General features: G+C 35.4%; 4 protein-coding genes across 8 annotated transcripts; all 4 read left to right on the top strand.

Moving 5' to 3' along the window:
* The first annotated feature begins 83679 nt into the window (after positions 1-83679).
* On the top strand, positions 83680-91696 carry CHB3 (DNA-binding family protein). The gene is made up of 10 exons (XM_089786906.1): positions 83680-84297; positions 86032-86597; positions 87693-88277; positions 88460-88626; positions 88755-88966; positions 89094-89225; positions 89336-89685; positions 89763-90259; positions 90396-91155; positions 91282-91696. The coding sequence occupies exons 1-8, from the start codon at positions 83811-83813 to the stop codon at positions 90192-90194; spliced, it is 2931 nt and encodes a 976-aa protein (XP_089643032.1). The 5' UTR covers positions 83680-83810; the 3' UTR covers positions 90195-90259; positions 90396-91155; positions 91282-91696.
* A 40833-nt stretch (positions 91697-132529) lies between these two features.
* Positions 132530-378879, top strand: RSY3 (Adenine nucleotide alpha hydrolases-like superfamily protein). Of its 4 annotated transcripts, none has more exons than XM_089786909.1 (12): positions 132530-132974; positions 146578-146772; positions 161861-161945; positions 223421-223496; positions 238982-239158; positions 256114-256216; positions 288974-289083; positions 294022-294114; positions 294222-294302; positions 332865-333749; positions 351323-351513; positions 378512-378879. In XM_089786909.1, exons 1-11 carry the CDS (start codon positions 132764-132766, stop codon positions 351413-351415), a joined length of 2109 nt encoding a protein of 702 aa, XP_089643035.1. In that variant the 5' UTR covers positions 132530-132763; the 3' UTR covers positions 351416-351513; positions 378512-378879. The 4 variants fall into 4 exon arrangements, with proteins under 4 accessions (XP_089643035.1, XP_089643034.1, XP_089643036.1 ...); XM_089786908.1 differs by lacking the exon at positions 378512-378879 and adding an exon at positions 351636-352152; XM_089786910.1 differs by lacking the exons at positions 146578-146772; positions 378512-378879 and adding an exon at positions 351636-352152.
* Positions 168918-170998, top strand: LOC149551398 (uncharacterized). The gene is made up of 5 exons (XM_089786907.1): positions 168918-169039; positions 169182-169579; positions 169677-169900; positions 170011-170198; positions 170295-170998. Exons 2-5 carry the CDS (start codon positions 169352-169354, stop codon positions 170507-170509), a joined length of 855 nt encoding a protein of 284 aa, XP_089643033.1. The 5' UTR covers positions 168918-169039; positions 169182-169351; the 3' UTR covers positions 170510-170998.
* A 176534-nt stretch (positions 378880-555413) lies between the features above and the next one.
* On the top strand, positions 555414-559550 carry LOC149551399 (Leucine-rich repeat (LRR) family protein). Of its 2 annotated transcripts, none has more exons than XM_089786912.1 (2): positions 555414-556819; positions 559021-559550. In XM_089786912.1, the coding sequence occupies exons 1-2, from the start codon at positions 555647-555649 to the stop codon at positions 559264-559266; spliced, it is 1419 nt and encodes a 472-aa protein (XP_089643038.1). In that variant the 5' UTR covers positions 555414-555646; the 3' UTR covers positions 559267-559550. The 2 variants fall into 2 exon arrangements, with proteins under 2 accessions (XP_089643038.1, XP_089643040.1); XM_089786914.1 differs by having other exon boundaries at positions 559027-559550.
* The last annotated feature ends 17166 nt before the right edge of the window (positions 559551-576716 follow it).

Consider the following 576716-nt stretch of genomic DNA (forward strand, 5'->3'; position numbering starts at 1 on the left):
TCATAGTCACTTCTTCGGTAGATCTACACGATTTCACACTCCTCCTTCATTGTTTGTCACTATTTGTAGCACACACACACACACACACACATGTATTATATCTTGTTAATTGGTGATGCAGGTGTGTGCAGGTACTAGGCATTGACTCCACCTAGCCACATAGGTTTGAGCGTGCCTCAAAATCCTTGAAACAATTGTCGTTAAAAGGAGATGGGACCATGATCCATATAGGCATCCTTATATCCTTGGAAATCTAATAGGAAGTTAGTCACCTAGTCCAAGGATTATGCTTTTATCATTTCTTTTTATGCTTTGATTGATGGATTCCAGTGTTTAGAATTATGTGTTCATGATCTAGATATTTGTATTTTTATATAAATTGTCCATAGTATTTATTCGGTATATTTATATAAGCATATTTGGGTGCACACATATATACCTATATAAATATACATTGTTACATAGTTAGTGTATTTTAAGTACTTGTGTATATTATAAATTGTTTGTGAGTGATTTTACACACTTAGATATAAAGAAAAATATATTAGAATCTATAAATATATAGATTAAAAGGGATAAAATAAAAATCATAAGTATTTAGAAGAGGGGTTATAACATGCATTCAAAAGAAAAAGGTATATGTGTTATCCATGTGGAAGAATGTGGGATCAAAAGATAAATACATTAATGGGCATAAAAATGGGTTTTAAAGCACTGGAGAGGCTATTTACATCATTTTTGGATCGTTTGTTCATTATATACCCCTAAAATAGCCTTAATTTACCCCTAATATGCCTAAACAACTTGTAAAATGGTAGTTAATTACATAAACTAAGGCAATTCTAGATTTTGGAATTATTTTTATTTAAAAGGTTGGTGTCTTTTCCCCTAAAGTACTCAAAAGTATCCTTAGCCAATGGTTTTGTAAAGATATCTGCTATCAATTCCTTTTTTCTAATATAATCCAATCTAATTTCCTTTTTTGCTACCTTCTCTCTCTAAAAGTAATACTTTATAGCAATTTGCTTAGTATTTGAATGTAGTATTGGATTCTTTGACATATCAACCGTGCTTGTGTTATCACAAGTAATGATAGTAGGTATGAGAAATTCAACACCTATGTCCTTCAACATCTACTTCATCCAAATGATTTGATTACAGTAATTTGTTGATGCTACACATTCTACTTTTGTTGTAGATTGTTATATACAATCCTATTTATTGCTTAGTCGTGAAACCAATCTTCCTCCCAAGAAGAATGCTCCACCACTAGTGTTATTTAGGTCACCCATATTTCTTGCCCAATTTGCATTAGTGTATGCACAGAAGGTGAAATCATGTGAAAATCCTCTTTACCATTGTTGTACCATCTTAAATTTGAAGTACTCCAATTTAGTGATGATTTAGCACCCATTCAATGTGAGATCATCAATCTCCTCACCCTTTCCTTATTAATTCCCTTTTATATCATTTCTCCTAGGTGGAATTGGGATAAAACCTACTAGCTCCTCTTTAAAGATCCTCTTTTTGTGGTGTTAAGCTCTAGGTAGGATCTATCCTCCTAGGTCATCCCTTCCTTTCATTTATCTACTTGGAATATGCTCTATGCATTGTAATGGTTATATCTTGGATCATGTGCTTGAATATGGGATATGGGACCTTTTTTGGGATCCTAGAAGGATCTCAAAGGTTCTAGGTCTTGATTGTTAGGGATGTAGTGCAAACATGATGGGCCAATTAAGTACGTAGTGCACCCTTGATTAGGCCTTATTATGGGTCCTTTATTTGGGTCTCATGTCCAAATAGCTTTGGTGTGTTCATTTCTAGGTAGGCTGGCTTACGAGAGTTAGTCAATTATGAACCCTATATAAACCCTTCCATTTGCTCCATTTCTAATATCTAAGCATTCTATGATCACGCACTCACAAGTTCAAGTTCAATCACTCAAACTCTTAAGTTATCAAGAGTTCTTCAAGCTATCTCTGAATTGAAAATCAAGGATTTATGAATCCAAGTTATTCATGAAAGAGTTTATGCTAGATATTCTATTGCATTTTCAAGACATTCAAGATCTCCCTTTATGCATTCAATATCCTTTGTTGCATCATCTACATTCATCCTTTTAAGGAGGATTTCAAGAACATTCAATCATGAAGGTTTTAGTTTCACTTTGATTTCCTTTCTAGGGGTTTTGAAGTTGAGTCAAAGTTATTGCATCTAAATACCTGATTAAATTCCAAATTGAAGAGCATATTCATTGATTTACATCATTTCATGCTAGATCTATAACTAATACTTGCTAGCATTCTATCTTTATTTCAATTCAAGGTTGACTCCTAAACTGGGGTTTGACTAAGGCAAACCTACCCAACAACAAATAAAGAACTCCCTTATTTTGCAGGTTTCAGATCTAAGATTGACAAATAGGTTACGGATCTAGATGCCCTTTTCAACTCTCCATAGAACTACAAAATTTAGGAGATATTGTAAATAAAATTCAAGATTTCTACAAGACCCTATGTGATGTGCCAAGGTTTACTCAGGAAATCCAAGCCTCTATACAAAAGCTAGAACAAGATATGAGGCAATCAAGGCATTCAATTACAGTGGTAGCTAGTTCTAGTTCTATGCACTATAATGACCACTATTTTCTCAAGGGAGATTAGTAGAATTACAAAAAACAAATAGTAGCATATGGAGGTAATGCAAAGTGAGTTGACATTAGCACATGACTTAGTGTAGAAAGACCATAATATTTCTATTGTTAATAGTCTGGTTGAGTTAGCAACACAATTGGAGATCAAAATTCATGTTTTGGAATTTGTTAGAACCACATGGGATCATGCATTGGCTATGATCATCTAGATTCATAAACCATTTCTAGATAAATATAGTTTGATCCCACCCCCCTAGTAATCATGAGTTTCAAAAACAAGGGGGAAATGACATAATAGAGACAAATGTTTATCAAAAGGTGTGCATAATAGAATCAGAATGAAGTTTGATCATGTACATGTAAATTTTGAATACAAAATGTTTGTATTCTCTACTCATTTTGGAGTCAAAGTCTATCTAAGTCGTGTGTGTGTGTGTGTGTGTGTGTGTGTGTGTGTGAGAACATGTTGTACAATTTTAAAGTCTTTTATAAATCGAATCATAAACTAAGGGGGAGTACTATAAATTCAATATTCTCCTGTAAACATTTTACTCATGACAAAATAATTTTGTCACTAATGTCAAAGGCGGAGATTGTTTATCTCCAAGTAATGTTGCCAATTACTGTCAAACACTTAGTCATTTCTAAGGCAGAGTTGTTTGATCGTCATTGCGACCAAGCCATCTTACTAAGGTTGAGTATTGTATAAGGACTTGTTCATATTTTAGTAAGAACTAACTCATATTAATATTATTGAGCAAGTCAATGGTAGATGAGTACTCAAAAGAGTGCCCATCTAAGTATGATAGCCGAGTATTATGTATATGCCAAGGACAGTGTATGTCGAGAAGTCAACTTATGCTGAGCAAAGTTAGTACTGAGTGACAACATATGGATATCAATTATAACCAAGCATCAAAGTGTTTGAGTGTCGAGCAAGCCAATTTTGGTATATGTGTTTGGAATGGCACAAAACACATAAATAAATCATTTGAGTTGACTTTTATGCATGATTTAATAATCATTGAGACATTTAAGGTGATGATTACACATTTCAATTTTGATCATCAATCCCTATGCAAGCAATGCAACCAATCAAAGGGAATGCATAAATGACAAAAGAGATGAATCTATATCATTCATCTTGATCTAGAAGTTTCACAAGTTATCTATTTAAGGAGGATAAAAACCCTTTGAAGTTGAGTCAAAGTCATTGCAACTACATACTTGATTACATTCCAAATTTAAGAGCATATTCATAGATTTACATCACTTGATGTTAGATCTATCATCACTACTTGCTAGAATTCTATATTTATTTAAATTCAAGGTTTATTCCTAAAATGGGGTTTGACTATGGCAAATCTACCCAACAACAAATAAAAAACTCCCTTATTTTGTAGGCTTTGTATCTGAGATTGACAAATAGGTTACAGATCTAGATGCCCTTTTCAACTCTCCACAAAACTACAAAATTTAGGAGATTTTGTAAAGAAAATTCAAGATTTCTACAAGACCCTATGTGATGTGCCAAGGTTCACTCAGGAAATCCAAGCCTCTATACAAAAGTTAGAACAAGATCTAAGGAAATCAGGGCATTCAATTACAATGGTAGCCAGTTCCAATTCTATGCACTAAAATAGGCTACTATTTTCTCAAGGGAGATTAGCATAATTACAGACAAGAGATAGTAGAATGAGATCTAAATTGATCTTTATTCAGTCAATGTTGATACCTCATCTAGAGGTAATGCAAAGTGAGTTGACATCAACACATGTCTTAGTGCAGAAAGACCATAATCTTTCTATTATTGATAGTTTGGTTGTGTTAACAACATAATCAGAGATCAAAATTCATGTTTTGGAATTTGTTAGAACCACATGGGATCATGCATTAGCTATGATCATCTAGATTCATAAACCATTTCTAGATAAATACAGTTTGATCCCATCTCCCCAACAATCACGAGTGTCAAAAACAAGGGGAAAATGACATGATGATGAAAATGACCTAATAGAGATAGATGTTGATCAAGAGGTATGCATAACACGATCATAATGAAGTTTGATCATGTACAAATAAATTTTGAATACAAATGTTTGTATTATATACTCATTTTGGAGTCAGATTTTGTCTAAGTCATATATATTTGTGTATGTGTGTGTGTGTGTGTGTGAACATGTTGTACAGGTTTGAAGTATTTTATAAACTGATTCATAAACTAAGGGGGAGTGTTATAAATTCAATATTCTACTGTAAACATTTTGATCATGATAAAGTGTTTTTTCCACTAATGTCAAAGGGGGAGATTGTTGATCTCCAAGTCATGTTGCCAATTAGTGTCAAACACTTAGTCATTTTTGAGGTAGAGTTGGTCAGTCATCATTATGACTGAGCCATTTTATTAAGGTTGAGTATTGTATAAGGACTTATTCATATTTGAGTAACAACTAAGTCATATTAATACTGTCGAGCAAGTCAGTGGTCGTTGAGTACTCCAAAGTTTACCAAGCTAAGTATGATAGTTGAGTATTATGTATATGTTGAGGACAATGTATGTCGAGAAGTCACCTTAAGTTGAGCAAAGTTAGTACCAAGTAACAACATATGGATATCAGTTATGATCGAGCATCAAACTGCTTGAGTGTCAAGCAAGCTAGTTTGGGTATATGAGTTTGGAATGGCACAAACACTAAGGTAAATCATTTGAACCGAATTCTATGTATGATTTAATGATTGTAGAGACATTTAAGGTGATGATTACTAATGAAGGGTGCTCCCTCAAAACCATAAAATCATAACAAAAACAAATAAACAACAACAAATGTGAGAACAACATATGGACTTCTTATTCGTGTCATAAATGTGAAATTAAAGAATTCACTAGTACAAAATGCTAACACACATGGGCACCTTCATTATAGTAATCGGCAAGACTAAGTTGTGAACTACCACCCAAAGCTGTCCTTATTAAAATAGAAAAAATTGAAAAATAAAATATTTTTGGGTAATGCAAGATTGCTCTTACACCCAGGATGCTCCTGCATCAGACATCCAGGGTAATTTGAGAAGTGACTCCATCATGTCTCAGGTGTTCAGAGGAAAACCAAGGTGATTGACCTCCTCTCTTGCTAGCCATGATGAATCCTCTACTGGCCTCCCTTTCGATTTGACCAAGTATTCCTCATGAATTTTGTTCCTTGTACTTTTGCCAACACAACTATCCAATATCTCCTCAATCTCCTTTGTAGCCGAACTAGCTGCTAGAATACTCCATTGTGCTTCTACAACTTCATCTCCATCACCTCCTTCATAATACCCTATCAAATATGAAATATTGAATGCTGGTGAAATATTCAATTCAGCGGGTGACTCCACTTCATAAGCATTTCCATAATCATGTATTTTTACTATCTTGCACGGTCCAAACTTTTTCATCTTCATCTTATTATATGTACCCACTGGAAAATGCTCCTTTCTCAAATGAACCATGACTTCATCTCCAATATGAAATTCCTTATACCTCCTTTTCACATATTCCTTAGCCTTATATTGTGTATTCATCTTTATGATGTATTTCCTCACCTCCTCATGGATGTTCTTCAAATGATCGACAAATTATTCTGCTTCAGCACTACTTATCTCTCCTTTATCCAATAGCCTCAATTCAAAAGCATTTCTAGGACTACTCCCATATACAATCTGGAATGATGATTTACCAATACTCATGTTCACAAAATTATTATATGCAAATTTTGCCTATGGTAAAATCAAATCCAGTCCTTTTGTCTTGTCTCTAGCCAAAAATCTCAGCAAGTTTCCCAAACTGTGATTCACAACTTCTATCTATCCATCTATTTGTCTATGATGTGATGAACTGAACTACAACTCTGTCTTTAATTTCTTCCACAATGTATGCCAAAAATACCCAACAAATCTGGTATCTTGATCTGAAACTATACTCTTTGGCAAGCCATGTAGTCTCACCGCTTCTCTAAAAAATAACTCTATTACATGAACATCATCACTAGTCTTCTTGCAAGGAATGAAATGTGCCATCTTTGAAAACCTGTCAACGACCACAAAATAGAATCATGCCCATGCCAAGTCCTCAGTAATCCAATAACAAAATCCATGCTAACATCCTCCCATGACTTCTCTAGTACAAGTAATGGCTGATACAATCCTATATTTTGCTTCACGCCTTTTGCCATCTAACATACTCTGCAACTTTGTACAAACTTCTTCACATCTTGCTGCAACTATACTACCAGTAATAATTCTCAGCAACCAAAGCAATAGTCTTATCTCTGCCAAAATTTCTAGCCAATCCTCCACTATGCTTCTCCTTGATGAGATTCTCTCTCATTGAACTTTTAGGAATACACAACTGGTTTCCTTTGAACAACATACTATCCCAGATCATAAAATCCAACCACTCTATCCTGTCAAGTGCAATGGGTTTTGTACAAGCCTTCCACGCTTCACCAAAATAAGGATCATTTGGATACAAAGTATTGAGTTCCTTGAACCCAACCACCTCTATTGGCATTTCTATAAGTAAAATTTGTCTTCTATTATAAGCATCTACAACTTTTTTAGACTTCCCACTCCTACGTTTCAAAACAAATGTATAACTCTACAAAAAATCAACCCATTTCAAATGCCTTTGGTTCAATTTTCCTTGACTATTTAAACATTACATAGGTTTATGATTAGTATACAAAACAAACTCCTTAGGAAGAAAATAGTGTCTCTACTTCTTCAATGCTTGAACTATAGCATAAAATTCCTAATCACAAACAAAATATTTTCTTTTGGCATCATTCAATTTCTCACTAGAGTGAGCAACAGGTCTACCTTCTTGGCTCATAACAACTCCCATTGTAGTACCACTAGCATCATAGTCTACTTGAAACACCTTGTTAAAATTAGGAAGTGCTAAAATAGGTTGCTTAGTAACTTTATGTTTCAAAGATTAAAACTCTTATTTGCCCCTACAGTCCACTTAAATTATTCCCTATCGCCTCTCATTGTTTCAATTAGGGGTCTACAAATACTACTAAAACCTCTTATGAACTTTCCATAAAAACTAGCCAGTCCATGAAAAGATCTTACCTTTGTCGCACTTCTTGGAGTAGGCCAGTCAAGGATAGCCTTCACTTTCCTTGGGTCCATTTTGAAACCTTCTGCTAAGACTACAAATTCCAGGTACACCAACTCCTTCTTTACAAAACTACACTTCTTCAAGTTTATCAACAACTTTTCTTCCCTCAACTTATCAAACACCTTGCAAATATGAATCAAATGCTCCTCCAATTTTTTATTAAAGATCAATATATCATCTAGGTGAACAATGACAAACTTACCTAGAAACTCCTTTAGTGCCTCTTTCATGAGCCTTGTGAAAGTGCTTGGTGCATTGGTTAGCCCAAAAGGCATGACTAACCACTCGTACGATCCTTCTTTTGTCTTGAAAGCAGTCTTCCACTCATCACCTTCTCTAATACAAATTTGATGGTATCCACTCTTTAGATCTATCTTTGTGAAATATTCAACTCTACTCAATCAATGCATAATATCATCCATCCTTGGAAATGGAAATTTGTACTTCATTGTGATCTTATTGATAGCATGAGAATCTGTGCACATCCTCCATTCTCCATTCTTCTCTGTTGCTACTACAGTTGGTACAACACATGGACTTAGACTCTCTTGAATCAACCCCTTCTACAACAACTCATGCACTTGTTTGTTCGAATCTTCACTTTTTGTTGGTGTCATTCTGTGCATTACCTTATTTGGAAAACTAGCTTCTAGAACCAAATCCATCTAGTGACTAATCTTCCTCATTGGGGGTAATCCATTAGGTACATTATTTGATACAATATCAGAAAACTATCCCAACATACCTACAACTTTTGCAGGTACCTCCTCTACTTCTTCTTTACTATCTTTTGGAATTATAGCAAAGCATGTATGATCATGCTTCATATCTTTGACAAAATCTTTTCCATCAACAAAACATATTTTGGTAGCAACAAATACCTTTTCTTCTTTCTCCTTCAATGACTTCGACTTATGTTTTACTCCATCCTTGGTCAGAGTGTAGGTACTTGCTCACCCTCGTGTATAGCATGCATGTCAAACTTCCATGACCTACCCAACAACATATGACATATGTCCATAGGTATGATATCACAAAGTACCTCATCCTAGTAGCTTCCAATCTTGAACTTCACTGAGCATTGCTCATTGACCATGACCTTGTGGTCATCTTGCACCCAAGCAATACGGTATGAAGCTAGTACTCCTATCTCTTTAGCTTCAACTTCATGACCATCATTTCTAACACCAGATTGTCAGTACTTCCACCATTATTGGTCACATCACAACACTTATCTTAACATATGTACCTTGTGCAAAACAAGCTCCTTTGATTAAGTTCATTATCACCACTCAGTAGGACTCTTCTGTTAACTAGGACTTCTCCTCTTTCAACATCTTAAGAATGTGAGGATCTGGCATCTTCATCAACATATGCAACTCTAGCTTGGCCTTTTATTCTTTGATCTATCCTTCCTTGGCACTAAGAACATTTAAAGCTCTATGCCCTTCTTCTTTGTGGTGAAACAATTACACACAGAAGCCTCCTCGTCCAAATCCTTGTCCTCTACCTCTTCCTCTCTAATCTCTATTGTCTTGATCATGGAAATGATTGGAATTATTTCCTCTATGTTTCTGACTCCTACTTCTAGCCTCGTCCTTGTTCGCCAAATCTTCCATTGCGACCTCTTCCACTATTCTTGTTTTCAAACTTCTTCCTTAGTTTCTCCTCAACTCTTAGGGAAAACTGGTATGCCTCCTCAATATTTTTCATTCAAACCAAACTCAACTCATCCTAAATGCTTGGCCTTAACCTATAAAGAAAATGGGCTACATTCTCCTTATCAGCTTCTACATGGCCGATTCTATTGAGAACTCAGTAGAACTCTTTGGTATGCTCTTGAACAAATTTTCCCGCTTGCTTCAACCTTTGCATTTTCTTTAACAAATCAAGCTCATAATCCATGGGAATGAATTGTTGCTTCAGTTTAGCTATCATCCATTCCTATTTGGTGATTTTATCCTTTCCCTTTCTATTTCACTCCAATTGAACCTCTTGCCACCAGATCTTTGCATGTCTCTTTAGTTTTGCCTTCACAAACTTGACCCTATCAGGATCCTCAATATCTTCATATTCAAAGTACTCCTCTAGTTCATTGATCCAATTAATCAATTCCTCTTGGTTAATATTTCCTAAAAATCTGGGAACTTCAAATTTAGGTCTTTTTCAATCTTAGAGATGGCCCTAAAAAGCCTCTCTTCCTCTAGGTTTAGAATTGCCTCTGTGTCAACATTTTCTTCTACTTCATCCTCATCCTCACTTCCATCTCTTATGGGAAGATTTATTCCTTTACTCATTTGTTCTTCCAATGCTTGCATTTGTCTTTGGAGGGCTAGGACACCCTCAGGTGTAACACCTACAACTCTTCCACCACACTCTCTTCATGGAGGCATTTTCATGCTTTCGCTAAAACCCTAGTGTAAACTACCTCACAATCAGCAATCTATCTACACACTTAGGCCAAACCAAGGTCCTGGTGCAAACTACCGTACAGTCGGTGATCTTTCCACACACTCAAGAACCTGGCTCTGATACCACTTGATGAAGGGTGCTCCCCTTAAAACTATAAACTCATAATAGAATCAAAGAAACAACAACAAATGCGAGAATAAAATATGGACTTCTTATTTGTGCTACAAATGTGGAATTATAGAATTCACAAGTACAAAATGCTAACCCACATGGGTGCCTTCATTATAGTAATCTGCAAGGCTTAGTTGCGAACTACCACCCACAGTTGTCCTTATTGAAATAGAAAAGACTAAAAAGAAAATATTTTTGGGTGATGCAAGATTGCTCTTACACCCATGATGCTCCTGCATCAATTACACATTTCAATTTTGATCATTGATTCCTATGCAAGCAATGTAATCAATCAAAGGGAATGCATAAATGAAAAAAGAGATGAATCTAGATCATTGAGCTTGATCTAGAAGCTTCACAAGTTATCTATTTAAGGAGGATACAAACCATAAATTAGTATGGTAAGAGTGTTTGTGCATAAAGTGAAGCTTTCGATGCTTTCAGTAAAGTTTGAAAGAAGACCAAGAAAAGTGATCGAGTAGAGAAGTGAAGTGAAGAACAAAGTTATATAAGATTTTAGGTTAGATCAAATTTGTAAAGAGGAGATCTGTAATCAAGCATTAGAGTGCTAACTAAAGGATCATGTACTGACTCATTCTAGCAAGTTTTTCAAGGTAAATCTCTTAACAGAGTGGTACTAATAGACCTTTATAGATCTCCCAAAAAATTTTGCTTGCTTTATTGTAAGTTTAAATCCTTTAATCAAGGTAGACTGAATAACTCTCTAAGCTCTTAGCAGGGTCTACCCCTCGCAGGGTAGATCATCAGAAGTGATCAAACTTGTAGCCCTAACAAATAAACTCTATTGTTACGGTAGTGAAGATTTGTAGGTGTCATCCCCACCCCATTTTTACCATCACCTTGAAGGGTTTAGGGCAAACCAAATCTTTTGTGTTATGTGTTGATGATTTTACTTTCAAGTTTATGATTATGATCAGTAGATTAGATCTGATACATTATTATAGTTTATGTTTATGTGATTCGTGTTATTAATGTGAGAGTAATTATTGTTGAATCTATTTGATATTATATCTATTTATAAGGATAAATTTTTTATAGATCCTGATTCACCCCCCTCTCAGTATCTTGCTTTCCCAATAGACTTCCAACACATGGCATTCAAAATCATATTCACATATCTCCTAAGGTAGACAAACATGGTAATGGTAAATCTCCTTCTGACATAGTGCAAGAATATATTGGATGACCTCCTCTTCATCTTCTCTTACCTACTCTTGATCTTGATTATCCAAATACTTGTAGGGATTTGGATTTGAAGGTGTATATTCAAGTAATTATTGTTGAACTGAATTTTTTTAGAATTCCTCTTGAAAATTGACTTTTCACATTTTTGTCCCTTTCATTGTGATAATTCTCAGATGATTTCTGATTATGTCAATTTTTGCTCGTATGATAAGGAAAAATATACATTAGGAAGTAATCCTTTTACTAATGAAGTGTTACAATTTTTGCATAAATTCACTTAGTCTTTTATGTTACCTATTATAGTGGATTCCCCATTATTTTATAATGAGAACTATTTTCTTTTTCTTTCTAAATGATCTCTTCTTCCTTCTATACAAGGGGTAGAGTTGAGTAATCGTTCTCTCTTATCTTTTTCTCTTGTACCTTTCCTTTTTATGCAATTTGGTGCTTCCCGATTGCATGGATATGTTATCTCTATGTGTTACATTACAATGCTTATTTGATTTAGATGCTGCAATTGCATTCTTTTCTCTCTTATTTCTCTATAGATTTGTATTACTTTATGGAACATTCTTATATGCTGGTATATATTGCTTTGTTACATGCATAATTGTGTGTTTTGCTTAACAAAGTGTCTATCGTATCTCAGATCTTAATGAATCTCATATCATGATCATCTATAGCTTATTTCATGTGTGATATATTTTCTATTGATTATCCCATGATGATTTTTTCTTCCCTTCTATAGTGTAGTGTTATATCTTTCTTGTCAGATATTGGATGTTTGTGCTTTGTGCATGACTATCAGTTTTTGCTTATGACCCATCCTTATATTCTTCAAGATCTTGTCATATAATCCACAATAGATTTCATTTTTTTGTCTCAAGATCTAGGGGAAAGAACCTTTGTATATTCTTTATCCTCTCATTTGTGAATCTACTTTCTTTGAGCTTACATGGAACTTGCTTATTATGTGTCATTGTTCTTTCTTTATGAAGAATTGTTTCTTGAATAATCTCTTGCAAGAGTTGCCCTAAGTCATCACCTCTTCTTTATCAAGTAAAACTTTGTCCATTCACATTTTCCCTTCTTGGAGATTGTAACCCCTCGTCCAAAAGTCCTTATTTCAACTATATATATATATATATATATATATATATATATATATATATATATATATATATAGAGAGAGAGAGAGAGAGAGAGAGAGAGAGAGAGAGAGAGAGAGAGAGAGAGAGAGAGAGAGAGAGAGAGAGAGAGAGAGAGAGAGAGAGAGAGAGAGAGAGTGCAGTAGGGGGGTTGAATAGGTGTATCCTTGTTCATTTTTCCTTCTTCTTGGAGATGTTATCTTAATCAAGCACTCCCCTTAGGTGGATGTCTTGTCATTAATATTTATCCCTTTTGAGGATCCTCTTTACATGAGCAATATATCCCTTTCATGATTAGTCTATCTTCTTAGATTGTAAGAGTTTAGGCTCTTGGCTTTGAACATAGTCTACATTGTTGCTCTAAGGATTTCTCCTTGTTGCATGAAGTAGGTATCCTCTTTCTCTTCCTTCTCATGTATAGTATTAAGACATGATTAGGAGGGGGCATATATACACCCTCCTTGTACATAGTTTTTCTCTTGTGTGGTAGAAAATATAGCTTTTTAGGATGGTTTAGAGTAATTTACCCCTAGATGCTTGGTATTCTTTCTAAGTTATTCTCAAATCTGTGTATTGTTAATCCATATCTTTCTTTCTTGCACACACAAACACATATGCTAAATCTTGTCTATGGGTAATGGATAATAAATTTTTAAATGCCATATGTGGGTAACACATCCAAACATATATGTTAAATCTTATATTTGGGTAACACATTACAACTTGCTAAGTCCCTATGTATGTAATGCATTCAAGCACAACATGTTAAGTCTTGTACACAAGTAATACAATTTTTTATAGGACCATGCCATAGTGATACGAAGGATATTGATCTATGGATGGAACTTTGGTAGGTTGACTAGTGAGTTACCACCCCATTATAACATTCAATGCCATCTTTTGGAGCACATCTCTTAGTTATTCACATCAGGGTGGGAACTCTACTGGGCAAGATAATTACTTTTTCTTTCCCTTCTCTCTCTTTTTTCTTTCATGCTAGTAGATATAGATCCAAAAGTTATGTTAATTATTGATGTTTCTCATACATTTATTATGTCATCATCTATTCTTTTGTGATATCTTTGCAAATATGATGTTAGTGGGTGAGACGTTTCTTCAGCCAAGGTCTCTTTCACTAGTTGATTTGGGTTTGTTTAGTACTAACCCCTTATTGTGTCTTATTTATTTTGTTCCTTTTCTTTTTTTTTCCACCCTAATGCATGGATGTGGAGTTAGGTGCCTTGGTCTTTGGGGCTTATTCACTTTGACTAAGTGATGCACTATCTCACTGTGATCCAACAAATTCTTCAAATCTTCTTCTCTCTACATTACCGCAAGTGTGGTTTGACCCACACTCTCGCTAAAGTGGGGGCTAAATGTACAATCTCAAATTGGAAATACTCCAATTTAGTGATGATTTAGCACCCATTTAATATGAGATTATCAATCTCCTTGTCCTCCCCTTCTTTCTCCCCTTTTCTATCCTTTCTCTTAGGAGGAATTAGGGTAAAACCTAATTGATCCTCTTTAAAGCTCCTATTTTTATGGTGTCAAGCTCGAGGTGGGATCTATCATCCTAGGTCCTCTCTTTCTTTTATTTATCTACTCAAAATCTACTATCTACACCATAATGGCTATATCTTGGATCATGTGCCTAATTTTTTGGATTCAAATGGGCCAATCAGGGATGCAATTTGCCCCTAATTGGGCCTTCTATTTGGGTCCTTTGTCTATATAGCTTCAGGGTGTTAATTTCCAAGCAGATCAATTGGTGGGAGTTAGTCAATTTTGAATCCTATATAAACCCTTCTATTTTCTCCATTTCTCATATGCAAGCATTCCATGATCATGCACTTACAAGTTCAAATTTAAGAACTCAAGCTATAAAGTTCTCAATAGTTCTTCAAGTATATCTCCATTGAAAATCAAAGATTTATGCATTCAAGCTATGGAAGGAGTTAATGCTATATCTTCTATTGCATTTTCAAGAGATTTAAGATCTCCCTTCATACATTGAAGATCATTTTATGCATTCATCCTTTTATGGAAAATTTCAAGTAGGTTTTGTTTTCACTTTGGTTTCCTTTCTAGAGTTTTTGAGGTTGAGTCAAACATAGTGCATATACATACTTGATTACATTCCAAATTCTAGAGAAAATTCATAGATTTATGTTAGTGAACAGATTGTCCCTCAAGATAATGTGTGCAAATCTAACCTTGAATGCCCAAGTGAAAGGACTAATCAGCACCAACAGTTGGATAGGTTATCATTAGATTGATAACCTTCCTCTGAATTTTATCGAGTACAACCCCCTGCATGAGATATTCAATGAATTAATTGTGGATGCTTTTAACCAAAAAGCACAAAAAGATGTCAAGCAACTATCTATAAATACAGCATAGATGTGTAAACTTTAATAACTGAAAGGAAAAGAAAACTAAAGAACAATAGATGACACAAGGTTCATTTGTTGAACATTGCATTACATAATGAAAATGAATACATATCTTCCGCCCTCTTGAGAGAATTAAAATTAGAGCTCTGAAAGATGTTTTGAAATGATAGTGTAACAAGGAAACAATGATATCAGAATGTAATTTTAGAGAAAACTGAAAATGACATAAAAATCATGATCAGTGGAAGGAAAAATACATTATAATCAAAGTTTAATGTGCTTAACCTCTAGCCTCCCTTCCCTAACTATAAATTACCATAAAGACTCTTTTACACATTACAACAAAACTATTATTTAAAGAAAAATAGAAACTCTTCTCACAATATTACATTAATCACCAAAATCTTATCTCTATCTCAGATTCACAGTTCAGAAAAGAAAATCCCCAATACTCTGCCTCTCATGATCTCTTAAGAAAAATGGAATGATTTTGAAAAAAGAAAAACAAAACTCCTCCCTTCTTGGAGCACATAATCTATAGTCTGGAAGCTGCTAAGAATGGAACCCTTTTTCACATTTGCTAAGACATATTTATCTTTCCCTATTGTCGATGACTATTCAGTTTAGGTAACTGATTCTTGAGTTTACCTTTCTTTAAACTTATTTGTTCTTGTGTCCCAATAACCTTTTCCCTTCCCAGACAACTTCCTTTATTACAATATTAATATTTATAAAGTTTTCCACATTATAAAAGCAAACATTTTATAATAGGAGGGTGTGACATTTAAATTTTTTAATAGAGGATCATAGTGGTAAAACTAATCTCCCTTTTTAAAAAGAAAATCTCATCTTCATCACTTAATAAAACAGCTTCAAAGCTTCCACCTGCATTGCATGAATATTCTTGATTGCTTTAAAACATGGATTGCTAGTTCTATCAGATACAACCTTTGCCAATGAATTTGTTGGTACTTGCACTATACCCTGATAAGGACTCTCAATTCAACTTGAAATCTCCCCTGAACAGTTGATTCTTTCAGATAGCCATTGGCAAAATCATGTGAAGATACCATTCTATCACCTTGCTTTGCATTAACTTGTTCTCCTAACTTTTTGAGTTAATCATTAGATATAAAATGTTTAAGATCCGTTCTGCAAAACCTCCCTGCTTCTTCCAATAATTCTAAAGCAAGAGCACTGCATAACTTAAATAAGTGTTGGGAGCAGTGAAATAAGGAATGACAATTATCCTTGATTCACTATTACTATGAATATCCTATGCAAGGGTAATGTAGATAAAACAATCCTTATGAACTATTTTTTTTTTTAATTTGTGCTAACCCATGAATATACCTCATTGTGAGAACAAGAAAGTTCATTTGAACTCGAGCCTTCTCTGTGCATCACCATTTCTCTTTTTTTTTTGTAGTATAATATATAGATGACATATCATTATTCACACCACCTGTATAAGACATTCTTCCAGTGCAGGCACATGTTTCAAATGTCTTCTTTGTGATGCCATTGAATTCCCGTGCATGGACAATTATGGTCTTGACTATAAACTTGCACTATGGTTTATAGTCATAATGGTAGGAGTTCCATATCCTGGGACTGTTGATGTTGATAAAGGTTGTGTGCTTGTGTTTGTTGATACTGGATTGCACAAGGGTTGTGCAACTTTATCACAAATTGATGGAGAGGCATATCTCTTATGAATACCACCTGGAACAATGATGTAGCTATAACCATAATTCAGATATTTAATGAAGTTCCTTCGGTTAATGAATACCAATCCCAGACAAGATCATATATGTCTTAGTAGCCGCATTTGAATAAAATCCATTCATTTCTCATGAATTCATGACTCTGAGTCGTGTGAGGATGCATTTAGCAACAAAATTTTGCACCTTTCTTACTTATCATCAGGGTTGTCCAACCAAACACTTAATGTATTGTTGATACCAATTAACATATTTTTGCATGTTGGGAAAATTCGTGAGCTATATTAACCCTGCATAATCCCTTTTGAAACCCATGGGTCTTCATACCTTTACTGCAGGTTCAGATTCCTTAATGAGCAAAGAAGGAGAATCTTGAAAGCTACTATTGGCCATAGTAGCCAATCATTCAATCTCCTGAAGAAGATTTTCCCGCTTTTTGTGTTTTTTTTTAGCTCATCTTTCTTTGTTTCATTTATAAACAGTGATCTCTTTTAATCTTTCTTGCATAATGGAGCTTTAATTTCAATTCACTGCTTCTATATGAGCTGCATTTCTAGCACGTTGGGCAAGATATCGATGATCTTGAAAACCCAATTTTATGTATTTTTGGGGTTGGTTAATACACTTCTTCAATGCTATTGATGAAAAGGGAGGCACTATTTTTGGAGGAACTCGAGACTTTGTTTTAATAACCAAATCGTTAAAATGGGTCCTCATATCTGAAAACCATGGCTTTCATTCCAGACTATGCTATATGGAAAGAATTATATTGCTGTCACTTTCAATTTTGGATGTTGCGGGTTCTAAATTCCTTCTCAAATTATTCTTGTAGACTAGAAATGGATCACTAATTATATCTGAGATCTCTGGCTACCTCATATTTGTGGTTCTCCAAACTAGAGGTAGCCGAGCCTACATTGATTCTGGTATTAAAGAGTGTCTCTTGGGTTTTCAAATTGGAGACCTTCAAGCTCGAGCTTGTATATCGATAAGGAGAGGGATTCGAAGCACCATTGTGCATGTATTGCCACCTTGCCTCATACTTATTCTGAACCATTTTCCATGAGGTTTTGAATATTGAGTTATTACCAATTGAGACTTAATCACTTCCCCCAATGTTGACTTTTCTAGATTTGCTTCAAATTGATTTATTATTCTTTTCAATAGATATGCCAAAATTTGTGAAATGAATGCTTGTATAACACTTCTCAAGTCGCTAATAATTCATTGTGAGATTGATCATTCCGAACAGAACATTGGGACTTGATTTTGAACCTGAAGTCATGATTTATGCAAACAGACATGATCTTTCCTTTAACTGTGCCAAGAAAATGATTTGGGCACCTTCTGAGGACATATTATGATATATGGAATCTGCTTCTAGAAACTAAATCTACACCCTAACTAAGTTCCAAATCTTTTGAACCTACATTCTCAAGCTTGAAATTTACACTTTAAAACTAAAGAACCTGTCCTTAGTATTTTAGTCATGAACACTTGAGTTTGAACTCTTGAAATCAAAATCTTGAGCCCTTTGAAAGTGTGTCTCTGATAAACCCAATTAATGCTTTTGAAATGAGCTTTGAACTTTGAAACTAAACCAAGCCATTGAAACCTACATGTGAACCTCTCTAAATCGATTATTAAACCTGCATGAGCGAAATGAACTATTTTGAATCGCTTTGAACTACTTTGAACTTAGTTTGAAGTGGTTCAAAAACTTTGCGGTTGAAGTTTTAAAGTTGTGCCCATATCAGGTACTAACAGGGGCTCTAACTGTAAGACTATTTTTTATGCAAAAACAGAGAACTCCAACAAACTCTGGGCAAGGATGAGTGCCTGATACATTGGGAAAATAGAGTCAGCAATAAAAGAAGACTAGGAGCTGCTTGTAGAGAGGGTGGTGGGGAGCAGGGCAAAGCAACAAACCAAAACCAACAACAAACACCTAAACTTCCAGCAAGCATGAAGCTTGCACATTATTCTGACTACCACTACACACAACAAAAACTTATTTACAATATGTTCAAAGGTAGGAAGAGAACATACCATGAGAACTAGAAGAAAGAAAAGGAATCGTGTAAACCCATTTATCGGTTGGGAAAAGTAGGAGCCTTTCTGCAACAGCAAACCATGCCTTAATAGAGTAGTGCCAAACTATTGCCTTCTAGAAAGCTCCTCAATACAGACCTCAAGCTAAATGCATGAAGAATTTTCAACCAAATCATGTCATACACTCATACTCTTTCTTGGTCTTTTTGCACATCTTCTTTTAAATGGTTCTCAATTTCAAACTGAAAGCAATGATGTCTAGAAATATCATCAAGTAAGGTTATGTTCTATTTGAAATAAATGTTCCCAAGATTATCATTTCTTACATAACCCTCAATATAATGACATATTTCAGCAAAGCAAGATGTTTCATTAAGCACAAAATTTGCCCTTGCAGGAGTACTTACTTCACTTTGTGAAAGAAACACATCACCATTGTGCTCACCAAGCATCCCATCAACCTCTTCATTTATCAAGCCATCTTGGTGTTCAAACCCATTTCCACATTTTGGAATTTTCACAACAAGGTCATCTTTTCTGATAGCTACTCTTTCCTGTGACTATGACATCTCATATTTAGGTTATTTTTATGTTTCATCTCAACATTCACATTGTAAAAAGAACTTTCAGAATGAGATAAATCTTTATCATCAACATATATCATCTTACTATCAACACAAGTTTTGAAAGAAGAATATGATATGGCTTCATTATCACATATGATAGATTCTTTAATTTGTTGATTACAAGTTTCAGAATGCAAAGAATCGTCATTATTCATTCTTTCAATGAGACTAAAAGTCTTATGCTTTTGACTAACATTCTAGAAATCTTTATCATTGTTGAGATAATGGGTGTTGCACACATTGCATAATATTGTTATTTTAGTATTTTATTTTTTATTATGCAATGTTGTACCTAGATGGACGTGCAACATGTAAAGATTCTCATAGAATATTCTTGATGAGTTGTATTGTAACATTGTGATAATATTTCATGTAATTATTTAATATTGGGGAAAAGAATTAAATGCCCAATATTAAACGTGGGGTCAATGGGTTAGGTAGCACATGGTTTATGTAATACCACTTGGTGGTTTTGTGGGACTTGCTACTATATAAGCAGCCACAAGGGTAGTTGTTGTAGAGAGAGAAAGAGTGACAAGGAGAAGACAAAAGGTAAGAGTCAAGCGGGACAAGGCTTGACAGGTTAGCCAAGGGAGCATTTGTGAAGGTTGAAAGCATGGCATGAGATGTGTGGATTCATGCTTGTTCACATAGTTTTCTCGGTTGTGGCTATGGCCATGAAGGCTTCCATGGTTGTATGGCAATGGTATTTTTGCTAAATAATACATGATGATGGATGCTTTTGGAGGCTGGGCTTTTTCCCTCGATGAGGGTTTCCCAAGGCATATCTTGTGTCACATTTTATGGGTATGTTGTCTATTCTCTTGCATGTGGATTTTAATTCTATATTTATTTCAGATCTATTAAGGGTTATGTGGAAACAGTTATATTCTTTATTGCCAAGTTTGCTTACAATCATCTGGACCATTTGAAACTAGATGACATTCTGTACCTATGAATTTGAGAGATCTAGCCTCTGAGCTAAAGAAAGAGTGTGATGAAACCTTGTCATCTAAATTTACAAACTCTTTAGCATTGCTTTGCTCTTCCTCATTATTTTCAATATGGGTACAACAGAATCATATCATATTTAAAGCATCATCTTTAGCCAACAAGGGTTCTTTAAAGTCTCCATCGTTAAAAACCATCAGATTCTGAAAAAGGGAAACATTGGGAGTAGATTTGGCTTCTTCTAGAATGTGCTTCTTCTTTGTAGCTTCTTCATCAATGTAGTGTTGTTGTCCACAAAGGTATTATTTCATTGGTGGAGCCTCCGTAGATTTTAGACCACTAAGAATCAAGTGATCATCCAACCTGATTGCTTCTTTTTGTACGTCTACCAAATTTTGCACTCCAAGGTGTTGTAACCAAAACTTGACTTCAACATTCATAGCAACAATAAAGAAGCATACTTGATTGCTTTCATTTAGTTGGTGGGCTAGAGGAATTTTACCAACTGTTGGGTAAAACTGAGGTTCAATTGGATGGTTTTTATATGGATATAGTTGAATCAAAAATTACCCTAAGAATGTCAATCTAGGAATCGTAGACTTGTGAGAGATATCACGACTATTTGCTCAAGGGTTGAGGATAATAAATCAAGAGGTTTATGAATGCAATTACTACTTGCCAATAAATTGAACTGTTCAAATTTCCACACATTTAAGATTACTTTTTGTAGAAAGAACTCTAATCTAATGTTCACACTTTAATAGTTAAACACAATGTCTTCATAAATACTATGAATATTATTAACACACCTCTAAATAATTCACAAATACGATTGACACTCCTTTAATTAATTAATTATAATGTCTTCACAAATGCTATTACAAAGTTTTTCTCGAATAAAAGGTTGGTCTGATTTTATTTGGATTGCGACAGGAGGTTTAGTGGCGGCAGGAAGTTATGTGCAATAAACAAGTTTTGATACTGAGTGCAGTAGAAAGTATGATAAGAGTAACAGGGAGTATGATTAGTGCGACAAGAAATATGGTGAATAGGATAGGAAATGGTTTAGTGAATGGATGGAGATTTAAGAAATGATAAAGCAATGATAAGTGAAACAGATACAATTGTTTCAGCCAACTATTTCATCAAGCAATAAAATCTTTGATTAACAATAACAGGCATCAATGAACTCTGATAATTAAAAAATACATAAATACACACATTCAATTTAATCTATAGAAAGATGCGTAAAGAATCAATCACTACAAAATACTCACAAAATGAACTAAAGTGATCTCACCAAGCTTCCCAAGAGGGGTCCCTCCTTTGGTTCACAGGGTGAGAGATGTCTAGAAATCAACTACTGTAGAGACTACACGTTCTCAATAATGTAAGGAGAGTATTTTTCATATATCATACGTTATCTGTCTTTGCGATTTACATTCACTTATATAGACTTAATAAGTTTTAACTAAATCAATTAAACTGGAATGACAAATGACCTATTCCCTAAATATGGAAGATAATTTGTTTTGGTCGCTAGCCATATAACTATTTTACAAAACAATCTTGGCCCAAAATAACATACAGCCAGAATCTGTTCTGTTTTAAACATTCAAACTATTTATTGAAATATCATAGCAAAACTATAATTTTCAAATTATTCCTCCAGTCAAACGGCTGGCTCCACTCTTACGCATCCTTGTTTTACTTAGCTCCTGTAGCAGCATTAATCACAATATATCATTTTTCGTAAAATTAATAACTTTTTAGGAACTATTCTTCCTTCTTTAAAGAAGTACTTAAATATTCTAATTTCCTATCAATAGTTTAGCAAAAAGTAAATTTTATGCCAAAGAAGTGGGAAATGTATGAGGCAAAAGATTAACAAAACAGGGCACTATCAGGACTCATCACCAACAGTCCGGTTAAATCTACCAATAAGCTCCCTTATAGATTCATCTTCTGTCATTTGAATTTGGAAAAGATTTACCAATAATTGATGCAAATTAATTGTGGGCTGAAATCTCTCAAGCAATCTTTCCTCAAGATCATCCAAAGTTGTAATGCATCCATCTTGCAAATGTTGAAACCATTCCACGACTTTCCCCACGAGGCTTTGAACAAACAACCTAACGAACACATCTTCTTCCTACACACTAAGAATCCTGCATGCAACAATAACTGCTTTGATGTGATTAGTCAGATCTTGAGTTTTGTCTCAATGAAAGTTGGGAAGGTATTCCCATGACCTTTTAGGTAAGGCTAAATAACAGGCCAAGGAAAATGGTATGATCCGAGCCCCCCATGGCTACGTTGCAACTGCCGCCATAACACACGCTGGAACTTCAACAACAAAGATTCAACAAGTTCAAAACATAGAGTTGCCAATCTCATACACACAGAGATAATCACAAAACTGAGGAAAAAAATACTAATAATGATCTTTATGTTTGGTCTCTAGCAGAGTCGCCAAAAATCTATTAGTGAATAGATTATCCTTCAAGAAAATGTGTGCAAATCTAACCCTGAATGCCCAAGTGAAAGCACTAATCAGCACCAATAGTTGGACAGGTTATCATTAGATTGATAACCTTCCTCTAAATTTTATCGGGTACAACTCCCCGTATGAGATATGCTCCCTGTATGAGATATTCAATGAATTAATTGTGGATGTTTTTAACCAGAAAGCACGAAAGGACATCAAGCATCTATCTGTAAATACAACGTAGATGTGTAAACCTTAATAACTAAAAGGAAAAGAAAACTAAAGAGCAACTAATGACACAAGGTTCATTTGTTGAACGCTGCATTACATAATGAAAATGAATACATATCTTCTGCTCTCTTGAGAGAATTAAAATCAAAGGTCTGAAAGATGTTTTGAAATGATAGTGTAACAAGGAAATAATGATATCAGACATAAAAATCATGATTAGTGGAAGGAAAAATACATTATAATCAAAGTTTAATGTGCTTTGAAACCTCCAACCTCCCTTCCCTGATTGTAAAAGACCATAAAGACTCTTTTATGCATTACAGCCAAACTATTATTTAAAGAAAAATATAATCTCTTTTGACAATATTACATTAATTACCAAAATCTTATCTCTATCTCAGATGCATAGTTTAGAAAAGAAAATCCCACATACTCTACCTCTCACGATCTCTCAAGAAAAATGGAATGATTTTGAAAAAAAAAAAAAAAAAAAAAACAAAACTCCTCCCTTCCTAGATTACACGGTCTATAGCATGGAAGCTACTAAGAATAAAACCCTTTTTCACATTTGCTAAGACATATTTATCTTTCCCTGTTGTCGGTGATTGTTCAATTTAGGTAACTAATTCTTGAGTTTACCTTTCTTTAAACTTATTTGTTCTTGTGTCCCAATAACCTTTTCCCTTCCTGGACAACTTTCTTTATTACAATATTAATACTTGTAAAGTTGTCCACATTATAAAAATAAACTTTTATAATAGGAGGACGTGACATTTAAATTTTTTAATAGAGGGTCACAACGGTAAAACTAATCTCCCTTTTTAAAAAGAAAATATCATCTTCATCACTTAATAAAACAACTTCAGAGCTTCCACCTGCATCGCATGAATATTCTTGATTGCTTTAGAACATGGATTGTCAGTTCCATCAGATACAACCTTTGCCAATGAATTTGTTGGTACTTGCACTATACCCTGGTAAGGACTCTCAATTCAACTTGAAATCTCCCCTAAACAGCCGATTCTTTTAGATAGCCATTGGTAAAATCACGTGAAGATGTCATTCTATCACCTTGCTTTGCATTAACTTGTTCTCCTAACTTTTTGAGTTCATCATTAGATATAAAATTTTCAAGATCTGTTCTGCAAAACCTCCCTACTTCTTCCTATAATTCTAAAGCAAGAGTAGTGCATAACTTAAATAAGTGCTGGGAGCAGTGAAATAAGGAACAAAAACCATCCTTAATTCTCTATTATTGCAAATGTCCTATGCAAGTGTAACGTAGATAAAACAATCCTTATGAACTATTTTCACTTTAATGTGTGCTAAGAAATGAATATACCTCATGGGTCCCACGACCTGTTATTTTCATATTATGGGTTTGAGATTTCATTGTGAGAACAAGAAAGTTCATTTGAACTTGAACCTTCTCTGTGTATCACCATTTCTCTTTTTTTTTTTACAGTATAAGATATAGATGACATATCATTATTCACACCACCAGTATAAGACATTCTTCCAGTGCAAGCTCGTGTTCTGAATGTCTTCTTTGTGATCCCATTGAATTCTCATGCGTGGGCAATGATGGTCTTGACTATAAACTTGCACTACAGTTTATAGCCATAATGGTGGGAGTTCCATATCTTGGGACTATTGGTGTTGCTAAAGGTTATGTGCATGTGTTTGTTGATACTGGATTGTGCAAGGGTTGTGTAGCTTTATCACAAATTGATGGAGAGGCATATCTCTTATGAATACCACCTGGAACAATGATGTAGCTATAACCATAATTCAGATATTTAACAAAGTTCCTCCGGGTAATGAATACCTGTCCCAAACAAGATCATATATCTTAGCAACCACATTTGAATAAAATCCATTCATTTCTCATGAATTCGTGACTCTGAGTCATGTGAGGATGCATTTAGTAACAAACTTTTGCACCTTTCTTACTTATCATCAAGGGTGTTCAACCAAACACTTAATGTATTGTTGATGCCAATTAACATATTTCTGCACATTGGGAAAATCCGTGAGCTATATTGATCCTGCACAATCCCTTTTGAAACCTACAGGTCTTCATACCTTTATTGTAGGTTCATATTCCTCAGTGAGCAAAGAAGGAGAATCTTGAAAGCTACTATAGGCCATAGCAGCCAATCATTCAATCTCCTGAAGAAGATTTTCCCGCTTTATGTGTTTTTTTTAGCTCATATTTCTTTGTTCCGTTTATAAATAGTGATCTCTTTTAATCATTCTTGCATAATGGAGCTTTAATTTCAATTCACCGCTTCCATATGAGCTGCATTTCTAGCACGTTGGGCAAGATATTGATGACCTTGAAAACCCAAATTTATGTATTGTTGGTGTTGGTTAATACATTTCTTCAATGCTACTAATTGTATGCACCCAAAAATAGACGCCTAGACTATGGGCCCCCATTATTCAATTTATCAATTTATCAAATTTTCTGAATCAATGGTTTGTAACATTTTATTAAATAAATTCAAATCAATTTCCTTGATCAAATTCGATTTATTTCATTTCTAAGATTGATCATTTTATTCCAAGTCTTATTTAATTAAAAGAAAATCTTCTCTTTTAATTAAATAAAATAAAATTCCCATTTAATTAAAAGAAAACCTCTCTTTTAATTAAACAGTTCATCCACATTTAATTAATTAAGAGAAAAACCTTTCTTTTAATTTAATTAAATATCTTCTATTTAATTAAAAAGAACTTGCTCCCTTTTAATTAAATAAAAATCCCACTTAAATATCTCTTTTGATGAAAAAAGAAAATAAAATAATTTTTTTTAATTTAATTTCTCTACACTTAAAAATGTGATCTAAGTGGGATTTATCTTTCCACTTTCTCCTCAACCACTCCTCTTTTCTAATTGGTGGAATCTTGTCTCACATGGATCACCACTTTCTTCTCAACCACTCCTCTTTTCTCATTGGTGGAATTTTGTCTCACATGGATCAAGCTCTATTATCCCATATTGGTTGTGAGAAGCCTCTCACCTCCATAATTTCCTTTATAAGGGAGAGCCCTCTCCTCATGTTAGACACCCATGATTATGCTATCGTTATGCTGCAGGTTTGAAGACCAATTTTTGAAGAAGTTTGAATACAAAAGCTTTTTGTGAAGAACTTCTATTTTCTTGTCTTTTTCTCTCTTGCACCCATCATGGGCTTTTAGCTTAGATCTTGCATTTATAGATTAGATTTTGCTTTCATAGATTAGATCTTGGATTTATAGATTAGATTTTGATTTCATAGATTAGATCTTATTTTCATTCATATTTGAAGAGCATGGAGACTAGCATTCTTGCTTTTTCCTCTTTGAATCTCTCATCTCATGGTGTACTTGCATGGGCACAAAAATAGGTCAAACTGAGGGCCTCTATTGCAAACCCTTGCACTCTATGAGTAGAGAGCTATGGATCGATTTGTGAGGGCTCATTCTTGAGTTTTCTTACATTTAATGATTCATAGAAGTGTGACAACATTTTAGCACACATTTTTGGCGCTCACCGTGGGGCTTGAATCAAGTTTCTAGCTCCATTTGCTTTTATTTTTCATCTCTAATTTTTTACAGCAGCATATTGGATCTAATCAAGTGCTTTTGTAAATTTTTCACTTTGTTTTTAAGGCCAATCCATATATAGATTGGTTTGCAGGCAAAAAATTTAGTTGGTTTAAAGATTCAATCATATCTTTTAAACCACTTAGATTTTGGTTTTGAAATTTTTTTTGTGGGTTATGTGCCCAAAATGTCTCAATTCGATTATCAAATCATTTTGACATGATTTGTGCGAGTTATGAATTTCTCTTTATTTTTCATAAAAAGCCATTTTTGATCGCAAATCAGCGTATTTTTCAAAAAAAATTACATTTTCAGAAATCTTTTTGAATTCTAAAGGGGGTTCTTTCTTTGTGTTTTGAATTTTGAGGCCATATTAAGGATCAAAAACTCGATTTGATGAATCTGACCTATTTTGAAAAATTGGGTCCCTAGGGCACAAATGAAGAAATTTTTTTGAATTTCTTACATTTTTAGAAAGCTCTTTAGTTTTAGTAGGGGTCTCTTCTTTTCATTTCTATTTTTGGGTTCAAAGTCATAGCAAAAAAAAGGTCTAATCATGTTGACTAGGTTATTCGTATTTTTTTTGCAGGGATTTTCGTGTTTTTCTGGTTTTTTCTGCTAATTGCTCACTGTTTTGGGTTTTTCTGTGTTTTCTGATTTTTTTGGAACAACATAGCAGCAAGTTATGATTTCATTGGAAAAAAGTGCTAAATTTGTTAAAAATAGGTAAGATCTACTAAGCACGTTGCAAGGACTTCAGGTATTCTTCTTTGGTTGATAACACTTTGATTTGGAACCTTCAAATGAACCTCTCATGTGTCTAGCTTGTGTGTTTTGCTTATGCTTTTATTTTTCAAACACATGCATAATTTATACTAGGTTGTAATCTCCATTGATTTTTATTTAGCAAGCTTGATTATTAGTGATAGATTTAGATAGCTATATTGGGTTATTGGACTTGCTGAATCTGTCGGCCCCTCATTCCACCCCGTGGTTGCAAGATTAGTGCCACATTAAATGGGAGGGGTCTACAGGATAGAAGCGTTAAGTGCTCCACTTGGCAACCCTCTTGTGCTTTCTAAAACTCACTAATCTTTGAGTTGTGGACTCGTTTTGGCTTGTGTGAGGGGTTAGGTGTTCCACATCTTTGGACTCACCTTGCATTAGTTAAAGCGTTAAGTTTACCACCTTGTGCTTTTTTATTATTTTTGGATAGATTTGTTTTTGGGGAATTAACATCTGTACACACATAGTAATTAGGCCCCATGAATACTATTCGTGGATCTTGAGGGAGTGAGTTCCTAGTGAAACTCCTCTCAAAGACGGATTCCTTGTGGGTGGGGAGGATACTTTGAGAATCTCTTAGATAGATGGATCTTCAACTTGGTGATTGAGGCATCCTTTCTGCAGAGAGGTTGATAGATCACTAGGAGTTGATATCATAGATCTTGAGATAATCTTAGTTAGTGTGTCAGATTAATTTGCTTGCTTTGATTGGGCTAAAAGTGAAAAGGTGTCAAAACTTTGGATCTGAAAGCTAAGTCCCCTTGTGGTCCACTATTGTGAGTCGGTCACCTTTAGAGAGGGTTAACCATAGGAGACAATTCCTATATAGGGAAAATTGTGGACGGAACCTCGAGCAATAATAGCCACTTCTGCCGTGGTTGCAACAATCGCTATATAAATGTTCTCGTGGAAGAAATCTCCATGGGGTATGGTTCATTGTGGGTTGTCAGGTCTCCCTAGTAGCTCTTGAAGATTAAGTTCTCAGACTGTGTCAAAACCTCGGTGCGCCGGGATTGGAGGTCACCCTTGTGAATCATAAAAGTTGCAGAGTCAAACCATTACTAAAAACCTTAGAGAGGCCAACTTTTATTTTCTAGGGATGTATGCAATGATTGTGAAACTCTTTGAGAACATACATGATTAGCTCTCCTATGGATTAGCATAAACTAAGTCACTTGATTGCTCATGCGCAAGGTTGCTTTTGCCCTTGCTCATTATTTGAAGACTGCTTGCTTGAACTCCTTGATTGTTGTCTTATGTGCCTATTCAATGATGAAAACCTATTGATGTGCTTACTTGATATTTTAAAACAAATATGGGTTCCTGAGTTGAGACTTCACGATCAAATAACTTTGTTGTCCCATTATTTTGAGTCTTCCTAGGTTGATCCTATTTGGATTAGGCTACTTTTCTCATTGTTAAAATCTTTTTTGCACCATGGGTTATTGTGCTTTGACCTCTTGAATTAGTAATCATTGATTTCACAAGAGACCTTGTTTGGAGTTGGTAAGTTAGAAACCATCCTTATTGAGAAAGATATACACTTGGATCTTTTGATATTACACTTGGAGAGTCTTAGTAATCTCTTGTCCATTCACTTTCATCAAAATTCAATTTTAATTAATTAAAATTTGGGTCAATCATCCTCTTGGTCCATATGTGCTAGGGTATTCACCCAAAGTTGTGAGCACCTCTGTGGCAGTGTTGGTTTACACCTATTACAAAATTCTATCTTATCACATCTATTTTGGACAAGTGAGAGCTTTTACTATCCTAGTTTGGTACCAACATTTCTTAGGGTTATCCTATCAACTAGTACCTTTTCTTTCATGTTGATTACAAGTGCTATTACATGTTTCTCAACATTCAAATGATCTCAAATGGTATCAAATTTCTCAAAATGACTCTTGGTCTTCTTTCTTCTTCATCTTCCATGTCTTTCTAGTCTCTCATTTCCATTATTCCTCTTCTTCATGTCTTCTTGATTCTTTTCCTCCTATTATCATATAGTCTACCTTCTTCTATTCATTCTTTCTCTTCTTCCATACTTGATTCTTCTTCTTCTAGAACCATGGATCTTGGATATCTTTTTAGGGATCCTCATTTGAGCTCAGATGAAATCCACCTCCTTCTTGAATTTGAAAAGTTTTGTCACTCCAATAGATGCATGGATGCTAGCATTGCAACAAAAATGATTAAAAAAATGGATAAATCAGACACTTTTGCTAGGATCATGTGCAAGATTAAATCACAATATCCTTCTTCCAAATATTTTCCATCTTCCAAGTCTTATCATGATTCTTCTAAATATCCTTCATATTCTTCATCTTCTAAGTCTTACGATGATTCTTCTAAATATCATTCACATACTTCATCTTCTAAATCTTACCATGACTCTTCTAGATATCATCCATCTAGCTCTTCACCTACCTCTTTTTCACGATATCATTCTTCTACTTCTACCAAGAGTCTTATTCCTCTTATTGAGACATATGATAATGAACAACATGAAAAGTCTTGTGATATGCCTATCTATAATTCTTCTAGTGACAATGATTATGATGGTGATGATTATTACATTCCAACAGTTCCTAAAAGTCCTCCTAGTCCTATGCTTGTGCTTAAAGGGGATGAGTCACGAAAAGATATTGATGGTAATTCACATGAATCAAATCTTGAAAACAACATTGATAAATTTTGTGAACAATACCTAAATGATAAATCTGCATTTTTTGATGAAGAGAAAGCATTTTTTTGTGCTGAAATACAACATCAATGGGATAAGAGTTCCTCTTCTAAGAACCCTCATGCTAAAAATAAAGATTACACTCTTGAGCAAGATCATGTTAATGTTGAACCTTTGTCTTCTGATGCTCCCCTTCCATCTTCTACTTCCTCCACTGTCCATACATTCCCTAAAGATTCTAAGACTCTCAAATCTTCTACCAATCATTCATCCAACAAAGATCCTAATGCTTTTCATGCAGTTCCCTATAGTTATCCTCAAGGGCTACCTCTTAAAGAAACTCAAGCTAACCTTCACTTGGCTACAAATACCTTTGACAATGCTAAACCTAAAGAGCCTAAGCCTTCATGCACTATAATGCCTACTTCAGCTAGTCCTTCATCATCTATTCCAAAGTCTTCCATACAATTCCAACATGCTTCCTTCTCCTTAGGAGTGGCTTCATGTCAAGAGGACTCTAAAAATGATAAAGAAAAGAATATAAAGAAAGATCAAGATCAAGAACCTTCCATGTCATCCAATTATTTTCACAATGTCTGTGGTCCATTTCATGGTTCTTTTGATCCCTTACACCCTTCCTCATTCATTCCACCATGTCTTAAGTCTTCTCCTAAGCAAGATCAAGATACTACTTACACTACTGAGCTTATTGACAATCAAAATGACCTTAATATAGTTGCGCCTTCCAAAGATGATACTTTCATTAAGGTTATTAAAAATAGTGTTGTTACTTCCATTGTTGAGCCTATTGAAAATCAAGAGAGAAAATCTACACTTATGCTATCCAAAGATCCTTGTCAAGATCAAAGTATTCCATCTTCTTGTTCTACCACTCCATGTTCCCTTCCACTTTCTACTCTTCCTAAGTCTTGTCAAGCTTTAAGTAATCCTATCAAAGAAGTTGCTCCTATCCAAGATGTTCATGATCCTGTTGAAAATCCTAATGCTCACTCTAAAGATGTTGATGTCCTTGATTGTCATATAGATGTTAATGAACTTATTGATTATCCTTTTGCATCTTCCGCATCCATCCTTGGACCTCCCCCACCAATACTAAATCCTTCACATTTTCCTTCCATCTTGGGTCCTTATGTCCCTTCACTTTCCCCTCCCAACTGTCCTAATTCATCATCCATCTTGGGTCCTTATGTCCCTCCCTCTCCTATCTTTCCTCAAGATCAACATAGATGCATATCCTTGAATCCTTTTCATCCACCCACTCACCTAAACCAGTCATATCATCCTTCTTCTTCCACAAGTCCCAAGTCTTTTGGAATTAACTTGAATGTTCAATACAAGAAAAAGAAGCAATTCAAGAATCCATATAAAAAAGAAGACCACCATGTCAAAAGAGATATCTAAGAAAAAAATTACAAGACAAGTATGGGTTCCAAAATCCATCATTGAAGATATTATCTCTAAATCATCAAAAAGAAATGAAAAGAAGCCTAAGGCTATATGGATTCCAAAATCTCTCCTGAGAGAGTCTAATGTTGAACAACAATTAAATTTGACATTCAAGCTTCCAAATAATTTCGCTTCATCTTCTTCCAAAAGCATTCTTCCATTCCATGTGCCTAAACTGCAACCTTTTCTATCCACTCACCATATTCCTTCATTCACATTTTCTCCATCCTTTTGCCACCCTTCAAGGTGTGTGTTGACGTTGATCTTGCCTTCATTTCTATCTTCCAATCTCACTTGCTTTGCATAAAGCCATATCCTCCATTTTATTGTCTTCCATCTTCCTTTCCCTATTGACATCTTTGAGCATATCATTTCAACTCCTTTGCATGTCATGGTTTAAAATTTCAAGGAGCATTATCTATAAAGCTTGACTTCTTCCAAACAAAAAATTGAAAAAGATTGAAAGAAAAAAGAAAGAAAAAAAAAAAATGAAAAATTTGAAAATGTGCCTTGGTGAAAACCTGGTAATCAGGCACCTTGGTAGCAAAAGTAAAAAGAAATAAATTCATCCTATGGTGAAAACCACTCCCTTGTGGTGCCTTGGATAAGTACCATGATGAAAACCTAACAAATAGGCATCATGCGTAGTTCTTCTACATCTTTCATTCATTTCGTCTTCTCTCTTTGATCTTGACAATGTTGACCTATAGACAAACATTTGGCTATCTTGTGAGATATCTTATGATGATCTTGTTTTCATTCCTTTCATTTTTAGCCTTCATATCTATTTTCCTCCATTCATTCTAGTCTTTCGCTACCCTTTTCCCATTTACCCCTTTGGTCTTGATCTAATAAAATAGAGTAAAATATGATGCTATGAAGTCTCTTGACATGCCTACTCCTTTGGATTGCATCTTTCCCACTTTTACATTATGCCTTCTTGAATTATCCTATACTGGCCTTTCATTTCTTGTCCAAATGTTCTTTACATGACAATTTTTCCCTAGCTTGGGTACTCTTGAGGAGTCAGTCCTTGAAGATCACTTTCACTTGCTTCATTCACTCCTTCCTTATCCATCATATTTATTAGCTTATTGCTTCATCATGTCCTCCACCTTGTTAGACATTGGGACTACACGATGTGATCTTGCTTAAGAGTTTAATGCCCATTCTGTCTAGGGGTATCTTTGTACATATTTATTGATCCTGAAAAAATCCAAAAAAATTGATATATTTTAAAAAATCCAAAAAAATTATATATTGTAAAAATTCTAAAAATTGAAAAATGTCCTGAAAAAATGATCATCTTAGTGACAACCTAGCAAAAGGCACTTTGATGTATCTTCAAAAAAATTATATATTCCAAAAATACAAAAAAAAAGATATATTTTTAAAAAATTCAAAAAAATTAATATATTTCAAAAATCCAAAAAAAATGATATATTGTGAAAATTCTAAAAATTGAAAAATGTGCTGAAAAAATGATCATCTTAGTGACAACCTAGCAAAAGGCACTTTGATGTATCTTCAAAAAAATTATATATTCCAAAAATACAAAAAAATTATAAAAAGTCCTGAAAAAAAAAATTAAAAAAAAATCCAAGTGGTGAAAACTTGGAAACGGGCGCTACTTGAGGCCTTTGCACCCCTGTTTCTTAGCACATGTCCTCGACACTTAGCCTTTCTCCACCATGCCTTGTCCTTGTTACCTTGGTTTGGAATTGGTCTTTGTCTAGGGGGCATAACTATGTTAGCTTTGGTTTCTTAGATGTCCCAGTATCATCATGTGATCTTACCTTCCTACAAGCATTTGATCCTTATCCTCAGAACTCAGTATCAGTTAACACACTTAAATTTTTTAATGCAACACTTAATGCTTGACTTATGTCATGATTTTTTTTCTCTGTGTACTAACTGTTATTGCTTTTTGTTGAGTGTCTTTGTCTGATAAGTCTCTCCATGATGCATCACTAGAAGACTTGGGGCATGAGACATGTTTTTATTTATTTATTTTTTCTTGTGGGTGTGGTCTTGAACTCTAGAGTGTCTTTTGTTGTCCCCTTGAAACACTTAGGAGATTTGAGACATCATCCTTGATTGTTTTTGCACAACCATTCTTATAGTCATCTTGGCATCTATGCCTTGATGTGAGCATAGTTTTTCTATATTAAATTGGGTAAGCTAACATCGAAGTCATCTTGACCTTTATGTCTTTGATGCTTATGTTAGAATCTTTCCACATTTCAATCCAATATAAATCGCATTCATATCTTCATAGTTGCATTTGTAACTAGTGATGATTGTGTGATTTTTCGATGTCTGTTAATAATGGCCCAATGATGAAAATAAGTTCTTTTACATTCTCTAATGAATGATGAACACAAAATCCTATGTTACAGTTGCTCTTTTGCAAGTACACCATTGCATTTCATGTAGCTTGCATTATTAGACTTCATGTTAGTTTGCATTTTTAGGCTGCATTATGAGTTTGAGAGGGTTCTCCTTTCATCTTTATTGTGCACATTTAATCAATTGTGGTCACATTTTTTATCTTCATTTTCTTATTTTCTTTCGTGATCTCAATCAAAATTTCTATCTTAAACAGTTGATTGATTTTTGGAGCATTTTCTTTTCTTATTTCTATTTCTTTCCATATCTTTCAAACTTCTATCTTCCATTTTTTTTCTTCCCCACTTCTTTTCTTCTAAATCACCTTTAGGGCATAATATTTCATGCTTGATGATCTACCTTGGTTCTATGATTCTTATATCTTTCATCTTACATCAAGAACCTTATCTTTTGTTCGATTTGATCAAATTTATCAATTTGTTGCTTCTCCTCTATCTCATTTCGATTTCGATCACGAGGGGGCAGTAATTATCAATTTCAATCCTTGATTCAGTTTTATCAATTTTATACTCGACTTTTTCAAGTTAAAATTTATTTGTATTCTTTGTCCTGATGTGTTCCCGAGTCGACCACACATCTGGGTTGTTTTGTGATCCCAAATTGACCTCACACTTCAATTTCTTTCTTTGACTACATGTGTTCCCGAATCGATCACACATTAGTCAAAGAGGGGCAAATGTATGCACCCAAAATTAGTCACCTAGACTATCGGCCCCCATTATTCAATTTATTAATTTATCAAATTTTCTGAATCAATGGTTTGTAATATTTTATTAAATCAATTCAAATCAATTTCCTTGATCAAATTCGATTTATTTCATTTCTAAGATTGATCATTTTATTCCAAGTCTTATTTAATTAAAAGAAAATCTTCTCTTTTAATTAAATAAAATAAAATCCCCATTTAATTAAAAGAAAACCTCTCTTTTAATTAAACAGTTCATCCACATTTAATTAATTAAGAGAAAAACCTCTCTTTTAATTTAATTAAATATCTTCTATTTAATTAAAAAGAACTTGCTCCCTTTTAATTAAATAAAATCCCACTTAAATATCTCTTTTGATGAAAAAAGGTAATAAAATAAATTCTTTTTATTTAATTCCTCTACACTTAAAAATGTGATCTAAGTGGGATTTATCTTTCCACTTTCTCCTCAACCACTCCTCTTTTCTAATTGGTGGAATCTTGTCTCACATGGATCACCACTTTCTTCTCAACCACTCCTCTTTTCTCATTGGTGGAATTTTGTCTCACATGGATCAAGCTCTATTATCCCATATTGGTTGTGAGAAGCCTCTCACCTCCATAATTTCCTTTATAAGGGAGAGCCCTCTCCTCATGTTAGACACCCATGATTATGCTATCGTTATGCTGCAGGTTTGAAGACCAATTTTTGAAGGAGTTTGAATACAAAAGCTTTTTATGGAGAACTTCTATTTTCTTGTCTTTTTCTCTCTTGCACCCGTCATGGGCTTTTAGCTTAGATCTTGCATTTATAGATTAGATTTTGCTTTCATAGATTAGATCTTATTTTCATGCATATTTGAAGATCATGGAGACTAGCATTCTTGCTTTTCCTCTTTGAATCTCTCATCTCATGGTGTACTTGCATGGGCACAAAAATAGGTCAAACTGAGGGCCTCCATTGCAAACCCTTGCACTCTATGAATAGAGAGCTATGGATCGATTTGTGAGGGCTCATTCTTGAGTTTTCTTACATGTAATGATTCATAGAAGTGTGACAACATTTTAGCGCACACTAATGAAAAGAGAGGTGTCGTGTTTGGAGGAACTCAAGACTTTGTTTTAATAACCAAATCATTAAAATGGGTCCTCATATCTAAAAACTGCGGCTTTCATTCCAGACTATGCTATATGGAAAGAATTATATTGCCATCACTTTCAATTTTGGATGTTGCGAGTTCTAAATTCCTTCTCAAATTATTGTTGTAGATTGGAAATGGATCGCTAATTATATCTGAGATCTCTGGCTACCTCATATTTTTAGTTCTCCAAACTAGAGGTAGCCAAGCCTACATTGATTCTGGTATTAAAGAGTGTCTCTTGGGTTTTCAAATTGGAGACCTTCAAGCTCGAGCTTGTATATCGGTAAGGAGAGGGATTTGAAGCACCATTGTGCATGTATCGCCACCTTGCCTCATACTTATTCTGAACCATTTTCCATGAGGTGTTGAATATTGAGTTATTACCAATTGAGACTTAATCACTTCCCACAATGTTGACTTTTCTAGATTTGCTTCAGATTGATGTATTATTCTTTTCAATAGATATGCCAAAATTTGTGAAATGAATGCTTGTATAACACTTCTCAAGCCGTTGATAATTCACTATGAGATTCATCATTCTGAATAGAACATTGGGACTTGATTTTGAACCTAAAGTTGCGATTTATGCAAACAGACATGATCTTTACTTTAACTATGCCAAGCAAATGATTTGGGCACCTTCTGAGGACATATTATGATATATGGAATCTACTTCTAGAAACTAAATCTACACCCGAACTAAGTTCCAAATCTTTTGAACTTGCATTCTCAAGCTTGAGATTTACACTTTAAAACTAAAGAACATGTCCTTGGTATTTTAGTCATGAACACCTGAGTTTGAATTCTTGAAATCAAAATCTTGAGCCCTTTGAAAGTGTGTCTCTAATAAACCCAATCAATGCTTTTGAAATGAGCTTTGAACTCTAAAACTAAACCAAGCCACTGAAACCTACATGTGAACCTCTCTAAATGGATTATTAAACCTACATGAGTGAAATAAACTGTTTTGAATTGCTTTGAACTACTTCGAACGTAGTTCGAAGTGGTTCAAAAACTTTGCGGTTGAAGTTTTAAAGTTGTGCCCATATCCGGTACTAACAATTTATATTGCTTCGTGTTAGATCTATCACTACTACTTTCTAGGATTCTATCTTTATTTCAATCAAGGTTAATTCCTAAACTAGTGTTTGACTAAGACAACCCCCCCCCCAAACAACAAACAAACAACTCCTTTATTTTGTACATTTTGAGATCTCAGATTGGTGAATAGGTTATAGATCTAGATACCCTTTTTAGCTCTCTGTAAAAATACAAAATTAGAATCAATGTTGCATTCATTCTATCTTGATCGACCAAGTCACTGCTGATTGATCAATGATGATTGAGTCACCCTTGATGCTCCAAATTGGCCCTAAAAGATTGTCAAATGATTTATAGGTTTTATTTGTTACACAGTTTCCAAACTAGACTCTGGGTTCCAATAGTTTCTGGCATCATTTGACATCCTGTTTCTAGTTTTTTATTTTGTGAGGTACTTTATCTTCCCTCTTTCTATTTACATACTTTATTTTATCTTCTCGCTTAAACCTTCTTAAGGTGGAGGTGAAAGTGAAATAAACCTGAGTCATTCTTCCTTTTTCATATTACATTTGCATTGATACTTCATCTTGTATTTATCTAATCTAATTAAAGAGGGATGGATCTTGGTCTTCCCCTTCATTTATGTGTGGTTGGTTTGCTTCCATTTTCCATTCACACAGCCACTAAGTGTGTTTCTTTATGATACCCTTGGAATCTATCCACAATATCAACTACATTAGCTATATATGGCCTTGTATGACTTAAATATTATAGTCCTCCTATCATTGATCTGTACTTTGTTTGCATTGTACTAGGAGATTCATCTTTTCTTGACAATTTGCAACTTGTAACCATGGGTGTACTATTCGCTTACATTTTTCCAATCCAAACCTTGTCAATATATATTTGATATATTTTGTTTATAATATAATGATTCCATCCTTATTTTGAGTGATTTTTAATCTCAAGAAATATTTAATTTTACCAATCATACTCATCTCAAATTCATTCTTCATTTGCTCCAAAAAAAATCCTAGCTTCATAATTTCCTCCAAAGATAATAACATCAAAAAATACTTCAATGAGTAGTAATCCATTTGAATTTTCTCTTAAGTATATGTTACTATCTGCATTATCTTTCTTGAATCCCAAACTTTGCATGTGTTTGTCCAATCTCACATACCAAGCTCTAGGTGTTTTCTTCAATCAATACAATGTGTTTCTTAGTTTGCAAACCATGTCTTTGTCTTTTGTCAATGGAAAACCATAATTTTGTTAAATGTAAACCTCTTATTCAAGTTCTCCATTCAAATTTGTTGACTTGACATCCATTTGAGATACCTTGAAATCCTTATTAGATGCATATGTAAAAAACATTATTACTGCTTCAAGTCTAGAATGAGGGGTAAATGTTCCTTAAAGTCAATCCCTTCTAGTGATGAATAATCTTTATGTACTAATCTTGATTTGATTATTACCACTTCTCCTTGTTTATTTATCTTGTTTATAAATACCCACTGTGTGCCAATAATATTCTTATCTTAGGACTAGGAACAAGTTCCCATATCTTGTTCTTCTCTATCTAATCAAGTTCTACTCTTATAGTCTTTATCCAAAAATCATCTTTACATGCTTCATTTTCAATCATATGTAGAACTTGTGATATCAAACAAATTTCATCTTTCACTTGATTTCTTGTCTGAACTCATTTTTTTTCACTTCCAACAATATGTTTCCTAGGGTGATTCCTTGTCACATATCTTGGTGTTCTCTGTTCTAGAGTTTCTTATTCTTCACTGACTTCAAATCTTGGTTCCTCTCTTTGCTATTCAATCTAAAAATTATTGTTATTTTTATTGAAATTAATGAAAGATCAACCCCACAGCTCCCAAGAATCACCTGCATGCAAACACATGTCACAAAAAGAGAGAAGCAAAAGCTATGGAGGCTGGAATTCCTAGATCCACAAATGTGACATTCTTGATGAGAAAAAAGAGAAATTGCTATTATCAAAAGTAAATGGATAATTAAATTACAAGATATCAATCCTAATAAAATAAGATCAAAACCCTAAAAGGTAAAACCTAGGTTGCATGATAATAATTAATAAAAAGAATTATTTGTTATATACCCAAAGTTTAGCTTAAGTAAACTAGAGATAATAAGTAACTTAATAATTAAATAAATTTGATTTAATTAATAAGAAAATATGTTATTACTCTAACACCCCCCCTTAAGATAAACTTAGAGAGTAACTAAAAACTTATAAACTACTACTAAAAGTAAATTTCGGTCCCGACAAGAAATCTTGATGAGGTACCCAAGCACAACCAAATCTTTGAAAAGAGGAAAATTAGAGAGAACCACATGGGAAAACCATACTACAAAAAGAGATAGAAATAATGTTAAAAATAACTTGTAAAGGATTGAAGAAGCTTCCAAACTAGGGAATGTCCCAAAAGATAGGAACAAAAGATGATCACGAAGAACACCACTAAAGGATGTAGAAGCTGCGAAGCTCTATAAAAAGTAACTACCAATTTAAATAACCTCCATTGAAATAGAACCTGACCAGGTAAAGAAGACTATAATATGCATGAGTGCTCTCAGAAGACAATACTTGAATCAGGAGGCAATCATGGCAAACAACTAAACTCAAAAATACAAATGACATAAAACACCAAAGCCTAAAGAGTTGATCAATCAAACATGGAAGGTTGCATGCATAGTAGGAACAAAAAGAAGAGTGTCTATATGGTAAGTGATTCATCTCACCAAAATGCATAGGTGACCAGCCACTACATTTGCATAGTACACATGAACAAATATTGAATACATAGCTCACTCCATCGAACCAAGGAAGCATGAGAAACAACAAAAGAACCCCCCTAATGCAAACAAGGGTGAGGTGGTAGGCAACTGGAAAATTGGGCCAAATTAACTACATATCAAGGAACCATGATCAAGATGAACAAAAGAGTACATATGTGTGTACTACGGTGACCAATCTCAAACACGTAATATGGCTAATATCATAGAAGGGAAACTCATTGGAAAAAGGAAGATGACAAACAAAGGCAAAACATCAACCCTCATGACACTTTAATAAGAGTAGTGCATGTACAATAAGGCACAAGATATAATAAATCTCAAGAATAAAATAATCTACACGAGTGTCCTCAGATGACTCTACTTGAATTAGAAGGCAAAACAAGGCAAAATAATTGAGATGAATATACAAATGCAATATGACACTTTAGGTCAGTGTGTTTGCAAGAATGCATACAAATAATGTCTACATAGACTAGAAGAGACGTAGGGATAATACAATAGATAGTACAAACCATGAGGAATCGATCCCTGAACCTAAAACAACCAAGATAGCCACTAGAATGCAAAAAAGAAAAATAAAATGAATAGAATGTGTCTAGAGTAGAATCTGGAAAACAACTAGCATCAATGGAAAGAGTACACGAAGACCTTTCCAATGATATATAGAATTTCCAAATTGAAGATCAAATGCTCAAGATATGTCTCCCAGAGTACAAAATAGAACCTTTTGCCTTAACAACAAAAATAGGTACCATTCTAGAAAATTTTACCAGTAAAAACCTGCACCAGTGCATCTGGCTGAGAATTAGCTTTTTAGTGATATTTGGGTTGCAAAAAATGGAGTTCGTATGTTCAATATATGAGCAAAAATGTGAAGGTAGCTCCAAATAGAGTTAAAATGGTAAGCAGAGGCGAAACACCTTGGCTTTTGTGCCAACATGCCTCAGTTTTTGTGCCAAAGTGCATTGCTTTCTATACCAAAGTGCATAGGTGCCAACATACCTTGGTTTTTGAAACATGCCTTAGTTTCTATGCAAATGCACATTGATTTATGTGCCAACTCATCTCAATTTTCATGCAAACACACATCAATTTTCGTGCCAAAAATTAAGGTTTTTTTTCCTTAATTACAACTATGTCCAAATTGGACATGTTCATTTGGGCTCAAAGTTACCTAGAAAATAGTGACCCCCCAAATCCAAAAAAAAAAAACTTTTTGAAGAACCAAAACAATTTGAAAAAAGGCACAGATCTGAAAGCCAAGCCAAACCTCTCATAAACATAATAGGGGCATGAAGATCTAGAGCTCTGATACCATGTTGAAGTTGATGAAAGATCAACCCCACAACTCCCAAGAATCACCTGCATGCAAACACCTGTCACAAAAAGAGAGAAGCAAAAGCTATGGAGGCTAGAATTCCCAAATCCACATATGAGAGATTTTTGATGAGCAAAAAGAGAAATTGCTATTACCAAAACTGAATGAATAATTAAATCACAAGATATCAATCCTTGTAAAAAGAGATCAAAACCCTAAAAGATAAAACCTAGGTTGCATGATAATAATTAATAAAAGGATTAATTATTATATGCCCAAAGTTTAGCTTAAGTAAACTAGAGATAATAAGTGACTTAATAATTAAATCAATTTGATTTAATTAATAAGAAAATACATTATTACCTTAACAAGTTGTTAGGATTAAACCACAGACAGAAATAACAATTACATGCAAATATAACCAATAACAAAAAATAATAGATCACATAGAAAAGAACACAAGGCACCAAGATTTAACGTGGTTCACTCGATCCCTAGGCTACATCCACCAAATAGCAAGTCTAATATTATTACGATCTAGTGATTACAAGCTGATTACAATTCGTAATCCCTTACAGCTCAATACCACCACAAGAAGTAATTTTGCATCACCACAATGAAACAATCCCTAACCCTAAGCCCTTTTATACAAGTATTTTTTATGTCGCTTTAGGGTTTCAACATGTTGGCCATATGTCAACCATACGTCAGCCACAACGTCGGGCACGACCCAAAAACAAATTCAGTACTTTCCTGATTAGTCACCACAAACTAACACAAGTTTCATATAATAGTTCTTGTTCATTCTGATTGATATGCCTTTGACTAGTACTTGCATCATCATAAAGTCATAATCAAGTGTCCTTTCCTATATTTTGAACTTTGCATCAACTTTCACATTTGTATTTTCAACTATTATTCTCAATCTTTGTTTAGACACCTCTATACCTTGATTTTCAATGAATATCCAAGAAATTTACCTTCATCACTTCTATGACCAAACTTCCCTATATCATATTCTCTCTTGATACAACATTTTCTTCCAAAGATTCTAAAGTATTTCACTTTAGGTGTATGCCCAAACCAAAGTTCATAGGGTATCTTTCTAGTACCTTGTATGATATGTGCTTTGTTCATGGTTTATACTATGATATTCATTGTTTCTCTCCAATAGATATGTGATACATTTCCTTCAAACATCATTGCTCTAGCTGCTTCACTCACTAATTTGTTCCTTCTTTCTTCTATCCCATTCTATTGTGGTGTTTTAGGAGTTAAAAGTTACCTTTTAATCTCATTGTCTTCACAAAAATTGTTGAATTGATTTGATGTAAATTCTCCTCCCCAATATGATCTTAACTTATTTTAGCTTCAATCCTAATTATGTTTTTATTGTAGTCTTCAATAACTTGAATTTCTCAAAAGTTTCAAATTTCTCTCTAAGAAATGTCACTCACATCATTCTTTTAAAATCCTCAACGAAAAGAATAAAGCACCTTTCACCATAAAATGTTCTTTTACTTGTAGGACCAAATAAACATGTGTGCACAATCTCCAATTTTCTTGATGTAGTAAATATCATGCTTGGAATATAGTTATTTTTCTATTTGACCATCACACATTCATTGTAAATCATGTTAGAAGGTTTCATAATCCTAGGTAGATCTCTTACTCCATTTGTAATACTGATATATAAAACACAGTGATATCTCCAAATATAATACAATAATAACAAGTGCTATGTAGTGGCGTGTACTTGCCATAATAATTTAAAAATTAATTATAAAATAATTTTAGGACTAAAATTAATTTTAATAATTTATTTAGTTAAAAATTTAAATCAAAGAAAAATAAAATAGAATTGTTGTTATTCTATCTAAATCATTGTGTAAATGACATTCAAGTTTAATTTTAGAGCAATGAGATACTTGGTAATTTTAAATATGATATTGTTTTTAAATAAAAGTTTTTAAATAAATATAAATTTTGTATATATATTTTATGTTGTAATGTTGAAATATACACTTTCAATTTTCTATTAGATTTAGATCTACCTTTATATAAATGTAAAAAATGTTATCCTCCAGCATTTCTCCAAAAATTACAACAATTAAGGATAATATAATTTTTTTTAAAGAAACTTTTAGTTTTACACTTCCTTTTACATAATATGTTAAATAATAAGAGGAGTATAACTATAGACAACACTTTTATAATTAATTACAATGATAATTTGTATTAGAAATAGAAAGATGACAAATAACAATCCTATAGTTAGTTTATTAAGTTGATCATATTCAATAATTTTTTTTAATATACTAATAATAATTTTTTCTTATTTAAAAATAATATAAACATAAAAAATAAAAATAAAAACTATTTAAGTATATTGATGAAAATGAAAACTCATTTTACCAACGTATTTTCCATTAATATCAATATTTGTTATCTTTAAAATTATTAAATTATTAATTGAGTATTTTAAAATACATAATTTAACTTAATTATATTAATATAGGAAGGTGAATGTAAATCAACCTATTAATTAAAGACTTCATTAAAAAAAAAATAGCAATCCTAAAATCTTGCCGAAAAAAATGAACATGGAGTACTCATCTAAAAAAAGGGGTCCTATAAGACCAAATTGATAGAGCCAATCATAATCAAAATAAATCAATTATATGAGATTTAAAATTAATAAACATTTATGGTAATTTTAGTAGTAATCAAATAAGAAAAAAATACTATTTAATGATTGGTTTGTGAGTCCAAAACTATTGAGTAATTGAATAGAGGTGAATACAATAGTATTGCCTACAACACATACAATAACAATATGATAAAATCTTATCGATTAAACCTATTTTAATCAACTTATTAACTTATATGACTCTTAACTTGTTTGGAGCTACGTACTCGATGGACGTGACTCTATGATGGAGTCACTTCCATTGGGAACGTGGCTCCCCAATGGAGTATATATCATTGACAATCCATGTAGTTTTAAACACATTCGAACACATACTTAAACAAAGTCTTTCATATTTGAAGTTGCAGGTTCAATTTTAATCAAATCAAAAGTCAAACTAATTCATTCATTTCCATCTCCATATTTATGTTGTGACAACATTTCTTTAAATTTGTATACCATCACTTTATTTCTCTTATAAAGATTAATACATAGTTTGATATTTTAACATGGAATCAGAACAACAATGACGAGCCCTTGAGATAATCATGTTTAGGCATAAATTTTAATATTTGCAAGATACATTTGAGTTTTCCTAGTTATTACTAATATGTTTGTCGTGCAGAGCATCATTGTGCAGAAGAGCTCAGAAGATAAATTAGTGTTGTTGGATTTTCACAAACTCATGGGTGCTACTAGTGAGAGTGGAGATAGAGTGTGATTCGCAAAATAGGAGCATGCAATGTTGCTCTCAATGAATTGAAGTAGAGATATTTTTGAGTAAAAGAAATAATATAGATTAAGATCCACACATTGTGCACAACAATTCTTGGTTTAGGTATATCGCCATACTAAACCAATTTGTGATGTCTCCTACGACTTTGCTTCCTTCTCCCACAATGGCTAGAGCTTCAACATCTTCGAGGAGCCATAAAATCTCTTCCCCTAGTCCTCAACTTGTCGGTAGTGACTATTCGTCCAAGGACAATGGTGAAGGTGGTATCAACATTAGTGATTATGGTGAGGGGATCACACTTTATGTGTCTTCCTGGTTGACTTTTCCTATGCAGGGCTATCAACATTCTTTGGAATCTCCTATGAAGGGAACCACATGCTTATGTGGATATCATCAATCCATCTCCCTATTATGTTGTAAGGTGGGAAGATTTTCCAATGTGTGGTATCTTCCCTTAAATTTGGGCTTGTGAATGGGGGTGTTGCAACCAAGGTTTCTCTTAGTGTGACAGTTGGAGTGAAATGCCAAGTTTTGTCTTTGTTGGTCATGGAGTATCCAAGTCTGATGTGGGTTCTTTGGACAATGTCTCTTCTATGCCTATCTAATATTCTCTTGTGATTAGACATTCTTTTGATCCAATGGCGGTTCTTGCATCCTATAATCACCCTCCTTTTGTCTCAGGTGAATCGAGTGCAATGCAATGAGACAATAACAATAACTAAAATAAGTTTTAATAAGTAGAGAGTTTGTTGCTTGGGATTCATCACTTGTTTCAAAGGGATAACATTGTGAATATGGTATGGCCAAAGAATGTGTCACTTGGAGCCTAGTGTTATTGCTAACCATACACACATTGTATTAAAATGCCAACCATGTATAAGCAACATCAATATAGAGGAATTTGACAATGGGGACAATGTTAGAAGCCAAGACACCAAATCAAGTACAAAAATTGATGGACAAAAAAAATTTAAATAAATTGAAGAGTAAATTCCGTTATATTGTGAAGCTCTAGAAAGTCATTCAGTATAAATGAATTTGCATGAGCGGATTGAGTTTTTTTGGTTATAAGTTAAATTGGGTAACTTTCTCAACATCTCTCCTAACCATACCAAGGACATGGGCCTCTATCTTTGATGTTGAGTCTTAAAAATTGAATATTGGTATAAAAGTGATAGCCTATATTTTACTATAACAGAAGGTTGATTGAGAACTTCATAAGTCTATAAGAAATGAAATCAAGAGAATCTTAATAGTAATTGTCAAATGATTGACATTTACCACTAAAAAGGATATTTTTCTAATTATGATGGAGAGACAATAATGTTTAAACACTCAAATGATAGCTCTGTTAATGAAGTACAATGTGATGATGAAGACATTGCTTTAGCAAAACAAGGAAATACTATATTAATCCTTTGTTGGATGAAAGGACTAAATTAGAGCATTAGAGGGAGCTACAACTTGGCAAGAAGAAATAAATAGATTAGATTACGAAGGATGTTGAGTCTCTAAAATAATGAGGAGTGAGCTCTATTAAGAAGCAATTAAAGAAGAAGATCAGAAAGAAGTTTTCTATATTTGATGTAATTCAAAATTGTTTGATGATATCACAATGTGAATTTTGCACCGAGGGGGGATAATAAACAATGTTTCTTTCCTGTTTGAATTATCCTTAGAAGAGACATATCAAAGAAGAGACACCATCAAGGATGTACACGGATGTTCTTCGAGGAAAAGAATGTTGACACTTCATGTATGCTACCAAACATTGTGCAAAATTAAATCTCATGACAGTAGATCCAAAGAAGTTTTGATCTAGAATTCATTAGTAATATGATGATTATGCTAGATAAAACAAGGCTCTTGAAAAAGATATCTTTGATGATTGAGACTATGAGCATCCTTCTATATCAAGCAGGAGTATGATAGTTCAAATGAGGCAACCTTGGACAATGAGAGGGAGCAGATAAAAGATATGCTTCAATCAAACTTTTGATGATTTTGGTTGTATTGATTCAAAGAGAGTAAACCATGTCGAGATGGATTCTCTAGTGATAAGAAACTATAGTAGTTAGATAACTATGATTCAAGGGATAAAGTTTCATTTATGTAGGTTGGAAGGCCTTACATTATCTAAATACATGTTGAATTAGGGAAGCATGACAAAACTTGTTGCCAAAAGGCTAGAAGGATGTTATCAGATTTAGAGGGAGTATGGCACTTCATCAGAGACAACCTTTTACTAAGAGGTCAAAAAATATATTATATCATACTTAGAGGGAGTTTTGACACTTTATTAGTAACCTTGACAAGGAGGTCAAAAGGTTAGTGTTTCTTTGTGAAAAAGTTCCAAGTGCAATCCCTTGTAATGCATTTTTGTCTATGAGAGATAAGTTTGAGGTAAAAACATTATTATCTTATATGTTTCATGGTGGATGTAATGACAACACCACAAGATGTAATCTATGGTGACTTCATGTAAACTTTTGATGTCATGTGTGTATAAGACTTTCCATTGTGTACATCATGAGGAAGTGACAACTGTCAAATGATCATCACTTGTATTTGTATAAGTTATTGGAAGGTGATGATCTTACAATAACATAAATCATGATATAAATTTTATGTAAATGTTGAAATAGATCATGAAAGGCCATATCTTGCAAACCAACAACTAAGTGTTATATGTCATTCAATTGACAATCTATGAGTTATTTGTATATAGATATATGATAGGTATTTGGTGAATATCATGCCTTGGTATTCTAATAGGCCATTACCTTATTGAGTACTTGGTGAATATCATTTATTGATGTTATGATAGGCAATTACTCAAAGTAATTGATGAATGTCACGTGTTGATATTTTGATAGGCCAATACTCATGTTGCCTAATATGATATCATAATAGTATTTGGTGAATATCATGTGTTGATATTTTGATAGGCCAATACTCATATCATATTGAATATACTAGAAACCTTCTGATCAAAGATTTCTTTGATGTGTTATTTCTAAATATTACCAATGGTGTTCTATTTACATATGTGTTTATACTTCTGAACTAAGAGAGAGTGTTAATGCATCAATTCATTCAGGATAAAAAAATGTTATTGAAAAATTAGATATATTTGGGTGATATATCATCATAACATTTCAATGTATTATTATATTGTTATATGTTTGTGTGTGTAGAGAGAGAGAGAGAGAGAGAGAGAGAGAGAGAGAGAGAGAGAGAGAGAGAGAGAGAGAGAGAGAGAGAGAGATAAATATATAATTATACAAAGTGATATCTCCAAATATAATACAATAATAATAACAATATGATAAATTCTAATTGATTAAACATGTTTTGACCAACCAATTAACTTATGTCACTCTTAACTTGCTCACTAACTAAATGCATTTAGTCTATTTGTATAATCTACATCAAGAGCCACGTAATCAATGGGCGTGACTCCATGAGTGAGTCACTTCTATCGGGAACATGGCTCCCTAATGGAGTATATATCATCGACAGTCCTTGTAGTTTTAAACACATTCAAATACATACTTAAACTAAGTCTTTCATATTTGAAGTAGCAGGTTCAGTCTTAATCAAATAAAAAATCAAACTAATTCATTCATCTCCATCTTCTGCTTTATTTTGTGACTATATTCATTTCAAACTATATATCGTCACATCATTTATCTGATAAAGATTAATACATTGACATTTTAACAACCACAACCAACTATCATCCACTTTAGCAACTAGAGAAGTCATCTCAGTAGAATTCAATTGGAAAAAAAATACCTTTAGTTCTTGTAGCTATTCCTATCATTTTACCATCCTTGTATTTGATTATATATACCTTCTTAGTGATTTGCAAAAAATATTCCTTATCAGCAAGTTGTCCAACACTCAACAAGTTATGAATGTTCAATTCCTCAACAAAATAGACATCTTCAATGTTAGTTCTCCCATCTTAGTTTTCCCATCAAGTGTAATAGATCATTTCCCCTTAATATGACTTAATGCATTGTTACCAACTCTTCCTACTCTACCATCATAATTGTTAAATTCAATAATTTTAGTCATGTCATTAATCATATGATGTGAGCATCCACTACCTATGATCCAATGTGAATTTTATTTTCTACATCTCATACTTATGCTTTCTCTCTTATTCATGACTTTCTACCTTAATAGAAAAACATCCAATTTCATCATCTTCATAATCAATTTCTAGGAAATTTATTGCTTTGAAATCAAATTCATCATCTTTGTCAAAAAAGAAGCAATCTTTTGTAAACTTTAACCTGTAGGGATTCTTAGGTTTTACCTTCTTTTCTCTCTTAGGAATTGATAGAAAAAATAACCAAATTCTTTGCAAGTCCAAAAAGCAAAATATTTCTTATCTCTAAGTTCTCTTCTCATGAGTAGTGCAATACTAATGCAAGAGCATCTTGGGTTTTTGGGTAATCTTGCATCAACCAAATTTTTTTTGTTTTTTTTTTGTACTAGTATATTGTTCGCAAAGTAGTAGTTGTTACTTTTGGTTTCATGATATACATTGTTGATGTCATTTTGAGGACCTATTCTTGATCCTTGTCTTAAGTGCATGTATCCTGATGTTTCATATTCTTTGACATCTATTCATTCTTTGTAGTCTTTGTTTCCTACAGTTTTTATCTAGTGAGGTTTGTTATTTCCATGTGCACAGTTTCCTATGTTGACGTGGTGTTTTGCATAGTAGGGAGTTGACTCTTAACTTGTGTTTGGACCCATTCCTAAGAATGCATTATCTAAAGTTGTCCTTTCCTTGGGTTTTGGTTTACTCATTGAAGACTAGACCTATAATGTAATTAAATGCCTGACTAGCCAACTTGTGGCTTATCTGGCTATATAGGAAGCTTGGATAGATGTAGGAAAGTAGACTTAGTGAATCAAAGAGATCGTCTTAGAGAAAAGAAGATAGAAGATGCAAGTTTGGACTCTAATTTAGTAATTTTCCTTGTATATTGCCACAATCTAGAAGGCCTCATAGTCAGACATGTTGTTTCTTTATGTGTGAAGTGAAATAATTACACTATTGATGTCTTGCATATGGCTTTTAGTTTTCATGTTGATCTATATGAGTAAAGCTTCCATGTGTAATTCTTAGCAAGGGTGTTAGTAGGGTTAAGTTGAACTTACCCCATCTCATTTCCTTCCATCATTCCCTATGTCAGGTGGTATCAGAGAACGATTATCCTTCCTTGTAAGTTTGGGATCATGGAGAACCTTATTGGATTGGTTGTAGGGTGGTAGATCTAGAATTTGACCTATAACTTGCAAATGTTTATGATTTGTAAGAGGTATTGTTGAGATGGTTTGTGGTAGAGGAAATGCAGATAATGCTATAATGGATATGTTGAGGCATATTGCAATGAGACTTGAAGTTGTTGAGATAAGATAGAGAAGAGGTGTACATCTTGAAGATGCTAGTGATGATAAAGAAGAAACACCTAATCCTAACCCTGAACCATGGATTGAACAAGATGAGGAAATACTTTTGAGAATTTTTTTTAGGGCCAAATATAGACCTATTGTTAAGGTTTCTTACTATGATGGAAGACTTGAGACAAATGCAATATTGGATTGGATCTATTAGATGGTTAAATACTTTGAGTATGAAAGCACTCTTGATAATAAGAAGGTTAAGATAATAGTCACCAAGTTGAAGGGTCATGTTTCACTTTAACGGGATCATTTGAAAACTGAGAGACAAAAGAGAATAAAATAAAAGATCAAGACATGGGCAAAGATGATTGGCAATTTGAAGAAGAAGTTCCTTCCCACTGATTAGCAAGTTAACATTTTAAGAAGAATGCAAAATCTAAGACAAAAGGACACGAGTCTAAGAGAATATAATGAGGAATTCTACAAATTGGATATCAGATCTGGAAGTGTGGATAATGAAGTGGAAAAGGTAGCTAGATATCTGGATAGTTTGAGGACATCTATTCAAGAAATAATTAGCTATGTTAAGATGGAAAGTGTGGAAGAAGCCTATCGGTACACCCTAAAATCTGAATAAAGGTTGGCGAAGAAATATGATCAAAGACAAAGATGTAGAGGTTGCAGATTTCAAAGAGGCAGAGGCAAAACTTATGGACAAGGTAGTAGATTTGACAATGCAATGCAAGATTAAGGAAAGATAGAATGTAAAGAAGAACTTGCTAGAAAAAAAGGTAGTTACACTAGAGGTAGTTATACTAGTTACTCTAGGAATAATAATAGTGGTAAAAGATAAGAGAGATCTTGGTTTGAGGGTACTTGTTTCAAACGTGGAGAAGAATGACATATAGCTTTTGAATGTAGTAATTATGGCAATAAGATTGGAGGTAATAACAAAAATAATTTGGCTTGCAAATAAGTTACTGAAACACCTTATGAACCTAAGCATGGTAAGAACATGATGATAAGAAGAATTTTTTGGAATTAAGAAGTTGATGAAGAACCTATTATAACAAGAAGTTTGTTCAAAACTAGATGTAAGATCACTGGAAAATGTTGCAAATTAATCATTGATAGTGGAAGTTCTGATAATTTGGCATTTGAGAAGCTGGTTAACAAATTGTAATTGCAAAGATTGAGACATCCTAAATGCTACCATGTTGCTTGGATCTAGAAGGATCATAATCTACTTGTAATTGAGAAATGTCTTGTTAAGTTCAAAATTAGAAATTATCATGACGAAGTCTTCTGTGGTATTATGTTTGTGGACTATTATTGTGTTCTTTTGGGTAGACCTTGGTAGTATGATAAACAAGCTTTGTACAATGGTAGATTGAATGAGTATACTATTTGGGTTGATGGGAAGAAGCAAATTATGTTACCTTTAATAGAAAAGCCTGATGAGAACTATTGTAACCATAGTTAGAGTATGTTTGGTTTAAGGAAAAAAGTTTGCTAAAGATATGAAGGAATTGAATGTTTGTTTTTCTTTGATTCCTAGAAAGACTGAGAAACAAAAACATGCATCTAAGTTTGAATATTTTTTGGTGAAGTTTCTAGACATTATTTCTAATAATGTACATGATGGTTTTCCTCACATAAAAAGCATAAGTCACTATATGAATTTGAATCTCGGATCTAGTTTGCTAATAGAGCACCACATAGGCTTACATCTGCTGAAAGTGTTGAGTTGAATATGCAAGTGCAATAATTGCTTGAGAAAGGTCTAATTAGAGAAAGTTTGAGTCCTTCTGCAGTACCTATTGTGTTAGCATTTAATAAGAATGCAAAATGGAGAATGTACATTGATTCTAGAGCTATTAATAAGATCACAATGAAGTAAAGGTTTCCCTTGCCTAGGATGGATGACACAATGGATTTTTCGAGTTTAGTGAAGCATTTTACAAAGATTGATTTGAAAAGTGGCTATCATCGTATCAAAATTATAGAAGGAGATGAATGGAAAACTACTTTTAAGACTAATGAAGATTTGCATGAATTTTTGGTTATGCCTTTTGGTTTAACTAACACACTTATTACTTTCATAAGACTGATGAATGAGGTTTTGAAGAAATGCTTGGCTAGGTTTATGATTGTATATCTTGATGACATTCTAATTTTCAACAAGACTAAAGAAGAACACCTTGAGCATATTAGACAAGTATTGTAGAGATTGAAAGAGGAGAAGTTGTTGATTAATTTGAAGAAATGTTCATTTATGAAGGAAGTGATTGTGTATCTAAGTTGTTTTAATTTTAGTTGATGGTTTGAAGATGGATCCTGAAAAGGTAAAATCTATTCTTGATTAGCCTACACCTGAGAATGTTGGGGAAGTTAGATCATTTCATGGATTGATAAGTTTATATATAAAGTTTATAAGGAATTTCAGTTCAACATGTAATGCTATGGAAAAAAATGAGAGGTGATAAAAACAATTTCAAGTGGACATATGGAGCACATAAGAGTTTTGAGACATTGAAACAAAAAGTAGGAGAATTACCTACACTTGCTTTGCTTGATTTCAATAAAGTTTTTCAAGTTGAATGTGATGCTAGTGGAAGTGTTATTGGAGATGTTCTGAGTCAAGAAGGAAGACCTATAGCTTTTTTTAGTTAGAAGTTGAATGATGCTAAGAAAAAATGTTCAGTCTATGATCAATAATTCTATGCTATTGTTCAAGCTTTGAAGAAATGGAAACATAATTTGATGCCTAAATATTTTGTGTTGTACACTAACCATAAAGCTTTGCAGTATTTGGGATGTCATAATAAGTTGAATTTGAGACAAATGAAGTGGGTTGAGTATTTGCAAAACTTTTCATTTTCATTGAAGCATAAGAGTGGACAGTCAAATAAAGTTGTTGATGTATTTAGCCAAAGAAGGATTTTATTGATAGAAATGAGAATTGAGGTACTTGGTTTTGATTATTTGAAGTACTTGTATGAAATTGATCCCAATTATGTAGAACCTTGGAGAGCTTGTAAAGATCAGATGGTAAGAGATAAGTGGACTAATTATTTCGTTCATAAGATATGTTATTTAAAGGAATTCGGTTGTGCATACCTAGAGGAACTATGAGAGATAACATCGTGAAGGAGAAGCATAGTGGCAATCTTTTTGGACACTTTGGGATTCACAAGACAATAAAGTTGATTTTAAATAGGTATTATTGGCCACATATTTATAAATATGTCCATAGGTTGTTTAGAGGTTGCAAAATTTGTCGAACAACAAAAGGAACTAGTTAGAAATAGGGATTGTATTCACCATTTCTTGTACCTAATAAGCCTTGGGAAGATATTATCATGGACCTTGTTCTTGTTTTGCCTAGAACTCATAGAGGTAATGATTCTATTTTGGTAGAAGTTGACATATTTTCAAAGATGGCTCATTTCATAACTTGTAAGAATACATCTAATACAGTACATGTAACTAAATTATTCTTTAAGGAAGTGGTAAGATTGCATGGTTTGCCTAAGACTATTATTTTAGATGAAGATACAAATTTTATTGGTTATTTTTGGAGGACACTTTGGAAGAAGTTGAATACATAGTTAAGGTTTAGTTATACATTTCATCCACAAATAGATGGACAAACTGAAGTTGTGAACAAAATTTTGGGTAACTTGTTGAGATGTTTGGTTGGAGATAAGCTCGCTACTTGGGATTTGATTCTAGCACAAGCAGAGTTCGCATACAATAACTCTATGAATAAAAGCACCAAGAAGGCACCTTTTGAGATTATTAATGATTTGAATCCTAAAGGGACTACTTAATTAAGGGATTTGACTACTAAAAGAAAGAGAAGTGTTGAAGCTAAAGAATTTGTAGATTTCATGAAGACTTTGCATGATGAAGTTAGAAATAATCTTAGATATAAACATAGAGAAAATAAAGGGAGAAGACATAAATCATTTGAGCTAGGAGATAAAGTGATGATTCATTCAAAGAATATTATATTTGTTGTTGGTACATACAATAAGCTAAGGAAAAAGAAATTTGGTCAATGTAATATTCTGAGAAGGTTTAACAGTAGAAATACTTTTGAAGTTTTACCTGAAGACATGGATATTTCACCTATATTTACTATTACAGACATCTTTCAATACTTTGAGGTAGATGATGAATTAAAAGATAACTTGGATAATCCTAAGAAGAAGGATGACATCATTCAAAAGATTTTAAATAGCTGAATATGCAAAAATATCAAAGGCAAAGACTACATGGAATACCTAGTTTAGTAGAAAGACAAACTAGTTGAAGAGAGTTCATGGATTACACAAGTTGACTTAGATTTTTATGATCCAAGTTACAATATTAGGAATGCTTATTGTGGTCATCAGTTCTCTACTAACCCCAAGTGTTTGATGTAGGAGCATCTTGGGTCTTTGAGCAATTTTGCATCAACAAAAAATATTTCTTATTTTATGTACCAACCTATTATAATTTGCAAAGTAGTTGTCACTTTTGGTTTCATAATTTGTGTTGTTGATATCATGACGAGGACCTATTCTTGATCCTTTTCCTAAGTTTGCATATCCTAATGTTCCATATTCATTGAGTTACGTATCATTCTTTGTGATCTTTATTTCATGTAGTTTTCATTGAGTGAGACATGTTGTTTCTATTGGCATAGTTTCTTATGTTGACATGACATCTTGTATAGTTGGGAGCTGACTCCTAACTTGTAGTTGGACCTATTTGTAAGAGCACACAATCTTATGTTGTCCTTTTCTTGAGTTATGGTTTACTCTTCCAAGACTAGACCTACAATGTAATTAAATGTCTAACTAGCTGACTTATGGCTTAGCTGGTTATCTAGGAGGCTTGGTTAGATGTAGGAAAGTAGACCTGGGAAATCAAAGAGATCATATTAGAGAGAAGAAGATAGTATTTTTCCTTGTATATGGTTGTTAGAATGTGTAGTCCATTGATATAACTTGGGGGGGGGGGGGAGGAGGAGTGGGGTGGGGTGGGGTGGTGAATCAGTTATCCAACTAATATCATAATTAACAATCTTAAACAATCTTAACCATATGAGTAATGTAAACTGAAACCACAACAAGATACTCATACATAATAACACATTTTAAAATCAAGGAAAACATCTTTCCTTTATAGGATATCTTCATAATAATTCCTTGAGTCGGCATTGAGGCTTTCCCAATTAATTAAAATAAGATAATTAATTTAATTACAATTACATTAGCCTTGTCGGCTCACAGTCTATACAAATCTTCACACATGTGATACTAAGGCCTGCGCACTCACTGATGTCATGATCTAAGTGTCCTCTATCACTGTCTGATTGCACATCTCTTCATTACATTTGATATGTAAGATAGATAACAATCATCAATAATTACTTTCCTAATACTCTATCTCTGAACTGCTCTCTTAAAATCAAGTTCAACTTCCATATGCCATTGACTTGGACTCTGTGCACTTAACTGCATCATCAAGACACTTTGTTGTACATGTCCATAACTGCACATGACCAGACAATCAAACCATTGTTAGTACCATCAAGATCTTTGTCTGCTACTCTGCCAATCTTTATAGAAATAATGTTATGTTGACATTAATGAAAAACATAGTCATGAATGCAACATATCAATTCTCTCCAATGCTCAGGATACTCCACTAATGTAGTATCATCAATATTCATGCTAACAATCTCCCCCTTTGGTATTGATGGCAACATGGATGAAGACATCTAAGTTCCAAGAATACTAAGTAGAATTTTGTTGTTGCTTCTGTCCTCATCTCATGCATTTTCTCCCTCATGCTTTAGGAAATGTTTTTCATGCACATTCTCTCCCCCATTGACATCAATGTCAGAGACCTCAAACTCAATGTACCAATTGACAATCAATTGTTCCAAGTCATCAACCAGCTCAAGTGTCCAAAGACACTATTCAATACCAAATACCAAATACCAAGAGTCCTCAATGACTCGGTACATACCTGAAACTCTCCCATATAGGAAGCATCATCATTTAGTCCAGTCAAATAATAGTGCTTCGTACCACTAGACTAATGCACTCTCTGCATAAAATATTTAGAAGTAGGTAGAGGCATAACCCCAAGCATACCTCTCAAGTACTCAAATGCATCTTTAGGCAAAGGCTTTGTAAAGATATCTACAATTTGATCCTTAGTACTTACATACTCCAATATGATCTCCTTTTCTAGTTGTTTTTTCTCTTAACACATGATACTTAATAGATATATGCTTTGTCTTAGAGTGCAATACAGGATTCTTAGACATACTCATTGTACTTGTTTTATCATAGTAAATGATAATAGGTTTTTTGATCTCAATTCTTATATCCTTCAACATCTGCTTCATCCACATAACTTGATTATAGTTATTTGCTACTATAACATACTCTACCTTAGTAGTGCTTTGTGAAATTTAATCTTCTTCTTACTTAACCAGGAAACCAATTTTCCTCTGAGAAAGAATGCTCCAACATTGGTGCTCTTTCTATCATCCATATTACCTACCCAATCAACATCATTGTATGTGCAAAGCGTGAAATCACTTGATCTATCATACCAAACTCCACAATCAGATGACCCTTTTAGATATTTGAATATTCTCTTTACTACAACAAAATGATATTCCTTAGGATCAGCTTAAAATCTAGCTAAAATCCCAACTGCATTTACTATATCTGGTCTGGTGCGGTTTAGATACTGCAAACCTCCAATCATTGATCTATACTTCTTCTGCTCTACTATAGGTGTCTCATCTTAGCTGGACAACTTATGACCAATTATCATAGGTGTGCCAATAGGTTTACAACTTTCCAAACCAAACCTTTTCAATAAATCTTTTAGATACTTAGCTTGTGAAATGAATATACCATCACTATTCTACACAATCTGCAGACCTAGGAAAAACTTAATTTCTCCTATCATGCTCATTTCAAATTCATTCTTCATATCCTCAATAAATTTATCACTAGCTTTATCATTACCTCCAAAAATGATGTCATCAACAAATATTACAATGATAAAAAAACCATTTTCATTTTCTTTCAGATACAAGTTACTGTTTGTCATACCTTTAGCAAATCCAAGCTTTGCCAAGTAACTTTCTAACCTTGCATACCAAGTTCATGGTGCTTGCTTTAAACCATAAAGAGATTTCTTCAATATGCATACCATGTCTTTGTCTTCAGATAAAGGAAAGCCTTCAGGTTGCTCAATATAACCTCTTCTTCTAATTCTCCATTTAGAAAGGAAGATTTAACATCCATCTGATAAACCTTGAATTTTTTTTCACTACATAAGCTAGGAACATCCTTACAGCTTCCATTCTTTCTATAGGTGCATATGCTTCCTCTTAATCAATGCCTTCTTGTTGTGAGTAACCTTTATAAACAAGTATGGCCTTGTTTCTCACAACTTCTCCTTGCTCATTCATCTTATTCTTGAAAACCCATTTTTCTCCTATCACATTCTTGTCTTTTGGTCTAGGAACTAACTCCCATGTATCATTTTTTACAATCCAATCCAATTCTTCCTTCATTGCTTAGATCTAATGATTATCTTTGACTACTTCGTCTATGCATTTTGGTTCAACTTGAGATATCAAACATATCTCCCCATTTACTCTGTTCCTTGTTATAACACCTTTGTCTTTACTTCCAATTATCTTCTCGGAAGGGTGATTCCTTGTTAGGTTTCTATTAGGTGTAGAAGTTGACATCTCAACTCTTATCTCTTCTCTAGGTTTAGAACTCAGTTCTCCTTTATGCTCAAACGTTAGCACAACTTTTTACAAGTCATTGTTAGTCTTAAACAAAACTTCTGCATTGTGTCTAATAATTCTAGAGTTATTCTCTTCTACATCTAAATTATAATCTATCTTTTCTTTAGTTACAAACTTCTCATCGATCCTTACATTTGTGCATTCAACTACTGTCTTAGTTCTATAGTTGAAACATCTATAAGCCTTACTTTTCAATGAATAGCCAAGAAATACCTTTATCACTTCTTGGATCAAACTTACGAATGTCACCGTCTCTCTTAATATAACATTTTCTCCCAAAAATCCTAAAATATTTGACTGATGGTGATTGTCCAAACCATAGTTCATAAGGTGTCTTGTTCATACATTTTATGATCCGTACTCTATTCAGAGTATATATTGTTGTATTAACTACTTCTCTCTATAATGTCTTAGAAACATCATTCTCAAATAATATTTCTCTAGTTGCTTCTACTATAGACTTATTTCTTCTCTTAGTAATCCCATTTTACTCTAGTGTTCTAGGTGCAAATAGTTGTCTTTTAATTTCATTTTATTCACAAAATATGTTAATTTCTCTAGAGGTGAATTCTCCTCCTCTATTAGATCTCAAACAATTAATCTTAACCCTAGATTTATTCTCAACTCTATTCTTAAAAATATTAAACTTATCAAAAGCTTTGGATTTCTCTTTAAGAAATGCTACCCATGTCAGTCTAGTGAAATCATCAACAAAAATCATAAATTACCTTTCACCATAGAATCCTCTTGTTTTAGAAGGACCACTCAGATCTGTGTGAACGATCTCCAGCTTCTCTATGGTAGTAAACTTCTTGCTAGGGAATGATACTTTCTTCTACTTAGCCAAAATACATTCCTTACACAACATTAATAGGCTTAACAACATTAGTCTCTAATTGCAAAAGTGCTACTAACCCTCACAATATTATCAAAGTTTATGTGACAGAATCTTCTATGCTACAACCAACTATTATCAACTTTAGTTACCAAACATGTCATCTCAGAAGGATTCAACTAAAATACATTACCTCTAGATCTAGTACCAGTTCCAATCATCTTACCATCTCTGTCTTTGATAGTGCAGGTCTTGTTAGTGAACTGCAATAGATAACCCTTGTCCATCGATTGTCCAACACTTAATAAGTTGAGCTTCAATCCATCAACAAAATATACATCATCAGTGTTAGTTTTACAATCAAGGGTAATGGATCCAATTCCTATTATATGACAGGTTGGATTGTTACCAACTCTAACAACACCTCCATCATGATTTTTAAACTTAATAAACTTATTCATATCATCAGTCATGTGATGTGAACAACCAATATTAATTATCCAATTGGACTTCTTTTCTACTTGGATAACAAGAGCTCTTTCTTGTCTAATTTATCTATCAAGATCATAGATTCCTTGATAGCCACAAATCCTAATTCATCATAACTCTCACTTTGACCTTTCTCATCAGATTCTTCATCTTAATTTGCATACAAACAATTTCTATCTCTGTCTCTTCTAGGGTTAAACTTCCCTTTATACGTTTTCTCTCTTTTAGGACATTTAGATACATAATGACCAAATTCATTACAAGTCCAACATTTAAAGATTTTCTTACCATCTTTTTCTCTTCTCACCAGAAAGGCTATTCCTTCCTCAATCTTCTTGTCTTCATCAGCTCTGTTGCTGCCAGTAAAATCTCCATGGGTGCTTGCACTCCTTGTCAATTTAGGTCAAATGTTTAGGGCACTAAAGGTGATTTTGACACTTACAAGATCTCCAAACTGTCTCAGATCTACTTCAATTGGTTCTAATCTTCCACGTAATGTTTCCTTAATGGAATCCTTGGTGCAAGGCATCACTAGCTAAATCATCTGTGTTATTGGCTTGAATGGTAGTGTTAAACTTTCCAAGATCTTTCATATGACTTCATCATCTTCTTTGGTTCCACCATAAGACCAAATACCTACAACCATTTCTGATATTCTGCCAATATAACTTCTTACATATTCATCTTCCATCATTCTAGCATCTTGAAATGCACATATCTAATTCTGTAATCTCATTCTCTTTACATGATCATCACCTTAAAAAGTAGATTCTAAAGCTTTCTTAATTACAAGTGACTTTACCTAACTGTACTCATTCTATGGAAGTGCTATCAGTAGGACTTCTATTGCTCTAATGTTGTACATGAATAAATCTCTTTTTTCTTCATTGCATCCTTTAAGCTTTTCTTCTTCAATAATTATCTTCTGACTTTTTGTCAAGATCCAATATCCTAGACACATACACAATAACTAAGTCTTCATCTTCTCCTTCCAACTATCATAGTTGGCCCCGTCGAATCTTAGACTATCCTTCTTGAACATATTCGCCATTGATCTCCCAAAGCTGTTAAGCTTTTCCTTCAAGGACCTGAGACTCTGATACCAATTGTTAGAATATGTAGTCCACTGATATAACTAAGAGGGGGGTGGGGGGGTGGTGGGCTAGGGGTGAATCAATTATCCAACTAATATCACAATTAACAATCTTAATCATTTGAGTAATTTAAACTGAAACCACAACAAGATACTCATACACAATAACACATTTTACAATCAAGGAAAACATCTTTCCTTTACACTATATATTCATAATAATTCTTTGCGTTGGCCTTGAGGCTTTCCTAATTAATTAAAATAAGATAATTAATTTAATTACAATTACAATAGCACTATCAGCTCATAATCGATACAAAAATTCACACATTCAATACTAAGGCTTGCACACTTGCTAACATCATCATTTAACTGTCCTCTATCACTACCTGACTGTGCATCTCTTCATTACATCTAGGATGTAAGATAGATAAAAATCATCAGGAACTACTTTCTCAATACTCTGTCTCTGAACTACTCTCTATAAATTAGGTACAACTTTCGTACGCCATCGACTTAGACTATGTGCACTTAACCATGTTATCAAGACATTCTGTTGTACATTTCGATAACTATGCATGACTAGACAATCAAATCATTATCCATACCATCAAGATTTTGTCTACTACTCTACCAATCCTTACAGAAATAATGCTATTTTGACATCAATGACAAACACAGTCATGAATGCAACATATCAATCCTGTCCAATGCTTAGGATACTCCCCCAATGTAGTATCATCAACATTCATGCTAATAATGGCCACAACCTGAAAGGCCTCATAGTGGAGCATGTTGTTTATGTACATGTGAAGTGAAATAATTACACTATTGATCTACTACATATGGCTTTTATACTCCTTGTTGATCTGTATGAGTAAAGGCTTCGTGTGTAACTCTTAGTAAAGGTGTTAGTTTGTTTAAGTTGAGTTTACCCCATTTATTTCCTTTCATCATTCCTTGTGTCAAAGACCTTCATTAATCTTCCTTTCTTCCTCTTTATTAGCTGCTCAATCTCTAGCATAATCTCCACTTATGCTTGCACTTATAGTTAATTCTCTTTTGTCCATCTATACACTAGTTCTAAAAGTAGTTTAGGTTATGGTCTAATTTTCATTTTGTTTTAGTCTTTTGTCAAATTCTTGTAGCTTCCCAGCTAACACTTTTATGTTAAATCCAAGAATGATAGTAATAATGATGCAAATACCCTAGGTGGTCTTACAATTAGTAGATTCAAGAGGGACTTTCATAGTGTTCTTATGACCCAAACTAGCATCTTCCTAGGATCATTCTCCTTGATCCAACCAACTTAATACCGTAACAGAGTGCACACTATCACTTATGCCACCATAGGCTCTACATATTTGATAAAAATCACCAATATCCCTCAAATACATTAGTGTCTTCAACCAAGAATCTCTCTTACTAAGTGTTCACTAGCCCAATCACCAAAAATATATCTCCTTGCTATTTCTGGATAGACCTGCACACAAATAGGTATAACTTTTGAACCAGGCCTTGTTTGCTCAATCCAAATGTTGATATTTGGTGAAATTTGGTCCCCAACAACATATAAAAATCTGAGGGAAATCCAATGGTGGGTTTGGGAGTTATGGCCCCTGTACTGGACTGCATTTTTTTGGAATAGTCATCTTCAACTCTCTTCAACATTGTCTGATCCTCTCTTCAATTCCTTGTCCATTCTTGCACACAAACACTTATGGACACATATGACACATGGATTGGCTCCTCCCACAAGTAACAATAGGAACAATAAGTGAGAGGGCCTATTTCTTCATAGAAACTTCAAAATAAATTACTAACTGCACACCAAAAATCTGCTAGGAATAGTCAGAACAAACTTAGTGTTTCAAAAATTATCAAAACACTAAAATTTTTTTGCATGGAAACAAAAGAAAACTAATTCATCTTCAATATAATATGTTTCCACTCAACATTACATTCAAAAGAGGAGTATTAATACCACAAAAAGGTGACTGTCCCCTTATGACAGCAGCCTGACAGTTTGCAACAGATTTAGATTTTATTGATCAAAAACTTGTTTTTACATCGTCACTAAAAAAAAAAACTCCTATCCAATCTCCTTACTTTTTTCTTCTCTTTCCTCTCCAAAACATGCACTCAAACCCATATAATAACCTACACACTAACTAGTTAACTACTTATAACTGTTCTTTAACCGGTAACAGTCAAGTAATAACTAATTAAAAACTTTAGTTTATAACTTCAATTTGACAACAAAGTTGTCAATTTGAAAACTTCTTATCCCTTGACTTTATAATACTTATCCAATTTATTTTTAGGATCCCTCATTTATTCTAAAGTCTAAAACCCTTCTAAACTGTTACATAGCCTCAAAAGGCATTATTTTGCCAATATGGGCAAATTACAACTTTACATTGATCTTCCATTTTTATTATTTAACATGTTATTCAAAGGTCTAATCATAACATTGACACCCTACTAAACTCTGTACATGAAATGGCTTTTTAAGCCATATTATAATGAATAATAACCATTCTTTTGTCTAGATCTTTGAAAATCATTAAATCTGGCAACGTCCCTGCATCATACTCCCTGACTTCAAATGTTTCCCAGTCCCTGGGGAACTCTGTACCTGCAAAATAAGCATTAGAAAATGTATCTCCATGTTTTGGAAATGTGTGCTTCTTTCCTATGCATTTGTACTTGTCTTGTAGACACCTTGTGTCCTCTTTTCCATTGAAACTCTTCACGACTGTCCTTTCCTTCTTCATATGTTGATCCATGTTTGAATCCACCTTTTTAGACTTGTTTTTCATGTTCTCATACATCTTATTGAGGTCTACATCCTTATATTTCTTCCTACATCTTCTTCTCTTGCTTCTAGGTATAGTACCCATAAGCCAAATCAATAGAAATAACAAGTAGTAGCATATGCTTTCCAGCATGTAAATTTTACCAAACTCCAACAATTTCACCATGTTAGGCATTTCCACCATAGCCCCATGTACCTGCAAAAAAATCAGAATAAGAATACAAAAATTATCCACTAGATTGAAACATTTCATATCCATATTTGGATTCCACATTCCTTGATGCATCTTCTCTTCATTCCTCATCAATATGCTACCTTCTTCATGCTTGAAAACCTCTGTTATTTTCTGAAATTTCTCATCATCCTCTTTCCTTTTTCCTTTGCATTCCACCTTATCCTTGGTGGTTATTTCATCAGCTTCATCCCTCTTGGTCTTTGTGCAAAAAATTGCCCAACCTTCAATGGACACAAAATAGTCCCAATTAGTATCATTTCTTCATCTTCAAACCTTAGTTCTCTATTGTCTTTATCAACATCCTTATCTTTTATCTCTACCCCAACTTCATGAACCTCTCTACCATGCGAATCACCATATTCCTTGCAATTGATCTGTTGCTCTCTTTTGTCTTCTTGTCCTTCAAATGGACTCTTTACCTCAGTTTCCTCATCTTCATGTTCCTTATGCTTCAAGAACTCTCTTCTTTCCATCACGAATGTCCTTGACATTCCCAATGTAGCCTTATCATCCTACAGTGAACTCATCACAAACTTCTTTCCATCCTTAGTAATAACATATTCATTTTTTTAACCACAATGTATGGCTTTGACATCGACTTGCCATGTTCTACCCAAAATCATATGAAAATCATCCAAAGGTACAATATCACATAATATTTTATCAACATATGGACCAATATTAAATGAAACATAGGCCTGATCTCTAATATCAATCTATTGATCATTATTGAAACCATATACTCTGTAAGGAATACCATGTGCTATATTTTTCAAATTCAATTTGGAAACCATTTGATCTGAAACAAGATTAGCAATAGACCCATTGGAAATAATAACCTTGCATACCTTACCCTGGCACTTACATTTTGCCCTGAATACGGATGAATCTTGGATGTACCTTGTACCATCATTATCTACCATGATGACGTGCTATCAACCTTCCTCAAACAACAACCTCATAAACCACCTGTAATCCAAGATATATCTAACTTGGAATCACCACTTTGGAACACTCCTAGACGATAATTCAACTCCAAGAATCAACAAAGGACTCTTGGTCTTCAAAATCTTGGATCCTCACCTCAAACTAGATATTTTATTGTGCTCTAATACCACTTGATGTAGAGACCCTAGGTGGTCTTAAAATTAGTAGATTCAAGAGGGACTTTCATAGTGTTCTTATGACCCAAACTAGCATCTTCCTTGGATCATTCTCCTTGGTCCAACCAACTCAATACCCTAACATAGTGCACACTATTACTTATACAACCATAGGATCTACATCTTTGATAAACATAACTAATATCCCTCAAATACATTAGTGTCTTCAACCAAGAATCTATCTCTTACTAACTGTTCACTAGCCCAATCACCAAAAATATATCTCCTTGCTATTTCTGGATAGACCCGCACACAAATAAGTATAACTTTTGAACCAGACCTTATTTTCTCAATCTAACTATTGATATTTGGTGCAATTCGGTCCCCAAAAACATATAAAAATCTAAGGGAAATCCAACGGTGGGTTTGGGAGTTATGGCCCCCACACTGAATTGCATTTTTTTGGAACAGTTATCTTCAACTCTCTTCAACATTGTCTAATCCTCTCTTCAATCCCTTGTCCATTCCTGCACACAAACACTTATGGACACATATGATACATGGATTGGCTCCTCCCACAAGTAACAATAGGAATAGTAAGTGAGAGGGCCTATGTCTTCATAGAAACTTCAAAATAAATTACTGATTGCACACCAAAAATCTACTAGGAACAGTCAGAACAAACTTGGTGTTTCTTGCTACAAAAATTATCAAAACACAAAAAAAAATTGCATGGAAACAAAAGAAAACTAATTCATCTTCAATATAATATGTTTCCACTCAACATTGCATTCAAATGAGGAGTTTCAACACCATAAAAAGGTGATTGTCCCCTTACAACAACAACCTGACAGTTTGCAGCAGATTTAGATTTTATTGATCAAAAACTTGTTTTTACATTGTCACTTCAAAAAAAAACTCCCATCCAATCTCCTTACTCTTTTTTTTTTCTCTCCAAAACATACGCTCAAACCCATCTAATAACCTACACACTAACCGATTAACTACTTATAATTGTTCTTTAACCACTAATAGTCAAGTAATGACTGATTAAAAACTTTAGTTTATAATTTCAATTTGACAACAAAGTTGTTAATTCAAAAAATTCTTATCCCTTGACTTTATAATACTTATCCAATTTTTTTTTAGGATCCCTCATTTATTCTAAAGTCTAAAACCCTTCTAAACCCTTAGCCTCAAAAGGCCTTATTTTGCCAATATGGGCAACTTACAACTTTACATTGATCTTCCATTTTTATTATTTAAAATGTTATTCAAAGGTCTGAACATAACATTGACACCCTACTAAACTCTATACAAAAGTGGCTTTTTGAGCCATATTATAATGAACAATAACCATTCTTTTGTCTAGATCTTTGAAATTCATTAAATCCGACAATCCCCCTGCATCAAATGATATCCTCCATAACTATTAACTTAGTCTCATAAACAGGTAGTAATGATTTCATAATTTTCCATACCACTTCATCCCCTGCAATATTTTCATCACAAGTCTTGATTCCTATAACAATCTCTTCTATCCGTTGAAAATATGATCTTATAGATTCATCTTATTACATTATAGAACTATCAAGCACATCCTTCCAATTTTGTAGTTTAGACTTATTTGCATACTAATCACCTTCAAAAAGAGCTTATAATCTAATCCAAATATCATGAGCAAGTTGCACTTTCTTTACCTCAACAAACTCTAATTCAAGGAGCGCAATAATCAATGCTTTTGTTGTTTTAAATGTAATATAGACTAGGTGACTAAGAGGGGGGGGGGGGGGGAAGTGAATCAAGAACCAATAAAAATTTAAAATTAATTCACTAATTAAACATTCACCATGTAATATGACCTAGTTGCATGCGTGAAAGACTGAAAGCAATAAAAAATTCATAACACTTTGATATAAGATATGGTAACCCATAAGCCTTCCAAAATAGAAAGTAAAATTGGGTTGGGGATGATACCCACAAGCTTTATGACTGCAGTATATAGTTGGCCTATTAAGGCTTGCAATTGGTCAGTTTTGACGACCTTCCTTGTTAGGAGAAATAAGGACTATTAGGTCCACCTTGTGAAAGGGTTTACAAACATACAATAAAGTATGCACTCTATTAGGAGATTTGGAATAAGACTGTTAAGTCCACCTTGTTAGAAAATTTGACTGATGCACCTATTAGGGTGAACCATTGATTGATATCTAATTTGCAACTTTGATTTTCTAAATGAGATTTCTTGAATTACAACGATCACCTGACTATGATAGATAAGTCTCCACTTTTCCTTATACTGCTCGTAGCCTTCTTCAGTTTGCACTCATCTACTTCTTACTTGTTCACATAGTTGTTACCTTTGGATATGATACAATGTATTACATAATTGCCTTCTAGAGTCAGCTACAATACCAAATTCATCAAAATTCACAAAGTCGGCCCACTGTTGTAACTTGTGTTCTGAAGACAACTTGATGATGTTCTGACACTTGGCAATCACTTTTAACACTCAACAGACTCTGGTACTTGGTTGACGTTAAAGCTCAGTCCATATTGATCATTTCAAGTAGTAGGAACTTGGTCAACACTGTATGACTCAGTGAACATTGAGAAACTCGGTAGATACTTAATCACTCAGTTTACACTGCATGGCTTGGTCAACACTGAATTCACTTTTATAACATTGTGAGATTGGTAGACACTGATATACTTGGTTAACACTGTAGAGCTTAGTTAACACTAAGATCTTCATCACTTACATTGGAAAGCTCAGTAGACTCTACTATGCTCGGGCAATATTGTAAACTATCTCAAATGCTCGGTAGCAACTAAAACACTTGGTTAACACTGCTAGAAGAATGATAAGCTCGATAGCAATGAAACCAATTGACTAAGTGTTAAGTCACTAATAGACAAATTGACCTTAATTTCAACAATCTCCCCCTTTGGCATTGGTGGAAAAAATACTTGCCATACCAAAAATTTGAATTCTCAAAATTACAAGTCAAAACTCCCCTTGTTAACAATTTGAGTCTTCAACTTGGTTTTGACTGATGTTTATTGCTGCTGCTCGGTAACCTCTTGCTTTTTTTTTTTTGCTTATATATACATGTGTTTCCTTTCATATTACTGCTCCCACATACATATATCTAGAGTATGATAATATTCCAATAATCTTCTCCTCCTTTTTGACATAAATGCCAAAGGTGCAAAATATTTACAAGTTAATACCAAAATGTGACAATAAATCACTGTGTACCTTCAAAATGATTTCCATGGTCTTGTATTAATTCTTTTGCAATACCTTAGATGCATGCAAGGCTATATGTACTTCTGCTAAAAGTTCCATCACGTGATTAGCTATGGAGAAATTATTGTCATGGATCAATGTCTTTGAATATACAATGTGCTTTCGTAGTACATCCATGTTGGGAAGGATCATGCCTTGAATATCTGCAAGTGTGGCCCTAATCCTAACTTCTTCCCTTAATAATTTTGCTTGAAGATCTGTCAGGTACCTGATCTTCACAAAATGTGCAAAGTTGCAATTGGGATCAAGTGATAATTGTTTTGCACTTTCCTTCATGTCCTCATCTATCTTGGATAGTTTATCCTTGATTTCTATAGCAAAGATAGATGTATCACTTAACTTAAAAAATAAAGAAACAACATTATTTATAGAAGTTTCAAGTGTAGCAAGAATAGTAGATAATTCTACTTGGTCAATAGCTATTTTCTGTGCTACCTTCTCCAAAACTTTTTTTTCAAAATTTCTCTCTACCCTCTACAGAAGTTTTTCTTGTCCATTTAGCTCTTCATTATATTTGTGAACAACTTCAACAAGTTGATCCAAAATTGGTTGTTTCTCATCAACCTCAATACTTAGTGCATCAATGAATATGCTTTTTATGTCCTCAAGTACTTGATTTTTCTTTTTCTTCTCTTCTCTAAGCTTCTGTTGTTCAGCTCTTTTTTTCCAAAGCTCACCAAGGGTATCCATTTGATCAGGGGTTAGATTGGAAAGATCCCAATCTGGTATCACAATGTCTTCCTCTAGATCAATCTCTTCCTTAGAGGCTTCGACCTCTTCACCCTTTTCTTTCTGAATAATAGAAGGAACAATTTATTTTCCTTTGCTCAAAACTCATATGCTCGGTTGAGCCTTAATCTCAGCTATCATTGCACTTATTGTAGACTTACTTGGTAAAGAAACAATAATATAATTAGTAGAAACAACAACAAATGTAGAAGAAATAATACTAATAGCAAGAACACCTTGTTGTTGCTTCCTAATGCCTAATGCTGGAAAGAATGAAGCCTATTGCTCAGTAGGTGAAGTGAAGAAAACTTCACTCATCATGATACTTGGTAATGTTGCTCCAGATATTGGTTGAGTGCTTGGTACTGTAGTTTTTACCTCAACCAACTTGATAGAAGCCTTCTCTGAGCTAGGTTGCACTAAGGCTTTGCTTAGAGAATGAGGGAGGGAGGTGCTAATCTTTGCTGCTATCTTTATTGCATTAGATTCTTGAATGCTCTAAATCTTAGAAGATCTCCTCTTGTAGCTTCTTGATCTTCTTCTTCTTCAACATAATCTCCTTCTATATTTTATATTTCCTCATCTTCTATTTCCACATCTTCTTCTTCATCATCCTTGTCGTCAATTTGCACAACTTGATCACTGTGTTTGTGCAACCTATAGATGTTCTTCAATGCTATGTTGTTGGACTTCACAACTAATTCAGTATCCTTTGATAGGATCATCAATGCATTGAATTTTGGTGTCAACTTTGTTTCATTCTCTTTTAATGATTTCTTTACCTCTTTATCACTGAGACTCAGCATGAGTTGTCTCAAGGTTTGTTCTCTAATGTCTCTTGCAACATTTACCACATTTTCCCATATTGGTGCAATTGCCTTAAGAATTACATCAAGAACTTGAGCTTTCATCGCATCAAGAGAGTATTTCCATTTTTCCATTTTTGCCACTAGTGCATCCTCTATTTGTTTCTTCTCCTCTACACTTCTAGTGTCATACTTAAGAGACTTGAAGTATGCCATGCCAACTCCTTCTTCTTATCTTTTAATCTCTCTTCAAATCTAGGGGCAGTCTTCTAAAATATTATTTGTTCAGCTTCATCTTCATCCTCTCTAAGATTAAGTTTCCTCCTTGGTTGGGTTCGCCTGGTGAATATTGTAGGGCATGATTTTACAAGTTTTGTTATAATTACCTTCCCTTTCTTCTTGGGAGGCTCTTCCTCTTTAGGTTCCTCTTCCTCTGCATCTTCTTCCTCAAATTCTTCTTCTTCAAGGTCATCACCTTTTCCTTTAGTTAGTATGAGAGGGGAACTTGATGATTTGGTGTTCTTTAATATTTTCTCTACCTTCTTTCTTCCTCTCTTCATAGCTTGAGGTAACTTGATTTCAAGTTCAATTCTGGCCTTGGCCTCCTCATAGGTGCCAAAATAAGGTGCCTTGGGGTCTACTGGCTTATTCAAGAGAGCCTCAATGATGTCCTTAATGTCATCTATGTTAACCTCATATCCCAGAGGTTTAACCCATGCCACTCTAGGCCTTACTACCTAGATGTAGACCTTGTCACAATCAACTAGAAAATAGACGTCCTGCTCATAGTCCCCTACCAACTTACTTGGTATTCAAAATATGTTTTGCATTTTCTCTTTGAAGGTCTCAAATTAGTTATCCATTGTGCTTTCAAAAATTTCACCCATCTCTGCTATAAACTCATTGATTTGATATGACACTGGTGTATCCTTTTCCCACACCATATGTAATGCCCCGCTCGGAAACCCAAGAGAAATAAACCTAAAATGTTACAATATTTACTAAACTTAAAAAAAAAAAAGTTCTAACAACATCAAGATAATATTAATGCGGAAGCAATAAGAACATACACATCAAATACACATAATCAATTACAGATATAGTTTCAATTCCTTAAGGATTCCTTTACGTTGAGTCACATTTAATAATTTTAAATTAATTAGTTTAAGTTTCAAGTACAATGCCACATGATCATAAAGAAATAGCAGATACATAATCGCATAAGCAAAGCATAAGTATAGCTGATATAATGAAAGTACATCCAATTAATAACATCCACTGCACATGTCGCAAGGTATGTGAGAATAGATACAATACATCCAAATACATGATAACATATATACATTAACTAAAAAGAAGTCTCTGAGATAAGAAATAAGAAGTAAGAATGATAAAGGTACATCTTCTGCAATGATCATCCAACAGCTGGCAAAGTGAGGGGAACCCAAATGGTAAGAAGACACTACCTCCCGACCATGTGGTTACCTAGTCAGGCTTCCACTCCCATCGTGCAGGGAGGATAATGAATGATCCTCATACGGCTAATCAAACATAAAACATTCCTAAGCAAGGTACCCCTAATAGCCAAAACTACCTCAAAGGTAACACATGCTACTCAAGAAGATAAAATAATCCAAAGGTAAGAACACTCAATCCAATATTGACACCACATAACCAAACAACATACATGAACCAAGTATAAATTGAATACCAAGATCATAAGATAAAGTCAACGAAAGATAATCACATCAAGTCAAGAACCACATGTCAAAAGTACATCATCCATGAATCACCTATCATCATCAATGAAAGCAAATAACCACAATAAACACATCCAACAATAAGTACACCACCAGAGGTACACACAAAATCTACAGAGGAGACTCAGGCTACATACTAGGGAGTGTCATCACATGGCTACTTGAGTTACCCTAGACAAATCTCTTAATAGACCCTGGACCCTCAAGCGTTAAGTTACCCTGGACTGGTTACTCTGAACCCCAAACCCTCAACATCACACATGTGGGAACCAAAAAGCCCTCTCAAGAAGACGAGGCACTCATCCCATTCCCATCCTTAGTCTATACAAGCACTCAAGGCATGGTTGGGTCAAATATCTCTAACTTATCTTTTTAGTGTGTTTCCCCCCCAAAAGTTTTAATTACTAGATTATCACTTATTACATAACTAGCATTAGGTTACCTTGGCACTGACCACTTTGGGTCTCGGACCCCTATTGTAAGCCACTCCCAAGTCACGTACCTAGACAACCTCTCCTAAGCACATAAAAACATAGTTGTGTCCCATACCACAACACCCATAATGATCAAACTTGGTTCCTTAACAGACGACCTGATAATAAGATGGTTCTCCCACCCAAGTACACATAAATGCTCCACAAAGTAACCTCATAAATATAATCTCAATTTGAATCAAAAACACATCATGACATCCAGCCACATAAATGGTGTAAAAGAAATCTCACAAAACCTTTGGTGTACAACCTAAACTGGTCAACACCTAATCGACTCCAAAATCCAAAAGCATAGATAGTACAAGCAACATCACAATTTCATAGTTTGGGTTTGATTTAAAACATGTTAAACGATAGAGTTTTCAGTTTTCTTTCAACGTATATTTCAAGTAAATAAGTCTCAAAGATCTCCCTTACATATTAACCTATTCTGAGTTCGAACTCCACCCTTAATGATTTTAAGTCAGTTTCCTAAAATAATCCAAGAATAATCATTTATTTATTTAAGTTATAAAAATAACAATTATTAATTTTAATAGAATCATTACAATTTTATTAAAATCAATATCATTCATTACAACCACAACAATTAAATTTACAACTTTGTTAAATAACCTTCGTTATTAATAATTCTTAATTAAATCAAATTTAATTTAATTAACTAATAGTTTATTTAACTATGTTTCATTTATTAATAATTTATTTAATTATTAAACATTAATGTAATTTAATATTATTATTATTTTAAAAATAATAATATAAACTTAATAATAAAATTATTAATAAATAATATTATAAATTTAATATAATTTAAAACTTAATAAACTTCAACGCAATATTTAAATTATTAAAAACTTAACATATAAAAATGAGCCGCTGGCTTTATTAAATAAGTCGCCGGCTTTACCCATCATAGTCGTTGCAACTTACGTACGACAGGCGTGCATAGTGGCCGCCGTTTAAGAAAGGTAAGTGGGGTGCGGTGGAATATAACCCCCCCCCACAAAAAAAAAAGTATATTATTTATTATATATATATTTTAAATTTTCGTTTCATTTAAAATTTAAAACGAGTTATATATATAATTTTATATAAAAAAATATTGTTCATAACTTTTTAAAATGTTTTCCCTTTTTTTAATATTAATCTATTTTATATTAATTCCATAATTAATAACCAACACAATGTTTTATAATATTTTTAACAAATAAATAATTTTTATTTTATTTTTATTTATTTTTTTAAATAAATAAACAATTGCCATCTTAACCTAATAGGACGAATATGGGCAATGATTGAATTTTTTCCTATATTAGAATTTTCTTTTCTTTCAAACCCTACGTGATTTAAATTAATTTTCTCTACGATTTTCTTCTATAAATATAAATAATGAGAGACTAATTTCAATCAATCAGATCTGGACAACAATCAGAAGGACAAACAGAATTTCAACCACCCAAACAAACACGGAGCAAACAGATATTTTCCAATTTGAAATACATTCACGGGATTTCAAATTCTACCTCATATTGATGCTAAATTTTGATAGCTAGATGGAAATTCTTAAGCAAAATCCTTCAAACTACGAAAATTTCCTTTCTTTTCCAAACCCTCCGAGTTGCTCTCCAAAACCTGTGTGTTCAATAATGACCCGAGAACCCCTAATATAGAACTAATTACCTTTTAGGGTTTCTATCCCCACAACTCTAAAATTATAATTAATTAATTTAATTAATTCTTTCATGCACAACTAATTTCCTTTTTATTTAAGGCAAATGAATTATTAAATTACTTTATTTAACTTTCCACTTGACTTCGCTTTAAATTAATTTATTAACTTTTTAAATCTAATGTACACATTATTAAAATATCCTTATTCAAGTTCACGTGTTTTCTTATCTTTTTAATTAATTTTCTATATTTTAAACTCATTCATGCTAACTTAAATCTTTTTCATAATTTAATTTCTTTTCACCTTTTATATATATTTTTTTGAACCTTAATTGATTAAATATTTATCAACTTACATAATAATAATATTTAGCATTTATTTACAAATGAACTCTAAATATATTATTATTAAATTAATTAAATATTAACACATTCTAAATTTATTCTTATAACTTTTATCTTCAAACTCAGTTCTTTTTTTATAATTTAATTAATTTCTCAATTAATTAAATATAATTAAATATTCAAAATGTCATAATAATTTTTTATTAAATTAAGTCATTAATTTAATCTTTTAATTAGACTTAATTAACAGAAAATTCACCAGACTCACAAAACAACATACACACAAAATACTCACGGGTTTTAAAAAGGGTAGACAGTCTGTTACGAATCCTCCTTGTAGGACAAGTATTATAGGCTATGGCTAGGATTGGACCTGATCATTATCTTCCCATTCTCACCATTTGAGTATTTGTAATAGGGCACGCTCATCCTAGCAATTCAGGGAAGTTGATGCCTGGTACCTGCATCCTACATAAAAGACGAGCATGTACATGTATATAATATATATCTAATCTAAACAGGCAATGGTGGGGAGTGGTTCATCATGTAGATCTCGACTAGTAGGTGACTATGACTCCCTCCCTTAACCACATCAAACACATCAGATAGAAAGATAAAATAAACACGCGTACCATAAACATGCGAGTATGGGGTAAGTATCATAAAAATCACAAGTCTAATATCAAATGCATACATATAATAATGCATCTCTATCAATACATCATAATAATCATTAAAGACATCACGTTAACATTGTTATGAAAGAAACCACATTTACTAATTAGGAATCATCAAGACATCATTAACAACAGGTGAAATGAAAACAACTAAGCAATTATAACCGATAAATTTGTAATTCAAGACATGAAATAATATCATAATATTATAAATCCAATATCTCTAGAACTAATCAATGCATAAAATCAGCCTAAAAGAATTTGACAATGATAACAAAAATGCGATCTAGGGGCAAGCACTACACCATAGTTCCTTTTGAAGGGAAAAACTTTTGTACATAAAAGAATAAACAAGTCAACAAAGAACCAAACTTACATGGTTTTTTTCTTCAAGACTCAGATGTTGTCCATGTTCTAGCTGAATTGGTTCAACATTAGCTTGGCGAGGTCGAAAGACAGGTTATTCTTCACCACCTTTAGCATTAGGTCAAAAGCTTTGCATTATACACTATTCAAATGGCTTGAGTTGTATATCTTATGTGCAACAACATGAATATCAAACTTTAGCTCCATGTCTGTGACATTGTTCAACTTCATTCTTCTGCCATCCCATTTGACAAGAGTTCTTTTAGCCAGTTCAATCCAACCTAGGGTTTTCATGGTCTTTGCCTTGTTCAACATCGACAACCCGATTATCCTATGGATCATCTTCTATGTAATATGAATAGGGTGATCCAACCACAAATTCATTTTGTGGACTCAATTCAGGATGAACCTAATCCATTTCCTTGGAAATACCTTGGAATATGTAGAATATGTGTTAAACCCTTTGTCTCCAAATATTTATGTGCAGGTTTCAAAACACCATCCACACAACTCATTATATGTCGGGTTCATCTCTAGGATTCCTAGTTCTTGAATTGAGCAGTAATAAAATGATCCAATGTAATGTATAAGAAGTACTTTTGGTGGAATATGAGATTGTGGTCCAGTAGGGTCAAGTGCCTCTGCAATTGCTGGACTCAACTTGAATGTGGGAGCCTTGCAATCAACTCCACAAACCAACATCTTTGAACCCTTTTTCACCTTGTTGATGGAAGACGTCATTCTGCTTGGTTAAACTTTTGACCATGAGAGAAATCTTCAACAACAACTACTTGAATCGCTCGAGGCTCTAAAATTGCTTTTTGCTCTAAGCTCTAAAAATTTGTGGTGGAACAATACATTCAATTTCCTCCTTTTAACAAAATTTAGTCTTTACCATCACCATTAATGCTTCGTACAAATGTTTTCTTGGAGACAGACTATCATCCACTTGGTTTGATCTTTATTGCTTGGAAGACAACTTCAACTCAGTAAAGTCCCTTGACTGGGCAAGGTTACCACCACTCGATTTGAACTTGGTACTTGGTAGAGTCACTGACTTGGCATCTGTATCCAAATTTATAAGGTTATGCATCTCGACCTTGCTCAGTAAGTTCTTCAGCTTCCATCTTCACTCGGTGATCCTTGTGCATCTTGAATGCTAATATGGATCTTTTGCTTGTTGACTAGAACTAATGCAGGATGTCTTCTTCTAAATCTCATTTCCAGTAATCTATGTGGATGTCTAAGTTGAAATGGTTGAGTCACCCAACTCATTGACTTGGGTGCCAACAATTTCATGACTTTGGCTTGCATTCTCTTGAGCTTTATGCACCTGTTGTTGCCTTAATTGTTTTCTGATATTGTCAGCCTTTGCTTTCTTTTCATCTTTAATTCTTCCTTGGTTCATACAGTTCTTGGCAAGATGTCCAAGTTATGTACATACAAAACATCTCTTTTTAGTATCTCTCTTCCTTGTGTGATGTTTTATACAATTTGCTCCAATGTGCCCAAACTCACCACAGTAGTGACATCTGCACCATGAATTGTAATCCCAACCAAATATAGCTTTGATAATTTGTTCTGTTGGGTTCCATTTCTTGGTCTTGCATTATGATGATTTTTGTCCTTGTTTTTTGCAATTGTGACACTTTCCTTCAAACTTGGGTTTCTCTGTGCATTCACTTGCTCTATGTCCTGGTTTATTGCAACTGTAACACTCTCCACTAAACTTTGATTTACCATTGCTCCAACACTTTTTTGATGTATGAACTATTTTTCCACAATGACTACATGTAAGTCTTTTGTTCTTCTGAGCTCCTTGTTGAGATGATTTACCTTCTTCTATGTATCCTAATCCATCTTTTCCTTTGTGTCTAAATTGAGTTTGCTTGTCTAGTTGATTCATGCTTTCTTCTGTATTCATTATCCTCTTATTGGTTTGCTTCTCTATGTTGAGATCATTCGTCAATCTTTCATTTTTTTTCCTCAAGTTGATAAGCTCTTGATTTGCATCATTGAGTTGATCAATCAGATCTATTTGCTAGACAGATAGTTGATTAATTTCATTGTCCTTTTCTTCAATTTCTTCTTTGGATTTGTCCTTTTGTTCAGTGACTTCACATAATATGACTGATTCAATTTCTTAATCTCTTTTCAACTTTTTGGCTTCTTCACGAAGAGTAAGATTATTTTCAAGTAGATTTGTGATTGTTGTGTCAACTTCATATGAACTTCTTTCTTAACAAATGTCTTCAATTCTTTCTTCAGTGTAGAGATTATCATTCATATGTGCTATAAGATCTTTTCTTCTTTTTAGGGATTGAGAGAGTTTCTCCTTTGCTTTCTTGAGTTGATCCATGGCTAATTTCATATCCAAATTTTCATTTTCAATAGCTTTCTCCAGTCTATAGACTTCCATTGTCTCTGATATTTTCTCAAGCTACTAGGCTTCAGATGTGAGAATCAATTCTTTGATACCAATTTTTGGAAATGTAATATAGACTAGGTGCGGGTGTGGAATGAAGAACCAATAAAACTTTAATTCACCAATTAAACATTCAACATGTAATCTGATCTAGTTGCATGCATGAAAGACATAAAGTAATTAAAAAATCATAAAAGCTTAATGCAAGGTATGGTAACCCATAAGCCTTCCAAAATAGAAAGTAAAACTAGGTTGGGGATGATACCCACAAGCTTTGTGACTACAGTATAAAGTTGGTCTATTAAGGCTTACAATCGGTCACTTCTGACAACCTTCCTTGTTAGGAGAAATAAGGACTGTTAGATCCAAAGGGTTTACAAACATACAATGAAGTATGCACTTTGTAGGAGATTTGGAATAAGACTGTTAAGTCCACCTTGTTAGAGGATTTGACTAATGCACCTATTAGGATGAACCAGTGATTGATCTATGATCTACAACTTTTATTTACTGAATGAGATTCATTGAATTACCATGATCACCTGACTATGATAGATAAGTCTTTGCTTTTCCTTATATTGCTTGTAGTCTTCCTTAGTTCTCACTCATCTACTTCTTACTTGTTCACATACTTGGTACCTTTAGATATGATACAATTTATTACATATATACTAATCCATTTAATTACCTTTTGGAGTTGTCTACAACACCAAATTCATCATAATTCACAAAGTTGTCCCACTTCTGTAACTTGGGTTCTAAAGACAACTTGGTGATGTTTTGACACTCGACAAACACTATCAACACTTAGTGGATTTTGACACTCGGTTGATGTTGAAGCTCGGTCCATACTAATCACTTCGAGTAATTGGAACTCGGTCAACACTGTATGACTCAGTAAACACTGAGAAACTTGGTAGATATTGAATCACTTGGTTGACACTACATGGCTCGGTCAGCACTGAATTCACCTTGATAACACTATGAGCTCAATAGACACTAATATACTTGGTTAACACCATAGAGCTCAATTAACACTAAGATCTTAATCACTTACACTGGAAAGCTTGGTAGACTTTGCTATGCTCGAGAAATACTATAAACTGTCTTAGATGCTCAGTAGCAACTGAAACACTTTGTTAACAATGCTAGAAGAATGATAAAGTCGGTAGCAACTGTAGAGCTTAGTAACAATGAAACCAACTGACTAAGTGTTGAGTCATTAATAAACAAATTGACCTTACTGTCAACATCTGTATCATACATGTTAAACATGAATAGTTCCTTTTGTTCAACATAAAATGTTCCCAAATCTTTCTCTTCTACCACAATCTTCCTATCCCTCATGATCATCTAGTAGTCAATTCCCATGCATAGCAAATGAGTCTTCATTTTCTCTTTCTAGCTATCCAGTTCTCTCCATCAAACTTCAAACTTTCTTTCCTAGGCATCATGGATCTCCTTAAGCTATTAAACTTCCTGATCAAGGACTTGATGCTCTGATTCCAATTGTTAGAAAGTAAAGTCCACCAACACAACTATTGGGGGGAGGTGAATTAGTTGTGTGCTTGATAAACTAAATTAACCTCATAAAATTTGATTCCAATAACCAATATATGCAACAACCATAAGATAAGAAACATGCATAGTAAAAATATTTTTTAACTAGGGAAACCATTGATCAAAGGGAAAACCCTAGTGGGAATGATGTCCACAAGATGATGTACCAATAAAAAAAAATCCTTGTGAAAGGATATGACCTGTTAGGAGTTGCAGTTAGTACATGTGAGTCCATGTTAGGAGACTTTGAATCCCTACTAGAAGATTCTAACCCTATTAGGAGTTGATAGAAAGTCAACTAATTCCACTATCCAAATTGCTTTAGAACCGTTGCACAAACAAATCTCTAGGATAACATATTCAAGGGTCAAATGACCAATACAAAACATTCTTTTCCAATATAGTTCCTTTGAAGTTTTGAACACAATCTCATCATCATCTCCTACTCTACTTTCATCAAATTCACATCTACCAACCACATCAATAATACAATATAATGTGATACTCTTACAACCAAGGAAATAAAATTTCCTTTATACCTTGTCATAATAACTAATTGAGTTCACCTTAGGGCTTTTTCAATATACAATGAATAATATAAGACCTCATTAAGATATTAAAATACACAATAGAGTATATTTACACATTCCAAAATAGTATAACCAAAAAGTTGGCTGACAGTGAATAAATCACATGTTATCCTTCAACAAACTTCACCTAGTGATCTCTAGAACCTACTACCTTGAATACATCATCACGAACATGTATTCAAGTATAATCTAAGCTAGCTCAATTGAATTCCATCCCGCTTAACAAATATAACTGATTTACTACTAAATAGTTTCCTTGTGTACTACTCTGTGACTAGACTTCGCATATCCAACTATAACTCACACAATCCTTTAAATAACTTTCAACACACATAGATATAGAATCTAGACATATCCATGAACATGAATATAAGCCCGCATAACATAATTCTTCACACTTTGACCTTGCTAAACAAATCCGCCTTTACAACTCTAAGTGTGATGATAAAAATATATACATGTTGACATCAATGACAAACTAAGTCATGAATGCAATGCATAAACAATCAATCCAAGTGCCAACCATTCAATCATCTCTCCCAAACATACTAACAATCTCCCCTTTTGAAATACCTTCAATATTCATGCTAATAATTATTTCAATATTATTTTTTGAGGGTTTCTCTACACTTTCAATGGCTATTTACTTTGAGTATAACTAAATGAGACACATCTTCCCATTCAAACCCCCCATTTTCTAGTTTTACATGTGGAAGTCATTGCATTTGTCATTTTTCTCACTATGTGTATGAGAACTGACAAAAGAGCACAACGATGTTGTAGGTTGCATTGTACATGGATTATATAGGAGCACCCCATGTATTAATTTTGGTCACTCTTGTTATTGGTAATGACCTTTGTGGGGTTTCTTATGATTGCATTCAGTGTGCTCCAAGCTTTACCTCCAGTTATGGTCTAGTATATTAAAGAGCTTTAATAAGGTCACTTCAAAATATTCTTTATGTTTGCAATTATATTGTCTCAAATAAGTATAATAATTTTTGCTTGTGCAATTTTTTTTTGGATTATACAACCATTAATTATATCTTAACAATAATTTAGCTATTGCTATTGCTATAGTTTTCTATTTCTAATTATATATAAGACATTTTTTACCTATCACTAGTCCATTTCAAGCCATATTAATTGAAATTAAATTCTCATGTGCTCCTTCCATCAACTTGCTACTTGCAAGTAGACACATTTTTATATACCTAAGGTCCTAGACCTCTTCACCCATATCTTCTAATGAGTATTTTATTATCCATTCATATTCACAAAGCATTTACCACAACATAAATATCCTCGTTCAAGCCTTACTAATATCTAATATGGATTGGGAGTATAATTGATGGTCACAATGCATTTGGCTCTGTTATTTTTAATTTTGATATTGTATCTGTACGAAGGTTGCACCTATCTAGCTTTTAACTCTTGAAAGCTATTGCTTTATGGACTTTTAATTTTTATTTTGTAAGTTTGTGTGTTCAATTTTCGGTATACACTGTTTGATTATGGTGTTGAGCTTGTGTCCTTATATTGATTCTATGTTTTATATTTCAAATATTTTTGTCGCTCCAACACAAGCTAGATTACACATTACTTGTGCACTCATTTTGATAATTCTACATTTTTTTTTATTGGCTTACTTATCTTTATTAGAATGAAAAAAGAAGGTCACCTTCAAGTGCTCTTGCAATAAGCCTGATTATGTGAAGTTACTTTTTTTACACCCATTTTTTCTTGAAGTTGATGAAAGATCAACCCCATAGCTCCTAAGAATCACCTACATGCAAACATTTGTCACAGAAAGAGAGAAGCAAAAAGCTATGGAGGCTGGAATTCTCAGATCCATAGATGAGACATTCTTGATGAGCAAAAAGATAAATTGTTATAATAAAAAGTGAATGAATAAATTACAAAGAGATCAATCCTTATAAATGAGATCAAAACCCCAACATGAATCTAACATAGGTTGCATGATAATAATTAATAAAAGGATTAATTATTATATGCCCAAAGTTTAGTTTAAGTGAACTAGAGATAATAAGTGGCTTAATAATTAAATCAATATGATTTAATTAATAAGAAAATGCTTTATTCCTCTAACATTTTTTTATGTACAACACTTTAAATGTTCCATTTCTTCAATGCGTGACAAGTACTGTCACTTATATGAATTATAACATATTACCTTCTAGAAGTTTAGACTAAATAGAGAAGATTTATAGTTTCAAATACTACATTTTTATGTATATTTCCATACATTATAATGGTACACTTTTTCAAGACCCAAAAAATATGAACACTATTAGATACTACTATATAACAACTTCTTTGTGGAATGATACATATTTGTAGACCTACTTGTTCAATTAAACTTTCAAATCAAACCCTATTAAGAGACCCTTCTAGTTCCATTTTTATTATTAGCTCTTCTCATAGGCAGGAATACTATTGCATCCATTAGATGCAACTAATAACTATAAAATATATTAGTTTAACCAATAAGATTCAAGTATTTTTTTTAAGGTTCTAAGTTTTTTATAAAGTTTTCACATTTTTATTATTTTTTGAAATGGATAAAAGCTATTTAACTAAAATCACATTGACTCTCACTAATAATAGTAGGGGAGAAAATTAATTTTTGAAACCAAAAAATAAAGAAAAATTTAAAGCTCTAACTTTTAGCATTAATTGTGCAATTAATATAATTAAACATATCATAAAAGATGATGTGACACTACATTTATTTTATCATTTCAAGAATTTCAATATTTAAATTCTTTATAAAGTTTGAACATTTTTATTTCTTTTTTTGAAAAATAAGAATAGTATTTAATTGAAATTTTATTGGGTCTTACTAAATAGTAATGGAGAAATTTAATTTTTAAAACTAAAAATCAATTAAAATTTAAAATTCTAACTTTTTGTATTAATTGTGCAATTAATATAATTATTATAAAAGATATGTCATGCCATACTTTACCTTACCATTAGTCAAATTAATAATAATACAATGCACTAACTCATAAAATTTTGATTCATTTTGTCCTTAAAGCATTATCTTTTAAAAGAATTAAAAGTAATAAAAACTAAATAATGCAACAAAGAATTTTACAATCTAAAAACTAAATAATATTACAAAGAATTATAAAATGGTAGTTATTGCACACACAATTATGTTTATTATTTATGTATTTAAAATTTAAAATATCTTATATCATTTTTGAGTGTCAAGTTGTTGATTAAATGTTTAATAGTGTAAAAGATGTCAATTGATTGTAGTTTTTTTTAGACAAAGAATTTTTTGATGTTAAATATTTGTAAAAAATGTATTTTTGCTCGGTAATTTTCAATTTCTCTAGTTTTTTAATCATATAATTCTTTCTTTTAGGATAAACAATTGGTTTTTGATTTCTTACAATGCAAACATGCTAAAAATAAAATAAAATTTATTGTATTACAAACTCGAAGACACAAAGAATAAGCAATTTAAATTGTGGATATCTTTTCTATATGTAGAATTTAGTTATAACATGTTTATGCTTTTGTTGGAGTTTTGGTTGGTATTGTTTAACAATGCACAAGATCTCAATGATCCATTTGTTCACAACACATTACAAGACATTTATGACAACTTTATAATTGCATTCAAACTAATATTGTAGAAATTTTATTTATTAGCTCAAGACTTCTCATGAAAAAATCAATAATGCAAAAAATGTGTCGCCTTGTAATGTATGCGTGATTTTTTTTAGTGAAATTGAACAACATTTCTTGAGGGCTTATGAAGACGCTTTCAAGTCTCAAAACTCTTGAAGTTAAAGAATTTCATTTTGTTCTAAAATTGTTATACACTTTTTGAGTTTTCCAATTTTACAGCTTCTTGTAACTTTTTTTGTAAAGGTATTGATGTTAAAATTCCAATGACACAAAGAAGTAATTTTGCACTTGGTAAGAGCTATAACTTATCTACTCGCATTCAACTACAAACAGTAATGCAAAATGTAATTCTTTATGTTTCTTCACTGTCTTTAGTTCTTAAATTTTATGTCCAATTACTATTAACTTTAATACGGTTTAAAGATGGTTCAACCTCTAAAAGATCAAAGGATATTAAGAATGTTGTTCTAATACATTTTGCATTCCTTCAAATTAAAAAGTTTATTCCCCTATCTCAACTTTTCCTTGCCACACTCTACAATACTATATCATAACACATATGACAGGAACTATGATGCTTTGCGTCTCTTGTTTATTATTTATTTGGTATTGTTTCACAAATCTATAAAAACCCACTTTAAATATGCAACTTAGAAGTGTCCTAAAACTTTTAGCTTTCTTATTATGTTTATTATTTATTTACTCTAGACTACCTTTAACTTTTCTAGCCTAGGTGGCAATAATATATTAGCCAAAACATATATATGATATCATGATTGATTGAATCATATTAATTAATTAACAAAAATTCGTCACTGTTTTAAAGCAACGAAGAAGACAGATCGAGAGAGAATAGGAAGGAGCTCAAATGGGCAATTATATTTTCCAAATAGTTAAGCATGGTGTTAATTGCCGGTAAATATCGAAAGAGAGAGAAACAAATATAAATTCTTATAGAATGATGGATGTCCATTATACGCCTTCATTCAGTAGGTGTTGTTTGTGGGAGAAGGGCATGGATGAACCCATGGAGGATGGATCAACAGCTCCTGCAGCAGGAGGGAACATTGAAACATCAGAGGTCCCGGAAGGCTTAAGGAGGAGGGTTTCCCTTAAGAGGAAAAACAGCGCGTCTTCGTCAACACCATCTAAGCGCCTCGCCAAAGACAGGTCTCCACTGCCACCCCTACACAATGGGGGTGTCAAAACTAGGCAATCACCCATTAAAATGGCTATTGCCCAACATAAGGCACCCATTATATCATACCCTGTTAAAAGTGATGAAACCCAGATGGTTACTCTAGCTGCTAAACCACTGATTGTTGGTGGAGATTCGAAGCAGGAGGATGAGAGAATGGATCAAGCAATTGCTGCTGTAGCTAGTATGGAGTTAAGTGAGGAGGTTCTTAAAGATGAGAACGCCCACATAGTGCCTACCCCTGCTGGTAAGCTTTGTTTCTTTGTTTTAGCCATTTTAGGGTAGACTTTGTAAAGATACGGCTCCTCAAGGGGCATAGCTGGTTTGTTGAATTGTAGGATGGGATTGTAGAAAATAGGGTTTGTGTGCAAATTAGTGGTATAGACTTGCCAATTGTAGGTCACAAGTTCTAGTCCCATAGAACTCAAGGATATCCTCTTATGGGTTTCAGGAAGAGGAAACGTCTACGTAGTCGCTACCTCTTTTACAGAGACCCATAAGCCACATTTGCACCAACACAAACATGTAGAATCTGCACAATGATTATATCCATGTCCACATAGTAATAGCCATTCAAGATAAAGACATACGCAAGTGGACGGCCCTACTTCATAACCAGACCACCACATACAAATAGCTGTGCAGAATGGTCGTATGCATTCTGCCGATGTCTTTGTACTAAGAGCAGCTATTTCACATGCATTTACGCACATCTCAGTATACTTATTGAACCCTATGTTCAAACAGCTTGCACAAAGGGCAGCTATTTCACTGGCATATATACACACAGCTCTGCATCTTGATCACAACCTACTCTTACTTTGGAAAGCAAACAGCATTTTGTGCAGTGAGTGTATTCACACACTCACATAGTAATATACTTTTCACAATTTATCCACAGACATAACTTTTCGCTACATTGATCACACTATATATGTACAGCCGCACATTCGGAGGTTCTGCATAGTGGCAATCCCCACACCCAAATAGTCAAGGGAAATTGAAGGACCTGTACTTGATGCATGTCAAATAGTGCAAAGGACAACTTAGCATAGAGTGCGCCTACCATTGGATTATCCTGTAATTGCCAGTTAATCACAGAGTCGTAGAATATGTATATGATTGCCCATCTAACAGTGCAGAGCTTTGCATATCGACCACATCCAATCTAAGTGCAAACATTTCTGTAGAGTTCTCCATGCACATGGAAAGCTCTGTTTTCAAACACAGACACACACAAAGAACTTTGTATTTTGACTACAAAATTTTGCATCGACAATCACTGCACAATACATTTGTCTTGCACTCACCAACATTGAGGACTTCTCAAACCCAAATTCCTTCATACTGACCCCATGGTCGCTTGTATTAGTATAGGGAAAGCCTTCTTCCAACCTACACATAAATCCACATACACATAGAGCTTGACACGATGATATGATCTTGGAGATATTCTTAGTTCTTGGGCTGTTATACTGTTAAATTTTGAGTGTTTTTGATGAGCAATTCGCAAATCCATCTTATTGAAACAAATTTTTCATAAAATAGACCCAGCTTTCAAATGCGACTGTGATTGGTCTCACCTCTAAATTGCTTATGCCCGCCTATCTGGTCTCATATATTTTTAAGTGCATGCACCTGACAATTGTGACCCTGGACATTGAAGACCTTGTCACTTGCAGTAATTTCTCTAGTCCAATGGTAAATGGATTCTAGTGTTAGCCTATTATGATAATTTTATATATTTGACATATTTAAGAGCTAAAAATGGATTCTGGTGTTAGCCTATTAGGATAATTTAATATATTTGACATATTTAAGAGCTAAAAATGGATTCTAGTGCTAGCCTGTTAGGACAATTTAATATATTTGACATATTTAAGAGCTCATGATTTTTAATGCTGTGTTGAATGTACCTGGATGTACAAAATTCATTTTAGTTGTTTGAAGGAGCTTAAATTATTGTACTTTTTTATTGCAGGTTGGTTTTCCTGGACAAGGATACATACCTTGGAGAAGCGAGTATTAGCTTCGTTTTTTAATGGGAAGTCTAAAACCCGGAACCCTGATATGTATTTAGAAATACGGAATTCTATCATGAAACGATACCACAAGAATCCACATAAGCAAATTGTTCTGACAGATTTGTCCGATATAGTTTCAGAAGACACCGATGCAGTTCGTGAGATCATGGTCTTTTTGGACCACTGGGGCTTGATAAATTTTCGGCCTTTTCCAAGCTGCAAACAAGATGGTCCTATTGCTAAGGAAGATTTAGATTCTTCTACAGAGAAGACTAAAGATGAAATTGACAAAACTGCATTGGCAGCTTCAGTACTAGAAAAAATGTATTGTTTTGAAAAGGTCAGTTCCAGGTCTCGGAAGAAGACTTCTGCAGCTACCCCATCTGTTTCAATGCCAACCCCTGTTCTTACTGAAGCTGCAATTCCAGATGTTTTGGTTGGACCTCAAGGACCTGCAGTTGAATATCATTGCAATTCTTGTCAAGCTGATTGCTCCACAAAACGTTACCACTGCCAGAAGCAGGTGTGTTGGTGAACATTCTTTAACTGTATTTTTTTTTTGAGAACTTTTTACGTACACCATGTCCTACGCTTTATGCATGCTCTCACAAAATGTACAAGATGCTGCTTTATCTTGTTTCTTCTCTTTAAAGGGGCAAAATGCCTTCCAACTTTAGGGGCTGTCTATCTTCTTGAGTTGTAAACTGCTGATCATGATACATGAAGAAAGCTTTAGAGTTTAAACTTAACTCACAACAGTAATAGAATCTTTGAGAAATGGAATTATAAATTGAACATTGCACACGAGTCAATCTATCTAAACTGGATTCTCCAGATAACACCAAGATACTCCTAACCTCTTGTGGATACAGTAGCACAAGCTTGAAGTATTAAGACATAAGAGAGAATGGGCAATCTTTGCCAATATATAAACTATATATAACTGCATGAACTTTGAGTATGACTTGGAGCTTCCCACAGACCAAATATAATCTCTTCATAATCATGTAGTGATCTGTGAAATCTTACAACCACATTCATCAAGGATATTAAATGCTATCCTTTTTAAAGGCACACTACCCATTTGAGGATATATAGCTATTTCCTAAAGGTTAGGAACCAAAGAGGCTTTAAAGTTCAAATCCCAACTCTATCTAGCCCAGAAATGAAACTTTTCACTCTAACAGATACTTTCAATCAAATATCCTCCTTTCAAATTAAATATGTAAACATAATAATAGGATGTGTACATTCTTGGTGGCCCTAATAGGCTAAGACAAAAGGCTGGGGATTATATTGTGGGTTTAACACTATATACACAAGATTTGTTGTGCATATGAAACACTGTATATGCTTTTCCACATGGTTAGTGTGAATCTGGATTGTTCTGTAGAGCACAAATGACGTGGTGGATAAACATGGGTCCTTTTTTATATTTTGGAGTAAGAGATGGTAGAGTTGTTATCTTTCTGTCATTTTGGGATTTTTTAGCATTTCAGGTCATCTACTTCATAACACTTCTCAAGTTTACTGAATGATAAAAATGATTATGGCTACTATCATAACTTAAGTGCTTGATAATATGCAAATTTGTATTAACCATTTGTTGTTATGCCAGGCAGATTTTGATTTATGTTCAGAGTGCTTCAGTGCTGAGAAGTTTGGAGCAGGTATGGCATCAACAGATTTTATACTTATGGAACCTATGAATGAGAGAACAGGTGTTAGTGGTGGCAGTTGGACAGACCAAGAGACTTTGCTTCTTCTTGAAGCTCTAGAACTTTATGGTGACAACTGGAATGAAATTGCTGAACATGTGGCTACAAAATCCAAAGCTCAGTGTATTTTACATTTTATAAAGCTTCCAATAGAAGATCCTTTTTTGGAGGATAAAGACATGCCTGACACAATCATCCAGGGCAGCCTAGAAACAGTGTCAGGAAACAAAGAGTTAATAATTGCCTCTTCTCAGAGCAATTCAGAAAGCCCCATTGCTAAAAGCTCTAGTAGTGATGAGCTACCTGGGGTTTCTAAAAGTGACGATGCTAAGTCAAAACAGGTAGATGAAGGTCAACCTTCTGAAAAGATAGTTGAAAATGATGCGGTTAAAGCAGTCATAGCTGCTTTCCAGGCTGTTGGTGCGTTATCGGGTTCTGAGGAGTCACTGTCATTTGCAGAAGCTGGAAACCCTGTTATGGCATTGGTAAGATGAATAATTTTTTTCCACAGAGATTTCTTTTGCTCACCCTGGATATACAATTGCCGATTATGTATTGCCAAATCCATCCTTCTGACCATTTTCTGGTTGTTCCTGGATGTTAGGGCATTTTTTTGCATTCATATTTTACTAAATGAAGAGAAGCTCATCTACTGTCTTGTTTGTAGGTGGCATTTCTTGCTGCCATGGTGGGACGAGAATTAGCTGCAGCTTCAGCTCAGAGTGCATTGAAGGCAATGCAAGATAATACACCTGCCATGCAGCTTGCTGCAAAGCATTGTTTTAGGCTGGGAGATCCTTTAGTTGATAGCAGGGATGAGAACACAGATTCAAGGTAGGTAATGTGTTGACAGACACTAACAAGTTTGATAATAAGTGCTGTATGCTTTGTGATAACTCGATATCCATGGATGTAAGGTGAAGGAGTTGAAATGATAGCAGAGTTCTTGACGACGTTGACAGGCCGGACGCACAGGAACTGGAAAATGAACTTGTCTCTATGGAGCATGACAAAAGCCCAGATGAGGACCCCCCTAAGAAAGTAGATGAATCTAGTATGTCTGATGCTTTAAAAGAAACAGAAACTTTGGAGGCATCAGCTTCCGTTCAAGAGTCCCAAGTTGGAACTGGAAGTCCAAATTCAACAATGACAAATGGGGAAAATCAAAATACAGGTTATAATCTCTCATCTGTACTAATACATGTACTATATATGTGCAGACTTAACTTCACCTATATATAATGGCTATCCTAATAATTGACATCGATTTTGTTTTTCTCATGGCATCACTTGTATTACAGGAAAAGCTAATCCTGAACAACCATGCAGTGCAAGTGGAGAAAAGACTGATATTAGTCAGTTAACTTTAATCACTTGTATTACAGGAAAAGCTGATCCCGAACAAGCATGCAGTGCAAGTGGAGAAAAGACTGGTATTAGTCAATTAACTTTAATAGCTTACCAATACAACATATGTGATGCAGGGCATGAATTTCTGTTATTTGCTGACAGTGAATGGTATATTTATATGACATTTTTACAGGTAAAGCTGATCATGAACAAATTTGTAGCCCAAATGAGAAGAAATGTCCCGAGGATTCAATGGAGGTTGAAGATTCTCATACTATGGGCACAGAGAAAAGTGCTAATGAGAAGGAATGTCCTGAAAATTTAGTTGTTCTGGAAGATTCTCACTGTTTAGACAATCCAAAGTCTAAAACTGAGGAAAAATGTGTTGAAGATTCAGCAGATGTGGAAGATGCCAATCGTGTAGAAAAGATGAAGCATGCTGCTATTACTGTGCTTTCTGGAGCTGCAGTGAAGGCCAAACTTCTTGCAGACCAGGAGGAGGAGCATATACAACAGCTTGTGACTGAAGTCATCAATAATGAGGTATTGACTCTGATTATTGATTTATATATCTTGTTTTTGGAAGTATTTGTTATATTCATAGTTCCAATTTTCTGCAGTTGAAAAAATTGGATATCAAACTGAGACACTTCCGGGAGCTTGAGAGTGCACTTGTTAAGGCACGACAGCAAATTGAAAGTGAAAAACAAAGGTTACTCATGGAACAAGCAAATCTTGTGGCTGCCCGTTATGGCTTTGCTGGAGCACAACCAAGATCCAGTTCACTGCCTTCAGCAATCAGCAATCCATCTACAGTTGCATTGGGCCGATTTCCCTTGGGAGGTGGTTTGAGGTCTATAACTAATACCAATGCTGGGACAGCAAGACCACCTGTATTTACTTTGCCCCAAATTAGAAATCTCACTCCTCCAGCATTTCCGTCAATTAGTGCACCTGCAACAAGTTCTACTGCTGGAGCTACCTGTCAAACTTCAGATCCTCAAGAGGCCATGCCACCACAGGGTACAAGTTTACATTCTGGCTTCCAATAATGACAGTCTTAATCATGTGTATTGCCTGCCTGAGAGAATATTTTCTGAAGGAAATTTCACGATGAGTAAGTCCCTGCTGTGACTAAACTAGTTTTTGTAGAGCTCAGTTCACTCTGTGTAAAAAATGTTATATAATTTATCTTTTTATTCTGATACCTTCTATGTCATGCCTGAATGTAAGTTGATTTGTTTTATTGGCAGGCAATGATGTGGCATGATCGAATTATATTTGAAGTACAATCTGTACTGAATATAATTCTGCTCTACACACGAATGAATTTCAAGTAATTATTGAGCCTCACTGCTTTTCCAATACTATATTGCCTGGATCTTGTAATTCAACTCAATTTCTCATGAATAACGGCTATCCATTGCTGGGGATTTACCAGCTGATTAACGCATTAGATATAGTAATTCTCTTGATTGAAATGTATGCATTCCAAGGATACATGTACTGAGACGCATGAAAGGAATAGGTGAGGTTTTTCAATTTTCCAGCATTATGGAATTAAAAGTGTTGACCATTTATTCTTAGGACCAAGTTCCAGGGAGCAATGTGTAAAAACTGAATCCTTTGATTATGGTATAGATATTCAAGAGGGAGATCGACTGCAATGACGTGTACCATTATTTAAAATTTTGTAGACAACAACAGCTGCTGTAGGCATTGAGCTTGTAGCAAGAATTATTGATGATTACCTTTTGTAGGTTCATCGGCTTAATTTCTTTGGCCTTCTTTTGGATATGCACATCTGCAATGACTCTTTGCACCCGGAAGTAGTACGACTTGAATTATACTAACCTGCATTCTCAGAGGGCTGCAGGGGGGCTTGTTTTCCTTTTTGTCAGGTGCTTCTGGTGATAGATTTTGGACCTAAAGGGCATGCCTAGCTGAAATGCTAATGAAATCGGAAGTAATTTTATGGATTAGATATTGGCATGCATTGCCACTAAGCATAAGGTTTGTGTTTTTCTTGTTATAAGTGCATTCCTGTTGTCATCAGAAAGAATACACATTTAATAATGCTTTCCTAAAAATATCATGTTCAAGACTGTTGCAAATACTCAACTCCCCTGTTCATTGCAGATGGGACAGAAGCTGAAATTGCATGTTCATGAGTAACTCCTCCAGCTGTCACAGTTTCAGCTTTGTTGGCAATATTTAACTTCATGCATTAAACTTATTGGTCGAGTTTACCATGTTCAATGTACAAAGCAAGTCTTGTAATGATGTTGACTATTTTAGATGATCTCGTGTTATTTTTGTTAGCTGCTGATTCCCTTCTCTTGCATTTGCTTCCTCACTGTTACTGGTGGTGATGTACATTGCAAACATCAACCTCCATGCTCTTTTTGGAATAAAAGCTCAGTGGCATTATAAGCAATGTTTCTGAGTTTTCAGCATGTGGAGACATGGGGAGAAGGTTTCAGATATGGCAAAACATTTCCCAAGTTTCGGGGACAATAGGGAACGGTTATTGAAAAAATCTCATCATTGGCAATGATACTTCTCCCTCATTTGTTTTTTAGCAATTTTTTTCTTTGAAAAGTTAATGTCACATTTTTACAAACCAAATGGTGAACATCCCTTCCAAGCCCCTAGTCCCCGGGACATCAAATCAAATGGAGAACATCCCTTCACATTTTTACAAACCAAATGGTGAAAATCCCTTCCAAGCCCCTAGTCCCCGGGACATCAAACCAAATGGAGAACATCCCTTCCAAGTTCCTAGTCCCCAAGACATCAAACCAAATGGAGAACATCCCTTCCAAGTCCCCAAGACCTTGGGACATCAAGGGCATTGGTGACATGACATGGACAAATTGGGATGTCTTCCTTTGGAACTTTCATTAATCTTAGTACGAATCTTGGTTATTTTGATGCTGATTTTTTTAAAACATTATTGAATTGTATCACAGACCATTAGGGGAAGTTTGCCAATAGCCATTATATCCAATTTGCTTAGAGCATAAACTATACATTGGATTTTGATGGTGTTTTTTCGTTGTCTTTGAATGTGAGTCAAGTAGTAAAAATCTATTTTACGACTTCTAGATATTAATGATGCTCCTTGTAGAATTTGTTAAATTTCCAAAGGGTCAAAATGTGGTCGTTCCATAGTGTCAACCGATGCCTGTTTGAAGATGCCCCAATAATCGTACACTCAAAAATTTCTTATGGACAAATGTCTGTTTAGTGCTGCACAAATGTTTGAGTAGTGGTGCACAAATAGGTCAATCATGAATGGATAATGTTAAAAACTGAGTGGCTATTGGTACATGAAACCTATTACTGGGATTTTAGTTATCATTTTTTGGCACCTTTAAAATTAGTAATTGGAAGGTTGGGTGCGCAAAAAGTACACAACTGTAGAACACACTTGACTACTAGTATTCTTCCCATATTATCTAGGGGTAATGACTCTTACAAAACATTGAACAAGGCTTAAGTAATATGTCCTATTTCTAAGCTCCAATAGTTAGTTGATAGAGATCTGAAAGTTGTTTTATCCTTGTGGGATGAGCCTATATTATGACATTCACACAGTTTTTAACATCGTTTATGATAACACTCCCAAAGTCCACAAAGCATATTTGAAAGTTTGTTCTTTCCATCTAGTTGAAGATCTAAAAAACCTAGGTGCATCTTTTTATTATTTTTGAATGAAAAAAGATTTTTAATGACATCTATGAGATAATCAGTTCAAGGGTCCACTAATTACATAATACTTTTCACACTATGAATCTTAACAATCAAACTAGCACTCTACTTGATTTTTTCCTCCTTCAATAAATTGTGCATGTTGCATGCCTTTAGAATGACCTTGTGCTATGCTTGAATGTCTTCATGTGTTGTGCACTCAATGAGAGTACCATTTAGTCTCAATTGCACCTTTTTCACAAATCCTACAAATCCTCTCCCACTCCTCTTTGTGCCTTTTTCCATCTACATGTCTCACATTGAAGATGATGTGAGAACTATCCTTAGCTGATCCACTAACACCTTTAATAGTTGACCCTAGGTAAGTTTTTTCCCTATGTACTCAGGATGGGTTAAGCACATAAGATACCATACTATGCTTGAATGTCTTCATATGTTATGCACTCAATGAGAGTACCATTTAGTCTCAATCGCACCTTTTTGCAAATCTTGTAAATCCTCTCCTACTCCTCTTTGGGTCTTTTCCATCTACATGTCTCACATTGGAGATGATGTGAGCCTGTTCTTGGTTGACCCTAGGTAAGCTTTTTTCCCATGTACTCAAGATGGGTTGAACACTTAAGATATAATGTCTTTTTCCAATCAATGTTATTAGACCACATGATAGCCTGAAATTTCCCATGACAAACTTCTTTAATTCCACATTTGTATTATGAGAATCTTGTAGCTTGATGCTCCACACACTTAAAACACTTTATGTTTTATTTCATCCAAGACAAACTCTCTTTCATCACAATTTTGGGCCATCTTTGTTTATCCATGTTTTTAGGTTTCTTTAAATAGCTTATTAATCAAGTTATTGTTGTCGCTTCCAACATGAAACTATTGACTTTTCAAATATAATTTAACGAGGCCTTGACTTTGACATTAGTGTTGATTAAGTGCTTTTGTATCATCTCTAAATATCTCCACCCACACTTTGTCATGCTGCCTCCCAAACCTCACAATTGTAAAGTACAATTGGCATGACCAACAAACCAAAATGATTCCTTGTTATCTAGTCTGAAAGCTTGACATTTCTACATCTATTTTGAAGCAGATAAGATGATTAACATCCTCCTTGCATCCTCTTTGCTCTACCAGTCTCCCAGTTGAGCCTCGAACGGAAGTTAATTATCAAATATTTGTATTCTTTCACAATATCAAACGAGCTGGTTTTTAAAGGAAAGTATGTTTCTCCTTTCTTTTCAAAGAAAAGTCACGATTTCGTCATAATAATGCTCACCTCCATCTCCACTTTTGGACAAAAGCATTCCAAAGACTCTAAACGATCTCTTGATCCTTGAGTTGTTTTTGATATCAAGATCGGACTGTTGACGTATAAAAGAAGCTTAACCATTACCCAACCAATTGGATCCCCTCACCATCAATTTTGTCTAACCAAGAGTCAAGTTTATAAACATATAAACTAAACAAAGTGGAGGATAACAAACACCCTTGCTTGACATTAGTGTCACTACTAAAAAACTCAAGACATTCCTTCCCTAGTTTTGATTTTTTCTCTAATTTACTCATGAAGTCTATGAATTGCTGCTCTATACACATGTAGAATGCCTAATTCTCCTATTTTGTTTCATAGGTTGTCTCTAGGTACTGTATCAAATGCATGAGAGTGACACAATGATCAATGGTAAAATGTCTAGTTTGAAACTCACTAGCACTTTTGCTCTATTTCCTTCCTGTTTTGCTCAACTGCTGGTACCACATTCCAATATGCTCCCAAAAAGTTTGTCAAAATGAGGGTTAACCATAATAGTGTGCTAGATGAATTATTAATTTTCCCACTCAACAAATAGAGGGATAACCATGGTAGTAGTTCAACCAATCGAAAAACCATTATGAATGACCTTGTTAAAGACACTTTTTAAGTAGGAGCAAGGAGATCAACTCCCTACATTAGAAATTTAGCTTGAAACCCATCAATTTCACTTGCCTTACAATTTGCTAATTCTTTATTCCTCCACTGAGAAAAGATCCAATGAAGTGCTTATAATGGAGAGGAGCTCTTCTCATGAATCTACTCATAAAGTAACTTTAGACATTCTAACCATTGAATGTCTGTAATATATTTTTTTTCGCTTTTCCTTTGTAGCAATTCTTTCCAAAAATCTTTGGGATCGGGATTGCTCATAGATATTAACTTCCTCCATATTACATACATCTTGTTTTCTATGCTCAATTCTTTCCTTTTTATGGATCTCTTGGCCATCTTGCACTCTTCATCACACTATAGATCAGCTAGAAAAGTATTTGTAGCCCTCTTTTTGCTGGGAGATTTTTTACATGCAATGAATGTCTTGTGTATAATAGGAATCCACAGGGTGATTTGCACATGCTCAAAATCATTATTGACCCTTTCAGCAGTTTTGTTATTGCATATCTCAAGAAATTGTTGTTTATGAGTATTCTTGCATTGTTAACATCCGCCTTTTCCCTATGGAGGTTATGTTCATTATGTAGATTACTTGGAACTGTGTCCAATCTAATATACAAAGACGTGATTTGATTTAATCTCTATAGGAGCTTCTCCAATATCAAGCTCTATTACACCATTATTGCATTAAAGGATTTATGAAACATCATCAACAATTTCCCATATGTTTACTAAGAATGATAGTGGTTGAGATAGCTTACGAGCTTCGTAATGGTGTCACTGTTTACTAAAAAAGATGATGTTTTGCCCCTTTACTGAAGTGCTATGGAGTTTGACTATTACCTTACTTGTCAAATGAAAATTTTATGACAGTTTGATCATTTCAATGCCTTTCATCTAATGGTTTGAGAAAGATATGAGTTGTTCATTTATAGTTATTCATAATGATTGCCAACTTTTTAAAAATATATAAGGAATATCAACAAGTTTTTTAGATAAACTATTGTTCAATTTAGAACAACATGCAACAGATCATGATCTTGATTGTGAAACTTAAGGAGTTTAGAGAGGAGCAATTTATTAATATTGCCACTCCATAGTATAAGCACAATGGTCAAAATTTCAAGGAGAAAGGTCAACATGTTGAGAAAGGTTTGATTTTGTGCAATAAAGGGAATAGAAAGGAAAAAATAATTTGAAGATGAGAAGAAAGGAGCTACTCGACGTGGCAAACCTCCATAAGGATTGGATGTTGTTGAGAGTCTTTAGGAATTGTGGTGGGGTTCTTGCTGTCTTTCTTTTTGTTCTTACATATTGTTTCATTTGTTGTTGGTTGGTTGCTAGTTTGCAATGTTTAATCTATTGATTGTGTTTAGTAAGTAGGGTTGCAAACCCTTTAAAATTTTGTTTCATCCTTGACTGAAAAACAAATACCATTTTAGCTTTTACTTTTTGTTTGACAAGGATGTTGTGTGTGATATAATACTTCATACTATATAACTAGAAGTTATTGAAGAGTTTGAAATAAGAAATGAAAGGCAAGTGGATGAAAGAGACATTGCAAAAGATTTGGAATCCTTTCCTCTTGGAAAAGTTCAATGGAGGTGTTTTGAAGCTAAATAGCCCTAGTGGGGACATTAGAAAGCATCTAATAAACAATCTTAATCAAAGAGAATAATTGAATGCTACTTATTACTCTATCAACAATATAATCATATGAAGGAAAATTGTAGTTAGATAAAACTTGTTACCAAAATTATCATGCCCATTAGAGTTTGTGTACCCAATCATAAGAACCTATTCTAGTTGCATAGAAAATCTTGTGTTTGAGTGCCTTATATGTAATGTAGAACACAATGTGATGTAGAACGAAAAATCAAGAACTCTTAAGATAGATTTTTGAGCTTTGTAATCACAAAACAACTAATAATTACTCACAAAATTTATGTTGGAAAGTTTGTACATAAGACGCTATTTTGAAAAATGAGTTTGAATTTAAAATAAGACTCATTTCTTCTAAAAATGCATAAGCAAAGATTCACTATTTACAAGAAAACGCTCCCAAAAAATTATAAAACATGTTAATATCTCTATGCAATGGAAACATCTAAACAACAAACTAAACTATGCGTCTTACGAACGGGATACTTAGTTTTCATTTTTCTTAATTGTCTTTACATAACATGCATTTTAGCTGCTTGTTTGTCGTAAGTCTATGTAATCCCCTTTTAGGCATTGGGAATGCCAAGAAAAGACTACCACTCTAACAACTCAATTGCTTTCTCCATGTCTCTTACTTTATGCTTCCCTTTTGATTCACATGTTGAAAATGAATAACCCAAAGCACAAAATAAGGGTGTAGAATCATCTAAGAACACTTGCAACAATTTGGAAATGTAACTCCTTAAATTCAATTTTGTACTTCATGAGATTCTAATAACCCCTTTTTAATCTCCTAAATTTGGTGCCTAGAAAGATGTATAACTATTTGTGGGGGAAGACTTTCAGGGTTTTATTAATGAGAAATTCCACTCACAAAAAAAATTGAGTGTTGGATTTTAAGATTTCAACTATTTGATATGCATATTAATGATGCACAATACAAGTAAGCAATAATATTGTTTGAGAACCACATAAATTTAATAACATTAGTTAGCGCAACTCCTTATCTTACCTCATGATTTGATATTAGAAACATTACATTCCTTAAACAAATTAAATTGTCTGATGAGTGAAGAAGTTAAACAACCATAGATTTCCCACAACAAACAAAATCAAAGTAAAGAAAATAAAATAAAAAATAAATAAATTTTGTTTTGGGCGATTTTAGATTACCTCACACCCTTGGACGCTCTTGCATTAAACATTCAAAGTAAGAAAGTTTAGTGAGTTTGGGTTTACAAAATGGAGTCAAGTGATAATAACACTTATCTAAATTATGAAAAATATCAATCACAAATGTTGGATTTCGAGCTTTCAACAACTATTTAATGCACATATTTATGATGGACTTTACAAAAAAGGAATAACATACTTTGAGTCACAAAACAATATCATTGTATACTCCCAATTGCTTGTTTTGCCTCTTGAATAAGCATTAAAAATATTACTTTCCCTAACTAGATTGAACTTTGGAAATAAATTGCCCTAGAGTATTAGAGAGTTTAAGAATTATAGATTTGCTCACAATAAACAAAATGAAACAAAACTCTTAGCTCCCACTCATGGCTCCCGTTCGAAATTCTGGATCTCCTGCTCATGGCGCTCCTGCTGCTTCAGCGCTCGGTAACACGGAGGTCTCTGCTCCCGCCGGTCGTTCGGGTGGAGGAGTTGATTTTTGTGGGCGGTCTACAGATGGGGTTAGGGCTTCGTTTGCACTTCGCTTAGCTTCTTCTGCAGGTGGGGATAGGGCTTCTGCCCTTCGTTCAGTTCCGAGGTCTCTTGCTCCTCGTTTAGGGTTTCTTGGTTTGGGGGGAAGGACTTTCGCAGATGTGGCTGCCTTTGAAGTCGGTTTACATGGAGCTCTCCCTCATGCTGTTTCATTTGAGCCCTCTCATGTGACACTTGTAAGTGCTTTAAAGCCTATTAAGGTTTCTCTTGACCCAGAATCAGTTGAAGATATTTTCCATACTGCAGAAGAGCTTTCTTCTTTTGCTGCCATTTTTCGCTTCTGGGGTTATTGGCCCTCTCTTGCTGATCTACATGAATGGATCTCCAAGAATTGGGTGCCACTTATAGACAAAAATGTCCACATCTTTCCGTGTGCGAAAGGCTTCTTTATAGCTAAGTTTGAAAGTACTAATGACAGGAAGATTATTGTGTCATAATAATTTTTCTTGGCAGGGCAGATTTCCACTTATGGCCAAATCGTGGCATATGGATTTCGATCCACTTTCGGAGTCCTTTAATAAGTTCCCTATCTGGGTCCGGCTTCCAAATCTCCCGATACATCTTTGGCATGATTCTGTTTTTGAAACTATTGAGAATGCTATTGGTGACTTCTTATATGTGGATTCTGACACATCCGATATTTTCCACTTGACCTATGCGTGTTTTCTTGTTGAGTTGGATGTTTCTAAGGGCCTCCCTGAGGCGATTTGCTTGGATTCCCCGAGGGGTTCTTGGACACAAATGCTGGATTTTGAAGGTATCCCCTTTTGTTGCAGGAATTGCCACTTGACTGGTCATATTGCTGCTAGGTGTGTTGTTGGGAAGTCTAAATCAAGGCGACCACCTTCTTGGTGGTCAGGGGTCTCTTCTGAGCACTGTACGGTGAAACAATCCTTGGATACTTCTGTGGATTCTGTGGCTGAGGTCTCTCCTGGCGTTCATTTGGAGTCGGTGGTAGAGGAGGTGGTCTCTACCCTTGTTTCGGATGCTCTTCCTAAGAGCTAGTTGTCGTCTAATTCTCATAGGGAGATTGGTGCGGCTTCAGCACCCCTCGGGTTCCATTGTTCTATTTTCTCTGAGGCTTGGGTTGCTAAGGTTGTGAAGATTGAGGATGGGTGGATAGCGGTTAAGAGTAAGAGATCTAAGCCTTTTGCTCCCCCTTTAGATATGAACCTTCGGTCCCGTAAGGGAAACTTCAAATCAAAAGGAAAATCTTAAGTTCCCCTATTTTGACTGGTTTTTTTGTGGTGGTAAGCGGGTTGTGGCACTGGCTCGCTGGTTACTGGTCTGGGAGGTTTTTCTGGTTGCTTTGCTTTCCAATCTGTTTACTTTCCAGGTTCTGGTGTATTTTCTGGTTGCTTTTTCTGGACACATCTGTTGGTTTCAGGTCCTAGTAAAACCTGGTTTAGATGTTCAGCTAGTTTCAGGTCCTTTTAAAACCTAGTAGGGCTTCATGGTATCTCTTTCTTTTTGATGTAAAGGGTTTCAGGGCCCCTTCAAAACCTATTTTTACCTTAATCTAAAACAAAATGAAACAAAACCTACAAACGGAAATTAATTGAAATTATCATATGGGTGATGCAAGATTACCGTACAACCCTAGATGCTCTTGTATCCAACACTCAAATTGTTTTTTGAGCCTGAGCTTAAAAATTGGAGTTTAGTGATAACACCATCTTCTAGATTGTATACAACATCCAACAAACTTCATTTTGGTATCTAAATAATTTTTTCATCTTCTCTTACAACAAGTGATTTGTCTAATATCTCGCCTCCACTAAAATACATTTAATTTCTTATAACATCTGCACACACACTATCATTACAAGTATAAATAGTCTTCATTTTTTTCTCCTTAGTCATTTCTCCCCCACATATTTCTTTCTATTAATAATCAAAGTTACCATTGTCTTCATGTGGTCTCTAATTGTTGCACCTTTCTATATCTTCTTCATACACCACCATTTTATTTGAAGAAAACTTACCCTTAATATCATCTTTAGAAACATCTCTCACACTCAGTTACAATGGTGAAAATTTTCAAAATGTAGACTACTCATGTTTCACTCTCTCCAATGACTACTAAGATGAGGCCAATTGGGGAGGCTCTACTAATGTAAGTTTATGTGAGGACTTATTTGGTTTGCAACAAGATGCTTCAATTACAACTGCTACTATTTCTAGCCTTTTCTCTGGGGGTGTGTTGGGTGCTAATCCACTTATGCGTGATTAAAGGGTTTTTGTTCTTGGTCTTGATGGTGGAAGGGTTTATGTTGGAGCGATGCTCACTAGGCACTCTTCTTGGAAACCTAGTACCTGATCTTCTAAGATCATGAATGAACATGTTCACCAAAGTCTCCACCTATTGCTGCAATTGGATGGAGCCTTGCTCATGTAACCAAATCAATTCTCCCCTCCTTCAAAGGAGAAATATTGATCCCTTGCCTAAGCCAAGACATCTTGGTTTAGATGTGGTGGAAAACATGGATTTCGACCAATGTTGTGGGTCATTTTGTAGATTCGCTAGTTTTAGACCACCTCTTCCATACCTTTGTCATTGGGTAATGGATTCATAAAATTCCCTAGTTCTTGGCAATACTAAGTGGCTCCCTTACACAAAGGGATTTTTAATTACTCATTTTACTTTTTTTGAAGAACGAGATTGGGTGCTTAGCAAGCTGTGGGTTTTAGGGATCCACTCTCTCACAGCCAAACCCTAGACAATTTCCTTTACTCCTGTTAGTAAACCACTTAGTGTGCATCCAATGCGAGTTTGACTTCCCTATCTTCCCCTTTAGTTTTGGGAGAACTCTTATTTTGAGGTCATTGATAACTCAATTGTTCATTTCATAAAGGTGGATGAGATTATGATGACTATGAGTCTCTCTATCTTTGCACAAATTTTGGTGGACATCAATATCTCCACATCTCGTTGTTGAGATGTGGCTTTCATGGTGGGGGTTATATTATGGACTCAAGTGCTGGATTATGAGGGTATCCCTTTACATTGTTATAAATGCTTCTCTATCAATTGCTTAACATTTGATTGTTCTCTTTTGTAATGTAAAGATGCTACCACTTGGTGGAAAGGATCTTGCAAGGAACATTTGACTATCTCAAATTCTAATTCTTCCTTTGGTGAAGATTCAGAGGTTAACAATGTGGATGAAGCTCTTGCTACAAATTTGGGTGATGTTGCAAATATAGGTGACACTCCTACTGTAAATTAGACCATTCATGAGAATACCACTCTTGTTCCTACTGGTGTCGCCTCCTTTGGACATGACTACTCTTCTTTGCACGTTGGTCCTACTTTTGCTCAAATCTCTAGTTGAGAATGTATAACTTTCTCAACACTCCAACCCTTTTGCTTCTAGTTGTTGAAAAAGAGTTTCATTAGCTTCTGCCCCTTGAGGTGGGTACTTAAGGATAGAGTTGTTTGGATAGTTGTCTAACGATGCATGAAAAATTGTTCTTTAAACTGACCTTTTTTTTTCTACAATTGGTTAGTGAGTTTCTCTCCCACTCCCAAGGAGGGCTACTAGCCTTTATGCTAGTGTGTTGTTTATACTTTGTATAATGTATTTTCCAACATACTTGCTTTTAGTGTGTTGTTAGTGTGTCATCGATGACCTCAACTTGTTAAAATCAACACCACTACTGATGCGTTTCTCTTTAATGCCTTGCGGTTGTGATTGTGTAAGGGTCACCGCCCTCCTTAGGCTTCTAATTCAATCAAAAAATCATCTTTAGAGTACATCGAAAAAATATTCTTACTTTTGTCTTATTCTCTTCTTCTATTCTCCACCTTCATGCCTTCATCAAAACATATATCACCTCTAATTTCACATTTAACCTCCTCCATGCCTTGAAAAATAAAAGGTTAAACTATAACCTCTTTTCTTTTTCTCCCTCTGGTATGATGATTTTTTTTTTCAAACTAATATACCTTCAAACTTTCTTTCTTTCTTTATATCATTACTAAGACAAAAGGTTTCCATAATCTTTTTTAGATCACAAGACAATTTGAAACATGTTTTTCATTCTTTATTTCTTGTCCACATTGTATAGTTGAAATCCTACACAAATTTATTTTCTACCTCCTCTTGCTTGTTCAATGTATTCACAAATAAACTTCATCCAATCTTTTGTTATTTACTAGGTATTTGCTTCATAGTTATCCATAGATTTTGGGTCAAATTGTCATGGTCACCCCAATAGGAAAAGCCAAGTTTCTATGGGCATTACATTAGATAAAAATTTATCATTGTAATACCTAATTGAAAATCCAACAATCGTTACTCACTTACCAAAATCTGATGACCTTGTTGTAGCCATGGAACCTTTTATGGATTGTGATGTTTTACTTTCCTCAAATTCAACTTTTTTGCCACTTATGCAACCAAATTATTTGACCTAATGTTTTCCACAATTACTTTGTATCACTTTCCACTTAGTTTGCAAATATTTTTGAACAATATTCTTCTTTGTATGGGTTCTCATTGTTATATTTTGGCTTCAAAAGTCTTCTTTTGATAAAAGATTCCTTCATTTGGTTTCACATTCTCTTCTTCGTCCTATTCTTCAATCTTTATAATATATCTTCTTCTAGCATCAATCTTTGCACCTCCTGCTTATATTTGTGGGTATTCAAAGGCTCTATGGATAGCTTCTCAACAATTGTAGTATGTGCCCAAAAATCCACTTTCTATTCCACAAGTTTGTCTTCCTCATAAATATTCTCATTCTTCTTTTGCTCCTTGTCCAAGTTCTTAACTCCACTTGGATTTAACTTTGTATTCATTAGCTTGTTTTCCTTTGGTATTACTTCTTTGTTCCTTATCTACTATAAATCCTCCCTTTCTTTTGGAATTATACTATTTCCTTCTTAGTATATTCCCAGCTTCTTTCAATGGACATTGATATGCCTCCTCTTGTGCGTTAATTTTGCACATACTCATCTCATCTTGAATGTTGGATTTCAACCTATATATATATATATATATAGCCACCTTTTTCTATCCATCTAATGTTGTCCCAATCTAATCACCAATTCATAAAAACCCTCTATTTAATTGTTTTAAAAGTTTTGTACTTTTATTTTAAAATTTCAATCTTCATAAATAAATTCAATTCATAATTCTTGGGTTGAATATTTCCATCAAACCAACCTTTATTTCACTCCAATCCTCTCTATCTACAATTCCCTTCACCATAGTGCAACATATTCTTTGAGTTTTATCTATGCTAACTCCACTCTCTATAGATGTTTAATCTACTACAAATCAAAGTAGTCTTTCCATTCACTTATCCAATCAATCAATTCATCAACATTTAATGTACTTGAAAAATTAGGGACCTCCATTTGGTTACCTTTACTAATTTTTGTAAGGGCACTCAAGAATTATAATTCCTGGCATCTATTAGCTTCTCATATTTCTATTTGTTCATGCCCTTCACTTTTTTATTCACTTGTGTGTGTACCATCTTAAAAATTAGCACACATTAATTTGCAAGCTCTAAAGACTTCTTTGGCCTCATTTTAGCAATCTCCTAGAACATAATGTATTTATGTTCGAGTTTTCCTTTCTTTAGTGTATGCCCATTTTCACCCTTGAGATCCTAGAGGGTATCCCAATGTAAAACATCACCTAGGTAAGGGTCAAGATTATTCATTACCTCAAGTAAAGGTCAAAGTCATTCCTTACTTGAGGAGTTTTCCCTCAGACTCTAAGCTTATTTTGGGATATTCAATCTTTTCCCGTCCAAATTTGGTCATACTCTTTTGAATATGATCCCAAAATTGGTATAAAAGTGGGATTGTTCACTTACATTTGATCGTGCATTTTATGTGTAAGCTATTGATCCACAAGTTCTATAAATCAATCCATACTTTCATGAGCAAGCTTCCAAGATGCATACAACGAGTTCAAGCCAAGCAATAAAGGATTTATTGAAGACCGTCATTTTATGTCATCAAGCATGCGTTCCTTCTTAAGGTCTAGCTTCTTTGAACTTGACCATCAAGGAAGGAGATCCACATTGCACAAGTATTATAGAATCCATCCCTTAAGCATTCAAGAGCATAATAACATCCATAGATCTATTATTTAGAACTTGTAGATCTATTGCATTCTTGGAGACATCCTACAATCTACATCATTCATGGATCTAGACACAAACATCTATACATCTTTGTAGATAGAATATTTGAATCTATCCATAGAGGTCTGACAATTAAAGTGAATATTTGCATTTGTCTTGCTTTAACACACTTTCTCATTTCAAGGTTGATTCCTAAACTGGGGCTTGAGCAAGGAAAACTACTTCTCCCCAATAATTTTCACTTTTCTTGTGTACAGGAGTAAATTCAAGTATTTTTGGAGTGATGAATATGGATTACGAATATAGAGTATTTGATAACTATTAGAATTTCATATTTGCAGGTTTTTAATGCAAACAATGTCAAGGGAGACCTCGACCCTTTACTAGGACACCCCTTACCTTTGGTCGTCACTTACCTCTAGGTCGTCTCTTACTTGGAGTTACTAAATTCTTAGGGTTCATAGCATATCTTTTTTTGTTCCTATTTTTGTTATAATTTAACAACCAATTTTCACATCTAAAGTGACATCCTCTACTAGCCCTCAAGGCGAGTTTGATTCTTTATTTGTCATTTCATATCACTTGATTTGATGTATCAAATATAATATTTTCACATGCTTAGTTATCATATGTGCTTCTATATTACTTGTATTTTGATTAGTCAATCTATTTGCATTAAGTCAATTCATTAAACACATAATGAAATCATATCAATACATAATAATAAAAGGGAAATAATAACCAATAGAAAAAGATCCTTTGAGTACAAACAATTGAAATGAATTTGATTTAGTATTGGAACCCCTTACATCCATATTTGGGTTGTGCTAATCTAATTTGGGCCCCTTGGAAGGTTAAGCTCAAAGGTCCCTTTCTCTCTTTCCCTAATGTACACCTAAAATTGGGGCTTTAGTATACACCTTATTATACACATCATTGTGCCCATAATTTTTATGTTGCAATATCATCTTTAATGTTGCCAACAACTAAGTTCCTCATTTTATTTCTCATTTCCACATTAAATAATTCAAATATCTATGGGATTTCTTTTCCAGCAAGAAAATTATTCTATGTTTTTTTATTAAAAAATAAACACTGCCTCAACTTTTATTTCCTTCACATCAAGACCAACTTATCTATGACAACAATTGCTACCCAAAAAATTAAAAAATAAGAACCAAAAAATGAAGAGTAGATTATAAAATAAACTAGAACTAGTATAATAAGACTCTTCCTCTAGGATTTGTTGAATCAAAGACCCAATACTCATATATAAGAAAACACTCTTGAGTTTTTTTTCCCTAAATGAGTGGTAAACAGTTTGACATTGAACTACAAATTGGTAAGGCCAAAAATGGCAAGCCTTATCCCCAATGAGATGTGAACCTTGATGGTGAGAACAACAACAGAACAACTTAACCATCACAATATTCCACTATTGACACTCTCAAGAAATTTTTAGCACTAGTTACCTCCTAAATTATTTCATGCCAAAATATCCAAGAAATCGTGTTTTGGAAATTGGGAATGGCCAAAAAAAACCTATAACACTTCAACTCTCACTAGATGCTATAGCCAAACATTTTGATATATTTTTTTCTTGTTGCCTTGAAGAATACATCATCTAAGACCAGAAATAGAAACTTAGGGTTCCTCTAAGACACTTGTCAAAAAAATAGAATATATAAATCTTACTAAAATTAACTCTTGTATCTCTTCTTAAGATTCCAACAGTCCCTTAATTCAATGCCTGATAAAGAGGTATGACTATTCTTGTGTGTTGGATTTTTCTAGAACATATGAAATATGAGAAATGAGAATCAAAAAAAATTTCATGTTGGAGTTCTAATTATTTAATGTGTATGTTAATAACACACTTTACAAATCAATAATAGTGTGTTTTGAGAGCCATATGAATAAAATAGTTCAACGCATAAGTTCAACTCTTCTTTTACATGATCATTTGAAATTTGGAACATTCAGTTGCCCAACCAAACCAAATTTTGTAAATAAATTGTCTCAAGTATGTCTAAGCTAAAAAATAAATACCTTTTGGTGCTCTTACATCATAATGTAGCTCATGTGGCTTTGTTATGGAGCGTAAAATCACGTTCATAGAAAATGAAATGTTAGATCAACTAAGAGTCAAGTAAATGCAGCTAGTAAAAAATTGATAATACATCACGACCTCAAGGAGTGGTGTTGATAATTTTTCCTCGAGCTTAAGTGTAGATAGAAAGGGAGTTGATGTAGACATAAAATTAATTGTATCAAAAAAAGATAGGAGATGAAGAGGGTACATGGATTATACAAGAGTGATCATGAAAGTAATATTGAAAGTAATGCCAAAGAGACCCAGATTGGTCAAAATAATCTTGATTGTAGTAATGACAAATGAAATACTTCTTACAAAAATTAGATCATCAACATAAAGAACCAAAAATATTAACGAATCTATTATTTTTTGAATAAAATAATATGATTTTTAACCCTCTCAAAAAGGAAAGGGCAACAAAATGAAACATGGAGTATATTATTTACAAGGTCTTTGTATTGGAATAAGATATCTCCCAAAATCAATTAGAAATTCACAATTTTTTTCATAGATAGATGACCTAAGCCTTGATACATCATAAAGTACATAGATACATCCTGATAAACAATTTTTAGTCCTAACTTACATTTTTCTCCCTTCCTTCTAGGTCATTCCTTGTCCTTCCCTTTTTTTTTGCCTTCGATTAGGATTTGTATATAATCTAAGCACTACATCTTCCACTTATGTTAGCGATAAAGCTTTGAAAAGTCACAAAACATGAATATAGAAAAGGCATATAAATTAAATGTAAAGTGATAAAAACATTTCCTTAAACATAAATATAATATACATCTAAATCATCAAAAAAATACATCTAATATAGTGAAGTGGTCATTCCTCAACTCAGAAAACATTTCTTAAGTATCGTGATTATCAGATTGTTACATCGAAGTGTGTTTTATTGGCTTAGTTACATAAAAATACAACAATAATAAACTTATGTTAATCTATTGGCATAAAATGGGGGTAAAGAGGATCCTCGTCCTTCTCAATGTCCACTGAGTCCAAACTAGGAGATTCCATAACCTCTAAACTCACCCAAAACTCATTTTCTAGGCTCTAACACCATCTTCCACGATGAATTTGTCTATCCAATCATATGTGAGATGAGGGCAGTGGGTAAAAGCTAAAGAAGACCCTTGATTCTTCCTTGAGACAATGAGATGTAAACTACGTCTGAGATTTAAAAAATAATCTAAACCCTCCCTAATCCTGATGGATTCCCAATACTAAAATTTTGACTTCTTATGTTTGACCTTTTTCTATACCTATATTAGCTAATTCATCTGCTCTTTAACTACCCTCCTAATATATATGATTGACTACGATCTTGTCAAAGGTCTGACATAGTGAGTGTTAGACTAAGTTACATCAACCAGGCATGCGGTGAGGAATGAACTCAAATATTGAGTTAGAAAAGTGTGTTGTCATTGATTAGAAACTAGTTAACAACTAGCCACAAAAGTTTTGTAAGTGCAACTATCGGTAGATTAGCATACCAATCAAGACATTAGATTGTAGAAGAAGCAAGAAATGTGGAATGGATGCAATCCAGTCACCATTGATGTGATAATATGAGAGAAAGTTTGCACATGACATAACATGCAATAGAGAAGAGTGATAGAATATGGTGTGAGAATGCATGGTTCTAGGTGTAGAAGTAGACTTGTAGATGGACAAGCTGGCTTATAAGAATAGGCACTTATGGATAGGTAGTCATGGGTGTCTTGTGACTATGCCCACTATGTAGTTCAAATTGCAATTTGAGTAGTATAACTTTAGGGTTTCCATCCAAAATCTAAGAGAATGATTTAAGGATCACTTGACACCTGTTGTAATTTGTTGTTGCCTAAGAAAAAATATAGAAAACTACTATTCAGGAGTGAGAGCCAAGAATGCTATTGTCACCACAACTGTAAAAATTAGAACACCCATTGGAGGAAAAAAATTATGAACAGTGAGTTACAACAAGTGCAAAGAGCATGAGAGGAATAAAGGTATAGTACATAAGGAAGCTCAACCAAGCCAAAACAATAGAGGAAGATCAAGGCATCCTTGAGAAGATGCAAAAGAGGATCTATTAGAAAGGTGTGCCAAAAAGTAGGATCACATAAATTAGTTTTCTTTCTAACCATAGCATCAATTGTAAGCCCTTAATAGGGTAGACTTGTAAGACGTCTTTGAAATCCTCTAACAAGGTATCTCTTAGAAAGAGATCTAAATCCTCTAGCAAGGTAGCCTTAATAGGTCATTGTAATCCTAACATGTTACTGACATTCCTAAACAGGATGTCTTCTCACAAGGAATAGATGTAAGCTTTAATAGGGCACCCTTTTTCTTGCAAGCAAAGGCTAGTGAATACATTACTCCCACCATGGTTTTCACCCTCACACTAGGGATTTGCACGTAGAAATATCAATGTCATTATTGTATACTTCTATGTGAAATATTGTGTGGTTTTATTTCATATTCATCATTTTCTTGATAGTAAAAGTAGTAACAAAGTATGTGATTAGGGTCAGTAGATATTGCAAAAGCCCCCCCCTCTCTTAGTATTGGTTGGGACCAACAATTGGTATCATAGCATAGACCCTAATAGTGATGAGTCTAATGAGTTAGGGGAAGACCAATAACATCACTCAAAAGACAACTGGAAGAAGCAGTAGACAAATCTCTAGCTAAGCGAAAGAAGCTATGAGAAAGTCAAGAGATAATAGAGAAGCTTGAAGAATGATATTGTTATGAAGAATCATAAGAATATATAACATAACCCATGGACAAGAATGAAAAGTTAAAGAAAATGATCAAGGTCCTAACGAAGGAACATGAACATTCAACAATAAGATTAAGTGAAGTTATGGATGAGAAAGGTACAACCATCCTAGGAAGAGATCAAGCCTGTAATGAACTGAGATTGGCTTAGGACGCATGAAAATGGGTTGAGGATCTAGTGAGAGAAAAGGATAATGAAACATCTCTTATGGAGGAGGAGCACATATACATAGCAAAATAAAATAACATACTATAGGAGTATGATCATGAGAAGACAGAATGACTGAACATTCTGACTGAGGAAGCTAGATAAATGGAAGAGAAAGTTCATCAATGAATGGATGAGATCAAGATGCTCAAGGAAGGATGTGACAGACTTACGAAGCCAAGTGAGAACACTCAAGAGATGGAGAGACATTTGAACATCCAAGGACAAATAACAAACTCAATTGGTTCAAGATTCTAAGGAATTCTGTATATATGAAAGAGGAGAGTCTTCAAAGGCAAAAGGCTCAAAACCCACAATGGTCAAAGGGAGAACCAAAGAAGGTATGTCATCAAACAAACCTACTTGTCTATACTGTGCTAAGGTAGGACACAAGTTGAATGAATGTTGGCATAAGAAAAATGCAACCAATAGACATGACAGAAATAGACAACTATGTTATAGTTGTTACCAATATGGATATAGTACATAAGAATGTAGAAATCTTTTGAGTAAAGAAAGAGTAGAGAAATACTTATGTTACATTGACATGTATGGTCACAATGAAAGAAACTATGGGTCGAGTATTGGATCACACCAGTCATCTCCTAGGAACAAGGGGCAAGTCTTCTTTGCTTGTGGTAATGATGGGAAAATTGCATCATAGTTCAAGTGGTGGATGAATCAACAGAGACAACGAAGTCCATGGAACAATATGGGGAAGACATGCTACTAATGTAATAAGATAGGCCATGTAGTAAAAAGTTGTTGGGAAAGATAGAGGTCCAAGTAGCGCAACAATGGCAATGAAGGAAAAAGAAAAACCATTATTACCGAGAAAGTAACCAAGGAAGTTTCCAAAGTATGGATCAAGAAGATGTAAAGAACATAGGGACAAATATTGGAGAAGGAATAGGTTTGCCAAGAAGTGGTGAGTCCTCCCAATCAAGTTAAGCAAAGATAAGCTTAACAAGGGGTGAAGTAAGTGAGGTAAGTCTTGGATCAATCCCCTTAGTTAAACGAGTAAGTCATGTTAAGTGACTCAAGAAAAAGAGGAGGCAACAAACCCAAAGTGGAAGATAGGGTGTCATAAAAATCTGTCTACTAGACCAATAGTCAAAATACATTTATTGCACAAAGGTTAAGGTAGGTAAGAGACAAGGTTATAGTTTGAAACGTAACATTATCTTTTATGTAGAATCTATAAATAATGTGTTTGCTAAACAAAGGTTACTTTTGCAATCTTAAGATCAATAGAGTTTTTGCTTGCGAAACCCTAACTACCAAGAGCCATTCTGCAAAAATATTTGTGCATGGATCTACCAGTTGTTTCAAAAACCTAGGACTTACTTAGGGCAATAGATGAAGAGATGAAATCACAATTTGAACTCACAATGACCAAATACAGTAACTTGTTCAATGTTGAGTTAGACGATGGACAAGATCTTATTGAGTGTTGATAAGAAAATATGAATGAAGCCCTATCCTCCCTCCAAATAAATGTGTTGCTGCTAGAAGATATTCATGAATATCTTATGACTAAATAATCAAGATGGTAGATGCATTAATCAAAAAGTTGTACGAGGAGATATGTGTGGAAGATATATGGAAAGATGATCTTAAAGAGATGGAAACCAAAACCCTAGCTCGTGAAACTAACATTCCAAACTTATTCAAAAAGGAATTGATGAATCTCATGCTTAGTCGAGCCCACAATGAGTACATGTGGTTGGATAAGCCATTAAGATCACAAAAGAAAAGATCAAGAGGGTAACATGGCTTGATAGTATCAAAGAAAAGCTAAGCACTAGAAGGCATTGGACAACAGAAGTAGCTAAACTAACTAGATGTCATTCAGATGAAAGGATGTGCACCCTTAAAGACATTCCACACATGAAGGTGTAGTTTTCTGCAAGGGTGATTGCTCACAAAGTTTACCCATCTAGTCAGTGATAATGTAATGGTAGGAATAATTTATGGAGCACATCAACTAATGATAAAGAAGACCAATCTAGATCTAAGAGGCAAATTACATGTAGGGAAGATAATGGAAAGTCTAAAGAATATTATGATGGATAGTGTGATGCTCTCATTTAAATTTGGTGCAATATTGGTATACACATTTTTCTATTTCAGATGTGAGTACCCTGGGTATAAGGAATTCTAGAGGAATCAAGGAGCAACCTCACCACTCAAATAATGAGCATGTACAATGGGTTAGGCAACAAAGACCTAGAGAAACTTGAAACTTACTTCAAGAAATTTCAAATAGACATGTAGAGCAGGACAAGGATACTTATAAATCTGGCAAATGACTATAGAAGAAGCATTTGCTTCTTAGCAAGTATATACCACTGCATAGTACAAATAGTTGAATTGAGAACTCATTGGTTGGCTGAATTCCCTTATGAGATTAAGGAAGTACCAACCAAGTGCCTCATTATGAAGCTACTAGAAAAATGTGTTGACAAGGAGCAACAAAAGTTTAGCACAGTTGAAGAGATATAGAAGAAGCTGTAATGTCCCCATTTTAGCAGTTGACCAAGTGTGTGTGCGTTAGCCTTGTTCTACATGGTCCCGAGGGCTAACAAAGGGTTTAATGGGATCTTGGAGTGTTTTGGCCTAGTCATTTCCAGTTGGGGCCAAAACGAAGTTGATTTACTCAGTTTTAGGCATACTTACTATTTTTAGTAAGTCGGCAGGATACAGTGTAGATCAATTTTGGTGATTGGATTCGATACTCCTCGGTAAGAGCTTTCTGATGAGCTATCACTCGCATTATTCGGAGTTCGATTGCTAATACATTTTAATGCCTGAAGTTTTATTAAAGTAACGTCTAATTTAATTGTAAAATATTAAAGTGTTACTTTAATATTTATTTTATGGTGATGTGTACCCAAGGGAGACATAAGGGGTATTTAAATATATGTTTTATATTACACATCTTTATCCCACATTGCCCATATGAGTTGAGCGGACCCGTGGGAATAGAATAAAAGGAAGCATTTGTAGCTTCATTAGATAGGTTGAATATGATAAGAAATTGGTGTGTGAGTTGCAGCTTTGTTCTTGGCATTTGAGGATGTCTATCCTCTCTTGTAGCATTCTAGACGTCATTCCCTTGGGGTTTGGCCTTTGGAATTCTTTGTTATTAGCTTCATTATCAGGCAGTTTAGTTGTATTTCCGGCTACAGGTTGATTTGGTATTTTGCTCATATCTTCTTCACTACTTGTCCGATGCTTATGCCGCTTAGAGGGAATGGTATTATGAAGGTAGTGGACTGATTGAAGGACAAAGTATTGTAGCAGCAAGTCCGTAAGCATGGGTTGGAGTATTATGTCAATACTGCTGAAGTAATTAGTGAGTTGATAAATCTGCTATGTATTTCGTTTTATGAATTCTGAAAATAACATTTTATTAGCAACAATTCATTTCCACTTTGCATATCATTGTAGTTTCTTTCTTGTTTATGTTGTATGATACCAATTCCATGCACGAAACACAACAAACAATAAATGTTTGATTTCCAGAGTTATAAGGGGTTTAAACATTAAACGGAGAAATAAGAGGTTGCATGCAAACTGTTTGAAAAAATCTCTTTCAGCAAATTGGTTTAGGTTTTTGGGACATCCAAGGGTGTCCATTACAGTGGTATCAGAGCTATAAGTCCTACCATCCTGTGGAGGTCTTATAGGGAATTTGGAACAGCCGGATAGAGGGAAAAAGTAAGTAAAAAACATAGGCTAAGCATTTATGTTTGAGCATGCGACAGGGGTCTTATAATTTCCGCGATACCAGAGCAAGACAAAATAGGATTTCAGACTTGCAAAGCAAACAGTCTAGTACATCTGTGCAGGGGGACATTGAATTCAACCATACAGACACAGAGGAGATATTCTGTGATCAGGACAATAATATGGGTGATCGAGATGAAAGGAATACAAGATTAGGCGGAGGCAGAAATGGTGGTCCAGATCAGGGGGAGGTACTGTTCTGACAGTTACTGGATACATTAGAGCAGGGGCAGCGTATGCAGCAGGAGCAGAATAGGCGAATGGACATGATGTTGCAGCTCATGGCTAGACAGATGGGTGTCAATATTAATGCAGGTGATGCCAACAACAGAAACAATAACAACGAGGGAAACAATAACAACGGGGGAAACAATAACCATGAAGGCCAAGGCAACAACAATGGTCCTGAGAATAAAATTAATGGTAATAATGGACACGGCAACAATGAGAATGAGGCTGATAACTTTAGACACGTTGCACGCCCAGCATAGACTGCGAGCTCGAGACCTCTTCTACCCACTTTTCCACCCAGAGATCCGGTTCAACCAGTAAACGAACCGCAGATTACCGAGTTACAGGATCAGTTCAAGAGGGACTGGGAGGCTAGTGGACCAGAGTTTCAGGCGGATATTTCTCTTAGAGATTATATGGACTTGAGGATGAGACAAATGCCTAAAGCAGGAGGGAGGAATCAAAACTTTGAGCTGAGGAAGAAAGTTGGAAAACTTTCTTTACCTTATTATGATGCTTTAGGGAAGATGACTGCACGAGCTTGGGTGCAGAAGGTAGATACATACTTGCAACTAAATCCTATGCTTGAGGAGGAGGCTATAAAGTATGCGGCTATGCACTTGGATGGCGTTGCACATGAATGGTGGCATCATGGCATGGTGACTTTGGGGCATAATCAGATTACATCCTATGAGGAATTCACCGAAACATTGATTGGGAGATTTGACACTAAGGATCCCGAGTTACATTTCAAGGAGCTAGCACAGTTAAAACAGTCAGGTTCTGTGGATGCTTACATTGCCGAGTTTCAGCGCTTGTCTGTACTTGTTACTGATATCTCTCCTAGGAGATTGGTGGTGTTATTTTGTGATGGTCTTGCTTATCCATTACGAGGTTGGGTGAAGGGACATGATCCACTCACGTTAGTTGAAGCAACTAAAAAGGCACGAGATTTAGCCCCTTCGGTATACAAAGGAAAAAACCATTCAACAGATTCTTCCTACCATAAGGACAAAGACAAAAAATCATTTCAGAAAGAGTATAGCGAACCCAAAGAAGGATCAAAAGGACTAGACAATGAAACCTTGAATGAACTTCGAAAGAAGAAGTTGTGGTTCCATTGTAGAGAGCCTTGGGACTTATCTCATAAACGTTCTCTCAAGGCTAAGGCAAATCAAATGGAGTATTTTTCAGCAGAAGAGTCAGATTCAGAAGGGGAGGATCAGCACTTCGATTCAGATGAGGGTAACACTATAGAGGAGAGCAACATTCCTAAGGATGATAGATCATTGGCACGCTTGACAGGGGCCCAAAAGGCAATCACATTTAAGGTCAGGGGTACTATCCAGGGGCAGAAAGTGATATCTCTTATTGACACTGGGGCTACACATAACTTCATAGATGCACAGTTGGTAGCCAGGAGAGGGTTACAGACAGAGGAGCATGATGGGTTTAGAGTCATGGTGGCTAACGGTGATAAGTTATTATGCACTCAAAAGATATCTAATCTTTGCATCAGGTTTGGAGATGGCTACGAGTTGGAGGATGAGTTCTATGTTGTGGACATGGGAGATTATGATGTCATCCTCGGCATGACATGGATGGCTTCACTAGTTGAGTTCACACTCAATCTAGCAAAATTGGAGATGAGATTCCAGCATGAGGGCAGAACTGTGGTACTTAGAGGGCTTTCAGATGGAGGTTGCAGAGTAGTGTCCTTGAGGAGAATGCAGAGACTTTTTCATCATTATTACATAGAGTGGGCGGCAGAGTGCCACATTATGCCAACTTCACCAGAGCCACAAGAAAAGAGTCATCCACTAGATGTCCAAAAGATACTTGATAGACACGCTAAAGTATTTAGCGATATTCCTCATGGGGTTCCTCCTGACAGAGGGATAGAACATGTTATTGAGCTCGAGGAGGGAGCCAAACCAGTTATGATTACTCCCTATCGTCATCCTAAGAAACACAAGGATGAGATAGAGAAGGCGATTAAGGATTTGTTGGAGATGGGGCATATCAGGCCCAGTAAGAGCCCTTTTGCTTCAACAGTAGTATTGGTAAAGAAGAAGGATGGGACGATGCGCATGTGCATCGATTACAGGGCACTGAATAAGAAAACAATTAAAAATAGGTAACCCATTCCTAGGATTGATGAGCTGATTGATGAGTTGCATGGGGCATGCTTCTTCACCAAAATTGATTTGCGATCCGGATACCATCAGATCAAGATGAGAGCAAAGGACATGAAAAAACAGCCTTCCGATGTCACTATGGCCACTTTGAGTTCATGGTTATGCCATTTGGTCTAACCAATGCACCTGCTACATTTCAAATTTGTATGAACCAGGTATTTAGGAAGCAACTGAGGAGATTTGTCTTGATCTTCTTTGATGACATCTTGGTCTTCAGTAAGACCTGGGAGGAGCACTTACATCATCTAGAGGAGGTGTTATCTATTCTGGAGAGAGAGTCATTGTATGCCAAGGAATCTAAATGTGATTTTGGCATGACTGAGCTCCTTTACCTGGGGCATATCATTAGTGCAGATGGCGTTCGGGTTGATCCCGAAAAGATTAGAGCTATTGTGGAATGGCCTACTCCCACAATCCTTACACAGCTTAAGGGATTCTTTGGTTTATGTGGTTTTTATAGGAGTTTTGTTAAGGGATTCTCACAGATTGCTACACCCTTGACAGATCTTACCAGGAAAGGAGCCTTCGTGTGGACAGGGGCAGCACAGAGGTGTTTTGAGCATTTCAAGCAGGTAATGTCTTCATGTATAGTTCTAGCTCTACCGAATTTCATGAAGCCTTTTGAGCTTCATTGTGATGCATCAGGTGATGGGATTGGAGCAGTATTGATGCAGGAGAAGCATCCCATTGCATTCGAGAGTAGGAAGCTCCGAGGAGTTGAGAAAAGTTATTCTGTCTATGACCGAGAGATGTTGGCCATAATGCATGCATTGGCCAAATTTTGATCATATTTGGTAGGTGGAAGTTTTGTGATCAGGACTGATCACAACAGTATTAAATACTTCATGAGCCAGCGTGATCTTAATGACCGGCAACAAAAATGGGTGACTAAATTGCAGGCTTATGACTTTGACATAGAGTTTGTCAAAGGTAAGAAAAATGTGGTGGCTGATGCCTTATCTTGGAGACCTCACTTATGTGCTCTGGCAGAGATTTCAGGAGATTGGAGGGATCAGATTATAGCAGAGTATGTCGGAGATGCTTGGGCTTCTGGATTGATTTCAGGTACCATACAGGATGATCGCTATGAGGTGATAGATTGATTGATCAGAGTTCAGGACAAGGTTTATTTGATTCCGTCATCACATTTGAGAGAGGCGATAATTTTTGATAGTAAATATTGACATCATAATCAACTTGTGAGTGCAAAAGCTATAAATTTTTTTTTTTCATATTAGAGTTAATGTTTGTTGAGGTCACTAAATAGTAATTGAATATCCTTTTCCTCAATACCACATGGTTTACATTGTGCTCTAAGGTCATTAAAATTTATGATACAATACTAAATTTTGTCAAGGATTTTGGATTAAGGAACATCAAAGAAGTGTTGCAGTGATAATGACATTAGTTTTACTATAAAAAACTTTAATTTTTTCTTGAGTATTTTACATGCTTTAATATGAAATATAAGATCAAGAAAAACGTAGCTATGAAGAAATCAAGGCAATTTATTACGTTCAAGAATCCATTCTATCATGAAATTATTATTATAGTGAGCATACTCTCCTTGTATTAAAGTCTTCCATGCATTTTTATATCATGACATGCAGTTATAAGGAGAGAAGGATTAACTTAAAATGATCAATCTGTGAAGAAAAAGGCACAAGCAAAACAATACACACTAAGAGAGCCCAAAAACTTCATTCACTCAAATAATTCTTCAAGTTAAAAAAATGTGGTCTAATAAATTATATTATCTTACACATATTAACCATTTATACATGGATATGGCGAGTAGAAGTTGAAGTGGTATGAAGGGATTGGGCAGGAAAGTGAATTTGAATTCTATGGGATCAGTGCCAAGATTGATATCACTATCAGTTGGTGATTCTTTTATTTTAGGTGTTGTTGAGGATGGAGGTACGCTAGAGGACCCAGGAGGAAGCATGTTTTTGGAGGACTCGGGAGGAGGGCCCAAACCATTTAAAAATGGTCGAGCTTGTTAGGAGTATGACCTATAGGCAAATCAAGCTTTCCATCGGTTAAAGATATGTCAACTAAGGATAAAGGTAAGTTTTCCATTAAAATACTTGACTAGATCATTGATAAAAACATTGCGAGCATGGATTCGACCTTGGTTGGGAGGTTTATTGGGGCTAGACCCAACATTGATGACGTAAGGAGTTTTGTGCTCGAGAAATGGAGCTTGAAAGGTCAAGCTAATGTCTTTGCAATGGCTAAAGGGTGTCTCTCTTTTTGTTTTTCCTATGATGAGGATAAACGAGACATCCTTTACAATAGTCCCTGGGTGATGGAGAAGCATACTCCGATTCTTTAGAAATGGTTCCCTAATCTTTATGCTTTGGATGACTCAACTAGTCAAGCCCTAGTTTGGGTTTGATTACCAAGACTATCCCTTGAGTTTTGGGTGAAAGATGTTTTTTAGGGCATAGCCAATACTTTTGGTGAGCTCCTTTCCTTAGATCCAGTGACAGTATCTTGAAAAAGGTGAGCTATGCTAGATTCTGTGTTGGAGTTACATAAGGAGTGGATATGCTTGAATCTATCTCATTAAAATCTAAACTGGGTATATGGGATCAACGCATTGAATTTGAATTGTTCCCCTTTGTCTGCTTTCAATGTAAGAAAGCTGGGCATTGGGCCAGAAAATGTCCCTCCCTAAGAGAGAAGCCCAAAAAGAAAAACAAAGTGTGGCAGTGGAAGGCTATGAATAGGGATGTTGGTACTTTGAAGGGTGATGAGGTTATTCCAGATGGAGTCATTTCCTCAAAAGAACAACATAAGGATGTTGTGGTTGCTAGGACAAATGGAGAGGCAACAGGTGATGGGGCTGTGCAGCTAGAACCTCCCCTTCAGAAGCAACAAGCTAGTATTTCATTAGAAGTTTTGGAGAGAGGCTTGGGGATTAATGCTTAGAATAGGACAAAGATCTCCAATATAAATGGATTGAAAAGGACCCCTATTGATAAGGATGGTATTCTTAAGGATGGGGAGGTAGGTCTTTCTAAGCAAGTTCCATCAGAGTCAAAGGAGAGTGACTTGGATATTAATGCTTAGGACATGTTGGATAATTCTAAAAGAGATAGCTTGAAGAAGACCCTAGGTGATAAGGATATTATTCCTAAGGATGGTTTGGCTCTTGTGGGAGAGGGGACCTAGTTGGTGTCTGTTCCGTAGTTAGGTCTCGTTGTCAAGGAATCCTCAAAGAAAGGAAACTTTGTTGAAGACTTGTTTTCTATTTCTCAAGATGTGGAAACTTGGTGGGAAGATGAGGCCTCTGCTACTTAATGGATTTCGGTTGATAAAAAACCAAAGGCAGAAATAAGGGCAGGAAAAATGAAGGGGAGAAGGAACCTCCTAAGAATTCGAAGAAAGGTCCCAAACCAAAGGGAGAGTTCTTATAGAGTAGGTTAGACAGTCCCTCTTCTAAGTCTCTTGGGACTACTCTTAAGAATGGGGATTTTGGGTCTTCCCTTTATCCGGTTGGTAGACCCTCTAACTAGCAGAAGAGAACAGCTGAGACCATCAGGAGCGTTACTGATGGTAGTCAGAGAACCATCCTAGAAGCAAAAAATTTCCATAAATTATGAAGATAATTTCATGGAATATTCAAGGGTTAAACAACCCTCATAAACATGATATATTGAAGAATACGATCAAAGATGATAGGTTGGATATTTTGGTTATTCAAGAAATTAAGATGCTTAAAGATAAGGTGGAATGTCTCTCAATTTTTAAGAGTGGTAAGATTATTGTAAATGATTTGGAGGGAGCTTCAGGTGGCATGGCTATTTTTTGGTCTAATAAATGGATTCAAGGGGAGATTATCTCCCAAAACTCTAATTTTATGAATATTAGATTCAAAAATTCTAAAGATGATTTTAGCTGGGTCCTCACCAATGTCTATGCTCCTAACTCTAAATGGGGTAGGAAGGCATTATGGACTGAAATATCTAATCAAAGGACATTTTTTGCTAATGAGAATTGGATTGTTATTGGGGACTTCAATACTCGATTTAAAGAAAAAGAAAAATGGGGGGGGGGGAGCCAGACTAATCTAGACAATAGAATTGATTTAATGGAGTTTATTAATCAACATCTTCTTCATGATATTGATTTACGTGGGATTGACTATACCTAGACTAACCAAAGGTCGGGTAAGGATCTAATACATGTCAGGTTGGATTGTGTTTTCATTAGCAATGACTAGCTCCTAAAGTATAAATGTAACCTAAGTGCTCAAGTGAGGGTGGGATCAGAGCATTACCTTATTTTTTTGGTTGCTAAAAAGATTAATTTTCATAAGAACTTCCCATTTAGGTTTGAAAAAACATGGACTCTCCATCCGGACTTGGAGTCTCTTATTAAGGAGTGGTGGGATATTCAAGTTGAAGGCACAACAATGTTTAAAGTGGCTGCTAAACTGAAGAATGTTAAGAAAATGATTAAGATTTGGAACAAAAATACTTTTGGTAATATCTTTGAGAATTAAAAAAAGGTCTTAGAGGAACTTAAGGATATTTAAGATAGGATTCAGATTGAGGGTTATGAGACTTTTTCTAGGGAAGCGGAAAGTGGTAAATTGGTTGAACTGCATGATATCATCTCTAAAGAGGAAACATTTTGGAGGTAGTGCTCTAGAAAGGTCTTTTTAAAGGAAGGTGATCGTAATGCAAAGTACTTTCATGTGACTACTCTCAAGCACAAGATGGCCAATAGGATTTTTACACTCAATACGGATGAGGGACCTATTGATAATGAAGAGATCATCAGAAGGGAGGCAGTGGATTTCTTTAAAACTTTGTTACAAGAATCTGACCTGGATTTGGAGAAGCATGATTTGTTTCTGGAGTGCATCCCTTCTTGTGTCTCTGAGAATCAAAATATGTTTCTCACATCCATTCCATCATCTGATGAGATTTATAAGGCTATTTTTTCCTTTGAAGGAGACAAAGCCCCTGGTCCTGATGGATTCATGCTCTTGTTCTTTCACAAGTATTGGCATATTATTGGGGTGGATATATGTAATGGTGTGAAATAATTTTTTGGATCTAGGAACATCCTTAAAGAGCTGAATGGTACCTTCCTTACTCTTATTCCTAAAAAGTCGGGAGCTGATAGCATGGACTTGTTCAGGCCCATTAGTCTGTGTAACTCATTTTATAAGACCATTTCTAAGGTGCTTACTTTGAGGATTCTGTCAATTCTTCCTAACACTATTTCTAGACAGCAAAATAGGTTTGTTCTCGGTAGACAGATTGTGGATTCCATTATTGCAATGCATGAAAATACCCATTCTCTCTTGGTGTCTAAGAGGGAGGGTTTTTTGCTTAAACTTGACCTTTCTAAAGCTTTTGATAGAGTGGATTGGCACTTTCTTCTCTGTGTTTTGCAAGCTTTTGGTTTAAATAAGAGATTTCAGGATCTAATCTTTATGCTAGTGTCATCGGCATCTTTTTCGATGCTTGTGAATGGTTCCCCCTCCTCTTTTTTCAAGGATTCCAGGGGCCTTAGACAAGGTGACCCTATTTCTCCTATTCTCTTTATCATTTTGGCAGGATGTTTGGGAAGATTTATAGATCATATGGTTCTTAAAGGGGATTTTGTGGGCCTCAATCCTTCCTCTTCAGCTCTAGTGCGTTCTCATCAACAATTTGTTGACGATTCTATCATTATGGGATAAGTTTCGGTGAAGAATGCTAGGAGTATTAAGAAGGCTTTGGTGGATTATGGTAATTCTATTGGTCAAATTATTAATTGGAATATAAGTCTAATTTACTTTATGAATGTCAACATGGAGAGGCAAATGAAGATAAAAAGGATTATCGGCTATGAGATAGGCTCTTTGCCCGGTTCTTATCTAGGATTACTTATGGGTTTATCTCCTCCTAATAGTTTCTAGAACTCTTTGTTTGAAAAAATCCATTTGAAACTTGTGAGATGGAAAGGCTCCTTGCTTAGTTAGGTAGGTAAGGTTGTTGTTCTTAAATCTATTTTGCAAAGTGTCCTACTTTATGCTTTGAGTCTTTTTAAAATTCCTAGAAAATATGCTCTTGCTATTGAAAAGATCCAAAAAAATTTCTTGTGGATGGGTATGGAGAATAAAAAAGACTCCCTCTCATTGCTTGGGAAAAAGTTTGTATGCCTTATAAGAAGGGAGGACTTTGATTACAAAGGGTTTCTTCTATGAATGATTTTTTAATGGCGAAACTGTTATGGAGATGGCACAAAGAGGATGGGGTATGGAAGTATATTTGGAATGATAAATACAACTGTGATAACTTTGACTTTTACCATTTTCTTAACAGTAATGTAGATAAAAGGGGATCTATGATATGGAAATATTGTCAGAAACTTAAAGATATTATTAGAAAAGGGTTTAAATGAAAGGTTGATAATGGTAGGAGAGTTCATTTTTGGGAAGATGTTTGGATTTTGGATCACTCCCTGTGTGATGACTTAAGATGGAACAGGTATATGGAGCTTTGTAAGACACATATTGGAACTATTGTGGCAGATTATTAGAAAGAGAATGAATGGATGGACCTCTATAGAGTGGACCCAAATTGGTTGATCTAAGAAAGTGCCTGAATGTGTTCTTCTTAAACCAAAATGAGGATGTGCTGATTTGGAGAAATGATCCTAGTGGTGTTTTCTTAGTTGCCTCAGCCTATGTTGATTCCTTTGATGATTTTGAAGAACCGTGTTGGGCTAAAGCCTAGATGAAGGGGTTGACCCCCAAAGTCAATTTTTTCTTTTGGATCCTTTTGCAAAATAAAGTTCTCACTCTAGATAATCTTAAAAAAAGAGGGATTATTATTATTAATAGATGTGTTCTATGGAAAAATGATGGGGAATTAGTTGATCACATCACCTTGTATTGTCTTTTTTCTAGGAAGATTTGGGATAAAATATTCTACTTATTGAATGTTGAATGGGTGTTCCCTTCCACCATTTAGCTGTTCTTTACTAGTTGGAAGGCTCCTTCAAAGACCACTCTGATCAGTAAATTCTGGGACTTGGGTATTTGGAAGGAGCGTAACGATAGAATCTTTAGAGATGTGGAATCTAGCTCGACTCAAATCTTTCATAAGATAAAGACTATTTTGATAGAGAATATTAACACTATGGGATTTAAACATCAATTGTGTAATGAATGGGAAACCAATGTTCTTCGAAATTGGAATTTGAAAAGCAAGACTATGGATGATTAGAGACCTAATCCTAGAGAACATGCTAGATGGGACTCTCCTCTTGAAAATTGGTTTAAAATAAACTTTGATGGGGCCTCGAAAGGAAACCCGAGTAATGTTGGGTGTGGTATTGTGATTAGAAATTCCAACGGAGATAATATGGGAAGTTTGGCTATACCAATTGGAACTCAATCTAATCATGTTGTTGAAGCTCTGTCACTCTTCATGGTCTTATTTTTGCCAAAAAAATGAATTTGAATAATATTTGGTTGGAAGGGGATTCACTCAATATTATTAATTGTCTTAACATAAAAACTATACCCTCTTGGACAATTAGTAATATAATTAATGAGGCAATTAAAATTATAAATTCTTTTGATAATTGTGTTGCTTCCCATAATTTCAGAGAGGCCAATGGGACTGCTAACTGGGCAACAAATGTGGCATGTGGGAATTCATCACACTATCATTTGGGAAATTCATGACCTCTTACCTCTGGAAGCTTGACAACTTTATCATTATGATAAATGGAAGTATCAGAAAAAGGTTTTTTAATTATGAGAGTCTTAGTACAAGGGCACGATGCGGAGTTAAGAGGCCGCAGGTTTTGTGCTTTAATTTCCAATGATTCATGCCTAGCTCCACATGAATTCTAGGTCTTTAGGGCCATTGTTATCATTTTTTTATGTGAGATTTTTTTCATTTGGAGGTTGCAGACAAAGAAGCTCTGGATTTTTGATGTGAGGAAAATGGGAGGAAAGAGAAAACAAATTGAACCAGTAAGTTGTTTGGAGTGGATGAAGAAGGAGGAAGTTTGGGATATTTTGAGGAGGGGTAATTTTATCGAGTTCATGGAGAGGCTTAATGGTAATAACCCGACCATCACACAACAATTCATTAAAACTTGGAAGGAGGGTTCGGTGATGGTGGGAAATCAACGCATGGAGATTTCAGAGGAGGTGATAATTGAGGCCATGGGTTTGGAGCTTGAGGGTATCAATTTCTATAGGGAGCAAAAATTGTCAGACAGAGTTGTTGAAGAATTTGTTGAATCTAAGCTTGAGAAGAGTCGTCTGGTCAAAATTGGTAAGTCTTATATCAACCCGACTTTTTTTTTGTGGCCTTGGCGCTTCGTTCTATTTGTGATTATGGAGTATTTAACTTTGGACAAGAGATTCACAAAATGCTATGGATATCATTTCATGCTTGTCAACCACTTTAGGCACAGTGTTAAAATCAATTTTCCCTACTATATGAAGCAATCGCTTAGTGTTTCTATTCAAGCTATCCAGAAAGACCCGAATAGCAAACATATCTGCCATGAGGGTCTCATGGTTCTTATTATGAATGTTCTAAAATCTAAGAGGATAGTGAGGAACAGAGGTTGCATTAAGGATGTAGATTATGAAACAAAGGGGAGTGTTCAGGAGAAGGGTTATGACTCTGAAACCCAAGATGAAGCCAAAGGGGGTAAGGTGAATTTGAACAAGGGCACTGGGAGTAGGTCTAAGAAGAAGAAAAGAGCAGCTGATCACTCTAATTCTGAGAAGGAGAGTGATTTTGTAGAGGATTTGGTGAGGGATTATAAGAAGAAAAGTGAGGTTAAGGGAAAGAGGATTAAGGATAGTCCGGTGGTGAGGGCTTCTTCTCCCTCGGATGATGAGACCCTTGCCCATAGATTGGAAAGGAAAAGATATCCTTCAAGACTCCTGGAGAAGCAATTTGGGTATAAAGGTGAGTCGAGTGATCAGGGTTCTCAAGAATAGGGGATCCAACTAAATTATGATGAGAAGTATGATGGTACTCCAAGGTTTTTTAAAGGTCTGCATGGAAACCTTGGAACTATTATAAAAGAAATTGGGGTTATGAAAAGTCAAATGCAAACATTAGGTAGGGAAATGCAAGCCTTAAGGAAGGAAGTTGGGCATGCTAGTCAAATTGCTCGTGGTGAGCACACTCTTGGACAACATATTGATAGATTAATGGAGGTGGTTGGGAGTGCTGACAAGGTCAAAAACTTAATGCTAAAAATCCCTCAATTAGAGGCTAAGAACAGGGCAATGGATAGAGATTTCAATGCTAACCAGGGCAAGGTCACAATGATGGAAGCAAAGATGAGCAACCTAGAGAAACTAATCAAACAAATGGCTGAGAATGTGAGTACTCTGCTGAAAAAAATAGATATGGAAAAGGCCAGGATTCCCCTTAGGCTGTTGACAGCCAAGGCCCCAGCAAACACACTAGGGCTCACTCAAAGAAGATTGAAGACATGGGCAAGAAGGATGAGGTGAAGGCAGTGGCTGAAAACATGCAAATTCTGGCAAATCAAGCACTGGACTTGATCAAGGCTACCTAGTTGGTTCGTTGCTGTCTCTTTTGCTATATTTTTGCTATCTTTGTGCTGTCTTTTTGCTATCTCTATTAGCAGTTCTCTCTTCGACCTCATCTTTGTTCTTTTTGGAGGTCTATTTCATGTTGACTATTATTTGCTCTATCTGTTTCTTGAAATACTGGTTGTAAAAAGGTTTTGGGTCCTTTAAAACCTACTTTTACTTAATCAAAACCATTTATACATGGATGTTAACTTAAAAAATGAGTAAAAAATAAAATGAGGTTTTTAATATTTACTATTTGAGTGTGTTTATGTAGTGGGCATTGCAATAGGAAATATATGAGTGTGTTTATCCAGCCAGGCAATATGGTCTTTGGTTTACAAAGCAAAATATATAGTGATTGAAATTCACTCTAGGATACCTTGATTAAGAACTATTGAATACAATACCTTATTGTACACACATGTAAAGCTTTCTATGCGGGAATAGGAATCTAAATAAAACTGTAGAACATTCACATGAATACAATTTAATTATTCATGAATTGAGTTATATGCTTCTTCTATTATGTTGATAAGATCTTACAATTTTTTCATAAAATATTTTATGATCATCCAAATGACCAATCAAAACTAACACTCAAATCATTTAAAAAATGATTAAGAAACCAAATTAGACATTTATAGAACTATACAATCCCCAAGGATGCATTCAAAGGATGTTAATCTACCTTTGAAATTGTTGGTCTAGGTTTATAATGTTGTATTACACCTTTGTGATAAAACCAATAAAATAATTATATAAAACACCCTAAATCCTTTGCTAGATAGAAAAAAATGATGGGTTTGGAACCCTTTTTTTCCCTTTTTAACGTTTATAACCCTTTTCCCATCCCATATGCATTGTAATGGGCCGCCCATAAAAAATGGGCACAAATGTTAGGGTACAGGTTGCCTAGGTGTCATATACCTTGGAAAATAAGACTAGATTTTAAGGGAAACTCAAGAATAAAGAGAAGATCTCGGGAGAAAAGGAGCCTAGTTACTAGATGAAGCATAATAGACATAATATTTTGAAATAGCCAAAATGGGGCCTAATAGAACATCTAATAATTGGTGCTAATTTTTTAGGATTGTATAATAGTATACGGGAAATATAGATGCACAAAGGAGTTTCACAAAGATGCCAAAGGATGGTGAAGTGAAATGTTATAGAAATAAATATGAAGAGTGGATGAAATAGAAGGGATAGAATATGATTCAATCCACTCAAAAAGTGTGGAAAAATATAGATTCACAGGGAAGTAGGGACCAAGAGAATTATATCAAAATCTAATAAATAAGGGAGAACAAGGGAAAGTGAGGGATAAAAAAGACTTGATGAATCTTGTAGGGATTTAATATAGGTAATAATTATAGGATAGGATAATGGAGAAGTAGAACATTTCTAGTATTTTGTAGATAATTTGTAACCAGATAGAAAGTGAAAATAACCCTCCTAGAATTTAAATTATATTGGATTTTTGGAAGTTTTGACATGTGATGGAGATCTAGAAGGGGATGGAGAGAAACACTTAGAGATATTTTAGACTAAGGGATGCCATTTTAAAGTTTTCTTACATCGATATTACACAAGGGACAAATGAGGCCTTTAAAGCACCAAAGGGGCCTAAATTCAAACTGTTTAGCATAGTCACATCAATACCCAACTATTCTGAGAGGTTGTAATTAGGTAAAGGCACATGTCATGACACTATAACATCATTTATAGTATGGATAAATGAAATATCTTGACCATAAGTAGTAATATCCTTATCTCTAACTATATTTTTATCTTTATCTGCATATTATTCTTAATGAGGTACATTTTGAGATGATTAGACTCTAGTACTTGTGTTATCCACCTTTTAAGCTACAACATTTATTGATAATGAGAATGTTGTTAGTTTTTAGGCATATTATTCTTATTAGCCACTAGCTTTTAAAAAAGAGCCCTCTCTATGTTGACTTTCTCTTTGAGATATCATTTCCTTTTTTATATTCACCTAACTTCTACTTGGACTTTTTCATTCCAATGAAAGGATAATTGGAATTCTTTATACTAAAAATCTTGTATACCTTTTATAATATTTAGGTTCTCAACTTGTAACTATAAAAAGGGAAAAACCTAATTAAGATAAGATGTATTAGCCAATTGATTATTTTACTACACTTACATATTCAAGTTGAAATTAGATTTCTATTTTTTAACAAATTAAATTTAAAATCTTCTAAACAATTTAAATGAAATAAATTTAATTAATCAAATCATAGAAGACTTTGACAAGTTTTTATTCTTGCTTGTTTAGTTACTCCATTGATGATAGTGTCATTTAGTTTTAGGAGGTTGTTCTTATCTTCAAGATGCTTGTTTAGTTCCTTGGCTATGATACTTGATTGTGGACTTGTTAGGTGAATCAAATTTATGGTTGATTTGGTGTTTTTGTCTTGAGGTCTATATGATTATCTTCTTTGATATCTAAACTTGTAGGTTATTGATATGACACTATTTTGCACGTTTCATTGTTTGGGCTCTATGTTTTATGCAATGTTTGTGTATACACAACTCATTTACGATGAATTAGATGTAGATTTTCAATATCTTCAAGATTGATCTAGTGTTGATGTAAAATGTTATTTTACCTTTTTTGTGATCATATGTGAATTGAAATGTTGGATCTAGATGGAAGGATAGATTATGATTCATGGCTATAATTTTTAATAACAACATTCAATAGTGATGGTTTTGTGATGATTGTATCGTCTTTCCTTAGAGATATTGGTTCTACTTCTCCATATTTTATAGGATTATACTTGAATGTATGTGTATCATGAGTGATTTTTGTTGAGGAGATTATTATCACAATTCCATGGAGATATCAATATCATAGTTGATTAAGAGCTATGGTAGTTATATGAATTCTTCATTACATGATTGTTGATCTTCTTTAGCAATTTTGGGGTAATGGAGTGGTTCTTAGATCCTATTTATTACTTTAGTGAAATTGTATTTATATCATAGGCTCCATTTGTAGGTCATGACCATCTTTATGTTATTTGGAAATACTAAAATATTGGTTAGATATGTGTGACTCTTAGATTCTTTAGTTGAGGTGCAAGTTAATGTCTATTTGATTTTGCTAGACATGTAACTAAAAATACATTGATAAAGTTATTGGATCTTTTGGTACTGTGAATTAAAATCTTAGCATGAATTGATTAGTTTTGGGTGGTTATGATACTTAGAGACTTGAATGAGGTCACAGTTCTCTTTTTATTAGCTAGATGGTTACTCTTTGAAGGTTTTAGCAAACATTTTAAGGATCCTTAACCTATATATGGACGTGAGTTCATGTGGAATATTTTCCTTGGAGTGATTTATTATGAATTGGTATATCTTAGAGGATACTTCACATTCTCCATGCTTGTTTTATACAATATATTATTGTCTAAGAGCTATTGAAAATTATTGCTTCCAAAAGTAGTAGTTTTTAATGCTTTGTCTTCTCATGAATATGGATCCTGAGCTTGCTTGTTAGTTCCAGAGGGTTCATCATAGGAATATTTAACATGTTTATTTCCTTGCGAGTATGAGTTAAACAATGATTTTTTTAGTTGATGAGGGACTATAAGATGTCAATGGGTTGATTTTGGGAATGGAATTGAGTTTGATTTTTCTTGGTTAGATAGGTTTACATCCATGTTGGTTGTACGAAATAAACATTTTTTATTTGATCTTGGATTTTAAAAAGTTGAGTGTTGATGATTTTCATTTTGAGTGTAGAAGGGGATCTTACTTGTCATCTCTTAAAACTTAGAGGCATGTGTAGGACATGCTACATGTTTTAGTTTACATGTTACCTCTCCAATCTCATTTTTAATCATTGACATTTGTATTCATATAAAATCGAACTTGAGGTTTATGTAGAACTATGGTGATCACTACGTTTATGGTCATGTGTTAGTGTTCATTATTCTTTGGTGAAAAAATAGAGTTCCCTGACCTATTGTTTACTATCATGTGTGGAGAACTCATAATAGCTATGTATATTAGTGGTGGAAGATGAATCACAACAAACTTGTTCATTGACTATGCATATCTTTGTGGATTTTCTTTTGTACATTATTGTATTGATAGACTTGGTAAATTCCATGCTCATTTCCAAATTTGATATTACCCATGCAATGAGAGTTCCTATATATATAAATTATTCATTGACAAGTTTGACACATGGAGATTATCACTGCGATTTATGGGTTGGAATGATATTGACATGAGTTGTGTTGAGGTTTACATTCCTTTACTATATAGGTAATTAAATGATTTTGGTTACTATTTCCAATCATGAATGCTTTATTCATTCAACAACAACTTGGCACCTTTTTTATTACTTGGATTTGAAGCTTGTAATCTTTAGATTAGTGCATATTCACCTTGGCTTGTTCCTTTTCTTCCATAGATGAAATGTTGAAGGATGAGAGAATTTTTTTCATGAAATGAGACACATCTTAGATTTTATTACACACATGGTAATAGAGCATGAGAGCTTGTTGATAATTCATATGGTTTATTTATGACTATGATGATGTATTTCATTGCTTTACCCTTATCCAACAAGTGGAAGAATGTTAGGAATAAGCGTTGTAGAACTTGCATGACATACAATTAATTTAATTATGTAAAGTAAATGTTTACTTATACTTCACCAATAGGACACATGTTTAGACATATTGAGTATTTGTTTAGACGTGGTCCACTTTCAAAGTTGCATGTAATATTATGTTAGGTATTTTATGTATAGTTTGGACATGGGAACAATCTTTAATGTTGAAAAACATGGCACCAAAAAGTAAAAGTGAATGTGGCGTCAATGGTATTGTGAACTAATGATTTCGTCTTACTACTTTATTGTATATGTGTGAGATGAGTCTATTAAAAAAATACATGTTCAATAGTTAGGTTGGTTAGTTGAGGTTTAAGATTGATTGTCATTATACTAAGTCTTTTTCTAAAGAGTTCATATGTGAAGGATGAGATGCAAAGTGTGGATTTATGCTTCGACACAAGTAGGATGCATTGAAGAGTTTAATATTTTAAGAGATTCATGGAGACTCTAAAATTTTCTTGTAATGTTTTCATTGTAAGTGTGTATGCTTTTGGAGGTTTGGTTTTTTCTTCTGAAGAGTTTCCTTGGGGTACATTTGTGTTATCTTATGGTATGTCTATAATCTTTACATATGTCTATACTCTTTGCATATGTTTATAATCTTGCAAACATGCCTTTTTCTTATGAGGTTATGTACAAAATAGTTGGATAAAATTGTATGTTTTTTTCAATGGATATGTTGTGAAAATGTTGATATGATGATTTGTGAACCATGAATTGTGCCTATGTAAAAAAAGAAATATCTACAATAACTTAAAACAATTTTCAAAGTTTAAACACTTATGAACTAAAATTTAATTCAGTTTTATATCAAAATGCGAGCTAAAAATTATTATTCTACTTGTTGTAGGCTAGTATAATGCATTCATTTGCACACAATTAGTTAATTGTTTTGCACCAATCATAAGTATTTTTTTTTCTAATCGACATATTTCTAAAGTTTTGATGTTTATACGTTATACAAAATACTTATCTCAAATATGATTGGTTGAATTGGTTTGGTCTTATAGGACCCTTTTTTCAATGGTTTCTTCTATATTGTATACTTTTCCCCAATATTTTTGGGATGCATATTACAAAAATTACTTAAATATTGATAATGTGGATAATAACTTCACTTTATTAACCAAAATTAGATATCATAATCTTCTTAAAATTTCACTAAATGACAATATAGGAGTTACCAACTTATTAATCTTGAACATTAATCTTTACAAAATCTAAATGTACAGAGGTAACACAATAATTATTTTTACATTAGCTTTTAACCTATACCCAATTTACAAGTATGTATGTTAGTTGAGACATGTTGTTAACATAGCTATATTGTGTCAAAAAGAATATACATTGATCAATTCATTAATTGCCAATAACCCTTTGGCATTTAGAAATTTTTGCTAAGCCATAACAATGAATACACCGTATCATATTTTAAATCAATTTAAAACTACACTATGTCTTAATTATCATTTACCTTATATATTAAAAGATTCAATCTATTGTTATATTCCAACATCACTTGATAATTCCACCATGTTAAAATGTAATTCTAACAAATGTATTCAAAATACTTTCTACCTACTTAATTCAATTCACTAAAAATTATTGTGAAATCAAGTTAATATATAAATATAAAAACCCAAAAGAACCTTTCTATTTAGATAAATCAAGTAATTATTATTAACTATCTCATAAAAGTATAATTGACATGAATATAATTTATCAATCAGAAGAATGATTCTCTACATATCTATTTTACACATTTTTGAATTTCTAAACTAGAAATACGCCACTACGTGACATTTGTTTATTATCTAAAATACCAAACATTCTTTGAAATATCTTTATTAAGGGAAGAACACAATGTTTAATTTTGCATGCCTTAAGTTCTTAAATGATATGTTATATTTTGATAGTTTCTTTTGGTCGTATTCATGGGCAACTTAATTAGTTATAGCTGTTATTTTAGCCTTTGGGCAGTAAAAACAAACACTATGGGATATCTTGTGCACACAAGAGTAAAAAAAGTGGTCATTTCAAAAGTGTTGTTGAAACATATTTCCTAGTACAATTTTTTTGTTTTAACAATAAAAAATTTGCACAATTGATCTAATACTATGCATGAATGCCCAAACTCCCAATAATAATGCACTATTATGCCTTAGTACCCCCAAGTGGTACAATTGAGTTAATTACTAACTTTGTTTCTAAAAATGAACATTATTAGTCTATTAGATAATTTTTAAAGAGATTTTTACTGAATAAAATTCTATAAATGTAATGAAAACATAAAAAATTAATAATTAATAATTAATTAATGCTTTCTCCTTTCCTTGTTTAAAGTTTTAGAGAAAATAATAAGATTGGAATTGGTGTTCTTCATATTTAAATTAAGGATAGATACAATGTTAAGATTAAATTAGTATTAATGTTACATTTAAAAATACAATTACAATAAATGTAGATTGTAGAGAATTTAAATGTAATTAAATTTATAACTTTATCTTTAATTTCTGCAAATATTTAATATGTATATCTTACTATACACTAACCATTGCACCTCATTTTTCATACAGATGCTAGTTTAAACTTTTAAATTAAAATAATCTCTTTACCAATATCTAAATTGCTTTACTTTAGATCTATGTTAAAAATAAAACAAAAAATAAATTAAGCTAATCATTAGATATAGCTTATTTTACTTAGCACGAACATGAATGCAAACCAGGCGCACAGAGATTTAGAAAAACCCCAAAAACAAGACAATGAACTTTTTGAGTTGCCAAGCTCCGTAATGTTATCCTCTTTAAAACAGTAAAACTGTTTCCTTCCGCCCTTCCATGGCGTAGGTAAAATATTTTACTTTGCTCGGATATTCTCCACCGCAATTTAACCTCGGCTTGTTTGAACTTTAACCGCTTCCGATTTACGATGTATTCATTAAATCTATGCCAAGCTAGAACCGGAAATATCATTCTAAAAAATCTATCTCTGCAAAATAATATGAAATATTGCTGCTATAAGGTCAAGCGAGGTGTTTCTTGTATCACAGACGTGGACGCTTCTGCATCGCTTCAAAAATATTACGAAGCTTTTGCGAAAAGAATGAAAATGGCTGGCATTAGGCCTCATCACAGAATCGGTAGTTTCACTTTCTCGTAAACTTTACACCTTAAGTATTCGAGCTAATTGCAAAGTTTGTTATTTTATTTTAAATGAATTTGTCAATCAGTTATTCTTATCCAATTCAATTTTGTTTAAAGCTATTGCGTTTCCTACCGTTGTAAATTTATCGGCTAAGTGAATACTGTGTCTGTGGTTCGAACATTTGAAGGAGAAGGCTATGAATTCATTGGATTATTTTCTTGGCGCGGGGATTACGTGCTTATGATTATTTCTGATATCACTAAGTTTTAGATTCCTTGCATTGGTGGGGACTAGAGGAGGTATACTTTACACAAAGAAATCCTGTAATAGTGGTGGTTATGTTTTCTATGAGCAGTGCAAACTGAAGCTAGGATTTTTTTGGAAGAACAATCGTTATTCCTGACTATAAAGGGGCCAGTTGCTGGAGCACTTCAACAGGAAATGGAAGTTTCTGGATTCCAGTCTTAGCTGGTTGAAACTAAAACGTTATCAAAGCTTGATTAGAAATACGGATTGATGTTGTTAGGGCATTCCATACTATGCACTGTATGGGAATGAGTAGTATAGGGCTAGACTTCTCCAACAGAATATGGAATGCCCTAGCTTCCATGCTAGGCCCATTGGAATAATTTTCTATGAAGATTCTTTTGGGTTAGATTTAGGTTTACAGGTTCATCTTGTCGAGTTGTAGCATGAGTCTCAAGTAACAATGAAATATTCGGTAGAAACTGTAACAACCACTTTTCTTGGGTTTTAACTAACATAATAGCATATCAAGGAAATATAGTTAATACTTCATATTCTTAGGAAGATAGTTATAACAGATACGTTCATGTGAATGAGATTAACGGTTACAATCAATTAAACAGAAATTTCATGACTAGCAATTGAAGACACCATCAATGAATTTAACACGGAATTTAAAATCTACATATCGTAGAATTCTAAACCGAAATCCGTCTAGGGATGCTTCTGCAAAACCTAGGTTAGTCCATAAATACCACTTAGGAATAAATAGCTATACCACTTTATCGAAATGACAAATACTATCAAATATCACTATATCATCTGGGCATCAATTACCACTGTATCATTTAGGGCATCAATTACCACTGTATCATTTAGGCCATCAAATACCATTGTATCATTTAGGGCATCAGATACCACTGTATCATTCCTTTTCTTCATATTGCTATCTGTGGCAATAACATAAGATTAAAACATATGCTCATAATCATTATTCTTATAAATGAAAGACTGAAATAACAATCCATCAGATAAACCTATCTCTTGCATATAGATATATTCCATGTTTAGTTGGACGATCAATCAATCTAACTGGTTACCAATTACATTGATGAGGAAGGTTGCTTTCATTAAAGGAAATAATGGAATTCAATGGTATAAATTAATCCATCATATCTTCTACTCGTATAAACATCATAAAAGTAAAATAATTGTTATCAATGAATGTTTGAATGCATAACTTATCTTTGCCTGGTGCATGTCCCGACATCTTGAGGAGAGGGGAAACATTGTCAGGGGCTTACCCTCACAACCACGGACCTTAAACTTATCCCCACACTTTCTCTATCTAGAAGGGCCCCCCCTACCCGGAATAGACATGGAACAACTTGACCACACATTGAGCATCCTGGTACTTAATTCCACTACTCGACTTCCCAATTGAGTATACTTGGACAATCATGAGCTGACTTGGATGTTTTCGTAATTTCTTTTTAAGATGTTAATGAAATTTGAGAACCTGATCATAGTTTGTTCTTCCTTGCAAGATTCCTCTCCTTTTCACCCATTCACACGACTTCACTAGCCTCGGGTGCATCACAGGAGACTACTATAATAATGAGATCTTTAACACATGGTTTCCTTGAATACCTTTTTGATTCTTACTACAGCTGCTATACAACACATGCCAGTGAGTAAGTTAGAGTATCATAATATAGGATTCAGATTCTCACAAAATTACTTTACGCTTAATATGGTAAAGAACATGTTATGGAACTATGATCTGCCCTTGTGTAGTTATCATGCAAGATCGGAAATAAAGAAAGAAGCAGAGCTTATGCCTTATATCAAAAATAGCTCCGCATGTAACATACATGTTACACATTTACAAATGATTGAAAGCAATTACAATGATGTCCATCACACATGAGGGTGCGGGGCTGTATTAGTAATATCACTCGAGAATCTCAAACAAAAGAATAATAGAGAGAAGAAACAACTCATGTGCTTTCAAAATCGATAAGCTCTTGGCCTTTTGGTTACGGCCAGTATGCATCATAAAATCATGTCATCGTGGAAATATATCTTTTCAATGTTCCGCAAGATAAGAACAAATAAAGGGGAGCTGATTGAACAGATTTCATGACCTGAATATGCTGGTTATGATCAATATCATGGCCTGGCTACCACAAGCTTCCATCAAGCAACTAACTTCTGAATCGTGATTTAAAGCTGGTAATAATAGCGAGTCTTCGACTCAGAGCAATCAAGAGCGATCTAGAAATGAATTCCTAGTGCAATAAGTAAGGTAGCTGGAAGTGTATAATATCTCCCTGTACGCTCCATTGGTTATCAAGAAGAAGGTAGGTAACGGAGAGTTACACAGCCAACGCTCAAAGAAATTGAAGCCACCGATTCAAATATTTGACATATTATCTTCCAAGTAATAAGCTTGATGAAAGAATAAAGAATAGTAATAATAATAATGGCTCATCTTCCTAATATTTTAATATATAGACACCATGGTATTTACGTCTACCTGTATTTGCATGTACACCTACACATATACATGCGTAAATTTTAATTGTATATTTCTCATTTGATTTCCGCATATATACATATACATGCATGTACAAGTATAGGCATCTAGGCATCATGGTGTCGATATTTTAAGACTTGCCTAACACACCAGGAGGTTCCTCAAGTATCTCAATTAATAAAAGTAACAATTTGTTCTTACTTTAATAAATGCTTAATGTTCTCTTTTACTATTAAATGATATGAAATTTAATTGGTTAGCTCATGGTCATCCAACGTACACTCTTGCTTGCCTAGTTGTTTACCCTTAGCCATGGTGGTTCAGGGCTTGTACCTATTTGCCCAGTGATGGTGGTGCCTCCCATGCCCAATTCCTTTTTGGCAATGTTTCCCCCCTTCGCCATGTTCCTGCAAGGGAATTCTCCATGATTATATCATATTTACCATAACAAGTTATTATTCATAAACCACCATAATGATTAACTATCATGCCAACTTCATATGAAATTATAACGATTAACCATCTTACATGATCATAACAAATTTTAATTGTCAACTGACTTCACGTGAAACCTCAACATTTTAAATTGGGTAAAAAATTGGGATGTAACAGAAACTTTGAAATTGGTCTGTATTGGATACAGAAGATAATAAAGATTTTGACAGCGGATACAATGGTTTCAAGCAACATACCTCAGGATATGGAATACTTTGCAGTATTTCATTGTCATTGGTTCAAAAAGTTCAGGAATGGCGTGATTGTGTAGAATTTGTCTAAAATTAATAATGTAGCCATAATTCACTTATCAACTAATGGATGGCAGTCTTGGGAGTCAGGACAGAAACCAGGGAATACATCTGAATTCAAAACAGAGAGAAGGAAGATGTGGGTCACTTAGACAGCACATCTACACTTGTTTTGACATTTGTCAACCTTGATACCATTTACAGCATTTTCAAACAAGTGAAGAATTGTTTCAGGACAGACACCAGATAAAGCACCTGATTCCAAATGCTAAGTAGGAATTTTAATCATGTCTTTATCAACTGACACTTATCATTTATGCTATCACATTTAGTTGTGATCTTGTGTTTGTTAACATTGATATTATCAGCAAGTAAAAATTAATCAAATTTCAGTGAAGATCAAAGCACATCATTCTCTATCCTGACTGGGTTAAGTTAATTAGTTTTAAATATTTATTAATAATTGCTGATGGTCTAATCTAGATTATGCCAACCTATATGTGACTAATCGAGCACACATTTGCATGTCAGCTTTAATCCAAGCTGACAACCATTTGCACCGCCAAGCTGATATTCAGTGCACTTCCCAAGATTGAGAACAGATAGCGAGACAGAAAACATTCTGTTGATACCAGCTCTAATTGTCCCTAGATTCTGAGACATTTCCAATTTTCCTCTACTGTTGACTGTGTTAATCTCATTTTTAAAGTGAATTCTGTTGCTGTATTGACTTTCTGTTTCAGCATTGAACTTCTACTGTGGCATTGACTTGTTTTATAGCAGCTTTGACCAAGGATGAGTTGCCTGTTGGCGACTCTCCAAAATTGATTTAATTTACAAATGATAATTGTCGTCGAAATTAAAAAACTATGCGAACCAAGTTGACTTTCATATGATTGGATTTCATTGTGAAGTGTTGATTGTTCTTTTAGTACACAAGATTACGATTTTTGTTTTATGTTTTTGACTGGCAGTTCCTGATTGTTTGTGGTAAATTCAGATTAAGAGCCAACAGTTTCATAAGGGACAGTAGCGATTTATATGAACCAATGTCCCATTAAGCATGGTGGCATGATAATTAGGATCTAAAGTCAATATGGTTAAGAGCATAACGTTGCAGGCTTTTAGCCAACAATCCTCTTGACTGGGGATGACCAATTTTAGCTAATATTCCTGTAAGGGCTGGTAGTAAAACCAGAACCAAAAATACATTAATTGTTCAATGAAAATGGAGCAGTGGGCTAATGTTTGAATTTTAAACAACGAAACATCATATTTGTTTTACATTTAACATGTTTTGGAATAAGACTAAATGATCAAGGCAAATCTGATTTGGATCCCAAATTACAAGTATGGTATGGGGATGAATAATAAAATTGGGACCTGTTTGTTGGACTAGGTTATTGACATGTCTGATACATTTTCTCAGTGGGACATTTCATAACAGATCTGATCTCAAGGCTAAGAATTTTTTGTTGTAAACTATGTGCTGAACTGAAGAAGCAACAATGATATAGATGTGAATAAATTTTGACACTAAGAGGTGTTATTAGATAAGCGTATTGTAATTTGTTACGTACTCAGTCCTTTATTTGGGGAGTTGGCTTGACCTTTACTATTTATATTCTAAGAATAAAATTAAGTGTGTACTTCTACTCATGGATAGAAATGTATAAATATCAAGATTTTTACGAGGATGGAAGTATTGAAAAATATCTCTGTCAAAGTAAGAAAGTGGCTTGTTGTTCTAAGACTATTATAGTACTAATTAACGAGTCAAGGTTATTGAGAGCTCATATATCATACAAAATGAAAAATAGGTACAAGTGCAGATCTATGAAATATCAAGTCTTATTATGGTCGAAATATTGAAAAGTGTACCAGTCAAGGTAAGATTTGTATATCTAAGACTATGATGGAATCAATGAACAGGTCAAGATTATTGAGAGCTTGTATGGCACAAGAAACAAAATTCAGTTACAGGTTTTCTCTATCAAATATTTGTTTAGTAAAGTCCACACACAATTGGGGAGGGGGGTGAATCAGTTGTGAACAAATGTAATTAAATCCAAACTTATAAATTAGATCGCCAACAATTAAAACAATGATGCACAACAATAAGAAACTGTATACTGTAACACAATGATTTGTTTACTAGGGAAACCCTTGATCAGAGGGAAAACCTCAGTGGGGATGACACCCACAAGATAATGTAGTAATATATAATTTCCTTGTGAAAGGATGTGACCCTGTTAGGAGTCAAATACAGTTCATTTAGTACAATAGTGCTTGTTAAAGGATAGAACTCTTTTAGGAAACCTTGAACCCTTGTTAGAAGGTTCTAACCTTGTTAAGGGCTGAGATGAACAAGTAGACCCACTGTCCAAGTGCTCCAACAAAACTGAAAGACAGCACTTTCAGGATAATATAAACAATAAATATGAACTGACTGATCTGGAACTTACTTGCCAAAACAGTTCCTTTGAAGTCCACTTCAATCGACCATCATCATCACTGCTTTGCTCTGATAATCCAACATCAGGGCTTGCTTCATATATATCAAGACATACAACTCATTCACCATACATACATCTTAAACAAGGAAAACAACTTTTCTTTATTCCCTTTACAAATAATTAATTAAGTTGGCTTGTTAGAGCTTCCCCAATATACAATTAATTACATAGGGACCATGCTAAGGCATACACGCCTTCATAAGCATCAATACAACCATTACATTAAGTTTCCCACACGTTACAATAATAATATTACATTTTCCAATGATAAATCACACGCTAGAATATCACAGTTGACTGCCAGTAAGATATACCACATGTTACACACTAGCGACCTTTCCAGAATAATCCAAATGCTTCTCACTTCCGAACATATGTGCACGAACAAGTCTTCTACCACCTTCTATGCTTGCTAGCATTAATTTCTGTTCGCCAATAAGATATAGCAAAAATACCTACAACTATCTCTGTCATTATTTCCTGTATACTGGTTTGCTACTATTAATCACCAAACAATAAGTAACTTAACCAAATCATCACATAATGTATAACGAACATAGACATGATATCTACACTCATTCCGCTACACGTATGCAAGCTCGCACATCTAACTCTGTCAACCATTGTCCTCGCTGATCTGATAAACAATCTGTGATATACAAAATTTGAGTCTGTCATGAACATAAAAACATTTGTTGTCATCAATAAAAAAAATTGCAATCAATAGAACATCACTGCAACTCATCCAAGTGCCAACAATGACCTCAATTCCTATCAATATTGTCACAAGTTCGAAAATTGAAATTTAGAGTTCTAGAGCAAGGTAAATAATGGCATTACAACTTGGCAAATTATCATCATTAATGTTCATTATGGTTCAATGAAATATTGTTATACTGAACAGTTAAGTTTGATCACTAAATTTGTGCTGCTCATGATTGGAGGTTTTAGGAAGATGATCATCCAAAGATATCTTCCTGAATATCACAAATGACATATACTGTTCAATTAATACAACATTGGTGAGGAAATCTTTGTTAATGAAGTTCTTGTCTGTGAAATCTTGTTATGAACAAATGATTCATACTGAAGCCCGAGAGCTTTACATTGCATAAGCCAAGAAGCAGTCAAATATTCAAGTTACTAGTTGATTTGTTGAGGCTTTCAAATCAAGTAGAGTAAATTTTAGAAAATAATCCAAATGCAAATTAGTTTGTGGCAGCTATAAAAATAGTGTTGTGGAGTGTATTACAATAATAGATAAGTCGTCTATTATTAGTTAATGGTTATCTATTGTAAATATCTAGTTAGCTTTAGTTAGCTTTCACTTTTTTAGCTTTATCTGTTAGAATAGAATATTTCTATTCTTTTTGATAGTTTCCTAAGGAAACATCACTTTATTCTTTTGTATAAATTGACCTCTTGGTCTTTGTTAATAACAAGCAAGTATTTTACCAATTACTTCTGTAATATGGTATTAGAGCTAATACTTGAAGTTTTTTTGAAAATTCTATAATTTCTTTTATGAAATTATTTGCTTCAAAATTTTCGGAATTATTTCTGCGATTTCTCAAAAACTCGTCTAGGGTTTTCCGTTTTTTGAAGAATTCATGTGTTCACTATCATTTTTCAGCTGCTGAAAATCGTAGATCTGGAGGTTGTTTTTCTGCAACTTGGATCCTCATCATATCTGAAAATCGCGAGCTAGGGTTTCAGTTTTGGCATATGTTTTTTCCTGCAGTCAAGGAACAACGTTTTTGAGGGTGAAATCACAAATTTTTATGCTAAAATCTCTTTGCCTATGCTGTCTTAGGCAAAAACGCCCCTGTTCTGATCAAAATTGTCTTTTTCAGACCTGCAAACACCATTTTTATGTTGCTTTGACCTTCAAATCCGCCGACTGGTTTCTTGGCTCGAAACCCTAATTTTTGGGGTCAGAAATTTTTTTGTTTGCAACTTCTTGATGGGTTTTTCGAGAGCTCAACTGGGTTGTTGTTCGTTTTTTCTGGGTGCCTCATTTTTTCGTGCCTCAATTTTCGAGCCAACGGATTTAGAAAACGACAGCATATTCCATCTAGGTTTTTCGAGCTCTCTTCTGGGTCACTCTTTGATTCTCCTGGGTCTTCCATATTTTTGCCTCGAAGAACATGCCTTCACAAATTTTCACAAATTTTTATTGAAAGACGTGCCATGGCATCTCTGACAAATATTTTGCTCAAGCATAACTCCAAATTCAATGGTCACAATTATGGAACCTGGAAGCAGCGCATCATCACAATCTTTGAATATCAGAACATCGATCAACTTGTTTTGGGTGTTATGAAGCGTCCGACTTCTTCGGGTCCTAATCAAGATACATGGGATCTGAATAACTGAGAAGCAATAATGCTTCTCAAGTTATCCGTGACTGATGATCAGCTTTCTCAGATTCCATCCGGCAAGACAACTGCTGAAATCTGGACACACCTCAAAGGTCTTCATGAGACTTCTGACAAGAGTAAAGCCTTCTTTCTAAAAAACACTCTGTTTTCTATTGTCATGGATGAGCGGACCACGCTCAAGGCACACTTGAAACGGATTCAGGAAATCCGTGATCAGCGACTTGCCATCGGTCGCAAGATGGAGGAAGAGGATATTGTGGTAATCACTCTTCGGAGTTTACCAAAATCCTATGAGCATTTTATCGAGACTCTCAACATCACATCTACTGGTGTTGATCTTTAAAAGTTCACTAATCTCTGCACCCTGCTGCTTCAGCAAGATCGGTGGAAACAACAGTTGGGTAGCAGCTCCAATTCCACCTCCACTGAGCAAGTCTTTGCTGCGAAATCCTTTCAAAAGGATTAGGGCAAGTTTCAGCAACCATCTCAGCAAAAGTCTTCTGCTCGAGCATCCGATGGTACCAGAAAGAAGAACATTCAATGCAACTACTGTCACAAGTTTGGTCACATGAAGGTTGAATGTCGGAAACGCTTAGCTGCCCAGTCTACGCAATCCGGTTCATAATCCAAAGCGAACAGTGCAAAGCACACTGAGCAGGCAGAATCTTCCTTTTACGCCTTTATGGCTAAGAGACCTGCAGATCATGTGAAGTCGTCTGCTTGGTACATTGATTCAGGTGCCTCTCGACATTTCACTCACCGCAAAGACTGGTTTACTGACTACCAGCCTTATTCAGATTCTATTATTTTTGGTGGTGGAGAAGAGTACACGGTTGTTGGTAAAGGCAGCATTCAGAGTCAGTCTGTTGGGAGGAATCTCATATTCCTTGATGTGTACTACGTTCCAGGGATGGAACTAAATCTACTCTCAGTTAGTCAGTTGCTGTGACATTCTCCACACTTGGCAGTCACCTTCAGTTCACATCAGTGCACCATCATTGATCGGGCGACTAAGTCTACTATTGCAGTTGGTCTTGAGGATCATGGTCTTTCTAGACTTACTAATTCTGGTGATTCTCAGGACTTAGCTATGGCTGCTCGACGATCTTCCATCAAGACACTTTGGCATCAACGATATGGGCACTTAAATGTGTATTATCTCTCACAACTTGCTCGGGATGAGCTTGTTCTTGGTTTGCCAGATATTCAAACTCAACGCCTTGGAGTTTGTGACGCATGTCAGGCTGGGAAGCAACATCGCACACCTTTCCCCAGTGGCGATTCTTGGCGAGCTTCTCAGGTACTTCAGCTTGTTCATGCTGATATCTGTGGCCCTATGGCCACTCCTTCTGTTCTTTGGTACAGGTATTTTCTGTTGTTTGTAGATGATTTCAGTAGAAAAATGTGGGTGTATTTCCTTAAAAAGAAATCCGATGCATTTATTGTATTTCAGAAGTTTAAACCCTTAGTTGAAAAAGAGTCTGGGAAATCTATTATTACTCTTAGATTAGACAATGGGGGGGAATTTTGTTCTAATGTTTTCTCCAGCTTCTTGGATACACATGGCATCCAACGCCAGTTCACCACACCCCACACGCCACAACAGAACAGTGTAGTTGAACGTCGGAACAGGACAATCACTGAGATGGCTCGTTCCATGCTCGAACATAGATATGTTCCGAAGCAGTTTTGGGCAGAAGCAATTAACACTGCAGTTTATCTGTTGAACCGGTCACCCACAGTGGCAGTCAAAGGTAAAACTCCGAAAGAGGCCTGGTTAGGCCGCAAGCCCCAAATCTGTCACCTGAAGGTTTTTGGCTCTCTTGCTTTTGTTTGGATCCCTGATGCTTCACGCACCAAGTTGGATGCCAAGAGTTAGAAACTGATGCTTGCTGGATATAGTAGTCTTCACAAAGCCTACCGCCTGATTGATGTTGAGACATCTCATCTCATATATAGCCGTGATGTAGTCTTTGATGAGTAGTGAGGACCATTCATGCCTATTTCTCCTGTTCCTGATCCAGCAGACCAGCCTATGCAGGCTCATGATTTGGGAGTTCGGCTTCCATTAGGTCCACCTGATGGGAGGGCTCCAGTAGCTCTTGCAGCTCTAGTTATTCCAGTGATACCTGTACAGACTCCTCTGGCTTCTCCTGCAGGATCACCTCGTTTTGAAGATGCTTCACTTGAGTTTGATCCAGCTTCTTCTGATGCAGATCCTGCTGATCAAGCATCTCCTAGTACTACTGTTGGTCCTTCTCCTATCTGGCCTAAGTGGTGGGCTAAGACACTTGCTGATCTTCATGATGATGAGCTCGTCGATGGGAGAACTACTTGGAAAAAGAGCAATACTACAGATTCTGTTAACTTTGCTCTTATGGCCAATATTCACAGTGTGTTTGAACCTCAAACATATTCTGAGGCTAAAGGAATTCCAGAGTGGGAATAGGCCATGACATTTGAACACCAGAGCTTGCTGAAGAACAACACTTGGGTCCTTTTTGATCTTCCACCAGGGAAGAGACCCATTGGCTGCAAATGGGTCTACAAAATCAAATACAAATCGGATGGTACTTTGGATAAGTACAAAACTCGTTTAATGGCAAAGGGCTTTTCTCAGTGTCAGGGCATTGATTATGAGGAGACCTTTGCTCCTATTGCAAAGATGAGCACCATCAGATTAGTCCTAGCCATGGCAGCACAGTTTGGCTGGAAGGTCCATCAGATGGACGTAAAGAGTGCTTTCCTGAATGGTGATCTCCATGAAGAGGTCTACATGACGCAGCCTCTTGGTTTCAAGGTTGCTGGTAAAGACCATCAGGTTCTCAAATTAGTAAAAGCTCTCTATGGTTTGAAGCAGGCCCCTTAGGCATGGTACATCAAGATTGATAAGTACCTCGGTGATCAAGGCTTAAAGAGGAGTTCTTCAGATTCAAATCTGTACATCAAGACTACTGACAGTGACATCATTCTTCTAGTTATCTATGTGGATTCTCTGATCATCACTAGCAGTTCGGCATCTTTGATTCAGGGAATCAAACAGAACTTATGCCAGTCTTTTGATATGACTGACCTTGGGCTCATGCATTATTGCCTAGGTTTTGAAGTTTGGCAACGATCTTCTGGTATATTCATCTCTCAGTCCAAATATGCCAGGGCCCTGTTAGACAAATTCCGGATGCAAGATTGCAAACCTGCATCTACACCTATGGAGAAAGGTCTCAAGTTATCAGCAAAGTCTGATTCTCCTTCCGTTGATGATACTACATACAGGCAACTAGTAGGTAGCCTCATCTACCTCTCTGCTGCTAGGCCTGATATTAGCTTCGCAGTCAGCTATATTTCACGCTTTATGACAACTCCTAAGGCTGATCATTGGATGGCAACAAAGCGTGTGCTTCTTTATGTGAAGGGCACTTCAGATTATGGACTTCTGTACTCTCGAAGTTCTAATCCTAAACTCAGTGGGTTCACAGATTCAGATTGGGCAGGCTCTGTTGACGATAAAAAGTCAACATCTGGATATGTGTTCAGTTTGGGATCCGGTGTAGTCACATGGACCAGCAAGAAGCAACAAGTAGTTTCTCTGTCTTCTATAGAGGCTGAATATAGAGGGACTGTTAAGGCAGGATGTGAAGCTGTTTGGCTTCGTCAGATGCTTGGGGATATGTAGATGTCACCAACAGGATTGACTACTTTGTTTGTTGATAACGAAGATGTTATCAAGTTAGACGGAATCCAGTTTTCCAGGAACGAACCAAGCATGTGGATGTTCATTGTTATTACATATGATAGCTGGTTGAAGATGGAACTATTGATCTACAGTATGTTCCTACCACAGATCAAACTGTAGACATTCTCACCAAGCCTCTTGGTCTTGATAAGTTTGTCAAATTCAGAGGACAGCTTGGTGTTCTAGATAGATTAACCATTAAGGGAGGGTATACAATAATAGATAAGTCGTCTATTATTAGTTAATGGTTATCTATTGTAAATATCTAGTTAGCTTTAGTTAGCTTTCACTTTTTTAGCTTTGTTTGTTAGAATAGAATATTTCTATTCTTTTTGATAGTTTCCTAAGGAAACATCGCTTTATTCTTTTGTATAAATTGACCTTTTGGTCTCTGTTAATAACAAGCTAGTATTTTACCAATTACTTCCGTAATAGAGTGTACAACCCATTTTTTTTTCCATGATTTTGCCATGTTGCTGGTGTGAAAAGGTTTTTGGTAAGTCTCAGTCAGTACTTGCCAAAAACTGAGTTAGTAAACCTTGAGAGTACTCATGGAGCAGAAAACCATTGGGATAACTTATTGTTTTGTAGCTGGTTGAGATTTGTGTGGAATGTCTTTATTGATGTTCTGGTTGCAGCTTATGTATTCTGTATATTCAGGCAAATACATGTAGACTACAAGTCTTTAATAACCTGAGGAAGATGATGAAATGTATATTCAGGCGAACACATGTAGACTACAAGTCATTAATAACCTGAGGAAGACGATGAAATCAGTAGGACAATATATTGATTTCATCTGTGCTCAAATAGCTTGAGCAAAGTGAGATCTACATTGTCTTGGTTCTACAAATGTGTCAAAAATGAATAGCAAACTGATCCTGTCATGTGGTATTGTTTACAAGCTGTACGCTTCAAGAAAGCATACCCGCAGAATTAATGACATGCAGAAGAAGCTAAATGTTTTTTTTACTCTGGCATATCTGTTATATCAATATGTCTTCATGTGGTATTTCATTAATATTCTACATGCCTTTGTCAACAAAACTTCTATTTTCTTGCATGTTCTCCTTTTCCAGGAGGTATCCTTTACAATGGGAGAGCCTTTGTGCTGTTTCAGCACATAATTTTATTTTTTCTGATAATATTACTAACTTATAGAAGGGAAATCTAGAAGAGTTTTTGTTCCCATTTATAGCAACATTATACTTGTTATGTAAAATAATTCCTTATTATATATTATATAATCAGTCTTACATTGATTTTAGGTACATTAGTGTGATTCTTTTGACTACTAATTGTGAATTCATAAATATTTTTAATTTTTCCAAATCGTAGATTTTTTCCTTTGGTGCCATTTCTTTTCGTGCAATGGCACTCGTCAAGCATATGATATGTCTACATACAAATAAGTGCTGATTGAATTCTGTGACACAGCAATTGGAGTATCAGGTGGTGCAGACAGCATGGCATTGTGTATGCTTGCTTCACGATGGAAGTGTATTGAACTTGGTGAAAATGCGATGACTGGTGGTTATGTTGATGGACTTGAGGCCTTTATAGTTGACCATGGTCTTCGTTCTGAAAGTAGTAAAGAAGCTACTTGTGTTCAAAAATGGGTTTTAAAGATCGGTAAAATTTTCAAACTTAATTTGTTAAATCAATGGCATTTGTGAATGAGTGCACCCTTGATATATTCCAATCATCTATATTGATATTGCATCAGATACTAATGACTTAATTTGTGTTGGCAGATATATTTGATTGATTACATAGTTCCCGAATTAAATATTTCTTCTATCCTTAGGCTTTATTGTTGGAATAGATTCATGGATATCTCAAAGCATAGTTGTATTGTTTTATAAAATACTTGAAATTTTGTGTGGTAGAAATTATTTACTAAAATCCATGTTTATACTTTTTTTGTCTTTTCTTCTTTTTCTGATTAAAGGTTGTGTTCATATTTATTAAACAATGAAAAAAGAAGTGAATGCTGCTTTAATATGATTATTTGTCACTACTATTCTCCTGCATATGAATTCCAGATAATTGTATATCTCGATACAATTAGGGAGAGTTGTTGAGAAATGATTTATGGAAATTGGTAACTTTGTGCCCAGTAAATCCTGGGAGACGTTATGGGTTGCCTTTAATGTGGTGCAGTGCATGCTTGGACTGCATTCATAATATTTGTAACACTGGTTATGCTTAAACATTTTTCACAACTATTACACCATAACCTTGCCACTTGTTTACTACAGCTATCTGCCAACCTTATAATAGTGGTGGGGGGGAATTTGAAATTAGGCCACTCTTTTTTGAGTTTCCATTGTTATCATGTCACTACCTCTTGGGCATCTCTATGGGAAATGCACAAATTAATTTGTACATTAAATTTCTTGACAATATAATTGTTTTTTTTGGTTTTCTATGGTAAATGAAAAATTTGGAACACAGTAAATGTTGTTAACTCCTACAACTTAAGTTTGATTTGAAAATGGAATATGAATAAGTCTAGGATAGAATCCTGGAGTTCTGGACTATTCGTTGAGTTTTGCAACGTACATTACACAGGAAAAGCTTGTGAGGAGAACTGCCTTCACTCTTTTGTTGCTTCTCTTGGAGTGAACTTAGAAATGTAGTATTTTATTGCTACAACTTACATTGTCAGTGTGACATTTTGAACTATAGGAATTAAATCTTAAGATATTAGAGAGTTTGAAACATGCCAAGCTACTTGTACGAAAGGAAAATATTTGGAAAGACAAGTTTAAAAAGAGCATAGTCAACTAAGCATCCTAGTCGGCAGGCACAATCAAGTACCTTTTTTTGTAGATCTGATTAAATTTAGCAGCTTATGACTGCCAGTTGCTTGTAGTAAGTTTATTTGAGTGTTCAATGCTTGAAGGACATAAATGTTGCAGATAGACTTTGTTTAAGCTTTTTTTGGAAGCATTTGAAGGATGTTCACAATCTATGTATGCCTATATGCCTATATGTATATACGTATATAATACATATACATACAGGTTCATACATACATACACAGTCACACAAACATATCCAATGTATATGTATATGGACGTGTATGTGCATATGTATACTATGTATATACACATGTTTGTATATATATGCACATACATAGTTATATCTATATGTATATTTATTTGGACGTGTGAATATGCAACACATGCAAAAAATGCACAACAAGAGCAATATTCTTTCCTTGATTATTGTGCTTTGGTTGGTTGCATATTAAGTTCTTTTATTTCCTTGTAAGGTTTCTCATCTTCTTATAGCAGATATCCTCAATGTGGGTAATTGTCCCGAAAGGTGCATTGCTTGCTCTTCTTTCTTTCATCCTTGTGACATCCCTTGGGATCACCATACTGTTTACTTACGTTCTCCTGGTTACAATCTCCTTGGTTTTCCCAAATGCAATCCTCCAAAAAGGTTACTTCCCTTTTTCTTTGTTAAAATTAGCCTTTTGTTTGGAACAAAGCACCTATGGTGGTGAGTTTCCTTTGTTTCATATCAATAGAGAAAACATAACATATATGTAGGGTTTTGCATCCTATCTTGTAATAGCAATAATGGACAAATTAGTAAATATAAATATAACATACGGCAAACTTAAGTTAGCATGGAGCCATGGACAATTTCAATGATATTACTCATCTTCTTAATTTTTTTTGCAGAATAGCTCCAATTGAAATAGAAAATAAGAAGACAAGTAATATTGTTGATGAATGAGCAATTGTATTTATGATTCAGCTTACTGGTCAAATGAGCCAATTCTTTTCTGAGTTGCTGCTGTGGCAGTTGGGTTGAATGGCATTTGGACAATGCTTACAAGTTTAATTGAGATTTGGTAAGCATTAAGTCAACCCTTGGTCTCCAGCTTCATGAGACATTCTGATGTCTTGTGACTATGCCTGTGACAAGCTGACATTTTCCAACTACACTAGCATAAACTGTAGTGTACCCATTTGTTGCCAGCAATCAGAATTTCAGGGATGACCCTAATATTGGATCCTTGTAAGTTAACGAGGATGGTTAGAGGGTCTTTTGAGGATTGATTCATCTCCAACATTCAGGGATTTATGGATTGGGCCTTCGTTCGATATCATTTGGACTCCATTTGCCATTCTTTCTATATATAATAAGTTAGGAGAAATAGAGATGGACCCTTTCTATATTTAAAAAGTGTATTTGGTCACATGGGGAATTATGAAGAGAGATTCCTATTTCAGGCGACATGGCAATCAGACAAGTATTTCAAGAGATATTAAAGTTCAAGTGGCTTAAGTGATTTATTTGAATATTTTGATGTTATTATAAAGTTATAAAGTAACTTATAATATTAAAGTGCAAATATAAAGTTACTTTATGATTTAAAGTCACTTTATGACAAAAGTAACTTAAGTGACTAAAAGACGAAATTGACATATCCCACATTGCCTAGTTGTTTGTGTCTTCCCTCATATCGAGGTTATTAAAATATGGAGCTATATTGGGTTGATGCTATGAAATATATTATTATGCAAACAAAAAGGTTGCTTAAATGTGACTGGTTACTCGTGAGGATGAAACCCTTCAAGACGTTTGAGAAGTTGGACGTAGCCCCAGCATCTCATTGAAAGTTGTGCTCAGAATCAGGCAAGAGAAATCAGGCTTCAGTCGGCTCCATTTTGAAGTAAGTTTGCTAACATTTCTAGCATTTGGAAGTCTTCATTATACTGGAAGGTAATCACGCTATTTGTTCCACACAATACGTTTAGACACCAAGGATCAGTTGGCTTTCAGTGTGAATCCACTAAGACGTCAAGGTAGACCATAATCACTGTTGTATCAGTACAAAATTGATAGCAGAAATCTGAAGATTGGTGTTAGGATTTGAAAGGCAATGGCTGTGATAGTATTTTAACGAGTTGACCAACTTTTGGAAGTGTATGCCTGCATATTAGCTAAGATACATGATACTATGAATATCGTACAAGCTGGAGATGTCACCTAGATGCTGTATAGGTTTCAGAAGTGTTACAACAGTACCATTCTAGCCATAAATTGGACAAAAGGAAGTTGTAGGGCAACCATCAACAACAGTGGGAATGTTTGACTTGCAGTCTGTTTGAGAGTCATTTACAACCATCATATTGCTGCCATTACGCTGTACTAGAGCCATGATGTGTAGTGCAAGTTCCAGTCAGTCCTTGGAGTAGCTAAATTAGGGTTCAGAGGCTCCACACATGTTAGAGAAGTTCTGAAGCTGTTCTAGTGTTGCAACATCAATCATTGTTTTTGGTATTTAAGAAATAAGCACCAACATTCATTTGAAAGGCATTACTATGACTGATTAATTTGAAAAGTTACTACTATTGTTCACCAGTAAATAAAATACAGTAAACTTCTATGAATTTGTATTGAATGTCATATCTATTTTGTGAAAATATATTTACATGACACTTCCCTTGATTCTTGAACTAAATTACTTAGTAAACACCAACATCATTGCTCTCTCTTACTTCAGCTTACGAAATCAGATTGTAACTAAGTTTCCAGATTGCTCACAAATTGTTTGACAAAATTTAGAACTGCTGAAAGATAAACTTTTTAAGAGCAATAAAGGGGGGCAGGTCATTACAGTGGTATTAGATCTCTGTTTTCTGTCTGCCTGTGTGGTTATCGGTAATTGTTTATTAGAAATTCTAATCAGAGATTTCATCTGAAACATTTTACAAAAGGTTTAATTTGAATGTTATAAATTTTCAGATAAATGTTTTGAAAATTGTATTCTACTGGAGGTTTGGAAGAGTATTTCTATGTGAGGAATAAAGTGATGCTATTGCCAGAGCTATAAGTCTTGCTATCCTATAGAGTAGGAAAGATATCTTATTTTCAGTTTTGTTGTTGCATTTGAAGTGACTAGCACTCTAGCTTTTTTTCTATATATTCTAATTGGAGATTTCATCTGAAACATTTTACAAAAGGTTTAATCTGAATGGTTTAAATTTTCAGATAAATGTTTTGAAAATTGTATTCTACTAGAGGTTTGGAAGAGTATTTCTATGTGAGGAATAAAGTGATGCTATTGCCAGAGCTATAAGTCTTGCTATCCTGTGGAGTAGTAAAGATATCTTATTTTCAGTTTTGTTGTTGCATTTGGAGTGACCAGCACTCTAGCTTTTTTTCTCTATGGATAGACATAGGAAGACTGGTAGTTCTAGAAGCCGGTGGATTAATGAGGAATTTAGCACGAAAATGAATGCTTTGCAAGAGAATATGGAAAAACTTAAGCTTTATCAACAGAGGTTGGCAGAGTGCTTGTTGGATCCAGAAATAGTTGAGAGGGTAGCGAGGTTTATGGTTTTTGCCTTTAGAAGGCCGACATCAAGGTTGCAGGGAAGGAAGCTTGAGTTTCCCTTGAGAAGTGCCCATGATGCAGATGTACCTGTATTTAGTATGACACCTGCTAGTCCTATTGATGATGAACCCATTTCATAGAGATCAGTAGATGTGTGAGTACCCTTGGTAGATAGCGACACTAAGCCTCAACACGTTGAGGCCCCCAGAGTTGTTGCAGTTAGTGCAGAGACAGTTGATGTAGTTGCTACTATTGATACTTCAGGTTCTCTTAAGGTGGGAATTATTTTTGGAGGATTGTATGAGTGGTCATAGTGTTGCTCCAGTGTAGGAGGCAGTTGCTTCTTCGGGTGGGACCGATGCATGTATGGAGTCACTCAGTTGTGATGCCGGTGATTTAGGTGTTACAGTGGAGTCAGTAGATGTGGGTTCATGCTCTAGCGTTATTGATTCACAGCCTGGCATAAAGTAATGTGCACAGAGTCAGATGACGATAGTTGAGGCTCTATTAAGTGATGGGGATGCAGATAGTATGGACATGTCTGATGATTTGTTGGATGAGGCTATGAGTTGCACTAGGTATGATACCCCTTGTCAGATGTTGGGTGATGACTTTGAGGAGGATTTGGATGAGTCCCATGATCGATGTTTACAGGATCTTACTATTGAGGTGGAAGTTGAGACATGTGGGGCGATTGATATTGTGAGGGCTTCTATTTCTTCGAAGGAGTTGTTTGAGGTACATAGTAGTTGTATCTCGGAGGCAGAGTTGTGCAAGGATGATAACACATGTATGAGTGATCTTGTGGTGAACAGTTCTGATTTAGTTTCCTATCACAGTGCAGTTAGTGAGACACAGAGCTTGCATAGGAGTCAGGGGTTACAAAGGGATCATGCGACTTATTAGTTGAAGGTGAGTTATAGTGACATTGCTTCATCTCTTGATCATTATGATGCCATTCGTCATATGCTAGCTACATTTGGTTGGGGTGCTCCTGTGTTAAATGAGCACAGTGATAGTAGTCTTTCCCTAGCAGAGGTTCATGCACTTCGAGAGGCTGTTAGAATCTTGAAGCATAGTTATTCTCAATTAGTTGATGATAGAGATTACTTTCTGGAGTGGGGTAGCACCTGCTATGAGACATTGTTAGGGAAAGAGGAGAAGGTGGTTGAGCTCACCTAGGAGCTTGAGGTGACGGTGGACTCTCTTTAGTATACTCAGTTGGCTCTTTAGGAGCCATAGTCATAGTTGGATGAGGTTACCGCAGAGTTAGAACGGGTATAGTCAACACCAACCCCAGACCTTGTTCAGTTACATATTGTGGTTAGTGGTGAGTTTACTTCTATGGTTGAGGATGAGGGACGTGATGATGTGGCGAACGCATTCGTCCAGTATATGAGTGTAGTATGTACAAAGGAGGTAAGAGCATTAATGGAGACATGATCTCATTGTGATTTGCTTCCTTCTGCTGGAAGTGAATCTATTTCTTCTTTTCATATAGCTAGTAGCATTGGATAGTTGGCATTGTCACATTTTTAGAGAGATTAGCTATGGATTACAGGGGAGCAGATTGATGCTTCCACATATAATTTCTACTGTACTGAGTCATTCATGGAGTATTTGCTTGAGAGCTCAGATTTACGGGAGGTTTCATATAGTATATCTGAGGGTGCTCTCATTCGGGGCTTTGGTGCTATTCAATGATTGGTGAGGAAGATTGTAGAGACCTTGGCTACAATGCTTCGCAATAGGGATTTTGTGGTTGGGCTTTCTGAGAGGGTTGCCCATGATCCTGTGCTACCAATAGTTCAGAGTCAGAGATTGGAGCCATCTTTTGATTTCCAGTTTGATAATGAGCCTTTGACAAAGATTGGGAGTTCTTATTGGCATTACATTGTGAGAAGTGCTCATCACTTTTCTTTTGACCCATAGGTAGAGGACTTGGTTTTGAGTGTTATGGATGTGACAGAAGGTTTGGTATTCATTACACCCGCAGAGGGCATACTTCTCCGCTAATGGAGAGAGATTCTGAGATACAGGTATTGTGAAACAGTTGGATGTGCTAGTGAATGAGATGAATCAAAATCACAAACGACTGACCCAACTGATTTCAAAGATGAGATTTGAGTAGAGAATGATATCACTTTTTCTAAGAGCAAAATGTGATGATACAGTTGTGGCTTCAAATTTGCATGACATTTCTTATGAGACACTGCATGGGTTGGACACAAATGAGGTGGAATGTGATTAAGATTTATGTTAGGTTAAGTCAGATGATGTAGTTGTGGGCATTAGTTCCCCGGATCATGTATTTGATGGTGATGTAGTGATAGTGGGAGTAGGGGCATGCAGGAATACTGTCATATCAGCAGCCACTTCTTTGTCGTTTGAGCCTTCCAATGAGGAGTTTAATAGTGTGCAAGTAGTTGTATATGTGTGCTCTGATGATATTACACTTGTTAATGTTGATGAGGTGAGCGATGTAGTGATAGAGTCATGTTATACTATTGATCAACAAAGTGTTGATGTTCACTTCATTGATAGTCCTAGGTTTGACATGGATGCAACATTGTCTTATGACAATCCGTTGTTTGAGGTTGATGTTGATCACTCACCTAAGTGGAGTTGAGCTCAGTTTTCACCATCTGTAAAGATTCAGTTTTGTGTTGCGGCAGTTGGTAATGTTCCTATGTCCACAAATTTTGATATGGCTACACCTATGGTTGATACAGTTTGGCATGAATGCATATGGTTCTCTTGTAGCTACATCTCTTCAAGGGATTGTTGATCAAGATTCCATTCTAGTTTATATTATATGGGTGGGGACCAGGATAAAGGTATTTCTTGTGGGGAATTCTTCTGGTGATATTCTAACTCCTATATCATTAGCACAAGTTTTGAGTGCTATACTGCAGGTTATGTTGTTGGTCCTGATAATCTTAATGGTATGCAGTTGGTTCAATGTTAATAGGGGTGTCACATACTACTTCATTTGGGATCTAGGTGGAGGTTGGAGTTCACTGTGATTGCTGGATTGCTCGAGGGCAAGCAATCTCGGGAAGGGAGGACTATAATGTCCCCATTTGTTGCCAGCATTAGAATTTTAGGGATTAGCCCAATATTGGATCCTCGTAGGCTAATGAGGATGGTTAGAGGGTCTTCTGAGGATTGATTCATCTCCAACATTTAGGGATTTATGGATTTGGCCTTTGTTTGATATCATTTGGACTCCATTTGCCATACTTACTATGTATAGTTAGTCAGGAGTAATAGAGATGGACCCTTTCTATTTTTAGAAAGTGTATTTGGTCACATGGGGAATTATGAGGAGAGATTCCTATTTTAGACAGCATTGCAATTAGACAAGTATTTCAAGAGTGTTACATCCCAATTTTTGACCTAATTTAAAATGTTCATATAGCCGTTGAGATTCACATGAAGTTAGTTGACAGTTAAATCTGTTATAATCTTGCGAAATGGTAAGATGGTTAGTCGTTGTAATTTGATGTGAAGATAACGTGCTAGTTGATTATTTATCATGAATTTGTCGAATTGAAAAGGCAGTTAGCCCTTATGATTATTTATGATTAAATAACTTGTTATGGTAATATGATTTAACTGCGGAGAATTTTCTTGTAAGAAGCACGTCGAAGGGGTGGAAGCATTGTTAGAAAAGAATTGGGCACAGGAGCATCACCATCACTGGGCAAATGGGTATGAATCGTGAATCATCATAGTTGAGGACCTAGCGACTTGAACATTAGGTTACAATTGATGGAATTGCATAAGCTATTAAATAAACAATTTAAAACATAAATTAACTTAATTAATATAATGCATACCTCAAAGGTTTTTGTTGATCTTTCACTATATTATTATAATATATACCTATGTATGTACACATAGATATAAAATAAAGTGACACCATAATATTATTTTCTTATAATAAAATGATGCCACCTCACCAATATATCTACATGTACGTAGATAGATATAAACCATAATATTTTTCAAATTTAACCTTAAAATCTTTTTCCATCCTTATATTCTTTTCTTGCTTATAACTGATTGAACACTTGACACATTTATTTGGTGTCCAAAAGCCAAGACATTCTTTTATGTTACGGCTTCTTGGAAGCCAAAGAGTCCTTTTAATCCTTTTTATATCATGAGGTCGGGAGAGAGGGGATATACAAGAAATCACATTCTTGACTTCTTTTGTTTTTTGGCATTTTCCTTGCTCATTTCGACTTCATTCCACAACTGATACTTTGCAAAAACCAATTGAATTTTTGCAAATTCCATTCGGAAACCTTTGTATTCATAGCAGTGTCATTCTTAATACAGTTTGCTGTATGTCGTTCCTTCTATGCTAAAGATTGAAGTTGTATTTACACACTGTGGTTACGCTTGGAAGCAAACCAAAGAAGAGTTGATACATTATTGTTTAGGAAGACTCCAAACATTTCCGGATTTATACCAGGTCATGTGGTTAATCATTTCCAATTATTGCTATATTCCATTAACAATTGTTATTACAATTTGATTTCCAAAGCAGTAAGCTGCAAATTTATTCTTATTCACACTTGAATAACTTTAGGGAGTTGCTTACCAATAAGCATAGTAAAGTATCCATGACATGGAATTATGAACTATTTTTGCCACTGGAAATCAGAATCGAATGATATTTATTTCTGCAATCTGATTTTTATAGCAGTTAGATAGAAATCCAGATTATGAAGCAAATCATCCTTATTTATAACATCATCGATTAAGATGAATAAAAGCTAAGTATTCATGACATGATTTCATATTTATTTATGCCGTTGGAAGTCAGAATTAAATGATATTATTCTGCAATGCTTATAGCTAATTTTCTTAGATCACAGAAATTTGATAAGCTGAAAACATATAATATTCTTTTATCAGTTGAGGATGAACAGAAAGAGCGGGTTGCTCTAAGATTCAAACACCTGGGACTCACCCGGCTGTATAGCCAAGGAAAAGGGTGAAGAGGTGAGAAAATAATTTGCAATAACATGAAACAAAATTAGATGTGACATAAGAATGTATTTTTTTAATTTTTAAAAGGAATTATTTAATAGCTTATGCATGATCATGTTTATTGTTTACTCCTGATGTCAAGTCGAGTGGTGTGATTAGAGATTAGGATGCTCAGTGGCTGACAAGGTGTTCCATGTCTATTTTGGGTAGGGAGGGCCTTTCTCGTGTGAGATTGTGTGGGGATAAGTTATGGTCTGAGGTTGGGTGGTTAAGCCCCTGACAATGTTTCCCCTCTCCACAAGATGATGGACATGCATCAGATAAAGATAAGCTATGCATTCAAACGTTTGTCGAAAAATAGGTATTTTTACTTTTAAGATGTATATTTAAGTAGAAGGTAAGATTAATTGAGTTGTATCATCGTTACAGTCATTTCTTTAAATGAAAGCAACCCTTATCGTCAATATAATTGGCAACCAGTTAGATCGGTTGATCTTCTAACTGAACGTGGAATACATTTATTTGCAAGAGATAGATTTATCTGATGGATTGTTATTTCAGTCTTTCATTTATAAGAATAATGATTATGAGCATATCTTCTAATCTTATGTTTTTGCCACAGTTAGGCAATCAGAAGGAAAAGAATGATACAGTGGTATTGACGCTCTAAATGATACAGTAGTATTTGATACCCTAAAAGATTCAATGATAATTGATGCCCTAAATGATACAGTGGTATCTGATGCCCTAAATGATCCAATGGTAATTGATGCCCTAATTGATACAGTGGTATCAGATGCCCTAAATGATCCAATGATAATTGATGCCCTAATTGATACTGTGGTATGTGATGCCCTAAATGATATAGTGGTATTTGATGGTAATCGTCAATTGATTCTAAGTGATATTTGTGGACTAATCTGGGTGATTATAGAAGCATCCCTACATTGATTTTCGGATCGAATTCCATAGTATGTAGATTTTAATTTCCATAGTAAATTCATTGATGGTATTTTTAGGTGTTAATTATGAATTTTATGTTTAAGTAATTGTAACCTTTAATCTCATTCACATGAACATAATTGATATAATTGTCTTCTTATGACAATGAAGTAATAACTGTATTTCTTTTATATGAAAGTTGTTAATTAAGATCTGGGAAAACTGGTTGATACAAAGAGATATTAAAGTTTAAGTGACTTAAGTGATTAATTTAAATACTTTGATGTTATTATAAAGTTCACTCCCCTCCCAAACTTTGAAGTACCCATCCCCGAGACGTCCCTGCATTGGGTACTTGAGTACCCAAGCACCCCCACCTCCGCCATTCTGCAACCATGTTGCCGCTGGGATGTGTACTTGAATTTCTACTTGAATTTTGATTTTTGAATGTTACTATTGGGTATGTCATAGGTTACTATGTTGAATGTCAATGGTTCTAATTCATGTTGCAATTTTGCTATGTTCAAATATTTTAATTTGGTATGTGTGAACTATTGAAACATCATTTCATAATTAGCATTTCAAGTTATATATGTATGCTATACAACACCCCTCTCTGGTCCGTCTTCCCCTTGCCGCCATCCCCCCATTGTCCCAAAAATAAGGCCCATTTTCCCCGTGTCTCGGAAACTCGCCTTAGTGTCGTGTCGTCCTGAAGTACCCTATACTAGCGTAAAACTACTATAAAGTAACTAATAATAATAAAGTCACTTTAATATTATAAAATGCAAATATAAAGTTACTTTATGATTTAAAGTCACTTTATGACAAAAATAACTTAAGTGACTAAAAGACGAAATTGGCTTTTTATCCCACATTGCCTAGTTGTTTGTGTCTTCCTTGGTATTGAGGTTATAAAAGCGTGGAGCTACATTGGATTGACACCATGGAATATATTATTATGCAAACAAAAAGGTTGCTTAAATGCTATTTTACCTGGGGATGTGTTTCCGGCAAAAATTGACCCTGTCCCCACGTCCCCTCATCTCGGAAACTCGGAAACTTCCGGAAACCTTTCCCTTGGCTGTCCCATAAAATTAATGTTTTAGTTTTGATAATTTGTTTGATTTCCACTCTCATGTGAACTCTAAAGTTAAATTATTTAACACAAACATTATATGTTCAGGTTCTATAATTTATATATGCATGCGTTATCCATGTTTTTATATGAATATTTAAAATTTCCATATATATTATAAACTTTTCCTACTTTTTATATAGCTGTTCCCACTACCGTCCCTTGCCGTCCCCTGCTCCGAGAAAAAAAAAATCCGTCTCGGAAACCCGTTTCCCTGTCCCCACGTCCCCTCATCCCGGAAACTTAGGGTAACATAGCTTAAATGTGACTGGTTACTCATGAGGACAAAACCCCTCAAGACGTTTGAGAAATTGGATGTAGCCCCAACATTTCATTGAAAGTTGTGCTCAGAATTAGGCAAGAGAAATCAGGCTTCAATCGGCCCCATTTTCGAAGTAAGTCTGCTAACATTTCTAGCATTTGGAAGTCTTCATTATGCTAGAAGGTAATCATGCTATTTGTTCCACACAATACGTTTAGACACCAAGGATCAGTTGTTTTTCAGTCTGAATCCACTAAGACGTCAAGGGAGACCATAATAACTACTGTATCAGTACAGAATTGATAGCAGAAATCTGAAGATTGGTGTTAGGATTGGAAAGGCAATGGCTGTGATAGTATTTTAACGAGTTGACCAACTTTTGGAAGTGTATGCCTGCATATTAGCTATGATGCATGATACTATGAATGTTGTACAAGCTGGAGTTGTCACCTAGATGACGTACAGGTTTCAGAAGTGTTACAGAAGTACCATTCTAGCCATAAATCGGACATAAGGAAGTTGTTGTAGGGCAACCATCAACAATAGTGGCAATGTTGGACCTGCAGTCTGTTTGAGAGTCATTTACAGCCATCATATTGCTGCCATTACGCTGTACTAGAGCCATGATGTGTAGTGCAAGTTCCAATCACTCCTTGAAGTAGCTAAATTAGGGTTCAGAGTGATGAAGGTACGCTCTGATACCACTTGATGGAGGTACATTCTGATACCGCTTGATGTAGGAGGCCACACCACCCTTACCAACTCATAACCAAGAATGCAACAGTATGAAGACAAGAGATGACAAAATGCTTCAAACAATTTTATTATACTTGAAAATCCAATATTAATTACAATAACATTTCTACAAGATCCCTCAAGATCCAATCCAAGCCCAAGTAAGTCCAGATCCACACTCTAGTAGAAACCTCCGAGATCTCAACTTGTGCTTGCAAGCCACCAAGCAACCTCCTTGTTTCTAAACTGCAGTCACTAGCTCTTTCCAACTTTATCCAAGCTCCAAGTGTAAACTGCCTCACATTCGACGCTCTGCCCACACTCTCACAACTCCATCACAATCCTGCTGTAAACTGCCTCACATTCGGCGCTCTGTCCACAGACTCAGGAAAACTCACCCTTTAGCTTCCTCCTTCTCTCCAAGCTTCTACTAAGAAGACATCACACCTTCAAGCTTCACACCTTCCAGCTTTCACCTTGAAGCTTGACCTTCCAAAGCTTTACCTTCCCAAGCTTCTACTTCTCGAGCTTTCACACCTTGAAGCTTTTCTTTCCAAAGCTTGATTAGAAATGCTCATATGCCTTGCTTAAATAGGCACTTACCACCCAATGCATGATTTATCCACAACCTTCTAGAATTCCACAATATCCACAACCTTCCACAATATCCACAACCTTCTAGAATTTCCACCTACACACCTCGATAAATGGAATGACAACCATTTTTATTTTATTTTTCTATTACACCACCTATGCACTTCGAAAATAGAAATACCCTTTTTTTCCCCTTCTTTTCTCCAATTTCCTTTTTTTTTAATATATTTTAATTATTTCTCCTTTAATTTCGTCACTTTTTCTCTCCTCCACATTTTAAAATTTTTTTTTAAATTTTTAAATTTTACTTTCAACATGCCCCCCCTTTATTTTGGATGCAAGATGCTCTTGCATCACAGAGGCTCCATACTTGTTGAAGAAGTTCTGAAGCTCTTCTAGTGTTACAACATCAATCATTGTTTTTATTATGTAAGAAATTAGCACCAACATTCATTTGAGAGGCATTACTATGACTGATTAATGTGAAAAGTTACTACTGTTGTTTACCAGTAAATACAATACAGTAAACTTCTATGAATTTGTATTGAATGTCATATCTATTTTGTCAAAATATTGTTACATGACACTTCCCTTGATCCTTGAACTAAACTACTTAGCAAACACCAACATCATACTCTCTCCTACTTCAGCTTACAAAATCAGTTTGTAACTAAGTTTCCAGATTGCTCCCAAACTGTTTGACAAAATTCAGAACTGCTGAAAGATAAACTTTTTAAGAGCAATAAAGGGGGCAGGTCATCACATAAACATGCCTTAGGGATGATATATGCTGTGGAAGGAAGAGCTTATGCGCTCTCAAATGACCAAAAGTATCTTTAGGTCTAGGTATGTATTTAACAGGAAATTCTTTGAATTCAAAAAGTGAGAAGTTACCAAAAATGGGTGTCCTTTTTCAGGAAGCTGCATGATCTTTATCATGTTTCTTTGTTAACTAATAATTATGAGTTTTCTTGAGTGTGGCATTTATCCATGAAAAGGGAATTTAAATAAAAAATCAATTTTGTTCACTTTTTTCATTGGAATTTCTGGCTAACTATTGAGTTGATCATCTGAGTTAATAGTGGGAACTTGGAAGTGACACATTGATATTGTTTTGCTGCCTCTCTCCAGGTGCATATAGACAATTTATATGCGGGGCACCTACCTTTGTAGTCCTATTCTCCTTGACCTAACCTCAGCTCCATTGCTAACCCATCCCATAAGCGTGATGGTTGTCTCTGTTGTGGTCTTGAAGTAAGGGGAATCCTTAGTGTTGAAGTATCCTTGGGTTTAAAGGGGCTTGTTTGTGCTTGGGGTGCTCAGAGTTGGGATTTAAACATATTGTTGCTAAATTTTCTGAAGAAATGATCGTCATAAATCTTTTAATGTATTTTTGTGATGTGTACAGCATATTAGAAGCTTGATTTGCAAATTTTATGCATGTTTGGAGAGACTTTTTATGATAGTATCCTAGCCCTTTTTCAGAATTTGGTGAGCTTTTACAGCTTATATGTATACAAGAAAATTATGACAGGTCTATGTCTCAAAATTTTGCCTCTCTCTCTCTCTCTCTCTCTCTCTCTCCTGTTTTGTCTGCATTTTATAAGTGTTGGATAAGGGAACCTGGGGCAATTGTTATATTCTACGACTACCAGTTGATGTTGGTTTTTGTTATTTGTAGGCATTCATTGTGAAATTTCAAAATGCGAATGGCCCAATGGTCCTCCAAAGCAAGGACATTTGGAGGAAGCTGCTCGCAATGCTAGGTAAAGCTTACTATTTCTTAGAGAGAACAGTTTTTAAAGTTCTAGAAATCAATTATCGCAAATTGGAAAGATCTTGAGTATGCTACAAGAAGAGTTGAAATAGAATGCTAAATAACAACTCATCGACTCAGTCTTTTCATGGATTTTCATTGCCATCATAAGAATTATAGCTGAAACATACTACTTTACTCTACTAATGCCAACCTTTATCTTTTCCTTGATCATAATTTCATCATGACAACATCAAAAACTTAATCCTACATCAAGAAGTGATTATATACTGCTAGGATTATGTAGTTCACCAATTAACACTAAAGTGTATCAATATAAATCTTAGGTACATTGAAACCCAAAGACTTTCTACGGCTTAAAGGCAGAGCAATATCTTAATGTCTTGGATACTTAACTTTATAATCATCTGATTTTTCTTCTAGCTCAAGTATTTTGTGCAATCAATAAATGCAACTCTATCTGAGAACAGAGTCTTATATGTCTGAATGAACACTAAAGTGTATCAATATAAATCTTAGGTACATTGAAACCCCAAGACTTTCTACAACTTAATGGCAGAGCAGTATCTTAATGTCTTGGATACTTAACTTTATAATCGTCTGATTTTTCTTCTAGCTCAAGTATTTTGTGCAATCAATAAATGTAACTCTATCTGAGAACAGAGTCTTATATGTCTGAATGAACTGTGAATGGTGGGCCTGAATTTATACTAATATGTATTTATTAACCAGAAACTTGAAAGAAAAATCGCAGAGTTCCCAGACTCGGACTTGGCTTGAACTTGGCAAGGCCGACTTGACTCGTGACTCGGCTGACGGCTACAACTCGTTAACAACTCAGCGATGACTTGGCAAAATAAAACAACCCTTCATATTATATATATATATTTAATTTCATGACCCAAGCCAAGTCATAAAAACTCGGCAAGGTCTGCTCGGCTCAGCAACCCAGACTACCTGCACAACTTGTGGAGAATCATGGAACTCTGAAAAAATGGTTAGGACTGTTTCTTTGTGTATGGAAGAGTTAACGGCACAGTCTGATACTTATGTTTAAATATTTGGAGTAGGTATTCAAATGGAGATATTTAATTGGGAATGATTTGTCCAACATAAACTTTCCAATACGGATACCTATAGTGAATCCTGGCATGGATCATCCTTAATCTTGGCAAGAAGTAAAAAATTCTGAGAGCTTGTCAAAATGCTTGCATAATTGAGACAACTGGTGAGGTAAAATGTAGCACAGCACGGTCACTGATGATTCATTATAAATATTGAAAAAAATGGTAAATAAAGCAGCAGCATGTGCTCTTTTCTGTTTTCACTTTACGTTATTGTGTCAGAGCACAATAAATGTAGTGACAAGTTCATTCTCTGTTCTGTTTGCTTTAAAGGTGTTCCATGGTTGTAAGCAGTATTGACAGGCACTGCATTCTTAATTAAAGGCTCACTTTTACTGCGTCTCTTCAAGAGTCGATCTTTGAAAGTCCAATTCACTTAAGATGGAGGCTGAAATATCCCTTTCCAAGATTTCCTAGAAATTAGCAATAGTAATTCTATTGTGCACTTGTGATTCTTTGATTTCTTTTGCATTTTTCAAAAAATATTATATAAATAATTTCTAAAGGATATACGTTTTTCCATTATAAAGTATTCATACAAGATTGCATGGAAAATAAATAATATTCAAGTAACTCTTGATCAATTTTCATAACATTGAAAAACAATGACCTAAATAGTCGGGCCGAGAGCTCAAGTAGTGGAGGAACACAGAAAAGAACACAACAAAAAATCTTCTTTTGAACTGCCAAGTAGGGCCTTAAATGTGAAACAATTTGCACAATGATAATTGCTTGTTTATCAAAGAGAGATGAAAAAAGAAACCGAGGAGGATCAAAGACAAAATAGAAAGATTCTAAGTAAATAGAACTATGAGAATCTAAACTAATCATTTAAATTATTAACCATTAATTGTATATAAATAATATCTGCAGTCTGATCTTTTGTCAGAACATACTACAGCTGAACTGATCTATCTTCTACCAGCTTTTGGATATAATGATGATGAAGCTCAGCATGCTTGGTAAGTTCATGGAAGACTAGGGTTTTGCTAGTTTGCGTACAAGGGAGAAGGTCCCACTTGTGACATCTGCATGTCAAAAAGCATCGTTTGGAGCCAAACTGCCTCACATGCTGCCTTAACTGTTATTTATATTCTGCTTCAATCGAGGAAAGAGCCACTGCCTGCTGCTTCTTGCTGGTCATTGTTACAACACCTGTACCAGAAGTGGATTTTTTGTATCTAGTGAAGGTGTCCAATTTGTGTCTGTATAACCTACTATACAAAATGCTAAAATCTGAAGTACCTTTTACATATATCAACACTTGCTTTGCTGCAGCCCAATGACCAGCTTTTGGTGCTTTCATAAAGCAGGAGATATAGCTCACGACTAATCTGAGATCAGATTTAACTGCAGTGATGTAGGTGAGACTGCCCACTAGTTGCCTATATGTTTGTTTAATTTATTGCAGGCTAATCAGATTTGGCTGATAACTTCAGTGGCAATCCCTTCTCCATAGTTGTTGAGGCAGGTTTACAGTCTTGCATCTGAAACTTGTCAAGTAGACTTCTAGTGTGCTTAGACTAAGAGAGAAATATTATTAGTTGTCTACCGAATCTCAATACCTAAGCAATCATAGAGAAGCCTCAAATCTATCATGTCAAAAGCCTGACACAAATTATGTTTGATTGTTGCAATTAAATTTGCTGAACTTCCAACACAGACAACAAGAAAAATAATATCATCACTAGATTGTTTGATATATATATTAGTGTTAGAAGGAACTTGCTGAAAACCATGATTAACCAATTGCTGACCAATCATGACATACCATGCCCGATCCATAGAGTGCTGTCATGAGCCTACATACTTGATGTTCTTCGTTGACAGCCTTGAAAGCAAGAGGTTGCATCATGTAGACTTCTTCCTACTACTGACCGTGGAGAAAGGCACTCTTGGTATCCATCTAATAGAGTTCCCATCCAAATTGAGCGGCAATGGCAGCAACAAGATGGATTTTGCTCATCTCGGCAATAGAAGTGAAATTCTCCTCATAGAGAATATCCTTCCACTATGTGAATCCGTGAGCTACCAATCTGGCCTTGTATTTATCCATACTTCCACCTGCATGACACTTGACCTTATAAATCCATTTGTGGCTAATAGATTTCTTCCCAGGAGGAAGATGAGAAAGAACCCAAGTGCAATTCTTTAGAAGACTATGGTATTTTGCCTCCATACCCTTTTCCCACTTTGGAATGCCTTAGGGCTCATAAATGCTGTTTATGTAGGCCATAAGAGAAAAATTGACTGTGTTTTGTTGCTTGCTCTTTTTGTGAGCTGATTTGCCCTCGATGAGCTCATGGTCATGAAGATCTTCTATAGTCTTGGCTCACTACTTAGGTTGGGAGGTGGAAGTACCAACATATGGCATAGGAGGAATACCATCTCGTTGGGAAGTTGGAATAAAATCATATGTATGTAGATCTTGAAGAAAATCAGGTGTTGCTATATCATAACTAGTAATCTCTACATCTTTAGAGTTAGAATGATCTTAAGCCCTCCCATCAAGGGAACCAACAGGAAGACAATCACCCACATTTGAAGCCTTCACAGGTTCATCCTCAAGATTGGTAGTAGAAAGAAATGGACCATTAGTCTCATCAACCACAACATCATGACTGAATATGAGATGATTTATTTGTACGTCAATCAATCTATTTGCCTTGTGATTGTTGTTTTGACTTGTAAACATAAGTTTCTAGCTTTTCAAATCTAACTTGGCACACTTGGCTTTTGAAACCTACACATGAGGTGTAGAACCAAAGACTTTTAGATTGCCCACCTTAGGCTTATGTCTTGACCAGGCTTCTTTGGGAACCATCTTCTTAATGATTTGTGTAGGTGATTGATTCAAAAGGTATACTGTAGGGTAAAGTGCTTGAGACCAATATTGATCTGGAATATTTCCATGTTCCATCATAGAATGAGCCATTTCAATAATGTTGTGATTTCTATGTACAGCGACACCTTTCTGCTGAGGGGCTTATGATGTGGTGAATTGCTGTTTAATGCCATGTGTAGCACAAAACTCTACCCCATTATTTGAACTTAGAGTGGCAATTTGAGAGCATGACTCATTCTCAACTAAGGCCTTATACTACTGAAATGTACTAAATACATCTAATTTCTTCTCAAGAAAACATGCTCACATTTTTCTATTTGAAATCATCAAAAAATAATAAAATGTACTTGGACCTACTAACATTAGTGTTTATTGGCCCACATACATCAACATGAACCAATTACGGTACCTTGGAGGCTTGCCAAGAATCGCCATATGAGAATGGTGTCCGATGTTGCTTCCTAGCTTGAGAGGCTCCACAAACTCCATGATTTTGAGTTTAGATCTCGGATAAACCAACAACCAAACCCTTCTAAGATAATTGAGAGAGATAGTCCACATTCAAGTGTCCATAAAGCTGATGCCAAAGTTTGCTGATGGATGTACTCTTGTTTGCCACAACGTGCTCTTGAGAACACCAAAATCAGCAAGTCTAGAAAGATCATGATCCTCAGTCCCATAGCGATTGTAGTGCGAGTCTCCCTATTAATAATGCTACAAGTTTGCAAACTACAAACAATATCTAACTACCGATAATACCTAATGATATGGCTAACTGAGAGAAGATTAAGTCCATGCTTAGAGCATAGTATATATCAAGAAATATCAATTTTTGGCTCCACTGTGAATTTGAACATATTGGCAATTGTGTCCTATACTCCTCCAAACATCATTGAATCAGAGAATGGTTCAAATTTTGTGAACCAATCCTGATGAAGAGTAAAATGTTGAGAGGCCCTTCAATCTATATACCAAGCAGAAGATATTACTGGATATGAAGTCCTTTTGGCCATAAAAGCATAAAATGCAGATTCTTCTTGATCATAGGGCTCCACAACATTTGCTTTGGGTTGAGACACTCCTTGCTTCTTTTGCTTAAAATCAAAGCTGATTGTCATGTGACCATACTTATGACAATAATTACAACATTATTTTTTGTCTTGCTGTCCTGTGAAGAATGAAAGCCTTTCAGTTGAGAAGATGGATCCTTTTTTTTTCCTTAGCAGAAGATTTTGTAGAGGATGCTTGTTTTGTGGAGGATGAATTGACATTGCTACTAAACTATTGTTTCAATCATAGATGGAAAACTCGCCGAGTTTCCTAGCTCGGCGAGTTTTTAACCAGTTAACTCGCCGATTTAAAAACTCGGCAATCTGGTAAAAACTCGCCGAGTAATCGGTGAGTACTCGGCAAAAACTCGACGAGTTTTTCCTTAAAACTCGCGATTTACTGGTGAACGCGGCCTGTGACGGATTTAAGCGGCAGTGAGTGTGTTTTTTCTCATTCTTTCTTGTATTTGCATTGTTTAGAACCTTGAGGAGTGAAGAGAAGAAGGTTTGGAGGCATTCTTGGCTGATTGCAAGTGATTCAAGGCGGATTTGAGTGGATTGTAGAGGATTCTAACCGATTTTAGAAGACAAATTTCTTTCCAGGTATGTTCATCTTATCATAGTTTGAAAACTTTTTATAGTTTTATAACAAATGTTCTTTTGTTTTTGTTGTTTTTTGTAAATGTTTTCAAATCATTTAAAATCATTTTGGATCATTTGAAACCCTAGCTTCTAAGGATATGGTTGAAGTTTGTTGTTTGCTAAGGATATGGTTCAAGTTTGAAGTTTGAATCATTTGAAACCCTAGCTTCTAAGTTCTAACTTTGTTTATTCATTTCTCTATATATTTATGTGTAGGGCAGCGGTCAACCATTAAAAAAATGACAAACCCACAAGAAGAGTGGCCACAAACACCATGCCCATCTGGATATATAGGCACTCGGCCTAAAAATGCAAGAGATAAGGCATGGCGGTATGCCTATGAAGCTCCAAATCCAAATGATATTGGGAAGGTGATATGCATTCCCTGTGAGAGAATTATTTCTGGAGGCATAAACCGCCTCAAATACCACCTTGCAGGCATAAAGAAACATGACTCAAATCCTTGTCTCAAGGTAACTGATGAAGAAAAAAGATTCATCCATGCCCTACTTGCAGCTGCTGAAGAGAAAAAATTGAATAAGGAGAGGGCAAAAATAGCTATGAGGGCAGCCATAGCTGAATCTGAAGGAGCTCCTTTTGATATGCAAGAGGAAGAAGAAGCACTTGAGAACATACCAGGATCTCTTCGTGGCCCACGGATCCGCAAACAAAATTTTTCTTTTACCAGTTCCACTTCTTCTACATCTCCTACTTCTTCATCATCACCATCCAGATCCCCATCAGGGATAGGTGGTTATTTTGTGCCCAGGAACACACCTGGAGCACAACCATCATTAGAGGGCACTGCATGGTTTAAGGAGGTGCATGAGCAAACTGATATTGCAGCAGCTGATTTTTGGTTTTTCAACAATATCTCAATGAATGCCGCTGATAGTCCCTATTGGGTCAATATGGTGAATGCAATGACAATATCAGGCAAAGGGTACAAGCCGCCTAATCGCAAGGATATGAGTGGAAGGTTAGTATTTTACTATTTAGTAATTGTAAATAATTGAGATTCACTTTAGTTCATTGTTATATTTTAAATCTTAATTGTTATAACTTATTTCCTAATTTTTTACTAACACTTACACTTTATTTAATATTACACTTAAATTTTGTAGGTTGCTTGACAAAGCGGTTGGTAGGGCAGGATTGTTGATAGAAGACCAAAAGAAAGAGTGGAAGAAGTATGGTTGCACCATTTTATCTGATGGGTGGACAGATGGAAGAAGTAGAACCATTATTAACTTCTTGATTGCTTGCAAAGGTGATGTGGTGTTTTGGAAATCTGTCGATGCCTCCAACAAAGTGAAAAATGCAGCCACATTGGCTTTAATGTTGGAGAATGTTGTCATGGAGGTGGGAATAGAGAATGTGGTGCAAATAATCACAGATAATGCAGCAGCATATGTGGCAGCAGGTAGATTTAATTTTTTATATTTGAATCAATATGAATCATGAATGTAATGCTATGGTATTATTCAATTTAGATTTGATGTAATTTGTAAATACTAAATATGGAAAGTTTGTTACTGATTATTGATTTTTTGCTAATCTTTTAGGTAGAATCCTCCAAGAGAGGCATCCCACACTTTTTTGGTCACCTTGTGCAGAACATGTCCTTGACCTTCTTTTGGAGGACATAGGAAAACTTGATTGGGTGAGTCCAGTTGTGGAAGATGCTAGGCGAGTCACGAAATATATCTATAATCACCCATAGGTTCTCAGTTTGATGAGAAAAGCCACTAAAGGCAAAGATTTGATGAGACCTGCTATGACAAGGTTTGCAACGATCTTCTTGACGTTGCAAAGTATTCTTGACCACATATTGGCTTTGAAGCAAATGTTTGTGTGTGCTGATTGGGTTGCTTCACCTTACTCAAAGAAGCCCGAAGGAGAAGCTGTGGCACGAATAGTCTTTGATGATAGCTTTTTTGCAAAGGCTAAGGAGATTGTGGAGGTAACTTCATTATATTTTTAGTGTATTTAAGTTTCATTTTCAATTCATAACTTACTATGTTATTAACTAATTTGTATTTTTCAAATTTCAAATGTAGATGTCTTTGCCCCTGGTTCTAGTCTTGCGCACATGTGATGGGCAACAATCCCCAATGGGAGGTCTTTATGAGGCCATGGATAGGGCGAAAGAGGCTGTTAGAAGTTACTATCACGGGGACAGTCTCAGATTTGACCCCATTTGGGAAATAATTGATAGGAGGTGGAACAATATGCTCCACCAACCTATTCATGCAGCAGGCTACTTCCTCAATCCCAAATTCAGGTACTATGATAATTGATTGTCCTTGAAGTTGGGATTTTAATAAGTCTTTATTTTACTTTACTTTTTAAGGTTGTGTAGTAAGACTTGATATCATTTTCTATTTGTTTTAGGGCTGATGATTCCTACTCAGATCCTAATGGAGAGGTCATGGAAGGTCTCTCTAAATGCATTGAGAGAATGATATCAAGTGAAGAGGAGAGAGACCTTATTGTGACCGAACAACAAATCTATGTGGAATCAAGGGGTCCTTTGTTCTCTTCTATGCTAGCAAAGAGAGCAAGATCTACTCAAGCACCAGGTAAAGCGTCAAACTTTAAAACTTTTGCTAATTGATAAGTTGTGCTTCTGATTTTGTTTTTTATTGCTTTATAACTTTTTAAATTTTGTTTTGCAGATGCTTGGTGGGCAAGTTGGGGTGGCAATACCCCCAATTTAAGGAAATTTGCTCTCAGAGTCCTATCCCAACCTTGTAGCTCATCCCATTGTGAGCGCAATTGGAGCTTATTTGAGTCCATCCATACAAAGAAAAGAAACAGAATGACTCAAAAACGGTTTAATGACCTTGTTTATGTGCACTATAATCTTAAGTTGCGCATAAAAAAGTCATAGCTCTTAGAACTACCTGGTCCGTTTGATCTAGATGAGATAGATCCTTATTCTAATTGGACAGCACAGGAGCCAAGTCCATTGTTTACACCAGATGAGATCGCTGATTTGGAGAGGCAGGCCATGGAGGGGGAGGTTGACACTGATTTTCAGTTCACTATGGATGACATTGAGGATGAGGACGAGGATGATGATGATTCAGGCGAGGATCAGGCATTACCATTAGGAGGAGATGCATCCTCTTCTAGGACACCGAGCCAGTCAGTAGGGATGTCGAGCGAGGGGGCACAGCCACTGAGTTCACAGTCACGCAGCTCACGCCCTATCCCAGTGCGGGGCACTTCTTCTAGGACTAGACCCCCTCGCTTTCCTGCTAGTGCAAGTGGAAAGAGGAAGATGTGATTGACATTGTATTGATGTATTTAGACTTTTAGTATTTACTTCTAGTTTGACAGATTGAAACTATTTAGTAATTTACTATTTTGCTTCCTACCATGAGCATTCTGCATGAGAATGCAATTTTGTACACATTATGCATTTATATATATCTAAACTTTGTTTCTTTCTTTTGTATTGTCTTTAATTAACTTATTAGATGCATCTTCTCATTAAATTTTGCAAAATAAATGTATTTTTAATTAAATTTCAGCGGTTTTTTAGGTTCCCGAGTTTTTTTTTTAAATCGCCGAGTTTTTCCCGATTAAACTTTTGGGGGGCTTGGCGAGTTTTTGCATTTGGCGAGTTTTCCAACTATGGTTTCAATGATCCTGCTGCAGAAGTTTGGTGCAAAGATTAGCAAATTTTAGATCAACATTAGTTGAGGTAATGTTGAGTGTCTCGATCAAGTGTTCATAAGACTTAGAGTAATGACTACCATATCTTTCTCCATTTTTCGACCAATTGCCTCCAACTGATCGCAAATGTCCATAATCTTTTTTAGAAGCTCTTGTAAGGACATCTTTTCATCCATCATGATGGAAAATAGATAGCATGTTCTTAAGAAAAAACACTACATCTGTCAGAGGTTTTATGAAGATCCACTAGATGATCCTAGGTTTCCTTAGTAGTTTTACCAGATGGTACTTGAGGGAGCTGATCATCTGTGACTGAGAGTTTGATGATCATGATAGCTTCCTGGTTGCACTCATCCCATTTGTCGTGATCTTTTGCAGTAGTGGTAGGACATCTAGTCGTGCTTAGAACAACTGCATCAAGACACCGATACTCAAAGATAGTCGGCATGCATTGCTTCCAGGTGTTATAGTATTTACTATTTTCCATAAAATTTCTACTGCTTTTGAGGATGATATTTGTTAATGATGCCATTCTGCATGCTTCCCAATGCACAAAAAAGAAGGAACTTTACTGGTTAAAATATAGTTAACAAAAGTGCAGAAATCCCAATGAAGTGAGAAGACAATCACATTGTGTCAAGACAAAAAATATGTAAGTATAGATCCCAAGACAAAGAAATCCTAGCACAGATTTCAAGGCACAAATCACAGTCTGAAAAATTGTAGAAGGAAACCCAAAAGATATTTTGAAACCCTAGCTGCTTGCAGAAGACTGGAAATAGATTCGCTGAAAAATGGTGCCCAAAAAGTCCAAGTGATTTTGACAAAATTGCAGCTTCAAAAAACACCAGGCCACAATGTCTAAACATGATTGTGTGCAAAAACATGGTAGCATCGTGAAAAGCAAATGCACCAAAAAATCCTGTCGCTAGCAATTGCAGGGCTGTTGCGGGTTTATAGAATACTCTAGTCTCTGCCAACATGAAAATAAACCTCTAATCTGTCTAGGAATAATACATACAAAAAAACCCCGTCGAATGCAGGAATGGTTGTCGCATTTGTAGAGATAAGATTGACCCCAAAAATAGATAAATGCAGATGAAATGCCTTCAACTAAAATGCAAATACAAATTTGCAGGAAATAAAATGACACAAAAAATAGACAAATATAGATGAAATGTCTACAACTAAAATGCAAATACAAATTTGCAGGAGATAAAACACGAATACAAATCATGTGAGCAAAAAATTCAGGTTGCAAAAAGCGATCATGTAGAAAGAACACATGATAAATTGTGTCTAAAAAATCCAGAATAGGTTGGTCAGGGGTTCTAAAAAATTACGAACTTCACAAATCTTGGGCTGGCATAAAGATCCCAAATTTCTCAGGAGAACAAGCAGACACAATTCAAATCAGTTGCCATGATATTTCAAACCCTAGAGATTTCAACAAATTTATAGCTATGAAATGTTTTCCCACTCTGATACCATGTGAAAGAATTTGCATAATTATTATTGCTTGTTTATTAAACAGAAATGAAGAATCATTTATAGGCAATTACATTGCAAGAGTTTCTAAAAGGAAACTGAGGAGGATCAAAGACAAAAATAGAAAGATTCTACATAAATAGAACTATGAGAATCTAAGCTAATTATATTATTGAGCATTAATTATTTATAAATATTATTATAAAAAAAACGATCTGAATAGTCTAGCAGATAGCTGAAGTAGTGGAGAATCAGAGATAAGGATACAACAAAAAATGTCCTTTTGATCTGCCAAGTGGGGCCTTTAATGTGGCTGAGTTTGCTGTGACCGAATAAACACAATCAATATATTCTTTACCCAAAAATGCTTACAGCTGATTGAGATCCTCAAATCTTATTTTTTTATTGCAGCCTCTACTTCCCACATCACACTCCAACAGCAGCTATTAAAGCTTTTTATGAATTTTTCCTTTCCAGCCTTAATATCTGCAAGAAAGAAAATGCAAACTAAGTCTTCGACCAGTGACAACTTTGAGAATGAAATTATTTCTCCTTGCCCATGTCACCTCCCAAGGAAATCAAGTTGCTGATGAAAGGTTTTGAAGTTTCCTTTTGTTGGCTGTGCCACTCATCTCAGTTTAGCACTGATAATTTGGAACCTTTTATCACATTGGCCTCAAGGCTCATTGATTTGTTTTTATTTATTATGATTTTTATGGCTCAAATGAAAGATATATTTGGCTTTCTATGCACCTCTTTCTTTAACCACCTATGATCCTTTCTAGAGATTTGTTTTACTAATTAGTAAGTGTACGACTGGTGCTCAATAAAAGAAATAATTTCCTTAAAACAATGTGGACATTGGGTACCATGCAATAGAAGAAAAATAGCTCTCTGCAAATTGAATAAAATATTTATTTGCAATTTTTTAACTTGTGTTATCTTTGACATCCGAATTTGACTCTTGAATGAGGTCAACGCATGAAACTGAAGGATTTTTCCCAAATATCTGAGAGTTTTTGTTTTCTCTTGGAGGATTCGTGGAGCTTTGGTTTTAAGATTTGAAACTTGAGCTCAGAAACCTCGAGGCATTTCTGGGTGGATTGGACGGAAACCCAATTTATCTTTGAGCTGGCTTTGCAACGAAGTTTATAGCTGGGCAAATTTGTGAAGTTTAATCTGAAGAAGACTTGCAGTGTTTAAAGTAGTTCATAAATATTTTGAAAAATAAGATTGCAGTATTTTATCTTCATATTTAATATCAAAATTCTATGATTTTCAGCATATTCTATTCGATATATACAAATCAAGTGCATGCAATTTGTTGGATTAAATTTTTGTGATACATTTTGAGAAATCTGGAGAAAATATCCTATGGGGATATGACAGTGTCCTGTAGAGCGTAGTGGGCTGCAATCTCCCATGCGCAGGTTATGTGCCTTGATAGCCACACGTCCAGCATCTGTGTAATTAGAGGGTGGTCCGTGCCCTTAGACGCGATATGCCCTGCAATGTCACCCTTAACACCCTGGATAGTCCGCCTTCACCATCAGGCCAGTTGATTGGTGGTGGTTGGCTTTAGTGGTATCAGAGCAGAAAATCCTACCAGCCTGTGAGGTTTCATATAAGTGACAAAAGTGCAGCTTGTTTAAGTTTGGAGATAAATTTGTTAAAACATGAATACTTGGTTTTAGATGATTTATCTAAAAATGAAGAGGTTGTATTCTAGAAGTTCATATTTCTGAAATACCTGGGTGATTCATTTGTGGGTTCCACTGTTTCGGGATATTATGGGCTGTTATTAGGAGACATAATTTAATACTTTGGGCTTCACTGGAATAGCTGAATGTTTGAGGTTTTTTTTCCTGTGCGTAATACTTCGTGGGGCTCCATCTTTATATAGGCTGACTATTCTGCAGTGTCTAAAAACAAATAATATACTAATGTGTTGTTCACTGAATAATTACTAATGATGGAAGGCTCAATATTTTCTGTGTGGGACCTAAGGCTTTTAAAGGCCAATTATTATTATTTCGTGAGTTTTTCTATCGGGAAGAACTTGCTGGAGATAATGTTTGTTGTTGAATTATTTATTCGTGCAGAACTTATCATATTAATATTGGTATGCCAAGTTTAATTTTTAAGGGTCATATAAATATTTGGTGATAGATTATTGTTTCCCTAAAACTGTGATGTGACAGACTGAAGGAAGTGTATGGAGAATCTTGAAGGTTATTGTCAGCTGCCAAAATTTCCCATTCGCAATAATGGGGATTATTGTGCAAATGAGCAGCCCCAAATAAGATGAGATAAATTTATTAATGTCCAACTAGAGACCAACAAAGGTCTAAGGGATTGAGAACAATACAAAAGAGCAAAATGCCAGTAGGGGGGAGCGCCAAATGGTGTCCGCGGAAAGATTAAGAAAGCAAGAACAGAAAAGGGAAAGGACTAAATACTCCTCACATATGAGAAATAGTCTAGAATAGAAGTTTGCAATCTAGGACTAGAAGGTGTCCTTGGTTGCTACCTTTGAAGACTGCTGGAAGAAAGGTGTTGCTGCCGAATGTGTCCTCTACGAGGTCTCACATATCTGGTGTGACTCAAAATAGTGCAGAGAGACTGCTTCGTCTCTTGGGTAGGGGCCACGGGTGTAAAGAATGAGGTGATGAGCTTCTCATTAGTTTGTCTCGATGGGGACTGAAGTTGAAAAGTATAATCCCAAAGCCGCAAGTTTTCTTGAAGATAAAGTGCCAGACACTGTTGGTCAGTATCTCAAGAATGAAGAAAGAGATCTACACTCCCTAAACAAGTAGTAGAACCTCCCCCTGACCTCATAGTAGATGGAGCAATGAAAAATCAAATGGGTCTCAGTCTCCACCTCCCCAAGGGGGCAAAGGCGACAAATCCTATCCTCTTTGTCAATCTAGTGATCAGTTTGTATATGTAGTTGGTGAGAGCCCACTCTAAAAGATCCCAATGAGATGCAAAGGGCATGATTCCAACGACGAGTAAGGTACCAAGGCCCCATAATGACCCCATCCTAGATATCAAGGGAGTGCTCAACATAGAAGGCCATCCTCGGGCAGAACCCCCTCGGAGGGTTACTCCAAGTTAGAATATACTGTCTATAGCTGTCAAGCTTGACATGCTTTTTCAGCTCCTGTTGAGACGAAAGTAGGTGAGCGAGGGCGTCCAACAAGAACTTGAAGGGGGGAAGGCAGTCTATTGCAATACCAATCAAGCCAAGAAGGGCAGAGGCTTGGGCGAACCAACAGCGAGACTTGCCATCAGGATTAGACCCCGCAATCCCCTCTGAAGAACAATAGGCCAAGTAGGAATATTTGTGGTGACCCCCAACATAGTCAGCAAAGCTCCAAAGCCGGTGAAGAAACCAAATCAAATAAAAAATAGTCCCCAATTTGAAAGGATGAGCCCTAGACTCTGCCAAAATGATACTGTGGGGTGTGGACTGATGCCATCTGATAATTGCTGAAGAAAAAGAGTTTGGACTCTCTCAACTGAGGCCCAATCAGATTCCAAGAGGGAGGGACCCCACACTGTAGAGCCATATAGGACGGTCTATCTAATTAGAGTCTAGAAGGGACATTTTGGTCGTGGTATCTTGGAAGTGGTGGCAGAAACATTGTCAAACTCTAAATTAATCATTGGTTGTTGGTTGGGGGCTGAGTTTCCTGAATCTTGAATTTATAAATAAATATAGAAATTGGTGCCAAGTCGATATTACTGTAGCTTCTTCCATCATATTGACATCATATTATTTTTTACAACTGCTTTCTATTATGGGTTGTCCTCATCACCATTTTGTAGAAGGTAGAGAAATTTGTAGCAAAGGGCACGAAACTTCAATCATAGTGTCCTGTAGAATGGTTACCAACGAGAACAATAAAGCATGTATTCAAATATACTAGTATCAACAAAGCATTTAATACCAATATCACACATACCAAAGTTGGTGAGGGAAACCAATATACTTTATTGATTACCCAAAAAAATAACAAGTACATCATTCAAGTTCCAATGTTCTTAAATAGAAGTCAGTTGGTTAGGAAGACCAACCGACACATCCCCTCGCTACCTAACTACCCAACCCCAATATCAACTATCTATAATTACATCATTGTAATTGATGGAGCCCAAAATTTTAGCTTCCATTTTTGATCTTGAAGAGTGAGCAATATGAAATCTGGAGCCTAAATTTTCACAGGAGTTAGAACTTCCATTTGTGAAGCATGTTGGAGATCAATATTCTATTTTCAGATCATAATTACTCACTTCAAACAGGAGCTTGTTTACAGATTCTTACATGAACACTCTACAAATGTAAAATTTTGCATATGGCATTGGTATATATAGGGAGTATTAAGTGTTATCTTTGGTAAAGACTATCATAGACAGGGAAGATCAGAAGCCCGAGCAAACCCTTATCTCTAGAATTATTATAACAGCCTCAGGAGAATGTTTGAAGGTTGCCTTTATCTGGAGTAGGCAGATTTTGGTGCCCAAGTTTTCTACCAAGATATAGCAGATAAGGAGAAGGCATGGATTTGAATTCAATCTGTTATTGTTCAGGCTTGTTAATAATATGTAGCAAATAGTTTATGCATGTGTATAGAGTCAAAGATTTTGACAGAACTAGCCAAACTGCATGTCCAGGAATAATGGTCACTATATTACCTACTGACAGCAAATTGTTCAAGTGTATAATCCAAACAATTCATATATATGATCTTCATGAGTCATCAAGCATACAAAAGAAGCATTCTGCACTTGGTCATCCGTTGAATCTCAATTTCAAGTCAGTACCTGCACCAGTTTAGAAGTTTCAAAGAATGTCAAGAAACAATGTTGTTACAGTAAAACCGTAGCATAGGTAAAAATGGATTGTATGTGCAGAGTAATGATTTTGACAAGTAATAAAATTTTGAATCTGATATGAAATGGGCCTGAGCACCCTTTTTGAAATCATCTAAGATGTTATCTGGACAAGGACGCTGCCAGTTGTCTACAGATTTCGAGCTCTTCAAACACAGTATGCCCCAACAACAGAGTTGATTCTCCTCACAAAATCTCACAACATTAAGCATTTGCAGTTCAAGAAGATCTAAAATCAACGCTATGATTGAAGAAGGAAGTCACTAGAGAGCACGAACCTTTTTGAATCATGTTGCAGCAATTCAGATCTTCATTCATTTAGTTTCTGCACTTATATATCTGATGTTACTCTTATTTATGTTTCATGGAAATTTGTTCATTATGGTAAAGTTTATAGCCATCACTGAAGTGTTCGTTCTCTATGATTATAAGCAAAGATGCAAAAGGTTTATCCCAAAGTATTATTGTTCAGATTGTGATCATTTGAAGATGAATTGTAGATTCCTACTCTAGCAACTGGAAATTAGTGGAAAGATGGGCAAGCTGCTTCTATAGTAATAATGAATCCAGAAAATATTTAATATTCCTTCAAGTTTTATAGCCCTCAGACAAACAAGCATGAGAAATAAAATCAAGAGCATTCAAACTTTGTGAATTGTGTAAGATTTTCTCCAGATGGGAGTAAGTTCATTACTGTTGGTTCAGACAAGAAAGGGGTGCTTTTTGGTGGGAAGACATGCAAAAAGATTGGAGGGTTCGCTGAAGATGGTGTCCACACAGGAAGCATTTATTCTGCTAGAAAGCAAGTACTTACTATGTCAACAGATAAGTCTAAAGTGAAGTTTACTCAAGAAGCTATGACGGCATAATTGTTAGATGGATACTTGGTTCTGTCCATGCTGGCCGTATAAAGGGGAATGATGGTCAGTTTCTGAACACTAAAAAGGATGAGCCCCTTCTGATCAAGTTGATGCAGGTCCAAGTGTTTCATATCACAATTATCTGAAGCCAGGCTAGTACATGGACACCAGTAGCGTTTAAGACTATCAACAAGATCCACCATGATGACTAATAAAGGAGCCTAACATATGCCCACGGTCCTTGAGAAATGAAGCCACAAAATATGACTGATTTATTCCAGAATTCCACTTTCAGATGTATGTCTCACTAACATTCGCTTGATCTGAATATCGTGGCTAATCTGTTGCAATCTATCATGCAAGGTCAGTGCTAATGATAATGAGGGCAGTGAATACTACAGGTTCATATTGAGAAACTTATCTTTAAAAGAGAATAGAGATGTCCACCATTCAGAGGCATCCATTTATTCAGACATGAATAAAAGCATTAGTTTTGAACGCCGACTTTCAAAGGATATTTTGGTGCCCGCGCGTGTTTCCCTCTGTGCTTTGCATTCTGCGATCTCGGGGGTCTTGATGTTCACGTTCCAACAAAGCCACTGGAGTATTGCTTATTATTATTATTATTATTATATATTTATCAATATGTAATGTTGTGTTGTTTTGATCGCAGGTCTGTGTGCTGTGCGATTAAGGAGAAAGATTGTGTTTGAAGATTTGATCGCGGGAATGATGCAGCCAGTCTTTATCTAAACCATATTAAATTTTTAACTATTGGTTAGTTTTCTTTATGAAAAGGTGTGATGATTCAGAAAAAACAAACCGACACCTCTTGTGGGTTTATAAATATATGAAATGTAAAAGCCATAAAAAAAAGGATAGAAGACAATTCAATATTCATATTTTCAATGTTTTACCTATGCTATATTTTATGTTATATTATATTTTTCGTTTGAAAAGAAAATGACCTTTTGAACTAAGCCTGTGGATGGTGAATTATGGAATAAATTCTTGTGCGATTCTGGAGTTGAATTATATTGGATGGATCACCTGTAGGGAATGTCTCCAGTATGATTTTATTTCCGGATCAGTAAGAAGTATTTATTTAATTTATTTGCATTAGAGTTTTAAATTTTTATTAAGTTGTGTCCTTTATAAGTGTTTTTTATTATTTTCTATAAATATTTTAATATTCGGATAAGTGGATTGGATCATTATTGCATTTTAAATTTGATAAACATAGATATTGTGAAATGTTTTATTATTTCCGTATTTATGTCTAGTTTGTCTCCGTAAGGATTAAAGTGCATATTAGACTAATTTAAAATTGCATTTGAATAATTGATCTGTCGCGTCTGATGATTAAATTTGTTTATAGTTTGAATATATTAGACTTTATAAAGTTGTACGTTTCAACTAATAATATTGACTCTATTGCCCATTTAATTAAGCACTGGTCTTTTATTCTTGATTCATAATTCATATGCTGGCAAATGTTTCATTTCTTGCCTTTGAAGAATTAATATATTCATCTGTTGCATTAATCTATATTTATTCTTTATTCAAAACATTATTTCAATCATTTACCTTCGTTCTCAATTCATAAATCGCAAGTTTGAAGTTTTCAATAATTCTTGCCATTTTGAAAGCTTTTGTTGTATTCGCATTCTAACTGATCTGCTTTGAGCATCTTGGATATAAAGCTGTTGTCCAAGATCAGGTATATCCGCCTTGGTTTTGCAGAGCCGGAAGTGCAGGGAACTTGGACCGTGTTGTTTAGTTCCGTCAAGTTGGCCTTAACCAGTTGGATATCCTAGCATCGAGCAGGCAAGGCTCGTAGGATTCCAATCTGCGGTTTTGGGAACCAACAGTAATATTATGCCCTACATTTACGCCCCCCCGCCCACGAAACCCCCCCCCCAAAAAAGAAGAAGAAGAAGAAGAAGAAGAAGAAAATACGTAGCAAAAACCAAAAGAAAACTATACTTCAAGAAGTAGGGTGGGAGGACGTCCCTAGCCTTGATGCCCATTCACGAATACGCCGTAGATCTCGCTTTACAGCCATCTGCTTAGCTCAAACTCCTTGAAGTAGGCACAAGGCTTTTCGGCTGCTACCAATATCTCTCCCAGAGCCGCTTTCTCATCCTCCCATTCCACTTCCATTCTTCTTATCAACCCCTTTTCTTCTTCTAATCTCCTTGTCAATTCCTTTTCCTGCTGCAATGCTAGGAATATTCCTTGAAACACTTCCTCAATTTGAGCAATTGACTGCATGAGGGGTGGCTGCTCAAGTGTCGTGGGCACATTATGTTTGGCCTTCCATATCTCTACTCCCTGTCACGTAGGCGACCCGTGTTCGTTCCCTAGTGATGACGCCAAAATGTAGAATGGTTATTAACCAGAACAATAAAACATGTATTAAAATATACTAGTATCAACAAAGCATTTAATACCAATATCACATGTACCAAAGTTGGCGAGGGAAAACAATATACTTTATTGATTACCCCAAAAAATAACAAGTACATCATTCAAGTTCCAATGTTCTTAAATATAAGTCAGTTGGTTAGGAAGACCAACAGACACATCCCTTGACCTAACTACCTAACCCCTATACTAACTATCTAGCAAGCAATAATTTGATGTTCTATTTTCTGCTATTATTAACTAAAGATTAATGCCATTACATTTTATTGTAATGCTTCCTTACAGTGGTCAACTTGCAGAGAGATTCACTTGGGTTAGACTGTACCTTTGTTCCTCTTAATAGTCTGATAATTAACAACAGGCTACAACATTTTTGAATAGGCCACAGATTCTATAGAGAGTGAGTCGGGTTCACAAATCAGAGTAACAAAGTTGTATCTCGAGTTTCACAAGTTGCACATTACCTCTTTACCATACAACTATGATAATACAAGGATAGAAGTGGGCTTGGGTTGTTGCTGGTTGAAGAAACTTCTTTAAAAGAGGCTTGCCAATTATTAGACATAATGTTTTAGTTGTCAATGTGGTGTAAAAGGTTTGATAAAATTTGAGTGGATTTGGGTATATGCATCTTGTAGTAGTTGGTTGAGCATTTAAAATTTTAATCTTGATTGAGAAGGTATCTATTCTGCAAAAGTGGTTAGATTCGAATAATTCAGTGTCCTTATAATTATTTTCTTGTTTGGTAATAGAGTTGATGGACTTCTAAACCACAATTGAAGAACAAATTTATTTGATGAAACGAAAACCAAACAACAAACACTAAACATAAATCTCAGGACAAATCAACAAACTTCTTCAAATACCATTTCAATATATATCAAGGGAAATTGTTTGACGGAATTGTGTAATGTCCCCACTTTAGCAGTCGACCAAGTGTGTGTGTGTGTTAGCCTAGTTCTACATGGTTCCGAGGGCTAACGAAGGGTTTAAAGGGATCTTAGAGTGTTTTGGCCTAGTCATCTCTAGTTTGGGCTATTTACTATACAGGGTAAACGGTTTATTAATGCATGCAGACAATAGACAAGAACATGTAACATAGACGTATTCCTTTTATTATTCGCATGGATACAAAAGATACTACAATATTCAATATGATTGATTACAATGATGATGATTCAAAGTCCATTTTGGACGGTGTACATATACCTTTCCAAATGGGTGACGTAACTGTCATGCGCCTGTTCGGATACTATTCTATCTGTCGGCTACAATATAGATTTTATCGACAACATCACCTCCCCCCCCCAAAAAAAAGTAAAGTCGTCTCCGGACGACAATTACAAAATATCCGAGACAGATTAACAAAATAGAATACACTACTTGTGACTAACTATAACGGGATAGATCTTTTTCCATCACACCACTTTCACATTCATCTTGTGCCTGTACCAAACTGGTCGCCAAAACACATTGCATCTGTAGCCTCTACTAATACAATAAGGTCTCCTTAGCCAAACTGACCTTGATAGCCACTTGTGCCGCCTTTCTGCTTCCAACTACTGGGTACACGGAGCCAAGTGTCGTTCTACTGCCTCCAACTGGATGATCAGCTGCTCTCGAGCTCTTTATGCATCCACCAAGATAGCCTCCTGTCCAACACCTACTCTGAGTGCCTCAAAGCATAGCACCCCTCTCGAAAGGCTTGCTCCAGTGCTCTCTCCACCTCTGGCACACAGAGACTCTATGCCTACAGCAGCTCTAAGTCTCATCAATTGGTCACACTTTCCACAACTGATAACTGCACTGACTAGGGGTCTAGGGGGCATCGCCCCTAGTGGGGTCGAGGGGCAGTGCCCTCGTGGGGTCTTGGGGCAAAGCCCCAGGCATGCTCCTTGTCGCGATACAAGGTGGGGTTGAGGGGCAGTGCCCCCGCTGCCAAGACCAAATTAGCACTTTCAAACCCACATAAAAGTCCATGGAACACACCATTTTTGTGATTTTCTTCCAATCCCACACTCTTTCTGCCAACCGCTTATGTTTTCTTAATTACCTGTTTATGTTTGTCTCCCCGGTACCATACGTTCTCCATTCTCAACTGTTTTGATTTGTTTTTTTTTCTTTTTCTTTTTTTAGAACCTCCACGAGTGTCTGCTACTCGACCGTATGGTGTACGACACTTCATTGCTTTTGATACATACGGTGCTTCCTCTTCTTATACCACAACTTTACTTCGTATGGTGTGCAGCCACATGATGGATTGCTTCTACCATAGCCATACGACCTTCCTGGTACCGTACAGTCTCCTCACTCTGACTATTGCTACCGTATGGTATGGTTCTCCTGTTGCCGATGTCCGTACGAGTTCACCGTACGGTCTCTCTCCTTCACTGTATAATCTCCCAACCTCCAAGCAATTTGGCCATATGATCGTACAATGCTCTCACCTTTTCTACAACTTTCCCAGCCGTACGATGTATCTTGATTTGTTCCTCTATTTTCCAGTTTGTACGGTATCCTCTGCATTGGATGGCCATACGGTATGCCCTCCTGCTTTTCTTAAGCCGTACGATTATGTTCATACGACTGCCGTACGATGCAATGCTTAGACATGGCTTCCCCTACATTTGTTTGTCGTACGATCATACGGTATTCATTACTCTCCGAGCCGTACGTCCATACGGTAATCTCTCAAATGGATGCTGTACGATACATGGTGATGTCCGTACGGTACAGTTTTGATAATAAATTGCTTTTGTAATTGTCCACAGTATGGTTAGTCTTTATCTGCTGTCCATACGGCTGTACAACACTATTCCTTCTATCTGTGGTGACTATACGATTGTAATGATACTTTGTCTCTTTCTCTTTGTTTTGTTGTAAGTTGTATGGTCACTAATATTAGATTGTCAATGACTGTACCATGCTTTTCTCGTTGCTTTATGTGCATTCCTTGTGTATTCTTGCTTCTGCCAACTATGAAAATTTTAATTCTTTATTTACGCCTTTTTACATATATACATTAATATTCATTATTTTTAGACTGTCTCTCAGTTGCTTGTCCACGGGGGTGCGTTATTTCTTTCATGATAGACTTTCAGCTTCGACCCATTCATTGCATCGGTTACTTCCTTCGTGTCGAGCGTCCATAATTTTATTGCTTTGTTATTGTCCACTTTGCGGATTTTATACGGCCTGACCCATTTTATTTTAAATTTGCCTAATTTGATCTTGTTGCGCCCATTATACTTCAACACTAGCTATCCAGATTGAAATCTCTTCAATGTCAAGTGCTTGTCGTGCCATGCCTTATGCTTGTTCTGTGTAACCTTCGTGGCCCATACTATGAATTTCGTCAGCTACCACTCCTTGCCATCAATAACTGTATTCTTGATTCTCGAACCTTCACTCCGTACAATTGTAGTTTTTATTAAGCCCTTCCTCTTTGTTTCTAGTGCAAAGCGTACGATGTGTTTTTTGTGTCGTCGATACCTTTCTACTAAATCTGTGGTGCGTTGTAACCTTTGCTTTCCATGCGGTCCGTTCACCGTGTACTGTATGGTGGAATTTTTTCTTTTGTTGGGATTGTACAGTATGTTCTTCCCTTCAGTTTCAGCCGTAATCGCCTTTCCTTCTTCCACTTCTGTGTATTCCTTCGGACATTCATTTTCCTCTCCCTTCTCACTTTCATTGACCTTTAACATATTACAGCTTGGAAAGAGCTCATAATCCTCCATCTGCCACTAGAAATGGCCATTCACCAAGTCTAGGTCGTCATCATTCGACCCACCTTCCAACCGTAGGACTCTTTCTTCATCTGGTTCCATTTGCTTCTTACCTTTGGCCTCTCCTTCTGAATTCAACGATCTGGCTTCTTCTCCCACCATTTGTGTGTAAATCAATAATAAATCTCCGTCCTCTACTTAACATTGATAGTGTATTCTTCTTCCAATCATGTTTAACCTTTGCTTGGACAAACCATCCTCGTCCAAGAATGGCGTCATATCCCCTTCTTTTTAGCGGGATGACTACAAAGTCGAGTAGGAATGGTTATGTTACAATAGTTACTGGTTGTGCCATCAGGATCCCTAGAGGCTTGATGCCATGTTGGTTTGTAGTTAGCAATTGGAACATGGGTGGCCACAACGTCGGCTGTCCCAACTTCTAGGTATCTTCTGGTAGGATATTTACCCCCAAACCTCTGTCCACAATTGTGTTTGAGAGGATTGCTTCCAATATACCCATTTCTACTACCGCCGGATGCCTTCCTGATGTGAGGGCTAGTAGCATTGGGTTTGCTGCGCTTGTTTCACGTCCTTTCTCCTTCGTAAGTTCTGCTGGTAGTTTAGCAGCCGGGGCCATGTTTGTGAGTGCTGTTCGTAGTTGGGGCATTAGGAGGATTAGATCATTTAATTTTATTGGTACTTTAGTTTGTAATATTCGCCTTATGATGTTCTGTTCTACGCAGTTCCTCATTGAGGTACCCGCAGTGTCCCCCTTATTTGTTTGTGATTTCTCTGTCTGCATCCCTTTCTCAATTTTTGCCCGTGCTTCTTCCAGTCTCTTTTTTTGTTCTGTCGGGTTTGGGTACAACTTTGCCTATTTATATGTAATTGCCAAGGTTTCTTCGTCCGTTCCTAATTCGATGCTGATCAAATTCACTCCTGATTTTGATTTTGGGCACTTGGCATCTTCATGGTCCCCAGGACCACACCATCTGCATATCAACTTCGGTGTGTTTGTCGTTGTATAGTTTTCTGCAAAGTGGCTCCACAAGTTGCATGCTTGACATTGAACTATCGGTTGGTCGTTCGCATCATATTGAATTTGACTGCGGCCCCATTATTATTGTTATTATTGTTGTTGGTGTTGTTGTTTTGTCCCTTTTTGTTGTTTCTGTACTCACCCGAGGTGGCATCGTCATTGTTTGTGTTTCCGTTCCGTCCTGACGTGGATGCTTCCTGTGTTAGGAGCACTTGTTGATGCCCTCTTGTTTTCATATTGAACGGGCATTCCTTTGTAGAATGTCCCGCAATTTGACAAATATCACAGAACTAATTCTTCGAACAAGATCCCTTAGTGTGGCCTTCTGTCTTGAATTCTGTGCACCATAGCTTGTTTTCTTTGGTCTAGCTATTCCCTTTTTGCATATTCTTAAACTCTTTCATCATCCTGATCATATCCTTTTGGAGGGCTCAGACCTTCTTACTATTCGTTTCATTCCCGCTGCTATCTTCAGAAGAGGATTCCTCCGAGTCGGATGATCTGCTTTTCTGCTTCTTTTTTTGTCTTCTGTTCACTCTCTAAGTCTATCGCTTGATTGTATGCTTCAGTGTACGACGATGGCGGTTCAATCTTCATTTTCCTTTTTATCTCCGAGTGTAGTCCTTCTATGAACCATCTCTTTTTTAGGCCGTTTGCTGGCTTACTTTCCATTTTATTTACTAATTCTTTTAGCTTTCTAGCATATACACGGACTGTTTCATTTTTTCCTTGTTTTGTGGTGTAGATTTCTGCTACTATCTCATTGTCGTCTCATAGCAATTGAAACAATGATGATGATTCAAAGTCCATTTCTGACGGTGTACATATACCTTTTCGAAGGGGTGACTCAACCGTCACGCGCCCGTTCGGATACTATTCTACCCGTTGGCTACAATATAGATTTTATCGACAATATGGGCCAAAATGGAGTTGATTTACTTAGTCTTAGACATACTTACTATTTTTAGTGAGCAGGACACAGGGGAGGCTAGTTTTGGTGATTGGATTTGATACTTCTCGGCGACAGCTTTCTAACGAGCTATCACTCATGTTATTCGGAGTCCGATAGCTAATATATTTTTATGCTCGAAGTATTATTAAAGTAACATTTAATTTAGTTGTAAAATATTAAAGTGTTACTTTAATATTAAATTTATGAGAATGTGTGCAAATCAAAGGGGATGCCTAAGGGAGACATACGTGATTCTTTTAATATGTTTATATTGCACATCTTTTATCCCACATTGCTCATGTGAGTTGAATCGACCCTTGGAGAAAGAATAAGAGGGAGCGTTAGTGGTTTCATTCGAAGGTTGAATATGAGAAGAAAATTGATGTGTGAGTTGCAGATCTGTTCTTGGCATTAGAGGACGTCATTCCCTTGGGGTTTGGCCTTTGGAATTCATTGCTATCAGCTTCATTAATAGGCAGATTGGGCGCATTTCCAGCTATAGGTGGATTGGGTGTTTGCTCATATCATTCTCGCTTTTTGTCCGATGCTTATGCCATTTTGAAGGGATTATTTTATGAGGGTCTTGGACTGATTGAAGGCAGAATTTACTGTAGTAGCACTTTAGCGCAGCACCTTTCACATCACTGTAGCACGACACTATTCATGTTACTGTAGTAGCAAGATGGGAAGTCATTACTGGAATATTATGTTATAATGCTGGAGTAATTAGTGAGTTGAAAAGTCTGCTATGTATTTGATTTTATTAGTTTGAAAATCAATTTGAAAATTAATATTATTTCAGCAGTAGTCCAATATTCAGTTTGCATATTATTATAAATTCCTTCTTGTTCATGTTATGTGGTTTCAAATCTATGCAAACATATAAAAACAAACAAACATTTTATTTCTGGAGCCATAAAGGGTTTAAACATTTAATGGAGAAATTAAGAGTTGGATGCAAATTATTTGACTGAATTCCTATTAGCAATTGGTTTAGTTTTTGGACATTTCTAGGGTGCCCATTATAGTGATATCAGAGCTTTAAGTCCTGCTGTCCTGTGGAGGCCTTACAGGGAATTTGGAACTGCCAAATAGAGGGAAAAGTGTTTGATGAAATGTCAAGACACTAAAGTCAGAAATAAAACAGGTTTAGAATGTATGATTGAGCATGCAACAGAGGCCATTAACTTCCGCCATACCCTAGCAAGACAACAAAGATTCAGGCTCACAGAGTGAGCAGTCTAGTTCATTTGTGCAGGTGGACATAGAATCCAGTCATATAGACAGAGGAATATTATTTGAACAAGACGACAGTATGGGTGACTGAGATGACAGGAATACAAGACTAGGCAGAGGCAGGAATGCCGGTCTAGATCAGGAGGAGGTAATGTTCAGATGGTTACTGGGTATGTTAGAGCAGGGGTAGCGTATGCAACAAGAGCAGAATAGGCGAATGGATATGATGTTGCAACTTATGGCTAGACAAATGGGCGTCAATATTAATCCAAGTGATGCAAACAATGGAAATGGGGGCAATGATAATAATGGAGGCTGAGGCAACAACAATGGTCCTGAGAATAACATTAATGGTAATAATAATGGACATGGCAACAATGGGAATGAGGTTGATAACTTTAGACACGTTGCACGCCCAGCTTGGACAGCGAACTCGAGACCTCTTCTACCCACTTTCCCACCCAAAGATCCATTTCAACCAATAAACTAACCACAGATTACCGAGTTGCAGGATCAGTTTAGGAGGGACTGGGAGGCTAGTGGACTGGAGTTTTAGGCGGATATTTCCCTCAGAGAGTATATGGACTTGAGGATGAGACGCATGCCTAGAGCAGGAGGGAGAAATCAAAACTTTGAGCTGAGACAGAAAGTTGGAAAACTTTCTTTACCTTATTATGATGCCTCAGGGAAGATGACTGTACAAGCTTGGGTGCAGAAGGTAGATACATACTTCCAGCTGATTTCGATGCCTGAGGAGGAGGCTATCAAGTATGCGGCTATTCATTTGGATGGTCCAGCGCATGAGTACCTTGGGGCATAATCAGATCACATTTTACGAGTTCTTTGAGAGACTCAGAGAGATTTGATACCAAAGATCTTGAGTTATAGTTTAAAGAGTTGGCACAGCTCAAGCAGTGGGGATCAGTTGAGACATAGATCAGTGAATTTTAGAGGTTAGCTGTGTTGGTTACAGATATTTCAGAGAGGAGATTAGTAGTGCTATTTATGGATGGACTCTCAGATCCCTTGAGGGGTTGGGTCAAGGGGCGTGACCATGCTACATTACAGAAGGCAACTAAGAAGGCTCGTGACTTAGCACCTTCTTCTTTTAAGAGCAGATTTCAGCTTAGGGATTCACATACAAAGAAGGATAAGGATAAGGACAAAAAAACCTTTTTACTAGGATGCACAGCCAAAAGGGGATAATAGGAAGTTGGATAATGACACCTTGAATGAGTTGAGGAGGAAGAAGCTGTGTTTTCATTGTAGAGAGCCTTGGGACTTATCTCATAAGTGCCCTCTCAAGGCTAAGGCAAATCAAATGGAGTATTTTTCAGCAGAGGAGTGACAGTCAGCGGGGGAGGATCACCACTTTGATTTGGAGGAGAGTAGCACTCTAGAGGAGAACATCATTCCTAAGGATAATAGGTCATTGGCACAATTGACAAGGGCTCAAAAGGTGATCACATTTAGGGTTAAGGGTACTATCTAGGGGTAGAAAGTGATCTCTCATCGACACTAGGGCTACACATAACTTCATAGATGCACGGTTAGTGGCCACAAGAGGCTTACAGACCGAGGAGTATGCTGGGTTGAGATTCATGGTAGCTAATGGTGACAAATTATTATGCACTCGAAAGATATCTAATCTTCACATCAAGTTTGGAGATGTCTATGAGTTAGAGGATGAGTTCTATGCTATGTTACCCCAAGTTTCTGGTACGGGGACGGTGGGACGGGTTTTCGAGACGACAGTTTTTTTGGCGATTTTGGGGACACGGGGGGGGGGGACAGCAAACGAGGACGGCTATATATATAGGGAAGTTTTGAAATATACATTGAAATTTGCAAATATACATGGCATTCATATGAAACTAAGCGCAAAGCATGTCATTTAAACATTATAGAACCATAACCTACAACATTGGAATACCATCTAGGAAATAATATCCGATTTCAGTATTCAATTGTCAAAATGCATATCATATGAGTGAGCAATATCATAATGATAAACATGATAAATTTGAAAATCTAAATCTAAATATGCCTAAAGCTCTACGCCCAAAGGCTAGAGGGCTGCCATAAAGTAATATATGTATCATAATCATGTTCACATTCAACATAAAAAACATAACATAGAAAAATGAAGCGGACTGCTGCTCCTATTTTGCCTCTACCACATTTAGAGAGGTGGGGCCCACCTCGGCGACCTAATAAGGAGCCTTAAAATTATTTTTTAATATTAACTTTTTAAATTTTCATTAAAAAAATTTAATTTTTTAATTTAAAAAAAAAAAAACAACATTTGGAGACGGCTGGCCATACTCGGTACAGTTGGGGGACGTCTAGGCATTCCCTTTCTGTAACGGGGACGGCCAGCCGTCCCCCTTTTTCTTCCCAGCTGTCCTTGAGTTTCGGGGACGTCCCTTGGTAATTTGCCTTTTTGGGGACGACTGGGGGACGTCCCATACCTGTCCCCCATCCCTGGGACGTCCTCGTTTTCGAAACTCTTATTTTTAGGCTGGGTACGCATCCTCGGACAACATAGGTTCTATATAGTAGACATGAGAGACTATGATGTCATCCTTGGAATGACATGCATGGCCTCGCTAGTTGAGTTCACAGTCAACCTAGCAAAATTGGAGATGAGATTCCAGCATGAGGGCAGAACTATTCTACTCAGATGACTTTCAGATGGGAGTTTGCAGAGTAGTCTCCTTGAGGAGAATGCAGAGACTTTTTCGGCATAATGACATAGAATGGGCAACAAAATGTTTTATTATGCCATCTCCTCAGGAGGCACAGGTAAAGAGTCATCCACCAGATATCCAGGAAATACTTGACAGGCATGCCAAAGTATTTGGCAATATTCCACATGGGGTTCCTCTTGATAGGGGAGTAGAACATGTTATTGAGCTCGAGGAGGGAGCCAAACTGGTCATGATGATCCCCTATCGTCATCCTAAGAAACACAAAGATGAGATAAAGAAGGTAATTGAAGAGCTATTGGAGATGGGGCACATTAGGTCTAGCAAAAGCCCATTTGCTTCATCAATAGCTCTAGTGAAGAAGAAGGATGGGATGATGCACATGTGCATCGATTACATGTCACGAATAAGAAAACAATTGAAAATAGGTATCCCATTCATAGGATTGATGAGCTGATTGATGAGTTGCATGGTGCACGCTTTTTCACCAAAATCGATTTATGATTCGGATACCACCAGATCAGGATGAGAGTAGAGGACATCGAGAAACAGAGGACATTGAGAAGACAACCTTCCGATGTCACTGTGGCCATTTCGTGTTTATGGTTATGCAATTTGGACTAACCAATGCACTTGCCACATTTCAAAGTTGTCTGAACCAGGTCTTCAGGTGGCAATTGAGGAGATTCGTCTTGATCTTCTTTGATGACATCTTGGTCTTCAGTAGGACCTAGGAGGAGCACTTGCAGCATCTAGAGGAGGTGTTATCTATTTTGGATAGAGACTTATTGTATGCCAATGAAAATGTGAGTTTGACATGACTGAGCTCCTTTACCTTGGGCATATCATTAGTGCTGATGTTGTTCGGGTTGATCCTGAAAAGATTAGAGCTATTGTGGATTGGCCTACTCCCACAAACCTCACACAACTTAATGGGTTCTTTGGTTTATGTGGTTTTTATAGGAGGTTCTTTAGGGGATTTTCACAGATTGCCACACCTTTGACAAATCTCACCAAGAAAGGAACCTTTACATGGACAGAGGCAGCATAGAGATGTTTTGACCACTTCAAACAGGTGATGTTATCTTTTCCAGTTCTAGCTCTACCTGATTTTATGAAGCCATTTGAGCTTCAATGTGATGCTTCAGGAGACGGGATAGGAGCAGTACTGATACAGGAGACACCTCATTGCGTTCGAGAGTAGGAAGCTCTAAGGAGTTGAGAGGAGTTATTCTATCTACGATAGGGAAACGTTGGCCATAATGCATGCATTGGCCAAATTCCGATCATATTTGGTAGGTGTGCGTTTTGTGATCAAAACTGATCACAATAGTATTAAATATTTATGAGCCAACGTGATCTTAATGACCGATAGCAGAAATGCGTTACTAAATTGCAAGCTGATGACTTTGATATAGAGTTTGTCAAAGGTAAGAAAAATGTGGTGGTTGATACTTTATCTCGGAGACCTCACTTATGTGCTCTGGCAGAGGTTTTAGGAGATTAGAGAGAACGAATTGCAACCGAGTATGTAGGAGATGATTGGGCTTCTGGATAGTTGCGGGCACCATTCAGGATGACAGGTATGCGGTGTTGGATAGGTTGATCAAATTTCTGGACAGGGTTTATTTGATCCCTACATCACAGTTTAGAGAGGAGATTTGAAGGCATTTCATAATGCACCTACAGCTGGACATCTAGGGGTCTTCAAGACCTATAAGAAGATCCGAGAGTGGTTCTCATGGAGAGGGCTCAAGGATGATGTTCAGAGGTATGTCAGGGAGTGTGTAGTTTGTTAACAGAATAAGGGAGAGCACACATTTCTCACAGGTTTACTGTAGCCCTTGCCCATTCCGGACAAGAAATGGGAAAGTATTTCTATGGACTTTATCACTGGTTTACCATGAGTGTAGGGAAGAGATTGTATTTATGTGGTGGTAGATAGATTGACAAAGTTTGCTCACTTCTTTGCTATTCCTTCTACTTATATAGCAGCTTAGGTGGCAGATTTATTCTTCAGAGAGGTTTTTAGGTTGCATGGGATACCGAGATTTATTGTTAGTGACAGGGATAGCAAGTTCATGAGCACCTTTTGGGAGGAGTTGTTTAGTCTATGTGGTACAGGTCTTTCACCTAGTACGAGTTACCACCCTTAGACAGATGGTCAAACAGAGATAGTAAATAAATGGGTGGAAGGCTATTTGCGAAACTATGTGACTGCGCAACAGAGAGCGAGGGTCAAGTGGTTATATATGGGGGAGTGTTGTTACAATACCACATATCACATGACCATAAAAATGACTCCATTTATGGTATTGTATGGGTATGAAGCACCTAGCTTCATGGATTTAGTTTTGGCGAACAATTGAGTGCCCAAAGCCAAAGACCTGTTGCAGGATAGTCAAGATATCCTGAGAGCGCTCAAGGAGAACATACAATAGGCACAAAATCAACAGAAGTTGTATGCTGATTAACATAGAGTAGAGCGCAATTTCGAGGTAGGGGATATGGTGTATTTGAGTCTAAAACCATATAGGCAGTCATCACTCAAGAAGAGCGGAGCAGAGAAGCTGAAGCTTAGATTTTATGGTCCCTACAATGTGATTCGCAGAGTGGGCAAATTTGCCTATGAGCTTGAGCTTTCAGATGGCAATCGGGTGCATAATGTATTTCATTTGTTGAGGCTTAAGAAAGCCATTGGTTAGCGTGTAGTTCTTTCTACAGATTTACCCCCTTCGGATGAGGAGGGGAAGCTCGTGTTAGTACCTGAGGCTATTCTAGACACTCGAGAGAGGAAACTCAGATTCAAGATAGTGAAGGAGTATTTGGTCAGATGGAAAGACCTGCCAGAGGAGGATGCTATATGGGAGAGTGAGCAAGTTATTCAGGAGGTTGGACTGAGAAGGGAAGTAGACTGTAATGTCCCCACTTTAGCAGCTGACCAAATGTGTGTGCGTTAGCCTAGTTTTACATGGTCTCGAGGGCTAACGAAGGGTTTAAAGGGATCTTAGAGTGTTTTGGCCTAGTCATCATCAGTTTGGGCGAAAACGGAGTTGATTTACTTAGTCTCAGGCATACTTACTATTTTTAGTAAGTCAACAGGACACAAGGGAGGCTAGATTTGGTGATTGGATTTGATACTCCTTGGCGAGAGCTTTCCAACGAGCTATCACTTGTGTTGTTCATAGCTAATATATTTTTATGCTTGTTAAGTATTATTAAAGTAACATGTAATTTAGTTGTAAATATTAAAGTGTTACTTTAATATTAAATTTAATGGGAATGTGTGCAAATCAAAGGGGGCGCCTAAGGGAGACATAAGTGATTATTTTAATATGTTTTATATTGCACATCTTTTATCCCACATTGCTCATATGAGTTGAATCGACCCTTGGAGAAAGAATAAAAGGGAGCGTTAGTGGCTTCATTCGAAGGTTGAAAATGAGTAAAAAATTGATGTGAGTTGCAGATCCGTTCTTGGCATTAGAGGATGTCTATCCTCTCTTGTGACATTCTAGATGTCATTCCCCTGGGGTTTGGCCTTTGGAATTCATTGCCATCAGCTTTATTAACAGATAGATTGGGTGTATTTACAGCTACAGGTGGATTGGGTGTTTGCTCATATCATTCCTGCTTCTTGTCCGATGCGCATGCCATTCTGAAGGGATGATTTTATGAGGGTCTTGGACTGATTGAAGGCAGATTTTACTATAGCATCACTGTAGCAACACTATTCACGTTATGTAGCGTGACACTATTCACGTCATTGTAGCATGACACTATTCATGTTACTGTAGCAACAAGATGGGAAGTCATTATTGGAGCATTATGTTATAATGCTAGAGTAATTAGTGAGTTGAAAAGTCTGCTATGTATTTGATTTTATTAGTTTGAAAATTAATATTATTTCAGCAGTAGTTCAATCTTCAGTTTGCATATTATTATAAATTTCTTCTTTTTTATGTTGTCTGGTTTCAAATCTATGCAAAGAGATAAAAACAAACAAATATTTTATTTCCGGAGCCATAAAAGGGTTTAAACATTTAACGGAGAAATTAAGAGTTGGATGCAAATTATTTGATTAAATTCCTATCAGCAGTTGGTTCAGTTTTTGGGCATTTCTAGGGTGCCCATTACAAATTGTCTCAAAGGAATGGTGTAATAGATGAATGCAAACAAGGGCAACATCTTATAGTGGTCATTTTGAGTTAAGAAAATAAAAAATTACCAGTCTTCTGTAGCTGTTATAACAAATTTTGGTGGAAGTTAGTTGGATAAGCAAAGTAAAGACAATGTATGATCTGAAAAGTTATCTTCTCTCAAAAGAACTTAATGACACAATTAATGGTGAGCAGTTCAGGGACTTGCAGAAAGAAAAAGAAATAGGAAACTGACTCTATGTAATTGGTTCGCAATTGGAGTCCATTAAATTTCCTGATTGTGTTTTCTCTAAGCCTGAAGAATTAGATACATATTTTGCAAAAGTAGATTAACTAGATTGGAGGCATCTTAGTTGGGCTTTGCAGCCCTCAATGCATGTTTTGGTTCAATAGAAGTTTACAGAACATCTACATAAAGATCTTAGACTTGTAGTTGTTTCATGTCTCAGTAAGATTATATGGATAACATCTCCTTCAGCATCTTATACTGATGACATACTAAAGTAAGTTATACATCTGATTGTGGAGAGTCTACATGGATTACATGACGTCAGAAACTTCAAATCCTAGACATTATGGCAAGAGCTAGGCCATATATCATTATGTTGGATCTCAGATGTGATAAATTGTTTCTTTAACTATTTTGATGCTTCTTAACTGAAATCAGGAAGCATCTTCTGAACAATATGAGAGCTTGTGTGTAAAACCATCTTAATACTAGATGAGGGTGATGATATCTGCAAGCCGTTGCAATCAGACTTGTTGGTGATTTGGAGAAAGGAGCTTAAAATCTCACCAATGGCTTATGATCTCTCCAAGACATTGGTTGAACATAAAATTAAAAGGCTCAAGGAACATGACTGGAAATGTACTAATATCAATGAACTTAATGGTTATAGGATCTTAGAAATAGAGCAAGAACCAAAGGAGGAAAGAACAGATTTGTTTCACATGTCCCAAGGCTTGGACACTTGATCATATTTGTGGAATTCATGTTGGAAGGACTCTATTGCAGCCAAGTGATGATGACCTAAGTATGGTGGATTGGACGGAAAAACAATTCATCCTTTGAAGTGGATTCACGATGGAGTTCATAGCTAGGCAAATTTGTGAAGTTTAATCAGAAGACAGACTCGCAATGTTTGAGGTATTTCATATCTAATCTGAAAAATAAGATTGTAATATTTTATCTTGATATTAAATATCAAAGTTCTATAATTTTCAGCATGTTCTGTTAGATAGATACAAATCATTCGCATGCAATTTGTTGGTTTAAATTTCTGTGATACATTTTGAGGAATCTAGAGAAAATATCCTAGGGGGTTATGACAATAACTATGTAAAAGGATGGTCCCTTCTTTTATAGTAAGTAGGACTCAACTTTTTTCAATAGGCAAAATTCTAGTTTGCTTATTAAATTATACATGTTCTTTCATATTAATGGTAGGAATTATATTGTGAAAAAGCACAATTTTTTTAGAGCGTAGTCATCTATATTGTGTGCTGTTTTCTGCATAGATTAATTGATTGATGCACACAAACAATGAATAAGAACAGAAACCGTAGTACTCCTTTATTTGCATATGCCAACAGGTTACATACAGAGCATAGGATAAGATCAGGGAAGATGATTTACAATGATCCCAGACGGGGTATAAATACTTTCCACCGAACCTTCCCGAAGGGGTTTGTCGGCTACAAAATAATCCTAATCTACCTGTCGGCTACCAAATACACAATCTTCGACGGCATAACCCAGTCGGCTACAAAATCTTTATCGACGACAACACCCTGTCAGCTACAGTTTCTACCAACAACATCATCCCCCCAAAAGAAAAAAAAGTTGTCTCTGGACGACAATTACAAAATACAATTACAACATAACCAGGACAGATTAACAAAATAGAATATACTAACTGGTCTCCAAAATGTGTTGCATTTGCAGCCTTTGTGAACACCATACTGTCTCCTTAATCAAGCTAACCTTGATAGCTTTCTCTGCTTTCAACTGCTAGGTACCTTGAGTCAAGCATCGCTGAACTGCCTTCAACTGGATGATCAACTCCTCCCGAGCTCTCTATGCATCCACCAAGACAGCCTCACATCCAACACCTACTCCAAGTGCCTCTGGTACACAGACACTCCATGCCTACAATAGCTCCAGGTCTCATCAACTGGTCACACTTCCCACGACTGATATCCGCAACGACTAGGGGTCTAGGGGGCAACGCCCTCGGCAGGGTTGAGGGGCAGCGCCTTTGCGGGGTCCTGGGGCAGCGCCGCCCCTCGCCACCAAGACCAAATTAGCACTCCAAAACCCACACAAAACTGCATGGAACACACCATTTTTGTGATTTTCTTCCGATTCCACACTCTTTCTGGCAACTACTGATGCTTCCCCTTCCCTTTGGCATCATCTGTTACTCATTCCGAACTGCCTCAATTTGCCGTCGTCTTTTTTTTTTTAAAGAAAACCTCGTGCCATCCTTTTGCATCTATTGGTGTACTGCAATCTTCTTCTCCCTCCCCAGTTCCTAACTGTATGGAATGGCTCCCTTATAGTTGCTTTAAGATCTATCCGTGGGAGATTGACCAACCGCCGAACTCAATACACCTTCGTGGAAGCATAGTGTAACCTTGCAAAAATAGGGACACGCTACCTGCGGGAACGAGAAAGTCATCCGCGGAGAGAATAGTAGGGGCGTTCGCAATCACTCCCGATCAACAACTTTATCTCAACAATAAACACTGCCAACAAAACCATATGTCTTCCACAAGTCTTCTCCTTCCCAGAATGATGAATGCTGCAACCCGTGGGGATATAAGTTAACCTGCTCGCAAGCCTTCCACGGAAAAGAACCATGCTGCGGCAATATAGAAGTTCCGTGGGAGAATGAGGCCACCCGCGAGAGAGGGAAACCAACGGTAGCCGTGGAACAACAAACCGCCAACAGCCTGCGGAAGATGGAGCATCCACTACAAAATCATCCGCGGGAGCCAATCGATGTCCACAGAAAGTCAACAAGCACCGAAGGGGAAACAATAAGAGGTCGCGGGGAACAACAGGTGCCCGCGGAAAATAAGACACCCGCGGGGGTGTTTGCGGTGGCAGAACATGCTGTCCGCGAGACAACTTGCTTGCAGAGCAGCAGTTCGCGGATGAGTCTGCGGGCACACTTTGCATCACTTTTTTTTTTTTTTTTTGAACAAAAGATACAATTGCTCAATTTTCCCTCTTAACCTCGCCAACCTACGACGAGGGAGACTGTTGGGCTTGGTCATTCTGCAGCGACGACGAGCTTTTCTTTGCATGGTACATCTTCAGTTCCGACCTGTTGACTACCTGAGGCACTTCTTGCCTATCCAAGGTCCACAATTTTATTGCTCCATTGTCGCCTACCTTCCGGATCTAATATGGTCCGACCCATCTTACCTTAAACTTTTCTGGTTTAATTTTATTCCGACCGTCGTACTTGAGTATCAACTGCCCCGGCTGAGACTTATTGAGTTTGAGATGCTTATCATGCCACACCTTACTTCTGTTCTGTGTCACCTCCGTGGCCCACTGTGCCTGCGGTCGTCGCTTATCTAGATTATTTCCTTGCTGTCGGCTCCCTTCAATTAATTTTATGGTGTGGTGTATTCTTTTCTTTTTGTGCGGTCCGTTCACCATGTACCGGATAGTGGGATCTCTTTTTTTTCTGGGTTCAGACTGTATGTTCTTTCACTCAGCTTCAGCCGTAACCACCTTTCCTTCTTCCGCTTCTTTGTATTCCTTCAGACATTCATTTTTCTCTGTTTTCTCACCTTCGTTGACCCTTAACATATTACAACTCGGAAACAGTTCGTAGTCTTCTATCTGCCAGTGGAAAAGGCCATTCACTGAGTTTAGGTCGTCATCATTCGATCCTCCTTCTAGTCTCAATACTCCTTCGTCCGGTTCCATTCTCCTCTTTCCTTTGTCGTCACTTTCGCCTTCACCTTTTGAATCTGATGATGCTGTCTCCTCACCTACCATTTGTGTGTGCAGGTCAATTATGAATCTTTTGCCTCCACGCTCCATTGATAGGGTATTTCGTTTCCAATCATGTTTTACTTTTGCTTGCACCAACCAATTCCGTCCCAAAATAGCATCATATCCTTTTCTTTTCAATGGAATGACCACGAAGTCCAATAAAAATGGTTGCATTCCAATAGTTACCGGTTGCGCCCTCAAGGTTCCCAACGGTTTGATCCCGTGCTGGTCTGCCGTTAGCAACTGGAATGTAGGTGGCCACAATGTCGGCTTTCTCAACTTCTTCCAGGTATCCCCCGGTAACACATTCACGTCGGACCCTCCATCAACAATTGTGTCTGTCAGAACGTTTTTCAAAATCCCCATCTCAACGACCGCTGGATGCCTTCCCGTTGTGAGTGCCAGAAGCATTGGGTTTGTTGCCGTTGTTCCACTACTGTCCCTTCCTGTTTCCTCTGTTGCTTTCGGAAACGGTGTATAATTCAAAATGGCCATTTGTAACTGGGGCATTGTGAGAAGGTCGTCACTTATCTTGACCGGTACCTTCGTTTGTAAGATCTGCCGTATGATGTTTTGTTTCGCAGAATTCCTTGCCGAGGTGACAATGGTGTCCTTCAATTGAGATGTCTCCCCTTGCGATGCCTTTTCCGCCTACGCTTCCCTCAATTTTTTCTTTTCTTCTGCCGAGTCTGGGTACACCCTTGCTTGCCTTCGTGTAATTGCCAGAACCTCCTCTTCGTCTGTTCTGACAGTGATCAAATTTACTCCGGATTTTGGGCACTTGGCATCTTCATGGTCACCGGGTCCACACCATTTGCATAATTATTTCGGTGTGTTTGCCGTTGTACAATCCCGCGCAAAATGACCCCACAAATTACATGCTTGGCATTGAACGATCGGCCGTTTGTTTGCATCATACTGGATTCGACTTCGGGTGCCATTATTATTGTTATTGTTCGCATTGTTATTGTTGTTTTGCCCTTTGCTATTATTCCTGTACCCACCTGAAGTGGCACCATCAATGTTTGCATTCTCGTTCCCTCCTGACGTGGAAGCTACGTGTGCCAGAATCACCTATTGAGGTCCTCTGGTTTTCATGTTGAAGGGACATTCTTTTGTGGAATGTCCCATGATCTGGCAAATCTCGCAAAATTGGTTCTTTGGACAGGACCCTTTAGTATGACCTTCCGTCTTACATTCCGTGCACCACAGCTCGCTTCCCTATGTCTCCTTCGGCATATTTTTAAACTCCATCATGCAGATTATGTCTTTCTGTAGGGCGCGGACCTTCTTGCTACTGCCTTCATCGTCGCTACTATCTTCTTCCGAAGGCTCGTCGTCCTCAGAATCAGATGAGCTAGTCTTCTTCTTCTTTGTCTTCTGCTCACTTTCAAGGTGCAATGCTCTGTTATAAGCTTTCGTGTATGACGATGGTGGCACAATTTTCATTTTCTTCGGCAACTTCGGGCGTAAGCCTTCCACAAACCATCTTTTATGAAGTTCGTCTGCTGGCTTATTTTCCATTTTATTTATCAAATCTTTTAATTTCTTGGCGTAGACGCGGACAGTTTCATTCTTCCCCTGCTTGGTATTGAAAATCTCGCCAACAATTTCATTATCATCGCGCAACAATTGAAATTTTGTGAGAAACTCCTTTTTAATGTTATTCTAACTATTTAGCTTCTGCGGATCTGTACTAGTAAACCAGTCAATTGCCACACCTCGTAGGGTGGCCGAAAATTGCCCCATCCAGTCGTCTTCATCAGTTATGCCATTTGCCTTCCAGATCGTTTCACGTGTTTTGCAGTGTCGAATGGGATCGGTTGTACCATCGCCATCGAACTTCGGCAGCTTTTCTTTTGGTCCTGCCATCACAATTGGTTTTTGTAAATAGGCGTTGCTCGGTCCTGCAACACTGGCACTGTTCACTCCCACACCGTGGCTTTGCACTCCCACATCGACGATCTGCAATCCCACACCGACAGACTGTTCTCCCACACCGGCGGATTGTTCTCCCGCATTGATCGGCGAACTGTTCTCCCACGGTGGCGGTTTGCACTCCCACACTGGCGGACTGTTCTCCCACACTGGTGGACTCAACAACTGCGGACCTTGGTGAAGAAGGATCTTTTGAAGTTGTCCCCTGCGGAAGTGTATCCCGGACAAAGAGTTCACTCCACACTCGTGCTCCCTCAGCACTCCAAGCCGTGCGAGTCGATTTTCTTCCGTATGGATTCTCTTCCCTCGGCGAATACAAATTCAAAAACTCCTCCTGTGCTTCTTCCACCAATTCCACCTGTTGCTGAGTTTCCTCCAACAATTCTTCCATGCTCCAGTTTCCGTCTGCAATCTTCTGGAATCTCTTCGGCGTTCGGCTTTCTGTGCTAGAATTAAATTTTCTTGCGCAATACGGATTCCATCTTTTCCCTTGACCTTATTTTGATCCTTGTTAAGCTGATTTGGCATTAATCTTCATTCCTCCCACCTTCCAGGTTCATAGGGCAACGACGCCAAATGTTTTCCGCATAGATTAATTGATTGATGCACACAGACGATGAATACGAACAGCAACCGTAGTACTCCTTTATTTGCATATGCCAACAGGTTACATACAGAGCATAGGATAAGATCAGGTAAGATGATTTACAATGATCCTAGACAGGGTATAAATAATTTCCGCCGAACCTTCCCGAAGGGGTCCGTCGGCTACAAAATAATCCTAATCTACCCGTCGGCTACCAAACACACAATCTCTGATGGCATAACCCACTTGGCTACAAAATCTTTACCGACGACAACACCGTGTCGTCTACAGTTTCTACTGACGACATGTGCTAGCCTTGTAACATTTCTCTGTGCAAGTATAAATGAAGCATTATTGAGGTGTCACAAAGAATCACAATTTTGACCTAAAAGTATGTCAATGACTTTTTTTGTGCAAGAGAATCTTTATCTCTACATTGAAATCATGGAGGGGAAGGAGAATCGTGATGCAATGACTTAAATACCATTGATCCATATTTTGATTGGACTATTGAATATGGGGAGCCCTTATTTTCCTATCAGCAGATCACTTATTTTGAGATGTAAGTGTTGGATAAGGCGGTGGTTCAAAAATGCATCTGCAGCTAAATGTTTCAAGATGGGTAATACATGGTAACACATTCATGAGGGTGAAATCTTAATTATATTGTCTAGTTTAAGGCTGCAGTCAATGATCATAAGGTTTAGTGGGTAGAGAAGTATCTACAATATTTAATGGATCTATAATTTTACAGGATGCTAATTTATTATTACATGACATTGTGATATGCATTATACTCCTTTTTGGTTTGAAACTATTTTATTGGATTCCTCTAGATGGGCACAAAATCTGATGCCGGTTCTATTCTTCATGGATTCTGGCAGGGTCCCTCACGAGTGGTTGGATTCCCTATGGATCTTGCAGAGCAGGCATACAGGGAATTGAACTACCCATGAGGGACCAAGGCGGAATCCATAGGCACCCAAGGTTGTGCACACCGAAAACCAAGCCCCATGCCATTTTTAATTTTTGTTTAAATCTAAAAACTTTATTATTATTCGATGTTTGAAGTTTTGGACCATTGATGAATGGACATTGAAGACATTACATGTATGCATATGATCTATATATAAATTTATAATTTTAATGTATCAATATGTATATATATATAATACATTAATATACATACACACACATATATAGTAACTAGCCCATCCTGGTTTTGGTTCGGATTTAGATTCAGATTCTAGTTTTGGATTAGGCAAGAAAATTTTTGAGCTGAATTTTGGTCCCATGGGTACACGTATAGACATTTTGGAATATGTGTGTGTGTATTTATTCATAGATTCATACGTTTAATATGTCAATGTTTATTCGGCATTGGTTCAAAACTTCAAAGTTCAAACATATAATAATAATAATAAGAAGTTAGAAGCAAGATTCTCATAAAATGATAAATCTATAATTCCTCAATATATGATTATATCGTATTCATAGTTTGCAACAGTTTGTTGATGTCAGTTTTGTACCACTACATAACATATAGCAATTGAATACTTGATACAAAATACCAAACACTCAACCCTCTCTTGAAAAGTAAATACTCATGAAGAACATTAAAAAAACTCCAAGGTTCCTTACACTTGTGGATACTAACTCAGTTATTTTAATGTGATTTGCTGGTTAATTAGGTAGGCGAGCTTACGTTGTTCTTTCAAGGATGTCAGACTTTTGCTGTGATGGAGATGAAATCTAGCTTTTCAATTTATATTAGCACCAAATAATGTTGATGGTAATGATGGACGGTTTGCGTGTCACCAATGCTCAAATTTTCTAACTTTCTTCTCGAATGAAGTCCAACTACTAAACTACTCGATTCTTTACTTCTACTCCTATGAATGGAAAGATTAGCAAATGGATGGAGATTAAATTCGATAAAAGCTTACCAACGACGCTACCTCCATATATGCAATGATTCAAGGGAAAAAATACTAGATTACTACGCAAGGCTTCCTAACAAGCCACTAGGATGCTAGTGGCCTAGTTTATGGATCCCTATCAAACATCCACTAATATCACCATACAATTATCCATCTATTCTTACTCTTGCTTAACAACTTTCTTGAAATAAAATCTACTTTAACAACTTCAATGGAATTTAATTTTAACCATTGGAAGTAGAAACCATGCAATAACACCAAGTGTTCTTAATCACCATGTAAGACACAACAATGATAAGAAAAGCAATTTTGGTATTATCTTAAACAACAATTTTCTTCAACCCTTTACAAATGAGGGCAAATGACCTTATATAGGGGCCAAAATTACAACCAATGGTAGAGATTAAGAGGCAAAATCAATGATCCAAATCGAATCTCAGAAACCCTAACTAGGGTTGCCACCCCATCAGCCAATCAGAAGACACCACCTTATCAATGGACCAATGAAAAAAAGGAAAAGTGGCAACCAATGAGAAGGCACCAAAATGGTAGCCAATCAGAATCAGACACATATCCTACCCAAAAAGGAGAATTTACCACTTGGGCTTACATCAAATGATCCTCTAATATAATTCTACCCTTTTCTTTCATCTTCTTAGCTGAGGCAATGAACTTGGCTAGCTTGTGGTTGACTTCCTTCATGGGAGGGCAAGGCGTGTGCTTCATCTTGAGCTCAGCTAAATTCATAATTTTGCTTGCTGCTTGCAGTGTCTTCTCATGATCCTTCTCATATTTTTTTGCATATCCAATAAAGGCATTGAGGGAGGCAAGGGTGCCCAAATGCTTCTTCTTGATGGCAACCTTCCCAAACTCATCCAATCTTGATCAAAATCCGTCTCATTGACGTTCTCTTTGATATCTTCAAAATCAAGTGCAACCCCAACATCGCCCCATCATGGTTGAAATGGAAGTGTCAATACTTGTGCTGTGCTGTGCAATCTCATTTCGTATCTCTTCAAGTATCCTCAATCTGATGTTCAAGGCAACATACCAAGACTCCACCGTACTCATTCCTCCTCCATCCAATCCTTGACTGGAAGGAAATCCTTCCACTCCCCTTCAAATGTTCTGAATTTGTCTCTAAAAGCCACCAATGCCCTGAATGTTGAGATAAAGGAAGGCAAGAAATTTTGCCCATCATGAATTATATCATTGATCCATTCTTTGATTTCGTGTAGTTGAGCTGATATCTCTTCTATGTTGCTCCTGTTGTCTTGTGGAAGGGCTGCCTAATGCGATTGTTGGATAGGCTGGTGATCTCTCCAATACTTGTTTTTGGCCTCCAACTTTAGAATCCTCTCGTTTGCCTTCCTCAACCTTTCTCTAATTGAAACCATGCCTTCTTGAATCTCCTCACACTCCATGTCATCCGTGATTCTTCCCAAGTTATGCTTTACTATCTCATACTGCTGGGCTAGAATCTCATCTACTGCCTTGCCAACCTTTGGTATAGCAATTTGAACTTTTCGGTGACCCTCATTATCGCTCTTGATTACCTTTGCCACCGTTTTTGCAACTTGTTTCTGTTTCTCACTATCTTCCTTTTCCACTAGCCCTTGAATATCTTCAATTGTTCGTACAGTCACCATCTCGCCTCTTGGCATAAAGATTTGCCTTAACCATAGTGGTGTAGTGCATCTCCCCAAATCCGGATTTGGTTCGACTAGCAAAGCATCACCAACGGCCTTAGGTGCTTGACTTATTTCCTTAATATCAATTAGCATATCCTCTTCTTCACTAGTGACTGTCATACCATCTCTATTTTGGTTCTCCCAGAGAGGAGAGTATTCGGTATTGTCACTGTAACCACTTGATCCCGTATCAGAGCTCACCTCTATCGAGACCCTTTGTCCATTTGTATTAACCTCTTGGTTTCTAGCCTCAATTATGCTCTCCCTTGATGGTGCTGCATTTTGTCTCTTTGCTGGAGGCTCCTGATGTTCTTTACTTTTTCAACCTCCAAATTTCCCTTCTTTTTCTTAACTGCTCTTTGTTGTTGGCTACTGCCTCCACCTTTTGTCCGATTGACTCTACTGGACTGTCTTTCTCCGGTTTCATCTTCTCATAAATAAGGCGTACCTTTCAACTTTGTAATTGCCTTAACTTCTCATTGTACCATGACTCAGTGTGTAGATCAATTGTCCTTGTAATTGCCTCTAAGGAAGGATCCTGATGATCATCCCAATCCACTAGACCCAACTCTGTTCTGTCCACTGTATCATAATCTTCTCTTAGCACATTTTCATCATCCTCCAGCTGATCAGGAATATCAAGGCTTGTCCATTTGATTGCCCTCATCATGCCCATTGACAATCTTGAGAGAGCTAGCTTCCTCACAGGAAAGTCGTCCTGTGCATTGGCCCAAAAATCTTCTACAGTAGGAATCTGTTTGAATGTGTTTCGTGAGATGCTTTCATAATACCATTACGATCAAATCTTTGTCTCGCTCTATACCATCCTAGATAATACTGTTCTAACTCCTCTGCAGCTGCAAAGGCGACTGGATTGGGGCAAGTATCATTGCCTATTGCAAATGAGAAGGTAATCCTTGTCTCACCTTTAAGTTTCATCATCTTGTCAAAATGCTCAAGTTGCTATGCCAACTCCGTCAAAACTATTTTGTCAGGTGGGTACCTTGGAAGTCTCTTGGGACAAATTGTACTTCTTGCATATATGTGAATTGCGGAAATTGGATGAACCAACTCCCATACTTATTGACTTTTCCTCCCACTTCCAATAAGAGCCTCCTAAGAGGTGTCCCTTGTAATATCCTTACCATCTTCATGGCAAAGGTGTCATAAAACATTTTATAATCTTTGGTGTTGTGCAAATGAAGCTGTGGATAGCGCTCATGCACTAAACATTGCCCTGACCCATTGCCAATCACTCCTAAGGCCTTAAGTCCAGGATGTTCATATAGTCTTGCAATCAGATAGAAAAGATAGGACCCCAAGTAAAATTGCTTTTGAATTTGTATTGTCCTTAGTTGTAACTGTAAATTTTCACTTATAATTCTAGCCCAATCAAATTTTCTCTTTCCATTTTCAATTTCATCAATAAAATAGTACATCTAGTTCTCAATTGCATACCTTAAGCCACACCCATGATTCAGTTGAGAAGCACAATAAGGTCACCATACTTTGATTTGAAATTCGACTTGGTGAGCTTTGATGACTTGGTAACTCCCTTCTTGCCTTCATGTAACCAATTCTGCTTGAGATGAATGAAGTAGGCATCTTGATTATCTTGAAAGAACTTAGTTGTTTGATCTATCATTACCACTGTCATGCCTTTATGCTGGGGAATATTGAATACTTCTTCGACCACTTGTCTGTTGATGTTAGCCAACACTCTTTTACCTTCATCAAAAACGATCGACTTGGTCACAATATCAAACCGGAATGCATACTCCATTACTAATTCCAGACAAGGTAGGGTAGGAGGGAAAGTTGCCGTGTGAACAATTCTGCTCTTGTAGATCTTTTTCGCCATGGGGGATTGTCCTTTCTTCAATGTATCCTTCAACTGTACCATGTTGACCATGTGTTATTGGTATCACTTATTCACCTCACTTTCAAGAAAAAGGTGCTCTTAGGCATCATGTCTATCTTGTCTTTTTTGGTGTTCATTCCCTTTGGGTTCTTGCTTGTACTAATATCCACCATCTTGAACACTTATTTCTGCCCTTTTGTTCTAAATGATATAGACTACACTTATAAATCTCTTAACTTCTTTCTATCGATGGAATCTAGCATTTATCCGCCTTTCCAAATCCTACTCTACACTTATAATCGCCTTTCTAGCCTAGGGGTGGGACTACCGCTTATTTCTGCCTCTTTGTTACCTTAGGATGGACTACACTTATATCTTCCAACTTCAATCCTAAGGTGGTCTAACTAATTTCTGCCTCCCCAAATCCTATTATGAAATCTACACTTATATCTCCCAACTTCAGCCTATCAATGGAGATGATGAAGTGGTGGATGAATAGTGCAAGAAGAGGATAAGGGAAACGAACCAAGCAAGAACAAGGAATAAAATTTGCCTTTAAAACCAATCTTCACCTCTAAAGATGAACGAAAATCTTACCATAACTCTGCCTTCTCCCAACGATTGGGCCTCTTCAAATTCAGATTTGATCTCAGAATTTTCAGTCCTCCCAAAATGTGATGCCCTAGCAAATGGATTACTTGCAAAAATCTATTCATTTCATCAAATTTTGACCTCCTTGCCAAAATTGCCCAACTAGAAGGAAAATCGCTGCTCTAGGGTAGAAAAGTCTGCTCCAATTCAGAATTTGTCCTTTTAAATTCCTTCACACTTGCAAAAATCAGACCTCAAAGCACCTTGTATCTCCACCAAACAAAATCGCCCCATCTGAAGAAAAAAAATCATTACCCTAGGAGGAAAATCGGACCTCAAAAAATTGTCCAATATTGCCTAAAATCAGATCTTCACCCATGAATTTGCCTTAGGGCAGAAATCACTGATACTCTAGGAGGAAATTCGCTGCCCAAAAATGGAAATCCTCAAGCCAAAATTGCTGCCAAAGGAGAAATTCACCTAGCCAGAAGAAATCGCTCAACACCAAGCAAGCGGAGCGGAAATGGAATGAGGAAATAAGAGGGGGGAAGCCCCTTACTTATATCCTCCTGTTGACCTTTTGAGTGGGCCGACCTGCCTGGAGGGAAACAAAAACTTAAGTTAGATCCCCCATAATGGCTCAGTTTTAAATAAAACATGAAAATAACTAGGCCTCATAGCGAAATTGACCCTTTTAATTTCCAATTCGACCCAAAATTACAAAATAGAAATAAGGTAAGCCTAGGAGATTTTAAAATTTTCATTTAACAATATTTTGACAATTAAAATATCATTAAAATCGAATCTAGCAAGCCAAAAATCAATTTTCAATTCCAAATTACTAATTTCCTCTAACATTTCTAAAATCTTCTAGGCAAAATTTCAACCAAGTTAATGAGATTTTGCAATTTAATTCAATTCTGATTTTGCAATACAATTTCAATTTTTTTAACAAAATAAATCCTTTTCCTGGCAATCGAAATTCAAACTCTAAATTCAATTTCATTATAAAAAATTGTTTCAACAGAAAAATTTCAAGATTTTACAAAACAATTAAATCTAAAATTCATTATGAAAATGTTTAAGCTTGTTCAATTAAATCAAATTTTCAAAATCTGTCTAAGTCCAAAAGTTGCAATTTTATCTTGCTAGATATCATTTTAACCATCGAAAAAAATGTTGCTGTTGAAACCTGTTAGGCCTAAGGATGAAATTACATGTTTCGGAAAATCTAGTTTCGCACCAGGTGAAAACAAACCAAATCCCTTCTTGGCCCAAAGGTGTCCAAGGTGTAAAATTGCCAATTCAAAAACCTTTGGACAACTCCAAGTTTTTTTAAGGCAATCGAAAAATTCCCAACACTTGCGAAAATTGCCAAGGCTTGCTCGAAAAAGGGGGTCCCCAAAATTTTTGGTACGATGGTATGAAAACCTCACAACATAGTCTCAAAATTTCATTACATGCTGAAAATGTAAATCACAAGCTATTGTTTATATTTAAAAGTTAAAATAGTAAACTTAATATCCAATTCCATATTCTTCATCATCTTTATTGGAATCAAGGTCAATATTTGGTTCCTCTTCAACTTCATTTGAACCAAAACTAGTGGCACTCATCATGTCATGTGAAACAAATGCCTCTTGATCATCTAGAGAGACTTAGACAAGTTGTCCAACTGTGGCCTCCTAATTAGAACACTCAAGAATTAGATCCCAATTCTTCGTCACGCCCTCATGGTAGTTCTTTTTCTTATATGACAATAGATGAAGGTTGCAGTGTACAAATGCCAAATCTTCTTCTTATTAGAACCTAAGTACTTGCACTTAAGACCAAATCTTCTTATTTGGAACCTAAGCGGTTGTGCTTAATTGAGTGGTTGAAGGTGTAATATCCCTTTCCGAATATTTTACCAAAAACTGTGATATATATTTGCAGATTTAAATCCGAACAGTAAACCAATATTTGATACAAATTCTAAAACCTTAATCCGACTTGTAACCCGCAGATTTGCATACAAAGAAACTCAAAAAACTTTGTTTTATTTCACCAATATTCAGAAAGTACATATATCAACCAGGAATCAACCAGGAATTGACACAAATAACCAGAAATGCGTTACTGTATTATACAACAGCAATACAATAACGTGCAACAATTCAAGTAATCCAATCTTATAAAAAGAAATGATAGTCAGATTGGCAATGTAGATGAAACTTGTAAGAAGGCTAGGTTTGCGTCCAACCTTCAAATGCTTCTTCAAGGGTTTGCGTCCTAGAAGAAATAACGAGCAACTGTTTCTAGGTCTTAGATTAATATTTGTTTTGAATATTATAATCTTTATAACTTCACATGTGGAGCCTGATGTACCTTTATCACTTTCCCAATGTGATGCACGCTCTTTTAAGCAATGTGGGATAAAGCACCTGTTTGTCCTTTAGTCACTTAAGTGAACATAGTACCTTTTTAAAATACAATGACAAGTTAAATGGACTTTAAAAGTCACTTCGCTAGTAAACCATATAATCGTTGGGTATTAAAATAACTGACCAAATGAACTCGGATAAGCACGTGCAATAGCTCGTTGGAAAGCTTTTGGCGAGATGCTTCCAAACCAACACTGGGGTATTAAGAATACTGAGCTCTACTTACTAAAAATAGTAAGCATCTGAACAACCTGCCCAAAATTGCTTTGATGGGTCTGAAATTGGAAATGTTAAGGTCAAATCTCTAACAGAACCCTGTAAAAAACCTTCTCGCCCTTGAAACCTAGGCGAAGTGAGCTGGCAACACTAAATTATAATGTCCTAGAAAAAGGAGACATAACAAAGCCTCCCTTCTCAAAGATTGCTTGCCCTCAAGCAATCCGCTCATACCTGCAGAAATCAAATCCAGGATCCTATACTCGCCTCGAGAATGAGGTTCTACTTAGTTGATGTACCCCGGCATGCATCTTCCCAAACTCAGAATGGTGAAATAGTACAATAGGAATCAATGTGCCAAATAACTGAATGCCACGATCCCAAGTCTCACCATTAAGGGACACCAATTGACATGTGTCGCTGCCCTATGTGCCAATACCCTCAGGATGAAAGCCTCATTCCATTAGTGACCTTGTGAGTCTCTACTATTGAGTGAAGTAGGAGCCCAACAATATACCCATATCCACCCCAAGAAGTGATGTAAGAGCATCTTGCATGGGAAAATTATTTTAAAAAAAAAAAAAAAAAATTGTGGAGGAGAGAGAAAGTGACGAAAATAGAAGGAAAAATAATAATAAAATAAAATAAGGGAAAAAGGAGAAAAGAAGAATAAAAAAAAAAGAATTTCTATTTTCGAGGTGCATAGGTGGTGTAATAGAAAAAAAAAAAAAAATGGTTGTCATTCCATTTATTGAAGTGTGTAGGTGGCATCTTAGAAGCTTTTGGAAAGTTCCTTAAATCATGCATTTAATATTTGTTGTGATCCATAAAGGAATTGTAATTGGGCTACATGGTGGTGCTTAGTTGTATTTAGGAGGAATTCTAGAAAGTTGTGGATATTGTAGAAGGTTGTGGATAAGTCATGCATTGGGTGGTAAGTGCCTATTTAAGCAAGGCATATGAGCATTTCTAGTCAACCTTGGGAAGGTGAAAGCTTTGGAAGGAAAAGCTTCAAGGTATGAAGCTCGAGAAGTAGAAGCTTTGGAAGGTGAAAGCTTCAAGGTGTGAAAGCTGTGGAAGGTGAAGCTTGGGAAGGTAAAGCTTTGGAAGGAAAAACTTCAAGGTGTGAAAGCTGGAAGGTGTGAAGGCTTCAAGGTGTGCAAGAGAAGGAGGAAGTGAAGAGTGAGTTTTCTTGAGTCTATGGACAGAGTGCCGAATGTGAGGTAGTTTACAACAGGATTGTGATGGAGTTGTGAGTGTGTAGACAGAGTGCCGAATGCGAGGCAGTTTATATTTGGATCTTGGATAAAGTTGGAGAAGAGCTAGTGGCTGCGGTTTAGAAACAAGGAGATTTCTTGGTGGCTTGCGAGCACAAGTTGAGATCTTGGAGGTTTCTACCAGAGTGTGGATTTGGATTAGCTTGGGTTTGGATTGGATCTTGAGAGATCTTGCAGAAATGTTATTGTAATTGCTATTGGATAATAAAATTACTTGGGAAGTATTTTGTCATCTCTTTGTCTCCATATTGTTGCATTTTTGGTTGTGAGTTGGTAAGGGTGGTGTGGCCCTTCATCAAGTGGTATAAGAGCGTACCTCCATCAAGAAGATAGCAACCAAACTCTCCATCTAGCTCCCTAATAAAAGGCAATACCTAGGGATGCTTCACCTGGATCCCAAGTGAGGACTCGTGCACTGTTTGAGATACCACTGACTAGTTCCTGTAATATCTGTACCACTGTATCATTGTACCACTCTTGTAATATTTGTTCCAATGTCAATGATAGATCCGGCCTGATGGAGCTTTAAAATTCAAGAATTTTAGCTCTTTATTTGAGTCTTCCCATTTGGTTCGGTGCCACTGAAAACCTATCTTCTCGATAGAGATGTTGACTTAACCACTTTTAGCAGTTTTTTAAATTTTGAAGATAAATGGGCAAGTGATGTGCGCACTATCCTTGAGGGGGAAGAGTGTAGCAAGACCGCTGAGTTCAGGGTGAGAGAAGTTCACTATATCAAGGCCGAGGTTAAACTTGTCAAGTGCCTTGTTGAGAATATTGTTGTAGATATCTACTTTAATCAGCTTGGTAGGTTGTCTACCCTTTGCTTCCTTGAGAAGGTTGATCGGTTTATTAGAAAAGACCATTTATTCAAGCACAATATCATACTAGCGAAAGCATTACAAAAGCTGGCTCTTAGGGACACACCATGCTCTTATATCTACATATGGTTTGGAGACATTGGTCTTGTATATTTTCAATCATTTCCATGCATCACTACATGGTCCATTGGAGGTTTTGTACAGGTTCTTGGATTATTTTAGCAAGTTCGATTAGGAAAATTATTGTGTTAGCTTACAAGGGCCTGTTTCCATCTCGGTTCTTCCTATTATTGTTGCCGAGCCACCTGAAACAGACAGAGCTGAGTTGTTGCTCAATGAAGAATTTCTTAAGTCATGGAGTGATTTGTGCTCTGCTCCTCCCAAGAGCCATGATAATCAAAATATAACATTGGCACCAAAGTCTCCTGATATTATTGATCCATTGCGGGAAGGTAACAATCTAGGCCGAAGAGTGAGCAAAGGGAATTTCTTATGTATCCATAGTGTATTTGGATATGGTGCTCAGATGTTGGGTAAAGTTCTTGCTTCTGAGGAAAAAATTGCAGAAGAACTGAACAAGTTTCTCTAGAATACTTTGAAGAGGCATGGCAAGGGATAGCGTCCAAATGTCCCAGATTCAACTGAAAATATTCCACAAAGCAGACTGGTTGGTGAGAACCCAAGTCTTTTGCAATCCTTGAAGCCAGATGTTGAACTCAGGAAACACAATAATAATGTGTTTACTTGTCAAATAAAGACTTTTGAAAGAGATGGGCATTCTACTAAATTATCTGACATTACAGTTTTTGTTCCTGATGTAGTCTATGCTTCAAGACAATTTGTGGGAAAGAAAACAGGACTTAGGCACCCATACATGGTTTCAACAATGATAATTAATAATGGATATAGCACCTGCAGATTCTAGATTTTTATGATTCCTATATTTTTACTTGCAGAGAGAGGAAACCACAACTGAATCGATATAATGTCTAGATGCTTTATCTGTATATGAATCACTGCCTAGAAATAGTTATCTTCAGTACGGTTAAGGTTGAAATCGACAATATTCAAGAAGCCATCACGGAGAAGAGCGCTAGTATGTGTTTTCAAAATCTCACAATGATAATACACGGTGGTTGGCATATTGATAGCATATAGAAGTCATAATATATGCAATCCTTTGAATGGGAGTTGTTCTTCTCAGCGTTAACAGCTTCTACAAGACATTTTGGTAAGTTTTTCCCTTAAAATCATTACTTGTATACTTATTTATGGTGCTTTGTATGCTTGTGGTAGGTGTACGTTTAGATGTGGGAATCATCACCCATCATTAGTTATGCCTGGGAATCATGCTCCTGGTATTTGCAATTTTTTTTAATGAAGTTGCCAAAAACGTGGGAATTCTCCCATCATTTTGCATTAAAAAATGATAAGAGGCTATGTGCGAATGAGGTTGAAATGATTGAACACGAACTCGGATTTTCGCATCACTAAAGTGCAGAGTTGTGGATGAATTGTTACCCGCGGGCATCAATGCGTGGATGCGTATGAGTGAATAGGCAGGAGATTATTTGCAACCACGGTGGACACAGAGGATACAAGGGTTCAATGAAGAAATATAAAAATTAATAAGTAAACCGGCAGTTGTATTTAGGTGAATAAAATTATATATTTGCTAGTTTTTTGTTAGGAAAGGGTGCGTTGTTTTAGAAGGGTTACACACCCTTTCATTGGATATAAATATAGATGTAAAAAACCAAGAGAGACACGGACAATTCATATTTTATTCTAAAAAAATTATATACTATGATGCACCTTGATATATTATATTCTTTCAATGGTAAATAAATGAAGTTTTGAAGTAAGCTTGTGGATTTTGGATTGCCAAGCAAATTTATATACGATTCCGGAATTGAAGCACAATAAATAGATCATCTGTAAGGAGTGTCTTTATTGCGATTTTATTTTTGGCATAGTTATTTATTTTAAATTTTGGAGTTTTAAATTATTATTAAGTTGTGTCTTTTATAAATGTTGTTTTATTAATTTTTATAATATTTTAATATTCGGATAAGTGGATTGGGTTATTATTGCATTTTAAATTTGATAAACATTAATATTGTGAAATATTTAATTATTTTCATATTTATGTCTAATTTGTCTCCGCAGGAGTTAAAGTGCATTTTAGACTAGTTTAAATTGCGTAATATTTAATTATTTTCGTATTTATGTCTAATTTGTCTCCGCAGGAGTTAAAGTGCATTTTAGACTAGTTTAAATTGCGTAATATTTAATTATTTTCGTATTTATGTCTAATTTGTCTCCGCAGGAGTTAAAGTGCATTTTAGACTAGTTTAAATTGCGTATATATAATTGATCCGCCGCGTTTGAATTATCAAAATTGTTTGTAGATTAAATATATTAAACTTTATAAAGTTGTACGTTTCAACTTATAATATTGACTTTGATTGCCCATTTAATTAAGCACTGGTCTTTCACTCTTGATTCATAATCCATATGCTGGCAACTGTTTCATTTCTTTCCATTGAGGAAATAATATATTCATTTATTGTAATCTATTTATAATAATCATTTTTATTTAAAAAACTCTCATATACTCTTTTATTATTCTTAATTCGTAATTTTCAAATTTGAAGTTTTCTAGATTTCTTGCCGATTAAGAAAACTTTTGTCGCATTCGCATTCTAATCGATCTACTTTAAGCATCTTGGATTTAAGGTTGTTGTCTAGGATCAGGTACACCTGCCTCAGTTTTGCAGAGCCAGAAGCGCAGGGGATTCATATCGCATTGATCAATCTCATCAAGTTGGCCATAACCAGTTGGATATCCCAGCATCGAGCAGGCAAGGCTCGTAGGATTCCAATCTGCGGTTTTGGGAACCAACATGGCCAATTCGACTCCACCACCATCACTCTGGTGAAAAAGGAGTAATCCTAATCTCTGGAACTCTAATATGTCAGAAAGATGAAACACACAGATCATAATCATTTGACTGTGTAGCAATACAACATAATCTGCTAGATGTAAGATACTAATAACACCTGGATCCCCAACTACCCAAGCAACATGATCCTGGGTAAATGAAAGAGTGGTTGGTGAATCATCAACATCATGAGTGCTAACACTGTCTTCAATACCCTACATAAATAATAATGTAGACACCTCATGTGGAACGTAGGGTAATGTGTGATCTCCCCACTTGCCTACAAATAACTTGTTGACCCTGGAAGGCCAAATAGAATCAGCGAATATATTACCAACATACACAAACAAATCACTGATAGTGGAAATATACCAACAAGAAAAATCACCAATCAACAAGTAGGCCGTGGCCATCTCGTAAGAGCTGGATGATAAATCTCTGGTTAAGCTGAAAAATTCCTCAGTGCATGCGAAGGATAAATCTGAACTTCCTACCCCACCATAAGTACTCTCGCTTATGTCTAAGTCTTCATAAGAGGATGGTTCACCATTAATTGAAATCTCTGAATTATCCTCACTTGTTGTATCACTAACCATGTGCTCATGTGAAGATGTACAACTGTTGTCATAAAAATCAGAATTTTCAGACTTATCAACTTGTTGATCCATAGAATTTTTCTCACCATAGAAAGTCTCAAATGGGGAACACATGATTGAATCACATTGTTTTCCTTCACATCTACCCACTTTATGAATTCCTTCAACGATTTGTGTGATTTCTTGTGCCCTTGGACCTCGGTTGTCTTCTTCATAAGTGGCTGCCTCACTCGTTTGATATTCAGCTTTGTGGATGGAATAATGTGTTAAGTTCAGTTGAAGGCATAGCTCATCTACCTCACTCTCCTTGTCCCTTCCAAATTTTATTGCTAGATCTCTATCCATTAATAGTTGCAAGTACTCATATTTTATCATCTTCAAAGTTTCAAAAATAGTATGTAAAAGAGGACTTGTGATACCACATGCATTCCCATGCCTCTCTTCTATCACAATCTTTTGCATGAAATCCTCAATCAAATTGGAAGAATCATCCATCCTCGTCAACACTTGGACAATCTTGTCCTCTTTGACCAAAAGCATATCCAATAAGTCAAGGAGTGATAATGGTTTTTGACCATCTCCTTCAAACACAGGTGGGCTGTTTTTTATAGAATTTTTTGATTTTTCATCACTTAGGGGAATAAGATATATCCTCTAACTCAACGTGTGCTAGATCATCTATCCTGCCAACATTGTAGTCCATTTGCTCCTCCTTGAAACTTGACATAATTTCCAGCCTAGTATCATCATAAAATTTATCCAAGTTAATTTCCATGTCCCCAAATAAGATGCTGGTGTTTTCCATATCTAAATAAGATAGAGAGTTGCCAATGTTGGCGATTTGGTCAACTCTTCTACCTGGGCCATCAATATACTCATCAAAAGGACTAGTGTAGATAGCTCCATAAGATACTTTTGTCTCCTAGTTACCTAGTAGCGTATGTGTGCCATTATTAGTATTTTGCATATTATCATACAAAGGTTGCTCTTCTTTTTCAATACTACTATCAAATTGATTAATGTCTTCCTTATGCAAATTTCTGTAACTGTCCTTTGCAAAGAGATCTCAAGCCAAATCATAGTATTTGTTTTTTATCATTTTTGTCTTGTTTTGCAGCTCTAGCTGAAAGTTCACATATTCCACGAAAGTAATTCTTTCTGAATCTGTGGAGGGAATTTGTTGTACTCATCATATATGCTCATTATTTCAGTCCTCATATCGGACTGGAAATTTTGGGCAAATTGCTCTTGAGGCTTCATAATATCTATCGAGATTTTTCCCTATCTAGACTACTTGCCTGTGTAATAGGAATTTGATTGACAGTTTGTTTGCAATTGTTTGATGCAATTCATCCAACATTGCAATGTTCTCAGCTAATAATCTGATATTTTAGTTTCTGAAAATGCCCAAATACTGCCATGATCTCATGAATTGGTAATGTTTCATAGTTGTACTATTCTGAGCGCAATGTTGATTGAATATTTATTAGCCTCATTCAAATCTTAGTTTAAATTGTCTCTGTTAATCAAAACAAAATATATGTATCTCTTTAAATGTTGGAAAGACAAAGACTATCCCTCCATACCTCACACCCTTACAATGCTGAATGCATATCTGGATTCATATTAACACACACGAAAATTTGCTCTCTCCTGCTTGGTTGAAACCACTGTACTAATCCCTGTTTGGCTGTTATCAAAATTTTAATTCTTTGGCCCTCGACATTTCAACATTCAGTTGGCAAGCTCATAGACAACAAAATATGGATGCTACCATTGTATCCCTTCATGATTGTGATCAAATGTATATGGAATAGAAATCATTTAGCCAGCTTAGACACTTTAGGGAACGTGCTCAACAGATTGATTTGGTGCAAATTTAATACCGAATAATAATGTCGATTGGTAGAGAAATTGTCATTGTCCAGAAAATGCTATGAGAAAATAGACGACGTCACTGTAAAGTTGGCTTAATGAAGCAGCAAACTGAAGTAGATGACTATATGGTTTCCTTTCTCCAATGGCATACACAACGAGAAGGCTTGCAGGACCCACTAACACAGTAGTAAGCCCACTGTATCTAACCACAGAGTTCAACTCATGAGGGTACAATTAATCAAGCAGTTATCAGGATGATACTTAGACAAACAACATATGTTTAGGAACAATGAATACCACAAAATAATGATTTGAAACTAGAAATTGTTGAGCAACATCAATATGCAAGATATACCTCCACTTTATACATATTGGATCTGTGCATTTAGCATTCTTTATAATGGTAGAAGTGTAGCAAAATAACCATCACCAGTTTAGAATGGTCGACACCTCACAGTTTGGAAATGAAACTAGTTAATGGAGGGAAAGAAAATAATATCAGACCCGTACTCGTATGCCTGTTTGAATGCGTCTACTGGTTTCTTCAATATTCGATGCCCAAGCTATGCTTCCCTCTCAAACCAACCCCCATACACTCTACAACGATCCTTTTACTAGTGCTGTATGCAATGGTAACGTGAGAGTAGTACCCGACCCGAATATATCCCTTGCTTTGAAGACGTTAACACCAGAATGTATTACTGATGTCTGATTGGAGTCATACCCGCAATCCTAAGCATGTTATTATCTACAACATGATGGCCACTGGTAGGGTGTGTGAAATCCTCAAGAAGAGAATGAGGCACTGCATAACCCAAATCTGTACTATTGTGAAGCTTCAGTTGGAGTAATTCCACATATACTTGGATGTGTTCTGTGATGACCTTCGTTTCCTTCTTAGTGACATGACTCTTAAAAATCGCAGACCACTGCTCTTGTCTACTCGTAACTAGTTCTCATGCTTGAACTAAGGCCCTTAAACAATCAACAACAATTGCTACGGCAGAGAGATCCTAAGTCTCTTACCTCCTTGGAATATCCTTCAACCTCCACTCAAAATGACCATTGTATGCTGTTCTTCCTGCGTTTTCCTTCGACCCTATTATTTGAATGTAATCCGTAACTGGTTGGGTGCCAAGCTTATGGTCTGCTCGTTCCAATCACATGGCCGACCCTTCTTTGAAATTGCTCTCAGTATGGCGGTCTCAATGCCTAGTATTGAAGTTACTACCTTTCATGACCCATGTTGTCTGGAAACAAGCTCCTTCACGTGTGTCAAGTTGGCCCGAATTTGGGAAGATTGAACCACGGATAGCTCCCGACCTACTTAAGGTGAAACTGGTCTACGCAACCCACCTGTAGCTGTTCCTTGCCCTGACTGGGGAAACTTTTTATGCTGCTGTAGGATTCTTCTGCTGCTACGGACAAATATTGGAACCTGACAGCTGGAGGTCAATTCCTCTTTTAAAAAAAATAAAAAAATAAAATATTGAGTGATTTTCAATCAGTGGAGGCTATCGTGTTTATTGAAGGTGACTTTCTTGTTCGTTTGTTGAACATGGGAGACTTGGTATCATAAACTTTATTTCCAGACGTTGATGGAACCGAGATACAACATCAATGGTAGAGCTACAGAGAATTTTCTTCTGCATTGGATCTATCTCCGAGCACTTTGCTTCCCAGACTATTATTGAACCTCATAGGCTGGCAAGATCTTTGGCTCTGATACCATTGTAATATCCCTTTCCGGATATTTTATCAAAAACTGTGATATATATTTGTAGATTTAAATCCGAACAGTAAACCAATATTTGATACAAATTCTAGAACCTTAATCCGACTTGTAACTTGCAGATTTGCATTACAAGGAAACTTAGAAAACTTTGTTTTATTTCACCAATATTCAGAAAGTACATATATAAACTAGGAATTAACACAAATAACCACAAATGCGTAACTGTATTATACAACAGCAATACAATAACGTGCAACAATTCAAGTAATCCAATCTTATAAATAGAAATGACAGTCAGATTGGCAATGTAGATGAAACTTGTAAGAAGGCTAGGTTTGTGTCCAACCTTCAAATGCTTCTTCAAGGGTTTGCGTCCTAGAAGAAATAACCAACCACTGTTTCTAGCTCCCAAATTAATATTTGTTTTGAATATTATAATCTTCATAACTTCCCATGTGGAGCTTGATGTACCTTTATCACTTTTCCCAATGTGATGCATGCTCTTTTAAGCAATGTGGGATAAAGCACCTTTTTGTCCTTTAGTCACTTAAGTGAACATAATGCCTTTTTAAAATACAGTGACAAGTTAAATGAACTTAAAAAGTCACTTAGCCAGTAAACCATATAATTGTCGGGCATTAAAATAACTGACCAAACGAACTCGGATAAGCATGTGCAATAGCTCTTTGGAAAGCTCTCGGCGAGACGCTTCCAAACTAACACTAGGATATCAAGAATACTGAGCTCTGTTTACTTACTAAAAATAGTAAGCATCTGGACAAGCTACCCAAAATTGCTCTGATGGGTCAGAAATTGGAAATGCTTAGGTCAAATCTCTAATGGAACCCTGTAAAGAACCTTCTCGCCCCCGAAACCTAGGCAAAGTGAGCCGGCAACACTAAATTATAATGTCCCAGAAAAAGGGGACATTATAGGAGTACATTGTCCAAACCTACTTAGCTGAAGAAAAATGTGCGACTTGTTGAGTTAGCAAACAACATTTACATTTAGTTTTTAATTTCAATATGATAGCATCATTGATTAAATGAAAATTTCAAATTTGAAAAATGATTTAGAAAAAAAAGATACATACTTTAGAGAGAAGTTTAATTGTAAGGACTGCAAGAAAATGAAGCCTTGATCATGTGCATGCCACCTTTCATCAACATCCATCCTATATTGAACATGAAGACTAGTAACATCATGATATTTGGTAGGTGCAAATAGGGTAAACTCAGTGAGAACAATGTTCCAAGTTTCATCATTATCATGATACATCTTTGAAAATGCAGCCTTGTAACTGGCAGCAACCTCTGCATCTCTGCATGGTGCCACCTTGTTTGGTTGTGAAACCGTCTCTTGGCTATAAAACCTTTGGTGACAAAGCATACACTAAGAGATATAAGGGGTTGGTCATGTTGTTCCAATGGTCAACAATAAGTTTTCTCCACTTTTTGAAAAAGCATCTGTATGATCCTTGCCTACAATTTTCTTTTATGTGCTCCACCATGGTGTCCATGCTATTATAATTTTCAGCAAATCTAATCATGCTCGTGATGGGCTTGGTGAATTCAAAAACAAATTCCACATGTTCATACCCTTCATCATCAAGAGTCAATGCTTTTACTTTTTAGGGTTTTTTTGTGTTTTATTACCTCTATGCACCCCACAAAGTGTTGACAACCATAGCACTCAAGGCCTCTTAGACCTTCACAAGTTATCTTAAGATGATTGTGTGTGATGTGCATCGTGTTTCAGCAATCTATGATGGCATAAAAGTTAATGCATACACATCATATCAAGTTCATCAATAAATTTTAAAACTACAAAGTAATATATAAAAACAAACTTAAATTACCTTCAACAACTCCAATGAAGAGAAGGTCTTGAATATGGCTTGTGCCATGTGATGACTAGTCAGAAACATTTATATCTCCTCAACCTCCATGCAAATTTTATCGACTCATTCAATTTGAGTGCCAATCTTTTGCATGATTAAATTGAGTGAGAGGATTATACATGGTGTACCCAAAATATGACTATATGTGGCCTCTACTATAGCCTCAACAACCCTACGATTTTTAGGATTGTTTGTAAGGACTTGGACAATATTTGTAGCCCTAACCATCCCAATTGATTCCATGAGGATATTGGCAATGAAACTTGCATATTTCATTTTCCCCTTACAATCCACCACCTTCAAGAACATTGCCCCTTTAGGTGGTAGTGCTTCAGGCCTATTCTTGCAATCTTTCCATCCATCAGAAATGGACACTCTTGTTTCCACCCATGTATCCTTGATCACTTTCATTGTATCTCTACCAAGGTTTTCTCAGTCAACAACAAGGTGGTTTGTACCTTTCATACCCAAGACTAACATAGTCAGTAGGTCCCTTGCAAAGGGTACTCATCATATCCTGCCAAAAAAGTGATCTAACAAGGTTGAGTGGAAGCCCATTCGCTAAGCAACGACCAATATTTTCATCCCAAAGATCTTTCATTCATTTTTGAAGGCCACATTTAATGTGCCTCTATATTGCCGAACAATTTCTAGTTTAGAAGGTGGTGGGGTTAGCATGGAAGGATGTGGGCCAAGAGATTTTATAAGTGTCTGGGCAAGGATGTTGCTTCTCCTTTTAGCTTCATCTTTTTCTCTAGCATATTGCAAGATTAAATAAGTTGGCAGCCTATTCCCATCTTTTCCCTTACCAATTTTCATTCCTTTTCTAGTGTTAAGAATGAAGTGAGGCTTTAGTTGATAGTATGAGTTGGAATACTCTACAATGCCATGGTTACACTGCCAAATATAATCCCCACCACCAGATACTGCCTTAAGCATTGTTGTGTAATGCCAAAATGGTGACATCAATTATAAATAGGTTTACCCTAGCACTGAACTAGAGCTTCCACTTTCACTTCTAGTCATTTTGTCTAACTTTGAATAATAAACTTGAAATGGAAAGGAAAACACAACACATTATTGCAATTTTTTTTGAAAAAACATGAACATTATAATGCATTAATATTTAAAATAACTTTAAAAAACCTTTTTTAAACATGATTTTATTTTAATTATCTTGAAAAATGTTGAAAATTTCATTAAGAACTTGAAGAAAATGAAGATTCACTTAGCTTTGCCCACTTTGCTTGCCTTCCCCAATGATTCGTAAGTCTATGATGTCGATCTCAGTCCTCTAGAACAAGAAACTTTCGAAGGAAAATACTAGATTACAGTTGTAGAACAAAATCAAAATTGTGAAAATGCTAGAGAGATGAATTTATTGGTCGAGTTAGGGTTTAAAAGGGTCATATTAGGGTTTAGTTTCACATTAATCTAAGAAAATAAAAAGAAAAGAAAAGTGGAGCCTCTTTTTGGATGCTCAGACTCATAGATTCCTGTGGATCCTCCTAGATTTTGACATGGAATTTGATGCTGAAATACAATTTTTTTGTGGATTCCTCACTAAGGAGTTCACAAGGAATCCGGAATCCATTTCGGAACCCTATTGAAATTTGGGAGGATTCTAGACCAGATCACGTCGAAACTAGGATTTGGGGTTTTGGAGGAATCCGGTATCTTAGTGTGTATATACTATATATATATATTTATATTTGAAAATATCTATATATGTAACCAAAAACTTCAACTTGAACCTAACCCTGAATCAGAACCAAGATTGGCAACTTAGATTTTAAACAAAAGAAAAATATGCCTAATATGCATTTTCTAGATTCGTAGTTATGCTTTTTCATAATGTTTTGGGAGTCACCAAAATTTATATATATATTTACATACATACATACATATATATGTGTGTGTGTGTGTGTGTGTGTGTGTGTGTGTGTATGTATATATATACATATATGTATTCATGTACACGCACACACACACATATGAAATTTGTGTTGTGTTCTAGGTTCAATTAAAAAGTCTTGTGCTGGTTATTGTTGTTTATGTCTGAATTCTAGACTATTCAATGAAGTGTTATTGAACTTGTAGAGAATGATAAGTAGAATTCTCATAGCCGTGCATGCTTTTCCATGTTTTCTAGCTAAAATTATTGTGTAAATCCTTTTGTTGAGAGGCTAACCATCATTTTTTTCTTCTCATTTTAGGTATAAGATCCTAAAAGATAAATGCATGAATTATCATATAGGTGTGCTCCTTGTTGCTCACCATGCTGATGACCAGGTTAGATATTCTATCTATTGTCCAATGGGCGTACTATGTTGATGAAATGGGTCAGTTTAACTTGTTACTTTACTATATAATGTTTTAATAGAATTATTGTATTATATGTGCAATTATTCCTTGAAGATGAGTGAACAAGTGAAATTATTTCTTAGGGATGGTGTGTTGAATATAGTTGTTGCTGAGAAGATATGTAGTGTTCATTACTCTTTGTGATTCAACTTCTTTCTTTTTCCTCTTATATATAATTGACAAAAAGAACAATCTTTTTTTTTTGTAAAATAGCATTTGGTTGACCATACACTTCTTTAGTGGCTAAGGTCCTTGTTTCATTTTGAAGACATCATTTTTAATTGCAAAATGAAGGTGGCTTTAGGCTTGACTGTGCACTTACTTTCCCATAAGTATTGGTAATTTACTAATTTACTTTATATGCAACTATGTTTGCTTAGGTTTTTCTCAAATAAGAACATAAGCTGTTTTGTGTGTGACATATTAAGAGAATTTTCCAATTGTAATAGAGACCAAATTAAGGATGTCCCGATATGTGAGTTTTCTCGCTGGCCACTTCAATTAGTGCCTTATAGGCAGCTGGCTTGATGAGGTTACCTTGTCATATCACCAGGCAATTGCCCCATGGCTTATTGTTAATGATTACACCTTTTGTGTCTATGACCCTTTTTATCCAATGTTGTATGTAGGTTAACTTGAAATTAGTGGAACAATCACAATGACTAACAATTCATACGAAATGCTAAATGATATTACACTAGATGGACAACTATGGCATGGCTCCAATGGCTTTGGTAGAATTTGGTATATTGGGTATACTTAAGCAAATTTTAATCCAAGGAACATGAGAGCTAACCATATGAGAAATGGAATCATTAGATAATATTGTCTTGTAAAGGTAACAATTATGCCTTTTCCTTGTGAGATAGAGTCTACTCATTTTGAAAGAAAATTATTTGGAGGTTTAGTTTGTTTCATAATTTTCTTTCTTTTCTTATTGGAAGGGGGATTGTGTGAAGGGGACATCCAATATGATTGTTTTCCACTATGGACAATGGTGCTTTCCATAGAAAATGATCAATTGGGAGAACACTTGGGAAAAATATCCATTCCAGAAATGGGTATTAAATTTTTCCCTAGAGGATGCTTTCAGTGTAGTCCTTTTAGATTCCCAAACCATTCATGTTTCAAATTGTACTATTAGATAGACGTTGGATTTGATCTAATGACCTTGGTTTGACTTGAGGTATTGTTCCTACCTCACTGAAAACCTAAGTCATAGGATTCGTTGAATTTCATCCTATATTGTGCCCTTTAAGCCTTCATATGCCCCATAAACTCCATTTGTATCTCACATTTGGCTTTCATATCTTTGTTACAATTGAGAGAAAAGCAATAGAAATAGTGATTGGAAGATTAAGAGGAGCAAGAAGATCAAGAGGAAGAAGATTCATCAAGCACAAGGTAGGGTTTTAGAATTTTTTTTGTTTTATTTTCTGATTTTCTTTTTTATTTCTAAACATATGTTGAATCCATTGTTGATTAATGTTTCTAATTTCTTTTTTCATTATTTCTTGTTGAAAGTATTTTCTTTTTCATTGTTTGAACTTCGAATGCATTGTTGTTTCTAAATGTTTGAATGCATTGTTATTATTTGTTATTAACTTATTTGAATTTCTAAATTAGGGTGAACTTCAACATAGTTTCTTAACAAGCTTTTTATTTTTTTTAAAAATTACTAGTTAGGCGAAATTTTATCATTTTGTGAAAATTGTAATATCCCCCCTAATAGTGGAATTTGATTATAATAGTCAGAATAAAAATATATAAACACTTCAAAATCGTAAGAGACAATAATTATAATATAACAAAGTTATTAGTAAGAGACTATGATAACTATAAGATACTTATCTCTCTCTCTGTCTCTCTCTCTCTCTATATATATATATATATGACATGAAATAAACATAATAGATAAATTGAATAATATTATTACATTTGATAGATACTCAAATTAATATAACTAATTATTAGTATATAATATAACAATCAAGAGTCTTATCCCATTGATGAAGGGACACAAACAAGTGCAGGCCCATGTCTATAACAAGGATGGAAACCTATCTTAAAAAAAACACCACCGAGATATGAAGAGGCATTTTACTTGTATACGGAACTTGCATACTGCAGATAAATCCGTGCATAAATAACAACACAACTACCTCTGAAGCGGACGTAACCAGAACAACGAGTGTGAAAAATACCAAGCCAAACCAACGACTAATGATCTGCACATGGCCAAGGATAAAAACTTATAGATGGAGGGGTTATATATCAATGATAGAAGAGATATGCATCAGAATGAGCAAATGCTGATTTCTCAAGAGAGAACAATATCAAAGTTGGAAAATAAACAAGAGAAATAGTAGGGATGGAGCCATTGGTAAGTAATAGCTATCACCGGAGTCATCGACGTTAAATGCTAGTTACGGCAGCACCAAGGACTATGGAGAAATGTATGAAGACTTTATCCATCATTTAGCCTTTGTGTTTGAAGATACCAATAACCAAGTGATTGTTAATAACCGTTGGAAGCAGACGTGAAGTCATGATTGGTTAGGAGAATAAGACTCACAACTATTGAGAAATAATAGAGGGAAGCAGATTATCGAACAATGAAATATAGAATTGACTACCTGTATTGGAGGAGGACATTGATGTTCATACATAGAAGATCCTAGGGGAGAAATAATTTAATCAGTACTATATGTCAGATGGAAGTAAAGGATTCAGATAAGATACACCAAGACACCAATAGTGAATGAGGAGTCAAGATGATAGGCATCGAAGGGAAGAACAAGTCAATAGAGATCAAACAAAGAACAATATGATAGAAAGATAATAAATAATATAATCTGACAAATCCTGGTAGCATGAACAAAAAGAAAAGAAAGACATATACAGTCGCAGGCAATACCCATCAAACGACATTGACTAACAGACCAACCATCACAATACACAAGAAAAAGAGTTTGCAAATCTGTAGAACAATATTTACGGGCAGAGAATCATAGAACAATATTGCAGAGATTAAATAAGAAAGTAGGAGATATCATAACATATATATTGAGACTAGGAAATTAGTTTTGCTATTAGAGATGGACAATTGAGAGTTAAAATAATGAGAAGTTTTCATACAGTGTGAGATTTAAGAGAACTTGAGGTATAAATAAATAAGAATTTATATTGCTAAGAGAGGATGATTGTTATAAGATCAAGCGCTCTTAAAAAGAACTCAAAGACTAGAGGGCATTCATTTAGAATGTCGAGTTTCTCTAAAGGAGAACTCAAGACCTAGAGAGCATTCTAAGTCGAATGCCGATTTCCAAAATGGAATTCAAAGAGGCATCTGTAGAGGATCCATTAGAGGCAATATATATTGTAGTGGTCAAACATATGCATATGTCAGAGACAAGAGACTTGGTAGAGGTGGGATCTCTACCAAGTAGTGTTACTAGAGATCCCCAAAGAGGCCTAAGGGAGAAGCTCTTTTTATGACAATTACCTAATTGAGATGTAGTTCTCACTAGAGGGTTAGGTGATTGGAGAAAGGATTTCTTCCGAAGGATTAGGAAGGGTAGCTTAGGTAGTATTTAGATTAGTATTTACTTAAATCTAATGTTGCTAATATGTTTTACATATATTTTTTCAATATTATACTGATAAATAGTTGCAGGTTACAGCATCAAAACCTAATTGGAAAGTGGGGACATCACAGAAATGCAGTGCGTAAATGTCTTCTCATAGTCAACAATGTAGTGCAGAACATGGAAATGCATTCTAAGGGTGCAAGTGTATCATAGTATGAACCCAAGCATGAGGCAAGTGACCACGGGGCTGATCCAGATGACCAATCTACTTATGTTGCAAAAATACTGATTTCTATAGATTGCCCCCCTCAGATTCTGATAGTTTGCTAGGTGTCGTTTCAGTCAAAAGTCTCCTCGCACACAATTTTCCATAAGAGTATCAACCCCAATGCCTACAAGTGGTGGCACAAGAAAATAGAAATGTTTTTGTAGTGTAGAATCATTAGGGAGAATTACTAGAGTTAATGCACACATGCTTTGTTCGACAAGATATGGTGTGAGTGCATGTAAATTCTTGTTAGATGCAAAAAATGTCAAGTATAAAATTGAGATAAACAAGTTTTGAGGGATTCCTGACGTGAGAGCAGTTCTCGTGCCTGTCTTTGGTTGGTAGGCAGTAGGTTCAGCCAATTCGACAATTACAAGGGCAACGACATACTTCTACTTGTACCATTTCTCTGAGAGTAGGAACTATGTCAGAATTAACTTTTGGACCTTCATCCATTTAGAGTTCAGCAGGGGAGGGCAGCAAGGTGAAATGCAAGGCAAGAAGTTTTAGTAATCCCTTAGCTGATTTATTTAATGTGTAAATGAAGGATCGATTAGATGATGCCATTTGTAGGTTCTTATTTGCCAGTGACATACCATTGCATGGAGCTTGATCTTATAATAAGGATATAATGTCCTTAGTGGCAGGGGGTGGGAGGTGCATTATTTGTCCACCAGGTGAGCAAACTAAGGCATACTAGAGTGAGTCAAGTTGCAACATAATTATGGATGGGTGGACAAACATTAGACCTCATCCACTTATCAACATCATGATCACATGCACCAAGGGCCCATACTTTTTGATCGTAGTTGATTGTTCAAGAAATCACAAAGATGCTGATTTTTCAGTTTCACATCATTAGGGAGGCTACTAAGGAGGTTGGGCCACAAAATGTGGTCCAAGTAATGATAGATGTAACATATGTGGTAAAGCTATAGGGAAGCTTGTTGAGGTAGCCTATAGATATATATTGTGGACTCCCATGTGTTGTGCATGCTATGAACACTGAACTCAAGGACATGGGAAAGATTGACTAGATTGGAGGAGTGGTCAATGCTGCAAGAGATGTGTAGATGTTTATCTGCAACCACTACACTTCACATATACTCTTCAAGAACTTCATGGAGTTCTTGAAACCAATTGAGACAAGATATGCATTGTATTTCTCTTGGAGAGAATGCTTGAGTTGCAAGAGCCAAAGCAACTCATGGTTATGCCACAATTGGTGGGCTAATTTCAAGGCAGAGCAGGGGAAGAGGGTGAAGGACATGGTAAAGAAGGATCAGTTATAGAGTGTTGCAAAATTCATAGTCTCCATTGTTACTCCAATTTTCCTGGTGATCAAATATGGTGATGTGATGCAGAGGAATCAACATTGGAACTCTCCTTAAGGAATTAAACCCTCAAGGGACTCAACAATGGATTCATCTCTACATACTTTTGAATAAGCTCATTTCCAAATTTGTAAAACTTCACATTTTTTTTACTGCCATAAACTGAGCAAAGGAAAACTGTGTTCTTCAATATCAATCTTTCAGATTCCTCAATTCATATATTTCATCTCAATATTCTCCTTGTAGCCAAAGTCCATTTCTATTCATACCCCAACTGTCATACTATTACGCAATGCACCTTATAAAAATAGAGTCTTCAAACGCTTTTGATTTAACTATTTCAATCTTTAATTTTTCTCAACTTGCCAAGAACTTCGAGACTTATCCAAAATCAGAAATTTTCGAATAAACTCAAATCTTCCTTTTGGAGAAATCAACCAATCGCTATGGTTTCTAATCCAGACCATTTTCAGCCAACATTTTAATATGAAAATATTCAATGTGTATGACTGAATATGAATCATTTTCATGCTCTTAAAATAGAGTTTCATTTCATGTTTGAATCAGCCTTCAATCTCAAACCCAATGTCCGCCAAAATGAGATTTGAACAAAAAAAAAAACATTTCATAGCAAGAAAATCTGCCCATAAAATCAGTCCACTATTATGCTTTGAATCAGTCACCAAAGGCATTATCAATTTCAGAAATTTCTAATCCCAAATCAGCTCTATGTGTTCATATTTGAATCGATGCCAACCCCCAAACCATATTATGTTATGGTAAAAATCCAAATCTGCATTTATATGGAATTTGATTCCATTGAAACATTTCAAGCAAAAACCGGTCACATCAAAATTCAATATTCTTAACCAAATAGTAAATGCAGATTTTGTCCAGAAATCATGAAGAGGCCAATATCATATGGTTTGATGAATCAAGTTCTCATAATAGTCCAACATTTAAAACTTCTAAGCAATCACAAATTGTGGATTTGAATAAGGGAATTGATACCATGAATGGTAAAACCAAAACTATGGAATATGAATCAATGTTTCATCAAGAAGGTAAAACAAATTTCATATTATGCTGAGTCGATAACAATGAAAAGAGGGAGAGTAAAATCTGAAAGATAAACCAAAATCAGAACATAATGAAATTGAAACTGATAAAATTAAATTGGAACTTCAGATCTATTTAATTTCAAAATGCAAAGTGCTCATGGCTTGCACAATCTTGCAAGTTGGAAGCCAAAGGTTCCTTTATCAACTACATTTTTATTTTCCTCCTTCCCCCTTCTCTTCCACCAATTTCAGCCCTTTATAATAATTTGATGGATAGTTACACATAACTATTCATATTCCTGTCGATTACACGACTCTTTGGATTCCTTTCTATTTGGTAAAACAAGATCCCATTTACACCTGGCACAACTTTATAAATTTTCCAAGTTTACGATCTTTAAATGCATATGGATTTAAACAAACTTATATATTAATAAATAATCTTATCACATAATGAATAACATTTTGGGCATATTGGCTTCTTGTAGCTGAGGTGCTCCCGCTCGATGATGGGGATGTACCTACCCTTGGAGAGGTTTATGAGTGCATCAATTCTATGCTTGGCTAGATGAGGGTGGTTGTGCAAGAGAGGGGCCCCACTTTAGCATTCTATAATGAGCACATTCAGCCAATCATTCACCGCATATGGGAGAAGATGAACCCTCCTTTGCACATGGCTGCCTATGCATTGAATCCTAAATGGCACATGCCTAGGTCTAGTAAAGTTACACCACTTTAGGATGTTGAGGTGGAGATAGGGTTCTTTAGGTGCATTGGTGAGAGGTTTGATGTTAATACTGCTGGGGAGATTCACTTTGAGTGGACGAAATTCGCCACTCTTACAAGTAATTGGTAATTCAATATTCCTATATTTCCTATTTAGAGTTTAGTAACTTCAGTTTTACTATTGGGTATGTGTATAACAATATGTTATTATGTTCAAGGTTACTCGGATTTGGCAAAGATGGATATCCAGACTATGGCACAAAAGCATCTGATTTTGTGGTGGAAATGTTATGGATCATAGAGAGCAAAGAATACTACACTGGCCGTTTGATTGCTATCTCACGTTTGTAGTTGCTTAGCTCTAAGGGAATATAAGAGTTTTACTTTCTTGCACTAGCCATTTATTTTCTATCTCAGGTTTCTAGTTCCTCAACTATATAGACGAATTGGTCTACTTATAGCTTCATCCACTCTGTTAAAAGCAACAAACTTACCTCTAGGAGTAGAGAAGCTAGTTGCTGTACACTGTGCCTTGCATATTGTAGATCACAAGACACTTAGGTACAAAGAGAACCCAACAAGACAATGGGATGTAGAGCCAAAGCATCCATCTCAAATTGATGAAGATGAGATTGCATCGAAAACTGGTTGGTTTTCCTTTGGGGAAACTTGACCATGAAGAGTCCAGTAGTTCTAGTAATGGGGACTTTTTCTTGGGGGATGATTAGAGGCTTGCCTTCACTGCATTTTTACATGATTTTGTACTCATTTTTTATATCGATCAGGATTCATATCATGTTACTCATTGTAATAATCTTTATGGTATTTGAATCTTTGATAGAATTAATAAAAATGAAAATCCTATTTGCTGATAATTTGAATTTTGATTTTGGAATGTTATTATAGTATTTGGTTTGTTACTATGTGCTATGTTTAGTGGTTTTGGTTCGTGTTGCAATTTTGCTAATTTCAACTATTTCAAGAATGAATTTGGTATGTTGTACTGAAAACATCATTTCTAGCATTTCAAGCTCTTTATGTATAGTATACAATAGAACCTCCCCTTTGACCATCCCAAAATTAAAGCCCTTTGTTTGCTTGTCTCGGAAACTTGATCCAATGTCACCCTGTGCCAACATTACATTGAATATTTTTGCATCATTAATCGTTTTCTTCAATTCTCCCCTCAATTTCAACCTTGAATGTATAGTATACAATTCGCCTCTAGGAATCCCTTGTCATCTTGAAGTTGAGGCCCTTTGGCCTCCTATCTCAGAACTCGTCCTAACGTTCCCTGCCTTGGTGTTACATTGAATATTTGTGCATCACTAATTGTTTTCTTCAACTCTTCCCTCCAACCCTTGTATTGACCTAAACTCTAGGGTCTAAATGAGAGTGGTTTATATCTCAAATAAAATAATATATAGAGATAAAATGAAAGTAAGCGAAACGAAAATTTTGAAACACATTGAGAATACTTGTAGTCCCTCTATATGCATAAATATTAACAGAATTGAACCAGTTCCTCTTTCTGAACATAATCTAGTTGAATTTTCCCATGTAGGGCTCAATATCTCTAGCCAAACATCTTACAAGAACCGTTTAGCTCCAACATTTTGTTCCTCCTAAGTACAAACTTTCACACAAAATAATTATTTGAAGAAGGTAGAACTCTGTTCAAGATATACTCATCGAGGCACTAGTTTTGAGAATACTTTTATTTGCAAGCCTACCCTTCTTTAGAGTCGGCTTGATAAACTTCCAGTATCAACATCTAGAACCACAATGGTATTTGAAGCCATCAATCTGAGACAATTGTAATGTCTCCATTTTAGCTCACCATGGTTGGTGGTATGGATTAGCCTATGAGCAGCCCTTGTAGGCTAAGTCAGATGGATGAAAAGTCTTAGTTGGCAGAACGAGAGGCAAATTCCCACTCTAGAGGATAGTGGTATTCAGGATTGGTCTTTGTTTGGATTAGTTTGGCACACTTACTATTTGTGGTAAGAAAGGGCACCTGGATAACTTGGTGGTAGCATTGATATTAGGTATTGTTGATTGGAGCAGTTATTTAGACTTACTATGTATGGAAAGTCAAGGTTGAAGAGTTGCTATATTTGGCAGGGGTACTTGGACTCATGTAATGCAAAGTGATTGACTCATTTGTCAGTTGGCTTAGTTTGAGAGACTTACTATTTATAGTAAGTCGATTATGCCCGTGTTGCTATTTCTAGTAGTGCAGCTGGACTTGGTATTAGCAGACTTCATCAATTGATTAAGTGGATTAAGTTTATTAGCTCAAGTTCAAGGCATTCATTATTAATAAAGCATTCTTTATTTATAATTAATTATTACAAAGTTATTAATTATGTGGCGCCAATTGATTTTATAGGTGCATTAAATAAATGTCACAATGAGGGTGCTTATTTTTTATTATTTCCCTAAGTTAACACGAGAGATTGAAAAGGCATCATTAATGATCAGTGATATATTATGATAGCTTGAAGGAGTTAATTAATTAATCTTAAAGTCAACTTTGCATCTAAAGTGAATTCCTTTGAGTAATTAATGAATCTTATTCTTGTAGCCTAATGGATTGATTTGTTATGAAGGAATAATAAAGGCTAAAAAGGGGAAATGGATTCATTATGTTATGTTTCGATGAATTAATTGTTTGAGAATTCTTTGGAGTTTGTCCAAGGGTTTCAATTCCTTCTTGGAGAATTGTGAATTCTTTTGGTCTTTGAGCACTCTAAATTGGTGGAAAACCCAATAATATTGTGCAATTACTATGACTTTGTCCAGGAGCCATGAATGGTGCAAAATGGTTCGAATTTGGTGAATTATCGAACGGGTTTATTAGTTATTGAGCAGTGATGATAATAACAGACAGCAGATTCAAATCACAGCCTTTAGATTAGTATTTGCAGAGTTTTTAAGGCAGCCACACATCTGATAAGGAAGCCACACGAGCCTCATTGATAGACGCCTAGCTTCATACTTTGGCATGTTGGGGTTTAATTTTGCAACAATTTGTTATATATTGGCGCTTCTAACATCCATCATAAGCTGCGATTCATTCTCAGACTCCATTTTCAAGCTGCGATTTTATTACAGTCTCTTTAAATCGCAATAAACTTATTCCCCAAAGTGTAAGTTGTCAATTGTATATCTTTTGCTAAATTGTATAAACAGGTTTTCCTGTGAATAGTTTACAGCAATTAGTTTGTATGCAAACTGTATGATGAAATGCTATGTTGAAATATTAAGCAAATTTGAATGATCTTGCATAGTTGTTTGCAAGTTTAAGTCATTGAAAATCAGATATTGGTGGTACCTTTTTGCATTTTGATTTTGTAGTTTGTACTTGATTTCATATCATGCTACTCAATGTAATGATCTTTATGATGAGATACTATTGATATCTATTATAATAGAACTCTTCTATTTGGTGATTTGATTATATTTAAAATTTTATTGTTCGATGTTCAATGTTCAATGCAATGTTCAAGTATTTAATGATTCTAATTTATTATTTTACTGTTTTACATCTTTATCTCATATTGTTATACATCTTTCATAACTAGCTGTATAGTATACTGTATATACACCCTCCTCCTCCCATCCACCCTTCCTTGTCGCTGTCACGAAATCGATGCCCCTCTCTCCCCCCCTACTTGGAAACTTGTCCCCCTATTCCAACGTTCCCCGGTCCCCCAGGGCATTGTAACTATGGGTGAAACCTACTTATTAGTTGCATGCAAAGTGTTTGACAAAATGTCAAATTTCCAAGTTGGAAGTTAAAATCAGCAGGGGTTCTTACAACAACTATTCAATAAAGAGAGTTGTGATAGGAAGAGTCATGCTTTGTTGTTTTGTAGAGAACCAAAGCCTCGATGCACATTGTAAATTCTGCATAGAATGCTACTTTTGTAATCAAAACAAGAAAAAACCTATTTCGGGCTCATTATTACCCATACATATTCTCCAACATGAAGTGGCACATCAAATGGAAGCTATCGACACCTGAAATTGAATGAAGATGTGGGAGAAAATCAATCTTAAAGAATATTGATTTAACCTCCATGTTGGGGATACACCCTCGAGTCTAGGCACAAACACTTTTTTGGATGGGAGGAGAAATACCTAACAGAATGGGGAGGTTCTCCCATTCTTTGGAGCTAGTTCGTATCCTTTAAGAAGGGGAAAACTGATTGATGCCCAAATTAGGTAGATAGGTTTGCCAACTTATTGGATTCCTTAAAATGAAGGAAGATGACTGTTACATCCCAATTTTTGACCTAGCTTGAAATATAGACATTGAGATTCACATGAAGTCAGTTGGCAGTTTAATTTGATATAATCTGGCGAAATGGTATGGTAGTTAGTCGTTATGATTTCAAGTGAAGATGACATGTTAGTTGATCGTTAATCGTGAATTCATGGAATTGAGATGAAAGGTTAACTATTATAATTATATTTGATTAAATAAATTATAATTTAACTATGGGGAAATTCCTTGCAGGGAGCATGTTGAAGGGGTGAAAGCATTGTTAGAAAAGAATTAGGCAGGGCATGACCATCATTGGGCAAACGGGTAAAAGACCTAGCCAGAATACATCTACAGGACTTGCATGAGTTATTTAATAATTTAATTAAATAATTGGGTTAAAATATATAAACATATCTCTAAGGATTTTAATATATCTTTCATCATAATATTTTAATTAATATTTATAAACGTTCGTATATGTATAAATGTTTTTGGCACCATTATAATTTAATAATCAATAAAGTAATGTTGCTCGAACTTTTTAGATTTTAATAATTAAAATAACTTTTAAAACTTCCTATCTTTTCTTTTCAAATTCGATTTGAGAGGCATTCGAATGGCCATCTCTATAACTGAAAGTAGCCGAAGAGTTAAGGCCGGGCCAAATTTAGTAGAATATCTTGGATCGTTTTTGAAGACAACCTTTATATATATTTTGCATTCTTCCTTTTACCTTATGGCTGGCCGAAGTTAGTGAGTCGAGAGACAACCTATTCCACATTGCTTTTCGTTGGCTTTTCTTTTAACCTGTATCACGTTTGAACAAGTGCAAGGGAGAGTGGAGTCTATCCTTTCCATCCGCAGAAGCAAGGAGCAGTCTGTGAATTCACGTGGTTATGCTAAGCTCCGCTGAAGCCATGAATCAACCAAGACGACCTTGCATATTTTCGGATTGCTTTTTTCTGATGCAAGTATGGTGTTGTTAACATTAGCCTCCATAGTTTATTGTATGTGTTCTTGATACCCTATGTTCTTTTGTATTCCTTCGAAATCTTCGATGTTGGATTTTGTATCTAGTATTCTCTTTTTATGTTAAATCGATGCATATAAAAAGGAATGCATGTATATGCTTTTACCGTTGGATTCTCTGTTTTTATATTTCTTAAGTATAACAACAGTAGTGTGGTATTAGAGACACCAAGTTCTTAGCATGATGTCTGCTGATTAATATGAATTCAAAAGATAATAGATATAATCATTCTGCAATATATTACACTGATGTAATCTTGCCATGGAAGTTCTCAATAAGTGAAAATCTATTCATCTTAGCTTAGATCCAAATATATCCTTTATATCTCACAACGGATACGCTTGGAAGTCGATGTTGTAAATATTTTTTGATATCTCAGAAATTGAATTTGGCATTTGTCTCAGAACTTTGATTGTCAATAGCAAATCCTCTTTAAGATTGTAGTATTTAGATTAATGATTAGATATCATTTTGGTTATCCTTCAGATTGTTATCAATTATACATGCAGATTTCTTATAGATGACAGAAGAATTGAGATTATCAGATTGAATTCAATTTGCAAATAATCTTCTTAATATGTCGGTTTGAATTCTAAAATAAAATAAAATGAAGAAGTCATACTTTATCAAGATTGAAACTATTTTGTAGATGAATTAACAGAATTGATGCTTAAATTCAAAGAGTTTTTTTTGTAAGTTTTAGATTTCAAAATGTGAAATGCTAGAAGCAATCATTTACCTTAAACTGATATCTTGTTTGAATTTGCTGGTTGAATTTCTTAAAAACTAGCCTTGTTCATGGTAGGTGATAACTTAGAAACCAAAGTATGGATCAAAATAAAATAAACCACTGAATATAGAATTTAACAATCAATCCTGAAATCTTTAAAGATCATAAACATGTAATCACAGAGAGTGAAAAAGCTGAATGCATGTAATCTACTTGTATAATTGTTAGAGCCGTCTGTTCTGAGAATTTCGGATACCTGGGACTCACCCGGTTGTGTAGCCAAGAAGATGGGTGATGAGGTGTGAGAAAGGAATTATCATATGAACCAGTATTAGTTATGACATTTCAATATTTATCATTTAATATGAATTAAATAATAGCTCATGCATATTCTTGTTTTGGTGATCTCCTGCTGCCAAGTCGTATGGTGTGTTATATATCTTGATGCCGAGTGAATGGTAAGATGTTCCTTGTCAATTCCGGGTAGGGAGGGCCTTTCTCATTAGAGATCGTGTAGGGATATATTGTGGTTTGGGTGGTTAAGCCCCTGACAATGTTTCACCTCTCTCAAGATGTCAAATATGCGTCAAACAGAGATAAGCCATGCATTCAATTGTTTATCGGAAATAGATATTATCATTTTTGTTTATGAGAAGGTAAGATTAAATTGAAGTATTTCATTGTTATCATCATTTTACTTTCATATAAATGAATATTGAATATAAGTATCTATCTAATCTTGAGAATCTATCACAGATAAGCAATCAGAAGGAAAAGAAATCCGAAGCCCTAACCTTAAATGATACAGTGGTATTGGAAGCCCTAATTGAATCCGTGGTATCGAAAGCCCTAGTTGAATCCGTGGTCGCGGAAGCCCTAGATTAAATCCATGGTCGCGGAAGCCCTAGACTGAATCCGTTGTCGCGAAAGCCCTAAGTGGTAAAGCGGTATCAGAAGCCCTAAATGAACCGATGGTAATTGATGCCCTAATTGGTAAAGTGGTAAAGCGGTATCGGAAGCCCTAAATGAACTGATGGTAATTGATGCCCTAATTGGTAAAATGATATGTGATGCCCTAATTTAAATTATAGTGGTATTTAATTGTAATCATCAAATGATTTTTGAGATAGCAGTTTTTAGATGATAGTCGACTTGTGAAATTGTTATAGTGTATTTGTGGACTAATCTGGGTGGTTGCAGAAGCATCCTTTGTTGATTTTTGGTCTCAGTTTTTCCGAGGTATGTGATTTTCAATTTCAAAAGTAATTTCATTTAATGGTAGTTCAAGTTTTTAGTTAAGAAATTTTGTATAACTATTTTTAACGGTAAATCTTATTCACATGAACATGAATGGTATAACTGTCTTCCTATGAAACGAAGTAGTAACTGTATTCATTGAGTATGTTAGTTGTTAATTTAGGCCCGGGAAACCGGTTTTTACAATGACTTCTTCAAAATGTTTACAGAGAAGGCATGCCTTCGAGAATACCCTCATCCTAAGCTTTATTATTGGATCTAGAACCTCAGAAGAAAGAAGAAAGACTCATCTCTCATGAATTGTCTCAGAAGGAAGCTGATGCTCCAACTCTGGCTAGTCCTGAGTCCTCTTTGGATAATCCAGTCAAATCAAGTTTAAAGAGTCCTACCGGAGATTCTTTGCACAAGTATTTTATTCTTGATAATCTTGTATTGATTGCCTCATTAACAAGGAAGGTTCTTCATGAATCCTAATTATGTGGATTTCACTTTACAATTGCATGTTTGCAGACTCAATGTGAACAATCCTCTTCATTTTTCCATAGAGTTTAAAGACTATAATGATATGTTTCTTTGCAAAGCAAACTTTTGAGCCTTTGACCCATCCCATTTTAATGTTTCAACTTCCATCAATTCGTCTATTTTAAGGATCGTTTGATGCTTGCTCTGGACATGCCTATCTCATAGCTTGCTTTTACTGTAGGTAATCTCTTGTGGGTAGTTTTGTACTTTTTGTTCAATGTCGTCTGTTGTTTTAGTAAATAATGGGTGGAGTGAGGAAGATTTTAAAATTTTCTGTTTTGGGTACTTCTGTACTTTTTGTTCAATGTCATCTTATGTTTCAGTAAATAATGGGTGGAATGAGGAAGATTCAAAAATTTTCTGGCTATTAATTTGCAGTAGATGAGGAAATTAGTTGCCAATGAATTGCTGTATTTAAGGCAAGTTGTTTTTGATGTGCTTGAAGTCTACTTCAGACTTCCTCTTGTTTATGCTTGAGATTGCCATTGAAACATCTCATGCTTTTTGTGTTGAATAGCTAACCATGTTTATTAGAACAGAATTAGAGAAGTTAAAGAAAGATAAGAGATTCAATGTGAACTAGAATTTTCTTCTCACAATTGGAATCTTGAAACTGGTGCAGGCTGAGTTGTTTGTGCTGAGACTTTCACGTCATAGTGGTGTGGCTGGTCTTGCTGGCATGGCTTTTGTATCTCAGTTATTTGCAGATACTTGCTCTGCCTGTGGTGGTACATGTGATAACTATAGTGTTCTTCTTGTGAGACCATTGTTAAGTTTTATCAAAGATGATCTCTACAAAGTAATGTTTACAACTCTATGATTTAAAATGTGACGTTTTCTGTTTTTCTATATCAGCTTTGAATTCTAATGCACATGAATTACTGGACCGAGCTGAATATTGTGCGTGTTTCTCTTCATGTATCAATAATTGAAGTTTAGTTTCTTTCTCAATCTTATTACTTGAAATTCGAACATCTAAAGCCTAGCAACCTTGATTGTTGTTTTTCTTGCTTTAATCAATGTGATTTATGTCTCAAATTTGCAATGCATCATGCAAATTATAATTGATACCCCTTGCGCCTAGAGTTAAATTGAGAAGCAATTAAAAAAGTGCTTGCAGAGCCTAAAGAAGGGGCTGATAGAGAAACAAGGCTGTAATGTTTGTAATCTCTTCAACATTCAACATTTATTAGAAACTACTGAGGAAAGTGCTATACTACTTAACTATAAATTGACAGAGATTAAATTATGAAGTGCTAAAATTCCTGTTCTTTTGTTGCTGGAAATGGAACAAAGCTTTAACCTCATGAAACTTCACCTACAGTGAAGATCTACACAAAGTTTTTTTCCGGGTGGATCTGGTAATAGTTCATCTTCTTCACCTTTGCTTGGCGAGTGCTAGCTACAAAGAGCTGTTGATAGAGCATTCACAGTAATCTTCTGAGTAATACTTAACTAATATGTTATGGTGCCAAACTAGATCTTGTTCCCAGCCCAACTGAACTTTGTGAATGCTTCTCATGTTCATATGTTTAACATTGAGACCTATTACGAATTGATCATGGGGGGTGACCTTTTGTGCACTTAAAGATTCCCACAATTTGGAGTGAGAAGATATTATTTCTAATGAGATTTTTCATGAATATTTAAAACAGGCAGAACTGTTTATCTCCTGGCGCAGAAGTGTCATACACACTAACAAAGCTGCCATTTTCTCAAGCATATCTGCCATGAAACATGTGAAATTGCCAACCCACTGTATCTGGCAATTTTGTCATGGGTAAAACCTCTCACTTTTATCTAATTTGAAACTATTAGTTGTTTCAAGAAGCAAACTACTACTTGGACCGTCATAGATCATTTAGCCACCTCAAAGTTAGGAGCATAAGTGTGAGCATGTTCTATTATGTCTTTAGGAGAAGGGCTTCAACTAAACAATTTTTGGAGGAAGTAGGGTTAGGTTACTCCTTTCTAAAATTGGATTTGATAATAAGTAATAATAATAACATTAAAATATAAATAATTAATAAAATATAATATAAATGTAATGACAAGTTTATTTTGTTTAATGAAAAGTCAAGAGGCATGTAATGAAGGGTGTGACTCTGTCAAGATTAGATATAAAAGGGATAAGATCTCATTTGAAAAGGAACATGGATGAAGGAAGGAAGAATGTAAGATAAGTATCAAGAAAGAATTAAGGGAAGACAGGAGGAATTTAAGAAAATAAGAAACTGACTTCTTCAAGAAACAGAAATGATGGAGGGTTGTGACTCTTCCAAAGGGTGGCAATTATGGAAGATTGTGACTCTTTCAAAGGGCAGAAATGATGAAGGGTTGTGACTCTTCCAAAGGGTGGTAGTTATGAAAGGTTTTGACTCCCTCAAAGGGAAGCAATAATGAAGGGTTATGATTGTCTCAACGAGTGTTTAATTGTGAAAGGTTGTGACTGTTGCAAAGGGACATGCATGATGAAGAGGTGTGTCTTCTCCCTCACTTTGGAAAATATAAAGGTAAAAAGGTTTCATTCGAGGAGTACGTAAGGGAGATCGATTGCAAGGAAATATATATCAATATTAAAGGCAACAATGAAAAATGGTGACTAAATTCTTATGAAAGGTGGCGACCCTTTCACCAATAAAGGAGAAATCATCTTAAGAAGTCAAGGTTCATGTATGTATCATCACTCATCAATACATCAAATCAGCACTTAATCAACTCCAATCACTCTATGAATCCCACATTCATTCAATCATCATTCACTAATTTATCAAATCATCAATTGAGAGGAAATCGTTCAATCATTTAACAAACATCAATGGGAAATTAAACAAACAATGTAATATTCCCTATTGGGACTTTATTCAAATTAAATTCACAAATGTAAATCATCAACTTTAAATCTTAATTTAGAGTCAGCAGCTAGGTTAGTTATCATTATGAAAGATGAATAAACATATAATCCAGCAATGTTGTAAACACAGTACAATTTACTATTGTAATATTCAGAATCTATATATGAGATTCCTTTGAAGTTCTATCCAACAAACTTGTCGTCATTATGGAGCACCAGATGGATACACACAAGATGCCTTGAGCCATTCCACTCAGCCCAGGAGCACACAATGACAACCTTCATCAGCCATACAGCCCTACTTGGGGTGTCTACACCGACGGGGCTTCCTAGCTATCTACATCCTTCATATGCATTATATCTCCCCTCCAAAATGAGATGACCCAATGGATGAGAATCCTTAAAAGAATCTTCATATGTGTAACATTATTCATAGGCAAAGATATAGCAAAGATAACAACATACTATATGCATGTCACCAGCAAGGTGGAATATTCTCTCTTATTAGATGTGAGGCCAGTGACTATCATACAATTCATTACAAACTATACAACACACCATTGAATCGGATAGCTATAGAAGCTGCAGTTTAATGTATGTTTCTGAAACTGTATCCTTATCAGATTTATTGTTCAGTAATCCTGATGCTCCCTCTAATTTGAAGTTTTATCTCACTTTTATCCCTTGCATTTAACTTTGAGAGGCACATCTTTTCACAAACAATATGTCTCTACCTTATTTTCGAGATGATGAACTAGTTGAGGGTAGATCTAGAGCCAAGAGCAAAAATAACTTCTTATGGAAAATCTTCAGAATGATTATGAGCCTTAGACTTATTCAAAGGCCAAAGGAATACCTGAATGGTAAAAGACTAGGACAGGTATGTGGATTGTGGGTTCTATACGCTGCACTTGGCCTTTTCGTGTAATCTATGTAGAGTATCCCAAGGGATGGAACTGGTCATAGTTGAGTTCTCGTACCCCTTGTGGATACACACACACACACACGCACACACACACACTAGAATTAATCAAATTTGAGTTGAGGAAACAAAGATGCTTGTTTACTGTCTCCCTCGACCTAAGTAGACTACCCCAATTGATGGAACCGATCATAGTTGGGTGTTCCTACACTTTGTGGGGAGAGGCAAGTAGATTATCCCAAGGGTGGGAATTGGTCATAGTTGGACTTTCTTGCTCCATGTGGACCAATAGTCAAATAACTTACCCCAGTAGATGGTCATAGTTGGATGTTCTTGCCTCATGTGGGCTGAGTGGTAAGTAGATTATCCCAAGGGATGGAATTGGTCATAGTTGGACATTCCTGCCTCTTGTGCGCTGAGTGGCTAGTAGATTATCCCAAAAGATGGAATTGGTCATAGTTGGACATTCCTACCAATTTTGGGATAAGAGGCAAGTTGCCATGATTGGCTGAGTGCATGCTCTCGGGCTTAGTTGGGTTGGATAGTTTACCAATGCCCTACCAAGTTCCTACCGAATTAAGCTACGATTGTTTATAGGATATATAGTTAGTTATAATGCTTATCATGACATACATGTTCACTCATTTATATAGTTATATATTCTCTTAAATTATTGATGGTTAAATGAGTTTACTTCAATAGGTTATTGTTAAAGAATAAGTTATATTGTTGGAATTGTTAATGTTGGGCACAAACAACCTACTTTCAATTTGGGGACATTTATAGCTCTCCCTCCATTTCAATTGGGGTGTTGTGCCCTAGCCATGAAATGGAGATTACGGCCTTTATAATTCGTAACCTAGTGGATGAAATAAGAGGGCAGCAATTCTTTATGGAGCTGGATTAAGATTTAAACCAAGTTCCTAGTTCAGGTTGTGGTTCAAATTGGGGTTTGAAGAACTGGTTTGTTGGTATGAATTTCTTTTGAAATGGGGTTTGGATTTGCTAGTACAAAAACATGTAAAAACTGTGTACAGACACACACATATATTTGTATGTATGGATGTAGCCTAGTAGCATGAATTAAGATTAAAATGTCATATAGTAGATTAAAATGTCACATAGTATCATATAAACAACAAAAGCACCATAGATTTGTAAACGTAGCATCATATGAACATCAAAATACTAAAATAATAATATTGAGTTCAAGTATCATTGTTTTGACTTCAAACAATTGGAACTTCATACAAAGTTTTAATCATCTAATGTATTATCTAAATCTTCATCATCTTCATACTCTTCATCAAAGGTATAAGTTGATTCACAAGCAGTGCCAGTGCAAATGGGATCAATTACACCAATGACATTCTCACTTACCAAGCCCTCAAATGCTTATTACTTTGTCACTGTACAGAGAACTTGTTTATTTGTAATTTACATCCTACTTGAAAAAAAATGCAAAAAGTAGCTTGCAACTCCACCTATTGAAGATATTGTTTAATGTTTAAAATACAAGTTATCACTATAGAGAACTTGCAATAATTTGGACAGGTCATACATCAGCAGTTGGATAAAAAAATCACTAGAAGAAATCTTGAGAGTTTTAAAAATTTGATGTAATAAATATCTGAACTGTAGCTAATTTTGTTTTGTTATGTTAAAGAACTTATTTAAATTCTGTAATAATTGTTTTCCACACTAAATTATGAAATGTTTCATAGTGTAAGTGTACATAGTTCACACTTGGTCTGCCTGGGTCTGCCTTGTTTGACCCTTGTTTTGAGCTGTGTTTGGCCTAGATGAACCAACTTGGTCGGGTTTGAACCTTGAGCGAACCCATAGGCAAACCAAACCCGAATGAGGAACGAGCTTGAATTAGGGTCCGAGGCAGACAAATTAGACTTCATAGGATTTAATTTTTAAACTAAAGAATATCATTTGGCAGGTATTCGTAATAATATATAATTAAAATTAAATCACGCATTTCAAGCCAGTGACTGAGGATGTTGTAATATCCCTTTCCGGATATTTTACTAAAAACCCTCGATATACACGCGTAGATTTAAAACTGAACAGAAAGCCAATATTTAATATAAATTCCAGAACTTTAATCGATTTGTAACTAGTAGATTTGCATACAAGAAAACTCAAAAAAGTTTGTTTTATTACTCCAATATTCAGTACATATATAAACCAGGAGTTAACATAAATAACTACCAAATATGTTACTGTATTATATAACAGCAATACAATAACATGCAACAATTTAAATAATCCAATCTTAGAAACAGAAATAACAGTCAGATTGGTAAATGTAGATTAAACCTGTAAGAAGGCTAGGTTTGCGTCGAACCTCCAAAAGCTTCTTCAAGGGTTTGCGTCCTCAAAGAGATAACCAGTCACTATTTCCAGCTCCTAGATTAATATTTGTTTTAAATATTATAATCTTCATAACTCCCCATGCTAAGCCTGTTGTACCTTTATCAGTTTTCCCAATGTGATGCACGCCTTTTTAGGCAATGTGGGATAAAGCAACCTTTTTTGTCCTTTAGTCACTTAAGTGAACATAGTACCCTTTTAAATAAAGTGACAAGTTAAATGAACTTTAAAAGTCACAGTCAATAAACCATATAATCATCAGTCATCAAAATAAGTGACCAAATGAACTCGGATAAACACATGCAATAGCTTGTTGGAAAGCTCTTGGTGAGACGCTTCCAAACCAACACTAAGATATCAAGAATTTTGAGCTATGTTTACTTACCAAAAATAGTAAGCATCTAGACAACTTGCCCAAACTGCTCTGATGGGTCTAAAAATGGAAATGTCTAGGCCAAATCTCAAACTGAACCTCGTAAAGAACTTTTTCGCCCTTGAAACCTAGGCAAAGTGAGCCGACAACACAAAATTATAATGTCCCAAAAAAAGGGGACATTATAAAGCCTCCCTTCTCAAAGATTGCTTGCCCTTAAGCAATCCACTCATACCTGCAGGAGCCAAATGCCAGGATCCTAAACTCGCCTTGAGAAAGAGGTTCTACTCCTCAGCCGATGTACCTTGGCATGCATCTTCCTAAACTCAGAATGGTGAAACAGTACAATAGAAATCAATGTGCCAAATAACCGAATGCTAGGATCGCAAGTCTCACCATAAATGGACACCAATTGCCATGTGCTGCTGCTCTGTGTGCCAATACCCTCAGTCAGAATGAATGCCTCACTTAAGTGAAGATGGGAGCTCAACAATATTCTAATATCCACCCCAAGATGGTAACAACCAAACCCTCCCCTAGCTCCCTGATAAAAGGCAATACATAGGGATGCTCCACCTGGATCCCAAGTGAGAACTCATGCTCTGTCTGAGATACCATTGACCAACTCCTGTAATATTTGTACCACTGTACCATTCCTGTAATATCTGTACTGATGACAATGATAGATCCGACCAATCTGACTCCACCACTATATCATCTTGGTGAAAATAGAGTAATCCTTATCTCTGGAACTCTGATGTGTTAGAAAGCTGAAACACATAGATCATAGTCCTGAGACTGTGTAACAACATGACATAATCCACCAGATCTAAGATACTATTATCACCTAGATCCCCAATCAGCCAATCAACATGATCCTGGATTAAGGAAAGAGTGGTTGGTGAATCACCAACATCATGAATGCTAACACAGTCTTCAATATATTGCTAGATAAAAAATGTAGACACCGCATGTGGAATGTAGGGTAGTGTAAGTTCTCCCCACTCATCTGTAAATAACTCATTGACCCCTAAAAGCCAAATAGAATCAACGAATATACTACTAACATGCACAGGTAAATCACTAATAGGTGGAATGTACCAACAAAAAAAATTACCAATCAATGCTAGGTGATAAATCTCTGGGTAAGCTGAAAAATCCCTCAGAGCATGCTAAGGATAAATCTGAACTTCCTACTCCATCATAAGTACCCTCGCTTATGTCAAAGTCTTCGTAAAAGGAAGGTTCACCAGTAATTGAAATTTTTGAATTATCCTCACTTCTTGTATCACTGACCATGTGCTCATGTGAAGATGTACAACTGCTGTCATAAAAATCAGAATTTCCAGACTCATAAATTTTTTGGTCCATAGAATTTTTCTCATCATGGAAAATCTCAGACGGGGAACACGTGATTGAATTACATTATTTGCCTTTACATCTACCCACTTTATGAATTTCTTCAATGATTTGTGTGTTTTCTTGTACCCGTGAACCATGGTTATTTTCTTCATGAATGGCTGCCTCACTCGTTTGATTTTCAGCCTTGTGGATGGAGTAATGTGTTAAGCCCAATTGAAGGTATAGCTCATTTACCTCACTCTCTTTGTCCTTTCCAAATTTTATTGCTAGATCTCTATCCATTAATAGTTGCAAGTAATCATATTTTATCATTTTCAAGGTTTTAAAAATAGTATGTAAAAGAGGACTTGTGAGACCACATACATTCCCATGTCTCTCTTCTATCACAATCTTCCGCATGAGATCCTCAATCACTTTGGAAGAATCATCCATCCTCGTCAACAGTTGGACAATCTTGTGCTCTTTGACCAAAAGCATGTCCCATAAGTCGAGTGATAATGGTTTTTGATCATCTCCTTTGAACACAAGTGGGATGTTCTCCATAGAATTTTCTGATTTTTCATCACTTAGGGGGACAACATTTTTAGATGTCTTCTAACTCAACGTGTGCTAGATCATCTATCCTGCCAACATTGCAGTTCATTTGCTCCTCTTCAAAATTTGACATAATTTCCAACCTAGTATCACCATAAAATTTATTCAGGTCAATTTCCATGTCACCAAATAAGATGCTGGTGTTTTCCATGTCCAAATAAGATGGGGAGTTGCCAACGTTGGCGGTTTGGTCAACTCTTCTACATGGGCCATCAACATGCTCATCAGAAGGACTAGTGTAAACAACTCCACAAGATACTTCTGTCTCCCAATTACCTATTAGTATACTTGTGCCATTATTAGTATTTTGCATATTATCATGTGAAGGTTGCTATTCGTTTTTAGTACTACTATCAAGTTGATTGATATATTCCCTATGCAAATTTCTGTAACTATCCTCTGCAAGGAGATCTTGAGCCAAATCTTAGCATTTGTTTCTTATCATATCCGTCTTGTTTTGGAACTCTAGCTAAAAGTCCACATAATCAATGAAAGGAAATTTTTTTTGAAGCTTTGACGGGAATTTGTTATAATCATCGTACAATCTCCTTACTTCAGTTTTACATTCATAAGGATCTTTGATTTGCCCTTTGCTCTTCACTTCTCCCATCATTACGGATATATCTTTCTAGCATGCCAAGCACTTTGACTCCCTCAACAAGGAAATCTTTAAATGAACTTATCAATGATGGTTGTAATTCTGGGATTTTTACACACCTTGCAGCTTGTAATGAACTCTTTTGGATTTTGGCTCAAAATGATTGGACCATTGTTACAAACATTTTGTCATACACTTGGTGAGTCCTAATCTGTAACTGGGAAATTTTGTCAAACAATTAGCAAACGATCTCTATTTCTCAGTAGATATATGTTTTGAACATTTACACTGCTGTTTATTGATTCATATTGTTAAGTTTGATTAGATTTATAAACTTGATCTCTATAATAAATTATCTTATAAGAACTCACTTTGTGCTTGGTATATGTTTTATGAATTAGTACTTATATCTTCCCAATATCTAATCTCCTTCTTTTAAAGTTTTCGTGTATCTTATATCTCGTTATATCTCTCCCATACACCTAAACTCCCCCTATATATATAAGACCAAAGTCTTATCCCTTAAAAAGTCATATCCCAATTTGAATCGGCAAGTTTAAGTAAACAAATCAAAAAGACAAGGATTTCGGTTAAGAAATGAAGACTAAGTCAGAACACTAACAAATGCCGCCAAGGTTAAGAAGCTTAAGACCGAAATCAAGGAGTAGGGGGAATATACTACGATGCTCAAGAATATAGTAAAGTTAAGGACATAGGGTAAGATAATAATATAAGACATGACAAAAGAAGATATATGAAATTATATATTAATATGAGTATACATGAATATTAATATCTACATAGAATTAGGAATCCTTTTAATTAGGTTAATTCATTTAACATCCGAGATGTCCTCTTAAAGGTATGTTAAAGTTTATCTGATCGATGCTATAAACATTAACACATATACTAGGAGTTATGAGATTAGCAAATCATATTTCAAAAAATACATCAAGAAGAACCACTTTGAACTTAGTATTCGATATTCATAACAACCTGATAACAGTAAATCAATAGACCTCCAAATGTATTTAGAACATAATAATAGTGTTTAACCTTGGAAGTTTTAACTATGCGCAAGGAGATAAGGAATATAATAGACCCATAATATTTGTGTGTCGATTTCGGAGACGTTTGACTACATTAATGTACTGCTGTTGATTGTGAATACCACTATAATAAACTCACTTTTAGTTGACAATGAAATCCACAGATTTGCTAGTGACAATTTAACAAACAGTTGGTGGATAACAAGAAACTTGTGAAACAATATGACTGATTTAGGTTGTCATTATTCATGAGGTTACTTCCGTCTTAGATGGACATTGCTCAGAATCTAGATAATCTGACTGCCCACCTCAGTCAATGCTCAACCCGACGCCCAATAGTGATGAGCTTCCCAATGTTGAAGGAGCCCAACTTTTGTTGTGGCCGTGGATGATGCCGACAGTTTTAAGTACTCGTTCTCGTGGATATCTTCCGGCGCTAATATTCTCTTCCGCCCAGACTGTAACTCCCAATCCCCATTGTGGAAACTACAATGCCGCCACTCCCTTACTACTAGTCCCTCCTTAAGATTTGCGATTTTGGAGTTCACCTGAAGACTATGTATAGAACTCCTGGCAACTATTCGATACTCCTTTGTTGTATTATGTTGCTTCTTAGTGGTATGTCAATGCTAGTATATACTCTCTGACTAATCTCGGCCCATGAGTTTGTGCATATCATGTACGGGTATATTTGCCAGTTTTGCAATGCAATGTAGCTTTGAGACATTATCCTCCAATCTTTAGAATTTGCAGAGTTTCGAGTAATGGAATGTGGAAATGTAATCATACAACATAGTCATGTCTACAATAAGAAAACCGAAATGTAGACGCCTGGTATCTCATCAAACCATCTCAGATGTTAAGTAAACTGAGTAATAGTACATCTAGAATTGGTATTAATAAATGTTACTGTTTATTTTGTAAACCCAACAATAAGCAATCACCGTGAATTTCGAAGGTAGATAAGAAGCTCACAGACCCATGAGTTGTGAATGGAGCCACTTCACCTTTAGTGCCCAATCGAACTTGCACTCTAATCTTCTTGCGGCCTGGAATAGATGCACTGTAATAAACTGTAATGAGGATGTAGCATGGGAAAGCTTATGACTGGAATAACCTTCAACCCATCACATATTCCAGTATTCCAACTATTTGTTGACTATTACTCCTAAATACTGGCCTGGCTGATGAATGGAGTTGTCTCAAACCGTGAAGGGGAGAAATACAATGTCGTGGTCAACTGCACATGCCATGAGGACCCTGTGCATAACCTTCCATGTGCAGCTCTAGTCGTAACCAGTGTTATTCTGCCCAACTATGAAGGTGTTACCCAAAAAACTTTGAAGTCCGTAGTCCTCTGTTGGTCTCGACCTCCAGTATTCTGCAACCCGTGCTTGGTAGATATAAGACAATATTGCATACGGTAGAGGGTAAAACTTAGTACCTCCTCCTTCATCCAACTACTAATAGTAACCAATAACCACACGCTTATTACCTAAGATCTCTTGCTTGTTCTTGTGGTAAGATGTATTTCCAATTAAATACGCATTCTTGCTTTTGACCAAAATCTGTTTGAACTGTACGGAAAAACCAAACACCATGATTTGCTGTGCTTAATAATGTCAGTTTGATACTTATTACGTTTCCTATTCACACACATGATTTTCTGTTCTGGATGTGGCCATTCTATCACATGCCGGCCAATGGTTATGAAATAATATGTAATAAAATCTGATACCATTGAACTTAATTTCACCTGATAAATCTCTCTTCCAGTTTCTTGATAAATTCTCACTTCCTCATGCAATTTAATTGCTGATATAATTTTACAGGCTAGCAGGATGCATGCTTTGATACACTAAAGTATCCCTTTCCGGATATTTTACTAAAAACCCTTGATATACACGTGCAAATTTAAAACTAAACAGAAAGCCAATATTTGATATAAATTCCAAAACTTCAATTGATTTGTAACCAGTAGATTTGCATATAAGAAAACTCAGAAAAGTTTGTTTTATTTCTCCAATATTCAGAAGTACATATATAAACCAGGAGTTAACATAAATAACTGCCAAATACGTTATTATATTATATAACAACAATACAATAGAATGCAACAATCTAAATAATCCAATCTTATAAACATAAATAACAGTCAGATTGGTAAATGCAGATTAAACCTGTAAGAAGGCTAGGTTTGCGTCCAACCTCCAAAAGCTTCTTCAAGGGTTTGTGTCCTCGAAGAGATAACCAGTCACTGTTTCCAGCTCCCAGATTAATATTTGTTTTAAATATTATAATCTTCATAAGTCCCCATGCTGAGCCTATTGTCCCTTTATCACTTTTCCCAATGTGATGCACACCCTTTTAGGCAATGTGGGATAAAGCGCCTTTTTTGTCCTTTAGTCACTTAAGTGAACATAGTACCCTTCTAAATAAAGTGATAAGTTAAATGAACTTTAAAAGTCACTTAGTTAGTAAACCATATAATCATCAGTCATCAAAATAACTGACCAAATGAACTCGGATAAACACGTGCAATAGCTCGTTGGAAAGCTCTCGGCGAGACGCTTCCAAACCAACACTGAGATATCAAGAATTCGGAGCTCTGTTTACTTACCAAAAATAGTAAGCATCTAGACAAGCTGCCCAAACTACTCTGATGGGTCTGAAATTGGAAATGTCTAGGCCAAATCTCGAACTGAATCCTGTAAAGAACTTTTTCGCCCCAAAAACCTAGGCAAAGTGAGCCGAGAACACAAAATTATAATGTCCTAGAAAAAAGGGACATTACAGATGTATAGCTGCGACACTTTCAAAATGCAGCAATCATGAAATTTTGTGACTCCTTCAAGAACAAGATATAGAGGAGAATCATTATTGGGAAAGAGGGAAATTCTATCAATCATAACATTATTCTAGCATAAAATCATTTAAAGCATAATTTCAGAATTTTAATTTTTGTATCCCATCAAAATACAAGATCACAGCTATTCAAGAGTGCAACCCTCAACTTGTAACCTGGGCATTGCAATGAGATGGCAGCAATTCCATAAAATGGGTCGGATTAAGGCTAAACAAAATTATAACATGTCTAGCTTGTAAGAACCCCAATAGGTTCTAACTTCACCACTGTAATATCCCTTGCTAGTTCTGACCTTAAACTGCTGATTAGAGGTTAAAGGAATATCATCAAACACTTTGCATACAATCTTTATGCTTGCTGGATTTGTGTTTCAGTTTGTTTATGGTTGCTGTATTTCTGTTTCAGTTTGTTTATGGTTGCTGTATTTCTGTTTCAGTTTGTTTATGCTTGCTTTGATTGATGTCAAATGGGAGTGAAATGCTTGCAAATGATGTTTTTGAATGCTTCTAATAATGCGTGATGGGTTGACAATATAAGAGAAATGATATACTAACTATTTTTGACCTTTCTTATACATGTAAGCAACTGAAATTAACTTGTACACCAAGTTGACATAATGCCAAAGTTTTCCCATGTATCCTAGGAAAACTAATATTCATCTCCAAAGAAGGGACATTTTTACAAACACATGGCATGCAACTTACCTGTGCAATTAAACATCTCAGCAAGGTGGTATTTTGACTAACACATCGTATGCAGCTTCAACCTCTTATATTGCAACCTTTAGACTAATTACAATGTTTGGAAAATGCCAATGCTGGAAAACCCCACGTGCCTGGATATTTCTGTATGACAACCTTTGGAAGCTCAGTTCATGACCGTGTCTGCTTCTTTCTTCCACGACCTGGGTGGTTGTTTTATAACACCCTTAACTTTTAAGTACTACAATAGTTAAGCTGAGAGAAAACAATTATGTAAACTTACAAAGTGTCAAAGCATAAGTTGCGAATCTCCATTTCACAATAGGTCTACTTGAGACATGATTTCATTCTCCTAGACCATGCTTCTTCTATGGTATTCTCCTTGATGGAGACCAATTCAGAACGTACACTGTAGCATACACTGCCTCTGCCCAAAGCTTCTTAAAAACATTTCTATGCTCCAACATAAACCAAGCCATCCATCTAATTGTGTGGTTTCTCCTCTCAACATCGCCTTTCTATTGAGAAGTATAGAGTGTGGTGAGTTGACGCTTAATATTGTGTTTAGCACAAAAGTCAAAGAATTCACTGGAACAAAATTCCCCCTTATTATCAGACTCAAGATTAATGATCTGACATCCTGACTCTGTCAACTTACACTCTGAACTTTTGGAATTCATTAAACACATCTAATTTTGCTTTTAGGAAAGACCCACATTTTCCTACCAAATTTCTCTAAGAATGATATTAGAAGGCAGGAAATGAATTTTCGGAATGTGAAGGTCATTGTAGATTATCGCATTTGTTATGGAAGAAGTAATGATTTTCAGCTTGTTAGGTTTACAGATGTATATGGTGTAAGATATATAGTTGATGGGCTATCTACAACTGGACATGATTCTGGATATATCTCATAGTTGATGGGCTATCTACAACTGGACATAATTCTGGATATATCTCATATTTCTAGGTTCAAGAATTTCTCTACAATTGATCAAGGAAAGAAAGCAATTTTCAGATATGTCCAGGTCATTGTAGATTATGGCATTTGGTATAGCAGAAGTGATGATTTTCAGCTTTTTGGGTTTACTGGTGTTGATTACGTAAGATTAACTGTTGATGGACAGACTTCAACTGGACATGATTCTTAGCTATTGAATAGGCTTAATCTAATCAGCTAGCAGAAGGAAGCAAACAATCAACCTTCTTCCACTTGCAGTATGATGCAATTAGCCACAATGCATGTCAACTAGTTTGAATGAAAAGTTATATTGCTAATTTACATGCAGGCAACTGGCTCACATTTATAGGAACTTAATATGTTAAGAAAGACTGAAGCAAGGCTAATGAACTCAATGACTGCATATGCCAGGCAATATAAATGAAATTTATTAAAACTGAGTAATTTGAAAAGATTCTAGCAAACTCTGAAAAGAGAAGCGAAGCTACAAGACCATACTTTTTATGGTGGGATGAATCTTATTGAAATTTTAATGGTAATTTAAAAGAACGTTGCAAACTCTGAAAATAAATGTACAACACTATACTTTTTAACATTTGGATGACAATTCCTTTGTATTTATTATTAGAGGGAATGCATACTGTAAAACTAGAAAGTGAAGTGAATTGCCTTGGAATATTAAAAGTTATTCCCCAAGCAATCAAGAGAAATTGTCCTAACTCATACAAACAAGAAAAATAGGTTTCTTAGAAATTATGGGCTTTTCTAATTTTGTGTTTTTCAATATTCTGGCATTTTAGATTTAGTCTTCATTTTGTATACATCCTAAGCTTCCATTTCTTTTCAAGCAACCTCCTTTTGAGCTATGGCTTCAAAGTTATGTCCTTAGCAAGGCAACACAGTTGCTCCTTATTGTAGCCATAAATTGTCCTGAGAAGCAATCTCTTGGATGAAGCTTTTAAGTTCTAACAATTGGTTTGTCTAGTCGTTGTTGCAAGGGTTGCAACTTGGATCCTAATTTTTCCAATGCCTATACCTCTTTTATCTTTTGGGAGAGTGCAATTGCCCCAAAGAAACCTGTCCAGCCAAGTAGTAAATATGTAATTCCTATATGTTTTTATTCAAAACCATGATTTTCCCATGGTTGGAGATAGTTTATATTCTAAGGTTGAATGCTATTTTCAAATTTGTTCACTAGTGTTATCTATCTTGATTGTTCTGCAAACAGAACTTGGAATATTAATGCTGATTTTTACATAGCTTTATATTTATTGGTATAGGTTTCCAATTTTCCTTAGTTCATATTTGTTAACATACTTTACCCTGATATTTTTATTGATTGCATTGATTTTTTGTGCTGTGACTAGATTGAGAATAAGCCTATTTATGATGATTAGAAACATATTCATCATTACTTTGTGTGATAAGTCAGAATTATATTCCACGTAATTGCTAGAGTCTATTGCAGCTTTCATATTGATGCATGAATAAAATAGTAATGTTTGGATTGTTTGAGCCTTGTCTATGTATCAAGAGCTTATTATTCTGATATTGGACCTTCTTTCATGTTTTTCCATTAGTAGTGCCTATTGTGATTGCTCTACAGAGAATGAATGAATGAAATATTTTAATAACGTCCATGAGGCCAAAGAAGCCTATGGGACTCGCAAGCTAGCACACACCCCCAAAAAGGGGGAAGAGAACCGAAGCAAGCTGTAACCTGTTGATTAACTTGTCTCTTCGCCGGTGGATTTTGATAATCAGGTTTGCAGTGTTTCCTAACTATTTCTCCAAAATCTCCGTATACCCAGATCTGATGTCATTGTAAGCTGAGCACTCCATGAGAAAATGGTGCTCCATCTCAATAGCCCTGCTGTCACAAAATAGGCATGTACTATGCTCCCATTCCTCTATTGGCACCCACCATCTATCTGTTTCACATCTCAATTGATGGGAACTAGTTTTGAGTTGGGCAATGAGCAAGTCATTGTATGCCGAGCACTCCATGACAATGGTGCTCCATCTCAACAACCCCCTTGTCACAAAATAGGTATGTCCTATGCTCCCATTCCTCTTTTGGCACCCGCCATCTATCCGTTTCACATCTCAACTGATGGGAACTAGTTTTGAGTTGGGCAATGAGCAATTTTGCTCTCCAGTTAATATTAGCTTGTATATAGGCTTTTTGCTCATGTATTGCTTTGGGATTGAACTTCTTGATATGATAAGATTTTTTCCTCCTATTGTACCTTGACCACATGATACTTTGAAATTTCTCATGAACATGCTTTTTTATTTCTCCATTACTAATTGGGCACCCATGAATGTTAACATTCTATTTTTTCATCCACTTATTGTTTTGCTTCATCCATGTGCCTTTTCTGCTATCTAGTTTTTCCTTTGTAACTAACTTAGGCCAACGGTGGTGTTCCATACCCTGAGTTTTCTTTAGATAACTTACCAATCAAACCATTGCAATGACTTCTAAGGGTAAGGAGCCGGCTTCTACTAATAAGATTTCATAAGGCATAGTTGTTTTGATTTTGAGGTTGCTGATGATAAAGTGTTTCTGCATTCTTTCAACATGTCTCCATTTCTCATCTGACATAATGCTGCCCGAAATTTCACATCCATACAAGACCACCAGGGTGACTCGTAGACCAAACATGTTCTTGGTCTTCCAATCCCATAATTCTGCATTCCTACATTTATTTTTCAGAGAATATAGCGCTTTCCAGACCCCTTGAATTCTTTTTGTTGCTAGGAATAGTATCCACCTAACTTTTAAGTCTTGCTACATGTTCCTTATTTTGGAATTTAAAAATGCAAACACAAGATGTACATATTTTATTGATTACATTGATATTTTTTTCTTCGACATCAAGTCAAGTAAGATTCATGGTGAATATAAATGTACTATGTATGTGAAGTAATGATATACTTTGCAATCCTTAAATGATACTGAATTTTAAAAAGAGGCTGATTCTTGGAATAACTTGACACTTGTTATTTCATACTTGTAAATTTGTAATAATTGTAAGCTCAACGGAATTTCATTTTCAAATTAACTTCCCCTTGATATTTCAATGCAGATATGTAAAGACTCCGGTCAACAATGGGTTGAGGATCCTTCAAATCGTAACTTGGCATTTGCTCGTAATAAAATTCGTAGCTTACTGAATAACTTACAATCATGTTAGTGCTCTTCTGCTTGTACTAGTAGGATCTGATTTGGCACATCATGTCCCATATCTTTTCAATGGTAGGGTAGGATGTTTCTTTTCTTTACATACACTTTATATGAAAGATTTAGATATTGCTGCTGTTCATGGTAGTTTTACTGAGAGTTACACTGGTATGCTCAAACTGTATTCTATTCTACAATTCTACAATTTGACTATTTAGTGGTCTAGGAAGTATACTGGATTAGTCTTAATTAATCTCTTTCCTTAAAAAGATGTATGTTACTTGATGACTTATTATGTTAAATTTTGAGATTATGGTCCTTTGATTGCTTAATCATTGAAGCAATTTCTTAATCATGTATGCCTTCTTATTATAATTTATTTCTACATTAATGGATTGCTTTCAATAACTGTATATTACTTTGGATGTCTTACTTTGAAGTTTTCCAAGGCATTACTTTATAAAATAGTTCAGTGTGTTTTTGCCAGTGGATGGTTCTAGGAAATATATATTAGTGTTTGATCAAATAGGCACACTGTCTTATTGGAAAAGTAAAATATATGAAGCATAGCAATGCCAAACATAAGATATACTAATGCTATAGGGATCACAATTTAAGAATATTAAGATATTGTAATGTTTCTTTAATGATCATCTTAGTTGCTTTAGGAAGTTTCCTTTGATGTCTTCATTTCACAATTGTTTCATTTAGAAACATCGTCTTTGTAAATCTATATAAGAAGCCTTTGTTTCCTTTTTTTTAATACATTAATTTATCATAACATGGTATCAAAGCATGTTGGTTGGGTTTTATAAACTTTGGCCTTTTTTTTTAAAACATAAATTCGTAGCCTCTTTTAGATATGGAATATTTTCCATAAATTTGTTTTTCGTTTTTTTAAGAAAGAAGTTGGAGACTTATTAATAATCATTGAAGCATTTTTCCGTGGAGGATTTTGTTTGGTAAGGTGTTGACTAGGCCGTTTTCGCGCTCTTCTTATGCTATTTTTCCTTTGCAAGCATTGCAACCCTTCCGTTTAGTCATTTGACATCCTTTCTCCCATTTTTTTCTTTCTGTACAAGCATTGTTGACAAGAGGGATATTGTAGCCCATGTTTTCTCCCTGCTGAAATCTGATTCATTTGAAAGGGTGTTCTCATGTTTTCAGCTATTGACCCATGCGTAGTTTACATCACATGTTTTGTTCAAGGTTGCATTTTGCTGGAGTGCAACCTCCTCTATTCTATTTGACCCTTGTTTTTGCAGATTTTCTCATGTCATTTTTAATTTTTCTTCCTTGGACAACTTACTCCAAATTGCATTACTCTACTAAATGTGTTTGGTTGTTAATATTTTGCTCTTGTTCTTGTAATGGGATAGTGTTTCTTTAGGTGCCTATGCCTAGGATTTTGACCATTTAACATCTGCGTCTGTCACATTTTAACAAAATCTGTTTCAAAATTCTTAGGTTTTTCTGCAAGACTTGACGTGTTGTTTTTTGCCCTGCATTTTGTCGACCATTGTTTCTTCAAAATTATAAGTTTTTTGTGGGACACAAGATTGCTCATGTTTTTATCATGCCTTTCAGGATTATCATAATGTCTTCTAGGATTATAATACAAATTTATCAGGGTTCTAAAATATCCAGAGATTTTGGATCCTTTGTTTGCAAAGAAAAAAGAGGCAAATAGTAATAGAAATAAATTTATCAGTGCAAAAGAAACAATGGTTATTAGTCATGATAACAATTTTGATTTCTATGATATCAGTGAGTTGTTTTTGCACCAGCATAAGACATAGAGCTCTCATATGTGGATGTTGTTGGTACTCGAGATTTGGGTATTAATGATGTAATTTATGAAAAAGACTCAGGGAGCAGTTAGTGATTTTGATATTGGACCTTAGAAAATGAATCTGAAAACTCATTTATTGGTAATAGGTCCCAAGATTTGACTTTGAATGGACATGGAGATAGAGTTGGAGAGGAGACGTGTGAAGATATTGACATATTAACAACTTCTACCTTATTTGTTGAGCCATTCGTCAAGGTGCTTAGTAGCAGTACCAAAGTTGTTGATGTGTGCATTAATGATAACACACATGATGCTACTTTTCATAAGGTGAGGGATGTAGATACAACCTCATATCATAGTGCAGATTGTGGATCAGAGAGTTTGTATGATGGTCATGGGTTTCAGTGACATTATTTTGTTGGGCAACTAAATGTGAATGACTGTTAGATTGCCACAACCATTCGACATTTTTATGTTCCTCATTAGATGTTGGCTACCTATGGTTGGGGAAGTTCTGTGACGGATGAGCATTGTGATGGTAGCTTTTTTGTTGCATAGTTTCATACACTTTAAGAAACCGTTAGAATAATGAAACAAATCTATATACCGTCATTGGCTGACAAAGACTACTTTCTCAAGTGGGGTTACGCTTGTATTATGCGCTAGGGGGAAAGGAAGATGAGGCACTTGAGCTCACTCATGAGTTAGGGGTGACTATAGATTCTTTGGAGAGCACACAGTTGGCCCTTAAAGCATCACAATCAGGGTTAGATGAGGTTATCGTGAAGTCGAGTTGAGCACAATCTTCACCAACTATAGGCACAATGCAATTCTTGTAATGTGCTAAAATTTCATAATAAATAAACATCTGGAAATATTTCAAATAGCATACATTTCAATCTAACATGAAAGGCAGTTATAACTAACTATGCAGTTATCTATTTCCTTTTATTGACATAGCAAGTAAATGATTAATTAATCTAATTGCTCTAGTCTACGTACATGGAAAATAACCATTTCATCTATCTAAAATTCTTAACTGAAATTAAATGAAAAACGGTGTCCGTTTTATGGATGATTGCAAGTGATATTGACTTTGAACTGTACAAGCGTTGGCTATTAGAAGAGAGGAGAAGCATTGCCATTGCACTTAACCTCCCAAGCGTGGACCCTTAAGTATCCTCACACAATCTCTATCGAGAAAAGCCCTCCCTACCTTGGGAATTAGGCTTGGGGCACCACTATCCAGCCAATGAGCATCCGGGTGTTAGAGTGGTTGTCTAATCAACTAAGGAGATTGTGGACATCTTCCATCAACCTATCTTCTAACTGCTAGCACTTTGACCTCTAGTGATCACAGCAACAAGCATGCCACTAACCTTCCTTGGCCAAGGATTTGTGAGGGCACTGTGTACCTAATCACCCACCGCTCGACTTGACAACAAGACTGCATTAAGAAATACCATGAGCTGACATAGTTTATTTCGTTAATATCACTTTCTTATTTGAGTTACTAATATTTTCTTCTTTTATCAAGCAAGAGTGTTCTTTGTTCCACACCCTTCATCTTGACCTTACTGGCTTAAGATAATGTGAATTCATATTTACCATGCAGGGTCAATTCTTCTGCCTTTTTAGCTTTGGCACAGTTAAAAGACATCTGAAAATCGTTATACTCACATATACAAAGCTAGTTTATCCACCAACCTGATGTTGATAACACAAATGATAGTGCCTTTAACTTATTCAATGATCAACCATTCAAGCTTGCTAAACACAATGGTATAAAAGTACATTCTTACAATATCATTACCTTTTGAACATAGAGTGATCATTGTAGGAACATATGGCATGATGCTCCTATATGAGTCTGTCCTGTACAAACCTATACTTTAGTTTTGCTTTCACAAAAGAAATTCATGCGCTCAGTCTTGCTCTATACGAAATAAAGAGATCATCGATTGATCTTCAATCAATAATAAAAGCTAGGAAAATCTTCATTGCTTCAATCAAGCATTTCGATCTATGTGTAGTAGGGTGTTTTTTAGTGGTGAATATTTGTAATTTTGCAAATTTTAGATTTTTTTTTGCTAGCAATTTGGCTAATAATTTAAGGTTTAATGCAACCTAAATCACCATATTTTTATTAAATTTAGTTCTTAAATATTTAAAATCGCTCAATAGTTAAAATAAAAATAAAAATTTAAACTCAAAGATTCACCAAAATATTCGATACATAAATAGATTTGATTCACCTAAATATTATATATTATCAAAGAAAATAAAATTAATTCACCAATAATTATCATAATTATTAGTTACTTTAGGAATATAGAGTTTTCACTATTGATTTAAAATATAATGTAATTATCCTCATAATTTTCATGAGATAAAACATGTTCAATTTTGATTTGTAATATTCCATGATGATTTGTGAACTTCCTATTATTATTGAGATTTGTCAATATTTTCTACTCAAAAATAATGATTCCAAAATAATTGCCAATGGAAATAATATTTAAAATTAAAAAATTAAGAGATTCGCCGATAAAAATAATTTGGTTTTTCAAAATATTGAAAGATTCACCAATATTTTATATCTTTTTTTGGAGGGGGGTTTCTTAAAGTTTACCTTGATGTGCAGAATATATATAGATACATGTGCAAAAATTAATAACATGACCTGTTATGGGTCGGTTTTGCAAATTATGTGTGACTCTAATTGCGTTTGTAGATGTCCTTTTCCAAATGGCTTCGGGCCTTAGTGAATGGCTACGCACTAGCTAAGAACTTTTAAAAGAAGCTGCGCTGTGAATGATGAATCAATTGCAGAAGAAAAATGGAGCGTAGAGAAGAGTTCGGAAATAATGCAATCATAATGTCCCCGATTTGCAAGTTGAGAATGATATAAACAATTAAGAGCCATTACGTGAAACATAGCTAAGTTATGAGCAAGATACAAGGTAGCATGAGTTACAAGAATTGTCGATCATTGGCTCATGTAATAATGGTAGAATTGATTATATGGCCGACCCAAAATAATAAAGTAATTAAAGGCTGATGAGTGCAATATAGACTTTGTGGCCGCTCAAGGAGAAGGTAAATTATTGCCAAGAAATATTACTTAGGACATTAGTGTGATCCCCCACCTATCTATACTTGTGTACGTATGCACACATATATGTATGCGTACATGGTAATTTTAACTACGCATTTCTCATATACATCATATATAATGTGGATGCATAATACATCTATTCCATGTATGCATAGATACATGTGTGTGTGTATATACATATAAATACAAGCATAGGTAAGTGATATGGCATTGATGTACTAAGCATGACAATCATCACAAGAAGTTTTGAGATCATCACATAACAAAAGGTATTTCAATTTAATTAGAGATTTAGTGTTTTCTTATTAGTGCACAATTATTGACTAGGTAGCTCATGGTAGTCCCTAGCTTACTCTTGATTGCCTAGTCGTTTTACCCTTAGCCTTGGTGGTTAGGTTTCATACCTGTCGATTCCTAGAGGAAGTGGTACCGCTTGCCTAACTCCTTTCTTGGCAATGCTTCCCCCCTTTGACATACTCTTGCAAGAGTAAAATCCTCCACAGTAATATCATATTCTTCTAAAATATTCAAAATTATTTTAACAAGCTTTAATCATAAATCATAACGGCTAACTACCATTCCACTTTTCACCCAACTTCCCAATATTTCAAAGTAGCAATATAACAATATCTTAACTGATAACTAACATGTCATCTTCACATGAAATCCTAACGGTTAACCATCTTACTATTTCACATGATCCATAACCAATTTAGGTGTCAATTGACTTCACATGAAAGGCGCAACGACTATATGAGCAGTTTAAAAATTAAGCAGAAATCGGGTTGTAACAGTTCTCTACAGTAACAGTTTGTGATGACTTCATGCCCATGGGTTATAATTGTGAGTCGGTTCAGGATGTGGCCACACTTATCATAGTTGTAGGTGTGGTTAGTGCAGCTGGGATGAGTGCATCTGTTGAGAGAAGCATGGAGCCACATATTGCATCATGTTTTCCTATGGTTACATTCACTTTAGTGTTGTTGGTGATGGTCAAGTGACAAAGATCATATTCAGAACTATGACAATCAATGCTTGACCGAGGTCGGAAATTTTTATCATTATTGCATAGGAAGTTCTCATGATTGCTTTTTTGATTAACAAACAAAAAATTTGATGATGTATTGGTGTGGATTGGCTTCGAGGGACGAGTATTAGCCATTTATAGTTGATGGGATAGTGGTTGCATGTTGAACTTCTTGAGATAGTAAGTCAATCTTAACTAATTGCTTTTTTGGTTAGGGTATTTGGGCATCAAACACTGTACTTAGGCATCAAATTTGTTTCTCCATTTCATAATTTGGATTGTTGATTAGTGGTATGGGTCTACACTCTTATTTATTGATAATAGAATAAGCCATATTCTATACGTGCTCTAGATATACATTGATTTCTGATCTGTTTACATTATATGAAAAGGATTTTCTGCATTATTAGTGGTTATTGCAAATGCATTATGAAGGCACAAAAAGAGGACTGAGAAAAGTTGCATGTGATGCTATGGAAGTTTACCAAATCTGTTTTTCTAGATAATAGATTATCAATTCTTTTAAGTATTTAAAGGCTTGGTTGGGGTTGGAATTCTCTTGCAAAAAAATAAATTACCATGTCTCTGTGATACGTAGTAATGCCCCTATAATTGCTCTAGTTTTTACCCTAGGTGAATCCAACATAAAAGGGATGGGAATTTAACAAGAATGCTAGGAGCTTTTTTGTGAACCTAGGAATACGTAGAACCCTTGTAAAACTTTTGTAACCTATAAGGGGTGATACCATCAGGATAGGATTGGTGATGACATTGATTGCACAAGGTATGTGCTTTTATTTTCTTTACATGTCAATCACTAGAACCAATAGTGCAATGTCTAGCTAGGAAGGTCATCTATTAGGCAAGGGTGTCTTAGGTTGACTGCCTACGACGATTTTGGGTGTTTTAGACCGAGTTTCATGTAGTAAGAAAATGGATACCGTGCTTATGTGCCTTGGGAAGGACTAGGCTACTTCCTTTGGAAGTCGTATAGGTGATGGTCACGATCAAAAGATTCATGTTTGGGTGGTAAAAACCCCTGATGAAACTCTTTCACCCTAGATGATTCTACTTTTGGGAAAGAATCAAGTAACTCGATCAACATATCTAGGTTCAATTCAGTTTAAATTTTCTATTTAAGCATTATTTATTTCCTAAAATGTAAATTGACTAAGTTAGTTTATCTCGATTTCATGACAAAGTAGTTATTAACTGCAAATGTGAATAGAATTATTTCTTGTCAAGTTGTCAATTCAGATTTCATGATCGACAATTAAAGTTCATTTTCACTTAATTATGTTATTAGAAATTTTGCAAGTTATACATGATATCAGAGCTACCGAGTTTCCACAATAAACGTAGATTCTCATATCCTTAATGCTTAGAAAACTGAAAATTGTTGTCGGTGGCTTGCAAAATGTGGATTTGACATACCCCTTGTAAGAAAGTACGAGATTCAACTATAGTGCAACTATGGATTGTTCATAGTAGATACGACCTCTCTGAAGTGGCACCTTTGGCAAGATCATCTGACTTTAGCTCATTATATTCATTGTTTGCATAAAAAAAGATGTAGATGGTTGCCTTAATTATATATCATGAGAAACCAATAGAAGGTACTAAGGGATTCAAGCTTGAGGATCCCCCAATTGAGAGTTTGGGCTCTAATAAGCTCTTCAATTATTAAGCGCTTGCCCTAGGATATCATCTTATCTCTTCTAAGTTTGAGGATCTAGAGGAACCTATCATAGATTATAGTGACTTGTGGAATGAGAACCATTGAAAATTTTTGTATCTATGAAGAATAAAATTGTTGTAATCAATATACATTGAAATCTATAAAGAATTTTGTTGCCTGTGCACATGTATCTCTTGTTCTCTTTTATTTTAATTCTTATAGCAAATAAATGGAATAATGAGTTAATAATAAGTAATTAATTGAGCACTCTTCTTGTTATATCAAGTAATATAAGAAACTAAATATGGAAAACTCGATGCATCATGTTGAGGAAAATGAAGATGTCAATAATCTAGTAGCGATAAGTATCAAGTGTATGTGATAAGTAAAGAAGATTTGTAAATGCAAGTAAGTGATCAAAGGGATTATTATGATGCAAGTTTGCAGATCTGGGATTGAGATTTGAGAAGTGGTTTGGTGCGAAAGAGTCACAGTAAGAGGACTGAGCAAGAGTTTGAGTTGCTGTGATTAGTTGCATTTCTATTATTTTGAAAGGAATAATATAGAGGCTTGTTGGGCAATGAGTTCGATGGTCTTGCCCCTTATGATGTTTGGACAGTGGGACTATTTGCCTTATACAACTCCTAAGAGGGTTGGAATCTCCTTACAGGGATTCAAATTTTTCTAACAAGGACTGATATGTACTGAATGTATTTCATTGGCTCCTAACAGAGTCTATCTTCTTACAAAGAATTTATGTATTAGTACATCATTTTGTGGTTACCATCCCCACTGGTGTTTTCCCTCTGATCGAGGGTTTTCTTAGTTAACATATCTGGCATTATTGTATGTGTATCTTCTTATGGTTGTTTATATTGATCACATGTTTGAGGTTTAATAAGGTTAATAAAAGTTGTATTGATTTGATAAATGATTCAGCCCCCCCTCTCAGTTATCTTGGTGGACTTTACTTTGTAATGTAAGATTTGTCCTGCATGATCAGTAAAATGATTATTGAATTATTCTGACAAGGCTTTTTTGGATTGGATACTTTTTGCATTCTTTGTTCGATATTCAGGGATATTGTGAAATAAATAGGTTTTCCTTGTCTGTGTCTAATTGGGGACTTCCATTGAAGAAGATAAGATCCCTTTTGAACTGACAAATAATTGCACACAAGATTTGTCATTTGCAGAGCTTAGGAGTAATTGATGATATTTTAAATAAATATTGTCTCATAAAGTTGTACGTAATAATCTTCATTGTATTTGATTCTGTTGCCCGAATAAGCAAAGGCACTTGTCTTTTGAATCATTCAAGTACAATTCTTAGATTTATAATTGAAGTCAATAATCTATATATTTCCTACTCACAAGCATCAACTTAGTTATTATACAAAACATTCAATCATATCAACGAATTCATTTAACTTTATTTTGATCAAGTTCAAGGACCTTGCAAACCTAAGGATTCACCAAGTATAAATTCGCTATAGAAGAGCTTTGAACCAGGTGATTAGGTTTGAAGTAAAGGTTCACCCGCCTAGGTGTAGCAAACCTTCAAGTGCATGAGAATTTGAATTATTGCTGTTTGTTGGCCAAAACTGATTTGGATCCTATTGGAGAATCGACAAGCTCTTCGATTTCCAATCTATGGTTTTGGGAACCAACACTCTCTATGGAAAATTCCGTTTCCACACTTGTTGATACTAGAGTAACAAAACGTTTTATATCTCTTAGAATACTGCTGGAGTTTCTAGAAAAGTCTTGGTTAGTTGAATATGCTAATCAGTTGGGGGTTGTGGTAGAGTAGTGCATGTTTGAGGACAAGGTTAAACTTCCTGAGTTTCCTATTGAAGTTAATTTATATGTATCTACCTTAGGGTCCTATGGGATGAACTAGCTACAGAGACATCATGCAAAGGTAGATATGCCAAGTGAGTAGAGTGTTTGGATCATAAGAGAAACAAAGCCATCATTTGAGGCATATGCTGAGGAATTTAAGTGCGACAAGTTTTAGGTATGCAACTTAAAAGAAGCAGGGCGGGACGTCAGACCTTTGTAGTTAATATGGAAGAGACAGGAAAATCCAAGGAAATGGTTTATGAAGCAATTGCTTGAGTGTTGAAACACCATTTTATGACAAAATCAGTTACGGACAAATACTCCTTCCTACAAGGTTTTTCAGACATGTTTTTGGAAGAACTACTAGGACTACCGCCTAAGAAAATATTTGACTTATCCATTTATTTGTTACTTGGGACCAAACCTATATCTAAGGCCCCTTACAGAATGTCCACAGTCGAGTTAACAAAACTTAAGGCACAATTGTAGGAAATACTTTCCAAGGGGCCGATTAGACCCAACGTATCTCCCTTGGGCACACCCATGATATTTTTGAGGAAGAAAGATGGAACTCTTCATCTCAACATTAATTATAGGATGATGAATAAGGTCACTATTAAGAATAGATATTCATTACCTAGGATCGATGATTTGATTGATCAAATGAGAGGGGCAGCAGTCTTTTGTAAGATAGATCTTTGGTCTATCTTAAAAACAACTTTTAGGACTCATTCCGGTCATTATGAATTTACTATATTGCCTTTTGGACTCCCTAATGCTCTAACCACCTCATGAATCTGATGAAAACAATACATTTCAAGAGTTCTTGAATACATTTATTCTAATATTTCTTGATGACTTCTTGATTATTCTAGAAATAAAGACTAACACCACTAACATCTGCAAATCCTCTTTCATTGGTTAAGGGAACATAAATTATATGGAAAGTTGTTCAAATGTACATTCTGTGAATGATATAGCTTCAGTCAGATTGAAGGAAATTGTAAATCATAATAAATACCATAATAAATACCTATATGTATAGAAACACACATATACATATACATATACATATACATATACATACATACATACATATACATATACATATACATACATGCATATATATATATATATATATATATATATATATATATATATATATATATATATATATATATATATATATATATATAAAACTTTATATTTAAGTTGAATTGAGTGGAAGATGATTTACAAAGTAATTTATCCATTAAACAGACTGTAATATATCACAAGGAACATCTCTTATCAAGCATGTCATATATCTGCGGCAGGTATTACTAATACCCTGATCGGTGCCTTGTTTATTATGGGCATCGATTAGTATTTAGTTTAGGATTGGTTGGTCATACACCACCTAGGGTCAAGGCCTTATGTGGCATAAGCCACACAGAGTCATGCCCCTACACGGGGTATGATCATTCAACTCAATACTTATCATGGATATCGCAGTCAGAGAAAATATATACATTCCCAACAATATTAGTACCTTCAGCAATACCAGTAATATATAATCTGTCTTAAATATCATATCAGTCTCAGCAATCACAGGTTCTTCACAGCCACAATAATATAATTGTCAGTTACAGTCTCAGTTAAAAGGGATTTCATTAATCACTACTAATAATAGAAACAGGCAGTGATAAGAAATAAATAAAATAGTGGATCTGCAATTGCAATTTCAAATCCACTGTATATCAGAATTATCATTTGATCAGGTCTGAAACTGAAACAATAAAATTATTATTACACTCTACCTGTGATCCATATTCCTTAACACATACTTCCAGAGGGAAAGGGTACACCATCTTAGTACAGGGTATTGCAAAAGACGCAATTGAGATAAAAGCTATAACAGAATAGCTCATTCTATGAAATGTGTATGAAATAAGAAGTTTAATGGGGCTAGTAGGATACTACCGAACATTTGTGATGAATTTTTTTCGTATTGTATGCTCAATTACCCCTCTTCATGGAAAAAGGTAAAAGATTTGAATGGACTAATAAGTGCCAAAGAGCCTTCAAGTATTTAAAAGAACAATTGCAGAGGTAATTTCCTCTCTTCTTTTCTTTGTTTGGGAGAGATTGCATTGTAAATATACCGTATATGGCCTAGTAGTGGAGATCCATAATGACCATCATATTTTGTATCATTACTTGCACTAAAAGGGAAGTCTTGGTGTGAATTAGGTATTTTACTTTACTAGTTTACAAGTGGGTCCTATTTATATGCTTAAATAACTTAGGTCCTAAGGAATCATTTTAGAAAGTTGTTAGTTCTCTTAAGATCTTAACTTTTGACATTTAATTCGTGTTTTCTAGGTCATTTAATAATTGTCAAGTTAGTTTTCTCATAACATAGTATTAAGACACATGTCACTACTTTGTGTAATCCTACCTATCAAATTTGTCTTTATTAGCAAGGCATCCTATGTACATTCATATTCTCAATTCATTCAAGCACCCATAATCAAGCTGATCTTACTATTCTCTTTTGTGAAATGTTATTTTTGTTTTGCAAGTGATCCTAGGGTGTGAGGAGTTCATCATCAACTCCTACTGGGGAAGGTAAGAAACTAGCATTACTAGCACTTAATAGTGATAGACAAATTAATGCCAACAGAAGGCTCTTTCTTCAATGTTAGAGGAACATATGCACAAAGAGACTACTATTGGAGCTGAATGCAACCTTCACGTGTGTAGGAAGTTGTATAAGCAACAATGTGCAGGGCTGTCCCATGAAAGCAAATCAACTTTGTAGGTTGCATAGAGCATGAGGTCAATCTGAAACCATCAAGGGTGATTAAGACTGTACCTTTTAGTTATGTGGATATTTCAAGTGGATTAGTGAAGGGCCAAGTGCCATCATTGGTGTAGGCTTGGTTTTTTATTGCCTAGTCATGTTGCGAGTAAAGTAATCCTCATGTAGGCACGAGGATGAGAGTTACTCATTCTCTATTTTGGAAAGCTTTTAGTGCCCTAGTGGGCAGGTATACTCTTAAAATTTGATCAAAACATATTGAACCTATGGGGCTATAGTTCATTTTCGGTGGGGTGTTGACAAGGAGATAGTAGATGAAGTTTATGTTAGAAACAATAGTCCACCAAGATAACTGACAGGTGCAGGGGGGGGGTGGTGTGAATTAGTTATCCTACAGTTAAAACATTTATCTTCTTTAAACAAATTTAACCATTCAACCAAAGTAAACAACAACTAAAATAAGATGCAAATAGACAATTACACTAGATATGTTAACTAGGGAGATCCTTGATCAGAGGGAAAACCTCGATGGGAATGATGCCCACAAGATGATGTACTAATAGAAATATTCCTTGTTAGACGATGGACCCTATTAGGAGTTCATTACAACATTTAGTACATAGAGTCCCTGTTAGAAGACTTTGAATCCCTGTTAGGAGATTCCAATCCTGTTAGGAGTTGTAGTACAATGTATGCAAGAAGAGCCCATTGCCCAAACATGCAATTTCAACTACAAGAAGAGCTCACTGCTCAAACAAGTAATTTACTGTTGTGTTCTTATTTCCTTTGTTTTGTCAACCAAACCAATCACTGTTAGACCTTGTAGACCAGGTCACGAACCTTGGATCCAAATATCAAACCTCGGATCACTCAGCAATAATGAAGTTTCCTTCACTTCCACTTTGCTTTGCTCAACTTCACATTCCGCTCTTGTGCTGCTTACAAATATCATCTCCATCCATCCACATATCTATCACGATGAAGGAAAATGTCCTTCCTTTATACCAAGTTCATAAAACAATTCCCTGAGTCGACTGTTAGACCTTCTCAATTAATCATTATAGGACCACATTAAGAACACGTTACACTTAGCAATAACATTAATCTTCCGCTTGCAACTTGAATAAATTTCCGTACATGCAATATTATGATGAGTGATCTTAGCCACGTCATCACCAACATGTCTTCTACACATCCTGAACCTCGATTCTCAGAATAACAACTCTGTTGAGAGATATAAAAAGTTTACTAGAACATGCCTCTGCAAAACTCTATCTCAGAATACTCATCACCAAAACTTGCATAACTTCTTCTAGACTTATCATCTCTTCTTCCGATGTTAACTGCATATACTAGATACTCAGATGTATCTTCCATAACCTCAGATAGTTAGAATACTCAACTAGCCATCCGTACCGACTTGATCTTTCCATTGTTCTTCTATCAGATACCACAAAAAACTGCTATGTTGACATTAATGACAAACTTAGTTATGAATGTAACATATCACCATAGTGACATATCTATAATACTCGCCCATAGGAATATCATCAGCATTCATTTCTCAACAATCTCCCCCTTTGGCATTGATGGCAACATAGAAGAAAACATCTAATTCCAAGAATACCAACAAAAGACTGTTAATCTTTCTTTTCAAATCCTCTTTATCAATCAGTCTCCTCCATTGATATACCTCAATGTGCTTTCCATCAAACTATCATTCCATGCCATACATATGATATAGTACTACTCCCCAACATGTTTTCCTCATGATGTTTTTCATTCCAAACTTCTCCCCCATTGACATCGATGTCAGAGGCTTCAACAACCAACTTTACTGCATCAAACTCTGCAACAGTTGATTCTTACTAGCTTGAGTGTCCAAAGACACTGTTCAAAACAACATCCAATAATAGTCCTAGATGACTTTGTTCATCACAAATACTCCCCCATACAGGAAGCATCAGCATTCAGTCCAGACAAACAATAGTGCTCTGTTACACTATACTAATGCACTCTTGCACCTTCTACTATGATGTAGGAAGGGGCATAACCCCTAGCATACCTCGCAAATACTCAAAAGTCTCTTTGGAAAGAAGCTTAGTGAATATATCTGCAATCTGCGCTTTTGTGCTCACATACTCCAATCTAATTTCTTTTTCTGCAACTTTCTCTCTCAACATGTGATACTTGTTAGAATCTGATAAGATTAATAACCCATAAAACTAGTGCAAAGAGTAAATATCTAAACTATGAATGCAAATGATACAAAATCAAAATAGCATCATAGAGTTAGTCTCCAAGAGAGTAATGCAAATGTTGGAAGCAAAATAGCATTAAGAAGATGCAAAAACAAGAGATACAAATACAAGCCAGGTAGCATGCTTATATAGGCTAGGAAGAGGGAGGAGGTGGCAACACCAACCAATGAGAAGCAACCATCTATCGGACTAAAGCTTCCCAAGATAGCTAATGGATGCTCACATGTAGGAAGGTGACACCTCACAACCATTCACCTAATAAGACATGCTTTATTAACCTAAGCGAGATTATTAAAAGTGTAGGAAAAACCTAGCAAAATAGGAAAAATAAAAAACTACACTAACAATACTTAATAGAAATGTGCTTGGTCTTTGAATGCAACACTAGATTCTTGGACATATTTATTGTGTTTGTGTTGTCACAATGTATGACAATAGGTTCACTGATTTCCATCCTTATATCCTTCAACATCTGCTTCATCCAAACAACTTGATTGCAATTGTTTGCTGCTGCAATATATTGTGCTTCCGCTGTACTTTGTGATGTACAATCCTACTTCTTGCTTAGCCAAGAAACCAATTTTCCTCCAAGAAAGAAGGCTTCACCACTGGTGCTCTTTTTGTCATCCATACTGCCTGCCTAATCAACATCAGTATAAGCACTTAGCGTAAAATCATTAGATTTGTCATACCACAATCCAAACTTAGATGTTCCTTTTAGATATCTAAATATCCTTTTGATTGCTGCATAATGTGCTTCTCTGGGATCAACTTGGAATCTTGCAACAATTCCAATTGCACTTGCTATATCCGCCCTTGTGTGAGTGAGATATTGCAAACCTCCAATCATATATTTCTTCTGCTCAACAGTAGGTGTCTTATCCTTTGTAGATAACTTGTGTCCAGTTACCATAGGTGTTCCAACGGGTTTACATGTTTCCAAACCAAACCTTTTCAATAAATCCTTCAAGTACTTAGTCTAAGAAATAAACATTCCTTTCTTTATTTTGTATAATTTGCAATCCTAAAAAATATTTCATTTTTCCTATCATACTCATCTCAAATTCTTTCTTTATCTCTTTTACAAACTTCTCACTTTCCTCATCATTTCCTCCAAATATGATATCATCAACAAATATTATCAAAATCATCAAACCATCATCAATTTCTTTCCAATATAGGTTATTGTCTGCCATACCTTTGCTATATTCAAGCTTTGTCAAGTGCTTGTCCAACCTTGCATACCAGGTTCTTGGTGCTTGCTTCAAGCCATACAATGCTTTCTTTAGTTTGCACACTATGTCTTTGTCATCTATCAAAGGACAACCTTCAGGCTATTCAATGTATACCTCTTCTTCAAGTTCTCCATTTAGAAATGTTGACTTGACATCCATCTGATATACTTTGAATTTCTTTTGTGATGCATAGGCTAAGAATAATCTTACTACTTCTATTCTAGCCACTGGAGCATAGGTCTCATCATAGTCTATTTCTTCTTGCAGTGAGTAACCTTTACATACCAATCTTTCTTTATTCCTTACAACTTCGCTTTGTTCATTCATCTTGTTTCTAAATACCCATTTAGTTCCTATCACATTCTTGTCTACTAGTTTGGAACCAATTCCCATATCTCATTTTTTACTATCTGATCCAATTCCTCTTTCATAGCTTGTTTCCAATAATCATCTTTACATGCTTCATCTGCATTCTTAGGTTCAACTTGAGATATCAAACATAGTTCTTCATTGACTTTGCTTCTTGTCATCACACCTTTATCTTGGCTTCTGATGATCTGCTCAGATGGGTGATTCTTTATCATATTCTTTCTTGACGTAGGAGTTGCTATCTCAACTCTTGGTTCTATTGAAGGTTTCGAGCTTTGTTCCTGCCTTGGCTCTCCTTCATTTTGCAAATCATTGTTAGTCTCAAGAAATACTTCATCATTCCTTGGCTTAGTAACAACATCATCATCTGAATTGTAATTAACTATTCTCTCTTGTATCTTGAATTTTTGATCAATTCTCATATTTGCACTTTCCATAATAGTTACCAAAGTTGTCTCTTCTATTACTTCATCTTCTTTAACCAATCTAGGCATATTATCATAGTTATTCAAGAACCTTTCCATACTTGCTTTAAGTTCTTCAACCTGATCATAAAGTAAACTCTTTCTAGTTTTCCGTACTCTTTTAGGACATCTGGATGAAAAATGACCAAATTCTTTGCATGTGCAACAAACAAAATTTTTCATACCTTCTGGTTCTCTCTTCGTAAGTAGATCAATACCTTCCTTTATCTTTGTGTCTTCTTCGTATCTAGATCTATCTTTGCTTGAGCTTCTGTTCTTTTGTATACAATAGAAGGATTTTGGTTTTGAAAACTCAATACTCTGTTCCTTACACAAATTTGATAACTCACCAAGAATTTCTACTATCCGGGTGTCAAAATTTCCTCTATCAAATGTAAGACTATCTTTCCTTAATATGTTCACCATGGATCTCCCAAAGTTTTTAAACTTTATCTTGAAGGACCTGATGCTTTGATACCAATTGTTAGAAACTATAGTCCACCAAGATAACTAGGGGGAGCGGGGTCGGGGGCGGCGGGGGGTGAATCAGTTATCCAATAGTTAAAACATTTATCTTTTAAAAAAAAACTTAACCATTTAACCAAAGTAAACAATAACCATAATAAGATGCACATAGACAATTACACCAGATATGTTAACTAGGGAAACCCTTGATCAAAGGGAAAACCCCAATGGGAATGATGTCCACAAGATGATGTACTAATATAAATATTCTTTGTTAGATGATGGACCATGTTAGGAGTCTATTACAACATTTAGTACATAGAGTTCCTGTTAGGAGACTTTGAATCCTTGTTAGGAGTTGTAGTACAATGTATGCAAGAAGAGTCCACTGCCCAAACATGCAATTTCAACTACAAGAAGAGCTCACTACTCAAACAAGTAATTTATTGTTATGTTCTTCTTTCCTTTGTTCTGTCAACTGAACCAATCACTGTTAGACCTTGTAGACCAGGTCACGAACCTCAGATCCAAATATCAAACTTCGGATCACTCAGCAAATACAAATATCATCTCTGTCCATCCATGTATGTATCATGATAATGGAAAATGTTCTTCCTTTATACCGAGTCCATAAAAAAATTCCTTGAGTCGACTGTTAGACCTTCTCAAGTAATCATTATAGGACCACACTAAGAACACGTTACACTTAGCGATAACATTAATCTTCCACCTTGCAACTTGAATAACTTTCCATACACGCAATATAATGACGAGCGATCTTAGCCACGCCATCACCAACATGTATTCTACACATCTTCAACCTTGATTCTCAGAATAACAACTCTGCTGAGAGATATAACAAGTTTACCAGAACATGCCTCTGTAAACTCTGTCTCAGAACAGACATCACCAAAACTTACATAACTTCTTCCAGACTTATCATCTCTGCTTCCGACGTTAACTACATATACTGCTTCCGACGTTAACTACATATACTAGATACTTAGATGTATCTCCCATAACCTCGGATAGTTAGAATACTCAACTAGCAGTTCGTACCAACTTGATCTTTCCGTTGTTCTTTTGTTAGATACCACAAAAAACTACTATGTTGACATCAATGAAAAACTAAGTCATGAATGAAACATATCACCATAGTAACATATCTATAATACTCTCCCATAGGAACATCATCAGCATTCATCTCTCAATAGTTTATCATCTACATTTTCTGGGGATGTGTTTCCACCCTTAAGCCACAAGTTTTGAAAATAGGGATGATTTCGGGGATGGCAAAGGATGTTTCCAAGTCGTCCCTAGCTAGCCAAGAAAAACATAAACAAGTCCCCAAAACTTAGGAAATGGTCAAGGATTTTTGAATCTTGTTGATCCTTCGAGAGACTAATTTTCCGTTTTCTAGCCATTTCAGGGATTGCTAAAAGTTTCCAATCAAAAAATAATATTGACTCCAAAAACATTAAAAAGAGATCTTTTTCCTTGTGGGCCTCGTGTGTTGGAATTGGAATAAATTATAAAATAAAAGTTTTTATATTTTATAAACCTTTAAGTTTATAACTTTGTTTATGTAACAAAGTCCTATTTTGCTTTGCATTCTCCTGTCAGACAGAGACAGATGACAGTGTTGTGTTGAAACATTATGCAAAACACAAGCCTTAGAAAGTTCTAAAAATTTAAACGTAGGTTGAAATGTTTAAACTCAAGGTTGCAAACTTCAACACAGATTTTGAAAGGTTGAATGGAGTTGTTCAACATATTATAGGTTGTGATGGCGGGTTGCAACTTGGAGAGTGAGATGGCAAGGGTTTTCAAGGTTGAGGTAAGTTTTTTATTTTTCATTTTATAATTTATTTTAAAGAGTTATTGTGTAATCGCAGTTTAAAATTCATAGGCTAGGCTATGTAATCTCTATTTAAAACTTTAAATGCTAAGATTGACAAAGATTGGTTGTGTAAATTCAAGCTTTAAAGTTTTAAGATTGATTAAAATGTTGTGTAATCTCTGTTTATACCTGTTGTATCCTAAAGGCTAAGATTGTCTGTGTAAATTTATAATGAAGTTGAACATTGTTATTTATTGTTAAAAACTTGGCTTCTTTGTTTTAAAGTTTTGAATATTTATTGGTATTCTTAGACGATGATTGAAAATGATGCTATTTTCTGTGATGATTCACTTAGATGCTAATTGCTATGCTCTATAATCATTGATGAACAATTATCTGATGAATGGAATTGATAATTTAAAACTTTTAGACTAGGTTTCTTTGATGAATGTGAAATTGATAAATATATTTGAAAATCCATACATACATATATATATACTCGTCCTCTGCTCTGGCAAAAAAAGGTCCTCGAAACCCATTTTCTCATCTCCTTGGCCTGGAAACTTGGGGTAACATAGTTTATCACCCATTGATGGCTTGTGTTGCAAAAAAAGGAGATGAGGATGGTCGAGGATGATTATGATGGTATGGCATATCTTTGGTATTCCATGCAAAAGGTTGCAGGCCTTTTAACTACTCAAAGAACTTTTTAAAGTTTGTTGGTTTATACAAGTTGCGAATTTGTCATCTATTGCTATGAACTATTGTACTATAGTCATCTCATTGAATACTTAGTGAACACATCAATTCCATGGCAAAGACATGTTTGCTCCTTGGTGGAGTTGGTAATTTAAGGAAACCTTATAAAATGTGGAATATGAAGAGTTGTGTAATGTCCCCTTTTTAGCATTTATAGCATGATGTTGTCGTTAGCCTATTTCCCCACAGTTCCGTAGGCTAACCAAGACATTAAAGGGACTTAGAGGCCATTCGGCTTAGATAGTTTCAGTTGCAAGTCTTTATGAGGGGTTTTGAGGCAACTTTGGGCATACTTACTATTTATAGTAAGTCATCTTGGACATGGTCGGGCATCCAGGGGCAGCGGTATGTCGATGGTAATTGTTTAAAATCGACAAGAAGACTTGTTTATCATTGATAAGATTTGTTATGCATTGATAAAGCTATTTTATAAAGTTAAATTTAATATTTAACTTTATTAATGCATAGACTATAGTTTGTGGGAAATATTTAAATTAAAAGAGTCCCCTTTATTTTATAACACATTGGAGACATAAGTTACATAAAAGGAGTTATGTTTTATCCCACATGGAGAAAACGAAGGATTGAGCTCTTGTGAGAACACTATAAAAGAAATAGAAGAGCTTCTTTTTAGGAGGCTTGGAAAATATCAAAGAAATTGAAAAATTTTCTAGAGATTATGTCTCAATAGTTTGAAGGACGAAATCCCTTCAAGCTGAAAATCTTGACGCCATTGAAAGATATGGTCTTGAGATTTAACATGGCAGTAGTCCGAAAAAACAGATATGAAAAAGAAGTCCGAAAAAGCGGAACCGAAAAAGTAGGCTGAAAAAGCAGTCCGTAAAAGCAGACGGAAAAAGCGGAACCGAAAAAGCAGGCTGAAAAAGCAGTCCGTAAAAGCAGTTCAAAAAGCAAATCCGAAAAAGCAGTTCGAAAAAGCAAATTGAAAAAGCAAAGCAGAAGGGGCAGCATTGAAGGAAATTATTATAGCCATCTACAACCAGGTTCCCTTATTAGTATTGTTTTTAGGGTATTATAAGTTTTAGCTGTAAGTGTGCATTATACCAGCATTATCATTTTGTAATCCATGTAAATGCCAAAGTCTTGGCCATATTTCATGAGCATTGTATTTGAAATTTCATTGCAATTAAGAAGATAATAGTTGCTAGTGTCATTTAAGCAATTCAATATCATTATTTATCAGCTAGTTAGTTTGCATACCAACTGTTTGTAAAAATGCCAGTTGGTTGTAGGTATTCATTTCTCATGCTTAGATCATATATATGCACCGAATATTGTCAAAATTAGTAGCACACTCATGTTAGGTCATTGTGTAGTCCTTTTGGAGTCTTCTAGCAAAAGATTCTCATTGATGCAAATTGAAGAAAGAGTCATTTAAAGCCAGATAAAATACTATATCAGTCATACGTCCCTTGCATGTGAATTGTTTGATGAAATTCCTTGAGCTTTCATCAGCATTTTTGAGAGTAGATTTGAGGGGGGTCATTACAGTGGTATCAGAGCTTGCTTGCAAAGTGTTTGACGAAATGTCAAACAACTGAAGTATAAAGATTTTTGGTGTTTGAAGAAGTTATAACCTATTGGGGTTATTACAGTGGTATCAGAGCGGTTTCCTGCCATCCTGTAGAGGTCTTATTGGGAATTTGGAATAGCCAGATAGAGAGAAAAAAAATGTTTGACAAAATGAATGCCAGTCCAGATCAGGGAAAGGAAAGATTCTTACAGTTATTAGACACCTTAGCACAGGGATAGCGATCAGCAGAGCAGAGAGCACAGGAACAGAGTCAGAGATTGGAGCTTATGATGCAGATGATGGCTCGTCAAATGGGGTTGAATGCTAATGTGGGTGGAGGAAATAATCAGAATGGTAATAACCAGAGTGGTAATAATCAGGATAGGACACATAATGGAGGCGAACAAGTGGGGAACAATTTCGGTCATGTACTCCAGCAATCTAGGACAGTGAGTTCGAGGCCCATTATTCCCACATTTCCTCCTAGAGCTCCAGAGCAGCCCGTACCAGAGCCCCAGATCACTGATATACAAGACCAGCTGAGGAGAGATTGGGAAGCTGGAGGTCCAGATTTTACTACTGCAATTACCTTTAGGGAGTATATAGATGTGCGGATGAAGCATATGCCACATGGACATGACAGGAACTAGAGCTATGAGCTATGGAAGAAAGTAGGGAAACTTCAGTTACCATATTATGATGGCTCGGGGAAGTCTACAGCAAGAGCTTGGGTTCAAAGGCTTGACACATACTTTCAAATGAATCCTATGCCTGAGGAAGAGGCTATTAAGTATGCAGCAATTCACCTGGATGGGTTAGCACACGAGTGGTGGTACATGGTATGGTCACTATGGGTCAGGCACACATTACCTCATATGTGGAGTTTAAGGAGAGACTGATTGAACGTTTTGATAGGCCTAAGGATCGTACCTTCCCTATGACAGGCAAAAACTTGTATGAGGAGTTTAACAGACATGTTGATTCGATACAGGGAGACATTAGCACATCTTCAAGTAATGGTTTATCTGCATCATCTTCACAAGTAGAAGGGGTTACAGACGTTGTGCAGGATGAGCCAGAAGGTGATATCACAGGGACACCGGATTGTCCGATTGAGACAGATAGTGATTCCAGTACAGTTGGGCTGGATGAAGTTACAGTAGTTGAGGATACTGTCATGTTTGAGGATAGTACAGTTGATCAGAAAGTGAGCATTCAGGACTTTGCAGAAAATGAGTATCAGGCACAGTTGGATGCTTCTTCACATGAGATAGAGGCTAGTAGCTCTTTACTTGGTTTGGCAAGCTAGCTGAAGACAAGGGACAAGAATATTGTCACGGCTTTATCTCATCATGACAGGATACATGGATTGATTGAGAATCACATTTGGATTATTCAACTGCAGGAGAGACAAAAAGTAGTCACAACAGGTTCTTCTTGTGACGACTTACAATAGATCAAGGAAGGCATGGAGGCAATGAAGTTAAGTTACATACACCTACTTTCAGATCGCGATCATATCCTTAATCTTGCAAGGATCTATTTAGATGTAGTGAAGAAGGAGGAGAAGGAGGTTGACCGGTTTTTTCATGAACTGGAGGATACTTGGAATTCCTTGGTGTGTACTCAGTTGGCTCTCCAAGATTCTAAGAGACACGTGGATGAGCTTTGTCTTGAGGTGAGTTCAGTTCGAGAGTTGGCGCGTATACCAGGGACTCAGTTTTCTTTTATAGTCGGGTCACACGTTGATGATGATATGAGTATGTCTAGCATTCACACTCCAGATTCAAAGATTGTAGACAGGTGCGTGAAGTCAGTTGGTATTGTTCACATTACTCAGGTGAGAAGTTTGCTTGAATTGCCAGCTGGTTTCCGTTCATGGATTAGATGTTGCGATCCTTATCTTAGTACCTTGGATCGTTTTGACTGGAGATATCTATCATTCTTTAGTAGTAGTATCTGTTGCACCATCATGGACTTGATTAGTAGTTTGCCAAGTGTAGTTCTCATCCATGCCAACAACTTGTTTGATGCTGGATTTAGTTTTTACACACCTGTGTTGGGCATTGTTCATATATCCAGTCGACCATTCTTGTTGGAATGGGTTAATGATCTCTTAGATATGACAGAGTTTACAGAAGAGTCCCAGGATCTGAGTATTACAGATGATAGCTATTCTAAGGTTACTCCTTTGGATAGTGTACCAGGGATAGAGTATAGGAGTGCGACCAGTCGGCACAATCATGTGTCTAGTCAACTGAGAGTTGGTGAGCGAGACATTTCTATCGCTTGCGAGCATTTCGATGCTGCTCGGTAGTTGTTAACAGTTTATGGATGGGGTTCTCCTATTAGTGATGAGCAAGGAGGCAGTTATCTTTCCTTGACAGAGATCCACTCTTTATGGGAGGCTATCCGGATTTTGAAATAGAATTATATGCAATTGGCAGCCGACAGAGATTATCTTATGGAGTGGGGCAGTACAGCATATGATGCATTATTGGTCAAGGAAGATGAGGTGAGTGAGCTTACTCAGCAGCTCGAGGTGACTTATGAGTTTCTTGAGAGTACACAGTTGGCTTTCGAGGAGTCACAATTTCATTTAGCTAAGGTGACCATGGAGTTAGAACGACTTCAATCTTTACCAGATTTTGTACAATCACAGACCGTGGTGTCTGGTGATCCAAGGATGTCCATGATCGAGGTTGATAGAGGTAGTGGAGATGAGGATATATCTGTCCACGACACTAGTATTGGCATATTTGGTTCGTTTCCACTGAAGATAGGTTCAACTGAGTTGGGCGTTGCAGCTGAGCATTGTGGTATGTTCGACTTGGGGGGCACAGAGACTAGTGATGTTGTTGATTCTGCGCCCTTGGCTATATCATCCTCTGACTCAGTTGATGATCAGTCACAGTTGGTCGTATCACGACTACAGGATGAGTCCTTGACTGGGATTCGTTCTTTTTACCAACATTATACTACAAGGTATGTTCATCAGTTTGCATCGGATCCAAGTGTTGAGGACTTGATGGCCGTCAGATTTGGTTTGGGTTCTAGTTCTTGCTATTTATCATGTGATGACTATTTGCCATCAGTGATGCATGGGAGTTATGGTTATGAGATAGTGGCCGGTGATTTACAGAGTTGTGCTGATTGCAGTAGGTGTGCAATGTGTGGATTCTTGGTATTTGGTGCAGTTTCATGCTAGAGTATTTACCATTGTTGCAGAGTTGTATTGTACATTCCGCATAGGCTAGTGGGATGCGTTGATGGTATTTACTATGTTGGCAGTTTGGGTTATCTACTCTACTTGGGTTCTGATACTTCGAGAGCTTGTTTCTCATGGGTTCCTGACTTTGGAGTTTGGGTGAGTTGTATTCGTCAGTTTGATTATGGATTCCTCTTGGTAAATTTTCAGAGGTTGTTGCCAGAACCTATGTTGACTGACAACAGTATAAATCATGACTACATTTGGGATCTAGGTGGATTGATTGGGTTGTTGTTCGGCCATTGCTTGAGGATAAGCAATTTTGGGAAGGGCGGACTGTAATGTCCCCTTTTTAGCATTCATAGCATGATGTTGTCATTAGCCTATTTCCCCACGGTCCCGTAGGCTAACCAAGACATTAAAGGGACTTAGAGGCCATTCGGCCTAGATAGTTTCAGTTGCAAGTCTTTCTGAGGGGTTTTGAGACAACTTTGGGCATACTTACTATTTATAGTAAGTCATCTTGGACATGGTCGGGCATCCAGGGGCAGCGGTATGTCGATGGTAATTATTTAAAATTGACAAGAAGACTTGTTTATCATTGATAAGATTTGTTATGCATTGATAAAACTATTTTATAAAGTTAAATTTAATATTTAACTTTATTAATGCATAGACTATAGTTTGTGGGAAATATTTAAATTAAAAGAGTCCCCTTTATTTTATAACACATTGGAGATATAAGTTACATAAAGGGAGTTATGTATTATTCCACATGGAGAAAACAAAGGATTGAGCTCTTGTGAGAACACTATAAAAGAAATAGAAGAGCTTCTTTTTAGGAGGCTTGGAAAATATCAAAGAAATTGGAAAATTTTCTAGAGATTGTCTCAATAGTTTGAAGGACGAAATCCCTTCAAGCTGAAAATTTTGACGCCATTGAAAGATATGGTCTTGAGATTTAACATGGTAGTAGTCCGAAAAAGCAGATACGAAAAAGCAGTCTGAAAAAGTGGAACCGAAAAAGCAGGCTGAAAAAGCAGTCCGTAAAAGCAGTCAGAAAAAGCGGAACCGAAAAAGCAGGCCGAAAAAGCAGTCCGTAAAAGCAGTTCAAAAAGCAGATCTGAAAAAGCAGTTCGAAAAAGCAAATCGGAAAAGCAAAGCAGAAGGGGCAGCATTGAAGGAAATTATTACAGCCATCTACAAGCAGGTTCCTTTGTTAGTATTGTTTTTAGGGTATTATAAGTTTCAGTTGTAAGTGTGCATTATACCAGCATTATCATTTTGTAATCCATGTAAATGCCAAAGTCTTGGCCATATTTCATGAGCATTGTATTTGAAATTTCATTGCAATTAAGAAGATAATAGTTGCGAGTGTCATTTAAGCAATTCAATATCATTATTTATCAGCTAGTTAGTTTGCATACCAACTGTTTGTAAAAATGCCAGTTGGTTGTAGGTATTCATTTCTCATGCTTAGATCATATATATGCACCGAATATTGTCAAAATTAGTAGCATACTCATGTTAGGTCATTGTGTAGTCCTTTTGGAGTCTTCTAGCACAAGATTCTCATTGATGCAAATTGAAGAAAGAGTCATTTAAAGCCAGCTAAAATACTATATCAGTCATACGTCCCTTGCATGTGAATTGTTTGATGAAATTCCTTGAGCTTTCATCAACATTTTTTAGAGCAGATTTGAGGGGGGTCATTACAGTGGTATCAGAGCTTGCTTGCGAAGTGTTTGACGAAATGTCAAACAATTGAAGTATAAAGATTTTTGGTGTTTGAAGAAGTTATAACCTATTGGGGTTATTACAAGTTGTCATTGTTTGGTTTTCCAACTTGTTATTTCATCTTCCATTATTCATGTATGGAAGGGTGGAGGAATGTTAATATTTCTTTCCCATGCAGTTTGTTGCGTTAGCACCCATTTCAATGGTTGCATGTGTGTTTGTGAGTCTATTCATGGTGAGGGTGTTGTTTGTGTTATTGAAGCTTTGAGATTGTGATTGTTGCTTATTGAAGCTACTATGGCAATGTAAACATTTCTAATCAACCTTTGCATGGTTGAGCGAAAGTGTTTTGTTTTTAGAGCTGGAGTTATATTACCCGACACTAGGTTTTCTTGAGGGAATCTTGACACATTCATGTTCATGTTTCTTTTATATTATATTAAATTGACGAGATGGTGTATGTTATTCACTTGATAAGCCATGTTTCTTTGCTGACTTGACAACCATTAGAGATGGTTTGCTATGTAAATTAAGGCTTTGCCAAAACTACTGCGTTGGATATTTGTTTCTATTGGCATCGTGAGGAATATCCTTCCTGTCTACATATCATTTTCATTACATATTGGAGAGGGAAAATTACGAAAAGCACTGCAATTTGCATTTGGGGGGGGTGTGCTACATGGAAAGAGTCAAAGATAGTGGAGGAAGGTGAAGAGGTTGGTGAGTATGAAGTCTAAGAACAAATCAAGATTTAATCTCATTTGATTCCCTTCTACAAAAATGATTGGTTGTGTAGACTCAAGCTCTTCTAATCTTGTAGAGGTTAATGAGACCTTTGACATGTTTGGGAATGACGGAGCAACAATTCATGTGAAACCCACCCCCACCCCCCCCCCTCCCTACCACCGCCACTCCCTAACATTCCATAGTGGCCATCTTCTTGTTATTGTTCAGTGTAGTTTGGCGAAGTTGAGCTCCCCTATACAGGTGGTAGCACCTGTGTTAGATTTCTCAGGAACTATTGCAAATGTAATAGCACTACCTTCTTCGGTATGTATTTTCCAAATGCATTGACCTTTTTATATGAGGAATAAATCAAGAAGAGACTTGTCCCTTCATGGGACATGAATTGAGGGGCATTCCTATTCATTAAGATAATTAATATAATAGCAAACGTAAGTGAGTGTGTGTGTGTGTGTGTATCATTTTAATTATATTAACTTGATCTCACAGGTTTATCCTACTAAAGCTACCAAAACATCAACACTCCCTCTTAGCTAGGGAGGATAAACATATGATGATATATTAACTCAAGTAATAAATGAATAACTTTGATCAGAAGATATTTAACATTTTGATATCTCATTTGATATCATGAGTCTTAGTCTTCCAGGGTATCAAAGATATTCACCAAATACTCTGAGTAATGGTCTTCAGAGTATCAACACTTGAAACTCACCATGTACTCAATAAGGTAATGGTCTACAGAATATCAACATATGATATTCACCATTTTGATATCATATTTGAATATTGGTCTACAGAATATCAACATAAGATATTCACCAAATACTCTTTGAGTAGTGATCTCCAAAATAAGATGCAAGATATTCACCAAGTACTGTGAGTAATGGCCTCCTGAATAGCAAGTCGTATGATATTCACCACATACTCTATGAAATGGCCTCTAGAGCATCAAATTCGCATAACATTCACCATATACTCAAAATGTTTATGAGGTATGTGCACACGCATTCTCATAAGTCTTACCATATAAACATCCACAATGAAAAAGTATAATCTATTATGATCTACATAGACATCGTAAGATATCCATCATAATAGAAAAATTATGTTATTGTAAGATCCTCACCTTTCAATAACTTTTACAAATACAAGTGATAATCATTTGGAAGTCGTCACTTCCTCATGATGTACACAGGAGATAGGCCCATTCAAATCACATAGTCACGAGGTATACTCATGAATTGCAGTCCTCTTAATTGCTACAATTTATTGATCACTGGAGAATTCATCTCAACGTGCTTTACTTCCTCTGAATCAATATGTTTGAGATCACCGAAGATTGATTGAGTTACATCCTCTATTTGCTCCCTCTCTTTCAAGGTTGCCTCCGGTAACATGATAGGCTCCCTTTGAATTTCAATCTCCTTCCTGCAATAACATTCTCGGAGAAAAATTAAGACAAACAACTCTTTTGATGCTAATAAGAATATTAACATTATTTAAGATGATAATAATTCAACTCATACTTATTAATAACATAAATAACTCTTTATTGTATGTTTTTAATAATAGAAATAAGATAATAATACTCAATTTTTACCTTTCATACTCTCATAACCAATTTCTTAATATTTAAACATTATATGAATATATTAAATATAATCTTAGAATAAATGCAAATATATATACATACATGTATATAATTATTTGCCATGTATACTCTCAATTATATATCCCATATAATATTAATTTAAAGTTAGAAAAGAATATTTATAAAAACAAATGAGGCAAATGTTAATACTTATCTTATTGAGTTGATGCCCGACGCCTTTACCCCTTATTGTCGTATCCCTTTGTAGATAATTGTAAAGTGACTCTCTTGTAATATATTTAGCGGGCCCAGTTATTAAGTCAAATAATTTCCACCAAATCAATGAGCAAGTCAAGTTGTCCAAATCAGGCATTGTATCACAAATCAACAACATGGTATAGGCGGGGATTGTTCACCATGAACATTTTCCTCTAAGCTCTTAATACACATGCTCAACAACAGATAGATGCAAGCATGTCCAACTCATGATTTGAAACATGACAAGAGTTTCCTCGTTGCCTATAGGTGACAATCACTTATGAATCCACTCTTTACATAAACTCAAACTGTCAGTTGCAAAGTTTCAACAGTGACGATGTTTACTGTCTAACTACTCCCAAATGCAATCTGTGTGATCAACACCCAATCACGATACTATGTGGCTTAATACGTGGTGGCACAGTGATTTTGATTCAGTTTGCCTTTATCGATTTGGGATACGCTATAGGTAGACTTGCACAATCCTATGTTGAGTGTATAGCCTGTGCTTTAAAGCCGACTGTCTTTAGTGTCAGGCTGTTCTGTGTATATCCATAGTTTAAGAGTCGTTGCTTTTAATAAAGTTTAGATATTGGCAAATTCAGTGCATCCAAACCACTAACTCGAGTGTTATGTTTTTTCTAATAGCTTTTCGTGCCAACTGTAAGTAACAATTTATCCTCCATTGACCATTATCTTTCAATCATGTTTGCAAAAGGTAATATATTAATTTGTAACTTCCTTCATTACTTTGAATCACTTCTTTTCTTGATCTTCCTAAATTTGCAGTTTGGCTTTGATACCATGTTAGATTTCTTAGGATTTGCTGTAAATGTAATAGCACTGCCTTCTTCGGTATGTATTTTCCAAATGCATTGATCTTTTTGTATGAGGAATAAATCAAGAAAAGACATGTCCCTTCATGGGACATGAATAGAGGGACATGCCTATTCATTAAGATAATTAATATAATAGCAAACTTGTGTGTGTGTGTGTGTGTGTGTGTGTGATTTCAATTATATTAACTCGATCTCACAAGTTTCTCCTACTAAAGCTACCAAAACATCAACAATCTGCAATGAAATGCAAGTTCTGTATTAGTTTCATTTGAAACCCTTCTATGAGAATGATTTGTTATGCAGATACAAACTTTTCTCATCTTGGTGTAATGTCCTTGTATTGGCTGACATCATTTTGTGTGCCGGATCAGTCTATCATGGACTCTCGTAGACGGGTGGTTGTGATGAGAGTCATTTTGGCATTTATTTGGTGATTGGATGACTCATTATGCTCTTGGAGATATTATTTTATTTGTATAATTCTAAACTGAGTTGCACTTTTTAGTAAAGTTATTTATTATAAAAGTGCATTATAATGAGATTTTATAATGGATGTTTCTAGAAGTTCTTAGTAACTTCTTAGAAAAGGATGCTTCTAGAAGTCCTTAGTAACTTCTTAGAAAAGTAAATAAATAGAGGGCTTGGGCTTCCATTTGGATATACCGGATTTGATAATTCTACTACATTTTCTCTTGAGCATTTGTGGCACCATCTAGGTCTGCAAATATTCAGCATAATCTTTGAGAATGATACCTCTCAAGAGATTGCATAACTGAGGAAGTGAAAGACCTTCTGAAGGGTTGCACTTTGAAAGTGGTATTCAGCTATTTCAAGTTGAGCTTAATTTGAATACTTAGACTACCTGAGGGTTTGAGTTTTTGGAAGCAGTCCACAAAAATAGTCCGAAAAAGCAAATCCGAAAAAGCAGTCCAAAAAAGTAAGTCCGAAAAAGCAGTCCGAAAAAGAAGATCTAAAAAAGCAGATCCGAAAAAGCAGTTCGAAAAAGCAAAGCGAAAAAGAAGATATAAAAAAAGCAAGTGAAAAAGCAGAATAGACAAAAGCAAAGCAGAAAGGCAACATTGGAGAAAAATATTACAGCCATCTACAATCAGGTTCCTTTGGATATTACATGCATTGTTCTTATCATCTAGATGCATATTAGGAGGTAAGGCTGTAGGTGAAAGTTGTAATAGATTTAAGCATTATTCATGTGGATGTAAGCCAAGAGTCTTGGCCATTTCATACTAGCATTGTAGTTGACATTTTATGTGCAATAAAGGAGACATAAGTTGCTGGTCTGATATAGTGTAATTGAATATGTATTTATCATTCAAGATCAGCTTATTAGTTTGCATGCCAATTGTTTGACAAAATGTCAATTGGCTGTAGGTTCTCTTTTTTGGCATAAATAATGTTATAATTTTGCATCCCAAGTGTTTGTCAAAATTACTAGTTGCTGTAGCTGCATGTTGCAAGTAGTTTCAGTCACATATATGCATTGAATATTGTCAAAATAAGTTGCACATTCATGATAGGTCATTGTTTAGTCAATTCAGAGTCTTCTTGCAAGCATTCTTATTGATGCTAAGTGAAGGAAAGAGCCATAAAAGCAAACTGAAATTTTATATCAGTTATGTGACCCTTGTATGCAAAGCTTTTTCTTGAACCTTATTAAGCATTTTGGGATCAGATTTGAGTAGGGTCATTACACTTGGAGAGATATATGAGACTTTTTACATGATTGGGAAGGACAAAGCAGAAATTCATGTGAATCACCCTCCTACTCTCCTCAACATTCTATAGAAATCATCTTCTCATTTGTTCAGTGTCTTTTGGAGAAAATAAACTCTCCTATACATGTGGGAGCATCTGCAATAAATCCCAGGTGTTGTATTTCTTGGGCTTAGCAGAGCTTTTTGTGATGATGAAGAGTTGTTGGAGGGATTCAAGAAGGCCTTAGAAAACTATACTCTGATGAGGAGACATGAAGATTGAAGGTAGGGTGTGTCAATTTCTTTGATCTTGGTGGCTTCTAATGATTAACTAAACAGGATGGGTATGACGCCGGTGATTGCTGGAGCCTACATAGCAGCTTTACTTTATCCTGGTGCGTGCTAGTCATCTTCCCTTTGACAGTTATTTTCTCCATTGCTGGGAGGACCTGGTTCACTTACAACTTTATACACTCCATCAAGAGGAACAAGTTTACTTCTTGTAGAATGGAGAATTGCAAAATGATTGAGTCATAGAGACTCTTGTAGCATGAAAGGATGTTAGAAATTGAGAAGCTTCTGCAGGTTGGCAAGGATTATGGAAAGTGGGACTGGTAGGTATTCCATTGGATAAGCTATGTACTGCTTATTTCTGGTCAAACAGCAGTCAAATGATCAAATGAAATCTGCAGATCACATTGACCAGATTTTATACTGCTGTGGTGAAGTCAGCATACCTTTTTGCCAGCAAAATCTGCTTTTTTGACCTTGGACCTTTGACTGGTGGACATTATTGAGGATCCTATCCTTATATGATAAAGGCTGGTGTGGCTCTAGCCAGCCTAATTAACTCTACTATCATGATAAATATTGTGTAAAGCTGGGTCGGTCAGGAGACAAAAGTAGGCTTGCTAATGACTTTACAGTCAAAAAATTTAAGATCTGCAACAAACAAAATGACAATTGTGATGATGCCCTAAAAATTCTTGATGTTTATAAGGTCAAAAACTGCAAATGATGTAGTTAAGCAAGAGCAATCAGGAGCGAAGGTAGGTTTGTTTATAACTTTTTAGTCAAAAAAAAAGTTGCAGCTAACATAATTACTTTGACATGAGGATGCCATAAAAGAGAATGAAGTGGGGACAAGGTCAAAGCTTTGATTATGCAGTCACACATTTTTCTGTGTCTTTGGTCTTAGGCAAAACTGTAGTAGTTTGAACAAATTTATTTACTTTTTTCTGCATGGGAGGTATACCCGGGACTGTAAAAATGGTGTTCCATTTTTGAAGCTTGATAATTACTGTGGTTGGTGTCATTATAGAGTAATCTTTTATCTTTTATTGACAAAATGTTTTTTTTTCATCCTTTTCAAGAGCTCCACTGTTTAAAACTGAATTCTATACCATAAGCAGTCTAACCTATTTTCTCTTTAAAAACTTGAGCAGGTGCAATGCTTGTCTGACTCTGGTTGTTCACCCTGCCAGGCAAATTCAGAACTGAAGTACAAATGCTTATTTCTGGATGTCGAAGAGTACGAGAAGTTTTAAACAGGACTTGTGATAATTTGATGAAGGAAGTACTGTCTCTTGATGCTGTAAGTTGTTAAAAATTCAATAAATGGTCCTTGTCTTTAACCATATCTCTTATATATGATGCTCGCCTTCTTTTCTCTATGAAGTAAAGAAACTTACTATTTTGTGAAGGTTGATATCAAACTTCACTAATCTGAGAAGTGGGTCTTCTTGGAAGGTTTTTGATGCCTATAAGATTTTTTCTCATTCAGGATTTTTTATGTGAATGCCAGCTAAACATTTGCATTCTCTGTGAGTTTTGTATTAGATATTTTGTTTGCACCTTAACTATTTTTATAAGACGTACTTTTTACATTTGTGGGTTTAATGTAGAAAGATGTCAGGTAACAAGAATTTCGTGTTTACAGGCCGAGAATATATAGAAAATTCCTGCCATCTCTAATTAATATGGCAGGTCAATTTAATATCCTCAAATGAATATGTTATGATATTTACCCAATTTTTTTCGACGCCTATAATTTCCTAGGGTTGGCTTCACTAACAAAATTAAATATTAATAATATTTGATTCCAGTAGCTATGGATGATAAATTATCTAGTTTGAAGTGGCAGATAAGGAACAGCACTAAATTAGATAAACCTATAGCCAGAAATAAGAGTTGAATTGACAATTAAAATGTATGCAGTTGATGCAGCAATAGGATGATGAACAAATAAACCAGAATATATAATTAGTGTGAACTCAGCTTATTCAAATTGAAGGTTTTATTCATATAGTCATTGCGTTTTACTTAGTAGTATTGGGCCAATTCCACAATGATTTGTCAAACTCTGCTGCTGATTTATGTTGTGAAAAATTGATATTATGGGCCTATGAAGACATCAGATTGTTTGTAACTCTAAGTGTTTTCTTTCTCAATGAGTTTCAGAATAAATTAATCACTGTGACCTTGAAAGATATGGATTCCTGAAAACCAATTTTGAATTGTAGATTTGAAAGGATTTATCATTAATTACAAACTGAAAATAAATGAAATCTGTATAATGGCGCTCTTTTTAGTGAAATCAATTCAAGAAATTGGTGGTTTTAATCCTAAGATTCCAGATCTACAAGGTTTTTGTCTCAAACCAGAAAATAGAATGGTTGATCAGTAGACCTCCTCCTTGCTTGGCCTCTCGTAAATAGATTTTTCCTCCAAAAGACATAACTCTTCAAATTTCCTTCATGATTTGAAAGATCCCTAATAGGATTCCAATGGCTGGTGGTTGGAGAGAAGTCCATTTTTTTGGGTCAATCTTATGTTTTTTTTTTTTTTGAATTTTTCTAGTTTTCTTATTTTTCCATGCTTATTTCGAAATATAAAATGCAAGTACAAGAAATGAGAAGTATAGAGATAAAGTAAATGCAATTACTTTCACATTGTTTACCGTACAGGGTAAGAAGCTTAACACATGTAGTATAACACGATTCAGCGCAGAACTGATACTTTATTCATATATGCACTCAATGATTACACTCCGAATACAATGACTACAATGATCACAATGATGATTCCGAAGTCCATTTTGGACCTGTACATATACCTTTCCGAAGGGATGATTCAAGTGTCACGCACCCGTTCGGATACTACTCTACCCATCGGCTACACAATACATTTTACCAACAACATCATCCCCCCCAAAAGAAAAGTTGTCTTTGGACGACGATACAACAAAACTCAAAATAAACAAAATACATCGTGCATAAATACTAGACAGAGGGATGCGTCCTCGGTGTAGTGGCCATCCGCATTCTCAACTCGTTCAGCTCTGCCTGTAGCTTGTAGACCTGTTCCTTCCTAATCTTCAACTCTGCTTCTGCTTCCATCTGAAGTTCTAGGGCTGATTGCATCGTCTCTCCGACTTCTCCCAACTCCTCCTTCTTTGCTGCCAATTGTTCTTTTTCTGCTAATAGAGCTGCCCTCTTGGATTGCCAGGCCGCCCTCTCAGATTCCCAGGATGCCCTCTCTGAAGCTAACCTGGCAGCTGACTCCTTCTGAGCTCTCTTAGTTGCTACCTGATCCGCCTGACTCTTCTGAAGAGTGTAGTACGCCTCCTTGTATAACTTCGCCATCTCATGATCAAAGCCTCTACTCGACTCTCCATCTCAGGTTCTCTCATCGTGGCCTAGTCCTACCACATCTCCGCAGTCTCCACATTTGGCCATCCCCTCTCCTCAAAACAAACTGTAAAGGCAGCTGGACATTGCAACCTCATAAAGGATACGACTCTCTCCAGCTCCTTCACTGCTGACTCCAACGCCTGAGTTTCTGTCGAATCTAACACCTAGCGAGTCCGAGTTGCTAGGGCTGCTACATTCGCCAAAAATGTCTCTCTCATCCCTCTCTCGCACTACTGGGTGTTCCTACTGTGCACCCATAGCCCTCTCCACTACCTCCGCCATATGCTCAACAACGCTATGCGGTACTCCCTCACTCTGTGTCTACCCAACCTCCTGTAATGGGTTCTCCGGAATTGCTTCCCGTGTGGTTGTCGGCAAGTATGTCACTTGAGGTGCTGAGGTTTAGTGAAACTTTGTACTCAGGAAAGCACTCACCTTCTGGGTTCGACTCTCTCTGTCCTGCTCAGGTGATGCCAGCAGTGCCGTATCTACTGTAACCACTGCATTAGAACCCACTACATCCAATCAGACACTTGATGTCCCCAACTCCTCGCCTACCGATACCTCCATCACCCCTATTTCTGTATCCATCTCCATATCAGTTACCAAAGTCTCTCCTATATCTGATAGTCTCACGAGCTGGCTCGCTCGGTACCTCCGAAGCTGCTATCTCCGTCGGTGATGAATGTGACTCTGCTACAACTCGTGTCTCTATAGTAGGCTGCGTCGTAGCTGAAACTGTTATCATCGCCACTGGCTGCCTGAACTGTCCAAACCCTGGAATACCATTTATGCCTACAGGAATCAAGTGTGTCATTGCCTAAAGTAGAGGCCGCGAAAATCTCAGAAGAAGAAGATTGCAGTACATCGATAGACATAGAAGAAGGGTGACAGGAGGTTAAAAAAAAATGACGCCGTGGGGGCACTGCCCTTCAACCCCGCTGGGGGCGATGCCCCCTAGACTCCCAATCGGTGTGGTTATCAGTCGTGGGAAATGTGACTAGTTGATGAGACCTGGAGCTGTTGCAGGCATAGTGTGTTAGAGGTGGAGAGACCACAGAGCAAGTCCTTCGATAGAGGTGATACGCTTGGAGTAGGTGTTAGACGTGAGGCTGTCTTGGTGGATGCATAGAGAGCTCAAGAGGAGCTGATCATCCAGTTGAAGGCAGTTCAGCGACACTTGGCTCAGAGTACCCAGGAGTTGGAAGCAGAGAAAGCAGCAAGGGTGACTATCAAGGTCAGCTAAGGAAACAATATTGTGTTAGCAGAGGCTACAGATGCAACGTATTTTGGAGACCAGTTTGATGCAGGCACGGAACGAATGTGAAAGTGGTGTGATGGAAACATATCTATCTTGTTATAGTTAGTCAGTTAATGTATCCTGTTTTATTAATCTGTTTCGGATATTTTGTAATTATTGTCCGGAGACAACTTTTTCTTTTGGAGGGATGATGTCGTCAGTAAATATTGAGTAGCCGACGGGTCCCTTCAAAAAGGTTATTGTCATGTAGCCGACGGACCCCTTCAAGAAGGTTCATCGGAAAGTATTTATACATCCTTCGGGATCATTGTAATCATCATTATAAGCATAATGTAATGTCTTTGGGTATGCAAATAATAGAAGGAGATCTGCTATTCTTATCTATTGTCTATATGCATTAATTCATTTACCCCAGTACGGTAAACACACACCAATGAACTGCTAACTTAGTTGCAACCAAAATAATGTCTACAAATTTTTACCTGGTCTGTACGGCCAGATAGATCATGTAATCAGCAAATAGAAGAATGAGAAATTTGATACAAACCTGATCTGATATATCTCAACTGGGTCTGATCTGCTGTAATGTCCAAATTTGCTGAGAATGATAAAATACTTTGCTTTTTTAATCCCCATGTCCAACTGAGCATAGTAATGGGATGCCACCACAAACTAAGAAATTCTGCTGAAACTACTCTTTCAAACTCTAATGCCCCTTTGGAAGCCAACCTGGAAGACTGGTGAATGCAAATTGCTGTACTGACACAGTTCTACTATGTAAAGCATAATCTGCCAAATAATTCTGATCTGATCTGAATCCTCCTCCAAATCTGAAGATACCATGAAAAATAACTATGTATTGTGATGCAACTGATTCCTGGAAAGCCGGGGTTTCATCCAGCACTCTCTACTTCCAAGTGCTTCCATTCTCGGAAGCCAAAAAGCTGTTCTAACCCTTGCCAACTTGAAACTCCAAATGCTGGTTTCGATGGGACTTGCTAAAATGGTACATTGGAGCCAGTGACAAGTGTTGGAAACCAGGGAGTAATGCACAAAGTTGTGTAGGGCAAAGTTTTGCTGGGAAGGCCTGACAAGTGTTGCATTGGAGTGTATATGCCCTAACATACTAAAATAATCAAATCAACAAATGCAATAACACACTAGTGTAAGCTTGAAATGATCCAAAACAAAAATTAATGTGAATAGATTGGAAAATACACAATTAGGCAAGTTAATGGATAGCTTGATGGGGTTTTGGTAGAGAGCAACAGGTTGAAAGAAATAATGACAAAAACTGGCATGTCAAAGAAAGGTAGAAAAAATATCAAATTAAACCAATGAATGCTTGAGGGTGAAGAGGAAATTGAGAATGATCTGCGGGTAAATTTGTAAAGATTGAGGGGTTGCAACATCAAAATGAAGCACATTGAAAACTGAAGTCTGAATAGTATGTGCAAAACCAACAAAATATTAATAATTGGAACTTGTGGGACAACCACTTTAGCCTATATTAAACAATTATTTTTAAACATGTTTTATATATGTATTCAATATGACCCTTGGGCTTTGTAAATTGCAGGAATATGGTTATGCTGTAGTGGATGTTCAAAAAATCTCTGCAAGAAATGTCAGTGATGTATACCTTTCACGGTTTTTGGTCTTCTTGTTACAGGTAACATGAAGTGATAAGAGGCCTAAGTTGAAGTTAATGCACATTTTCATTATCTAAAAATCGACTGATGGTGATGGATATTTGCCTTGCATGCTTTCATGTTGCAGTTCATTTCTCAAAAGCATAAGCCTGTCAGAGGAAGAGCTATTGAAATGCTTATCAATTACATTCACAATTATCCATGCAAGGTCTGTTAAACCATTATTATTTTAAGACACGCTTAACTGTTTTCTTACTACTTCCATTATGATGAGAAAGGCTATTTGTGTTTGCAATCCTGCTTGGTTGTTATATCTGTGTTTCTCAATATGTAGAACACTTTTTATAACTTCCTTGCATTACTGCATTCAACTCCATAATAACTGCATTATCAATAATTTATTCCAATGCAATCATCATACATACAGAAGTTCTAAAATTTAGCTTTTTGGATGCACCCTTAACAACTAATTTGGTGTATCTTACTCTGGAAAGTAATTCTATTCTGACAAAATCTTGTAAACAATAATGATTCTCAGCTACTCAAACCCTCTTATTCTTTTGTGGAATATATGAAAAACATTTATTATTTTTTGTGTAGGTTACTTTATGAACTACCCTTTGGACATGACATTAGTACATGTTTTTTCTTTAATTCCTCGTATCCTCAAGTTTCTTTGAGATGGATTTTCTTTTAAATGAAAGGTGTGCTGAAAAAGCCTTTTAAGTGAAAAGTGCCTTCATGAAGCTTTTAGCTTGGGAGTCATTTTTTATTAATTCAAGATTATTAACTGAAAGCTTCTAATTGAAAAGTGTATTGATGAAGATTCTTTCATGAAAAATGTGTGAGAGGAGCCACTTGCTTTTTGTGTCAATGAGTTTGACTCAAAAACTACACAGTTAAATCCTGATAGCAATATCACAATTTGACTTGCTGTGGAAATTATCTCCTACTTATGAAGTCATCTTTATTTATTATAAAAGCAATGCTTTGTGAGAAAGGAAATTATCTCCTACTTATGAAGTCATCTTTATTTATTATAAAAGCAATGCTTTGTGAGAAAGGAATTCATTCTACTGCTTATATTATTTATTGTGTATTTGGTAACTTTGTCTAGAGAAGAGTGTGAAACAAGGGTTTCAACATTGTTGGAGAATTGTGAATTCTTCACCATTTCAGCACTTGAAATCTGTGAAACCCCAGTTGAATTGTGCTTTATCTGCTGAGTATTGGTCTTAGTTTATCTGAGGAATCGAATGGTGGTGTTGTATACCATTCAATCAATTATTTGGCAGTGATTTGATAAGAGAGAGATTAATTATTGTGGCATTGAATCTGTTGTACAATCCTTGCAATCAAATGCCATTTTGTGGAGTTCGATACTGGCTGTGATCTGAATTATAACCTGCAATCTCTATATAAGGGCATCATTGAGATTTTTACAGGCAGTGTTTGAGCTACTTGATGCAGGTCGGTGGCATAAAAACAACATTAACTCTTGGGCAAGCTGCATTCAATTTCAAGAGGCTGTGTTGGGTATTTCTTTGGCCTACATTTTCTTCTAGAGGGTTGTTTTTTTATTGTACAGGTCAGTATTGCATTTGACCATCATTCCCAAGTGGCTGGAGATCATCAGGAGACATCAACACCATATTCTGAGCATTCTCAAGTTCATTAAATGTTCACAAGTAAATTAAGTGTTATTTCATGCCAAGTATAAATCTTGGTTGTAGGTGTAGATTTACATGTGAAAAATCTGATATATGCATTCAATGATCAAAGAGTAGTTGCTAGCGCCTCTTGTTCTTTGCTTAGTTGTTGTTTAGTTATTTTGCAAACATTTGAATATCATTTAAAATCATTTCAAGCAAGGAAATACAATCTGAAAATATAGGACAGCGAGATAGAGGTTTCATGCAAAGTGTTTGACAAAATGTCAAACATCTAAAAGTGAAGCAATTTGATGTTTGTTAGGGTAAGAACCAACATTGTTCTTACAGTGATATCAAAGCTTGCATGATAAGTGTTTGACAAAATGTCAAACCACTAGAATTGAAGTTGGAAGGGGTTGGGTTGCTTTATAGTAGTATCAGAGTGATCTCTTGCCATCCTGTCCAGTAGGGAAAATACTATTATTTTGGTCCTGTTGTTATTTGAGTGACCAACACTCTTGTAGTTATTTTAGTTATGGACAAATACAAGAAATCTAGTAAATATGAAAACCACTTGAGCAGTGTGTCATGTTCCAAGAAACAAACAACTACCTTGGTAAATGAAATGGAGAAATTTTGGCAAACACAGTAAAGGCTAAAAAGATAAATTTGAGATTTGGCGGCAGTTAATAAGGCAGCTAGGTTAATGGTTTCTTTTTTCAATAAGTTCTCTTCGCAGAGAATGCAAGAAGAGAAACTAGAGATTTTCACAAGTGAGACATCTAAAAGTCTTCCCCATGAATTTTTAACAAACGGTGATCTTGGTGAATATTATCATGTGCTTAGTGAGGTGATCACTAGTCTGTCTTGCATACATGATGTTGACTCTTCACAAGCACACCTAGATATGACCGATTTGTTATAGAACAACCACACCAAGACCCATCTTGATGAGGCCAGAGTTAGTGAACAAGAAAATAATGATGATATTTTCAGTACCATTGATGGTAGCCTCACTCCAATTAGTGATTACAAAAATGTCAGTGATAAAGGGTTTGATTCTCAGGACAACAAACTCCTATTTGATCATGTTGATAGTGTTGTTGATAGGGCGAGTGAGAGTCCGTGCAAGAGACAATAGTCTTCTCAGATGGGGGGGATGAGGATGTGGAGCTAACCAATGCTCGCACTCGTGATTTGAGTATCATAGAGGAATCAGGTCATGGAGATTTATGGGTTAGTGTTGTTGATTCCCATGAAGACATTGAGTCATGTATGCAACACTAGACGATAACAGAAGCGTCTCAGTTAGCCAGTGTTGATACTAGTGATATTGGGACTTCTTATGTTACATGTGTTGATAATTCATGCTGCAACGAGTTTGGTATATCACATTGGATGTTTTGTGATGACTTAGAGTGGTTATTGGATGGTGATAGGTTCTAGGATCGTGCCTTACAGGGACTTACAGATGAGGGGGAAGTAGAGACATGCAAGGAGTTTGATACAACAATTGTTTCCACTTCTTCAAAGGAGGTATTTGTTGAGGCACCCTATACCACTACCTTGTTGATGGACATGTGCGAGGTTGCTAGCGCACATGATGTAAGTGATCATGTGGTGAGTAGTGACGATACAATTTCCTATCACAGTGCAATTAGTGAGCTAGAGAGCTTACGTAGGAGCCAAGGTATGCGGAGATATCATGTGACCAGGCAGTTGAAGGTGAACGATAGTAATATCTTTTCAGCTCTTGAGGAATATGATGCTATGTTGAATGTTAGTTGTATTTGGTTGGGGTGCTTCTATGTCAAATGAGCACGATCGTAGTTGCTTTCCCCTAACAGGGATTACCTTCTTTAGTGGGGTAGCACTTATTATGAGGCATTGTTGGGAAAGAGAAGGAGGTGGTTGAGCTCACCCATGAGCTTAAGGCAACTTTCAGGGTTTTGGAGAGCACCCAATTGGCTCTCTAGGAGTTGCAACTGCAGTTAAGAGAGACAATTGTGGAGTTGGAGTGTTTACAGTCTATGCCAACCCCAGATCTAGTTCAACTAAACATAGTGATAGTTGGTTGTGAATTGACTTCCACGGATAGGGATGATGGATGTGATAAGGATGTAGTTACATACATCCTTGATATGAGCGTAGTAGTTATAAATGAGATGAGTACATCAATGGAGGACTACAAAGAGCTTCCTATTGTACTAGTTCCCATCGTAGTTAGCATATTGACAGATGATGTGAAATAGATTATTGAGAGTCTTGATGTAACAATAGTGGATTCTTCAAAGAGTTGTGAGTCAATTCTTGACATTACTCCTGCTTCTTCAAAAGACTTGGGTAGGGTATCATCTGATTTGGAGACGAGCTCTCATGGGATGAGTTTACTCCAACAATTGATGTGGTATGTTACTGCAAGTTTGCGGGGTGACACTTGTAGGGTTAGCATGTCCATGATATTTTGCAGAGGATGGATGTCTAAGTTCCAATACAGTTGTTTTCGGAAGTTCTTGTCCCTGTTGCATAGATGGGCTTTATCCTCAAAGCAGATTGGTAGGGTGTGCGGGGAGATTTTATCTATCTATTGATATTGGATATCCATTCTTTCTAGTTGTGGATGGATGTGAGTTACGTTTCTAGTGGCACCTAGGTGGAAACAGGCTTGGAATGCGGGTTGGTCAAGTCAACATTGCTGGCATGGTGATAGTATGCTCCAAATAGCTTTGTGGATAGAGTTATTATTGCAACATTTTGTAGATGATGCCAAGGACATTACACACTTTTCCTTGGGATCCAAATGGATCAATATTTGCCTTTGTTTCAAGTGATTGCTTGAGGACAAGCAATCTTAGGGAGGGAGGACTATATGTCCCCTATTTTTAGCAGTTAACACGTAGTCAGTGAGGCCAGTCCATCATTGTGATCCTCGTGGTCTGCTAGGATGTTCAGAGGGTCCATGGTGATCAACTTACTATTATTAGTAAGTCAATGATGGTAGTTTCTATTTCTAGTAGGCACCTAGGTGCCATATTTAGTTGATGATGATATTGGCACTTTCAGTCGTATATTTTGAGTTTAAGTTTTATAAATTGCTTTTGGGCGCCTAGTGGGGGTATTAATCATTATTTCACATGGAATCTAATCCTAAGTTTAAGTGAAAGGTATGTAGAAGAAGCCTTTTAAGTGAAAAGTGTTGTCATGAAGCTTTTAGCTTGGGAGTTTTTTATTATTTAATTCAAAATTATAAAATGAAAGCTCCTTAGTGAAAAGTGCATGAAGAAGCTAGTTTCTTTTGGTGTCTTGAAGAAGTCATCTTTATTTATTATAGAAGCAATGCTTTGTGAGAAAGGAATTCATTCTAGTGCTTATATTATTTATTGTGCAATTGTTAACTTTGTTTAGAGGAGTTTGAAACAAGGGTTTCGACATTGTTGGAGAATTGTGTATTCTTCACCATTTTAGTACTGTGAATCTGTGAAACACTAGGTGAATTGTGCTCTATCTGTTGATTATTGATTTGAGATTATCTGAGGACTTGAATGTTGTTGTTGTATACTATTCAATCAATTGTTTAGCTGTGATTCAATAAGAGAGGGAAATTAATTATTGTGGCGTTGAATCTGCTGTACAATCCTTGCAATCAAATGCCATTATATGAAGTTTAATACTAGTTGTGAGCTGAATCATAACATGCAATCTCTTTATAACGACAATGTTGACGTTTTTATAGGCAACATTTGAGCTATTTGATGCAGGTCAGGTGGCATAGAAACAACAACATTAAGTCTTGGGCGAGCTGCATTCAATTTCAAGAGGCTGCATTAGGTGTTTTCATGCCATGTGTTTTCTTGGAAAGAGCCATTTTTTATTGTACAGACCAACATTGCATTTGACCATCATTTTGAGGTGGCTAGAGGTCCTCAGGACACATCAACACCATATATCATATTTTGAGCATTCCTAGGTTCATTAAATGTTTAGAATTAAATTAAGTTTTATCTCATGTCAAGTGTGTTAAAATATTTATTGGCTGTAGGTATAGATTTACATTTGCAAAATCTGAGATATGCATTGGAAATGATCAAGAGTAGTTTCTATTGCCTCTTGTTCTTTGCGTAGTCATTGTTAAGTTATTTTGCAAGCATTTGAACATCATTTAAAACCATTTCAAACAAATAAATACAATCTGAAAAGAATGGACAGCAAGATAGAGGTTTTGTGTACAGTGTTTGACAAAATGTCAAACATCTAAAAGTGAAGCATTTTGATGTTTGTTAAGAGTTAGAACCAGCAGGGTTCTTACAGATGGATCTTGCCTTTAGGAGGATGAGCTATAAATAAGGCAAGCAAGTAAAAGCACCCCACTAAGTAGGCAACCCTGGTCGATATCTATGTTCACTTCCCACTAAGATTGCAATGTCCTTTTCTCTGATTGTATATGATATTTCAAGCCTTAAATCAGATCTTTAAAATCAAACAACCAATATTTCAAAGATCCACCAATTTCTCAATAAACCCCAAATCCGGTATGCCAGAAATAGTGCCAAAAGCTTCACAGCTTCACCTATTATTAATAAATCTGAAAGTGGACATTTTTACAGAAATTTGAGCAGAATAACAGCCTATAAAATGACATTTCCAGATCTGTATAACATGCACACAATAGCTCCCAAACGGAGGACAAAAACAATGCTCATCGGGCTCTCGAAAATAGCACAAAATAGCCCGGAATCACCACAAAAACTTAATAATCTATCACAGAAGTATAATCATATCCAAATACATATATTCAGCTCTATTTTAACATTTAAAAGTCTAATATACAGCAGCAACCCAAACTGATATGAAATACTCAACCGGAAACACCAAACTCTTACAAAAATACACCCGAAAACCCACAAATCTGCACTGTTCAGCACAAAGGCAAACTCTGCATGAGGATGCACATGGAATGGCTTCAAACTCCCGTCCTTAGCCTTCCTGGAAACTTGCAAACTTCCGTTCTTGGGTCTCCTTCTTCACAGGTTTGGCAGCCTCTGAAGAACAACAAAGCAATGCGCAAAAATCAAGTTCTGGAATGAGCCCAAAATGCCTTGAAACCCTTTAAAAGAGGGCATAACCCTAACTCACATCCAAAAGGGGTTAATAAAACATATTTTAATAATAATTTTCATTTATTAGTCCATTAGCTTCCAAAGATTATCCCCTTTTTTCCGAAACTTCACCTTTTTGGGCCTGCCTGCCTTAGAAAAGATTATTATTTTTAATTATTTGAGAAGGGGACATGACAAGTCCTCCCCTTCCAAATATTGCTTGTCCTCAAGCAATGGCTGAACAATAAACCAATCAATCCACCTGGATCCCAAATGTAGTCATGAACTATACTACTGTCAATTAACACAGGCTCCTGCAAGATCCTCTGCAATATAACCAAGAGGAATCCATAACCAAATTGACAATTACAGCTCAACCAAACTCCAAAATCACCACTGCCACAGTCAGAAACCCACAAGACACAAACTCTTAGAACATCAGAACCCAAGTAAAGTGGACAAATCAAACTGCCAACACAGTAAATACCATCAACGCATCCCACTGGCCTATACAGAATGTACAATCCAACAATGGTGAACGCTCTCGAATGAAACTGTACCAAGTATGGAGAATCCACACACTATACAACTCCTACAGTCAACACAACTCTGCAAGTCGCCGGCCACTGTCTCATAACCATAATTCCCATGCACTACTGATGGTGAAAAGACATTACAAGATAAATAGCAAGAAATGGAACCCAAACCAAATTTGCCATGAACAAGTGATACAGCCCACTGTGACTGACCACCGGCTAAGTCAAGAGATGTCATAGCCAAAGGAGTAGAATCAATAACAACAACTGCTGAAGCATCACTCCCAAACTCCCGCTCTAAGTCATGTATTATCAAGCTGTCAACTGTAGAACCTATCGCCATGTCATGCCCATCACAACTCTCATCCCGAGGCGTCAAACCGTCCCATAACTGATGACAAGCACTATGAACCAAAGTACATCTCTGTATCATCATCTGATCACCATGGTCATCAAAGGTGAATTGATGAGCATACCTCACAATGTAATGTCGATAGAATGTGCCAATCTTAGTCAATGGCTCAAACTGCAATCCAGATGTAACTAACTGCAATTGATCACTAACCAAGTTGGAACTGACTACTACCTCTGAAGACATCGCCAAGGGAGTAGTATTACTAGCAGGAACCATGCCAACTGTCGGCTCACCAACATCACACATGGTCTTTGATACAACATCTCTAGTCTTCATGCCATTAGTACTAGAGGTCACCACCATGTCAGGCATACCACAATAATCTACTGTAGCACCCATCTCAACTAAACCTGACTCTAGTGGGGATGAACTCGATATGCCAATGTTAGTATCAAGGATGGATGCATCCCCATCTCCACTATCTTTGACAATCTCGACCATGGACATCCTTAGATCACTAGACACCACAGCTTGTGACTGTACAGAATTTGGTAAAGATTGCAGTCGCTCCAACTCCATGGTCACCTTCGTCAAATGAAACTGTGACTCCTCGAAAGCCAACTGTGTACTCTCAAGAATCTCAGAAGTCACCTCGAGTTGCTGAGTAAGCTCACTCACCTCATCTTCCTTGGCCAATAATGCATCATATGCTGTACTCCCTCACTCTGTAAGATAATCTCTGTCAGCTACCAACTGCATATAATTCTGTCTCAAAATCTGAATAGCCTCCCATAAAGAGTGGATCTCTGTCAAGGAAAGATAACTGCCTTCCTGCTCATCACTAGTAGGAGAACCCCATCCATAAACTGCTAGCAATTGACGAGCAGCATCAAAATGTTGGCAAGCGATAGCAATGTCTCACTCACTAACTCTCAACTGACTAGACACATAATGGCACTGGCTAGACTGTATCCTACAAACCTCCTCTAATGCACTGTCTAAAGGAGTATCCTCAAGGTTATTGGTCTCTAGAGTATTACCATCCATATCATGCGAATCAACTCCAAAGCTCATATCAACATACGGAGTATCAAAAATTGTAGCACTGCTATCCAACTCCTCTGTACCAAAAGAAACCACCAAGGAAACTAAGTCTTCAAAACTATCCACTGCATCCTCTTGGATGTCATCAATGCCAATATGATCCTGAGACTCATTTGTACACACTCTCGAATATGAAAGATCACCAACATATTCTAGCAAAAATGGTCGACTGGATATATGAACAAAGCCCAACATCGGTGTATAAAAAATAATACCAACATCGGACAAGCTGCTGGCACAAGAAAAGACAACACCGTGCAATCTACTAATCAAATCCATGATAGCACCCAAACAAACACTGCTACCAAAAAGTGTTAAAGATCTCCAGTCAACTGAATCCCAAATGCCAATATAACAATCTCGAGTCCATATCCGTAAACTTGAATCAGCTGGTAACTCAAGCAAACTCCTCACTTGAGTAATATGACCAATACCAACTAACTCCACATACTTTTCATGATGAGATAATGAAGTCACAATACTATCTTTGTTCACTTTCAGCTGGCTGGACAAATCATGAGAAGTACTACCAGCCTCAACCTCATGTGATGAAGCATCTAACTGTGTCTGGTACTCTTTCTCAGCAAAGTCATGAATGCTCAATGTCTGCTCATCTCTACTAGGTATCTCACCATCATGCACAACAATATCCTCATAATCATCATCTGAACCCACTACGCTGTAGTCACTGCCTATTGTAACTATACCATCTTGAATACCTATGACATCACCCTTTGATGACCTGTATACAATTGTCTCAATTTGAGTTTCAAGTTGACCATTACTATCAATCTGCATAATATCCTTTCTCACTACCTCCTGTGGTGGAGTAGAATCTGAGACCTCTGCCTGGCTATAAGCTAGTTTCTCAAACTCCTCATGCAAGTTCTTGGTAATTGTGTCATCTGCCTTGTGAGAAAAACTGCCAAATAGAAATCCAGTCAACTTATCCACCTTAGCTGGGTCGGACAGCATGTCATTCATCATACGGTGGTGCTTAACCAACTATTCAGACATGTCATGGCTTATTTTCCTAAGTTTATCTCGAATGTCTAAATAACCATCCTTTCTACTGTTCTGACTCTGGATATCAATTGTCCAAGATCGTGTCCTCTGAGACTCTGTACTATACCTGTCCATTCTAGATAAAGTAGAGTGTAACCCCAATAGGTTATAACTTCTTCAAACACCAAGAATCTTTATACTTCATTTGTTTGACATTTCGTCAAACACTTTGCAAGCAAGGGGTCGTATGACTGATATAATTTTTCAGATTGCTGCAAGGACTCTTCTTTCGATTTGCATCAAAGAGAATGCTTAAAAAGACTCCAGATTGTCTAAACAATGACCTAACATGAATGTGCAATTAATTTGGCAATATTCAATACAAATATGAGACTTAAACTACTTGCAATATGCAGCTACAACAACTAGTAATTATGACAAATACCTTGGATGTCTTGGAAGAATTTCTTTGCCATCTCATCTGGATCAGCCATACTTTTTCCTTCTTTGGATTTTGTACTTTTACTTTCAACTGGAGGTTTGATCAAAATTTCTTTATTCTTTTCTCGCTGCAAATATCCCTTTTCTCTTTCACTCAGTTGCATGCAACCATAAATTTTGACATGCAGCTGATTAGAAGCAACATGCAACCACCAAATTCACCAAGAACTAACATGCAAATGATTAGAAGTAGCATGCAACCATAAATTTTGACATGCAGCTGATTAGAAGCAACATGCAACCATAAATTATGACATGCAAGATTTGGGTAGTTGTCAAAAATGACATGCAAACTTCTACAAACTCTTAGGCTGGCAAGATCATAGCTCTGATACCACTGCAATGTCCCTTTCTCTGATTTTATATGATATTTCAAGCCTCAAATCAGATCTTTAAAATCAAACAACCAATATTTCAAAGATCCACCAATTTCTCAATAAACCCCAAATCGAGTATGCTAGAAATAGTGCCAAAAGCTTCACAGCTTCACCTATTATTAATAAATCTAAAAGTGGACATTTTTACAGAAATTTGAGCAGAATAACAGCCTATAAAATGACATTTCCAGATCTGTATAACATGCACACAATAGCTCCCAAACGGAGGACAAAAACAATGCTCATTGGGCTCCCGAAAATAGCACAAAATAGCCTGGAATCACCACAAAAACTTAATAATCTATCACAGAAGTATAATCATATCCAAATACATATATTCAGCTCTATTTTAACATTTAAAAGTCTAATATACAACAGCAACCCAAACTGATATGAAATACTCAACCGGAAACACCAAACTCTTACAAAAATACACTCGAAAACCCACAAATCTGCATTGTTCAGCACAAAGGCAAACTCTGCATGAGGATGCACATGGAATGGCTTCAAACTCCCGTCCTTAGCCTTCCTGGAAACTTGCAAACTCCTGTTCTTGGGTCTCCTTCTTCACAGGTTTGGCAGCCTCTGAAGAACAACAAAGCAATGCGCAAAAATCAAGTTTTGGAATGAGCCCAAAATGCCTCGAAACCCCTTAAAAGAGGGAATAACCCTAACTCACGTCCAAGAGGGGTTAATAAAACATATTTTAATAATAATTTTCATTTATTAGTCCATTAGCTTCCAAAGATTATCCCCTTTTTTCCGAAACTTCACCTTTTTGGGCCTGCCTGCCTTAGAAAAGATTATTACTTTTAATTATTTGAAAAAGGGACATGACAAAGACCAAGAGGGCTCCGGTTCTACCCTGCTCTTGGGCTTGGTGCGGATATTGCTTTGGGTGGACCAATTATGTTTCTTCCTCCAAGCCTTAATGAGTTTGTATAATATTATATATATTATGAGTCTAACCCTGATATATAGAAGTATATGTGTGTGTTTCTTGGGTTATGATTGCAGGAATCCAATCCCGGATCACATTGTTTGAAGAGATTTTACTTGATAAGATGTAATTATAACCCTAATTTGTTGCAATTGGAAGGGGACATTACAATAATGGCTTTATAACCATGATGCAAAGGTTCTTAGTTGCATGTCATTTTTGTCACACTGCCTGCAAGCATGTTTTATTTTTGATAATTTGAAACCCCTGCAACCTCAAAACAACCTAAAACTGTAAACTTTGGTGTACTCAACTCACATTCATCAATTCTATGTGCATTCATTCTTGATTTGTTGAAGAATTTTGTGAGTTTGTGTTGTCTCTTTGGAGCTTTGTAGAAATATGGTTTCTTGAGTTTGTATTGTTCAACCTGATTAACTAAAGCTTCGAGATGCGTATTTGGTTTTCATCCCCATTTTGGTTTGAGCACTACAAAGATTAAATGTCCCTCTTTACAAATAATTTTCCATTTTAAATGCAAGTAGTACATTCTTAACATTTCATTGTTGAAGGATGAATCATTTCTGTTGAAATAAATTCTAGGGCATGTTAACTTTACAGATCAATCTAATAGTATTTTGGATGTTATTGTGAAATGAAGATTTATAACAAGTGAAAATAGTTATATTGTTGAAATGTTGAATTTTATGATGCCCTAGTATGAAAATCAGTAAGTATCCCAAACCTCTTGAGTCAAATCCAATTTTTGCAAAATATTATATTTTGCATTTACCATTGTGGTCCAAACTTGGAGACTTTGAAGGAGATAAGATAAGATAAGATAAGATAATAATATTAAGGTCCACGAAAAACCAACAAAGTTTATGGGACTGAGCATACAAATAGAAGAGCCAACCAAAGTAAAAGCACCAAACGGTGACTGAGAAGAAACAAAACAAGAAAGAAGACAAGGTAAGGACTAAGAGTCCTTCCTTGTTACAAAGAAATCAGTAATATAGGTGTAAATCCGTGAACGATCCATATCCTTAGAATGTCATGTAGAACAACTGTAAGATTGTCACTGCCTGGGGAGACTGGTGCAATGTCTAACTGATTTGGAATGAGATGTACTGGAAGGCCTTTTCAAACCCGTGGAGGAGACAAGGGAGAGAAAAAGGCAATAATGAGGTGGTCTGAAGTACACCCCTAAGGTATAAAAGATTGCAAGGTAATCTCTCGAAGATGGGTGGCCTCTTGAATATAAAGTGCAAGACACCGCTAATCAATATAGTTGAAGAACATCGAAAGAGAAGAACAGTCTTTGAAAAGGCAGTAAAATCTCCCTCTGATCTCATAGTAAAAAGGACATCGAAAAATGAAGTGGATCTCAGTCTCAACCTTTGCCAAGTACACAACTGACATATCTGATCAGCTCGATTCATATGGTGATTGGTCTGAGCCCTGAGGCGGTGAGAACCAACTTTGAATGAACCTAAAGAAAACCGTAAGGCATGGTTCTAGCGCCAATAGTGATAAGCAGGGCGAACAATAATACCATCCTGAATCTCAACAACATGCTCAACATAGAAGGCCATCCTAGGTCTGACCTCCCGGGGGATAACTCCAAGAAGTAGTAATGTATTGTTTGTAATATCATGTCTAACAGGATCGTTCAACTCCTAATGTGAGGGGAGAAGATGAGCAGGAGCATCAAGTGAAAACTGGTAAGGAGGAAGATGATCTATTTCAATACCAATTGAACCCAACAAAGAGGTGGCTTGGGCATATCAACAGCGAGACCTAGTAGAGGTGTTAGATCTCATAATCTTGATAGAAGAATAGTATGCCAGATGAGAATATCTATGCCGGTCAACACCCGACTCCATAAAACCATGAAGTCGATGAAGAAACCAAATCAAGTAAAAAATGGCAGCAAGTTTGAAAGGATGAGCTCCAAACTCAGCTAAGACAATGTTGTGAGGGGTGAGTCTGTGACATCTTATGATACGCCGTAACATCAACATTTGAACCCTCTCTATAGAACCCCAATCCGAAGCAATAAGAGAAGGCCCCCAAACCATCGAACCATAGAGAACTATCAGACAAACCAAGGAGAAGATTTCTTAAAATTCTAATCTTATATCTTGATCTCCCTAGATTCCTTGCATTGTGTTTAAGAGAGTTTGATTTGAAAATGCACAAAAAATCCTCAAGGGGTTTTCTTCGCAAACTCTGGATTGAGGATCGGAGTTTTGATCCTTGAATTGACCTTTGCATGTTTAGAAAATTCCAACATTCGAGATAGTTTGTGACATGATGCATAACTTTGGAAACCTTTGAGCAAGTGTTTGTTGCAAATATTTAATGGAGAGATTAACACTTTCATCTATGTTTAAAGCCCCTCTACTTTCGTGCAAGAGGGATATTCAGAAAAGTAATTGAAATCTCCGACTCTTGGTTTGGAAATAGAACCTTCCAACTTTTATGTCTACCTCACAAAGTTCCAGCAATGGATTGTGAGTCTTTCAATAGATTAAAGAACATTTCAACACTTCAATAATAAATATCCAAACATTCTGATCTCTAAACAATGCCCACAAAACTTGGAAATAATAAAAGGTCAAAAAATTGAGGATATTTGCTCAACTTTATAATTTTCAATCAGAAATTCAGTAGTCCTTCCCAATCTCACTTTCTACGAAAAGGTGACAAAGTTACTATGCATGGTTGTTTGCAGGATTAGTGCTTGCTGGCAGAGTTCCACCCTATTTTCCTATGTTCAAACTGAGTCATTGTTGCAACTACATTCAGAAATTGGATCTTTGTGGAACTTAGATTGAAGCTCCAAATGAAAAACATATGAAGGTTGAATGTCAAATAAATTCTTGCATAAGAGTTAAGAAAGTGGAACACTGATAAAACATAAAGTGTGAGACTACAATGGGCTTAAGGACATTTGATTATTCATATTTAGACCTCTTGTCATATTCCAATTTTTCCATTTCTTTGCAAAATTTTAAGTTTTAAAGCATTTAAAACTTGTGGAATGTCACGCAACTACTAAGCATACTTTTTGAAACCTTCTAAATTCCATGTAGGTGTTGATTGTGAACTCTTCATGCCTTTTGATCACCTACATAACTAAAATCACATCCACAAGAGAGAAAATGGCAAGAATAGCTTGCTTGATTATAGATGCTTGAATAATTGATTGAAAATGAGATGTCCATAGGATGCCGTGCTTATAGATACAAGGTCAAGGAATAGGACTAGACAAGATTATGGCATGCATCTTAATCCCATGTTATGAGACAACTAACATGACAATAATTAAATCACCCAGAAAATTATTCTCTAATGCCAGAAGATAAGACTTTTTGAAACAAAGATCTTATAGAAAGATTCCAACACCTAAGTATGTATGTGAATAACACCTGTTAGGTGAGCTAGCTAGGTACAACACCTTATCACACCAGCAGTCCAGTACTACTTGGGATTCCTTGTTCGCACTCCAAAGCAATATTAACACTTTGCAGAGTTCTAATTTTGAGACGCTTATCCGAACTTTTCAAAGCTTAGACCTCTATAATTTTGTGCAAAGGCGGTGTAATGTATTTATGTTAAAAGAATTTAATGGTTTCAGAGATTAAATGGAGAAAGGGACTTCAACCAAGAGCTCCTTGAAGCTCAACTTCCCTGAAATCTCACAACTTTTATGAAACACATTGAAACTCGTATTGTTTTGGTTTTCAAATCAAATCTTATAGCTTTCTTTTGGATTTGCAGCATAGTTTGAAAAGTCATTGATTATTCTGCAGAACTTGTCGAACTTGTGAGTCATTTTGATGGATGAGCTAAGTAAACTAGTCTTGTGAGCTGTCTTAAATTGTCAAAACGTCTAACCACAATTTGTAAGTCATAAATCATCATTTTTTGCTCTTATTCTCTTATTTCAACCAACAGAACATTGATCCAGTAAAAAGACTCTTGGTAGGACTTTGGAGTCCAATGCTTGAGACTCGAAACTTTTGTTAGAAAAGAAAAGAGGAAACAAAGACCAAAGCTCTAAACTCCAAGTAATTAATGTATTGTGCATTTATACCCCAAACTCAATTATACAAAGGGAACAAGGAGTTAGTGCACACTGCATCTTAACTAATTAACATAATACTAAAATACTATTACATATGTAATTCATAAAATATCAGATCAATTAATGAATGAACAAGATGCTCAGTTACAGTTAACAAGGAGACAATGTTTCTGTTAATTCCGTAACTTAATAATCTTACTGTTCTGATAAAACAGATCGTACAGATCTGATTATAGAAATGATAGCTTTGAAAACATATAAATATGTTATACTGTGTTCTTGATAACCAGCATACTGTGTTCTTGATAACCAGCGTCTATCTTAGGTTAATTATTGTTTTTCTAAACCACTAACAAAGTTAACATTAGTGTTACCTTGTACAAATCCTAAATAGGGGCCAATTTATAAGAGACAGTCATGGCAGATATAGGAAAGGACATGTCCATTCTAGGGTCATGTTCTTGGTGTCGTCTATCCAGCCCCACGGTTTTGGATGCCACTCATCCATGGCATGGCATGGCATAGCAACTGCGGGCCCTGTAATCCAATTACCTTTGCATTGGAAGCACAAACAATTTTTATTTATTCATGCCAAGTACGTTTGCATTCGAAGCACAAACAATTTTTATTTATTCATGCCAAGTACGTTTGCATTGGAAGCACAAATAATTTTTTTTAATTCATGGTGCCTTTTTAAGTTTGATTCAATTTTGGTTAAGTTAGATTTATAGTTATAGTTTGATTTATTAATAGAGTTATAAATTTTTTTAATTAAATAGTGTTTAATAATATTATATTTAAAATGTTCATTTACATTTGAACTCTACATAAATATATTTTTAGTTACTATAAATAATATTTTTGTTTGATCTATATTTAAAATTATATAGATTATTTTTTTAACTTTAATTTTTTAAATATATATAAAGTATTATTTTGATTTACTAATTAATATTTTTAAAATTATTAAAATAATAAAAGATTAAAATATTCAACTCTAAATTAATTTAGTAAAAATAAAATGTTTATAGTAAAATTTTTAAAAATATATCATAATAAAATATTTTTCTAATTAGACGTATGCAGACTTTCATTTTTAACTAAATTAATTCAATATCTTATTATCTAATTAAATTATTAAAAATAATCCAATTGTACTATATTACAAAATATTCATTTATTTTTTTCAATTGTCTTACTATTATTTATATATGTATCATCATTTATAACTTAAACTGTTGCTTAGAATTGAATGCTAAATATTAAATTTCGTCAAATAATATTTCCTTCAATTTTAATATTAAATATTATTTTCCTTATTAAATTTGTAACAAAATAATAATTTCTTATTATTTTCTTTATGAAATATTAAATAATATTAAAAATTTATTTCGTTTCTTAGATTGTAATAATGACTCTATTAAATTAGAGTTTTAAAATAAATAAATTAATAGAGTTAATATCACTCTATTATCACTTCATTTTATTATTGACTCTATTATATTACTTCATTTATATCACTTAATTTAAAAAATCTTTGTTAAAGGAAAATAAATGATAAATTTTATGAACAACACTAAAAAAATTTATTTTAGGTCCACTTAGTTTATTCTTGTAATTAGATTTTTCACTATACACACTTAATTATATTTTTAGTTAAGTTATGATTTTTTTTTTTTTTTAAATTACTAATATAAATGACTAATATTTCTAACTAAATTAATTCAAAAACTTATTATCTAATTAATATTGTGTATTATAGTTATGTCGAATTATATTAAACTAATAAACTAATACGTTTTCATTTAAATTTACTAACATTAATGTAAATTAACTTCAATTAACATGAACATTAGATTTATTATGTAAATGATATGTATTAAACAAATAAATCTAGATATGTATTGAATATTTTTAATCATATATATTAAACTTAAACATTATTCAATAATAAAATATACATAATAAACATTATTAGTTCAATATAATAATAAAATAAAAAATATTAAAAAAATTAAAACTAAATATTTAAAATTTATAACTAATCACATACAAATACACAGAATATTCGCTTTTTTCATACTTAGAGAAAAATATTCTAAACCTTCATTTAAAAAAACATCCCACACCCATCTCCTTCATGCCTTTAGTGTCTGACAGCCACTCCTTGGAGGAAGTACAAACAGGCGCTGCAGATGCCATGGCATGGCATGGAGGGGGACGCATCCAGCCTATCCCGAACGATGGGGCTGGGTAGACGACGCCCATGTTCTTTAGTCGCCTTATTTATAGAGGAATGTTTTGTGGATAAAGAGCATACAAATACATTCAAGTCTGTCTCTTTAGCATCATGACCTCAGCAATTTATATCAGGATATAAAATATTACTTGCAGATCAGTTATCAGCAAAGGAAGAGTTCATACTCATTTAGAATACAGAACAAGACAATCTCCTTTGAAAGAAAGGTATAAGATCAAACCTAGTTGCAGAATATTACTGAATATTTTCATCAGAGTTTTGCAGAAACTTTATAGTTTCCATATTGCTAACTACTAGAATTGGAGTTAGAACCAACAAGGGTTCACAACAGTGGTATTAGAGCGGTTTCCTTCCATCCTATGCAGTGGGGAAAATATTATTATTTTGGTCCTGCTGTTGTTATTTGAGTGACCAACACTCTTGCTGTTATTTCAGTAATGGACAGATATAGGAAATCTAGTAAATATGGAAAAGGCATAGACAAAACCAGAAAAGGATGGATGAAAGGCATTCAGATCCAGCGACAGTTATCAGAGCAGCTAGGTATATGGTTTCCTTTTTTAAAAAGTCTCCTTCACCGAGAATGCAAGAAGAGAAACTGGAAGATCTCACAAGTGAGACATCCAGAAGTCTTCACCTTGAGTTTTCAGCAGTTGGTGGCACACAATAGTCCACTTCTGTACATGATGCCAATGACTCTTTATAGGGATACAAAGATATGACTAATTTGCTACACCGAGTCCCAACATCTTGATAAAGCCAGAGTTAGTGAATAGGAAAATAATGACATGTTCGCTACCATTGATGGCAGCCTCACTATAGTTTGTAGATGATGCCAAGGACATTATACGCACTTTTCTTGGGATCCAACTCAATCGATATGTGCCTTTGGTTCTAACGATTGCCTGAGGACAAGTAATCTTGGGGAGGAAAGACTACAATGCCCCCTTATTTTTAGCAGTTGGCTTGTAGTCAATGAGGCCAGGCCATCATTGTGATCCTTGTGGTCTAGCTGGATGTTTAAATGTCCATGGTGATCAACTTACTAGTTTTAGTAAGTTAGTGATGGTGATTTTCATTTCAGTCAAGTAGCTAGTCACTATTCTCTAGTGGTGATGATATTGGCACTTTCAGTGATATATATGGAGTTTAAATTATAAATTATTTTTGGGTGCCTAGTGGGGGTATTTATCATTATTTCCCATGGAATATAATCCTAACTCTAAGTCTTAAAAGAAATGCTTTAAAATGAGTGGTGTGTCGAAGAAGCCTTTTAAGTGAAAAGTGTCTTCATGAAGCTTTTAGCTTGGGAGTTATTTATTCAAATTTATTAAATGAAAGCTTCTAATTGAAAAATTTATTGATAAAGACTCTTTAATGAGAAGTGTGTGAGAGAAGCTACTTGGTTTTGGTGTCTTGAAGAAGACATCTTTTATTATAAAAGCAATGCTTTGTGAGAAAGCAATTCTTTCTATGATGCTTATGTTTGATAAAATTGGGTGATGAGGGTTTGAAAATATTTCTTCAAGCTGAGAAGAAATGTCTTTGATTTAGGTTTGCACTTTGAGCTGGGTCTACATACCAATGAATTGTGTTCGAATGATGCTGACCTATATCATTCGACTTCCTTATCTGTTGGGTATAATCTGCACATTATCAAGGTCTGATTGGATGTATTTTCTACAAGGATTTTAGTACAAATTACCTATGAGCGTTAGGAATTGCACAAATTTCTAGGCAGCTATATTACTAATAATTCATACTCTGTTTGGAGCTAGAAATACATGCAGCATCTTACATCTAAGATTTAATAGATTTGTTTTTCTGAAAATTAATTATCACTGCTGCAAATTGGTGAAAGGAAGGACAGCTTCCTTAGGCGTTCATATCACTGCAAGAATACAGAATTATTGGTATCGTTTGGATGCACATGGAAGGGGTGCAATCTTAATTATAGTAGCAGTGTTGGGATTTTTCAGCTGCGATCAAGATACTTTGAGCAGCATATAAAATTCAAAAGTTGCGATTTGTTTTCTGGGATAGCATTGGGTATACATGATCTTCAACTCATGGATAAGGGCTAAAGTTTGTTTCGTCTACCACCAAGGAATTCAAAGTTAGAAATCTACAATTGCCCGGTTCACTTTTTAATAAGCTAGATTGCATGCCAAATGTTTGTACAAATGTCTATTGGCTACAGTAAAATTCATATTTATGCATTTAAATGGTTAAAATGGATTGCATTTGTGTTCCAATTCTTTGCCTGGATTTCTTAATAATCATTTGCAAGCATTTAAACTTCATTTAAAATCATTTCAAGCAAGCAAGTGCAATCTGAAAATAGAAAACAGCAAGAAAAAGGTTCCGTGCAAAGTGTTTGACAAAATGTCAAACATCTAAAAGTTAATATTTGTTAGAGTTAGAACCAGCAGGGTTCTTTACATTGACAAGGTCAGAGTAATTGTCTAGATAGAAGCTCCCACGAATGTCACGGGGGTGAAGTCATTTTTGAGCCACATTGGCTGCTATTGTCGATTTATAAAGAACTTTGCTGAAGTCTCTACCCTCTTGATAAGTTGACGCAGAAGGGGGAACCCTATGCGTGGGGGACAAAGGAAGATACCTCATGTGCAGAACTAAAGACAAGACTGATCGAGGCACTAATCCTGGTGTATCCCAACTGGAACAAGGAGTTCTATGTGCATGTGGATGCTTCAAATTTTGCAATCGATGCAACTTTGGCACAAGTGGGTGATCACAACTTAGACCACCCCATTTATTTCACTAGCATGTTGTTGTTGATGGTGGAAAAGAATTATAGTTTGACAAATTGGGAGGCTCTTAGAATGGCTTATGTTGTACAAATGTCTAGGCATTACTTGTTGGCGATGTCGTTTGCAGAACTAAAGAAAAGACTAATCAAGGCACCAATCCTAGTGTATCCCAACTGGAACAAGGAGTTCTACGTGCATGTGGATGCTTCAAATTTTGCAATCGATGCAACTCTGGCACAAGTGGGTGATCACAACTTAGACCACCCCATTTATTTCGCTAGCATGTTGTTGTTGATGGTGGAGAAGAATTATAGTTTGACAAACTAGGAGGCTCTTAGAATGGCTTCTGTTGTACAAATGTCCAGGCATTACTTGTTGGTGACATCGTTCACATCATATGTGGACTGCCAGGCGTTGATGTACCTGTGAATAAACCAAATATAGAAGGGAGGTTGGGCAAATGGATTTTGCTGCTACAAGAATTCACCTTCTCTATCATCGTACGACCTGGAAGAGCTACATCATTGTAGATCAGCTCTCTCGGATCAAGTTTGGAGAGCCGTCAAAAGGAATCATCAACGACTTTCTTGATACACACTTATTTCACATTGTCATCTTGCCAGAATGGTGTAATGGAATGCCCCCATTTTTGCTAGCATTAGAGTTTGAGGGATTAGCCTATTGATGTGATTTTCATTGGCTAATTATTGTGGATAGAGGGTCTTCTGAGGCAAAGGCCAAGTTGGTCTTCGTTTGATTCAGATTGGACTTCGTTTGGGCTTAGTTTCATGCACCTGCTATTTATGGCAAGTCTGGTGATGATTGAGAGGAACCCTTTCTATTTTAGGAAAGTGCATTTGGTCATATGGGGAAATAATAGGTGTGACTCATTTTTCAGATGAAATATTTAAAGGATAAGTATTTTGGGAATTATTATTGTTTGTGGTCAAATTAATATTAAATTATTAAATGAGAGCTTCTAATTGAGAGGCATATTGATGAAGTCTCTTTAATGGAAAGTGCAAGGAAGAAGCCAAGTTGTATTATAAAAAAGACTTCATGGAAAAAAAAAAATTTATTCTCTTGGCTATAGTTTTTATTATTTGGTGAAGTTGTTGAGGGTTTTCAACATGGGTTTCTCAAGGACTGATTCCTCTTTTGATTCGCACTTTGAGCCATTGAAAGACATGGCGAATTGTGCCTTGATTATCTGGTAAATTATTGTGATCACAATCTTGGTGCTGTTGTATATCAATATCAGTTCTTCATTTGCAGCGAATTATTCTACTGGATTGGACGTCTAAGTTCTCAGCCTTTCATATTGTGGCTATTGTGATTGGAAGGTATTTTTTGTGCTGTAATTTAGTTTTAATTTCATCCACTATATAAACTAAGTTGGATGGCCATTTTGTACTGAGTCTGGCATGGTGTTTGAGCACACGATTACCCATTCAGGTCACTGTTTTTTGTAATAACCCTCACCAGTTCTAACTTGATCACCATTTTCTTGTTTGTGAGACCAACCCAAATTATTTAAAGCATTAAAACACAAAATATCCCACCCAAACAATAATAGCTCTTGCATTTGTAGATTTTGCTAAGTGTTACTTGCAATGTGACAATCACTATAAAATATGAAGGGAAACTAAACTATTTAAATTGACTCTAAATCAACCACTTCCTGGGATTTATTACAGTCATTTACAACCAAATACTAATGTTCAATAATCCAAAATATCACTTTCAGAACCTGATGTATCTGTAGGAGAGTCATGACACTCGCCGCGCCTGATTAATTGGCCAATAAATTTGCAGCAATCCCCTCAAATCAGATGCAGGCATGCGTGTATATTTGCAGCTTGGAAACACTGCCAAATGCCGCCCAGTAGTTTGCCACAGTTAGACAAAAATGGTCATTCCAAACAGTCCACAAGTTGTGCCCAACACTCACAACAATGGCGTCCTAAATGCATAAACGGATCACCCTTAAACATTCCAAAACCCACACACCAACAGCAGGTTGTTTGGGCATCCCAAAGAGCTGTACAAATCATCTCTACACCATGAAATGGACGTCTCAATGCCAGATCAGATAACCTTCCAACAGCAGATAATCTAGTGCCAAGAATCTGGCTTTCTAAATGCGCAATAGTAGAGTCTATGGACACTGTTTGCAGAATAATTATCACACAATTCTTCCAATCAAAACAAAACCCAGCAACAATAACCACAGAAAGGACTGGCACAGAATTTAAATTCCAAATTCAGTTCAAAACCATTACACATCAGCAATGGTTTGAAACTCACAAACATCCCAAGCATATATGAAGTGGATGCAATAAGCAATCCCTCTTAATTATGAAGCCTCTCTCTGAAGCTAAAATCTCCCTCTAAAGCTCATTGTTTTTGCATCCTGCAACCAATAGATATTGTCATCAACTTATCATGTAAAACAATCAAGGACTACTTTGATCAATGCAATAATATCATGATGGTAGAAGTATCCTCTCTCTAAGGCTGAGCATCTCCCTCTAAAAATGTAACATCAAAGAAAACACTTTATCTTGTTGCTCCCCATCAACAGAAAGAGATTATTAATAAGTCGTAAGATTAAAAATTTATCCCAAAATATAAATTGTGATTTTACTCGTAATAGTTATCTGATGTAGTATAATCTCCTTTAACATGCAGAATCAATAACCAATATTTATATACAGGACTGTACAGACTTCAAGTAATGTACATAGCTGTAGTACATAGATTCTAGCCAATAATAATTGAGAAAAAACTTTAAAATTATTTTACTTAAAAATTCCATTCAATTTGGAAGTTTCTGAGCTTGCTGGAATACTAATTTCTCCCAAGTATATCCGTGTACCATAGTAACCTGAAATTCTGATATTTCATCATCTGTCAGCTGCAACTCAGAATACGTTAACACTCGTGATCTTAAATTGATCAACGTTTTAATAAAAGATTGCTTCAAAATCGATCACAGTATGACCAGTTAACTAAATCTGTATAGAAAGTCTCATCACTACTAAAATCATATTTCTTATGTGATTGTGACAATGAAAGCAATCATAAAAGAAATCTTTCTAGTACTATCTGAAGAAGACGCAAATAAACCTTAAAACATAATTTACAAGAGTCAACACAAACTTTCCTAAACAAAGTGTCTACTATTGACTGAAGATACGACCTTTATACGCCATACCACAATCAAGAATAAACAAGGTAATAACAGATTCTGACAAGGAGAATACAAAATGACAGAGAAGAAAAGAAACTGACGACTCCTGAACAGTCAGCTTCCATATATCCATGGCCCAAAAGGTGGAAGGTGATAACAATCCCTGGAAGAGGTAGTTTTTAATTGGAGCTTTCACCATCCTTAACAAGTATGTGACCGTTGAACTCCTAACAGTTATGAACAATACACAAACAGCTCCACGCAACAAATATGATGCGGCCACCACTCTCTTGTCATGCAAGGAAAGATACTTGACAGCAATCTGCATTAGACAGAGATCATCCTCTTGCTCCCTGTGAAGCTATGATCACATCACTGGAAATGAAGAGAAAGACATCTTTGACTATCATGATAATAAGGATAAGCAGATATGCAAATAAAGATTAAAGAACCATGAATAGGAAAATATTGATACAATATTTGCCAAAATGATCTTTTAAAGCGATATTACACCTAGTAACGTGTGATGCCAACATAGACAATTGATAAAGATGGACTTTATGTCCATAAACATACGCACCATGCCAAGACATAATCAATTCAAAGCTTCACAAACATGTTGAAAGGAAACAACCAGAGACAAATTTAACAAATGCATTCCCTGATTCCAAATCCTATGGGCATAAAATTAAATACGCATATGAAAGGTTAATTATTGAAGAAGGTTCAATACCCACATTAAAATCAAAGGATCTGAACATTAACATGAATCACAGACTTGCAAAATCGCATTTCCTAGACCCATCATAATGGATTGAGTCATAAAAAATTAAAGAATAACCACAAATTTCCATGAAATATTTATCATCTGAGGTGAAGATGCTGACACCTAGAATCACACAGAAACTTTATGATAAATGAATGGTGCAGACAAGTATTAAGAAAAATGAATATGCAGATACACTAAATAAAACAATTTCCTTATAAACTGTTATCAACCTAGCTCTGATACCATGTTGGAATTTTAAGTGTACAATGCCTTTCGCTTCATGCGATATATATCATGTATAGAGAGACTCTTCGCATTACAACCGAAGGTCTCTTCAATTTCCATGCCTTAACGCATGGTGACTAACACATCTTTATATTTAATATTACAATTTATCATACATGTCATTTTCAACTGAAGGTGTTTGTAACGGAATTAACACTTAGAGATAAAGATTTCTATCGCAGCTACAAACTCCAACAGCCCAAGCCATGTAGAGTCACGACTCTAAGTTAAGAGTGACTATTCAATTGCATATTTATATTCTATATTGATCACTTCTGGAAAATAATCGATTACAACGACAAGTCTATTACCTGCAGTCGATCATCAATCACACCTGCAATTATCAGACATTATCAGCACTATCATGTAAATATAAAGAAATTTTCACAGTAAATATATTGCAGAAATCATACTGTTTAAACTGTAAACAATATTAGTAAGTGATATTGTTAGAATTAAAATCTATTGAAACTCTATCTCAGATCCAATCTTATCATGGTATTAGAGCCTAACTGATAGAGTTTATATAAGATATTGAGATATTGAAATTACCTCTCAAACTTCAGACTTACCCAAAAACTACTCAAAAGTCCAACCATGGTGAACAGTGTTAGACATGGGGACAGACTTGAAGGTGCATCAAAATTTGGATCATGGAGAATCGAAAAATGATCATTCTTTGAGAACTTGAATTAGAATCACGTGGAAGTAAATAAATCTATGCTTGAAAATGAACCAGATAAACAAAATGGAAAAGGCATAACATAAAGCCCTGAAAATCATTATAGATGTTGTAAAGGATCATATACTTCCAACTATATCAAAATTAAAAACCGCCTATAATATGTTCATGACTATTCAAGAAACACATCAAATCAATAATACAATCAGACTACTTACCTTGAAACAAGTTCTTCATACCAAGATGAATAAAGGAGAAACAATTACATGATATTTAATGAGAATTTCATAATTAAAAGATTGACTTTCCACTGCTGGAAATAATGTAGATGACAAGGAATTATCCTTGATAGCCCTTAAAGGGTTACCAACTTCTTGGGAATCCTTTATTCAAGGGATCAGTGCACGACTTGAACTACCAAAATTCGACTAACTTTAAGAATAACTACACTCAGGAAGAATCAAGATTAACTACAAGAGGGATCAATCCAAATAAAGAGAGAGATATACAAGCCCTACATGCAAACACAAACAATAAAAGAAAGAAAAGACATTTCAAATGAAAAAGGGGGAATAATAATCAAACCTACAAGACAAGAGATATGTCAGAAAGAAAGAAAACTCATGCCTCTATAGTTTAAGTCAAGGAAGATGAAAATTCACTATTCTTTTTAGCCTTATCAAGTGAACTAAACACTAATAAGAATATTTGGATAATTGATAACAAAGCATCTCGACACATAGCTGGATTTAGAGACCAGATTGAAACTTTTGAAGGACACTCAACTGAAGAAGTCACAATAGGGGATAACTCCACCTATCTCGTGAAAGGAATTGGGACTTGTTCATTACAATTGAAAGTTGGAGTTACCCTACAACTAAAAGATGTCTATTTGTATCAGGCATTAAGAGAAATTTGGTCTACATCTCTGGTCTACCAAACCAAGGATATTGAGTCACTTTTCAGTAGGATAAGGTTCTATCTTGGCCAAAGAATTCTAACATTAAGAATGCAATCACTATAGGGTTCAGAGATGGAAATTTATATAAACTTTGTAATCCTCAAAACCTAGCCTTAATTCATGAAACTTCTAAAACTAATGAAATTTGGCACAGAAGGCTAAGACACCTCCATTTTCATGTCCTAACCTCAATAGAAAAGATTGTGACTGGCTTACCTAGTCTAAAATCTAAACATGTTGGAACCTGCAAGATATGTGCCTTAGGAAAGAATTCCAAAGGATTTTTTCCATGTAGCAAACATAAATTAAAAGTTGTACTTGAAATTATTCACACTAATTTTTGTAGCCCAATGTCTATACCCTATTAGGGGGATTTTTGTATTATGTGATTTTTGTTGATGACTACTCCAAAAAAACTTGGATTTATTTTCTAAGGCTTAAAAAATCTAATGAAGTATTATTGAAATTTAAAGAGTTTGAAGCAATAGTTGAAAATCAAAGCAGAAAGAAGATTAAGACTCTAAGATCAGACAATGGGGGTGAATGAATTTTTGAAAACTATATAGAATTCTGCACTTATGTTGGAATTAAGAGGGAGTATACAGTACTTATAAACTGCAATAGAATGAAGTGTAGAAAGGAAAAACAAAGCCATCATTGAAGCCGCTATAGTCATGATGCACGATCAAAATCTGCACACTTCATTATGGGCTGAAGCCTTAAATACAACAATGTACATTCAAAACAGATGTCCTCATTCAATCTTAGAAAATATAACAACTAAAGAAGCCTTCACAAGAAACAAGCCAAATTGAAGTCACTTAAAAAAATTTGGTTGTCCTATGTATATTCATGTTCCTAAAGAAAAGAGGTCCAAACTAGAACCCTCGAGAAAGAAAGGCATATTTGTTGGTTGTAGTGAGTCCTTTAAAGCCTACTGAGTATATTACAAGGCAAAGAACTATTGAAATCGGCAATGACATTAAATTTGAAGATGTTGCATATAAACTTTCTAAAAATATTGAAGAACCAAATGATAAACCAACTACAAAATTAGATGAAAACCCTACAATTGAGGTTCAAAGGGAGAATTGCTCAAAAGATCATGAACCCATATCATCTAATTCTGAAAATGTTGAAACTCAAACAAAAAGAAAAAACCACTATGGGCAAGAAAGATGATTGAAGAAAATAATGTAGCCCTTGAAGAAATATTTAGAGAAAGTAAGAAAACAAGAAGTCGGTCACATCATGTTGTACTTGTAACCGAGCTCATTAAATCTAAACCACAAAATGTTGAAGAGGCCTTAACATGCCCAGCTTGGAAAGGTGCTATGATTGAGGAATATCAATCTATATTTAAAAATGATGTCTGAGATATCATACCTAAGCCTAAGAAAAATCCAATTGTCTCTAAATGGTGATTGAAAATCAAACATGTACTAGAGGGTAGTATTGAAAAATGCAAAACCAAATTTGTCACAAGAGGGTTCTCTCAAAAGGTTGGAAAACATTCGCCATTGTTGCGTGATATACCTCTGTAAGAACCATAATTGCAATTGCAACATCTAAAGGATGAAAGATACATCAAATGGACATAAAGATTGCATTTTAAATTGATGTTATTGATAAAAAAGTATATCTAGAACTAGAAGGCTTTGTTATCCATGACAAAAACTCTTAAGAGTGTAAACTAAAGAAAGCTCTCAATGGCTTTAAAGAAGCCCCTAGGGCATGGTATGAAAGGATAGGCAATTACCTTACGAAACTAGGATACTCCAAAAATGAAGCAGATCCAAATATATATTTCAAAGTATCAGATGGTGACATGTTAATACTTGTTCTCTATGTTGATAATTTACTAATAAGAGGAGAAGATCATCTCACTATAAAATGTGAACAGGATCTTGTGTCTAAATTTGATATGAAAGATCTAGGTTTTTTGCACTATTTTCTAGGACTAGAAGTGTGGCAAAAGGAAAACTATATTTTCCAAAATCAAGGCAATTATACTATTGACATTTTAAATAAATTTGGAATGATGGATTGTAAACCCTTATCCACACCAATGGAGACAAATCTTCACAAGCTTAAAAGTGATGCATCTGATTCCGAATCTACAAATCCCACACACTATAGATAGATAATTGGTCCATCATGTATTCGGTGAATACGCATCCTGAGATATGTTATGCTGCAAATGCATTAAGCCAATTCCTTTGTGAACCCAAGAAAATTCATGTCATGCAACCAAACATATTTTGAGATACTTTCGTGGAACCATTGGATTTGGTCTAAAATATGAAAATGTTGAAATACAACTTCAAAGGTATACTAATTCAGACTGGGCCACTAATTCTATTGATCGGAAAAGCACTATAGAATGTTGTTTTAGTCTAGGATCTGCAATGATATCTTGGTTCAGCATGAAGCAATCTGTAGTTGCTCAGAGTTTTACTGAAGCAAAATATATAGCTGCCTCCTTGGGAGCCCAAGAAGCAGTTTGGTTAAGGAAGCTATTGGTGGGATTATTTAGAAAATCCTTGAACCCTATAGTCATACACTGTGACAATCAAAGTTGCATAAAGCTATCAGTAAATTCATTTTTTCATAACAAGTTGAAGCACGTCGAGATTCCCTATCACTACATTAGGGATATGGTGGATAGAAATGTCATCAAGTTGGTATACATCAGCATTGATGAGCAAATTGCCGATATATTTACTAAACCTTTCTCAAAACTAAAAGTGGAGCACTTTAGAAGTAAACTTGGTATGATTAAAATGTAATTGTAACTCTTGAGATTGAGTCTCGATTATGTTTAAATTTAATATATATTCATTTATATTTTAAATGTTAAAAGAATTACTATTTGAATATGTGGATTGTGTCACGAAAGGTGGCAATCTTTCATTGATGTATTTGTGAGGTCACTATTGTAAGGTGACAGTCTTAGCAATGGCTTGACCTGTTATTATGATTAGAATGTGTTAGAGATCATGATAGTTGTCATGATAGACTACATTAAGTTGTCCTAGAATGTGTTGGAGATCATGAAATCATGATTACTTTTTATGATAGGACTACATTAGGTTGTTGTCGTTGAGATCATGATTGTCATCTAATAGACTACATTTAGTTGTTGTCTCGGAATGTGCTAGAAATCAGATAACATACCACAAGAATATGAGATTGATAAATATTTCATAAATGATATTACAATTAAATTTTGATTACCATTTTGTGATATGGTTGTGTTGTTTAAATCCTTCCCTCATTGAAGATGTAGCGTCAGTTGGATATGATTTTGATTGATCTAACCATTATATAAATTATATCTATTAATGAATATAATATGACTATCGCTCATCTGCTAAACACTAAAATCAGAACTCATGATAACTAAGCCAAAAATTGTATCGGCGCTATATGTCATGGTGATCACTGATTATAACTTGCATTTGAAACGATACATTATCCGTTGTGGCTTATGATAACACAAATCATATTAACTATTGTCGACCAAGTTATATCTTGTGTGTTTTGCACTTGTTAAGGAGAGGAGCTTGAGTTATCGGGGTCACCTTCCACATAGGATCATGACCCTACGTGGCCCACTCTACATGAAGAGTGACTATTCAATTGCATATTTATATTCTATATTGATCACTCACAACGACAATTCTATTACTTGCAGTTGATCATCAATCACACCTGCAATTATCAGACATTATCAGCACTGTCATATAAATATAAAGAACTTTTCACAGAATATATTGCAGAAATCATACTATTGCATAATTGTTTGAACTGTAAACAATATTAGTAAGTGATATTGTAAGAATTAAATTCTATTGAAACTCTATGTCAGATCTGATATTCCTTATCATTATAATCTACTTGGCTTTGCCAACACACCATTACTTACAATCTTCCATTATATTCTTTTAATAAATAACTTTTCTAGCACATGGTTTCATGAAGACACTTTTCACTTAGGAGGCTTCAACTTTAATATAACAGCTCTTGGCACTCTTATATTTAATACTTGACTTAGGCTTCTAACAAATTAAATAAATAGCCCCTTCCAATGGCGACTCCACCCTCAACTTAAGTGAAATTATAAAGTTAAATTATAACTTTATAATAAGCCATTTAATGATCTAATAATAATTGTCACTAAAATAATAATAACTCTCAAAATACTTATCCTTTAAGTATGTTGTGTGAAATAGGAGTCACACCTATTATTTCTTCATGTGATCAAATGCACTTTCCTAAAATAGAAAGGTTCCTTCTCAATCATCACCTGACTTGCCATAAATTGAAAGAGCATGAAACTAAGCCCAAACGAAGTCCAATCTAGGTCAAACAAAGAACAAACTAGAACATACAAAATTGTGAAGAAGACTAGAACTTCCCATATCCAAGCCTTTGCCTTAGAAGATCCTCTATTCACAATAATTAGCCTATGAGGATCACAATAGTAGGCTAATCCCTCAAACTCTAATGCTGGCAAAAATGGGGACATTATATTTTTGGATGACATTTAAGGCATTTCCCTGTTGTGGATTTCCCATGCCATTATTGTGAATCTGTATTACTATCATGGCCTTATGTTGGCAGCTGTGACCTACATTATTGGAGCTTGGCATTACCCTGTGAGGTTGTGTAGTATATGCATAGCAACATTTGCCATTGGGTTGTCAAGATCACATTGTTGTATGTGATCATCATCAATTTATTTGCTGCAAGTTGATCCTTATAGAAATTATTCACGGGTTCTTTAATTATAATTGCTATTTATTTGAGAGCTGTTATAATAATTTGCAAATACCATAATTGTGAATCCTTGGCTTTTCTTAACATATTTGTTTGTAACCAATTGCATTAAATTCTAATATCATTAGTCACAAGGAGTTGATTGTCAAAAGTTGTCTTGTCGATATTTACTTTTCATGCCAACAGTTTGCATTAATGTCTAGTTGTTGTAGGTGCATATTTACTTTGTGTGTGACATCTGTATGCATTTGAAAGGTCAAAAGAATTGCAATTGCAGTGTAATTCCTTGCCTAGATAGACATCTTAGTAACCATTTGAATGTATTTAAATCACATTTAGTATCATTTCAATTTTCAAACAATCATTAACATTTTGAGAATAAAGGACAGCAAGATAGAGGATGCATGCAAAGTGTCAAACATCTAAATAGTGAACTAGGTTGATGTTGTTATTGGAGTTGGAACCGGATGGGGTTCTTACATATAAGAGCATTGGAGACTATTTGTCAACCTCACTGTTTTTGAGGGACATGTCATTGGGTGAGCAAAGTTGGTACTTAGAAGCCGAACCTTTCTATTGATTAATGGGTTGTTATACAAAATGGGGCTTGACCAAGTAGTGAGGAGATGTGTCATGGAGGAGGAAGTACAAAGCGTTCTAAGAGAGGCACATGAAGGGCTAGTTGGAGGTCATATGGGATTAGATACCACAACACAAAAGGTACTCCTTGCAGGATTATAGTGGCCTACTCTATACGATGACACCAAAGAGTGGGTCATAAGTTGTGATACTTGTTAGAGAGCACAGAAACCATTAAAGAGAGATTTCATGCCACTCAAACCTTTGCATGTGCAAGAATCGTTTGTGCGTTGGGGCTTGGATTTCATTGGACAATTTAAGGCAAGTAGGGCTCGAAGATCTCGGTACGTTGTGGTGGCGACTGAGTACCTAACTATGTGGGTGGAGGCACAGGCTTTGCTAGACAACTCATTCGTGAGTACAATGAAGTTCATTTATGAGAAGATCATTACATGACACTGCATCCCCATCCAATTTACCAATGACAGAGGAGGTCACTTCATGAACCATGTCATCTAGTTGCTCACAACAAAGTTCAAGATCTTTCATTCATTATCTAGTTCATATCACCCTCGAGCTAACGGTCAAGTGAAGGCTACAAACAAGATTTGGGTATCGATATATACAGATCATGTGGATTAGAGCAAGCCGACTGGGAGAAGTTACCTTTAGTACTCTAGGCACACTGCACAATGTACAAAGTAACAACGGGACAAACTCCATTCCACTTGATGTTCAGACAAAAAGTTGTCATCTCAACGGAATTCATGGTTCCCATCCTCCAAATAGCCATTGAAAATAGATTGGGGGATATGGAAAGCTTGTAGGAGAGGTTGATCAGCTTAAATAAGTTGGATGAACAAAGTTTGATGGCGCAATGGGCCACTAAGGTAGCACAACTAAAATGCAAGTTGTAGCACGACAAGCACCTCAAATGTGTTTGATTCACACCAGGACGATTAGTATTGAAATACAATGGAAGGATTGAGATCAAGGTGGGAAAGTTTAAGGTGAAATGGCTAGGCCTATACTAAATCAGAGAAGTTGGTGACGATGCCGCTATCAAATTATGGCCACTAAATGGATGTGAGATCTTAGAGACGGTAAATGTGTCTAAGTTAAATCCCTACCATGAAAGGCGAAACTAGCAAGCAAGGCGACCAAAGACGGAGGCTATCCCCACGTGGTAGATTAGGAATACTAAAATATTTTTAAAAATATTAATAATTAGAAAAGGTGAGAGTTTTCATTGTATGGCTGCCACCATACGGTGGTTTAACCATATAGTTTACCGCAGAGGCCGTCGGGCTCAGAGACTTTCCACCACATAGTGAGAACTGGTGGTGGGTCATACAACCATCCAAGAGACTCCCCACCGCAAGGTCAAAATACACCCGGTAATTGAAGTACCCTAAAATGAGTTAGACATAGTTAGTGTACGATTAATAAGAATCCATTAGCAATAACAACATATATGTCATCTGTTATAAACTAAAATTGTTGTGTTGTCAAGAATAAGTAGGCTTTGTTACCGGGTTCGGACCTTGTTGCTCGGATCCAAGTCTAGGTTCGTTGCCGGTCAGGGCAGGGTCCTTCATTTGGACTGTGGGTCCTCCCGAGTTTGCACTGCCCAGACCTGCAGCAAATCCGGACGGACCCACAACAAACTCGAGAGGACCCATGGCAAATCCAGGAGGACCCATGATGAACCCAGGAGGACCGGGTTTCTCTTATTTTTTTGAATATATAGTGCATATATGATGCGCATATATATATATATATATACTCATGAACCCAAATGGGAAAAAAAATTACCCGAACTGACAACCTAATAAGTAGGACGTCGGATGAAGATCATCAAGAGAGATAACACAAAGACAGAACCGTGTGGCATGAGCGGTAAGAGATCACCGTCGAGAGAAAGAAAAACACCATACCCTGCAAATCATTGGGAAGGAAGCAAGCATCGATAGGAGAGAAGGAAAATTCCAATCATTTTTTTTTATGTTGTCAAGTTACCAAATAACAAAAGGGTGTATGGTTTGAGCCAACAGGGAATAGGATTGAAATAACTATCAACGAGAGTAGTTTGAATGGGGGACAGTCTTTGAGCCGATAGGGAATAGGTTTGAAACAACTGTCAACGAGAGTAGTTTGAATGGGGGACAGTCTTATTAAGTCCATATGGTAGGTGTTCTACATAAAGAACTGTAAACAAAATACCAAAACAGGTGGAGGTTTCATTTAAACATTTGTTGACCGTAAAGGAAGACATAAGCATACGGAAAAGGATTGAAGGTTAGAAAGTTGGCAAGAGGAATAGAGCACACGTCGTGCATAAGACGGGTGCCAAACATGACTAAGAAAGAAGGAAGATGTACAACAAGAAGAGTATAGGTGGAGTCCATGCACATGTATGCAAGGAACGAACCCTAACCAGTTTTGTCCTCATTTATTGTGTTGGCATAAACAACAAAAATGCATAGATGGAGACAAAGAAACAAGATTGGAGAAAACAATTAAGACTGATACCTAGTACATCTTCCATTAACAAAGCCACCATTGTACTGTCGTCAAGTGTGAGAACTGTAGGGAAAATGGACAGCAAAGGGAGTAAAACAAAGAAGGTTAAAATGCGGCCAAGGGTGCAAATGCAAACAACAAAGAAAGATATTATTGTGGATACCATCACATTCGAAGGGCTGAATGAGTTGATTATAGGAAATGGTGGATGGATACACCCCACGACGTCCCCATCAAGGAACAACTAAGGCACATGCAAGTTCATTGGGCAATTCAAATGCCCATCCTTTGAGTACGAGACTTTGAGGGAGTTTTGCATGCTATGATTAGTGCTTATCACAGGTTTCAACAATGGCCGGTATTTGTTTACCAGCATCATGAGATTATTATATCATTTGGGGTAGTTTAATTCACTAAATTTTTTGGTATTCCAAGAAAGCAAGGGAAAAAGATTAATAAGGCACAAAAGAGAGCACCGAACCTACACGGCACACTTCTCCAGTTGATTCACGAAGACGGCCTCATGTCGACAGAACTAGAAAGCTTGATTCGTGCAAGGGGAGGGTTGTGAACAAGTCATACCTTTGACAAGGTGAGTGGCAATGTCTTCTTGATGTTTCAAAGAGTTGTTTGATAGGGGCCAATCGCACCTTCAATATTGATATTGTCAAGATTACCCTAATGAATCGACTTCAGCATGGCATAGTATACGAGTGGAAGACTATTTTGGCTGATAGGATGGAGGAATTCATGACACTTTAGCATCAAAAATTTTACTTGTCGTACCATGCCATCGAGTTGTTTTTGGACGTTGTGTGCACATAGGTATCACCTCATTTTCAACACCTAGTACCACTTGGGCGAGTGCATCCATCAACCACCTATCTTCTATTGATTGCATTTAGATAAGATGGGTTATGGAAGGGAAGTTCAGTCAACTAAGAAGTGGAAGAAGTAGGTGATAGTATTTGAAAGTGAGTATGAGATAGAGAATGAAGAGAACAACGATAGTAGTGAAGAGGAGTCATAGTAGGCATAGTAGGACACAAAGGGTAGGAGAGAGGAGCACATGGTGGAAGATGCGGCTGCCAAGGTGGAGGTTGTTGAGGAGGTTTGTGTGGCAATACCACCACACCCACACTAGTCAACTTTGCACTCACACTTCTTGTTGGTTTGAATTTAGTCCAGCCCATCTTAACCGGGATATCAGGATTTGGAGAGACAAGGGAGCCTATTGTCCTATCATTGCGGTCTATTCTAACAATAGAGGCCAGCCAAATGGAGTGAGCAATAGTAGGAGTAACCCCTGGTAAGGAAAATGGCGGAACTGGCGTAGTCAAGGGTAGACAGCCTGGTGGTGAGGAGTTCGTGGAAGACAAGGTAGTATAGATGATAGCTATTGCGAGCACTGTATTAGAGGTCGTGATGGACCTTGGCTTGACCAATTTTAGTTACCGCTATGAGTCCCAATGACCCCTACGGCCTTTTCTCGATAGAGGCAGTTATTGCCACCTAAGGACATCGTAGATTTGGAGGTTGAACATACACCAGAGACGAAAATAATGCCACAGTTGGAGCCTCAGGAGGACACCGTCATGGCTGGATAGGAAAAGATATATGGGGGAAGAGGGGAGCCACCTTTACAATAGCTAGAGGAGGCGATTGATCCCAAAGTTGGAGGATTACTTGGCAGATATAGTTGCTAGTGCCCTACAGGTAGTGGTGTTAGTATGATCTTGGGCTTGTGAGGGAGTGGAGGAACAAATCAAGCAGCTCTTAGCTTAAAGTTTGGTTGGTTTTTTCGTGCTAGGGGATGGCCCACTACCAAGACACTCAAGATGTTGGACAATTGGAGTCTCCCACATAGATTGCAGGATAGCCACGCTCAATACGTGCCTAGGTAGATTGAGCAGATCTTCAAAGATGGATATTATGAGATCCAAAGGACTCAATATGTGGCAGACGAGGCTGAGGTGTAGAGCTTGGCAGCAGTAGAGGCTAGAGAGCAAATGGATACTCCGCTCCAAGCAATCGAGGAGAAGTTGGCACAGAAGGAGGACAAATCATCCAATCAATGAGATAAGTTGGTTCAAGAGAGGAGTGAGAGGGTAGCGACTATGGTTTTGTTGGAGGAATGGTTGCAGCGAGACATGATGGAGGCTCGTTTGGTGAGTACTATGTAGATGGTGGAGAAGAAGGATAAGGAGATCCTCGAGGCTGCTATAGTGGTGAAGTCAGCACAAGAGCGCCAAATGATGGCAAAGAGCAACCTCAAGTTTCAAACGGAGCAAGTGTGTTGGTTGAGGGCACAACTAGCAGCTTCTCCTTCTTCATGGATGCTTCCTCTGCCCACTCTTTCTTCATGATTTGTTATTGTATATGGTTGTCTCATTTTTCCTGTGTCGTCAGGTGATGACTTTCTTTTTTGCAGGTGATGATGTTGTTGAGTAATATCATATATGTCGTCAAATGCGTTATTAAGTATTAATTATGTCATCGGTCGTTACTATGGCCAAGGGATAGGTAGTTATGGTTGTGACAGTTCAGTCGCACCTCCTCTAGGGTTATATGTACACTCTCTAGGGTGAAAGAGAACAATATCATTGGCATCACTGATGTTGTGCTTATCACTTGATGTAAACCTTGACTGATATTAATGGAAGATATGGCAGATCTCTGATGTTATCTTGCACTTACTTATATATGTTATTAACTCTTTATCAGCAGTATGCATTAAATTACCTTTACACATAGGTGGTAAACAAGATTAAATTATCATTTTCCACCAAATCAGATTAAGCTTTCATTTTCCACTCAGTCCCAGCACCAAAGAGGGAAAAAGATTCAGAAACATCTTTTTTGAAAGCTCCAGGAAGAGTACACACATAACCTGAGATTATGGTACTCTGTTGGTTTGCATGGAAGGAGCCTCCATTTTTGGCATAGAAACGAAGCAGAGCACATTGAGGAAGCAGTAAAAAAGCATGGATGTTACAGAAATAGTAGAAAAGAAAGTATGGCACATTGTAGAAGCAGCATGAAAGTAGGGATGTTACAGAAGAATTAAGAAGGCAAGCAAGACATGTTGCAGAAGTAGTAGGAAAGTAGGGCATGTTGCAGAAGCATAGGGAAAGCGAGGGAAGCTTTTGTTAAGAATAAGACTTCATTGTAAGTCGTTGTAAACAGTCGAGCATTGCAACTCAGAAAAGGAGTTCTTTCTAGTTTTTTACGCTATTTATTGTTATCATAAAATGAGTTCTTCCTGGGTGAAAACTCAACATTTTAACTAAACAGCTTGGTTTTTCTGATAAAATTATAAAGATAGACTTGTACTCAGTTGTTTTGGTACCTTTAAAACAATAGAGTAAGTTGTTTTACTTTCTAAAAGAGCTGTATATTGCATGAGATAAAATGCTTGATGTTGTTTTGTATTGATACTGTAGTGTTCCGGATTTCTAGTCCTATTTTTATCACCTTATTGCAGAAACGTATGTACATTGCAGATCATCACTTTTGTTTACCTAATAAGGAAAGGATTTAGTTGTGAGAAGTTTTCGTTCAAATCTTTTAGGGACATTTCCAACTCCTACATGATACCTTGGATATTAAACCTGCTTATGAAGACTTATGCAAGAACATACTGAACTCTGAGTTTTATTGGCTGTAGTTGAACTTATTGATCATTTTGTTTATGTTTTTAACAATTGCAAGTCGTAAGAATTTTGGCATATCAGCCCCCACTAGATTTCATTTTCTGCCCATTTCCCTGTGGATCAGCAAAAGGTTAGGCTAGTTTAGGTGAAGCACCAAGGTAACCAGCCCTCTCTGGAGATTTATTCCAAACTATGGGCAACCCAGTCCCTGGAATGCTTCCATGCTTAGAATGAATATCACTCTCTCCGATGCACTCAATATAGCAATAATATATTCATGAAATAATCATTGATAATTTAATCATTCATACAATCTGTATATTAGTACAGTTTAATTTATTATGCATTTTTGTGTTATAATCAAATGGAGAAATTGTTAAGTTTTTTATGTTTAAGTTTAAATTTGTATATGAAATTTGCATAATGAAGATGGAATGCACTGCTTTGAATTTTAAGTAATGCTTGTTCATCATATTCACATGACAGTACCATTGAAGTGCTACACAGTAATATCATGTTTGTTTGTTTGTTTGTAATATCATGTTTGTTTCTCTGTAAGCTATGTTTGTTTGTAATAGCTGAATGGCAGGCTTGAACTCTACTGGAGTATTGAATAAATAACATATTAATATCATGTTTGTTTTATGCAGAGCTCGCTGACCATAGGTGGTTGTATAATATGTCCAGCTCCCGGTTCTAAAGGCTTAAAAATCTTGGTTTGCTTTTCTGATTCTCCTCGGGCAACATCATCCCGAAATTTTATTTTGCAGAAGTTATTCATGGAAGATATGCAATCTGTTAGAAATGAAGTTGAAGATATAATTTGTTTGTCCCAAGGATTGTCGAGTAGCCTAGATGAGGTTGAATCAGATATGTCATTTTTGCACGTGGATGGAACAGAGGCTGTTCTGAATGAAGCTAAGAAGTTGCAACTTATTTCTGGCTCAACTTTATCTACACTGCTTTCCCTAAGAGATGAGATGTTAAAAGATTTTGGCATTAAGCTTGAAAATGGAAACCTTGTAGAATCTGTGTCAGGAAATCAAATTATTGATAGATCAGTATTTGAAAAGGTGTCAATCCCATTTGAACAGTCATACTATTTCATGAACAGGTTTGTCATCTCTTGTGAAAAAGCAAAATATAATCAGTATCAAAATATAAAACTTCTTGATGCAGTCCATGGTGGCTTATTGGGTCAGATGAATATCAATGCAGATAGAAAGTGCTCTGCTTGTATTATTAGTGCTAATGGGACTGCTTGGATCCGTTACATGAAAGAAGCAGATTGGAGTTGTCTCTCCCACCTAGCTCAGCTACAGAAAAAACGAATATTTTCCTCAATAATTGATGAAGAGAGAATGACATTAGGAGTGCATTCTGCAGGAGAGGAAAGACAGAATACAAATATTTGTTTAGATTATGTAATACAAAAGGCGGAGGAAGCTTTCGTGAGATTGAAGACTCTCCCAATACCAGCAAGAAGAGGCTTGCCTGTACTTGTGAATAGTCAGGGTACTCTACTTGGGATTCCGGTAATTATTCTATTTCCATTTGTAAGTTAAGCTATTAGATTACAAAGTGTTTGGGTTTCTACTCTCAACAGATATTGCAATCACATCTTTACCATACCTACAGTAATGTCAAATATGGCGTGCTTTTGATGTGTGAATTTCTTGGCTTCAATTAACAGACGTGTAATTATATGTAGGGTTTTCTGTTAAAAGATTTAGATATACTGATCGTTTAAACCCTCAGCAGGCCTAAAATTTGACTATTGTCTTGGCACTCATAGAGTTTTTAATGTATACAAAATAGTCCTATAAAACATGGATAAAACTGAATTTAGAGTGTTTACCGTACTGGGTAAAGAAAATAATGCATATAGATAACAAAATAGAATAGCAGAACTACATTCACATACGCCAAGATATTACATTATGCTTCAGATGCTATGAGATCTGATAAGATGATTTCAATGATCCCAAAGGGGGATATAAATACTATCCGGAAGGTATCTGTCAGCCACATACAACATGTTGGCTACAATAATAGAACCTTCCCAATACTGACGAGAACATTCCTGATACACACCCTGTCAGCCTAACGGCATACATCCCGATACACTAATGGGATGCACCCGATACACTAACGGGATGCACCTGATGCACTGATAGGGTACATCCTAATACACTAACGGGATGCACCCGATACACTAACGGGATGCTCCTGACAACACTAACGGGACGCTCCCAACACACTAATGGGATGCACTCGATACACTATTTCCTGACGACATCTCATCCCCCCCAAAAAGAAAAGTCGTCTCCCGATGACTACACAACAAAAAACCCAACAACTAACTACATTATTCATAAAGCAAAACAACATGGACTTATACATCATGAACCCGAAGGCTGTCTCCGACTCTGAAGACCGGCTGCGGCAAAGCTGGTACACCTGATCTGTCCGGACCTTCAAATCCACTCTAATTTGAGAATTCTCTTCCACTACTTCCTTCAACATCAATGCAACCTCCTGGCACTCAGCTTCTTTCTGATCATGAGCCTTCTTCGCTAAGTCCTTCTGTTGAAGAGCTTCTACCAACCGCTGCTCCGCTGCTGTTAGCTGTTGTTCCACCTTCTACTTCCCTCATGCACTTTCCTCGAGTTGTGCTAAAAGTGCTTTTCGCTCTACCTCCCACACACTCAGCTGGGTGGCAAGTCGGTGGGCCATCTCCTCCTAAGCCTTCTCGGCCATCTCCCGAGCTTCCTGTTCAGCCTCTGCCCATCTTCTTTCTGTAAGCACCAACTCTGCTAGGAACTTGCTCTGCTTTGCCAAAACGAACATCCTTATCCTTCTCCTCCGCTACGAGTAGAGGGTCTGTCACTTGCACCCCTCCATCTACTTTCTTTGTTGCTGCAGCACTTTGATCCTCCACCCCCGGTACTGCATGCCTGCAGCAAGTCCAAGTTTCATCAACTAGTTAGACTTCCCACGACTGATATCTGCCACGACTGGGGGTCTAGGGGGCATCACCCCTAGCGGGGTCGAGGGGCAGCTCTCCGAAACCAGCACTCTGAAACCCACACAAAACTGCATGGAACACACTATTTTTGCAATTTCTTCTGATCACACACTCTTTTTGGCAACTGCTGATGCTTCCCCTTCCCTTTAGCATCATCTGATACTCATTCATGATTTGTCGACTTTTTTTTATTTTATTTTAGAAACTCTCCCGTCACCCTTCTTCTGACCTGCATATCGCCTTCCTGGAGGACTCTATAATGTCGTACGATTCACTTCCTCACTGAACACCCTACTTCCATGACCTCCGTACGCAAGTCCTTCCAGTACCTTACGTTGTACAGGGGCATGGCTTCTGGAGGACATGTTCATGTTGTACGGTATGCTAGCGAGTGAATGTCACACTTTGTCGTTTAGAAAAGGTTGTATATGCTCAGTGCCTAAACACTTAAAAACTGCATTTCAACTTGGAAAGTCGTACGGTGTTTTCATTTCCCTGCTCCTAATGCCGTATGGTGACACACTTAGAATGCCATACGGTAGCCCATCTCCATGCCATACGGTGTCCTTGCTTCAGGCCGTACGGTGCAGACACTCTTTAAGCCATACGGTGACACACTTAGAATGCTGTACAGTAGCCCATCTCCATGCCGTACGGTGTCCCTGCTTCAAGCCGTATGGTGACCACTCTGTACTCCCTCCTACGTTCATACAGTGATACACTGCTAGGTCGTACAGTGATCACTTTCAAACTGTACGTTGTAGACTAATGCATGACCCCCTTTGTGTGTTGTACGGTACTTTTTCATCTCTCTTTTTTTTTGTAATGTTCAACTCTATCTTTTAGCTATCTTACATATGTGCAGTATTTACATATATACAATATTGATAGTCATTCTTTTCTCAATTGTTCATCCACGGAGGTGCATTATTCCTTCCATGGTAGACTTTTATTGCATTGGCTACTTCCTTCCCGTCGAGCGTCCATAATTTTATTGCTTTGTCTACTTCCCGAGTCCGATCTGGCCCGACCCACTTAACCTTAAACTTGCCTAGTTTGATCTTATTCCAGCCGTCATACTTCAACAGAATCAACACCCTCTGTCCAGGTTGAAACCTGTTCAATTTCAAGTGCTTATTGCGCCATGCTTTGCGCCTGTTCTGTGTCACCTCCATCACCCACTGCGCCAATAATCACTTCCCTTTTAGCCTGTTCAATTTGTACAGCCGCTCCCTTAAGCTTTCCATGTCGCCTAGTTTGTTCCTGAAGCTCGGTACCATGGACTCCATCGGTGTCCCCTTCTTGCCGTCAATAACACCTCCACTCTGTGCTATTGCAATTTTTATTAAACCCTTCCTGTTTGAACCCTTCCTCTTTGTCTCATGTGTAGACTGTATGATGTGTCTTCCTTACTGCTGGCACCTTTTTGTTGTATCTATGGTTTGACGTAACACTTTCTTTTTGCGCAGTCGTATGGTGGAATCTTTCCTTCTTTTGGGTTCATACTATATGTTCTTCCCTTCAGCTTCAACCGTAACCGCTTTTCCTTCTTCCGCTTCTCTATATTCCTTCGGACATTCATTTACTTCTTCTTTCTTATCTTCGTCGACCCTTAAGATGTTACAGCTCGGAAAGAGCTCGTAATCCTCCATCTGTCAGTGAAGAAGGTCATTCAACAAGTCCAGATCGTCCTCACTTGACCCTCCTCCCAGTCTCAATACTCCCTCTTCATCAAGTTCCATTCTCTTCTTCCCCTTGTCATCCTCTCCACCTTCACCTTCAGAATCTGACGACGTTGCCTCCTCACCTACCATTTGTGTGTGCAGATCAATGACATATTTCTGCCCTTTGCTTTCAAGTGATAAAGTATTTTTCTTCCAATCGTGTTTCGCCTTGGCTTGTATCAGCCACCCTCGGCCCAAAATGGCATCATATCCTTTTCGCTTCAGTGGGATCACAACGAAATCCAATGGAACGGCTTGTTCCAATCGTCACTGGTTGGGCTGTCAGGATTCCCAATGGCTTGATTCCATGTTGGTCAACTGGAAGGTAGGTGGCCATAATGTTGGCTGTCCCAACTTTTTCTAGGTATCCTCTGGTAGCACATTGACACCGGACCCTCTGTCCACGATCGTGTCCATTAGCACAGTCCCGAGAATGCCCATTTCGACAACCGCCGGATAGCGTTCGGATAAAAGAGCTAACAGCATCGGGTCTTCCGCACTTGTGCCCCCTTGTTTCTCCTTTTCTTGCTCTGTTGGTTTCTTAGCAATTGGAGCTATATTCGTGAGTACCATACGAAGTTGAGGCATAGTGAGCAACAGATCATTTATCCTAACGGGTACCTCGGCTTGCAATATTTGCCGTACAATGTTTTGTTCTGCGCAGTTCCATACGGAGGTACTAGGCGTGTCCTTCAGGTGTGTCGTTTCTGCCTGCGTTGCTCTTTGGATCTCTACCCGTGCTTCCTCCAGTCTCTTCTTTTCCTCCGTTGGATCGGGGTATAGCTTCGCCTGCTTCCGAGTGATTGCCAAAACTTCTTCCTCGTTCGTCCTGATGGTAATCAAGTTTACTCCAGACTTCGGGCATTTAGCATCGTCATGATCGCTAGGTCCACACCATCTACATAACAACTTTGGTGTGTTCGCCGTTGTGTACTCACAGGCGAAGTGACCCCACAGATTGCATGTGCAGCATTGAACTATCGGTTGGCCATTCGCATCATACTGGATTCGACTCCTCCCGCCATTATTGTTGTTGCCGCTATTGTTGTTGTTGTTTTGACCGCATCGATTATTTCTGTATCCTCCCGACGTGGCACCCTTCGTACTGTTGTTCTTGCTCCCTCCAGACGCGGACACTTCCTGTGTTAGGAACACTTGTTGCGATGTTCTTGTTTTCAAGTTGAAAGGGCATTCCTTTATCGAGTGTCCCAAAATTTGGCAAATCTCACAAAATTGATCTTTCGGGCAGGATCCCTTCGTATGGCCTTCTTTCTTGCACTCCGTGCACCATAGCTCATTGCCCTTAGTCTCCTTGAGTTCATGTTCTCGAACTCTTTCATCATCTGAATCATGTCCTTCTGAAGGGCACGAACCTTCTTGTTGCTGCCCTCATCATCGCTGCTATCTCCTCCTGAAGACGCGTCGTCATCTAAATTGGATGAACTATTCTTCTTCTTCTTTGTCTTCTGCTCACTTTCGAGGTTCATTGTCCGATTGTACGCTTCAATGTATGTCGATGGTGGCACGATCTTCATCTTCTTTCGCAGCTTCGGGTGAAGGCCTTCAATGAACCATCTTTTCTGTAACCCATCAGCTGGCTTATTCTCTATCTTATTGATCAAGTCCTTCAACTTCCTTGCGACGACTCGGACTATTTCATTCCTCCCCTGCTTAGTATTGAGTATCTCTGCTACAATTTCATTATCGTCACGCAAGAGTTGAAATTCTACGATGAACTTTTTAATGTTATCCCAACTGTTTAACTTTTGTGGATCGGTATCAGTAAACCAATCAATTGCAACACCCCGTAGGGTTGCTGAAAATTGCCTCATCCATTTGTTTGTATTCGTTATACCATTGGCCCTCCAAATCGTTTCACAGGTTTTACAATGTCGGATGGGATCAGCTGCTCCATCACCATCAAATTTAGGTAACTTCTCCTTTGGTCCCGCCATCCCGACGCTTGGTATCCCGACGCTCACACTTGGTATCTCGGACGAAGAGTTCACTCCACGCTCTTGCTCTTTCGACACTTTGAGCCGTGCGAGTCGATTCTCTTCCATCTGGATTGTCTTCCCTTAGCGAACACCAATTCAAAAACTCCTCCCTTGTCTCTTCCACCAACTTTACCTGCTATCGAGTCTCCTCCAATAATGCTTCCACGCTTCTACATCCGTCGATAGCAATCTTCTAGAACCTCTTGCGTTCGGCTTGCTGCGCCAAAATTAGATCTCCATGTGCTGTGTGTATTTCATCCTTTTCCTTCAGCTTGTTCTTATTCTTGTTCAGCTGATTCAGCATTACTCTTCATTCACCTGCTGTTCTAGGTCCATTGGGTAACGGCGCCAAATGTTTACTGTATTGGGTAAAGAAAATAATGCATACAGATAACAAAATAGAATAGCAGATAAGAATAGCAGAACTACATTCGCATATGCCAAGATATTACATTATGCTTCAGATGCTATGAGATCCGATAAGATGATTACAATGATCCCGAAGGGGGATATAAATACTATCCGGAAGGTATCCGTTGGCCACATACAACATGTCGGCTACAATAATAGAACCTTCCCGATACCGACAAGAACATGCCCGATACACACCCTGTAGGCCTAACGGCATACATCCCGATACACTAACGGGATGCACCCAATACACTAGCGGGGTACACCCTGATACACTAACGGGATGCACCCGATACACTAACAGGATGCTTCTGACACACTAACAGGACGCTCCCAACACACTAATGGGATGCACCCGATACACTATTTCCTAACGACAGAGAATAGATACATAGTTTTTCATACATTTATAGAACACAAAAGAATTTCAGTATGCATCATCATGTCATATAATCATGATTCATAACTGACAAATCCTTGGAACATATTAATATTTTACAAACATCTTCTATAACTAAACATTCAAAGTGACTGTGTTGGTTCTCTTGAAATAGATTGAAATGTACGTAACGTTTATAACTGATTCAAAATGCATGAAAAATATAATACCTAGGATTTTGATGGTTGTACTTGTCTCAATAATTGCAGACTGTTAGATTTGTTAAGCTATCATCAATAACAACAGTACTCAGATCAACTTCAATGGATTGACAATTTGCAAACATATAACAAAAAAATAGAGATTTAAATGCTTTACTGATAACAACAATATTTATAACTACTGATAAAGATTCATTTTTGGATTGTTTAAGCCTTACAACTTATTGATATACTTGCATTTAGGTGTGTTGCATAACACTAGGAGTCTTAGCTGACAATGTAAGATCAGCCTAATGCTAAAGTATGATAGTGAACAAAATTAAAGCTCTTTGTCTGATCTTTGTAAGTATCACCTAGCAGTCGAAGCATTCTTTGAACTTCTTCCAAGTGATATATGGAATGCCAGACAGTAGGGACAGCACCCAGATGAAGGGGATTTGTTCAAATAGCTTCCCCAATAGATGCCTGTGCTTGGATGTAGCTCATTCTGTTGGTAAAATCTGGCCTTTGTTTGAACAAAAATTGAAATTTTGGTTGACCCTAAAGTCTGGGACTGAATGTAAACAGTAATGGTGGGTGAAGAGTTTCATCCTCACCACACAATCTCTCTCCACGGGTTGTTGTCCCTGTCTTTGAGAAGACGTTTATTTGCAACAGCAGAATTTTGACATACAAAGGCATATCTCACAAATGGTGCCCAAAACAGAATTTTCTACCTGCCACTGGGTAGTTGGGCATCCAAGTAGGTCATAAAAGCAATTTTTATTTATTTTATTTGTTTTATTTTATTTTATTAAAATAATGAGGATTATTACAATATAATACTTTATTATTTATTAGTGTTTTAAAAAAACATGTAAGGGACATAGATTCTGTTGGTAAAATCTGGCCTTTGTTTGAACAAAAATTGAAATTTTGATTGACCCTAAGGTCTGGGACTGAATGTAAACAGTAATGGTGGGGGAAGAGTTTCATCCTCACCACACAATCGCTCTCCACAGGTTGTTGTCCCTGTCTTTGAGAAGACGTTTATTTGCAACAGCAAAATTTTGACATACAAAGGCGTATCTCACAAATGGCACCCGAAACAGAGTTTTCTACCTGCCACTGGGTAGTTGGGCATCCAAGTAGGTCATAAAAGCAAATTTTATTTTATTTGTTTAATTTTATTTTATTAAAATAATGAGGATTATTACAATATAATACTTTATTATTTATTAGTGTTTTAAAAAAAACATGTAAGGGACATACATAGATTCTGTTGGTAAAATCTGGCCTTTGTTTGAACAAAAATCGAAATTTTGATTGACCCTAAAATCTGGGACTGAATGTAAACAGTAATGGGGGGTGAAGAGTTTCATCCTCACCACACAATATCTCTCCACAGGTTGTTGTCCCTGTCTTTGAGAAGACGTTTATTTGCAACAGCAAAATTTTGACATACAAAGGCATATCTCACAAATGGCACCCGAAACAGAGTTTTCTACCTGCCACTTCATAGTTGGGCATCCAAATAGGTCATAAAAGCAAATTTATTTTATTTTATTTGTTTAATTTTATTTTATTAAAATAATGAGGATTATTACAATATAATACTTTATTATTTATTAGTGTTTTAAAAAAAACATGTAAGGGACATACATAGATTGTAATAATAATTCCTGAAGAAGAATATCGCCCTTAGGTATATCATGTACAGTCACCTCCAATGAAGTTGCAATAGATGCCTCACCTTTCGTCTTCTCCTGTGCTACTACATCCGTTGACCATTCTTCTGCTTCTCCACTAGTAAAAAGAGGAGAAGAATAACCTGATGCATGGGTTCAGGCTTTATTTTAATCACAAAGTGAAACAAGTATCTCGAGATTCGTGCAATGTGTCATTTAAGGCAGTTTACACCTTCTGTTATGTTCATCTGACAGTAATTACATTCTATTAATCCTATTTGTTCACCAAGGGTTCCATGCTTTCAAGCAGGACACTTAGACTTGCCACCATCTTTATTGCTTCCTTATGCCTATCTCAAACAAAGGGCTGGATTTGTAGGCCTAACATAAATGAAAAATAAAAGAAATCAAATATTATAAAATGTAAACCCTACCAACTTGCTAAATAATAAATTAAGAAATCAAAGAAACAAAATAATAGATCCCTAGAATAAGAGGGTGAAACAAAACAAAAATCTGAAACTAAAAACATAAGCAAAGGCATGGGCCTGCACTGCAGCAGTTGCTGCTTCTCTTTGTAACAGCAAGATCTTGTGTTGGATTTCCAAAATGGGAGGTTAAATAAACTTAATATAAAAAAACATAAGTGAGGGAATTGTTATTTGCCTTTCAATGCTGCCAAAAATATTTTGAAATCAGTACAAGACCATGCAAATGTTGCGTTTTGATACTCTTTTGGCCACTGATTGACATTAGGTATGGTGGGTTAGCTTTTCTCATGTGTTAATTAGTTTTTCCTAGTTTTGGGATGGTAAGTGGCTATATCCCTCATATTGTTAATTCCTTTATATTCAATGGTCTTCTGTGTAGATGTAAGGAAAGAAAATTTAATAATGCTTTCAATCTGTTTACACAATGAAGGTTTTGAAATATCCCACTTTTATACCCAACGAATGTTTTTCCCCTTGATTGAGACATTTTTTCCTTTTAAAACTAGAGCATGAGTTTAGGGGCATTGTGCTTGGCATTCTTATAGGGTGGGATCGAGGGGCAGATATGTTGCCACGAAGCCCAAATCAAAGCCTTTGAATCCACACAAACCTTCATGCCATATGTTTACATCTCTTTTTCATCACTATTTCCATAAGTGTTATGTTTTCATATTCAATCAAAATTAATTATTAGAGTCTAATTGATGGATTTCATTTTAATCATCAATTAACGTTGTTTAATGCCTGTTACAGCTTAGTTGTCAAAACAAAGATACAAGACCTCTAGGAGGCAGAACCTGAAGAATAGGACCCATAACCTATGCCATAGAAAACAAGAAGAATATCCATTGAAGCAGGACCACAAGAAGAGAGTAAGATTCCACAAGATCAATTTTATAGTATATTGTTGAGAGATTCTAGGCAAGGAATTACTTTGAGACTAAGTTAGCAAGAGATAAAGGAAAAGAAAATAAGCTTGTCATAGTAAGAAGCATTAAGAAAAGAAGAAAGTGTCATAATCTTTTTGTGCAAAAAGACAAGAAACAGTCAAACACAATATGGAGACCTGATGAAACTCCTAGTATTCAGTAATAATACTATGGAAGTTGTGAAGCGCATCTTTGTATTGGAATTGTGGCAAAGAAAAGGAGTTGATGAAGACAAATCTAACATTGTGGGATCTCTAAGAAATGATCCACTAGACTGGTATAAGAAAACATATTCAAACAATGACAAAGATTGGGAAGACGTTGAAAAGGAATTTTGAGAATTTTGATACTTGCCGAATTTCAACTAAAAATTCCAAAGTGTCGTGAACAGCAAAGCAAAAATTCTTTAAAAAAAAAGAAAAAAAATTAAAGCAATTGTTTTAAATCAACCTGTTCATTCATTCTCAATTGAGCAGTTTGCAACATAAAATATTAGGGTTTTTCGCAGTTGTTAGGGGTTTTCCATATGGTTTTGGCATTGAGGATTTTACTTGTCCAGGTAGGTAGGCTGCACAAACGGTAGCATTTGCAGATAATTTAGAAAACTGTTTGTCCTCAATTCGTTGTACTGTTGACCACTCAGCATAAGCTTCTCCATTTTGTCAGGACCTTAAATTATATCAAACAAGGTGTTTTGTTTTTCTGACATCCAAGACGATCCCTAATGAGTCTTTCTTGCCAATGCAAAAAGTTTGCTGAGTCCTAGGATGGGTTAAGGGAGAGCAGTTGCATGGCTTAAGAACTAGAGGACAAAGTTAAATTGCCTTGGACCTAACATTTTATCAAGAAGCTAAGTATTGATATTTATAAGTCCATTATATACTTTTAATACTTTTCACTTTTTAAATTTTTTTATCATTCTTATATTCTTGAGTATAATTTTTATTCAATATTTTAAATTCTAAAGAAACAAATTAACTACAAGAGCTTGGCCTTGGGGGCCATGCCCATATATCAATATTAGAAATTTTACAATGAAGGTTGCTCCATTAATAGAAGGCCATAATGCAAAATGCCCAAGGAATGGAAATACAACATAATCCTCTGAGCCAAAATAATTATTTCATTTCATGAATATAAAATTTGTATTTCGTAGTAGCCACACCAAATCACTAGGAGTTTCAATCACAAACAGAAACATGTCAACCTGTATCCTATCAAATTATTGTCAATAATAACATCTCCGTCATTGTTTGAAGTGTTATCTAAAAACAATGAAAAATTTATCTTAACTAATGGTTTAGCACTTGTGTGCAAAGTGTGAGAAACACAATGCCAGACTTCATCAAGTGTTTGTGAGGGGAGTCATTGTAGCCATGTGCAGTTGTAATAAGTGTAACCCATTGCAAAGCAACAATAGAATTGAACATCGATCAAAGTTCATTTCAAAGGGGAAGCCTAACTTCACTTGGAGACAAAAATGTCTAGTACCATGTTGAGACCCACATGCCAACAAGGCTTAATTAAGGCCATAGATATTGTCCTAACAACATCTTTTGATTCACCCTCCCCTAGTTAGACAACATAGAAGCAGTATTATTATTGACACAAATCTCACATGTGGTATATAAGAATAGATCCCTAGAAGCATTCAAATAGCATGGATCATGATAACTACATTTACTTTAGAGATTTGAATCAAATGCAAATTGGATACCTCCCCATTGAAAGCTATTTGTCTCATCTTGGCAAATAGGTTGATAGTGGTAACAAGCATCCACGGTATGCTAGCGAAGAAGCCTTCAATAGAGATTGAAACCATTTAATAAAGCCTTCCCCATATTTGGTTGGGCTAGCTAAAAATTTTGTACATCATTGACTACGACTTACAAAATTGTGACTTTAGGCAACATTTCATGAGATTTTTCTCTCCTCTCAACAATAAGGGAGGCTCCCTTCTTTCCGTAGGTGGCTTCAATAGGAACTTAACTAAAAGTGCAAAAAGGATAGTTCTCTTGATCAATTCCTCTTTTTTCAGGAATGATTTGCCTACACCTCTAACTTTTGAACTTAACAAAAAGTGTGTTATTGCTACAATAATACCGATGACCCTGGAATTAACATAAGAACAACACCAAGGGCAGCAATTTATTTATAATATTTTTTGAAACAGAAACAAGAACCCAAAGTCTCGTGTACTTGTCTTGAATGAAGATTCGAGTAGAATAAGCAATAAGACACAAAGTCTCTTACTAGATACTCTCAAATTTAATAAAAACACTTACAATTGAAGCCCAAAGTCTTTAGCTTTAAGTAATTGCAGCCACTACTATCAATTACAATTTGTCCTCCTGCAACACAAAGTCTTCAAAAGTTCAAATTGACTCTGAATGCAAAAGGGAGCTCAAAGCCTACACAATCATATTCAAGTCCCTCTTTCGATCAAAATCTAAAAAATGTTGTCACATAACACCTTGAATCAACACAAAGTTTGAAAATGAGTTGCCTCTTCTATTGATAGCAATCTGATTTACATCCAAGCACAAAGTCTTAGAGTGTATAATATAAATTGACAGAATTTTCTTGCCTTGCCAAAAGATGATTATTTACAATGAGCTCGCTCCTTTATATAGGAAAATAGGAGAGAGAAAGGTGGAGGAAAAAGTGTAACAACCTCAACCGCCTTGACTTATCTTAAACTAACTACTTTGACTTTATTCAAAGTTGCATGCCTAATGCAATTGCAACTTGATTACATGTTACAAATCTGCATGTGGTACTATCACATGCAATTACATCATGTTTTTCCATCATATGTAATATGTCAATTACAAATAATATTCTAAGTGTCTTACAAGACAAATTCTATTACATCAAGCTTTATTGGTCTTCATGTTGCTACAAGATGCCCAATATTCTACGATTGTTGCGCTCATGTTTGGTGGAAGCATCTCGAATTGGAGTACGAATATGCATCCTTGACTGTTTTGTTGAGTGTTCATTGACCAACTTGAGAGCACTTCATACTTGTAATCATTCTTTCACCTCCTTGTAGGCTCCATCATGTGATCACTCTTGCTTTACATTCCTCTTTCTTCTTTGCATGTTTGGGGTTATGCTTAACTGTCATCATTGAGTTTCTAGAAAAAGTCATTGTATGTTCCTTCAAGCATAGATGGGTCCACTTCTTGCTTTTGATGTGTAAAAACATGGATTTGGGCAAAGTATGAATAGGGAAAGTGTTTGGGATGATTGTGGACAGAAAATGAGAAAATGTGAGCCAATGGGTTAAGCTCATAATGACTAAAAAAAGAGTAGAAAAACGAAAAACATTTTTTTTGGAGTGGATTGCATATGCAGACAGCGAGCTTTAAGATGTGCAAATGAGGAGTGAAGTGTAATGAAATGGAAACATAGCATGCTTTAATAGGTGTAAGTCATACTATGTATCTGGCAAGCATGTGGGAAATTCTTCTTCAACCATAGGGCAGCCATATGGAGGTTCATGGAATGTGTATTGGCGGGATTTATACTGGCATTCACATGAGGGGAATAGAGGGACTTGCTTCCATATTAGAACAGAATTTTATCTTCAACTATATATGAAAGTAAATGGGACCTTGCATATGCAACTTGAAGAAGAAGACAGAAGAAGAAGAAGAAGAGACAACATATATACAAAAACATGCAAATCTGAAAATGGAAACGATGAGACTTACATACACAACTCAAGAAATATATACAACAAATACCTTAAGAAAAATAACAAGGAATCATACCTTTTTCTCAAGAGGCAATAGAGGAAGTCTTTATTAAGCACTAGTGAAAAATCTGAAAATGCAATGCAAGAGATTTCTTGGATTTAGAAAGATTGCAAGATGAAGTGTTAAATAGACTTCGAATCTTAACTCGATCTTTGCAAGAGATGAGTCAAAATTCATAGTTTGCCAAGTGTAGGAAGTTGTAGCAAAAAATTGCATCATTTTAGCAACTGTTTTGACCAAGCGACATGCAACATGCAAAGAATTTGGAAAATGGCATCCAAAGCATATCTAGTGATTTAGTAGACTTGAATGCAAGCTAAGAAGGATAGGAAGTGCTTTCAAACTTTCCTTGATCCAATCACTAGTTGTTTTGATGCATATTGCTCAAAACTAGGGCATTTTTTAACAAAAACGTGCCCTAGATGGGTTGATAAATGGAGAAAACACTCACTAAACTCCATTTTGAGTAGCCTAATGTGTTCTTTGAGTGATTTTAGGGGAAAACAACCCTTAGATGATCAGAAAAGACCAAGAAATGCTCAAGATATGAGCATTTGAAGGCTGGAAAACCCCTTTTTGGACAAAAACGCCCAAAAAAGTGAAAGTGAAGTTTTGAGAGCCAAAACATGTGTTTTTGGGCTAAAAATTGCTACTTTGGGTGTTTGATAAAAAAGTCTCATATTGTGAAGTAAAAATGCATTTTTTAGTTACATTTGCATGCGAAAAATGTGCCCAAAAACCCTCCAAATGCAGACTGCAAGTTAAAAACGGGATTTTTTTATGCAAAAGCATATATTATAATGCATGCAATGTGCTCCAAAATCACCATTTTTCCTTATAAGGTTTTTAAAGTTAAATGCACTTTTGGAAAGCAAATACACATTTTAAAACTCGTGCAATTGTTTGGAAAATTGTCACCATGAGCTTTTAGTGAATAACTTGGTGCAAAACGCACTTTTGGACACAATTTACATGTTTTTAAAAGACATGCAAGGGGGAAAAAATCGCCACTTTGCCTTGGTGGAGTTTTAAAACATGAAAACACATTTTAAAATGCATGTAGTTGGGCCAAAAAACACCACTTTGGCTTAGGCTAAGTGAAATGGAATTTTAAATATTACATACACATGCAATTGGGTCCAAAATCGCCAACTAGTGCATTTACATGTTATTAAAACATGTATTTTAACTTCAAAAGTCCATTAAGTAATAATTTTAAAAGATGTATATGCAATAGGTTAGAAAAACCCCAGTTAAATGCATTAATATAATTAAAATAAACTTATACATGCAGCAACATACGTAAATGAGTTAGATTTTCCCACTTACATTGATTTAATAACTTTTAAATATGCAAATGCATATTAAAAACCCACTTAACACATTAAAACATGTTATTGCATTGAAAAGTCCATTTAAATTAATGTTAGGACTTACATTTTATTGGAAGTGGGTTTTCACATAGTTATTTGCATGTTGATGTATGCAATGTGTAATAAAAATCCCACTTTATGCACTTAAATTGTCTCATGTAATTATATTTAATCTTTAAGTATAGTTTTTAATAAAGTAACATGAAAAATATTATTGAAAAATGTTATTTTCATCAAACAAAATTATGGTCAAATCAACTCAGAATGAACTGAATTTTAAAATGGACCACAAAATCCACTTTAAATACCAAATATAATCTTATGTCGTGCAATTTCCAATAAAAAAATCACTTTTATGAGATTTTTAATAAAAATATGCAATTAACCTAAAAAACCTCATTTTTTTCCTTATAACTTGAGCCAGACAACTCCGATTTTGACCTAAGTTAGCTCAAAACAAGGGGAATCCCAAAGCCTATTATCCTAAGGCAAAAAGAAGATCAAAGACTATTTACAACACAAAGAAAAAGAAAAAAAAGACATGAAAGTTTGCCAAAAAACGAGCGTTTGCAGTGGGAGAAGGAAAACTCTTCCATACAAACAATTGGAGATAATCTCAACATATAACCTTTAAAAGAACACATAGACAAGGCTACACAAAGAACAATTTGGAGATAATGAATTGTTTTCATGATGCCTCGTCAATGCATAAAACAAAGAGGATGCACCTACAAATCCATGAGAAAATTCCATAGGGTTGCCTCAATTTTGTGATGTCAAAATTGAGGACAGGAGATTGTAATCTGCCTTCCTCAGAACCTTTGCCTTGATGGGACACATATTTTCACATACTTGATCTCAACCATTGTCAATGAATTAAGTAGTCTTCACTCTTAATCATGTTGGGTCATCATTGAATAAGTTGGGCAATTGTCACCTCGATCGCTTTATCTCCCATAGTATGTCTCATGTCATCCGGCCAAGGAGTCAGCATCATAGTCTGCCTCTCTTTACCATGTTTTATGATGAATGTATCTAATTTGTCTATCAAGCACCAAATCTGACTTAAAATTTTATTGTTCTTCCAATTTAAATCCCCTTAATTTTGAATGGCAATGATGACCATGCAATCTCATCCCTATTTTGTGTCTGAGGGTGAATGCATCTAGTTTGTTTATTAAGGGCCAAATCTGACTTAAATTTCTATTAATCTAATTCTAGGTCCCTTCATTTCATGTGGCATTAATGATGACTGTGCAATCTTTTTATTTCTACAATCTCTTTTTTCCTGAATTAAATACATGTCTACAGGCCTAAAAAGAATACCTAGGTCATTGTTTCATTATTTTTTTTTTCCATGTCTGAGGCCTTTTGAGACAGAAAAGTCAAATGTCCCCATTTATTATATCAGGATAATTACTTCAATTTCTCATACTTACCCTATCTAATTGTTGCAATTGAACTATTTAATGGAAAATATGATCAATATCACTTTCCGATTTTTGAATCAATCAATAATCTTCTTTCTACTTTTATTCTGTTATTGTGCTTGAAACATGATCCTAACCATCTTCACATCCCTTGTATGTTTAAACTCAGTCTACAACCCCTCTTCATTTAAAATTGTGCAATAGTAAATAGATAATAGATATTTGACCTTGTGTGTTTTACATTAGTGTCAAAACCTGCCCTTCGAGGGGAAGTGCATAGAGCCCATCAAATTCTCACTCTCGCCCAACATTGCCAGCCTCATGTCTGACGTAATCATGTAGGCATAATTGTTGTGTAGAGCCCCACCATGACCTTGTAGAGAGTATCCATCCCCGTTCTTCTTACTATAATCACCGACTGCATCTTCTCTCATATTACTTTTTTCTTCCACCTTTTCCATTACCTCTACACAATAAAATTACTTTATACAGAAAGGCTCATGAGATGGCCCTTGAAAACAATTTTTCATTGTGAATTATAGACAGTATCTTGCTTGTGAAATGTGCTACTACTGGTGTTTGGACCCTCTTTAAAACATTATCCCCAAGGCCTTCATTGTCCAAGATGGAGCCGGTTGTGGCTGTGGTGTCCATTTATCCACATGCAAAATGTTCTTCAATCAGTCAAAGATACCCCTATGACCATACATTCTTCTCCGCCATCTTATGCTTCTACAAGCTTTGATTATAGACTTAATTTGGCAAGATAACACAAATTGGCACACTTATACTAGTAAGATAATGAACACTCACTTCAAGTTGGATCTTGATGTTATTTGACTCTGTTCTCCATAGTGTTTACTCATCATTGGGGAAGAGTTGTTTCGGGCAATGTCAAATCCAAGCAAAAATTTGCTAAAAAATGTCCTATGCCCCTATCTTAAACTTGGCAAATGAGATCTTACCTGCCATCCTTGATGGATCAGTCTTGCACATATTAAACCTCATTTGTTATGACTCATGAGGGCATACTTTCATGCCTGATACTTTTAAACCCCCATCCCCCAACATATTCCCATGTGTGTAAGCTCTTAAAGGTTCAAAGGTAGCGTGGCCAAGTCACCCTTGCCTAGACCTCCTCTTATAAATCTTATTAAGATTGTCAAGGGCCACAAAATCCTTAAAGCCCCTTTGTCATGTCCTATATGCTAGTAGATCTACCTACTTGTTTGCTTCACAGTATCAGAGTTTGATGCCGATATGGTAGAGTAACGGTACAAGCTTTATAACCTGCCTTAATACACTAATTTGCTGCTGAACTTATGTTTGATTTTCACTAAATTGTACTTTTTAGACTTTATGCCAATGTGGAAATAACTAAAGCTTTTGATCATTTTTAACCTTGTCAGTCTGGTAATTTGATAAGAGTTCAACAATCTTATTTTCCACATAAATTATTCCAAAGGAAAATTCCTTCTTGTAGGGCTTCTAATAGAACTCCTTGTGTGGTACTGGTGACTATTGCACCTTTGTTTACAATATCTGCCAATATCCTTCGTAATTGCTAGACAAGGGGTTTGATTATTTTAAAAAATTTACTTTTCTTGGACCAAGAATAGTGTGAACTGGTATAAAAGTATCCTTTAAGTAATGTTAACAGTAACTGTTGAATTGCATATGTGTTTTATTTGCAGAGCATTCACTTCAGCTGTTGCCCATGCATATCTATGTCAGCTACATTCAAGCCCAGGGTTCCCCTTGGAGGTGGGTACAGTTCCTGGATTTAGAATCATCAGTGTGGTTAAAGGCTACCTTCTGTTGATCAGAGTTCAAGGACATCAGATCTACACCTGTATCCTGATAGAGGATGATCCTTGGTGTTCAGGTAAAATGCTTGTCCAAAATTTCACGTCTTTTAATCCTGGACAGTTCAGTACATGTATCATTAAACATATGATTTTTCTATTATTATTTTCAATATAATCTTAGTTCGATTGCTTCATGTAGAAATATAATGTGTGTGAGAGAGAGACAGAGACAGAGAGCGCTTTAAAGCTAAAGAAAGTGTGCAAAGCAGGATGTAGACATCAAGACAAGTTGCATTGTGAGTTATGATAACAAGCACAATCTGTTGTATAGGCTAGAAACTGGTTTGTACCGTCTGCATGTTTAATGTTTTGCTGGAAGCTTTGAATTGTTACCATCGGGTATGATTTGTTCTTTTCTTTGAGCATCCTTAATAGGGTACTTTGAGTGGTGATCATTTCTGAAGCCAGATGATGACCAATCTAAAAATGTAGTGTTTTTATATAATGATCCGAGTAGCACTCCATTCACATGGCATTGATAAAATGTGGTGTTTTTATATAAGGATTGGAGTAGCACTCCAGTTACACGGCATTGACAGAGTTCTAAAAAGTTTAGGAAATACATTTGTTTGGGCTCAAAATAAAAAAGACTAAACATAACTTGAGCTTAAAAAAACATTTAAATTATCTTATATAAAAGTATATTTCAAAAACTATATATTTAATTTCTAGAAAAATGGTTCATCGCACTCAAATATAAGGTTAATTAGTTGTATAAAAAATTATTGAAGTTTATTTAGAATTTTAGAATTTAGTGTAGAGAGTTTCTATAATGATATAATTATTTTCTATTTTGAACAAATAGTAGAAGAAAAATATAAAAGCCTGATTTTTTAATTAAATGGAAAAATAATTTATGGACTAAATTTTTTAGTTATCAAAATAACAAATCAAATAAATAAATTTTACTATAAAAATTGAATGCCTTGTTAATTTTATTTTCAACATTTTACCAACAATATAGATTTATTGTTAAACTTAATTTATTATGTCATAAATTAAACCATTAAAGTCAACTTAACACTCTGCACCCACCATTATCGAAAAAAAAAAAGCAGATGATCAGAGCAATGGAAAGATTTACAACTTTAATTTTCCTCTATTCTGCTTCATCTGTTATCTCTATCGTTGCCATTCCTCTGCCTGAAGAGAAGGAGCTGATCCACATTTCAACTTGAAATCTTCTGCAATGACCAAGCATTTTTTATGGATTTTGCCTTCAATCGGGATTAAGTTTTCCGGCATTAAATTGGGATTCCGTGGAGCAGTTAAGGAAAAAACAATTAAGATTTCAAGAGGGAAAGGAGGCTTGAAATAGGTAAAGGCAGGTGTGGTTCAAGATTTCAAGAATTTGGGAATAACGATATGCGAGACATACTCGATGGAGTTTCTGCTTCAAATTCCGTAAAATTTCAAAACGGCACTACAATCTTAAAAGTTGGGCTTGCTATTTTTTTTTATATATTAAAACCAAAAGAAAACCTATATGATTAGTGCGAATTGATTAAAGCAACAGAAATTGAGCCGGATTTTGGATTGAATTTCTTGAGCAGAGTTTGACATTTGCAACAGCAAATTGCAGATTGGAAATATAAATGTGGAGGGAATGCCACTGAAATCCGAGATTGAATTCAAAGACTTTTCGAAGACTAATTACAATTCTGATTTGGAAGAAAAGACTAAAGGATCGCAGCCTTTAAAAAGATTGCAACCAATAAATATTGTTGTCTATATATAAAGATTACAGGTTGCAGTTCATCCATCACAGTATATATAAAGGAGATCATACTTTAAGAAGATTGCAGGTTACATACATAAGATCGCATAGTATATGATTTGAGAGAATAACACAAAAAACAAGAGATATATTTCTTTGAGTATATATATGTTGATAATTGATGCTGGGGTAAACTTGCTTAGGCGGGACAGTGGACAAATAGTTTTCGTTCTTTGTTTCTGCCAATTTTGAGCCAGAAGAAGTTGAACCTGGCACTTTCTCCAACCGGAGAACTAGAGTTTGGCGCGGTGGGAAATTAAAATCAGACAGTAGATCACTACAACAAACGCAAATTACAGGAACAGAACGCAGAATCAAAACATTTCCTTCTACTAGAAAAATATCTTCACGATACGAAAAATACAAGCTCTTCATTTGTATAGGAAGCTTAGAACAGTAAGATTGAAGCAAACAACAATTCTGAAAGAATCGGAAAGGAAGAGCAGATCTTTAGGAGGCGGTAAATTCGCTTTACAGCGAAACAAAGCTATTTCCCTTCGACAGCTGCTGCAATCAAAGGCAGAGCAAGGTCTTAAAGGTTAAAACGGTGAAGATAGCAGTCTGCTAAATATTAGAGAAGTTCCTAAATTAATGCTTCTGAGAAACAGCGCAGAAACTGGAAGCTGCAAAACCAACCTGACGCAGAGTCATGGAGTAAATTCATTGGCATGCACTTTAAAGCCCAGCTCCAATCACTTTCAAGCTTCAGCAAACGGATGACATAAATTTCAACACTTCATTTGAAATTTTTTTTTTTTTTTTTTTTTAGTTTTTAGATTTGGTTAATAATTATATTAAAGTTATTATCTATAAAATTATAAGTTGTGAATTTATAGTTACTGATTAACAAATTAGGTGCATATATACCTGCCAAGGTATCACAAGTAATGCATTCACTTCTAGCGAACCAAGTATGCCTTGTCCTTCTTTCAAACTTTGTATTTGCATCTAGAAAGTAATGTGCTTGAAGATTAATTGAGGCCCGCTCTCGCAGATCCAAAAAGAGAAGATTAAATTTCTCTGGCAGGCAAAAGAAGAATCCCCCAACTAGGTTTCCTAGGCAAGTGATCATGGAAAGGATCTAACTCCTTTGGCCCCCTCTAGAATGCAGAAATGGTGGATAATAAATATCAACAAAACCCATCTTCTCGAAACTGCAGAAGGAGGGAATCCCCAACTCAAGGATCTTTGACAATTGCAAATCGCAGCCAGGAAGGAGAGAAATGGGAACGGGAGGAGATTTGTTTTCCAGAGCACTCAGTAAAATATGTTCAAAGCAAATGCCAGGATCTAGGATTATTTGCTCGATGGACAGGTCTAGGTTTGGAGGTGTCTTTAATAGCAAATTGGCTTTAAAAACTCCTAGGTAAGCATGTTAAATTAACAATTATGGAAAATGAATTCATATATTTGATTTGTGATAGCTTAGATTTAAGAAATAAACTCTTGTATGCAGAAACCCTAGTTTTGAACAATTACCCTTCAAAAAATTTAGAATGGGTTCCCTTTTTCGATTCAAAGAAATCAACGAACTTTAAAGTAGAGAAAGCTACTTGTCTTCCCAATCTTCCCATTGAATTTCTAGATAAGGATACGCTTAGGATCATAGGTGATAAATTAGGATCCTTTGTAGGAATGGTAGAAAGTGATATGGCTTGCACGAGTCCAATTATTATAGTTAAAGTAGATGTAAATGTTATTGATTTTAAACCTCTAGATATAAATATAAATGATAAAATTATCTATGTTGAGCCAAGACTTATCGAAGGTCTCTTTAGAGTAGAACTGGAATCAGTTTTTTCTTTGTCTCAAGATGTTTGCAATCAAATTTACCCCAGGGCCAATCTAGATATTCAAATCTCACTTAATGAAAAGGGTGGTGGTTTCTTGGTTTACTTGGTTGATGCTTTGGAGGAAGGGGAGATTAGCGAATGCCCTTCTCGTCTAAAATCAGTAATCATTAAACCAAAACATGATGAGGAAGACCCTTGTCGCATGCATCTTTACGAGCAACCCTCTTAAGGAAGTAGATAAAATTATTCAGGTTTCATGTAATGTTCCTGTTATAACATAAATCATTTTATCAAACTATTGTTAATGGGCCAATTGATTTAATATACTTTAGACCCATTTTTATTTTGTTTTTGTAGTTTGTGTCACCGCTGGCTATCTTTGCACACCCTCATAAAGTTTTATCGACGAGTATTTAAGCACGGCTTGTATGTAGTCTTTAGGTATGCATCTTATTTGAATTATTTCTATGTACTACAAATTCCTATTGGGATTCTGTGTAATTCGCCATTTTGGAAGTGAAAGATCTTCCCTACTTGGCTATTTCCAGTTTCGGTGGGATTCAACTCTTACCCTATTTCGTCGCCTATAACACTTTGCTCGGATCTGGCAAGTGGGAGCTTCATTTTTGTTGCAAGCTATTTATTATCTGATATACATATATATTTTCTCTATGATTTGATTACTTCAAGCTGGCAGTATCTGTGTGTTGGTTGTGTTGGATTTGCCCCTCTCTAGCATCACAGCATCTTCGTACCTCTCTCCATCTTCCGTACAACTTCCTGTCTCCATCCGTACCTCCACCCCTCCACACCTTTGGCATCTTACTTCATACTTTCCAACCTCCTCCTCACCCTTCGTACGACTTGCAATTCCTAAGTCTATGATCTGCATTATCTCCACCGTACGGCCCCTAGGATATCCCATCTTGGCCTCCATTTCACACCGTACAGCCTCAATATCCATACCCCTTCCCTCCTCCCTACACCATACAATGCCCTGTGTACAATTTTGCAAATTTGTGAGTCTTGAAGACAAACTTAGAGTTGTTGTGAATGATCCTTTCAACAATTTGTATGTTCAGATCCTTGAGGCAGATATATTTATGATAACTACAAGTCCAAACACTATGCACAAACTTGTGTGATTGAAAAATCGTTGCTATATATTTGTGAGAAGGAGAATGCTTGGAAGATCAGACTGTTTGTATCTGTGTGTCTCCAAACTACATTCTCAACCTGCCTATATATTCTTCTAGAGGGTATGTCCCTCAAGGGACATAACCCTTGGCATATTACTAATAAATTAGTCATCCCTAAGCCGGCGATCTTAATGCAAATATTAGTTACATCTAACTAAGATTAGTCAGGAACAAACTAAGGTAATTACCTACAGATCGTCGGCACCTATAGAGAACATATAAATTATATTGAATGCCAATCATTAAGAATATATAAATAGAAGAGTCGGGTACGATTTGTACCATTAGACCTGTAGATTATCTAGGTTAGATTCGTAACACTCCCTCTTAACCTGATAATCCTACAGAGAGATATCATATCTAGCAACATCAATACGGATGTTTAAGCAAGAATTAATACTCTATATTTGTCTGTCTCTTCTTAGTATGTGGTATCATAGAACACATGATACAAAGTCATATTACTATAACTGTGATATGACAAATCACTACTACTAGTGATAAGACACATGTGACTCATAGAAATTGGTATTTCTATATCACAATGAGATCCTGAGTTTAAGATCTACCAGAATACAGGATAAACCTGGGGGAAAAAACTTCCTTTATCCAATTTGTGACCTATGAACATAGCAATGTCAATGTCACAAGATGATCTAAAACTCAACTGGATTTTATAGTAAAATCTACTGTATAGTACATTATCTAAGAGATTGTCACCTCTCATAATGCCTTTTGCACAAGTATTCATTATTTCAGAGATCTTCACCTCTTAAATAATGATTACACATGGTGGAGCCCATAACAGTCAATAGGCTAACAAAATAAAATTTATTATTTTATTAATAATCAAAAGAGTACAAATGAATTACAACTCAACCATACCAAGTCTCTTTCTGAAATGTTCTATCTTTACTCTAGATAGAGGTTTGGTGAGTATGTGTGTTGTCTGATCTACAGTACAAATGTATTCCAATTTAACAGAATTCCTATCTACCATATCTCTTACATAATGGTAAGGAATTTCAATATGCTTGGATCTGTCATAGAAAATTGGATTCACTGAGAGCTTGATAGAACTCTGATTATCACAATGAATAATTGTAGGATTCATGGCTTGCCCAAATAATCCCACAAGTAACTTCCTCAGCCATACTGCTTCTCGAGAGGCCATCACTACTGCAATGTTTTTAGCTTTTGTGGAGCTCTGAGCTACTAAAGACTGTTTTCTGCATATCCATTAAATCATAGCTGATCTTAAACTGAAACAACATCTCTTGAAGTGTTTTTTCTGTCGTTAACACTTCCACCCCAATCTGAATTGGTGAATCCATGCAAATTTAAAGCAACTTTCTCATATTTGGATCCATAATTAAGAGTGCCTTGTAAGTATCTCATAATGTGTTTAACAACAACTAGTTGAATCTCCTTAGGTTCACACATAAACTAACTTAAGGCATGAACAACATAGCAAATATCAGGTCTTGTATTTACTAGATACATTAGGGACCCAATCATCTGCCTATAGAGAGTATAATCTATTGGAGGTGATTTTGCAACTACTTCTTTAAGTTTATGCAAATTGGTCTCCATTGGAGAAGACATGGACTTGCAATTCCACATTCCAAATTTCTTCAAGATATCTAAAGTGTACTTTCCTTGATTCAATATGATACTATCAACATTCTTTCGTACTTCCAATCCTAGGAAGTAATGGAGAAGACCCAAGTCTTTCATCTCGAATTCTCTGGTTAAATCTTTCTTCCATTGATCTATAAGATGATCATCACCTGTGATTAATAAAGTATCAACATACAATATCAATATTACCATACCATCTTTATCTCTTTTATAATATAAGTTTGGATCAGCTTCATTCTTAGAGAATCCTAAGCCGATGAGATATTTATCAATCCTTTCATACCAAGCCTTGGGACCCTGTTTAAGCCCATAAAGAGCTTTCTTGAGTCTGCAAACAAAGGCGTTAGGATCATGGGTTTCAAATCCTTCTAGTTGCTCCAGATAGACTTATTCTGAAATCTTTCTATTGAAAAATGTTGTCTTTACATCCATCTGATGTACCTTCCATCCCTTAGATGCAACAATTGCTAAGACAGCTCGAACGGTAGTATATTTGGCAACAGGAGCAAAGGTTTCTTCATAATCAATCCCTTCTTTCTAAGAAAACCCTCTGGCTACAAATCTAGTTTTATATTTCTCAATACTTCCATCAGCAGCATGCTTTATTTTGAATATCCATTTGGAAGAAATAACGGATTTTCCCTTTGGCCTTGGAACTATTTTCCAAACATCAGCTTTCATAATTGATTGATATTCTTTTGTCATAGCTTCTTTCTAGGCTGGATGTTTAATAGCATCAGAAGGATTGGTTGGCTCTATTTTGGATAAATCAATCATATTTGTTGTATAACCAGATAATCTTTTAGGTCTTTTACTTTCTCTAACTGATCTTGAAGGTGCAAAAAAATCTTTAGTTGCTTCAATTGTTTTTATGGCCCAAAGTGGTCTTTTCTTTGGATTTTCTTCAAGGTTCATATTTTCATTTTCAATCTCTTCTAGGTTCTCCTTCTAATATTCAGATTCACTAATTCTTTCATAATTTGATAAAGGAGAAGGTTCATTGGAACTTAAGGCTCTTTTGAATGCAAGATCTTCCTCAAAGATTACATCTTTGCTAAGTTCAATAGTTTTCTGTCCAGGTATGAAGATTCTATATGCTTTAGAAATTTCACTATACCTTAAAAAATACCTTTCCTCCTAGATGGTTCTAATTTGGTTCTCTTTTCTTTTGGAACATGAATGTATACATGACATCCAAAAATTCTGAGATGACTTATATTGGGTTTTACTTTAGTAAATACTTCTTCAAGAGTTTTATCTTTAAGATAGGAGTGAGGGCTTCTATTTTGAATATATACAATAGTACAAGAGGCTTTTGCCCAAAGATAGTATTCTAGATTTTGGTCAAAAATCATAGCCCTAGTAGCTTCTATAATTGTCCTATTCTTTTTTTCAACTACCCTGTTTTATTCTAGGTTATAAGGAATAGTATACTCCCTCTTGATCCTTGATTCTTTACAAAACCTTTTAAATAAGTCTTAGGTATATTCTCCTCCATGATCTGTTCTAAGGGTTTTGATTTTATATCCTGAAAAAATGTCATTTAATGCTTTGAATTCTTTAAATCTTTGTAGGATTTATTCTTATTCCTTGCATTTTAAAAAATAAATCCATATTTTCTTAGAGAAGTCATCTATGAACAAGATATAATACTAGAATCCTCCAAGAGAGGGAATGGACATAGGTTCACATAAATTTGAATGAATTAACTCAAGTACATTATTTGTTTTCCTAGTACTATCATGAAAGGGACTTCTAGTACTTTTACCCAGAGCACACCCTTTACAAATACTAGGGTAATCTTTATTTAATTTAGGTAATCCGGTAACCATCTTTTTCATAGTTGATAAGGTTTTAAAGTTTAGATGCCCTAATCTTATGTGGCATATTTCGTTTGAATCTTCTACTTTGTGAACTAGGGCTTGAATGGATCTATTGTGTTCTATATTCAGTTCATACAAATATCCCTTTCTTTGACCAATTACTTTAGCTTTCTTGATGGAAGAGTTCTTAACCCAAGTTAATACTTTGCCATCCACGAATGCAACATTGTGTCCATCATCTTCTAATGTTGTAATTGAGATTAGGTTTCTTTTAATCCTCGATACATATAGTACATCTTTAAGAAGAAGATATTTCTTGTCTTTAGCTTCAAAGTGCAGCTCCCAATTCCTTCAACTGAGTGTGTAGAGTTATCACCAATAGTAACTTCACTGTTAACTTTCTCTAATAAGGAATCTAGAGTTTCTTTGTATCTCGTTATATGTTTGGAAGATCCACTATCAATTACCCATGCCTTATTTGAGATTTCATTTGATAGAGAGGAATACAAAACACGGTTCTCAAGGTCATAAGTTTCTTCTTCTCTTCTAGCATTTGTACAATTTGCCTATTGTTTGGAATTTTCTAGACAATTTGATTTAGTGTCCAAATTTTTCACATTTAAAACACTTTATTTTAGAAAGATCTTTCTCGAGCATTCCATTCTTCTGATTTCCCTTTTTCTTCTTGAAGTGTTTTTTCTTGCCTTTATAAGAGTTGGCATTAAGAACGTGAAGTTCTTCATCTTCTACTTTTGGTTTTCCTCCTTTCTTTATTTTTCTTGACTCTTCATGAAGACAATCATTCTTGAGTCTATTAAAGTCCAGAAGCTGATCTCTAGCACTTATTCCTTGTGTGAATATTTCCCATGATTCTGGCAATCCATCTATGGCCATGAGCATTAGCTTGGTGTCATTAATGATGGTTCCTATGCTTGATAATTCATCTCTAATGCCAACAACTCTTAGGAAATAAGAGTTTATTGATTCCCCTTTCTTCATCTAGATGTGATTTAGTTGTCTTTTTAGTGCAAGGACCCTAGTTGCATTATTTACTTCAAATGCATTCTGTAATGCATTCATCATATCGTGGGCAATTTAGTGTTTTGTAAGCATAGGTACAATGTCATTCTTAACTCCATCCAAGATGATTTGAATGGCTTTTCTATTTCCATTGGTCCATATGGATTTGTGAGGTTCAACTAGTGGTTGTTTGGATGCTCCAACAACAAATTGTTTAACATTATTTTCTTCAAGAATCATCAAGATTCTAAATTTCCATGCTTCAAAATGTTCCTTCCCATCGAATCTGTCCTCAAGCCTGATTGTATATGCCATTGGAAATGGAAGACAAGTACTGAATAAAAAAGGTCTGATGACTGACAATTTGCAGAGCCCTAGATCTAATAACCTGGCTCTAATACCATGTACAGTTCTACAAATTCGTGAGTCTTGAAGACAAACTTAGAGTTGTTGTGAATGGTCCTTTCAACAATTTGTATGTTCTGATCCTTGAGGCAGATATATTTATGATAACTACAAGTCCAGACTTTTATGCACAAACTTGTGGATTGAAAAATCGCTGCTATGTATCCATGGGAAGGAGAATGCTTGGAAGATTAGACTGTTTGTATTTGTGTGTCTCCAAACTACATTCTCAACCTGCCTATATATTCTTCTAGAGGGTATGTCCCTCAAGAGACATAGCCGTTGGCATATTACTAATAAATTAGTCATCCCTAAGCCGATGATCTTAATGCAAATATTAGTTATGTCTAACTAAGATTAGTCAGTAACAAACTAAGGTAATTACCTACAGATCGTCGGCACCTATAGAGAACATATAAATTATGTTGAATGCCAATCATTAAGAATATATAAATAGAAGAGTCGGGTACGATCTGTACCATTAAACCTGTAGATTATATAGGTTAGATTCGTAATACCCTACATTCACCGTACTTCTCCCCTCCATATCCTTCATTTTATGGTGCCCACATTCCTACCGTAAAGGGTGCACACTCTGTATCATATGGCCCTTATCGCTTTCCCTCCATATAAGCCTTCAGACTGATACGAACACACTATCCCCACTGGACAGCTTGCCTATAGGTCTTTCTTGTGGTCATTCAGTAGTTGTGACGGGTCATCAGGTAACCCCCACAGAAGGAATATTACAGTGGTATCAAAGCTTCGATCCTGCTAGCCTGTGGACAGTGAATATGAGATCCCGTTGATAGAATGGTTGTCGAACCAAAATCGACAGATGCCAAACTCATGGCACTACTGAGAGAACTTGCCAAGAATCAGGCACAAATCACTAATACTTAGCGACTCATTGGATCTAGGTGATGCTCACAAGGGTGAAGCACCGAGGCTTCCTGGGAGGTCACCCATCCTAGTACTACTCCAGGGTGAGCGCGCTTAACTACGGAGTTTCCTCCATGGTTAAACCCAAAGCTTGCAACCCCATTTGCAAAACCTTCACCAAGTGTTGTGCCTCATGAACCATTCATTAGAAAGCCCCTTAAGCTCATCAATTGATAAGTAGGAGTAATGAACCTACAGAGTTTCCTCCATGGTTAAACCCAAAGCTTGCAACCCCATTTGCAAAACCTTCAACAAGTTCCTCCGGATACAAAGGCTAGGTCCTTAGCCCAACATGAGAAAGAAGCTCTCTCTAGAGATTTTTCTCGATGTGAGAATACTCCAAAGATGAGCAATAAGGGAAAGGAGCCTACAGCAGATCCAACTTCTTCAATACAATACATGTCACCAATGGGGACAACATCATCGTGGTTGAAGGAGGTTATGTTTAGACAAAAGAGGTAGATGGAATTGGTGGAAGAGGAGGGAATGACAGAATTAATAAAAGTGATTAAGAGCTTGAGCCACCTAAGGGCGATGCTAAATATTCTCCTTCATGATGAGGAATCAAAATTAGGACCTTCTAGCACACATCGCCATTTCACCTCCCCATGCAGATACAAAGGAATAGACTCATAAGGATTACCAAATAAAGGAGGTGGTATTAGGGAAATCCACAGTGGAGACAAAAAAGCTTCTGATCACTTCAGGTCTCAAACAAGTGTTCACACATTTGGACAAAGACGAGTTAGAGCTTTTTATGTTGAGGAAACAAATGAGTTGTTCTAAGGATACTTGAATGAGGTAGTAGGGCCAATAGAATCTGAAAATCCCTAGATCACTCTAGGGGCTGCATTAGAAAGGAGGCAAGGACACCAATGGATTCATTTTTGGATGCATGTCAACAATGGCATCATAGTTTTCGAGATAGGGGAGTACAATTAATACAAGGTAATTTGAACCCATTGCACAATATCCAAATTAACGTTGACAAATTGGTTTCTATTATAAACCAAGATTTTGGGCTAATGGATGAAGTGTGTACCTGGGCCAATGATTTGCAAGCACTCAAATCTATAAAAGGGAAAAGGTACTAGATGTTGATGGAGATATACTTAGCAAAGGAGTTGGATAAATTGGATAGAAAAGTTATCTTCGGGGAATAAATTCATAGAGGGGTTACATGAAGGTATTCGACATATTAAGAATGAGGCTCAAGAGCAACTTTTAGAAACAGATAAATACTACCACGCCAAAAGCCTTGAGATTTTTGAAGATGGGTCAAAGACCAAGCTTTCCTTGGTGCGACCTATAGCTCAATAATTTAGAGATACATTTGAAAATGCTTCGTCTGAAGATGATGTAAGATAAGCATTTAAAATTGAAGAAACATTGTTAAAACTGGATACAAAGCTTGAAGATTTTGCAGATACAATAATAGAAGTAAGCAACTACATGCAAGTAGTTAGAAATAAGTATGATTCATTGGATTTACCGGAGGCTAACAAAGTGGCAGAGATAATAGAGAAATTTAAAAGCAAACATCCACACATTGTTTTGGTAAAAAGGGGAAGAAAGCCTAGATGCTGAAAATTCAATTTTGACACATAGAAGAATTTTTGAATTTTTGGGTCTTGTCACCAAGGTGTGCTCTTTGAAGTTGTGGCTCAACAAGGTGCACTTTTTGAAGGTGTGCTTTTCTCAAAGGTGCACTGATTATTTTGAGGAAGAAGCAATGTGTTGATAGTTAACTATCAGTTTCTATTTTAATTAGAGCATTCTATGCATCGGAAACACATTTTGATAGTAGTTCAACTCCTAGAGACACCTAGAGAATGTCGAGGTTCCATTTTTAGAGCTCTTAGTGACTCCCAGATCATCTCATCGCTTCTATCTTCTTACCTCCTTTTTTTTTTTTAAGCCATGTAAAGTTTCACGCACCCATTAATTAATATAAGCAAGGGTGGAGACCTACTTAGCACCATTTGGAGAGTCAGTTTGTATGTAAATAGCTTTATATTATTATTATTTTAGCATGAGTTTGCATTAGAAGAGCTCTCACTCCTAACAAAAAGGGAGGAGAGGATTTCTTTTAAATACATGGATGTAATATGTACTTTAGGTCGTTATTTTGATACAATAATATATGCCATTGTTGCTCTCATTTTGGATGTAGTTATTCTTGTCAAAGTGTGTTATTTTTGTGAATGTGTGTTCGTGAATATTAATGGAGCTAATGGTTTTATTGAGTTGTTATGATTGTGCAATATTTTAGTTCTTGTGTTTAACTTATGTTAATGAATTTCATTGTTGTGAGAAATTGGAGAAAGGATCATATTTATTCTTACATGGTGTTTTCTCTCGTGTGAGCGCACTTTCTATGGCCTCGCAATTTGCTGAAACGTGAAACATCTTTCGGTTATTATTGATGTTCCCATCAACGATTGCATCAATGTAGTTGACGATTTGCTACTCCTAATTTCATTGGTTTCCTACCAAATCCCTTTAATAATTCAATTCACAGACGTGTTGTTGCTTTGGCTTATGTTCGTTAGGAATTTCCCTTTCATAAATTTGCTTCAAATCTCTTGTTACTTTATCTTTGTTATTTGCTTTTCAAACACTTGGCTAAAATAGGAATTCATATAGTTGCATTTATTAAAAATTACATTCATCATAAAATAAAAATATATATCTTCCTTTGTGGTTACATTTTAGCAAAGCTGTGTAGATTGGTGGGTACCAAAAAAGGCCTCCTTGTGAACATACACATTTATCTTCAATTAGTTACCCAATTCGTTGAAAAATAGCCATTTGGAGCCTTGGAGTTAATCATTGATCATCTTTTCAAGAGAGAGATTCGAAAGGATTTGTGTCTTGAAGCATCATGCAAAATGAACGCTCAACAAAAGTGGCGCTAGGAGGGGCCCAAAACCATTCGACCCAAAAACCCATATTGTTGTTTGAAAATTATGCAGTTTTCAAAAGTTCAAAAAAATTTGAAGTTTGTCACTATCTGAAGGTGCACTTTTCAGAGATGCATTTTTTCAAATTACACACAAACTGGAAGATCCTGATCCACCATCTCCATTCTAGTGAGCTTTAAGGTCTTCACCTAATAGACATGAATTCCTTGAACTCAGTCACTTTCACAAGCCTTGTAGTGATAAAGATATACCAATATTTTTACATTTCAAATTTCATCATCTTCCTCAGTTCCACCTTCGAACTTACCTCCACCTATCATTCCGCCTAATCCTCCATCAATGGCCTTCTTTGCAAATGCGGTAGATTCAATAATCAATTTGCAAGGTTCACTCAACAACCTTCCCAAAAAATCTGAGAAATTATGCCCAGGGTTCATTTATGGAGAAACATGGACAACTGAGGATCACATCAAGGTTTTCAAAGAAGTATGCAATCGAAAATAGATTCAACAAGAGAATGAGGTCCTTCGTTTGTTCCCCTATACATTGGGGGAGGTTGCATTTAATTGGTATGTAAATATACCCCCGGGTTCTATTCAAATTTGGGTAGCTTTTGAAAAGTTGTTCTTAGATCAATTCAAAACATTTATCAACTCAGTTATGATACACCATCAATTCATATCTATCAAGAGGGATCTAGCAGAGAGTGTTTCGCGCTTCAACTATCTCTTTCACATGGCATACTGCAAGTTGGAAACACAATTATTTTGAGGACATGCTATAAAGGAAAATTATTTTCCTTGTGATAAAAAGTGCATGTGGTAAGTTTATTGTATTTGATATGTAAAATTGGTAAATGTGAGTAAGCAATCAAAGGGATCATTGTGATGTGAAGTTGGAGATCCGGTATTTAAATCTAAAAGGTATTTTGGTGCAATATTGGCACTGTAAGAGGAAAGAGGAAGAATTCAAGTTGCTGAGGTCAATTACATTTCTATTTTTCCTAAAGGAATAATACAGAGGCTAGTAGGACAGTGAGTTTGGTGGTCTTTCCCCTGAAGGTGTTTGGACAGTGTGTCCTTCTATCTTCTACAACTTCTAACAAAGTTGGCACAACTCGTAACAGGGACTGATATGTATTGAATGTATTTCATTGGCTCCTGGTAGAGTCCATCCTTTTACAAGAAACTTTTATATTAATACATCATTTGGTGGGTATCATCCCCACCAAGGTTTTCCTTCTAACCAAGGGTTTCCATAGTTAACATATCTAGTGTTATTGTGTATGTGTATCATCTTATGGTTGTTGATTATATTGATCATATGTTTAAGGTTTAATAAGGTTGGTAAAAGTTATATCGATCATATAATTGATTCACATCCCCCCGCCCCCCATCAATCAAATCAGATTCTCAAGAACAACTCTCCCCCATTGATATTCTTCCCCTACTAACATCAATACTCTCTCCATTGAATATTTTTCATATACAACTCTCCCCCATTGACATTAATGACAATGTCATCATTATGTCAATTCTACTACAAAAAATCTTTAACAAACTCAAGTGTCCAGATACATTGTTAAATGTCAATTACCAAGAGTCCTTCATGACTCAACTCAAACACAAATACTTCCTCATATAGGAAGCGTCAAGCATCCAATCCAGATAAACAATAGTGCTTTGTTCCATTGGACTGATGCAATCTCTAATCAACTACTGAGAATTAGGTAAGGGCATGACCACAAGCATACTTCTCAAATACACAAATGTATCCTTCAGCAAAGTCTTTGTAAATATGTCTATTATCTACCCCTTTGTATTGATATACTCCAACTTGATCTTGTTCTCTGCAAGTTTCTCTCTCAAGACATGATACTTAACAGATACGTGTTTTGTCTTAGAATGTAACATAAGATTCTTAGACATACTCACTGTACTTGTATTATCACAATGTATGAAATGTCCTTCAACATTTGCTTCATTCACATGATTTGATTGCAATTATTCACTACTACTATACACTCTACTTCTGTTGTGCTCTGTGAAATACAATCATGTTACTTTCTTAGCCAAGAAACCAATATTCCTCCTAAGAAAAGTGTTCCACCTCTTGTATTCTTTTTGGCATCTATTTTGTCTGCCCAAACTTTATAAGTATATGCACATAAGGTAAAGTCATTTGATCTGTCATACCATAACCAAAAATCAGGTGTACCCTTCAAATATTTGAAAATCATTTTTATTGTTGCATAATGTGATTGTTTACAATGAACTTGAAATCACACAACAATGCCAACTGCATCTTCTATATTTGGTCTTGTATGAGTTAAAAATTGTCAACCTCCAATCATAGATATGTACTTCTTCTGTACAACGGTGGGTGCCTCATCTTTGTTGGATAACTTTGTCCAGTTACCGTAGGTGTACCAACAAGTTTACAACTTTCCAAACCAAATTTTTTTAGAAAATCTTTCAAATACTTAGGCTGTGATAAGAAAATGCCATCATTATTCTGCACGATCTATAATCCCAAGAATACTTCATCTTGTCAATCATGCTCAACTCAAATTCCTTCTTTATTACACCAACAAATGTGTCACTTGTTTCATCATCACCTCGAAAGATTATATCATCCAAAAACGCTTCATCGATCAATAAACCATTCTCAAACTCCTTCAAATATAAGTTACTATTTGCAGTACCTTAAGCAAATCTTGTTTTTGCCATGTATTTATCCAACCTCGCATATCAAACTTTGGGTACTTGTTTTAATTCATTCAATACTTTCTTCAACTTACAAACCATATCTCCTTCTATTGTCAAAAGAAAACCTTCAAGTTGTTCAAAATAAACTTCTTCCTCAAGTTCTCCATTTAGAAATGTTGATTTCACATCATTTCTTGTTAGTTGCATAAGTAAAAAACATTCTAACTACCTTTATTCTAGCAATAGGTGCAAATGTTTTATCATAATCTATAACTTCTTGCTATGAATAACCTTTGCATATCATTGTTACTTTTTTTCTCACAACCTCACCTTGTTCATTCATCTTATTTCTGAAAACCCATTTAGTTCCTATAACATTCTTGTCCTTAGGTCTAGGAACCAATTCTCATGTATCATTATTTTCAATTTGATTTAATTCTTCTCTCATAGCTTTAATCCAAAAATCGTCTTTACTAGCTTCATATGCACTTTCAAGTTCTACTTGTGAAATTAAACAAAGTTCTTATCTTTGTACCTTTTTCCTTGTCATCATTGTTTGGATTAACCTCGGACAAAAATAATAGTTACATGAAAATATAACCAATATCAGAAAGTAATAGATCGCACAAAAGAGAACACAAGACATAAAGATTTAACGTGGTTCACCCAATCCTTGGGCTACGTCCACCAATAGAAAGTCCAATACTATTATTATCCAGTGATTGCAATTTGCAATCCCTTCCAACTCAATACCGCTACAAGAAGCTACAATATCACCATACATTATGAAATCCCTAACCCTAAGTCATTTTACAAAAGATTTTTCTACTTACAAAATTGGGGCGAGAATAAGTCGTCCAATAGAAAAATAGCATTCGACACCTTTTACAATATAAGATCATTTTTGGCTTCAGGGGCTTTGCCCCCAAAAAAACCCTGTGGGGGCGTTGCCCCTCGACCCCACCCTATAGAAATAATCTGAGGAGAAATCGCACTAAATAAACCTTTGAGTCTGATTAGGCTCTACATCACAAAAATCTCCCACTTGGAGACTGATCATAGTGTTGCTAAACCTATAGCTCCCACTGGAATGTCAAATCACCTTGGATTGTTGTTCTTTTACTTTGTTCGGTTTAGAAGACTAACCGAAGCTGAAGAGGAGTTTAGCTTCTCCCTTGTTACTTCCTTGGTAAACATATATGTTGGATTATCATCTGTATGTATCTTCTCCAGCTTTAAGTGTTCATCATCCAACACTGACCGAAATGAAATGGTACCGCAATTGGATGTGTTTTGTCTTTGAATGCACAGAAAAATTCTTCGCAAGATGAATAGCGCTCTGGCTATCTGTGAACAAATAATTATCCCTCTGTGGGTGTCCCAATTCTTCCATGAAGAACTAAAGCCATATCATCTCCTTGGTTGCCTATGTAACAGCAACATACTCTACCTCTATAGTAGATAAAGCATTAACCTTTTGTAACTGAGAAACCCAGCTCATTGTTGCCCCACTAATAGTAAATGCATAACCTATACTACTCTACCCGATATCATTATCTCCTACCGAATTTGAGTTAACATAACCTTGTAAATTAGTAGTAGAGCCCCCAAAATGTAAACACTTACTCGATGTTCCTCTCAAGTAGCTAAGAATCCATTTAACTGCATTCCAATGCTCAAGCCCTGGATGACTCATATACTTGCTAACAACTCCCACTGCATGTGCAATAGTTGGCCTAGTATATAACATTAGTATACATTAAGCTTCCTACAGTTGAAGCATAAGGTACCTTGAACATCTTATCCTCCTCTTCTTGTGTTTTTGGACACATCTCCTTAGTCAATTTCAAATTACCAAATAAAGGTACGTTGATAGCTTTAGCATTCTCCATAGAGAAATGTTGCAACACCTTCGCAATATAATCAGCCTGAGATAATGTCAATTTTCTATTTTTCTTTTCTCCAAATTTTCATACCAAGGATTTTCTTTGTTGTCCCCAAATCCTTCATAGCAAATGAATGTGTTGATTGTTCTTTTAACGCCTTTATGTGATCCATGTTAGACCCAACTACAAGCATATCATCAACATATAAATATAAAATAATGTAGTTGTCATCATCTAACCTCTTAAAGTAAACATAATGATTTGAGTGACACCTACTATATGTTCATGCATAAAACTGTCAAATTTTATATACCATTGTTGAGGTGTGCTACCTCAGGACCCCATAGAGGCATTGTCCCCAAACCCTTATAGAAATAATTTGGGGAGAAACTACACTAAATAAACCTATGAGTCTGGTTAGGCTCCATATGACAACAATCACTCATTTGTCCTTGCTACCAATAATCTAATCAATAGGATGATTCTTTATCATATTCTTATTAGGTGTCACTATCTCAACTCTTACTTCAGCTCTAGGTTCACTCCTTGGTTCTTCTCTCTGTTCCACAATCTATATGTCATTCTACAAATCTGTGTCAATCTCATAAAACAACACAACATTCTCTTGGTTAGCCTTTGGATTAACCTCTTCATCATAATGATAATTAAGCATTCTTTCTTGAATTCCAAATTTCTCATCAACCTTAACATTTGCGCTCTCAACAAGAGTCTTAGTTCTTTGATTAAAACATATGTATGCTTTACTTTTCAATGAATAACCAAGAAACATACCCTACATCACTTCTTGCATCAAACTTACCAATGCCATCATCTTTCTTACTGTAACACTTACTTCCAAAGATTCTAAAATACTTAACTAAGGGTACATATCTAAACCAAAGCTCATAAGGGGTCTTACCAGTGCCTTGTCTAATTTGTATTGTGTTCATGGTATATATTGTTGTATTAATTGCTTCTCTCTGGAATATCTTTGAAACATTGTTCTTAAATAGCATAGCTCTTGTTGCCTCTATTACTGATATGTTTCTCCTTCATGTTGTACCATTCTACTCAGGTTTCTTAGGGGTTGAAATTTATCTTTTAATGTCACTTACTTCACAAAAATTGTTAAACTCATTCAAAGTGAACTCTCCACCTCTATCAAATCTTAAGTTTTTAATCTTCAATCTTGATTCATTTTCAACTCTATTCTTAAACACCTTAAACTTCTCAAAAGTTTATGATTTCTCTCTAAGAAATGCTACCCACATCATCCTAATAAAGTCATCAACAAGAATCATGAAGTACCTTTCATCACAAAATGCTCGTCTTTGTAGGACCACTCAAGTCTATGTGTACTATCTCGAACTTCACTAATGTAGTAAACTTCTTTCTTGAAAAGGAACTTTTCTTTTGCTTTGCCATAACACATTCCTTGCATACCATGTTAGTAGGCTTTACAATTTTAGGCAAATCTCTAACATCAAGTGTAGTGCTCACTTTCACAATGATATAAAATTTTATATGACAAAACCACTTATGCCACAACCAACTGTTATCAACCTTAGCAACTAACATTTCATCTTAGTAGGATTCAACTAAAAAATGTTAGCTCTTGATCTTGTGCTAGTACCAATCAGCTTACCATCTTTATCTTTGATTATACATGTCTTTTTGTGAATTCCAATTGATATCCCTTGTCAACTAATTGTCCAACACTCTGAAGATTATGTTTTAGACCATCAACAAAATAAACGTCATCTATGTCAGCTTTCTCATCAAGATTAATAGATCATATTCCTTTTATGTGATAGGCCACATTGTTTCCAACTCTAAAAATTCTTCTATCACAACTGTCGACCTCAACAAATTTATTCATATCACCAGACATATGATGTGAACAACCACTATCTATGATCCAATCATATTTCTTCTTTTCAACTTGTGACATTAATGCCTTTTCTTCTCTAATTTCTTCTTTTTTAGGACTTTCCTCTTTGATTGCAACTTTTGCTCAAGGATATTTCCACACTAGCTTCCAAATCTTCATCATTTGCATAAAGACATTCTCTAGGTTTCCTAGGCTTGAAATTCCTCTTATACTTCTTTACTCTCTTAGGGAACTTAGAAGCATAACGACCATATTCATTACAAGTCTAACATTTAAAGATTTTCTCATCTTCATGTTCTCTTCTCACAAGTAGGCAAATTCCTTCTTCAATCTACATATCTTCTTCAAATCTTCCTATGTCACTACTAGCATAATCTCCATTAGTACTCGCACTTCTTGTCAATGTAGGTCAAGCACTCAATATGTTGAAAGCAATCTCAAATCTAGGTAAATTGCCACTTTTTCTCAAACTTATCTCAGTTGATTCCATTCTTCCAAGAAGATTCTCTCTTGTGAATTTTTTGTGCAAGGTATAACTTGTTCAATCATCTGTGATATCTACTTATATGCACTTGTCAAAGTTTTCAAGATCATCCATACAGTTTCATCTTCATCTTTTGATCCATCACAAGCTTTAATTCTTGCAACAATTTATGATATTCTACCAAAATAACTTCTTACAAATTCGTATTCCATCATTTTAGCTTCTTGAAATAAACATATCCAATTATGCAAACTAACCTTCTTAGCATGCTTATCACCTTCATAAGTAAATTCTAAAGCCTTCCAAATTTACTATGCCAAATTAAAAGATTTTGCCTAGTTGTACTCATTTTTGAGAAGAGCTGATAAAAGTGCTTCCCTAACAAGCATATTGCATATAAAAAATTCTCTCTAAGGTTCAAGACATTCCTCAAGTTTATCTTCTTCGACCATTTCTTTATTTTTCTTAGTGGTCAACCAATATCTTAGACCCATGCATATAAAATATATCATCATATTCTCTTTCCAATTGTCATAGTTGGTTCCATCAAACTTCAAAAAAAAAAAATTTGAAATGACTCGCCATAGATCTCCTTAAGTTGTTAAGCTTTTCCTTCAAGGGCTTGATGCTCTGATACCAATTGTTAGAAACTAAAGTCCACCAAGATAACTGAGAAGGGGGGTGAATCAGTTATCCAATTGAAATAACTCTGATTAAATAATAAATATATAATCAGCAAGTACAACAACCACAAGAAGATAACCATACACAATAACACCAGATTTGTTAACTAGGTAAATCATTGATCTGAGGGAACACCCAGGTGGGGATGGTACCCACAAAATGTTGTACTAATATTGAGTGTTCCTTGTAAGAGGATGGACCATTTTAGGAGTCAATGGAATACGTTTGGTACATATCAGTCCCTGTTAGCATACTTTGAATCCTTGTGAGGAGATTCTAACCCTATTAGGAGTTATGCCAATCTTGTTAGGATTTGTGGAAGGCAGAAGTACACACTATCCAAACAACTTCAAGGGAAAAACCATCGAACTCACTAGCCAACTAACCTTTTTACTATTCTTTGTACAATAATACCAATAAACAACTGTCCATTGCAGTCTCTTTTCCAAATATAATTTCTCTGTCAACTAATCGTGTCTTATCTGCACCAAACACTTCTCTGATCTCAAGATACTTAATATCAAATTTGGTGGATCTTACATATAGGTGTGCCCACTCACATTACTTATACTTCGCTCACAACCAAAATCACAATTACTTGCCACAATTACACTTAACCAAAAGGAAAACAAATTTTCTTTATACCAAGTCCTCAAACTAATTATTGAGTCAGTGTTGGGGCTTTCTCAATTTACAATTACAATAGGACCACATTAAGATAATACAATACACGTTACAATACATATTTTCATAATTATATAATTCTACCCACTCACGGTCTTCACAATCCTTCACACATGCAACCTTGGACTTAGCACGATCAACCACACCATCATCATCATGTCTTCTACCTCTATCCAACTGCGCTTAACCAAATTCTATCTTTGTTAGGAGATATAATCCAATTACCAGAAACCGCTTCTCAAGAACTCTACTAGAACTCTGTCTTCATTAAATCTCAAATAACTATCTATTTTCTTCATATTTCCTCATGCGCTCTTAGCCACATCATCATTACACTCTATAGAACATGTCCTCAACTGCACTTATCCTCATCCTCAATCCCCAAACCTCATAATCTCAATCTATGTATGATGCTCTGTCAGTCTTGACATAATCATTAGTATGTTGACATCAATGAAAAACACAGTCATGAATGCAACACACAATCATACTAACAATCTCCCAAATGCTCCAACAATGCTAGGATACTCCATAGGAATATCACCAGCATTCATGCTAACACTATGGTCTATTTTCAAATATTGGATTTTTGTCCTCTTTTTTTAAGATAACAACAGAAGTCCTCTTGCACATAGGGACTATTTTTGTAGATTGGAATTTTATCCTCTTTTAAAACAACAACAACAACAACAAAACTATTTTGCATGATGACACTTGATTTTCCCTTGAACTTTTTACCATTATTTGTAATATACCAATTATTTAAACATTAGGAGATGGGCATGCACCAATAAACTTCCCTATCAATATTATTTCTATAAGATCTAAAATACCATCAACAATGTGTTCTTGAGGAATATCAATTATAGAAATGTAATTTGATAACATGGAGATCAAACCTTTAAAATGAGTTCTTTAAAGACAACAATACAAAAAAGAAATATTTATATATATTTGGTAGTGAATATTTTCCATAGGCTAATCTAGGAAAATAAATAACATTATGGAAGGTTATGTATGTCATTTCTAGTGAGTAAATGTCGTCTCAAATAAGACGATAATTCCAAGGGTGAAAGAAAAACATAATGCAACCAAAACCTAACAAAGTGATAATGTTCAATTATCCATTAATTCGAACTATTTGAGGCTCTTTGTTAACATAATGATTATAAAATTCAAGAAAAATATATTGTGATAAAATTATTTTTTCAATATAAAGAAAAGAGTGATCAAGGATGCTAAAGAAGTTTACTTGATTAAAAAATTAACTCATGGTATGAATTTATGAGGGATTGAGGGATACAATATGAAGGTAGAGTTAATCATAGTGGCTCAACTCATTGATAATTATAAGCAAGATAGTAATTTAAAAATTTACGATTAAAATTTAACGAAACAATATTTGGGATGAGAAATGGACCAAGGTTTGAAGCCAAATGAATACATACTCCTAGTATTGTGTTATAGTGCCTTTGATTTGAAAATGGGATTTTGTGTTAAAATTCCCAATACCTCATAAAAATATATGTTTGAGTTATCTATTTGATGATGCATAAAGGCTAATGTTAAAATATGTCATCCTAGGAAGTGTTGTACAAATTTAAAACTAGTTAAGCTCATGGACATTTTTATCATATAAAGTAGAATAAATGAGAGAGGGTCACCACCTTCTAGATTATGATAATTTAAAGTCAATAGGTTGCACCTAATCGAGAAATATTGTTATCCAAACAATACCAAAAGATTTCATTTAGTGGGACTTGTATAACACTTGGACATCTAGGTCAAAGATCATGAAAAAGAAACCTTGATTCCTTGAGAGAATGGTATTAAGTTGTTATAATAAATCCCTTGTTTGATTCATGTTACATGTCACATACTACTACTATGTTATTATTACTACATTATTAAGAGGAAGAATATGCTAGGGAGGTAGGATTTAATAATAGGCATGAACTAGAATGGGTCAAAGATGAAGCCTAGACATATCTATATCTAAATATAGTTTATCAATATCAACATGTGATTTAATATTATGATGATGAGTTTCCCACTTGGGATTGTGTTAACTCATTAGAACAATATAAATTTCTAGATTATGATTTTCCTCATCTTAAGAAGATGATGCAACAAAAGTACAAGAAAGAAAAGGCTTGCAAGAAAGACATGGGAATGTGGAGTGTAGTTACAGTCTTCCTTGAGCTAAAAATGATTATAATTTGTGAAGTAAGAAGTCCCTCTCAATCCCAATACAAATTTGGAGCCTTATGAAGCTATTACTACTATAAATTAAATAAAACATAGATAGCCTAAAATTAAAATCTAATTGCTAAAAGTATTAGATAAAAGAAGGGTTAATATACAATTATATGATACAAAATTAATTTTTACATAGAAAAAGAAGTATGTATTTTTAGATTCCTACTATTGATATGATTGTTGGTCATAAATCATGTAGTGCCCTTTATGAACCCATTTTATTACCTTCGTAATCATATGACAATATTTGATCCAAGAATCTTTATGCAATGTGTTAAATTTAACTACTAAAATTGGGTGTTTGTCTGTGTGCAAGTGCACCTATGCATCTGTGTATTTTTTATGTTTGTGTGGGTGTGGGTGTGAGTGTGAGGAGGGTGAAGGTAGTGATTGAACGGTTGGGTGCATGTGGGTGTGTGTGTGGGTGCATATGTGGGTGTGTGTGGTAGTGATTGGGCAGTTGGGTGCATGTGTGTGTGTGTGTGCACGTGTGTGCGTGTGCGTGTGTGTGTGTGGGTGGGTGTGCAACGGGTGTGTGTGCATGCATATGTGTGTGTGCGTGTGTGTGCGCGCGTGTGTACACATGTGTGTGTGGGTGTGTGGGTGTGCGTGTGTATGTGTGTGTGCGTGTTTGTGTGTGTGTGTGTGTGTGTGTGTGTGTGTGTGTGTGTGTGTGTGTGTGTGTGTGTGTGTGTGTGTGTGTGTGAGAGAGAGAGAGAGAGAGAGAGAGAGATTTTGTGTATATGTGAGCATTTTTCTATCCTTCAAATTTATTGAATGCTTGTATACTCATACTTTCAATCTTGTAAAATGATTTTTGATCATGTGTTTCTATTAAATTTAATTATTTTCTAGTCCCAACAAATTGTGCAAACCCTAGTTCATTCCTTAGTTGTTTATAAATTATGTATTCATTTTTTATCCATATACTTTATGCTATTTTATTATTGATTGAAACACTAAAAATGATAGAAAGTGACTAGCTCATGTTTATTTTTTAGGTCATTGTTCTATAGACATCCATGTAAGCAATATGATACAATTTTTATCAGGTTGTCAAATATGTTATAAATATTATGGTAGCAAGGTGATTTTGTGTTAGGATTTTACACTAGTTGAGAATGCTACATGTCATTATATGGTAGGCCAACAATTTTAATTAAGACTATTTGATTGGACTCCATACATGGATTACATGTTAATTGCTCTATTTACTAGAGGATAAACCTTCTTTGAGAAATCACTTTAAGTAGGATCACTTTTTTTTTTGAATTTTTTAAAAGGTTTCCATACTTTTTGATAGGGCATTGATTGTGTATTAGGATAGAATTTATATGCCTTTTTATGAAGCTCTTGCAATTCTAAAACATAAATATCAAGCTATATCTTTCAGTTCTAAGGTCCTACAAGAACCACTAGTTAGTACACTATTAAGAGAAAAATGGATGATATCATGGAGGTAAACCTTGGTGTATAGTTGTTAATAGTAATTTGTCTATGGATACTCTATATCTCATATTAATTATCAATAAATGAGTGAATCCATCAATGTGTAATTTGATGTAAAGAATGCTCTTGGTTTGCAAGTGGCAAGTTCCTACAACAATTGATTTCCAATGGACTATAGAGAATTGAATATCATCTTATTGGTAAGTGATATAGAAGTTTGGTTGGTATCTTACCCAAAAAAATCTCCAAGACAAATATTTTATTGATGGAATATCCTCCTAAGTGAGATTTAATAAAAAATAGGGGGAATCTACTATATGAATCATATAGATGGACATGTTGTATGCTTGTTGCATGGTGACATTGTGAAAATAGATAGAGAACAAAATTTGAAGGATAACATTGAGGATGGGTAGAAGTCTTATGGTCAAGTGAAATTGTCTGAAATTAACATTGATCATATGATTATTTTTTCATTATAAAAAATATATCCCTATTCCAATAGATGCTAACAAATAATTAAAACATGTTACTTTAATCATTTTTATGAAACTTTCTCAAATAAGGTCATGGTGCTGGTGTAGTTTTGATGTCTTCAAATAGTGATAAGCATAATTTTTTCCCATAGTAGACTTTTGATGCACTAATAATATATTTTCCCTATTATTGTTAAGATGAAGTTGCATTAACCTTACAATCCTAAGCCATTCATTAGTCTCCATGTTCTTTGGAAAATGTTCCATATAACATGTAAGAAAAAGTGTAATTATTTGTACTTTTTGGATATTTGTAATTGCATTTTCAAGGGGTGAACATGAAGATGTAACAAATATAAATCAAAATGGATAGCAAACACTCATTCCCACATCCATAATGAGATATGAAAGGTCATGAAAATGACACTAAGCTTGGGAGGAGAAAAGGTGTTCATTTAGGGAACTAAAAAAGAGTCATTTATTATTGTATTATATTTATTAGATATTCATTCTCTGAGGTATAGGCCTTGCAAGTGGTTTTGGCCCATTGTTTTGAGAAAGTAGATGTTGTTTCCCTCTCTCGTTTGGATATACATTGGATTTAAGGCATAGCTTCTTGATATTAGTTGGTCTTTGTTTCCAAGTAGTATGGGATCATGAAGATCATTTAGAGAAGTGTTTTATTTTGGGGTTCTCTCTTTTTAAGAATAATGACAATAATAATAATATACTTGCCCTCATACTCTAATATAGTTTTCCCCCTAAAGGGTTTCCCTATATAAATATGGTGTTCCTTTTGGTATGATTAATTTGATATTTATGTTGAATGGTGCAATCACATGTTTCTTTTTGGATTTGGTAATTTTTTCAGATTTTCAATCACATAATAAAGTTAATATTGCAAGATTTCTTCACCGTGTTTCTTATTAAAGCTAAACATTTCTCATAAGAATGGTTTTATATTTTTCAGATTAGTGGAGATAATGAACTTTTTCTACAAAAAAATCAAAGGTGCGTATGTATCTGAAGGGGGGAAAACTCATTATATAAATAATTTTGTTTGGAACAATGTATGTTTGGGTGAAAATCCTATGTAACTAAACATATTGATGTTTAGTATCACTTTTTGCAAGAGTTGGTTGGATTGGATAGGTCTTGATTTTAAAAAAATTACACTTTGGATAATATTGTAGATTCTCTCATGAAGCTAGTGACCATAGATAAGTTTTTATGGTGTTGAGGGGTCATGAGCCTTGATCACTATACTTGATTTTAGTTTATGTATCTCTTGAATGTAATTGCAATGAAAAATGTCAAGTGGGATAATTTTAGGATAAAGTGAAATTAATCTTGTGATCCAAATTCATTCATATGTTTGTGTTCTTTAGAAAGTGTTTCCTAAAACATATGAGTAAAATATTAATTAATTATACTTTATGGCTTTTTGTAATTGCATTTTCAAGAGTTGAACATGACGAGGTGATAAATATAAATTAAAATGGATAAAATGCATTCCTTCCCACATCCATAATGATACATGAAGTTTCATACATAAGGAAATCATGTTTGGAAGGATGAAGGTGTCAATTTGGGGATTTCAATAGTCATTGCAAGCTATATGTCACTTGAAACATATAAAGTCTAAGTGGCTTTGGGTTTAGTATCCATCAGATGTTACTTGAAGAATTATTTATCATTTTATTATATCTATTAGATATTGATTCTCCAAGGTGTGAGTTTTTTCAAGTGTTTTTGGCTCCTTGTTATGGGAAAATAGAAGTAGTTTTTCCTTTCCCATTTGGTTATAAATTGGAGTCAAGGCATTGTTGTTTAATCAACAATTGGTCTTTGTTTTCAAGTGTTTATGGGATCATCTAGAGAAGTCTAGTGAAGTGTATTATTGCAGTGTTCTTATTTGAAGAATGACAATACACTTTCCCTCGTTCTTTGGTGGATCATTTTCTTAAAAGGGTTTCTCCATGTAAACCTAGTGTCTCTTTTGGTATGCTTAATTTAAAATATATGTGGAATGGTGAAATTATATGTTTATTTTGAGATTTTTAATTACATAATAAAATTAAAATTTTAAGCTTTCTACACCTTGTTTTACAACATTTTGTATTAAGGGAAATAGTTCTATTTGTTTCTATCTCAATTACTGTCCTCCAGGGATAATTGTAGCTATAGATTTTGTACATTGATGACCTTGAATTTCGCAAATAAATTGGGTATATTGGGTGGGTCATGTCACCTGAACTTTATAAAAATTGGGTCGCACTCCCAAACCCATTGCCCAGTGGTTTATGAAATTTTCTCCTTTTATTGCACAGTATCACTAATTGAATTTATTGTTTGGACATGACTAATTGAAACTTCTACCTATTTTCAAAAGGAAATTTTGGAGGGCATAAATTTTTCCATGGTGTTATAAAGATTTATTTAGAGGAGGCCCTAAATTCACTTGGTATTTTGTGGATGCGTGTCACAAAACAATGCCATTTTTTGCCAAATCTATTATTCATATAAATTCATTGGGCAGCCCATAATTGTCTCAAAAATGACATAAGATATGTTATTAATATGCAGGATTTGCCAAATATTTGTATACCATATAAGCTTCCCACTAAATTCGTCAGAAAGGATTGGTATAAATGCATTCATAGATCATTGTTATTTTACATAATTTGGTTTGATTGGTTCTTATCTCTTAATTTTGATTGGTATTAAAGTCTCGTACTCTTGAGGGCATTGGCAACTGTAATTGATGCAAAGGTAAGTAACTAATTTTTTGAAGTGTAACATTATTTTGAATTCATTTCATCTCTATCCATCTATTAATTTGAGCTCATTCTTATTTAGTGGGTACAAGTTAGTGGTCAATGTCACCTAGGAGACCTTAGACATGATTACATCTACATTTTATATTGTAGGTTGTATGAATAATGAATCATATTTAGATAAATATATTTTATATTCTATTGTCACTTCTCAAACAAGCTAATATTTTTTGGCGGCCTTCATTTTGTTGGAGATGTCAAACATGAATAAGGGTAAGAGTCCTGCATCTAGGAAAAACCAAGAGAGGTCAACAACATGTAGAACCTCGTCATCATACTTTGGTGGTAGAAAATTTGATGGCCAAAATCAAGAAGCTACATCATCACACTTACATTTACAAGATTCCCAACCTGCAAGTACAAGACATATTGAAGAAGTTGGTGACCTTAATATCTAAGGTCATGATGAACTTGGATCATAATGTTAGAGATGATGTTAGTCCACAAACATGAAAGGGAAAAAGGAAATACAAGTCAAAAAATATATGAAATCAAAAAAAGATTAGGAGGGGAACTTGTCGATCATGAATTTTCAAATAGAATAGGCCTCAAAGTATCAATTAATTGAACTCGTGGATAATCCAATTCAAGGTGAGCCTTTGGTAGAATGTGGATGTAAGATATTCATAAGGATAAATAAAAAGAAAAAGATGTTGCAGCTAAGAAATGACACCATAGAGAAGCATATAGGTAAAGTCTATGAAAAAGAAAATCATAGATGAAATTGAATAATTAGTGATAAGATTGAAAATAAAGAAGGAATCTCAACATGTTAGGAATACAAAATTCTTTGAATTTCAAGATAAAATATAGACAAATCTTGTCGAAGTAAAAGTCTATGTTGAATCTTTTCTTGAAAAGGAAAAGGAAGTAGAACAAATGGGAAAATATCTTTGGTTAAGTGTTGCCTTTTATATTTTGACAAAAAGGGAATGCTATGATAGACTACCCATCATTGAGTGCTTTATAATACTTTCTAAAAAAAATTAACTATCCTAATAGTCATTGGTGAATAAATAGTAGATGGGAATGGGCAAGTTAGCTTTTTGAAGTTCTAAAAGATGTAAAGGAAAAAACTAGAGACTCGATATTTATTGCAATATCATTATATAGAGTTACAATAGTAAATAATTATTCTTGGGATGCATGCATGTCCATACTATATACACAATATTTTCCACCAACCTCAACTACTAATTGTCGTTAAAATGAAGGATAATGTGAGAGTAAACAAATTATTTGAACAAGAAAAGAGTTCAAGTAATTGAATATGGAGGTATAGATGACATTATGATTACCAAAATTGGTGTGTGTTATAGTGGAAAGAGCTTCACCAATGCAAGGCCAAAGGAACACTCTTTGTGTACAGATAGAAAATTATTATCCAACTTATGTTATCGGTATTCATGGCATGGCCTACATAGTGGATCTAGCTTTTGGCATTGTAGGAAAGTATTCTCCAGTACAAAAAAATTAAAGTTTTAATCAAAGAGATCTACCAACACTTTTGTCAAAGTTTGAAATGATTTAGGGGATTTCAATACTTTTCTAAAGGACTAACCAATGGGACCAAGATTCTTAAGGGCAATGATACCAGATGGATCTCTTTGGATGGACCGACAGATCAATTTCTTCAAATTATCCATTGTTTCTTGGTCTAATGAACTCAAGTCATGATGAATATACAAGGCATACCAAAATTTCTTGAGTTGCTTCAAAGGCTAAGTAATGTAGGGACACTCTTAACATTAGTAGGTCTTCTTTGTATGCTAAAGGAAATGAGAGGTATAATGAAAAAGTCCAAACAAGAGCTATGTATATTGCAAAATATGCTCTGTTACATAGATTGACATGCATGATGCAATAATCTCTATCAATTTCCAAAAAGATTATGTGATGATGTAAGATTTGTCGATTGGATGAGACTCCTAGATTTGGACAATTCTAATAACTTTTTATAGATTGGTGAAAATGGGGAGTTATGTGCCAATGTACACAAAGTTGAGATACCAATGCACTACCTTGCTAGAGTTAGTTTCAAGAAACTAGGAAAGAACTCCAAGACGCGACTATGAACAGTTAAAAAGGAAGTCTTTCCCAAGATTGTTGAGCCTATAATTAATTTTGTGAACAAAATTGGCTATGACCTTTCCTTGTAGATTAGACAAAGATTCTCTCTAATCAAACTATTTGATTCCATGTCTATTATGTTTCCTCAATATTGGAGCCTCAACAATCCAAAATATTTTCAAACTAAGCTATTAACTTTAATAGATCATGTAATTTACAAACCAAATAATTCAATGGAGTAACTCTAAATGGAACTTTACAGATGACTCTCATTTGAGAGAGAAATCATGCCATTTTTTAGAGTCAATGAAGACACAATATGAACTTGTGCATAACCTCAAAGAACAAGGATTGGTAACAAAGATTTGGAAAACTCTAGCTCAAAGCGATATGTGTTGAAGTTGATGAAAGATCAAGCCCACAACTCCCAAGAAACACCTGCATGCAAAAACTTGTCACAAAAAGAGAGAAGCAAAAGTTATGGAGGCTAAAATTCCCAAATCCATAGATGAGACATTCTTGATGAGAAAAAAGAGAGATTGCTATTTATCAAAAGTGAATGAATAAATTACAAAAAGATCAATCATTATAAAAGGAGATCAAAACCCTAATAGGTAAATAACCTAGGTTGCATGGTAATAATTAATAAAAGAATTAATTATTATATGCCCAAGGTGTAGCTTAAGTAAACTAGAGATAATAAATGACTTAATAATTAAATCAAAATGCTTTAATTAATAAGGCAATACTTTATTACTCTAACAACCCCACCCACCCCCCCCCCCCCCCCCCCCCCCCCCCCGCCCCGCCCTTAAGATAAACTTAGGGAGTAGCTAAAAACCTAGAAACTACTACTAAAAGAAGAATTGGGTCCCGACAACAAGGCCTGATGAGGTACCCAAGCACAATCAAATCTCTGAAAAATGAGAAATAGAGAAAACCTCATGGGAAAAACCCTACTCCAAAAAGAGACGGAAAGAATGTTCAAGAAGATAGGAATAATGATGATCATGAAGAATACCACCGAAGCATGAAGTTGTAAACACTACCAAATGTTGGAAATATAAGAGTAGTAACTAAGAGGGGAGGGGTAAATCAATTACTACTAAAATAAATCTCAGATCCCTTAGATGTTAGTATAGAAATGCAAACTGAAAACTAAATACTGCTGAAGCTCGATAAACACACATAAAAGGTTGTAACTCGATAATAACTTAATTAGCTCGGTAAATGCTTAACATATAAACTTTTAGATGTTTTATGTGATTACCATTACTTTAACTGAGTTGCAAACATATAAAAGAGAATAACATGAACACATATGACACTAGGATTTAACATGGAAACCCAATTTGGAAAAAATCACCAATTGCAGCTAGTTACTATTTTTCACTCTTCTGAAGTGAGCCCTATTAGGAGCTAACCTTGTTAAAGGTTTAAAAACACACTATTAGGTGTGACCCTGTTAGAGGATTTAATCATCCTGTTAGGAGTGGTCTTGTTAGAGGCCTTTAGATAATTTAGAAGAACTGCCACCTTGTTAGAGGATTTGCAAATTGTTGTTAAGCCAACTCTGTTAAGAGATTTAGATCACTGCTACAATAGTTAGAGAGTAACAATAAGATGACCTGATTTGAATGCAACTGATTTTTTAATTACAAATCTCTGTTCTGGCTTGTACTTGATCCTTCCTGATCAAATATAGCTTTGTTGCTCCACAAGGATATTTTTCTTATTCTTCAAATTTGCATCATCGTCTTATCACTAAATCTTCAATAGCATCTTCATACATTCTCATTCACACTTTAAAATCCCAACTTGACCTTATATCTTCCACTTTGTCTAGTTGGCTCAAATAAAACTTAGAATAATTAATATTCATCACCTTAGTCGGCTGGAAACAATAGATAAATCAATTAAGCTTAATATACCAAAATAAGAAAATCCTTCATTAGCCGACCCAGAAACTAACTCAAAAATGATTTTCTTTGTTAATCAACAGAAGCTCGGTTAACACTAAAAACTCGTGAAAATCCTTTGGCAACCGAGTGAGGTCAGTTAGCACTGGTTCCATCCAACTTTCCTTCATTAACCGAGTGAGCTTGGTTAGCACTCACTTTCTGCATCTTTTCCTTTGACACCTGAGTGAACTCGGTAGACACTGCCTTCTAAACTAGGCAAACACAAGAGTGCTTGGTAGACACAAAACAATGTCTTCACTACCCAAGTGAGCTTGGAATCTACTAACTAATAATGATTATTACATTTGTGTAACATCAACGACAATACACAATTAATCAATTGTATGCAACACCAAACTGTTGATCTAAAGAACCTCCACTATATGAAATATGACTAGGTAGAGAAGACCAAGTCTAAAGAGCTGATCAATCAAAGATGGAAGGTATCTTCATGGCCTCAAAAAATAGGAATGAAATAATTTCTATATGGTAAATGATCCATCTCACCAAAATGCATAGGTATCCAGCCACTGCAATCACCTAGTACATAGGATCAAATATTGAGTACATAGCTCACCCCATCGAACTAAAAAAGTAATAGAACCAAAATAACCCCCCTATAATGTTGAGAGATAAGACATGAACACTAAAATTGAATGCAATATCTCCTGCAGAAAGAAGAACCAGGAACATTGAGAACACAAAAGAAGTACAAACACTTATACTGACATATGTCATCGACACATTATGAGGCAAATGTCATGGAAGGAATACACACTTAAAAATTGAAGATGGAGAATATGGCCAACATAAAACCCCCCAAGGAACTTTATAATGTAGTGCAAGTATAACAAAACACAAAGATGTGCAAGATCCTGAAATGCAATAGAGTGACACTTTATCTTAGTGTGTTTGCAAAAATAATACAAAAGGATATCAACAAAGATAAAAAGTGACATAAGGCTGATGCAGTAGATAGTGTAACCCATGAAACAATATCTGAAACAACAAAATCAATCCCCAGACTTGAAATAACTAAGATATCCATCAGAATGCAGAAAAACAAAAAATTGAATGGGATATGCCCTGAGCAGAATCTGGAAAATAAAATGTCTCAAGACATATCTCCTAGAGTGCGAAATAGAACATCTGACTTTCACTACATAAACCAACAACCAAGTAGCATCAAAAGTCCAAATAAACTACACCATCAAGATAGGCTTAGAGTCAACTTTTCGGCGCTTCTTTTGGATTAAAAAATAGAGTTCGAATGAGCAAGTTATGGCCAAAAAACCACATGTAGGTCAAAACAACATTGTAAAGGCAAAATATTTTTTTATCGCCTCGGGATCCATGCCAAAATGTCTCAAAAAGTATGTCCACCAGTACCAAAAATTGCCTCAAGAAACATACCAGTTCCATACCAAAGTTGTCTCAATTTGCATACCCAAAAATCTTGAGTTGTGTGACCAAAAATCTTGATTTTTGTACCAAAATGAAATAATACCACCTTGAGGAAATGTGCCAAAATCTTGATTTTCAAACCAAAAAATATTGATGTACATGCCAAAAAATTAAAAAAATGCTGCCTTGGGAAATATGCTAAAGAAAATTAGAAAATTGGCACCTCGGGAAACATGCCCAATCTAGGAGCAATATTATTTTCCTCAAATTTCAATTGTGTCCAAATTGGACAAATTTTATATGAAAATAGGGGTTTTTGTGCACTCTGAGATCAATGGTGAGGTCTATTTGGGCTCAAAGTGCACCAAAAATTGTAACCCCCCAAATTCAATACAAAAAAACAAAATTGAAACCATCTAAACGGAAAAATATAGATCTGAAAGCCAGGTCAGACCTCTCATAAACAGAACAGGGGCATGAAGATCTAGAGCTCTAATACCATGTTGAAATTGATAAAAGATCAACCCCACAGCTCCCAAGAAACACATGCATGCAAACACCTATCATGATGATGCTTTGTATATTTCATATAGTGATTTTAGTTGCTTTCATAATGACAGTTATGTGGATGATTTATATGTGGTTTTATGGTTACTTGCCCCATACTTGCATGTGTATAGTGTACATGTATGCTTTACTTTATGTTTTATGTATTTGATGTGGTTTAGGGAGGGAGTTGTAGTCATTTGTTAGTCAAGATCTACACAATGTAACACTCCCTACCATTGCTTGTTGTGTGTGTGTGTGTGTGTGTGTGTGTGTGTGTGTGTGTGTGTGTGTGTGTGTGTGTGTGTGTTCAGTCTTTATGCATATTGTAGGTACCAGGCATCGACTTCCCTAAATTGCTAGGATGAGTGTGTCGTATCGTAGTATCTCAATGATAAAAGAGGAGAGATAGTTCTCAAGTCCAAATCCTAAACTTGGGCCAATTGTCCTAAAATATAGGACAAGTATATTATTTATCTACCTTTTTAAATTCGTCAAAGTGACATGAATTTGAGATAACCTTTGAGTTTGGTTTATGCTTTGTCATTTAGATGAGTTTTCTTATTGAGTTTTGTGGGTTTGTTGTGATTTTCGGATATAATTAAATCAACCAAAGATATTATTAAATGATTTAATTAAATAAAAAATTTATAAAGAAAAAACAATTTTTCATTATATTTAATTAATTGAGAAATGAATTAAATAGAAGAAATAAATTAAAAGATTTAATTAAAAGATCCAATTAGGGATAATTTTTATTTGATTTAATAATAATAAATTTAGAAGTTGCATTTAAATAATGAACTTTAAATATTATTATTAGTTAAATTAATAAATAAGTTTTCTAAAAACATCTTCTTATTTAATAAAAAATGAAGTGGGAATAATTTAAATGAATTTTATTCTAATTAAAGGCAAAAGGTGTGCACAAGGGAATTAAATAAATTTTAAAAATAATAAAAAGAGGCCTTTGCATGTTCGTAAACCCAAAACCCTAAGATGGGTTAAACTCTTTATTAGGAGATTAAAGCTCATTTCTCCACACATAGGTTTAGAGGAGCAATTTTTCGAGATTGGAAGACGGGATTTTTCTAAAGGATCTGGAAGATGGAAATTTGTACACTTGTCGAGCTTTAGTCAAATTGTAGGATCACATCAACATAGGAATTATGTAGAATTCATCGTAGTAAATCTCTTGTTATACCTATGTCTTCTTTGTGTCTATTATATCAATTTTGTTTATTGGAAGGTACCTTGAATTGAAACCCTTGGTTGAAAATTATTGTTCTTCGTTGTTGAATTGTCTGTGAAAGAAAAATGATTTGAAACCCTCATTGTAAATAATTGAATTGATGGAAATTAGTTTGTGGTTAGGATTTTGACCTAATAAAAGATTATTGCATTTTAATTTGAATGGTTGAAAATATTTTCCCTATCAGATATATACTGGATTTATATATATATATATATATATATATATATATAGGTATAATTTCTATATTAATTAAAAATTAGTGTGTGGCAAGAGCCTACAACTCATCGGTAAATTGTGATCCTCTCATCGGGGAGGTCTTGGGTTTGAATCTACTTGAGATTAACACATAGTAATAATTAATCTTAACAATAATAATAAACAATCTACCAATTACCTATCAAAAAAAAAATTAAAATACTATGGTAATTTTTCCTATAAAAAGGAATTTTTTTTAAAAAAATATTGATTACATTGGGAGGCAGGCCATTATCCCCCACCCCTCAATGCATGTGGCTTGGTTGACGTGGCTACCAAGAGCAAGTTGTGGCTGCCAAAGTTAGCAATGTACTGCTCAAGGCAGTACACATGTTGCCAAAGGCAACAGTGTCTGCCTTAGCAAATTGATCGCTATGTGTAGGCTCCTAGAGTTGTCGTAATGACACCCCTTATTAGGGTTTATTAAGAAAATATTTATTTATTTATTTTTAAATTATATTTTTCTTTCTTTAAAATATATATATATATAATAAATAAATATGACGAAAAAAAAAGATTACTATTTTAATTATTATTAATTTATAATTAATTTGATAAGTGGGAGATAATTTCCACAGCAAGTCAAATTGTGAAATTGCTATCAGGATTTAACTATGTGATTTTTGAGTCAAACTCATTGACCCATGTTTCATGAGAAGTGATTCAACATGAATCCATCTCTCATGAGAATAATTGGAACAATTAGCACTCATTGGATCTAGGTGATTTTTTTTGTCATGATTATTTCATTCCCAATGTCCAATGGGCTATATTCATGTGTTTTTGTGATGAGATCAATTTTTTTGTAAGCTCGTGTATTGTGATTTTCTTGGTGTAAGGCTCCTGATTTAACAATTTTGAAAATGACCAAGAAACCAGACAAATGCATCTAAGCCTAGCAATTTCCTATGACGGATACACCTGACTATAGTCTTGGGCCAACTATAAGGCATAACTCCTTCATTTCAAGCTCTGCAAGACCTAGGCGGGTTAACCTTGAGGTTCTGAGATATGGTACCAGTGCATTTAAAACATAAATATGAACCTATTAATAGCAAATGAAAACCCCTTATATATACTAATAACTCATGAAATGACACAAATCTACAGTAGCTAGATGCATATCTATGAAATTCATAAGTTGAGTGCAGGTTAATTCCTTTCAGCCCACTACAAGACATGAAAAATTGAAATTATTTGAATAAAAGATTTTGAATTCAACAAAACCCCTAATATGCAGCAGCATGAACAAGTGATCCTGTAAACGATCAATGCCTTATCTATTGGGAAATTCCATGAATTAATCACATACTTATAGATATCTGAGACTTATTTGTATCTTCAGATATACGATATATCCATTCACCTTGTAAATAGAGATCCATGTTCAATTGGAATCTCATTCTTACATGATATCCTTCTCAATAAATTTGCAACCCTATTGATTCCCTGAAGCATTTACATAACTCCTTGAGTCACAAGCAACAATAAAACAACATATAGCCTTAAGGGACTGCAACTATGACCTTAGCTCTTTGTTCAAAGATCATAAAACATTGAAAATTCACTAAGACTGGAGACGAAAATCAGAATGAAACTAATGAAATTCTTGCTCCTTTGTATTCATTTCCTTGAAATAATACATTTATATGCATGCAATCAAAACATAGAAACACCTAAAATACCTGAACTATTTGTATTCTCTTCATTTCTGCTATTCATACAAGAGAAAATTGCTGAAAAATATGTGGTATCACAGTATGGGAACACATCAAGACTGGATCCAAAACATGGTATCACAATAGTGACTGGTTTTCTCCAAAGACTGGAACCAATCGGTTTCTCAGTGACAAAAACTGGAACCCCTACAATGAGGAAAAGAAAGGAAGATATAGGAGAAGAGTTAATTCCCGGATCTTATCTGAACATGACATCTGTCCACTTGGAAAACCTTCTCAACAAGTTAAAAACATCCTTTTAATCTTTCCCCTCACTAGTGAATCAAATCTTCAATCTGTTTTGGCTCCAAAAGCACCAAATATTTGAAACATATGATTGAACAAGTAACTAATTTGATTCCTGATTTTTACTCATGGTAAAAATGAAAATCAATTTTAAAAATGATTTCTAAAAGCCAAGAAAACCATTTAGAATCAATTTTCTTCACATCCAGACATCACCAAGCCTTCATATCTACCTTTTATCTGATACTGATGCTCATGCTAAATTTTGCTCATTCCACTGAGAATGCCCCAGAATTTGCAAAACTGCTTATAGACTAAACCGATGAATTGATGTACAAATTCTAACCTCAAATCTGGAAAATTTAGCTTCTCTCGGTTCCAATAGTATACTGCACTGCCTATTTCTGATAAAAATCACCCCTGTTATGGCTACTTGAAAATTAGGCTCCTGGACTATGAACAAGCATTAAAATTCAAAAATTTAAAAACTTACATAGTTGAACTATATAAACTTTTTAAATTTATTCAAATTCTTCATTTGAACAAATCATGTGTTTGAAGTCTGAATTTGATTTTATCTTTATTTTTCACTTTAAATACTCCCCCTTTGCCACTTGTTAGAATCTAATTAGCTATGCAGCATTTAAGACATTTTAAATTAATTAATCTTTTAATAATAATTATTTTTCTCAATTTCATCATCTCCATCTCCCTTTACGTTCTCATGCTCAACCTCGCCTTGATTCTCATACGGGAACTCCATTTTCGGACCACCAGAGGCTTTGAAATTTTCTCTTATGTTCATATGTTTCCTTTCACCCTTTATGCTTTTACGGGCAATCAACACATTACTATTTTTAATTGATATTTTAAACCTCCCGTAAGGTTGGGAACCCCTCCAATTTCTGTTTGCGTTCTCACAAGATTAATATTTTATTAATTTTTCTCATATCCCGTAGCTCTGGGACCCTTTCTCATCTTCATTTCTGCCTCTATGCTTTCAATCCCCATTTACACTCATATGGGCTTTAGGTGCCTTTTCGTTCTCACGCCTAAGCATAACCCCAGAGCCTTCAAATTTTTGGTTTACGCCTATACGGGCAGCTTTTCTCGTAGCATCGAGAAGCTTTAACATATCAACCTTCGATCTTACGTGTTGAGCGTAAGCCCGGAGAAGCTTTAAATTCACCTTATGCTAATATGGTGAGCTTGGTCTTATGCATTGAATGTCAAAATATTGACTTTGACCTCGCGAGCATGATAGGTGGACCCCTCCACAGGCCACGGCTTCAAAAGTCATTGTCTTTTAAGACAACATAACTATTGCTTGCGATGCTATTTAAACATTACAAACCCTTTGATATCCCCAATGTGGGATAATTTACTCTTACTGTCTCTCCAGCTACCTGCGGGCTTCCTTGTCCCTACCGCTTGGCATCTTTCTTTGCAAACGTATGCTCTTCTTTCTTCACAGCAGCATAGTCCTTATCCTCAAAGGCGTGGGCTCTTTTCTCATAACGTAGGAGTGCCTTTTTAATGGCATGATCTGCTCCTTTAACGTGATGCTTCATCCTTACACAGATGTCTACTCTCCTTCTTGCTCGATCTACCCTGCTCACATGTTTTTTCCTTGTTAATGCTTGGAGGTTCTATTGTTTAATGCATGTGAAGTGGCCTTTTAAAATGTTGACTGTTGCAGGGGTCTTCTTATCTATCGATTCCTCTTCTTATGTTAACTCCTCTATTGGAAGCATGGTTCTTCTCCATTATGTTGCACTTCCTCTGATGTTTAACGTGGATTCCTTAATAATGAGAACTTTTATCCTTCGCTGCTTTGGTTTCTCTGAAATCCCCTATGCCCTTTTTTTATAAAACATGTTGCTCCTTCTCTTGTTTCTTCTCACATGGGTTGTTCCCTTTCACTTGCGAGATTCTTGGCTTCGTCGACTTCTTTCTTTACATGAGGCTCCCTCTTTGAATTTTTGTTCTGCTTTGGATGTGGCTTGCATTTTTAAATGCATGGATGCTCTGTTTCTACATTGTCAATTGATAGATGCCCCAAATAAATTTCAAATCACCAAAAAAAATCCATGAATAGGATATGCTACCTTGGTAACTCAATTTGTTACCATTAATCAACATTTGAATTCATTAAACCTTGCAAAATTTCATCTTCTCATTCTTCTTGTTCACTTTCCCATTATGTATCCCCATACTCATTAAGAACAATTGCCATGTGAACCTTCCTCATCCCGAACTCCCTCAGTAATTTCCAGCTTTGCATAAAATAAGGAATAAAATAAGTGAGCTCATGTACAAGGTGACCAATTGTTAACATTTCCAATTGTTCTGTATTAGTTCCCTTGAAATTCAAAACATTCTCAATCACATCTTAAAAACATCAAAAGCACATTGTGAAGAGGTATTTGATGATACTCTACAAATTAGCCAATTGATTCTCCACTCAGGTCCATGTAAGTTTGGGGTTTAGCAAGGAAAGCTATATATCACCAATATGACCCTTTCTACATAGTGCCTTATGATGAACCAGGTCAATAGATATATCAGCTGATGCAATCAGTTGGACCCCAGAGTGGGTCTAGCTAAGAAAAATTCATTTTTGAACAACTAAGCCTTCAAACTGATCTTCAGAACATCTTGAACTGATTAAAAACAAATTCGAACACTGAATAAACAAATAAAACTCATTTTATCCTTTTTTGCAACCTATGAATTTCATGTCAGGAGGTTCGTTGATTGGCCTTAAAAACTGACCCAAACCTCCGACCAAGCCCTGAAATCTGACCCACTGATTCTCTCTTCTGTATACTCTTACCCCGTCAAATCTCGTCTCATGACGAATTCAGGGTCAAAAGATATTCACTGTCAAAGTTGACCTCTCAGAACTACCTACAAGAAAACATGTCAGAAAGCAAAAAAATTGGGTTCGGAATTGGCTTCGAAAACTGGGCAAATGGATACTTGGGAGAATGAAAACTGGGATACTAGTTCTTTGTCATGAGGACATTATGGATATATGATTTGGGCTCATGAAAAATAACTAGGCGCAAATGGCAATCAGTCAAAGTGGGTTACTTGGATTTTGCAAACTGGAACAATGACTGAAAAGTGATTTTTGCAAATGGAATGGACTCGAAAAAGTGTGCAAATGGATTTGTCATGACTTACAAACTAACACACTTGGAGTATTTTCTAAGGAAAATATAAGGGTACAATCCATTTGACTTAACCTGTCATAGATCAGGAGATAGAACATCACGAATAGGGGTACTAATCAAATCTGCAAATGTTGACATAGTAAAAAGATAGAAATTCCATTTTGAATCACCTTTGAAAACTGATCAAACAGATCCATCATAAGCTAAAACTTGAAACACAACAAGTCTCTGACATATACAATGTAATGCAAAAGGAATTTAAATATTTTGGTCAACTAGGTCAAAGTTATAACACGTCAAACAGGGCTTCCCAGAATTCAAAATAACTACACAAATGCATAGAACAGTAAACTACCAACTTTGAGGGGTTCAAAACCTAATCAAATTGATTTGAAATGACTCAAAATCTAAAACATAGATTCTCAGGTATGGACACTAGATACTCCCAAAGTGGTGAGTCATGACACATTTTTGGGTTAATGATATTTAAAGACAAACACAGCCGCTTGTCACTATTTGACACTAAAGCAAAAATTGTAGATTTGAAATTTTCTCAAAATGAGACTTCACAAAATGGCTCAGAATCTCAATTTAACTTCATGTGGACATGTTGAATGGAGGGTGTTAGAAACATTAAACACCTCACGGGGCTCAAAGGTACAGCTAGGTACAAATGCATTAAAAAGTATTTATAGGGCTCAATTTCTTCAATAATGCTCAAAATTCGGGTTACAATTTTGAGCACCAACATAACCTATGAAGTTTCGATTAGTTATCTATTGGTGTTTTCTAGTTGCTTGTATAGGACTGAGGTGAATATTGTGATTTTAGAAAATATATATTTTATGATCTTAGGGTAGGTTATCTATGTGTATGTTGGGAAGTGGCTTGCAATGGAGGCCAGAACCCTAAAGAGGTTGTCTGGGTAATCCATTGTAAGTTTTATTAATAAGTGATAATAGTTTATTAATGGGGTTAAAATGAATTATCAAGAGTCAATTTATTACCTCACCCATGCCTCAAGTGCTAGTACAGGTTAGGATGGGAGTAGAGAGGATGTTTTGTTGTGGCATTGTCTCGTTAGTATACCTTATCTATAAGAAAGGATATTGATGTCACATAGAGTCACTAAGGGGGCAGAGTTGAAAGAGACTGCCAGGGTAACTTTAGAGTTGACTCATGTGATAACACTTTCCCACATGCATATTAGGTTTTCTATGTGTCTTTGTTGCCTCTAGGGTTAGATGTTACTTGTGTACTTGGTATCTTTGAGATAGATTACTATCAGGATTCTTTGACCTAGATTCTTGCTTCTGACTTTTAGATTGTTATCCATTTGGGACTTGAGATTATCTCCTCAGCACAATGGGAGTGGGCCATTTAAGTTCCACAAGGTTAGGTGGTAGTGTTTCTTATACCATTGAGATTTGACAGCTGGATGTAAATGCTAGATGTACCTTGTGTACTTTCTCTATTCTTTTGATCATGTGATTATGTTCTATGATCATATTTTGGTTTATTGTACTTTGATTATTTGAGATCCTATTAGATGTTGTATCTTATCATGATCCATATTCTTTTAGCATTTCATACACTCTAACCTGTATAGAGGACAATTGTGCATTTTGGTTATGCCATGTGGCATCTTATGTACTTGTATATTATTTCACATGGTGATTTTGTACTTATGGTTATTCTATGATATGGACTTTACTTACTTATTAGTAATCTTCATAAAATTTATGTGTGATTCGATGTCATGGAACCTTTGAGAGATGAAACTATTATTATTATTGCTTATGTATGTATGTGAGTCATAGATTATGCTATGTATTTCCTTTTTTTTTTTAATCTTTCAAAAAAATTATTTAGCAAACGTAGTGGCAAGATAAGTTAATTTCTTTTGGGTTCCTTGGTGGGGTGTTATAGAGAGAGTTTATATTGCTTTGAGGTTCCTAAAGTCAAAGATAAGAAACAAACTATAAATATTTTGAAAAAAAAATTGAGGCTCTATACATCCAGGTATGATGTTTGTAATTGTTCTTATAATAGGAAACTGAATATGTGGAGGAAGAAATGTCGAAGAGGAGGGTTGGGCAACATTTCATACCAAAGTGGGAGTGCTAAAAATAATGATATTAGTAACTCAAGTACTAGTATTGATAGCATAGAACTCAAGATGTAGGTAAGCAGAGTGAAGAAAATAGCTCTAACTAGATGTTGAGGAATTGGAGGATCTCGATGATGAGATGATGTGGCAACGCAAATCATTATAGAAGCAACAAGTCATGGGTATTTATTACACTTAATATTGTAGTCTCTTGCCTAGTCTTTGGACTTTATTGTTGGAATTATGATGTATTTTTCATCAGTGACAACACTTATTCGATTTTGAATGCTTACCGAGCTCATCACCTAGTCTACAGTTCACACCGAGCATTCAACGGTTACCTTATAAATTCCACAGGTAAACAGTTAATACCGAGCATTCTTTTAGAAATCGAGCATATGGGTAGTTCAGCAGTGTTCTCCAAGCAGTTAGTGGTTACCGAGCAGAACAGTGTTCTCCAAGTAGTCAGTGCTCACCGAGTCATCAAAAGATCTTAGTGTTCACCGAATGATCAAGGTAAACAAAGAACTTAGTGTTTACCGAGTGATCAAGGTAAACAAAGAACTTAGTGTTTATCGAGTGATCAAGGTAAACAAAGAACTTAGTGTTTACCGAGTGACCAAGGTAAATGAAGGAATCAGTATTTACCAAGTGAAGAAGGCTATCAATGGATTCAGTTTTTATCGAGTGACACAATATTCACCGAGTCACCAATGGTTACCGAGTTCCAAGCTACTTAGAATGATTAGTATGGACCGTGCCTCTACTCTTACCGAGTGCATGATGATGCAATGTATTGTAGTGGATGCCAAGTATCAGAAGGTCATTGAGTCAGTTTATGGAACCCGATTTTTTTTCCACCTGGCCGACTCAATAATACTTGTTCACTTGTATTTGGCCGACCTTGCTAGTGTAAATATTGGATTGGTATATATCATGTGAAATGATGAGATGTTATGTTGTTGGTTATGATGAGTAGCAATTTTTTGAGAAGAAGGAAAGCGAATCATCAGTAGAACAGAGGAATACAGCAAGGTCAACATTGATGCAGAAAGGATATATTCATCACATTAGGTGATCAGAACGCAAAAGATCTTACCAGAAATCAGTTGTAATCAGATCCACTGCTTCATCCTAACAGGTGAATCAGTTTGCTAAATCCTTTAACAAGGTAGACTTAACAATCTTTTGTAAATCTCCTAACAGAGTGCATACTTCATTGTATGTTTGTAAATCCTTTAACAAGGTGGATCTAGCAATCCTACTTGCTCCTAACAGGGCAGATCATCAGAAGTGATCATTGTAAGCCTTAACTGGCCAACTTTATACTGCAGTATTGAAGTTTTGTGGGTATCATCCCCACCCTAGTTTTACTTTCTAATTGGAAGGTTTCTGAGTCACCAAATCTGTGTGTTCGTGTGTTACAAATGTTTATCTTTTCATGCATACAATAGTTTAAATGGATGAATAGTAAAAATATTATTATGCAGAATTGAGTTAAAGTTTTAGAGTTACTGATTCACCCCTCCCCTCTCAGTAACCTTGTTAGTCTTGATTATTTCCAACAATTGGTATCAGAGCTTTGTGGTTCATAGGACAAAAGTTTAATAGCTTGAGCAAAGATCAAGGACAATGGAGATGTTCAAACTTGACAAATCTATTGAGAATGAAAAACTAGATCTGGAAATGGCCATGACTCAATTCAATGAAGCAAAGGAGCATCTTTCTCAATCCCTGAAAAGAAGGAAGGAACTTGCAAGACAAATGAATGATTATCAGTATATTGAAGAAAGGATTGAAGACCTTTTACCATCATGCAATTCAAATGAAGCTAATGAAGCAATCAAGGAACTCCTAGCAAAGAATGGTTCTCTGCAGGAAGAAGTAAGAAAGCTAAAAAGAGAACAAGAAGTCCAATCCATCAGGTTATGTGAAGTTTTGGAACAGAGAAACAAGGCAAATGAAGACTTAGAGGTAAGAAATAATCCATCCCTTCAGCATGAAGATCTTATAGGAAAACTATCTAATGCAAATGAAGAAATTATGATTCTAAGATCTAAGAATGAAAGTTTGAGAAATAATTTAATCACTGAAAGACAAATCAATGCAAGTTTGCAAAGTGATCTGAGATCTGAAAGACAAAACAATGAAAGTTTAAAAAATGACTTAAATGTTCAAAAATAAGTCAATGAAAGGATGATAAAATCTCAAACAGATATGGATCAATTGAATTTGCAAAATGAGCAGAATCTTCATAGACAAAAAGGTAAAGCATGCCTTGGATACAATGAAGAAGGTGAATCTTCCAAACAGGGTACCCAAAAGAATCAAAAACCTACTTGCAATCACTATGGAAAGTTAGGTCATACATCTAATAGATGTTGGAGCAATGGTAAAAGAAAATTCAATGGTAAATGCTACAATTGCAATCAACATGGTCACAAAGCAAATGAATGCAAAATGAAACCAAAGTTTGAGGGCAAATGTCACAAATGCAAGAAACAAGGTCACAAGGCATCTGAATGTAGATCTAAATCATTCAATCTAGCAAAACAAATTGTCAATGCATTATTTGGTTGGGACTACAATCAATGCATTATTTGGTTGGGACTACATTACTTGGTGCATATGTCACTATTGTGGAGAATATGGACACATTGGAATAAACTGTGCAAGGCATCACCTAAGGAAGAAAGATACTACTATAAGATGTTATACATGTACTGAACTTGGTCATATATCCAAGAATTGCATGAATATAGGAAGAATTGAAGATGAAAAGAAAGCCAGAGCTGACAACATTCCAAAGTAGATGAGACAATAGTGGATTCCAAAATCTACCAAGCCAGAAAATTCAAATAATGGCTATGTCACTCAAGAAGTGGGTGACTCCACCATTTCTAATTAGACTCATCAAGAAGGACCAGGGACTGCATCTTCAAGCAATATCCTAAGAAATTCCAGAATGTAGAAGTGCAAATGAAAAATCAATATTGTTCACTTTGACGCATTTTACCGAGCAAGGTTGGTTTCAGACTTAACCGAGCCAGGTCGGTAATATGAAAGATTTTTTGTTTGTATACCGAGTTGCAAGGTTTACCGAGTAAGTTGGTGACTCTCTGAAAAACCCTAGGTCATCTCAGCTACCTTCGTACTCAAGCATTAATGGCAAATTTTTCATCAAAAGGGCAGAAATTGATCTCATTTTTTCATCGCGAATTCAGAATATATAGAGCGAAGAGTTTCCAAGAGTACGAAAGAGAGTTCAAGCGATTTGAAGTGATTTTCCAATGAAGAATTTTTTTAACAAAATCATTCACTTACCAAGCAGCAATGGCATCCACAAGCACCAGCAGCAGTAAGGAAAAAAGAGGCTCTGAAATGCTTGTGAAGGGGGTAGAATGGAAAGCACCCAGCTTCAAGCTCGTTCCCACCATAGCTGAATCGCTCGACCCTCATGGAGCTCAATCAAAAATTCCACCAAAGGTACTTCTTATAAATGACATTCGTACTCATTTCAAATGCACTGTTCAAGAGATAGGGACACTAGATATGGATAATGCCCTAGCCGAGTTGTGTGTGGATAGAACCCTCAAACCCGAATTCAAACATCTAGAAACCAAAAGTTTGACCCATATCCCGCATCTGCCAAGGAATTTTCAAATGAAATGGATAAGATACATTTTAAGCCATGTGCATAATGGTCAATTTTGGTTAGAGAAACCCGTCCTGATAACAAAGAAAATGATTCATAGGATCACGGGTTTGCCAATGTTAAGCAAATCAAAAACCACCAAAACCCTAAGTCGGGATGAACTCCAAAAGTTAACCCTAGCTGAATGGGATGGCAGAGGATTAAATCCTAACAATATATCTAATGCAGAGTTAAGATTCAAACTCTATTTAATTGCATATAAGATGTATAGTTCCAGCAGATTGAACAGCATGCCCTGTGAGGCTGTAGATTTAGCCTATAAGGTTGTGAAGAAAAACATGGAGTTTGACCTAGCAGATGTGCTGCTAAAACAACTTAATAAAAACATGGATAGTATAAGAACCTCAAAAACCAATTCTTGTAAATTTGGTTCTTTGTTAGTTTGTTTATTTTTCTATGTACAAAAATTTTCCCCTTCAAAAGGTACAGTTGTATGGAGGAAAGATATTCTAGTCTTGTATCAAATAAATGAGTTTGTAGCAGAGATGGGTGAAAATTTTGATAGTATTATGGATAATTATTTTGAAGACTTCAAGGAAAGAATAAATAACAGATTCAAAATCCTTCCTACGCTTGTTCAGGATTACAAAGATGATGTGTGCTTCATGGTTCACTGTGACAAGGTATACATTCAGGCAGTCAGACCCCGAGTTGCATGGGTAAAACCTCTTCCTTATGAGGTAAATATTGATGAAACTAGAGGCATCATAGAGGCACTGGTAAATGAACCAGTAGACCCAAGGCAACCAATTTTTGGAACCTATGAAGAAGCTAAGGCTAGAATTGAGCTTGAAATCAAGCTACCTCAGGCCATAAGCAAGGGCAAGAGGAAAATAGCAAAATTGAAAACTTCTATCGATTCTCTTATGCTCACCAAGGGAAAAGGTGAAGATGAAGAAGGAGAAGAAGAAGAAAGAGGAGAAGAAGAAGAAGGTGAAGAAGAAGGAGAAGAAGAATCTGCAGAGGAACAGCCAATGAAGAAAGGTAAGGTAATCATTACCAAACCCAAAAAGAAGCCTACTGTAGTATTCACCAGAAGAACAAGGAAAGGCAAGCAGGAACCTATACTAGTTAGGCCTGCACCCACATTTGAGCAAAAGCTCAAACAATTGGAGGAAGGAGCTAACATCACAAATTTTAAAGCATTGAAATTTGAAACTATAACTGATGCGGAGAAAATGCAAATTGATGAACTAGTACTCAATAAGATGGGTAAATGGAAATACTCCCCAGACCAGATTGCCCCTCAAATCTCAAAAGAACTACTGGAGAGATTGCAACCGAGATGGGAGTTAGCCACCCAAATGGTAAAAGATATTTATGAGCAATCTCTAAGGAATCTCCAACCAAGTCTCACTAGAGCAGAAATAAAAGTTGAAATGAAAAACCATGAAGGTAAAATGATGATCAGATTCCACACTTGTTTGATTTTGATTAAAGACATTGAACATGTTGTAAATGATGCTACAAACATGTGGAAAAATATCTATCATCTACATAAGCCCAGTGTAGACCCAGTAGAAATCAAAGATGATGACAGCGACAGTGATGATGAACTTGATAGCACTCCATCCGTCACAGTCTCACCAGGAGAGTTGCATGCTCTGATGGAAGATAAGGAGGAAGAAGACAAGGAGGAAGAAGCTGAAGAGGTAGATAAGGAAGAGGATGACCCTATGAAAATTGCAGCAGCAGTTATTGCATCCCTTCCTCACTCTCCACCTAAAATTGTGATATCATCAAAGTTGGAGTCAGCTTGGCAGGTTTGGTCACAACTACATTAGATATATCATCTGCACCTACCACATCTCATCTCCAGGTATCATCAATGGAAGTATCTACCACTTCATCTACCAAGCTGCATACCTCCACTTCATCTACCGAGCTACAAGCAACTCCTTCAGTTACTGAGTCATCCACTGCAGTAGTCACCACATCAGAAGTATCTATTACTTCTGCAGTATGTACAATAAGTTTTCCAGTTTGCTCTCCAATTTTGTCAACTTCAGCTACATTAGCACCAATTTTTGCATCAGTGAGCTCTTCAATTGTAAATATTCCAATATGCACATCAATTCTGGGAAGTATACCAATTTTGGATACATTTAGCCCCTCTCTCAGTCTTCCTTTAGTTGATCATTGTAATGGACACCCCTAAATGTCCCAAAAACTAAACCAAATTGCTGAAAGGAATTATGTCAAACAGTTTGCATTCAACTTCTTAAAACCCCTTATAACTCTGGAAATCAAACGTTTATTTGTTTTTTGTGTTTCGTGCATGGAATTGGTATCATACAACATAAACAAGAAAGAAACTACAACAATATGCAAAGTGGAAATGAATTGTTGCTAATAAAATGTTATTTTCAGAATTCATAAAACCAAATACATGGCAGATTTATCAACTCACTAATTACTTCAGCAATATTGTCATAATACTCCAGCCCATGCTTATGAACTTGCTGCTACAATACTTTGTCCTCCAATCAATCCACTACCTTCATAATACCATTCCCTCCAAGCGGCATAAGCGTCGAACAAGTAGTGAAGAAGATATGAGCAAAATATCAAATCTGCCTGTAGCCGAAAATGCAACTAAACTGCCTGATAATGAAGCCAATAAGAAAGGATTCCAAAGGCCAAACCCCAAGGGAATGACGTCTAGAATGTTACAAGAGAGGATAGACGTCCTCAAATGCCAAGAACAAAGCTACAACTCACACACCAATTTCTTCTCATATTCAACCTGTCTAATGAAGCTACAAATGCTTCCTTTTATTCTATTCCCACGGGTCCATTCAACTCATATGGGCAATGTGGGATAAAGATGTGTAATATAAAACATATATTAAAATACCCCTTATGTCTCCCTTGGGTACACATCACCATAAAATAAATATTAAAGTAACACTTTAATATTTTACAATTAAATTAGACATTACTTTAATAAAACTTCAGGCATTAACATGTATTAGCAATCGGATCCGAATAATGCGAGTGATAGCTCATCGGAAAGCTCTCACCGAGGAGTATCGAATCCAATCACCAAAATTGACTTGCACTGTGTCCTGCTGACTTACTAAAAATAGTAAGTATGCCTGCAACTGAGTAAATCAACTTCGTTTTGGCCCAAACTGGAAATGACTATGCCAAAACACTCCAAGATCCCATTAAACCCTTCGTTAGCCCTCAGGACCATGTAGAACAAGGCTAACGCACACACACTTGGTCAACTACTAAAATGGGGACATTACAGTCTACCCCCCTTGAAATTGCTTGTCCTCAAGCAATCTCAGTCCAGCCTACTGAATAACCTGCTCACTCTCCCATGTAGAATCTTCCTCCGACAGATCTTTCCATCTGACCAAATACTCCTTCACTATCCTATTTCTAAGCTTCCTCTCTCTGGTATCCAGAATAGCCTTAGGTACTAACACAAGCTTCCCCTCCTCATCCAAAGGGGGTAAAACTGTAGAAGGCACTACACTCTGACCAATGGCTTTCTTAAGCCTAGACACATGAAACACATTGTGCACTCGATTGCCCTCTGGAAGCTCAAGCTCATAGGCGACTTTGCCCACTTTGCGAATCACCTTGTAGGGACCATAAAATCTAGGTTTCAACTTTTCAGCTCCGCTCTTCTTGAGCAATGACTGTCTATATGGTTGTAGCCTCAAGTAAACCATATCCCCTACCTCGAAACTGCGCTCTATTTGGTGCTGATCAGCATACAATTTTTGTTGATTCTGGGCCTGTTGTATATTCTCTTTGAGCACTTTCAGGATGTCCTGACTATCCTACAATAAGTTTTTGGCTTTGGGCACTCTACTGTCCCCCAAAACTAAATCCATGAAGATAGGTGCTTCATAACCATAGAGTGCCATGAAAGGAGTCATCTTGATGGACATATGATAAGTGGTGTTATAACAATACTCTCCCATATGCAACCATCTGATCCAAGCCTTTTGTTGTGTAGTTACATAGTTCCTCAAATATCCTTCCACCAATTTATTCGCAATCTCTGTTTGCCCATCTGTTTGCGGATGATAACTAGTGCTAGGTGTAAGGTCTGTACCACACAACCTAAATAACTCTTGCCAAAAAACACTCATAAACTTACTATCCCGGTCGCTGACAATGAATCTGGGCAACCCATGTAACCTGAATATCTCTTTAAAGAAAAGATCTGCCACCTGTGCTGCTGTGTAAGTGGACGAAATAGCAATGAAGTGAGCAAACTTCGTCAAGCAGTCCACCAATACATAGATGCAATCCCTTCCCTGCACTTGTGGTAAACCAGTGATGAAGTCCATCGAAATACTTTCCCATTTCCTATCAGGAATGGGCAAGGGTTGTAATAAACCTGCAGGAAATGTGTGTTCTCCCTTATTCTGTTGACAAACCACACACTCCCTGACATACCTCTGAACATCATCCTTGAGCCCTTTCCATGAAAACTGCTCTCGGATCTGCCTGTAGGTCTTGAAGACCCCCGGATGTCCAGCTGTGGGTGCATCATGAAATGCCTTTAGTATCGCCTCTCTCAAATGTGATGACGGAATCAAATAAACCCTGTCCTGAACTCTGATCAATCCATCTATCACCTCATAGCGATCATCATGTATGGTACCTGAAATAAATCCAGAAGCCCAAGCATCTCCGACATACTCTTCTATAATCTAATCTCTCCAATCTCCTAAAATTTTTGCTAGAACACATAAGTGAGATCTCCGAGATAAGGCATCAGCCACCACATTTTTCTTACCTTTGACAAACTCTATGTCAAAGTCATAAGCCTGCAATTTAGTCACCCATTTTTGTTGTCGGTCATTAAGATCACGCTGGCTCATGAAGTATTTAATACTGTTTTGATCAGTCTTGATCACAAAACGTCCACCTACCAAATATGATCAAAATTTGGCCAATGCATGCATTATGGCCAACATCTCCCAGTCATAGACAGAATAACTTTTCTCAACTCCTCGGAGCTTCCTACTCTCGAATGCAATGGGATGCTTCTCCTGCATCAATACTACTCCAATCTCATCACCTGATGCATCATAATGAAGCTCAAAAGGCTTCGTGAAATCTAGTAGATCTAGAACTGGACATGAAGACATTACCTGCTTGAAATGCTCAAAACACCTCTGTGCTGCCCCTATCCACACGAAGGCTCCTTTCCTGGTAAGATCTGTCAAGGGTGTAGCAATCTGTGAGAATCTCTTAACAAACCTCCTATAAAAACCACATAAACCAAAGAATCCCTTAAGCTGTGTAAGGTTTGTGGGAGTAGGCCATTCTACAATAGCTCTAATCTTTTCGGGATCAACCCGAATGCCATCTGCAATAATGATATGCCCCAGGTAAAGGAGCTCAGTCATGCCAAACTCACATTTAGATTCCTTGGCATACAATGACTCTCTCTCTAGAATAGATAACACTTCCTCTAGATGATGTAAGTGCTCCTCCCAGGTCTTACTGAAGACCAAGATGTCATCAAAGAAGATCAAGACAAATCTCCTCAGCTGCTTCCTGAATACCTGGTTCATACAACTTTGAAATGTAGCAGGTGCATTGGTTAGACCAAATGGCATAACCATGAACTCAAAGTGGCCATAGTGACATCGGAAGGCTATTTTCTCAATGTCCTTTGCTCTCATCCTGATCTAATGGTATCCGGATCGCAAATCAATTTTGGTGAAGAAGCATGCCCCATGCAACTCATCAATAAGCTCATCAATCCTAGGAATGGGATCCCTGTTTTTAATTGTTTTCTTATTCAGTGCCCTGTAATCGATGCACATGCGCATCGTCCCATCCTTCTTCTTTACCAATACTACTATTGAAGCAAAAGGGCTCTTACTGGGTCTGATATGCCCCATCTCCAACAAATCCTTAATCGCCTTCTCTATCTCATCCTTGTGTTTCTTAGGATGACGATAGGGAGTAATCATAACTGGTTTGGCTCCCTCCTCGAGCTCAATAACATGTTCCATCCCTCTGTTAGGAGGAACCCCATGAGGAATATCGCTAAATACTTTAGCGTGTCTATCAAGTATCTTCTGGACATCTAGTGGATGACTCTTTTCTTGTGGCTCTGGTGAAGTTGGCATAATGTGGCACTCTGTCACCCACTCTATGTCATCATGACGAAAAAGTCTCTGCATTCTCCTCAAGGACACTACTCTGCAACCTCCATTTGAAAGCCCTCTAAGTACCACAGTTCTGCCCTCATGCTGGAATCTCATCTCCAATTTTGCTAGATTGAGTGTGAACTCAACTAGTGAAGCCATCCATGTCATGCTGAGGATGACATCATAATCTCCCATGTCCACAACATAGAACTCATCCTCCAACTCGTAGCCATCTCCAAACCTGATGCGAAGATTAGATATCTTTCGAGTGCATAATAAATTATCACCGTTAGCCACCATGACTCTAAACCCATCATGCTCCTCTGTCTGTAACCCTCTCCTGGCTACCAACTGTGCATCTATGAAGTTATGTGTAGCCCCAGTGTCAATAAGAGATATCACTTTCTGCCCCTAGATAGTACCCCTGACCTTAAATGTGATTGCCTTTTGGGCCCCTGTCAAGCGTGCCAACGATCTATCATCCTTAGGAATGTTGCTCTCCTCTATAGTGTTACCCTCATCTGAATCGGAGTGCTAATCCTCCCCTTCTAACTCTGACTCTTCTGCTAAAAAATACTCCATTTGATTTGCCTTAGCCTTGAGAGAACATTTATGAGATAAGGCTCTCTACAATGGAAGCACAGCTTCTTCTTTCAAAGTTCATTCAAGGTTTCATTGTCTAGTCCTTTTGATCCCTCTTTGGGTTTGCTATACTCTTTTTGAAATGATTTTTTGTCTTTGTCCTTGCGGTAGGAAGAATCTGTTGAATGGTTTTTTCCTTTGTATACCAACGGGGCTAAATCTCGTGCCTTTTTAGTTGCTTCAGCTAACATGAGTGGATCATGTCCCTTCACCCAACCTCATAATGGATCAGCAAGACCATCACAAAATAACACCACCAATTTCCTAGGAGAGATATCAGTAACAAGTACAGACAAGCGCTGAAACTCGGCAATGTAAGCATCCACAGAACCTAACTGTTTTAACTGTGCTAGCTCCTTGAAATGTAACTCGAGATCCTTAGTGTCAAATCTCCCAATCAATGTTTCGATGAATTCCTCATAGGATGTAATCTGATTATGCCCCAAAGTCACCATGCCATGATGCCACCATTCATGTGCAGCGCCATCCAAGTGCATAGCCACATACTTGATAGCCTCCTCCTCAGGCATAGGATTTAGCTGCAAGTATGTATCTACCTTCTACACCCAAGCTCGTGCAGTCATCTTCCCTAAAGCATCATAATAAGGTAAAGAAAGTTTTCCAACTTTCTTCCTCAGCTCAAAGTTTTGATTTCTCCCTCCTGCTTTAGGCATGTGTCTCATCCTCAAGTCCATATAATCTCTAAGAGAAATATCTGCCTGAAACTCTGGTCCACTAGCCTCCCAGTCCCTCCTGAACTAATCCTATAACTCGGTAATCTGCGGTTCGTTTACTGGTTGAACCGGATCTCTGGGTGGAAAAGTGGGTAGAAGAGGTCTCGAGCTCGCAGTCCGTGCTGGGCGTGCAATGCCGTGTCCATTATTACCATTAATGTTATTCTCAGGACCATTGTTGTTTCCTTGGCCTTCATGGTTATTGTTTCCCCCGTTGTTATTGTTTCTCTCGTTGTTATTTTTTCTGTTGTTGGCATCACCTGGATTAATATTGACACCCATCTGTCTAGCCATGAGCTGCAACATCATGTCCATTCACCTATTCTGCTCCTGCTGCATACGCTGTCCCTTCTCTAATGTATCCAGTAACTGTCAAAACAGTACCTCCCCCTGATCTGGACCAGCATTTCTGCCTCCACCTAATCCTGTATTCCTATCATCTTGATCACCCATATTATTGTCCTGATCACAGAATATCTCCTCTGTGTCTGTATGGTTGAATTCAATGTCCTCCTGCACGGATGTACTAGACTATTTTCTTTGCAAGTCTGAAATCCTATTTTGTCTTGCTCTGGTATCGCGGAAATTATAAGACCCCTGTCGCATGCTCAAACATAAATGCTTAGCCTGTGTTTTTTACTTACTTTTTCCCTCTATCCGGCTGTTCCAAATTCCCTATAAGACCTCCATGATATGGCAGGACTTATAGCTCTGATACCACTGTAATGGACACCCCTGAATGTCCCAAAAACTAAACCAAATTGCTGAAAGGAATTATGTCAAACAGTTTGCATTCAACTTCTTAAAACCCCTTATAACTCTGGAAATCAAACGTTTATTTGTTTGTTGTGTTTCGTGCATGGAATTGGTATCATACAACATAAACAAGAAAGAAACTACAACAATATGCAAAGTGGAAATGAATTGCTGCTAATAAAATGTTATTTTCAGAATTCATAACACCAAATACATGGCAGATTTATCAACTCACTAATTACTTCAGCAATATTGTCATAATACTCCAGCCCATGCTTACGAACTTGCTGCTACAATACTTTGTCCTCGAATCAGTCCACTACCTTCATAATACCATTCCCTCCAAGCAGCATAAGCGTCGGACAAGTAGTGAAGAAGATATGAGCAAAATATCAAATCTGCCTGTAGCCGAAAATGCAACTAAACTGCCTGATAATGAAGCCAATAAGAAAGGATTCCAAAGGCCAAACCCCAAGGGAATGACGTCTAGAATGTTACAAGAGAGGATAGACGTCCTCAAATGCCAAGAAAAAAGCTGCAACTCACACACCAATTTCTTCTCATATTCAACCTGTCTAATGAAGCTACAAATGCTTCCTTTTATTCTATTCCCACGGGTCCATTCAACTCATATGGGCAATGTGGGATAAAGATGTGTAATATAAAACATATATTAAAATACCCCTTATGTCTCCCTTGGGTACACATCACCATAAAATAAATATTAAAGTAACACTTTAATATTTTACAATTAAATTAGACGTTACTTTACTAAAACTTTAGGCATTAAAATGTATTAGCAATCGGATCCGAATAATGCGAGTGATAGCTCATCGGAAAGCTCTCACCGAGGAGTATCGAATCCAATCACCAAAATTGACCTGCACTGTGTCCTGCCGACTTACTAAAAATAGTAAGTATGCTTGCAACTGAGTAAATCAACTTCGTTTTGGCCCAAACTGGAAATGACTATGCCAAAAAACTCCAAGATCCCATTAAACCCTTCGTTAGCCCTCGGGACCATGTAGAACAAGGCTAACGCACACACACTTGGTCAACTGCTAAAATGGGGACATTACAGTCATATTCCAGTTTTGACAGCCAGTCCAACCTCATCAACCATTGTCTCTGTTTCAAAAGGCAAAGATGTTAGTACAGCAGAAAAACCAAAGACTCCGTTAAAACTTCTGCTTATAGGCAAGGAAATTGATGATGATGTAGACTTGGATACTAAAATTGTCATTCCAAAGAAAGATACGGATACTGCTTTAGTTAATGAACTAAGACTGCTCAGTCAGCGAATAGAACTGAAGGAAAAATAGAAACAACTAAGGAATGAAAGAGATAGAGAATTTATAATTATTGATGAAGCGAAAAATATAATTAATGAGGCTATAGGTGTTGATGTTGATACTTCTCAACACATTTTGCTACAATTAGAAGAGGCAGTCAATAAATTCAATGAGGACACCTCTGGTCAAGAAAAGTTAATAGAGAAGGCAGAGAAGAAATTTGATAATAAGGTGCTCGAGCACATTGCTCAGCATATAGCAATAAAATAGGTTGAATTAACCTCAGTTTTGGCCAACATTGAAAATTCTTTTAATAATGTAACATCTCTTTTTGCTAAGCTTTGTGATGTTACCGAGTATACTAAAGAAATAAGAGAGCAATTGAATAAGATAGATGAGGATCTGAAGACAAGCGCACAAAATCTAAAGCTTGACCCCAGTTCAACCTCATCTCATCACCTCATAATCAATTTTTTGTCAGAAAAACAAGCAGAATTGCTGAGAGAAGAGTCAAAGATCCGATCTACATTGTTAGATATTCAGAATATGATCCTTCCCATCATGGACACAATGCAAAAGCACATTGCCCATTCAAAAACATTGATCCATGACAACAATTTCTCCATTGCAAACCATGTGATTGAACTCTCTGCAGAAGTTCAAATAGCTCTATCCACATGCAAAATCCTGCAAGAGAATTGGGACAAGACTCTGCAACTCATTCTTCAAGTCCATTCAGAGTTTATCTCACATTTTGGTGTTTCTATGTAAATACATTTTTTTTATTCTTCGGCATTATTGTCAAAAAGGGGGAGAAAGAGATACTCAGAAAGAGTTATTGGTGAGATAAATGTACAAAATGGACAAAGAGATACTGTAAATAAAAGTCATATAACTCAGGTAAATACCTTGTGTATATTGTATGGGGGAGTCATATGCAAGGAAGCCATATATATTCAGCAGAATCAGTTGTCAGTATGTCAAATATTGTATATAAGTTTTGACTCATAAGTGTTTTTGTCACTAATGCCAAAGGGGGAGATTGTTGGAATTATGATATATTTGTCATAGTGACAACACTTATTCGATTTTGAATGCTTACCGAGCTCATCACCTAGTCTACAATTCACACCGAGCATTTAGTGGTTACCTTATAAATTCCACAAGTAAACAGTTGATACTGAGCATTCTTTTGAAAATCGAGCATATGGGTAGTTCAGCAGTGTTCTCCAAGCAATTAGTGGTTACTGAGCAGAACAGTGTTCTCCAAGCAGTCAATGCTCACCGAGTCATCAAAAGAACTTAGTGTTTACCAAGTGATCAAGGTAAACAAAGAACTTAGTGTTTACTGAGTGATCAAGGTAAACAAAGAACTTAGTGTTTACTGAGTGATCAAGGTAAACAAAGAGCTTAGTGTTTACCAAGTGATCAAGGTAAACAAAGAACTTAGTGTTTACCGAGTGACCAAGATAAATGAAGGAATCAGTATTTACCAATTGAAGAAGGCTATCAATGGATTCAATTTTTACCGAGTGACACAATATTCATCGAGTCACCAATGGTTACCGAGTTCCAAGCTACTTAGAATGATTAGTATGGACCGTGCCTCTACTTGTACTGAGTGCATGACAATGCAGTGTATAGTAGTGGATGCCGAGTATCAGAAGGTCATCGAGTCAGTTTATGGAACCCGAGTTTTCTACCACCTGGCTGACTCAGTAATACTTGTTCACTTGTATTTGGCTGACCTTGCCAGTGTAAATATTGGATTGGTATATATCATGTGAAATGATGAGATGTTATGTTGTTGGTTATGATGAGTAGCAATTTTTTGAGAAGAAGGAAAGTGAATCACCAGCAGAACAGAGGAATACAGCAAGGTCAACATTGATGCAGAAAGGATATATTCATCACATTAGGTGATCAGAGCGTAAAGGATCTTACCAGCAATCAGTTGTAATCAGATCCACTGCTTCATCCTAACAGGTGAATCAGTTTGCTAAATCTTTTAACAAGGTAGACTTAACAGTCTTTTGTAAATCTCCTAACAGAGTGCATACTTCATTGTATGTTTGTAAATCCTTTAACAAGGTGGATCTAGCAATCCTAATTGCTCCTAACAGGGAAGATCATCAGAAGTGATCATTGTAAGCCTTAACCGGCCAACTTTATACTGCAGTATTGAAGTTTTGTGGGTATCATCCCCACCCCAGTTTTACTTTCTAATTGGAAGGTTTCTGGGTCACCAAATCTGTGTGTTCATGTGTTACAAATGTTTATCTTTTCATGCATACAATAGTTTAAATGGATGAATAGTAAAAATATTATTATGCAGAATTGAGTTAAAGTTTTAGAGTTACTAATTCACCCCTCCCCTCTCAGTAACCTTGTTAGTCTTGATTATTTCCAACAATTGGTATTAGAGCTTGCTATATTAGCCAAGCATATTGGAGATCATGTATAAGTCGAGTGAGTGGGAACTCCTATGTTAGTTGAACTTATAGTTTTGTAAGCATTGAGCATTTATTACCAAATATGAAAGGTTATATAGTCAATTTTTGACTCATTTTCATGAAGAGAGCACGAAGAACATGAAGGCAAATGGAAAAAGGATTTTCTAGCATTTGTGAACCAGATTCAGTTGCAACTTGACTAGATTGGAAAGGTATTTCATTGTTGTTGAGTTACATTGTTTGAATTTTTGTAAACCCTAGTTACTTGAAATGGCGTCTAGCTCATCTCCAAGTGTTAGGAAAGAGGGAAAGGAGGTTTTCAATGTGAAATTAATAATTAATGATGTGAGACAACCACCTTTCCGAGTAATACTTGAAATAACATACAAAGGAGACCCATCTGGTGCTTTGTTGATGACACCACCAAAAAATTTAATGATTCAAGATGTTAGTTGTTGTTACATAGGAAAGATAGGCGAAGTAGGTGACATGGAGGTAAGGGATGCCTACAAAAAACTTTGTGATAATAGAGTCTTGAGGGAAGAATACAAAATCATTGAACGAAAAGGGTTGAACCATGCCCTAGATTTTCCTCAAGTGTTTAAGACATAATGGATTAGAATTTTTTTGAGCCACATACATGAAAATTACATCTAGCTAGAGAATGGATTGATTAAGCTCACTAAGAGGATCTTAAACTATGTATCAAGGTACCCTACCCTTGGCAGAATTAAGATCATGTGTAGTGATTCAAAGGAGATAATTGAGAAGAACATAGGTGCAGTATGGAAAAAATGAGGAATGTTAATTGACATAATTTCAAATCCCCTAACTGTGTTTGCAATGAGAGTGATTTCTCACAAGTTCTTTCAGTCTAGCCAACTAAACAGTGTTTCTTGCATGGCTGTTGATTTAGGATTTAAGATAGTAAAAAGGGACTATACTTATGACCTTGTCAAGTTGCAATTATAGAAACTATCAGAAAACTTGGAGGTCATAAGGAAAGGATAGAGTGTATCATGCAAATTTGGCTCTTTACTAGTCTACATATTTTTTTATGTGAAAAACACATTCCCCATATTTGAGATAGTTTCTTGGAAGACCAACAGGTTTATGGCAATGAGTATTTCAGAATTCATAGAGCAACCAGGTGATAAGTTTGATTTAGTGATGAAAAGTTATTTTGACGATTTTAAGAAATCCATGAAATAGAGTTTAAGGATCCCTATATCCTTAATGGAGAAACACTATGATGATATTTATTTCTTAGTGGATGTCAACCACACATATGTGTGGGAAACTATGCCTAGGGCCAAATGGCTTAGGCCCTTGCCATATGAGATAAATGTAGATGAGGCCTCTGCAACAATTATAGCCTTATTGTTAGAAGACATTGATAAGAATGCCACCTCATTTAGGAACTATGAGGAAGCTAAATCAAGGATAACTATTGACTTGAAAAAAGCTACAATTATTAGGAAGAAGAAAAAAATTGTTAAAAAAATTTTGGAGAGATTTGGCCAAGGGGGAGAAGAAGAAGAAGAAGAAAGTATAAGAAATTAAATATATGTCAACTTATACTTAAACGATATATTTTAAACCTCGAAGGACTAAAACAGAAACCCGAAAATTGGATTTCAAGAAAAACTAACAGAAATCAAAATGCAACAACATAGGGTCGAAGAATGCCCAAAAGGGTATCTGGATCAACTCTTAAAAAGTTCAAATCATGACGAAAAGTGCCCATTTTCCACCCACGCAGGTTTTTACAAAAAATTGTGTGATACTTTAATGTAGCATAGAAAAGTGTCGCGCGACATTTCTCAAGAAGGACTGCGACACTTTCAGGGACTGGGCGATACTTTTCCTTAAGGCGTGTGACACTTTAACAATGTCGCATGACACAACTCTAAGAAGCATGTGACACTTTTTAAATATCGCACATTGCTGAACAAATGTCGTCCATACAAAATAAAAACACTACCAGAACTCAAAAACGGGGGAAAATGACAAAAGAACCTCCACACTGAGGAGTACCGAATCCACATTTTGAGGCTAGAACACTCGAACCAAAACTGAGTAACTGAAATACATAAAAAAGAATCTAACATCTAACAACCAGAAAAGGAACAGTACAGAATGGAAACATCACCACAACTGAAATAACATCACAATGAACAAAACAACCACAAATACGTGGTTCCTCCCAACCATCAATGGCATCATAAGACCATCATGGGCCCTAGCCATCCCCCGTGCGTAACATCCCAAGCCACCGATCAGATCATCGGTGCTATCGTGATAGGGACATCACTACTAAACATGCTACAATATAAGTAAATGAAATCCAACATGCTAGTAGAAAGCAAAAGATAACCCTGTAATCAGATAACATCATCTACCATATGCTAAACATCAAAATAAGGAATGCGTAAAACCAACATCATGTAAACATGGAAAACAACATCCCAATGAAAGCATAAATCACTAGAAAGCATACTCCGCAAATCGAAGTACCAAGTGACACATCCAGCAACGATCACGCTAGAACAACAGACCATCTCTGTACACCAGTCCCTAGCAGTGGTGAAGGTAGCTACACCTCCCAACCACATAGCACCTGTAGGTCCACACCCACCGTGCTGATGGAGGTAATGATCCAACCACACACACACAAAACAACAACCATGGCTAACACACACGCCAAGTAGTATGATGACTGAATCCAAGACATAGACAATGCATAAACTACAAGTCCTGGTTAGAAAACTCAATGGGATACTATGTAGGGACTAACATCATGGAGAGTCGCTTGGCATCAAAAGCCCAAGCTTGGATCTGTGTAGCTCAACTCCCTCAATAGAAGGCCAATACATTGTGTAGCTCAACTCCCTCAACGGAAGGCCAATACACAAAAGCACCATTTTATTTTCTTTAATTTTATTACCACCCAATGTTTATTTAATTATCACTTACTTAAAACTTCCTCTGCCAACCCTATGGGACTAAGGTCACCAGGCTGCGAGATAGAAGCCCCCTCCATATGCTACCCTACCCTATCGATGTTCATCTAACGATGAGTGCCCATAGGCATGCAAACTCCCAACCCAACGCCAATGATCAAAACTTCTGGAAGTACCACGAAAGATCGAGCCCCGCAAGTCACCTGACAATATACATGTGTGTGGCGCACCACCATCACAGAGATAATACACAAGGACAGGATGAGAATGTAAACAAAAGTCAATCGACCGAAAACATAATCGGGATGACAGATGCTACATGCATCCCAATGCAAAAAAAGATGCAAAAGTGTTCCGACTGGTATCCAAACGAATCATCCAGGTCCACGAACCACAATGTGCCAACAAAACTCGATAAAATAGGGCAGCACGCAAAATGAGGTAAAAATCTCAAATTTTAGAAAAAATCCAAAATTAAAACCCATTTGGCCTTTGGGTTCAAAAACCCCAAAAATCCAAAAATAATTGAAAATGGACACCGTATGCAAAAACGGCCAGCATAACGGCCCAAAAACCCAAACCCCCATTTCAAAAATAGGTAAAACGTTCATACCCGACCAACCGGGCAGAACTAGCACACAAAAACAAAGGGGAACACTAGTTCACAGCCTCCTAACATAATGCTACAAGAAACAGAAGCAAAAACAAAGCAAAAACATTAAAACGGGAAGGTCCTACCTGACAGCAAAAAGGGCCGAAACTAAAACCCGTAGAATAAAATAAATACTTCGCAGAAACTGCTGAAACTGATGACAAAGCAAGAACTTCTCGAGTTGAATCCAACGAGACCAACCTCGCAAAGATCCCACGCTCACAGCTCACACAACGAGCAAAAAAATAATCCTTCAGAAGAGGATTTCCAAATTTGCTCTCCAAATTCAATTTTCCAAAAGTGAGAAGTGAATAATGAATTCACTTTTCTAATATTTATTCATTTTTGAGTGAATAGTTCATTATGGAGAATAGCTAGCTGGAGTAGTTAAACTCCGAATCAACCCAAACGAAAATAGGTTATTATCCGTAATGGAAATTCACCTAAGGCAAAGCTGCCAAAAATTAAATCCAAAAAGATTTAAAACTTGAAAACTTAAAATTACAGAAAATCACTTAACACTTTCGCGACGAATGCGAACTTCTAAATACACAGACATGCTCACTGGTCTAATCACATAATGCAAATTAGTTTGGATTTACTAATCATCGAAAGGTTTTAATATAAAAAAACTAAATAAGGATACGTCGACCATATAGGAGCGACATTGGCAAAATATGAACAGTTGAATCACTAACTCCATAGGCCACTGCTAGGAATATAATTCCTGCACACTAAAACACACGATCAAGTGCAATTGCATATAACATAATAGCCGAAGCAATTAAAGCATTAAATAACTCATTAATCCATTTACACCACTCATGTTTGCATTAATCATAAAAGACGAGAATGAAGTAAATAACCAAAGCATAAGATCCATCACATCACAAAAACCATAGATGTGAACAATACATCATATAACTAGATAATCAAATATCATAGATCTACTGTCATCTCAAAATAGCATCAACATGCAAATATGATAAACTGAACAGCATAGCAGTAAAGTATCTATTGTACAAAAATCAAAGTATAACATTCGACCCTCGGGTCATCTCAAGGTACAAATATCAAAAGAGTATCAAGTATCTCTCGAATCAAAAAAAATAGACAAGGTACAGACTGCAAACACGAGAGGTACTACAGATACATTAGAGTCGAGTGAGCCTGTTAAGAAGACATACAAGAGATTGAAGAAGAAGTTAGAGCTTAAGACAAATACGGATGAGGAGAAAAAAGAATAAAATGACATGAGTCAATTCAAGGTGGTAAGCCACAATCCCTCCTCTGATTTGGAATATATGTATGAAAATATCAAATCAAATACATATTTATCTAGTTTCACACATTGATTTTGATAAGCTAGGGAAAGTTGAACAAAATATTGTTGAGGAATTCATATATGTCATGATGGTTACATTCAAATCAACTCCTCTAAAAATTGCCAACTCACTACCCAAGAGTCTATATGACTGAGTTGAGCAAAAATGACAATACAACTTACAAACTGAAAGACAAATCAGGGAATCAACTCTAGCCCAAGTTATGCCAAAATTGGAAAAAGGGAAGATTGCTAAGGCTATGGAAAAGCACAAGTTTAAAATTTTCCCCAAATATAGAGCTTTCCATATCCTAAATAAGAATATTGAAGACGTGGTAAGCAAGAGTACACAAATTTGGAAAATAATTATGGGTCATCCACTCCAACAATCAAAGAAAAAGGTGAGCTAGATGTGCAAAACCCTAAGAAAAGTGAACAAGACGCAGTAGAGACTGCAAAAGAAGTTCCAATCAAGGAAGGTGATGTGGGAGGCACTAAGGAGACAACAAAAGAAAAGGCTATAGAAAATGATAAGCAGAAAAATGATCAGAATGTACTTGATATACACATATTGAGTACCAATCCCCCACATATAGACCAAGAGAGTCACCAGGACTGAATGCAAATCAAGGATGTTCCTAATAATTCAACTCAAAACATCAATCCCTTGACTGAGGAAGAATTGAAGAAGATATTAAAATATTCCATCATGGAAGCAAAATTATGTAACAACCCTGTATTGGTGAGAATAAATGAGATTGAGAAGGAAAAACTTTCATCTATAGGGGAACAACCAAAAGAAACATCAAATGTCCTCCCTCAATCCACAAAAGAAAAGAAGAAGCTAGAACAAGATCTCCAAGTAGACCAAAGTGCACACCTTGAACAGATAACAGTTATAGCAGTGTTATAATTTGTAATGCCCACCATTACATTTTAGATTAAAGAGGTTGAGGAACAACAAATAGATTCATCTATGCCTAACATACATAGTTTAAAAGGAGATGGAATAGAAGTTCATACAAGTCATGAAGCAAGTCCTGCACCTTTCACTCAAGCACCACAAGAAGCAACTATAGGTGTAATGACTGAAGAGTTGAAGGTGACTACTACACCAGAGGAACAAATTTATATATAGACTCTACTGACCCTACCACCTTTTATCACTCCTAGTATTCGGGCTCTTCAAAGGCCAAGCACACATGTGACACCATTGCAAATATCAAGGCCAAGTGCAAGTACATCCAGAAGCCCAAATGACACATCTTTTGGGGATGTCATTTTGGATAAAGTAATTGAGTTTCCCAAATTTTATCTGGCAACAATTTCTATTGAGTAGATGAGTGTTCTGTAGGAGGCACTACAAAGGAAGAAAATGCAAGAGATGATGAGGAGGGAGTACAAGAAAAAAGAAGTTTTGCATGAGATAAAAGACATATTTTATGATGCTTTTAGTCTCCTAGAAATGAATGAAGATAAGCCCATCATTAAGAAACTTGTCACCATTGTTGACAAAATAAAAGATGAAGACCTAGATTCAAATGTCAAGTTAATTGAATGGTCTGAATGCAAATTTCACACTAAGGTACTTGAGAAGATATCTAGTGTTATTGCACTAAGAATGGTTGATCTAGCAACCAAAATGGAGAGTGTGAAGGTGTTGGAGCATATTTTCTCTTTATACACCAAGTTATGTGATGTGAATCTTTTCACACAAGGCATACAAAGGGCTATTAACCAACTACAAGGAGATCTACAAATTATAGGTACTACTCTTAAGTTATCTCCTAGTCAAAGCCAAGCTCATTTTCAAAGATTAGTACCCACACAAGGTAGGCTTGTTGAGCTGTAAGCACAAGATACAAACATTTGAGCTACCTATTGGGTGGTTGTTATGCATGAGGTCAATGGCAGGAATCCATTGCACAATTTCTCTCTTGAAAAGATAATCCTTTTGGGATCAACTCCAAGGTTCAGTATTTGTCTTGCGACGTACCAAAATCCACTCAGTTGAAGATAAATGTGATCTGCTATCTCAAAATAATACACAAAAGAACAATGTTTTTGTATTTTTTGGTTTTTCAATGAATGCAATTTTAACAATGCAACTAAAATGAGTTCCTATTCTAACAAGGGGTTAGCAAAGCAAATAACGAAATTGAAAGAAAATAACATGAAATTGAAATAACTTGAAATTGAAATCTTAAATAGACATAAGCTATAGAAAACAACACACTATGAATTAAACTCTCGAAGAAATTGGAAGGAAACCAATGAAAATAGGAGCAGTACTTCCTAGAATCTGTCGATGCAATAGTCGGTGAGAAACTTTAACAATCGTATGATATTTCACCTTTCATCAAATCGCAAGACCACAAAAAGTAAGCTCATGTGAGACAAAAATCTATTTAGACACAATTTTATGATCTCTTCTCAAGCTCATTACATCAACAAAATTCGTAAATTTGTAGCAAACACCAGAACTAAAAGATTGCACAACCAGAAACAACACAATAAACCTTTGGCTCAATCACAATTCTATGAACAAAATTCACAAAACAATGACACATTGAGGCAAGAATGACTACACTCCAAATACAAGCACCAAAAGCATAATTTTATTGCATAATAATGGCAGACCTTGTTACATTTTACAATGGGGTATTTATAAGAAATCGTCTCCTCAATTTGTGTTGAGATTGAGAGATATCTTCATGCAATAAAATGCTTTTAAAACATTAAAACAAAATAAATATATACAAACTAATATTTAATTTGGTGCTTAGAGGGACTCCATCCATATTTTATTCATTAATTGGATGCATGAGCCCTTTACATATCAAAAACAAAGAAATTAGCATGAGAAAGCTCCGAGTCAAAGTAGGAGTGTCTAGAGGTGCCAAAATTAGAAGCTGGTCCTTCATTAGGCATGTGTCGAAGTTAAACCACTGTTAGAATGCATTTTTGATGCATGAAAAATGCTATTTTTGGAACAAGCAGTTAACTGTCGATGCACCTCTAAATTGTGAAGCTATAGAGCTATGGACCTCGATAGGGTCAAAATCTCAAAAAATTTACTAAGTATTAAAATTGAAATTCTGGCATCTAGGTTTTGTTCTTCTTCATCCCAAAGTTATATTTGGATGTTTTCCCTTGAACTTCTCTATCATATCAGTTATCTTAGCCACATCTGGAAGATCTAAAGCCTCATATTTATCTTTGACCTTCTGTCTATAGTTGTCCACCTCAATTCAAGTCTCTACAAAATATTTGAGTTTGGTCTCCAACTCTAACAAGGCTTCTTATGTCCTAAAGGCTTGTCAAATGTCCTCATCATCTGCAACCTCCACAAAAATCTTCCTAAAATTCTCCACTACTGTCTCTACAGGTAAAAACCTCTCTCGTTCCTCATCTTCAAAAATATCCAAGTATGCATCACTGTAGTGTCTTTCTACTTCCAAAATCTGCTCTCGGGCTTAGTGCTTGAGCCGATGGATCTCTCATGTAATGTCTCCATTACCTTATTGCTATCTTATATTTTCTCTATCCAATCATCAATCAAATCCAATTCTTCTATGGTATATACATCAATCAAAACTTGATATCTTTGGCCCTTTATGGCTTGTAGAGTCTACAAATCCTTACTCCAGGCATGTACCTCATCCATAATACTAAAGTCCTGCTTCAAAATTGCTACAATCTTATTCACATTCTCCTGCATAGCATGCAGTAACTTCAATTTCCTTATGATGGTAGTAACACCTTTCTCCTCAAAACTTTCTCACCATTCTTGACAAGCTCTCAAAAATGGATCAAGTTGCACACCCCCTCCTTCTCTAAGTACAGTGTTCAAAGTATGCTCCGGGTGTTCAGGATCAAGATGACCAACGACCACAACTAGATATCCCTTTAGGATCTCAACCTACCTTCAAAGTTCTTGGAGTTCAATCCCCTCCTGTTCCATGTACTTGAGGATCTCTTTGACTCCCATAGTCATCATTTTTTAGGCTAAATCCCATATAGGCCTTCCCAACATAACATCCTTTAACTCATAGTCTTCAAGGCTAAGACCTTCTGCATCTGTGCCTTCAAGAGGGAGAGCCACTTGTACAAATAAATCTTGGTTCTATATGGTGGTGACAAATGCCAATGGTGCTACCTCATGTGATGGAGACTCGGGTTTGTTCAAGATCTCTACAATGTCACAAATGTCTTTCTCTAAAGCATGAAATTGAGGCTTAGTACTCCTCATATCTCCTTTCAGATCCATCTAGGGATGCATCCTGCTGAGGACCTGACTCTTGATGATGAAGGAGTGTATTTTGCTACTTCCTTCCCTTTGTCACTCCTACTAAGAGTTGTATCCTATTAGGAGGGCTCTCCTTGTGTAGCCTCATTCTCAGTAGACCCTATAGCCTGAACCTTAATGTCTTGGGAAAGTGGTTGAGAATATTCCACCATTTTTCCTTCTGACACTTCACTAGTCACCATTTGTTCCGGTCTCTCCTCTAATAATAGTTCCTTCTGAACATGCTCTTCCTCTAAACTCTGAGGTGGGGGAATCATCGAGTCCTATTCTACCACTATAACTCATGGTGGATATGGAGGAGTAAGATTAGGACCCTGTGTATCTGGGGGCATCTACATCTAGTCTTCCTATTGAGGTTCACCTGTAGGGGTGTCCCTAATCTTATCACCAATCAACTCTGTACCTATGGGCATGAAATCAAAATCTAACATTGAGAAAACATCATCACTCTCTTCACTCTGCTCATCTACCCATTGCTATACTTCATCTTTCGAAGAAGAGAGCTCTAATGGTTCTACTTGAGTGGATGGCAAGGTACCCATGGCACTCTTTTTCATTTTCAATTCTACGGCTCTAGCTAGCTAAGTTCTTCCCTGTAGGGACACTTGTTCCTCTTCCTCTTCTGATTCTATTTCTTCTTCTTATTCTCCTTCTAGAATTCTTTCAAGAATAGATGGATTGGGCACTAATCTTCTACTAATCCTTTGCCTTTTCTTCATCTAAATCTTAATCCTCTTTTATTTCTTAGAGATAGAAGGAGAAGCTGGCTCATTTTTTGCAGGAGGAATGGGAACGTGTGGGATCTCTCCCTCTTTTGGTTGGCTACACATAGTGGGAGGCAACTGTGGTTCATCCTAGACTTGGGTAGTTCCAATATCTTGGGACCCTTGTAGGCTCTGTTCCTACTACTGGGAAGGTGCCTATTATGTCTAAATCCTTTGAGGAGAGGTCCTCTTTCTTTTGTTCTTTCCCTTCCTTTCAAGAGGGTGATGATATCCAACCAAGTGATCAAGCTGGTACATTATGTCTGGCCTGACAGGAGAATGAGCTGCAAAGGTAGGAATTGTTACTTTCCTTCCTTTACCCCTTTTCTGGGCAAGCATGTGCATGAAAGATCATTGTGTCAGGAATTAGATCAAGTGGAAAAGGTTTCTTGATCTAGTCCTTTGTCATTCTAGTGACATGCCTCGCTCAATGATTAATATCATCTCCTTCTTCCCTATTGACTTCTGCATTCAGAATAGGTATTTCACCAATTTTGTCAGCATTGAACAAGGAGTCCAATAATTCCTTAGAACCATGTTTCCTTATCTCATCTAGGATGTTCAACTGGAGAGCCTTTTTTGCTAGGTACAAAGTCATCCTACAATAGTCTCTAATGTGGATATCATAGTCATTTGTGGCATTCATCCAATGATCTTCAACAACATCCTCATGATGGAAGTCCCTTCCTACCAGACTCTCCACTTTCTTGATATTGTCAAAATATGGTCAAGGAGAGTTATATTCTTCAAGAGGATAGTTCTCCCACTCCCATTCAAAGGATAGAATATCCTATTTCCTCTTCACCTGATATGGTCCAATGATCAATGGACATGCCTAGCAGGGTCCCCGCTGCCTCTTTATCTTCTCATAGGCCAACTCAGTTTGCCAAGAGATCTTCAATAGTACCAACTTGTCACTTGGGTATCTCAAGAGCTTCTTAGGATTGATGGATGCACCAACTACCCATAGATAGGTAAACATTTTGAACTTGATGAAGTAGGCTCCAAGAGCTGTGACTTGTGCTTTGGCTTCATCACACAACCTCTTCCCATAATCTCCCTCAATGAATCAAATGATTTCAAAGATGAACACATCATTCACAATTTTGTATTATTTGCTCTATCCTAAGAGCTTCTTCTTCACTAGTTGAGGATAGACTATGTATGGCTAGGTATTCAAGTCTTGCATACTGCCTCTCTTATACAAACTAGGATAGTTTGTTGCCCTTGCTACAAGAAGGTACACTAGGTAAGAAGTCATGTAAAACTTCTTATTGTCCTTTGATGTCCTCAGTTGCTCGCACAAGTTTTCACTTAGTGTGGTAGCCCAATCCAATGGTATCTTTACCTATCAGATAGTCTTAATGAGGTTGACCATGAAGGTGTTGAGGTGACCTGCTGCGAATAAGCCCATAACTCAGCTCAGGAGAATAATAGAGTATCCAATGTCTTCCTTCATGTATCCCTGATTCATATTCACTTTGATGGTTATCCTTCCCTGAGGAGGTTTCTCAATGAGGTAGGAGGATTGTATTATGTCTATGGCCTCTTGTTGATGCTCCCTATACCTTCTCTCAGTTGCTTCATATGACAATCTGATAAACTAGTCTACTCTAGGAAGATGAAACACCCTTTCAATGTTGTCAAGTCGAAGATCCAACACAACTTCCCCTGTGACGCTCTTGACCACTCTTTCATCGGGAATAAAATGTTGTAATAGGGCCATGATTAGTTCAACTGATTGAACTAACATAGGGTGAGATGTTGCATTTACCAATCTGAAACAGTTCAATGCAGATACCAAGGTTGATCTTTCTATTGGTTTGTTACAAATTCTAAGGAAATCTCCTAGATCTATGTGTCTGAGGTTAGTATCTTAGATTTTCATGGAATCTTGACTTTGAGGGTATGCCTTGGAACTTGAACACTACCGGTTTGGATGCTACTCCAGACGTGGACATCATTTAATCACCTGCACATTGAAAAAAAATGTTGTTAGTCCAAAAATGTAAAAACTACAAATTAAATAAACATAAAGAAAGAAAAAAAAATGCCCCCATTTGGGCATTTTATTTATTTTTATATTTATCCCTTTTTATTTATTTTATTTTATATTTTATTTTTATATTTTTATATATTTTTTAAAAAGAGATTAAAAAAAAAATTGGGTAAATGGCACACAACCGAGGCGCACAGCGCCAAGGCACACGGTTCGCGGCCCATAGGAGGGTTTGAAGGCACAGAGGGGTTTTGATTACCTTGTGCAGGCGCTGCGAAGATTTTATGCCAAAGAGGAAGGTTTTATAAACCCCCACAACCCCCCCCCCACACCTTGGCCTCATGTGCACACGGTCTCGCATGGGTGCACCATGTGTGTTTCACACAGGTGCGCGAGTGCACTCATGTGCACGAAATTTTGAAAATTTTTTTTGTGATTTTTTGACATTTCTTATTCTTTGTGTTTTTTTTATTTTCTATTTTTTTGTGTTTTTTCTATTTTTCTATTTTTTTATGTTTTTTCTAATTTTCTATTTTTTTGTGTTTTTTTTCTAATTTTCTATTTTTTTTGTTTTTCCTAATTTTCTAATGACTCTAATGTTTTAACTCTAACAATTTTCTCCTGACTCTCGAACTGTGAGTCTAGGAGTTGAAAAAAAAAAGTAGGGGGTCCCCATTCCTAATGAGGAATAGGGTGTGTGTTGTGGACACCACAACACTACCTTGATCAGTATTTAATCCATGTTGACCCTACACATGGAAGTGTTGCATATGGAACTAGCTTATGTTGAGACATTGATGAAGAAAGATAACCAACTTTCTACTCATAATGGCATAGTTGACCTTACTGGCCAACTAGACATTCAGTATTAATCTCTAGAGATAGCATGTAACAATTGGGATGTAGCCCTAAAGATCATAATGGAAATTGATAGATCATTTTTGAATAAACACACTATCAATGTACCACACATGACATAAGTGTCAAAAAAGGGGGATTATGAAGTATTTGTTGATAAAGGAAATAGATTTTTGAGTAAAGGGGGAGTAATCATGCAGAAACAAGGTACAACAAAACTACTCAACAGGAGTATCAGATTTAGATATAGAAAGGAAATATTTACTCAGGGGGAGTAATGGAGAAATGGAGAAATAAGGTATGATAGTTAGTCATTCATTTTTGCAAAATTTTGAAGTCTTTGAAATTTTGTATGAGAGTCAAGCCACAGATGCATATTGTTTGAGTTATGCTCATAATAAGGATTGTATATGCATGACAACATGTTTTTTCCACTCATGTCAAAGTGTGAGATTGTTAATCTCATATTGGTTTTGATAAGGTAGTGACAAAACACTTAGTCATTATCTATTAGTATTACACTGCAAGTCAAGTAATCAAAGCAAGTCGAGCAATCAGTACCTACCGAGTAATCAAAGAATGTCAAGGATCAATGGTCAAACAATACTTGCCGAGTAATATATCTAGTATGTGTCAATTCACTCATGAGCCAAGCAAACTATACATGCCAATTGATCTAGGACTAAGTAAATAGTGTATGCTGAGTGATTCAGGAACCAAGTTATAGCATTATGAATATAGTGACGGTCGAGCATTAGAGACTTCAAATGTTGGATGAATAGTTTTGGACATAGTTGTTTGTAATGGCAAAAAATTCTATGTAAACCATTTTTGGGCTGACTTAACGATTTTTTTACAATTCTAGAAGATATGTATGGAGTTATATTACAAATGCCTATGTAGTACATGAAACCAATCAAATTTAGGGATGGTCAAAGTGGAAATATGGATCAACCACAACAGTTAATTCTAACCTCCCTAGCCCACCTATGTTTACTTAAGGAGGAAAACCCTGAGTTTGTAGAATGTGTGAAGATAGAGAAGGAGATGCAAGAGCAATGAATGCTAAGTACAAAAAGAGAATTCATGGTGGCTATGGAGATTGTGATGATGTTATGAATTACATAATCAGTTAGAGAGAATAGAGGAAAGCAGAGAGAGCATAGAGGAGACATAACTTATCAGAAGGATCAAGGATTCATGAGGAAATAGATGATTTGACATCTAGCAACAGAGTGCTAACTGAAGGATCATGGTGTTGAATCATTTTAATAGGTGATACAAAGTAATCTCCTAATAGAGTAGTCTTAACAAACTTATGTAAATCTCTTAACCGAGTGCTTGCTTTATTGTAAGTTTAAGTCCTCTAACAAGGCACAATTTAATAGGGTGAGACCTAACAATATTTGTAAGCCTTTAATAGGATAGACCATTCACAGGGTAGATCATAGTTTATGGTCAAATTTCTTGTAACCTTAATTGGCTACACTTTACAGTTGTAGTAGTGAAGATTTTTTGGTGTCATCCCTACCCCAGTTTTACCTTCTCATTGAAAGGTTTCTAGGTTAAAAAAAAAATCTTGTATTATATGTTATTTGTTTCATGCTATGGATGAACATGTGTAGTTAGCTATTTCAATTTACATGCTAAATTTTGAGATGGATGTGTGGTGAATGTTTTATAAGTTTTTAAGTGTTATTTCACGCCCCCTCCCCCACCCCCCTCAGAGTTTACTTTCCCATTGTTATTTCCAACAGTAGGTGCTTCTAATTATTGCATTTTAAGAATTACCAACACCCATTCCTAATCCTATCCCATTGACACTATCAAGTGGATTTTTGGAATTTTTTTGAGGGTTTTGTCCCGAAGTTGCAAACAAAAATATTAGGTATGCTTGTTGCTAAAGTTGTTATCACCATTGAAATTATTTTCATAAATTTTTGGTTTGTTAAAATGCCTTGATCACTGGGGTAGCCTATAGTATCTACTACTAGTGTCCTTTTGTAAGACATGTCTTATTGTTTAGTTGCACTTGTTGAGGATGACTAGTAATACTATTAGCACCTATGACACTTGATTGAAATAGTGACAATGTTGTATGACTTGTGTTAGTGGTTGTGATTTAATATGAGTTCCTAGGAAATATGGAACAAGATTTGAAGATGTAACAAATGACATTGTAATAGTGTGAGACTGGCTAGTATATTTATATGATGAATCAGCTGATTCAACTCCAATGACTAGTTTCTCACAAATCAAGTACTATCAAACTATCAAATAAATTTTATTGATATATCTATAAAAATAATGTATTATAATTGTAGAAATAAAAATAGAAAGTATAAATTTTTAATATAATAAATTAAGGTGTATGTATTGATCACCCCTTATTTTAAATGTCACATTAATGAAAATAAAAGAGGGGCCTTCAAGAGTAACCTTCCAAAGGGCTCAATTTTGATCGTCACTATCCAAAATAAATGAAGGGGTATCATTGTTGAATCCAAGTCCTTTTACTAGATGTATAATTAAGGGATATCTTTATATATGATATTCTTTCCTTTTATTGTTGTGTTATTGATTAATTTGATTATGTGTTTATTTAGTGCAAGTAGATTGACCAATTTAAATGCAAGTAATGAAAGAGCATATATGATAGCTAAAAACATGTAAGATGTATAATGATAATGAATAATATCTCCACAAATAAAATAATCAACAAGTTCCAAATCATAGATCTATGAATGTAAGTAAGTTCTTGAGTGCTTGAATGCTTGTGCAGGATGGATGAATGTGGATCTCCTTCCTTGATACCCAATTCCACTATCTCTAATGAATAAATAATATAGATATTGAGAAGGAAATACATGATGTAAATGAGGGCCTTCAATGAATCCTTTCTTTATTGGCTTGAACTCCTTGAATGCACCTTGAAAAATAGCTTGAATGGATCTTACTCTTAAAATTGATTCCATGAACATAGAACAGATGTGAAAAATAATAATAGATGGCGAAATGAAGTGAGTTAGCCTCCTTTTATACCACATTTAGAATCAAAATAAAAAAGAATTCAACTTTGTTTGGGTTGGAAAATATTGAAAACCCCCAAATTGGCCCTAAATCTCAGGGAAACCCCTTGGGTAAGGAGGACCTTGTCCTCTACTAGGGGGTAAGGGACAACCTCATCCCTTGTCTGTAGTAAGTGATCAACTTGGCCCTTCAGGTTTTTTGAGCCTCAAGATGGCCATCAATATCTATGGGATGGAAAAAGAAGGGTTGGAAACAAGTAGAAACTAAAGTAAAGAAAAATGTTCGAGCATAAATGAATCCATAGGCCTAGAAGATCACTAAAATGATGGGTAAAAGGTCTTACAAAGAAAGTCTACACTTTATAAGATGACACATTTATGATGTAAGGCATGTTGAACCCATGCTCACTCATAAGGAAACTCTTTATTTCCCCCTAAATAACATTCAATTCTTTGCCATTGACCACATATCCACAATATCACAATTCCCCAACATCTTTAATAGTAGGATTAGACTAAATAAACCCTTCACTGATCACAAACTTTGTCAATAAATTTCCTTCTCTAAAAGCTTGTGCCAAAGGGCTAGGCCTAGGGATATTAGGCTTCCAACACCTTACAACCTCAACTATTATCAAATTCCCTCCTTTAAACCAACTTGAATGAACAAATAACACCTCTACTAAATCCTTGTTTAACATACCAAAGTTTGATCTTCCATGATTGATCACACCTACACCTATAATAGGCATGTATTCTTTAATACCTTAACATGGAAAATAAGGTTTGACTCATCATTCTAATTACTAGGAAGATCCCAAACATCCCTAAACCCAATAACACTAACTTATTAACCATATAACCCTCCTATTTCAATAAATTACCACCAACTTGACTATTACTAGTTAGGATAGTCCTATCACTCTATATTAGTATTTTACACTTGGCCTATTATCACACCTTGGAATAATTCGTATCAAAATGAGGGAATCCCTCCTACACCACACTTACTATCTAATGCAACCAAATGACTTGGTACCAACCCTATGCCAAACATGGATTTGTTGTATTGTCAAAATTATGGTAATCAAGGCCTTTGTCATTGTGATAGTCAAAAAAAAGTAATTGATTTGTGATTACATTACCTACCATTAACTCAAGCATACTTTAGGTCTACCCTTACACACTCCTATACCAAAAAATTCCTTTGAAACATACCCAAATGAATTGATTCAAATTTCAAGTAGCAGACAGTTTGAGACAAAGTTATATATTCTTCCTTGATCTGCCACACTTTGTATGGTTTCCTATATGAAATAAGAAATCAAGTACAAGCATTGTCTCATTATTCCACTCAATTTAGGGCCTTGGTCAACATGGAATAATGGAGTTCTAAATTTTATAAAATCTATGTTTAGCCTACCAAGGGTTTCGAAAAAAAACTTTGTCAAAAATTAATGGAATCAAATGGAACAAAGACCAAAATAAATATAATTCAATCTGTCATGGTCTCTAGTGGATGATCACCAAATTATAACTATTTCTTACAATGAAATGATTTGTAATCAAACTCTGTTTACTGATCAAAATAAGGGAACAATGCAAAAAATCTACTTGTTGTATTGACCAAATATGTTTCTCGGGACATTTACAGAGACATTTACCCTCATTCTCCCTTGATTAAACTAATTCCAACTCCCTAACTAACATTTTAAACCAACTTCATTGTTGGTAAGCCTTAAAGCGCAATAATTGTTATGTTGTCAAATTGACAACTTTGGATTTCTTGTACCAAAGACCCTACTATCACTAATATTACAAAGATATGGTCTGATTAAACCTTATGAATGTTAAAAATACAAAAACTAACCTCAAACCCCACCATCACACAATTTGATAATATTTTCCCAATATGGCATCATTTAACACTTTGATTACAAACTCCTAAACATGAACTAATATGGATCCAATAACCCTTATTACATCAAAAATGGTCATTCTCGACCTTATTAGATAAGATGAACTCAAATACCTTTATGAATATTTTAATTGGTCTCATGGTAGCCATCTTTTACTAGGTGCTCCTACACCAATTTATGCCCCACTTTAGTTGGAGCACGAGATTAACTCAAACTCATGGTAAAGTAGATCAAATGCAATAGATGATCTTGTCAAAACTAAGAAGAAAAGGAAACAATCAATCCCCCAAGAGACTTGAGTCCTCATCAAACCCAAAATCACAACAAGATAGAGATCACTAACAAGACACAAAACAAAAAATGGGTGTGATTGGTTCATCCAGTAAGATTTATGTCTCTCAATGTAAACCACACAAAAGGTATAATTGAATGGTCTAGCAAGTGTGTATATCTAGTAGCAATCTTATAAAAATATTGCATCTTTTGGAGGATTTTCTTATGTGTATGTGTGCACCTCATGAATAGACTGTGGTCTATTATATCCATGAGGAGTTATTTTTTCTCTGAATCCCAGAGATACCATAGCAATTGGATATGTGTGTATTAGGATATGTCAAATGCTCTAGAAATTTGTATTATGTTAGTAAACCAATAAAAAATGGAGAGTTATTATGCTAGTAAAGAAATCAATAATTAAGAGCAATTAGCCCTAGAATGTTGTGTTATTCTAGTGTACTCATATTTCATGCTTAAAATAAAACAAAATTGAGAGAATGAGAGAGATATAGATATTATACCCTTTCCCCCAAGTTTAGGAACAAGAATAAATGAAACCTATTATGTTGCTCACAAAGTGGAACATGCATAACTATGAGCTCCCAACAAATAGGCTAATAATGTTACATGGTGTGAAGAAACATAATAGATAGTTAAGTATTATTTAGAACAAAAATAGTATTTTAAATAACTCATTGTGAGATGATTCACAAATAATAGTATTTTCAATGACTTGTTTGATTTTGTAATGTAGATATTGACATTCATTAGTAGAGTGGTCATGATTTCTATGATACATGGAATAGGGAAGATTTATAATATGTGGACTATGTTTCTTTTTTTGTTTAGTTCTTGTAATCACCTTAGCATGAAGAGGTTTAGGCATAATTATTTATTGATTGAAAGTGAATAAAGAAGAAATATTGGTTGATGAATAAAATAATGTGTACAAAGAATGAGGTTTAAAACTTTTTCCCACACATCCCAAAATATATTTTCATGTGTTATTTACGATGGTGTTAACTATTTTTGGCTTCTTATAAGGATTAAATCCTAGTATTGAAGAATTTTCATGGGCCCAATTTCATGAGTAGCTTGAATTCCTCATTCTTGTTTACAACATCTATTCCTAATAAATCCATGTTTTTCTAATAAAAAATAACCAAGACCATAACAAGAAGTCATATCATAAAGAGAAATTTGAATTTCATTAGTCACTATGTCATCACAACTAGGTTTGATAGATTTATTAGGTGAAGAAGAAACAAAACATTGTTCTTAGTATATTTAGAAAGAGGGTCCATTTTGAATTCTTTTTCATATTTATATTACATAATTTGAAGGTATGAAACTTTATAATCTCTAATAAAATTTTGTGTGAAATCTAAGGATCCCCAATAATTATCGAAGAGAGACCTAGAGGAAGGAGGATCATCATTAGATTCTTCATCATGTTCATCCTTAAGAGACACAAGAGTGGTTCTTGACTTGAGGTTTAAACAACTATATTGGTCTATTATCCGTGTGAAGAGTGTAGATCACATTGTTGTAGATAAACTTGACTTTTTGATGAATAGTGGAAGGAATAACTTGCATATTGTGTAACCAAGGTCTACTCAAAAGAAGCTTATAATTGAGAGGTCCAAGAATTACATGATTAGAAGTATCCAAAATAACTAGACCTACTTTAATAGGTAAAGTGATGATGCTTAAGTCTTTCCTTAAAATATTATCAAAGCCACATATAGTAATATTATTAGGTTGATTAATTGAAAAATTAGCTTTCATCACTTTGAGCATGTCCATTCTACAAACCTTAAGTCCAAACCCATTATCAATTAAGGTCCTATGAATAATATTACCATTAATAAGGATAGCTACCATAAGAGTGTCATAGTATTCATGAATCTCTCTAGGAGGAAAATCATCTTGAGTAAATATAATTGAGGTGCAACAGGGGTATCATGCATACATTGCAAAAATAAATTGAAATTATCTGGAGTAGGTGGTCCAGTTGAAAGATGCTTCATGATATGTAGGATATGTTTGAATATGTTTCAATAGATAAGTATCGACATGGATTTTACATAATTTCTCTACCATGTCATTCCCTTGTTCAATATTTTGGTGAAGATGGGGTGGATGAGGAAGAATAGGTTGAGAAAGTGGTAGAGAAGTAAAAACAACTAATTTAGAATATTGAGGGTTATTTAATGTACGATAGGTGTGAGCCACTTTATGATAATCCTTATTAAATTTTAAAGGACTTCTAGGTTTCCTTTTGATAGTTATAATAGGCTCATTTGAAGTTCCAAAAGAACTTTAGGGATTGAGTTATTGAGGACAACCCTTTATAGTGATGAAGGTTTATTAAGAGATCAATGATATTCTTTGACACTTACCATAGGCTTATTGACTATTGACTGTTAAGCATGAAGATTGAGAATATTAACTAGATAAAGTTATTGATTCTTTTTTGGTTCATTACTAGAAGGGAGAGAAGTAATGAGATTGACGTTATCCTATTTTTCAAGGGTATCCATAGAATAGGGATTATGTACTTCCTTTAAGGCTTCATCTCTACTAGGAGTATCAAAAGTGATATAAAGAAAGGTATTTATTATGTCCTTCTCTTACAATAAGATATCCTTGTAAAGGGGGATGTCATGGAAGAAGGATCATTACTCATTAAGTCACCATTAGTATAGGGAAATGAATCAGATTGAGAGAAGGTAAAGTATTGCTAGAGTAATTAGATATTTTCTAATTAACTCTATTCTACTTAAGCTAAACCTTAGGTATATAATAATTATTTATTTTATTAATTATTATCATCCAACCTAGGTTTTTCCTTTTAGAGTTTGGATCTCTTTTAGAAGGATTGAGCTCTCTTTGCATTAATTCATTCACTTTTGATAATAGCAATTTCTCTTTTTTCTCATCAAGAATGTCTCATCTTTGGATTTGGGAATTCCAGCCTCCATAGCTTTTTGCTTCTCTCTTTCTGTGATAGGTATTTGCATGCAGGTGATTCTTGAGAATTGTGGGGTTGATCTTTCATCATCTTCAACATGGTATCAGAGCTCCAAATCTTCATGCCTCTATCCTATTTATGAGATGTTTGACTTGGTTCTCAAATCTGTGATTTTTTTCTTTCAAAGGGTTTCAATTTTCATAAGAGTTTTGTATTAGATTTGGGGGGGGGGGGGGGGGGGGGGGCTATTATTCAAAGCACTTTGAGCCCAAATGGACATCATCGTTGAGCTCAGAGCACTTAAAAATCCCCATTTCCATATAAAATACATCCAGTTTGGATGCTATTGAAATTTGAGGCAAAAACATTTTGCACCCAAGCCATATGACCTAGGCATTGAAATTGAGGCGATGATATTTTAATTTTTTCTCCAAAAAAATAATATCAAATTTTTTACAATTTTTTTGTAAGAGTGCTTTATTAAGCATTGGTTTACTTTTTAAAAAATAAATCAATGTTCTTTGCATGGACGGATGAATTTTTTTATTAAAAAACATCATTGGAAAGGTTTTTTTGCGAGGGCAGCTCCACTGCTTGCATATGCAGGCGTTTGGTAATTTTTATCCCACAGTGGGCCCCTTTGCATGTTGACATCCCTTCTCTCTAAGATCTATGCCTAACCTTGGACTCCTCTCATGTGCCTTTGTCAACTTTTGGTTGTCAATGAAGACCCTTCTCTATGCAAAGACGAAGCACCTTTCCCTTTTTTGAGCAATTTTGGTGCCAATTTGTTTGTGCCCCATAATTTGGAAGATGACTTATTGATTTGACCCCTACAATTTGACTCTTTCACATGCAGTTCCTTTTGGAGTGTGAGTGTGTATGGGCTCTGTGCTCTACATCAGATGCCTGCTAACAAGCTCAGCCCACAAATTTGACCTCTTCCCATGATCCCATTTTTTAACTTCCAATTCAGTAGTTTGTGGATCCCTTTTAGCAGGTTGGGGCCAACCCATTTTTTGTGGAAAGGATGGCAGATTTTGTGAAAATGGTCCCCATGTATTTCAGTGAAACTCTTGGTATTTTGTTGGTGAGCCACTTTGGGTGGCTCTAAATACATCTGCCTCATTTTTGGATCAACCTTAGTTTTCTCACCATTAGTGGCAGTTTTAGCTCCCATGTGTGGTTTCTTGGAAGGTGGTTTCACCCTGTTTGCATGCAGGTGATTGTTTACATGACCAATGCTTTTCTCAGGAACTCTAGTTAGCGTAGAAACTTCAGTCAACACTTAAAGAAAATAGTTCTTTTCTTTTGGAGACCTTTTTGTCCCATGACTCTTTAATTTGGGCCCACCCAACCCCTCTATGACCATGTGGCAAATTTGTGCCCATGCCCTATTCTGCATTTTTTTTGACAGGTTTGCATTTTTTGATCGGAGGTAGTTTGGAGTTCATTTTGGTTTTCTCACTACACATTGACTATGGTTTGTGTCTTATTGGTGGTAATATGGTTTGTGGATATGGGTTGAGCACCACCCCAATTTCTTGTTTAGGCCCTTTGCAAGGGTGGCTTGACATCTCCTTTGGCGATCTCTTTTTCCTCCACATCGACAGTTTCCACTTTGTTAACTTTGGGGATAATTTTTGGAGAATGCACAAGTTTGAGTTGGTGTGCCTTTTGATCTCTGAACCTTTTGTCACATATGGTGCATTATTTATCACCATCAAATTTTTATTTTGGCTCTAGCTTCCACTTTTTTGGTGATTGAATTTTTTTTATAGGGGTTATTTTTCAAGCTTTTTTTGCCTTGATGATCTTTTGGTTGTCGAATTTATGCTTGTCACTTGTTGACATCAACATTGCATCAACACTCCTATCACCCCTTCTAGCTATGTTTGTACCTACCTTCACATTTTTTCTCATATCTTAGGCATATAGACTTTGTTTTCCACAAACGAGATGTCATCAAAAAGTTGGTTTCAAGTTTGTTACAGTGGTATAGGTAATTTTTAGTATTGATTTTTTTTATGGTCTTTTTGTTGTCAAAGTCAGGAGTTCATTTTTGCACTTTGAGATACATATCTTGAGCATCCAATATTTGATTTGGGAATTTTTTATATTGTTTTCAGATCTCTTTCCAATGATGTTGGTTGTTTTTCCAAATTATACTTAAAGCACATTTTATTTAGTGTTTTGCATTTTTGCATTATAGTGGATATCTTGGTTGTTTCAGGTCTAGGGATCAATTTTGTTGCTTTAGATGATTTTTCATGGGTTGTTCTATCTATTGAATCAGCCTTATGTCTCTTCTGGTCTATATAGACATCATATTTATGCATTCTTGAAAATATACTAAGATAAATTACCATATTGCATCTGTATTTTTGTTTCAATTATTTTTGCCTTGTTTTTTCTTCTAATTTGAGTAGTTTCATCTAAGGACACTCATATAGGTTATTGTATTCATGGGATTCACCATATCTTGTGCCTTATTGTGCATGCACTACTATGATTAAAATGCCATGGGGGGTTGATGTTTTGCCTTTGTTTGTCATCTTCCTTTGTCTAGTAAGTTTCCCTTCTATGACATTAGCCTCATGAAGTGTTTGAGATTGATCACCTTAGTAAACACATATATATTCTTTTGTGCATCTTAATCGTGGTCCCTTGATATGAAATTATTTTCAATCATTTTTCCAGTTGCATGTCACCTCACCCTTGTCCACATTGGGGGGGTTCTTCTATTGGTTCTTATGCTTCCTTGGTTTGATGGAGTGAGCTATGTATTTAGTATTTGATCCTATGCACTAGGTGGATCCAATGGTTGGGTACCTATGTATTTTAGTGAGGTGGGTCATTTACCATATAGACACTCTTTTTTTTGTTCCTACTTTGGTTGTAGCCTTCCATGTTTTATTGATTAGCTCTTCAGGCTTTGTTGTTTTATGCCATATATATTTTTGAGTTCAATGCCTCTTAATCCAAGTAGTTTGTTCTAAGAGCACTCATGCAGATTATAGTCTTCTCTACCTGGTCAGGTTCTATTTCAGTGGAGGTTCTTCAAATTAGCAATTACTTTTGATAGAGCTTTGTAGCTTCTACATGCTTTAGTGGTGTTCTTCATTATCATTATTTTGTTCCTATCTTCTAGGACATTCCCTAGTTTGGAGGTTTCTTTAGTCCTTCACTAGTTCTTTCAGCATTTTTTCCATCTCATTTTGGAGTAGGGTTTTTCCCATGTGGTTTTGTTTATTTATCCTCTTTCAAGAGATATGGTTGTGCTTGGGTACCTCATTAGGCTTTATTGTTGGACCCTAAATCTTCTTTTAGTAGTAGTTTTTAACTACTCCCTAAGTTTATCTTAAGGGGGGGTGTTAGAGTAATTAGATATTTTCTAATTAACTCTATTCTACTTAAGCTAAACTTTAGGCATATAATAATTAATTATAATATTAATTATTATCAAGCAACCTAGGTTTATCCTTTTAGGGTTTGGATCTCCTTTAATAAGGCTTGATCTCTCTTTGTATTTATTAATTCACTATTGATAATAGCAATTTCTCTTTTTTCTCATCAAGAATGTCTCATCTTTGGATCTGGAAATTCCAGCCTCCATAGCTTTTACTTGTCTCTTTTTGTGATAGGTATTTGTATGCAAGTGATTTTTCAAAGCTGTGGGGTTGATCTTTCATAAACTTCAATAGTATCCCTAAGGGGTTGAATGGTATCCTCATGGAGAAGATGAATATTAAGAGAATAATCAACATTGTCTTGTAATGGCTCATCCCAAATAGGGAGATAACAAATATATGGATTATTGTCTTGGTTTAATATGTCCCATGAAGAGGAGGGTCCTTGGGAGAAAAAAATGAGATTAATATATATTAAATATTTAGAATGGGATATGCAAAATGATATTATATGCAAAAACATAAAGATGAAATGAAATGATCTATATGACTAAATGAGTGCATAAAATGTTGTTTTTTTTGTATTTTTGAAACATGAAATGAAAGATTCCAAGGATTATAGCTATAGTAGTAACAAAGATGTAAATGGAATGTGTACAAAGTAGATCTAAACATGCAATGTAAAATATATCTAACTACTCAATGGGAAGGTAGACAATGCAAAAATGAGAGGTTTGCCAAAATGTAGATAAGAAATTAAGGTGTATATAGTGATTACCACTATTTTCAAATGTCACATTAGGGAAAGTGAAAGAGGTATGTTCAAGCATTACCTTCCAAAGGGCCCAAATTATTTAGGTACTACCCAAAATAGATGTAAGGGTGGTCATTTTTTAATCCAAGTTCTTTTCCGAGATGTATACTCAAGGGATATCTTTCTATAGGATTTTCTTTCCCCTTAATATTGTTGCATTGTTGATTGATTTCATTAAGTGTTTGTATAGTGAAAGTAGATTGACCAATTGAAATAAAAGTAGTGAAAGAGGATATCTGATAGCTAATTAAATGGAAGGATAAAATCATAAAAATCTAATTTAAGTAACTTAAATCGAGGATCAATAGAAGAGACCATTTCAAATCTAAAAAATAAGTGGCAAACTGTGATAGAAACTAAAATAGATTTGGATTCAAGACCTGAGAACTGATATATGCTAAATCTAAAACTTTGGGAGCCTCTAGAAATGGGTGAACTAGAGGTCAAGGATAACTTTAGGCTCAAATATCATGAGGTAGAGGACGTTAAGGAGAAGGTGGTTCAAATGGAAGGAGCCAGGAATCTTAAGGGCCAAGAGAAAGGGACAAATTATGATGATAGGCATAGCCTGGCAAAAAAGAGGATCCACAATCTGGAAAATTATAATCACAATCTATCGAGCTAGATGATCTCACTTCTCAACTCGATCAATAACAACATTTTATCTTTAATTGATTGGCTTAAAGATAGAGGCATCCAGGGGGATGTGGAAGGTAAAGACAAGGGTAAAGCCAAATCTGATGAAGATAATACCACTGCTATCGCCTTTTCTACTTTGGACCAAGAAGATCATAGGACTCACCAGCAAGAGGCCGAGGAGAACAAGATGGCACAGGAGTCTACCCAGGTCATGCAGTGGCTAGAAAGAAAGATTGAGGAGTAGTTCCTATCTTTTTCCTTTTTGGCTAGCTTTTCGTTCTGGCTTTTGACTATTTCATTTTGTCTTTTCTGTTTGGCTTTTTCTTTGGCCTTTTTTTATGTGGCTAGGCCTTGTGCTTATTATCAGCCTTTAGACTTGTTTCTTTGGTGGTTGGGCTTCTTACGCTTATTTTCAGCCTATTTTGTATTAACTCTCAAGTTTCAGGATTCCTGTAAAACCTATTTATCTAATCAAAAACTTTAGGCTCAAATATGACTTAGGTCAAGGTCAAGGTTGACCTTGACCTAATCTACACAAACTTATGGAATCTAAAACTTTACCAAAGATCTAAAACCCTAGTTTTGAGATTCAAATTTGGTACTCCAAAAAACCTATAAGTCTACACTTGCACACAAGAAAAATGGTATTTTTTTGGGCTGAGGGGATTTCCTTGTTAAATCCCCCATTTAGGATAACCTTGAAATTAAAATGCATGTAAGATCAAGAAAAATATAAATATTCACCTATCTTGTCAAATCTTTGTGTATGGGTTTGGATTAGTTATCCACAAAGGTGTATAAATGCTTATATGTAGATGTATGTAATATGTAGAATTATAATTTAGGATGTCACCAAAAATTCAATATTTATAAAAGTGCCAAATCATAGACATGTAAATGTAAGTATGCTCTTGAACACTTGAATACTTGAGCAAGATGGATGAATGTGGATCTCCTTCTTTGATGGTCAAATCCACTATCTACAATGACGAAAGAAGATAGATGTTGAGAATAAAATGCATGATGGAAATGAGGACATCTAATAATTCCTTTCTTTCTTGGATTTAACTCCTTTGATTCACCTTGGAAACTTGCCTAAATAGATGATGACTTAAATAAAACTTGCCTTTGAAATTGATAGCATGAACATAGAAAGTATGTGCATAATAATAATGGATGGAAAAATCAACTAAACTAGAATAAAATTTGAAAGGATCTAACCTCATTTGGGTGGGAAAAGATTTAAAAACCCAAAATTGATCGAAGATCTAGAAGGGAAAACCCCTTGGGTGAGGGATGAATTCAGTCCTTATCTAATGGTTTATGATCCTTGGGATGGCCACTACAATCTTGGGGATGGAAAAAGAAGGGCTAAAACTGGGCAAAAATTTGGTTCGTGTATAAATGCACAAATGGACCTCAAAGATTTCTAAAGAGAGGGATAAAAGGTCTTACAAAGAAAAGTGTATAGTTTTTAATATGGTATAGTACTAATGTGATTTAATCCATTACATTATATTTATCAGTCAAATCAATGTCATATATTAATCTAAGAAATGTTCTATACTAGTGTAATTTAATCCCTTGCATTATACTTATCAATCAAATCAATGTTATCTTTTAATTTGAGCAATGTTTTATACTAGTGTAATTTAATCCAGTACGTTATATCTAATGTGATTTCATCAATTATATTAACTACCCAATCAATTAGTATTATGAAACCTCATTGAATACAATTAGCAACCAATCAACCAATTGGAAAATCGTATTTTATCATCTAATCTATCTCAATCAATCACAATTTATAAAAAATAAACATTTTTATCCATCTAAAAACAAGACTATTATATATGCTCATAAACATAATATTTACTTAGATATGTGTAGAAAAACCAAATGTTTGTGCAAATTAACTGAATGCACAACAAAATGGTATAATGTTCAAGAAAAATTCATGCACAATAACACATAATAAATGCACACTTTTGATAAATGCATAGAAAAGATTGCACAATGCATAGAATCAACAATAATGTATAAAAAAACATAACATATGTGTTGAAATACATAGCTATAGATTCATCTTATCTAAATTCTGACCTAGAAAATATGAAATTAATGCATGAAATTAATAAGAATGAAGGGGTGCATATCATCTCCCTATATTTGGATGACCTCTAGAATTGGCATATGGATTTGAACACGTGTTTGTGAATTAAGAACACCATTTTCACTCATGAAACTATCTTTCCTTTTCCTTATTCTCCACTCACTAATCACCTAATGTAAAGTTTGAAAATGTAGGCCCTTTTATCTTTTTAAAGTATTTAATGTCATACATCCCTAATTGGACATGTATAACTAGAAGTGTAAACCTAACTATTTAACAACTCAAGGGATATCTTTCTATAGGATTTTTTTGCCCTTAATATTGTTGTATTTTTTATTGATTTGATTAAGTGTTTGTATAGAAAAAATAGATTGACCAATTGAAATGAAAGTAATGAAAGAGCATGTACGATAGCTAACTATGTGAAAGGATAAAATCTTAAACATCTAATTAAGTACTATGAAATGAAAAATGAGAAACCAAACTCACCTTGAGGATTAATAGAAGAGACCACTTCAAATCTGAAAATTGGGTGGCAAACAGTGACAGAAACTAAAATAGATTTGGATTCAGGACCTAAGAACTGATATATGATAAATCTAAAAGTTTGGGAGCTCTATAAATGGATTAACTAGAGGTAAAGGAAAATTTTAGGTTCAAATATGAGTTAGGTCAAGGTCAAGTTTGACCTTGACCTGATCTACACAAGCTTCTAGAATCTAAAACTTTACCAAAGATCTAAAACCCTAGTTCTGAGATTCATATTTGGTACTCCAAAAAACCTGTAAGTCTACACTTGCACACTGTAAAAAATGTATTTTTTTGGGGTGAGGGGATTTCCTTTTTAAATCCCCCATTTAGGATAACCTTGAAATGAAAATGCATGTAAAATCAAGAAAAATATAAATATTCACCTATCTTGTCAAATATCTATGGATGGGTTTAGATTTGTTATCCACAAAGGTGTATAAATGCCTATATGTAGATGTATGTAATATTTAGAATTATAATTTAGCATGTCTCCACAAATTCAAAATATATACAAATTCCAAATCATAGACATGTGAATGTAAGTATGCTCTTAAACACTTGAATACTTCTGCAAGGTGGATGAATGTGGATCTCCTTCTTTGATGGCCAGATCCACTATCTCCAATGAAGAAAGAAGATAGATATTGAGAAGGAAATGCATGATGAAAATGAGGACGTCCAATGATTCCTTTATTTCTTGGATTGAACTCCTTGAATTCACCTTGGAAACTTGAATGAATGGATGATGACTTAAATAAAAATTTCCCTTGAATTTGATAGCATGAACATAGAATGGATGTGCACAATAATAATGGATGGAAAAATCAAGTGAATTAGTCTCCTTTTATACTAAACTTAGAGTAAAATTTGAAAGGATATGACCTCATTCAGATGGGAAATTTTTAAAAACCCCAAAATTGTCCTAAGATCTAGAAGTGAAAACCCCTTGGGCGAGAGACAAAGTTAGCCCTTACCTAATGGTGTTTAATCCATGGGATGGCCACTAGGATCTTGGGGATGGAAAAAGAAGGGCCGAAAATAGGCAAAAACTCAGTTTGAGTATAAATGCATCAATGGACCTTAGAGATTTTTGAAAAGAGGGCTAAATGGTCTTACAAAGAAAAGTGTATAGTTTTTAATATGGTATAGTACTAATGTGATTTAATCCATTACATTAGACTTATCAGTAAAATCAATGTCATATATCAATCTAAGAAATGTTCTATACTAGTGTAATTTAACCCATTACATTATACTTATCAATCAAATCAATGTTAGCTTTTGATTTGAGAAATATTCTATACTAGTGTAATTTAATCCATTACATTAGATCTAGTGGGATTTCATCAATTATATTATCTACCTAGTCAATTAGCATTATGAAACCCCATTGAATACAATTAGCAACCAATCAACCAATTAGAAAAGCATATTTTATCATCTAATCTAGCTTAGTCAATCACAATTTATCAAAAACAAACATTTTTATCCATCTAAAAATAAGATTATTATATATGCTCATAAACATAATAGTTAATTAGATATGTGCAGCAAAAACCAAATGTATGTGCAAAATTAATTGAATGCACAACAAAATGGTAAAATGTTCAAGAAACATGCATGCATGATAATACATGATAAATGTACACTTTTGATAAATGTATAGAAAAGATTTCACAATGCATAGAATCAAGAAGAATGTGCAACAAAACATAACATATGTGCTGAAATGCATAGCTACAAATTCATCTTATCCAAATTTTTGACCTATAAAATATGAAATAAATGAATGAAATCAATAAGAATAAAGAGGTACATACCATCTCCCTATAGTCGAATGACCTCTAGAACTAGCATATGCATTTGAACATGTGTTTGTGGATCAAGAACACTATTTTCACTCATGAAACTAGCTCTCCTTTTCCTTATTCTCCACTCACTAATCACCTAATGTAAAGTGTGAAAATATAGGGCCTTTTTATCTTTTTAAAGAATTAGGGAAGATCCATTGAAAATCATCCCCATCTATGTCACATGTCGGCACCAAACAAATAATTTAAAATGTCCAACTATCGACGCCAGCCAGAGATGATTTGACAAGTATATTATACCATCAATGGAGAACCTGTTGAACTATCAATGCAATCCAGAGATGATTTGATGAGTTTTTCATACCATCAATAGTAAACCATGCCACAATTTTGACAACAGCTAGAGTTTTTTTTTTTTTAAGAAATATTATCATTGTATAACAAGCTAATAACAGGCTAACAAGAATAATCAGAGAAAGCTCAAAATGATTGATTTGGTTGGAATCAACAAACTAAAATAACCTATCCCTAATTGGACATGTATAAGTAGGAGTGTAAACATAACTATTTAACAACTCAAATTTTTATTCATATTATTCATCCAATTTGGTCACTATTTTATCGTGAGATCGGTTGATCTTTAAAAAGCATTGATCAATGTCTCAAGGGGGTATACACACAACTCATACTTGGGGCAATGGCATGAACCCAAGACTAAAATTTTCTTTGAAATAATGCAACAAACTAATCATTACAGAAGTGAGAAAAATACATACACCTACAAATGGCTTGAGATAATTAACTGAATATTAATTATTTGGTCAATATGGTTTAATTGTTGCTAAAGGAATTATATAATTATGGTGGCTAGTCCACTTTGGCTTTTTTTTTTTAATTATTTAATTTATTTTTTCAAATCACTTTATCTTATTCTATTTGTTTCAAGTCTCTTAAATTTCACTATTGAATGGTTTTTTAAAAATGATTTAATTACCTTGTCATCAAGTGACTAGATCTCTTATTCCAACTCACCATCCACCTCACCCATAGATAATGAAACTAATTTTTAATTATAAATTAGTTCTTTATCTTCAATAAAGTATTCTTATTCAAAAAAGAATTAAATGACTATGTGGCCTCATAAGAATAAGTCATTGTCATATTTTTTTATCCTTTAGCCCATTGTCCTTCCACCTCATCTGATCAAAGGTGGTTCATAGGAAACTTATCTTAAGAGTCCTACAAACTCTAATACTCTTCCATCCTTCTCTCTTTGGTCAAGGAGATACACTTGAAAAGTATCTCTCCCTCCTACATAAATCTTCATGTCCTCATTGGTTGCATGCCTTCTCCATTTTTCTGATTGGTTGCATGTTGATTGCATAGGAAATGTAAAAGATTCATTCTTATCCTTATCATCGTTTAAAATCCTTCTATGTTAGATCCAAAAATGATTTACATCTGAGTTTGTGAGGGCATGAACTCATATGTTGATTTTGTGTTACTCGGCACAAACTAGACAACTAGTGCTCAGCACATATATTATCCTGCTTTGCTTGGCACCTATTGCATTCTACCTTTCTCGGCACATGTATGACTCTGGTTCACTCAGCATATGTAGCATTCTGACTTTCCTGACACCTATATACACTTGGCACCTGTATAATGCTCAACACCTATTAGAATTTTGACTCAGCACATACTATAGCTCGGCATACATAGTGTATTCAGCTTCAATATAAAAAGTGGTTAAGTGTATTGACACTCAAATTTCAAAACCATTCTAAGAGAAATAATATCCCCCTTTGACATGAGTGCCAAAAACACTTAACCAAAAATTACTAATCTGTCCTTATGAGTACCTTATCCACAAAATTTCAAAATTTGTTCAAAATACCTTATAACTCCCCTGAGTTGATTGTGCCATTGCATTCTTGTAACCAAAATTCTTGTGTTGGTGTATCTAATACTATCTGATACTCTTTTTTCCTTTATAGGAGTTGATGAAATCCAACTCCATAGTCGCCAAGATCACCTACAGTTCAAATAGCTTGCCAAAGAGAAACCTAAGGAGCAAGAGCTTGAAGGAAATAAAGCAAGAGAAAATATTTCACAATAGGAAAAATGAAATTGCTATGTGAATGGATGATTTTACAATGAGAGATAGACCGAATATAAAGGCCTTAAGGAAGCTTGTAGAACAAGCTAGAAGGAGGTAGAAGATAAGGTTGACAACTAAGCACTCTTCCACAAAAAGGTGGAACATGCTAGAAAGGAACAAACTCCCATGTTGTCAACAACTCATCACTGCAACTAATAACTACTAAATATTAAATAAATGCATTAACCTATGTAAGCTTAAGTAAATAGAATAAACAATTAATAATTAATTAATTATTTACTCTAACACCCCCCCTTAAGTGAAACTTAGGGGAATGCCTTAAGCTCCCAAAACTAAGATGAAAATGCAGAATGGGTCTCAGCAAAGAGGCCATGTTAGGTGCCCATGTACAACATAAAAAAATGCAACCTCTGTAAATAGGGAAAGAGAGAAAAACATGTGGGAAAAACCCTCCCCCAAAAAGAGGTAAAAACAACATGCAAAAAAAACATGAAGTGAGGGAAGGAAGGCCTCAGCCAATCCCCGCAAGGACAACTTTCATCGAAAAAGAGTCAAGAGACTCGCTCAAAACCATAAGTACAACCAGCCTCCCCAAAATAAAAGAGCCCCTAAAGGAGGGATCGAACCAATGCAACTCCAATGTGGAAGAAACAAGGGTACATAACAAGGGAATCCTTGAATGAGAGGCAAAACTGTAAAGCATAGCTGATGCCCAGAGGAGAACGTATGAGGAATCGAAAAGGGAATCCCCAAGGTAGGTGTGATGACACTGTCATGAATGTCCATTATAGTATCTGCAACAAGTGCTCCTAGAGTCTCAATGAATAAAGCTAAAGGATCAGGTAGAGCAGAAGAAGAATCCCATGGAAGAGAAAATCCCTCAACTAGATGTGGTGTGGAAGTCAAAATAGGGATCTCAGGAACAATACAAAGGTTCAAATATCCTGACTGCACCACATGATGTTCCTACAAAAGAGAAGAAGTGTGCTTCAACAATGGAGATGGTGGACCAAAGTGTGAGAAGGTGTAGAGATGAGTGGAAGGATCAATGGCCCCTATAGCAATAAGACCTCCTATTGCACGATCTCGAATGAATACTGAATCGGCAATGAACTCAACTGTCTTCCCTGATCCACTACGTGTAATCTGAGAAATTAAGAGAAGGTTGGTAGAAAAAGATGGAACATACAATACATCATTGAATATACCATCCTGGATGCTAATTGAACCTTTCCCATAGATTGGTAGGATAATGTTATTCCCCATGTGAATATGAGGAATGGGAGAAGCCTCAAGAGTAGAGAAGACACTGTGAGAAGATGTCATATGGTGAGAAGCACCTAAATCTAGTATCCAAGGAACCTATGAAGGAGATGTAATGGTAGCCTGTAATGCATGACCCTTTCCAAGATCTGATGTAGATGGTGAAGATGTGGAAGAAAACTAAAAGGCAGACCCCTGTGAGGTAGAAGAGGATGGAGAAGAAATAGTGTTCTTCTGAAGAAGAGCTTGCAAATCTGCAATTTATTTCTTATAGCCATCAAATCTCTTCTGAAAAAAATGTGCCTCGTCATGAGATCCTTTTTGACAATATGAATAGGTAGGAATCTGAGTCTTCTTTTTCTCCTTCTTCTTAGAAGAAAATGATGAACTAGTAGAAGAGGGATCTGATATTTTCTTTGACTTCTATTCTTGTGTATCCTTGCCAAGAAATGTCTGTGACTGTAAACCTAAAATTGAATCCATCTAATTAATGTTGGACTATTCATGAGTTAACCAATCACAAAATATCTCAAATGAAGGCATCCTATGTCTATCACCCAAGGCATCCATAGTGGAGTAGAAAGTGGAAGAGAAGATCTGATACTATCCCCTCAATTTTGAGCGTATCAAAAAGATACACTCATCATTTGTCTTGGTTTTCCCACATCCCTACAAAAGTGTACGCAGAGATTTGAACTTCATCAAGAAGTCCTCAATGGTGAGAAATTTGTCAGGTGTCAAAGAAGTCAACTCTGCATCTAGCTAAAGTGCTCGGAACTCATTCACTTGGCCAAACAAAGTCTAAAATTTGAGCCAATAAGCTCGTGGAGTAGTCAAACCATCCAAGTGAAATAGTAGATTGTCTGAAATGTTTAGTGCGATCAATCCCATGGCCTCGTCCATTTTGTTCCTATGGTGAAAAACCTCAAAAGCTCATGTAAGAACAGGTTGATTCTCATCCAGATATGACCATAAGCCCCTTGACATAAGAAGTCGTGTCATTTGTGCCTTCCAGGTGTGATAGTTGTGTGGTGTGAGACAGGTCACAGATGGATCTGCCATTGAGAGAAAGAAGAAGATAGAAGTAGAAGGGTCTTATTCTGAAGTAAATTACAGAAAAGAAAATGTTCCCCCCTCCCCCACAATGTATAAATTGGGCACTCTTTACTTAGTGCGATTACAATACCAATTTAGGGCCTATTTCTGAAAGTAAAATTTTTGTCCATAGAACCTATAATCTAATTGCAGATCTGGAAAGTAGACAAAAACAATGCACTTTCAAAAAAAATGAAACCTGATTATGTGTCTAGATGAGCCCATACAAAGCATTTAAAGTGGCAAAAATTGGAATTTTTGAGTTGCAAAAAAACTCATGAACAGAGATGTCAAACCACCTACACCAATGTGTAGATCATGAAATTCTACCCCAAAACAAAAAAATTGCTCAAAAAAATGAGTTCGTACGAGGGAGATATCATTGTTTGAAACTCACCTCTGTAGTTATTTTTCTAAATCACCATCGTTGCACCTCCAAAAAATAAAGAAAAAATCCCAAAAAATATTAGATCTGTTATGCCAAATCCTCTTTATCCTTTTTCTCCAAATACTGAAAAAAATGCTCTTCCTCCCGATTGAATAAAAAATCACAAACAAACTAGGGTTTGTGTCTCTGAATCGTGGCTTCAAAAAAATCCTTCGAACAAGAAGTAGCAGGGAGGCTCTGATACCATGGAGGAGTTGATGAAATCCAACTCCGTAGTCGCTAAGCTCACCTGCAGTGCAAATAGCTTGCCGAAGAGAAACCTAAGGAGCAAGAGCTTGAAGGAAACAAAGCAAGAGAAAATATTTCACAATAGGAAAAGTGAAATTGCTATGTGAATGGATGATTTTACAATGAGAGAGAGACCGAATATAAAGGCCTCAAGGAATCTTGTAGAACAAGCTAGAAGGAGGTAGAAGATAGGGTTGACAACTAAGCTCTCTTCCACAAAAAGGTGGAACATGCTAGAAGGGAAAAAAATCACGTGTTATCAACAACTCATCACTACAAATAATAACTACTAAATATTAAATAAATGCATTAACCTAAGTAAGCTTAAGTAAATAGAATAAATAATTAATTATTTACTCTAACAGCCTTTGCCCTATTTCTTTAATCTATACCTATGTGTTGATTTTTGTATCTGATACTCTTTAATCATTATTTCTCCCCATGAAAGAATGTAATCAAAACTTAGTATTCTCCCCCTTAGATATATCTTCCTTATTGTTATTTCTCCCCCTATCTCCTTTTATTATTATTTCTCCCCCTTTTTGACACTTATGTCAAAGGGCTCTAAGGAGTAATACCATATTTCACCAAAATGTTGTGTTTACCTCCATTATCATTTTCAAAGTTGCATCCCAATTCTCCAAAGCAATGTCTAGTGACTTGTGCTAGATGGCAGTCTCTGCAGCAAGATGTACAAGTCTATCCAATGTCGAAAGATTTGGATCTTTCCTTAAGACAGTTTCAACATAGACTCATTCTTTGTGGAGGACCTCCAAATGTGGGGTTATGGAGGATTGAATTTGCATTAATTTGGCCTTTATATTGGCCTCTTCACTTGCTAATGCAGCTAACTCTCTTTGATTGTGAAGCGATTCGGCAAAATGCTTCTCACTTTGAGTTGGATCCCTTGGTAGTTGCAAGCTAGAAATCTTCAAATTTCTCTCCAACCTCAATATCCTTTGACTTGTTTCTTGTGTGAAGTTGGAAAAATCACACAGCTTTTTGTGCAATGAGAAAATGTTCTCAAGTATAGCTTTTCCCTTGTCAATTTTCTTGGCCAACTCTACCTGTTCAAGTGCTATACCACTTGATATTTTCTCATTCACCTTCCCTTGAAATTTCCTCTTAGACCACTCCATAAGTTCAACATTTGTATCCTGGTCTTCACTAGTCACCTTGTCAACTATATCAGATAGTTGTTCTATTATGGGCTTTGCTTCATCTAGTGACTGCAAGCTAAAGGCATCCATAAAGATGTCCTTAATATCATGTAGTGTTTTCTTGTGTTTATACTCTTTTCTGAGTATTTCCTGCCTCTTCCTTTTGTTTAAAGCATCTTGCATTTCTGTGATATGATCCATGGTGATGGTCTTCAGTCATAGGCAGGTATTACAATGTCTTCATCTAACTCAAGGTCTCCATAGTGAAGTAGCCTGGCCACTCTAGTTGAGCTTGAGCTTGGTGTTGAGATTTGCAAAGGAATGTCTTCAATGCTTGGCTTCTGAAGGGTCTTTGTAGGAGTGACTGTCTTTGGTAGTTCTACCAATGTTTGAATAGCTACCTGCTCCTTTTCCTTTGATGTATCCTCCTTCTCATTAGACTTCCCTTCTTTTGTGCTTGGCTTCTGTAAAGTATCACCTGCTACTATAGGTGGTGGAAGCATCAAAATTTTAGTGCTAGTAGCTGTATAGGTGAAAGATGGTTCCTTTGGTTTCACCTTTTCTCTTTGTGGTTCTACTACTGCCTTTTGTAGCTCATCAACACTCACCAATATAGGGTTTGTGCATAATTGTACCTATAGAGTGGATTGGTGAAGGATCTTGGAGAGATCCTCTGCAATTAGGGAATTGATGTTTTGAGCTGAATTTTCAGGAACATCCTTAATAGTTATTATTTTTGCAAGTGTGATGGTTACACGAGGAGGGCTAAGAGGTGGCATTTATGTTTCTTAAACACTTTATTCCTCTTCTTGTTTTTGTTCAATTGTTTCCATATCTTCTCCTTTTTGCATTTCTTCCTCCTCACCTTTTCCCTTATCTTCTTCTTCTTCCTTCTCTACTTCTCCTTTCTTTTCCTCATCTTTTTTTGTTGTTGCGTCCTCTTGCTTCTCTTCCTCTCCTTTCTTCTCTTCTATTTTCTTTTCCTCTATCTTTTCCTTGGCATTGATCTCTGCCTTATTTGTTTCCTCTTCCTTGTCATCAATTATCTTATAAATTGTTTTCCACAATTGTGTGGATTTATTCACTACATCCTCAATCTTATTTTGTAGGATGCTAAATGCTCTATACTTAGGTGCAAATTTTCCATTTATTAGCCTTTGTTATTTGATCTCTTATCAGGTTAGGCTTTACTTGAGCTAAGGTAGATTCTCTAATCTCCTTCTCCATTTTCAGACAATAATCTCATTTATTTTCAATTATCTCATATAGCTTTCTAGGCATGGTATTGTCTAGCTCTAGAGGTGTGTTTTTGAATTCAGCCATCATGGCATACACAGATTCCTCTATTCTATTTTTCTCTTCTCTACTTAGCTTGTTGAATTCAATGTTTTTCAAGTCATTAAAATTTGCATTCCTAACATTTTCACAAATTTTTTCTATAGAAAATTTGGGAGGATGACTTGCCACTCTGAATTGGCTTATATACTTTGACTTTGTTCTTTCCTCATCATCTGTGTCTGGAAGTGCCACATATTTTCTTCTCTTCTTTATCACTTCATCAGGCTATTTAGTGGCCTTCTTCTTCTCTTTTGTTGCCTTTTTGGCCTTTTGTGTGGATTCCCTTGTGCTAGCTCTTGTTGCTAGTGTTGGCTTGGCTTGTGTCAGCTTAGTGACCTTATTGGGTTTGGGCAGAGCTAGAGGCTGAATTTTAGCCTTTCTTTTCTTTTTCCTAGCTAGTGTAGGTGCTTCCTTGGCTTCTTCTTCCTCAACACCTTCCTCCCTGACTTCTCCTAAGCCCTGGGTCAACTCTATTGGGCCTTTCCCTTGCTCTTCTTCTTCCTTACTTTCTCCTTCTTCTTCTTCTACTTCATCTTCTTCACCACTTGCTTCTCCTTCAATATTTGCTCCAAATTTCTTCTTTATCTTTTTTACTAATTTATCTTTCCTCTTAATAATAGAGGTTATCTTCAATTCAATTTCAACTTTGGATTTGACAACATCATATGTGCCAAAATGAGGAGCTGCCTTATCTATTTCTTCTGTAAGCAATGTTGTGATTGATGATGAGGCTTCATCTATATCAAGCTCATGTCCCAATGGCCTTAGCCATCTTACTCTTGGTATTTTTGCCTAGATGTAGGTATAATCAATGTCAACCAAGAAGCATATGTCATTGATGTGTTTTTTCCACTAGGGAAACTGGTATACTCAACCTTTGCTTCATGGATTTCTTAAAATCCTCAAAATAGCTTGTCATTTGGGCCTCAAATTTATCACCCATCTGATCAATGAGCTCATTGATTTGTGTAATTGCAATTTTGTTAGGGTTTTAATTCACCTTTCCAATAGAAGAAAACTCTTCCATAACATAACAAAACATACACATAAGAACTAAACCAAATTTATATTGAGCACCTTTTGATCTCCTTATTGCTCCTAGGTTTTCATTTATTTTCTACAACATTAGTTTCGACAGATCATATGTGTGATCTTTCTTTACCAGTTTGTAGGCTACATCAACAACTATACATGGCACACTGTTCAATCTATTGGATTGGTAGAATTTATGAGAAATCACTCTCACTGCAAAATCTAGAAGAGGATTAGTTATAGTATCAATAGTCATACCCCTCTTATACCATTTGGCTCCTATATTCCTTTCAATGATATCTTTGGAATCATTGCGCAGGGTCTTAGGCCGATCTAGGGTTGGGGAACCCGTAACCCTATGAAATATTCTTTTGGTAATCTTTATTGGTCTTTTTTTCCAACCACAAACATCCATTGTGAATTCTAATGAGGACAATCTGTATCCATTCAGTTTTGAAACCTGTAGGGTAAACTAGGGCATTGGTCAAACCCTTTTTCTCAACTATTTGGAATCTGTCCTTTAGAATCTTATTTTCACATAGTTTTTCATAGGCTTGGAACATTTCAAGATCACCTACTGTACCTATCTTGCAGTTATAACACTTTCTCACATCTTGTACCATGAAAACTTTAGGTGGGATAATGGATAATGCACCAGTTGGATCATTTTTGTAGGCAACTTTAGGGATTAGCCTAAACTCAGGTTGTTTTACTTCATTACTAACTAGCTAAACCTCATGACCTTCCTTTCCTTTGGGGTTTCTTGAGCTAGAAGCCATTATACCAAACTAGGGAATTAATGTATTAAAAGCTTTAACACTGTGTAGCTCAACACTTGTTAAATACTTTAGACCATCGAAATGCATGTTGAATTTGAATTACTGTTGAGATTGATGCAAATGGCTTCAAAGTTGTTGTATGATTGCTCCTACTCTTTTCTCATCTTTTCTCTATGTTTAAATGACATGAAAATGATCAAAATTTGACCTTATAAATGTCAAAACCTAGCATTAAATGCTTAGTGCATACAACTGTAAACTCGGCACTTGAAGGATTCACCATGACTTGGCTCCCATTGTATTTTGTTTACTCGGCTTCCACTAGACTTCTACTTCACTTGGCTTCAACTATCAACTTGGTCACTGTTAGAAACTTGGCATCCATTAGATTTTTACTCGGCATCTCAGGACAATTTGGTAGTATTTGTAAAAACTTCAAATTTTTACTTGGCATCTTTGCTCATGCAGATTTCTTCCTTACAGTACTTCTTTTTCTTGGAACTAATGTATGATATAAATTTGTATATCACTCCCATACACCTATTCTTGCTTAGTTGGATGAGATGTGATCACTTGACCTTTTCGGTGAAGTGATCTCTCCATTTGATGTGCTGCACTCATCTTTCTTCTTCCAAGTCTTGTTCATTTTCCCTCTTATTTTTTCAACATCAACCTTCTCCTTTCCTTTGTTGACTTCTGTCTTGGATTCTTTTTACTTTGTTGGGAAATTCCTACTGATATGACCAATCTTCAAGCAACTAAAATATGTAGTTTGACTTAACCATCTATTGTAAGTCCCTCTAAAATGTGTCCTTATGCAATTTTTAGGAATGTGTCCATACTCCTGACAATAGTGATAGCTATACTTGGTGTTGTAATCTTAGTTGTAGTGATGACCGTGGTTGTTTCTTTTTGTAGGCTGATTAGGTGTCCACATAGGCTTTGATCTGCATTCAAATGCTTTATGTCCATACTTTTTGTAATTGTAGCAGTGACCCTCAAATCTTGGTGTCCTCATGGTCTTGGTTCTACATTCATGTGCTTGATGTCCTTGTTTTTTGCACTTGTGACAAAAGCTTGCATTTGTAGGCTTATCATGTTGATGATTGTTCTTGCTCCTGCATACATTAGAGGTATGTCCCTTTTTACCACATAAATGACAAGTAGGTTTAATGTTCTTACCTTTGTTACTCCTTCCTTCTGCAGTCTTGGATGATTCTCCTTGCTCAGTGCTGGTGTAACCAAGTCCTGAAGTATCATTACTAGCCCTTGGTGATTTCACTAGTTGCTCAAAGTACTTGATAGCCTCATTAGGTTTGTTGAAGCTTTCTGCTATCTCCTTCTCTCTTTTCAATTCATTATGCAATTGCTCATTTTGTATTTTCAATGTAGTTATCTCAATGTCCTTCATTTTCAATTCATGATGAGCATTCATCATTTGGCTTAAGGTATCAAGCTACATGTTTGAGATTCTTTCAAACTCAATTGTCTTCTCCTCCAATCTATTGGTAAGATTTATCTTATCATCTTCTATCATGACCTTGTCTTCAATGGCTTTCTTCTTTTGTTCAGTCACTTCACAAAGCATTATGGCTTGTGACTCTTGTTCAAGCTTGAGTATTCTGATTTCTTCAGCTTGTGCTCTATTTTTCTCCATCAATTTAGCTATTGTTGCATCAAATTCCTTGGAATCTCCATTGGAAAACACTTGTGTAGTATCAATATCCTTGTAGTGTATGTCATTTTCAGCTATGGCTATATCGTTCTTTCTTTTTAAGGACTTTCTCAATTCTTCTCTAGCTTTCTCCAATTTTTGTAGAGTGAGGTACACATCAATCACCTAATTGTCTATGATCTTCCCAAGTTTGAAGACTTCCATCTTTAGAACTTTTATCTAATTTTTTAGGCTTCTCCTTGTGAGAACTATGCTCTGATACCAATTGTTGAAATATTCAAAATGGGAAGAGTACTTCTAAGAGGGGGGGTGAATCAGGATTACCACACTTTGTTCTTTTCTAATCCTTTAAAAAAAAACTAATAGTAAACTACATGCATGTAAACATATTAAATAAACATAAAGTAAACACATGCATCAACACACATAACACCAGATTTGGTAACCTAAAAATCATCTAGGAATAAGACGGTAAAACTGGGGTAGGGATGATACCCACAAAAATCACTACAGCAATAATTGTTTGACCACTTCTGATGGTCTAACCTGTGAAAGGCATGCCCTATTAAAAGATTTACACTATGTAAATAGTGACCTGGTTAAAGGATTTACAAACACTTTACATGAAGTGCCACCCTGTTAAAGGATTTAGTCACCCCTTCAAAGGATCTACAAAGTAGCTGTTAGGCTAACCTATCAACATAGGATTTTCACTATCTAATACAATGGCTAGAGAGTATTAGAAACCTTTGACCTAATTGCTTACAATCTTCAATTGTTGATTTCAAGCACTTTATTTTCTCACTCTGATGTGATCCTTGCTTGGTCTGATATCTATTTGTATCCCTTGTACTATTCTGATCAACAAGATGTATAATTGTTGCTCGATTCACCAAGTCTTTAATTCCCCTGTTGTTTTCCCTGATCTACAATCTTGCTATCTGCATAGAAACTTCCCTTTTTCTTCTCTTCAGCAACATAAAATCATGGGGTCTAAGCCTTCTTATAAAGACTTCATAGACTTAGGGTTAGGTATGGATCTACGATCAATATTGAATCTTGAATTCCTGCTCATTCCTTGCATTTTCCTCATTGGTTGCATGCCTTCTCCATTTTTTTGATTGGTTGCATGTTGATTGCATAGGAAATGTAAAAGATTCATTCTTATCCTTATCATCCTTCAAAATCCTTCTATGTTGGCTCCAAAAATGGTTTACATTTGATTTTGTGAGGGCACAAACTCATATGTTGATTCTATGTTACTCGGTGCATACTAGACTACTGGTGCTCGACGCATATACTATCCTGCTTTGCTTGGCACCTATTGCATTTTGCCTTGCTTGACACATGTATGACTCTAGTTCACTCAGCATATGTAGCGTTCTAACTTGCTCGGCATCAACTGTGAATCGGCACCTGTATATTACTCGGCACCTATATAATGCTCGACACTTGTTGGAATTCTAACTCGGCACATATTGTAGCTCAGCATACATAGTGTACTTGGCTTCAATATAAAAATTGGTTAAGTGTATTGACACTCAAATGTCAAAACATTTCTAAGACCAACAATCTTAACATCATTTTATCGTCTTAGCTGAGCATATAGTTGCAGATTGCATCCACATTAAAATATTTTGAAGTCATTTTAGAAAGTGATAAGTTATGAGATAAAATCATCTAACCAAAATCTCAAAGAGGAGAAGAACAATGTAATTAAGCTTAAAAAGTGAGGTAAAAGAGGTATAATTGCATATTCTTGTTTATTTCTTCAAGTTTAATTTATTTAATTATAAATGTAGGATATTTATGTTAAAATGTGGCATAGAAATAGATTTTACAATAATACATTTTATAAGTATACAATATCATTTTGATGTCTAATATATTGTGACTAATTATGTTATGTTGTTTTGAATATCAAGCTATAATAAAGGAAGAGGATGTGAGAATGATAATACACTTCATGCTTCTAGAATCATGAATGAAAGGCAATGAATGATCATTTTTTGTGAGCAACTGATACATAAAGATTTTTATATCATGGGTAAAAAAAATGAAATAAGTATATAATACAAAGACTATTAGGTTGTAATCACAACCTTCAACAAATGTGGTACAAAGTGGATCCTTGTCACGAAATATTTTAGTCTAAACAAAGGAATTAAATATCATAGCTACGGTATGATGCTTCTACCATTAACCTTGGTAATTCCATACATTTAACTATTTTTACTTCCCATGAGAAGATATAGATATGGGTAATTTGGTAATACATCCTTACTTAATGTGGAATAGATAAGGTCTTGTCTATTAGAATTATTAAGTACCATCATTCATGTATATATATAGTATTTTTTGGTAATTTTAAGTGTTATATGACTATCACAACCACTTTAAAACCACATACACATGATCTATCCCTTGTTATAGAATCTAAAATTGGTAGTATCATGGTAAGCACTATTGAAACTCAAGGTCACTATTAAATACGCACACACACACACACACACACACACACACACACACACACACACACAATACACACATGTTAACTTTTAAGAGACACTTCAAAAACTTTAAATTCATGATTGTGCTATGTAGTTTGACTTGTGAAATAGGTATTCCCAATTTTGGGGTTTATGGGGTATTTAGTGATCATTTTGATATTTTTAATTTAATGGTACCTAATATCATTTTGATGTGTAATAAATCTTAGAAGTTTCATGTATGGCGCATGATATTGACTAGAAAATTTTTAGAGCGATAGGATCCAACTGCAAATGAATCTACTTACACTTTAACATTACAAAGATTATATGTGTAGGTCATGACATTAGTATTATATTTATATTGTGTTAGTCTAAAAATATATTACCCATAATTAAATTCTTCTTTAGTCCCCATTTTGGCGATTTCAAGATTTCATGTCTATTGTGATTGATCCAACTACCTATTTCTCCCTTGATCTAACATATGTCATACCTTCTCGACTCCCCATTTTAATTTTGATGATTTTTCCTGGGAAATGATCCCTTGCACTTTATGTTCCTAAGAACAAAATGCATATGTATTTTATTTCCCTTTGTTTAAGCTCAAATTTGAATTAGGACACCATTGTACCATTTTACTGGGAAATTAGATCTCGTGATTGGCTTGGCTCAATTTTGAATCCTAAAATGTATGAGGAGATATATAAATTCCGTATCACTCCTCATTTTTTAATCCACAATGCATCATGAATAACAAGAAAGAAATGAAGAACCAATCAATCAAGTGAATTCAATATTTTAAGGAAAGCATCCATTTTCTAACATTTATCCCCTTAATATCATCATGAATAGGAGGAGGAGGAGAAGGTGCATAAAAGAACTCTTGAACATCCTCATTGTGAAATATATTTTGAGCTTGAACATAGGGTTAGGAGGGTTTGGAGGAAAAGTGACATTTTTCTCCCCCTCAATATCATCATGAATAGGAGGAGGAGAAGAAGGTACATCAAGGAACTCTTGAACATCCTCATTGTGAAATATATTTTTAGCTTGAACATAGGGTTAGGAGGGTTAGGAGGAAAAGTGACCTTTTGATTCCCCTTGATATCATCATGAATAGGAGGAAGAGAAAGTGCACCAAATAATTCTTGAACATCCTCATTGTGAAATATATTTTGAGCTTGAGCATAGGTTTAAGAAGTGCTAGGAGATGAAGGAGAGATATGGAGAGGATTAGGAGGGTTAGGCAAAGGATCATCAACTAAGCTTCACACATAATCCAAAGAAGAAATAATCCAACTACATAAAGACCAAATGGTAGATTTGAAATAATTAAAAGATGTATTTGGTAATCTCATAACAGCATAAGCAAGGAGAGCATGAAGAGATGCTATAAAGAGATGTGAGGAAAATTAAGAAAGATAAAACATAAGTGCTATAAAGAGATGCAAGGAAAAGAATATTAAGAAAGTTATCCATACACACAAAGATATTCATATTAATAATGAAAAGGATGAGCTAACTCTAAAAGAGATAACCTAATCATGAAGATCACACAATGAAATGCAAAAATCTAATTCCAATATCAAAAATGGAAAAGTTGGGTTTGCCAAAAGAAAGATGAACACATAATAAAAAAGGAGGAGGAATCTAACACCACAAAAGGAAGAGTTCTCACATGTGAGTTCATCAAATGTATATGGAAAAACAAATCAACTAACCTAACCATAAGTGAAGGGTGAAAACCAAGATTCACCTCCTAATGTACGCTTGATTAACACAAGTTAAAGTATCAATTAGTAACCTACTGCAAAAGGGTAAATTGTTTGGATTTACTTCTCCTTCACCTTTACAATGAGAGGATTTTATGAAGATGGTTATGCAATAGGAGGTTTAAATATAGAGGAAGGAAATGGATATTGAAATTCAAAAGGAAAGAAGACTCACCTTGCAAAATAAAAACTTGTAATGGGTTGTCAAATGTCATTAGAAAGTGTTGAAATTAAAATTTTGGACCTGAAACAACGAGATCTGTAAAACCTAGAAACCTTTCTATCTTTTAGAAGAGTTGACTTGAGGCTACAAGGTCAACCTAAGGTACTAGAGTTGACTTGGTAGGGTTGTAGTGCATCCCTGCTTGGTAGTGTTTGAATGTTAAACAATTTTTGCATTTATGAAGTTTTATGAAAGGGTATCTGAACCTATGGCTCTATTTTGTCTTCTAAAATCTACAACGTGTAAGAAAGAAGGGTTTTTATTTTGTTTATGGGGGGTTTTCCTTGGTCAAACCCAAGTATAGGAATCAACCTTGAAATTGAGATAGAAAATAGAGAATGCTAGCAAGTAGTAGAAATAGATCTAACATGAAGCAATGTAATTCTATAAGTATGCTCTTGAAATTAGAATGTAATCAAGTATGTTAATGCAATATCCTTAACTCAACTTTAAAAACCATAAGAAATGAAATCAAAGTGAAACCAAAACCTTCATGAATGAGAGTGCTTGGACTTCACCTTAGGAATGATCTTGTAGAGATGAATATGTAAGATGCAAAAAATAATCTTTAATGCATAAAGAAAGATCTTGAATGATGAAAATGCTATGATAGATCTTGCATAAATTCTATCAATTTCTTGAATTATTGAATCCTTGATTTTCAATGGAGGACTTTCTTGAATGCCTTGAATGCTTGAAGACTTGAAGACTTGAGTGCTAATGCATGAGTGGATGCTTAGATGATATGGATATGATGGATGTGATATACAAAATGAGGCAAATGAATGGGTTGATATACGGTTTAGAATAAATGTTCTCCCATAAGACAACCAGGCATAAAAAATAACACCTTAGATCAACCCCAAGAAAGGGCTTGAGAAGGGGACCAAAAATATGCCTTAAGCAGGGGTCCACTGTGTCACTGAAAACTAGGTCCAGAAACCCTTGGGATTCTCTCAGGGTCCCAAACTAAGTCTTGGATTTGGGAAATTAGGTACAAGTCCTAAGAAAACTCAGTTTCAATGAGGATAAGAGATTTTGAGTGATAAGAAAGAGGAAAGGGATGACCCAAATGGATAGGTCCTACCTTGAGCTTTGTGTTGTGAAATAGGAATGCCAAGGAGGATCTATTAGGTCCTATCCCAATTCTATCTAGGAGAAATAAAGATATGTGAGAAGAAATTTTAAAAATACAAATGAGTGATGAAATTGCATTAAATGGGTGCTAAACCATCATTAAATTGATGTGCTTCTAATTTAAGATAGTATAGTTTTGAATCCCAAAAACTAGTATTTACAAGCATCAAGAACATTGGCAGCTTCAAGCATTCAAGACATTCAAAGATTCATTTGGAGCATTTTCTCCTCAAGATCTAGCATCCATTTTTGATCATAAAGCGAGGAGATATACATTGAATTCATTCATTTTCTTCTTATTCTTTGTTCAAGTAAATCTACATACATGGATCCATGATTTATTATTTGATTATATCCATTGCATCTGTGGATATTTCCTACAATCATATTCAACACTTGGCTTAAAAAAACCTAACAAGGAGTTCATTAAGGGAGGTGAATTATTTATATTTTATCTTTCTTCCTTTCATGATTACATTTTATTTCATTTCAAGATTAGTTGCTCAGTTAGGGCTTTACCAAGGCAAGCCCTTCTCCAACAAACAAAACCATTCTTCCTTGTGTGTAGGCTCAAGACTAGAGTTTTGAATATCTATAAATAAATTCAATTTAATCAATTTACCCTCACACAAAATATCTAAGATTAATTAACATTGCATAAAAGAGACTTGCTTGTGTATTTTTGTAGTATAATTTGAGTTTTGTATTAGCATCCCTTCATCTTACTCAGGTCTTGCTAATCTAACTTGGATTATATTGAGAGGTATGCTTGGAAGCCCCTCTTCCCCTTGTATTTGAGTTTTAGGTTGAAGATCTCATTTTATATACACTTATTTTTTTGAGTGCTTACATTTCCCCCTAAATAGTTTGGTGAAGTTGACGTGTTTCCCCTTTTTGGAATAAGAACTGCTTTGTGTGAACTTTCTTTGCAGCTTCATATTTTATGCATTATTTCACTTTATAGTTAGTACTTTCATTTCTAGACATATTCAATATGTATTTCATCTTTTTCTACATTATATGTATTTAGATTTACTATGGCTACATTCAATTTCATTCTTTCATTTCATGATTAAAAGACAAAAATGTATATATAACTTAATTTCATGCAATTAATAGTTCTCATTCCAATTCATTCTCATTGATGCATTTACATTCAAAATTTTTTTAAAAACCACATTTTTTTTAGATTAATCTTGCAATGCATCCATTATGTCAGGGTGATAGTGGCTTATCTTCCCTTTTATCACTTTATCCTTCTCCTAAATATCCTCTTCTTAATTATTCCATATTGATGCAAGAAAATGTCTTTAATCCTCATTTTAACCTTTCTCTTTCAAGAGAAGTATTGAAAATTTATGTTAATTATTCACTTGATATGTGCTTCCCCCATGGGTCAACATTGCAATGTTCCCTTTGTGATACTTTTTCTTATAGGAATGAAGCTTTGTTGCATTACACTAGTACTTCTCCTAAAGTTCACAATGATCTCACTATTTGGAATGAACCTCTAGATGATAATGTTGACTATCTCTTCCTCATAAAAATATGACATAATGATTGATAACTTTCCCATTTCTTTTCAGCATTACAAGCTTGATGTTTTTTTCTTCTCCTATAACATACCCTCCTACTAAGGATATTTTAGAGAAAGAGGAAGACATTATAAATTCTTTTATTAGTATGACTTTGCCTTTATTTGATGCTCCTAGTATAGATGTAGCCTTAATGGAGAAAAACTATTCCTAATCTAAGGACTCCTTGGAAAAATTGGATCATATAAAACTCCTAAATGCTTTAATTTATATTAATGAGTATATGAAGAAGAAAGATCCTAATCAAGTTAATGTTTCTCAACCCATGATTTTCAAAAAGCCTATTCTCACTCTCAAAGGTTACCCTCAATCAAATTCCTCACAACTTTCTAATAAACCTCACATTACCATTAAGCGTTGTCCTCCAATAACTATCAAAGGAAAACCTAGCGATTCTTTGGATTATCATGTTGTGGCCTACACCTAGCGTACAAGAAGTAATCATCAATCTACTACTTCTCTCCAAAATTCTCAAGTCGCTCTTCCTCCTCCACCCCATCTTCCACAAAATATTGGAAAGGACTATGATTTGGTAGAGCAATTACATAATACCCTTGCCAATATATCTATTTTGGAACTTCTTCAAACATCTCCTACATATCATGAAGCCTTGAAAAAAAACTTTAACCACTCTTCCAACTACACCTCCTAATCAAGATAATATCAATGTATTTTTGCAATGCATGAGTACTCCACCTATTCCACCTCCAATTGTATTTATTTGAGATGATTTTCTCCTAAACAAATTCAATATAATTGTGATGCTCAAGAATGGTAGTTGTCCTTACCAATGATAATCTCACTCATATGACCTTAATTGATAATGGGTATGGGCTTTATATTTTTAGTATGAACATGCTCAAAGAAATTAAATTCAATCTTTCAACTATTCAACCATATAATATTCTTATAAATGGCTTTGATAGTATTTCTAAGAAAACCTTAGGCATAATCACTTTACCTATTAAATTAGGTCTAGTTATTTTGGATACTCTCATTCATGTCATGCCTAGACCTCTTGATTACAACCTTATTTTTTATAAACCTTGGTTGCATAATATGTATGATGTCCTTTCCACTCTTCATCAAAAAAATCAAATTTATCTACAATAATGTGATGTATACTCTTCACAGGGATGATAAACTAAACAATTGTTTCAATGATAAGGAGAAACAAGATCAACAACCTAAAGATGATCCTCCTTCTACAAGTGTCCTTTCAAAAGATGATTGGGGATCCTTAGACTTAACACTAACTTTTATTAGAGAATATAGAGTTTATGACCTTTAATATATAAAATCTAAAACAACTCCTCTTTCTAAAATATTTTCATTTATTCCACTTTTGATGAATATGTCAAACCTAGTGGTGATGACATAGTGACTAAGGAAGGTCCATTATCTACTTCTAAAATAGGTCCTTATTATGGTTATGGTTATTATTTATCAGCAAAACATGGATTCACTGGAAATGAGTGTGGTCAACAAAAACATGGAATTTACATATCCTTGGGCAATAAGGGGCATCAAAATTCTTATGGGATAGGATTCAATCCCTATAAGCCACAAGAAACCAACACCATTGTCAACCATAATTCAAGGTGTGTACAACAAAGTTGTGAATCTCATTCTTTGATCACAACTCCCTCAGTTGATACATTTTCTTATATCACTATTAATCAAAACATAACTTTGGCGAAACTTCTTCATGAAAGGGTGATTACTAGAGCTAAACACAAAAATAAATATAGTAAAAGACTTATGACTCTTTCACTGTGCATGTATCATTTCTATCATGATCACTCTACTAATGATTTTCAAGATTGATATTACAAAATCAAACAACTCATTGATAACGAGGTTATTCACATATCATGTTGTTGATCTCAAATTGGTTTTGACAAGTGAGTATCAACACACTTAGTTATTTACTTAGTTCATGCCAAATAACTAGTACATGCCAAGCAACATGTATATTATAGAGCATGTCGAGTTCACAGTGAGTGTCGAGCAACTCATGTGCCGAGTCACTCAAGTTCTAAGTAGATAGTGTATGTTGATTGATTTAGGAGTCAAGTGAATAGTGGATATCAAGTGGTACAGATGTTGAGTCATAGCAAAAATATTAGTGTATGCTGAGCATCAAAGGCTTCAGGTGCTCAATAAGACAATTTTGACATAATTGTTTGTAATGGCACAAACAAACAACTACGTAAACTACTTTTGAGTCGACCTAAGGATGAATTATGATATTTTGAAAATAAAGATGAATCTCAAGTTGGATTCCCAATGCAATTACATGCAACCAATAAAAAAAAGGGAAGGATTCAGTAGAAAAATAGATGAATCTCAACCATAGATTCATACCTAGCCCTAAGTCACCAAAGACTTCTTAAGAAGGACAAACCCTAAACTCTTAAGAGAGTGTGTAAGGTGTTAAAGCAGGGTATAGATAAGTTTGCATGCACAAACAAAGCATTCATGGTGGCTAAGGATTTATTATCTAAGACTACATTGTAGAATCAATTAGAGAATAATAGAGGAAAGGAGATAGCATATAGCAAAGAGACATCTAATCAAGAAGGATCAAGAAGACATTAGTCTAGAGGTGATATATTATCAGGCAATCAAGTGCTAACCATAGGATCAAAGCTGAGATATTCTAACAGGTGATTTCAGTCAAAATCTCTTAATAGAATAGTCCTAATAGGTTGTATTGAAATCCTCTAATAAAATTCTTACTTAATTGTGAGTTAAAGTCCTTTAGCAAGGAAAACATCTAACAGGGTGTTGAAATCCTTTAACAAGGTGAGACCTAACAGTATTTGTAAGTCTTTAACAGGGCAAACCTTTTACAATGTAGATCATGTTTCATGGTCAAAACATTATAACCTTCATTGGATACACTTTATTACTATGGTAGTAAAGATTTGTGGGTGTCATCCCCACCTTAGTTATACCTTCTCACTTGGAGGGTTTCTAGATAATCATATATGGTGTTATATGTGTGTGAATGTTTACTTGCTTACATGTTTTAGATATACATGCTTTACATGTTATTTTAGTTTACACATTGAATGTATGAGATGGATGTGTGGTAAAAATTTTATGGGTCCAAGTTTAAATTGTTGATTCACCCCCCCCCCCCGCCCCTCCCCCCGCCCTCTAAAGTCTACCTTTCCTATTTTAATTTCAACAATTGGTATCAGAGCCTTGTTCTTTGAGAGAGAAGCTTTGCAGCTTTGAGGAAATATCTTGAAATGGAAGCCTACAAGTTGGGAAAGACTATTGAGAATCAAGAGATTGAAATACATCTCATTCTACATTAACTGAATGAAGCAAGAGAAAAACTAAAGAAATCTTTGAAGAGAAGGAATGAAATTTCTATTGTGGAGAATGACACACAATACAAAGAGATAGACACTTCTAAGCTATTTGTAGATGGAGACTCCAATGAATTTGATGAGGCAGTTACAGATCTAATGGAAAAGAATAGAGCCCAAGCAGAGGAAATTAAAAATCTCAAGTTAGAGCAAGAATCACAGGCCATACTACTACGTAAGGTGACTGAATAGAAGAAGAAAGCTATGGAAGATGAGCTATGATTGAAGAAGACAAAAGAGTTTTGGCCAATAGACTGGAGGAGAAATCATCAAAACTAACCAAGATTTCACAACATGCAATTGGATAAACTGAGTCAAATGATGAATGCCAACTATCAATTGAATGTCAAGGACATTGAAGTTAGAGAATGAAAAATTACAAAATGACCTAAAGAGGGAAAAGTAATTTGTAGAAAGTTTCAATAAGTCTAATGAATCCATCAAATACTTTGAGCAATTAATGAGATCTCCTAGATCCAATAATGGTATATTGAGACTGGGATACACAAGCAATGAAGGAGAGACATCCAAAAGTGCTGAAGAAAGGAACAATAAAGGTATGAACTCCAAACCTACTTGTCATAATTGTGGTAAGAAAGGACATATTTCTAATGTGTGCAGAAGCAAAACTACAAATTAGAATGTCAAGCAGAAGAGCATGGTTCACTACCATAAGTGAAACAAACAAGGTCATTAGGCACATGAATGTAGAACCAAGACCATGCACACACAAAGATTTGAAGGATACTACTACAATTGTCAGAAGTATGGATATAGAGCTTTTGAGTGTAGATCCAAACCCATGTGGTCATCAAACAGGAAAAAAAAGGTAAGGAACAATGGCAACTCTTATAACTAGGATTATAATACTAGGTATAGCTATTATTATTGTCAACAATATGGACATGTTCCTAAGAATTGTATTAGAACACACTTCAAAGGTGACTACTGTTGGAAATAATCAAGACTGGATAGGTTACTGAGAGGGGAGGGGTGAATTAGTAACTTCAAAAACTTTAAATTAATTCAACGCTTAATCCATTCATCATTCATTCATCTAATCTACTACATACATGATAATAGATAAACATTCATAACACATGAATAAAATATTTTAGTGACCTAGAAACCTTCCAAATAGAAAGTAAAATTGGGGTGGCGATGACACCCACAAAACGTCACTATTGCAGTATAAAGTTGGTTTGTTAGGGCTTACATTGAGCACTTCTAATGATCTACCCTATTAAGAGAAATTTGGACTGCTAGATCCACCTTGTTAGAGGTTTCACAAACATATAATGAAGTATGCACTCTGTTAAGAGATGTAAAGAAAGACTGTTAAGTCTACCCTGTTAGAGGATTTAGAAAACTAATTCACTTGTTAGGATGAAACAGTAGATCTGACTTATAACTTGATTGCTAATTAGATCCTTGAAGTATAGATCACCTCTTGTGATTGATATAACTTTACTACTCCTTGTAGACCTTGTTGAATACTCTGCTCTGGTGTTGATTCACATTCACTCTTCTCAAAACATTACATATCCATTCCTTGATACACTTATGCACACATTGCAAATGATACAATACATTAAATATATACCATTTCAATATTTACAATTACAAGGTCAGCTAAAACACAAGTAAACAAAATATTACTAAGTCAGCCAAATAGTAGAAACTTGGGTTCTAAATAGCTGACTTGGTGACCTTCTGATACTCGGTGTCCACTACATTACTTAGCATCGTCATGCACTTAGTAGAAGTAGAAGCTCGGTCCATACTAATCACACAACATAGCTTTGAACTTGGTAACCATTGGAGACTCAGTAGATATAGTATCACTTGGTAGATACTAAATCCTTTGTTTACCTTGCTTTCACTTGGTAAACACTACACATCCATCACTCGATAGACATTGGCTTCTCATCACACAAATTGATGACTTGGTAGACACTATGAAGCTCGGTGACCACTATCTTCTCAATGAACACTACTGGACTGCACACTCACTTGGTAGCTTCAGGAATGCTCGGTGTGAACTACTTAACTGATGATCTTAATTGGAAACCACTGAATGCTCGGTATAAATTGTAGACTGAGTGATGAGCTTGTAACCATACAGAATTGAATAAGTTTTGTCACTAATGACAAATGTAACATAATGCCAACAATCTCCCCCTTTGGCATTAGTGACAAAAACTCTTATAAGCCTTATGTACACTGACATACTGATTTTTTATTTTTCAAAATTGATCTTTGTAAAGCTATTGTATATACATTTTCACATATCTCCCCCATACATATGACATAATCTATACATATTCTTTCATCCTTTTTATTTTGTACATAAATCAATCTATTTCTCCCTTATTGTCTCCACAAGTCCCTTACCATCTCTTACTCCCCCTTTTTGACAATAATGCCAAATAGTTATGCAATATATTTAAATAGAGACACCAAAATGTGAGATAAATTTGGAGTGTACCTTGAGAATAAGAGCTAGTTGTCTTGCAAAATTTTGCAGGTGGAGAGTGACACTTGAACTTCTATAAAAAGTTCAATCATATGATCTACAATAGAAAAATTGTTATCCTGGACCAATGTTTTTGAATATGTAACATGTTTCTACATTGAGCCCATAACCAGGAGGATCATATTTTGGATATCTATCAATGTGGACCTAATCCTGGCTTCCTCTCTTAGCAATTCTGGCTACATATCTGACAAAAATCTCACCTTGAGGCGATGTGATGAGCTTGAACTGGGGTCAAGTTGTAGCCTTTGAGCACTAGCCTTCATATCTACATCAATCTTATTGATTTTCTCTTTGATCTCCTTGGTATACTTGGTAACATCACAAAGTTTAGCAAAAAGGAATGTCATATTGGTGAAAGAATGTTCAAGATTACTTAAAATTGAAGATAGTTCTACCTAGTTTATAGCAATGTGCTCAAGCACCTTATTATCAAACCTTTTCTCTACCTTTTCAATAAGCTATTCTTGGCCAGATGTATCCTCATTGAACTTATTGGCTACTTCTTCCAATTGTAGCAAAATGTGTTGAGAAGAATCCACATCAACACCTATGGCTTCTATTATTATATTCTTAGCATCCTCAATTATTGTAAACTCTCTATCTCTTTCAGCTCTGAGTTGTTTCTACCTTACCTTTTGCTCCAAAAGATGACTAACTAGTCTCATTTCATCAACTGTAGTAGTATCCAGATCCAACTTAGGAATCACAATTTCCTTGTCCAAATCAATGTCATCATCAATTTCCTTACCAGTATGTAGAATTTTTAGGGGTGTCCTTGGTTCCACTTCTGACCTTACTGTCTTAGACTTAGGAATTGAAACAATTGTAGAAATAGCTGGACTTGTAGTAAAAACTTGAATGGGTCCAACTAAAGGAAAACTAAAAGAAGTGCTAATTGAATCCAAAATTGATGTGCTACCCAAAATTGAAGTAACAATAGGTGGAGCACAAACTAGAGTACTTACAATAGAAGAACTAACTGAAACAAAAGTTGGTGCTATCAAAATTGTAGTAGAAAAAATTATAGAACATGATGGTAAACTTACTATACATGCTACAATTCAAGTTGGCACAATTGTAGAACAGGATCCTTCACATTCTGTTGATGTTGATGACTCGAGAGCTGATGAAGAAGGTTGCAGCTTGGTAGATGAAGTGGTAGATAGTTCCATTACAGATACCTGGAGCTATGAGGTAGAAAATAATAATTGAATAGTTGATGTGTCTATTGTAGTTGCTATCACATTTGCTGAAGTTGTCTCCAACCTTGATGATGTAGCAATCTTAGGTGGAGAGTGAAGAAGGGAGGCTATAACTTGTGCTGCTATTCTCATTGAATCACTTTCTTCATCTCCTTCCTTATCTTCCTCTTTAGCTTCTTCCTCTTTCTCTTCATCATCAACCTTCAGTGCTTGATAATCTTCAATATCAAAAGTGACACATGGAGTGTTATCTTCTTCTTCATTGTCACTATCATCATCATCATCCTTAATTTCTACTCGATCATCACTGGGCTTGTTTAGATGATAGATGTTTTCCCACATAGATGTGGCATCCTTCACTACGTGCTCAATTTCCTTTACCAAAATTAGACAAGTATGAAATTTCATCATCATTTTCTCTTCATTATTTTTCATTATTGCCTTAACCTCTGCATTTGAAAGATTTGGTAGCAATTTTCTGAAGGATTGCTCAAATATGTCTTTAGCTATCCATTCAACTAATTTCCACCTAACCTTGACTTTGTCTAATAAGACTGGATGGATTTGTGAAGCAAACTGATCAGGAGAGAATTTCCATCATTCTAGTTTGTCCATGATCAGATCTTCAACTTCCTTTTGTTCTGCTCGAGTTTTGGATTCATACTCGAGTGCTTTGAAGTTATTGATTCCAGCACCTACTCTCAATTGATTGAGTCTTTCTTGAAATGTGGGAGGAGGCTTAACAAACACAACTTCACTTTCTCCTTTCCTTTTAGATCTCCTTATGAATACATCTGTGGAAGCCTTGGGTGGCTTGGTAATGATTACCCTACCTTTCTTTTTCACTAGCTCTTCCTCCTTCTCAGATTCTTGCTCTTCTTCTTCATTCTCTCCTTTTCCCTTGGTAAGCATGAGAGGGGCACTTGAATTTTTCAACTTGGAAACCTTCCTCTTGCCTTTGCTTATAGCCTAGGGTAGCTTGATTTCAAGCTCAATTCTAGCCTTTGCCTCATCATATGTTCCAAAGACAGGTAGCTTTGGATCTACAGGCTCATTGACTAGTGCTTCAATGATATCTTTTGTTTCATCAATGTTAACCTCATATGGAAGAAGTTTCACCCATGCAATTCTAGGCCTCACTACCTGGATATACACTCTATCACAATCAACCATAAAACATGCATCATCTTTATAGTCTTCAACAAGCTTAGGAGGAATCTTGAACCTATTGTTCATCTTCTCCTTGAAATCTTCAAAGTAATTGTCCATAATACTATCAAAATTTATACCCATTTTTGCAATGATATCATTAATCTGATACAGAATTGGAGTATCTTTCTTCCATACTACTGAACCTTTTGATGGGAAAAACTTTTGAACATAAAAGAAAAGACATGTCAACAAAGAGCCAAATTTATGAGGGTTGTTCTCTGATGTCCTGATGTTGTCCATGTTTTTGTTCAACTGCTTCAACAATAACTCTGATAGATCAAATTCCAAATTCTTCTTCACAACCTTATATGCCAAATCCACTACCTCACATGACACACTGTTCAAATGACTGGAGCTATAAATCTTGTAAGTAATGACATGAATTCCAAACCTTAATTCAACGTCAGATACAGTGCTAATCTTCAGACCTCTACCATCCCACTTGTCTACGATTTTCTTTTGAAGCTCTTCCCAACCTAGGGTTTCAGTAGTTTTGGCTTTGCTCAACATAGGGAGACCTGTGATCTTATGGATCATTTTCTTAGTGATCAATACAGGTTTTTCTAACCACAATTGACCATTGTGCACACGACTAAGAATATACCTAATCCACTTAATGTGAAAGCTCCTTGGCATATGTGGAATATGGGTTAACCCTTTGGTTTCTAGATGCTTATGCTTGGGTTTCAATGGACCATCAACACATATTTCTCCTAGGGCACTATCCATCTCTAGGGTTCCAATTTCTTGAACAGAATGCTTAAAATGAGTGTGAATATCATTAATTAGGAGTACCTTGGGAGGAATTTGTGATTGAGCTCCATTAGGGTCAAGTGACTCCGCAACTATTGGTACTTACTTGAAGTTTGGCACTTTCCATTCGACACCTTTTACCATCTTAGATCCTCTTTTTGCCTTGTTTTTTTTGTTGCTTCTAGATGCCATGGCTGCTCGATAAATGAGAGAAATTTTTTGAACAAATTCTTTGCTGCAAATTCACTCAAAATTGCTTAGATGCACCTGGAATCGCTCTACTCTATGTATTTTGAAGTCACGGTGAAAAATGAAGTCAATTTCTGCTCTTTTTGATGAAAAAAATCTCCATTAATGCCTGGTACTATAATGATGTAGTGTGTGACAGACTATCATCCACTCACTATGCTTGGTAGAAGCTTGTGACTTGGCAATTGAACAAAATTCTTATTATGCCCAACCTAGCTCAATTGAGTCTATGACCAACCTTGCTCAGTATGACCTGATTTTATGTGATCCCTTTGTATCTAAAATACTAATTTGGATCTTCTACTTTCTTTCATTTGGAACTACTCGAGATATAACTTGAAGATACAGTTCCAATTTCTCCTTTAAGAATCTAATTGGAAATGGTGGAGTCACCCTCTTCTTGAGTGACATCGCCATCATTTGAACTAACTTGCTCGGTAGATTTGAGAATCCACTGCTATCGCATCTACTTCCTAATATTATCAGCTTTAACTTTCTTTTTATCTTCAACCTTTCTTATGTTCGTGCAGTTCTTAGCTATATGACTAAGTTCAGTGCATGTATAACATCTTATTGTTGTATCCTTCTTTCTCAAGTGATGCCTTTCACAATTTATGCCAATTTGTCCATATTCTCCATAGTAGTGACATCTAGTGACATCTACACCAAGTATTGTAGTCCCAACCAAATATTACCTTTACAAGTTGTTCAGCTAGATTGAACGATTTAGATCTACATTCAGATGCCTTGTGACCTTGTTTCTTGTATTTGTGACATTTACCTTCAAATTTTGGTTTCTCCTTGCATTCATTGTTGGGCTAGATTGAATGGTTTAGATCTACATTCAGATACCTTGTGACCTTGTTTCTTGCATTTGTGACATTTACCTTCAAATTTTGGTTTCTCCTTGCATTCATTAGCTTTATGACCATGGTGACTACAATTATAGCATTTTCCATTGAATTTTGCCTTTCCATTGCTCCAACATTTGTTTGATGTATGACCTAACTTACCACAGTGATTTCAAGTAGGTCTTCGATTCCTTTGGGCACCTTGCTTGGAAGATTCACCTTCATCTTTGTATCCAAGTCCTACTTTACCTTTTTGCCTATGAAGATTCTGCTCACTTTCTTGATTCAATTGATCTATGTCTGCTTGAGATTTCATTATCCTTTCATTGAGTTGCTTTTTAGAAATTAGATGTACTTTCAATCTTTCATTGATTTTTCTTTCAGTGATTAAATCATTCCTTAAGCTTTCATTTTTAGATCTCAAACTCATGATTTCCTCATTTTCATTGGAGAGCTGATTGATAAGACTTTCTTTATTGAAGGGGTTGACCTTGAGTTTCATTATTTCTTGTCTCCAAATCTTCACTTGCCTTATTCCTTTGTTCCAACATTTCACACATTCTTATTGACCAAATTTCCTGTTCTCTTTTCAATTTTCTTACCTCTTCTTGCAGAGAGCCATTTTTTTCTATGAGTTTTTTAATTGCCTCATTTGCTTCATGTAAACTATTAGAGGGGAAATAGTCTTCAATATTTTCTTCAACATACTGATGGTCATTCATTTTTTTTGCAAGTTCTTTTCTTCTTTTCATAGATTGAGAAAGATGTTCTTTTGCTTCCTTGAGTTGAGCTATGGCCATCTCCAGATCTAGATTTTCATTGTCAATAGCTTTGTCAAGTATGAATATCTTCATTGTATTTGATCTTTGCTCAAGCTATCAAACTTTATCCTAAGAGCCACAAAGCTCTGATACCAATTGTTGGAAATAATCAAGACTAGATAGGTTACTGAGAGGGGAGGGGTGAATTAATAACCTCAAAAACTTTAAATTAATTCAATACTTAATCTATTCATCATTCATTCATCTAATCTACTGCATACATGAGAAAAGATAAACATTCATAACACATGAACATAGTATTTTGGTGACCCAGAAACCTTTCAAATAGAAAGTAAAACTAGAGTGGGGATGATACCCACAAAACTTCACTACTGCAGTATAAAGTTAGCCTATTAGGGCTTACATTGACCACTTCTGATGATCTGCCCTGTTAAGAGCAATTTGGACTACTAGATCCACCTTGTTAGAGGTTTTACAAACATACAATGAAGTATGCACTTTGTTAAGAGATGTAAAGAAAGATTGTTAAGTCTACCCTATTAGAGGATTTAGAAAACTAATTCACCTGTTAGGATGAAATAATAGATCTGACTTACAACTTGATTTCTAATTAGATCCTTGAAGTATAGATCACCTCTTGTGATTGATATAACTTTACTGCTCCTTGTAGACCTTGTTGAATAGTCTGCTTTACTACTGATTCACATTCACTCTTCTCAAAACATTACATATCCATTCCTTGATACACTTATGCACACATTGTAAATGATACAATACATTACATATAACATTTTAATATTTAAAATTACAAGGTCGGCTAAAACAAAAGTAAACAAAATATTACTAAGTTGGCCAAATAGTAGAAACTCGGGTTCTAAATAGCTGACTTGGTGACCTTCTGATACTCAGTGTCCACTGCATTACTCAGCATCATCATGCACTTGATAGAAGTAGAAGCTCAGTCCATACTAATCATAGAATGTGGCTTCAAACTCAGTAACCATTGGAGACTTGGTAGATATAGTGTCACTAGGTAGATACTAAATCCTTTGTTTACCTTTCTTTCACTCAGTAAACACTACACATCCATCGCTTAGTAGACACTAGCTTCTCATCACACAAACTAATGACTTGGTAGACACTATGAAGCTCAGTGACCACTATCTACTTAGTGAATACTACTGGACTGCACACTCACTCGGTAGCTTTGGGAATGCTCGGTGTGAACTACTTAACTGATGATCTTACTTGGCAACCATTGAATGCTCAGTATAAACTGTACACTGAGTGATGAGCTCAGTAACCATACAGAATTGAATAAGTGTTGTCACTAATGAAAAATATAACATAATGCCAATAGACTACAAGAGGTGGTTGATTCAAACCACATGTCTTAATTGTTTGAATGCTAGTCACATTAGTTGTTATTTTCCAACTAGGTCAAATGCACCAAGTTGTGAATTTGATAAACGCAAAGACAAGGCAGATGTTGAAAATGTCAAAAATGAAATGAACAAGACATGGAAGAAGAAAGATGATTGTAGCACATCAAATGGAGAAGGGATCACTTCACCCAATGGGTCAGGTGATCACACCTCATCAAACTAAGTAATCAAGAGGTAGGTGGGACTAATATTTAAAATTAATATCATACATCAATTGCAAAGGACTTAGTACTAAAAAGATTACATTAGCATGAAAAAAAAATGTAAGATGTTATTAGGAATTCAAGAAAATTCTTTAAGTTTTTTATATTACTGTCGAGCATAAAATATTTCCTATGTGTGTCGAGTAAATGCTAGAAGATGCCAAACTAACAAACTAACTAGTTAATGTCGAGCTTGTAATGGATTCTGAATCGATGGAATGTTAATGGATGCCAAGTGAGCCCAAAATTGGTTGATGTCAAGCTTACAACTATGTAAGCACTCATCATTAATTAAAGAGTTTCAAAGGGTATTTTATCAATTTTAGCTCATTTCACATCATTTCAAATTTGAGAAAGAGTGAGGAGAGAAGAAGGTAATCTGGAAATCCATTCAACATAGTTGCAAAAGATTTTAGCAGGGATTCTACATCATTTCATCAGATCTTACAAGGTATTTATCAAGAGCTAAGCTATGTAGTTTATATATTTTTAAACCCTAGTTTCACACAAATAGCATCTAGTTCAAATAATATAGAGGGAAAAGAGGTTTTGAATGTCCAACTGGTTAGTAACAAAGTTAAGCAACCAATTTTCAAAGCTATTCCTGATATTTCTTACAAGCAAGACCCTTCTAGTGAGTTATCCATGATACCACCAAATGTTTTAATGGTGCAAGATGTAAGAAAATGCTATAACTAAAAAATTGGTAGCATTGGTGATATGGAGATCAGGGAAGCATACAATATACTATGTGATAATGGTGTACTAAAGGAAGAATTCAAAATTGTAGAGAGGAAAGGGTTAAATTGTGCCCTAAATTTCTCGAATTTGTTCAAGACTGAATGGATAGGAATTGTATTAAGCAGGATACATGATGGTTCATTATGGTTGGGTAATGGACCTATCAAAATTACTAAAAGGATAATCCATAGTGTTACTAGTTATCTAACCCTAGATCGGCCTAAGACACTGAGAAGTGATTTGAAGGAGGTGATTGAGAAAAACATTGGAGCTATATGGAACAAGAGAGGCATGACAATTGATACAATTACTAATCCATTGATAGAGTTTGATGTGAGGGTTATATCGCACAAGTTTTACCAATCTAGTAGATTAAACAGTGTGTCTTGTATAACTATGGATGTGGGATATAAAATTGTTAAGAAAGATCACACATATGATCTTGCATAATTACAATTACAACAATTAATGGAGAACCTAGGAGCAATAAGGAAGACTAAGAGTGCACAACGTAAATTTGGTTGTATATTGATATGCATATTCTTTTATGTGCAAAACACTTTTCCTGCTTTTGGCACAGTGTCATGGAAAACCAACAGATCAATGGCAGTACATATTGGTGAGTAAATCGAGAAATTAGGTGAGAATTTTGAATCTGTGATGACAAGCTATTTTGAAGACTTCAAGAAGTCAATGAAGAATAGGTAGAGAATACTAGTATCCTCAGTAGAAAAGCATTATGATGAAATTTGTTTTCTAGTTGACGTTGACTATACTTTTGTACAAGTTGCTACACCAAGGGTGAGATGGTTGAGGCTACTTGGATATGAAATAAATGTGGATGAAGCTTCTGTAGCTATAACTGCATTACTTGTAGAAGAGGTGGATAAAAATGCTAAGGTATTTGGAAACTATGAAATGGAAAAGTCCAAAATCACCATGGAACTAAAGACTACCTCAGTTATCAAGAAGAAAAATAGGTTGGTGAAGAAATTAAAGGCCAAGTTTGGTGAAGGTGTCAAGTAGGAAGAAGAAGAAGAGGATGAAGAGGAAGAAGATTCTCAGGTACAAGCACCACTTTCACTTACTCAAGGAATAAGAGAAGACCAAGAAGAGGAGGAGACTAAATTTACTAAAGGTGTCAAGGGAGAAGAAGCTGAGGGAGCACCTACTCCCACAGAACAAAAGAAGAGGAAGTGTAAGGCCCAACTAGTAACAAAAGTCAAGAAGGTAACCAAGTTGAGTTAGCCCAAACCAACAACACCTACTACAAGGGCTAGTGCATGTGCAACTACACAAATAGCTAAAGAAAAGACAAAACCTATAGAATAGGGGGGTCGAGTGCAAAAAAAGCCAAGAAGGAAATATGTGGCACAAGCAGAATCTAATGAGGAGAAAATAGAGTCAGATGACAATAGCCAATTTAAGATTGTGAGTCACAGTCCCCTATCAGATCTTGAGAACCTTTGTGGAAATGTTAAGAATACTATAGATCTATTAGGATTTTCTCATGTAGATTTTGACAATCTTGGTAAAATGGAGAAAAATCAAGTGGAGGAGGCCATATATGCCATGATGAAAAAATTCAAGACTACCCCACTAGATATTTCCAATTCGATGCCAAAGAATTTATGTGATAGAGTAGAGTAGAAATGGCACTATTGTCTAAACTTGGAGAGACAAATAAGAGAGACCTCACTTGCACAAGTGATGCCTCAACTAAGGGTCAAATTGCTAAGGCTATGAAGAAGTATGCAATTAGGTTTACACCTAAATACATAGCCTTCAGCATTTTGCAAAACAATATTGAGGATGTAGTTAAGAAGTCCACATAGATGTGGAAACTTACTTATGGGTTGACTACAGTCAAGGAAGGAGAGCAAGAACCCGTGGAGGTCAAGGATGATGAAGAAGATGATAAAAATGATGACACTATTGAGGGAGGAATAGAAATGCATATAGATGACAAGGCAATAGCTATGGTGGAGCAGCATGAAGAGTAGAATATGCAAGACACACAATTGCCTAGTGTTAGTCCTCAACATGTCACAAGTGAGAATATTGAAACTATCACAGTTAAGTATTTTCCTGATGTCATAGCTCAGAACATCAATCCCCTTATAGAGGAAGATCTCAAGAAGATACTAGATCAGTCCAAACTATAGGCAAAACTTTGTGATAATCATGTATTGGTGAGTGTGGATGAATTGTAGAAATCAATGACTGAAATAGCAAGGGTAGAGGTGAATCCACAAGAACCACTTTCTATCATCCATCAAGTTACTAATGTGCAACCTTTGGTCAAAAAACTAGAAGCTACATCTAAAAGGTTGAAACAATTGTAAAGGATATAGTGGAAACACAAGTCACTACCGAAGAATAGCAAGAAACTAGTCAAATAGAGTTATTTGCACCTACAGCACAAGTACAAGGTGCATTACAAGTCATTTTGGAAGTCAAAGACAAGCCTAAAGAGATAGAGCTAACACCTAGAGTGAAGGAGCAAGTAGCTATACAAGCCCTGGTAACCTTACCAGCATTTGGCACTCCTTCCACTCAAACTCTTTAGAAGTTGAACATAGATGCAACACCATTGTAGATCTTAGTGTTGAACCCAAGTTCATCAAAGGCAAAATAATTCATACAATATGGAGATGTAAGCCTTGATGAAGAAATTTTTCTACCAAAGTATGATTATGACACAATGACTATAGAACAGATGGGCGTTCTTCAACAAGTCCTAGCAAGGAAGAAGCATCAAGAAATGCTTAGAAGGGAGCATAGCTAGAAGTAGGCATTGTAGGATATCACAAACATCTTTTTAGATCCATTTAGTTTGCCAACTCCAGATGAAATCAAGCCACTAATTGAATAGCTAACAAACATAGTGGAGAAGTTTAGTGATGCAAGCGTAGATACAAATGCTAAGTTATTAGAATGGTCAAAAAAGAAATTTCAAAGCAAAGTGAATGAAAAAATATTAGGTGACATAGCACTTACACAAGTTTCATTGGCAACTAAGGTTGAGGGTGTGAAGAAGGTACTTGAGAAAAAATTCTCATTGTACACTAAATTGTGTAATCTAACACTCTTCACCCAAGAAACTAGAAGTCACATCTTGAGTTTGGAAAGTCAGATCAATTCATCAGGTGCAAAACTACCTATGAATCCAAGTCAAAGTGAAAAGCACCTTAGAATATTGCTACAAACCCAAAGTCAGTTAGTTGCATTGTCAGCAGATGAGGCCAACATAAGGTCCAAATTGATTAGCATCCAAACCACTCTAACCCCTCATATGAAAATTTTGCACAAGGAACTAAGCTATGCCAAAACCTTAATGAAGAAAGACCCAAATATTTCTACACTAGATGGTATAGTCCACCTTGCTACCAAGCTAGCCATCCAAATCAAGTCTTTGGATATAGCATGTGAGAATTGGGATGCAGCTCTCAAGATAATCTTAGATGTTTATAAATCTTTTTTGGACAAACACACTATAAGTGTATAGCCTATTGACATAAGTTTCAAAAAGGGGGAGAAATGAAGGAGAGAATTTTGGGGAGATATAAGGAGAGTGAGAAATGGGGAAGGGTAAGCAAAGAGGGAGACATAAAGATAAGAGAAACAAGAGGGAGAGAAAGAAAAAGGATAGAGAAAAGTTAGATTAAGCTAAGGGGGAGCAAGCACTAAACAACATGAAGTACAAAATTATGGATATAAAATAGACATATCAACTCAGGGGGAGTTATCAAATTTTGATGTATACAAGTTGTTACAAAATTTTGAAATTTTGAAGTTTTGTACATAAGCCAAGTTATAGATATGTTATGCTCGTGAGATTAAGGATATTATTTCATACTCAAGTGTTTCTGACACTCATGTCAAAGGGGGAGATTGTTGATCTTAGATTAGTTTTGACAAGTGAGTATCAACACACTTAAGTTATTTACTTAGTTCATGTTGAACAAGTAGTAAATGCCAAGCACAACACATATATTATAGATCATGTCGAATTCACAGTGAGTGTCGAGCCACTCATGTGCTGAGTCACTCAAGTGCTGAGTAGATAGTGTATGTCAAGTGATTCTGGAGCCAAGTGAACAATGGATACCGAGTGATATAGATGCCAAGTCATAGCAGAAAGATTAGTGTATGCCAAGCATTAGAGACTTTAGATGCCGAGTAAGACAGTTTTGACATAAATCTTTGTAATGGCACAAACAACTATGTAAACCATTTTTGAGCCGACTAAAGGATGAATTACGATATTTTGGAGATAAGGATGAATCTTAAGTTGGATTCCCAATGCAATTACATGTAGCCAATCAGAAAAAGGGAAGGATTAATTAGCAAAATAGATGAATCTCAGTCATAGATTCATTCCTAACCCTAAGTCACCAAAGTCTTCTTAAGGAGGACAAACCCTAAACTCTTAAGAGAGAGTGTAAGGTGTTGAAGTAGGGTATAGAGAAGTTTCCATGTGCAAACATAGCATTCATGGTGGCTAAGGAGTTATGATCTAAGACTACATTACAAAATTAGTTAGAGAGGATCAAAGGAAAGGAGATAGCAGATAGTAAAGAGACATCTAATCAAGAAGGATCAAGAAGACATCAGTTTAGAGGTGATCTATTATCAGGCAATCAAGTGCTAACCACAGGATCAAAGCTAAGACATTCTAACATGTGATTTTAGTCAAAATCTCTTAACAAAGTAATCCTAACAGGTTGTATTGAAATCCTCTAACAAGGTGCTTGCTTAATTGTGAGTTAAAGTCCTTTAGCAAGGCACATTTCTAACAGGGTGTTGAAATCCTTTAACAGGGTGAGACCTAACAATTTTTGTAAGCCTTTAACAGGGCAGACCTTTCATAGGGGAGATCATGTTTCATGGTCAAAACATTGTAACCTTCATTGGATACATTTTATTACTACAGTAGTGAAGATTTGTGGGTGTCATCCCCACCCCAATTTTACCTTCTCACCTGGAGGGTTTCTAGGTAATCATATCTGGTGTTATATGTGTGTGAATGTTTACTTGCTTACATGTTTTAGATATACATGCTTTACATGTTATTTTAGTTTGTATGAGATGGATGTGTGGTGAAAGTTTTATGGGTCCAAGTTTAAACTACTGATTCACCCCCCCACCCTCAAAAGTTTACCTTTCCTATTGTAATTCCAACACATCTTTCAATGAGTTTTATTTCAATCCTCATTTCTCTAAATAAAATATAAGTCCCTATTATGTTTCTCCATGCCATGTAACATTATTATCCTATACCTTGGGCACTTGTTATGCATGATCTACTTTGTGAGTAGCATAACATGTCATGTTTTACCTTGTTCCTACACTTGGGGGCAGGGGGACAAGAGAATCATATCCATCTTTCTCATTCTCCCAAGGGTCCACTTTTATATTGGTTAATATTTATTTTCCTATTATGTGACATCCAATCTTACATCATTTACAACCTAGTTTCCATATAAATAAATTCTTTACCTTGGAGCCTAAACTATGTGTTATCCTTCACAAGTTTTATTTTTAACTTCTTGCGTGATATTTTGTTGCAATCTTCCCTTCTATGACCTCATAGGAGTTGTGACCTCTTTGTCTTGGACTATGTATTGCTTGTTGTTATTAACTTGATTTTGAAATTTCTTTATCCTTCTTCATCCCTACCTTAAGATGCTAGAATAAGCACTTATTTTTCCATCTTAAGGGGAGGCATACATGGCCTCCTTATTCGCATGGTTTTTCTTCATTTCAAACATGGTAGATAAAGTACATTAATACAAGAAAAATGTGTATGGTGAGTTACTATCCCTTTTTATATATTTTGGATTGGATAAACAAAATAACACAATTTGATAGACCATTTGACCTATCTTAGTATATACACAAATCATCATTTTTAATATGAGACTACTATATCATGGGTTGTACACATGCAAAGGCACAAGAAGGCACATTTTTTTGTAGGATTGATCACTAAGCATACAACCCTACTAGACCATTCAATTCTACCTTTTTATAGGATTGACTACCAAACATACAACTCCACTAGACTATTTTATCTCGTCTTTTTTATTTATAGGATTGACTATCGGACACACAAACTTACTTGACCATTCAATTCTACCCCTTGATGTGGTTCATGATAAGGAACAAAAACCTTATTTGGCGAGTTGATCATGCACTCTCTCTTTCTCATTGTTAGTGACATGTCTATTAATATAATTTTGGAATTGGGAAAGGCTTGAGTCTATTATGATCTTGATAATTTCTTTGTCTCCTTGGTCATGACAAGGTTATCTCTTAATTTTGGTCTACTTTAGCAAGAGTATGAGCCTATTTTACTATGAGCATGAGTGAGGCTCATACTTTTGCTAAAGTGTTGGATAAATGTATCGTCTTTAATGGAATCACCCATTATTTAATACTTTAGCTCCTACCCTTTAGTGAATTTATGGTCCATGGATTTGTTTGTGGTTGAAGTGGCTTTTTTTTCTCGCTCTGATGGTTTATTTCTTTGTTCTTTTTGCACACTCCCTGAGACCTTGCAATCATGGACCCTAGATTCCCTTGGGTATAGGTCGACCTACACCTAGGTCCAAATGAGTTTTGGATCCCATGTCCTCTTAGGTTCCTCAATTATTTTCTCCAATGCTCTAGTCAGTTTGCTTTATTTTTTTAATCCCAAAAACTAATATTTAAGGGAGCTTTAACATTTAAATTCCATTCATAAGATCTCATACACATGTATAAGAACATCATACATTAATGAGATATATCTCATACATTCATGAGACATCTATAATGAAGCACATTGGCATCTTCAAGCATTCAAGGATTCATTTGGCCCTTTTCTTGTCAAGATCTAGCATCAATTGTTAGTCATCAAGGGAGGAGATCTAGATTGTATTATTCATATAATTTGTATTCCTTCAAGTACATCTACATCCATGGATCCATGATTTGGTATTTATTAGATCCATTGCATTGTGGAGGAAATAATATTCAAGATTTGGCATCAACAACACCTAACAAGGGTTTTATCGAGCAAGGTGAATTATTTATAGTTCATCTTGTTTCCTTACATGCTTTACATTTTTTCTCATTTCAAGGTTAATTCCTCATCTATGTATTTAACAAGGGAATCCCTCCCCCAACAAACAAAACCATTTTTCCTTGTGTGTAGGTTCATGATTAGAGATTCAAATATGAATCTAAGAACCCTTTTTTGCAACAACAAAAAAAAAAGGATTAATGGAATATTTTAAGCTTAGGTATACACAGACTTAGGTCAACCTATACCTCCAAGTTGATGTATACCCTCCATTACGACATATACATCGCCACAAGTTGACATGTACTTGGGACACATTATTTTCTGGATTTTGTTTCTCCTAGCTTCCTGATTCCAAATGTGGTCAATGTTTTGTTCTTGTTGTTTTTGGTCTACTATTTTCAGGCCTTCAAAGAGTCTTCCTCTTATCATTTTCAAGGTAAGTTGCATTATTATTTGTCCATTTTGTTCCAAATCTAAATTCTTGCATATTTAGGGTTCTACTTATATTTCTTGTATTTAAATCAATTAATCATGAGAAAGTTAATCAATTAAATTTAATCAATTTACCCTTGCACAACAAATTTAAGATTATTTAACATTTTATGAAAGAGACTTGCTTGCCTATTTCTTTAGTATACTTTAAGTTTTGTATTGGCATCCCTTAAAATTACTTGGGTCTTGCTAATCTAACTTGGATTATATTAAGAGTTATGCTTCAAAGCCCCTCTTTCCCTTGTATTTTTATATTAGGGTGAAGATCTCATTTGATATACACATTATTTGATGTGCACCCTTGTGTCCTCCTTAACATTTCTAAGGCTTGTTTCATTAGCTGCAATGGTTCATTTCATCATGTTTGCATGGTTAATTAGACATGCATCAACTGGTGGTTTGTGCTTCATAAGGTTTGTGAGGGATTTTTACTAAATATCACAAGGATTAGGTTGGTTTTCTTAAAGAGTTCATATACTTGTCAACACTAGTCGATCTTGCATGTTCTTCAGATTGACCACTTTCTTAGGGATACGTTCCTTGGTTTCCTTGGGTGGAATAAATGGGTATTTTGTAATATATGATTCTTACTTTGATATTTGAGACAATAAAACTTTCACTCTTTGATCTCTACTTCTTGAACACAATTTATATTTGTTACAACTAATGTGGTTTATAAGTAGGAGATAATTTCCACAGCAAGTCAAATTGTGATATTGCTATCAAGATTTAACTATGTGATTTTGAGTCAAACTCATTGACCCATGTTTCATGAGTAGTGATTCAACATGAATCCATCTCTCATAAGAATAAATGGAACACTTAGCACTCATTGGATCTAGGTGATGCTCACATGGGTGAAGCACTGGGATTTCCTGGGAGGTCACCCATCCCAGTACTACTTCAGCCTGAGCGTGCTTAACTATGGAGTTTCCTCCATGGTTAAACCCAAATCTTTCAACCCCATTTGCAAAACCTTCACCAATTGGTGTGCCTTATGAACCATTCATAAGAAATCCCCTTAAGCTCATCAATTGATAAGTAGGAGATAATATCCACAACAAGTCAAATTATGATATTGCTATCAAGATTTAACTATGTGATTTTGAGTCAAACTCATTAACCCATGTTTCATGAGTAGTGATTCAACATGAATCCATCTCTCATGAGAATAAATGGAATACTTAGCACTCATTGGATCTAGGTGATGCTCATAGGGGTGAAGCATTGGGATTTCCTGGGAGGTCACCCATCCTAGTACTACTCTAGCCTGAGCATGCTTAACTATGGAGTTTCCTCCATGGTTAAACCAGAATCTTTCAACCCCATTTGAAAAACCTTCACCAAGTGTTGTGCCTTATGAACCATTCATTAGAAAGCCTCTTAAGCTCATCAATTGATAAGTAGGAGATAATCTCCACATGTCAAATTGTAATATTTTTATCAAGATTTAACTGTGTGATTTTGAGTCAAACTCATTGATCCATGTTTCATGAGTAATTCAACATGAATCCATCTTTCATGAGAATAAATGGATCACTTAGCACTCATTGGATCTAGGTGATGCTCACAGGGGTGAAGCATTAGAACTTCCCGGGAGGTCATCCATCCCAGTACTACTCCAACCTGAGTATGCTTAACTATGGATTTTCCTCCATGGTTAAACTCAAAGCTTGCAACCCCATTTGAAAAACCTTCACCAAGTGTTATTCCTTATGAACCATTCATTAGAAAGCCCTTTAAGCTCATCAATTGATAAGTAGGAGATAATTTCCACAGCAAGTCCAATTGTGATATTGTTATTAGGATTTAACTGTATGATTTTCAGTCAAACTCATTAACCCATGTTTCATGAGTACTGATTCAACATCAGTCCATATCTCATGAGAATAAATGGAACACTTAGCACTCATTGGATATAGGTGATGCTCACAGGGGTGAAGCAATGGGACTTCCTCTTCACCCCTATGAGCATCGCCTAGATCCAATGAGTAATAAGTGTTCCATTTATTCTCATGAGAGATGGAATAATGTTGAATCACTACTCATGAAACATGGGTCAATGAATTTGACTCAAAATCACACAGTTAAATCCTAATAGCAACATCACAATTTGACTTGTTGTGGCAATTATCTCCTACTTATCAATTGATGAACTTAAGGGGCTTTCTAATGAATGGTTCATAATGCACAACACTTGGTGAAGGTTTTTTAAATGGGGTTTCAAGATTTGGGTTTAACCATGGAGGAAACTCCATAGTTAAGCGCGCTCAGGCTAGAGTAGTACTGGGATGGGTGACATCCCGAGAAGTTCTAGTGCTTCACCCCTGTGAGCATCACCTAGATCCAATGAGTGCTAAGTGTTCCATTTATTCTCATGAGAGATGGATTCATGTTGAATCACTACTCATGAAACATGGGTCAATGAGTTTGACTCAAAATCACATAGTTAAATCCTTATAGCAATATCACAATTTGACTTGCTGTGGAAATTATCTCCTACTTATCAATTGATGAGCTTAAGGGGCTTTCTAATGAATGTTTCATAAGGCACAAAACTTGGTGAAGGTTTTTAAAATGGGGTTGCAAACTTTGGGTTTAACCATGGAGGAAAATCCATCATTAAGCGCACTCAGGCTGGAGTAGTATTGGGATAGGTGACCTCTTGGGAAGTCCTAGTGCTTCACCCCTGTGAGCATCACCTAGATCCAATGAGTGCTAAATGTTCCATTTATTCTCATGAGATATGGATTCATGTTGAATCACTACTCATGAAACATGGGTCAATGAGTTTGACTCAAAATCACATAGTTAAATCCTGATAGCAATATCACAATTTGACTTGTTGTGGAAATTATCTCCTGCTTATCAATTGATCAGCTTAAGGGGATTTCTAATGAATGGTTCATAAGGAACAAAACTTGGTGAAGGTTTTGCAAATATGGTTGCAAGCTTTGGGTTTAACCATGGAGGAAACTCCATAGTTAAGCGTGCTCAGGTCGGAGTAGTACTGGGATGGGTGACCTCCTAGGAAGTCCCAGTGCTTCACCCCTGTGAGCATCACCTAGATCCAATAAGTGCTAATTGTTCTATTTATTCTCATGATAGATGTATTCAGGTTGAATCACTACTCATGAAACATGGGTCAATGAGTTTGACTCAAAATCACATAGTTAAATCCTAATAGCAATATCATAATGTGATTTATTTTCGTATTTTTATTAAATAGTTTCAATTTGAAGTTATGCATATATGTACAAGTTAATTTCAAGAATTGCTCTGCCAATATGGATGACTTACTAGAGTTCTTCCAATTTTGGTCATATGTTCTTTCAAAATTCACATGGTGTGTTATATAATTTAATCCATTTGGGGCCATCATTTAGAGAAAAAGTTATTGGAGTTAAAGTTCAACAATCATATTTGGAGATGAAGTGAAATTTCTCTTATCTTATATATGCCACAAGAGAGAAAGAATTCCTTGTCTTCTTTGTCAACATAGATTAAAATGAAGAATCCATTTGACAAGAATTATAACACAAACTTGTGTTTTTAGTTATATATTAACCAACATTCTATTATCTCCCTTGTCTATTTATAATCCATGAATAATCCAATTCTCACAATTTCCAACATCATTTTGTTGTTTATTTTCACTTCTTCATTAAGTTTTCTTTACCAAAATTGATAAGAGATATCAGAGTTCTTCCAATTTTGGTAAGACGTTATTTAGACCATCATTCAAGTGGTAGGTTACACAGTTTGATCCATCCAGAGACATTACTCGGTGAAAATTTGTTAGAGTTAAAGTTGGACACTCATTTTTGAGATGGAGAGTGGAATATCTTCCAATCTCCCATACACTATTAGTGACAAAAAATCTCATCTACTTTGTTGAGCAAGATTACAATGAAGAATCCCTTCGACATGACTTTTTAACACAAATTTTTATTTCTGGTTAACTTTTAGAAAACATTCTATGGTTTCCCTATCTATTTAGATCCATAAAATGTCCAATGTAACACCCTACTAGGGAACCCAAAAGAAATAAATCTAATATGTAACAAAGTTTACAAAACTATTTTGTTTTTTAAGTTTAAACAACATCAAAGTAGCAATGTGAAAGCAATATACACATACATAATATTTACACAAATGCAATTACAATATAGATTTCATTTCTCACTACTACATTTGGACCTAAATTACAATGGTAGGATATTGCAATTGTGACAGCCACCCGTCACTCAAGTAATAGAACCACAAATTGGCTCCCATCAGATAGGCGTCAAACTTTTTCTGTCATAAATTGCAACAATAAGGGCATCTGTCACAAGTGTGATCGACAAAACTATCGTAACTTGGAAGAAGGAAGGGGCAAAGAGGTCATGCTAACATCATCACAATTGTGACATCCATGTGACAATGTTTCATAGAAGTGATGTTGAACTGTTGGAACTGGCTATCGTAATTGCAATAGTTGTGTTGTCCAAGTGACGGCTAGCTGTCAAAAAGTGTCATCGCAATTGTGACGGATAGCTCAATTTTTTTTTTTTTTTAATTTTTTTTTTAATCATAAACTTAGGTTTTACCCCTCAATTTGATTACTAGGTGTGACCAAGAAGTTAAACAATAAGAAGTTAAATTCATGTTAAATAAAAGGAAGTTATAGAAGTCACCAATTATATCAAGGCACTAATGAATGGAATGGATAGTTGTGATGAGATGGCTACATATTCAAGCCCTTTGTTTTCCTCTTGCTACTAGAGAGCCACATGTGCCTGTCAAACATCTTATGCCCTTGTATTTCCTTTTCCTTTTCCTTGGAAACTAACCACCACATCCAAATCACTTCTTAACATAATTTGATTTAGACCATTAAAAGGAATACCATTATCTCAAAGAATTACCACAGTTCAAGATGGTGTACAAGAATCATAAACCCAAAACACTTCTTTCACTAGTGTGTGCGCAAAGAGAATTACTATATATGAAGAAGCCATGTCATCCATAATAATTTCCCTTTGAGTACGATGTTATCCCCATCTAGATTCAAAGAAAGAAAAATCAAAAGCATAGGTTAATGTTGAGCTTCACTTGGTTTCAAGAATAGTTTAATATCCTCTACTAATCAAGGCCAACCACGTGAAGGTGAAGCTCATTTGGCTCCAACCCCCCACCAACATCTGAATTCCCCCTTAACATCTAAAATCTTTAAGAAAGGATCAACTCTTTAAAGTACAAAAAAGGTTCCAGACCTACAAAAGTGACATCATTTTCCCATCTTCTAGAGCATGTCATTTTTTTGTCACCTCCAAAATAAGATTCTACCACTTTGAATCGAGAATGCACATGTGGTTGTGTTCTATATGCATGGACAATAGGTGGATCTAAAAAAATGCAGTATGATTAAATTTATTTAATAGGTCTATTAAGATTTTCAAATTATAGACCATCATGAACATTAGAACTCTAGTTGCAAGATTCAAGGTTATAATGTTCATGATGGTCTATAACTTAAAATACCTAATTAAAGACCTCTAACAAAAATGCAAACTTGTTGCATTTTTCAACTCCACCTGACGTCATATGCATGTGAATTGAGATTGCATATTAAACTATGGCCTTCTTTTACATTGCCTAAAACTAAGAGATTCACACAGTTAGTTGTCATGCAATCATAGGTTAATATCTATCTTTACTTGGTTTTGAGAATAGTTTAATATTCTCTACTAATTAGGGCCAACCACATGAAGGTGGAAGTTCATCCCCCCCCCCCCCCCCCCCCACATTTAAATTCCTTGTTAACATCTAAAATGTTTAAGGATCAATCTATAAAGTATGTGGAAGTTGGGCTACTCTCACGGGAAGTCCATCTTCATGCTCACAAGCAATTCATCACAATTCTTTAGTGTTCCTATACATCTAACATGGGTACATCCAGGAATGTCCTCATTGCCTCCTGCATAAAATGAATCCAATATTACAATGTCTCTTGTGTTTGTAGTCTGTACCTTGTTTATTTTGATTTGAGATACTTGATATTCTTATTATTTATACTTTGAGATGACCTGAGGGTCGAATGTTATACTTTGATTTAGATATCGTAGATGATATACTGCTATACTGTTCAGTTTGTCATATTTTCATGTCGATGCCATTTTGAGATGACAATATGCCTATGATGATATCTGGTTATTTGGTATTTTGGACATATCTCTAATTCTGTTATGTGATGGATTTGATGCTATGGATATGTACTTTGTTCTTGTTTCATTATGCTCTATGCGAACATGAGTGGTGTAAATGGATTATTTTAGTATAATTGAATAAATGGTTGAATTAGTCATTTAATGCATTTATTGCTTCAACTATGATATTATATGCAATTGCACCTGATCATGTGTTTTAGTGTGTAGGATTTATATACTTGGTAGTGGCACATGGAGTTAGTGATTCAGGTGTTCATATTTTACCAATTTCAGCCCTATATGGTTGGTGTATCCTTAATTAATTGATAAATTAAACCTTCCAGTGATTTTTTAAATCTGGACCCATTTGCATTACATGATTAGACCAGTGAGCATGTCTATGCATTTAGAGTTTTGCATTGTCATGAAGTTGTTAAGGCATCCTATGATTTTGGGTTCAGGGTTTTCGGGCTTTATTTTATTGATTTTTAATTTCTAGCAGCTTTGCCTTAAGTGAATTCCTATTACAAGGGATAACTTGTTTTCATTTGGGTCGATTCAGAGTCCAGCTAGTTTAACTAGCTATTTGCTCTAATTGAATATTCACTCAAAAAGTGAATAAGTATTGAAAAAGGTATTTGTTTTCTTATTTCTCACTTTTGGAAAACACAAATTTGAGAGCTTTTTTGAGAATCCTCTTCTAAAGGATCATGTTTTTGTTCATTCTAAGAGTTGTGGGCTTGGGATCTTTGCAAGGTCAATCTTATTGGATCCGGCTTGGGTAGTCCTTGCTTCACTGAGATTTTCAGTAGTTTCAGTGGGTAATTTATTTTATTATGTTGTTTTCAATTTCAACCCCTTTTGCTATCAAGTAGAGCTCTCCCATTTTCTTGTTTCAGCTTAGATTTTGTATCTATTTTTGGAAGTTTTTTGTTTAGAGGATGAGAACTAGTGTTCCTCTCTATTTTTGTTTGTTGGTTCTGCCCGATTGGTCAAGTATGAATATTTTCCCTATTTTCGAGATGGGGGTTTGGGGTTTCACACCGTTATGTTGGTCATTTTTGCATACAGTCTCTGAACCCAATTTTTATTGGATTTTCAAGAGTTTGGTCCCCAAAGATCAAATGGGTTTTAATTTCAAAGTTTTCTAGTTTTTGGGGTTTTTACCTCATTTTGTGTGTCACCCTGTTTTCTTGGCTTTTCTTCGCATGAGCTTGGTTGTGGATCTGGATCATCCATTTGGTGTAGTACAACTATTGTTTCACTTTTATGTTACATTGGGATGTGTGCCACATATGTTCTCCTAAGTCTATTTTTGATTGAGTGTATTTATTCATTATGTTCTCATCTAGTCCTTGTATTATGATCTTCGTGATGGTGGTGCACCACACACAAGTACATGCATGTACATCTATCGGGTGACTTGCGAGGCCCAATCTTTTGTGGTACTTTCAAAAGTTATGATCATTGGGTTTGGGTTGGGAATATGCATGCCTATGGGCATTCATCGTTGGATGAGCATGGGTAGGGTAGGGTAGCATATGGAGGGGCTTCTATTTCTGTAGCTTGGTGTCTATGCCCAAATCTTTACATGGGAAGTTTTAAGTAAGTGATAACTAAATAAAAATACTAGATGGTAATAAACTTAAGATAATTAAAATTGGATTGTGTGCCTTCCATTAGGGAGAGCAGCTACCAATACTAGCTTGGGCTTGTCGATGCCAAGTGACTCTCCATGATGTCAGCCCCTAGATAGTAGCCCACTGAGTGTCTGACTAGGACTTGTAGTTTATGAATTGTCTCTGATCTTGGTTTCATTCATCATTACTATCTAGCATGAGTGTTAGCCATGGACGCTATGTTTTTTTGTGTGTTTATGGTTGGATCATTATCTCCATCAACATGATAGGAGTGGACCTATGTGTTCCATGTGGTTGGGAGGCACAATTACCTTCACCACTATTGGGGACTAGTGTACAAAGATGGTCTATTGTCCCAGTGCAACCATTACTAGATGTTTTCTCTTAGTACTTTAAGTTTTGGAGTATGCTTTCTTGTGATTTATGCTTTTATTAGAATGCTTGTATATCATGTTTAGATGATGCTAATTTTGACACATTCCTTTATGATGATTTTTGGCATATCTTGAGATGTTGTATTTGCTTCGTTGGAGTATCTATTTCTTTTGGGTCAGCATGTTAGATTTCCAATTCTTATGATGTTATTATGCATTAGTAGTGACATCCTTATAAGATAGCTCTGACTATCGAGTTAGTAGTTTGGGATGTTACACGCAGGGGATGGCTAGGACCTTCAAGGTCTCATGATGTTATTATGGTTGGGAGGAACTGCGCACTTAGTTCATTTTTTTTAGTTCATTGCAATGTTGCTTTTAGTTATTTCCCTTCACTACTTTGTTTGAGTTTTAGATTTTGAATTCATCCTTTCATCTTTCGGTTATTTGATTGAGTGTCTTTCCTTGATTTTTGGATCTAGTACTCCCCATTATGGAGGAATTTTAGTCTTTATCTTTTTCTCTTTTTATGTGTTGGCGTGATGATTTGGATTCTCATGTGAAATTGTACATTCTCATATGAGAATGCAAGATCTCGTGTGGTGTGTTGGGTTTTCTCATGTGGCTTTTGGCACTTTCTCATGCAAAAGCCCACACTAGTGTTGGGGTACTTTGGTTGCTAAGCCAAGTGTTTCCTTGCACCATTTATTGCATTTTCTCGCACAAAAGATTATTTCTCACATGGCATTCTATACTTCCTCACACAAGATTTCTATTTGTTGTTGGTCCTCGTGTGAAAAATAGGGGATATCTCCATTAGTTTTTGGGGATCATTTTTTTGTGTTTCTAGTACCATTTGATTTGCTAGTATTTCCTTGTCTCTGTAGTTCATAAATTTTAGGTTTTGTGGTCGTCTTGGTTTTATTCATTCTTCAATTGGTCATGTCAATTAGGTAGTGGCATTTGAAGTTTCGTTGGGTCTGGATAGTTGGTTAGTCTTCCGTTGCGATCTTCATGATCCCTGTATGATGTTATTATGTGCCTTCATACTTGTAAAAAAAAATAATCTTGGCTTATATTTATCCTTGTTCCAAGGATCTCTGGGCGAGGCATTATAAAATGTCCCCTAAGAAAGAATAGTTCAAGTGAAATAGACACATGAAAAATGAGAGAGAGAAAGAGGAATCTACTTACCAATAGGCATTTCCAGCGTATCTGTGGCCATGCTATGTGTTGAGTGATTTTAATTTTTTTTGTGCCAAGATCTATCTATTTATATACATACATACATAAATAGACACACACACACATGTGTGTGTGTGTGTATACATATACATATATATATACATACATATGTATATATATACATTCATACATATACAGAGATCACAGAGGCATGACAATGAGATAAAGAGATCACAGGGGCAAGGCAACAAAATCCTAGATCTCTACTGATCTCCACCAATGTTTAGAGCTCTTCACCCTCTTTCACATGCAACTCTCCATAATCAATCAAAACAAATGGAGAATGATTAATGTCATATTTTTTTGTGTGTTTATAATTTATAATCCACAAGATCTCTTTGTATACATACATATACAGAGATCACAAGGGCATGACAATGAGATGCATAAATCACAAGGGCACAGCAATGAAATGAAATGATCACAAGGGCACAACAATGAAATTCTAAATCTCCACTAATCTACACCAACATTCAGAGCTCTCCACCCTCTTTCATGTTTAGCTCTCCACAATTGATCAAAACAAATAGGGAATGATTAATGTCATGTTTTCTTTTTTCTTTTTTTATAATCCATAATTCACAATCCACAAGATCTCTCTGTATATATACATACATACATGCAGACACACATATATGTGTGCGTATGTAGACATATACATACATACATACATACATACATACATACATACATACATACATACATACATACATACATATATATATATATATATATATAGATACATACATACATACATAAAAACAACCTATGCTACATTTTTTGGAAACATGGGAGAAGTTACTACCAACTTAAGTACTTAATAACATTTTGGATCATATAGTGGTGCCCAAATTAACAACAACATTGGATACTTGGAATCCTCACAGGGAGAGTGTGCCAATACATGCATGGTTACATCCTTGGATTCCATTATTGGGCCAACATATGGAGCCTTTATATCCAACCATTCGTTATAAACTGGAGAATGTGCTTCATACCTAGCATTCAAGTGATGCATCTGCATATGCAATTTTATCGCCTTAGAGAACTGTATTTGATCCTGCTAGCTAGGAACAATTGATTGTTCATTTTATCAAGTATCTAATCTGATGACATTTTTGTAAGAATTTGTAATCAACTCAGCCAATAAACAACTAGACCCATTTAGTTAGGTTATGACTTTCTTCTTTCTAAAAATATCTGCTATGATATTTTTTTTGTAAAATTTCTTGCAAACTTTGCCCATTTTTCTTGGTTTGCATTATTTTTGTGTAGGATCTTGAGGTAAGTCACTCAACGTGGGTTGAGTAAGTTTTATTGTTTTATTATTTGGATTCTAGAATATGTATATAGCTAGATCATTTTATTTTTTGTGCCAAGATCGCTCTGTATATATACATACATACATACATACATAGGCACACACATGTGTGTATATGTATGTATATATATACATATATATATACATATACATATATATGTACATACATACATATACATAAATAATAGTAATATATGTATTATATCTGCATTTGCTTTGTCATTGCTTATAAGAGTGTTTCAAGGTTGGGAACCACTTCAACATCATTTGCATGGTTTAGAGGTAATGTCATTGTGGTAGAAGCTTCTGTAAGGGAATGATCCTCATGATTATAGCATTTACATAGAAGTAGAACTCGCTTCTTCAACTCCTTACACTCAAATCTTCACTGAAGTTATTCTTCCAATAGTGAGAATAGTTGCTACAAATTATTAGGAGCCAAGGGATCCCCTGAATCTATGCTACATTTTTTGGAGACATGGGAGAAGTTACTACCGGCTTTGATACAAAATAACATTTTGGATGATATAGTGATGCCCAAATAAATAGTAGTAGAAGATACTTGGGATCCTCGTAGGAAGACTATGCTGACACATGAATGATTACATCCTTGGCTTCCATTGTTGGGCCAGCATACGTAATGCAAGAGCATCAAGACATGCAAGGATCCCTAAAGAAGACAAAAGAAGATGGATCAAAGGAAAGTAGGAGTTTAAACCAATCAATTGGCATGTGTTGAATCTAATCATGGCCTTGAAAGGCTTTAAAGATTATCATTATCAATTTTGAGTGCTACATAAAACAAGGAGGAACGACATGAGCAAGAAAATGTATGTTGGAAATTTTAGAATAAAAAGTTCTATTTGAATAAAAACTTTTTTTTTAAAATCAAGAGTAGAGATCAAAGACCTATGTAGGGGATTCAATAACAATGCCAAAAAAATACAAAAAATTACTCTTTCTATAAATACTTATAAAATATTTAAGTCTTGTCTCAAAACTGTAATTTACAAAGGAAAAAAGATGAATAGAAGTGAAGAAACATTACAAACCCTATCTAAAATTGATCTTAAAATAAAAGTTTAGAAATAAAGTGCATAATTGTACATTGAAAACCACTATTTTAAAAAATTGGGTAAGTTAAGGAATTATAAAGGTCCCTCTAAAAATAATTCTTAAAATTAAAATATAACAAATTGAGAAGGAGAAATTATACAAGCCCTGCCAATCTTGAGCTGCCCAGTGAAGAGTCTATGTTTTTAAAGGCAAAAATGAATTTATAATGTTTTTTCCGTAGTCAAGCATGTGAACTATTAGTGTTGGACTTAAAGGTTGGTGACAACACTTGGACTTTAAGTCTAATACAATGTGTTTTTTTTGTAGTGTTTGTGAGGGGATTTGGAGATGGATGTGCATTGTAGGAGTGCACTTGAAATCAAGCCATGAATCATGGCATAGGAAAGGTTTTTACCCAAGTTTGCATTTTGAAGAGGCTTAGAAACTTCAAATAGATACAGTCAGCAGGAATAGAGACCTTCTCAACACCTATCATACCCTAACTACTAGTAATGTAAATGCATTGAAGGTGTATTTTTAGATGGTAGAGCTCTTAAAGACATGTAGAATCATAGCCAAGGGAGTTTGATTATCTATCAAAATGGTTGAAAGGAACACCACTTTAGAATTTGAACCATTTCAGTAGTTTTCTTAAAGTAACAAAGAATTGTACATGCATATATCCCTAATGAGTTAGGTTTGTATTTAATAAACCTAAAATGGCTTTGTTGAAAATAGCTAATACCATTTGGAGGATAAAGTCTAAAAATATTGGCAAAAGCTTCCCAATGGTCATTAGAATCTCTAAGCAACAAATGGGAGTGTAAAAATGTAGTTGGAATTAGTCATATACACGTATATAAGAAGTGTGAAATCATTTGGTAAATACCTATGAACCCTTCATAATTATTTTTTGAGAAAATTCCTCAATGAAATGCGTTGGTTTAAAATGTATTCAAAATGCAAGGAGAAAAAATATTGGATAAAACAGTCCTTGTGTCCTTTATTATAGACTTGGAAATTTCCTCTCCATTTATTCTTGAGTATGACAATTACCAGATTTATAACCTTAAAAAATTTCATGTTGCATCATTGAAACATCTGCTTAATCTACAAAATTATGCATCCAACTACTTCTACTCATTAGCATTAGCTCTTCTAATTGTGGTAAAAATAATCACAATTTATTTATCTCTCTCTCTCTCTCTGTCCTACACAAAGAGCTTATAAGTTATATGAAAGGTTGTCAACAAAAAATACAAACTTATTACTATGAAAGGAGCAATGTGGTTGACTTGTTTAAAGATGGCAAATTGATTTTATCAATCCTTTTAATTTACATATGTAGCTTTTGAAATGTAGCCATATTTCATTTTTTTACTTAAAATCAGTTTCCCCAAAATGCACTACTTGTGAAAATGTTTCCTAACTAAAAATTGCCAAAATTGTTTTATGTTGTTACACAGAGGTATGGCAGTATATCTTTATTGTAGAGTTTGTGCTTCCTTATTTTGAGACCCTACCACATCCATGGACACACTTCTAGTGACACTATTATTTAATCTAACAACATCAACTAAGAGAATAAAATTGAGATATACATAATCAAGAAAATACTCATAGATAACATACTTTCATATGTCAATAGTCAAATTCGACACCATCTATACAAGGGCATCCCCTTGTATGCTGAAATAAAAGTTCCCTATGCAATCCATGTAATGACGCTAACTTAGAATTTCAAGCCTTAAATCATCCACATAAGACATGAATAGGCCCATAGTAGAAACACACAATTTAGCTATGGTAGAGCTTGATGCATTATTACTTAGGTATATGGACCTAATTGATCAGAATTTGGATTCCAACATTAGAAAGGAATGAAGTTGTAACAAATTTTCTCCAAAAATTCTAATGCAATCTTAAATTATTCTAAGATAGTTTATTGGGGATCATTTTACTTGTGAAGGTTATTCCAAACTAGGGTTGGCAAGATACACACTTTTAATTTTTGTTTAATTATACAACTATATAAACTTGTGCAACAAAAGTGCAAACTTAACCATCATTTTTAAAGCATGGATTATTATTTAATCTCAAGACAACCTTTCCTTGTTTCATTTGACATGTGCAAACATTTGAACAAGCTAACAAAATATTAAGCATGTGGCTTTCGCAAAAAATGGGCATAATAATTGTCTTCAAGAATTTGTTGCAATAGACAAATTATTGTACTTTATATTCTCCAAAATTGCAGAGAAATTTTGAACAATATATAACCTAAGAACAAAACAAGTTTCCATCTAAATTTAAAAACTAAATTTTGATTGTCATAAGCTTGTAAAATCTAAAACATTTACATGGTAATTTTAATAGAGAGAAAAGGACTATTTTTAGAGATAATTTGGTCACAGCCACATCATAGGCAATAAAGTAAACCATGGCTAGAAGATGAAAGCAATAATTAATAAAATCAAATCGTACTCTTTGCAATTTTTTAGTTTGTGCATGAGCCTTATGTAGACATAGTTCTAGTTTGAGGACCTTCTTTCTATGCTCCTGATCATCTCATCGTTGCTTCTCCAAATGTAGAACATAATAAAATTAGCATTATCGAACATTTACAAAAAATTCAAGGAGGATTTTTTGAATACTTTTCAATCTGAAAAAAGATTAATATGTAGAATAGAAAGCTGAAGGTATTGTCCAAGTTTCATTGACAACACAGATACATTCATTTAGAAAATTTAAAAGCCTAACTAACTTAACCAAAATTTTATACAATCAACTATAATAAATAATGAATATGAGAGTAAACTAAGAAGAATCTAAAAATCAAATTTATTGTCATATTAAAAATTCTTTGTTTTGAAATCCAATAGAAAACTTAAAATCACTACATTGCTTTCAAAATGTAATGTTGAATACAAATAGATACTCATGTTAAAATTCTATTATTTAATTTTATACTAGGTCTTGTTATGGTTTCACAATGCACACCCATTTCTCCTTGAAATGGGGACCCCCTAGTAAATTTTTTGTTTCCTAGACCCCTAGTCCAAGGCTTGGGTCATTTTGGGAACTCCACCTAGAGTTTGGGTCAAGCACTGGTCCTTTAGCTAAGAAACCCAGAGGTCATAACTGGAGAATTTGAGTGCTAAAGGGTGATTTTTAGTGCGCAAAAAACTAGTTTATTGGGGGAAAATTATCAATTTTGACTAGTGTTGACCCAATTTTGTCAATCTGAGTCCTGGGGAGTCCTCATTTGGGTTTTATAACATGAGCTAATTAATGTTTGCTTCTTTGTGCAGATAAAAATGCATCCTTAACTTGTTAGGGTCATAACTTTTGACCTAGAGCTCAGAATTCAAAATTGTTTACACTGTTAGAAAGAAGAAGTAAAAATCTAATTTCAGTCCCTAAAATAGTGAGCCTTTGGCTACCCAATTTTAGGGACTAATGAAAGTTTCAACTTGAAATTTTGAGCTGAAGACCTCTGAAAAAGCCAGTTAAAAAGACCTAGAAAATCTTGTTAAAAAGATATGGAAAAGTTTCAAAGATTTGATCGTTCTAGATAATTTGGATCACTTGCTGACTTGGAAGGACTGGGCAGTTGGACAGAAAAAAAAATCAAAGATACAGAGGTCAGAGACATGAATTAGAGCAGGTTCCTCATCTTATGCAACTATTAATGACAATATTCAACATAGGTGCCTTGGAATTTTAGGTAGAAGAAGCAAAAGGAGTTCAAGTCTTATGAAAGTGTTTGGCTATAAAGAGGGTATAAATCATCAAAAAGGGGCAAAGTAAGTACACAAAAAGTGATCTCAGACCTATCTGAGAAGAACCCAGAAACCATTTTCAATAAAGAAAATTTTGATTTTTTGGCAAATTGAGTTTTTGAGCTTCTCAACTTTCAAGCTTCCGAGGTGCACTTATTTTGAAAATGTTTGGCTATAAAGAGGGTAAAAATAATCAAAAAGGGGTAAATTAAGTACACAAAAAGTGATCCCATACCTCATCTGACAAAAACCCAAAAACAATTTTCAAAACAGAGAACTTTGATTTTTTGGCGAATTGAGCTTCCAAGCTTTTGAACTTCCAAGGTATGCTTCTTATGAAAGTGTTTGGCTATAAAGAGGGTATAAATCATCAAAAAGGGGAAGATTAAGTACACAAAAAGTGATCCTAGACCTCATTTGAGAAAAACCCAGAAACCATTTTCAAAATAGAGAACTTTGACTTTTTGGCGAATTGAGCTTTTGAGCTTCCAAGGTACGTAGGTGTGCCAGGTGTGTTGCTTCTGAGGTGCACTTCTTTTGAGGTGCACCAGAATTTTTTTGAATAATTCAAAGGTGCATCAACAATTAATTGCCAGTTCTAAATTTAGAGCTTTCCATGCACCGAAAATGCATTCTGACAACAAATTTAACTCTTACAAACATCTAGAGAAGGTTGAGCTTCTATTTTTGGCACCTCCAAAGACTCCTACATCATCTAATGGTTTTATTCTTCTTATTTTCTCATGTTTTCTTGGTTTCAAGATATTTAAATGCTCATGCATCCATTAAATGATATAAATAAGGATGGAGTCCTACTTAGCACCTATTAGAGAGTCAATTTGTACATAAATAGATTTGTTTTATTAGTTTAGAAGCATATATTTGCATAAAGATATCTCTCACTCTCAACACAAATTGAGGAGATGATTTCCTATAAATTCAAGAATGTAATATGTACTCTAGGCCACCATTATTTTGATGCAATAATATATTCTATTGGTTCTCACATTTGGAGTGTAGTGATTCTTGCCTAAGTGTGTTATATTTTGTGGATGTATGTTCATGGAACGTAACTAAGCCAATAGTTTTATTGCATTGTTTTGGTTGTGCGATCTTTTATTTCTGGTGTTTGCTATGGATCTACAAATTTTGCTGATGTACTTAGTTCGAGAAGAAATCACCATATTGTTCCTATATAGCCTTTCATCTCACATGAGCGCACTTTCCATGGCCTTGCTATTTGATGAAAAGTGAAACATCTTATGGTTACTAAATTTCCATCGATGATTGCATTAGTGGAATTAAGGAAGTGATGCTCCTATTTTCATTGGTTACCCACAGATCTTTTCAAAGGCTTAACTCACAAATGCATTGTTTATGTGGCTTATGTCCATTAGGATTTTACTTTTCATGTTATTTGCTGAAATCTCTTGTTACCCTATCTTTGTTATATGTTTTACTAATCCCTTGGTTAAATTATGAATTCATATAGTTGCATTGTTAGATTGCATTCATCAAAAAATAGAAAAATAGAAAAATATATTTCTTTTTGTGTGGTTGTTATTTTGAGATAGCAAGTAGATTCAAAATCTTATCTAAATTGTTTAAGAACCAGCAAAGGCCTCCTCATGAACACTAGCATTTATCTTCTATTGAGCAGATTCCAGTAGGTCACAAGATCGCTTGGAACCTTGGAGTTGATCCCAGATTAACTTTTCAAGAGAGGAGTTTGAAAGGATTCTTGTCGTTATGCATCGTGCAAAATGATAGCTCAACACATCCCTACATGTTCCCTATGAATAGTTTTTTCTTTAAAATTCCACTTAGTATTATTAATAAACCCATGTATAAACTAGGAAATAAAGTCAACCATGTTAATCTCTACTAAGATCATTCTAACTTGTTTTGATTCCATAATCTATTGATTATGCATTTCATCATCCATTCATCCTCTTATGAGATACAAGGGTAAGACAACAACCTCCCCAAATAAATATCATGTAAGTTTAATTCAAGTGGCATAATCAATATCTACTGACCTTGTCTATACGACCCTAGGTTCAAATCCTCTAGAAACTATGCTTGAATTTTGATTAAGGTTTTTATTTTACTTTTAATTGTTTCTTTTAACTAACTCCTTTTTATTTTTATTTAATATCTTATTTAATGTTCACTTTAAATTAATTTGAGCATAAACATACATTGACACAAGGAGATGAGAGAACTAAGACCCAGAGGCACACCTACTAGTCAACCAACCTTACAGAGTTAACATAGTGGAAGCAAAATAAGCACCTTAAAAAGATCTCTTTGTATATATATACATAAATACATAGACACACACATATGTATTTATATGTATGTATATATACACATACATATACATAAAGAGAAGCTTCTCTATATATATGTACATACATACATAGAAACACACATGTGTGTGTATGTATGTATGCATACGTACATATACATAAAGAGAAGTTTCTCTATTCACCTACTGAGAGAAATATAAAGAGATACATTTTTAGAAGGAAAAAAAGAACATTTACATAGGTACCTCTTTTCTCCTTGAAGAAAGTTGCAGAGCAAGGGCATGGAGATCACAAGGACATGATACGATAATGAAATTGTAGAGCAAGGGCACGAAGATCACAAGGGCACGTCAATGAAAAGTAGAAATCATAAGGGCACGACAATGAAATGCAGCAATAATAAGGGAATGACAACAAAACCCTAGATCTCCACCAACTTTTAGATCTCTCCACCCTCGTTCAGAGCTCTCCACCCTCTTTCATGCACAGCTCTCCACAATTGATCAAAAAAAATGGGGAATGATTAATGTCATGTTTTCTTCTTTTTTTTTGTTTATAATCCATAATATACAATCCACAAGATCTCTTTGTATATATATACATACATAGACACAAATATATGTGTGTGTATGTGCGCACACACACACACACACACACACACACACACACACACACACACACACACACACACACACACACACACACACACACACACACATATATGTATATACATACATACATACACACATATATACATACATACATATATGCATACATACATGGAAAAAATAATGCACTTTCTAAGAGTTTACAATTGTTCAACAAAATTAATGTTTTACAAGAAGATGCACCTAAAGAACTGTTAGCTCAAGAGCAAGAACATGGTGTTGAAACAGTATAGAAAGTGCTTGACATGAGAGATTTGCAAGTGAGGGTGTTGACCAATCTTGAAAACTTAAATGTTGAAATAAAATTTATCGATGATCAAACACCTATGTTAGAGTTATAGCACAATCTGAAGTTGATTTTAGATATGGTAGAGATAGATATTCAAAAGTTTGATAATCAAAAGTTAAGGCACGAGAGAGAGTTTGTGGCAATATACCAGAAGTAGAAGGAGCGGCTTTAGAAAGATACTACACAACAAAAACACCAGCTACACAATATAGAGGATGTTGTGGGAGCCACTAGATAGAATCTAGGAAAGTGTTGCAGTAGGTACTGTGACATTGGAATCACTTGCAAGTGTCTTTGAGAATTTACAATCCAAATATTGGGAGGACTACAAGTTGTGCAATTTGTCATGTATTGCATTTGCATTTTCTTATAAGAGTGTTTCAAGTATTGGCACAGTCTCCCTATAATGATCTCAAATATCCATCACTTATAAGAGTGTTTCAAGGTTGGAAACCACTTGAACATCCTTTGTATGGTTTAGAGGTAATGTTATTATGGAAAAAGCTTTTGCAAGGGAATGAGCCTCGTGATTATGACATTTACACAGAAGAAAAACTTGAAAGAGAACTTGCTTCTTCAGCTCCTTACACTCAACTCTTCACTAAAGTTATTCTTCTAGCAATGAGAATAGCTACTACAAATTCCTGAAAGCCAAGGGACCCTAAACCTATGCTACATTTTTTGGAGACATGGGATAAGATACTATCGGCTTCAATACTTCATAACATTCTAGATCATATAGTGATGCCCAAATTAACAGTAGTAGTAGATACTTGGGATCCTCGTAGGGAGAGTGTGCCAATACATGCATGGTTACATCCTTGGCTACCATTGTTGGGCCAGTGTATGGAGCCTTTATATCCTTGGCTACCATTGTTGTGCCAGTGTATGGAGTTTTATTTTTATTTTTTATTTTTTTATTAGTAAATGATTGAAGCCTTATGATATATATCAATGAAATAAACTTTACAAGATTCTCCATTCAAACAGGCACTGGTAGGAAAGAACAGAGAAGAAAATCTCCAGTCTTGCCCAGGACCGAAGTCCTTTTTAGAATACAATTGTAAAAGGGGCATACCCCAATTTAAAAATCTTTGACCATGGTCAAGTATTGTCATTAATATACATTGTTAATACAAATTTCCAAATACATTAAGGATTTGATACACAATCTTCTCTTACTCATACGAAAGGAATGGGTATCAATTTTATAAAGTGATGAAGCACTCCTAGTTTCTATGCTAAGATTTGGAGGAGACTTCTTTTCATGGCAGTATCCCATTTGGTTGTCTTCATATTCTGCTTCTTTGCATCTTATGACACTTCATACTCAATGTTAAATGTTAGTACTCAAATCATATATTAACTTTGTTTGCCAAATATAATTTAGACCTAATCATATTTAGACATCTTTATATGAGTTCCTACTACTAACCAACACTATTTTCAATTTTAATTTTATTAGATTTTAATTTGCTGCACTTGAGATTACTCCATTTACAATTTTCTTTTGAATTGTACCTTTTTAATTACTTGACAAATAATATTATCTAGCTTATGTTAATGTTAGATTAGAGTTGACTCTCACTATAGAGAGTCTATCCATTCCCCAAGAAAGGTCTCTACCTCAATTGCTCACCATTAGATATAGATTCAACATACAACACTTAAAAGGGGATGAATATTCAAAATTCACTTAATGTTTGATACGAAGATTCTATTTCATGCAACTATTTTTACAGATAATAGCTAGTCTCTACTTAACGAAGGAGAAACAAAGAGAGGCACATACTAAAAATAATTCATACTAATAGCACTCAATAGGACACCAAACAAGTAATAATATGCAGTATTTTATTATATAAAGCATACAAAGTCTTATTATTTCATTATTTGGATCTTGGAATATGTATGCAGCTGGATCAATTTTCTATTGTGCTAAGATGTAATAAGCACCTTAAAAAGGATCTCTATATGTATGTAAAGATATAGATGTTTAGAAGGAAATATAAAGAGATATATATTTAGAAGGAAAAGAAAAGAACATTTACATAGCCCCTTGAAGAAAATCGCAAAGCAAGGGCACGAAGATCACAAGGGCACAACATGGAAACAAAATTGTAGAGCAAGGGAACATGAAAAAAATGTAGAGATCACAAGGGCACGACAAAAAAATACACCAATCATAAGGCGTGACAACATTCAGACCTCTCCACCCTCTTTTGTACACAACTCTCACAATCAAAACAAATACGAAATGGTTCATGTTGTGTTTTCTTTTTTTGTTTATACACATGTGGGTGTCGCAATTAGGATGCCAATGTCAGTATTGCAATGACATCGGGGACAATTGCAAAAAAAAAAAATCACCACAAATTACACCACCATCACAAATTATTGTCACAATTTGACCCCAAATGTTGTAGTGTCTAAAGGGTTCCTTCGCATTGAGTCACATTTAAGAAAGTTTTATTAATAAGTTTAAGCCTCAATTACAATGTTCATAATCATAAAATAAATACACACATACATAATCTCGTATAAACATAGATAAAACAACTGATATGGTAGAGTACATTCAAATAACATCATTTACTGCTCAGGTCATAGGGTATGCAATAATAAATACAAGTACATCAATATACAATACAATATCCCATAGGATCTCAAAACACATGATACATAGATACATCAAACGAATAGAAGTCTCCAAGATAAGCATAAGAATGATAATGGTGTAACTATATCAATGAGCATCATCACGAAAACAAAATACACCGATCATAAGGGTGCGACAACATTCAAAGCTCTCCACCCTCATTTGGAGCTCTCCACCCTCTTTCGCATGCAACTCTCACAATAAAAACAAATGGGGAATGGTTTATGTCATGTTTTCTTTTTTTGTTTATACACACATGGATGTCGCAATTAGGATGCCACTGTTAGTATTGCGACAATGTCAAGAAAATTGCAAAAAAAATTAAAAAATCACCACAAATTACATCATCGTCACAAATTTTTGTCGCAATTTGACCCCAAATTTTGTAGTGTCTAAAGGGTTCCTTCGCATTGAGTCACATTTTAAAAAGTTTTATTAATAAGTTTAAGTCTCAATTACAATGCCCATAATCATAAAATAAATAAACACATACATAATCTCATATACACATAGATAAAACAACTGATATGGTAGAGTACATTCAAATAGCATCATTCACTACTCAAGTCACAGGGTATGCAATAATAAATACAAGTACATAAATAAATAATACCATATCCCACAGGACCTCAAAACACATGATACATAGATACATCAAATGAATAGAGGTCTCCAATATAAGAACAAGAATGATAATGGTACAACTATATCCATGAGCATCATCACAACGGGCTCAGAATCAACTTTTTGATGATATCTCATTTGCAAAAAATAGAGTACGAATGCATAAGTTAAGACCAAAAAACCATAGGTAGGTCAAAGAAGAGTCAAAAAGGGGGGGGGCGGGGGCGGGGGGGGCAAAAATCACCTCAAGACCTGTGCAATTTACTTGGGAAGCGTGCACACCAACAGAAGAAATTACCTCAGGAAGTGTGTTAGTTTGTACCAAAACTATCTCGAGAAGTACACAAGTTTCGCATCAAAACTACATTGAGAAGCATGTTGGTTCTGTACCAAAATTGCAATAGGAAGCGCGTCATTTATGTACCAAAAATTGTCTCTTTTTCCATGCCAAAAATCTCAATTTTTGTACCAAAAAATCTTGATCTTTGTGCCAAAAATAGCTCAAATTTCATTTCCAGAAAACCTCAATTTTCATGCCAAAAAACCTCAATTTTTGTGTCAAAAATCATAAAATCACTGCCTCAGAAACATGCTCATTTTGAGAGCAAGCTTTTTTTGCCTTAGATTCCAACTACGTCCAAATTGGACGTGCCTTATATGAAAATAGAAGTTTTTGGGTGCTAAAAGCTCAACGGTGAGGTCCATTTTTTCTCAAAGGGCACCAAACATCAGTGACCCCAAAATCCAATACAAGAATCCTCTTAGATATGAAACCCTTTGAATGAAAAAATGCATATCTAAAAGCAAAGCCAAACCTCTCATAAACATAACAGGGCATGAAGATTTGTAGCTCTGATACCATGTTGAAGTTGATGAAAGATCAACCCCATATCTCCCAAGAATCACCTACATGCAAACACCTATCACAGAAAGAGAGAAGCAAAAGCTTTGGAGGCTAGAATTCCCAAATCTATAGTTGAGACATTCTTGATGAGCATAAAGAGAGATTTTTATTATCAAAAGTGAATGAATTATTATACTAAGATCAATCCTTATAAAGGAGATCAAAACCCTAAAAAGGTAAAACCTAGGTCGCATGATGATAATTACTATAAGAATTAATTATTATATGCCTAAATTTTAGTTTAAGGAAACTAGAGATAATAAGTGACTTAATAATTAAATCAATAGATTTAATTAATAAGAAAATACTTTATTACTCTAACAACTATGTTATCACTTGTTACACAACTTATAATGAGTTACCCTGACAGCCACTTTGGGCCCCGACTCCCATAGACATGCACCTAGACTACCTTCCTAAAACTCGAAAACCACAATTGTGTCTTATACCACAGAAGTAATATTGATCAAATTCAGTTCTTTAATAGGCAACCCGAAAATAACCTTGGTTCTCAAAACCCAAGTTCTCATAAATGCTCATCAAAAGAAAACTCATAAAAGAAATCTCAATTTAAATCATAAAGTGCATCATGGAATCTAGTCAAATAATCATAAAATGAATCTCAAAAACACATATGGTGCACATCCGAACTTGGTCAACTAAACAACTCACAAAGAAAAACCATCATGAAAATAGACATCACAATGCTATAAACAAAATATTCAAGAAAATGCATAGTTTTCAGCCATATGATTTAATTTCATCATTTTCTCTTATTTAGTTTGAGCAATAAAGATGTGTTTAAAAGTAAAGTAAGAATATAAATATAAATATAAATTTTTATGCTAATATACTTATTTGAATCAATAAATATTTGAATGTTAAATCTCTTTGTGCATATAAAATATCATGCAATATTATGATGTTATTAACAACTAAATAATTTTAAATCAATAACATAAATGTATATTATTAGATTAAATATTAATATCAATTTCATTTCCAAAATATTAATTTGACTTCTATTTAAGTCCAATATTAATATTTACTTTTCCTTCAATTCATGATGCAACTAGAGACAACTCAAACTTGAAATTATCATTTTAATTAAGTTATCTATAATTTCTACCATAATACTAAATATTCATAATTAGATGATTATATAGTAAACTCCACTATAGCTTCTCTTAAAATATAACTAAATCAGAATTATATATTTATTAATTGTAACTCCACTTGCATTAATAAATATATAATAAGTTATATCCCACTAAGAGTTTTAAAAATAATTGATATTATGATGCAGGAGTATTCTAGGTTGCTCATCTATCCTACATGTTTATCAAGTTACTTAGTTTCTGCCAAGTTGCAATGTCTTGCATTGTCGAGTTCTCTTTGTTTGTCGAGTTCACAATTGTTTCCAAGTTATCCTTTGGTTGTTGAGTCAGAGAGGTTGCTGAGTTCTTTGGTTGCCGAGCTTTCTTTAGTTGTCGAGCTTTCTTTGGTTGTCGAGTTATCATTTAGACGTCGAGCTTTCTTTGGTTGCTGACCATTGCTAAGTTTGCAGAGTTGCGATATATGTTGGAGTCTTTATTTATTGAGTTTTCTATATGTGGTTTCTTGTTGGAGTCGACCCTTGCATTTAATTTAGTGATAGGTATATGTTGTGAGCCGACTTATGGCTTGTTTTAGAATTTAATTTGAGACTTTATTTTATTGTAATTGCAAGAGCCCAACTTTTGAGCATGCACATATTTAAAGAGGTCTTTGGTAGAGAGTTGGGATAGAAGTTAGAGGATAGAAGATAGTAGGAGCAGAAGCAAGCTGAGATACAAAGTTTGATCACTGAAGATTGTAATTGTTTGTAATATGGTTGTAACCCAAAAGGCCTTATAGGTGGGCATGTAATTGATGATTTTTGATGAATGTATGAAGGCATTTTGTTCCTCTATCTCCTAAGTTTTTTGTATTTGGTGTTTGTTTCTATTGTGTTTACTCTTGCAGGTGTTTTGAATAGTTGGGTGTGCCTTTGGCCCTGGTTATCTCATCCCTCCCTACATCAGGTGGTATCAAAGCCTAGTTCATCCTTGTGGAGATTGAATCGTGGAGAACCTTAAGTTGAATTTGGGTTGTAGGGTTATAGATCTACGGATTTGACCTATAACTTGTAGAGGGTTATGATCTTGCAGGAACCTGATTGTAAAGATGGTTCAAGGTAGAAGAAATGTTGACAATGTCATGTTAGATACATTGAGATAGATTGTTGCCAGATTAGATGTTGTAGAGACAACCCAGACAAGAGGAGTGCATCTTGATAATGTGAGTGATGATGAAGTAGTAACACCAAACCCTAATCCAAAACTTGAACAAGATCAATATGAGGCAAGATTGTTGAGAGTGTTGTCTAGGGCTAATCCAAAACCTGTTGTTGAAGTTTTTCCTTATGATGAGAAATTGGATACCAATGTTGTGTTGGATTGGATCTCTAAAATGGAGAAGTTCTTTGAGTATGAAAGCACTCCTGATAATAGGATGGTGAAAATTGCAATTACAAGGTTGAAAGGACATGCCTCACTATGTAGGAGCATTTGCAAACTGATAGACAAACGAGAAGAAAGGAGAAGATCAGGACTTGGGCAAAGATGGTGAACAAGGTGAAGAACAAGTTCCTACATGTTGATTACTAAGTTATCTTGTTGAGAAAGATGCAAAATTTGAGACAAAGAGACATGACTATGAAGGAGTATACTAAGCAATTCTATAGATTGGACATCACATCTAGACATGTGGATGATGATGTTAAAAAAATTGCAAAGTACATAAATGGATTGAGATTTGGAATTCAAGATGAGATAAGTTTTGTGAAATTGGAAAGTATGGAGGAAGCATATCAATATGCCTTGAAACCTAAGGAGATCTTGACAAAGAAGCATGAACAAAGACAAAGAGGTAGAGGTGGTAGATTCTAGAGAGGCAAAGATAGATCCTATGGAGAAGTTGGCATGTTTGACAGTTTTGTGCAAGATAAGGAAAAATATAAATGGAAGAATGATGATAAAGGCAAGACCAAGTGGAATGGTGGTGATTCCTACTAAGGAGGTACTAGTTCTCATCAAGAAAGAGGGAATTCTTATTCTAGAGGTGGTTTTTGTGGTAATTGTTTCAGATGTGGTAAAGAAAGGCATAGATCTTTTGAATGTAGATCCTTTGAAAGTGGACAAGGTAATAGAAATGTTTTGGTACAAGGAGACACTAAGGGTTCACCAAATGGACCTAAGGTTGAAGAAAATCTGATGGTGAGAAGAACCTTATGTAATAAGAGAAGTAATGAGGAACCTATCTTAAGAAGAAGTCTTTTCAAGACCAGATGTAAGATGGCTGGAAAATGTTGCAAGGTGATCATTGATAATGGAAGTTCTACAAATTTGGCATTAGAAAAATTGGTTACAAAATTGTAGTTGTAGAGGTTGGAGCATCCTAAACCTTATCATGTTTCATGGATCAAGGATGAGCATAAGATATTGGTAAGTGAACAATGTATTGTAAAATTCAAGAATCGACATTACTTTGATGAAGTTTTGTGTGATATTATGCCTATGGATTGTTGTCATATTTTGTTGGGCAGACCTTTGCAATATGATAGATATGCTATACATAATGAAATATTGAATCAATATACTCTTTGGGTGAATGGGAAAAATCAAATATTGTTGCCTTTGATTGAAGGTCCAGATGAGGTTAAATGTACTACTATGAGAATTTGTATGGTTAATGGAAAGCAACTTGAGAAGGAAATGAAGAAGAATCAAATCTATTTTTCTATAAGCCCTATGAGACTGAGTTGTGTCAATAGCAACCGAGTATCAAAAAATGGTGCTAACCGAGTGCCATTCAATAATGACCGAGTAACAATAGAAACAGGTAATTGACGAATGTTAGTAGAAATCACAGAATTGTTGAATGAGTATAAGGATATTGTTGTAGAGGATCTACCTGATGGTTTACCTCTGATGAGAAGTATAAGTCATTGTATGGATCTAATTCCTGGAGCTATTTTGTCAAATAAAGTGATGCAAAGATATAAAAAACAATAAATTTCTCTATAAAACCCTTGGTTTTCAAGAAAATTTAGACCTTCTATTAAAGATTTTATCATATCTCTTATATACTGGCATCTCATGACTTCAAACCTGATTCATTTGAAAGATATTCCAACCACCTAAACATTTATGAAGGATTCAAATCCCTATCCTTCCACACAAACATGTGAAAAATCTGGAAACAAGAAAAAAAATGTAAAGAACAATGCCCATAATTTAACCATTGTTCAGTAAATTTCAGTTTTCTCCCTCATACGAGAGAGTTAGAACCTCCAAATGGATTCCTTGGAAAGATAATTCCAATATATATCCAACCATATAAGTTTTAGACCTTAACTATGTTGCATATACAAATGGGAACTAGACAGCAGCAAACATTTTTTTCAAAAATCAGAAAATCTCTCTTGTTTCTATATCCAAACTTATCAAAAGAACATTTTTTCTATTCATACATTTTTCCTCTGATATAATTCGACCAAAAAAACATATATAAGTGTGACTCTTGGCCTTTTTAGTTCTTGTGTATTTAAAAGATGCTTATACTTCTAAAATTTCTAGAATTTCCTAGTTTTAAAAGTGCAACTTTGTATTCTGCAAGCAATATTAAACTACCATGCATTTCTATTTGTGTGACCCCTGTGAAACACTTAGATGATCCTAATATTGAATTAAATGAATTAATTACATGATTATAGGCTAGTTGACAAGTTGAACATGATGGCTTATAGGTGTGTCAAATCATGTAAATGCCTTACAAAATAAGCCTTTATTATAACTAAATGCAATTAAAAGGCTAGATGACATTAACACAACCTATCAAACATGAATAGAAAGATCTATGCTAATACATGATGGACATATGTACATGTGAAAATGAAATTAATTTTTTTTTAAAAATATTTATGTAGGTGCTCCTGCACCATACACCTCGAGAAAATTTATCTTAAGCCCACTTGAGATGAGCTCTTGTAGAGTGGTACCCTTCTTCTATATATCTTCCTTTGTCATCCACACAACATCTAGATCAGAATAGCCTCTAATTTTTACCAAGTACTTCTTGTACTCCTTTCCTCTTGTCTTCTTCACTACTTTGGTGTCAACTATCTTCTCTAGCTTTGGTGCCTCCTTTAATGGTAGATCTTTTATGTCTTCTACATCAGCAATCTGCCCTGTATCAAATCCTTCATTGGCTACTTTGAATGGTGTGAGGTCTGCTATGTTGAAGATGGGAGAGATTCCAATCTCAAGTGGTAATTGAATCTCATAAGCATTGGTTCCAAACTTCTTCACTATTTGGCAATGACCTAGTTTTCTCAACATGAGCTTGGTATGTTTACCTTTTGGTAGCCTCACCTTCTTGAGATTAGCCCACACTAAGTATCCAACATCAAATTCTAAGTGTCTCCTTTTCTAATCTAAATGCTTCTTATACTTTTTAGAGATTTTTTGGAGTTGTGCTTTGACTGCATCATGGATCTGTTTTATGGCTATAGCAAACTCCTCTCCTTGTGCACTAACTTGTTCTTATGAACTCATATCTCTTAACTCCAAGATCCCTCTAGGATGAATTCTGTACACCACTTAAAATGGTGACTTTCCTATAGTCCTATTGATGGATTCATTTTATAAAAATTCGGCTTGGGGTATGATTGTAACCCACTTTTCTCCATGTCACCTTGTGAGTGATCTCAGCAAATTTCCCAATGTTTTATTAACTACTTCTATTTGCCCATCAGTTTGAGGGTGATAGGCTGATGAGAATGATAAATTGGTTCAAAATTTTATTCATAAAGTCCTCCAAAAGTGTTCCACAAACTTCACATCCCTATCTGAAACTATGTTGAGAGGTAGCCCATGATTCCTTATGACTTCTTTGAAAAAGAGATCTGCTATATGGGAAGCATCATTAGTTGATTTACATGGTAAGAAGTGAGCCATCTTGCTGAACCTATCCACTACAACAAACACATTATCATGCCCTCTTTGTGTTCTTGGCAGCCCCATTACAAAATCCATTATAATGCTTTCCCATTGCCTAGATGGTATTGACAAAGGTTGATATAGCCCTGCATTTGTAGTCCTCCCTTTGGCTCTTTGACAGAGCATGCATGTTTCCACAAAGTTTCTAATATCATTCTAAAGTTTAGGCCAATAGTAATACCTCCTAACCAATTCTAAGGTTTTATCCAAACCAAAGTGTCCACCCATTGTTCCACTATGCTTCTCTTTTATAATATTTGACCTCATAGAGCACCTAGGTACACATAGTTTCCCTCCTTTGAAAAGAAGTCTGACTTGTATCAAAAAATTAGAAAAATCAACATGGTACCTATCACCAAACTCCATACATACCTTGTAGATTTCACCAAAATCCAGATCTACTACATACATGTCCTTTAGTGCTTCAATTCTCACACTTTTTAGCTGAATCTAGGAGACAGTCATGTTCCTTCTACTAAGAGCATCAACAACCTTGTTTGCTAGACCCTTCTTATGCTTGATGGTGAAGGTATAGGCATGCAAAGACTCCACCCATATCTTATGCCTATGACTTAGCTTGTGTTGGCTATTCAAAAAACTAAGTGCTTGGTTATCTATATACACAACAAACTCCTTTGGTAACAAGTAATATCTCCGCCTTTTGATGCCTTGAACCAAAGCATACATTTCTAAGTCATATGAAGATTATTTCTTCTTGGCTTCATTTAGCTTTTCACTTGAGAAAGCCACTGGTTTTCCTTCTTGACTAAGAAGAACCCCTATAGCAACCTTGATAGCATCACATTCTACTTGAAAAACTTTGTTAAAATCAGGTAAACAAAGAAATGGATGCTCACTAACCTTTTTCTTGAGCAATTCAAAAGCTTCATTTGATGATTGACTCCATGCAAACTTACATTTCTTTCCACCTTTAATAGTTTCTAACATAGGAGGGCATATATGAATAAAATTTCTTATGCATTTCCTATAAAATATAGCAAGACCATGAAAGCTTCTAACATCTCCAACTATTTTAGGAGGTGGCCAAGATGGTATAACACTTACCTTATCTTTATCCATCTTTAAGCTACCTTGGGAGATCACAAAACCAAGATACGTTAACTTCTCTTGCATGAACAAGAACTTTTCCAAGTTTATCACCAATTTCTCCTCATGAAGTCTTCTTAAAACCATGTCAATGTGTTTTAGGTGTTGTTCCTTTGTCTTTCTGAAAACTAATATGTCATCCAAATATACTATGATGAACTTACCATTGAAGTCTTTGAGCACTTCATTCATAAGTCTCATGAAGGTACTAGGAGCATTAGAGAGTCCAAATGGCATTACCTTCCACTCATAAAATCCATCATTGGTTTTGAACATTGTCTTCCACTCCTCTCTAGTCCTTAGCCTTATTTGATGGTACCCACTTTTTAAGTTAATCTTGGAGAAATACTTTGCACCTCCCAAACAATCAAGCAAATCTTCAATTCTTGGCATTGGAAACCTATATTTGATTATAATATTATTAATGGCTCTTGAATCAATGCACAACCTCCATATTCTCTCCTTCTTGGGTGCCAAAATAGTAGGTACAACACATGGACTTAAACATTTTGCAATTAAACCAGAATCTAACGACTCCTTTACTTGTTTAGAAATCTCCTCATTTTTTTGAGGTGTCATCTTGTATGCAACCTTATTTAGTAAAGTAGCTCCACAAATGAAATCGATAAAATTACTAATTTCTCTTATAGGTGGTAAAGACTTTGGCATATCTTATAAAATCAAACCTTCATACTTATCCAAAAGTGCTTTCACTTCACTAGGAATTGCCTTCTTTGTTTCAGCCTTCTTCTTGTCATTTTGAATTGATCCTTGTGTTTGTGGGTTAGGAGTCAAAATAAAGCAAGGCTTAGGTTTATCCTTTGTGTCTTGTAAGAACTCCTTATTATCAACCATCATAATTTTGGCTCCCCTCTCTTTGTTCTCTTTCACTTCTTCATGATCCAAAAATGGAATCAATCTAATCACCTTTCCATCCTTCTTGATGGTGTATACATTAAGTTTTCCATCATGTTGTGCCTATAAATCATATTGCCAAGGCCTATCAAATAATAGGTGGCATGCATCCATGTCAACCATATCAAACAAAATTTTGTCCTTATACTTTCCAATCTGAAAATCAACCCATGCTTGCTCATTCATAAGAGTTTGTTGACCCTTTGTTAGCCATGAAACCTTATAGGGAAAAGGATGAGGTACTCTCTTAAGTTTTAACTTCTGAACCATCTCAAGAGAAACTAAATTTTTAGTAGATCCTGAGTTAATAATGACTTTATACACCTTACCTCCTGATTTGCAAGCAGTCCTAAAGATGGTCTTCCTTTGTGGTGGCTCCATGGTAGTAGGCATCTTCAAAAGTGTTCTTCTCATCATCAAATTTTCTCCTCTTTTAGGTACACTATCTAAATTAGCCATCTCCTTCTCTTGGTATTCATCATCTTGTACCAAATGTGTTCTTCTTTCACCTTGTGAACTTGTACTAACTCTATTCGGGCACCTAGATGCATAATGTCCCTCCTTATTAAAATTGAAGCAAGTTATTGGACTTTCCCTTCTACCACCAAACCTACCTCTCGAATTACCTCTTCTACCTCTAAAATTAACTCTAAAATTTCCTTCGCTTTGATTGGTTTCTTGCTTTATCTCCTTATGATCTTCATGGATTTGTCCTCTTCCTTGGAAGTTTCCTCTTCCTCTACTATTTTTCTCTTATCTTCTCTTCAATTTGGCTTCCACCTTCAATGCTAATTGATAACATTTCTGAACTATATCAGGACACAATAGATTAAGTTCTTCTTGAATGTTCAATCTCAATCCATTGAGGTGTCTAGCAACTTTTACACTTTCAGATTCACTTTGTTTTGCCCTTAGGCTCAATTTTTGGAATTCTTTAGTATAGGCTATGACATCTAGCTCCTTTTGTCTTAAAATTTCTCTCCTTTTATGTAGTTGAATTTCATAATCCTTAGGTAGGTAATTTTTTCTTACTTTGGCACTCATCTTGCCTCATGAATTTATCACGTTCTTACCTTCTTTGACCCTTTCTCCTTGGGGGTGAAATTCCACCAAGTGAGGGCTGCTCCCTTAAACTTTGACTTGACAATCTTTATCTTATCATTTTCTACTACATTTTCACATTCAAAGTGGTTGTTCAAGGATTCTAACCAATCCACAACAACATCAGCATCCATCTTTCCTAAAAAGATGGCTAGGTCACCTTTGGCATCCTTCTTGCCAACTCTTTCAAGGGCTTCTATGAAGTATCTCCGGTCTGTAGGCAAGTTAATCACCTCTTTCTCAAGGGAATTTTCTTCTTCCCCTTCTTCCTCTTTCTCTAAGAAAACCTTTACTCTTTTCTTGTGTTCTGCATCTTCTTTGTCAATTTAGCATTAGTGACCATGTTTGATGTCTTGACTTCAGACTTTGATTTTGACTTATAACCCAATTATTTTAGGAGCTTTCCCTAAGCTCTAATACCAATAATTATACAGAGATATTAAAAACAACAAATTTCTTTGTAAAACCCTTGGTTTTCAAGCAAATTTAGACCTTCTGTCAAAGATTTTATCATATCTCACACATATTGGCATCTCAGGACTTCAAACCTAATTAATTAAAAGATATTCCAACCCCCTAAATATTAATGAAGGATTAAAACCCTTATCCTTCCGCACAAACATGTGACAAATCTGGAAACAAGAAAAAAAAGTGAAGAACAATACCCAAAATTTTAAGCATTGTTCAATAAATTTTAGTTTTCTCCCTCATATGGAAGAGTTAGAACCTACAACTAGATTTTTTGAAAAGATAATTTGAATATCTATCTAACCATATAAGTTTTAGACCTTAACCAAGTTGCATATACAAATGGGAACCAAATAGTGGCAAGCATTTTTTCAAAAATCAAAAAATCTCTCTTGTTTCTACATCCAAACTTGTTTAAAAAACTTTTTTTTTTATGTTCATACATTTTTCCTCTAATATAATTTGACCAAAAAAGAATATATAAATGTGACTCTTGGCCTTTTGAGTTTTTTTGTATTTAAAAGACTCTTATACTTCTAAAATTTCTAGAATTTCCTAGTTTCAAAAGTGCAACTTTGTATTATGCAAGCAATATTAAACTACCATGCATTTCTATTTGTGTGACCCCTATGAAACACTTAGATGATCCTAATATTGAATTAAATGAACTAATTACATTATTATAGGCTAGTTTACAAGTTGAACATGATGGCTTATAAGTGTGCCAAATCATGTAAGTGTCTTACAAAATAAGCCTTTATTATTACTAAATACAATTAAAAGACTGGATGACATTATCACAACCTATCAAACATGAATAAAATGATCTATCCTAATGCATGATGGAAATATGTACATGTGGAAATGAAATTTAAAATTTAAAAAAAAAAAAAAAAAAAACTCTTTATATAGGTGCTCCTACACCATACACCTTAAGCAAATTTATCTCAAGCCCACTTGAGATGAGCCGACAATAGTCTTGAGACTTTGAAATAAAAATTTGTTGACTAACCTATATTAGCTTTGCCTAATTTCAATAAGGTATTTCAAGTTGAATGTGATGTAAGTGGTAGTACAATAGGAGTTGTATTGAGTCAAGCAAGTAAACATGTTGCTTTCTTTAGTGAAAAGTTGAATGATGCTAAAAGGAAGTATTTTGTGTATGATCAAGAGTTTTATGATATTTTTGAAGCCTTGAAGAAGTGGAGACATTATTTGATTCCTAAAGAGTTTCTATTGTATACTAATCATAAAGCTATACAGTACTTGGGAATTCAACATAAGTTAAATCAGAGATATATGAAGTGGGTTAAGTACTTGTAGAGTTTCACATTTATGATCAAGCATAAAAATGAAGTCACTAATCAAGTTGTTGATGCATTGAGTAGAAGACATTCTTTATTGACAGAGATGGAAGTTGAAGTTCTTGGTTTTGATGAGATGAAGGAGTTGTATTATATTGATCCTTATTTTTATGAGATGTGGAGAGAGTGCAGAGCACCTAATTTGACATACTAACCAAGTAAGTTTGATGAGTATTTTATTCAAGATGGTATGTTGTTTAAGGGTATTTTATTGTGTATTTCTGGGAGTTCTATGAGGTTGAATTTGATTAAGGAAAGACATAGTGGTGGTTTTGATGGACATTTTGGAATTGATAAGACATTGAGTTTGTTGAAGAAAAAGTATTATTGGCCTTAGATGTATAAGATGTTAAGAAATTTGTAAAGAGATGTGGAGTTTGTCAAGTTACAAAACAAGTAAGTTAGAATACTAGTTTGTATACACCTATTTCTATTCCTGAGAAACCTTGGAGTGACATCAGTATGGATTTTGTTCTTGGATTTCTCTAAGACAGTGAAGGGATATGATTCTATATTTGTTTTAGTAGATAGATTTTCTAAGATGGATCATTTTGTACCTTGTAAGAATACATTAGATGTCAAGCATGTTGCTAAAATTTTCTTTAAAGAGATTGTGAGATTGCATGGATTACCAAGAAGTATCATTTCTGACAGAGATAGTAAGTTTGTTGGTTATTTTTGGAGGACTTTGTGGAAGAATATGGGTACCAAGTTGAAGTTTAGTTCTACTTTCCATCCATAAATAGATGGATAGATAGAGGTTGTGAATATAAGCTTGGGTAATTTGTTGAGATTCTTAGTTGGAAATGAATCACATAATTGGGAGATGGTATTAGCACAAGCTGAGTTTGCATTTAATAATTCTATGAATAAGACTATAAGGAAGACACCTTTTGAGATTGTTACTGGAATGCAACCTAGAGGAGTATTGGATTTAAGGAATATTGATGGTGAAAAAAAGAGAAGTGATGTAGGAGAAGATTTTGTTGATTTTATGGAGTCTTTGCATAAGGACGTAAAACTGAAGTTGGAACAAAGTAATCAAAAGTATAAGGAGAATGCTGATAAATCTAGAAGATGTCATGTTTTTGAAGTTGGTGATGAGGTGATGGCTCATTTGAATAAAGGAAGATTTCTTGTTGGAATATATAGTAAGTTGAAAATGAAGAAGTTTGGACCTTGTAAGATCTTGAATAAGTTTGACAGTGGTAATGCTTATAAAGTTGAGTTACCTAATGACATGGATATATCTCCTATATTCAATGTTGTTGATTTGTATAAGCATCATGAGTTAGATGATGAAGATGATGTATCAAATAATTATCCTAAGAAGCAGATTGAAGAGATTGAATAGGTATTGGATCAAAGAGTTGGTAAGAGCATGAGTGGAAAAGATTACTATGAATATTTGGTGAAATGGAAGAATAGACCTAGTGAAAATGCTACATAGATTTCTCAATCTGAGTTGGATTTAACTGAGGTTTTGACATCTCAATGGTTCAGGAGAATCATGTCTTTCAACCTCGGTTGTTTGATGAAGGAGCATCCTTGGTTTCTTGGCTATCCTACATGTTTATTGAGTTACTTAGTTTTTGCAGAGTTGTAATGTCTTGCATTAGTGAGTTCTCTTTATTTGTCAAGTTCGCAATTGTTGCCATGTTATCTGTTGGTTGCTGAGTCAAAGAGGTCACTAAGATTTCTTTGGTTCTTGGGTTATCCTTTGGTCATCAAGCTTTCTTTAATTGTCGAGTGTTGTTGAGTTTGTTGAGTTGCAACATTTTGTGGGAGTCTTCATTTGTCGAGTTGCTTGTATGCAGTTTCTTGTTGGAGGTGACCCTTGCATTTAATTTAGTCATAGGTGAATAGAAATAAAATGGAAACCCTCTTTACAACCCTAATTTCCAAAAGAAATGATCCAAATTGATTAAGCACAAGACAGTGTTCAATGCAGAAATGAATCAAGTGATGGAAAATAGAGAGAAAGGAGGTTTTATGGTCTTTCTATTGTGGGAGAGTATGTGCTTAAATATTGAAATAGATAAAAGACAGATACTAAGCTTCAATTTGGAAAAAGTTGTTTTCTAATGTCTATATGTAGTTTCTGGAAAATCTGCAACTTGTACTAGACTAAAATTGTCAAGACGGAGAAAACCTATAAATGTTTTGTCTTTTTGAAGGGAGGTCGACCTTGACCCTATTGGCAGGGCACAATCTTACCCTGGGGCACAACTGTACCCCAAAAATTTGACCTTGACTTTTACTACTTCGATGAAATGTTTGTTTATAGATCTCACAAGTTCGACAAAAAGGGTATTTGAATTTGCTCTCTAATTTTTTGTTCCACACGTGTATCTACAAGAAAAATGGTTTGTTTGTTGGATGGGGGGTTTGCCTCAGTCAAACCCCAATTTGAAATTAACCTTGAAATATAATTGAAGCAATATGTATTCATAAAAAAAGTAAATGGAACTATTCACCTTGCTTGTGTGGAAATCCTTGTGGAGGATTTGAATCCTTGAATCCACAAATATGGATGCTCCAAATGTATGTAGAATGTATGTAGGATGTCTCAAATCAATGTCATTAGATCTTCAACACCAATCTTGAATGTATCTTTGCATATAAGAAGGCTTGGATGAATGTGGATAGAAAAATCTTCAACAAGAGGGCTCCATAGAGATTGAATCCTTCAATGGCTAACAATGGACCTCCTTGATGAATTGGATGCTTGAACGCTTGAATTCTTGATAGAAATTCAATTCATGGAATAATGAATGTAGAAAGATAATAATTTGCTTGATATCATAACGCATCTTCTTAATTAGAGAAAAATGTGAGGAGGAGGCTTCCTTATATAGAGATCTAGGGCACTAACTCGTAGAGAAGGCTAACATAAGAGCATTAAATCCCATTTAACCTTAAACCCTAGGAATAGATATAGATTAGATGTAATTTAAGAGTCTACCATTCTAAAACCTGAAACAGTCAACTCAGAAGCAGGAAAAGAAACTTTCTAAAGCCCGAGATCCTGAAACTCCTAGAAATTGAAAATGAGACCTAGGGTCAGGGACAAGGTCGACCTTGCCCTTGGTCAAGGTTGAGATCAACCTTGACTCAGAGGCCAAAGTCCTTAGTTTCAAAAATTAGTTTTTCAGAAATAGGTTGAAAAGAGAGAGAGAGAGAGAGAGAGAGAGAGAGAGAGAGAGAGAGAGAGAGAGAGAGAGAGAGAGAGAGAGAGAGAGAGAGAGAGAGAGAGAGAGAGAGGTAGAATAGGGGGGAAACATCCAAATCCATGCAAATACCCATTCAAGGTGCTTGACATGACCCCAAACCACTTACTCAGAGGGCTAAATGCTCTTAACATAAAGTAATTCCATTTTAAGATGATACATTAAGCCCCCACTTTAGCAAGAGTGTGGACTCGATGCAAAATCTTGGTAAAGTAGATCATAATGAAAAGATAATCTTATTAAAATCAAAGGGATAAAGAAATCCTCAAGCCCCTAGACACTCAAGTCTTTGTCAACTCCAAGATCACAATAAGAGAGACATCTCTAGAAAAAGAGAAAAAGAAAAAGAGTGTGATTATCTCGCCCAGTGAGAACTTATGTCCCATTGTGAACCACACAAGGAAACTGTGCAACTAGAAAGATGGAATTGAACCACTTAATGAATGTGGCTACTCACTAGTCAACTCATCAAGGATTCACCCTCAAGAATATTCTATTCTATAAGAGTAGAACCAAAAGAGATCCAATCTCAAGGACACCTTTGACCTTAAGGGATCAACAATATTTGAAATTGGAGGGATCAAGAGATCCTAAAATATAAATCCATGCTTTAAGGATTAGTCACTAATTCGAAAAGGAAAAAAAGTTATCTTGAAAAATAATATATATGTATTGAAAAGTGCATGTGTGCAATAAGTGAGCAGAGCATATGCCCCCACATTAAATTTAGTGCTAACACTTTAACAGGAGCAATGACTTTGACGAAAACTAAACAACTCCATTGATTACGTTTCCACTATGAGATGCCCCTAGATGATGAAAAATCAAGGAAAATACCACATTAACATACATCGAACACATAAGGGATCTACCTAATGTGGGGTCAGCATGATCATAAGATTTTATATATATATATATATATATGATATTATTGTAAATGAATTGACATCATTCCCCAAAGAAAGTAGAACTACAATCACAAAGGAAATATCACATAAGAAATACAAAAAAGAATATTTTTGGACCATGACCTAGAGACCAAAAAGAATCAATGCTACCAAGTCACGAATCCAAGCAGATTACACAAGGAAACATGTACAAACAATAGCACAAGTACAACATAACATGAAACAACATATGGAAGAATAGAGATACATATAGAGGAATATTACAATAGGTTTGATAGGTTTGATTCTTTTATCACCTTGTACCAACAAAGAAACAAAGATCATATAAAAGAATCTAACAATATTTAGCAAACATATTAGGGGAAAAGCACAATACAACAAACAAACACACAACAAAGACTACCATGAAGAAGTAGTTAATCAAGTGTGCCACCTACTCTCCCCATCTCATTTTTTATCATTTAGGAATGGTGGGTAACTCACAAGAGGGACTATATTCAACACGGTAGGAATGACAGTCAGTTCCAAACAAGGATCCTCTTAAGAATCACAATGTTCAATACTAGGTGTAAGTATTAATTGTGAGGAAAGCATATTAGGTAAATCAACATCTATGTCAATAGTTTCATATTCATCACTAACATCATCAATATCATCAAGAGTATCTTCATCATCTAAATTAATCAAAATAGGATCTAAGATACAAATATAATCATCATAATCATGTAACTTAACATCATTATTAACAAAACTTCTTCTAACACATCATGCATAGTTGTATCCGAAGAACATTATTATTAACAAAACTTATTTTAACACATCGTCCATATTTGTATTTGAAGAAGGTTAAAAAGAATTGAAGAATAGAATTATGAGCTTTAGCTTGAGCATGATGATTCTTACAGCGTTCATTAGAAGATCAATTACATTTTTCTTTACTTGAAATTTGTCAAGAACTAGGATGAACAATTACTGAATCCTTCACAAGTTCTATAGGGGAATTAACAAGATTACTTGCTGACTAACAAGAAACAAGAGAAGCTTGATTAATAGATGTAGACACCATAGATAAAGGAGGTATAGAAGGTGTAGGCAAAAGATCACAGTTAAGATCCTTAGGAGGTAAGCTTAACTCAAAAATCTTTTTTTGCTTATAGACTTGATATGAACGGAAAAGATGATCAGGTCAAGCAGGACATGAATTAGGTAATGAAGGCCAAAAGAAGCCAATGGTAGCAGCATCCTTGGGCCTAGAAGTATGGTATAAGCTATGATTAACTGTCTTTACTTTATCATCATAAATAAACTAAAGACATTTATGAATAGTTGAAGCAACAACATGCATGGAATTTAACCATGGTAAACCAAGCTTAACTCGAAATTGATCAAAAGAAGGAACAACAAAAAAGGTGGTGTTCATAATCTTTCCACAAAGTTCAACCGGTAAATCAATAGAACCAAATGATGGATAAAGAAAACCATTATAAGTTTGAATCCATACATCCAATTTATTATAAAAATCACGTTGCAAACTTTTCATAATAAAAATTCTTCTATGATAACATCGACTGAAGAGGTAGGATCAACGAGACAACCACGAGTACATATCTCAACAGTCTTAGCATAAATATAAAGGGGACCATCAGGAACTTTAATAGTCTTAGAATCATCAAAGGTAATCAAAAGTTCCTGAGGTCATTTTTTCATTATTGTCGAGGTTTAGGTTGGGGCTTCAATTTAGGCTTAGGTTTTAGTTGAGGTAGAGTTGAAACTTGAGATTGAAGCAAAGGTTGAGATTGAGGTGGAGATATAAATGGAACCACATGCTCCACTTGATTAACCACATGATTAAGATCCTCTAGATTCAAATCACATACAACTATCCATAGAAGATGGTTGAGCAATAATATTAGTATCATGTGTAGGTAAAGGATTCGTATAGATTTGCAAATTTTGATTAGGAGGAGAAACATACTTATTCCCACTACCATCAAAATTATCAATAGATAAAGCATTAGAATCAATTAAGTCTCAAACCTTATGTTTTAAAGAATAACATTTCTCAGTATCATGACCATTTTGGTGATGATATTGAAAAAAGCTTTCGGATGAAAAGATTTAGCTGCCAATGTAGTAGGTAAAAGAGGATGAATAAGAAGTAAAGTAATCATATTAGTAGTTAACAACCTATTCATAATAGAATGTAAATATTTAGAGAGAGTACTAAATGTATGATTCAATCAAGAAATACTAGATGTAGAAGCGACATTGTGAGATGCAACAACAACTTGATTAGCAACTACATGTGCTTGCTTATTTATCTTGACATAGTTGTTAAATATTTGAGCTTTATTTGGATTAGCAGAAGTATCACTTTTACCAACAGGAACATGAGTCATTGGAGTGGTGCTCTCAAATTGACTCAATTGTAATTGATAATGATGAAGCATTGCATAAAGTTGTTGAAAAGAAGTAAATTCAATAAGCAGAATCTTATCTCTAATATCCTTTTGAAAATTTGAAATAAACATATGTTGAATATCAATATTAGGAACAAGATAGGAAATCTAAGAATGCAAATCCTTCAATCTACCAATAAATTCAGTCAAATTCTCTTTAGAGTTTTGTTTACAATGCATCAAATCAATCAAAGACACTTGCAAGCCAGTGTCATTTTGAAATTGTTGAATAAAAGCATTAGCAAGTTGAGGAAATGAATGAATAGAATAAGGAGTCAAAGAAAAAACCATTGTAAGGCCTTGTCATGAAAAATTCGAGCAAACAACTTCGCTAAAATCCTATGATCATGAGCATAATCACTACAGAGGATTTGAAATGTTTTAACATGATGAATAGATTCTCCCTTACCATTATAATTCTCAAGTCAAGGCATATCAGCTTGCTAAGGAATGGGAGTACAAATAATATCCTGAGACAAAGGACTTACCATGTCACAAATAGGGATACTAAAGTTGTTTTGAGTCAAGGATGCAAGCTATTTTTGTAAAGATGATACAGTTTGAGCCAAATTGATAATTCTAGAATCATGAGAATAAATAGGAGGAATAGCAACATTAAATACACTAGGTAAAGTATAAGAAGCTGCAAGAATAGAAGACACAACTGGGAATGAAAATTGGTAGAGGAGTAGAATAAGTAAAAGGAACATTATGATAAGAAGGTTCTGAAATAAGAAGGGACACTAGAGGAACACTCATAGGAATAGAGGGAACTATTGCAGTCACTAAAGAAGGAGCGTAAGTAGGAACACTAGGAAGAGGAATAGAAAAAGGTTCTACACAACTGACAGGAGCAAATAACCCTAAATCTTGAGCTTCTTGAGCTAAAGGTTTAACGTTGGAATGCACAAGGTGAGTAATACCATGCAAGATATTAACACCTTGATCATTATCACAAAGAACTTTCTTAAGAGCCTCTATAGCTTGAATAGAAGCTTGATTATGGTTTTCTTGAAGAAGTCAATTACCCATTTTATCAAGTTCATTTGAAATTTTTTTGACTTGTTTAGGAGGAACTCTTAAAGCATCATCCTCATCATGAGATGAGTGAGAAGAGTTTTGCTCCATAAGAGGATTAGAATTAGGAAGAATTAAAGTCTGATCCAGAATCCTAAGGAAAGGAGAAGAAGACTTAGGCTCAAAGGTAGCCATAAATCTATGATTGTGTCTAACCCTAAGATTAGAAGTAGGACTAAAAGTAATAAAGATCATAAACCAATGCAAGGCAAATAAAGTAAACTATAAAACAACAATATTTTTGAATTTTGAAAGATATTTTGTAATTTTTTTTGTATTTTTGAATTTAAAATGCAAGAGCATAAACTAAATCTAATATTAATGCAAGAAAAGACCTAATGAAATGAAAGGTAGTATAACACCATAAAGCACAATAGGGAATCTAATTCCACAAAAGAAAAGAGGGTAAGTATGTTGGGTTCACCAAAATGAATAGAAATAAAATGGAAACCCTCTTTACAACCTTGATTTTTGAAAGGAATGATCCAAATTGATTAAGCACAAGAAAGTGTTCAATGCGTAAATGGATCAAGTAATGGAAAATAGGGAGAAAGGAGGTTATATGTGTATGCACCCTAAAATGGTCACCTTGACTATGTGCCCCAATTTTATAATTTATATCAAGCTTGAATCGATATTTACATCACCATTTCCTTTTATCAAATTAAATTATTTGAATTATTTAATTAGTCATTATTATTTTACATAAATTTTCTTGATTAAATTGGAGTTAATTTATTTAATTAATTTTAAATAAATGGTTGGATCATCTTGATTTTTGTATTATTTAATTAAAAAAATTTGCTCCCTTTTAATTAAATAAAACTCCTCTTCACTTGATTTTATGTGCAACAATTATTATTTTAATTAAATAAATGTCACACACTTTATTTTATAAGAAAAGGGATTATTTTACATTTAATTAAATTAAAAAACCCCTCATCTTATAATTTTTATAGAGTTTTACACTCCCCATCTCTTAATTAAATGCTAATTGCACATTCTCTTAGGTGGGTCACACCTTTTCATTTCATTTTCATTTTCCCTCCAACTTGGGAATGCCTCTTGGCTTTGGTATATAAGGAGACCTCCTTCCTTCATTTGAGGAGGCAATTTTATTATCACCATTGTTTGGAGCTTTCATGTGATTTGCTTGAGGACTTGGAACATTCCTATGAGAAGATCATGACTTCTTATGCTATCGTTATGATAGACATTTTTTGAAGCTTTCTTGGAGACTTGGAGATATCTTGCATGTTCATGATCATTTGAATCTTCCATTCATTAGATGTACTTGTGAAGACCAAGGCTAACATTCATATGAGAGCCACCACTATAAACCTTTGAGGGTCTTTGTACATTGATGATAGGAAGCTATGAGTCGATTCTTGAGATCTTGAGCTTTCATGGTGTTATTTTAAAGGATTTCAAGTATAATGATTCATAGAAGTGTGTTTGCATATTTGTCCATATTTTTCACACACATTTTTTGTGCCCACCGTGGGGCAACCCACCTCTTTCATGTTGGTGTTGGATACTTTTGGAGCTAACCCCTTGTGTAGAGTTGCTTGGAGAAGAAAACCCTAGATTTTCAAAGATTTGATCATATCTCCCAAAGAGATTGGTATTTTGGTTTGAATTGTTTTTTGCAAGTTGACAACATATCATAGAAGCTTCAGTGAAATTTTCATATTTTTTGGACTTTTTTCAATTTTTTATGATTTTTTCTTAATTTTTCATGAAAAATCATTTTAGGATGCAAATTAGCACAATTTTATTTAAAAAAATCATTTTTAGAAAGGTCTCTAAATTCTAAATGGAGTTTGTTCTTTGTGTTTTGATTTTAGAGATCATATTAAGGCTTAATAATTTGATTTGCAAAAAATGGTCTATTTTGGCAAAATGGCTCTCTAGGGCAAAAATGAAAAGATCTTTTCAAAATTCTAACATTTTTGGAAAGCTCTTTGATTTTTGATATGGGTCTCTTTTCTAAATTTAGGTTTTTGGATCCAAATTCATATCATATAGGTCCAAACTTGTTGACTAGGTCAAAAATCAATATTAAAAAGGGGCATTTAATTAATATTTTGCATTTAATTTTCACATGGATCAATGCATGATGTGAGATTTCATTTGGGTTATTTTCTAGTTATTATCACTCTTAAAAAATATATTTTTAGATCTAACCCTAGTTTTGCATAAGTTGGATATATATTGCATATCTTGTGTTTGCTTATTTTGCTTGTTGCTTTATTCATTGTGAGCAAGCATTCAAGCATAAATAAAAAGTACAACAGAGAAAAGATGCATTGTAAGGATTACTAGATATTTTTCTAGATCTCTATAACATTTGGATTTGGAACTAAAATGAACATCTCATGTGTTTGGCTTGAGTGCTTTTACATGTTTTCATAGATTCACACTTCATTTGGTCCTCTCAAATTGGATCTCAATTTGCTTTCACGCATCTATGTTTCACATGGTAATTAGGCCCTATGAACACTATTTGGCAATCTTGAGGGAATGAGCTTCATTCGCTTGCTTTACATGCAAAGTTCCTCTTGACAATGGATCCCCTTGTAGGTAAGGAAGGATATTTGTCATTGTCTCACTATTCCACTTGGGTTTTTCCTCAACATCCATTGGTACTTTCTCTTTAGATATTGGTGTTATTTATTGTTGGCTTTTCCAAAAAATTGGTGAGGTGATTTCAAAGAATCTTGTTTGCTATGTCTGGGTGAGGTGAAGAGGCCAAAGGAGTATGTTATGTTCCCTTTTGGGCACATCAAAAACTTAGAACCCTTGTATCCAAACCAAGTCCCCTTATAATACAAATTTGTGAGTCTTTCTTGATTAGAGAGGGTTAAACCATAGTGGACATTCCCTTTACTAGGTCAACTACATAGACAAAACCTCAAGCAGTAATAGCCTTTTTTGACATGGTAGTAGCAACCGCTATATAAATATCCCTGTGGGGGAAATCCCTACAGTTGTAATATTTTGTTAGGTTGTCGAATCTCCTCAGTATCTTTGATTGATTAAATTCTTAGAATATGTCAAAACCATGGTGCACCAGGATTGGATTTCGCCCACTCTAGATTGCAAAAGCTACAAAGTTGACCATTACAAAGAACCTTAGTGTTGCCAAATTTTATTTTCTAGGACTATGTGCGTGATTGAAAAACATTTTGAGAACATACATAGTAGTGGTTCTAGGTATTAGATTCATACTACAACACTATTCTTGTTCATGTGCAAGGTTGCTTTGTCGCTTGCCCATTGCTTATAGACATTTGCTTGAAATCCCTGATTTCTATTCTATGTGCCTGATTATTATTTATAAATCTGAAATTGATCTTAGTTGGTTAAAAAAAGACAATTCATCATTCATCATTTGGACTCTACGGTATCCGGTTTTTTTTCATTCTTGAGTTGATTTGACCATTGTGGACCTAATCTTGAGTATCTAAACTTGTTGTCATTTTGGATCCTTGCATCATAGATGTCTTTGAGTTAGTAAGTCTTGTCTTATCTTATCACCAACATCAAAACTTGCAAAGTTAGAGATATCCACAGTGGAGAAAGTTTTCTTTGGGATTCTTTGATTTCATCCTTGGATTGTGGGTATTCACTTGTCTAAACATATCAATTTATCTCATATTATTACATTTTATTATAGAACATTATATCTTGGATAATTCCACAACTGTAAGACCAACAATGGCATATTGTGTTAACCAATCATGAGAACTCTATTGGTTGATTAAATTAACGAGAGTGATAGACAATTTCATTATTACACATTATTAATTGGACAAGTGATTACTTTACTACCCAAGAGTGATACCAATGCTTCTTGGAGTCTTCCTATTTACTATTGTTTTCCCTTTAATGTCGGTTATGACTAGGTTTCAAGTGAGTCACTGTAAACAACCTCAAGTTAACTTTGGTCAATTATACTTAGTTCCAACTCATCAAAAACGTAAAGGAAATGAACCTATCTTTGCTCAAACACCTAAGGGAAAAAAAAAAATTGAGTTTACTCTTCCTAGCAATCTTAGTAAATTGAACATATCTAGGCCGTCTTCACTTAAAATCAATATTAAAAAAGGGCATTTAATGAATAGTTTGCATTTAATTTTCACATGGATCAATGCATTATGTGAGATTTCATTTGGGTTATTTGATGGTTATTATCACTCTTAAAAATTAGATTTTCAGATCTAACCCTAGTTTTGCATAAGTTGGATATATATTGCATATCTTGTGTTTGCTTGTTTTGCTTGTTGCTTTGTTCATTGTGAGCAAGCGTTCAAGTGTAAACAAAAGGTACAACAAAGAAAAGACATGTTGTAAGGATTATTAGGTATTATTCTAGATCTCTAGAACATTTGGATTTGGAACTAAAATTAACATCTCATGTGTTTGGCTTGAGTGCTTTTACATGTTTTCATAGATTCACACTTCATTTGGTGCTCTAAAATTGGATCTCAATTTGTTTTTACACATCTGTGTTTCACATAGTAATTAGGCCCTATGAACACTATTTGGTGACCTTGAGGGACTGAACTTCATTCGCTTGCTTTACATGCGAAGCTCCTCTTGACGACAGATCCCCTTGTAGGTAGGGAAGGATATTTGTCATTGTCTCACTATTTCACTTGGGCTTGTCCTCAACATCCATTGGTACTTTATCTTTAGATATTGGTGGTATTTTTTTTTGGCTTTTCCAAAAATTTAGTAAGGTGATTTCAAATTAGCATGTCAAAGAATCTTGTTTGCCATGTTTGGGTAAGGTGAAGAGGCCAGAGGAGTATGCTCTATTCCCTTTTGGGCACATAAGAAACTTAGAATCCTTGAATCCAAACCAAGTCCCCTTTTAGAACAAATTTGTGAATCTTCCTTGATTAGAGAGGGTTAAATCGTAGTGGACATTCCCTTTACTAGGTCAACTACGTGGACAAAACCTCGAGCAGTAATAGTCATTTTTAACACAGTAGTAGCAACTACTATATAAATATCCTTGTGGGGGAAATCCCCATGGGTGTAGTATTTTGTTGGGTTGTCAGATCTCCTTAGTATCTCTAATTGATTAAATTCTCATAATATTTCAAAACCTTGGTGCACCGGGATTGGATTTCGCCCTCTCTAGATTGTAAAAGCTATAGAGTTTACCATTACTAAGAAAATTAGTGCTGCCAAAATTTCTTTTCTAGGACTATGTGCATGATTGAAAAATATTTTGAGAACATACACAATAGTGGTTCTAGGGATTAGATTCATACTACAACACTATTCTTGTTCATGTGAAAGATTGCTTTGTCCCTTGCCCATTGCTTGTAGATGTTTGCTTGAAATCCCTGGTTGTCATTCTATGTGCCTGATTATTATTTATAAATCTAAAATTGATCTTAGTTGGTTAAAAAAAGACAATTCATCATTCATCATTTGGACTCTAGGGTAACCATGTTTTTGTCATTCTTGAGTTGATTTGGCCACTATGGACCTAATCTTGAGTGTCTAAACTTGTCATTTTGGATCCTTGCATCATAGCTATCTTTGAGTTAGTAAGTCTTGTCTTCTCTTGTTGCCAACATCAAAACTTGCAAAGTTAGAGATTTCCCCAATGGAGAAAGTTTTCTTTGGGATTCTTTGATTTCATCCTTGGATTGTGGGTATTCATTTGTCAAAACATATCAATTTATCTCGTATTATTACATTTTATTACAGAAAATTATAACTCTTGGATAATTCCACAACTGTGAGACCAACAGTGTCATATTGTGTTAACCAATCGTGAGAATTCTATTGGCTGATTAAGTTAACGAAAGTGACAAACAATTACATTATTACACCTTATTAATTGGACAAGTGATTACTTTACTATCCAAGAGCGATACCAATGCTTCTTGGAGTCTTCCTATTTACTAGTGTTTTCCCTCTAATGTCAATTACAACTAGGTTTCAAGTGAGTCACAGTAAACAACCTCAAGTTAACTTTGGTCAATTATCCTTAGTTCCAACTCATAAAAAATGTAAAGGAAACAAACCTATCTTTGATCAAACACCTAAGGGAAAAATAGAAATTGAGTTTACTCCTCCTAGCAATCTTAGTAAATTGAACATATCTAGGCCCTCTTCACTTTTTGAGCAAGACATGTTATTCACTGGAAGCAAAGATAAAAGTATGGATGACATGATAAATGATAGATTACTGAGGCAACATGGGGTTGAACCTTTGGGATCTCGCATAACTCATGAAGATTTTGATGGAACTACCTCAACAAATGATTGTTTTGGAGGAAATCAACACTACTCTCCATTTCTTGCTCCTCCTGGATTATCACCTAAATCTTCTCACCCAATGGATGATAAAATTAGACAAGATGAATTGCAAAAGATAACATACTTGGAGAAGCAAGAGAAACAAGTAGTACAATAAATCAATGAAAGTTTGGCTAGGTCTCAAGAATTTCTCAACAAAACTCCACGAACCCCTAATGGTTAGTTTAGTAAAGCGAGTATGTATACGAAAGCCAAAGCTAGAAAAATGGCTAAAGATATGGCTCGACAAATGGTTAATTATATTCTTTCTCAGAGAGGTAATGTTTCTCCACCTCCTATATCTCCTAGAGGCGATGAGGAGAGACATCTTCTACAAGAAAAACAAGCCTACATGGATGCATTCATACAACGCGAGGCAGAAAAGAGAGCTCATGAAATAACACATCAGAAACTTTTTCTTGGTGGTGGTAATGGTTCTCCACCTCCTTCTCCTCCTCTAAGAGTTACTAGATATATGTCACCTTCACAATCTTCTAAGGGAAATAGGAGACAACCATCTCCTCCTCCTAGATATCAGCAAAGGAAAATGTCTCCTCCAAGGAATTCACAACAACACCCTCAATTTACTACACATGGTTTTGGTGTGGATTATGATTTATTAGAGCAAGACCTAGAATTCCACAATTACATGGATCAATACATTCAAATTAATAAGGATAAATACTTCATGGATTTAATCAAAAAAGGTGTTCAAGTACCTTATGATTTTGATATGAATAAGAATATTAAGAGACAAAATCCTTCATTCCAAGAACAATTTGAGAAAAATATGAAGATATTAATAAATTAAATTACACCTAAGAATCCATTTTCTCTACAAAGTGTCTGTCCTCTACCTTTTGAGAGGAGTATTCTAGAGGTTGAATTCCCTAAGAAAACATAATTTCCTCATTATGATAAGTACGATGGGAATGGAGACCCTAGTGATAATGTGAGACAATTGAATGTTTTGAGCTTGGAATTTGCACATAAAGATGCTTATCTTATGAGATTGTTCCCTAGGAGTTTAAAGGGTCAAGCTATGGAATGGTTCACTAAGATTACTCCCCCACTTAAGAATTTTGAGGACATTGTTAAAATATTTATTCAACACTTCTCTTACAATGTTCAAAAACCAGTTTCTATGTTGGATTTGCGCAACCTCAAACAAGATCAAGGAGAACCCTTTGTTACCTTTTTGCAAAGATGGAGAAAGTTATGTTCTCATTACTCTAGAGAAATTCCAGAAAAAAGAGAAAATTAATATACTTGTGAGTAATTTGGTTCCTAAATTGAGAAATGAAATTGGCAAATGGATGTTTGAGACTTTTCATAATATGGTAGAAATAACTTTCCATATTGAAGATGTTTTGAAAAATCAAGGAATTATCAAGCATAATAGCAACAAGAATAATAACAACAATGGAAATAAGAATAGGAGTACTTCTTATAAAGGGAATCAACATGTGGTTAATGATGGTATGGTTGATGCATCTAAGTCTAATGACCAAGCAGTTACAAGTTATCAGATAGTGTTCATGCTATGAAACTTCAAGCATCTTCTCAGCAAAATAATAGAGAAAATTCTAGATACAATTATAGAAATCCTCAAGAGAGAAGAAATTTTACAAAGATTGGCAGACCTTATGAGGATGTTTTGGAAGAGTTGATTAATGGCAAGCTATTAACTTTGATTGAGAATTGGCAACCACCTCTTGTGAAGGGTTCGTATTCGGATGACAATGCCTATTGTAAATATCATTAGAGCAAAACTGGTCATACTATGAAAAATTGTCAAAGGTTAAAACACAATATTCAAAATTTGATTGATAAAGGAAAGTTAGTAATTGATGGTGTTAGTCATGCTACTAATAATTATCATCAAGCTTATAAGGATCTTTTTCCTAAGCATGAAAAGGGTGAATCATCTAAGAACAAGAAAGCTCAAGTGAATTATACTTATTCTAATCAAAATTATGGATATTCTAATGCAGACAATGTTATCAACATGGTTACAGTTAAGGATAATGATAAGGATTTGAATCATCCACATAATATTGCCTTACATATTGAAGTCATGATTCACATAACTCTTGTTAGATGTGTGTTGATAGATGGGGGGTGTTGGGTTGAATATTTTTCCTTTCAACATACTTGAAAAGTTGGGATATTCAGAACAAGATATTGATACTAGACAAAAGGTTGCTATTAGAGCTTATGATGGTAGCGAAAGACAATCTAAAGGATTGGTTGTTTTACCTATTCAAATTGAGTCAGTTGAGAGACATATTCTATTTCATGTGGTTGATATTAGTACCCTTTCTTATAACATTTTATTGTGTAGACCTTGGATACATGAAATGAAAGTCATTCCTTCCACATATCATCGGTGTGTTACATTTGCACATAATGAAATTGAGATGTGTAATTCAGGAGTTAATACTTTGGCTATCAATAATATTTCAGCAGAATCACATATGCCTTTGGATAGAGTTTCAGATGAGACAGTTGAAGAATCTGTAGAATGTCTAACAAAATCTAAGACACTTAATAGTGAACTGGAGGGATGTGAGGTTGTTTCTTTGGTTGAACCTTTACTTCCTATGGAAGGAGTGGAAGAAGGAAGTGTTGTTAGAGATTGGATTTACAAAGAAGAAAATGATGATGGACCCATCTTTGATGTTTATGATGATGATGATGAGGAAATGTATATACTTGATCAACAAGATATATGCAATGGTTTGATCCCTTTTACTAATCTTCTTTGGGGAGATGGACACGGTTCAATTAATGAAGCTTCTTCTTAAAAAAATCAAAATGATTCAAATATACAAAACAACGATGAAAGAGCATATTCAAATAAGTATGAATTGGGTTTATCTTTAGAGCCTTCTACAATTGATTTGGGTATTGATGTGATTCACGTTGATGATTCTCAACCCAGTACAATTAATGAGATTTCAAGCTCACATATTTCTCATAAGCTAGATTCTCCAGTAATTAGACAACTTTATGATTCAAGAGAAATTGAGAGGAACTTGATAGACTTTGATTCTATAGTTGTCGGCAAGGATGTTATTCATATTTACAATATTGAGCCTTCAGAGGATGAGATTCCATCATTGAGAGTTACTCTTAGCAGATTAGTGACAAATAAAGATTGCAAAGTTACGAGATTACAAGAACTTGAGTTACTAGATGAGAAGAGAAAAACTACTTTTGATCACATGAGATTTTATTAGAAAAGATTGTCTAAGACTTATGACAAGATAGTTTTCCCTAGAGAGTTTTTAGTGGGTGATCTTGTTTTGCATGTGAATCCTTGGAATTAGAAAAATAGAGCTCAAAAAGAAAATTTTGAACCTAATTGGTTGGGTCCTTTTATTATTATAGCTACTTCTGGATCGGGTGCCTATTTGTTGTCTACACCTGAGGGAGATCAGCTCCCTGATCCTATTGATGTGCTATCCCTAATGTCCATTCTTGCTAGAGGCATCTGTACATATTTATGGGTCCTGAAAAAATATTAAAAAAGTGATATATTCCAAAAATACAAAAAAACAATTATAAAAGAAAAAAGAAAAGAAATGGTATTTTTCAATATCAACAACAGTGTTCCTTAAATATCTTAAACACCAAAATAGTGTTTCTTAACACTACCCTTAGAGTCTTGTCTTGATTATCATGCTTTAGTTTATACTTAATGTTGAGCTATGCTTTGATCTTTCTTTGTATGATGATTGTTCATTGCTATATATACATGTTTACTGCACTATATCTGTATGTTTTTTTTGTATTCCCTCCCTGGTCATTTTTTGCACTAGGGGCATGTGGTTTTTTTAAATTTTTAATGAGTGATTTGATTAGTATTGATGAGTGTCTCTATGGTTTTCTTCGGGATGCATAGCTGGAGAACTATGGACCATGAGACACATTTTTGGTTGATTTCTTGCTTGTGTGGTTTTGATCTCAACACTTGCAATGTTTCTCAACACTACCGGATCCCATTCACATCATCATAGTTTCCTTGGTGACTACTGATGATTGTGGGAAGCTTTCAATTACATTCACATCTTCAAATTACTTTGGTGATTAATGATGATTGTGTGATCTTTTTGATAGAGTTACATTCATATCTTCATGGTTCCAACCAAGAAAGGTTGTGTAGCTTGGCTCGATGATTAAAACTAGGATCTTAATCTTGGTTGAAATGAGTAAGTACCTAGAATGGACAGAAGTGTCATATGGACATGGACATGAATTTTATCCCCTTGCCTTTTTGGAGGTTTTGATTTGTTTGTATACCTTTTGGAGGTCTCCTTCATCATTTCTTTGTTATCAGTTTTGATCATGATTTGGCTTTTTAGTACACGTCACTCATTCGTGATCTCAATCGAAATGTCATATCTTGCATAGTTGATGGTTTTTGAGGCATTTTCCCTCTTTTTCTTTTCATCTTCTTGTCTTTCATTTGCCCCCTTTCTTTCTTTTGATTTGGGGCATGCTTTTCACGCTTAGTGATTTAACCTTGGTTTCTTGATCTATATCTTGTTTATCTTTCATCATGAACCTTTTTCTGATTTGATCATATCTATCTTGTTCTTCCCTAGCCTTTCCTTCATTTCGATTTTGATCTCAAGGGGGCAAGAACACTCCATTGAGCTTCATTTTTTGCAAAGTTGATTCAAAATCTACCCATCTTTTTCTGCCTAGCTTGGGGCAGATGATTATTGTACTTGGGGCAACTCAATGCGTGATTTTTCATTTTTTGGGTGTTGATATTTAGCTTTTGCCTTTATATATATTTCATGAATTTTATAGTTGCTAAAAACTCTTTGGGCAAACCTAAAATTATAAGACCCACAACGACATATTGTGTTCCAGGCACTGTAAGACTCCAGATGGCATGTTGAAGGAACAAGAGTTGGATGCTTAATCTTTATATATTTTTGACATAAATCAATCTTTATACACACTTTATTTTATAGTTCTTTGACTTAATGTGCTTGTCATGTATGTAGACACACATTAGTCAAAGAGGGGCAAATGTATGCACCCTAAAATGGTCACCTTGACTATGTGCCCCAGTTTCATAATTTATCTCAAGCTTGAATCGATATTTACATCACCATTTCCTTTGATCAAATTAAATTATTTGAATTATTTAATTAATCATCATTATTTTACATCAATTTCATTGATTAAATTGGAGTTAATTTATTTAATTAATTTTAAAGAAATGGTTGGATCATCTTGATTTTTGTATTGTTTAATTAAAGGAATTTTCTCCCTTTTAATTAAATAAAACCCCTGCTCACTTAATTTTATGTGAAATAATTATTATTTTAAAAGAAATAATCAAATAAATTTCACACACTTTATTTTATAAGAAAAGGAATTATTTTACATTTAAATTAAATATAAACACCCCTCATCTTATAATTTTTATGGATTTTTATGCTCCGCATCTCTTAATTAAATGCTAATTGCACATTCTCTTATGTGGGTCACACCTTTTCATTTAATTTTCATTTTCCCTCCAATTTGGGAATGCCTCTTGGCTTTGGTATATAAGGAGACCTCCTTCCTTCATTTTGGGAGGAGGCAATTTTATTATCACCATCATTTGGAGCTTTCATGCAATTTCCTTGAGGAATTTGAGCATTCGTATGAGAAGATCATGACTTCTTATGCTACCATTATGATAGACATTTTTTGAAGCTTTCTTGGAGACTTGGAGATATCTTACATGTTCATAATCATTTGAATCTTCTATTCATTGGATGTACTTGTGAATACCAAGGCTAATGTTCATATGAGAGCCACCACTACAAACCTTTGAGGGTCTTTACACATTGATAATAGGAAGCTATGAGTCGATTCTTGAGATCTTGCACTTTCATGGTGTTATTTTGAAGGATTTCAAGTATAAGGATTCATAGAAGTGTGTTTGCATATTTGTCCACATTTTTCACACACAATATGGTCTTTCTATTGTGGGGGAGTATGTGCTTAAATCCCGAAATAGATAAAAGACAAATGCTAACCTTGAATCTGGAAATAGTTATTTTTTGATGTTTGTATGTAGTTTTAAAAAAAATTGCAACCTATTCTAGACTAGAAATGTGGAGATAGAGGAAACCTAGAAATATTTTGTCTTTTTGAAGGGAGATCGACCTTGACCCTATTAGCGAGCCACAATCTTACCCCAGGGCACAATTGTACCCTGAAAAGTTGGCCTTAACCTGTACTACTCTAATGAAACTTTTGTTCACAGATCTTGCAAGTCCTTGACCTAGAGGCCAAAGTCCTCAATTTCATAGAGAAGTTTGTCAGGAATAGGCTAGAAATATATATATATATATATATATATATATATATATATATATATATATATATATATATATATAGAGAGAGAGAGAGAGAGAGGGGGGGGGGGAAACATCCAAATCTATGCAAAGACCCATTCAAGGTGCTTGACATGACCCCAGACCACTTACTTAGAGGGTTAAACACTCTTAACATGAAAGTGCTTCCATTTTAAGATGATACAATGGGTATTTGTTGTGAGTTGACTTGTCACTTGTTCTGGCATTTAAAATGAGAGTTTATTTTGTTGTAATTGCAACAGGTTGACTTGTGGTCATGCATGTATTTAAAAAGGTCTTCGGTAGAGAGTTGGGATAGAAGTTAGAGGATGGAAGATAGTAGGAGCAGAAGCAAGCTAAGATGTGAAGTTTGATCATTGAAGATTGTAATTATTTGTAATATGGTCGTAACCGAGAAGGCCTTATAGATGAGCATGTAATTGATGATTATGATGAATATAAGAAGGCATTTTGTTCCTCTATCTCTTGAGTTTGTTGTATTTGGTGTTTATTTCCACTGTGTTTACTCTCGCAGGTGGTTTGAATAGTTGGGTGTCCCTTTGGCCTTGGTTATCTCATCCCTCCTTGCATCGTATTAAAAATCCACTTATAAGAAAATAAATAATATTAACTTCTAATTTGCACAAAAAATGGAAACAAAAGTAGAATATGCAAAAACCACATACTATTCAAAAAAAGCAATATGCACAAACAAGATAGTCAAACCCGATAATTAGATATTATCGTGCCAGGGCAAAAATATTTAATTAGAACACTCTGTATCTCTCAGAAGGAAACCAGAATGATTGGCAAACCCACCTCAGTCTTCCTATCAGCGTCGTATTATCAAACAAAAAAAGGGAGATAATGCTTAGAAAGGAGATTCCTTCAACACCATAGTCAAATTACATGAAGCAAGACATAGGGAGATTATCAAAATGCAAGGAAACCCAAACTTTATCACCAAGGAAGAAGAGGGTCGGCAAAAAGTAAAATTGAGAAGGAATAGGAGAAGAAAGTCACATCAAAAAACAATAATAACTAGCATCAACAAACTAGAGGTGGAAGAACTCGTCAATAGACAAGAGCATTTCTTTAATAAAACATGATATGCAAAGAAACAAGCTAGGGCCATAGATCAGATCGCACCCATAGTTAAGTTAGACACAGAAAAAACTCAAAAGATACCAAAGCCTTTCAAAATCTTAGAAGCAAATCATATCCCATTAGGTTAAAACCAACAACACTCATTACCTAGAGAGGCAATTAGGGTTTATACTATTAAGTCTCAAAGCTTGAAACTATACATTCCTTTGCATAAATGAATAGATGAAAAGAAAGTTATTACTGATAAAGGACCCTCTCCTCCTATGGAGATGTCATCTAATCACAAATCATTTTTTGAAATACTAATCATAAGTGACAGGTATGTAGAAGAAAAAAATGAAGGAATGCTTAGAGCTAGGCGTATACGCATACTGGAGTGACCCAAGTATCTCTTAAATCTATTAAAAAGAATAGAAAAGATCTGCAAGTAGCAAGTAAGTATTAGTACTTTTTCAAAATCTTCATTTTACATTCACTACAAAAATAAGGAAATCAGGAATATATTAATTTCAATTTCTAATTTCTTTTATAAAGGATTCTTAATTAATTTTTTAGCTTGGGAACCAAACTGGAATGACGAATAGGTTAAGCAAGTACCCACCTGGATAGAATGTAAAAAATTTCCACCTAAAATTAAACATCTTCAAACCCTAGTGAAAATTGTTAAATCCCTAGGGAACTTATTAGGCATCGAAACTGAATATAACCAATCTAGCAATAACAAATTTTTAATAGAAACAAAGTCCAGTCAGGAAGAAATAAAGACTAAATAAAATAACAAATAGATCTATCTACAAGCTAGATTTTACAAAGTATGAGGGAGAAATCACAGGAATCATTAAACCCAATCTGTATATAGATTACAATACATCAAACATAAAAAGAAGAACTCAACAACACAAGAATGCATAAAAATAAGGAAAGAACAAAGGAATCAAAAGCTCCAAAGGAAAAAAAAAGTAGGGGACAATAATGGTAAGCAAGAAGGATATAAAACAGAAAGGGAAGTCATTGGTTAGAAAATTCATTCAATCGAGAGAGTTACAGAAGAGCAAAGAACGTAACAAAGAGATATGGGAAATAATAGTGAAATAGAAAAGAGAATTTAGAAGATCTTCAAAAGACTCAAAATAGATTTACCACTCTAAAGAAATGTGAGGTATGCCAAAAAGAGAATAAAGATCTAAAGGATACAAAGAAGAGTGTTCAAGAATTAAATAGAATGACTCACAATATCCTATTACTTCAAAATGACATTGAAGACCAAATTTTGATAGGTGAACAATATCACTTCGAGCATGGGTATAGACCACAACAGGATGAGAAAGAAAGTAAAGAGAATGACCTAATTGATTCAGAACTAAAGGGGAAGAACTTAACAGGCAAGATTAGAGGAGAATCTTCAAAAAAAATCAAAATCAAAGAAATTTAGAAATAGGAATTAAGTAATCAAGAGAATATAAGCAAAGAAAAAGAAATATTATTTAGACTGGGAACCAACCAAGATCAAACTATTGATCAAAATATAGTATCAAAATCCTACAGTCAATATTGTAGTGAAATAGAAGAGAGAAGAGAACTTTAGGAAGGTGGAAGCTCAATACTATCAGCTAACTCAACTCATTGGAGCAATATAACAATTTAGAAGAAATCAAAGAAAAGGAGTTATAAATTTTGGCAAACATTGGCAGATGGGAAAGACATATTTGGAGAAGAACCAAACATAGACCTAAGTGGAATAGAGGGATATTTGATCCCCTTAGAAGTAGTAGCCTTTATAGAAGTTCAAGAGCAGGAGAAAAAATCTACACATGTAGAGGAAAATTCAGAGGTAGAGCACATTGGTAATAACCAAAATTGGGAAGAATTTGGGATATTGAATGATATATTTAACTCATAGGGAAGTGAGAAGGCTAGAAAAGAAAAAGAACAAAAGCATAATGGAGAGGACAATGAATTTTTAAACAAACAATTAAAGAATTAACAGATGAGGATGAAGATTGGTAGGAAGAATGGAAATTGTGATAATTTAGTACTCCATTTTTATGTTACTAACCTTCTCCTTTTAAGTACAAGACTCTTTATTTTGATTCCTTTTAGATGGATTTTCAATGATTGCTATCTATATATTAACTATGTTGACCATTCAAGTTTTATGTGCCCAGAGGTAGTCTTGGACATCAGAGTTCCTTTTCGGTTATTCCTAGTGGAAGTTATTACTCGTAACAGATATTTTATTGATAGGGGTATGTCCCTCGCTATGATGTATGTCAAATTTTAACATGACAATTATGTAACTTGAAATTCAATATAATAGGTTATGTTTCGATTGGGGTATGCCCCTTTTAAGATGTAATTATATAGGACTTATGTCCCGAGCGAGACTGGAGGTTTTCTTCTCCATTCTTTCCTACCAGTGCCCATTTGAACGGAGTTAAGCTAATGTAATTTTATTTTATTTAATAAAATCATTCAAGGACTCGACCATTTATCAATAAAAAAAGAAGAAGAAAATATAGGGAGGAAGAAATAAATCCAAATATCAATCATAACTTAATAGATAACTTGGGAATTTCTATAAACCATGAAGGTTTAAGTACTCTGAAATGTGGCAAACGAAAAATGAAGAGAGGAAGGAAATCACTAAAGGAACTAAGAGAAGTAGATGGACAAGCTAAGGAGTAGAAAAAAGTATTTGAAGTTATCAAAAAAAGGAAGGGGAAGAGCCTTCCAGTGATCAATGAGGATCATAACATGGAACACTAGGGGTCTGAATGCCCCTAGTAAGCAACAGTTGTTAAAACGTAGTCTTAACTTATTTGAATAAGATATAATATTGTTACAAGAAACTAAGTTAAATAAAGAAGAGGGAGACAAATTTAAAAAAATATTAGGTAGATGGAAAATAGAAATGAAATAATCAAATGGGGCCTCAAGAGGAATGGGAATCATATGGAACATGCGATCAGTAGATATCAAAATTGTAGAATCCAATAACAATTGGATGAGGAGCAAAGTAATCAGCTATAAACACAACCTCCAATTAGTAGTTATTAATGTATATGGACATAATAAAAAACCATATAAGAAAAAAGTATGGGATGGAATTAGTACATTCATGAGGCTATACCCTAATGAAAACATGATTATTGGTGGAGATTTTAATGCTATCTTGGATCGCAATGAGAAATTTGGAGGAACTCAAATGACTGCTAAGGCAATTATAGACTTCAGAGACTGGGTCAGGGACAATAAGCTATTAGAAATTCCAACTAGCAATAGAATTTTTACTTGGAATAATAGAAGAAAAGACTTCAATTATATAGCAGAGAAGCTGGATAGATTTTTCTTCAAAGGAGAAGTAGCAAAGTTGGATCTAACAATCATAGCTAATATTCAACCTACAGTGGGCTCAAATCATTTTCCAATTAAAATTAAATTTATAAAACCTAAAAAACTAAATAGGAATCCTTTCAAATGCAAAAAAATGTGGTTCCTAGATAAAAACTTTATGGAAAACATCAAACAATGGTGGAAAGAAGGTAATTTCAACGGTTCAAAGATGTATTGTCTTGTATCAAAATAAAAAATGATTAAAGAAAAAATACTAAAATGGAACAGAACACACTTTAACAATATTTTCAAAGAAAAATTGGATACGAAAGAAGAACTCAAAAATTCAAATGAAGAAGTTATTAAAAATGACATGGATAATGAGAAATTCAATAAAGAAAAAAGAATTGTTAGCTAAGCATGAAGAAATTTTAGCAAAAGAAGAAATATTTTGGAGGCAAAAATCAAGGGAAAAATGGCCTGCGGAAGGATATAGGAACAATAATTTTTTCATAATAGTACTGTCCATAACTATAAGTCAAATCAGAGATAGAAATAGAAATTTGATAGATAATCCATCAAAAATAGATGAAACCTTTTTTACATATTATGAAAACTTACTTAACAATTATGACTTCTCTAATCATACTACACAAGAAAAAGTGCTAAGGGTTATTCCCAAAGTGGTACCAAAAGCTGATAATATAGCACTTAATAAACCATTTACCAAAGAAGAAATTAAACTAGCCCTCTTTAATCTTAGCCCGAATAAATCTCTGAGGATAGATGGATTCCAGGATTTTTTCTTTAAAAAATGTTGGGACATCTTAGGAGAAGAACTACGAAGGGCAATTGAGGTAGCTAGAAATGGAGGATCAATTATAACTGAAATTAATCACACATTTCTGGCCCTAATTCCCAAAAAATCAGAAGCGGACTCACCCTTTGACTTTTGACCCATTACACTTTGTAACACTATTTATAAAATCTACTCAAAAGCATTAGCAAACATAAATAAATCTATTATCCCAAAGCTAATATTTGAAGAAGAACAAAGTGGATTTGTGCGAGGAAGATCTATTATGGATGGAATATCCATAATTCAATAAACTATCCATAATTCAATAAACTATCCATTCAACAATCAATAATAAGGAAGCATGCATGTTCATGAAACTGGGTATTCAAAAAGCATATGATGTAGTGGACTGGAGATTTTTATGCAAATCTCTAGAAGCTTTCATATTCTCTCATCAATGGATTAATATAATATTCAATTGTATATCAACACCTGAGATATCTCTTTTAATCAACGGTACCCCAGAAGGATACTTTAATATCTTAAGGGGTATCTCACAAGGTGACCCCATCTTGCCTTTTCTATTCATTATCATGGTTGAAGCTTTTGGGAGATCAATAAAAAAGGCTCAAGAAGAAGGTAAAATAAGAGGAATCACAGTGGTAGATAATATTTCCAACATTACTCGTCAACAATTTGCTGATGATACAATTTTTCCAAGTGTTAGCACTAGGGAAAAAACTCAAGCCTTCAAACAAATCATTCTAGATTATACTGTAGCCTCTGGTAAGAAAGTGAACGTAGATAAGTTGGAATTTTTTTATTTTTCTTTTGAATACAACAAGAGATATGGAAGAATATTTATGTAATTAGATGGGATATAAGAAAGGAACATTCCCTTGTAAATATTTAGGGATTCATCTAGAAAAAGGTGCAAGGAAGAATAAAGGATGGGACAACATCCTAAATAAAATTGACAAACAAATAGAGACATGGAAAGGAAAATGGTTAACTAAAGCAGGCAAAGCAACTAAAATTAAATCCATTTTTTTAGTTATCCCCACATACCAACTTTCATGTCTTCCTTTACCTAAGAAGATGAATAAAAAATTGGAAGGAAAACTCAGAAATTTCTTTCGAAGTGGAATAGAAGAAAAAAAGAAGCAAGCATTAATCAAGTGGGAAAAGATTTGTCGTCCAAGAAATCAAGGGGGATTGGGTATTAAAAACTTTAGCTTGCAAAATGAGGCATTGGGGAAAAAACTAGTACGGAGGATCAAGAAAGGGATAACAAATGGGAAAATTTTTTATATAATAAATATTTAAATCCGAAAGATCCAACTTCTTTATTTAGAGTTAGCAATCCTCCGATAAGATTAAAAACATAGAACTTCATGGTAAGATGTCAATTAATGATCAACAAGTATGTAACCTGGGATTTGGGTAGAGGAGATGAGGCTTTCTTTTGGGAAGATTCTTGGGATGGACAAGCTCCACTCAACAATTCAAATATCCCTAAAAGTGTCACAAAAGAAAACTCATCAACTTACGAGGTCCAAAGGTTTTAGATTATATAACCCTTAAAAAGATAGATGGGGAGGATATCTGGGTGTGGAAAACATTGGAGAATGTTGATATATCTCCTTTAGACAAAATCAACTTCACAAACATTCTCAAAGATCGATAGGTGAATCATAAAAATAAGGAAGACAAACTTATATGGGGAGCATCCAAAGATGGATCATATAAATTCAAGCTAGGATACAATCTTATTATCAATTCACAAAGATGAGAAAACCTTAACCTTCCTTTGGATTTATGCTAGGATACAACATGCCTACCTAAGGTTGGTATTTTCCTTTGGGCTACAATTCAAAATTGTATTCTAACAGCAAATGGATTCACAAAAATGGGATCTGAAGGTCCGTCAAGATGTTGTCTTTGTAAATAAAACTTTGAAACATCAGAACATCTCCTCTATAATTGTCCATTCGCTCAAGAATGTTGGATTTGGCTTGGGAATAAACTCAATTGGTCCTCTCCCCTTCCCATGGATTTAGCTAGCCACCTAATTGGATGGCCTACTAAGAATAAGAATAACATATATGTTAAACTTTGGAATATAACTCCAACCATCTTAATGTGGGAAATTTGGAAAGAGAGAAATAGATGAATCTTCAATAACTCAAAACTTAGCATGAAATCTCTTCTAAATAAGGTTGAAGCTAGTATAACAGAAGTTATGAATAGCCACCTAAAGAAAATAGTAAAAATTGAAGGGAGATTTTCTGAATGGGATGAGAATATGAAAAAGAACTAGATACACCTTATCAACCCTCCACCAATATACGAGAAAAAGGATTGAAAAGTCATGAAAGAATGTAGATGGGAAGCAGCCCCAAAAGTATGGAAGAAATTAAACTTTGACGGAGCGTCAAGAGGTAATCCAGGAAAAGCAGGAATAGGATGTATAGTTAGTTTAGAATCTAGAGAATGAATCATCAAAAGAGCCAAAACCTTGGGTATTACTTCAAACAACATAGCAAAATTGGAAGCTCTCTAGGAGTTTAAAAACAAGATAACAAGATACATTATTGAAGAAGACTCAAATTATTTTTAATCCCATTAGAAAACGTTAGACACCAAACTTGGTGATGAATTTCAAACTCAAAAATGTTCTATGTTTAATTGATCAATTTGAAGAAACTAGATTTCAACATATTTATCGTGAAGGTAATACGAAGGCAAATAAGCTAGCAAATAAAGGAGTCATAGGAGAAAAATTTAGTCTTCAACATTATAAAATCTTAGAGATCAATTAGATGTCTAAAGTCTTTATATGTAACCCCAATAAAAATGAGCATTTATGCTTTCACCTTATTTTTGCTTATGACATCATTTTTAGGTGCTCCCAATTTACGTAGTACTAATATTTAATTAGCCAAAGGCATGATAATTATGAGCTATTAATACCTCTCATCACGTATGTTCATGATTATTTAGTGGGAGGTATGTTTAGCCCTTCCCCATAATTTGATTCTAGAGCCTTCCGCTTTTTTGTAGCTTCCTTATTTAGGCCTCTTTGGTTCTTTTGTGGTGGTATTTTTTCCTTTTCTTAGTTTTGTTTGAGCTTAGATGGAGTTTGTCATTTTGCTTTTTCATTCACTAGAAGTTAGGACTATGGATCTTAAGGGGTTTGTTAAACATGAAAGATGGAACAAGATCCTGAATCCCATTGATGATTTGTCTAGGTTTATGATTTCTTGGGAAATTGGTGAAAAGGCATTTAACTGCGATTTTACTTGGTGCACCAACAATTCAGTAATTAGACCTTTAAAGGGTGTCTAGCTAGGGCAAACGTAGATAGTGAGGAGATCATTCGGCTCTGCTATAATGTATTTGACCCAACTTGGTTAGAAGGTCTAGAAATGCATTGCTTAGCATAGACTAGAAGCATAAGGTCCCTCTTCCAGAAGTTTATATGGCATACTTGTCGAGTAGTCTTAGGCATGCCATTGTGGCTAGAAGGCTGTCTCTTTATATTAGGGACAACATTCAATTCTTTTCAACCTGGCCAAAAATGGAGACATGCATTAATTTTCTACTCTGATGGAGAGGTATTAGAGAGGATCAGGGAAAGGAGTGGCTGGTCAATTTTCTACAAATGTTTGAAGCTTACGTCGAGCCAGATGTTTCCTTCGATGATCTTGAAAACTGGAATTCATTCTGCCCAATATGTTGAAAACCAACAAAGAAATATGAGCTTATATTTTCCCTCTAGGCTCAAAGGTAGACAATGTGGACAAAGTGACATATATCATTATGGTATGTTGGAGGAAAGAGGAGGAAGCTCAACCCTAAATGCATGATAGTGGTTTTTGGTCTAGCGCATATGTGGTTTTATCAAGGATATCAGATGTATATATTTTTCATGTTGCTAGTAGGGTTATATAGTTTAGTGCTCTGCCGATATAGGCCTTAACATCCTTCCCCTATTTTAGGTTATTGTGGTGTAAGTTTCATAACATTTGCCTTGTTTTGTCAAATGGACTCTACTTCCTTCTTACCCTTCAATATAGTTTCATTTTGGTCAGTGTATATGGCGCCCTATTGGGGTTGAGCTAACTTTCAATAATGTAAATATAATGAAGTATATTATTAGACCTCTCAATATTATGTAGATCTAAGACACTCTCACAGTTTAATTTCAACAAGCTTTGCTTAGTATTTTGCTCTCATGGTTTAGTACAAGGTGTTTGGCATTATAGTTACTTCATGAATTATGTATTCAGCTCATGTATCCAGTTGTGTTTTATCTTACAGTTACATCACAAATTACATATTCAACTTTTATTATATTTAATTAACAGGCCAATGGCAGTAATATATCTTTATATGCACACGGGTTCCTCAATTTATTAACACTAGTTTTAATCTGCTCATTTCCACCTTAAGTTTTTCTTATTTATCACGTATGATTTGTATCCTGTTCTAGTATTGCATTATGGCAGTTTTGTTGTTTCCCTCCTTCTGAAACTATGCAGTGGTGTTGAATTTCCTTTTATCTTCTACTCATTATGTTTTTCTATCATTCTTATGGTGTTGGGACATGCTATGTTTTCTTGGCTTGTCCTTTGGTTTTGGTATTTTTTGGTATATTCATATTATTTGACTCTGATAACTAATATCCAATTGGAAGCTAGTTGTGTTTTATCATGCATATTTTATTAAGATTACTATTCAGAGAGAAGGTATTCGACATTAGGAGATTGGAACCTAAGCTTCTCTTTGAACACTCAATTCCAAACTCAAGTATAAGATCTATTGTGGCAAAGAATTTAATAAGTAATGCAAAAATTTGGAAGAAAGTATTTATAAACACCAATACTAGGGTATGCCCCTTTTACATTTGTCCATCATATAGGACCTTAGTCCCAGGTGAGACTGGAGGTTTTCTTACTGCATTCTTTCCTACTAGTGCCCGTTTGAACAAAGAATTTCTATAATTTCTCATTTATACTTATAAATATAATATACAAGGCTTCAACCATTTACCAATAAAAACAAAAGAAAATAAATAAACAATTTTATTTTTATTTTTTTCAAAATTTCCCAAATTAATAATTAATTATAATTTTTTATTAAAAAAGATAAATTAAAAAATTGGATTATATTTTAATAAAATAAAAAATAAACACACATTTAATATTTCCACATGCCTTTGATCTCTCAAATCATGCAACCATATTATACTTAGTTTTCTATCTTTAGTATATTTGTTTTCACATGCATGCATAAGTTTAATTACAACAAGCTTTCCTCTTATAATTCTTTATTTTTCTAATAAATTTTACAACCAAATTAGTTTAGATATAAGAATAATATATATCTTTATTTAAAAAATTCATGATAATCACATGGTTTTAATGGCAAATTTAAAGTTGAAATCTTAGCTTTTCAATTTGTTGTTTTCTTCCAATTTTCTATAATCGAATTTTCCTTATATTAGAAATGATTTTAAAACTAGTAGCCGCATGCTTTTGTACATGCAACGAGTGCACCAATAGAAGATGAAATTTAAGAGAAATATATAGAATGAACATTAAATAATGTAAATATAAGCTCTTTTAAAATAAAAATACAAAAAAAAAGGGTTGAAGATTAAAACATAGATATAAAATTTACAATAGTTAGGAAATTTGAATATTGCTTAAGAAATGTGTTCAATAATTTCAATATTTTACAATTAAATTCAATTTATCAAATCTGAAAAAAAATCATTTAAAAAAAAACCCTATTACGAAAAATTAATAAGAGAAATACAAAAAAATAATATGAAAAATAACGACATAACAAATATTCTATTGACTAAATAAATTATAGAAATTGAAAAAACAATATTTAAAGAAAAAACTAAACTAATATAAAAATAATAATTTAAAGTAATTTAAAAACTAAAACCTAAGTCAATTTAAAAAATCAAAAGTTTAATAAATAGAGATCACAACATAATCTAATGTGGAGATCACAAGTAATTATTTTTTAAATAAATAAGAAAAGAAAAACAATAGTTAGAAGTGGAGATTTAAATTCTAATTTTATGTGAACAAATTAAATTATTAATATATTTTTATTTAAATAACGTAATATTTACTAATTTTTTTTAAATAGATTAATAAATGTTATTTATTTAATTAAATTTATCAAATATGAAAAAAAATCATTTAAAAAAACCCATCAAAAATTCTATTATAAAAAATTAATAAGAGAAATACAAAAAAAAATATGTTTAATAAATATTCTATTTACTAAATAAATTACAGAAACTAATAATTATATTTAAAAAATAAAATTAGACTAATAAAAAAAATTGAAATAATTTAAAAACTAAAATCTAAATCAATTTTAAAAATCAAATGTTAACTAAATAGATCACAACATGAGCTAATGTGGAGATCACAACTAATAAATAAAAAACGAAAAACAATAGTTAAAAGTGGAGATAACGAGATTTTCCACTGGATGCCAAATTCTTGTACTATGAAGTGTAATTAAATGACACGTCTTAAGGGGGGAATGGCATGTGAATGGATGATCACTGTGGCTAGGGCTTGCGTGCCCTAGGTCTGGTTGTTTGGGCGATTCTACTGTGAGCGTGTTCGTTGGGGAAGCGGTTGGCAGGGACTGGGTTCTATAGGCAGCGTTGAGGAGTGTGTGGAGAGGCGAGGGAAATTTGAGCGACTGTTTGGGGTTGGGGCCAGCGAGGGTTGGTTGGAGACTGCAGGGCCTTCATTCGGTGGTTGCGTGGGGTCAACTACAGGGTGAGGGTATTTGAAGTTAAAAGATTTTGGCTAGGTGATTGGGTCTTTGATTTTGCTCATGGGGCAATCAGAGGTCCCATCTCACATATTATCTAATGATTTGATGATGGCTGATCCCTTTATTTTGATGCAGGGAGGGGCTGAAGGCCAGACTAACAATCTTCCATCTAGGGTGAATGCTCCACCGTCGAAGGGTTATGTCTGTATTAAGAAGATGAATGGGTGTTTGGAGCAATCTAATGATCGACCAGTGTTAATTATTCAACCAGAGTAGATTTTAGAGGATGTGGAGTATTGGGGCAAGCATGCGCTCATATGTAAGTTTTTGGGTATTCAGCTTTCTCTCCCTGTGTTGGAATCGTGGGCGCATTGGATTTGGAACCCAGAAGGAGATATGGAAATTCTTCTGGCGACCAACAATTATTTTATGGTTATTTTCTCAAGCATGTCAGACAGGAACAAGGTTTTTGAAGGAGGCCCATACTTCTTTAACCAAGTTGGACTTTTCATCAAACCCTGACATAGTGGATTCAACTCTGCTAAGGAGATCCCGTCTTGGGTCCTTGTGTGGGTTTGGCTTCCACAGTTGCCTCTGGACTTTTGGAGGGAGGATATTCTTCATTCAGTGTCACTTCTACTTGGGAAACTGGTTGGGTCAGCCACACAAACCCAAGATCAAAAGGTAATTTCATATGCACGAATTTGTGTTGAGCTTGATCTTAATAATCTACTACCTAATTCTATGGAAATATGCTTGGGCCCTTCTTCATGGATTCAACAATTGGACTATGAGACTTTACCCTTTAGATGCAAGATTTGCCATGAGTATGGGCACTTACAACACAAATGCCCTTGGAATAAATTTCCTCAATCATCAACGACCACTGTGCTGACCCCTAAGGATGACAAGGGTAAGGCCCCTATGCTAGAAGGTCCTTCTGCGGACAAGGAGGGTTTTATCCTAGTGAAGCTGCATAATAAAGGAAAGGGGCAGAAGAGAACTTGGACGGATAGACAAAGTGATGGCACCTTTAATAGGTTTAATGTTATGGAGAATTTGGTACAGGAGGAAGGTATACCTATTGAGATATCCACAGGCGATGATTCCTTTTCGGGACCATAGATAAAGGAGGATGGGAATCTAGTCCAGGTTCTTGAGAAAGAACAAGGCCAGCCAGTTGGATTAGATGGACTGATTCAGGAGATAAGTTGTAATATTCTTGGTGGGTCGCATCCCTGTGACGCCCCAAATACCATAGCTTCTACCCATCCTGGCAAGAAAGGGGTGCTCGACAACACAAAAGGCTCTAAAGCTGCTTCCACTTTAGGCTTACAACAAAAGCCCTTTAAAAAAGGGACCTCAAAGAAGTCTGCTAAGCGTGGAAGGAAGACGGATTAGGAGAAGGTTAAGATGATGGGAGAGACTTTGGTTGAGGCAGGGTTTGTGAATCCCATTGACTCCCACTTTTCACAGTCTTCTAAATGATTATTCTTTCTTGGAATGTGAGGGGGTTGAACAACATCCCTAGACAAAAGATTGTTTGTAGATTGATAGATTCTCATTCTCCAGATGTTATTTTCATTCAGGAAACTAAGATTTCAGTTGATGAATTGGATAGGTGTGGGCCAAAGTTATGGCCCCATGGTAGCTGGTAGGGAGTAGGTGCTCAAGGGAGCTTGGGTGGTCTCACTTGTCTTTGGAATCCTAAGAAGGTGATTCCCTTGTGGTGGATTGTGAGTAGGTCTTCCATCTCTTTTATGGCTTCTCACTTTGAGACAGGTGGAAGGTGCTTGTTCTCCAATATTTATGCTCCTAGAGATTTGGTAAGTAAATCTCTTATGTGGTCACATATTATATTTGTCCGATCTCTGGATCCTTTCCTTCCTTGGATTATGGTTGGAGATTTTAATGCTGTTACTAATCTAGAGGAAAAGAGGGGCAAGATTTCTCGATTGGGTCCTTCTTCTAGTATGCTTAGAGATAATATTGGTTATTTGAATCTTATTGATGTTAAACCTAGTTCTGGTATATTCACCTGGAACAACAAAAGGAGTGGGACAGAGGCTATTTCAGAAAGGCTTGATAGGTTCCTGGTATATTGTTTTTGGATGGATATTAGATGGTCTACTAGTTCAAAAATTCTTGATTGGAGAGGCTCTAACCATTGGCCTATTAGACTCTTTGTCACTCCTTTCAAGACTTCTAAGAATCCCTCTTTCAAGTTTTAGTTGATGTGGTTGAGGGATCCCTCCCTACAGGATCTTATGATTGCCTAGTGGTATGAGGGCAGGCCTACTCATGGTACTTCCATGTACACCTTCGAGAAGAGGCTTCAACATGTGAAATTCAAGCTGAAACAGTGGAACAAACACTGCTTTGGAAACCTTCAAGAGCATTTGAGAGGAGCCCAGGCTAGGTTGGACAATGTCACTCGCCATATTAGGGACCAAGGAATGACTCCAGACTTGATGTCTGAAGAATCCTCAGCTTTGAGGAATGTTGAAGAACGGGAGCTTCGGGAGGAAATATTTTGGAAGCAAAAGTCTCTGGTGGACTGGTTGCAGGAGGGAGATAGAAACACTGCTTTCTTCCACAACACTGTTAAAGCTCGTAGGTTTGGAAATTCTATCACTTCTCTTATTTCTGCTTCTGGAGGAAAACTCTTTTCCAAGGAGGCAATTTCTTTAGAGGCCACTAGTTACTTTTCTCAACTCTTCTCTAAGGAGGAACCTGTTTCTTTGGTGGAGACAAGGGCTATTTTAGATTGCATTCCTTGTCTTGTGTCTAGCAGTATGAACAGAGATTTGTTAAAACCTATTATGCTTGAAGAACTAGAGAAGGTGGTATTTGGTATGACGAAAGGTAAAGCCTCGGGCCCAAATGGTTTTCCCATTGAATTTTTCCAAGAGTTTTGAGAGATTATTAAATTTGATCTTCTAGAAGTTGTCCAAGAATCATATCAAAATAAACAAATGCTCAAGTCTTTGAATGCCACTTTCCTAGCTCTCATTCCCAAGATTGATGGGGCTAATAGGTTGGATCAATTCAAACCTATTGCTTTATGTAATGTCACGTACAAAATTAATTACTGAGAGGCTTAAGCCTTTTCTCACCACTTTGATTTCCGAGGAACAGGGAGGTTTTGTTGGTGGTAGACATATTCTTGATGGGGTGGTTATTGCTTCAAAGGCTATTCACTCTATGGCCACGTCTAAAGAAAAGGCTATGTTTATTAAGCTGGATTTAGCTAAAGCTTAAGATCGAGTCAGTTGGGAATTCCTAGGTCGTGTGCTTCTAGCTTTTGGATTTGATATGGAATGGGTTGATTGGGTTCTTAGTTGTGTGACTTCCCCATCCTTTTCAATTCTTATTAATGGAGAACCTACTGACCTATTCTCCGCTTCTTGAGGACTTCGACAAGGGGATCCTATCTCTCCATATCTATTTATCATTATGACGGAGGGCTTGGGCAGATTTATAAAGTCTCAAGAAGAACTAAGACTTGTTCAAGGGTGGAAGTGGCATAATGATATTCCGGCATACACACATCTCCAATTTGTGGATGATACTAGACTGATGGGCTTGGCTACTATTAATAAGGCAAGAAACTGCAAAATGATTTTGGATACTTATTTAAAAGCTTATGGACAACAAATTAATGAAGGTAAATCATCTATTTATTTATTTAATACCCCTCAATTGATTCAGCTTAGGATTGCTAGGATTCTCAAGTTTCAAATTGGATCCCTCCCATTGATCTATCTTGGAGTACCATTAGCTCTAGGGGCTCAGCTAAAAGAATATTGGCAAGGTCTTTTGGACAAATTTCGTAGTAGGGTGAGTTACTGGACTCATAGGTGGCTCTCTTCTGCTGGAAGGGTTATCCTCCTCAAGACTGTGATTTAGGCTCTTCCCATTTATAGGTGTGTAGTGCAAACTCCTCCTATTGGAGTTATGAAAGATTTTGATGCTTTGTCACGACAATTCCTTTGGTCAGGCAATCTCCTCTCTTCTAAATGGAGCTTAGTCAACTGGGACACTGTTTGTTTGCCTAAGTTTGCTGGGGGACTAGGCCTTAAATGTATGACTCTTGGCATCAAGGCTCTAGCGGCAAAGTTATACTAGAGGTGGTGCAAGAATCAAGATCGAGATTGGGCTAAGATTTTGGCCCAGAAGTATTTCTCGGGAGTGGAGTTTCAGGATATTCCTAGACTGGAGCTAGATGGAAAGGGATCCTTTATTTGGGACACTCTTAAAAGGGGTGCTCCTCTTATCAAGGAAGGCCTTTTCTGGATATGTAATGAGGGGTTGAGTGTGTTATTCTGGCAGGACTCTTGGGATGGCCACCCTCCCATTCTCTCCAGCTACCCCCACCTTCAGCCTTTGTGTTAGGTATTTTCTGTTGCAGGATGGACCAAGGTAGCTCACTTCAAGACTATTAAGAGGTGTGGATTGATGGATGTGGCTAATTGGAAGGATCCACAGGATTGGCCCCTAGGGGGCTCCTTAGAGATTCGGGCTGAGCTGGCTAATCTTCTCTCTGTTAGGTTATGTAGCTCTTCTAAGGACAAAGACATCCTGGCTTGGGGTCCTTGCCCTAAAGGAAAGTTAAGTGTGGCCTAAGGATATGCTCGACTAGATAGTCAATGTAATGGAGTTCAGGAGGTTTCCTGGTGGAGGAAGGTTTGGAATAAATTCTCTTGGCCAAAATGTAATTTTTTTCTATGGTTGGTTGCTAAAAAAAAGTGTCTTACTTGGGATAATCTCTAAAGGAGAGGGTTTCAGGGTCCTCCTTTCTGTCTCCTTTGTATATTGAATGGAGAGGATGTTTCTCATTTATTCTTCTTATGCCTTCTCTCTAGAGAAATCTGGCATAAGTGGTGGGAGGTGTGGTGTCATGGATGCATTCATACTGAATCTCTTATTGAATTTTGGGATAGCCTTGGCAGACCCCCTGCGAAAACTTCATACCTCCAGGTGGCTTGGGCTGTTGGACCTTATTTCATTCTTTGGAATCTTTGGCTGGAGCGTAACCGTTAGATTTTCTATAATTCCAGCTTGGGAGTCACTAAAATATGGCAGCTGATCTTAAGTAGGCTTCAGGGGACTATCTATGCTAAATGTGATATGATTGAGCCGGTGGATCCTGGTGACATCAGTATAGTTAGGAATTTGGGATTGGTGGACAAAGGATTGGGAGGCATAAGCAGTAAGAGATCTTAGCCGCTCAAGAGAAAGGTTTGTAGGGTGGGGAGATGGAGAACTCCACTAGATGTAGTCCTAAAGATTAACACAGATGGCTCCTCCCGAGAGAACCTTGGACAGGCTGGTGTGGGGGGGATTGAAAGAGATACAGATGGCAATGTTATTTTCATATTCTTTGTGCACAAAGGAGTTCATTCCAATAACGTGATGGAGGCCTTGGCCATTAAGGTGGCTATGGAGCAGGCTTGCTCTCTTGGATGGAGGAGAATTGTGTGTGAATCAGACTCTCAGATTATTGTGGATATGATAAATAACCAGAGAGTGGATGACTCTAACTGGCAAATTGCCTTTCTTGTTAGAGAGATTCTTCAATTGACTAGCTTTGTGGATGGGATCTCCTTCTGTCATATTCCTAGGGAATGGAATGGAGTAGCTGATGTCTTGGCAAAATGGGCATACCAGAAGGGTGTTGGTTGGGATATTTCCGATAGGGATGATCTTCCTGCTAATTTTGTTGGGACTTTCGAGCAGTTAGTGGAAAAGGATAGAACTTAATTAATTTTAGGTATGTGATTTGGTTGTTTGGTCCTGAGGCCTTTTGTAGTTTGGCTTTAATTGAATAATTTTTTACCCCTTTTCAAAAAAAAAAGTGGAGATAACAACTAGTAAATATCAAAATAAGAGTTAAAAGTGGAGGGAGAAAAAAATTGGCCGGTAAATAATTAACGGGAAGGATTTTCAATTTTTCGGCCGAACTCTTGCAAAATTTTCGATAATACAATCATAATAATTTCCTAGATTTTTCTACAATTTTCCTCAAACAAGTTTTATTGATTAATAAATTTTACTTTTTCAAAATCCACAGCATAATTCTTTATCCAAAAAATTAATACAAAAATTTAATAAGCATTATGCAAGCACAAATACATGAAGTAGACACATATTTCAAAAAAATTCTACAGTGGATTTTCAAACCCTATCTCAAAACCACAACCAAAATATGTGAATGCATGCAAATCCTAACCCTTAGAAACTTTCAACAATTCTTTTGATCCAATTTTGAATTTTGCTCTCTAAACCTTATGTGCATATAAATAAGCTTGAATATTTTAATAAAGAGTTCAACTTTAGCAATGACTTTGATTTTCGAACATGCAAAGACCTCTCCTTAAAACAAACTTCTACTATTTGATCCTTTAATGCACACTTAAAGAACTTTTAAATTAAAATATTCTTTTATTTATTTTTTCTCCACTTCATTAATCATTACAAACACTATTTAAAGCGTAGTTTATTATTTAAATTAATAATAATAATTAAAACTCATTATTTAAATACAACTCTAATTTAATTATTATTAATTAAATATTTATAATAAAATAATATTAAATCTTTAATCTTTTAATTCTCTTTTATCCAACTTCTTAAATTAGAGTTTTAAATTAAATCTTTTAAATTGAAGCACATATCATCATGCTCTAATTTCTTTTTAACAAATTTTCTAAATTAGATTTCTAAATTAAGTCTTTTAAATTAAAACATATATTTAATTAATTAAATATTCTAATATTTTAATTTTTTTTAATCAAACAATATTTAATAATTCTCAATATTATATCACTAACCGAAATGTTATAGTTCATTCATTCACCAAATAAATCACATAGTCAAATCCACATAAAAACAACATTACCAAAATTGACAAAAAAAAGTAAACAACACAGGCATAGATAAACTCATGGGTTTAAAAAGGGTGGAAAGTCAGATACATGCCCTCCTCCTTAAGACAAGTAATTAGGCTATGGCTGGAATTGGACGTAAACATTATCTCCCTATTCTTACCATTGAGTTATTGCGATAGGACACTTATTTTGACAATTCAGGGAAGTCGATGTCTAATACTTGCAAATCTGTATAAAATACAAGCATGGATAGATTTAAGTTAAACAAACAATGGTGGGCAGTGGTACATTATGTAGATTTTGACTAGTAAGGGACTACGACTCCCTCCCTCAACCATGTCAGACACGTCAAGCATAAATATAAAACATATACACACACCATACACATGCAAGTATGTAGTAAGTATAATAATAAATCCTAAATATAAATAACATCATATGCTAACATCAATATCTATCATCGCCAGGGTACACTAAACATTTTTCTAAGACACACCATATGACATTATTATAAAAATAATTTCATTTACTAACCGAGAGAAATTAAAACATCATCACTACCACTAGAAAATTGTTACAACTGACATAATCAATTACTCAACATATTAAAATATTGCATTTCAAATATCAAATAAGGATTAACACATCTTAAAAAGAGTCATATAGAACTATAACAATTGAGTCTGCAATGATAACAAAAGAAAGGTATTACATCCAATGATCATAATTTCTAAGAACATTTTAGTGTTTTGACTCTATAAGTTTTTTAATTTCTTTTTTTGTTCTTGACAATCATTCATTCATCCAATATACACCTTGCCGCAATACCATTTTAGGACCATGTATAAGGCTTCATTTTCTTGACGTGTAATTAAGCATTTCCTAAATTAGAGGTAAATTTTAACGCGTATTCCCACCAGGCCCATACAATTGAAATTCGCCGAAGCCGACGGAACACAAATTTGTCGTTTTAGGCCATCCGTTCATTCTCGAAACACTTCACTTGCGCGCCAAGCAAAGTCGGTTCCTAACTCGTAGTTTCCTTAACTCGGAGTTAACGTCAACATCGAATGGTTAAGCTGTTGTACACGTCACCCACTACTTTGTTTCTTTCTCCATTTGATAAACACACCACACATGCGAGCAGAAGCACAATCTTAGTGTTACTTAATGTCCCGTCGTTTGCCACATCATCGATCCGTGCCTCGACAAAACCGACGGTCTAGATGGTATGGATGCTGGTACACGTCATCGATCCGTGGATGGACCGATCCAACGGTGCAGATGATTTTGGGAGACTGATTGGGTGTGCGCGTATGAAGTAGAAGTAGAAGGCGTGTGAATGTTGCTGAAGAGAGGAGAGTATAACTGCTAGCGGTTACATTTCGGTCGACGCATGTGACCGCTATGGGGTTTGCGGTTGGGTGAACCAAGGAAAGCGGAAACCTAGTTTTATGAAGAGGAAGAAACGGCTGTCACGAACGCATTTCATTTGGAGGAAGAGGAAGGATCGAGGATTTAAGGATTTTGAGCTCGGATGCGGCTTTTAGTAACCCTGGTTCGTAGTCCATTGAATTTGTTGTATCGATACGTGCAGTTTGAGCATTTCAGATCGCAGTTTGGTCAACATTTTGTGGGGTTTTCTTCTGCTGTTGGATTGTGTTGGGGTTTGAGTGAAAAGGAGTGGGGTTTCGGAGGTTAGGGTTTTGATTTGGGATGGACGAAGTATGGGAAAGAGCTGTCGAGGCAGCTTTGGACGGACAGGAAAGTTCATCTGCAGCTCGCAGTTTAACTTTGGACGGAGCAGTTAAGTGCGTCCATGGGCGCCTTCCTCCGCCGTCTCTGCTTGAGAAATTTCAGCAATTAAGGCATCTGTCTATTGCAAGCGTCGGAGTTTCCTCGCTTGCCGATTTCCCCCGCCTGAAGCATCTGGAGAAGCTTATTTTAAGCGATAATCGTATAGCTGGGGGATTGGAGTTTCTGGTGCAGGCAGGTCTCGAGTCGCTTCGAGACCTTGATCTGTCAAACAATAAAATTCAGTATATTGAGGACCTTGAGCCATTGGCACAGTTGAAGCTTGTTTCGCTTGACCTCTATGAGTGTCCTGTAACCAAAGTCGCGGATTACAGGGCTAGGGTTTTTGGATTGATTAAGACTTTGAAGTATTTGGATAAGACGGATGCTGATGATAACGAGCGGTTTGAATCTGATGAGGAAGAGGAGGATGAAGAAGATGACGACGATGTAGGCAGTGGAGAAGTGGAGGGAGAGGGGCTAAAGGCAGGCGTAGGGCCGACAGAAGAGGAAGAGGACGATGACAGTGAAGAGAGTGACGAGGATGAAGAAGAAATTGTCAGAGTTGCTCCAAATAACAATCTTACCTATGCAAGGACTAATGGGATTGGTTTCGGAGGTTCCGGGGTTGATTCCCGCGGAAATGATGAAGACGATGAAGAGGAGACTTCGTCGGAGGAAGAGGATGTCGAGGATGAAGAGGAGGAGGCCTCTCGATTTCGACAGTCGACTTTGGGTGCCAAGGCGGCGAATTTTGGTGTCCAAGTTCATGAAGTGAGCTCTTCTGACGGTGATGATGTTGAAGACGAGGATGATGAGGAAGATGTGGAGAATGTACAGGAAGTGCAGGACGTGGAGGAGAGTGACGACGACGACGAGGATGATGAAGATGAGGACGAGGAGGACGTGGAAGAAGAAGACCTCGACGAAGACGAGGACGATGACAGTAAGCGCGCTAGCAGCGGACAGGTCGTGAGAAATCCTGAAGTTCTGGTTCAAGAAATTGACGAGGAGGATGAAAATGGGGAATTGGGTGAGGAGGATGATGACGCGGAGGAAGAGATTGAGTACGAGGAAGAGGAGGTTGACGAAGAGGTAGGTTTGGGAGATTGCATGTTATTGTAGTGGTTTTCATTATAGATTTGTGTATTTGAGAGCGCTAGGGCTTGCAGTTGCTGTGGAATTAAATTTCTTTTTACGCAATGTTGGATTTGACGCCTGCTGTTCTGTTAAATGAAATCCCCTGTGAGGCTTTCCGGTTGTTTGTTTCGCTTTCTGCTAGGATTTTCATTGAACGTTGTGCTTCTTTGCGATTTGTTAGGGTTATCATTGAACAAACTCGTTTTCTATGCTGCAAGAGGTTCTGTTTCTACTGGGTATGAATTCAGTAGTTCATCTGTGGTCTTTAAGTGGCTCTGATTGTATTGGGTGTGCATTCAATAGTTTATCTGTGGTCTTTAAAATATATGGTCATGTTTGTTCTTTTTGTTTGTTCGGCGTTCCATTCTATTGTTCCAAGAAGAAACATAAAAGATTCATCTAATGTTTTGTCTGATTTAAAGGGGCTGGTTCTCAGCGATTGAATATGGGATGACGTATATATGGATATTTTCTTCCTTTTCGTATATGGCATTTCGGTGGGTCAGCTTGTGTGGAATAAATTTTAAGATTCTGAGTAGGGTTTAATGTCTTAAAGAACTCGGCTCGTTTGTGTTAGTTTTAAAACATTTCTCAATGTTTTTCTGCTACATTGCTGAGGTTTATTTTGATAAGTAGGAGGTTTGTTTTGTTCGTAAGTGTTCTCGTAATTACAAAGGGTTAAATCTTAAGGACTTGCAAAGTAGCGTGAAAATCCGTTTGGGCTTTCTGTTTCGCTCAAAGGGGGCTTTTAGTTGCTTTATTTATTCATGAAACTTGAATGGTTGCTTTATACGTTTTGATCAATACTTGGCCCTTTTAATTGCTGTTTTCTGTGAATTTTGTATTCAACTGATGGGTTGCCATTTAAAATCATAATTTTGAAGTTATGCTAAGGATATGCACCCTCGGCCTTTAAGTGGGCCCTGAATTGTGCAGACGGGTGTAGGGTTTTGATAAATGTCTTTACTTGTTAGTTTGTCTTTGGTATTATGGGTGGTGTGGCGGCTCACGCATTTTATTGTCTCATGTAATTCCACAAGGGATTGGGACTTATTAAGGTGAATAATTTGGCAGTAGTAGTTTATGGGGCTTTTTTTTTTGGTCAAAGTGGGGAGGAAAGCTTACTATTCTGTCTAAAGCTACGGTGTAAACGTTTTTCTTTAATTGTGGTCAAGTTTTGCTTTCGATGGGTTGGGTAGGAGGTGTCTCAGGCAGGTCAGTTTAAATGGGGTTTAGTGTAGGTTAGTTGGTTTAGAAGCCACGAAGATGGCTATGGCTGTAAATTTTTTGTGATATTAATATATTTTGACATAAAATTTCCACGGTCCATCTTAATGAGTACTAAAAGATTCTGCATTTGATTGGGTGTCTCTTTAAACTGCCTAGGGTCTTTAGTCTTGTTTTTGGAACGATGACAGCCTGACTCAGCAATCGTGTTTCAGACTTGTTTGTCTGTGAACTTGTACAAATTTTGATAAGGACAATCTTGATGGAGCCACTGCTGGATGTATGCTTACAGCAGGCTAGTTGTGTCCATGCCACAGGTCCTAGCATACACACTTGGTGTTTTTAGATGGGGTGAAAAGATTTATTTCCAATGACAAGATCTTGAGATAGATTAGGTCTGTTCTCATGATACAGTGTGCTGCAGTGGGTAATTTTCCCAAATTGTTTCTTTTCGTTTTGTTTAACGTGATGCAGATTTGTTTTGGGCTCAATCAACATTGTGTTCCTTCTTTCCATTATTAGAAAACTCGTTTTTTTAAGTTATCCCGATTTGTTTATTAAGTGCCGTACAAAAAGTACACCCTTATGAACACAATCGCGAAGGAAAAGTCGAATAATTAAATTTTGAGATGTCTGTATTTTATGAATTATTCTATTCATTTTTGTTTATATGTTAATTTTTTATCTTTGTTGGATGCCGTCATATATGGTTTTATGCCCTAGAATTGCCCTTTGAATTGTGTGCATTTCACAGAGTCGTTGGTGCCTAAATTCGGGAATCTCTCATATGATTGGCAGTCTTCATTCTAATCGGCTCCTTATGTCAAACTACAAATTTTTTATAATGACTTGCATATTTGTTTTTAGAACGATTTTGTGCAAGAGATTAGATGTATACTTATTAATTGAATCTTTGACGTGCTTATTAGGAACAGGATTATGGCACAGAGTATCTTGTCCAGCCAGTGCGACAAGCAGAAGAGGAGGAAGAAGCCAGTGACTTTGAACCTGGCCTTGAAAATGGGGATGACGAAGATGAAGATGATGACGAGGATGATGATTTGGAAGATGATGATGAACAGCAGCAGAAACAAGCAACAACATCAAAAAGAAAGAGAGATGAATCTGATGAAACAGATGATAGTGATGATGATGAGAGACCAAACAAGCGCTAGTACATTTCTGTTGTATTCACGTTCACTGATATCCAGCTTTTGCCTCTTATTTCGCCAGGAATGGCGTTAGCCTGGATGAGTAGAGGAAGGTCTCTCCTTGCTGTAAACATGTTAGCTCATACAGAAAGTACATTCAATTTTTTACTTTGTAACAAATGTAAAATTCAGCACAGCATGGTAGCCACGGTGGAAATTTGGCTTGTTGGGTTGCCTGTTTCATCTTTTTTGTTACATGTCACTTTGGCCAATATTTACCCTCCTATACTATTTATGTTTTTCTGACATTATCTAGGAACTGAGCAGTGAATATCTTGCTATTGGGCGGGGGGTTCATATTCATCTTTATTTGTTTAGGGGTCTTATATTTCTTTATCCTTATTTGTTTAGGGTCTTATCTTTCAATGGTACAGCTGTTTTTTCAGTTGTATAAAGTCAACTTAATGGAAAAACAGGCTCTGATACGTTATCTTAAATTTCCTTAAATGTTAACTCTGCAATAGTTAGGAGCCTTCGGTCTTAATGTCCCTGGGACTTAGCGTGGCTTTTTCCTGTGACAATTCTCCACAAGTTTTTGACATGTAAATCAGCAGGCTAGATGTTATATAGTCTGATTGTGACACAACATTTGCACATTCCTAAACGTTAAAGGTGCAAATTCATTCCAGAAGTTTTCTAATGCATGTACACCGTACTATAATTTTGACAGGAAATTTAGCTCTTTTAGGCAATTCTTAAATGATTGGGTTATGCATGGCTGTCATTTTCTCTTAACCTCTGGGGTGCGACCTAACCAGACTTGGGTGCTTCGCTGCCTGAATTTGAATTTTGTATCCTTCTGCATTTATATTCGGATAATTTTATTTTATCCTTGGGTAATCACCTGTCATTTTGTCCTATAAATGGTCATAATAATCAACTTCTCGAGGAACAGTTTGTGAAACTCAGAAATTGACTTAAACAATGCATAGGGTTGACTGGATTTCCTTTGTTTCTGTGAATTTCAAAGTTTTTGCATGTTTTTAAGGTGTTTCATTGATTCTGTGCTTGAGATTCTACAGTAATCTTGTTTACCGGTTGCAACATAGGATTTAATATGAAGAATGTGTGGCAGCCACTTCATTGCTAACTTTTTGTCTGGTTAGCAAGATCTTTTTGCCTTTATATTCAGTAAGATAAAGCACTTCATTATCTTCCAGCATGTAATATGAATGTCTACTCAAGCACCATGCACGTCAGCAGCTTCAGTTTTGGGGTCTAATGTCAATTGGTTACAGAAGACTGTCCATTAGACAACCTCTATAGGTTACTCCCTCTACCCAAATGGCGTATCTTTTGTTGGGCTCTTATTTCATGCTTAGATGATTAGGATGGCTGCCGTGTTTGGAGCTTTATGTTGCCTTAGAGCCCAGTTTCTAGGGGCTTATGAGGTTCAGTCTTGGTGTATTTCAATTTTTTTTAGCTGTCCCATATGACTGTGGTCTAAACCTTCAGGGCAACAGGCCTAGGTATTTAATCATTTATTGTGGCAAAAAATTATAAATTGGTGTGAAATTATGCCATATAAAATGGGGAACGTTTTATGGATGTCGAGGCATATGGGAAAAAACATACTTTGTATTTAATTTTTAACAGTGGTATAACTTTGAAGTGACAAACCAATCTGGATTGCAGTGGGCAACGAAAAGCCAAGAACATATCGTCATTAATTTTGACAAGCAGTTGAACGTGAAGCTGAAAATTATGCATATTTCTCCACCTGGTACATGCTTTGTCATGGTAGGCTGTCTTCAACGGTACACAATATTGTGAAGTGGGATAAAATAAAATTAGGAAATTAATATTCATTGATTAGCTTTAGCCACATCGGGTTTCAGTCAATTTTCCCTTATGAGGATGCTACTGGATGGGGGGGAATTGCCAAATTCGTGACGATATAATTGCAAATTGCAATAATCCATGCTCAAAAGAGTTTGAGCCTTGGATATAATATATGCTGTGTGTTGACTTGTAAAGGCACCCCTTTATTTCCAGGTAGATTTGGTTAGATTAGATGCCAGGTGGACTACAAAATAAATCCATTGTGATCTGTCCTCATGGCTCATGCCATGTATGCTGAATGCTATTCTGATATTTTTAATTATTTTTAGATATCAGAAAAGGGGATAAATTATGTTAGTTATTAATTAGTTTCTTAAAAGCTTATTGCGTTTATGTGGTTGAATGAATGCAAGTTATCTTTCCAATAACCTCTTTCCAGCTGTAACTTGCCAGAAGATAAGCATACCTAGCGTCAACAACCAAAATATCCCAAGAACATATTTTAATGAATCATGGTTGTCTAACAACTGTTTTTAATTTCACGGGAGCCCACTGCTCTTTCGAGGGCGGTCATACTCAGCAGAGTTTTGGTTTTACTTTGAATAATGTTAGTGTATCTTATGTTGGCATCTGTCTCTAGCAATCCTCTGAGGTGGAAATGTGATTAAATGTGTCTTGTTGGGGGAGTTGAACCTTGGCGGGGGATATATTCATGATCATACTTGGCCAATCGAACTGCATCCATTATTCATCCTAATGAAATATGTTTGAACTAAGTGAACTATACCGGGTTGGCAAAATGACATTATGAACCAATTGTAACCAACCACGTAGCACGGTAGAAACAGGTGTTTTTGGCAGGTGTTAATAAATCTATTCTGAATTCTGATGCTGACCTGGGTAGAATTTATTAGTCGAATATCCCAGAGAAATTGATCCACGGTACGTTTTAATAATTGCTTACCCGAGTTGAGTTTCAAGGACGCGTTATGTGAGGCGGTCAGGAAGGGTTCACCGTGTAGGTGGAAAGTATACTTTGAACAAGGACGGAACTCAAAATTGGGATTTGCAGTTGTAGCTTAGAAATGCGTTGAAATTAGGAAAGGCGTGAATGTAGTTATTAACGCAAAGTAGGTTAGAGATATGGTTATCCTGCTTACAACTTGTATAGTTGGTCAATTTTTTTTGCTTAAAATTTTGGCATTTTCGTCTTTATGATTTGCATAGTTTATAATCGAAAATGGGAAAAAGTACTATGTTTTCGTAAATATAAATAAATTTGACTTTGTTTTGTTTTTAGTGCATTTTCTCTCCGAATAATAGCCTGTATTGGGTATGTAAAACATATTTATTTTTGTATTTCATTTATGTGTGAATGCAGAGGAAAGGTAAAAACTTAGAAAACACGTTTTTTTTTTTTTATGACTCAGATAATCGGAATATTGGGAAAATTTTCTAGGAAAATCGTTTTCAGTGGAAATTAAGTGGCACATTATATTTGGAGTGAGAAATTTGGTGTGGCATCTTTTTTATTTCGTGAATTAAATCTGAAATTAAACGATTTCAGGAAATCAATTTGTGGTTTGTCAGTTGTGTTATATATAAGTAGGAAAATAATTGAACTATGGAGGAAATGGGGTTGCAAGCTTTGGGTTTAACTATGGAGGAAACTCCGTAGTTAAGCGCGCTCAGGTTGGAGTAGTACTGGGATGGGTGACCTCCCGGGAAGTCCCGGTGCTTCACCCCTGTGAGCATCACCTAGATCCAATGAGTGCTAAGTGTTCCATTTATTCTCATGAGAGATGGATTCATGTTGAATCACTACTCATGAAACATGGGTCATCGAGTTTGACTCAAAATCACACAGTTAAATCCTGATATTCACATCACAAAATAATTGAAGTCAAAAATAATATTTATGATTTTTTTAATGAACATGTCAAAGGATACATCTCCCATCATTATTGAAAATCGTGTGCTTATAATCATGAAAACACTTTTCCAACTAAAATATCAAAAGGTATACTACAACCCAACGACACTAACCATCCAATATTTAGGAGCATTTGATCTAGAAAATTGGATGTACTTTATCGCTTTTTATAAGTTTTTTAATTTTGTGGAGGATATTATTAATATAAAATTAAATTGTTATTAAATTATTAAATGAATGAAATAATTTTATTGGTTTTCCCATGTCAAATAATGAATTAAAATATAAATATTTTTTGAAGTAAAAAATTAGTCATAGATCGGAGAACCCTTTTTGTTGTTTATCACAATTGCAACATTAAAGTCAACATTACACTCATTCCATTAGGGCCGACCAAGTCACCCTTGACACATCAATGTTGACCATGTAACCCTTGATCATTCAATCAAACTTGACAAATTGTTAAATGATTTTTGGGTTTTGTCCGCCTCATAATTTCAAGCTTAGATCTAACTTTGTTCATCTCTAGAAGCAAAACAACACAAAAATCAAGGTTCAAATTTCTAAGATGAGTTTATTTATTCCCTTTGATTATTTCAGCATTTCATACAACACTTCCATTATTTTGCATTTGTATAAATTTTGGAATAACTAGTTAAGATCTCAAGGGCAAGTGCATTCTTTTACCTATCTTCATATTCGTTAATCTTAGTTTGTGTTGATGCTCCTTTATCTCTTGGATTGCATTGACCTATTGAGATTTAATGCCTTTGCTCTATAACTACTTTGGCTTCCACTCTACAACCTCCAAGAGAATGTTGTCGCCATCATGCATGTTTCCTTTCTTGTATATACAATAATGGAATAAATCAATGATTGTTTGAATACCTTCCATTTCATTAAAATGTTTAGTATTTGGTATGTGGTAGAGGGTTTCATTTTGTTGTTAAATGATTATTTTCTTTTACATAATTATCTTAATGCAAGTAAATTAAGATTCATGGCATGAGGTAAGGGTAGAGGTAGAGGTACAAAGGGAAAGAAATATGAATGAAAGTAGACTCTTGAAGAGAATGAGGTAGGAGGAAGGGGTAGAGAAGTTATCATGGATCTAGCGGATACAATCCTCAACAAAGAAATTCATCTTTTTGATTAGAGGCAAGAACCAAACATTGGATGTGACCAACAACCTAATATTTGAGTGGAGACCATTATTGAATATGTTGAACTTGTTAATCAAAGCGAAGAGGAAAATGGTCCAAGCATAAAATGACACAAGGAATTCTCTATGTAAAAAATAATGTGATGTTAATCAAAATTGTTTCAATCAAGTATGGTGTCCCCAATGCTAGTTTAAATTCATTGTTGACAAGGGTTACAACAAGAACTAGTAGGGACTAATGCACTATTTTATCTAAAGAGGATGGTGAAATTGTCCAATACTCCAATGAAAGGGAGGAAATTAGGCACGATCTGTTGATAAATCAATGACAAAAAAATGTTGCCCAAATTTGTGGGGATACGCCCAACCCCTTCAACGGTGTTTAAAGGGAATCGTGATGGACTAGAGTTCATTGTAGGCACTTTGATTTGACTACATGAACAACTGAAGGAGTGAACAACAATGACCTTCTATTGTGTCATCATACTACGACAACTTGGAAATCATCTACAACTTGAACCATTATGGATCTAGCAGAATTTGGAATTACAAGATTGGTGTTCAAGTTGGTAGGAATCGTTGAGTGAGAGTGATTGCTAGATTGAGGTAGAGATGTGTACCTTGCTTGATGCCAAAAAGTAAAGAGTGATGTGATACTTCTATTGGGATTTAACTGTGTAGTTTTTGAGTCAAACTCATTGACTCGTGTTTCATGAGTAGTGGTTCACATGAACCCATATCTCATGAGAATGAATAAAACACTTAGCACTCATTGGATCTAGGTGACGCTCAGAGAGGTGAAGCATTGAGGCTACCTTGGAGTTCACCCATCCTAGTACTACTCCATCTTGAGCATGCTTAACTGTAGATTTTCCTCCATGATTAAACCTACTCTTCTTGCAACCCCATTTGCAAAACATTCACTAAGCATTGTGCCTTATGAACTATTCATTAGAAAGCCCCTTAAGATTATCAATTGATAATTAGGAGATATGTTTCCATAGTAAGTCAAATTGTGATACTACTATTAGGATTTAACTTTGTAGTTTTTTAGTCAAACTTATTGATCCATGTCTCATGAGTAGTTCTTCACATGAACCCATCTCTCATTAGAATGAATGGAACTCTTTAGCGCACAGAGGTGAAGCACTGAGACTTTTCAGGAGGTCATCCATCATAGTACTACTCTTGCTTGAGCGAGCTTAATTACAGATGTCAAGCAAACATTTCTTGCTCATTGCCTAGAAGCACTTCCTACCCAGCAAATAGGTGGTACAAGTGGGACATACTTTGTTGCCCATGGATTTGTGACCTCTAGTACTTTGCAAACTGGTATGGATAATTGAGTAGGAGATTTATGTTTTATATTTTTATTGAAGTTTTTTTGGCCATGTCATCCAAAATAGATCACACATAATAGAGTGATAAAATTTTATTTTTGTTAATTCTACAAATTTATTGAAGATATAACTCTGATATGATTATAAAACGTGTTAATGTCATTTCTAGTATACAATACATAACTACCATTCACTAGAGGAATTTAAATTGTGTGCCATGTGATACAAGTAATCAATATAATGCTGTTGAAGAAGTTATATTTGGAACCTAATTTGTTGTTGTTGTCATCTATCCTTGTCTATTTTCGAAAGAGAGTTTGATAATGCAACTTGTATAATGAGCTTGAGACTTACAAAAATAATAAAGCAACTATTATATTACGTGCCATGTGATTTAACTATAAAATGTCATATTACAATGGTTGTTATATATTTGGGACTTGATTTTTAGTTGTTGTCTATCATTGCCTAAATATGATTGTTGTACACTTTTATCACATATACCGTTGTCTATTTAAAAATGATATACCACATTTTCATACATCTTTTGTAAATGCACACTTAATTCAATTATGCATTGCATCCATATATATGTATGTATGTATGTATACATATATGTATATGTATATATGTATGTACATATACATGTACATATACATATACCTATATGTATATATATTTGTATATGTATATATGAATACACACACATATCATTAAAGTAGTAATTGAATTGAAATGAAACCTATACAACTTTGTCAACCACAAGAGACATATTGAGATCTTTTTGGTGTTAAATTGTGTTGGAAAAATAAAGCTTAATGTGAATAGTCCTAACACAACATAATTCAACAACACAAAGTCTATACAAAATATTTCACGATTTATAAAATAAATTTTAAAAAATGATAACTCAATGAAATGTATGCATAATATTTGTTACAAAAACACAAAACAAGAACAACCATTATAATATACATCTAAAAATATGATTACTCCTAAAGCAATTGAATTCAACATGCAATTCAATAAAGTAATAAAGAAACAACATTCCATTTAAAATATAAAGGACTATCTACTAGGTCATTGACAAAGTAAAGCATGAAATATTTGACTTGTGATGCAAGATTATTCCATTGCAGTCTTCTCCAATAGGTTCCTTGAAGCCTGCAAAAAATGTGATGCATAAAAAAAATCAACATATTAGAAGATCGTATATCCAATTACATTAAACCAATCAATACAAAAATGTTCATTCATAGATAGATATATTTCCCAACAAAAATGGTGTATTGACAAACATAATTGCATTGAATCATCTAATATCCACGCAATTGGTTCACTTGTCATACATCTCTCACACCTATGAAACCAAAATTATAACTGGGGTTAGTGCAATGTTGTCACATCAAATCATATTTACAATATTGCATGCACAAAAACAACTATCTCATTGAAAATAGATATGACATTTTAATTAAAATCACCCTACAATTCCCTGTTATGATTTCATTTGATAGTGGAAAGAAAATGCATTCATTGTGATAGTTAAATTTTGAATTAGAATATTGGTGAGAAACAATTAGTGATTTCATACTTAATTTAATTTACAAAGGTTAACTCATATTACTTGCAAATAATCAATCATTTCATTCTTGCATATCCAATTTTAATATGATATATATGTACACACACATGACTATGTATGCATGATTATATGTACATACTATTGAAAATAATTAATCAATTGCATATTGTCATTGATGTTACAAAAATGTCATGTTCTAACCGAGCACAACTAGTAGTAACTGAGCTTAGTTGGGCACTGAAGACAACTCTTGTATCGGCCAAGCAAAATTTAGAAGAAACCTAATTTAGAGAACCATTGTTGACCAAGTTAAGTCGGTCAATGAAGGATTTCAATACTAATCGAGTTAGGTTGGTTACCACAGGTGCTCAATGTTAACCAAGTTAAGTTGGTCAATAAAGGATTTTAGTACTAACCGAGTTAGGTTGGTTACCACAGGAGCTCAATGTAAACCGAGTTAGGTCAGTTACTAAAGGAACTCAGCGTTAACCGAGTGATTCGGTTTAGTATCAACTGACCTTCAACAGAACACTTTTGTTTATTAAAAGGTTAATTCAAGCCGACTCAGTGAATGTTAATTGTTTGTTTGAAAAGGGTTTTCAAGCCGACTTGACTTGAGATTTCATATATATGGAAGGTCAAGTTGTGAATTGAAGAATGTAGCTTTTGAAGAAGAATGCATGATGCAAATTAAGAAGGATATTTGATTGAGGATAAAGTATCTAGGGAGCCGCAAAGAATATTCTAATCAAGAAGGATCCAAAGGATAAACCAAAATGGTGATTTGAATTTGTAAATCAATTTCTTCATCAATCAAGCCAATCATTGTTACTCTCTAACAATTGTAATAGTGAAGAAATCTCTTAATAGAGTTGACTTAACAATCATTTTTGTAAAACCTCTAACAAGGTGGCATTTCTAGATTGAAGTGTCTTAAGACCTCTAATAAGGCCACTCCTAATAGGGTCACACTTAACTGTGTGTCTTGTAACCTTTAATAGGGTTGACTCCTAGTAGGGCTCACTTTAGAAGAGTGAAAAGTTGTAACTAGTTGCATTGGTGGTTTTTCCAAATTGGGTTTCCATGTTAAATCTTGGTGTTTCATGTGTCCATGTTATTTGCTTATTGCTCTGTATTTCTAAAACTAAGTTACTAAAGGTTAATACACATTAATGTATCAAGATTGCTTTGTTAGTCGAGTTATAGTATATATCTAGTTCTAATCGAGCAGTGCAAGATCTTGGCTTAGTAAGAAGTTTGTAAAGACATTCAAGGGACTTGGATTTTTTTTTTTGTGGTAACTGATTCACCCTCCCCTCTCAATTACTCTTGTTATATTTTCAACAATTGGTATAAGAGCTATTGGTGCTTACAGGAAAGGTTTCAAAAACCTAAGCTAAATATCAAGATGTCTTACAAAAGAGAGATCCCTAAGCTTAACAGAGATAACTTTGCAGCATGGAAGGAACTCATGAAGCTACATTTGGGAAACATTGGAGATACAGGTTTGCACTTCTTAGAGAATCAATATGTGGCACCTCCAAATCCTTTAACCGTAGATCATATGGTGGATATGAAAATTACAAAAAAATGATGATCGACATAGCTACCTCACTCAACTATTCTGAATTTGATGAAGTCAAAGATTGTCCAACTTCCTATGACACGTGGAATAAGCTAGCAAAAATATATAGAGATGACAATGTGAAAAGAGCCAAAACAAAGAGTTTAAGAGGCCAGTTTGATTAGATGAAGATGAAAACATTGCGAAAAATATAATATCTTAATGAGGTCCTATTATAATTAATTGGGAAAACCTCAAGACTAACTCAAATGATTATTTTGAGGATATAGTATAAATGAAGGTTATTTTCCTTGTGATGAAGTGTGGATTTGTGTAATTGAGCAAGTTGTTGTCTAGTGTGGAGTTTGATCAGTCCCTAAGTGGGAGATTGTTAATTTGTGGTGACTGATCAGGGAATTACTGTACATACTAATCTTGGCCGACATATGGTCGACATGTTGTAAACCTAAAGCAACATAAAATTACTTGTATAAAAGGGCTTAGGGTTAGGGATTGTTTCATTGTTGTGATACGAAATTGGTTCTTGTGGCAATATTGAGCTATAAGGGATTATGGATTGTAATCAGGTTGTAATCACTAGATTGTAATAATATTAGACTTGCTATTTAGTTGACATAGCCTAGGGATTGGGTGAACCACGTTAACTCTTGGTGTCTTGTGTTCTTTTCTGTGTGATCTATTATTTTCTATTATTGTTTATATTTGCATGTAATTGTTATTTTTGTCTGTGGTTTAATCCGAACAAGTGGTATCAAAGTAAGGTTATTTTTCAATTATTCTCTGCAGGAAAGTCTTACGGTTGAGTGGGAGCGATGGCAGACGAGGGTAAGCTGATGGTTGACAGGTTTAATGGGTAGAACTTTCAGTTATGAAAGATGCAAATGGAAGACTATCTTTATCAGAAGGATTTATGGAAGCCGTTGGAAGGCAAAACCAAGAATCAAGGATCTATGTCAAATGACGACTGAGATCTTTTGGACAGAAAGACACTTGAAAGCATTGGATTATGTTTGGCACCATTAGTGGTATTTAATATTACGAAAGCGAAGACAACAAAAGAGTTGATGCAAACCCTAGCGAAATTGTACAAAAAGCCCTCCGCTTCAAACAAGGTATTTCTCATGAAGCATTTATTTAATATGAAAATGGCAGAAGGTGGATCTATTGTGAATCATTTAAATGAGTTTAATACTATTACTAGTCAATTATCTTCTATGGGTATCAATTTTGATGAAGAAATTAGGGCTCTCTTGATTTTGTGTTCTTTGCCTGAAAGCTAGAATGAATTGGTAATGGCTATGGGTAATTATGTTCCTGGGTTTAGTAACCTAAATTATGATGATGTGATTGGTGTTATTTTGAGTGAGAAAACTCGTAGGAAATCCTTTGGTAGATCTACATCAAGAAGTGCTTTAAATGCACAAAGTTGAGGCAGAACGACTGAGAGAGGAAGTTATTCTAGAATCATGGGAGATCAAGAGGAAAGTCAAAGGGGAGGAGGTCTCAATCAAGAGGACCGAACGATTGTTAGTAGTGTGAGAAACCAGGGAATAAAAAGAAAGTTTGTTGGACTCAAAAGAAAAATGATGGAGATAAATCAGATGGAGACAAGGAGGCAAATATGGTAAGTAACAAATCTAGAGAGGATGCTTTGCTTCTATCTTTAGAAAGTGTTGATGATTCACGGGTTTTAAATTTTGGTGCTTCATTTCATGCTACACCTCATAGAGTTTATTTCATTTATTATGTCTAAGGAGATTTTGGGCTTGTTTATTTGGGGGATAATGAACCCTATTAGATTGTTGGAAAGGGAAAAGTTAAGATTAAGTTGCAAAATGAGAATTGTTGGCTACTAGATGAGGTAAGACATGTTCCAAGGCTGAGTAGAAACTTAATTTCAACAGGGAAACTCAGTGATAAGGGTTGTGTAGTTACTTTTAATGATAAAAATTGGAAGGTTTCAAAAGGTACCCTTGTAGTAGCAAAAGGGGTGAAAGTAGGCACCTTATATCTTTGTACAAGTCATATTGTTCCTTTTACTTTAATTGTTTAAGAGAAAAATGAATGTTCAGGAACAATTGTTGTAGCTAAGCAGGAAAAACAAATAGTTGCTATAAATTTTGATACAACATTGTGGCACAAAAGACTTGGGCACGAGTGAGAAAGGTATGAAAGTACTTCATTCAAAGAAAGTTTTATTAGGTCTGAAATGTGTTAATATGGATTTCTGTAAAAGTTGTGTGTATGGAATACAAAAGAAAGTAAGTTTTGTGAAGACTGGAAAGGAAAATAAAAAGGAGAAATTAGAACTTGTGCATACTAATGTATGGGGACCAGATTAGGTATCTTCCCTTGGTGGCTCTCATTATTATGTTACATTTATTGATGATGCAACTAGAAAAGTATGGGTTTTTTTTCCTTAGACATAAATCTGATGCATTTCAAACTTTTAAGAAATGGAAATGCTTGGTTGAAAATGAGACTGACAAGAAATTAAAATGTCTCAAATTTGATAATGGTGGTGAGTATTGCAGTCATGGATTTGAAGATTATTGCTCCACAAATGGTATTCGTAGATAGAAAACTGTTCCAAGGACTCCATAGAAAAATAGAGTGGTTGAACACATGAACAAGACTATAATGGAGCATGAGGTTGCATGCTGGATTGCCCTTATACATGTGGGCAGAGACTGTCAATACTACTGTATATTTGATTAGTAGAGGTCTCTCTACTCCTTTGGGTTGTAGTATTCCAGAGGAAGCATGGACTGGTAAGAAGGTGAGTTATTCTTTTCTCAAAACCTTCAGTTGTGAAACATTTGCTCACATGGATTCTGAAAATAGAACCAAGTTGGAAGCTAAGTCAAAGAAATGTGTATTTTTTGGATATGGCATTAATGAATTTGGTTATAGGCTTTGGAATTTTGAAAATTGTAAAATTGTAAGAAGAACAAATGTCATATTCAATGAGAAAGTGTTGTACAAAGACTTGTTGCAGCAAGATGACAAGAAAGAAGATGATTATGTAGTGCCGGATGATACTCTAGAAGATGATGTTCCAGCCATTCCTCATGATATGCAACAACCACAACAACAAATACCACACACAACAGTGAATGTTAGATGGTCAACAAGGAAAATTAGACATCGAGAAAGATTTTCTCCCTCTTTGTATTCTATTTTACTTACTGATGTTGGTGAACCTAAATGTTATGATGAAGTTGTGCAGGTGGATACTAAGATTCAATCAAACTCTACAATGAAAGATAAAATTGACTCTTTGCTGAAAAATAAGACTTGAGATTTATGCAAGTTGCCTGCAGGTAAAAGGGCTTTATAAAATAAGTGGGTTTATAGGTTAAAAGAAGAGGATGGGGGTAAGAAATTTTTTAAATCCAATTAGTTGTAAAAGAATTTACGCAGAAAAAGGGCATTGATTTGATGAGATATTCACTCCTGTTGTTAAGATGACTTCTATCCATACTGTTTTAAGTATTGTGGCTATTGAAATTTGCATTTAGAGCAACTTGATGTTAAAACAACCTTCCTTCATGGTGATTTGGATGAAAAGATGTATATGGCTCAGCCACAAGGATTTGAGGTCAAAGGTAAGGAGAACTTATGCATGAGTATGGATATAGTAGATTTCATTTAGATCATTGTGTTTACTTTAAGAGGTTGGATGATGATAGCTATATTATTTTATGTTTATATGTTGATGATATGCTTGTAGCTAGGTCTAACATGGATCAGATTAAGGGGCTAAAATGCTAGTTAACACATGCATTTGCTATGAAGGATTTGAGGGCAGCAAAACAAATCCTTGGTATGAAGATTTGCAGAGATAGGAAGAATAGGAAATTGACGCTATCGTAGGCTGATTATGTTGAGAAGGTGTTGCAACATTTCTCTATGGAGAATGCTAAAGCTATCAACACACCTTTACCTGGTCTTTTGAAGATGAATAAGGAGATGTGTCCCAAAACACAATAAGAGGAGGATAAGATGTCAAAGGTACCCTATGCTTCAGCTATAGGAAGCTTGATGTATGCTATGGTATATACAATACTAGATATTGCACATGCAGTGGGAGTCGTTAGTAGGTTTATGAGTCATCTAGGAATTGAGCATTATAATGCAGTCAAATGGATTCTCAGATATTTTGGAGGAACATCCAATAAGTGTTTACACTTTGGGGGCTTTACTATTGATTGAGAGGGCTATGTTGACTCAGATTTGGCAGGGGATATTGATACTAGGCAGAGTACTACAAGTTATGTCTTTACTATTGGTGGGACAACTGTAAGCTAGGTTTCTAGGTTACAGAAGGTTAATGCTTTATCCACTACCGAGACAAAGTATGTTGCTGCTATAGAGGTAGCCAAGAAGATGATATGGCTTCAGTTCTTCTTGGAAGAATTGGGACACCCTCAGAAGGGTAATTATTTGTTTACCGATAGTCAGAGTGCCATGCATCTTGCAAAAAATTCAGCTCTACATTCAAAGACCAAACACATACAGTTGCAGTACCATTTCATTTGGTCAGTTTTGGATGATGGATAGTTAAATCTAGACAAGATACATACAAATGATAATCCAACAGATATGTTTACAAAGGTAGGAACAAGGAAGAAGATGAACTTCTTATTAGCTTCGGTTGGTCTTCTAGACTAAACGTGAATAAAAGAATAGCAATGTCCAAGGTGGTTTGATCTAGTGGGATCCCCATGTGGTAGTAGTATTGCTACAAGATCAATCTCCAAGTGGGAGATCGTTGTCTAGTGTGGAATCTGATTAGTCCCCAAGTGGGAGATTGTTAGTTTGTGGTGACTGATCAAGGAAGTACTGTACATACTAATCTTGATCGATGTATGGCTGACATATGACTGGCATGTTGTAACCCTAAAGTGGCATAAAATAACTTGTATAAAAGGGCTTAGGGTTAGGAATTATTTTATTGTTGTGATGCAAAATTGGTTCTTGCGATAGTATTAAGCTATAAGGGGTTACATATTGTAATAAGGTTGTAATCACTGGATTGTAATAATACCAGACTTGCTATTTAGTGGACGTAACCTAGGGATTGGGTGAACCACGTTAAATCTTGGTGTCTTGTGTTCTTTTTTGTGTGATTTATTATTTTCTATTATTGATTATATTTGCATGTAATTGTTATTTCTGTCCATGGTTTAATCATAAAACAAGTGATGTGTGAAGTTATTAAATGCAAATAAGTGATCAGTGTGATGCAAAGTTGAAGATATGGTTTTGAGATCTATGAAGGTATTTGGTGCGGTATTGGCACAATAAGAGGACATAACAAGAGTTTGAGTTGCAAAGATGAATTTCATTTCTATTATTCTGAAAGGAATAATATAGAGACCATTTGGAGAGTGAGTTCTGTGGTCTTTCTCTTGAATTTGTTTGGACAATGGGTCCATCTGCCTTATACAACTCCTAATAGGGTTAGCACAACTCCTAACAAGGACTAATATGTACTAAATGTATTTCATTAGCTCCTAATAGAGTCCATCCTCTTACAAGGAACTTTTATATTAGTACATCATTTTATGGGTACCATCTCCATTAATGTTTTCCCTCTGATCAAGGGTTTTCCTAGTTAACATATTTGGTGTTATTGTGTATGTGTATCTTCTTATGGTTGCTGATTATATTGTTCACATGTTTAAGGTTTAATAAGGTTGATAATAGTTATATTGATTTGATAACTGATTCACCCCCCCCTCTTAGTTATCTTGGTGGACTTTACTTTCTAACAATTAGTATTAGATCATCAGGTCCTTGAAGGAAATCTTAACAACTTAAGGAGATCAATGACAGGTCATTTAAGAAAAGAAAGTCCTAATTTTAATGGAATTAATCTTGATATTTAGAAGATGGAGTTCCTTGATGAGATATTAGAATTATGTATAGAACATAGCATTGAGTTTCTAGATCCATAATCTCTTTGTTGCATACAAAAGAATAGACCTACTTTATCAAGAAGTGCAAGCACAAGATAGATCCATATCCGAAGAAGATAAAAAGATTGAGTTTTTAAATGTCGGACTTGAAATGAATTTGGTCATTATGCTTCTAAGTGTCCTAAAGGAGAGAAAATGTATAAGAATAATTTAAAATCTAGAAGGCCTAGAGATTATTTGTATGCAAATGAAGATGATGAATTTGATGAGAGAGTTCAGAGTGAAAGTGATGACGAGTTAGGATTTTTAGCTATAAAAGAAGAAAATCCTAAAATAGAAGTTAGATAAGAGAAAGCCTTAGTTTCATAGGTTGAAAAGAAAGCTGATTGGATTATAGATAGTGGTTGTTTACATCATATGACTAGTGAACGGAATAAATTTGTTAAGTTCAATAGTCATGATGTAGGTGTTGTTAGAGTTGGTAACAATGTGGCTTGTCATATCAAGGGAATAGGATCTATTACTCTTTATGGAAAAACTAACATACATGATGTCTACTTTTTTGATGGATTAAAGCATAACCTATTGAGTGTTGGACATTTGGTTGATAAGGGATATCAGTTAAAATTCACAAAGAAGACATGCATTATTAAGGATAGAGATGGTAAGTTGATTAGCATTGCTACAAGATCTAGAGGTAATGTTTTCTAGCTGAACCCTACACAGATGACATGTTTGGTTGCAAAAGTTGATAACATTTGGTTGTGGAATAGAAGGTTTTGCTATAACTTTGATAATATTGTGAAGGCTAGTAGTACATTTGTTGTTAGAGATTTACTGAAAATTGTGAATCCTACTAATGTTGTGTGCAAGGAATGTGTTATGGCTAAGAAGAAGAAAAGCTCTTTTCCTAAAAAGAACTTTATTACAACAACGAAATTGGAGATGGTCAATACATATATGAGTGGTCCTACTAGGACAAGAGGATTCTATGGTGAAAGGTACTTCGTGATTTTTGTTGATGACTTTACTAGGATGATGTGAGTAGTGCCCCTTAAAGAAAAGTTTGAAGCATTTGAGAAGTTTAAGTTATTTAAGAATACAGTTGAGAATGAGTCTGGATTATAGATTAAATGTTTAAGATCAGAGTCGGATCGAGAATTTACCACGAATGAGTTTAACACCTTTTGTGAAGTGAATGGCATGAATCTTGAGAAAAATGGAATTGCTGAGAGAAGAAATAGGCCTGTAACAGAAGTAACTAGAGCTATGATGTTTGATAATGATGTATCAAAGACATTTTGGAGAGAATCAATCAATACAGTAGTGTACACAATGAACATAATGTATATCGGAAAAGGCATGAACAAGACACCCTATGAACTATGGTTTGGAAATACACCATCAGTGGAATTTTTTTGACTTTTTTGTTATATGAAGAGAGATGATGACATTGGTAAGTTTGATGAAAGAAGTGATGAAGGTATGTTCCTTGGTTATTCATTTAAAAGAAAATACTATAGATATTTTAATTAGATAACTAAGACTATTGTTGAATGCGCACATGTGAAAGTGGATGAAAAGTTTGGAGTTAAAGAGAGAATGTTGAATTATAATTTCGATGATAAAGAAGCTAATTCTAAGCCTATCATAGAAAATTTTGAAAATTTATTTGAGACTAAAAATGCAAACAAGTTGTGGAACATAGAGAAGAACCAAGATCTGAACTTAGAGAAGAAGTAAGAATTGAGTCAGTGACACCTACACCTAACAAGAATTTGACAAAGAATCACCCTATTGATCAGATTATTGGAAGAAAAGAAAGATGAGTTATGAAAAGAAACATTGTACATGAAGAATTGTGTGAGTGCAGATGAGGCATGCAAGGATGATCATTGGATTCAAGCAATGAAGGAAGAAATAGACCACATTGTGAAGAACAAGACACGAGAATTGGTTCCTAGACCTAAAGATAAGAATATTATAAGAAATAAATGAGTTTTTAGAAATAAGATGAATGAGCAAGGTGAGGTTGTGAGAAATAAAGAAATATTGGTGTGTAAAGGATATTCACAACAAGAGGGTACATATTATGAAGAGACA

This window comes from Cupressus sempervirens, chromosome 6 (assembly GCF_028749045.1).
Source record: "Cupressus sempervirens isolate cs-2001-9-10 chromosome 6, ASM2874904v1, whole genome shotgun sequence".
Classification (NCBI taxonomy): domain Eukaryota; kingdom Viridiplantae; phylum Streptophyta; class Pinopsida; order Cupressales; family Cupressaceae; genus Cupressus; species Cupressus sempervirens.

Excerpts from the sequence above, each read along its gene's own strand:
- LOC149551399 (XM_089786912.1), top strand. The coding sequence starts at position 555,647 with ATGGACGAAGTATGGGAAAGAGCTGTCGAGGCAGCTTTGGACGGACAG. Across the intron at positions 556,820-559,020 it reads AAGAGGAGGTTGACGAAGAG|GAACAGGATTATGGCACAGA; the intron begins GTAGGTTTGGGA and ends CGTGCTTATTAG.
- RSY3 (XM_089786909.1), top strand. The coding sequence starts at position 132,764 with ATGTATTCATTAAATCTATGCCAAGCTAGAACCGGAAATATCATTCTA. Across the intron at positions 294,115-294,221 it reads TTTTGGTCTTCTTGTTACAG|TTCATTTCTCAAAAGCATAA; the intron begins GTAACATGAAGT and ends TTCATGTTGCAG. Across the intron at positions 294,303-332,864 it reads TTCACAATTATCCATGCAAG|AGCTCGCTGACCATAGGTGG; the intron begins GTCTGTTAAACC and ends TGTTTTATGCAG.
- CHB3 (XM_089786906.1), top strand. The coding sequence starts at position 83,811 with ATGATGGATGTCCATTATACGCCTTCATTCAGTAGGTGTTGTTTGTGG. Across the intron at positions 84,298-86,031 it reads CATAGTGCCTACCCCTGCTG|GTTGGTTTTCCTGGACAAGG; the intron begins GTAAGCTTTGTT and ends TTTTTATTGCAG. Across the intron at positions 89,226-89,335 it reads TGCAAGTGGAGAAAAGACTG|GTAAAGCTGATCATGAACAA; the intron begins GTATTAGTCAAT and ends ACATTTTTACAG.
- LOC149551398 (XM_089786907.1), top strand. The coding sequence starts at position 169,352 with ATGAGAAAAGCCACTAAAGGCAAAGATTTGATGAGACCTGCTATGACA. Across the intron at positions 169,580-169,676 it reads AGGCTAAGGAGATTGTGGAG|ATGTCTTTGCCCCTGGTTCT; the intron begins GTAACTTCATTA and ends TTTCAAATGTAG. Across the intron at positions 169,901-170,010 it reads TTCCTCAATCCCAAATTCAG|GGCTGATGATTCCTACTCAG; the intron begins GTACTATGATAA and ends TATTTGTTTTAG.